General features: G+C 45.4%; 3 protein-coding genes across 7 annotated transcripts; 1 reads left to right on the top strand and 2 right to left on the bottom strand.

The window, feature by feature from the left end:
- Window positions 1-3710: 3710 nt before the first annotated feature.
- UBE2J1 (ubiquitin conjugating enzyme E2 J1) lies at window positions 3711-78405 on the bottom strand. The gene is made up of 8 exons (XM_075340136.1): window positions 78282-78405; window positions 57310-57383; window positions 55307-55438; window positions 55123-55207; window positions 30546-30651; window positions 27612-27735; window positions 24023-24118; window positions 3711-7544 (listed from the first exon to the last, which is right to left on the bottom strand). The coding sequence occupies exons 1-8, from the start codon at window positions 78310-78312 to the stop codon at window positions 7275-7277; spliced, it is 918 nt and encodes a 305-aa protein (XP_075196251.1). The 5' UTR covers window positions 78313-78405; the 3' UTR covers window positions 3711-7274.
- A 26340-nt stretch (window positions 78406-104745) lies between these two features.
- RRAGD (Ras related GTP binding D) lies at window positions 104746-175136 on the bottom strand. The gene is made up of 7 exons (XM_075338406.1): window positions 174891-175136; window positions 155268-155563; window positions 138776-138975; window positions 134404-134518; window positions 131735-131877; window positions 121272-121414; window positions 104746-107269 (listed from the first exon to the last, which is right to left on the bottom strand). The coding sequence occupies exons 1-7, from the start codon at window positions 175030-175032 to the stop codon at window positions 107118-107120; spliced, it is 1191 nt and encodes a 396-aa protein (XP_075194521.1). The 5' UTR covers window positions 175033-175136; the 3' UTR covers window positions 104746-107117.
- An 87581-nt stretch (window positions 175137-262717) lies between these two features.
- ANKRD6 (ankyrin repeat domain 6) lies at window positions 262718-558743 on the top strand. Of its 5 annotated transcripts, XM_075340133.1 has the most exons (18): window positions 262718-262881; window positions 347818-347849; window positions 422955-423220; window positions 465991-466089; window positions 501448-501546; window positions 502048-502146; window positions 503923-504021; window positions 508381-508479; window positions 508828-508926; window positions 528991-529068; window positions 544411-544515; window positions 544844-544981; window positions 546486-546671; window positions 546833-546985; window positions 547056-547169; window positions 548848-549178; window positions 555026-555105; window positions 555703-555779. In XM_075340133.1, exons 3-18 carry the CDS (start codon window positions 423101-423103, stop codon window positions 555706-555708), a joined length of 1905 nt encoding a protein of 634 aa, XP_075196248.1. In that variant the 5' UTR covers window positions 262718-262881; window positions 347818-347849; window positions 422955-423100; the 3' UTR covers window positions 555709-555779. The 5 variants fall into 5 exon arrangements, with proteins under 5 accessions (XP_075196248.1, XP_075196246.1, XP_075196249.1 ...); XM_075340131.1 differs by lacking the exon at window positions 555026-555105 and having other exon boundaries at window positions 555703-558743; XM_075340134.1 differs by lacking the exon at window positions 555026-555105 and having other exon boundaries at window positions 548848-549168; window positions 555703-555790.
- The last annotated feature ends 17973 nt before the right edge of the window (window positions 558744-576716 follow it).

Here is a 576716-nt window from a genome sequence, read left to right as displayed (position 1 = left end):
GGATCTTCCCTGTGATAATGAGGTGGACAGGAGCCACCACTGCAGAGAGTCCTTGGCCGTCTGGGAAAGGAAGACTTTCCTGTCCAGGGATGTCGACTTCCCGTCCCATTGGCGGAGAATGTCCCATTGAAGTGGACGCAGATGAAACTGCGCAAACGGAACCGCCTCTATTGCCGCCACCATCTTCCCGAGGAAGTGCATGAGGCGTCTTAAGGAGTGCGACTGACTTTGAAGGAGAGCCTGCACCCCTGTCTGTAGTGACCGCTGCTTGCTCAGCGGAAGCTTCACTATCGCTGAGAGAGTATGAAACTCCATGCCAAGATACGTTAGTGATTGGGTCGGTGACAGATTTGACTTTGGGAAGTTGATGATCCACCCGAACGCCTGGAGAGTCTCCAGTGCAAAATTCAGGCTGAGTTGGCATGCCTCCTGAGAGGGTGCCTTGACCAGTAGATCGTCCAAGTAAGGGATCACAGAGTGTCCGTGAGAGTGCAAGACTGCTACCACTGCTGCCATGATCTTGGTGAACACCCGGGGGGCTGTCGCCAGACCAAATGGCAGAGCCACGAACTGAAGATGTTCGTCTCCTATCACGAAGCGCAGAAAGCGTTGGTGTTCCGTAGCAATCGGCACGTGGAGATAAGCATCTTTGATGTCTATTGATGCTAGGAAATCTCCTTGGGACATTGAGGCAATGACTGAGCGGAGGGATTCCATCCGGAACCGCCTGGCGTTCACATGCTTGTTGAGCAGTTTTAGGTCCAGAACAGGACGGAAGGAGCCGTCCTTTTTTGGAACCACAAAGAGATTGGAGTAAAATCCTCGCCCCCGTTCTAGAGGGGGGACAGGGATCACGACTCCTTCTGCTCTTAGAGAGTCCACCGCCTGCAGCAGGGCATCTGCTCGGTTGGGGTGTGGGGAGGTTCTGAAGAACCGAAGTGGAGGCCGAGAACTGAACTCGATTCTGTACCCGCGAGACAAAATGTCTGTTACCCACCGGTCTTTGACCTGAGACAGCCAAATGTCGCAAAAGCGGGAGAGCCTGCCACCGACCGAGGATGCGGAGGGAGGAGGCCGAAAGTCATGAGGTAGCCGCCTTGGAAGCGGTTCCTCCATTTGCTTTCCTGGGGCGTGAGTGAGCCCGCCAGGAATCTGAGCTCCCTTGTCCTTTCTGAGTCCCTTTGGACGAGGAGAATTGGGGCTTGCCCGAGCCTCGAAAGGACCGAAACCTCGACTGCCACTTTTTCTGTTGAGGTTTACTTGCTCTGGGCTGTGGTAAGGAAGAGTCCTTACCCTTGGACTGTTTTATGATTTCAGCCAATGGCTCACCAAACAGTCTGTCTCTAGATAATGGCAAGCTGGTTAAGCATTTTTTGGAACCAGCATCTGCTTTCCAGTCCTTTAACCATAAGGCTCTGCGCAAAACCACAGAATTGGCGGCCGCCATAGAGGTACGGCTCGTAGATTCTAGGACAGCATTGATAGCATAAGTCGCAAACGCAGACATTTGCGAAGTTAGGGACGCCACCTGTGGCACTGCTGGATGTATGATAGCATCCACCTGTGCTAAACCTGCTGAAATAGCTTGGAGTGCCCACACGGCCGCGAATGCTGGAGCAAACGACGCGCCGATAGCTTCATAGACAGATTTCAACCAAAGGTCCATCTGTCTGTCGTTGGCATCTTTAAGTGAAGCGCCATCCTCTACTGCGACTATGGATCTAGCCGCAAGCTTGGAAATTGGGGGATCAACCTTTGGGCACTGGGTCCAGCGTTTGGCTACTTCAGAGGGAAAAGGATAACGGGTATCCTTAGAACGTTTAGAGAAACGCTTGTCTGGATGAGCGTCGTGCTTCTGGATTGATTCTCTGAAGTCAGAGTGGTCCAAAAAAGCACTTAATTTACGCTTGGGATACAGGAAATGGAACTTCTCCTGCTGTGCAGCTGCCTCCTCTGCTGAAGGAGCTGGGGGAGAAATATCCAACAGTCTATTAATTGCCGATATAAGGTCATTAACCATGGCGTCACCCTCAGGGGCATCCAGATTGAGAGGGGCCTCAGGATTAGAATCCTGATCACCGTCCTCAGTCTCATCACAGAGAGATTCTTCTCGCTGAGACCCTGAGCAGTGTGATGACGTGGAGGGTCTTTCCCAGCGAGCTCGCTTAGGCTGCCTGAGACTGTCATCTGAGTCAGAGACTTCAGCTTGTGATGCTTGAGACCCCCTTGAAGTACGGATTAGTTCCAACTGAGGGGGACCAGAGAGCATAGCCACAGCAGTGTCCATGGTCTGAGGAACTGGCCTGGCCTGCAAGGTCTCCAGGATTTTTGTCATAGCCTCAGACATTTTATCAGCAAACACTGCAAAGTCTGTCCCCGTCACCGGGGCAGGGTTCACAGGCGTCTCTGCCTGGGCTACCACCACAATAGGCTCTGGCTGACGAAGTGCCACTGGGACTGAACATTGCACACAATGTGAATCATTGGAGCCTGCCGGTAGATCAGCCCCACATGCAATACAAACAGTGCGCACAGCCCGTGCCTTGGCAGCCTTGCGTTTTGCGGATGACATGTTGCTGCCTCCTCAGAGCAGTACAGGGTGTCCAGCCAAGAAGCAACCTACAGTGCAACTATATATATATATATATGGTACCAAGACAAAAGTACACTATATATCACTGAGGCACTAGTGGGGCCAGCACTACTGTGCAGCTTACCGCCCGCTTAGGAGCGGTGTGTGGTCGCCAGAAATCCCTCTAGTCTGGGTCTCCCAGAGCCTGCTGCCTCTCCCCAGCCAGATCGCATGTGTAATGGCTGCCGGCGTCCTTGTGGAGAGGGGGGGCGGGCCCTGGGCGTATACAGACGAAGAGCGGGAAGTCTGCTTCCCCTTGTGCCTAGTGAGAGGGCTGGAGCATGTAAATAAAGCTCCAGCCCTCGGCGCTGCCTATTGAGCAGCGTCTCTCCCCTACCCTGATTGACAGGGTGGGAGCGGGAACGAAGCGGCGCTAGGCCGCAGAAGCCGGGGGCTAAAGTTAGAAGCGCCGCCGCCGTAAAAGCGCGGTCGGCGCAAAGCCCCCGGCGCACCACAAGTCGCAGCTGCGCCGCCGCTCCAAGAGCAGTCGGCGCAGTAGTTCCCAATACACAACGTCACTCAGCAAAGCTGCAGTGACCTAACCCCCAGCGTACAGCGCCACTGTCCCCGGCGCACTACAACGCTCAGCAAGCCCTGAGAGTGTCCGTGCCTGCCGGGGACACAGAGTACCTGAAAGTTGCAGGGCCTTGTCCCTGAACGGCACTCCCGCTCCACATCCAGCAGGTTCTATGGGTCTGTGGATGGAGCCCGGCCCCAGGGCTTGGGGGCCGGCAAGATCCCACTTCCACAGAGCCCTCCAGGGGATGTGGAAGGAAAACAGCATGTGGGCTCCAGCCTCCGTACCAGCAATAGGTACCTCAACCTTACAAGCACCAACCGCGGGTGAGAAGGGAGCATGCTGGGGGCCCTATATGGGCCCTCTTTTCTTCCATCCGATAGAGCCAGCAGCTACTGCTGACTACAAACAGTGGAGCTATGCGTGGATGTCTGACCTCCTTCGCACAAAGCAGAAAACTGGTGAGCCAGTGATCCCACTGGGGGTGTATAGCCAGAAGGGGAGGGGCCTTACACTTTTTAGTGTAATTGCTTTGTGTGGCCTCCGGAGGCAGTGCTATACACCCAATCGTCTGGGTCTCCCAATAGAGCGCCGAAGAAATATATGTTGCCCATCTTGCATGGGTATTTATGCAGTGAAGGAATCACTATGACAGATCTATTATAATAATGACAATTGTTGTATTCCCTTATGGAGTTGTACCACTTTACTGCCTATAAACTGCCAAAAAGGGTGGATACAAGACAGCACCACCTTGTTCTATGAAATCACATGATCCCTGCCTACCAATTACTAGCTGTGGAAAGTTTACAGTTTTCTCTAGCATCATGTGAGTCTATGCAGAGCCAACTGGTCGAGAAGGATCAGGTGACTGACTCTCTGGTACTTTTAGTGATTTAGTGGATGTAATCACATTGACTAAATTAGCTTTATCAAAGCATCACAAATAAGAACTACCCATGTTTCCCCAAAAATAAGACAGGGTCTTATATTATTCTGGCTCCTAAAAAATAGGCTAGGGTTTATTTTCAGGGGCTGTCTTATATTGCCATCAACAACAATCCACATTTATTATTGAAAAAAAAAATAATATATATACCGTATTTTTTCAGACTATAAAAGACGCACCCTGGTTTTAGAGGTGGAAAATAGGAAAATAAAATTTTAAGCAAAAAATGTGGTCATGACACACTGTTACGGGGCGAGGATCTGCTGCTGACACTGTTATAGAGGTAATGTCCCAAAATTCTCTTCTAAGGTACCCCATCCTGGTAATGATCCTCCTCTGCCTTGTATATAGAGTTTATGTCCCTCATCCTGGTATAGCCCCCATCCTGCTATATACCGTCATCCTGGCATATGGCTGCATCCTGCTATATACCCCATCCTGGCATATGGCCCATCCTGCTCATAGTATACCCCCATCCTGCTCATAATATACCCCCATCCTGCTCATAATATAACCCATGTATATATATAATATATACGGGGGGCAGTGAATACAGCCGCACATGATCACTCCAGGCTGTAGTTGCCAGGGGTGATCATGTGGGCAGGCTGTTTAATATGCGTGCACCCCCCGCCCATCATCCCGCCCAACTATCAGCGCCGGCTTCAGCGCTGAGAGATGATTGGCGGGATGATGGGTGTGCATATTAAATGAGTGGGTCCACATGGTCACAGCAGGCTGCTACAGCCTGCTCGTGCCGCCGATGGCCCACTCCACCCTCATTCCCCACAGCCCTACATTCAGACTATAAGACGCACCCCCCACTTTCCCCCAACATTTGGGGGAAAAAAGTGCGTCTTATAGTCCGAAAAATACGGTAGTCATATCACATTCTGGAACATCAACATAACTCGCTTATCTATTCATCTATCTGCCCATCTATTATCGATCCATCCATCCACACACATCAGCCTGTCTTCTCTTCAGCTTTAGACTCCTTTTGGTGACAACCTTGTTACATGATGTGATGTAACAAAGGTCCCAAAGCAGTATTATCATCAGGATATAAACGCTGGGGCCCCTAGGAGATTGGAGACCCTGTGAAATTGCCCAGTTTGCTCTCCCTTCTCCCTAATGCCAGTCCAGCATACTAGCCTGTCTCCTGTTCCGTTCTTTTAGACTCCTGCAATTAAGAGACCTTTCATTACATTATGTCACATGACTGAAGTCATCAAAAGTCCTTAAACAATCTTAATTTCGGAATACAATTGCTGGAGTCAATTGCGCAGTTTGACTCCCCCTCAACCCTAGTGCTGACTAACTAGGGCTTATTTTTGGAGTAGGGATTATTTTTCAAGCATACTCCAAACATCCTGTAAAATCATGCTAGGGCTTAATGTTGAGGTAGGGCTTATTTTTGGAGACACATGGTATCAGAGACAGCTATTTAAAATGTAAGTATACCATTCCTGGGGTGTGATGGAGGAGCTTATGTTGAGAAACGGTTAGTTGATTGGCAAATGTTAAAGACCCGTTGTCAGATCTATGAATGTTATGGGGCACTCCTCAGTGCCGGTCAGCTTTTTGTTGTCAGATTTAAATTGTAAGCAAACAACGATGTTAGTTATTTTGTTCAAGCCAGTGTGCATCAGTCCATTGGCACAAGGTGCATAGAAAATAACTACCCTGTATGAAAAAAGAAACTTATCACTAACAATATATGACCGTCCATTCTATATTTCAAAGCAAAGAATATGGTGCCGCCTTTACTACTTGTACGGAAGATGATCTGATATATTACTTGTAAATCTGGACTCCTAAATATAAATTAAAAGATTAACCAATGTAATAACCGCTACCACACATTGGCATGAAGTGAAAGGTGAGTGAGTCTTGCAGGGGTAGAACAGTCAATATGACAATAGTTAAGGACATGTTTTTAGGCAGTGTATCCCCAGTTACCAGCCTGTCTCATATTTCTCAGCTGTCAAAAAAGGTAGAAAGGGACAGTGAGGATAAAAGAAAAGACAGACAAGCAGCTTGGTAGAAGTTAAAAGGGTCTTCCTATTCTTCAAAATTGATGGTCTATCTTAAGGATATTCCATCAATATTAGATCGCTTTGGCTCCTACTCTCAGTACTGGGCTGGTGAGCGGTTTGAAAAAGAATTTTATCGTATTCAACTGCTAAAAAAAAATAAACCCACAACACATAATCCAGGACTGTGAAAGCTGTGATGGTTTTTTTCACCGAAGTACGCGGAGATTACAGCTGCCACTGTCCAGGATCAAGAGCTGTTTTTTTCTTTTTATGCATAGACGGGGCCCTTACACCAGGACCCAACAGTACACATACTAGAGTTGCTTAATCGTACTGCCTGGTCCCTGAGGGACTGACTAGTGCTGCTGATCTCCAATTTCCTTACTGTACACACTGCAATACAGCTACTTTGAACAGTTGATCAGCTGGAGAGCCCAGTATGACACAAAACTAATGTTTCTTGTATACGGACATACTAGTGGCACAAAATGACTGCCGATCGGGTAAATCGATAGGTGGTCGATAAATAGCCAGTTTAGGCATGCAGGCTAAAGTAAACTATGCACATTGATCATAGGCTGCTATTGTTCTCTTCAGTGTGGGTCCTGACAATGAACCACTGAGAGTAATTTGGGGGGGGAGGGCGCTGCGCAAACATCATTTCACCCGATAAATGATTGGTTTGCTTGTTCATCAGGGGATTGTCCTTTTTACACTGACAGATTATTGTAAAACGAGCATATTTACGACAATTTGTTTATAATTATCATTCTGTGTAAATGCATCTTATTTGTAAGGATAGCCCATCAATTTAGAAAAACTGTAAAACCTCTTTAAACGAAGTAATTCTCTGTCTCAGGCAACAACATTAAAACAGAAAAATAATATATATGATGCAGCACCCCCATATAAACCAGACATGCATCTGAATGCATCCCTGACCATTTCCCTACTGTATATGTATATATATTTAGCATCAACACTTTTGGTAAATGTCTGGCCAACTAAATCCCTGCAAAAATGCCACAGTATACTATAAACAGTCATTGAAAAGTCATCGCAGACCATTTTCTTAACATACCTGATATACATGTTTAATGAGATATTCCTCTCAAATCGTTCAGAAGAAACCATATATTATAGATCATAGTCAAAAATGTATTCATTGGCTAAATACAGTCTACGGAAAAGAAGGGCTGCCAATGCGAATGTCAGCAGGACTATGAGAATTGCTGATCCAGTGTTACTTCCATTGACAGCATGATGTTGAACTTCAATGAGACCTGGAGAAGCTGGGTTCCTTCTTTGATGTGCCCGTCTCTGTCGAGGGCTCCTTGAGGTGTTCACAGTAGGGGCTGACTGTGTAACCTCTTCACCAGAATTGGGTTCACCATCATTAGCCTCAGCCTGTAGAAGTAAAAGATAATACAGACAAGACCCATGAACCAGCGACTGTACTGAAAGCATACAATGTACATATAGATTATTACAGCTATGACAGAATATAAACATGTAATAGCACACGCAGTCTCTATCAAATATATAGAAAGTATATTGCATATTATACATTACACAGATCTCTTATTGCGAACCTCACGAATCCCTTCTTTCCAACCCATTGCGCCCCCAAGCAGCTAATGCAGAAGCGAACATGATGGTTTGCCATGGCACATAAGAGCCCCCAAGACTCGCACCCTAGTACTCCTCCTATCAATCTCTGCCAAAGACAGCACTTAGAGATTACTGAAAGGAAAATACACCCTGCCATACAAGACCTCTTAGCCCCTTAACTCTCGGGAGATTTTCCATTTTTGTTTTTTGCTCCCCTTCTTCCAAGGTCTGTAACTTTTTTATTTTTCTGTCAATCTTGCCATATAAGGGCTTGTTTTTGCGCGACAAGTTGTACTTCTAAATGAAACCATAAGTATTACCATATAGTGTACTGCAAAACGGCAAACAAAATTCAAGTGCGGAAAAATTGCAAAAAAGTGCAATTGCATGATTGTTTTTGGGATATTTTATTCACAGTGTTCACTATATGATAAAATTGATGTGTCAGTGTGATGCCTCTGGTCAATACGAGTTTGTAGACACCAAACATGTATAGGTTTTCTTTTATTTAAGGAGTTAAAAAAATTCAGACGTTTGTCCCAAAAAAGGTGCACTTTTTGCGCCATTTTCTGCAACCCGTAGCATTCTCATTTTCTTCTCGGGATATGGGGCGCAGTGATGGCTTATTTTTTTGCATCTCGAGCTGACGTTTTTATCGGTACTATGTTTGTGCAGATGCTACGTTTTGATCGCCTGTTATTGCATTTTGCGCAAAATTTGCAACAACCAAAAATGTAATTTTGGCGTTTGGTAAACGGCATAGCGGAAAAAAAAAAATCCAATCAGATTAATTGATTTTACATTTTGATAGATCGGGTATTTCTGAATGCGGTGATACCAAAGATGTGTATATGTTTTAACTCTTTAATTTTCAATGAGGGTGAATGGGGGGTGATTTGAACTTTTAGGGGTTTTATTTTTTTCACTTTTTTTTATTTTACTTGTCCCCTAGGGGACTATAAGGATCAGCATTCTGATTACTGATTCATTTCTTTAGATCAGAGCTGCACCGTTCAGACCAGGAAAAATGCTGCTCTGCTCTTACAGCAAGTGCTCTGCTGGCTGTATAAGGAAGTGAGTCATGATAGCGACAGGAGTCATCACATGACCCAGTGCTTCCATGGCAACCATCGGCTCCCTTTGATCACGTCACGGGGCCTCCGATGGTAGTGGGTAAGTGCGCGTTACCCGCTGCGGGCATTTAAGTCGTGCTGTCACATTTTGACAGTGTAATTTAAGGGGTTAATAGGTGCTGGTGGATCGCAGATCCAACTGTGCCTGCGAGGCACACGTCTGCTGTACAAAGCAGCAGGCGTGTGCAGGGATCTCCGCTGGCTCACTGCATCAGCCAGTGGTGATTACCCCTTCATGATTTAGGATGTACTGGTACGTCCTCGGTCGTAAAAAGGTTCTGGAATAAAAAAAAAAAATTGCAATTTTAAAAAAATAGTTTTAAATAAAAGAAATATATGTTAAGAAAAAGACAAAAGTTTACATAATTTTTTCTCATTTAAGTAATAAATACTAACGTATAATAAAAAAAAAAAATACATGTACCGTATTTTTCGTACCATAAGACGCACTTTTTTCCCCCCAAATGTTGGGGGAAAGTGGGGGGAGCGTCTAATGGTCTGAATATAGGGCTGCAACCGGGAATGAGGGTGCTGCGGTGGAGCGGGTCATCGGGGGCACGAGCAGGCTGCAGCAGCGCCTGCCGTGACCACGTGGGACCGCTCATTACATATGCACGCCCATTATCCCGCCCATCACTGACAGGTGGGCGGGATGATGGGCGAGGGGTACGCGCATAATTAACAGCCGGGCGTGATCACCCCTGGCAACTACAGCCTGGAGTGATCATGTGCGGCTGTATTCACTGCCCCCCGCGCATCATCATCATCGCGGGGTGCAGTGAATCAGTACACTCACCGTTCCCCTGCAGCTTCGCGATCTCCTCCTGTCTGTGCCGGTCAGCTGATCTGTGTAGAGAGTGGTGAGCACAGCGATGACGTCATCGCTGTGCGCGCCGCTAGTCACGCAGGTCAGCAGGCAGACAGGAGGACGAGCGATGCTGCAGGGAAGTGACCGGTGATGGCTCCACACTCCAGCGATGCTGATACCACCACAGACAGGAGGAGGAGCAATGCTGCATGGAGCGAGGAAAGGTGAGTATAAACGTTTATTTTTTTTGTGTGTGATACAGGATACATGCCATATAGCAGGATGGATGGGGGTATATAGCAGGATGGATGGCGGTATATAGCAGGATGGATGGCGGTATATAGCAGGATGGATGGAAGTATATAGCAGGATGGATGGAAGTATATAGCAGGATGGCAGTATATAGCAGGATGGGAATATATAGCAGGATGGCAGAATATAGCAGGATGGCAGTATATAGCAGGATGGGAATATATAGCAGGATGGCAGCATATAGCAGGATGGGAGCATATAGCAGGATGGGAGCATATAGCAGGATGGGAGCATATAGCAGGATGGGAGCATATAGCAGGATGGGAGCATATAGCAGGATACGAGTATATAGCAGGATGCGAGTATATAGCAGGATGCGAGTATATAGCAGGATGCGAGTATATAGCAGGATGCGAGTATATAGCAGGATGCGAGTATATAGCAGGATGCGAGTATATAGCAGGATGCGAGTATATAGCAGGATGCGAGTATATAGCAGGATGCGAGTATATAGCAGGATGCGAGTATATAGCAGGATGCGAGTATATAGCAGGATGCGAGTATATAGCAGGGATAAGGGCATATACTAGGATGGGGTATACAAGGCAGGAGGATCATTACCAGGATGGGGTACCTTAGTAGAGAATTTGGGGACATTACCCCCCATACACTGTCCGCAGCAGATCCTCGCCCCATAACAGTGTGTCATGACCACATTTTTTGCTTAAAATTTTATTTTCCTCCTCTAAAACCAGGGTGTGTCTTATGGTCCGGTACATCTTATAGTCCAAAAAATACGGTATATATAAAATATCACACTAACAAAGATTTTTTTTGTGGAAATATAGTTACATAGTTACTTAGGTTGAAAAAAGACCTAGGTCCATCTAGTTCAACCTTCCTCTTGTACTCTTCCCTTTCCCTCAAGTGTAATAAAAAAAGCAAAGGAAACTTGTATTTACTCCAAAATGGTACCAATAGAAGCTATTACCACCCCTCAGAGCTGTGGGTTTCAGAATATCATGGTTATTCTGCCTTACAGTATTTTTTTGCCCTTTTTCCAATACAACACATGGTAATGTTATGAAGAAAAGGTTATGAAAAACCATATCAACCTAAATGGCTATGTCAATAGAAACTATAAAAAATGCAAATGATGGCTCTTGGAAAGGACAGAAAAAACATGGTGAATAAACAAAAACTGGCTATGTAAGAAATGGTTTACATACATTATATATATATATATATATATATATATATATATATATATATATATATATATATATATATATATATATATATACATATATACACACACACACATATATACATATATATATATATATATATATATATATATATATATATATATATATACCGTAAATACTGGCGTATAAGATGACTTTTTACCCCCTTAAAATAATGGCTACAGTGGGGGGTCGTCTTATACGCCGGATATATACCTGGGTGCTGTAGTGCGCCGCTCCACTCCGTTCCACGCTTGGATTCTGCCTCCATAGCGACGAGGGAGGAACTTCCTGTCACCGCTGCTGAATGGCAGAGCGCTGGCCAATCAGAGGCAAGCAGCTCTGCCTTGACGTCAGCACTATAGCTATATATACGCTATATATACGCATATATAGCGTATATATAGCAGGGGGCCGCACTGTGTGAGGAGGTGTTTTTTTTTTCACTGTCCAGTATAACCAATAGGATTAGTGCAGTAACGCCAGATTCCCCTCGCATCCATGCAGGGACATTAATGAAGAGCTTACATGCTGGCCCCTGCACTAATCCTATTGGTTATACTGGACAGTAAAAAAAACACCTCCTCACACAGTGCGGCCCCCTGCTCTTAGCATACTGAAGCATACTGAACGGGGGTAGTCTTATACAGTGAGTATATCCCAAATTCTATATTTTTAGGGCAGAAGTTGGGGGTCGTCTTATACGCCCAGTCGTCTTATACGCCGGCATATACGGTATATATATATATATATATATATATATATATATATAAAAACATATATATGTTATACTACCAATGCTCAGATTATTGCTCTAACCGCTACACATGGGGTCTAAATGGCAGGAGATCATGGTACTCTGTGCCTGCTAGTACTGTATGAATGTAGAGATACAGCAGCAGTATACTTCAGCTACATCACTCATGACACATGGACTTTGTATTGATTTTAGAAACTTGCAAAGAACGAGCAAAGACAAAGCACAGAGGAGAGTTTAATCGCAGCGCTTAGTGTGTGAAGGCGCAGGTGGAGGGTATTCCCCAATTTACCAAGCCTGTAAAATGCGAAGCTTGCAACAACAGATGGTCTGACGTTATTAGACGTGTTTTTGTCTATACCAATCCCCAGGCCCACCACCGCTAAAATAAACAAATAAATAAATAAAGTGCGGCTTATCTAGGATTTCAGCACAATTTGTCACTGAATTTAGATTGCATTTATAAAAGTCTGGTAGCAGCTGCCTTGGCTCAGGACCAGACTCCATGCACTCCCATAATGGATGTGTTATATAAGTATCACAGCCTAGGAGAATTAGGCAAATGCCAAATTAATACTTTCAATTATAAAAGCAGCATTATATAAACTGGAGGCTTTCAACAAATTTCAGATTTAGGAAACATAAATGAAAGCCCGTGCTAGCAGTGTGTGAAACTTTGATTGTGTTACTAAAACAATAGTGTTATTAATCACATCTATAGCACTGATATTGCACAGCTTGCTTCCTTTCTATTTTGTCGGTGGTTTTGGCACTTTACATCTTTTGCCAGGATTCCTTTTTTTTGGCATGTTAATAGCATTTTAGTTGCATAAAAGTAAGCATTTAAAAAAAAAAAATGTTTTAGGATGGCAAGTGGCTTATGGGTTGTGAATTGTTAGGGCAATTTTTTTTTTTTCTTACTTAAATACATGTATTTTTGGCTAAAACAATGTTGTAATTGGATTGTATTTAACAAATTGGCATCTATCTGTGTCAATTGCTGGCTGCAGAATGGGGTAATTGAGAATCTGTCAGTGAGCTTGAGTGACGATCCAATATGAGAGGTTCTAACTTTTCTGATCTCCACTTAGCTCATTTATGACCACATACAAGCTGAATGTGTAGGAAAATCTGTAAAAGCCAAAGGATACAGCATTGTGAACCCCTTCCTCCCTGGCAATTTTCAGTTTATTGTTGTGCCATCCCCTTCCTCCAAGAGCCATAACTTTTTTATTTTGAGAACTCACTTGTTTTCACACAATTTTGGGGTTAAAAAGGTGTTTTTATCACCTCTTTTTGCATTTAATTTCAATGTTGTGGCGGCCCAAAAATTAAAAAAAAAAAAAAAAGGAATTTGTTTTGATTCCATCTCTCATTACACCATTTACCGATCAGATTAATTTATTTTATATTTTGATAGATCAGACTTTTACAAGAGCAGCAAATACCAAATTGTGTACTTTTTATTGTTTTATTCTTATTGGTGCAAAAGGGGGCAATTTGAACTGGTCTTATTTTTTCATATTTGTAAAAAAAAAAAAAAAAATGTTTCACTTTTTACTGTGTTTAACAGTCTTTTAGGGACTTGAAGCTGCACTTATCCAATCGCTTTTGCTATACATAGCAGTTCATCCGCACTGCTATGTACTGTATAGCTAAAATCACAATCTTCTATGAACCCCAGCTAAATGCTGGCTTTAATGTGAAATTCATAATGACAGGTATGGAGGCCTCCAGCTGTCCTGACAACTCATTGGCACTCCAAAATCACGCCGCGGATGCACCAATAAGCATGGTGCATGTGGAGTGACGTGCCCCCATTGGCCCATGTTAATGCCGCTGTCAGAGATTGATTACATTTAGCAGATGCGGACGGAGTGAATTTTATATTTAGGGTACACAATTGTTACTTAAACTGAATGTAATGGCTAATTTTCTACTGTCATGAGAAAAATTAAGTACACGGTGTTTGAATTGTATGGCTTTATGTGGAAGGACATACTAAAATACACTTCTTGTTCTTACAGACTTTAAAATTAGGTAAATACAACCTCAGAAAGGCCAAATTCCATCATGTTCTTATTTAATTAGGTTAAAATGCAGAAGCAGTGTGTGAAAAATTAAGTACAACCAAATAGGCACTATCAGCTTAAATTGTGGCGAGTTGATGTTAATTACATCCCCCTAAGGGCTCATTCAGACGGCCGTTCCGTTTGTCCTGATCAGTTCCTATTTTTTTGCGGACCCACGGACAGGACCATCTTTTCAATGTCTTTTGTGTAGGATCGGATGGCACACGGAAGAACTTCCGTGTGTATCTGATCCTACAAAAAAACACATCGGATGCCGTATGTCCGCTCTGTTATTATGGAACATGTCCTATTCTGTTCTGTAATAATGGACCATGACTCAATAGAAGTCAATGGGCCGTAAAATCCCCGGAAGCACTTGCATGTGACTTCCGTCGGGTGCCCGTGCAGTCTGTGTCCCGCTCCAGCCCCAGCTCCGCGGCTGCCCACATTACAGTGTATCAGCATATGCCCTCACTGCAGTGTGTCCGCATATGCCCGCATTGCAGTGTCAGCAGCCGCGGGGATGACAAGCGCTGCCGTCAGGAGATTAGTAAAGTTCATTACCTGCTGTGACGATCTCCTGACGTCAGCGCTGTCACTGACTTCCATGCCTGCCGCTTGTCACATCATGTCTCGCGGGCGGCCCGAGACTGTGACTAGCGGTGACGTCACGGGCCGCTCGCGATACTTGGTTTGTGAAGACAGTGGTCATTGAACTCAGTGACAGCGCTGCTGTCAGGAATGCAGCAATCGCCGCAGGTAATGTACCTCCCTAACCTCCTGTCAGCAGCGCTCGTCATGCCCTGCAGTGACCTGAGCTGACCTATTGATGTTAGTTCAGGTCACTGCATTGCTCTCCCAGCCAATGGGGAACATTCTGTTCTTCATTAACTGGGACATTGACTATGGTATGGATCGTTGTGGGACCCCCTTATTGGATTATGCCGGACCCGGATTTGTTTTTCTAATAAATTGGTGAAAGAGGGAATGTGTTGGGAAGTGTTTTTTCAAATAAAAAAAAAAATAGACAACAAACACATTTTTATTACTGACTGGGTTGGTGATGTCGGGTATCTGATAGACGCTTGACATCATAACCCCAGGGCTTGATGCTAGGTGACATTACACATCTGGCATCAACCCCATATATTACCCCCGTTTGCCACCAAACCAGGGCAATGGGATGAGTTGGGGCAAAGTGCCAGGATTGGCACATCTAATGGATGCGCCACTTCTGGGGCGGCTGTAGCTTGCTAATTTTAGCCTGGCAAGTGTCCAATAACAGTGGACCTCCCTATTCTGAGAATACCAGACCACAGCTGTCCGCTTTACCTTGGCTGGTAATCCAATTTGGGAGGGGGGGGTATCCCGTGTTTTTTTGTTTTAAATTTATTTAATTTAAAATAACAGCGTGGGGTGCCCTCTGTTATGGATTACCAGCCAGGGTGAAGCTGACAGCTGTGGTCTGCAGGCTGCAGCCATCGGCTTTACCCTAGCTGGCTACAAAAGATAGGGGGGACCCCACGTCGGTTTTTTTTTTAATTATTTTTTTTTTTTTTTGCTAAATACAAGGCTAATCACCCTTTAGTGCCACATGAAAGTCACTAAAGGGTGCCAGCTTAGAATATGCAGGGGGGTGGGACATTATATATGTCTTTCTCATCAATCTATCCATCTATCCCTCTGTTCATTCATTCCTCTCTCTCTCTGTCTCTATATCTATCTATCCATCTCTATATCTACTCATCTATTTATCTTTCTTGTTGATTCCGTTTTTTGCGATTTGCAAAAAAAACGGAAGGCACACGGATGACAGACGGACCGTATACGGAACGGATGTCACACAAATGCCACACAGATGCATCCGTGAAAAAAGAAGGGAATTTTGTTTACTTACCGTAAATTCCTTTTCTTCTAGCTCCTATTGGGAGACCCAGACAATTGGGTGTATAGCTACTGCCTCCGGAGGCCACACAAAGTATTACACTTTAAAAAGTGTAACCCCTCACCTCTGCCTATACACCCCCCCGTGCATCACGGGCTCCTCAGTTTTGGTGCAAAAGCAAGAAGGAGGAAACTTATAAATTGGTCTAAGGTAAATTCAATCCGAAGGATGTTCGGAGAACTGAAAACCATGAACCAAAAGAACAATTCAACATGAACAACATGTGTACACAAAAAGAACAAACAGCCCGAAGGGCACAGGGGCGGGTGCTGGGTCTCCCAATAGGAGCTAGAAGAAAAGGAATTTACGGTAAGTAAACAAAATTCCCTTCTTCTTTGTCGCTCCATTGGGAGACCCAGAAAATTGGGACGTCCAAAAGCAGTCCCTGGGTGGGTAAAAGAATACCCCGATAAAAAGAGCCGACAACGGCCCTCCTCTTACAGGTGGGCAACCGCCGCCTGAAGGACTCGCCTACCTAGACTGGCATCTGCCGAAGCATAGGTATGCACCTGATAGTGTTTCGTGAAAGTGTGCAGACTAGACCAGGTAGCTGCCTGACACACCTGCTGAGCCGTCGCCCGGTGCCGCAATGCCCAGGACGCACCCACGGCTCTGGTAGAATGGGCTTTCAGCCCTGAAGGAATCGGAAGCCCAGAAGAACGGTAGGCTTCAAAAATCGGTTCCTTGATCCACCGAGCCAAGGTTGACTTGGAAGCCTGCGACCCCTTACGCTGGCCAGCGACAAGGACAAAGAGCGCATCAGAACGGCGCAGTGGCGCCGTGCGAGACACGTAGATCCGGAGTGCTCTCACTAGATCTAACAAATGCAAATCCTTTTCACATTGGTGAATTGGATGAGGGCAAAATGAAGGTAAGGAGATATCCTGATTGAGATGAAAAGGGGACACCACCTTAGGGAGAAAGTCCGTGACCGGACGCAGAACCACCTTATCCTGGTGAAATACCAGGAAGGGGGCTTTGCATGACAGCGCTGCAAGCTCTGACACTCTTCGGAGTGATGTAACTGCCACTAGAAATGCCACCTTCTGCGAAAGACGTGATAGAGAGACATCCCGCAGCGGCTCAAAAGGTGGTTTCTGAAGAGCCCGTAGAACCCTGTTGAGATCCCAGGGTTCCAGCGGCCGCTTGTAAGGTGGGACTATGTGGCAAACTCCCTGCAGGAACGTGCGGACCTGCGGAAGCCTGGCTAGACGCTTTTGAAAAAACACGGAAAGCGCCGATACTTGTCCCTTGAGAGAGCCGAGAGACAAACCCTTGTCCATTCCGGATTGAAGGAAGGAAAGAAACGTGGGTAAGGCAAACGGCCAGGGGGTAAACCCCTTATCAGAGCACCAGGCTCAGAAGATCCTCCAAGCCCTGTGATAGATCTTGGCTGATGTTGGTTTCCTGGCCTGTCTCATAGTGGCAATGACCTCTTGAGATAACCCTGAGGACGCTAGGAGCCAGGACTCAATGGCCACACAGTCAGGTTGAGGGCCGCAGAATTCAGATGGAAAAATGGCCCTTGAGACAGCAAGTCTGGTCGGTCTGGGAGCGCCCACGGTTGACCCACCGTGAGGTGCCACAGGTCCGGATACCACGACCTCCTCGGCCAGTCTGGAGCGACAAGGATGGCGCGGCGGCAGTCGGACCTGATCTTGCGCAACACTCTGGGCAGCATTGCCAGAGGAGGGAATACATAAGGCAGTCGAAACTGCGACCAATCCTGAACTAAGGCGCCCGCCGCCAGAGCTCTGTGATCCTGAGACCGTGCCATGAATGCCGGGACTTTGTTGTTGTGCCGAGACACCATGAGATAGACGTCCGGCGTTCCCCAGCGGCAACAGATCTCTTGAAACACATCCGGGTGAAGAGACCATTCCCCTGCGTCCATGCCCTGGCGACTGAGAAAGTCTGCTTCCCAGTTTTCTACGCCCGGGATGTGAACCGCGGAGATGGTGGAGGCTGTGGCCTCCGCCCACAGCAGAATCCGCCGAACTTCTTGGAAGGCTTGACGACTGCGAGTGCCGCCCTGGTGGTTGATGTACGCGACCGCCGTGGCGTTGTCCGACTGTATGCGGATCTGCCTGCCCTCCAGCCACCGATGGAAAGCCTTTAGGGCTAGATACACCGCCCTTATCTCCAGAACATTGATCTGAAGGGAGGACTCTGTCGGAGTCCAGGTTCCCTGAGCCTTGTGGTGGAGAAAAACCGCTCCCCACCCTGACAGACTCGCGTCCGTCGTGACCACAGCCCAGGATGGGGGCAGGAAAGATTTTCCCTTCGACAGAGAAGTGGGAAGAAGCCACCACTGAAGACAGGTCTTGGCTGCCAGAGAAAGAGAGACGTTCTTGTCTAAGGACGTCGACCTCTTGTCCCATTTGCGGAGAATGTCCCATTGGAGTGGACGCAGATGAAACTGCGCAAAGGGAACTGCCTCCATTGCTGCCACCATCTTCCCCAGGAAGTGCATGAGGCGCCTCAAGGGGTGTGACTGGCCCCGAAGGAGAGATTGCACCCCTGTTTGCAGCGAACGCTGTTTGTCCAGCGGTAGCTTGACTATCGCTGAGAGAGTATGAAACTCCATCCCGAGGTAAGTCAGTGATTGGGTCGGAGTCAATTTTGACTTTGGGAAATTGATGATCCACCCGAACCTCTGGAGAGTCTCCAGAGCAACGGTCAGACTGTATTGACATGCCACCCGGAAGGGTGCCTTGACTAGAAGATCGTCTAAGTACGGGATCACCGAGTGGCCCTGAGAGTGTAGGACTGCCACAACGGATGCCATGACCTTGGTGAAGACCCGTGGGGCTGTCGCCAGGCCGAAAGGCAGTGCCACAAACTGAAGGTGTTCGTCCCCAATGGCGAAACGCAGAAAGCGTTGATGCTCTGGAGCGATCGGCACATGGAGATAGGCATCCCTGATGTCGATTGATGCTAGGAAGTCTCCTTGGGACATCGAAGCGATGACAGAGCGGAGGGATTCCATGCGAAACCGCCTGGTTCTCACATGTCTGTTGAGCAATTTGAGGTCCAAAACGGGACGGAATGAACCGTCCTTTTTTGGCACCACGAACAGGTTGGAGTAAAAACCGCGACCACGTTCCTGAAGGGGGAACGGGGATCACAACTCCTTCTGTCCTCAGAGTGTCCACCGCCTGAAAAAGTGCAACGGTTCGCTCGGGGGGCGGAGATGTTCTGAAAAAACGAGTCGGAGGACGAGAGCTGAACTCTATCCTGTAACCGTGAGACAGAATGTCCCTCACCCATCGGTCTTGGACATGTGGCCACCAGGCGTCGCAAAAGCGGGAGAGCCTGCCACCGACCGAGGATGCGGTTTGGGGAGGCCGACAGTCATGAGGAGGCCGCCTTGGAGACGGTGCCTCCGGCGGTCTTTGGAGGACGTGACTTAGACCGCCATGCAGAAGAGTTTCTCTGGCTCTTCTGTGGCCTGTTGGACGAGGAGGATTGGGATCTGGCTGAGGGCCGAAAGGACCGAAACATCGCTTGAATTTTTCGTTGCTGAGGTCTCTTTGGTTTGGGCTGGGGTAAGGACGAGTCCTTTCCCTTGGATTGCTTAATAATTTCATCCAATTGCTCGCCAAACAATCGGTCGCCAGAAAAAGGCAAACCGGTCAAGAACTTCTTGGAAGCAGAGTCTGCCTTCCATTCGCCTAGCCACATGGCCCTGCGGACTGCCACCGAATTGGCGGATGCTACCGCTGTACGGCTAGCCGAGTCCAGGACAGCATTCATGGCGTAGGATGAAAATACCGACGCCTGAGAAGTCAAAGACGCTACTTGCGGAGCAGAGGTACGGGTGACCGCATTAATCTCAGACAGACAAGCTGAGATAGCCTGGAGTGCCCACACTGCTGCAAAGGCTGGGGCAAAGGACGCGCCTATGGCTTCATAGATGGATTTCATTAGGAGCTCTATCTGCCTGTCCGTGGCATCCTTGAGTGATGAACCGTCAGCCACTGCTACTACGGATCTAGCCGCCAGTCTAGAGACTGGAGGATCCACCTTGGGACATTGAGCCCAACCCTTAACTACGTCAGGGGGGAAGGGATAACGTGTGTCATTAAGGCGTTTAGTAAAGCGCTTGTCCGGGAAAGCCCTGTGCTTCTGGACAGCATCTCTGAAGTTAGAGTGATCGAAGAAAGCACTCAGAGTACGTTTGGGAAACCTAAATTGGTGCTTCTCCTGCTGTAAGGCCGACTCCTCTATAGGTGGAGTTGGGGGAGAAAGATCTAGCACCTGGTTGATGGACGCTATAAGGTCATTTACTATAGCGTCCCCTTCAGGTGTATCAAGATTGAGAGCAACATCAGGGTCAGAGTCCTGAACTGCGACCTCCGCCTCATCCTCTAGAGAGTCCTCAAGCTGAGACCCCGAACAGCGTGATGAAGTCGGGGAAGATTCTAAGCGAGCCCGCTTAGCCGGTCTGGGACTGCGGTCCGTGCCGGAGTCCTCCACGTAATAACTAGAGGCCACCCCAGGAGCACGCTTCGTCGCAGACCGAGAGGGGCCTGGGGGCGATCCCGCAGTGCCCGGGGCCTGTGTAAGGGCCGGTCTGGACTGCAAGACTTCTAGTATCTTAGCAGACCATTTGTCCATAGACTGAGCCATGGATTGTGAAAGTGACTCAGAGAGTTTCTCAGCTAAAACTGCAAACTCTGTCCCTGCCACCTGTACAGGGGTAGCCGGCGGTTCTACCAGGGCCGAGGGTCCCCCCAGTGCCCCAGGCTCCGGCTGAGCGAGTGCCACAGGGCCCGAGTATTGCTCACAGTGAGGGTAGGTGGAACCTGCAGGTAGCATAGCCGCACAAGAGGTACAGGTTGCAAAATAACCCTGTGTCTTGGCACCCTTGCTCCTTGTGAATGACATGCTGTTGTCTCCCAGGAGAATGATCACTGAGGGATATATAGCCACAAGCTAAAAGTACAGCCGAACCGAGAAAATGTATACAAATAAAATATATATATATATACAGTTCGGCACTCTAGGGGGACCAGCACCGGGTGACCGGTGTGGCTTACCGACCGCTCAAGCGGTGTGTGGCCACCAGATTCCCTGCCTCGGGTCTCCCAGAGCTGCAGCCAGACGTCCTCCACCGGCAGAATGTGCTTAAAACATGGCTGTCAGCGTTCACAGGGGAGGAGGGAGCCGTGGGCGTAACTACAAAAGTGCGGGAATCTGGTGCCCCAGAGTGATTAGTGAGGGGGGGGAGGAGGACAGCTAAGTGTGCTCCAGCCCTCACTGTCGGCGTCAGACCGACCGTCCCGCCCTTTCCCCTGACTGGCAGGCCCGGGGGCGGGAGTTCAAGGCACTAGGCCGCAAAAGCCGGGGACTAAAGTTAAAACCGCGGCCGGCAAGCAGGCGCGGTCGGCGCGGTAGTCCCGGTCTCATACCAACACCGCAGTCGCTGCAGCGTCTGAGGCCAAAGTGCTCCATGCACCGTCCCCAAGGGGGACACAGAGTACCTGTAGATGCAGGGCCCTGTCCCTGATGATACTCAGTCTCCTGTCCGTCAGAATCCCAAAGGGGCTGCGGAGGGAGCCCGGTCCCAGTGCCTGGATAACCGGATAGGATCCCACTTCTCCCAGAGCCCCTAAGGGATGGGGAAGGAAAACGGCATGTGGCTCCAGCCTGTGTACCCGCAATGGGTACCTCAACCTTAACAACACCGCCGACTTAGTGGGGTGAGAAGGGAGCATGCCGGGGGCCCTGTTAGGGGCCCTCTTTTCTTCCGTCCGATACAATCAGCAGCTGCTGCTGACTAAAATGGGAGCATGAGTGAATGTGTGCCTCCTTCAACACAAAGCATAAAAACTGAGGAGTCCGTGATGCACGGGGGGGGGGGTGTATAGGCAGAGGGGAGGGGTTACACTTTTTAAAGTGTAATACTTTGTGTGGCCTCCGGAGGCAGTAGCTATACACCCAATTGTCTGGGTCTCCCAATGGAGCGACAAAGAAAGGACAGTTTTTTGCGGACCGCAAAAACGGAACGGTCATGTGAATGTAGCCTTATTAACTGTTCATTAGGATCTGTGACCAACTCCATAAAAGCATAAGTTTTGACAGTTTGCGGGTCTGCAGCATTCAAATATAAGCGAAATGACAAGGAGAAAAATATCAGCAATGGGCTGAGAGAAGCTTCTGGTAATTGTTATAGAGCATTTCTATACAATTCGGAGGCCATCATAGTAAAAAAAAAAAATGAATAATAAATGCTAAATATTCAAGACAGCGGATCATCTTCCTAGGAGATGTCCTAGCAAATTCACCCAAGATCAGACCATGGAGAATGCTCAGAAAAATTGATAAAAACCTAAGACGTAGAACTCAGCCTCTAAAAGCCTCCGTTAGCATATCACATGTTCATAGAAGGATAGACAAAAACTGAACCAGTATAGCTTGTCTATAAGAGTTTCCGGGAGAAATCCTCTTTCTAGTAAGAACATTTCTGCATAGAAAATGTTTGCAAAGTTCCATCTGAAAAAGCTACAAAAATTCCATAACAATGTTTTTTGGTCATGCAAGATTAAAATGGAAATCATTAGCCCTTATAGCAAATTATTTTATTTTTAAACACTAAAATCTTGAAGTTTTCACTATGGTCACTGTGATAAGCACTTACTGTTTTGACCCTAGAAGTGATAATTACAGTATGTACTGTATATTGACAAAGATAATAAATTGAAGATGATCATGGATGCTGTGAATTATTTCTTGTTTCTACGATATTGGATGCAATGTAGAAAAAATGGTTGTAAAAAAGTGCAGATTAACCGGTCAGCCCCAAAATACATGCGTCTGGTTTTAGATGGCCTAAGGGAAATTGAAGCCCCCATTTATATATATTCATACACTTCTTGAGGGCACAACAGAATTGTCTCATGGACAATACAAACGTTTACTAAAACAAACATATTATAGGAGCTGAATCTTCCTCTTCAAATGGTATAGAAACAGATTGAATGGAAAAAAAATACATCATATCAAATACATTTTTTAAGTAAAAATAGAGTATAAAATATTCTGGTTTCATACAGATTCACAAGTCTAGAATAGTGCTATTTTTTTTCCTTTATACTCTTTAGGCCCTGTGCCCACGGGACAAAATTCATGCGGATTTTGCTGTGGAAAAACTGCGGATTTTCCAGACAAATCCGCGGGTTTACGCAAGTACAGGCACTCCCCATGATATCATATGGGATTTGGGGAGTGCTGTATCAATGCTGCGGATTTTGCACCTGCGGGAAATGCTGCAGCCGCGAAGAACTGCATGTCAATTATTCCTGCGGATTGTTGCGCGCGATCTCTATACTTATCTGCTTTGATTGAAGACACCGGAGACTCTTCCTTCGGTGTAGAAGAGCGGGACGGAGCCAGGAGCAGGCTGCAAGAGGCGGGCGGGGCATGCACGAGCTGTGGTCATGTGACAGCCGGAGCTCGTCCAGTCCCCGCCCATCTTCTGCAAGAGACAGCCAGAAACCAAGTTGCTGTGCGATACAGGCAAGTATGAACTCACCGATCACTCCAGCACTTGTTCTGCATTGAGGATGCAGTGCCGAAGCCATGGTACTGTATCCTCAATGCAGAATGCTCGCACCATATCCACAGGACATTCCGCTGGACTTCCACACCAAAAACTCAGCACAACTCAGACAAAGTTGTGCTGCGGATTTCTGGGAGCTTCTGAGGAATGTCCTGCGGCTATATTCACAGGACACTTTCCCCGTGGGCACGTGGCCTTACACTCATATTTTTACTGATTATAGTGAAAGCACGCTCAGGCTCTATCCACACGTACATTGTGCAACTTTGTTTCACTCTCCTGTTCTAGAAATATCTAAAATACAATCCATATAGAGGACACATCTACTACATAACGGACTACAGTGACAATAAAGTGGTCTATTTGTTTTCCATTTCTCTTCCTTTAGAAGAGAGCAGAGAAACAGGATGGCAGGTGTGAAGAGAGCCTAAAGCAGAAAAAAAAGCACAAGGTAACCTTTAATATCTTAACCTCTGTACATAGAAAATTAACTTACCTGGGGAGTTACAGAAGATGATTGTTCGTGTTCTGGTGACGTCTGCAAATACTGGTTTTCTTCCTTTTGAGAACTTCCAGGTGGATTTACTTGTGCCTAATATTAAAAACATGTAAAACTTTCATGTACTATAGTAAATAAATACTATGTGAACATGAAGTGATGTCGAGAAAATAAAAGCAAAGTGATGACAGTGGTACTGTTTAATGCCATTTTCTGGTACGCTCTAGGGATGCAGTATGATGCCTTCAGAAAACATTCATAGGCTGTGCATTGCTTTCAGAAAACATTCATAGGCTGTGCATTGCTTTCAGAAAAATGCATAGGCTGTGCATTGCTTTCAGAAAACATTCATAGGCTGTGCATTGCTTTCAGAAACATTCATAGGCTGTGTATTGCTTTCAGAAAACATTCATAGGCTGTGCATTGCTTTCAGAAAACATTCATAGGCTGTGCATTGCTTTCAGAAAACATTCATAGGCTGTGCATTGCTTTCAGAAAACATTCATAGGCGGTGCATTGCTTTCAGAAAACATTCATAGGCTGTGTATTGCTTTCAGAAACATTCATAGGCTGTGCATTGCTTTCAGAAAACATTCATAGGCGGTGCATTGCTTTCAAAAAACATTCATAGGCTGTGTATTGCTTTCAGAAAACATTCATAAGCTGTGCATTGCTTTCAGAAAACATTCATAGGCTGTGCATTGCTTTCAGAAACATTCATAGGCTGTGCATTGCTTTCAGAAACATTCATAGGCTGTGCATTGCTTTCAGAAAACATTCATAGGCTGTGTATTGCTTTCAGAAACATTCATAGGCTGTGCATTGCTTTCAGAAAACATTCATAGGCTGTGCATTGCTTTCAGAAACATTCATAGGCTGTGCATTGCTTTCAGAAACATTCATAGGCTGTGCATTGCTTTCAGAAAACATTCATAGGCGGTGTATTGCTTTCAGAAAACATTCATAGGCGGTGTATTGCTTTCAGAAAACATTCATAGGCTGTGCATTGCTTTCAGAAAACATTCATAGGCTGTGTATTGCTTTCAGAAGCATTCATAGGCTGTGCATTGCTTTCAGAAACATTCATAGGCTGTGCATTGCTTTCAGAAAACATTCATAGGCTGTGCATTGCTTTCAGAAACATTCATAGGCTGTGCATTGCTTTCAGAAACATTCATAGGCTGTGCATTGCTTTCAGAAACATTCATAGGCTGTGCATTGCTTTCAGAAACATTCATAGGCTGTGCATTGCTTTCAGAAACATTCATAGGCTGTGCATTGCTTTCAGAAAACATTCATAAGCTGTGCATTGCTTTCAGAAACATTCATAGGCTGTGCATTGCTTTCAGAAAACATTCATAGGCTGTGTATTGCTTTCAGAAGCATTCATAGGCTGTGCATTGCTTTCAGAAACATTCATAGGCGGTGTATTGCTTTCAGAAAACATTCATAGGCTGTGCATTGCTTTCAGAAACATTCATAGGCTGTGCATTGCTTTCAGAAACATTCATAGGCTGTGCATTGCTCTCAGAAAACATTCATAGGCTGTGCATTGCTTTCAGAAAACATTCATAGGCGGTGTATTGCTTTCAGAAACATTCATAGGCGGTGTATTGCTTTCAGAAACATTCATAGGCTGTGCATTGCTTTCAGAAACATTCATAGGCTGTGCATTGCTTTCAGAAAACATTCATAGGCGGTGTATTGCTTTCAGAAAACATTCATAGGCTGTGCATTGCTTTCAGAAAACATTCATAGGCTGTGTATTGCTTTCAGAAGCATTCATAGGCTGTGCATTGCTTTCAGAAAACATTCATAGGCTGTGCATTGCTTTCAGAAAACATTCATAGGCTGTGCATTGCTTTCAGAAAACATTCATAGGCTGTGTATTGCTTTCAGAAGCATTCATAGGCTGTGCATTGCTTTCAGAAAACATTCATAGGCTGTGCATTGCTTTCAGAAAACACTCATAGGCTGTGCATTGCTTTCAGAAAACATTCATAGGCGGTGTATTGCTTTCAGAAACATTCATAGGCGGTGTATTGCTTTCAGAAACATTCATAGGCTGTGCATTGCTTTCAGAAACATTCATAGGCTGTGCATTGCTTTCAGAAAACATTCATAGGCGGTGTATTGCTTTCAGAAAACATTCATAGGCTGTGCATTGCTTTCAGAAAACATTCATAGGCTGTGTATTGCTTTCAGAAGCATTCATAGGCTGTGCATTGCTTTCAGAAAACATTCATAGGCTGTGCATTGCTTTCAGAAAACATTCATAGGCTGTGCATTGCTTTCAGAAAACATTCATAGGCTGTGTATTGCTTTCAGAAGCATTCATAGGCTGTGCATTGCTTTCAGAAAACATTCATAGGCTGTGCATTGCTTTCAGAAAACACTCATAGGCTGTGCATTGCTTTCAGAAAACATTCATAGGCGGTGTATTGCTTTCAGAAACATTCATAGGCGGTGTATTGCTTTCAGAAACATTCATAGGCTGTGCATTGCTTTCAGAAACATTCATAGGCTGTGCATTGCTTTCAGAAACATTCATAGGCTGTGCATTGCTTTCAGAAACATTCATAGGCGGTGTATTGCTTTCAGAAACATTCATAGGCTGTGCATTGCTTTCAGAAACATGCATAGGCTGTGCATTGCTTTCAGAAACATTCATAGGCTGTGCATTGCTTTCAGAAACATTCATAGGCTGTGCATTGCTTTCAGAAAACATTCATAAGCTGTGCATTGCTTTCAGAAACATTCATAGGCTGTGCATTGCTTTCAGAAAACATTCATAGGCTGTGTATTGCTTTCAGAAGCATTCATAGGCTGTGCATTGCTTTCAGAAACATTCATAGGCTGTGCATTGCTTTCAGAAAACATTCATAGGCTGTGCATTGCTTTCAGAAACATTCATAGGCTGTGCATTGCTTTCAGAAACATTCATAGGCTGTGCATTGCTTTCAGAAACATTCATAGGCTGTGCATTGCTTTCAGAAACATTCATAGGCTGTGCATTGCTTTCAGAAACATTCATAGGCTGTGCATTGCTTTCAGAAACATTCATAGGCTGTGCATTGCTTTGAGAAAACATTCATAAGCTGTGCATTGCTTTCAGAAACATTCATAGGCTGTGCATTGCTTTCAGAAACATTCATAGGCTGTGCATTGCTTTCAGAAACATTCATAGGCTGTGCATTGCTTTCAGAAAACATTCATAGGCTGTGTATTGCTTTCAGAAAACATTCATAAGCTGTGCATTGCTTTCAGAAAACATTCATGGGCTGTACATTGCTTTCAGAAACATTCATAGGCTGTGCATTGCTTTCAGAAACATTCATAGGCTGCGTATTCTGTTCAGATTTACGAGTGGAATCCATGCCCAAATCCAGACAAAATCTAAAAGGAAATGTAAATATTTATCTAGGCCCCATACAAATGGGATGCCTGCTAGAAAAGTCCTTTACTGAGCCTCTACGTTTTTGGTAAAGGCTCACAGTGACAGATTGAATACACAAACATGGATTCTGCAAGTATTACCATATAACCAAAAGTAAAACATACTGTACAAAATACATACAGTTCATACCGTAAAACTGATTTGTCTTGCAAGCTCTCTGTCTTCTTGATCATCACGACTAGACTCGGAGTTAAGTGGCAGCAAAGCAGATTTCATACTTATCCCACATGCTTCACAGAAGTATTCCTGAGACCTGCAAAAGAGACAAGAATGAAGAATACCAGCAAAAGACCAGAAATATGTGTTCCTTGTATTAAATGTCTTGCTAAGGGATGGGAAAGTATATAATTTTGTAAGCAAAACAACAATATGTCATGTATCCGTTTTTTTCATTAGGGATTACTGCATTTAATAATTGTTTGATCAGGTAATGGACAACGCCTTTATGCTCTTAAAGGTGTTGGACACTTTATGGGTAATTTTTTGCATATATTCTTTGTCAATAGCTTGTCAGACTGCAGTGTTTGTTACCAATATTAATACATAAATTTGACCTAACACTACATCAGATTTTCACACAAGTTCTACAAGCGGAGAGAAAACCAAACAAAACAAATATTTTAGAGGCTTGAGTGGATCTCACAAGAGTTGTTGATGCTCAAGATAGGAAAGCTTACAAGATCATCTCTAAAGAGTATGGACGCCACCAAATCATGTTCAGACAGACTGGATATAAGTGGAGGACATTCAAGACCATTATTACTCCCATCAAGACTGGTCTACAAACAAAGAATACCCCAAGAGCAAGGTACAAAGTGTAATAGTCAACAAAAGTCTCAAAGAAACCAGTGGTAATCTCTAAGCAACTAAAGGCCTCTCTCTCATTAGCTAATATTAAAGTTCACACACTATAAAGCCTTGGATCGCACATCCCAAAAAATACAATGATCTAAAGCTGCTAGGCAAAAAATTAAATAGAACATGAGGTTCTTTTGTTACCATTCTGATCAGATTGTATTAAGCCCACCGCCACGTCACGGCAAACCTCTTGAGTGGGTCCCTAACTTGAACCTTTTTGTGCGGCACTGTGCACTGACCACTGCCGCAGCGACAAAGCGCCAGCCTCACAGCACCCATGCTGCAAGGCGCAGCCCCCAAGGCTCCAGGCCGCGCTGCCCCATATTAATATTAAAGTTCACCATCGGGAGGACATTGACCAACAATAGTGTGCATGACAGGATTAAAAGGAGTCTTCAGTTTGCTGAAGATTCCCTGGACATACCAGAAGGCTATAAGAACATTTTTTCTCAACAGAGGAGACAGAAATAAAACATTTGGATTTATGTGCTAAGTATTATATTCAGAGGAAGAAAGACACTGTATTACAGCACAAAAACCTCACACTGTATCTATGAGGCACAGTAGTGGTAGTATCATGGTTTGGAGCTATTATGCTACATCTGGGCCAGGATGGCTTGCCATCATTGCTGGAACAATAAATTCTAAATTTTATCAGCAAATTCTAAAGGAAAATGTCAGGACATCTGTCCATGAGCTGAATCTAACGAGAACGTGGGCCATGGAGGAAGACTACAACTCAAAGTGCACAAATCTGCCTGCAAAAGAATAAAAAAGAATGAAGTTAAAGTTTTAGTATGGCCAAGTGAAAGTTCTGTGAACTGTTAATTGGAGAAAATCCACCAACATACTAGAGATGAAGGTTGTTTTGTGGGGTAATACAGTGGAACCTCGCTTAACGAGTAACCCAGTTAATGAGTATTTCGCTTAACGAGCAAAACTTGCTGTAAATTTGTAACTCAGTTTACGAGCAAGCTTTGCCGTATGAGCAAAATACTCACCGCACACACTTCCAGTCCTGTACTTCCACCTGCTCTTACAGTGCGCACAAACACACACACACACACACACACACACACATATATGCTCACCTTACCTTCTGTTCCATCGCCGGCCTCACGGTTCTTGTAGTTCACCGCTACAGAATGTGCATTGGGTAACCATCGCGACGAGGGAGGAACTTCCGCTGTCAGCCGCTACTCAAAGGCAGCGCGCTGACCAATCAGTGGCAAGCGGCTCCTGCCTTCGACGTCAGCGATCTGGGTGCGGAAGGTCCTCCCTCGTCGCGATGGTTACCCGATACACATCCTGTACCGGCGAACTGCAAGATGCAGGAGGCCAGCGATGGAACGGAAGGTAAGAGGAGCATAATAGGCGTGTGCGTGTGTGTTTATGCATGTTTGTACGTGTGTGGAATGACACAATAGAGGACCAGGATGGGACATTTAACAAGTTGTGGAATGAATTGTCTGCATTGCAATGATTTCCTATGGGAAATCTTGTTTTGCTAGATGAGTAACTTGGTTTACAAGCACACTCCCAGAACGGATTGTTCTCGTTAACCAAGGTTCCACTGTACTATCAATTTGATGCTCTTTACAATGAATTGCTGTTGAAATGTGACATCTCAATCATTGTATTTCTACACAGGAAGGTGGACAGGAAAACTGTTTCCACCTCTAGTTATCATATCAGAGCTGTGATACAGTTCACCTGTATAGATGGTGGCTGATGTGTGTCTATGCAAGAAAAGACAGAGGGAAGCACCAAATTATTGCTGAGGCCCCAGCTTAGTATAATATGCCATCTTTTTATTGGAAAAAATACCTCTTTAGGCTATATGCACATGTTTAGTAGAAAAAAAATCTGTTGCAAATATTGATATGTTGGCAGGAAAAATGCGGTGTAAGATATGTGAATCTTTATGCTGTGTTTTTTCACCCATTGAAAAGAAAAATGCTGCAAAATACACTGAAAAAAATGACATGCTGAAGATTTAAAACTGCTTCAAATTTGCAAGGAAAAAATAAGCAAAGGGTGCATGAGATTTCAAGATTTCAGAAATAAAAGTACAATAAAAGGCAGCATTTTTCCTTCAACCAAAAAAATGCAGCAAAAATGCAATGTGTCTACATACCCTTAGCTACATTATGCAGCAACTAAGACCAGTATTAATAATAGAGACTGAAGAAACTGTGTGCATACCTTTTGGCAAGTGCTTTTCTTTCTTCAGGTGTATAATCCAAGGAACCTATGGCACCTTCTCCTTTTGTAGGCATGAAACCAATGATAGCCAATAATGCAGTTCGTACTGAAGACAGGAAGATAAGTGATGTCAATTTATGGCCAAATGCTAGAAAACATACAATATGCTCCATAATACAGATCACCATCAATGCATGCAAGCTTTAATACAACAAAATGATACGTACTCAGTGCTGCCAGAGATCATCCTTCTACTTCTAGTAAAAGCCGCCACATAGAGTTACCATTTTAGAACGGACAACCCCTTTAGTAAAGTAGGAGGTCCTTCAGCATCTGTTAAGTTCCCAAACAAGAACTGAAAGAGAGAGTGTGTGTGTGTGTGTGTGTGTGTGTGTATATAATATACACTACAGAGACACTAACGATAGATTAATTACTTTCCTATTTGACAGTAAAATTGGTGCTGGTGACCCGCCACATTAAACCAGGGAAGTTTTAATTAACAGGGAAAATGGTCATGAGCATCCTAAACTCTGCAAAATACGGGGTGTGTATGGATAGATTGATTGATCAATAGATCGATAGATATGTATATCTGGTAAGGCACCAAAATCCTGAAAACCGTGAGAAAAACCCTTAAAATTTTCAATTTTTATTATTAAAGATTAAAAACGTATCCCAAAAGACAATACACACATATGCATATATATACACAGATCAGTGCCGCAGTGCCGCAGTGCCGCATGGGAGTGGGCAAACACCCTGTCACTCCTCCCTACCTGTCCTGCGGAGGTCGGCACCCTAAAATTGCGCAATGGCGCCCCCGCTCTCCGTCGGCTCGCCCTCCTCTCCCTGCACTAGAATAAAAGTGCAACTAGTCTGGGAGTATGGGAGTGCTCAGGATGGATATTGCTGCACTGCCAAAAAATTATCAAAAGGTGCAAATGCTTAAAATATTGGGGATAACCCTAATGACATGTGACACACATATGGGTGTGACTCTACAGGCTAACTATCAAACAATGGCTATAAGAGGTACAAAGTTAATTACAAGACACCTCAAAAGGCAATCCTTCATAAGACATAGTGTGGCTGTATTGGTATAACACTCAGAGAGCACTCTGCACAAATGCCTATTGTCCTACACACTCAATCATGGCACATAAATGGACTCATATCTATAGTGCTACTTGATCACCAGAACACACTGTGAGCGGGCCGATAGCCGTATGCCAACAACAACACAGTTGGCTCCCCCGTCAGCACACACATCTATAGTCTATAGGCATAGCCAAATGACAGCCTCGTGGATCAAAATCCCACTTCAGATGTTTCACTGTAGAGCATGTAATGATAATGTACTCATACACTTATCTTATAATGAAGATATGGACCAATCGCCAGATCACCAGCAATCCTTCAGTGAAATCACCGGGAGTCTTGATGCAGGCACAGTATTGGAAACCGCTTGCTTGACGCGTTTCCCCCTGGCATACAGTCCCGCCAGGGTTCTTCAGGAGCTCCCACAATCGGGCGCAGCAAAAACGGCCACAATCTGACGCTCTGCCTCGGTCCTAATCCCCGCCTCCGCACGTGGAGGCAGAGCGCTCTTTAAAAATGGCGCCTAGCGACGTCACCGGAAGTGACGTCTGTTAAAGCGTTCCACCGCGGCTCGTCGGTACATCACATGACGTCGCTCAATGTGACGTCATCTCACAGGTACATTGATCGTGGAACGCAAATATGCGCTCCACAAGCATAATTCACACATTGAAAACGGCCTAGATGATAGAACCGGCGTGCAAATGTACCGTCCCCTATTAACTCCGCTATATATATTCGCTATGGCAACCCAATATAAGCCCACTTTCCTATTTGACAGTAAAATTGGTGCTGGTGACCCGCCACATTAAACCAGGGAAGTTTTAATTAACAGGGAAAATGGTCATTAGCATCCTAAACTCTGCAAAATACGGGGTGTGTATGGATAGATTGATTGATCAATAGATCGATAGATATGTATATCTGGTAAGGCACCAAAATCCAGCAGAAGCTCACGAATGGGTAAGAATATACCATAGCTACGTAATTCTAGCATTTTTTTTCTCTACTCATGCAGCTTTACATGTTTATACTCCTTTTGCTGCAGTAGATGACTATTGTTACTGTAGTATGTTTTTCTTAACCATATTTACCTAGCGACTTTCAACATTTAACCTCCCATTTATTCATACCACCTATCCTGCTGTTGGATTTGGTCGCCCCCTAGTGTCTCCCTCATGTTCACACACCTGTCTCTCCTTTTATTAAATATTTTAATGTTTCGCTACTTGCATTAAAAGGGGTTGTCCACTACTACGACAACCCCTTCAAATTCCACATTTCCCTCAGGTAAAATAAAAAAGCCTATACTCACTTCCACGGCCGGCGCGGCTGCAGCAATGTCGGGGCTCACGTGACATTGTAACGTCATGAGAGCCCCATGTCCAGTCAGCGCAGGCTTCTGTCTCCCCACCTTCAGACAAGCGAGTTAATCAGCAGGAAGTGAGTGCTGCGGTTGCCGCTCACATGTCCAAAGGCGGGGAGACAAGCCAGCGCTGATTGTCACAATAGCCCTGGATACCACTGGAACCGCACCGGCGAGTATAGGCTTTTTTATTTTAACTGGGGGAAACATGTGGAATCAGAAGGGGCTGTCCTAGTTGTGGATAATTCCTTTAATAAACTATATTTTATTCTATTACCCTATTCTGGCTGTACACATTTTTTGTAGCTGAATACGTTTTTTCGGGTGTTTTCAGCTCCTATTTTGTTTACATTTGCTTTATTATGGTGCTTACTACTTGAACTACCATGTTTTGTTTTTACTATTTACCTTACATTACGCACCTTCTTGATTGCTGCCCCCTTTGTATATCCCCTGTATACATACAACCAGAGATTGCACTTGAAGTTTTTGAAATATACCATGTTACCTTCCCTGCTATAAAGATGTCATATCTGAATCCAGAGAAGGCACATGGCTTCACCCAGAAATTCACAAGTTTCAAATATCAGCTATTACATGGGTTTTTCCCTGTCAATTCATTTTTGCATCCCAACTGCAGCTTGATGTAACAGCATACAGCACTGTACTCACCTTCCCCGGGTCTGCCAGTGAGTCTCCTCCATTGCTCGCAGTGTCTGGAATTGGCCACAGTGCTGGCATCATGTCGGCATCTCTGGCAGACGCTGCGATCACCAATTGTCTGATGTGCCATCAAGGTATCATTAGCACTGAAGCAAATGTTAGACACCAGGGAGCGGTGACTGGTGGACCCGGGGAAGGTGAGCAAAGCATGATGTGTTGTTTTATAACAAGCTAAAGCTGAGAAAGCTGTGGTTTTGATTGTTGGACGAGTCCACGTGATGGATGTTTGTGTTTGTTACAATTACTCTATGCGTTTGAGGTGCAGTATTTTGAGAGTTTGTGTACAGTGGTATTAAAGGTGTTGCCCAATGGTATGTACAGATACCCTACACAGTTATGTCACCTTCAATTACTTCCTGATTATGCTTTGTCACAATGTACCCAATCTAGAAAATCCTCTCTGAACTAAACATATTGGTCTCCCAGTCTGTTCTTAATTACACTGACACTGTGAAAGGTGCTGGGCACACCCAAATGCTGCCTGATGTTCACAGTGCTTAAAGACAGCATATTGATACATATTCACTTTAAATACAGGTAATTAGAAAAATTACCTATTGTTTGAACCCCTTCACAAAAAAGAGAATTTTGTTTACTTACCGTAAATTCTTTTTCTTATAGTTCCGTAATGGGAGACCCAGACCATGGGTGTATAGCTTCTGCCTCCGGAGGACACACAAAGTACTACACTAAAAAGTGTAGCTCCTCCCTCCGAGCATATACACCCCCTGGATAACCAAATATAGCCAGTTTAGTGCAAAAGCTGAAGGAGAATAGCCACCCACCAGTAGAGATAGAGCAAAAGCCGGAACAACCGGAGCCTCTGTCTACAACAACAGCCGGTGATAACACGCGGAACAAGAAACTGCCAACAGGCAACAGGGAGGGTGCTGGGTCTCCCATTACGGAACTATAAGAAAAAGAATTCACGGTAAGTAAACAAAATTCTCTTTTTCTTCATCGTTCCTATGGGAGACCCAGACCATGGGACGTCTCAAAGCAGTCCATGGGTGGGAAATAAACAGAAACTGAGAAGAAGGCGAAACCTAACTTCACAAATGGGCGACAGCCGCCTGAAGAAGGATGCGTCTGCCCAAGCTCGCATCTGCCGAAGCATGAGCATGCACTTGGTAGTGCTTCGAAAAGGTGTGCAGACTAGACCAAGTGGCAGCCTGACAGACCTGCTGAGCCGTAGCCTGGTGCCTGAAAGCCCAAGAGGCACCGACAGCTCTGGTCGAGTGTGCCTTGATCCCCGGGCGGAGGAGGCACTTGAGTACACTGGTAGGCATCAGAAATGGCCGACCTAATCCAACGAGCCAGGGTCGGTTTAGAAGCCGAGAGGCCCTTACGCCGACCTGTGGTCAGCACAAAAAGAGAGGTGCACCGCCTAAGAACAGCGGTGCGTGACACATAGATCCGGAGCGCCCGCACCAGATCTAAAGTATGCAACGCTTTCTCAAAGCGATGAACAGGAGCCGGACAAAAGGAAGGCAATGAAATGTCCTGGTTAAGGTGGAAAGGAGAAACCACCTTAGGGAGAAAGTCCGGAGTCGGACAGAGAACCACCTTGTCTTGATGAAAAACCAAAAAAGGTGACTCCGAAGAGAGTGCAGCTAAATCAGAGACTCTCCTGAGGGAAGTTATGGCCACTAGAAAGACGACTTTCTGTGAAAGACGAAACAAAGAAACCTCCCTAAGAGGCTCAAAGGGGGGTTTCTGTAAGGCCGTGAGGACCAGATTAAGGTCCCAGGGATCCAAAGGCCGCCGGTAAGGCGGAATGATGTGAGATGAGCCCTGCATAAAAAGGTGCGCACCTGAGCCAGCCGGGCGATACGCCGCTGGAACAACACTGACAGAGCCGAGACCTGTCCCTTGAGGGAATTGAGGGAAAGTCCTAGCTGCAGACCGGACTGTAGAAAGGACAGGATGGTCGGCAAGGAAAAAGGCCAAGGGGCATGGCCGGAAGAACGACACCAGGACAGGAAAATTCTCCAAGTCCTGTGATACATTTTGGCCGAGGAAGACTTCCGAGCCCGAGTCATAGTGGAGATGACTTCAGGAGGAATGCCAGAAGTCGTCAAGATCCAGGACTCAAGAGCCACGCCGTCAATCTGAGAGCCGCAGAATTCTGGCGGAAAAACGGACCTTGTGAGAGAAGGTCTGGGCGGTCCGGGAGATGCCACGGCACCTCTACGGACAGATGGAGCAGGTCTGGGTACCAAGCTCGCCTGGGCCAGTCTGGAGCAATGAGGATGACCCGACGGCCCTCCATTCTGATCTTGCGCAGGACTCTGGGCAAGAGAGCTAGAGGGGGAAACACGTAAGACAGACGAAACTGGGACCAATCCTGAACCAGCGCGTCCGCTGCAAAGGCTTGAGGATCGTGGGAGCGAGCCACGTAAACCGGGACCTTGTTGTTGTGCCGGGATGCCATTAGATCCACTTCCGGAGTGCCCCACTTGCGGCAGATTGACCGAAACACTGCCGGATGCAGAGCCCACTCGCCGCTGTCCACGGCCTGACGGCTGAGATAATCTGCCTCCCAGTTTTCTACGCCTGGGATGTGGACTGCGGATATGGTGGACTTGGAGTCCTCCGTCCACTGAAGGATGCGTTGAACCTCCAACATTGCCAGGCGGCTGCGAGTCCCGCCCTGGTGATTGATGTAGGCAACCGCTGTCGCGTTGTCTGACTGGACTCGAATGTGCTTGCCCGCCAACAGGTGGTGAAAGGCTAGGAGCACAGCTCTGATTTCCAGCACATTGATCGAGAGGGCTGATTCGGACGGAGTCCAAGTGCCCTGTGCTCGGTGGTGGAGGTATACTGCTCCCCAGCCGGATAGACTGGCATCCGTGGTGAGAATCACCCAGGACGGGGCCAGGAAGGAGCGTCCCTGAGACAGAGAGAGGGGCCAAAGCCACCACTGAAGAGAGCCCCTGGTCTGTGGCGACAAAGCCACCAACCTGTGCAAGGAAGAGGTCCGCTTGTCCCAACAGCGGAGAATGTCCAGCTGCAGAGGACGCAGATGGAACTGGGCAAAGGGAACCGCTTCCATTGACGCCACCATCTGACCCAGCACCTGCATTAGGTGCCTGATGGAATGACGGCGGGGCCTCAGCAGAGAGCGCACCGCCAGATGGAGGGACTGCTGTTTGACTAAGGGCAGCTTGACAAGTGCCGGCAGAGTCTCGAACTGCATCCCTAGGTACGCGAGTTTCTGGGTCGGAGTCAGAGTGGACTTGAGCAGATTGACAAGCCACCCGAATTGAACAAGAGTGGCGAGAGTGAGCGAGAGACTCCGCTGACAGTCTGCACTGGATGAAGCCTTGACTAGAAGGTCGTCCAGGTAAGGAATCACTGCCAACCCCTGGAGGTGCAGAACCGCAACCACTGCTGCCATGACCTTGGTGAATACTCGAGGTGCCGTGGCTAACCCGAAGGGGAGAGCCACGAATTGGAAATGTTCCTCTCCGATTGCAAAACGTAGCCAACGCTGGTGTGAAACTGCAATTGGCACATGCAGATAGGCATCTCTGATGTCGATGGATGCCAGGAAATCTCCTTGGGTCATTGAGGCAATGACTGATCGCAGAGACTCCATGCGAAAATGCCGCACCTGAACATGCTTGTTGAGAAGCTTGAGATCCAGGATGGGCCCTAAGGAACCGTCCTTTTTGGGGACTAGGAAGAGATTTTAGTAGAAACCTCTGAACCGTTCCCGGGTGGGAACCGGTACAATTACTCCGTTGGCCTGCAAGGATGCGACGGCCTGAGAGAAGGCGGCGGCCTTGGAGCAGGGGGGAGTTGACAGAAAAAATCTGTTTGGCGGGCTGGAAGAGAATTCTATCCTGTAGCCGTGGGAGATGATATCCCGCACCCACTGATCGGAGACGTGTTGAAACCACACGTCGCCAAAGTGGGAGAGCCTGCCACCGACCAAGGACGTTGCTGGCTCGGCCAGATAGACAAGAGGAGGCTGCCTTGGTGGCAGCAGCTCCTGCGGACTTCTGTGGACGCGTCTTCTTGCGCCAGTTGGGCTTCTGGTCCTTGGCTGAGTTAGTGGACGAGGCCGAGGGCTTAGAGGACGACCAGTTAGAGGAACGAAAGGAACGAAACCTCGACTGGTTCCTTCCCTGGACAGGTTTCCTGGTTTTAGTCTGTGGCAAGGAAGTACTCTTCCCGCCAGTAGCTTCCTTAATAATTTCATCCAGTTGTTCACCGAACAGCCTGGACCCAGCAAATGGGAGCCCAGCAAGGTACTTCTTTGAAGAAGCGTCTGCCTTCCACTCTCGAAGCCACAAGATCCTGCGGATAGCGAGGGAATTAGCCGAAGCCACCGCAGTGCGGTGAGAAGCCTCCAGCATGGCAGACATGGCGTAGGATGAAAAGGCTGAAGCCTGGGAAGTTAAGGCAACCATTTCAGGCATAGAGTCCCTAGTGAGGGAATGCATCTCTTCTAGAGAAGCAGAGATGGCTTTGAGAGCCCACACTGCTGCAAAGGATGGGGAGAACGAGGCCCCTGCCGCCTCATATACAGACTTGGCCAGGAGGTCAACCTGGCGGTCAGTGGGATCCTTAAGTGAGGTGCCATCAGCCACTGATACAACTGTCCGGGCTGAGAGTCTAGACACCGGAGGGTCTACCTTTGGTGAGTGAGCCCACTCCTTAACCACCTCTGGTGGAAAAGGAAAACGGTCATCAGAACCACGCTTTGGGAAGCGTTTGTCAGAACAGGCTCTGGGCTTGGTCACAGTGGCCTGAAAACTGGAGTGGTTAAAGAACACACTCCTTGTCCTCTTAGGCAAGGTAAACTGGTGCTTTTCTGCCAGAGAGGGTTGCTCCTCTGATACTGGCAGATTGAGGTCCAGTACAGAATTAATGGACGCAATCAAATCACTAACATCTGCGTCACCCTCGGTCAGATCAATGGGGCACATGGAGGTAGCGTCCGAGCCCCCAGTAAAGATATCCTCCTCGTCCTGCGAGTCAGCTCGTGAATCAGAGCCGCGGGACGAGGAACGAGAGGGGACCCTGCGTCTCCTTTTAGGAGGACGGGGTCTGGGAGCAGATGAAGAATCCTCTGTGAGCTCTGCAGAGCGAGCCGTAGCAGCAGAGGCGCCCTGAGAAGGGGGCTGATGCATGCTCAGCAGAGTCCGGGACAACTCTCCCATGGAGTCGGCAAAGGACTGGGTTCAGCCACCGGGGCCGGAGCAGCCGGAGGGACCACTGGGGAGACTCCAGGCTGAGGCACCACCATGTTAGAGCAGGCATCACAATGTGGATATGTGCTCAGTTCAGGCAGTACGAGCTTACATGCAGTGCATATTGAGTACAGCCTTGCAGCCTGGCTCCTAGTGTGAGACATGCTGCTGAGGTGGGGGCTCTGAGCCAGAATGACCCCCAGAGAGTGTATAAGAAGGTCCACAACCGGAGGTTGTGGCTTACCAGACCGTTTGTGTGCCCTCCGGATCCCACAGCTCGGACCCCCAGACAGATTATGCAGAGATGCTGCAGCCAGCGCCGATCGGTGTGAGAACGCTGATAAAATGTCGCCGGAGCGAGGAGAGGGGGCGGGGCCTAGTCAAAGAGCGGGATCCGGAGGGCCAAGGAGATATACAGGGGAGGAAAACATCTCCTCAGAGAGGAGTGTCCTCCCCTGTGCCGAACGGCCGGTGGGCGGCGCCGCACTGTCCCTCTGCATGACTGACATGCAGGGGCAGTGAAAACGAAACTAGGCCTCAGGCGAAGCCAGGGCCTAAATTTTACAATGCGGCCGGCGCGCAGGCACCCTCGGCGCGGTTCTCAGGTGAAAACCAGAGAACCGGCCGGAAATGTCACAAAAGTTAAATAACACACTCTCCCCAATAATAAAGTGCAAGGGACCCCCTGACAATAACGTCTCAAATACTTAGCTTGTGAGACGCAGGGCCAGGTCCCTGAGGGATGAGTGCTCCGTCCGGCAGGATCCTGAAAGGGCTGCGGATGGAGACCAGTCTCCTGCAAGGCAGTGAGAACCGTGCTGGCTCCCACTTCAAGCCAGAGCCCGAGGGATGGTGAAGGAGCGCGGCATGTAAGGCTCCAGCCCTGAAATCAACCTTAACAACACCGCTGACACAGTGGGGTGAGAAGGGACATGCCGGGGTCCAGGCTTGGACCCGCTTTTTTTCAAACTCTTTAAAATCAAAAATCAGATGAGAATGCATGTGTGGATGTGTGCCTCCTGAACACAAAGCATTGAACTGGCTATATTTGGTTATCCAGGGGGTGTATATGCTCGGAGGGAGGAGCTACACTTTTTAGTGTAGTACTTTGTGTGTCCTCCGGAGGCAGAAGCTATACACCCATGGTCTGGGTCTCCCATAGGAACGATGAAGAAATAGGACGTACATTTCCGTCATATGTTGTGGCCTTAATTTTCACGAGGGCTCGCACATTGAGCCCGCATCTTTCCCAGCAGTTGATGGCTGAATTATTGAGCAATCACCTGTGTCTAACAGCCGCGGAGTTAACATGTCAAATGCCGCTGTTAATCTCAGAAAATTACAAAAAGTTATTATCGCTGTGTTTATAAAAGTCCGATCTATCAAAATATTAAATAAATCAATCTAATCAGCAAATAGTAAAACGAGAAAAATAAATTAAAAACGACGGCAGAATTACATGTTTTTGGCTACCGCAACATTGTAATAAAATGCAATAAGAGGAGATCGAATCGATCGTATTTATCAAACTGTTATCAGTAAAAATGTTGGCTCAAGGAGCAAAGAATAAGCCCTCTCACAGCTATATACAGTGGAACCTCGCTTAACGAGAATTTCGCTTAACAAGCAAAGTTTTCTGTAAATTTGTAACTCTGTTTACGAGAAAGCTTTGCTGTACGAGCGAAATCCTCACCGCATACACTTCCGGTTCCGTACATCCACCGCGCTCTAACCTGCTCTTGCAGTCCACACAAACACACACAAAACACACACAAAACACACACAAACACACGGACACATATAATGCTCACCTTACCTTCTGTTCCATCGCCGGCCTCATGGTTCTTGTAGCTCGCCGCTCCAGGATGTGTATCCAGTAACCATTGGCGACGAGGGAGGAACTCCCCCTGTCAGGCACTACTCAAAGGCAGCTGGCCAATCAGAGGCAAGCGGCTCCTGCCTTTGACGTCAGCGTGCTGGGAGCTGAAGGTCCTGCATCGGTCGCCTTGGTTACCCGATACACAGCCCGTACCAGCGAACTACAAGATCCAGCAGGCCGGCGAAGGAATGGAAGGTAACGTGAGCATAATATGTGTGCGTGCGTGTGTTTGAACGTGTATGGAATGGCACAATAGGGGACCAGGATGGGACATTTAACAAGTTGTGGAACGAATTTTTGCATTGCAATGATTTCCTATGGGAAATCTTGCTTTGCTGAACGAGTATCTTGGTTAACAAGCACACTCCCAGAACGGATTGTTCTCGTTAACCAAAGTTCCACTGGATGCTCAAAATTGAAAGCGTTATAGGTCTCAGAAAAAGCAATCCAAGAAAATGTTTGTGTGGCTGACTTATTTACACATTTCCAGGAGGGGGTGGGGGGGTTACCACTTAAATAAATGAAAAAAAACAACCACACTATACATGTTTGGATTTTGTGTAATCGTACTGACTTGGAGAATTATATTGTCAGGTCACTTTTACCGAATAGTGAACAAGTTAAATAAAAAAAAAATAAATTTTGGAATTCCCTTTTTTTTTTTCAATTTTAACACATTTCTTTTCCACTTTCCAGTGTATCAGGTGATAAAATGAATGAAGTAAATCAAAAGTACAACTTATCCTAAAAAATACAAGCTGTTAGACAGTAATGTGGATGGAAAAAAAGGAATTTTGTTTACTTACCGTAAATTCCTTTTCTTCTAGCTCCTATTGGGAGACCCAGACAATTGGGTGTATAGCTTCTGCCTCTGGAGGCCACACAAAGTATTACACTTTAAAAAGTGTAACCCCTCCCCTCTGCCTATACACCCTCCCGTGGATCACAGGCTCCTCAGTTTTGGTGCAAAAGCAGGAAGGAGAAAACTTATAAATTGGTCTAGGGTAAATTCAATCCGAAGGATGTTCGGAGAACTGAAGACCATGAACCAAAAGAACAACCAGCCCGAAGGGCACAGGGGCGGGTGCTGGGTCTCCCAATAGGAGCTAGAAGAAAAGGAATTTACGGTAAGTAAACAAAATTCTCTTTTTCTTTGTCGCTCCATTGGGAGACCCAGACAATTGGGACGTCCAAGAGCAGTCCCTGGGTGGGTAAAAGAATACCTCGATAAAAAGAGCCGAAAACGGCCCCCTCTTACAGGTGGGCAACCGCCGCCTGAAGGACTCGCCTACCTAGACTGGCGTTTGCCGAAGCATAGGTATGCACTTGATAGTGTTTCGTGAAAGTGTGCAGACTAGACCACGTAGCTGCCTGACACACCTGCTGAGCCGTAGCCAGGTGCCGCAATGCCCAGGACGCACCCACAGCTCTGGTAGAATGGGCTTTCAGCCCTGAAGGGAGCGGAAGCCCGGAAGAACGGTAGGCCTCGAGAATCGGTTCCTTGATCCACCAAGCCAAGGTTGATTTGGAGGCCTGAGAGCCCTTACGCTGGCCAGCGACAAGGACAAAAGAGCGCATCTGAACGGCGCAGGGGCGCCGTGCGAGACACGTAGAACCGGAGTGCTCTCACTAGATCCAAAGAGTGCAAATCCTTTGCACACTGGTGAATTGGATTAGGGCAAAAGGAAGGCAAGGAGATATCCTGATTGAGATGAAAAGGGGATACCACCTTAGGGAGAAATTCCGGGACAGGACGCAGAACCACCTTATCCTGGTGAAAAACCAGGAAGGGGGCTTTGCATGACAGCGCTGCGAGCTCAGACACTCTCCGAAGTGATGTGACTGCCACTAGGAAGGCCACCTTCTGCGAAAGACGTGAGAGAGAGACATCCCGCAGCGGCTCGAAAGGCGGTTTTTGAAGAGCCGTCAGAACCCTGTTAAGATCCCAGGGTTCCAGCGGACGTTTGTAAGGTGGGACCATGTGGCAAACCCCCTGCAGGAACGTGCGGACCTGCGGAAGCGTGGCTAGACGCTTTTGAAAAAACACGGAGAGCGCCGATACTTGGCCCTTGAGAGAGCCGAGCGACAAACCCTTGTCCATTCCAGATTGAAGGAATGAAAGAAAAGTGGGTAAGGCAAACGGCCATGGAGGAAAACCGTTATTAGCGCACCAGGATAGTAAGATTTGCCAAGACCTGTAATAGATCTTGGCGGACGTTGGCTTCCTGGCCTGTCTCATGGTGGCAATGACATCCTGAGATAGCCCTGAAGACGCTAGGAGCCAGGACTCAATGGCCACACAGTCAGGTTGAGAGCCACAGAATTCAGATGGAAAAACGGGCCTTGTGACAGCAAGTCTGGGCGGTCTGGAAGCGCCCACGGTTGACCCACCGTGAGATGCCACAGATCCGGATACCACGACCGCCTCGGCCAGTCTGGAGCGACGAGAATGGCGCGACGGCAGTCGGACCTGATCTTGCGTAGTACTCTGGGCAGCATCGCCAGAGGGGGAAAAACATAAGGCAGTCGAAACTGCGACCAATCCTGGACTAACGCGTCCGCCGCCAGAGCTCTGTGATCTTGAGACCGTGCCATGAAGGCCGGGACCTTGTTGTTGTGCCGTGACGCCATGAGATCGACGTCCGGCGTTCCCCAGCGGCGACAGATCTCTCGAAACACGTCTGGGTGCAGAGACCATTCCCCCGCGTCCATGCCCTGACGACTGAGAAAATCTGCTTCCCAGTTTTCTACGCCCGGGATGTGAACTGCGGAGATGGTGGAGCCTGTGGCTTCCACCCACTGCAGAATCTGTCGGACTTCCTGGAAGGCTTGACGACTGCGAGTGCCGCCTTGGTGGTTGATGTAGGCGACGGCAGTGGCGTTGTCCGACTGGATACGGATCTGCCTGCCCTCCAGCCACCGATGGAAAGCCAATAGGGCTAGATATAGTGCCTTTATCTCCAGGATATTGATCTGAAGGGATGATTCTATCGGAGTCCAGGTTCCCTGAGCCCTGTGGTGGAGAAAAACCGCTCCCCAACCTGACAGGCTCGCGTCCGTGGTGACCACAGCCCAGGTTGGGGGTAGGAAGGATTTTCCCCGCGACAGAGAAGTGGGTAGGAGCCACCACTGAAGTGATGTTTTGGTTGCAAGGGAAAGAGACGTTCTTGTTGAGGGAAGCCGCACTCTTGTCCCATTTGCGGAGAATGTCCCATTGGAGTGGCCGTAGATGGAATTGCGCGAACGGGACTGCCTCTATAGCTGCCACCATCTTCCCCAGGAAGTGCATGAGGCGCCTTAAGGGGTGTGACTGACTCCGAAGAAGTGATTGCACCCCTGCCTGCAGAGAAAGCTGTTTGTCGCTCGGTAGCTTGACTAACGCTTGCTGGGTATGAAACTCCATCCCAAGGTAAGTCAGTGATTGGGTCGGTGTCAACTTGGATTTCCGGAAGTTGATGATCCACCCGAACTGCTGGAGAGTCGCCAGAGCGACGGTTAGACTTTGTTGACATGCCACCAGAGAAGGGGCCCTGATTAGGAGATCGTCCAAGTAGGGGATCACCGAGTGGCCTTGAGAGTGCAGGACCGCCACGACGGATGCCATGACTTTGGTGAAAACCCGTGGGGCTGTCGCCAGGCCGAAAGGCAATGCCACGAACTGAAGGTGTTCGTCCCCGATGGCGAAACGCAGGAAACGATGTTCGGGTGCGATCGGTACATGGAGATAAGCATCCTTGATGTCGATCGATGCTAGGAAGTCTCCTTGTGACATCGAGGCGATGACCGAGCGGAGAGATTCCATCCGAAACCGTCTGGTTCTCACATGTCTGTTGAGTAGCTTGAGGTCCAGAATGGGACGGAATGACCCGTCCTTTTTTGGCACCACGAACAAGTTGGAGTAAAATCCGCGACCACGTCCCTGAAGGGGAACGGGGATCACAACTCCTATCTTTAGAGCGTCCACTGCCTGAAAAAGTGCGTCGGCCTGAGCGGGGGGCGGAGAGGTTCTGAAGAAACGAGCCGCAGGACGAGAGCTGAACTCTATCCTGTAACCATGAGACAGAATGTCTCTCACCCATCGGTCTTGAACATGTGGCCACCAGGCGTCGCCAAAGCGGGAGAGCCTGCCACCGACCGAGGATGCGGCTAGGGGAGGCCGAGAGTCATGAGGAGGCCGTCTTGGAGGCAGTGCCTCCTGCGGCCTTTTGGGGGCGTGACTTGGACCGCCACGCATAGGAGTTCCTCTGGCCTTTCTCCGGCCTGTTGGACGAAGAGGATTGGGGCTTGGCGGAGGGACGAAAGGACCGAAACCTCGATTGGATTTTTCTCTGCTGAGGTCTCTTAGGTTTGGACTGGGGTAAGGAGGAGTCCTTTCCCTTGGATTTCTTAATAATCTCATTCAATCGTTTGCCAAACAAACGGTCGCCAGAAAAGGGCAAACCGGTTAAGAACCTCTTGGAAGCCGAGTCTGCTTTCCATTTGCGCAGCCACATGGCCCTGCGGACTGCCACGGAGTTAGCAGAGGCTACCGCCGTACGGCTAGTGGAGTCAAGGACGGCGTTCATGGCGTAGGACGAAAAGGCTGATGCCTGAGAGGTCAAAGACGAAACATGCGGAGCAGAATTCCGTGTGACAGCATTAATCTCAGTCAGACAAGCCGAGATTGCTTGGAGAGCCCACACGGCTGCAAAGGCCGGGGCGAAAGACGCGCCCGTGGCCTCATAGATGGACTTCACCAGGAGCTCTATCTGTCTGTCAGTGGCATCCTTCAGGGATGAGCCATCATCTGCAACAGACACAACGGACCTAGCAGCCAATCTGGAGACTGGAGGATCCACCTTGGGACAGTGAGCCCAACCCTTAACGACTTCAGATGGAAAGGGGTAACGCGTGTCAGTGTGACGTTTAGCAAAGCGCTTGTCCGGGACCGCTCTGGGCTTCTGGACAGCATCCCTGAAGTTAGAGTGATCAAAAAACGTATTGCGCGTACGTTTAGGGAACCGAAACTGGTGTTTCTCCTGCTGAGACGCCGATTCCTCTACAGGAGGAGGCGGGGGTGAGAGATCCAACACCTGGTTGATGGACGAGATAAGATCATTTACTAAGGCGTCCCCCTCAGGTGTATCAAGGTTAAGGGCGAAGTCAGGGTCAGAGCCCTGAGCTCCCACGTCCGCCTCGTCTTCCAGAGAGTCCTCAAGCTGGGATCCCGAGCAGCGTGAGGAAGTCGGGGAAGAGTCCCAGCGAGACCGCTTAGCCGGTCTGGGACTGCGGTCCGGGCAGGAGTCCTCCGCCTGAGACCTAGGGGCCAACATGGGAGCGCGCTGCGGCGCGGACCGAGAGGGGCCTGGAGGAAACGAGCTAACAGGGGCTGGGGCCTGTGGAAGGTCCGGTCTGGACTGCAATGACTCAAGGAGTTTAGAAGACCATTTGTCCATAGACAGTGCAATGGATTGAGAAAGTGACAGAGAGATTCTCAGCAAAAGAGGCCAACACCGGTGACTCTGTCCCTGCAGCCTGCTCAGGGGGAGTAGGGGGGTCTACATGAGCAGAGGGGCCCACCAGTGCCCGAGGCTCCGGCTGAGCAAGCGAGGCAAGAGTCGAGCAATGCTCACAGTGAGGGTAGGTGGAACCCGCAGGTAACATAGCCCCACAAGAGGTACAGGCCGCGAAAAAAACCTGTGCCTTAGTAGCTTTGCTCCTTGTGGACGACATGCTGTTGTCTCCTAGGAGAGTGACCACTGAGGGTATATGGGAAAAGGGTATACAGCCTGACCGAACAGATACATACATACATACATATATATACACATATATATATATACACACACATATATATTATATATCTATCTATTCCGGCACCCTAGGGGGACCAGCACCGGGTGACCGGTGTGGCTTACCGACCGCTAACGAGCGGAGTGTGCCCTCCAGATTCCCTGCCGTGGATCCCCCGGAGCTGCAGAGCTGTTCACTGAGAAGCATCCACCGACAGAATGCCAGAAAATGGCCGCCGGAGCTCTCAGGGGAGGAGTGGGGCCGAGGGCGGCGCCAGCAAAGAGCGGGAATCTGGGGTCCCCACAGTGGTCAGTGAGGGGGGAGGAAGACATGCAGGATGCTCCAGCCCTCACATCCGACGTCATGTCGGTAATCCCGCCCTTACCCCTGACAGGCAGGCCCGGGGGCGGGATTTTCGCGACTAGGCCGCGGTGAAGCCGGGGACTAAATTTGAGGCCGCGCCCGACAAGCAGGCACGGTCGGCGCGGAAGTCCACCGGCCTCCTCAATTTCACAACTACCGCGGCTTCCGGGAAGAAGGTGCGCTCCCTGCACAGTCCCCTATGGGGACACAGAGTACCTTTAAGTTGCAGGGCCCGGTCCCTGAGGTTGAAGAGGCTCCGGTCCGGCAGGTTCCACCAGGGGCTGCGGATGGAGCACGGTCCCAGCAAATGGATGACCGCTCAGGATCCCACTTCTCCCAGAGCCGCATAAGGGATGGTGAAGGAGACGGCATGTGGCTCCAGCCTCTGTACCCGCAATGGGTACCTCAACCTTAACAACACCGCCAACATAGTGGGGTGAGAAGGGAACATGCCGGGGGCCCCGTGGGGGTCCTCTTTTCTTCCAACCGACATAACTAAGTATGAGAATGCATGAGTGGATGTGTGCCTCCTTCCACACAAAGCATAAAACTGAGGAGCCCGTGATCCACGGGAGGGTGTATAGGCAGAGGGGAGGGGTTACACTTTTTAAAGTGTAATACTTTGTGTGGCCTCCAGAGGCAGAAGCTATACACCCAATTGTCTGGGTCTCCCAATGGAGCGACAAAGAAAATAAAGTTAGGGGATGAAAAAAGGAAAAAAGCAGAAAGAAATGGAAAATAGCCAGGTCATGAAGGGGATTAAGAGCAAACAAGTGGACAGTTTTTGCTTTTAATTTTATTTCTGCTGCTTCTGAGTATTAGATTTTTTTTAGATTTCTCCATTTACATTATCTGTACGAATACAGAGATTTAAGCCCTTTTGTTTAGTACTCATTTTTATGTTCTTTACAAATGAGGCGTGGCTCTGAGGATTCTCTGGGCGTGTGTATTTAGGCTGCTCTGCATTATTACCATGGGAGAAACACCCCCTTGGTAAGGACAATAAAAATTAGCATCACACACATAAATCCACCTATAGAGATATGGGCCTAACAATAAAGCACAAAATACTCAGAAGAGCAGTATGGCAAAAAAAAAAATAATAGCAAAAAAATATAAAAAAAAAAAAATGTAAAACTTGTTTAGTCTCCAACGTCTTGTTGTTTCAGGAAATGCACATGTGCATTAGCAGCAGCGAAGAGTCTCATCTAATGAGCATGTGCAAAAATCATTGTGAAGGAAGGGGGTAGGAGTGCAATATCATAGCTCATTGTAAATGTTGGATCCTCGAATCAGCTGTGTATAGAGTTGATACCCGCCATTGTAATCCTGCCAATGATGGCAATAATACTGCTGAAAAGTGATCTGTACATAAGGAGGAGTTTAAAAAGACGCTCCAGTGAACAGTGTGAAAACGATGTTTTTTTTCTTTTTTATATACAGCTCCTGATATAGAATACGGATATTGCCAATAGCAATGAGTCATTTTCTGTCAATATATAGCCTGTAACTTATTATCGCTTCATGTGATGACACTTTTTTATAAGCACACACTGTAGGATTACTGATATTACTTAATTAGCACTAAATGGGGAAACTACAAAAATAAAACCAAAAACATACAGTTGAGGTTGAATTGTTACATGCCAGCTGAATGAAACACCATGGAAGAAGTTAGAGTGCTACTGACTATTACTTTTTCTTGTCATTAAAGGGGTTGTCCACTACTCGGACAACCCCTTCTCAATCTGAATGTTTGCCCCTGTTCCAGCAGTGCTGCTGGCATTCCCACGATGTTGGAACTCGCTCTCCTGGGGCGATGTTATTAAGTCACTCGAGCCCTGTGCTCAGTGTCGGCTTCACAGTCCTCGTGAATCGAAGATTATGAGGAAGTCAGAGCTGTGGCTGGTCGCTGACCTCCTATTGATGTTTGATATATCTGAAGGTGGGGGAGAGCGAAACAGATTAGAGATAGGGCTCACAGATGTAACAAAATCATATGAGCCCCAGAAGAGCAAGGGCCGACACCGCTGGGATACGGCAGGCACCAGAAGAGAGTATAAGTGTTTTTTATTTTAATAGGGGCAAACACTCCGATTGAGAAGAGGCAGTCTGAGTAGTAGACAACCCCTTTAAATAAACAATATATTGCGTATAAGAATAAAGAAGGGAATTTTGTTTACTTACCGTAAATTCCTTTTCTTCTAGCTCCTATTGGGAGACCCAGACAATTGGGTGTATAGCTTCTGCCTCCGGAGGCCACACAAAGTATTACACTTTAAAAAGTGTAACCCCTCCCCTCTGCCTATACATCCTCCCGTAGATCACGGGCTCCTCAGTTTTGGTGCAAAAGCAGGAAGGAGAAAACTTCTAAATTGGTCTAGGGTAAATGCAATCCGAAGGATGTTTGGAGAACTGAAAACCATGAACCAAAAGAACAATTCAACATGAACAACATGTGTACACAAAAGAACAACCAGCCCGAAGGGTACAGGGGCGGGTGCTGGGTCTCCCAATAGGAGCTAGAAGAAAAGGAATTTACGGTAAGTAAACAAAATTCCCTTCTTCTTTGTCGCTCCATTGGGAGACCCAGACAATTGGGACGTCCAAGAGCAGTCCCTGGGTGGGTAAAAGAATACCTCAATAAAAAAGAGCCGAAAAAACGGCCCCCTCTTACAGGTGGGCAACCGCCGCCTGAAGGACTCGCCTACCTAGACTGGCGTCTGCCGAAGCATAGGTATGCACTTGATAGTGTTTCGTGAAAGTGTGCAGACTAGACCACGTAGCTGCCTGACACACCTGCTGAGCCGTTGCCCGGTGCCGCAATGCCCAGGACGCACCCATGGCTCTGGTAGAATGGGCTTTCAGCCCTGAAGGAAGCGGAAGCCCAGAAGAACGGTAGGCTTCGAGAATCGGTTCCTTGATCCACCGAGCCAAGGTTGACTTGGAAGCCTGCGAACCCTTACGCTGGCCAGCGACAAGGACAAAGAGCGCATCTGAACGACGCAGGGGCGCCGTGCGAGACACGTAGAGCCGGAGTGCTCTCACAAGATCCAAAGAGTGCAAATCCTTTTCACACTGGTGAATTGGATTAGGGCAAAATGAAGGCAAGGAGATATCCTGATTGAGATGAAAAGGGGATACCACCTTAGGGAGAAATTCCGGGACCGGACGCAGAACCACCTTATCCTGGTGAAACACCAGGAAGGGGGCTTTGCATGACAGCACTGCTAGCTCAGACACTCTCCGAAGTGATGTGACTGCCACTAAAAAGGCCACCTTCTGCGAAAGACGTGAAAGAGAGACATCCCGCAGCGGCTCGAAAGGTGGTTTCTGAAGAGCCGTTAGCACCCTGTTAAGATCCCAGGGTTCCAGCGGACGCTTGTAAGGTGGGACTATGTGGCAAACTCCCTGCAGGAACCTGCGGACCTGCGGAAGCCTGGCTAGGCGCTTTTGAAAAAATACGGAGAGCGCAGATACTTGGCCCTTGAGAGAGCCAAGTGACAAACCCTTGTCCATTCCGGATTGAAGGAATGAAAGAAAAGTGGGTAAGGCAAACGGCCATGGAGTAAAACCGTTATCAGAGCACCAGGATAGGAAGATTTGCCAAGACCTATAATAGATCTTGGCGGACGTAGGCTTCCTGGCCTGTCTCATGGTGGCAATGACATCCTGAGATAACCCTGAAGACGCTAGGAGCCAGGACTCAATGGCCACACAGTCAGGTTGAGGGCCACAGAATTCAGATGGAAAAACGGGCCTTGTGACAGCAAGTCTGGGCGGTCTGGAAGCGCCCACGGTTGACCCACCGTGAGATGCCACAGATCCGGGTACCACGACCGCCTCGGCAAGTCTGGAGCGACGAGAATGGCGCGACGGCATTCGGACCTGATCTTGCGTAACACTCTGGGCAGCATCGCCAGAGGAGGAAACACATAAGGCAGTCGAAACTGCGACCAATCCTGAACTAACGCGTCCGCCGCCAGAGCTCTGTGATCCTGAGACCGTGCCATGAATGCCGGGACTTTGTTGTTGTGCCGTGACGCCATGAGATCGACGTCCGGCGTTCCCCAGCGGCGACAGATCTCCCGAAACACGTCTGGGTGCAGAGACCATTCCCCCGCGTCCATGCCCTGACGACTGAGAAAATCTGCTTCCCAGTTTTCTACGCCCGGGATGTGAACTGCGGAGATGGTGGAGACTGTGGCTTCCACCCACTGCAGAATCCGTCGGACTTCCTGGAAGGCTTGACGACTGCGAGTGCCGCCTTGGTGGTTGATGTATGTGACGGCAGTGGCGTTGTCCGACTGGATACGGATCTGCCTGCCCTCCAGCCACCGATGAAAAGCCAATAGGGCTAGATACACTGCCCTTATCTCCAGAATATTGATCTGAAGGGATGACTATCGGAGTCCAGGTTCCCTGAGCCCTGTGGTGGAGAAAAACCGCTCCCCACCCCGACAGGCTCGCGTCCGTGGTGACCACAGCCCAGGTTGGGGGTAGGAAGGATTTTCCCTGCGATAGAGAATTGGGAAGGAGCCACCACTGAAGTGACGTCTTGGTTGCAAGGGAAAGAGAGACGTTCCTGTCGAGGGAAGCCGACCTCCTGTCCCATTTGCGGAGAATGTCCCATTGGAGTGGCCGAAGATGGAATTGCGCGAACGGGACTGCCTCTATAGCTGCCACCATCTTCCCCAGGAAGTGCATGAGGCGCCTTAAGGGGTGTGACTGACTCCGAAGAAGGGATTGCACCCCTGCCTGCAGAGAAAGCTGTTTGTCGCTCGGAAGCTTGACTAACGCTTGCTGGGTATGAAACTCCATCCCAAGGTACGTCAGTGATTGGGTCGGTGTCAACTTGGATTTCGGGAAGTTGATGATTCACCCGAACCGCTGGAGAGTCGCCAGAGCGACAGATAGACTTTGTTGACACGCCACCCGAGACGGGGCCCTGACTAGGAGATCGTCCAAGTAGGGAATCACCGAATGGCCCTGAGAATGCAGGACCGCCACAACGGATGCCATGACTTTGGTGAAAACCCGTGGTGCTGTCGCCAAGCCGAAAGGTAATGCCACGAACTGGAGGTGTTCGTCCCCGATGGCGAAACGCAAGAAACGTTGATGCTCGGGTGCGATCGGTATATGGAGATAAGCATCCTTGATGTCGATCGATGCTAGGAAGTCTCCTTGTGACATTGAGGCGATGACCGAGCGGAGGGATTCCATCCGGAACCGTCTGGTTCTCACATGTCTGTTGAGTAGCTTGAGGTCCAGAACGGGACGGAATGACCCGTCCTTTTTTGGCACCACGAACAAGTTGGAGTAAAATCCGCGACCACGTTCCTGAAGGGGAACGGGGATCACAACTCCTTCCATCTTTAGAGCGGCTACTGCCTGAAAAAGTGCGTCGGCCTGAGCGGGGGGCGGAGAGGTTCTGAAGAAGCGAGCCGCAGGACGAGAGCTGAACTCTATCCTGTAACCATGAGACAGAATGTCTCTCACCCATCGGTCTTGAACATGTGGCCACCAGGCGTCGCCAAAGCGGGAGAGCCTGCCACCGACCGAGGATGCGGTCAGGGGAGGCCGAGAATCATGAGGAAGCCGTCTTGGAGGCAGTGCCTCCTGCGGCCTTTTGTGGGCGAGACGCTCTTGGAAGCCGAGTCTGCCTTCCATTCGCGCAGCCACATGGCCCTGCGGACTGCCACAGAGTTAGCGGATGCTACAGCTGTACGGCTAGCAGAGTCCAGGACGGCGTTCATGGCGTAGGATTAAAAGGCTGACGCCTGAGAGCTCAAAGACGCAACTTGCGGAGCAGAATTACATGTGACAGCATTAATCTCAGTCAGACAAGCCAAGATAGCTTGGAGTGCCCACACGGCTGCAAAGGCCGGGGCAAAAGACGCGCCCGTGGCCTCATAGATGGACTTCACCAGGAGCTCTATCTGTCTGTCAGTGGCATCCTTTAGCGATGAGCCATCTGCAACCGATACCACGGATCTAGCCGCCAATCTTGAGACTGGAGGATCCACGTTGGGACAGTGAGCCCAACCCTTAACGACTTCAGATGGGAAGGGGTAACGCGTGTCAGTGAGGCGCTTAGTAAAGCGCTTGTCCGGGACCGCTCTGGGCTTCTGGACAGCGTCTCTGAAGTTAGAGTGATCGAAAAACGCATTGCGTGTACGTTTGGGGAACCGAAACTGGTGTTTCTCCTGCTGAGACGCCGACTCCTCTACAGGAGGAGGCGGGGGAGAGAGATCCAACACCTGGTTGATGGACGAGATAAGATCATTTACTAAGGCGTCCCCTTCAGGTGTATCAAGGTTAAGGGCGACGTCAGGGTCAGAGCCCTGATCTGCGACGTCCGCCTCGTCCTCCAGAGAGTCCTCAAGCTGGGATCCCGAGCAGCGTGAGGAAGTCGGGGAAGATTCCCAGCGAGCCCGCTTAGCCGGTCTAGGACTGCGGTCCGGGCAGGAGTCCTCCGCCTGAGACCTAGGGGCCAACCTATGAGCGCACTGCGGCGCGGACCGAGAGGGGCCTGAAGGCGACGAGCCAACAGGGGCCGGGGCCTGTGAAAGGACCGGTCTGGACTGCAAAGCCTCTAGCAGCTTAGAAGACCATTTGTCCATAGACTGAGCCATGGATTGAGAAAGTGACTCAGAGAGTTTCTCAGCAAAAGAGGCGAACTCTGTCCCTGCAGCCTGGACAGGGGGAGCAGGGGGGTCTACATGAGCCGAGGGGCCCACTAGTGTCCGAGGCTCCGGCTGAGCAAGCGAAACAGGGGTCGAGCATTGCTCACAGTGAGGGTAGGTGGAACCCGCAGGTAACATAGCCCCACAAGAGGTACAGGCCGCAAAAAAACCCTGTGCCTTAGCAGCTTTGCTCCTTGTGGACGACATGCTGTTGTCTCCTAGGAGAGTGATCACTGAGGGTATATGGGAAAGGGGTATACAGCCCGACCGAACAGATACATATATATATATATATCTATTCCGGCACCCTAGGGGGACCAGCACTGGGTGACCGGTGTGGCTTACCGCCGACCGCTAACAAGCGGAGTGTGTCCTCCAGATTCCCTGCCTTAGATCCCCCGGAGCTGCAGAGCTGTTCACTGAGAATCCTCCACCGGCAGAATGCCAAAAAATGGCTGCCGGAGCTCTCAGGGGAGGAGTGGAGCCGTGGGCGGCGCCAGGAAAGTGCGGGAATCTGGGGTCCCCACAGTGATCAGTGAGGGGGGAGGAAAACATGCAGGATGCTCCAGCCCTCACATCCGACATCAGGTCGGTAATCCCGCCCTTACCCCTGACAGGCAGGCCCGAGGGCGGGATTTTTGCGACTAGGCCGCGATGAAGCCGGGGACTAAATTTGAGACCGCGCCCGACAAGCAGGCACGGTCGGCGCGGAAGTCCACCGGCCTTCTCAATTCAGCAGCTGCCGCGGCTTCCGGGAAGAAGGTGCGCTCCCTGCACAGTCCCCAATGGGGACACAGAGTACCTTTGAGTTGCAGGGCCCGGTCCCTGAGGTTGAAGAGGCTCCGGTCCGGCAGGTTCCCACAGGGGCTGCGGAGGGAGCACGGTCCCAGTAAATGGATGACCGCTTAGGATCCCACTTCTCCCAGAGCCGCTAAGGGATGGTGAAGGAGACGGCATGTGGCTCCAGCCTCTGTACCCGCAATGGGTACTTCAACCTTAACAACACCGCCGACGTAGTGGGGTGAGAAGGGAACATGCCGGGGGCCCCGTGGGGGCCCTCTTTTCTTCCAACCGACATAACTAAGTATGAGAATGCATGAGTGGATGTGTGCCTCCTTCCCCACAAAGCATAAAACTGAGGAGCCCGTGATCCATGGGAGGGTGTATAGGCAGAGGGGAGGGGTTACACTTTTTAAAGTGTAATACTTTGTGTGGCCTCCGGAGGCAGAAGCTATACACCCAATTGTCTGGGTCTCCCAATGGAGCGACAAAGAAAACTGGATAGCTAGAATATATTAAAACTTATTTATCAGCAATTACTTTAACACTGAAATGTAACTTCATGAAATATGACAGTGAATGGACATTGAAAAAGTAAAAAAATTAATGAAACATTTTTGCAGAAATTTCACCAGAAAATAAATGTAAAATTCTGATTCTAAGCTAAATAATTATTAGCATTGTGTGAAGGCAAACAGGCACTTACTACTCCAAGATGGCTGCCATGTTTCAGGATGATGCCCAGAAATACTCAAGCAAATTTTCTTCCCAACTTCAAATCTACCATTAGCCTGGCAAATAGAAAACGTAATAATATAAGAATGATACATAAACAAGAATCCAAACCAGTCAAACAGGTGTGAAATAATCTGGAAGAGGAACTGACTTACTGTTAACAAAATGATACTTGGAGGTTTCATGGGATATTCTGGTGGAAGAACAATTCTACCATGGTAAACGCCACCATCAAAATCAGAATCTGGTGGACCCCTGACGGTAAAGTGCCATTCAAACAGATTGTCCTTTAACAATAAAAAATTATAAAATGATATTAAAGGCTTAAATTATGCAATAAAAAAGTAGTAAAACTCTCTTACACGGTATATAAATTTCTTCTTTTGGTGGTTATAGACAAGTGTAAAACTCGCTGATGGTGCTCAATGTGTGTACACACAGACACACACACACACACACACACACACACACACAAGCATATTTTCCCTTTCAGGAATGTGACTGTGCACATGACCCCGTAGATTGTAAGTTGGCGAGCAGGGCCCTCACTCCTCCTGTCACTGTTGAACACTGTGCTACTTTTGTTTTTGTCTGTACATGCCCATGCTTAATTGTAAAGTGCTGCAAAATATGTCTGTATAAATATGCTGTATAAATAAACTATTATTATTATGGCCAAGAAGGTCCTGGTAGCTTTCCCTCCTGCCCTGCTCCAATCAGACTGATCAGTGTCAGGCAGGAGGAGAGAGACCAGTTCTCTCAGCGATAAAGAAGGATACTGTGTCAATGTTCATCTTGATCATAGGAAGTTACTTACGGACTATACGTTGCACACAATTTTTAGCATGATTTTTTCTTGTTAATAAGTTTGACTTAAAGGAAATCTGTCACCATGTTTTTGCTACCCCATCTGAGAACATCATAATGTAGAGACAGATACCCTGATTCCAGCGATGTGTCACTTACTGAGCTGTTTGCTTTCATTTTGATAAAAATCAATGTTTTCTTTACTGCAGATACAGCAGTTAAGCTGGGTTCACACAAGACAGCGACAACGACGTCGCTGTTACGTCACCATTTCCTGTGACGTAACAGCGACTTTAGATGATCGCTAGTTAGCTGTCAAACATGTAATTTTAAGCAGCGACGGAGCAGCGATCATAGCGACCTCGACGGTCGTTGTGCGGTGTCACACGCGTCGCTATGCGACGACTCAGACCTTGATAGAGGCGTGGTGTTTACCCCTAGACATGTTTTGCATTGCCTCTTTTCACGCCCCTCTGTTCTGATTGGTGATTGCTACAGCGCTATTGTGTTGCCTTTTTTCACGCCCCTCTATTCCGATTGGTGATCACTACAGCGGCACCTGATTGGGTGACCGTGCCAAACAAAGGAAGACGCAGTAGTGCTTTCATTCATTCTACCTGAGCTTTTTCAACACACAGTTTGAGTCTACTACGTGGAACAAAGAATGGAACTTAAAGAATGAAATCACTGTAATGCCTTCGGCAAGGTACCCAATCGGAACGCTGTTGTAACCACCAATCGGAGTCGTAGGGGCGTTGCAAAATACACCGCAAAAACACGCCCTTGTCCTGCCTTCAGTCCTACGTCACTGCCTTCAGCGTCGTCGCGACCGTCGCTACTGCGGTGTCAAACACAAGGATGCTGAGCTTATCATCATGGCGCAGCGGGATAGCAGCGATCAAAAAATGACCTGGAATATTCAGGAGTGAGCAGCGATTTCGCAGCAGGGGTCTGATCGTTGTTATGTGTCACACACAGCGACGTCGCTGTTGAGGTCGTTGCTACGTCACAGAAAATGGCGACTTAGCAGCGATGTCGTTGTCGTCGTCGCTGTGTGTAACACCACCTTTATGCAGAGCTCATGAATATGCTGGACTACCTGGCAGCATGCCAAGTAGTCCTCTAATGATGATCTACTGCTGATTAACAGTGATTTTATCAAAAGTACACTAAGCAGCCCAGTAAGTGACACATCACTGGAATAAGGATCTCTGCGCCTTCGTTATGGTGCTCTCAGATTAGGTGGCAAAAATCTGGTGACAGATTCTTTTTAATAACCAAAAAAAAATACAATAATAAATTATTTCAACACTGTTGCTCAAATACGTTTGAGGTGGATTGTATGTTTTACCTCTAGTGGCTGGGCATGATAATGATCTGTTGCGTCTTTCAATTCTGCCGCTTCTTTCATAAGTCGCTTCACAGCTGAAATGCAAGAGAACAGAACTTAGCACAATTCATGATATGCAGAAACCATAAGAAAACTTCCCACACATTTCATGCATAACTTATAAAGTATGCTAGGAATGAAAAATAAGCATCTGGTTTGCTTAACTGCTTCCCGTCACTGCACTGATTTTTCACATCCTATTAAAACGTGCCAGTATCCATTGGGGATGAGAAAAGACAGTGCACCTTCACCCTGGGACTGTGAGCCCGCTGCTCCCTCTGACTAACAGCGCTCACTCCATGCTAGAAAAAAAATACAAAAAACTACACCAGAATGAAAATTATAATCATATCATATTGACCTGTAATCTAACATTATCATTATTTGACCTGCTCAGTGGGAAAAAATGCAAAAAACAAATACCAAAATTATTGAGTGGAGGTGGGGTTTGTTCATCCCTCCTGCTAAAAATAAGTATAAGGTGATCAAAAAGTTGTATGTGCCCAAAAATTATTTCACAGAAAAACAGAAATCTTGTCCCACAAAAAATAAGCCCTCATGCAGCTCCATTCACAAAAAAGTTTCACTTATGACTCTTAGAAAAAAAATCCTTTGTTTTTATGTCGCCATACTCTAACAGAAAATTTATTGCACACAAAATATGAATAAAACTTTATAACTGTTGTATCACCATAATTGTGCTCTTCATAGAGTGAATAATATCATTGCAAGTAAAACCATGGCAGATGATTGTTAATGTTAAAGCACCACTCCAGAGTTGTTTTTTTTCACCACTGGAGTGGTGCTTTAACTCTAAGGCTCTGTGCCCACGTGTGAATATTGCATGCAGATACGCTGCGATCTGCACTGCAGCGTAAATGCATGCGTCCTGCGTCCCCTGCAGAATCGATGAAGATTGTGCATAATCCATGCCCACGTTGCGTTTTAGAATGCAGCGATTTGCATGCTGCCAAATCGCTGCGTTCTAAAAAGCAACATGTCACTTATTTTGTGCGCTTTGCATGCTGTCTCCATTCTGTCTATAGGGAGAGGCAGCATCCAGAGCGCACAAGTTCTGCAGTCGGCAAAGTTTCAGAACGGAGCTTTTCAGCTGCGCTCTGAAGCAGACATGCAGTAATGTTACGCTGCGGTGCAAAGCGCACACACGTGGGCACATAGCCTAAAGGCCCTGTCACACATAGAGAAATCTGTGGCAGTTCTGTGGTTGCAGTGAAATTGTGGACAATCAGTGGCAGGTTTGTGGCTGTGTACAAATGGAACAATATGTCCATGATTTCACTGCAACCCCAGATCTGCCAAAGATTTATCTCTGTGTGTGACAGGGCCTTAAGTGTCCAGCTCGATATACTTACCCTCCGGAAGCGTCATCCTTTTTCTCTCCACTCGGGTCCTGTGACGTCATCTTGGCGACTATAACTTCTGACTGGCTGGAAGTCAGACGTTACGTCACAAGCTCCAAATGCCATGAGATGCAGAAAGGGGGCTCTCAGATATGCATTGAGTTGTGACCTCCATGAAACACTGGACCTACTGGCAGGTCATAAATCACAGGTGACTGCCCGGAGCGATGCTGGAAACAGATTAAGAAGGCAGCGGGTGACTATAAAAAAGGAGGCAGGGGAGCTACATTTAAAGCACCACGCCAGTGGTAAAAAAAAAACAAAAAAAAAAAAACACAACAGCTGGAGTGGTGCTTGAAAGGTAACATTAAACTCAAGCTGCACCAACCACAGGCAGCGGAGCTGGCTGCGCAATCGCATCCAGGTATGTTTGATTCTGAAAAGCTGTGGCGTACCAGAGAACACATATTTTGAAAACTAGTCCTATGTGGTCCCCCAGTTGGCTTCTGCCATCCCTGCTCCAGTTGATTGTCCACATATATCAGAGAGCTGTCATTGGGAGAGACCTGTCAATAAACTGGATTGGGTGGAGAGAAGCTTGAAGGGGACCAAATTGGATGTCAGCTGAAATATAGTTCCTGGCTGGTTGATAAAGAAGGGAATTTTGTTTACTTACCGTAAATTCCTTTTCTTCTAGCTCCAATTGGGAGACCCAGACAGTGGGTGTATAGCTACTGCCCTCTGGAGGCCGCACAAAGAACTACACTTAAAAGTGTAAGGCCCCTCCCCTTCTGGCTATACACCCTCCCGTAGGAGTACAGATTCCTCAGTTTTAGTACCAAAGCAAGAAGGAGGAAAGCCAATAACAGTTTCAAAAACAAATTCAATCCGATAACACGATCGGAGAACTTAAGAAACAACATGAACAACATGTGCACCCGAAAAAACGAAACCCTAAGAACAAATAGGGCGGGTGCTGGGTCTCCCAATTGGAGCTAGAAGAAAAGGAATTTACGGTAAGTAAACAAAATTCCCTTCTTCTTTTTCGCTCCTAATTGGGAGACCCAGACAGTGGGACGTCCAAAAGCAGTCCCTGGGTGGGTAAAAAGATACCACATGAACGGGCTGTCAGACAGCCTCTTCCTACAGGTGGGCCACCGCCGCCTGAAGGACCTGTCTACCTAGGCTGGCATCTGCCGAAGCGTAGGTATGCACTTGATAGTGTTTGGTAAACGTGTGCAGACTCGACCAGGTAGCCGCCTGGCACACTTGCTGAGCCGTAGCCTGATGCCGTAATGCCCAGGACGCACCCACGGCTCTGGTAGAATGGGCCTTCAGTCCAGATGGAATCGGAAGCCCAGCAGAACGGTATGTGTGAAGAATTGGTTCCTTGATCCACCGCGCCAGGGTGGATTTGGAAGCTTGCGATCCCTTATGCTGACCAGCGACTAGGACAAAGAGCGCATCCGAACGGCGTAGAGCCGCCGTGCGAGAAATGTAAATCCTGAGTGCTCTCACCAGGTCCAACAGATGTAAACCCTTTTCAAATTGGTGAACTGGATGCGGACACAAAGATGGTAAGGTGATATCCTGATTGAGATGAAAGGAAGAAACCACCTTGGGAGAAAACTCTGGAATTGGACGCAGTACTACCTTGTCTTGGTGAAACACCAGGAAGGGAGATTTGCAAGATAATGCCGCTAGCTCGGACACTCTTCGAAGAGACGTGACCGCCACAAGAAAAACTACCTTTTGTGAAAGCCGAGAAAGGGGAACCTCTTTCAAAGGCTCGAAAGGCGGCTTCTGGAGAGCAATGAGAACCTTGTTCAGATCCCAGGGTTCCAATGGCCGTCTGTAAGGAGGAACGATATGACAAACTCCTTGGAGAAACGTGCGTACTTTAGAAAGCTGTGCCAAGCGCTTCTGAAAGAATACGGATAGCGCGGAGACTTGACCCTTAAGAGAGCTAAGCGACAAACCTTTTTCCAACCCAGACTGCAGGAAGGAAAGAAAAATTGGCAATGCAAATGGCCAGGGAGAAAACCCTTGAGCCAAGCACCACGCTAAGAATATCTTCCACGTTCTGTGATAGATCTTAGCTGAGGATGGTTTTCTAGCCTGTCTCATTGTGGCAACAACCTCCTGAGATAAACCTGAGGCCGCTAGGATCCAGGACTCAATGGCCACACAGTCAGGTTCAGGGCCGCAGAATTCAGATGGAAAAACGGCCCTTGAGACAGCAAATCTGGACGGTCTGGTAGTGTCCACGGTTGGCCTACCGTGAGATGCCACAGATCCGGGTACCACGACCTTCTTGGCCAATCTGGAGCGACGAGTATGGCTCGATGGCAGTCGGACCTGATTTTCCGGAGAACTCTGGGTAACAATGCTAGAGGTGGGAACACATAGGGGAGTCGGAATTGCGACCAATCCTGAACCAAGGCGTCTGCCGCCAGTGCTCGGTGATCGTGAGACCGTGCCATGAAAACTGGGACCTTGTTGTTGTGCCGTGACGCCATCAGATCGACGTCCGGCGTCCCCCAGCGGCAACAGATCTGCTGAAACACGTCCGGGTGAAGTGACCATTCTCCTGCGTCCATGCCCTGGCGACTGAGAAAGTCTGCTTCCCAGTTTTCCACGCCTGGGATGTGAACTGCGGATATGGTGGACGCTCTGCTTTCCACCCACGTCAAAATCCGTTGGACTTCTTGAAAAGCTTGGCGACTGCGTGTTCCCCCTTGGTGGTTGATGTAAGCCACCGCCGTAGAATTGTCCCCTTCAGACTGTGTTGGCATGCCTCTTGAGAGGGTGCCTTTATAAGCAGGTCGTCTAGATACGGGATGACCGAGTGACCCTGCGAGTGCAGAACAGCTACTACTGCTGCCATGACCTTGGTGAAGACCCGGGGGGCTGTTGCCAGACCGAAAGGTAACGCTACGAACTGTAGGTGTTCGTCGTGAATGACGAAGCGTAGGAAACGCTGATGCTCTGGTGCGATCGGCACGTGGAGATACGCATCCTTGATATCTATTGATGCTAGAAAATCTCCTTGAGACATTGAGGCTATGACGGAGCGTAGGGATTCCATCCGGAACCTCCTGACTTTTACGTGTCTGTTGAGCAACTTTAGATCCAGGACGGGCCGATACGATCCGTCCTTTTTTGGGACCACAAACAGATTGGAGTAAAAACCGTGACCTTGTTCCTGAAGCGGGACGGAGATCACCACTCCTTCCGCCCTTAGAGCGGCCACCGCCTGCAACAGAGCATCGGCTCGGTCTGGTGGTGGAGAAGTTCTGAAGAAACGAGTTGGCGGACGAGAACTGAACTCTATCCTGTACCCGTGAGACAGAATATCCCTCACCCAACGGTCTTTGACGTGTGACAGCCAGATGTCGCCAAAGTGGGAAAGCCTCCCACCGACCGCGGGTGTGGGAATCGGAGACCGCAAGTCAGGAGGACGCCGTCTTGGCAACGGTTCCTCCGGCTGTCCTTTTTGGGCGTGACTGAGACCTCCAAGAATCTGAGCGTCTCTGGTCCTTTTGAGTCTTTTTTGACGAGGCGAATTGGGACCTGCCCGGTCCTCGAAAGGACCGATAACCAGACTGACCCTTCCTTTGTTGGGGTTTGTTTTGTCTGTGTTGCGGTAAGGATGAGTCCTTACCCTTGGAGTGTTTGATGATTTCATCCAAACGCTCTCCAAACAATCGGTCACGAGAAAAAGGCAAATTGGTTAAGCACTTCTTGGAATGAGAATCTGCTTTCCACTGTCTCAACCACAGGGCCCTACGCAAAACAACGGAGTTGGCTGACGCCACTGCCGTGCGGCTTGTAGCGTCAAGAACAGCATTAATCGCGTACGACGCGAATGCCGCCATTTGCGAGGTCAATGGTGCTACCTGCGGGGCACATGCACGTGTGACGGAGTCAACTCGCGCAAGCCCGGCTGAGATAGCTTGGAGTGCCCATACGGCCGCAAAAGAAGGCGCTAATGACGCTCCAATCGCTTCATAGATGGATTTCAGCCAGAGCTCCATCTGCCTGTCAGTGGCATCTTTAAGTGCCGCTCCATCTTCAACTGCAACCAAGGATCTAGCTGCAAGCCTGGAAATTGGAGGATCCACTTTTGGACACTGGGTCCAACCCTTGACCACCTCAGGGGGAAAAGGATAGCGTGTATCTTTAAGCCGTTTAGGAAAACGCCTTTCAGGATAAGCGTGGGGTTTCTGGATTGCGTCTCTAAAGTCAGCGTGGTCCAGAAAAGTGCTTAAAGTACGCTTAGGGTATCTGAAATGGATTCTCTCGTGCTGCGAAGCTGACTCCTCCACAAGAGGAGCTGGTGGGGAAATATTTAACATCTTATTGATGTTAAATATAAGATCATTAACTATGGCGTCACCATCAGGTGTATCTAGATTGAGAGCGGTCCCAGGATCAGAATCCTGATCAGTTACGTCCGCCTCATCACCCATAGATTCATCTCGCTGGGATTCTGACCATTGAGATGAATGTGAAGGCCCGTCATAGCGAGCCCGCTTAGGCTGCCCGGGGCCATCGTCCGAGTCAGAGTCTTCACCCTGAGGTGTATATGCCCGTCCCGGAGCTTGGAGCTGAGGGGGACCAGGGGGCAATGATTGCACAGTGTCCGTGGCCTGAAGTACAGGCCTAGCTCGCAATGTGTCAAGAATTTGTGACATAGTGAGAGACATTCTGTCAGCAAAAGCTGCAAACTCAGTTCCTGTCACCTGGACAGCATTCACAGGTGGTACACCCTGGGTCACGTCCAGCAGAGGTCCCGACTGTGCAAGCGCCGCAGGGGCCGAGCACTGCACACAATGGGGGTCCGTGGAGCCTGCTGGTAGAAAAGTCCCACAAGCGGTGCAGGAAGCATATAATGTCTGTGCCTTGGCACCCTTGCGTTTTACGGACGACATGTTGCTGGCTCTCTGCAATGTGAGAGAGTCTATAGCCAAAGGGCGCCCAGCGCTATGCAATACAAAGTATTTGTATAAACAAAATACTAAGAATAATACTGGCACAAGAGGGGGCTTACCGCCCGCTGAATAGCGGGTAAGAGGCTGCAGATTCCCTGTCTGGGTCTCCCCGGCTCCCCTCTGCAGCTCAGCGTGTCAGCAGGAATGGCTGCCGGCGTCTGTGGAGAGGGGCGGTCCGTGGGAGTTCCCAAACAAAAGTGCGGGAACAGTGTCCCCTCTGTGCCGATTGTGAGGGCTGGAGTATGTAAAAACGACTCCAGCCCTCAGCGCTGATGCCCTGGCCAGCGTCCCGCCCCTCTCCTGACTGGCAGGTCTGGGGGCGGGAACGAACGGAAGCAGGCCGCAAAAGCCGGGGACTCGAGTTATCAGCGCGGCCGCCGTAAAAGCGCGGGCCGCGCTGAAGTCCCCGGCGCACCACAAGTGTCAGCCGCGCCGCAGTCCCAGCGGCCGGCATGACCGTTCCTAGACGTGGCCAGCGTCCCGCCCCTCTCCTGACTGGCAGGTCCGGGGGCGGGAACGAGCGGAAGCAGGCCGCAAAAGCCGGGGACTCGAGTTATCAGCGCGGCCGCCGTAAAAGCGCGGGCCGCGCTGAAGTCCCCGGCGCACCACAAGTGCCAGCCGCGCCGCAGTCCCAGCGGCCGGCGCGACCGTTTCCCGCTAGTGTGCCTGCTTCAGCGAAGCTGAATGAGGCCTGGCACAAGCGCCGTAGCGCTGATGTCCCCCGGCGCACTACAACACCCAGCAAGCTGCGGTGTGAGCGCCTGCACGGGGACACAGAGTACCTTGAGGATGCAGGGCCATGTCCCTGATGTACTCCGCTCCATCCAGCATCTTCTCCAGGGGCTGTAGATGGAGCACGGTCTCAGTGCCTGGAGACCGGTAAATCCCACTTCACCCAGAGCCCTGTAAAAAGGGATGGGGAAGGAATCAGCATGTGGGCTCCTGCCGCCGTACCCGCAATGGGTACCTCAACCTTACAAACACCTCCGACATACAGTGGGGTGAGAAGGGAGCATGCTGGGGACACTATATGTGTCCTCTTTTCTTCCATCCGATATAGTCAGCAGCTGCTGCTGACTAAAAACAATGGAGCTATGCGTGCGTGTCTGACCTCCTTGCGCACAAAGCTAAAACTGAGGAATCTGTACTCCTACGGGAGGGTGTATAGCCAGAAGGGGAGGGGCCTTACACTTTTAAGTGTAGTTCTTTGTGCGGCCTCCAGAGGGCAGTAGCTATACACCCACTGTCTGGGTCTCCCAATTAGGAGCGAAAAAGAAAGTATGTTTTACCGTGAAACGCAGCAGATTTTGGTAGTAACTGATACCTGGCCACATTCAGATAGTTAGGCTTTGATTAATGGTGCTTGTGGTTTGGGTAGCATGAATCTAATGAAACGTTCCATTTAAATTAGATTCATTATTGTTAGCTTTCTACATAGTTCCTCTAAACACAAAGACTTTGGAAAGTCCCTGGCAGGAAAGGCATGCAAAAGAGATAAACCAGTCATTTGGCAAAGCTACTGAGGAAAATCGGAAAGTATAGTTTCACACTGTATGAACTGAAACTAGCAGCTGGGAAACACAGGTCCAATCATTTAAACACAGCAGTGTCTTACATATCTGAATGTATAAATATATGTAAATATCTGTGTGCTGTGCGGCACAATTCAGAGTGTAATGGACAGGCCAAGCATGCCAGACATAAGCCAGGGAATCCTACCTGTTCACATTATTGTACAGATACCAGGCACATAACCTACAGCAAACATTACTAATCTAGAAAACCTGCTGTTACTTCCCACACGTCAGCGCCAGACGCAACCTTCACAAATACTTCCATTACATAAAATATGGTCCATTACATATTACAGAAGTTGTTGTACTGCCATTTTCCCATACAATATGAACGATCAAAACAGAAAAATAACTCTCCCTAAAAACAAGTATTCTATGGAACAAAGAAAGTCTCATAAATTATGATGTGCACAGGGGGGCTGTTTACTAAGTTACATTAACCAAAAATCTGTCTGAGGCCTCATTCATTGCCAGTGATTTTTTTAATTTGCAAAAAAAATGGTCCGAATACCAGTGTTTTTGATCAGTGTCAAGGCACGAGCCCACGATCAGGGATAACAGTGTTTAGGATGCAGCAGGTTTTCGCTGTGTCCAAAATGCTGTGTTGTACAGTAGAAGCACAGTGTATGGGATTTATAGAAATGCCATGCCCATTGTGCTTCTTTTCTCTGCAGTGTAAACTGACCTGAGCACAGCTTACAAAGCCGCAACATGTCAGTTTATGCTTGCAGAAACGCAAAATGTTCTCCTCAGGGAGAACACAGCGAAGGTCCGCAGCACCCAGAACCCGAATCGCCTGCACGGGCCGCTGCATGCTCCTGCGGATTGTGTGCCCATACCCTCAGAGTTTAATCAGTTTTTTCCCCCACATTAAAATAGAAAAAAAAAAACCTGATGGAGATTTCTCAAGCTTTTCCCATTAAACAGTTGGAAAGTACACGGATGGTGTCCAATTTTTTTCATAGACTTGCATTGTTAAGTTTGATCTGAGACTCGGCTCAAAATCAGACATGTCTCCGCAATTTTGTGCAGACTGCGTGGACACAGACATGTGAACATCTCCATAAACTATAATAGAAAAATATGGACTCGTAGGTGACAAACTGATGTTTGACTATAGAGTGCTTTACACGCTGCAACATCGCTAACGATATATCGTCGGGGTCACGTCGTTAGTGACGCACATCCAGCGCCGTTAGCGACATCGCAGCGTGTGACACCAAGAAGCAACGATTAACAATCGCAAAAACGTCAAAAATCGTTGATACGTCGCTCCTTTTCATAATATCGTTGGTGGGGCATGCCGCAGGTTGTTCCTCGTTTCTGCAGCATCACACATCGCTATGTGTGACACCGCAGGAACGACGAACATCTCCTTACCTGCGTCCACCGGCAATGAGGAAGGAAGGAGATGGGCGGCATGTTCCGGCCGCTCATCTCCGCCCCTCCTCTGCTATTGGATGGCTGCCGTGTGAAGTCACTGTGACGCCGCACGAACCAGAGGCGGATCGCCGGCCACAGCGACGTCGCAGGGAAGGTAAGTCCGTGTGACGGGTGTTAGCGATGTTGTGCGCCACGGGCAGTGATTTGCCCGTGACGCACAACAGACGGGGGCGGGTACACACGCCAGCGATATCGGTAACGATATTGCAGCGTGTAAAGTGGGCTTAAGCCCTTTTATTGTTTTTTATAAAAAAAAAAAAACAACAACAACATTTTAAATGCTTTACAACACATTTTTGGTCTGATTCATTAAGCAGTTTGCACTAAAACTCTGACAAAAAAAACCGCAAAACATTAAATGTCACAATATTTTTGTCCGACTTGCAAGTGAGCAGTATTTTTACGACTTTGGGCGTTTGCACACCATCTCCATTAATTTTTCTGAAAATTGACAAAACTTAATGGGAGCGGGCATGACAAATCGTGTTATGACAAATGTGTCATAATTTACAGTATATTTACAGAATGGAGAGTCTCACTGCTGAAATTCAGGACGCTACTGAAAAATGCATTAAGATCTGGAGTCCCTGGGTCATTTTTTTGGCTTTTCCGGACTTCAGGTCCCTCTTTGGGGCGAGTTGAGACTCTACCTAGATTTTCCCTGCTAGTTATACCTTGCCCTTCCCCATGATCCTTTCCCTGTCATCATTCACTTTGTCTCCCTCCCTCTTTCTTTCTCTCTATTTCTTTTCCTTCGACTGACCATTATGTGCCTCTATGGTATGAATGGTAAATCTTTGCTGTTTATGTTAATAGTTTATGGATTTTATACTTTTATAATGGTTCAAGCCAGATTGATATAAATGTTCTTAAATGTTCTTTATTGTAACAAACTGTATATGGCTACAACCATGCAAAGCCTTTCATGTTTCATTGCATTCTTGTTTTTTTTGGTTTTGTCTCTATTTGTGGGTTTGCCTTGGTCTGCAGCCCTGCTTATTGTAACCAACCTTAATTTTTCAATAAAAAAAGAGATTAAACATAATTTACAGTATATAACAAAGGGGGTGTGAAATAAGACTGAAACCAAGAGGATGCTAGCACAAGAAAGCTGAAAGATGTGCCCAAATCACTGAAAGTTGCTCACCTCTTAGGCTACTTTCCCACATCCGATTTTTGCCATCAGGCACAATCCAGTTTGTGCCTGATGCAACGGATCTGCCGCAGATTGTGTAAAAACTCGATACGACAGATCCAGCAAAAAAAAGATTTTTTTCCCCCCTTTTTCATGCCAGAGAGAGAGCCCCCCATCATCACCACACACACACAGGCACTACTGCTCCAATCACCACCGTACACACACAGGCACTACCGCCCCCATGATCACCGCACACACGCAGACACTACCGCTCCCATCATCAGTGCACACACGCAGGCACACCGCCCCCATCATCACCGCACATACGCAGGCACTACCGCCCCCATCATCACCGCACACACGCAGGCAACACACGCAGGCACTACCGCTCCCATTATCCCCGCACACACGCAGGCACTACAGCTCCAGTCATCACCGCACACACGCAGGCACTACCGCTCCCATCATCACCGCGCACACGCAGGCACTACCGCTCCCATCATCACCGCGCACACGCAGGCACTACCGCTCCCATCATCACCGCGCACACGCAGGCACTACCGCTCCCATCATCACCGCACACACGCAGGCACTACCGCTCCCATCATCACCGCACACACGCAGGCACTACCGCTCCCATCATCACCGCACACACGCAGGCACTACCGCTCCCATCATCACCGCACACACGCAGGCACTACCGCTCCCATCATCACCGCACACACGCAGGCACTACCGCTCCCATCATCACCGCACACACGCAGGCACTACCGCTCCCATCATCACCGCACACACGCAGGCACTACCGCTCCCATCATCACCGCACACACGCAGGCACTACCGCTCCCATCATCACCGCACACACGCAGGCACTACCGCTCCCATAATCACCGCTCATACGCAGGCACTACCACTCCCATCATCACCGCACACACACAGGTACTACCACTCCCATCATCACCGCAGACACGCAGGCACTACCGCTCCCATCATCACCGCAGACACGCAGGCACTACCGCTCCCATCATCACCGCAGACACACGCTCCCATCATCACCGCACACACGCAGGCACTACCGCTCCCATCATCTCTGCAGGCATGCAGGCACTACCGCCCCATCATCACCGCAGACACACAGGCACTACCGCCCCATCATCACAGCACACACGCAGGCACTACCGCCCCCATCATCACCGCACACACGCAGGCACTACCACCCCTATCATCACCGCACACACGCAGGCACTACCGCTCCCATAATCACCGCACATACGCAGGCACTACCGCTCCTATTATCACCGCGCACACACACAGGCACTACCGCCCCCATCATCACCACACACACGCAAGTACTACCGACCGCTCCCATCATCACCGCACACACGCAAGCACTAACGCCCTCATCATTACCGCACCACCCTCATCATTACCGCACACACGCAGGCACTACCGCCCCCATCATCACCGCACACACACAGGCACTACTGCCCCCATCATCACCGAACACACACCGGCACTACCTCAGTGACGTCTCCGCTGACAGCGCGACTCACTTCAGTTGCTGCATGGAGCTCACAGCAAGCGGCGGTGTTCTACGGCCGCTCCTGTCAGCTTCCAATGTAGCAGAGGTGAAAGCGTCGTGGGACATCGTGTGGATTACGTCGGACCTGGAAAGGTATTTTGGGATTAATAAAGTGGGGAGAGTGGGTGTTTTTTTGTCTTTTATTTCAAATAAAGATTTTTTCGATGTTTGTGTTTATTTACTTTCACTACAATTTAGTGATGGGAGTGTCTCATAGACGCCTGCCATCACTAAACTAGGACTTAGGCCGGTTTCACACTTGCATTGTTTTGAGGGAAACGGGATCCGTCACAAATGCAGTACAGTTCATTTATTCACAGTGGAAGCGTGACACCATGTGGACACATGCAGGTAGTGTATGAAGCACACAATAGCATGGTGTCGCGATTCCACTGTAAATAAATGAACTGTCCTGCATTTGTGACGGATCCCGTTTCCGTCAAAACAATGCCAGTGTGAAACCAGCCTTAGTGGCAGCTATGGGCTGCCATTAATTCCTTATTACCCTGATTGCCACCACACCAGGGCAATTCGGAAAGAGCTGGGTAAAGTCCCGGGACTGTTGCATCTAATGGATGCAGCAATTCCGGGTGGCTGCTGGCTGATATGGGGAGCCCCCCAGCCTAAAAATAATGTGGGGCTCCCCATCCTGAGAGTACCAGCCCCTAGCTGTGTGGCTTTATCTTGACTGGTATCAAAATTGGGGGGGACCGCAAGTCATCTTTTTTTAATTATTAATTTTACTGCAAGATAAAGACCAACCCACCGGCAGCTGTGATTGGTTGCAGTGGGACAGCTGTCACTCAGCGTGGGTGCTCGTCTAACTGCACACAATCATAGGAGCCGGTGGGCGGGGGAAACAGTGAATACCAGATGGAATAATGAGCGGCCGGCATTTTCAAAAGCAGGAGAAGCCGACAGAACAGTGAGAGCTGTGTAGGGTCGCGCCCGTGATCAGCGAGTATGAAGGAGGGAGAGACCGAGACTATTTACACAATGTCTGGGCATGCCCAGAAACAAAAACCGGATCCATCGTTGGTTTCCGACATAAGCTGGATGACACCAAATCCGGCGCCCATAGGCGTCCATTATACAACAAGCCGTATGGCGTCGGATTCAGCGGTCCGTTCTCTCGCCGCAGCCAAAAAGCGCTGCATGCGGCGTCCTTTCTGGCCGCCGGGCAACGATTTTTCGACAGATCTGGCGCATGCTGGATGCAACGCGAGCCCATCCGGCACAGTGCGATCCGATACTCGCACGAGTCACACACAAGTGTAACCCCGACCTAATCCAGATAGTCACACCGCACAAAATAGTTAATGAATACTATTTACCTCACGTCTGCTTTACATCAGCGCCACCTGTAAGGTGTTCTTTTACTTTTTAGGATGTTCGAAGCTTTATAATTGTAGAAACAATTTTTCATTATTTTTTTTTCAATGAAATTTAGAAAACATTTTTTAGGACCTATTCCGTTTTGAAGTGACTTTGGGGGACCTATATATCGGAAACCCCCCAAAAGTGAAATCATTTTAAAAACAGCACCCTTCAACATATTCAAAACTGCTGTCAGGTAGCTTATTAACCCATCAACTGCTTTCCAGGAATTAATGTAAAGTGGCATGAGTGGAAAGAAAAATGCTATTTTTACCACCTACATGTTGCTAATTTCTGAACAGGGCACTATAGCCGGCAAACTAAAGCTGTTATTTGGCCATGGCAACCTTCAGGACCACACAATCATTATCCTAGGAGGCCAATATGGTTAAAAAGGGTGCCCCTCACACTCTGTCAACCATCTAGATGCTATAGTCACTTTTGGCAGCAGCATCTAAGGGGATAAACGGCTATGGTCAGTGCCAACACCAATCGTGACTGATGTAACAGGGTGTCTACTATAGTGTACAGCTAACAGCTGCTGCATTTTCACCCGTCGAGTAAAGCTATTCATATATCTCAAGTCAGTAAAGATACGTATTGGTGGTCACTAAGTAAAACAAAACTAAATAAACGAACAAAATAGTGTAAACTTAGATCAGACATTGGAAAGATATGCCAAAGTCATCAACCAGCATGAGCCATTAGGGTAAACTGGCGCATTTTATATTCTTTTCTGAGTGCGATCCGACAAAACATCGGGTCGCAATTAGACCAATGTTAGCAAATGGATCTGTGCACTTCATATTTTTTCTCGGACTGAGCCTGTCAAGAATAAAACTGAAGCATGTCACACTTGGCAATACAAGTCTGTGGTGGCGTAGAAACATCGGACTGAGCTCGGATGACATTGATTTTTGCACACTGACACAATGGAGAAGACAGAGAAATGTTGTTCTCCATCTTCTCCTTAGTGTGCTCTGATCTTCATCCAGGAGAATCAGATCACACTTTGCTGACACTCAGATCAAACTCTGATCAGAGGGTCTTTAGCACACTCAGCCCAACCCTCTCAGAGGAGAGAATCTATGGCCATGTGACCCTAGCCTTAGGCCGGTCTCATACATCCAATATTCCCGGTCAGAGTGTCCACTGAAATGTCAGAATACTGCTGATCTCCTGACCCGTAATCAACAGCCTCACTGGCCTACTCGGACTGTCACACGTATAAAGATGGATGAACAGTGCCTTGAAAAGCATTCCTACACGTGAACTTTACCACATTTTTTCATGTTACACCAACAAACAAGCGTATTTTATTGGGATTTTATGTGATATACCAATACTAAAGGGGGCTTTACATGCAGCGATATCGCTAGCGAGAGGACCCGCCCCCGTCGCTTGTGCAAATCGCTGCCCGTGGCGCACAATATCGTTAGAAGCCGTCACACATACTTACCTGCCTAGTGACGTCGCTGTGGCCAGCGAACCGCCTCCTTTCTAAGGGGGCGGTTCGTGCGGCGTCACTAAGAGGCCGCCCAATAGAAGCGGAGGGGCGGAGATGAGGGCCGTAACATCCCACCTCCTTCCTTCCTTATTGCCGGCGGCCGCAGGTAAGCTGTAGTTCGGCGTTCCCGAGGTGTCACACATAGCGATGTGTACTGCCTCGGGAACGACGAACAACCTGTGTCCTCAACAATCAATGATTTTTTGAAAATGAACGACGTGTCAACGATGGACGATTTGATGAGTATTTTCCATTGTTAACAGCCGCTCGTTGGTGTCACACGCAACGACGTCGCTAACGATGACATGCTTTATTGTTATGTCTAGATTACATTTCCATAAAGATTTTTTATCACTATATTTTTCTAGGGAATGATAACTAATAACGTGCCATATAGCTCTATAATATAGATCTGCAGAGTATCCGTGTGTTCCCACACAAGCTAAGACTTGACAAAGTCTGAAATTTAAAGTTTTTTTTTAGGTCAAATCTGACATTGGGTGAGAAGATGCTAACGCATTTTGGGCCAAGGCAACTATATAGCACCCAGGAAGGGTCGTGCATATATCCCATTAATGAAAAATGCCCTATACACGATACTAGGTGGGCGACTCCTTAGGTAATTGTTTAACCCAGAATTCGATATGATATCCATTCCTGATGGCAGATCGGTGTGCGCAGCCCTGGACCATCCCTTTACTACAGCATTGTAGAGACTTAAAATGAGAAACTGTTGAGTCAAAGGGGCTTTCCAGAATGTTGAAAAATGTAAAAATTATAAACTTTTAATATGACTGCACCTGATCATCTTTCCAGGTCATTTAATAAGCTCCATTTACAATTAACACAATATCTTCCATTCTGACAGCGTCTAAGCATAGCAGCCAATCAAGAGACGCCAAACTAACATTACAATAGAGCGTGAGGGAGATAATATACTAGGAGGCGCCACCAGCACCTGGCATGGCGGGAAAGGGTATTCTCACCGCAGCAGGGGGCTCTCTCCCAGACTGGCAGCCCACCGCAGCAGGGGTCTGTCTCCCAGACTGGCAGCCCACCGCAGCAGGGGGCTCTCTCACAGACTGGCAGCCCACCGCAGCAGGGGGCTCTCTCACAGACTGGCAGCCCACCGCAACAGGGGGCTCTCTCACAGACTGGCAGCCCACCGCAACAGGGGGCTCTCTTGAAGTGACCAGGCAGGGAGGCCTCTGGCTGTGTAGTCGTGGCAGCACTATGGTGCAGGCACATCCCTGTCTTCATCACTTCTTTAGGAATAAAACAGTGTGTGTCAGTGTCTTCGTTCTCCATTACACAAATAGACTTCAGGCAAGAGTTGAATGCAATAAAAGAGAACATTTATTCAACACAGTCCAATAATCCGGACAGCAGACAGTAAAGAAGCAGGCAGTTGCAGACTTTCAGTGGAGCTGGGGACACCCTGACCAAACGCCACCTCGGGTGGGGATATGCCCTCCGTACTCTTCTTCCTTCGGGACACCCACTATTCAGCCAAGCATACACCGGACCCACACCGGCAGAATAGGCTCTGAGGTTGCGTCCACCTCCTTATCTCCGGTGTCCCGTGCTGTTTCGCTCACACTCTGCCCAAGTGCACACACTGCTGTCCCGGATCTCACAGCTTGACAGACACTCCGGTAAAAGCCACTCCGGTCAGCGGATCACGGCAATATTAGTGGAGCTGGGGACACTCTGACCAAACGCCACCTCGGGTGGGGATATGCCCTCCGTACTCTTCTTCCTTCGGGACACCCACTATTCAGCCAAGCATACACCGGACCCACACCGGCAGAATAGGCTCTGAGGTTGCGTCCACCTCCTTATCTCCGGTGTCCCGTGCTGTTACGCTCACACAATCGCACTTGCCGCTGCAGATGCTCGCACTCCGCTGACCAGGATCTCTCTACCCCACACACACTCAGACCTAGCCTAGATATCCGGCCGACTCCTCCTCCCCGGTGGCAACAGCCGTCCCACCCGGCCACTAGGGGGTGCCCTCACACATCACATAAAAACATAAAATTCAACATTTTTAATAATCACAGTGCCAGGTAACTATGTTAAACTAGTAGGGGGTAGGCCCACCCACTACATGCCTCCCCTCTTAAAATCCGAGCCTCCCGGCAAGGCTCTTAAACCCATAAAAACATAAACACATAAAAACCTTTCGGTTCAGTCCTCAACAGCGGCACCAGTTCAGCGGCGCTCCCGGTCTTGAGGGGCGCTTGATGGCGCAACAGCGCTCCCGGTCTCTGGATAGCGCCCGGAGGCTCAGCAGCGCTCCCGGTCTTAGATGTGCGCCCGGAGGCTTCAATAGCGCTCCCGGTCTTTGCTGAAGGTGCCCGGAGGCTTCAATAGCGCTCCCGGTCTTTGCTGAAGGTGCCCGGAGGCTTCAATAGCGCTCCCGGTCTTTGCTGAAGGGCAACAGGCCCGTGAAACTTTCCAACCAAAAACAACTTTCTGCCGGTTTACAACCATCCCGGTCTTAACAGGTGCTGGAGCGACCAACTTACTCTGGGGGCCAGGCTCTCTTCCATTCTTCCGCTTGAGCCTGGATATAGGCCCCCAGAGTTTGTCCTGGCTGGCGGCGGATCCGCCTGAAAGTCACCGGAGCGTAGCACGGCTCCTCCGGCACAGCTGCTGCAGCACCTCTTGGTGGTGATGGCGTCTCCGCACGGGACGGTGGTGGTGCGGCGGGCGACGCGTCCAGCATAAAAACTGGCCTGTTGTTGACATTTTGCGTCACCGCCACCACGGGTGGAAGCCTCTCCGGATCGAGGGCTGGCTCTGCCTCTGCTTCCGGGGCAGCCGTCGGTACACGCCGAGATGGAGGAGGCGCGACCGGTCTGGTACGGCTCTGTCGTCGCTCTTGCTGCTCCTCCCACGCAATCTCCTCCTGCCACTGCTCCGCTTCCCGGGTGGTGGGCATGCGGGAAACACACACCGCAAACAGACCGCGGCTGCCTTTGTCCGGCAAGAAGCTGACTTTCTCGCCCGGCCACAGGGTATGGAGTCGCTTGGGGAGTCCTTCTACATCCAGGTGAACTCGGTTGTAAAAGTAGTCATCCCCGGTCTCTACTTCACGGATGAATCCATACCCCTCCTGCTGGTTGAATTTGACAACCACCCCGGTCACGAACTGCTGAGCCAGATCTTCTCCACCGGGGCCGGACAGCATTTCCCGGACTATGGTCTCAGCCATGAGCCGTTCCCGGACGGGATCAGGCTTCGGGGGCGGAACACTGGGACGCGCCCTCTCCGGCGGGGCGATGACTGGGTCCCAGAAGAAGCCCAGGTGGTCCTCCTCTAGACGCTCGGCTAACTCTTCGGCCGACTCCGGCACCGGAACAAATGGTGTGGCAGCGGCGTTAAGCTGCGGGGTGTCCCAAGGGAAAACAGCAACTCCCGGACGGCTTGGCATGGGCGGGGTAGCATAGGTCGCCTTCACTTCCGTAATGGTGCTCCCGGTTTGAGCGTCCCACGAGGTCTTCCAAGAGACCTTGTCCGGTCTTGTAGAGCCTCCCGGCCCAATAGGGAGATCCGCTATCGCGGCCTCGTTAGCAGGGGCAAACCGGGGTCGGCCTCGGCCAAGGCTGATGAGGGCCATGGTCGTCGCCAACTCCGCAGGCTGCCCAAAGTTCTCCATCTCAACAATCACGGGTAATGGCGGTGATGTCGACACCGAGACTGGAGGAAGTGGAGGCGGGTCTTCGTTTCCCGCTTTTGAACAGACTCCACCCCCAGCCTCACGCATCATCTTGACTCCTCCGCCGAGGTACTTCTTTTTCCTTTTCTTAGTCTTCAATGCCCTGGAGCTGGCGCCTCCCCTCTTTGGGCGGAGTACTCTGTCCTTTTTCTTCGGCGCCGGCCAGCCCCAGGCTCTTCTTTCGGCGCCAACTTTTCGCGCCCTTTCTTCCTCACAGATAACGGCCTCCTTGCCGCCATCTTGTGCCCGGTCCAACGCCTTGGGCACTTCTTCCTCCCACCGTGGGACTGGAACTCTTCTTTCATCGTCCGAATTCCGTGCTTCAGGCACTACTTGGTCTTCAGACTCCTGGTTCTCCGGCAAGGGACTTGGATCCTGCCGACTACGCCACATGAAGTGACCAGGCAGGGAGGCCTCTGGCTGTGTAGTCGTGGCAGCACTATGGTGCAGGCACATCCCTGTCTTCATCACTTCTTTAGGAATAAAACAGTGTGTGTCAGTGTCTTCGTTCTCCATTACACAAATAGACTTCAGGCAAGAGTTGAATGCAATAAAAGAGAACATTTATTCAACACAGTCCAATAATCCGGACAGCAGACAGTAAAGAAGCAGGCAGTTGCAGACTTTCAGTGGAGCTGGGGACACCCTGACCAAACGCCACCTCGGGTGGGGATATGCCCTCCGTACTCTTCTTCCTTCGGGACACCCACTATTCAGCCAAGCATACACCGGACCCACACCGGCAGAATAGGCTCTGAGGTTGCGTCCACCTCCTTATCTCCGGTGTCCCGTGCTGTTTCGCTCACACTCTGCCCAAGTGCACACACTGCTGTCCCGGATCTCACAGCTTGACAGACACTCCGGTAAAAGCCACTCCGGTCAGCGGATCACGGCAATATTAGTGGAGCTGGGGACACTCTGACCAAACGCCACCTCGGGTGGGGATATGCCCTCCGTACTCTTCTTCCTTCGGGACACCCACTATTCAGCCAAGCATACACCGGACCCACACCGGCAGAATAGGCTCTGAGGTTGCGTCCACCTCCTTATCTCCGGTGTCCCGTGCTGTTACGCTCACACAATCGCACTTGCCGCTGCAGATGCTCGCACTCCGCTGACCAGGATCTCTCTACCCCACACACACTCAGACCTAGCCTAGATATCCGGCCGACTCCTCCTCCCCGGTGGCAACAGCCGTCCCACCCGGCCACTAGGGGGTGCCCTCACACATCACATAAAAACATAAAATTCAACATTTTTAATAATCACAGTGCCAGGTAACTATGTTAAACTAGTAGGGGGTAGGCCCACCCACTACACTCTCACAGACTGGCAGCCCACCGCAACAGGGGGCTCTCTCACAGACTGGCAGCCCACCGCAGCAGGGGGCTCTCTCACAGACTGGCAGCCCACCGCAGCAGGGGGCTCTCTCACAGACTGGCAGCCCACCGCAGCAGGGGGCTCTCTCACAGACTGGCAGCCCACCGCAGCAGGGGGCTCTCTCACAGACTGGCAGCCCACCGCAGCAGGGGGCTCTCTCACAGACTGGCAGCCCACCGCAGCAGGGGGCTCTCTCACAGACTGGCAGCCCACCGCAGCAGGGGGCTCTCTCACAGACTGGCAGCCCACCGCAGCAGGGGGCTCTCTCACAGACTGGCAGCCCACCACACAGGGGGCTCTCTCACAGACTGGCAGCCCACCAACACAGGGGGCTCTCTCACAGACTGGCAGCCCACCACACAGGGGGCTCTCTCACAGACTGGCAGCCCACCAACACAGGGGGCTCTCTCACAGACTGGCAGCCCACCAACACAGGGGGCTCTCTCACAGACTGGCAGCCCACCACACAGGGGGCTCTCTCACAGACTGGCAGCCCACCACACAGGGGGCTCTCTCACAGACTGGCAGCCCACCGCACGGGGCGCTCTCACTGCCCGGCCACACCGGGAGGGCTATTTTCCATTGTATATCACTAGATAGCAGTAAGCCAAGTTACCGCAGTCCCCCTGTCACTGGCTGTAAAACTATAAATCCAATGCCTCATCTTACAGAGGAAATCCCTATGTAGCCTCTTTTTTCGCCGGTCTCCGCTGGTGACCGCTCCACCTAAAGCACAAAGCCACATGAACACCTCATAGCCCAAATTTAACTATTCACCGACTGCACGGCGGCAAATGTGAAGACCAGCAGCCCACCGCCAGCGACACTGCTCACAACACCCGCTCCCCATTACCCGGGCTCTTCAGGTTGTAGCGCGTCTCCATTTCTGCCTGACAGCGGTCTCCTCTCCGCCCACAGCCATAGGACTCGCCCTCACGTCATTGCGCACCGCTTCGCTACAGCCGCATCACGTGCTAGGACGGAGTTACACGTCACTGCCGAGTAGGTCGCTGGTTGAATCCTGTTGGCTGTGTGACGTCATGGCGCTATTTACGTCGTGTGTACGAGCTCGGTCTTATGTGTAGACGCCTGTCTGTTAGAGGATTGTGTGAGGACTGAGTGAGGGTGAGGACTGAGTTTGTGAATTTATTGTGTGTGTGGACTGTGTGAGAAGACTGAGAGGACTGAGTGTGTGAATGGACTGTGTGAGTGAGAGGACTGTGTGTGTAAATACTGTGAAAGAGTGGACTGTGTGTGAGAGGACTGTGTGTGTAAATACTGTGAAAGAGTGGACTGTGTGTGAGAAGACTGAGATAACTGTGTGTGAGAAGACTGTGTGAGAAGACTGAGAGGACTGTGTGTGAGAGGACTGTGTGTGAGAAGACTGAGAGGACTGTGTGTGAGAGGACTGTGTGTGAGAAGACTGAGATAACTGTGTGTGAGAAGACTGTGTGAGAAGACTGAGAGGACTGTGTGTGAGAGGACTGTGTGTGAGAAGACTGTGTGTGAGAAGACTGAGAGGACTGTGTGTGAGAGGACTGTGTGTGAGAGGACTGTGTGTGAGAAGACTGAGAGGACTGTGTGTGAGAGGACTGTGTGTGAGAGGACTGTGTGTGAGAAGACTGAGAGGACTGTGTGTGAGAGGACTGTGTGTGAGAAGACTGAGATAACTGTGTGTGAGAAGACTGTGTGAGAAGACTGAGAGGACTGTGTGTGAGAGGACTGTGTGTGAGAAGACTGTGTGTGAGAAGACTGAGAGGACTGTGTGTGAGAGGACTGTGTGTGAGAAGACTGAGAGGACTGTGTGTGAGAAGACTGAGAGGACTGTGTGTGAGAAGACTGAGAGGACTGTGTGTGAGAAGACTGAGAGGACTGTGTGTGTGAATTTATTGTGTGTGTGTGTGTGTGTGTGTGTGTGTGGACTGTGTGTGAGAACACTGTGAAAGGACTGAGTGAGTGTGAGGACTGAGTGAGTGTGAGGACTGAGTTTGTGAATTTATTGTGTGTGGGGACTGTGTGAGAAGACTGTGAGAGGACTGAGTGTGTGAATGGACTGTGTGAGTGAGAGGACTGTGTGTGTAAATACTGTGAAAGAGTGGACTGTGTGTGAGAGGACTGTGTGTGAGAAGACTGAGAGGACTGTGTGTGAGAAGACTGAGAGGACTGTGTGTGAGAAGACTGAGAGGACTGTGTGTGAGAAGACTGAGAGGACTGTGTGTGAGAAGACTGAGAGGACTGTGTGTGAGAAGACTGAGAGGACTATGTGTGAGAAGACTGAGAGGACTGTGTGTGAGAGGACTGTGTGTGAGAAGACTGAGATAACTGTGTGTGAGAAGACTGTGTGTGAGAAGACTGAGAGGACTGGGTGTGAGAAGACTGAGAGGACTGTGTGTGAGAAGACTGAGAGGACTGTGTGAGAAGACTGAGAGGACTGTGTGAGAAGACTGAGAGGACTGTGTGTGAGAAGACTGAGAGGACTGTGTGTGAGAAGACTGAGATAACTGTGTGTGAGAGGACTGTGTGTGAGAGGACTGTGTGTGAGAAGACTGAGAGTACTGTGTGTGAGAGGACTATGTGTGAGAAGACTGAGAGGACTGTGTGTGAGAAGACTGAGATAACTGTGTGTGAGAAGACTGTGTGTGAGAAGACTGAGAGGACTGTGTGTGAGAAGACTGAGAGGACTGTGTGTGAGAAGACTGAGAGGACTGTGTGTGAGAAGACTGAGAGGACTGTGTGTGAGAAGACTGAGAGGACTGTGTGTGAGAAGACTGAGATAACTGTGTGTGAGAGGACTGTGTGTGAGAGGACTGTGTGTGAGAAGACTGAGAGTACTGTGTGTGAGAGGACTATGTGTGAGAAGACTGAGAGGACTGTGTGTGAGAAGACTGAGATAACTGTGTGTGAGAAGACTGTGTGTGAGAAGACTGAGAGGACTGTGTGTGAGAAGACTGAGAGGACTGTGTGTGAGAAGACTGAGAGGACTGTGTGTGAGAAGACTGAGAGGACTGTGTGTGAGAAGACTGAGAGGACTGTGTGTGAGAAGACTGAGATAACTGTGTGTGAGAGGACTGTGTGTGAGAGGACTGTGTGTGAGAAGACTGAGAGTACTGTGTGTGAGAGGACTATGTGTGAGAAGACTGAGAGGACTGTGTGTGAGAGGACTGTGTGTGAGAAGACTGAGATAACTGTGTGTGAGAAGACTGTGTGTGAGAAGACTGAGAGGACTGTGTGTGAGAAGACTGAGAGGACTGTGAGTGAGAGGACTGTGAGTGAGAGGACTATGTGTGAGAGGACTGTGTGTGAGAGGACTGTGTGTGATAAGACTGAGAGGACTGTGTGTGAGAGGACTTTGTGTGAGAAGACTGATAGGATTGTGTGTGAGAAGACTGTGTGAGAGGACTGTGTGTGAGTGAGATAACTGTGTGTGAGTGGACTTTGTGTGAGCAGACTGAGAGGACTGTGTGTGAGAAGACTGAGAGGACTTTGTGTGAGAAGACTGAGAGGACTGTGTCTGAGAGGACTGTGTAAGAAGACTGAGAGGACTGTGTGTAAGTGAGATGACTGTGTGTGAGAGGACTTTGTGTGAGAAGACTGAGAGGACTGAGTGTGTGAATTTATTGTGTGTGTGTGTGTGTGTGTGTGTGTGTGTGTGGACTGTGTGTGAGAACACTGTGAAAGGACTGAGTGTGAGAGGACTGTGTGAGTGAGAGGACTGTACGTGTAAACACTGTGTGTGAGAGGACTGTGTGTGTGTGAAGACTGTATGTGTGAGGCCTGCGGTCATGGTGAGCTCACTACAAGACCCTTAGTGTGGATAGACGTCTCTCAGTGAATGGGAAGCCTTCCATTTGTTCAGACTTAGAACTGAACGTATGGCACAAAGGACCCTCCACTAAAGGCCACGTCTCACTAAGCAACATCGCTAGCAACATCGCTGCTGAGGCACGACTTTTGTGACGCAACAGCGATGTTGCTAGCGATGTTGTTGTGTGTGACATCCAGCAACAACCTGGTCCCTGCTGTGAGGTCGTTGGTTGTTGCTGAATGTCCTGGACCATTTTTAGTTGTTGCTCTCCCGCTGTGAAGCACAGATCGTTGTGTGTGACAGCGAGAGAGCAACAACTGAATGTGCAGGGAGCCGGCTTGTGCGGATGCTGGTAACCAATGTAGGTATCGGGTAACCAAGAAGCCCTTTCCTTGGTTACCCGATATTTACCTTCGTTATCAGCGTCCGCCGCTCTCACGCTGTCAGTGCCGGCTCCCTGCTCCCTGCACATGTAGCCGGAGTACACATCGGGTAATTAACCTGATGTGTACTCTGGCTAGGAGTGCAGGGAGCCAGCGCTAATCGGTGTGCGCTGGTAACCAAGGTAAATATTGAGTTGGTTACCCGATATTTACCTTAGTTACCAAGCGCAGCATCGCTTCCACGCGTCGCTGCTGGCTGGGGGCTGGTCACTGGTTGCTGGTGAGATCTGCCTGTGTGACAGCTCACCAGCAACCTGTGTAGCGACGCTCCAGCGATCTCTGCCAGGTCAGGTTGCTGGTGGGATCGCTGGAGCGTCGCTTAGTGTGATGGTACCTTAAGGGACAGCTGAGATATGAGGCTGGGGAGTGGCCATGTTCTGCCACCACTCCTATCTGTTTTAGTAAACACTTTAACCCCTTCCCCCCAGCCTGGTTTTCACCTTCTTGACCAGGCCATTTATTTTGCAATTCTCAACAGTGTCACTGACAGGTTATGATATCTCTGGAACACTTCAGCAGATCTGTTTTTTTCTCATGCCACATTGTACTTCATGATAGTGGTAAATATAGGCCGATATTTTTATATTTATTTGTGATATTTTCAGAAGTTTGGTGTAAATTTTTCAATTTTCAAACTTTTAATTTTTATGCCCTTAAAGAAAAAAAAGTTGTATTACTTACATGCTCCCTATGTAAATTAGCAGAGGGACTAGTCCCCAGGGCGTCGCTTTGCCCCATGGGCATTTGCATGCTTTCCATGGTATCACGCCCCTGTGGGCATGATACCATGGATTTACATGAGCAACATCACCATCAGCTCCTGGAGATCCCGCGTGTGTGCGCTTGCCATTCTTGCAGCCTTTTTATCCGGGTGTACGCTTGTCGGGTTCACAAGCGCACTGCTCATCAAGACTCCTGCGGTTCCAACCATGCGCAGAGCGCATCTAAAGCCGGCAAGTAAACTCCCGGATAAGAAGGCTGCACGAATGAGAAGTGCTCACGCGCACAAAGCGACGCCCTGGGTACTAGAACCTCTGCTCATTTACATAGGGAACACGTAAGTTATAAAACGTTTTTTTATAAATTCATATTACACAATATTACAAAACAGGGATAGGTAGGAAGGGGTTTCAAGGCCACATATCACCCTCCTTGTAGGTTACAACGCAAAAGGGACCTGATAGGTTTCCTTTAATCCAGAGAGTTACGGTATGTCACACAAAATAGTTACTAAATAACATTTCCAACATGTCTACTTTACATCAGTGCAATTTTGGAAATATAATTTTTTTTTTGGAAGTTAGAAAAGTTCAAATCTATCAGCAATCTCAAATTTTTCCAACAAAATTTAAATAACTATTTTTTAGGGACCACATCACATTTGAAGTGACTTTGAGAGGCCTAAGTGACGGTTAATAATAAGTGACACCATTCTAAAAACTGCACCCCCAAACTGCTCAAAACCACATGCAAGAAGTTTATTAACCCTACAGGTGATTCCCCGAGACTAAAGCAATGTGGAGGGAAAAAATTACTTTATCAATAAAGTTTTGAATTTTCACAAGGGTAATAAGAGAAAGTACGATTTGTTGTGCAATTTTTCCTGAATACATCAATACCCCATATGTGGTGGAAATCTACGGTTTGGGTGCACGGCAGGGCTCGGAAAGGAAGGAGCACCATTTGAATTTTTGAACAGAAAATTAGCTGGAATCGTTAACGGACGCCAGGTCATATTTGGAGACCATGACGTGCCTAACTAGTGGAGCTCATCCACAGGTGACCCCATTTTGGAACCTACATCCCTCAAGGAATTGATCTAGACATTTGGTGAGCACCTTGAACCCCCAGGTGCTTCACAGAATTTAATGACGTTGCGCCATAAAAATAAAAAAAAATAAAAAATGAACACAAAATTGTTACTTTAACCTCAAATCTTTTATTTTCACAAGTGTAACAGGAGAAAATGTACCATGCAATTTGTTGTGAAATTTCTCTTGCGTACGATGATATATATCATACGTTATATACCTTATACCTTATATGTTCTGGAAATCTACTGTTTGGAAGCATGGCGGAGCTCAGAAGGGAAGGAACACCATTTGACTGCCAAATTGTCTGGAAAAGTTAATGGACGCCATGTCGTGTTTGGAAAGTCCCTGAGGTGCCTAAACAGTGAAGCTCCCCCAACAAGTGACCCTATTTTGGAAACTAGACCCTGAAGGCATTTATCTAGATGTTTGGTGAGTACCTTGAACCTCTGTTGCAGAGAACCTGGCACAGATGGGGGTTAATCTCATGCCTCCCAGTCTCTGCTCCAAGTCAGGGGGGGTTACTGTGCCTTTCACACTGCGTCTCATTCTTCCTCTGAGTCAGGAAACGGCACACGATGGAATTCTTAACCAACAACATTTTACTTCTAACAGTCTCAACATTCAGGGCACCGGTATTGGTCCCATAGGGGTACCTTCTATTATTTATGGTAACGGATAATTTCGCAGCCAGCCACCTCCCTGATACTCAGGCTTCCAAGCCCCTCATCCTCTCCCTCATCTTCATTAAACCAGCAGTATCATAAAGTCCTCTCAGGGGCCTGTCTCCCACCCACAGGGATGGCATATGCCGTGATGGGGATCACTGTGGACGGCGTTCCTCTGGTCCGGTTGGTCAGGGCCTACTCCTACTCTTGAGGAGCCCACTGACCTTCAGCTTGGAAAGGGGGTTCTTTGGGTATAGGTATGCAGCCAAGGGGTGCCACCATCCCAGCCTGCAGGACTCTACCCTCCTGGGGCGTGGTTAGGTCAGCCCAGCTTTAACCAGGGCTGTCGGGATATGACCCAGAGGGTCCAAATTCACACTCCTGGGGCTTCTTTTCACACCTCCCACAGGTGCAGGTATCTCTTTACTCTTCTCTGTGACTCTCGTGCAATTTTCCCTCTGTTGCCCCCTCATTTGTTTCCCGTGCTCCTCTCCACTAACCCTCTCTTGCCCCACAGTCTCAGAGAAGTGGCCGAGCACACCGGGGCCATCTTGTGGCCGTTTACAATAATTACATAACAAATGACACCATAATCAATCTGCAGGTCTGGGATGGGCAGAGCCCTGTACCCTTCTTACACCTCCATCAAAGAATTTTAAATTGTTAAATCGTGAAATTAAAAAAATACATTTTTAAGCACAAAAATGTTGCTGTAACCCCAATTTTTTTAAAGTCACTAGGGTAACAGGAGATAATGGACCATATAATTTGTTGCTCAATTTCTACTGAGTACACCAGTACTCATGTGGTCGAAAACTACTTCTGAGGCACACTACAAATTGAAAAAAAGAAGGAGCGCCATATTTGAACTCAGATTTAGTTGGAATGGTTTGTGGGGGATACGTCACATTGGCAGGGCCACTGAGATGCCAGAACAGCAGAAACTCCCCCACTTGTGATCTCATTTTACAAATTGCACACCTCAATGAATTCATCCACTGGTGCAGTGAGCATATTGACACTACAGTGTGTCATAAAATGTTATACTATTGGGCGGTGAACAAAAACTAATTGCATTTTTACCACTAAAATGTTGTTTTAAATCCCAGATTTCAAATTGTCACAAGGAGATTAGGTGAAAAAAGCCCCATAATATACAATTTCTACTCAACGTCACAATATCCTACATGTGACTGTACAGTACTGTCTGTCTCCACCACAAGGCTTGGAAGTGAAGAAACACCATTTGATTTTTGGTGCTGAGATTTTCCTAGAACAGTTTGCGGACTCTATTTCCAGAGCGTCTAAGCACTAAAACAGCAGAAATCCACTCAAGTAACCAAATTTTGAAAATTACACCCCTCTGGAAATTCATCTATGGGTGTAGTCTCCGGAAAACATCCATGAAGGAGTCAAACGCAGTGAATGTTCCAGAATTAAAAACGGCAAATAAGTTCTTGTCATGCCCAATACAATGTAGTGCCTGTACATTGTGCCCAACTTGTGCTTTTCGAAACCTGCACCCCGTACATTAAGTGGGCTCTCCTCACAACAATAATGCGACACATGTGCACACTAACTGTGGTTTAGGCACATTGTGGGGCTCAGAAGGGAGAGGGGCATTTGAATTCGAGAGCGCAGATTTTGCTGGATTTCTTTTTTGAGGTGGGGGGCCATAGAGTTTTTCCAGAGCCTTTACATAGTTACAAAGGTTGAAAAAGACCTAGGTCCATCTAGTTCAACGTTCCTCCACCAATTATACATTTTGTCATTAAGTAATTTATAAACTACAATGTTATGTGTACTGAGGAAATCATCCAGCCCTCTTTTAAAAGCTGTTATAGTATCTGCCATTACTACCTCTTGCTGTAGGTAGTGATGGGCGATCCCGAACTGTAAAGGTCGAGGATCGTACCGATCACATAGTGATCGTGTACACGATCACAAGCTTTCCTGGGAAGCTCGTGTTACAGAACTCGAGTCCAGGGGCTGTAGAAAAAAAGCACATTATTAAAAAACATTATGATCATACTTACAGGTCCCGCGACGCGTCCTGCAGACGTGTCCGATCATTGCTGTGCTCCCAGGTAAGCACCACTACCTAAAGGACCTTGCATGACATCATAGCCATGTGACCAGTCTGGTGTGAATGTTATACAGACATTGGCTTACAGACTGGTCACATGACTATGATGTCATTGAAGGTCCTGTTAACTGAACTTTGACTATCACTGTGCGAGTGTCACATCGCATCACGGCGCACAATCTCCCAGCAGGAGCGGGTCAACTGCATGTATTTTCATGCAGCTGAGGTACTCCTCTTCTGAGAGCGTCAGGCCGTGTAGGGTGATGCAATGTGAGGCGCAAGTGCAATAATACCCTCACTGTCAGCCTCCTTCTCGCTCTGTACACATATATATATATATATAATTATATATTTATAGTTATTTTTTTTTATATATATATATATATATATATATATATATATATATATATATACAGTTAGGTCCAGAAATATTTGGACAGTGACACAATTTTCGCGAGTTGGGCTCTGCATGCCACCACATTGGATTTGAAATGAAACCTCTACAACAGAATTCAAGTGCAGATTGTAACATTTAATTTGAAGGTTTGAACAAAAATATCTGATAGAAATTGTAGGAATTGTACACATTTCTTTACAAACGCTCCACATTTTAGGAGGTCAAAAGTAATTGGACAAATAAACTAAACCCACACAAAATATTTTTATTTTCAATATTTTGTTGCGAATCCTTTGGAGGCAATCACTGCCTTAAGTCTGGAACCCATGGACATCACCAAACGCTGGGTTTCCTCCTTCTTAATGCTTTGCCAGGCCTTTACAGCCGCAGCCTTCAGGTCTTGCTTGTTTGTGGGTCTTTCCGTCTTAAGTCTGGATTTGAGCAAGTGAAATGCATGCTCAATTGGGTTAAGATCTGGTGATTGACTTGGTCATTGCAGAATGTTCCACTTTTTTGCACTCATGAACTCCTGGGTAGCTTTGGCTGTATGCTTGGGGTCATTGTCCATCTGTACTATGAAGCGCCGTCCGATCAACTTTGCGGCATTTGGCTGAATCTGGGCTGAAAGTATATCCCGGTACACTTCAGAATTCATCCGGCTACTCTTGTCTGCTGTTATGTCATCAATAAACACAAGTGACCCAGTGCCATTGAAAGCCATGCATGCCCATGCCATCACGTTGCCTCCACCATGTTTTACAGAGGATGTGGTGTGCCTTGGATCATGTGCCGTTCCCTTTCTTCTCCAAACGTTTTTCTTCCCATCATTCTGATACAGGTTGATCTTTGTCTCATCTGTCCATAGAATACTTTTCCAGAACTGAGCTGGCTTCATGAGGTGTTTTTCAGCAAATTTAACTCCGGCCTGTCTATTTTTGGAATTGATGAATGGTTTGCATCTAGATGTGAACCCTTTGTATTTACTTTCATGGAGTCTTCTCTTTACTGTTGACTTAGAGACAGATACACCTACTTCACTGAGAGTGTTCTGGACTTCAGTTGATGTTGTGAACGGGTTCTTCTTCACCAAAGAAAGTATGCGGCGATCATCCACCACTGTTGTCATCCGTGGACGCCCAGGCCTTTTTGAGTTCCCAAGCTCACCAGTCAATTCCTTTTTTCTCAGAATGTACCCGACTGTTGATTTTGCTACTCCAAGCATGTCTGCTATCTCTCTGATGGATTTTTTTCTTTTTTTTCAGCCTCAGGATGTTCTGCTTCACCTCAATTGAGAGTTCCTTAGACCGCATGTTGTCTGGTCACAGCAACAGCTTCCAAATGCAAAACCACACACCTGTAATCAACCCCAGACCTTTTAACTACTTCATTGATTACAGGTTAACGAGGGAGACGCCTTCAGAGTTAATTGCAGCCCTTAGAGTCCCTTGTCCAATTACTTTTGGTCCCTTTAAAAAGAGGAGGCTATGCATTACAGAGCTATGATTCCTAAACCCTTTCTCCGATTTGGATGTGAAAACTCTCATATTGCAGCTGGGAGTGTGCACTTTAAACCCATATTATATATATAATTGTATTTCTGAACATGTTTTTGTAAACAGCTAAAATAACAAAACTTGTGTCACTGTCCAAATATTTCTGGACCTAACTGTATATATAAAATGTACACAATATGTAGTTGTATAAAAATAATTAATTTTAAAAAATGACGTAGCACTCCGCGATATTTTTCATTCTCAACGCAGATAAAGTGGACGGCTACGGGCTGCCACCCCCGTCTGCCTGGCGTTACCTTGGCTGGCAATCAAAATACAGGAAAGCCCATTAATTTTTTTTTATTTAAAAAAATATTTAAAAAAAAAATGCGTGGGCTCCCGACGTATTTTGGTCGCCAGTCAGGTAATGCCAGGCAGCTGGGGGCTGGGATTCTCCGCAGTCCACAGCCGCCCTCTGAAAATGGCACATTGTTTCTTAGCACCATTTCCAGACATTTTACCCGACTCTTCTAGTGGCCCTGGTGGCGGTGGCACGCTGGGTAATAAAGGGGTTAATACCAGCTTTGTATTCTCAGATGGTACTAAGCCCGAAATTCATAGTGTCACGCCAAATAAGACATGGCCACCATGAATTTCTAGTAAACAGTAAAAAAAACACCAGAAGCAGGATGGGTACTGCGTAAGCCAATGAAAGCTCAGAGAAAGATTTTATGGAGAGTATCCAACATTTTTTATTAGAAATAAAACAAAAAAAAAGTAGAGACTCCCTCTTTATTATAAAAAAATCGTTAGTCCGATGTAATCCACAGGGACAGCCATGTCAACTCTGCTTCATCACTCTGTACAGAAACAGTCTATACAAAGTGAGAAGCAGAGAGAGCATTGTCAGCTTTGCTACATCGCTCTGTACAGACGCCCCCTGACGAAGAGTCTATCGAAACACGTGTCGGACGTCTATGCTCCTGACTGGTAATGTCTCTTTTCTAATGCTCCTTATGTCTGGTTACACTGTTTGTTGCCTGTCTCTGGTGTGGGTATGTTGAGACATGGCTAGCCACCTGGCTAATTTAACAGCTTGATGATGATCTCAGGTGATCAGTGTAATGTGATACATATATATATATATATATATATATATATATATATATATATATATATATATATGTTTTATGGCTGCAGTGACATCTAATGGTGATAGCTAGTAGGTACAGATAGATGGTATCTATACCGCAATATATGTGATTGCAAGCCTGATTCAGTTTGCAATCTAGGTCATTTTGTGGGTGATGATTACCACCACTGTGTATATTGGAGGTGATATATATAAAAACTTGTGGTATATTCAGTCCTGACTGTGATAGGGTTGGGCTTATTTGAGCCGGTGGTGCTATACAACTATTAGGACTGACCACTTTAAGAGATATATATAATTATTTCTGATATATAACAATTGTTGCTTGACCTCTATATATACATTGGCGGTATTTATCTAACTAGCTAAGATCCGCTTTGATAGGATTGTTATCAGCCATGTGGCCTTATTAACATCAATTTAGCTCACATATTGTATGGTGGATAATCTATTTTCCTCGATATATATTTTTATGAGTGAGAGTAATTGGAATTATGGATACTAAATTACAGATATATATGATGTTTATGAAATGTAATATATTTGTGACATTACCTTGTCTAGAGCATATATGAATATCATGCATATTATGTTGGTCCTTACCACTGCCTGCACTAAAGATTGTTTATACAAATAAAAAATAAAAAATGAATTATATCTTATTGTGTGTCTGGGCTTCTATGATCGCCTTTTCTCCTTTCTTGTTCACATGTTCATGCGATTTGCCCTCACACGTAGTCCTATCTGATGATTAGATTGATGATTTCTACTATATATAATGAATATCAGTCCACTGTATCTCACCCTTGTTATCGCTCTGTACAGAGCAAGAAACAGGCTGACAGTGAGGGTATGATTGCACTTGCGTCTCGCATTACATCACCACGCAAATCCCGACACTCTACGGACAGGAGCGCCTCAACTGCATGGAAATATATGCAGCTGGCCCGGTCCTGTCAGGAGAGTGTGCACCGTGATGCAATGCGACACTCGCACAGTGACAATCAAAGTTCAGTTAACAGGACCTTTGATGATGTCATAGTCATGTGACCAGTCTGTAACCAACGAGGTAATACAAAATTGACACCTGACTGGTCACATGGCCATGACGTCACGTAAGGTCCTTTAACCCGAGGGCACAGCAATGATCAAGCAAAAGCGGCCGGGAGACAGGGTCTGCAGGACGTGTCACAGGACCTGTCAGTATAATTGCAATGTTTATTATTAACTATATTCTTTATTTTACAGTCCTCCCGCACCATCCCATAACTGTACAGCCCGAGATCGGTGATCGGACGCAAGATTGTGTTATCTCGATCCCGATCTTTACAAAACGATTGGGCGAGGGGGGGATCGACCATCACTAATTATTAGTATTGTTTCTAAATGATCATGAGCTTGTTTTCTTTGCATTATTTGAGGTCTGAAAGCAATGCATTTTTTGTTATTTTGACCATTTCTCATTTTCAGAAAATAAATACAAAATGTTTTGCTTGGAAATTCGGAGACATGTTGTCAGTAGTTTATAGAATAAAAAAACAATTTACATTTTACTCCAAAAATATACCTATAAAAAGAAAAATCAAAAAAACTGACAATTTTGCAGTAGTCTCTTAATTTTTGCCAGAGCTTTATTTAAAAAACAAAAAAAAACGCACCCCTCAAATACTTCAAAACTGCTGTCAGGAAATGTTTTAACCCTTCTGGTGCTACACATGAATTAATGCAAAATGGAATGAAAAAATAATCTTTAAAATGTTGCTTTAGCCCCAATTTTTCATTTTTACAAAAGATAACACAAGTTAATGGGCCCCGCAAATTTTTACCCACTTTCTTCTAAGGATGCTGATACCCCACATGTGACCAGAAACCTCTGTTTTGACAAGTAACAGGGCTCGGAAGGAAAGGAGCAATATTGGAATTTTGGAACACAAATTTTGCTACAATACATTTCAGGCACCATGTGACATTTGCAGGGCCCCTATTGTACCTAAACAGCAGATACCACCCACAAATGACCCCATTTTGGAAACTAGACCACCTCAAGGATTTTATCCAGGGGTATAGTGACCATTTTGAACCCACAGGAGCTACATAGAATTTGATAACATTCGTTTGTCGTATTGAAAATTTTAATTTTTTTTTTACACAAAAAATGTTGCTTTAGCCCCACATTTTTCACTTTTGTAAGGGGTACCACCAAAACGTGGACCCCACAATTAATTACCCACTTTCTTATGATCGTGTTCATATTCCACACGTGATAAGTTCAGTTTGGACACATGGCGGGGCTCGGAATGGAGGGAGCAATATTTGGAATGGAAATTTGGCTGGAATAGATTGAATACACCATGTCTTATTTATAGGGCCCCTGAGGTACCAAAACAGCAGAAAGCGCCACAAGTGACCACATTTTGGAAACTAGATCCATCAATGAATTAATTTTAGGAGTGTGTTAAGGTTTTTGTTCCCAGAGATGCTTTACAGAACTTTTTAAGAGGTGGATGTTAAAATGAAAATTACATTTATTTCCTCTAAAATGTTGTATCAGCCTCAAATTTGAATAAGGACTCCATATTTTGTTACACAATTTCTCCCGAACACGATGATATTTTATATGTGTTCAAAAACTGTTTTTTGGTTACATGGCAGGGCTCAGAAAGGAGGGGCGCTATTTGATTTTTGGAGCATAAATTTGTCTTGAATAGATTGTGAATGCCATGTCACATATGCAGAGCTCCTGACATGCCAAAACAGCATAAGCCCTCACAAATGATCCCATTTTGGAAACTAAGCCCTTAAAGGAATTCCTCTAGTGTTACACTGAGCATTTTTAACCTACAGGTGAATCATGAAACGTTATAACATTTAGATGTGAAAACAAAAAAATAATTTTTTCCACTAAAATACTGTTTTAGCACCAAATTTATAATGTACACAAGGGATAATAGGAGAAAATTGACCCCATAATTTGTTATGTAGTTTTTATCGAACATGGCAGTAACCCATACATTGGCATGTAAAAGTTTGGCACCCATGGTCAAAATTACTGTTATTGTGAACAGTTAAGCAAGTTGATGATGAAATGATCTCTAAAAGGCATAAAGTTAAGGATGACACATTTCCTTTGTAGTTTAAGCAAATAGATAAATATGTAAGTGTGTGTGTGTGTGTGTGTGTGTGTGTGTGTCTATATATATATATATATATATATATATTCTTTCTTTTACATTTAAAAGTTAAAAAAGGAAAATGAGCTGATGCTAAAGTGTTTAGATAACGTTGACCAATGTTTCGGAGTTCATTTAGCTTGTTAGGGTTATGGCTATCATCGTTAGTAAATGCCAGGTGTTGCAAATTTCACAGATTTTTAAAAACCCAGCGTCTTCTCACCTTGCGACGAAAAACAGCAACCATGGGTTCTTCTAAGCAGCTGCCTAGCACTCTGAAAATAAAAATGTTGGAGGCCCACAAAGCAGGTGAAAGCGATAAGAAATTAGCAAAGCATTTTCAAATAGCCCTTTCCTCATTTTGAAATTTATTTAAAAATTGGCAGCTAACAGGAACAGTGGAGGTCAAGATAAGGTCTCGAAGACCAAGCAAAATGTTTGTGAAAGTTGCTCGTAGGATTGCTAGAGAGAAAAATCAGAATTCCTTCTTGACTGCAAAACAATTTCAAGAAGATTTAGCACTCTTGAGTTTTGTTACATTATTCTACTGTTCAGAGACACCCACACAAATATGGCCTTCATGGAAGAGTCATTAGAAGAAAATCTCTCCTGCATCCTCACCATAAAACTAAATGTCAGAAGTATGCAAAAGAACATCTAAATATGCTTGATGTATTTTGGACACTAGTCCTGTGGACTGATAAGATTAAAATAGATCTCTTTAGAAGAAAAAAAAGGCACAGAACTTAAGGAAAAGAACATCTAGTGAACCATTAATTATGGTAGTGGATCAATCATGCTTTGGGGTTGTGTTGCAACCAATGGCTCAGGGAACATTTCATGGGTAGAAGGAAGAATGGATTCTATGAAATTTCAACAAATTCTTAATGCAAACATAACACCATCTGTAAAAAAAAGCTGAGGGTGAAAATAGGATGGCTTCTGCAAATGGATAATGATCCTAAACGCACATCAACATCCACAAAAGTCTACATCAAAAGGAGCAAGGTCAAGGTTTTACAATGGCCCTCACAGTCACCTGATCTGAACATCATTGAAAATCAGTTGCTAGACCTCAAAAGAACAATGCATGGAAGACAACCCAGGAATCTCACAGACCTGGAAGACTTTTCCAAGGAAGAATTGATGGAAATCGCTCAAACAAGAATTGAAAGACTCTAGGCTGGCTACAAAAACAACTTACAAGATGTGATACTTGCTAAAGGGGGCGCTACTAGGCAATACCATGCAGGGTGCCCAAACTTTTGCATTGGACCATTTTTCTTCTTTGTTAATTTTAAAATGTAAAAGATGAACTTTTTTTGCCTAAAATACAAAGGAAATGCGTCATCTTTAACTTTATGCCTTTTAGAGATCATTTCATCTTCAACTTGCTTAACTTTTAACAATGACAATTATTTTGACCAGGGGTGCCCAAACATTTACATGTCCCTGTAATAGTTTTAACACCACACCAACCACGAGCAGTTCTGGGTGCATATTACTAATTCCTGCCTAACTGTCCAAGGATCTAGATCTAATAGCATAGATAAAGAGATCTTTAGAAAATGTATTTCTAATGATCCTTTGTTATATGCTAATTATACCAGCGACTAGTTGCAAAGGTGTTAGTTCCCTTGGCTAGTCAGCCCCCTTAGCATGTTAGCATGCCCCTGTGAGCGTGCTAACATGCTAATGAACGCGCAGCATCAGATGCATAGTCGATCTCACCGCTTTCTGCTGCCACTGCGCCGATGCTGGATTTCGGCTCAGTCCACATGATCAGAAGTCTCGGACTTCCGGTCATCCATACTTTGAAGCCGGGTGTACACGTCCCGACTTCAAACTGGTGTAGTGCGCATGACCAGAAGTCCAGGGACGTTCTGATCATGTGCATTGAGCCGAAAACCAACGGTGGTAGCAGAGGGGAGAGCGACCATACCTCTGAAATGTGCATTCATTAGTATGTTAGCACGCTCACAAGGGCAGGCTAACATGCTAAAGGGGTCAACTAGCCAAGTGAACTAACACCCTTGCGACTAGTCACTGGCCTCATTAGCATATTATAGAGGATCTTAAGAAATACATTTTCTAAAGATCTCTTTATCTATGCTACTAGATGCTGGGACGGTTAAGCAGGGATTAGTAATATGCACCCAGAACTGCTTGTGGTTCTGGGTGCATCTTGCACCTAACATTTTCCCTTTAAGCACCACTGTTTTTGCTTAGTTTACTGCAGATTTCAACGATTCCTGTATGTGCACCACACGATTGCTAAGGCCAATGATTCACAGCAAGCAATTGTGTGGATGTACGGCACTTAACAGCCACAGAAAAATAAAATGACAAGCAGAGAATACCAGAATAAGGATGCTGGAGTGGTAGAGGTTTAAATGGTTGAGTAGTGCTTTTTTAATTTCAAAGCATGCTCTGATATTATATGAAAGTATAGAACTCCTAGACCTAGACAAACTCTTTAATGTTACATAGATCACTCTCATGCCCACCTTTATGACACAGATTTTGCTAAACAGCCCCCTTATACAGACTTCTCATACCTCCATCTCTCTCACAGACTTCTCCCCTTGCATCCCCATCACAGTATGCTCCGTATACTGCAATCTCTCTCACAGACAGCTCTCCATGGTCCTCCCTTCTCACACAGACTGCTTCTCTCACTGACAGTTTCCCATGTTCCTCCCTTCTTACACAGACTGCTTCCCATGGTCCTCGCTTCTCACACAGACTGCTCCCCATGATTCTCCTTTTCTCTCACAGACAGCTCCAAATAATGGAAAAACCGTAACCAATATCCCTTTGAAGCTTGAAACAAGACAAAATGTATGGAAGAATTATTGTGGCAGTCTATGCAGATTATGTGAAAAAGAAGAAGCGCCCCCGTTGACAGGAAGGAATTTGAACTGGTGCCCACAGGGAACCATGGCTGGGTATGGGTGAATGTGCTACTACAGGGCTAAGAGGGAGCTGTACATACCGCTTGCAGGGAGTGATAGTATTTTTTTCTGTTCGAAGATCAATTTTATCTTCAGTGCAGGGGGACAGCGATGGGGTCCAACGTCGTGCCCCCCTACGCTAACATCTACATGGAACACTTTGAGCATCGCTTCATCTATACCCACCCTCGCTTTAAGCAGCAAGTGATACTATTGACGACATCTTCCTCATTTGGACAGGCGATGGTGCGTCACTTGATTCCTTTTTTGCTGATATCAACACTGCCACTGAAAACATTTCGTTTACCAGAGGTACATTATGTTATATTATGTTGCACTAATTTCTCATATGTCTCTCATATATTATTAGAGTACATTCTGCAAACGTGAAGAACCTTACTTCTATTTTCTCATTTTGGTCGTCCATTGTGAGCCACGTGTTCCTGTTCTTGTACATGATGTACATGCTACACCTTGTGTACCATTTTTTGCATATAACTGTATATATTTTGTATATCACTTGTATATATACTCACATTTTGTTTTCACACCTTTTCAGGCAACTACCTTGAGAAAGCCTCTATGCCGAAACGTCAGTAGTGTTGCTCTTGTTGAGGTTCACTTTGCAGTCTGTCTAAAAATAATAAATTCACTTGCATCAAAATATTTTTTGGCCTCTAAATTTCATTTGAGTGCTGGGTTTACACATCGCTATTTTCAGTACCTTTTTACCCCTAAGCACCTACTATAGGTGGTAGAGCCTGTATCTACTATTGCTACATTATTTTTTCAGTGCTTCCGCTGTACCATCTATTTTCATGTCGGCACCCATTCTTTCCTTTAATGAGGAACAAGCCGCCAGTATCCTAGCTAAAGTAACTACAAGGATCTAGTTTCTCACAATTCCTTCAGATGAGATCTAGTCACGGGATTATCTGAGGGAAGTCAAGACGAACACGGCCCTTGAGCTACATGCGGCCACACTAGCTGAATACTACAAGAGCCAGAGAATCCCGAGAGGCTTCAGGATTTCCTTGAGGCCCACTCTGTTCTCCTTGAATATTGAATATTGTAAATCATTTGAAAACATTCTCAATAAGTGTTCTTTTGACATCATACTACTCACCATTGACTTTCTGCAAAGGGAACTGGTCATCATAGATGCTAATATCAAGAACATCAAGACTCAACTCTCTCAGACCCTGAACTCTACGGCCCTTGAGGAACTTAAGAACAAGTGCAATTCCACGATTTCGGAGTTTAAAGAAACATTACAAACTTGCAAACGTGATAAATTCATGCGTGATCAAGAGGACTATTTGAAAAACCGTGTCTACAAATGGCATACCTCTGCGCCCACAAGAAACTTCCGTCGTGATGGAGGCTACTCCTCCGGGTCCGACAGCGACCAATATACTGTAGATTATCTGTCTTTTTTTAAGTCAGAAATGTCCCGCAAGAAACAAACGAGGAGGGGGAGGAAACACCGGGGGACGCTCAGACCGAATAACGACCAGCTCCCAGGTAGGGACAACATTGTCTTTAACATATCCAACCAGACCCTGTCCCCCCTCGAGATCCAGGTATTACAGATGGGTCTCTCCTTTTGCCCAACCCCGCCTTCAATACCTTCAACTTAGAGCATGATTTAAATCGGTTCTATAGAAATTTGCGCCTGAGAGCACATTTTGCCAGAAAGTCACCCGAAACTCCTACAGACGTTTCTACAACCACGACATACTCCCTCTACTGAGTTCACATTGACAGGACTTAACCTTTGAATCCCTAGTAACTATCAACCTCCCCGTTGTTACCACCCTGTTGAGACGTTCATCGACTTAAGGGTGCTTTACACGCTGCGACATCGCTAGCGATAGCTAGCGATGTCGTGCGCGATAGCACCCGCCCTGTGGTTCGTGCATCATTTTTTGATCGCTGCCGTAGCGAACATTATCACTACGGCAGCGTCACACGCACATACCTTTTCAGCGCCGACGCTGTGACCGCCGAACAATCCCTCCTTGAAGGGGGAGGTGTGTTCGGCGTCATAGCGACGTCACTGCGGCGTCACTAAGCGGCCACCCAATAGCAGAGGTAGACACAGGTAAGGAGATGTTCGTCGTTCCTGCGGCGTCACTCATAGCAATGTGTGACGCCACAGGAACGACGAACAACCAGCGGCATGCACCACCGATATTATGAAAAGGAGCGACGTGTCAACGATCAACGATTTTTGACGTTTTTGCAATCGTTGATCATCGCTCCTTTGTGTCACACGCTGCGATGTCGTTAACAGCGCCGGATGTGCGTCACTAACGACGTGACCCCGACGATATATCATTAGCGATGTTGCAGTGTGTAAAGCACCCTTTAGTCTCCAGGAATGTTGAACAAACAACGTCAGACATCAGTAAAGGGGTTTTTCATCTTAAAAATAATATGACTCCAGATGAATGCAGGGCTCTTGTCTCCCTTAAAAAGTACAAAAATATAATCATAAAACCGGCCGACAAGGGTGGTGCTATAGTTGTTCTCCACAAAAACTATTATACCAATGAGATACGCCAACAACTAGGGGACATTACCACCTACAGCCCGTTATCACGTGATCCTACCTCCAGAATCGCGACCCTTATACGCGACAAGGTTAGATCTTACCAACAGAGGGCCATTATTGATGACAAACTTGGAGAATTTCTGATCAACAATCATCCCATTACCCCCGTATTTTATACCCTCCCCAAGATCCATAAAAGTCTATCCTCTCCCACAGGCCGTCCCATTGTTGCGTCCACAGACTCACTTCTCTCACCAATCTCCATCACCCTCGAAAAAATCCTGACCCCTCACACTCCAAAATTGTTTTCATACCTCAAGGACACAAACCACTTCCTGTCCATACTTAGAACAATCTCCACAGTCCCTGAAAACTGCCTACTAGCCACCCTTGACGTCTCAAGTCTTTACACTAGTATCGATCACCAAGAAGGTATTCAGGCAGTAGACATATTTCTACAGACCCACACTGATCTTTCTCCCCCCAAAAAGGAATTTTGTATTGATATGCTCGAGGTGGTCCTCACTCAGAATTTTTTTCTGTTTGAAGATCAATTTTATCTTCAGTGCAGGGGGACCGCGATGGGGTCCAACGTTGCAACCCCCTATGCTAACATCTACATGGACCACTTCGAGCATCGCTTCATCTATACCCACCATCGCTTTGAGCAGCAAGTGATACTATGGAAACGTTTCATCGACGACATCTTCCTCATTTGGACAGGCGATGGTGCCTCACTTGATTCCTTTTTTGCTGATATCAACACTGCCACTGAAAACATTTCATTTACCCTCCATCATGATGATAGTTCAACCAACTTCTTGATTACTACCATTATCATTAATTCTGACTGCACTCTATCTACAGACCTGTATATTAAACCTACTGACAGAAACAGTCTGCTTTTACATTCAAGTTGTCATCCCCGACACCTTAAAAAATCTCTACCCCATTCCCAACACTGTCATGTAGATAGAGTCTTTTCAGATCCCTCCACTAGGGACGTAAGACACAGGGACATGGATAAGAAATTCTCCGCGAGAGGTTATCCACCGTACTTCAAACCCTCTTCTCCTCCAACTCCCTCCAACTCACAGAACAATCGAAAAATTCTATTTGTCAGCACATATCAACCGTTCACTCCCCTCATTAATGGCATCATCTTGAAACACTGGCCTCTGTTGCATCAAGCTTATCCATCCGTTCCCGAGTTTGATTCTCAACTGCTCATTTGTTACAAACGCCCCCAGAACCTCAGGAACATGCAACTCAGGGCCGACATTGGTCCCTACAAACCACCCTTAAACAAACCTTCTTCTCTAGCAAGCGTAAGGGTACATTCCCTTGCTTACATTGTCTACAATGTTTTCACATAATCAAGGGTGAGTATTTCACGCACCCACGCACTGGCAAAAGATTTCCTATCCCGGGCTACTTTACGTGCGAGTCTAACTACGTTGTTTACCTTATCAAATGTCAATGCGGTCTCAGATATGTTGGCGAGACCACCCAGCATATCCGGGACCGCATCAATAAACATAAGTCTACCATTCATTCTAAACAGATTGTTCTGCCCATCCCTTGACATTTTATCACTGCTGGTCATACAATACCACAACTCAGATTTCAGGTCCTGGAGCATGTTGATCAACCTTGTCGTGGGGGCAATCGCATCAAAATACTACGAGAGCGCAAAGCCTACTAGATCCATACTCTGCAGACTCTGGAGCCCCTTGGGCTCAATAGGGAATATGAAGTTCCTGTGTAAATACAGCACCCATTATGATAAAAAAGAGAAGTTTTGGCAGCACTCTGCGGTGTCAAGAAATCTATTTTCTTTTTTCTTTTTTGCAGACAGGTGATACAGACATGAGGGAGCAGGGGGAGTGGAGCACAAGGACGACGGTACCGTTTCGCACCTCTAGGGGTGCTTGGACCCGTGAAAGCACCCCTAGAGGTGCGAAACGGTACCGTCGTCCTTGTGCTCCGCTCCCCCTGCTCCCTCATGTCTGTATCACCTGTCTGCAAAAAAGAAAAAAGAAAAATAAAATAGATTTCTTGACACCGCAGAGTGCTGCCAAAACTTCTCTTTTTTATGATATTAATACTTGCTCTGGCTTCTTGGCATATAGCACCACGGTAGTTGAGGACTTCCACTTGCCGTCAGCTGTTTTTTTCAGCCAAGTCCAATGTGAGGATACAGCAGCTGATCTGCACTTCAAGCACCCACAAGGCGGGCTCTACATGGAATTGAGCCAAAGGACTTTATTGCAGCATTTTCCACAGAGTGGTAAGCAGTGCAGTGCACAACTTCTGTTTTCTTCTTCTATTTCATTACAGCACCCATTATGTATTTTGTTCCTTTTGTAACCTTGTGCTTATTGTACATTTATATTAATGTATTTACTATTTTCATCTGAGTGTGGTTCCTGTTATATTATACTATCCTTTTTATAACGTTAATCTTTATTTGAATATACTACCTCTCTCCTCCCTCTCTCTTTTAGATTCCCTTAAACTGACCCCCTATATACACTACTTTCCTAGTGGCACGTCCTACAGCACGTCCTACAGCAGGTAATTATGGGCCTAGTCTATAGTACCTACACTTGGTGGTATACAGATCCCCAGATCTACATAGTTGTCAGATTCCCCAGCGCAGTGAACGCAAAGCTAATCCCCTGCTGCTTTCCCACGCCCCTCCATAGACAGCGGTGCCGCCCATCTGTCATGTGACCCTATTCGTCACTGACATGCCTAGTAACGTGCAGTTCACCTGTGCATTCCACCGCGCGTCACTAGAAGTGACGCGCCTCTCAGCAGCCACCTGTCACTACCCTCCACTTCCTTTAAAATGGCGCTCCCCTACAAACCAGGACACGCCGCTGCTGCCACAATCACTGCCACTGTTGCTCTCCTCGGGCCATCCCTGCAGGTAAAGCCATTGGGGAAAGCTCTTTGGGGCATACTCCTGGACGATACCGCTTGCTTAAACAGATCATATCTTCTTTTGCAGGCGTTCATTCACCTTCTCTAGCAATACTAGCATTCCCTGCAAGCGGTATGTACAGCTCCCTCTTAGCCTTGTAGTAGCACATTCACCCATACCCATCCATAGTTCCCTGTGGGCACCAGTTTAAATTCCTTCCTGTCAACGGGGGCGCTTCTTCTTTTTCACATAATCTGCATAGACTGCCACAATAATTCTTCCATACATTTTGTCTTGTTTCAAGCTTCAAAAGGATATTGGTTACGGTTTTTCCATTATTTGCTCACCTAATGATCCATTTGTTACTCCTACCAGAGGTACATTATGTTATAGTATGTTGCACTAATTTCTCATATGTCTCTCATATATTATTAGAGTACATTCTGCAAACTAGAAGAACCTTACTTCTATTTTCTCATTTTGGTTGTCCGTTGTGACCCACGTGTTCCTGTTCTTGTACATGCTTGTACATGATGATCGTGCTACACCTTGTGTACCTTTTTTTGCATATAACTGTATATATTTTGTATATATTTTGTTTATCACTTGTATATATACTCACATTTTTGTTTTCACACCTTTTCAGACAACTACCTTGAGAAAGGCTCTATGCTGAAACGTTGGTGGTGTTGCTCTTGTTGAGGTTCACTTTGCAGTCTGTCTAAAAATAATAAATTCACTTGCATCAAAAAAATTTTTAGCCTCTAAATTTAATTTGAGTGCTGGGGTTACACATTGCTATTTTCAGTACCTTTTTACCTCTAAGCACCTACTATAGGCGGTAGAGTCTGTATCTACTATTGCTCCCTTCTCACATAGACTGCTTTCCATGGTGCTACCTTCTCATGCAGGTTTCCCTAATCTCTTTCACAGACTGCTCTCCGTGGTCCTCCCTTCTTTCACAGCTGCTCTCCATGGTCCTCCCTTCTCTCACAGACTGCTCCCCTTGGCCTTCCTTCTCTGACAGACTGCTCCCCATGGTCCTCCCTTCTCACAGACTGCTCTCCATTGTCCTCCTTTCTCTCACAGACTACTTTCCATGGTCATCCCTTCTCTCCCAGATTAATCACCGTGGTCCTCCCTTCTCATATAGACTGCTCCCTATGGTGGTCCCTTCTTACGCAGACTAGCCTTTATGTTGAAATCTCTCACAGACTACTCTCCATGATGCCCCACTTTCACGCAGACTACCCTTTATGGTGTAGTCTCATGAACAGCTCCCCTATGATCCTCCCTTCTCTTACAGACTGCTCCCCATGGACTTCCCTTCTCTCACAGACTGCTCCCCATGGTCCTCCCTTCTCTCACAGACTGCTCCCATGGGCCTCCCTTCTCTCACAGACTGCTCCCCATGGGCCTCCCTTCTCTTGAAGACTGCTCCCCATGGTCCTCTCTTGTCTCAAAGACTGCCCATGGTCCTCCCTTCTCTCATAAACTGTTCCTCCCTTCTCTCACAGACTACATCCCATGGTTCTCCCTTCTCTCACAAACTGCTCCTCATGGTCCTCCCTTCTCTCACAGACTACATCCCATGGTCCTCCCTTCTCTCACAAACTGCTCCCCATGGTCCTCCCATCTCACATAGACTGCTTTCTATCTCTTTCACAGACTGCTTCCTGCGGTCTCCCTTTTCACAAACATGTCCATGCTTTAATCTTGGAATGCACATTTATTTGTGGTGAAATAAAACATTTATTTTCACTGTTGTGTGCTTTTTTATCAACAGACTAAATATTAAGTGCACTGATAATATGAATAAGAAAATATTTTTAATTAATAACAGCATATTTAATTTATTGACTATTATTTACATGACACCAACATATTCTGCAACACTGTACGCAAAATGAAATCAATTACAATGCTTTCATCAGTCTTTGTCCCGATTGACAATCAAATGACAAGAAGACGGAAAAGGAGATAAACATTGAAAATGAAGGCAAATTAGAACTCTTCCCCAGTGCTGTAAATCAATCAATATGCTTCCCGAGCATCTTCCCAAAACAAAAATATGCTACATAAAGTGGCTGCATAATGGTTTATACAAACAATGGATAATTCAGACAGAGCCGAGAGAAAACATGGTTCGTTATAAACTTTATTATTGTTTTTCAGCTTTATAATCTTTAACAGAATCAACAATCTTAAATAAATTGACGTTCTTGTTTCTTGTCTTGTAATCATTACCCCGGAGTGCAGTGGTCTGTTACAGGTTAATCGAGTCCGCTAGGAATAGTTGCATTGTATTTTGTGAAACTAACCCTACATACGTACCAGATGGATTGTAATTGCACTAAGGCGACTTTCACACTGTCATAATATAGGCACACCTTAGCATAAATATGCTGCTGGTCTCAATATTGCTGCCATAATATGGACACTAACATGTATCCATATTTTCACAATGTGAAAGCTGCCTCAAGGCTAATTCACTAGGCAATGTGCTGTGTATGGACCTTTACATGTAGGCCTTGCTTCATGAAGACTGGAGATTTTGTCACTGCTGTTGATGATATGGTGTAGTGGAGCCAGATGTTCCTGATTTATGAAAAGGTTCATGCCACTTCATGAATCTGGAGCATCTGATGAGTGTCGTGCACTTCTGTACTCTACACAAGGAATCTTACACCAGTCAATGACTGCAATAAAAATTCTGGTATAAGGAACCCCACAGCTCATCGTGCCCTAGTCAAGTACCAGGTCTGCCATTTTGGCATAGCTTGGCGTGAAAATGACAAAAGTTGCAAACTTTTTGCACAACTCTGAATTGCACAAAAAATTGGGAAATTTTCAAAGCAATTTATGCCACAATTCTGGCAAAATTGCTTTGATGAATCAGGGCCATACCCTTGTGGTTGGTACAAGTAAATTTTTTAACACTATGTATCATTAATTCACACCATGGTCTCGGTAAGGTGTATTCAGACCAATGAATCTTAGGAAATCAAGATAATTTAAAATATTAATTTTTATTCAAAATTCATTGTATTAAAAAATATGAGTAAAACTTTCCACAAAATAACAACCAGGGACATGGAAGCAGGCCAAAATTATATGGTTACAATTACAACAGTACTATATAATATATTATTTCAATTTTCATAGAAAAGTAAGAAATACATCAAAATATTGAATCACAAATGGTGCATAAAAAAATCAATAAATATAAAGTTCCCTGTGTTATGCAAAGTCACTGGTCAGTATAAATTATCCAAAGATATAATAACGCCCACCGAAAAAGAAGTGGTGAAACGTACGTTGGGGAAGTGGGACATTGATCCAGCAGTAAGTAATGTTATTATCTATGTGACTCCTATATCTATGGTCATGAATGACTGGGTTATCTAGTTTCAGGCATGGAGGAGCACTAGATATGCACATTATACTGCCTGGATGATCTATAATTACCAATGATTTTGCACAGCACAGAGCACTTTAATCTTATTTAATTATGCATTGATTGTACTAATGTACAGTGACTCACATTTTACATACTTGTGCAAGTTTAGATATCATAAAATATAGTGCATCTGGCTATAAGTAGAAAGTAATAATGGTTATACTTATTACTGTATATCTTTGGATAATTTATACTGACCAGTGACTTTGCATAGCACAGAGTATTTTATATTTATTGATTTTTTTGTGCACCATTTGTGATTCAATATTTTGATGTATTTATTACTTTTCTATGTAAATTGAAATAATATATTATATAGTGCTGTTGTAATTGTAATCATATAATTCTGGTCTGCTTCCATGTCCCTGGCTGTTATTTTGTGGAACTTTTTTTTTTACACATAATTTTTAAAACAATGAATTTGGAATAAAAATTAATATTTTAAATTATCTTGATTTCCTAAGCTTCATTGGTCTGAAAACGTTACCCAGACCATGGTGTGAATTGTAGTGTATTGAAGCTTCACCACTTTTGTGGGAGCACATTGTTTAGGCATATTGTAATTAACAATGTATCATTACTCAACATGTAGGCTGAATCTTAAAGGGAATTTTTCATCCTCAAAACACAATTTAAATTCATCACAAATGACTTGGCCCATGTAAAAATCATACCTTTGCTGTATGAATTTGTCCCTATATCGTGAAAAAAGGTTATTGTTATTCTTTCTTACTAATTAGGGTACCCGGTACACCCTTAGTGTTGCTATGCAATGTTAGCGTACCTTACCACCCCATGAATTTGCATACCTTGTGTTGACAATGCGACTTGCCAAAATAAAAGCTTTTGTCTGAAGTACTGGTGATACACTTAGCTGGCTTACCTGGAGCCAGCACCGTTAAGGAGAAACTGATGTCTGCTTTCACTGACTGTTAGAGTTCTCACATTGAAGCATGCATCCACAGCTCTCTCCTCGTTGATACAGCTACTCCACCACTGTGGTGTGCGGCTGCAGAAGAGAGGAGAGATCTGTGGGTGCACATCCTGATCTAGGATTGAGCGCAGGTGCGAGCTAATGGCAAGCCAGCACTGTCACTTAGCAAAGAAAGATGTAGGGTATTCATTTTCGGGCGGGGCAGGATGTTGCACTGAAGCTGCTTAGCAATTTCAAGGGTAGAGTGAGCAAACTAAGTAGCATATACCAATACAGAGCCTTTTTTGCACAATTGCAGGACAGATGTAAACAATATAGATATGATCTTTATTGGGACTAAATAGTCTCCTCTGTATGACTGAGCTTAGTTTAAATTGTGTTTTGGTGATGACGAACTCCATTTACAGCATACCTGTCATATCATGTGGCTGTTCTTTGTGAGTACATGAGACATGACACCATCTTGGTCACTGTATAACTTGTAACCTGTATTTTCACCAGTTTGTGTCATTGCATGCTGTACTTCTAATGTTCATTTGCCTCTTTTTAGTGAGTGTAGACATTATACTGAGCAGTGTTTCTGTGACTTCAGCACTAGTGTAACTTAAAACAGAGTGGGCTTGATTCAGCAGTGCTTTATGCCAGTATTCCGCATAAAAAGCTTTAAAAAGTGGCAAAATTCAAGTTTGAAGTAAAATTTTGCAACTTTTGGCATTCTCACTCACTTTTTGCCCAGATCCAACAAAGTAGACTCGATTTTTGACCAGCTCCAACAAAGTAGATGGAACTGGCCAGGAAGGAGACATGACACCAGTTAGTGACAAATCTCTGAAATCAGGGTCTCTGTCCTTACATGATACTGCTCTCAGATGGAGTAGCAAAACCTGGTAACAGATTCCTTTTAACAAATTTGAATTTTAGCTGTTTTAGACTAAATCATAAGTTCATGATACAGAGGAGTGAAGTAGCTCATAAGTGGAGAAGGAAGCAGATTTCTCTATTAAGATATGCTACAAAGTTTCTTAAATTTGCTTGTACTATTAATTTATTCAAAGTTTGTTTAAACAACTGTAACCCCTTCACCTTTTGCATGTCAAAATAGAATCATAGTCAAGTTTCAAACAGATTAATTTCGGCATAATGCCAGCTCCATACTGTATGCAATATATATACTCTATCGGGTGGCATGTGTTTTGCGAGTACTGTATATTTATGCAACTAAAAGGGCCTTTTGTTAGCTTATGTTACTGCTATGCATTGAACACTACAGTCTCTTTCCTGACACTGCACAACAGAAATAAATGAATTATATGAAAATATCACAATCGTGTTCCAAAAATGTAGGCATAAGTAGATATGTAGAATACATTCATTCATTTAAATTAGCCATATAAAAGTGCATTATAACTTCCAATGTGCAAAAATACCTTTAACGTTTTTATTATAAAAATCAGAAAATCTAAAAAAATATCTGTTATACTATCCTCTTGTGTTTTAGAGTCGTATCATGTACATTGTGCAAATGTTTAGCAGTGTGCTACAACAAAGAAACAGGATACATTGGGTCTTTTAAACGACAGACATTACTGCATGCACCATGAATATGTTGTGTTTAATGTTTCCCTTATTTTACATGAGAGCATGGTGCAGTCTCCCTGTTGTGCCGATCAGGCGATATATTAACACTATAGATGACTATGATTGTCTATAAAGTAAGGTCTCTTGTGAAGAATCCTCAGGATTAGAATTATCCTTAGACAAACATTGGTCTGTACAAGAAAAAAAACGGATTCCCTACAGATTTAACAGCTTTCTCGAACTCTTCATCTCTATTTCGGAACTCTTGGTGTACCATTGGGGGCGGCTCTTCTGCTTTTTCGGATTTGACTCAGGTGTTTGCGAGATCTGAGCACTTTCACCCTTACCTCAAACACTTCCTGAATTGCCTTACGAAAGCAATGGAAATTGTAATCTATCAAACCTGTAAATAAAAGAAAAAAATAGCACTTTTTAAAGTTATGGTAACTCATATGATTACAAGAATCCAGTCATCAGATTCATGTTGTCCAAACCACAGGCAGCATATAGCAGAGCCTAGCTACATGATTATAGTCATGTATATCTTAGCTAGCTGGAAAGTATGTGCCTCGGCTGAGAAATCCGATGCGATCCTTGGCCATGTCCTCTCCACTCCAATCCATTTGTGCTGACAGGTCTCTCCTTTTGTACAAAAAAATAGTGAAAGACCTATCACTCAACTAGAGCGTGGTGGGGAGATGTCAACTGGCGAACCACCCCAGACTAGTCAGTCGAAGTACAAAATTCCTCGCCGGACTTTCAAAGCATGTTTACTCTAAAATCCTGCAGAGCTTCAGAGCAAAACATGTCGCTGCAATTGCAATGTCAGAGTATGATTCGTGCTACCCATAATCCGGGCAACATGAATCTGATGACTGTATCAAAACTGCAGCAAGCAGCCCAGTATGTGATACATCACTGTAATCAGGGTCTCTACCCCTACATTGTGCTGCTTTCAGATGGGGTCACAATAACCTGGTGATAGACTCATGTTATCCTCATTCAAGGTTTCTTACTTTTTTTATTTTCTTTTTCTTTTCAGAAGCAATGTAATATGAAAAGCCTCTAAAATGTGTTGCAATCAGTGATGCATGAGTGCACTCAGTCGAACATCGGGGTATGCTTATTACTGGATCAAGTATCGCTGGTGCACGAATACTATGCTCAAGTTCCTGCTCCCCATGTTTTGCGACTTTTCACAGCTAATCAAAATGCAGGGATTGCCTGCCATACATGGTAATGCTGTAGCCATGTTGACTTACTTGCATTACTGTGAATAGCCTGCACATTGCGTCATCGAGTTTTACATAAGACCCGAGGGTGCAATGCTAAGAACACTTCATTTCAGGGAAAGTTGACCTAGGAGGGAGAGCTTAGAAAAGAGCAGGCATATAGGCAGGGTTTAATCCAAAGCAGCGCTTCTATACTTTTACTGCTGCTGAAAACTAAAAAACTAAACCAAAAGTCCTTTTCATAGATAATTACTGCTCTCTCTTGTAGTAAAACATCTGTTACCTGCATTCAGTACAGGGATAGATGCTGGAGGAGGAATACTTTGGGATTAGAGCACTCATATAGGCAGGGTTTAATGCAAAACAGTTTTTCTATACTTATACTGCTGCTGAAACCTAAAGACAAAAGTCTTTTTTCAGGGCTAAATACTGTCCTTTATGGTAGCAAAACCACTGTTACCTGGATTCACAATAGGGATAGTTGCTGGAGAAGGGATAGCTTGGGATTAGAGAAGGCATAAAGGCAGGGTTTATTTAAAATCAGTTCTTATACTGCTACTGCAACTTAAACCAAAAGTACTTTTTAGGGCTTCATTTTTTATTTTCCCTATTAATACTGGAAAGTTTGCATGCATACAGTCATATGAAAAGGTTTGGGCACCACTATTAATGTTAACCTTTTTTCTTTATAACAATTTGGGTTTTTGCAACCGCTATTTTAGTTTCATATATCTAATAACTGATGGACTTAGTAATATTTCTGGATTGAAATGAGGTTTATTGTACTAAAAGAAAATGTGCAATCCGCATTTAAACAAAATTTGACCAGTGCAAAAGTATGGGCACCCTTATTAATTTCTTGATTTGAACACTCCTAACTACTTTTTACTGACTTACTAAAGCACTAAATTGGTTTTGTAACCTCATTGAGCTTTGAACTTCATAGGCAGGTGTATCCAATCATGAGAAAAGGTATTTAAGGTGGCCACTTGCAAGTTGTTCTCCTATTTGAATCTCCTATGAAGAGTGGCATCATGGGCTCCAAAACAACTCTCAAATGATCTGAAAACAAAGATTATTCAACATAGTTGTTCAGGGGAAGGATACAAAAAGTTGTCTCAGAGATTTAAACTGTCAGTTTCCACTGTGATGAACATAGTAAGGACATGGAAGAACACAGGTACAGTTCTTGTTAAGCCCAGAAGTGGCAGGCCACGAAAAATATCAGAAAGGCAGAGAAGAAGAATGGTGAGAACAGTCAAGGACAATCCACAGACCATCTCCAAAGACCTGCAGCTTCATCTTCAACAGCGCACGTTGCACAAGGAGAAGCTGTATGGGAGAGTGATGCGAAAGAAGCCGTTTCTGCAAGCACGGCACAAACAGAGTCGCCTGAGGTTTGCAAAAGCACATTTGGACAAGCCAGTTACATTTTGGAGGAAGGTCCTGTGGACTGATGAAACAAAGATTGAGTTGTCTGGTCATACAAAAAGGCGTTATGCATGGAGGCAAAAAAACACGGCATTCCAAGAAGAGCACTTGCTACCCACAGTAAAATTTGGTGGAGGTTCCATCATGCTTTGGGGCTGTGTGTCCAATGCCGGCACCGGGAATCTTCTTAAAGTTGAGGGTCACATGGATTCAACTCAGTATCAGCAGATTCTTGACAATAATGTGCAAGAATCAGTGACGAATTTGAAGTTACGCAGGGGATGGATATTTCAGCAAGACAATGATCCAAAACACCGCTCCAAATCTACTCAGACATTCATGCAGAGGAACAATTACAATGTTCTGGAATGGCCATCCCAGTCCCCAGACCTGAATATCATTGAAAATCTGTGGGATGATTTGAAGCGTGCTGTCCATGCTCGGCGACCATCAAACTTAACTGAACTGGAATTGTTTTGTAAACAGGACTGGTCAAATATACCTTCATCCAGGATCCAGGAACTCATTAAAAGCTACAGGAAGCGACTAGAGGCTGTTATTTTTGCAAAAGGAGGATCTACAAAATATTAATGTCACTTTTATGTTGAGGTGCCCATACTTTTGCACTGGTCAAATTTTGTTTAAATGCGGATTGCACATTTTCTGTTAGTACAATAAACCTCATTTCAATCCAGAAATATTACTCAGTCCATCAGTTATTAGATATATGAAACTGAAATAGCTGTTGCAAAAACCCAAATTGTTATAAAGAAAAAAGGTTAACATTAATAGGGGTGCCCAAACTTTTTCATATGACTGTATATAGTATCTACCTAATTTAAAATGCGCAAGGCGTGTGATAAGAAAGGGGAAGTGGAGTGCTGCTGATGGTGCAAGCTGAGGCCATAGGCCAGGTGAAACTGTGACTGCTGCAGGAGCACAACCAACACGCTCATGCACGAGACCTATCTTCTTGTCCAACTTTGCAGAGTTGTGCGGAACACCACTCTTGAAACCAGAACAGTGCGAAACGGTGGTCGGTTTAATGGCAGATAATGCATCCAGTATGTTTACCAGTACCACACATCTTTCTTCCTTACATGCATTATACTTGCATTTGCTGGCATCTGTATTCCCTGCAGGTTTTTTCAGCAAATCTGAACTCAAAAGACCATGTAAAAACACATGTACACACAGCCCAAAACTTTGATCCGAGCAGCGAACTGGGAGTCTGGAATGCGTCCAGACGTCTTCCACATGCTGTTCATCTTTCCAATTTAGCATTGTTTCTTATCAATTTCAGTGATTTTCCTACCCCCAGCCCTGTAAAACTGCTCGAGTTTCCCATTGACTTCCATTATATTTTTATAATTTGAACACTGAGCACTTGAGCATTTTAGTGCTCGCTCATCACTAGTTGCAATCATTTTACAAATAAAGTCACAGAATTTGAGTATTAAAGAGAATGGTGATACATTAGAAGATGGAAAACATCTTCATGTATTTGGGGAATTAGATAAAGCAACACTTTAGTTCTAGGTTTTATCTCAGAGCTTCTAACAGCCCCCATAATGCTTTGATCTGGATTAGCTCACACAATGTACTGCCATGAAATACAGATTATGTATTTTCTCAAATGGACTGGTCTGCTTCTCATTTTTGTATAAGATTTTCTTTTCAGATTAGAATGGGAGTTTGTACACTTTTATTTACCATAATAACAATATACTAACACTTTTCTTAAATTTCAGGGCTCAGGTACATAATTATATTCTGGATCTGCATAAGGTATTTATGTAAAAAAAAGCTCAAAGTATACAGCTCCTGTACATTATATGAGCATGTGCACTTTTACAAAGTGTTCTCTTTATATGAATTTTAAACAAATTGTTTTGTTTTTTTTCTTTTCAATGTTACATAGTTACTTAGGTTGAAAAAAGACCTAGGTCCATCTAGTTCAACCTTCCTCCACCAGTTCTACATTTAGTCACTAAGTCATTTATAACCAACAATGTTGTGTGTACTGAGGAAATCATCCAGCCCTTCTTTAAAAGCTGTTATAGTATCTGCCATTACTACCTCTTGTGGTAGGGCATTCCACAGTCTGACTGCTCTAACTGTAAAGAACCCTTTCCTATTTAGCTGTCGAAATCGCTTTTCTTCCACTCGCAGTGAGTGCCCTCTGGTCCTTAGTACTGTCTTTGGAAGAAATAAGTCATGTGCCAGTCCTTTATATTGACCGCACATGTATTTATACAAATAAATGAGATCTCCTCTGAGACGTCTTTTTTCTAAGCTAAACATATCTAACTTTTTCAACCTGTCATCATATGGGAGGCCTTCCATTCCTTGTAGTAGTCTAGTTGCCCGCCGTTGAACTGACTCTAACTTCTGAATTTCCTTTTTAAAATGTGGAGCCCAAAACTGGATCCCATATTCCAGATGTGGCCTTACAAGTGATTTATAGAGGGGTAACAATACATTGGGATCACGGGATCTAATACCTCTTTTTATACACCCTAAAATCTTGTTTGCTTTAGCAGCTGCTGCTTGACATTGAGTGCTGCTGCTCAGCTTATTTGTAATGAGAATACCCAAGTCCTTCTCCTGTTCTGTAGTCCCGAGTTTACTTCCATTTAATGTATACGCAGCTATAGGATTACTCCGTCCTAGGTGCATTACTTTACATTTATCAACATTAAATCTCATTTGCCAAGTATCTGCCCATTCTGACATCTTATCCAGATCTTTTTGTAATATTGTACTATCAAGGTCAGTTTTTAATATCCTGCATAGTTTGGTGTCATCAGCAAAGACTGACACTTTACTATCAATCCCATCCATAAGGTCATTAATAAAGAGATTAAAAAGAATCGGTCCTAGCACAGATCCATGCGGGCACCCCACTGCTGACTATAGCCCATTTAGAGAATGTACCATTTATGACTACTCTTTGTTTCCTATCTTTTAGCCAATTCCTTACCCAGTTGCATATAGTTTCCCCTAGTCCTTGCTTCTGGAGCTTTAGTATAAGGCTATTATGTGGTACAGTATCAAATGCCTTTGCAAAGTGCAAATAAATCGCATCAGCTGCATTACCAATATCCAGGTTTGCACTTACCCCCTCATAGAACCCCAACAGGTTGGTTAGACACGACTTATCTTTCATGAATCTATGCTGTTTGTCAGTTATTATATTTTTTTCTGCAATATATTTTTGCATGTCATCCCTTAAAATGCCCTCATAAACTTTGCCTACTACTGATGTCAGGCTTACTGGACGGTAGTTGTCTGGATCTACCCTATTACCTTTCTTAAATATTGGTACCACATCAGCAATCCTCCAATCCTGAAGCACCAACCCTGTTACAAGCGAGTCTAAAAAGATGAGATACAGCGGTCTGTTGATTATGGAGCTCAATTCCCTCAATATTTGTGGATGAATGCCATCTGGCCCTGGGGATTTGTCAATGTTTAATTTACTCAGACGTAGGCGTACTTCTTCTTGTGTTAAATTAATTATATCAGCTGGTGAACTTTGATTTTTCACTTGCTGAATGATCCCTGGTACAGTCAGTTCCTTGGTGAACACAGATAAGAAATGCCTATTTAATATCTCAGTCTTTTGTTTGTCCTCTATAACTAACTTGTTATTATATTTTAAGGGGCCAATACTATCCTTTGTTTTCCTTTTGGCATTAATGTATTTATAAAAGATTTTGGGTTTTATTTTAATGTCCTCGGCGATTTTTGTTTCAGTAGCTAATTTTGCTTGCTTGATTTCTTTTTTACATTTCCTATTGATATCTTTATACTTCTGAAATGCTATTTCTGTATTCTCAGCCTTTAAGATTTTAAACGCCCTTTGTTTTTGTTTTATTATACTTTGTACAGTCTTATTTATCCATAATGGTTTCTTTTTATTCCTGGATATTTTATTACCAGAGGGTATAATTTTTTTACAGGACTCTAGCAGTATATCCTTAAACTTACCCCATTTATGTTCAGTATCCCCAGTTACCATGACTTTGTCCCAATCTACACATTTAAGCTCTTCCCTTATTTTGTTGAAATCAGCTTTCCTAAAATTCCAGGTTTTAGCATTTCCCCTTTGAAATGTTCTATTGAATATTACTTTGAAGCTTACCATATTATGATCGCTGGTGCCCAAGTGCTCCTGGACCTGTAGATCTGAAATCGTATCCGGTCTATTTGGCAGGACCAGATCTAGCAAATTATCTCCCCTTGTCGGTTCATCTACCATCTGAGAGAGGAAATTCTCTTGAATAGTAGATAAGAACTTACAACTTTTAGCACAACCAGAAGATTCTATGTCCCACTGTATGTCTGGATAGTTGAAATCCCCCATAATAAGAACCCGATTATTATTATTAGCTGCCTTTTCAATTTGTTCCAGCATTTCACCCTCTATTTGTTCAGGTATGTTAGGAGGCTTATAGCAAACTCCAATTAGAATTTTTCCATTATTCCCCTCCCCATGTACATATACCCATACTGACTCTACATTGTTGCAGTTCCCCCAATGTCATCATTCAACACAGGTTTTAGGTTAGATTTGATAAATATACACACCCCACCACCTTTTTGTCTTTCCTGTCCTTCTTAAATGTAGTATAACCCTGTATATTTGTCACCCAGTCTTGGCTTTCATCCAGCCAGGTTTCCGTAATGCCCACCACATCATAATCCATGGTTGACATAAGAGTCTCCAATTCATTAATTTTGTTTTCAAGACTTCTTGCATTTGCCAGTAGACATTTAATACTATTAACACCTTTATTACTCCTAGCCTCCCTACGTTCCTTGCATGTCCCATCCCCCCTAATCCTTCATTGACCCCTACCATCTCACTATCGCTATCTGCTCTATCCCCTTATTTGCTCCACTTCCCTCCCTCCCCCCAGATCCTAGTTTAAAAGCTCCTCCATCTGGCTGACCATTTTCTCCCCCAGCACAGCTACACCCTCCCCATTGAGGTAGGTGGAGCCCGTCCCTACTGTAGAGTCTGTAGCCGACTGAGAAGTTGGCCCAGTTCTCCATGAACCCAAACCCTTCCTTCCTGTACCAATTTATGAGCCACGTCTTTATCTCCCTAAGCTCCTGGTGTCTTTCTAGTGATGCTCGTGGCACCGGTAGTATTTCTGAAAACATCACCTTGGAGGTCCTGGACTTCAGCTTCTCTCCTAGTTCCCTGTAATCATTTTTAAGGACCTTCTACCTGCCTCTAACTTTGTCATTAGTACCAATGTGCACCATGACCGCTAGGTTTTCCCCAGCCCCACCCAGCAATCTGTCTATCCGATCCGCAATATGACGAACCCGAGCACCCGGCAGAAAACACACTGTTCGGCATTCACGGTCTCGGCGACAGATGACCCTGTCTGTCCGCCTAATTATAGAGTCCCCTACCACCAACTACTGTCTGGGCTTTGCTGCACTCCTATTTCCCTCCTTCCTACAGCAGTCATTTTTCTGGTTGCTAGGAGCAACGTCCTGCTGTAGTGACCCTAGTCCTGGCCCTTCATTCCTAATATCAGCCAAACAGGCATATTTACTAGGTTGTGCCAGGTCAGGACTAGGCTCCCTGACACCTTTCCCCTACCTCTTCTTCTAACGGTTACCCAGCTACCTACCTCTGGGTCCTGATCTTCCCCACCTCCACCCTCCTCCATATAACTGGCCCCTGCCAGAGAAAGCTCAGTGAGCTCTAAACTCCTCTCCAGGTTTGCAATGCCCCTGAGTGTTGCAAGCTGCTTATTTAGATCAGTTACTTTGGCTTCCAAATATGCAACATGCTTGCATCGAGTGCAGACATATTCACCTTCGAACGGCTGCTCAAGCCATGCATACATCTGACAAGATACACACCTGATAGCATTGTCCATGGAGCACCTATTAAATGGGGATAAACAGTAAAGTAGAAAAAAAGAACAATTTTTTTTTCTTTTATGCCAGCGAGGTAAAAGCAAATAAATCATGAATAAGTGCAGTGGATATAAAAAGTCTAATCATTCCTGTTAAAATGACAGGTTGTTGTCATGTACAACAGTCAAACCAAGAATCAGGAAAAAGAATCATTTGAGGACTTTTTCCACTTAACCCATAATCTGTATAAATACATTGAGAAACAAACTGAAATCTTTTCAGGTGGATAAAGAAAAATTACTAAAATAATGTTGTTGCATAAATATGCACACCCTTAAACTAATACTTTTCTAAAGCACCCTTTGACTTGACAGCATTCATTCTTTTTGGTTAGTAGTCTAGCAGTATGGCACATCTAGAATTGGCAATTTTACTTTACCCACTCTCACTCTTCTTTGAGGGAGCGCTCCAACAGCAAGACAATGAGAGAAGAGAATTCCACAACTCTAACGCAATATATTCACCAGCAGGACTGGGGCACAACAGCACACAGACCAACACAGCCATAAATTATATTCAGCGTGGGAAGACAAATTCCACCATCTTAAAAAGGTAGGAAGTAAATGTGATAGGTTTCCAACAACATGTGATCACAGAGGTAACCAGCAGGCTAGCATACGTTAACTCTTGCTAGCCTCACTTTTAATGAGCACACAGCTGTTCAGCTCCCAAGCCTGCTTGTCTAACTCAGAAACACCAGAGAAACCATAGTGTAGAGTGTCAGAATCTGTAGTGTGAACAGCGTCTGATGACGCCATGACACTCGAGTTTTGAGCAAAACTTTGTATGATATCCTGCTACTGAAATACAGCTCCAAAGCATAATGCTGCACCTACAATGCTTCAGTATGAGTATGGTGTTCTATTGGTAATTTGCAATGTTGGCTTTGTGCCAAACATACCTTTTGGAATTATGGACAAAAAGTTCAACCGTGGTCTCATCAGAACATACATTTTCCCACATGCTTTTGGCAGACTTTATGTAGGTTTTGGCAAAACACAGTCGGGCTTGAATGTTTTTCTTTGTAAGAAAAGTCTTCCATCTTGCCACTGTATTAAAGTCAGGGACAGGACATACAGTGCCTACAAGTAGTATTCAACCCCCTGCAGATATAGCAGGTTTGATAAGATGCAAATAAGTTAGAGCCTGCAAACTTCAAACAAGAGCAGGATTTATTAACAGATGCATAAATCTTACAAACCAACAAGTTATGTTGCTCAGTTAAATTTTAATACATTTTCAACATAAAAGTGTGGGTCAATTATTATTCAACCCCTAGGTTTAATATTTTGTGGAATAACCCTTGTTTGCAATTACAGCTAATAACCGTCTTTTATAAGACCTGATCAGGCCGGCACAGGTCTCTGGAGTTATCTTGGCCCACTCCTCCATGCAGATCTTCTCCAAGTTATCTAGGTTCTTTGGGTGTCTCATGTGGACTTTAATCTTGAGCTCCTTCCACAAGTTTTCAATTGGGTTAAGGTCAGGAGACTGACTAGGCCACTGCAACACCTTGATTTTTTCCCTCTTGAACCAGGCCTTGGTTTTCTTGGCTGTGTGCTTTGGGTCATTGTCTTGTTGGAAGAGGAAATGATGACCCATCTTAAGATCCTTGATGGAGGAGCGGAGGTTCTTGGCCAAAATCTCCAGGTAGGCCGTGCTATCCATCTTCCCATGAATGCGGACCAGATGGCCAGGCCCCTTGGCTGAGAAACAGCCCCACAGCATGATGCTGCCACGACCATGCTTGACTGTAGGGATGGTATTCTTGGGGTCGTATGCAGTGCCATCCAGTCTCCAAACGTCACGTGTGTGGTTGGCACAAAAGATCTCGATCTTGGTCTCATCAGACCAGAGAACCTTGAACCAGTCTGTCTCAGAGTCCTCCAAGTGATCATGAGCAAACTGTAGACGAGCCTTGACATGACGCTTTGAAAGTAAAGGTACCTTACGGGCTCGTCTGGAACGGAGACCATTGCGGTGGAGTACGTTACTTATGGTATTGACTGAAACCAATGTCCCCACTGCCATGAGATCTTCCCGGAGCTCCTTCCTTGTTGTCCTTGGGTTAGCCTTGACTCTTCGGACAAGCCTGGCCTCGGCACGGGTGGAAACTTTCAAAGGCTGTTCAGGCCGTGGAAGGCTAACAGTAGTTCCATAAGCCTTCCACTTCCGGATGATGCTCCCAACAGTGGAGACAGGTAGGCCCAACTCCTTGGAAAGGGTTTTGTACCCCTTGCCAGCCTTGTGACCCTCCACGATCTTGTCTCTGATGACCTTGGAATGCTCCTTTGTCTTTCCCATGTTGACCAAGTATGAGTGCTGTTCACAAGTTTGGGGAGGGTCTTAATTAGTCAGAAAAGGCTGGAAAAAGAGATAATTAATCCAAACATGTGAAGCTCATTGTTCTTTGTGCCTGAAATACCTCTTAATACTTTAGGGGAACCAAACAGAATTCTTGTGGTTTGAGGGGTTGAATAATAAATGACGCTCTGAATAAACCTTTCACAATTTAAAAAAAAAAAATAAAAAAAGAAATAACATTCTTTTTTGCTGCAGTGCATTTCACACTTCCAGGCTGATCTACAGTCCAAATGTCACAATGCCAAGTTAATTCCGAATGTGTAAACCTGCTAAATCTGCAGGGGGTTGAATACTACTTGTAGGCACTGTATTACATACAGTGGCATACAAAAAGTTTTGGCACCCCTGGTCAAAATTACTGTAATTGTGAACAGTTAAGCAAGTTGAAAATGAAATGATCTCTAAAAGGCATAATGTTAAAGATGACACATTTCCTTTGTATTTTAGGCAATAAAAACAATTTATTTTCATCTTTTACATTTTAAAAATTGTAAAAATGTAAATGGGACAATGCAAACGTTTGGGCACCCTTGGAGATTTATGTGCTCAGGTAACCATGACGAAGGTTTCAGGCCTTAATTAGCCAGTTATGGTTATGGCTTATTCACTATCATTGTGAAGAAAGGCTAGATGATGTAAATTTTACAGCTTTATAAAAATCAAGCCTCCTCTAACCTTATGCCAAAAAACAGCAACGATGGGTTCTTCTAAGCAGCTGCCTAGCACTCTGAAAATGAAATGGTGGAAGCCAACAAAGCAGGAGAAGGCTATAAGAAGATAGCAAAACATTTTTCAAGTTGCCCTTTCCTCAGTTCAAAATGTAATTAAGAAATGGCAGTTAACAGGAATAGTGGAGGTCAAGATAAGGCTTTGATGACCAAACAAAATTTCTGTGAGACCTGCTTGCAGAATTGCTAGAGAGGCAAATCAGAACTCCCTATGGGACCAAAAAGACCTTCAGGAAGATTTCGCAGACTCTGGAGTTGTGGTACATTGTTCTATCATTCAGAGACACTTGCACAAATATGGCCTTCGTGGAGGAGTCATCAGAAGAAAACCTGTCCTGCGTCATCACCATAAAATTCAGCTTCGGACATATAAAAATTACATCTGAAGAAGCCTGATGCATTTTAGAAACAAGTCCTGTGGACCAATGAGGCTACAATATAAGTTTTTGGCAACAATAGTCAAAAGTATGCGTGGAGAAAAAAGGGCACAGAATTTCAGGAAAAGAACATATTTCCAACCATTAAGCATGGGATTGGATCAACCATGCTTTGGGGTTGTGTTGTAGCCAAAGGGGAAATTTTCACGGGTAGAGAGAATAATGGATTCAATTAAATTTAAACAAATTCTTGATTCAAACATAACACCATCTGTAAAAAAGCTGAAGTTGAAAAAAGGCTGGTTTCTGCAAATGAATAATGATCCTAAACACATGTCAAAATCCACAATAGACTACCTCAAAAGACGCAAGCTGAAGGTTTTACAATGGCCCTCACAGTCCCCTGATCTGAACTTCGTTGACAATCTGTGGTTAGTCCTGAAAAGAGCAGTGCATGCAAGACGAGCCAGGAATCATACAAAACTGGTAGACTCTTCCAAGGAAGAATTGATGGAAATCCCTGAAACAAGAATTGAAACACTTTTGGCTGGCTGCAAAAATTACTTACAAGCTGTAATATCTGCCAAGGGGGCGCTACTAGGTGCTAATCATGCAGGGTGCCCAAACTTTTCAATCTGCCTATTTTCCTCTTCTATTAATTTAAAAAGATAAAAGATTTCTTTTTTCCATAAAATACAAAGGAAATATGTCAACTTTAACTTTATGCCTTTTAGGGATCATTTCATCTTCAACTTGTTTAACTGTTCACAATAAAAGTAATTTTGATCAGGGGTAGACAAACTATTGCATGCCACTCTAAATATACGAGGAATATCGTGAAGGAGTTAAGGAGCATTTGCAATAATTGTCCAATTACCCTTCCCCTTTGAAAAAGAGGCAGGTACATTTTAAAGAACTGTAATTCCTAAACTCTTACTCCAACTAGGATGTGAATACTCTCAAATTGAGGCAGGAGTCACACTTGCGTGACTCATGCGAAGATCACATCACCCGAACTGGCTGGCCAGTGGCTCTCCTAACAGGATCGTGTCAGCCTCATGTATTTCTATGCAGCTGACACGCTCCTTTCAGGAGAGCCACTGGTCGGTCTTGACGATACAGTGCCATCCTTGTGTGAGTCACTGCAGCCTAAAGCTCAGAGTCTACACTTATTGATTATATAATTCTATCTTGAATGTGTTTTGATAAACAGCTAAAATGTCAAAACATATGTCATTGTCCAAATATTTCTGGACCCAACTGTAAACTGGGGTCTCTATTCCTTTGTAGTGCACTTACATAGTGCTAGGCAGCCCGCCTAGGCTAATAGTATGGGCTTAACTAATAGGCTGCTAGCCAAACACTGTGCACCTACATGTGTGAACGGCACCATATACAAGTCTATGTTTTGTGCAATTTTATCACCAAGCAATCACCATCTCCATGCATTGGTAGTTTGTGAGTGGTTGCTTCATTAGTGTTTTGTACCTGTTGCCTCCATCTTTATTAGGGAGCTTTGCTGCATCCTGTCAGTGCATTAGATCCTTTCGCCTGCGCAGGTAAAACTGCTGCCCTCTTGTTGCTGTAAGTAATTGCTGAATTTTTGGAGGAAATGATATTCCTCTTTTTTTTGCTTTTTTACAACTGTAATTATAGTCAACTAAGTGTGGTCCTCAGGCTGGATTCACATGAACGTAGGGCATCCGATGTGAGTGCATTGGATGAAATATGCTAATGACCCTCGGCTCCCACTGTGCTGCCAGCGTGAGCCGAGTGTCATGCGACTGTGATCCAATCCTGCAGCTGTGGAGAATGGGGCAGGAGCTGCAGAGGAGAGGGAGGGATTAATCTTCTCATCTACTCCATTGTCAGCTGATGCAATTATTGCACTGCACTTGGAAATCATCCAAGTGCAGTCCGATGTTTCACTCGCACCCATAGACTTGTATGGGTGCGGGTGACATGGCTCTTGCAGACAATCACAACATGCTGTGACTTTTCTCTCATCCAGAATCATTGACTAACATTGGTCCGAGTGCAATGAGAGATTTTCTCGTACTGCACTTGTCCGATTCATACGCTCAGTGAGCGCAGCCTCAGGAAGACTTTCAAAGAAGAGTTGAGAACTACGTCCACTTGGCTAATACGAATGAATTTATATACAAAGAACCAGGAGCATAGAGGCACAGAGGAGAAAAATAAAAACCAAGCCAGATTCAGCATTTCCACCAGATAAATAAAAATAATACACATTTATGTCAAATAGCAAGTCCTTCTTAAAGTTGCATTAGACATTTCAAGTTTGTCTTGATCAGAAAAATATATACCTTTTCTTTCAAAACTCTCTTCTCTCACAAAACACACAAGGGCTAGGAATTTAGTTACTTCTTTTAAATACAAAACCGTGGTATTATTCAATCTAATAATTGCCAGTGATTCTTTATCATAAGGTGTGCCAGCTCCTTTCAACCTGAAAGTAGAGAAGGAAATCGATTACGTCAAGTATGCACTAAAGCAAGCTACAAAAGCTGTATGGAGTCAAAAGCTCAAGACTGAAGCATAACCTTGGGCTCATCATAGGAACATAGCTAGTTCTCCAATAGCAGTATTGCAGATACTTAATGGCATATTCCAGATTTAGTTTTAATTTAATTTTATTTTTATATGCCTCTGTAAATAGAAATACTGTAGGCTCTGTTCACACTGCATTTCTGCAGTGCATTTGGAGGCTTCATCTGAATCCCCCTAAAAACTCAGATGGGATTTAGATGATCCCTGACTGGGCTATAGACCTTAATGACCTAAACGGAGTTCAAATAAACTGCATTTGTGGATTGTTTTTTCTAAAAGTGTCCCTTTGTTCAAACAGGTACAGAAGCATAGCAGATTATAATAACCCCTGATTCATTATTGTTGTTATTCCAATTTTTGGAATAATTTCCTCCTTTTAAATTAATTTTGTATTTGCACCTTTTTCGCTATAAGTTTTTCCCCGCTTTTTAGGCTATATTCACACATTAACTTTTTTGTGTTTTTTTACACTGATTTTTCATGAGTTTTATGCAAATTAAAAGCTGTTTTTTACAGTAGCAGCAAAAGCTATGAGATTTCGGAAATGTCATGCACACAATAGCTTTTATCTCCTTACTGAACTGCTGTGTTTATAAAAGAAGCAGCATGTCAATTCTTTAAGCGTTTTTGCAGCATTTTTTTTTCACCATTGAAAGCAATGAGAGTGCAAAAACGCAACTGCTGTGGGGGATTATACTCTGGGGGGTCTTCATTCTAATTTGAGAGCTTGTGGGGGCTCTCATATTGTGTGGAGATGATCATTCTGTGGTGGGGCATTGTTTGGGTCATCATTCTGTGTTTGGGGGCTGTGGGAGATAATAGTTCTTGGATTAACGTTCGGGGCTGTGGGGGATCACACTGTGTTGGGGGTACTGTAAGAGCCATCATATTGTGCTGAGGGGCTGTTGGAGATCATACTGTGCGGGGTCATCATTCTGTGTTTGATAGCTGTGGGGGATCATACAGTGTGGGAGAATTGTAGGGACAATCATACTGTGAATAGGTGGCTGTGGGGGCCATCATACTATTTCATACTGTTTGGGGGCTACGGTGGCTATCATAATGATTTGGGCATTATGGAGTATTATACTGTGAGGGTCATCGTTTTGTATATAGAGCACTGTATGGAATAATACTGCGTGGTGTAATCATTCTGTGTGTGGGATCATACTTTTTGGGGAACTGCAGGGATTCATACTGTGTGGCAGGACTGGTCAAAGTGTGGCCCGCAGGCTACATCTGGCCCTCTGACTGTACCAGTTTGGCCCACGTACCAAGACGGTCGAAGGGCTAAAAACAGTTGACAACATGCCGCACATTGGTTTCTAACTCTTTTGTCTGTCTTCTCCTGAGTCTCTCTCGGCTGATTTATGGCCAAAAACAACATTTAGGTTCATGTGCCAGGAAACAAAGGCTACGTAAAAGCAAAATGATGCAACCTTTTTAACGGCAATCCTTTTTTTAACACTTGTTTTCCTACTTTAGGCTACATACCACGATCTGTATTTCTTGAGTTTTTGATGTTGTAGATCTTCAGCAGCATTCCTGCACCCAGTAGATAAATTAGGCTACTTGCAGGGTTTGTTTTTTATTGCATTTTTGAGTGCTTTTTTTTTGTTTGTTTTCATCACATTTTTATGTACAGTCAGGGCCAGAAATATTTGGACAGTGACACAAGTTTTGCTATTTTAGCTGTTTACAAAAACATGTTCAGAAATACAATTATATATATAATATGGGCTGAAAGTGCACACTCCCAGCTGCAATATGAGAGTTTTCACATCCAAATCGGAGAAAGGGTTTAGGAATCATAGCTCTGTAATGCATAGCCTCCTCTTTTTCAAGGGACCAAAAGTAATTGGACAAGGGACTCTAAGGGCTGCAATTAACTCTGAAGGCGTCTCCCTCGTTAACCTGTAATCAATGAAGTAGTTAAAAGGTCTGGGGTTGATTACAGGTGTGTGGTTTTGCATTTGGAAGCTGTTGCTGTGACCAGACAACATGCGGTCTAAGGAACTCTCAATTGAGGTGAAGCAGAACATCCTAAGGCTGAAAAAAAAGAAAAAATCCATCAGAGAGATAGCAGACATGTTTGGAGTAGCAAAATCAACAGTCGGGTACATTCTGAGGAAAAAGGAATTGACTGGTGAGCTTGGGAACTCAAAAAGGCCTGGGCGTCCACGGATGACAACAGTGGTGGATGATCGCCGCATACTTTCTTTGGGGAAGAAGACCCCGTTCACAACATCAACTGAAGTCCAGAACACTCTCAGTGAAGTAGGTGTATTTGTCTCTAAGTCAACAGTAAAGAGAAGACTCCATGAAAGTAAATACAAAGGGTTCACATCTAGATGCTGTCACGCTCCCCGGGTCCCCTGCCCGGCTTCCCAGCGTCGCTTCCCGGTTCTTCTGTCCGGTCTCCGCCGCTCCCCGGTCTCCAGCCCCCATTGCCTGCGCTTCCCAGGCGTCCTGGTCCCCGCTCCCGGCGCCCGTCGGTTTCTCAGCCCCAGCCCGGCTCTGCTGCTTCCTCCTCACCGCTTCCTGCTCTGGCTTCTGGCACCCGGGACTCGCGCATGCGCATTAGGGCGCGCGCGCGGTCATTGACCCTTTCTTAAAGGGCCAGCGTCCACTGACAGGAAATGAAGCACACAGGTACAGGGTATAAAGGGGATTAGTGTCCAAGTGGGCGGGGCCTGTTCTTCGTGTTTCCCAAGCTAGGAGTCAGGTCTCCTTGTGTTCCTGTGAGATACTCACCTCTCTCTCTTCTAGAGCCGATCCTGCCTCGCCATCCGCTCCTGCCGAATCCCAAACCCCGAACGCTGTCTATCTGCCATCCTGACAGTCCGTACCATCTCTGATCCCAGCGGTGACCCGTCATCTTGCTCCAATGGTTCCGCACTCCGCCTGACATCATCTCGGCTTCCGAACCATCAGTGACTCCGTGGTCCCAGGGACTTCTCCATTATACTCTTGTGCACGGACTGTCCTGCTACCTATAGTGCTTCAGCTACCGGACCCCTTACCATCATCAAGGAGTTCGGCCCAGTGGATCCACCTCCAGGGTCTGCCCGTACACCTGGCCCTAACAGATGCAAACCATTCATCAATTCCAAAAATAGACAGGCCAGAGTTAAATTTGCTGAAAAACACCTCATGAAGCCAGCTCAGTTCTGGAAAAGTATTCTATGGACAGATGAGACAAAGATCAACCTGTACCAGAATGATGGGAAGAAAAAAGTTTGGAGAAGAAAGGGAACGGCACATGATCCAAGGCACACCACATCCTCTGTAAAACATGGTGGAGGCAACGTAATGGCATGGGCATGCATGGCTTTCAATGGCACTGGGTCACTTGTGTTTATTGATGACATAACAGCAGACAAGAGTAGCCGGATGAATTCTGAAGTGTACCGGGATATACTTTCAGCCCAGATTCAGCCAAATGCCGCAGAGTTGATCGGACGGCGCTTCATAGTACAGATGGACAATGACCCCAAGCATACAGCCAAAGCTACCCAGGAGTTCATGAGTGCAAAAAAGTGGAACATTCTGCAATGGCCAAGTCAATAACCAGATCTTAACCCAATTGAGCATGCATTTCACTTGCTCAAATCCAGACTTAAGACGGAAAGACCCACAAACAAGCAAGACCTGAAGGCTGCGGCTGTAAAGGCCTGGCAAAGCATGAAGAAGGAGGAAACCCAGCGTTTGGTGATGTCCATGGGTTCCAGACTTAAGGCAGTAATTGCCTCCAAAGGATTCGCAACAAAATATTGAAAATAAAAATATTTTGTTTGGGTTTGGTTTATTTGTCCAATTACTTTTGACCACCTAAAATGTGGAGTGTTTGTAAAGAAATGTGTACAATTCCTACAATTTCTATCAGATATTTTTGTTCAAACCTTCAAATTAAATGTTACAATCTGCACTTGAATTCTGTTGTAGAGATTTCATTTCAAATCCAATGTGGTGGCATGCAGAGCCCAACTCGCGAAAATTGTGTCACTGTCCAAATATTTCTGGACCTAACTGTATGTCATGCTTTAAATAGACCTACTTTGCTGTTGATACTTCCTGGTTTGGGCTTTGTCAAGTAAATGTGCATTTCCCCATTGGAAACACACAAAAAAATCATATGCATATTTTATATATATATATATATATATATATATATATATATATATATATATATATATATATACATATATATATATATATATATGGATTTTTTTTACCTGTGCATTTTCCACATTTAATGCAATTTTCTACGTAAAATCCACTTATAAAAATAATTGATGCTGTGTTTTTTGCACTGCGAAAATACACCACATCAAAAATTAATTTGGGAACTTAGCCTTAGATACATTTTTATTAGTCACACTATCTGTCACGCTCCCCGGGTCCTCTGCTCCGCTCCCCGGTTCACCTGCCACGCTCCCCGCTCTCCAGCCTCCTTTGCCCGCGCTTCCCAGGCCTCCTGGTCCCCGCTCCCGGCGCCCGTCGGCTTCCCAGCTCCAGCCCGGCTCTGCTGCTTCCTCCTCTCAGCTTCCTGCCCTGGCTTCTGGCACCCGGGCCGCGCGCATGCGCATTAGGGCGCGCGCGCGGTCACTGACCCTTTCTTAAAGGGCCAGTGTCCACTGACAGGAAATGAAGCACACAGGTACAGGGTATAAAGGGGTTTAATGTCCAAGGGGGCGGGGCCTGTTCTTCGTGTTTCCCAAGCTAGGAGTCAGGTCTCCCTGTGTTCCTGTGAGATACTTACCTCTCTCTCTTCTAGAGCCGATCCTGCATTGCCATCCGGTCCTGCCGAATCCCGAACCCCGAACGCTGCCTATCTGCCATCCTGACAGTCCGTACCATCTCTGTTCCCTGCGGTGACCCGTCATCTCGCTCCAACGGTTCCGGACCCCGCCTGACATCATCCCGGCTTCCGAACCTGAGCTCCGTCACCCGGACCACCATCAGTGACCCCGTGGTCCCAGGGACTTCTCCATTGTGCTCTTGTGCGCGGACTGTCCTGCTACCTATAGTGCTCCAGCTACCGGACTCCTTTCCCTCATCGGGGAGTTCGGCCCAGTGGATCCACCTCCCGGGTCTGCCCATCCACCTGGCCCTAACACTATCTATAAACATTTGTAATCCCTACACAAAAAGAAAGCAGAGTAAAACTATGTGCGCACAGTGCGTTTTTCGCTGCGTTTTTGCGCGTTTTTCGGGTGCGTTTTTGGCCTCAAAACTGCATGACTTTGCTTCCCCAGCAAAGTCTATGAGTTTTCAATTTTGCTGTGCGCACACAACTGTTTTTTTAAGCTGTGTTTTTGAGCATAAAAAAAAAATGGACATGTCAATTCTTTCCTGCGTTTTTCTGCGTTTTCCCCCCTTGCAATGCTTTGGAAAACCGCAGAAAAACGCAGAGATCAAAAACGCAGCAAAATGCAGCCAAAAACGCACCAAATCGCGGTAAAAACGCATGCGTTTTTGCCGCGTTTTTTGATGCGGGTGCGTTTTTGTGCCAAAAACGCACAAAAACGCAGCGTCAAAACAACGCAGTGTGCGAACTTAGCCTATGTCTGTACATTTAAGTTTAGATTGTCAATAATAAGCAGCAACAATTGCTTTCAGAATAGGAGCAGTTTTCTTCAAAATTGGAAAATGTTGTGAAAATCTGTAGTTGTTTGCAGTTCTTCCCACTAGAGGGCTCAGCAATATTTAGAAAGAAAATTAGATGGGAGCAGGAAATATTAGCTTGGTATGTATTTAAGGGGTTTTCCATTATGCATGTGAGGTCACGTGAGGTCACACCAATCACCACTGTCTTATCTCTCCCTCCTTTCAGACATATCAGTAAGCAATAGCAAGAGAGAGCTCTGGCTGGCCGCTCTCTTCCTGTTAATTACTTATACGTCCAAAGGAGGAGAGAGAAAAGCAGGCACTGATTGAGCGTGGAGCTCTTGTAATGTCACATACTCACATAAGCCCCGGGAACGTGAGCGCCGACACCACTGGAACACAAGAGGTGACCATAACCTTTTTTTATTTTAACGGGGCCAAACATGGGAAATGAGAAAGGGCTGTCCAAATAGTTGCCAACCCAAAATCTCTTAGAAGGCTCAACCCTCCTAAGCTATTGTATACAGCAGGTGAAATATGTATTGAACACGGCACACATTTTGTAAGTAAATATATTTCTAAAGATGATATTGACATCATTTTCTCATCAGATGTTGGTAACAACCCATCCTATGTACATAGCCCAAAAAAAAAATCAAACCACAAATATCCATAAATTAAAGGTTATGTGTAATAATGAGAAACGACACAGGGAAAAAATATTGAACACAGGAAGAGAGGTGCAAAAGCCATGGAAAGTCTAGACACCAGCTGAAATCTATCAGTAATTAGAAAGCAATCCTGACTCTTAGTGAAAAATAAGATCAGCTGCTTCAACTGATGGCCACAAGGTGTCTCATTACCAAGGTGCCACACAAGAAACATCTCATGATGGGTAAACCAATGAGCTGTCTCAAAACCTTATTGGTGTAAAACTAATGGCATTTGTTACAGAAGAATTTCTACTGAAAGTTCCATTGAGCATGGTTGGGGCCTTAATATGGAAGTGGAAAGAGCAAAATTTCACCATAAACTGGCCACAACCAGGTGCTCCCCGCAAGATTTCAGACAGAGAAGGGAAAAAAATTATCAGAAGAGTTGTCCAGGAGCCAGTAACCACCTATGAAGAGCTACAGAAAAATGTGGAATCAGCAAGTATAATCGTTTTCAAAGAAAACAATAAGTAATGCACTCAACCTCCTTAGCTTGTATGCACACTCACCAGGCAAGACTCAATTGCTGAATGAAAAGCATGTTCAAGTGCTTTTAAGGTTTGCTCAACGACATTTGGACAAGCCTATAAAATACTGGGACGATATAGTCTGGTCAGATAAGATAAAAATTGAACTCTTTAGATGCCATAATACAAACCATGTTTTTCAGTTTATGGCATTTGCAAACTTTATATAACTAAAGTAAGGATGAATGGTCAAATGTACCAAGAGATCTGCTGCCATCTACCAGGATGAAATTGAAACAAGTGTGGACATTTCAGTAAGACAATGATTCCAAGCACACAGGCAAGGAAACTCTCAGTTGTTTTCAGAGAAAGAAAATAAAGCTGGTAAAATCGCCCAGCCAATCCCCTGACCTGAATCCAATAAAACATTTATGGAAGGAACTAAAGTTCAGAGTTCATAGAAGGAGCCCATGTAACCTTCAGGATTTAAAGAGTGTTTGTGTGGAAGAATGGACCAAAATTACACCTGAGAAATTTACTGTATTCAAATAGTTTCTCCATACAGGAGACGTCTTGAAGCTGTCATCACCTACACAGGCTTTTGTACAAAATATTAAATACATTTCAGTAAGCATGTTCAATATTTTTTCTCTGTGTCTTTTCTCATTATTACACATAACTTAATTTATGGACATCTATGGTTTGATTTATTTGCCTGTGTGGATTGGATGGGTTGTTACTGACATCTGGTGAGAAATTCATGTTAATACTAACTTTAGAAATATATTGCTTAGAAAATTGTGTTCAATACTTATTTCACCCGCTGTATACATGAGCATGCAAATCATAGACAGTTGAGTAAAATGATAACTTGATATCCGTAATCATGTAGTAATATGTAGATCAGGAGAGCAGACTTTCATTCATTACATGTCTCAGACTGGTAATGCCACTTTTTATTTAAAATAAACTCTAGAGGCAGATTCTCAGAGATATCTATGCCTGGCCCATAGATCTTATGGGCCAGACATAGATTAATTTAATCATATTAAGAAAAATGTAGATTGCTATGAAATAAAACATCAGATTGCAAGTATCAAGGTATCATTTTATCCAACTTTCTTTGATCTGAATGCCCATATAAACGGCTTAGGATGCTTGATCCTACTAACAGATGCCCTTTAAATGTTAGTGAGTAGTCATGGGTGAACGATGACTGTAAAAGTTCGGATCCACGCAGTTTGAAATGTACCAGAGTGCTGTGCCCGGGCCCGGAATTCTCAGGGAATTCAGGCTAATGATCCGGATCCGGCACTTCGGAACTAAAAACAAAATAAAGGAAATATAAAGAAAATAAGAATGAAGCAAGGGCTTCATACTTACAGAGGCTCCGGCACAGCTATAACTGCTCCCACAGCCCCTCATTCACTCATTCGGGGCTGCTCATTATTGACATGTCAATTGTTTTTGCCATTTGAGTTTTGCACTGCAAAGCAGAGTTTTTGCCCAAATTTCTGCCACAAAAAGGCAGCATTTTGAACTGCATAGTGCGGTTTAGAAAACCAAATTCCCATAGACTATGCTTGAAAAGCATAACACATCTATTTTGGCATTAAACGCTACAGTTGAAAAAGCAGGTAAAAAGCAGGTAAAAAGCAAAGTGCGTTCTTGCCCTAAAAAGGTGAATTGTCGTAGGTTGTCCTTACTATGTGGATGCATATAGTATTTTAAGACAGATTAAGGCAAAATGCAGACAACTGTATTTTTGATCTGTGTGCTCTATGGGCAGCACACTGATCTAGTAATAAATGGCATGACTGTAAGCACCAGTCATTTTTCAGCAATCGTACATGTGAAAAAAAATTTCACCATGGTCTGGTCTGATTTAAAGACCATACTAGTACATATAAATGCTGGCACACATCTGCTATGCGGACAAGTACATGGACAAGAAGCCAGTCACGTCCACGATTGGCTGAAATGACTGGCCCATTTTTTTTTTTTATAAGGCTGTCTGAACATGGGAAAAAGCAGAGTAAAGTTAGGGCTTGACAATATCATCTGCTATAAAATCGCATCAGCTTATTGCCCATGAACTGGCACTGAATTATACACATACAGAGGTTGCATCCCATCCCATTATGGACATATTGGTGCCAGCTGCAAAAGCTCATATGTATCAAAACAAGATTCGTATGATAATCAAGACAAAACCCGCTAAAGAAAAAGTGAAAGAAAGTCTTGCCTGAAGGTCCATGAATGACATTAAGAAGGAGAAAACAAAGCATTAAACTGCTCAAAAAGATATGTTTTTATTAAATAACAGACAAAGTGAAAAAGTAATTATAATACAAAAGCACCAAAAAGGGAGGAAGCAATGGAGAAAGGGTGAACCAGAGTAAAAAAAAAAAGCATCTTTTCACGTGGATTCATATGAGTGGAAAGATTTGCTGTAACCCTCTGTTAAAGTTGCAAGGTCGGCTGCAGTCTTGGTGCTGACTGCAGCAGATCATTGTTGTATTCCCCCCTATCTGTCTTTCTTCCCTGGTGTTTTGTTTCAGTGCAGCAGTGGGGCTAGTGTCCTTCACTTGCCCACTCCCTAGCCAGGGACTATTGTAGGGTCTTTTCAGGGCTTCAGGTTCCTGCTCGGCGACAGGTGAGGAACCTGTATAGGGACTGGCTAGGAGTGCAGGATACAGTGGCAGGTAAGGTGAGAAGGTGTCCATCTTTCATCTGACTAGTCCTATTGCCCTCCGTTGTTTAAGTATTCCTAGTGTACCTCTTTTATGTCGTGGTGTAACCCCTGTTGTGTGTTTTGGCTCATGTCGGACCTTCCCCAAGTCTGTGCTGTGACAGATAGGTCCCCGACGTACATTTCACAATCTTTGAGAGTATTATTGCTTCATCAGAGGGAGATAATGTATTAGGTATATAGATGGAGTAGTTGAATATTGTATTTTCTTGTTATCATAAGCAATGAGCCCTTTCTTTTGATATGACTGTTTGTACCTATATGAATCCTTGTGAAAAGGTAATTACCTTTTTTTTGCCTCTTTGGTCCGCCCTTTCTCCATTGCTGCCTCCCTTTGTGGTGCTTTTTTTATTATATGTTTGTAATCACTTTTTAACTTTCTGTGTTATTTAATAAAAACATACATCTTTTTGATCAGTTTAACTCTTATATTCTCTCCTTCTTAACGGCTCATATGTGTAGTATCTCAGATGTACAAATCAAAGTAATATCCAGGTTGACTTCCCATAACTCTTTGTAAAATAACACTTGTTATAAAAGTACCCCTCTCCCACTGTCTCCTTCCCTGAAAGGTTCTTTAATGGCCACTTCTATTTGATACCAACAAATACAATGAAGCAACGCATCCCACGTGAGATATGTCATGAATGAAACATGTCTGAGCATTAAAGACATACCCATAGATACTTGAGATATCAATGACCACGTCAATCATATCACAGCACAGTTCGTATGTCTGCATATCCACAGGAGCACTGTCTGTTGCTATGTAGATTTTGCTAACTACATCAAACAGGAATGCTTTCTCAATCCCAGAATTCTGCAACAAAGAAATACAAGTAGGAGTAATCCAAAGAATATGGGCATCTCATACAGTACAGTCTTTGTATGTATGTACAAGTGTGAATGCCAGCCTACAATGTACTCGTTAACCACAGGGGGTGATTATATGGCCACTATAGTTAAAAGAAATCTGTCAGCAGGTTTTTGCTACCTCATCTGAGAGCAGCATAATGTAGGCAAAGAATCTTTGAATCCAAGGATGTATCACATTTTTGTTAAAGCAGCAGAGCTTGGAGAGCTGTCCCTGCCCACATCAGGCTCTCCATAGAGATTGTACATTGACAGTGAGGTGTCAGTCACAGGAGGGGGCATGCTGGACTGCCCTGCATGTGACATTGTAGTTGCAGAAAGAGAGCAGTGATAATCACCAGATGATAAAGCTTTTAAGTTAAATAAACAACTGGACACAACCTAATAAGAAAGGAAAAGTTGATTTTTGTTTTCTAACCCCTACAGCATGCTGTCCTCAGATTACATAGCAAAAACCTGCTGACAGATTCCTTTAAAATGGTGGATCCAGAATTTAAAAATACAACTGTCAAATTTAAAAGACCAAAACAATGAAGGGTTACAGTCTTATGATAACCTTTCTTGAAATAGTTTTCAGAATTAGTTTCATATAATTAAAAAAATTAACCAGCATAAGCATTAATTTAAATAAGAGCTGATGATAATTAGTTATGCATTTATGGGTGCCAGACAAAATGCCAACCCTAGCAATTCCCTTCACATTCACTGCAGATCCCTGCCTACTTACATAAAGTGGCAACCATTCAGCGTTTCCAATTGCAGTTCCTCTCTGACAGAATACTGATAGGCTGAAGCGGTCACCTGACATAACAATATCATTATCCCCTGTAAAACACAGCACCAACATCGCTAGGCTGGTGACTGTCAGAGATGTATGTGTTTTTTACCTTCTATATGGGCACTTAAGCATTTAAAATTGGGTTGTCTAGTAGAGGAGAACTCCTTTTAAAGGAGGTATCTTTAATTTGGAAGTTATCCACAATCCATGGAATAGGGAATAACTTGACAACTAATACGAAATCCCACTAGTCCTGGGTACCAGAGCTCTGATGAGCCCTGTGTGAATGGAACAGTGGTCAAACATGCCCACTGCTTCTCCATTCATTTTATGGGAGTGCCATAGAACAGCCAACTGCTGCATCTGGCTATCTCTGGTGGGCCCATTAAGGCTATGTGCCCACGCTGCGGAAAATGCGCAGATTTTGCCGTGGATTTCTCGCGGAAAAGCCGCGGATTTTCCAAAAATCTGCAGCAGCGGCACTTCCCAGCCATTTCTATGGCTTTTTGGAAATGCTGTGCCCATGCTGCGGATTTTTCCGCGGCGGATTTGGTGCGGATTTTGATCCGGAAAAATCTGCAACATGTCAATTATTGTTGCGGATTTTGATCCGGATTTTGGCTTCAGAATTGGGAAAAAAAAATAAAAATCCGCACCAAAATCCGCGGCAATTCCGCGGTAAATCCGCACCTTTGAAAAGGTGCGGATTTTGCGGGAAAGCCGCGGATTTTCATGCAGAAAAATCCGCAGCAACATTCTCTCGTGGACACATAGCCTAAGAATGAATAGAGCTGAAATGTGCATAATTGATTCCCATTCCATTCCCAAGGAGCTCTTCAGAGTCATGGTTCCATTCTTGGGATTGGTAGTGGTCCCGTTGGTCGGACAACCCTGTGATCATGAAGTAATTCGCTATCTATAGTTAGGGGATAACTTTCAAACTTAAGACTACTCTCTTAAAAGAAAACCCATCATGTGAAAAAATGCTATTAACCTGCAGATATGGGGATAATTAAGGTAATTGATATCTTGTGATAGCTGGCGTAGCGAAAATTATCGCTACGTCAGCTTCACATGCACTCACCTGCCCTGCGACCGTCGCTCTGGCCGGCGACCCGCCTCCTTCCTAAGGGGGCGGGTCGTGCGGCGTCATAGCGACGTCACACGGCAGGCGGCCAATAGCGGCGGAGGGGCGGAGATGAGTAGGATGTAAACATCCCGCCCACCTCCTTCCTTCCGTATAGCCGCCGGTGGCAGGTAAGGAGATGTTCCTCGTTCCTGCGGCTTTACACTCAGCAATGTGTGCTGCCGCAGGAACGAGGAACAGCATCGTACCTGTTGCGGCAGCGTAATTATGAAAAGTCGGAGCCTGCACCGATGATACGATAACGACGCTTTTGCGCTCGTTTATCATATCATCTAGGATTTACACACAACGATGTCGAAAGTGACGCCGGATGTGCGTCACTTTCGATTTGACCCCACCGACATCGCACGTGCGATGTTGCAACGTGCAAAGCCGCCCTTAGAGTTGAGCCGGCTATCAATCAGTGCTGGGGACATATAACAGGTTCCCCTTTAAAATCTCAATTTTATTCAATTACAATGAACTTCAAGTGTATTTTAGAATTCATCTTAAAAATGACATTTCACCAAAAATACAGTTCTTTTTTTCTATGCATGATAGGTACTTACTGATATAAATATGTTTAGCAAGTTCTCTAATGTTGGAAGTTGTGGAATAAGTTTTTGCACAACTTTGCTGAAAGCCTCAAAGATCGAATGGTCATAAATACTGGTAAGATAAAAGCTGAAATAAGAGAAAACAATTATAAAGTTGCAAATATGGATTTGTGAATGGATTGAAGAAATGGGTTTTCGTTAGTCATACATGTGTTGCATATAGTAAAAATATGGGACACAGGCAATGTGCGCACGCTGCGTCTTTGTGATGACCACAAAGATGCACGTTTTTGGCCCCCCAAAAAATGCACCTTGGCATGAATTTTTTGCCGCGTTTTCCTGTGTCTTTTTTACCATGTTTTTGTCCAGTCAATCTATTGACTGGAAGGGCTCAAAAACGCTGGCAAAAACGCAGAAAGAAGTGACATGCTGCATCTTTGTAGTCACCACAAAGACGCAACCAAAAAAAGCTGCAACGTGTAGACAGAAAAGCTGAAATTTCATAGACTTTCCTGGGGAAGAAAATGCATGTAGTTTTGGGACCATAACTTCACCCCAAAAACGCGTAAAAGCGTGGCAAAAAAAAGCAGCGTGCGCACATGGCCTTACCCCTCACACACAGTGTTTTTATTAATCAGCTCAGTTATGGTGAACTAAAAGATCTCTATGTCTAGTAGATTCATTATCAACTGTTATATAACTGTGGACTGTTTCTTTAATAGATGCAAGTGTGACTAGATGATAACATGGGAGTCTGTCATTCCCAAAATACAAATTCAGCTACTTAAATACTTACACAGGTGACTGAGCCCATATACAAAACCATACTAATAATATACAGTTTAGTGTCATAGTGCAGATAAATTCACTTTTACGTTAGTGAGGGGTTTTGGTGCACCCTGGGAGTGGCCAATGTCTCGGTGCACTACTACGCCCCTAATATGCATATCCAGCACTGTCCCTGACTTTCTTGCGCTACCTAAGCTCAAATCCCTGCTCCTGCACATTCACGCTGACTCTGGGGGAGCCCAGCGGTGTGCTCATTGTGAATGGCGGCGTGCTCTCATCTCCACATCCTGCTAGTCTGCACCTACCACTCACTACACCTGCAAGTAGCTTCAGAGAGGAGCTGGAGATCAGAGTGTGCCCGTACCCACACTCAGTGCACGCTTGTCCTGAGATGGTGAGCGCACGGCTGGACTCCTCCAGTTTCAGTCTGAAGGAACAGAGATTTGAGTTTATGAAACACTGACTGTGCTGTCAAAGAGATCAGGAACAGTGATGGATATGGAAATCATAGAGTGTATAGGTGCATCGAGCTATTGACCATACCATGGGTGTGTAGGAGGTGGTAGCACCACGTCAACCCCTACGGAGAAGAGCAACTCCCACACAAGTGTACAGAGTATTATATTGAATGTAAATTGTTGGATAAGTACATTGCTGTGCCAGCGATGTAGCAGAGCTGGATAGGAGCGGTAGCTGGCGCCCTCTAATGTTTGTGTATTTATGTGTTTTATTACAGGGAATTGTTACAGAGAACAGGCCCCACCAATATGTAGGTGTATTCCTCGTGTGTGTGTGTGTGTGTGTGTATGTATGTTATGTGTATATTATAATGCAAACAATGTGTAATGTAAATAGGGATTGGCTCCTTGTGCTGTGTCAGCCAGGAGCATTATAGATAAGGACTAATAGGTAAGATAGATAGAGTATTAATATGATAGAACGGCAGTTAGAAATCATTAGGTAAGGATTTTGATAGGATGTTTATTGTAGGCATCTAGGGAAACAAATGTGCTGGAGTGGATGATGGGAGTAGTAGCAAATTGCTTAGATTAGTGTAGGACGGGTGCAGACAGTTCAGTGGTTGCCAGAGAGATGGATCTAAAGGCCGCTTTACACGCTGCAATATCGTTACCAATATCGCTAGCATGCGTACCCGCCCCCATCGGCTGTGCGACACAGGCAAATCGTTGCCCGTGGCGCACAACATCGCCCGGGCCCGTCACTCTACTTACCTGCATAGCGACTTCGCTGTGACCGGCGAACCGCCTCCTTTCTAAGGGGGCAGTTTGTTCGGCGTCACAGCGACGTCACTAAGCGGCCACCCAATCAAAGCGGAGGGGCGGAGATGAGCGGGACGAACATTCCACCCACCTCCTTCCTTCCTCATTGCCGGCGGCCGCAGGTAAGGTGAAGTTCCTCGTTCCTGCGGTGTCACACGTAGCAATGTGTACTGCCACAGGAACGACGAACAACAGCATAACTGCAACAGCAACGATAATTGAGATTAGGGGGGGATGGCACCGATTAGCGATTTTGAACATTTTTGCAATGATTCAAAATCACTAATAGGTGTCACACACAACGACACAATCCATGACCCCAACGACATCGCTTTAGCGATGTCATAGCGTGTAAAGCGGCCTTTAGGTGGGTGGAGAAAGGAGTTTAGCAAGACGAGACAGGAATACGTTAGTCAACGAAGCTGCAGATGTCCTACTAAGAGGACAGAAGGTACCCTCCCTAGTGCCAAGGCCTCTCCCTGCGGGCGGCTAGAGGATCTCCAGAGGCCGGTGGGATGTTAGGGTATGAAGACTCCCAACTCCAAACTCCGAGTGAGGCATGGTAGCCGCCAGGAAAGAGTACGGGGAGGAAACCAGTATTAGGAACAAGCACCAGAAGCAGAAGCCCAGAGCAAGGGTAGGAAGTCAGATACCCCCGAGACAGCGGTGCAGCACAAGAAGGCCTGTCTGTTCGAAGTAAGACAGACTTGGTGTACCATAATAAAGGCGGCTCCTAAGTTGTTCATAAAAAGGACTTGTGTGTGATTTTGTCCCCCTCCACGTCGGCGTCAAGGAGCGGAATCTGAGATGAAGAACACTGTGGACATTGTTGTAAGTGTCGCACATCTCATCGGGTGCACAACACGGACACACACAATTGCAGGAGCAGGGGAGTCGGTGACCCTTGGCCAGGATAGTGCTCCCCACTTCAGGTGCACTAAAGCGCCTTCATTTACATATGGAGTAAGAGTTATTTCATCTGCAACTACAACAGGAAAATGTGTGTTACTGGAATTATTTTACATAAGGAGCTATAAATTTTATGTAACTGAGTTTGCATTTTTAGGGGTGAGAGACTCCCTTTAATAAGTGTTGTTTTTGCAGCATCCCTGAAAACCATTAACGGTATTTATGATATTTACAGACTATTCATATACCTTGCTGATGGTTTACAAGGGTGAAGCTACATTCCCTACACAATTAACATGTTTGGTCCAGCTACTGTGATCCGTGACCACCAGTGATTGCTGGGGAAAAACACTTTAGAGCAAATTCAGCATTACAAGGTTTTCATTCAAGGAACGGCCCATCATGGAGGCCCCTGGTTTGTAAGAGAGGTAGCCATTTTACAGATCAGGTCTAGTTAGGTGCAGGGCAATATACCCCACTCTCTGATTTACATATTCTCTAATGAAGCACATGGAAAGGGTTGTCATCCTTAAATAATCCACAATGCCCTTGCTGCTGAAGGCGTTAATACTAACGCATGCTGTAATTGAAGTACTATGTCACTCCTTAAAGGTGTTGTCTGTATTTTTCATAGGCTTCCTGTGTGTAGGAAGCAGCACAGTATATGTAGGGACAGCACAGGGGTTCAGTAGTCCGCACTATTTTTGCGGTGCTGAGGCCTGGGTTCCGTCTTGAACTAAGGTTATCAAAGGTCCTTGAGATGCTGTCAGTTTGGGTGATCAGAGCCACTGCTGGCTTGTAATTTGCAGTGTTAAAAGGGTGGTTCACCCATATTTTGTATTTTCTAGATCGATATTATATTGAGAAACAATGTTTCTATCAAATATCTTATGTTGACAATAGTGCCTGTGAGAAGCGCTATTGCAGACCGCTGTTCCCCGCTCCGTGACCTCGGGCTCCGTGACCTCGGGGATCTGGTGACGTCACGTCAAGTTCCGGACACGTCATATCCCTGCGGCCGGCCCCAGTCTTCCTGACTCACTGAGCTGTGGGTGGTGTTTCACCACTTGTCACAGCTCAGCATGTCTCCTGCTTGCAGCGCTTTGCTGTGAGGGAAGAGGGAGCTGACAGACTCACTCACGGACACAGCGGCCGGCTGCTGTGTCAGGAACTTGACGTGACGTCACCGGATGCCCGAGGTCACGGAGCCCGGGGGTCACGGAGCGTGGAACAGCGGTCTGCAATAGCGCCTCTCACAGGCACTATTGCCAACATAAGGTATTTGAGAGAAACATTGTTTCTCAATATAATATCGATCTAGACAATAAAAAATATGGGTGAACCACCCCTTTAATATAAAATGCACCCATAATACTCCTTGTGTGAATATGGACTGACTGGCTCACCTGAGATGTATTTTTTCAAGTCCGGCATCACTGAGATCATCATTTGCCCTCTGATGTATATCCCTTTGAGTTTCTATTTTATGATCATCTGACAGGCCGTCTACTTTGTGGATAAAAACCTCAAAGTTAATATCAGGATTTACTTTGTACGCGCTGGTCACTGTTAGATGTAATCTTGCGAGAGCTTCCATGTAATCATCCTGGAAAAAGATAAAACACGTCCTTAGAATATACAGCATTATCTTCCATCATACAAGTTGATTTCAGAGTAATGGAGACATTTAGATCTACATTGTTTTGGCTCTGTGCACTAGGACAGTGTCATCAGAGTGGCATGTCTTATAAACCAATTTTTTTGTGAAACAATCTAGATTTTACTTTAATGTTCTGGCATCTAGGGGCCAAACAAAGTTACAATGTAGATTGATCTTGAAAAACATTGTTTCACACTTTATAGTAAGACTAGCTGTATTACCCAGGCGTTGCCCGGGATAGTAACTGTCTCTCTGTCTCTCTCCCAGTCTCTGTCTGTCTGTCTATCTCTGTTTGTCTCTTTCCCTGTCTGTCTTTGTGTGTCTGTCTGTGTCTATCTCTCTGTCTGTCTCTGTATCAGTCTCTCTGTCTCTCTCTATTTCTGTCTAAGTCTGTCTCTATCTCTGTGTATGTCTGTCTCTCTCTCTCTGTGTCTGTCTCTTTCCCCGATCTGTCTCTTTCCCCGGTGTGTCTCTTTCCCCGTCTGTCTTTTTCCCCATCTGTCTCTTTCCCCATCTGTCTCTTTCCCCGTCTTTCCCTGTCTGTTTCTCTGTCTTTCTCTTTTGCTGTCTGTCTCTTTCCTTGTCTGTCTCTTTCCCCGGTATGTCTTTCCCGGTATGTCTCTTTCCCCGGTATGTCTCTTTCCCTGTCTTTCCCTGTCTGTCTTTGTCTGTCTCTTTCCCCATCTGTCTCTTTCCCCATCTGTCTCTTTCCCTGTCTCTTTTGCCATCTGTCTCTTTCCCCGTCTGTCTCTTTCCCCGTCTGTTTCTTTCCAGGTCTGTCTCATTCCAGGTCTGTCTCATTCCAGGTCTGTCTCTCTCTGTCTTTTTTCCTGTCTGCCTCTGTCTTTCCCTGTGTGTCTTTCTGCCTGTCTCTTTCTGTCTGTCTGGCTTTTTTTTTCCTATCTGTCTCTGTCTGTTTGCCTCTGTCTCTTTCCCTGTCTGTCTGTGTCTGTCTGTCTCTCTCTCTGTCTCTCTCTATCCGTCTCTCCACCGACATCATATTACCTCACACATAAGCTTCTTATACTATGAATGTCCTTTGTTCCTATAGCAACCAATCATAGGTCTTATTAATAGCCTGTAGCTCGAAGCTCAATTCCGTTTAATGGAGGCAGGATTTTTGGAGAGTAACTGTAAAGCGCAGGGTTAAATTTTCTTGTCAAAACATAGTCTATGACATTCCCTGAGTCACATGAGGTGTCTGTGCAAAATTTTGTGATTGTAAATGTGATTCCTTTAGCGGACATACATACACACACACATACTGTACATACACTCAGTTTTATATATTACATTAAATCTTTTAACTTCAGTATCACTTGCAGGCAATGATTAGAGAGGGTTATATAGAACTTTAATATGAATTGTCTAACCGTGGGATATGTGATATTGTTTCATACCTGTCCTGGATTCGTGCTCTGCTCCCATCACCTCGGTCCTCTGCCCTCTGTTGTGCCCCACGTTGGGCTTATCAGATGGCTTGGCATATGACATCATCTCCCTAGGCCTTTTAAGGCCCATCAGGACACACAACTGTTTCTTTGGATTGTTATTTAAGACTAGTGCTCTCCAGTACACACGGTGCTAAACTTCTTCATATCTTATGCTGCACATGTGCCATTGCCAGCTGCATCGAAAGTTGAGGTCCATGTATCCACCTGGACCTGGGGCTTAGCGCCCACATCACAAGGAGAGCATAGCACATATATTCAGAGGTGGATCTCAGCAATCCAGTGAGCTTGGAATACCCTTCTTTGTTTTCCAGGCACAACTTCATACTTTTAATTAATAGCAGCTGTACTTGGTATTATAGCCAATTTACACAAGCACTGATTGACAACATTGAGCAATGATGGCGACTGACTAATCGCTAATACGATCGTTCTGCCTTTATACAGAACACATTATTGGATATCAAAGTGTAGACTGGAGGAAAAACGGGTTTAAAAACCGCGCTAGGAAACCACGAGCAAGGATGTAAATGAATATTTTTCTTTTATTTAGATAATCCAACGCGTTTCGGAATTATCTAAATAAAAGAAAAATATTCATTTACATCCTTGCTCGTGGTTTCCTAGCGCGGTTTTTAAACCCGTTTTTCCTCCAGTCTACACTTTGATATCCTTTCCTCAGACACGGGGCTGCTGCTGAACCACTAAAGCACTCATCCACGTTCTCTAAGGGGTTGTGACTGGCACAACCCAGCCAGGTGAGTGTGTTTTAACCCTTTTTCCCTCTGCCCTGTAAATCGGGTAAGACCCTATTGCGCCTTTTCTCTCCTACTACAGAACACATTATTGGCATATCATCACCTCTTTATACATGTCATTCTGCTATCGACACCAGTGGTTTTTCTGCATAAAAATCAAACTGTCTGACAAACGAGATTTGTACTTATTCATTTGGTGACCACCATTATGATTAGGTTAGACCTTATTTAGCAGTAAATAGCAGTGGGAGGTTACATACTACCGTTTTTTCACTTGAGCCAACGAATGGTATTTATGTAGGACCTGTGAAGGGTCACCTATGATTGAGCTATGTACTTTTTCCCAATTTGACATGCCCTTGGAAGCACGGTAAGACCGTTTTCCTTTTTCTGATTCATGGTTGCAGTTGATCTGAGGGATTTAGGCGGGCTTTGCACACTACGACATCGCAGGTGTGATGTCGGTGGGGTCAAATTGAAAATGACGCACTTCCGGCATCGCATGCGACATCGTAGTGTGTAAAGGCTCGATGATACGATTAACGAGCGCAAAAGCGTCGTAATCGTATCATCGGTGCAGCGTCGGCGTAATCCATGATTACGCTGACGCGACAGTCCGATGTTGTTCCTCGCTCCTGTGACAGCACACATCGCTGTGTGTGAAGCCGCAGGAGCGAGGAACATCTACCGGCATCACTGCGGCTTCCGTAGGATATGCGGAAGGAAGGAGATGGGCGGGATGTTTACATCCCACTCATCCCTGCCCCTCCGCTCCGATTGGCCGCCTGGCGTGTGACGTCGCTATGATGCCGCACGACCCGCCCCCTTAACAAGGAGGCGGGTCTCCGGCCAGAGCGACGGTCGCAGGACAGGTGAGTCCATGTGAAGCTGCCGTAGCGATAATGTTCGCTACGGCAGCTATCACAAGGAAATCGCTGCTGCGACGGGGGCGGGTACTATCGCGCTCGGCATCGCAGCATCGGCCTGCGATGTCGCAGCGTGCAAAGTACCCCTTACTGTTGCAGCAGGTCTGACGTGACAACCATAGATTTCGCTGTGTGTATCTGAATGCAGGTACTCTGTGTGACTTGTTCTCATACTTTCTGCATTTTGTGCCTGGTGTTCATTTTGAGGCTGTAGCTATCCTGTGTATGGCCCAAAGGAACATTTTTATTCTTTTATAGTGGCAGTCCACTTTTAATGTATACCCATTAAAGGTTATGTTTTAGGAGTTTTTTTTCTCTGGCTATTTGCCCCCCGCTGCTATTTTCTGCTCTCCATTTCTAGGGGAAATTTTGAAGGTAATTGCTATATTCCTAGACCTTATTTAGGCATCCATGAATCATGTACATGTTCTAGCCGTGATTTTCAAGTATTAATTGTTAAGTATTATCATGGACAAAAATCTTCCCAACATTTTTCAAAGCATGACGACGGATGTTGAACATGGTTGAGGAATGCATAATGTTTGAAAAAATTTTGTACATTTGAAATCTATGGCATGAAATCTATACATAATTCCACATAATATTCTGCATGTGTAAACACACCCTTGAATATAGCAATGAGGAGATGGGTGAGGTCCGGCTGTATATGACAGATCACAGAGTGGCAAAAAGATCCAATTTTTTTAAAAAAAAAAAGCAATTACAGAAGCTGAACTGTACATAGAGAGGAAAACAATAGAGCTGAGAGAGGTTGCCTTGTCTTGGCTGGTAGTCAAACACAAAATGGGCAATTTGTGTACTGTGGAAGGGACTTAACAATATACAGTACAGATCAAAAGTTTGGACACACCTTCTCATTCAAGAGTTTTCTTTATTTTCATGACTCTGAAAATTGTAGTTTTACACTGAAGGCATCAAAACTATGAATTAACACATGTGGAATGAAATACTTAACAAAAAAGTGTGAAACAACTGAATATGTCTTATATTCTAGGTTCTTCAAAGTAGCCACCTTTTGCTTTGATTACTGCTTTGCACACTCTAGGCACTCTCTTGATGAGCTTCAAGAGGTAGTCATTGGAAATGGTCTTCAACAGTCTTGAAGGAGTTCCCAGAGATGCTTAGCACTTGTTGGCCCTTTTGCTTTCACTCTGCAGTCCAGCTCACCCCAAACCATCTCAAATGGGTTCAGGTCTGGTGACTGTGGAGGCCAGGTCATCTGGCGTAGCACCCCATCACTCGCCTTCTTAGTCAAATAGCCCTTACACAGCCTGGAGGGGTGTTTGGGAGGATTTTCCTGTTGAAAAATAAATGATGGTCCAACTAAATGCAAACCGGATGAAATACCATGCCACTGCAAGATACTGTGGTAGCCACGCTGGTTCAGTATGCCTTCAATTTTGAATAAATCCCCAACAGTGTCACCAGCAAAGCACCCCCACACCATCACACCTCCTCCTCCATGCTTCACGGTGGGAACCAGCCATGTAGAGTCCATCCGTTCCCCTTTTCTGCGTCGCACAAAGACACGGTGGTTGAATCCAAAGATCTCAAATTTGGACTCATCAGACCAAAGCACAGATTTCCACTGGTCTAATGTCCATTCCTTGTGTTCTTTAGCCCAAACAAGTCTCTTCTGCTTGTTGCCTGTCCTTAGCAGTGGTTTCCTAGCAGGTATTTTACCATGATGGTCTGCTGCACAAAGTCTCCTCTTAACACTTGTTCTAGAGATGTGTCTGCTGCTAGAACTCTGTGGGGCATTAACCTGGTCTCTAATCTGAGCTGCTGTTAACCTGTGATTTCTGAGGCTGTTGACTCGGATAAATTTATCCTCAGCAGCAGAGGTTACTCTTGCTCTTCCTTTCCTAGGGCGGTCCTCATGTGAGACAGTTTCTTTGTAGCGTTTGATGGTTTCTGACATTGCACTTGGGCCACTTTCAAAGTTTTCCCACTTTTTTCCGGACTGACTGACCTTCATTTCTTAAAGTAATGATGGCCACTCATTTTTCTTTACTTAGCTGCTTTTTATCTTGCCATAATTCAAATTCTAACAGTCTATTCAGTAGGACTATCAGCTGTGTATCCACCAGACTTCTGCACAACACAACTGATGGTCCCAACCCCATTTATAAGGCAAGAAATCCCATTTATTAAAGCTGACAGGGCACACCTGTGAAGTGAAAAGCATTTCCGGTGAATACCTCTTGAAGCTCATCAAGAGAATGCCAAGAGTGTGCAAAGCAGTAATCAAAGCAAAAGGTGGCTACTTTGAAGAACCTAGAATATAAGACATATTTTCAGTTGTTTCACACTTTTTTAAGTATTTCATTCCACATGTGTTAATTCATAGTTTTGATGCCTTCAATGTGAATCTACAATTTTCAGAGTCATGAAAATAAAGAAAACTCTTTGAATGAGAGGGTGTGTCCAAACTTTTGCTCTGTACTGTATGTGAAGGTATAATTGTGCTGGATGGTTGGTCCTACAAAGGAGACCATGGGATTTGACTTCTTTACTTTATTAGATGAGAGGAGTCTTCAACACCTACCTATATGCACGCCTCCATGACATCACAGGTTACAGCCAATGATAAGGGAACTTAATCTCTTATATAAGCTGTCCTCATATCCTGTGAGGGTTTCTCTTCTGTGGCTCTTTCTCTCTGGCCAGATGTAGCAACTGGATGTGTGACCAACATGGCTGAGCATCATTTAATAAAAGGATAGATAGTATCATTGTGTTGGGTGGGCTGTAAATTTAACTGGGTGAGTGTCAAAGTGGGTGGTATGCAATTGTGGGTTTAATTGAGTATTTGGGAAGGTATTACTTGGTGTTTTCCTGTATTGTATTTGTATAGTATATGCTTTCATCTAGATGTGCTAGTATTATATAGTGTATTAAGTATAGTCTTGTTAGTGAATAATTAATATTTTATTATTACAACAGTGTCTTGAGTCTGTGCATATTTGGAATACACCAAGTAGATAGGACAAAGTAGCACAAAGCAGTAATAGTAACAGAAATTATACCCTTTGGAATATACACAGTATATCTGTGGTGTGAGGATAGCCAGTCCTCTTAGGCTGCTTTCACACATCCGGTTTGAGCCATGCGGCTCAATCCGGCTGTGAAACCTATGCAACGGATGCGGTGAAAACACCGCATCCTTTGCATAAGTTTTTTACATGCGGCCCGTCTGGTTTTTGCCGCTTGCGGCATGCTACTGAGCATGCGCAGTGGCATAAACCGCATGCGGCGGCCGGATGCGTTTTTTGCCGCATCGCGCCGCATCCGGCATCCATAGGGATGCATTGAGAAAAGTGCCGCATCAGCCGGATGCGGCGGAATGCGTTTTTTTTTGCCGCACAAAAAAAGTGCCACGCAACGTTCCATCCGGCCGCCGCATCGGCTAAATCTGCCGCATGCGGCAAAAACCGGACCGAACGCAAGGCCATGCGGCACAATGCGGCACTAATTAAAGTCTATGCAGGAAAAACGCAAACGGCAGCAAAAAAAAATGGTTGCGTTTTTCCTGCAAAGTGCCGGATTGTGCCGCATAGCAAAAACCGGAGGTGTGAAAGCAGCCTTACAGAGGCAGCGTGGTATTTCCCCTGTAACAAGGAAGAAGAGGTCTTTTTGTAACCCCTATTACATGTACCTTCATTCTATAAGTATACTGTATATAGCAGTAATATTCCATCCATATAGAGTGCTGCTGTATTGTTTAGTTTGTATACAATGCAGTTATAGCAGTTTGCCCTAAATGTGCCCCAAAAATTAGCAAAATTCTTGGTTGTAAGCCAATTCAATTTTTACTCATGAAAATCATTTGCCCAGTGCCCTGTGTAAACAGGTGATGTGCTACAATAATATGTACAGTACTGTATATGAGGAAGAACGAACATATTATCGATCATTATGTCCTGACTATTGCTTGATGGCAGGTGTATATAGGCTAGTAAATGAGCGGCAAGTGACTGGAATATAGTTGACTGCCGTAACGTATTACTGATCTGAAATTGTCCTTTGTAACTAGGCATTTAATCTACACTTGGGCTTTCTTCCCTTTATACCCTACTTTGTGGTAATATACAAGATATTCATTACAGGACAGATGAATGCAGAATCAGATTACACAGAGTTTGCTTGTTGTTTTTTACCGTGAATACGCATAGTTTTCATAGAAGCTGTAGCAACAAAACGGTGGGGATTTTTTAACGAAGACATATTGCAAAATCTTAATTATTTTCATTTAAAAATACACTGAAAGAAAAAAAGTGGATGCATGGGTTTATATAGCGTTTACGTTTCACAGGTCTAGTACAAGAACAGAGACCCTTTTCATCGGTGTTTTCCACAGGTTCTTTTGGGTGAAATTATTGAGAAGGATGAGCTGCACAATGATTTATGCAGCGCTCCCCACTGAGGAGGATACAGCCACAAGAATTTGCAGTCATTTTTGTCTATAGATTTTTCCAACGCAGTAGCAGAGCCACGTCACTGCTTTTCTTGCTCTAGTCTACACATCAACATTATTTTTTTATTTAGATGGCAATTTATACAACTATCAGCAACGTTCCGTGGTAGCAGAAGTGGTTAATAAACTCATCCCACATTCCAGGGTGCTTGGGCGGCTACAGCTCTACGCAGATATTTCCTAGAGTCTAAACAAACGGATCATGCAGCTTCTTCAACATCTCATTATGGCTGCCAAACAATTCTCTGCTCGGTTTTATTTTTATGTTTAGCTTCCCCCAGCAATACATTCACAATGCGCCGTTTTTGTGATCATTACAAAATATATACTACAATGTAGAAAAATGATACTGCATGCAGGGAAACTCCAGAATCTCAGCGATCGCATTATTATTCCATTTCTATAAAAAAAGCTATGAAGACTTGGAGGCATTCCTTCCCGGCAGCAATCAGACAAGTCCTGGAGTCTATAGGAGTTTCTAAAAGACAAATACAACTGGTACAACTCTTCTCTGAAGAAAATATGATATACTCTTATTATTATGTCAGTGTTTTTTTGTAATTTAGAGAGCTGTTAGGGCTCATACAGACATTAGAGATATTTTTTCTAAGCCAAAATAAAAAAATGTACTTGTTCACACTTGCCATATTTTATTTGGAGATGCAGGTTTGTTTTTTTGCAGGATATATTGGAGGTATAGAAAGCCTTTGATTGTGATCTCCTCCCATCAGCCCCAGGGTGGTTTTAATTAAGTGCTAGATCTTATATGCCCATATATTTGTAGACTTTTAGACCTGGAGAAGCATGAGACTACTATAGGGTTCCATTAGAGAAAGGTCACTTTGCCGCGGTTGATGGGCAAAAAAGAATTGGCCAATTTTTGTGCAAAGAACCTTCATTTTTCTAAGTATATTCTATATAGTATAAATGCAGTTTAAATTTCATATATTCTATGTTTATATGTCTTGTCGGTTATATGGTTATAGAGTGCTGAAATACCCTTTTGTTTGTGTTTCATGTAGTTTGAGCAGTTGGCACCTATTCACACTTGCTATGTTTCATTTAGAGATGCAGTTTTTTGTTTTTGCAGTATATATTGGAGGTGTAGACAGACTCCTATTCTGACTGTGCTCTCCTCCCATCAGCCACAGGGTGGTTATAAATAGTGCTAGATCTTATTTGCTCCTATATTTACAAGTGCATCTCAATAAATTAGAATATCCTCAAAAAGTTAATTTATTTCAGTAATTCAATACAAAAAGGGAAACGCATATATTATATGGAGTCATTACAAAAAGAATGATCTATTTATTTATTTCAAGTGTTTATTTCTGTTACTGTTGTTGATTATGGCTTGCAGCCAATAAAAACCCAAAAGTCATTATCTCAGAAAATTAGAATAATTACCACAAATCACCTGAAAAGGCTTCCTAAAGGCCCCTTTACACACTGAGACTTTCTAGCGATCCCACAAGTGATCCCAACCTGGCCGGGATCGCTACAAAGTCTCTGGTAAGCTGTCAAACAGGTAAACCTGGCCAACGACGCAGCAGCGATCCGGACCGGCAGAACGACCTAGCTGGTCGTTGGGATGTGTCAAAGCAGCTATTTGAAAGGGAAGTCGCTAACGAAGTCGTTGTAATGGTGTCAAACACAACGATGCTTGCTGCGCAGAGGGAAACAAAGGACCAAAAAATGTTCCTGAGAGATGTGTAGCGATCAGCAATCTCACAGCGGGGGCCAGGTCGCTGATGCGTTTCACACACTGCAATGTCGCTGGGGAGGTCGCTATTACGTCACAAAACCGGTGACGTTACAGCGATATCGCTAGCAATGTTGCAGTGTGTAAAGGGGCCTTTAGTTATTAAAATCGACTCTTAAGGCCACTTTACACGCAGCGATCTCGCTAGCGAGATCGCTAGCATGCGTACCCGCCCCCATCGTTTGTGCATCACGAGCAAATCGCTGCCCGTGGCGCACAAAATTGCTCGGACCTGTCACATTACTTACCTGCTTAGCGTCGTCGCTGGGACCGGTGAACCACCTCCTTTCTAAGGGGGCGATTCGTTTGGCGTCACTGCGACGTCACTAAGCTGCCACCCAATCGAAGCGGAGGGGTGGAGATGAGCGGGACGAACATCCCACCCACCTCCTTCCTTCCGCATTGCCGGCGGCCGCAGGTAAGGTGAGGTTCCTCGTTCTTGCGGTGTCACACGTAGCGATGTGAGCTGCCACAGGAACGAGGAACAACAACATCGTACCTGCAGCAGCAACTATAATTGGGAAGAGGGGAGCATGTAAACGATAAATGATTTTGCACGTTTTTGCGACGATTTTCGATCGCACATAGGTGTCACACACAATGACATCGCTAACACGGCCGGATATGCGTCACGAATTCCATGACCCCCAACGACATCACTTTAGCAATGTAGCTGCGTATAAAGCGGCCTTTAGTCTGGTTCAGTAGGCTACACAATCATGGGGAAGACACACTCCACAAGGAGGGTAACCAACAAAAGGTCATTGCTAAAGACATTGGCTGTTCACAGAGTGCTGTATCCAAGCATGTTAATGGACAGTTGAGTGGAAAGACAAAGTCTGGTAGAAAAAGGTGCACAAGCAACCGAGATAACCACAGTCTTGACAGGATTATTAAGAAAAGGCCATTTAAAATTTGGGGGATATTCACAAGGAGTGGATTGCTGCTGAAGTCAGTGCTTCAAGAGCCACCACATACAGACGTATCCAGGACATGGGCTACAACTGTCGCATTCCTTGTGTCAAGCCACTCATGACCAAAAGACAAGGCCAGACGTGTCATACATGGGCCAAGGAGAAAAAGAACTGGACTGTTGCTCAGTGGTCTAAGGTGTTGTTTTCAGATTAAAGTAAATTTTGCATTTAATTTGGAAATCAAGGTCCTGGAGTCTGGAGGAAGAGTGGAGAGGCCACAATCCAAGCTGCTTGAGGTCTAGTGTGAAGTTTCCACAATCAGTGATGGTTTGGGGAGCCATGTCATCTGATGGTGTAGGTCCACTGTATTTTATCAAGACCAAAGTCAGCGCAGCCATCTACCAGGAAATTTTAGAACACTTCTTGGTTCCCTCTGCCGACAAGCTTTTTGGAGATGGAAATTTCATTATCCAGCAGGACTAGGCACCTGTCCACACTGCCAAAAGTACCAATACCTGGTTTAATAACCACAATATCACTGTGCTTGATTGGCCAGGAAACTCGCCTGACCTAAACCCCATAGACAATCTATAGTGTATTGTCAAGATGAAGATGAGAGACATCAGATTCAATAATGCAGACGAGCTGAAGGCTTCCATAACACGTCAGCAGTGCCAGAGGCTGATCGCCTCCATGCCATGCTGCATTGATGCCTTAATTCATACAAAAGGAGCCCTGACCAAGTATTAAGTGCATTTACTGTACATACTTTTCAGTAGGCCAACATTTTGGAGTTTAAAATAATTTTTTCAGTTGGTCTTATATAATATTCTAATTTTTTGAGATAATGACATTTGGGTTTTCATTGGCTGTAAGCCTTAATCATCAACATTAACAGAAATAAACACTTGAAATTGATCACTCGGTTTGTAATGGCTCTATATAATATATGTGTTTCCCTTTTTGTATTGAATTACTGAAATTAATTAACTTTATGAGGATATTCTAATTTATTGAGATGCATTTGTATAAACCTTTCGTCCGGGAGAGCCATGACACTAGTATAGGGTCCCATCAAAGAAAGATCGCCTTGCTACGGTGAGGGGCACAAAAGAATTGCCCAACTTTTACGCAAAGAACCTTCATTTTTCTAAGTATATTCTATATAGCATTTATGCAGTTTAAATGTCATATATTTTTTGTTGGCATATATCTGGGTACTTGAGGAGCGCTGCTGTTTCCCTTTTGTTTGTGTTTCGTGTAGTTAGAGCAGTTGGCACCTATTCATCCTTGCTATGTTTTATTTTTAGATGTAGTTTTTTGGTTTCTGCCATTTCATCAGTGTCTTGGATCAGAGTTTCATCTCTCTATGGCCAATGTGTCAGTTTTAACAATCAACAATTTCATCAGGGTTTTTTTTTAAGTTTTTTCAAGGTTTTTTTTATTCCACGTACTCATAGACTTGCATTGCATTTTGTTCCTTGACTCAGATTGAAATCATACAAATCTCCATTATTTTATGCAGACCACTTGGTCTGCAATATTACACGGATATGTGAACAGCCGCATGGATTATAAGGCTACGTTCTCACAATCAGTATTTGTTGAGTTTTCGACGCTGCAGAATTTCAGCACCATTTCTGCACCTTAGTTTACGTGCTTGTTTTCATCTCATTTTTGTGTGCCTTTTTTACATGCTGTTATATCGCTTTTTCGATGCTGCGTTTTATGTCTGTGTTTGGTATCTCATACTTTACTCATACTGCTTTGTTTTTGAAACTTCCTGGTATTGACATTCTAAGGTGCGGATTACATGTGTTTTTGATGCGTTTCCACCTTGCGTTTTTCACCTGCGGATTTTCTGCATTTAATGCCAGTCTATGAGGAGATTCTGCACAGAAAACTCGCTTACACACAAGAGACATTGAAATGCTGCGGATTGGAAAAATGCAAACCAGGTGAGTTCACACAGCATAAAAAGTAAAGATAATGGGCAGGAGATTTCTATTAATCCCATCCACTTTTCTTGGACTGTAAAACATTGCGTTTTTGACAAGGCAAAAATACACAGTGTCCAGAACAAGACAAAAACTGAACGCAAGCAATGGGCATGTACCTTTATGAGGACGTGTTCTATCTGCCTGAAAGATTTGCTAGAGTAATAATACACGTAAGAAATTTTTTTTTTCCACCATAGACTTTAGTGTCAGATGAGAAAAATTCTGTCAGCATTATGTAAATAATGTTTAATCACTGTATAAATGAAAATGTATGCAATGTTCTAATCTATTTTACATTCCTCGCCATTTCACTGTGTGTTGTCAGAGAATGGACACATATGAAAGCCAAATTCACAGTTCTGACTTTCAAATGGACAGCATACTGATGCCAGTCCTGTGTTCTCCATTAAAATCATGGACCTTATCGTTAGATTTGGTGAGTTTAAACCATAAACTAAAGTTGTACACATCTCCGTATTATCTTTTTGAGACTCTCTCTTTGTGGGAAAAAAATGGACACATATAGTACATAAACTATAATGTGCCCTTGTGCTATCTGTGAAAAAATGGATAGTACACATACATAAAAAATTGCCGATTGAATGGGGACTTATGTACATTTTGAGTATTAAAATCCTCAAGTAAATAATTTCGTATTGAAAAGTTTTCTATAGCTGTATCCGGCTTATGCTGGGTTAACACACAACGACAGCGACAACGACGTCGCTGTTAAGTCACCATTTCCTGTGACGTAACAGCGACCTTACATGATCGCTAGTTAGCTGTCAAACATGTAATTTTAAGCAGCGACGGAGCAGCGAGCATAGCGACCTCGACGGTCGTTGGGACGTGTCACACGCGTCGCTGTGCGATGACTCAGACCTTGATAGAGGCGTGGTGTTTACCCCTAGACATGCTTTGCATTGCCTCTTTTCATGCCCCTCTGTTCCGATTGGTGATCACTACAGCGCCTTTGCGTTGCCTTTTTCACGCCCCTCTGTTCCGATTGGTGATCACTACAGCGGCGCCTGATTGGGTGACCGTGCCAAACAAAGGAAGACACAAAGAACGACACACTAGCGACACCAGACAGAGACTCTACTACGTGGAACAAAGAATGGAACTTAAAGAATGAAATCACTGTAATGCCTTCGGCAAGGTATCCAATTGGAACGCTGTTGTGACCATCAATCAAAGTCGTGGGGGCGTTGTAAAATACACCGTAAAAACACGCCCTTGTCCTGCCTTCAGTCCTACGTCACTGCCTTCAGCGTCGTCGCAACCGTCGCTGCTGTGGTGTCAAACACAATGAATGCATGTGGCGCAGCGGGATAGCAGCGATCAAAAAATGACCTGGAATATTCAAGAGCGAGCAGCGATCTCGCAGCAGGGGTCTGATCGTTGTTATGTGTCACACACAGCGACGTCGCTGTTGAGGTCGTTGCTACGCCACAGAAAATGGCGACTTAGCAGTGATGTCGTTGTCGTCGTCGCTGTGTGTGACACCACTATTAGGCAATCATCTCGTAAATACAACACAATTCTGAATGCAGTCAGAGCAGTAGAGATCAGGCCTGCCTTTACAGAGTCAGTGTAGAGCGCTGACTAGTGATGGGCAGATAGATTTATGATATTCTGTTCCCTCAGCTAGGTCAGTAGTTTCTGGCTGCTGGACAGGAGGCTCATAAATCTGTTATCTTCCAGGATCCCTGACGTAGCTTCAAATTAACCAATGTCATCATTGCAGTGTGACGCACAGATTACATTGCATCAACCTAGTTATTCTAAAACTGCTCTGTGGATCCCAGAAAGTAAGTAATTTGTGAGCCTCCTGTCCAGCAGCCGGAGAATACTGGTCTGGCCAAAGGGCCATAGTACCACAAATTTTATCCACCCATCTCTACTGCAAGATATGATCATCCGCTGCTTTCACCAGCAAAAGCTGTTGTGGATGTGACTGAAGCTGGATCCATGTCAATCAGCTTTTAGTTACTTCCTTAAATGGGTATTCCCATCTCCAAGATTCTATTCCAGTATAGTTTATAATTTCGGCTTTTAAGAACACAGCAATTATTTTTTTTTTGACCATAAGGCTATGTGCGCACGTTGCGTACTGGCCCTACAGAAATTTCTGCAGCGATTTGAACATCACACATGTGCTTCAAATCGCTGCAGAAACAAAAGCTGATTTCATGGGCTCTGCATGTAGCCCCTCCCAGCCACTGCCATAGACAGAGCAGGGGATGCATACAGAGTGCACGGAATAAGTGACATGTCACTTCTTAGAACGCGCGCTTCGGGCAGCAGCCGAAGCGCTGCGCTCTAATACGCTATGTGCGCATGTCTCCTGCACAATCTCCATACATTGCTCGGGGGACGCAGGACGCATGCAGTTACGCTGTGGTGCAGATCGCAGCGTAACTGCATGCAATTACGCAATGTGTGCACATAGCCTAAGAATTTTTTTTTTTCATTATGAGTTTTTAGGGTAGATTTATACACTGCAGATAGTGTTGTATTATCTAAGAACATAGGGATGGCACTGAGCAGGGAATGATGTGGAGCATTGATCTGTCCTCAGTGCAGTTGTACCCTAATTTACATGATGATCAAAGTTGATTTTCTCAGTGATGGAAAATCTATTTGCAGCCAAGACTTTATGACTGTACTTGCCTTTTTCATTGCGTCTTTTAGTGCATTTTCTTACACGCATTTTAATCCCATTATGTCAAATTCATGTGAGTGCAGTTCGATAGTCGCTGACACAGACAATGGAGAAGATAGAGGAATTTGTTCCGATTTTCGCATTCGAGAGAATTGAATCACACTTTGATCAGGGTTTGAATTGAGTGTCATTAGTATAATCTACCCGATTCTCTCACAAGAGAGAACATATGGTACATCCATGTGACCCCAACCTTTAGATTTTGACAGGTTATCCTTAAAGAAGGTGTGTAAGCCCAAAAGGCTTGTGTAAAAAAATCATAGTCTTGTGCTGGATATAGGCACTATTAAAATCTCATCTTTAATGTTCTAATTGCTGCCTCTGTTTTGCAGAAACTGAGGTTTAATCAATATGCTTATTAGGGTGTTCAGTGAACCCTTTCACCCACTGGTTTTGCATGCCCCAAAGTCCCTCAATTGTAATTGACCAGCATTTTCTGCAGAGAAGTGATAGCTTGCAGTGTTGACAATAACCCTCTAAAGTTTTAAATTGCCAGGTTTCAGACATTATCAACAAAATAAAACATGGCCCTGTTTAATAGGAGCAATTTTCACAGAATTCTGGTGAAAATTGCTTTGAAAAGTGGCAAAATGTTGGCTCAACTCAGAGTTACACAACAATTTTGCAACTTTTAATGTTTTCACACCAGTTTCTCCAAGAAGCGGAGCTGTGTTTAACACCCCAGATTGTCTAATTCAGTGTTTCCGAAATTGCAGTCCTCAGGGTCCCCAACAGATGACGTTTTCAGGATTTCATTTGCATTGCACAGGTGAAGGAATCATTATCAAAACATCAGAAATTGACACATTTTCTCTCACCTGTGCAATACTAAGGAATTCCTAAGAACATGACCTGTTGATGGCCCTGTGGATTGAATTTGGGAAACACTGGTCTAATTCATGATGAGCTGCGGCATTTCCTAATCAGGGACTGAAGTAAGATATCACACTACTAATCAGACACGCCTGATGCAGCTCTTCATCAATCAGAAGCATCTGTCTCCGCCACACCTCCTCATTAAGACCGGCAAGAAAATCACCAGTTTTGATGAATCAGAGTGATTGTGCTTAATAAAAAAGTCAAACCCGGTGGTATCTCATGTCATATATGATCTTTAACCTAATAACGGACAGGAAAAAAAAAACACACTTTAAAATATTGAAAATATTTTCAGTCTGAGTGTTGATCATTTAGGAGAACTTACCTGTGAATCAATGACAAATATCAGTGCTCCTGTTCCTCTGAAAATCATTTCATAGTCAAATGTTGGATCAAAGAAATCAATCTGGCCAGGAAAATCCCAGATTTGGAAGTTTACGAAAGAGCTGTTGGACACATCTTCCCTGCAAATTTTGTTGGTACTTTCCAAAAAAAGCGTTTCGTTTGGTGACATCTTATGAAACACAACTTTCTGAATGGAGGATTTCCCACTTCTTCGTAATCCCATTAAAAGAATTCTTGGCTTTACTTCTGTGCTGAAGGGATCAGTGAAATCTAAAACTGAAGTAAAACAATTATTAAGCATTAGTAACAAGTCACAAGTGCAGTCACACTACAATTTTGGTCTTCGGTGTATAAGACCAAGCTGAACTACAGCATGGGTAGAAATGAGCAACTAAGGTGATTAAGGGAATGGGTGAAATGCAATACCAAGATAGGTTATTAAACTTGGGGTTATTCAGTTTGAAAAAACAAAGGCTTAGAGGCGATCTTATTACAATGCACAAATATATGAGGGGACAGTACGAGGGGCGATCCAAAAGTAATGATAATCAATAATAAACACAATGAATATATTAAAAAAAAAAAAAATTCTACATAGTCTCCTAACAAGTCTATACATTTAGTCCATCTCTTTTCTAAACTTAGAATTCCCTTTGAAAAAAATTCTTGATCTTGACCCTCAAAAAAATCCTCAACAGCGGTTATCACATCGCTATTGTCGTCAAATTTCTTGCCCCGGAGGTGTTCCTGGAGGTGAGGAAAGAGAAAGAAGTCACTGGGGGCTAGATCTGGCGAATAGGGGGGGGTGTTCCACCAGTTCAAAGCTCGCTTCTTGAATGGTTGCCATGGCAACTGCAGCTTTGTGAGCCGGCGCGTGAAACAGCACTCCAGCCCGCAGTTTGCCGCGCCTTTTCTCCTTGATAGCCTCCCGCAGTCTTCTTTTTTGTTCTGCATAGTAGGAGCCCGTAATAGTGGCTCCCTTCTCCAAATAGTCCACCATAATAATTCCTTCAACATCCCAAAAAACGGACGCCATAACCTTCCCTGCTGAGCTTGACACTTTGAATTTCTTTGGCGTCGGTTCGTCGGCTCGTTTCCATGTCATCGATTGTTGTTTAGTTTCGGGATCAAAGTGGTGGATCCAGGTCTCGTCCATGGTCAAAAAACGTGACAAAAAATTCTCCTTGTCTGCTTGGAACTTTTTGAGATTTGCTATTGAAATGTCAACTCATTTCTTCTTTTGCTCGTCAGTTAACATTTTTGGTACCCAACGCGCGGAGACCTTTCTCATATGCAATTCTTTTGCAAGGATTCTTTGAATACTGCCATATGAGATCCCTGTGACCTCAGCTACATGTCTGATAGTCACTCTTCGATCTGCCAATACAACTTCTTCAATTTTTTCACGTTTTATTCATTGAGGGACGTGGATGGGCGTCCTTCACGATGTTCATCTTCCGTCGATGTTCTTCCCAGCTTAAATTCCTTGACCCAGCGTGCAACTGTGGAATATGGAGGAGAAGAGTCCCCCAATGTTTCCTCCAAGTCGCTGTGTATGTCTTTGGTAGTCATTTTTTTCAAGCAGAGGTATTTGATGACAGCTCTGAGCTAGTTTTTTTCCATTGTGATGTTCACTCCTCGGCAGTTCATATTCAAATGACTGTAGCTCCCGGGAATCGTGGCCTATTTAAGTTATTTTTTTTTCCTGGACTAGTGGGTACCTAAGAGAGAAGAAAACATTTTATTTTAATTTCTGTGTGCAATAGAAATAACCGATTATCATTAGTTTTGAATCGCCCCTCGTACAGAGACCTTTCTAATGATCTTTTTACACCTAGGACTGCGACAGGGACAAGGACAATCTAGGGCCCAGCTCTAGGGTCATCCTAAGGTCAGGTATCTGGATCAGCGCATATGTGCAGAACCTATCTAGGGAGGTGAGGGACCCCAGAGGCCAGCAGTTGGTTTGGTCAGGGGTCACCATCCCCCCCTTTTGTAGACGCAGAGTTTCCCTTCCTTTCCCTTTCGTCATTCGCTTGGTACTTCTCTGTCCCTAGCGTGACGGATTGCTGTATGTGAAGTTGGGAAGGAGCTTACTATCGGTCCCATGGGGTTTTGCCTTCCTTTGGATCAACATGTTAGGCTATGGGTTGAAATCAATGGACTTAAGTCTACCTTTATCCTTAAAAAACTATGAATAAATAAGCTAGACAGCATTATGCAAACTATCAAAGCTTTCTACTGAAAGGTTTAAAAAATTAGGAGTTGTTGTAAAATACTTCCTGTTGAGGTAAACACACATCAGGTGCTTTTCCAAGAGTTTCACTAATAAATTACAGTGATTGTAAAGAATGAGGGTGCACTTGCTAAGGACAACCAACTAGATCCATGTAAGTTGGTGAGATGTCCTATTGCCAACAGGTCAGGTGTTCCCAAGTAGTCGTTGCCAAGTCATGAAGTGGATGTGCTGTGGTGCACTTATATGGATGCTTTGGCAACCTACCTGGATAACACGTTGCTATTTCTAATGCAGAGCAGCAGGAGTTGCGCTAGAGGTGCCATAAAACATAGAATTTGGTCCCTGAATGTCTTTTTGATGGGCATGGATTCCCTAAGAATGTAGACCAGCTTGTCAACTTGGTGTAGGGGTTTCTTGTGGCCAAGAACTCCTTTTATGGCGTCCCTTCAGGACAATCTCCTTTGGGGGAAGAAAAACCTGTGACTTCATGTAGTAAGAGCATTTTATGCAATCAGGGAATGTACACATGTGCACATAAAGGAAAACTGGTTCATAGGTGCATCCTGGGCAAAAGATTGATGGTGGTCTCATATTGGCTAATAGCCTTTGAAAAAAGTTAATGCTATGGTGACAATACTATAAAACTCAGTCATCTGAGGCTCTGGTACACATTGTAGTTGGCCAAACTCATCAAATTCAGTGGCACTGTCCAACCAACTAATGTATATAAAAGCCTCCTGACTCCTCCAACAGATGATGTTGGGGGACAAAACAATTAATGGTCTGAATTTAAATGATCAATCCTTCTGTTCTTCAGGCAGATAAGTCAATGCTAGACATGTGATCCAAGATGAGAAGAAATAGACCGCACAGTAGCTTCTTTACCGGTAATTCTTTATTCCATAATCGAAAGGTGCAGGATATAAGCGGGCGGGAGGAGACCTGGATGCGGCCCCTCGCTGTGGACGACGGCCGTTTCGCCTGTAATTAGGCTTCTACGGGTTCTGTTCTTCAGGCAGATAAGTCAATGCTAGACATGTTCTGCACAAAAGATCATTGTTCTCGGCAGTGCTTTGTCCTGTATAAACAGAACCTGTGCTACCAAAAACAATGGCTGCCTATACGCACTGAACAATCTATTGCAGATCGTTCAATGCACATCTGATGCGTAAATGGGCTATTAAAGTACCATTGATCAGTAAACAAGTAGCTGAGAAACCTTATCTTTGCTCTCCTAAAAAGTACACATGTATACTTTTCTCATCAGATTATTCTAATCAGCACAAGAAGGAAGATATGTCAGAGTTATAGTATATTAAAATGTATATTATATTTCTAAGCAAAGTATTCAGAGGTACTTGGATGTTTATGCTTGTAGCAACCAGACTTGCTACAATGGTTATCTAGTATGTGACTTCAAGAGATCCAAAGCACTCATGACTGATCTAGAAACAAGCAGGTCATATTACATTCCAGACACAGCCTGAGAAACTTGTAACTTAATTCTTAAAGGGGTTGTCTGGTGTAATGTGACTCAATGCTGAATCTTCACATCCAATGCAAAGTGCACTGTGAGGATTCACCAGTTTTAAAGCCAAGAACAGCAGTCACGTGGCTGCGAGTATGAGACTCTTGGCCAGAATCTGACTAGAGTGCGGCCTCACTTAGTGCAAATGTATTGAGCAAGGCTACATCTACATAGAGGGACTGCTCATTTATGGATTTAGACCAGACAATCCCTTTGCTTAGGCTTAATTTACAGGGGTTGTCTTACAAAATGTTATAAAACTAAGCTACCATAGGTCAAAGTCTAACCTCTGTGACTCCCACCATTTCCCACAATTAGGGGCCCCAAATCTATGTTCTCGAGAGGACAGGATAAGCATGAGCTGTTCTTCTCCATAAAAATGAATGGAGATGTTAAAGACAGCTGAACACACTTCATTTGGTTATTTATGATAGTCACGTTCACAACACATATACTTTAAAGTAACATTTTTTCCCCCATGCATTATTTCTATTTGGAAAAATCATTGATGACAAAAGCCTGTAGTCTCTGCTGTAGTCTCTGTATTGAGTTGATCTTATGAAACGACCACTATTTCTACGTAAGGGATATTTGAATAAAACATCTGCATCACTTTCAACTTACATAGTTTAAATAGTAATACTTAAAGGGGTTATCCAGGACTATTAAAGGTTTTTTTTTTTTATTATGGACCTAAAATGTAACAGGCAGTTGCTAATTATTTTTCTAGCCGGCTCCGACTCAGAGCGATCACTGACTGCTCTCGTGGGTGATTCAGGTGCTCCATGTCAACACAGCAGATCTTACTTTTCTCAGCTGCTCTGTCAACAGGGCATGACTGCAGACGTCCTTCTGATTGGCAGCCCGATTCCTGTAGTTAGGTAGTGGGAGAGACGGCTGTAAATCAGTAAATCACACGTTACTTTGTAGACCTGACATCAGTGCAACCTGCAGAATCCCTAGCAGGAGTAGTCTGTGTCCGCTCTGTGCAGAGATCGGCATCAGCCATAGTAGGCAGGTAGGTAGCCACTACCTGCCTATTTAGTTCTTAAACCCGCAGTAGAAAAAAATTAAACAGTCCCACATAACCCCTTTAATACAAATGAATCTCAGTAAATTACAATATCCTTAAAAAGTTAATTTATTTCAGTAATTCAACACGAAAATGGAAACATATATTATATAGTCATTACAAACAGAGTGATCTATATCTTGTGTTTATTTCTGTTTATTTCTGTAAGGCGGGCTTTACACGCTGCGACACCGCTAGCAATTGCTAGCGATGTTGAGCGCAATAGCACCCGCCCCCGTCGTACATGTGATATCTGGTGCTTGCTGCCGTAGCGAACATTATCGCTACTGCAGCTTCACATGCACATACCTGGTCGGCGACGTCGCTGTGATCGCCGAACAATCCCTCCTTCAAGGGGGAGGTGCGTTCAGCGTCACAGCGATGTCACTAAACGGCCGGCCAATGGAAGCGGAGGGGCGGAGATGAGTGGGACATAACATCCCGCCCACCTCCTTCCTTCCGCATTGCCTGTGGACGCAGGTAAGGAGATGTTTGTCGTTCCTGCGGTTTCACACACAGCGATGTGAGGTGCTGCAGGAACGACAAACAACATTGTATCTGCACCAGTAACGACATTATGGAAATGAACAACGTGACACAGATCAGCGATTGTTTACGCTTTTGCGCTCGTTCATCGTCGCACCTAGGAATTACACGTTGCGATGTCGCTACCGGCACCGGATGTGCGTCACTAATGACGTGACCCCGACGATATATCGATAGCGATGTCACAACGTGTAAAGCCCGCCTTAATGTTGATGATTATGGCTTACAGAAAATAGAAACCCAAAAGTCATTATCTCAGTAAATTATAATTTTATATAAGAGCAACTGAAAAAAAGGATTTTAACCTCCGAAATTTTGGCCTACTGAAAAGTCTGTACAGTAAATGCACTCAATACTTGGTCGGGGCTCCTTTTGCATGAATTACTGCATCAATGCGGTGTGGCCCAGGTTGCTTTGATAACAGTCTTCAGCTCATCTGCATTGTTGGGTCTGGTGTCTCTCGTCTGCATTGTTGGGTCTGGTGTCTGTCATCTTCCTCTTGACAATACCCTATAGATTCTCTAGGCGGTTTAGGTCAGGCGAGTTTACTGGCCAATCTAGCACAGTGATACTGTGATTATTAAACCAGGTATTGGTACTTTTGGCAGTGTGGACAAATGCCAAGTCCTGCTGGAAAAGGAAATTTCCATCTCCATAAAGCTTGTGGGCAGAGGGAAGCATGAAGTGCTCTAAAATGTCCTGGTAGATGACTGCGCTGACTTTGGTCTTGCTAAAACACAGTGGACCTACATCAGCAGATGACATGACTCCCCAAACCATCACTGATTGTGGAACCTTCACACTAGACGTCAAGCAGCTTGGATTGTGGCCTCTCCACTCTCTTTCTAAATGAAATACAAAATGTACTTTCATCTGAAAACAACACCTTGGACCACTGAGCAACAGTCCAGTTCTTTTTCTCCTTGGCCCATGTAAGACGCTTCTGGTGTTGTCTATTGGTCATGAGTGGCTTGACACAAAGCATGCAACGGTTGTAGCCTATGTCCTGGATACGTCTGTGTGTGATGGCTCTTGAAGCACTGACTCCAGCAGCAGTCCACTCCTTTTGAATCTGCACAACATTTTTTAATTACGTTTTCTCAACAATCCTACCTTGTGGAGTGTGACAATGACTGCCTTCTGGACAGCTGTCAAGTCAGCAGTCTTCCCCATGATTGTGTAACCTACTGAACCAGACTAAGGGGCCATTTTAAACGCTTAGGAAGCCTTTGCAGGTGTTTTGTGATAATTATTCTAATTTTCTGAGATAATAACTTTTGGGTTTTCATTGACTATAAGCCATAATCATCAACATTGACAGAAATAAACACTTGAAATAGATAATTCTGTTTGTAATGACTCTATATAACATATCTGTTTCCCTTTTTGTATTGAAATACTGAAATAAATTAACTTTTTGATGATATTTTAATTTATTGAGATGCACTTGTATGTGGACAATTGACATGATTTGGATCAACACTTTGAAAAGTAGATGATCTCTCGCAAAAAAAAGAGAAAGAAAAATCATTTGAAATTTTTTCAACACATTTTAAGATCTTTTAAAATAGAACATATTGGTAGATTGAAAGGGAATTTGTCAGCAGGATTTTGCTATGTAATCTAAGAGCAGCATGAGGTAGGTGTTGAGACCCTGATTCCAGTGATGTATCACTTATTAAGCTGTGTGCTGTAATTTCAATACAATCAGTGTTTTACTAACAGGAGATTATCACTTCAGGACTAGGGGTACCTTCACACTTAGCGATGCAGCAGCGATCCGACCAGCGATCTGACCTGGTCAGGATCGCTGCTGCATCGCTACATGGTCGCTGGTGAGCTGTCAAACAGGCAGATCTCACCAGCGACCAGTGAACAGCCCCCAGCCAGCAGCGACGTGCAAGCGACGCTGCGCTTGCACGGAGCCGCCGTCTGGAAGCTGCGGAGACTGGTAACTAAGGTAAACATCGGGTATGGTTACCCGATGTTTACGTTAGTTACCAGCGCACAGCTGTGTGTGCAGGGAGCAGGGAGCCGCGCACACTGAGCGCTGGCTCCTTGCTCTCCTACCATAGCTACAGTACACATCGGGTTAATTAACCCGATGTGTAATGCAGCTACATGTGCAGAGAGCAGGGAGCCGCGCACACTGCTTAGCGCTGGCTCCTTGCTCTCCTAGCTGCTGTACACATCGGGTTAATTAACCCGATGTGTACAGCAGCTACATGTGCAGAGAGCCGGAGCCGGCAGCACAGGCAGCGTGAGAGCTGCAGAGGCTCGTAACTAAGGTAAATATCGGGTAACCACCTTGGTTACCCGATGTTTATCTTGGATACAGCTTACCTCAGCTGTCAGATGCCGGCTCCTGCTCCCTGCTCGCTTCATTTGTCGCTCTCTCGCTGTCACACACAGCGATCTGTGTGTCACAGCGGGAGAGCGGCTTTGAAGAAAACGAACCAGGGCTGTGTGTAACGAGCAGCGATCTCGCAGCAGGGGCCAGATCGCTGCTCAGTGTCACACACAGCGAGATCGCTAATGAGGTCACTGCTGCGTCACAAAAAGCGTGACTCAGCAGCGATCTCGGCAGCGAGCTCGCTGTGTGTGAAGCACCCCTTGGTCTCACCCGCATTCAAGCCTAGATTATCTATGTAACCCTGTCCCCACCAATGATTAGCAGCTTTCTTCCATGTGGGTGGGGTTATACATAGGTTAGCAATCTAACCATTGCTACATCTATGACAGAGAAAACAAGGATTATAGAAAAATTGCACCGAGCAGTACAGTAATTGATACATCACTGGAATCATGCTCTCTTCTACTACATTGGGCTGCTGTCAGATTAAATAGCAAACACCTACTGACAGAGTCCCATTAATGGGGTTCTGTCACCCCCAAAACGCTAAGTAAAGGTAATCTGTCAGCAGATTTTAGCTGTTAAATCTGACAGCAGCATGAAAAACAAAACTAGAAAAGCAAAAACCTTTAAACTACGTATATAGTATTTAGTGGTCTTAGCCACTATAAAAATTATACCTGATTTTAATGGTTTTGTTTCCAGAAATAAGCAATTTAATTTGCAATTGAGGGGGCTTCACTTTACTCGTATCCCCTCAATTTGCATACTGCAAACTGTCATATCTTGATTGACAGCGCTCAAGTGAGCCCTGCCTGAACTCAGTCTGCAGCTCGGCACCTACTAGTGACACTGCAGGAGCACAGCCGTTCTCAGTCTCAGTGTTCGCTCTGATTGCTAGTTTCTTTCTGCAGTACAGTGCTGATCACTGGCTGCAAACAGGAGCTGTTGAGGAAAGACCACAGTTTGAGAATGCATCTCATCACTGGCTGTTGGCTGCGGTCATCACTCGGGAGTATACTGCAGACAGAGACCAGTGATGAGAGCGCACACTGAGACAGAGAACGGCTGTGCTCCTGCAGAAGATGACAGTGCTCTTAGTTTAGACATATAGGTGGAATAATAGTGCACCAAAGCCCTTCATTTGTAAACTTATTTTTTTTTTCCTCTGAAAACGAAACCACTAAAATCTATACTATATGTATTTTTTATATAGTGGCTAAGTCTCCTACCTACCTTTATAGGTGGTTAAATTAATGTTTTGTGGGTGACAATCTCTCTTTAATACTAACTCATAGGCTCTATAATGTTTTTCTACTAAAACCTTAATAGCTAAAAAATGGTGATACCTTGGGCCTCACTATAGGTCGGTGGGCCCATGCTAATATTTGAAAAAATTACCTTATTACAGTGGTGTGAAAAAGTGTATGCCTGCTTCCTGATTTATTATTCTATTGCATGTTTGTCACACCTAAATGTTTCAGATCACCAAACTACCGTATTTTTCGGATTATAAGACGCACTTTTCCTCCCAAATGTGAGGGGTGCGTCTTATAATCTGAATGTAGCTTACCGGGGTAGTGGAGAGGGGTCACAAAAGGCTGGGGGAATGCTGAGGCGGCTGTGCTGGGGCTGCAGTGGCTTGCAGGGGCTGCGGCGGCTGTGTGGTGTCTGAAGCCACTGTGCAGGATCTCTGGCAGCTGCTGCTGGGGAGGCTTTGCGGTGTCTGCAGTAGCTGTGCGGGGTCTCCGGTGGCTGCAGCAGCTGTGCGGTGTCTGCGTGGAGTCTCTGGAGGCTGGGACTGCTGTGCGAGGTCTCCGGTGGTTGGACTGGCGCTGCGGTTCGGGCGGTGACTTCAAATAATGCCGCCCAGAGTCGGCGCGTGCGTAGATGGCGCTCTCGGCGCAAGCTCTCATCTGCACAGATGCCGCCTCCAGCCCATTGATCTCCCTCCAGCAGACTTCAGGAAAATGGCACCCGGAGGTGGCATTTGCGTAGATGAGATCTCGGCTTACCATTAAACCTAGAGCTCAATCTGCTCTGACTAAGGGCGCCTTTTCTTTGAAGACCTCACCACGCTCAGCCGCTGCCGCAGCAGTTGCCCCAGCACGGCAGCCCGAGTCTCCACCGCAGACCGATCCTTCACCGCTGCACCAGCACAACCTACAGTTTTTAGTACACCCACCGCCCCTGCTTCCTGTGACTCCTCCACCACCATTACAGAACCCTCCGGTAAGACACCACCGGATTACAAGACGGACCCCATTTTTTTCACCTTTTTTCGCTCTGAATTTGGGGTGCGTCTTATAAAACGAAAAAAATACGGTAATTTAAATATTAGTCAAAGATAACACAAAATGCAGTTTATTATTAAAGAAAAATTAAATCCAAAGCTATAGGGCCCTGTGTGAAAAAGTGATTGCCCCTGAATCTAATAACTGTTTGAGTAACCCTTAGCAGCAACAACTGCAATCAAGCATTTGTGATAACTGGCAATGAGTCTTTTTAAAACACTCTTGAGGATTTTTGTACCACTCATCTGTGCAGAATTGTTGTAATTCACTTAAATTGGAGGTTTTTCGAGCATGAACCAGCTTTTTAAGGTCAAACATCTCAATCGGATTAAGGCCACTCCTAAGTCTTAATTTTGTTTTTCTTAAACCATTCAGAGGCGGACTTGCTGGTGTATTTTGGATCATTAACCTGCTGCATAACCCAAGTGCGGTTCAGATGGCCAGACATTCTCCTTGAGTACTTTTTGGTAGACAGCAGAATTCATGGTTCCATGTATCACAGCAAGTCTTCCAGATCCTGAAGCAGCACAAGAGCCCCAGACCATCAACTACCACCACAATATTTTACTGTTGGTATGATGTTCCTTTTCTGAAATGGTGTGGTTCTTCTACGCCAGATGTAATACACCTTCCAAAAAGTAAAATTTTTGTCTCATTAGTCCACAGAGTATTCTTCTAAAAGTCTTGGGTATCATTAAGATGTTTTCAGGCAAAACTGAGAGGAGCCTTTATGTTCTTTTTGCTCAGCAGTGTATTTAGTCTTGGAACGCTGCTATGCAAGCCATTGTTGCTCAGTCTCTTTCTTATGGTGGACCCATGAACACTGACCTTAACTGAGGCAAGTGAGGCCTGCAGTTCTTTGGATGTTGTTCTGAGGTTTTTTGTGACCTCTTTGATGAGTCGTCACTGGCTCTTGGGGTAATTTTGATGGCCAGCCACTCCTGGGAAGGTTCACCACTGTTCCGTGTTTTTGCCATTTGTGGATATTGGCTCTCACGTTGTTTCACTAGAGTCCCAAAGCTTTAGAAATGGCTTTATAACCTTTTCCAAACTGATAGATCTCAATTACTTTGTTTCTAATTTGTTCGTGAATTTCTTCGTATCGCGGCATGATGTCTAGCTTTTGAGGACCTTTTGGTCTACTTCACGTTTGTTAGGCAGGTCCTATTTAAGTGATTTCTTGATTGAGAACAGATGTGGCAGTAATCAGGCCTAGGTGTGGTTAGGCAAATTGAACTCAGCTTTTCAAAGATGTAATAAACAATAGTTAATTTATGTTTTAAAAGGGGGGCAATCACTTTTTCACACATGGCCCTGTAGGTTTGGATTTCTTTTTCCCTTAATAATAAAGACTTTCATTTATAAACTACATTTTGTGTTTACTTGTGTTATCTTTGTCTAATATTTAAATTTGTTTGGTATGTACCGTATTTTTCGGATTATAAGACGCACTTTTCCTCCCAAAAATTTGGGAGGAAAATGAGGGGTGCGTCTTAAAATCCGAATATAGCTTTACCTGGGGGTCCTGTCTGTGCGGCGATCGGGCGGCTGGGTGCCTGTGGCTGCATGCAAGCGGCTGGGTACCTGTGCTTGCATACAGGTGGCAGCCGGGTACCTGTGGCTGTGTGCGGGCGGCAGCCGACACCGACAGGCACCCGGATGCCGCCCTCACATAGGCACCCGGCTGCCTCCCGCACACAGGCACCCGGCTGCTGCCCACAAGCAGGCACAGGCACCCGACTGCTGCCCGCACGCAGCCACAGGTACCCGGCTGCCACCCGCACGCAAGCACAGGTACCCGGCCGCTTGCACGCAGGGTGTGCGGGCCGCCTGCTTGCTGCCACTCTGTGCGTGCGGGTGGCTGTGCAGCAGGTTACCCAGTTTGTCCGCGGTCCCAGTTTCAAATGATGGCGCCGGCAGCGGGCGCGTGCGCAATTGGAGCCCTTGGATGAGAGCTCCATCTGCGCATGCGCCGCTCCAGGCGCCATCATTTGAACCGGGACCGCGAACACTGGGACACTAACCGCCGCCTCTGCTGCCGCCACCACAGACCCCGCGGCTCCTGCCACCACGGACCCCGCGGCTCCTGCCACCACCGACCCCGCGGCTCCTGTCACCACGGACCCCGCGGCTCCTGCCACCACGGATCCCGCGGCTCCTGCCAACACAGATGCCGCCGCACCTGCCATCACGGACCCCGCCGCACCTGCCACCATGGACCCCGCCACACCTGTCACCACGGACCCCACCGCCACTGACCCGCCGCACCTGCCAGCACAACCTCTGCCTCCTGTGACCCCGCTTCATCACCATTGCTGCCCCCCTCCGGTAAGAGAACACCGGAGTATAAGACGGACCCCATTTTTATTTTTTTACCTTTTTTAAATTCGGGGTGCGTCTTATAATCCAGTGCGTCTTATAAAGCAAAAAATACGGTACTTCTAAATGAAGCAGAATATTGACATAAACGCAAACCAAGAGAATATATAACTAAATCAAAGACTGAAGGAGCTAGAGAAAGACTTTTACAGAATATAATTAGTTCTGTTAAACTACCTCACCAGCTGATCAATTATGTGAGGAGTCTGATCAGCGAGGGTCATCTCACAGTTTTAGAAGCCCTAATGTAGATTTAATAAGGTTGTCTGCATAGATGGGTTCTTCCTGGTACATGATAACTGGAGATGGTCGAACCCGCAGATGTTCAGGTTTGGAGGGTCTGTCTGGACTTTAAAAAAAAATCCGGTTCGGGACTGGACTTGAACTTGAATATCTGAACTGACTCGAAACCCCATATAAATCTATGGGGACTAGAACATTGTAAAATTGGGGTAGAAATGCCTAAGGCGATTAGAGCAGGACAGTTACAGGGCTTCCACATGACTGTAAAACTGCTTTTGGGTCCATTCATTAACCCATACATAGTCATTGCTTCCCCCCGCCCACCATCAGTCTTGACATGTGTGATTAGTTGCAGTCAGACTGTTCCCCCTCCCTGTGTGACAGCAACTGTGATTGGTTGGAATCACACACGCTTTCTGCATTCCTGTAGCGGTGAAATAAAATTGGCATAGGGTCATATTGTGCTTTCCAGCACAGATAAATTATACGGCTACAGGCTGCAGCCCCCAGCCATGTGCTTATTTTGGCTGTGTATCTAAATAAAAGGGACCCCATGGTGCAGCTTTTTTAATATTATTTAAATAATTTCAAAAAATGGCGTGTGGTCCCCATCCAATTTTGATACTCAGCCATGATAAAGTCGACAGCTGGGAGCTGGTATTCTCAGGCTGGGCAGGCCTGCGCAGGAGACGCTCCTGCTTTATTCGTTTTAGTTTCTTTCTTTTTCCTTTATTTTTTTTTATTATCATGGTGGCCGAACCCAAACAGTAAAACAGACTTCCTTGAGAAGTCCGTGTTCGGGGTCTGTGCAATGACACAAGGTATCTGGTATAGACCCCGAATTTTACAGTTCGGGTTTGCCCATCACCAATAACCCTTTCTATTGTACTTCTGTTACCAAAACTCCACTGATCTCCCTGTTTCATCCTCAGTCCTGGGTGGAGCTTCATGGGTCTATGCTCAACGCAGGAAACTTTTCTTTGTCATGAAAGCCATGTATGAAGAAAGCTGGCTTAACTGCTCATTCCATAGCTAATCCAACCCCTTTTTCTGTCAGGCTGATGTATGTTTCATCAACGGTGGTCAGAAAAAAATTACATTTAACACGTCTCTGTCCACCATTGGGGATGTTTATCTGTCGGATCTTCCCCTAGCCACCTAAGACATTTTCAGTAGTTGTGTCTCACACAACCACATCATGTGAGCCCCACCAATTTATATTGTGTCCTCCTCTTATAGGGTTTCACCCTATGTGTGCGCTCTGTTCCTTTTTTTAGTATTACTCAAGCCTTATGTAGAGATGGAGAAGGTAGCTGCCATTATTATTGAAATAATGGTTAGCCACAAACTCTGATGATGTACTCGACTAAAGAAATGCTTTCTTCTCTCAAGCACAAGGCCATAAGTGGAGCTCCTGGAATCCAGGATTGAGGTGACACTGGGACATCAGTGCAGCTTTAGTACCAGAAGTACATTAAGTTATCATTTTTTCTTAAAGTTGGTCACCCTTTTTTGAGTAGTTGCTTCAGTTGTGTAGTTTGCAACAGAATTATTTCATTAATTGATTTCCTTTGGAATTATATATTAGTATAATCTCTTGAAATTAATTTACTTTTTTTTCCTCTTTTGGTGTATAACTGAGTCATAAATATCTTAGATTACTGTTTACATTGTTTGTTCTTGAAAACTTTTGCTATGTTCATATTACACAATGTTTTCTGGACTGTTGGCTTTAATTAAACAAGCAGGAGGTAATTATAAGGCTGGGGCCACACGGGGATTACTGCGATCCCCTTGCATGAGACTCGGCTCGTGCTGGCAGTACAGCAGAGCCGAGTGTCATGCGTGTGTCCTTGCAACTGAGGTCCGTTCGTGCAAGCAGACCTCAGCTGCGGGGGGCGGGCCGGCACTCAGGAGGGGAGGGAGGGATTTCTCTCCCTCTCTCCTGCGTAGTCAGCTATAGCCATTCTCGCATTGCACTGGCAGTACACCGGTGTACTGCGAGTGCAGTGCGATTTTTCTCTCGCCCCATTCACTTGAATGGGTGCGAGAGAAAGAGTCTCGGATTACAATCGCAGCATGCTGCGATTGTTTTCTCAGTCCGATTAGGGCTGAGAAAATAATCGCCCATGTGTGCTGACACACAGGCTAGAATTGGTCCGAGGGGAATGCGATGTTTTATCGCACTCCACTCGCACCGATTTTCTCGCCGTGTGGCTTAGCCCTAATAGTCCCTAATGCAGGCACAACATTGTACATGGTTCCTTACAAAGTATAAATATGTGTCTGAAACACAACACAAACCACAGTAAACAATATGCATAATGGAGAGAGCTCTCACAATAACCGATTCCTATACACTGTTGCTTAGCACACTTGTCTCTCCTGCCTGTAAAGGAATAGAAAAGCCAGACTGACCTTCCGCCCTTGTTAAACTAATCTCTGCAGCAAACACCTGCTGCAGCTCTTCACCAGGCCACATAAGCAGTAAAGAAAACAGCCAGAGATGAGTAGGGAAATGTGAAGGTAGGAAAACTATTGTAACTCATTGTAACGTATGATACATTCGACATGATATTTGCCATCACGACATGACTAGTTTACTGGAATATAGTGTGATAAAAAGACAATAAAGGTAGTAAGCAAACATTAAAACTTAGCAAATCATCATAAAATGCCACACTGATTATATCCATATTATAGAAAATAAAATATTAAAAGGGCTTCATCTTGGAGCTTGTTCTCAACTATATTATACTAGCTGTAGTACCTGGGCGTTGCCCGGGATAGTAACTGTCTTCTGTCTCTCTCCCAATCTCTGTCTGTGTGTCGCTGTCTGTGTGTCACTGTCTGTGTGTCTCTTTCCTTGTCTGTCTGTTTCTATCTCTCTGTATTTGCATCAGTCTATCTGTCTCAATCTCTGTATCTGTCTGTCTCGCTCTCTCTCTGTCTCTTTGCCCAGCTGTCTCTTTGCCCGGCTGTTTCTTTGCCCGGCTATCTCTTTGCCTGGCTGCCTCTTTCTAGGTCATTCTCTTTCCCAGGCTGTCTCTTTCCAGGGCTGTCTCTTTCCAGGGCTGTATTTTTCCAGGGCTGTCTCTTTCCAGGGCTGTCTCTTTCCAGGGCTGTCTCTTTCCAGGGCTGTCTCTTTCCCCATCTGTCTCTCTCTCTCTGTCTGTCTTTTTCTGTCTCTCTCTATCCCTCTATCCTATCTTATACTAACAGTTTATTTTGTTCCTATAGCAACCACTGACAGTTGCTATTTATAGCCTGCAGCTCCCAGCTCCATTCAGTTTAATGGCTGTAGGATTTTTGTAGAGTAACTGGAAAGCACGGGGTTAAATTTTCCCACCCAAACATCGTCTATGATGTTCCCTGAGTCACATGGGGCGTCTGTGCAAAATTTCGTGATTGTAAATGCAACGGTGCGGATTCCTTTAGCGGACATACACACACACACACACACACATACACACATGCATGCTATGACCCTTGTAAGAAAAGGTTTTTTTGCAGACTCAGTGGAAGTTAGTGATCAATGTGCTACAGCCAGTAGGAAATGGAAGAACTATGGATGAAGGAGAATACCATTTCTTTCTGGATTAGTATGGGATGGTCAGTCCATCTTGTAACAGAAGGCTGCACAAATTTAGCTTGTTTTGCTTTATATTAGCGGCGGATTGTGACTAACGCAAGTGTTAAAGTAGCCTAACTATATACAGGAGAAATACAAAGAATTAAGAGGTTGTCCACTTTATTTCAACAAATCTGTTGGAGACATATTCCGTGACAGTTACTAGTATATAATATTACAGCTCTTTCGCTAGTTAGTGAAACTACTCCCAGGCTGCACAGCTTTCCTCTTCTCAGAATGGCAGCTGATGGAGGAGCATGTGACCAGACTAGCCCATCAGCCTCTTCCAAGTGAAAAACATATTAGTTAGGTATAGTTTTTAAAGTGTTCCTGCACTTAAAAAAAAATATAGGCCAAGACTTTGTAGTATAATAGTTTTTCTAAACCACTCTATTAGACATATTTGCTGTAAATCTACAGCACTGACCACCTGAGGTCTGCAGACTGCACTAAACGAGGCAGCGTCATGTTCCTGGTGCTAGGCTACCATCTTTAGTGCATCGGCAAGCGTCATAGGATGTTACAGAACTTGCTCCCGCACTAAAAATGGTAGCTAATAGCAATGAGCAGGTTAGAGTGTGGTTGATTTCACCCACAGCCCTGTCCTCAGGTAGTCCATAATGTGGGTTAACAACAAAAATCTCTAATAGAGTTAGAAAAGTAATTATATTGCTAAGTCCTACACTATGATCAATTTTCTATTAAAAGTGGAGATACACTTTAAGGCCTAAATCAGACCTTTGTGTTGCATGCCCATGTTGTATCCGTTTTTTCCCACAGATACAACATATACCCATTACGATCTATGGTGTTATTCACATTGACAGACCATTTGGCTGTCCAAAACACACAGACATGTCTGATTGTTTCTGTGATCATGGATGAAAAGTGCTTATGCAAGTCTATAAGTCTGTGAAAAACACATATAGTACACAGATGGCATCCGAGTGTCGTCCATGTTTACTGTAACATGGCAAAGTATAGGAAAATTTATAGAAAATATTTGCAATTTTGTTCTTTTATCCATCCATGAAGAACACTGAAAACACATTGATGGTAAAAACCGACACATGGACCGTACACTGATGGTAAAAATGGAATCACAGACTGTACACTGATGACACACTGATGAAACGGACACACAAACCGTACACTGATGACACACTGATAGGAAAAATGGACACACGGACCGTAACACTGATGACACACTGATGGTAAAAAAGGACACACGGACCATACACTGATGACACACTGATGGTAAAAAAGGACACACGGACCGTAACACTGATGACACACTGATGGTAAAAACGGACACATGAACCGTACACTGATGACACACTGATGGTAAAAACAGACACACGGACCGTACACTGAAGACATACTGATGGTAAAAATAGACATACGGACCGTACACTGATGACACACTGATGGTAAAAATGGAGATATAGACTGTACACTGATGATACACTGATGGTAAAAAAGGACACACGGACCATACACTGATGACACACTGATGGTAAAAACAGACACACGGACTGTACACTGGTGACATACTGATGGTAAAAAAGGACACACGGACCGTACACTGATGACATACTGATGGTAAAAATAGACATATGGACCGTACACTGATGACACACTGATGGTAAAAACAGACACACGGACTATACACTGGTGACACACTGATGGTAAAAATGGAGATATAGACTGTACACTGATGATACACTGATGGTAAAAAAGGACACACGGACCATACACTGATGACACACTGATGGTAAAAACAGACACACGGACTGTACACTGGTGACATACTGATGGTAAAAATGGAGATATAGACCGTACACTGATGACACACTGATGGTAAAAAAGAACACACGGACCATACACTGATGACACACTGATGGTAAAAGCAGACACACGGACCATACACTGATGACACACTGATGGTAAAAACAGACACACGGACCGTACACTGATGACATACTGATGGTAAAACAGACACACGGACTATACACTGGTGACACACTGATGGTAAAAATGGAGATATAGACCGTACACTGATGACACACTGATGGTAAAAACGGACACACGGACTGTACACTGATGACACACTGATGGTAAAAAAGGACACACGGACCGTACACTGATGACACACTGATGGTAAAAACAGACACATGAACCGTACACTGATGTTACATTGATGGTAAAAACAGACACACGGATTGCACACTGATGACACACTGATGGTAAAAACGGACATACACTGATGGTAAAAAAGGACACACGGACCGTACACTGATGACACACTGATGGTAAGAATGGACACATGAACCGTACACTGATGAGAAACTGAGGGTAAAAACAGACACACGGACCATGTGGCAGGTGTTTACTATGTGAAAGTAATGGGTATAGTGGAAGAATTGTCATGTTACAGTTGTGAATGTCAAAGGTGTAACTATTGTCCATGCACTAATGGCAGAGAAAGGATCAATAACTATTCACAAAATAGATATATGATTTGAAGATATATGAATTTTGTACTGTCTGCTGGAGAAAGTTTACCAAATCAGAGGTTGCGATAACAAACATGGATAGCTCAGTGCTGTCAAACTGTTTCCAAAAACCTTCCAATAGCTGGTACTATGTTTACCATCAACAGAAAAGGTTTAGAGCTTAGGAGTCTACATCGGGCACCAAGCCAACTGTGCATGTTACATGAAGACACAAGCTTTAAACACTTGCTCTCGTGAACTCTAGAAACCCAAGTATTCCAGCCATCCATACATTGAAATGCTTACAACAAGGAAACTTTAGCCAGCAGCCACACTAAACCACACAATACCCAACATTGGGGGGATTGAGACTAGCAGCTGTTCTTGACAGCTCCACACCCAACACAATCTACACCACAAATCCTTACAAGTCCCAATTGAGGTGAAATTGCCAGAAGTGGAGACAAGGTCCTGCCTCCTACACATCAGTATAGTAACGGGTACAATCTGGTATAAAAATGTCCCAAATTACGATGAATAATTGTGCAAACATTTGAGCTATGTCAAACACCAACCAAAATGTCTAGAAATATATGTCGCTTGTGACAACCCATACTATGACTATTAGGCACAAGGACTAGAGAACCATATACACCATGCCGTCACTTGTCTTGTTGGTCATCATTTCTATGAATTTCATGGCTAATATATTAATCATTCATGCACTTGCAGTCCTGTGGTTTCCTCACATTATACTTAACCTTCATATACTAATTCCTAATTCATTGATTCTGTAAAACCAAGAACTATTAACTATTTATACCCTCTTCTTCTTCGCTGCCAAAGTCTCCTTCCATGAAAGAGTCTCCATCCTCATAATCTGATACTCCTGCTATACCGTCCTCTTCGTCATCCTGCTCTTCATCTTGTTGCTGCTTGCTGTTTATGTGCAGACCCTGGCTCATTTTCTCAGCAGTCCCTGTGTTTCCTTTTTCCTATGAAAAGTTGTCCCAGTAGAGCTGTTTCTTGTTGGTATCACTGTGCAGCTGAGCTGCTCTCCCCCTACACTGTCCTCTGAATGCAGAGAGCCTGCGTGACCCAGTCACCTGACACCCAACACACAGATAGAGCCCTTCACTGCAGTACTCCACACAGAACAGCACTACCCCTCTATTACACTCACTAGTCCAGGGTAGAGCTTTGCAACCGTGCCATTATGTCTTCCCTTCTATTGATGCTTGACGTAACGTTTTGCTGCAATGAATTCCAGCTTTCTAGAAATCTGCACGAACATGAGTCTTAAAGGGACTTTACCACAAAGACAACCTCTGTCCCTGTTGTGCTCCCCTTATTATTATTATTATTATAGCATCAATTCCATGGCGCTTTACATGTGAAAGGGGTGTACATAATAGGGAGAAGTACAATAATCATTAACAATACAAGGCACAGACTATAGAGGTCCCTGCCCGCGAGGGCTCACAGTCTACAAGGGATAGGTGAGGATACAGTAGGTTAGGGTAGACTTGCTGTTTATGTGCTGACACCTTTTTATGACTGTTGTAGCTTCTGCAATTTTTAAAGGGGTTTCCTCACGAACAAAGTTAATTTTCAAGTTCAATACATCTTGAAATAAAAATAATTTCCACAATTGGATGTGTTAAAAAAAATCCTATGCTGAGATAATCTTATAAATGTGCCCCTGCTATGTACTGTGTAATGGCCGTATCTGACCGTACAGGAACATAGTCTGATCATACCACATCTCCGGGGCGGGGGTGGACCCAAGAGTATAAAGACATTATATCATGGGATCATAGATGATTCTTTATGTGAGGTAAAACATTTCCCTGCCTGTTTTTAAAAAATGTTTTACTTCAAAGAAAGAATTTGTGATCCCATGCTGTAATGTCTGTATACTCTTTTGCATCCTCACCTGCCCAGGAGATGTGCTGGATCAGACCATGTCCCTGTACGTTTAGACACGTCCATTGCACAGTACATAGCAGGGACACATACAGTATATAAAATTATCTCAGCAGAGGAACATTTTTTTTTTTAAACACATCCAATTGTGGAAATTATTATTATTATTATTATTATTATTATTATTATTATTATTATTACATGAGCTATTGATTAAAATCAACTTTGTTCATGGGAAAACCGCTTTAAGATTGAATTCTACACCTACAGGTTTATGTGTTCTCAAGTCACATGATATTAGTAAAATCTCCTGATGGTATAACCTCATTATTGGCTGGGTGGGGTACAGACAGTCAGAACCCCCATAAATCACCAGTAAGTAGCTCTATAGGTGGCCGGATGGAAACCTTTCATGGTACTGCACTGCACATCATAGTGAATGTATAGTTACCATATATACTATATACTATACCAGCTTTGGTCCTGGAGGAGCTCATCGAGACAATGGCATTAGATCAACGGGGGATTACCAAGCCATATGTTATTTCTTTATTTTAAAATGATGATCCAATTCATAAAAAATACCTCAAGGTATAGGTGCTACATTTCTTGGGATGGAAAGTTGAGCCAGAGATTTATTGTAAAGGAATTTTTGGGCTAATATGATACATGGGCAGACATACCAGAGGTGCAACCTGTGCAGATGCTTATGAGCCCAACAGGCAAAGGGGCCCACTACCAACTCCAAAGCAGTAAGCAGCCTTTGTCACAGACACAAAGAGAGGGCCGTATACTGTTCTTGCATTGATGCCCTGATTTGTCTGTGTCCGGCACCTAAGTTAGCTTCGGCCTCCAGGGGAAGGGGTTTGCCGTTCTGCATCAACATGTACAATTTCAGAAAATTATACAATTTAATAGCAATGTTAGTATTTTAATATTATTGTTGTTGATCTACTACTACCATGACAAATATCTTCACAATGTAGACCCAATTTATAATAATAACAACTTTGTATCATCTTTAAATCATATTAAGACATGATGTGTTAGATAATCTGATATTCTATCTTATTAGGTGTTTTCTTACACCCCATTACCTAGGTATGGTGGCAACCAGGTGGAGGAGTACAATGACAAGTGTGCCTCGCCTACAGTCAAGTATGGTGGTGGGAATGTTATGGTTTGGGGCTGCATGAGTGCTGCAGACTGAGGGTAGCTACAATTCATTGAGGGACCATGAATGCTAACATGTACTGTGACATACTGAAACAGAGCATGAACCCCTCCCTTCAGAAAGTGGGCCACAGGGCAGTATTCCAACATGAAAACAATCCCAAACATACCTCTATGAGCACTGTCAAGAAACTGAGGGTAAAGCTGTTGGACTGGCCAAGCATATTTCCAGTCCTAAACTCTATTGAACATATGTGGAGTATCCTCAAATAGAAGGTGTAGGAGCGCAAGGTCTCTAACACCCTCCAGCTCTTTGATGGCATCATGGAGAAGTATAAGAGGATTCTAGTGGCCCCTGTCCCCTGCCTTTAGTGAACTCCGTGCCCAAGAAAGCTAAGGCAGTACTTGAAAATAATAGTAGCCACAAAAATATTGACACTTTGGGCATAATTTTGCCATTTTCACTTAGGAGTTAACTCACTTTTGTTGCCAGCGATGTAAACATTAATGGCTGTGTGTTGAGTTATTTAGAGGGTACACCAAATTTACAGTTAAACAAGCTGTACACTAACTACTTTACATTGTATCAAAATAGCATATTTTCAGTGTTGTACCATGAAAAGATATAAGATAGTTCCAAAAATGTGAGGGGTGTATTCAAGTTTGTGATATACTGTAGGTATTCCAGTGTATTTCCTTTATCCATCCTGTTTATCTCCATCTAGGTGTTTTCTTCTAGGTTTTGTTCTCTTTTTGAGTGGCTAATGACAAGCCAATGTTTCATTCTTTTTTGTTGTGTTCAGAATCACATTCAGAAATACACAAGAAACAATCCAGGAAATAGGTTAGTTACTTCATTATTCAGCTCGGAGCATACTTACAACTAGTTAAGTATTTGAGCTTCTACTGGAATTTTCTAGTTTTTACCAGTCCCTGCAATAGTTAATTAATATCAAACATCCAGCAAAGCAATTTTCAAAGTATCTTGGAAGTTTAGAAGATTTCAATGTTTATGGGACACAAGCCTATCAGATCCACTGTGTATATGGGGGCATTGTCTCCAGAGTACTCTTTGTGGGGCCTTCCTTATGTATTGATGAACTTTCTGTTTTTGGGTACAATCTTTATGCTATGTTTACTTATCTTTATGATAGCACCTATTAAGTAGATTAATGGGGTACAGGACATGATGATATCTGTCTGTATATTGGCACCTTTCAGACTTGTGAATAACACTTATAAAGAGACACTGAGTTTATTATCAAGGAAATATGGAAAGAATATACAAGAACAACTCAATGATACGGGAAGAAACTGAGACTAGAAATGATAGTCAACCAAACATCTTAAGAGACAAAGTTGTTACTCCAATAAAGCTTCTGTCAAAAATAAAGCATCTGAACAATATTCCAATAGAACTAATGAAGTTTTCTGAAATAGCAGTTGATCTCATGACACACATGTGTCAACAGATGTGGTCAACTGATAAATGGCCAAAGGACTGTACAAGATTGGTGTTTACTCTTGTTCCGAAGAACAAAGATGCTACCGACTGTGGAAACGATCGGACTATTGCACTCATACCTCATGCCAGCAAAATACTACTGAATTTCCTACAAAGACTGACAGTGGAACAAGCAGGATTTAGAAAAGGCAGAGGAACAAGAGATGTAATTGTTAATTTTGGATGGATGATGGAAAACGCCAAAGAATATAAGGAGGAGCTCTAGTTTTGCTTCATCGATTATAGCAAAGCCTTTCACTGTGTTAATCAACAGAACCTTTGGAATACCATGAAGGATATGGGTGTGCCAAACCATATGATCCGCCTCATCAGGAAGCTTTAGATCAACCAAGAAGCAACTGTTCAAATGGAAAACGGTGACATGGCATGGTTCAAAGAAGAGCAAGGTATCACACAATGCTGCATCCTGTCACCATTTCTCTTCAATTTATATGCAGAAGCTATTTTCATGAAGGCTGGACTTGCTGACAAAGAAAAAGGAATCAAAATTGCTGGATAAATTATCAACAATCTTAAATATACAAACTATACAACATTGACAGCAACAAGCATAGTTGGAATGAAGGACTTATTACGGAGTGTCAAGATGGAAAGCTAAAAAATGGGACTCCTCCTTAATACAAAGAAGTCAAGGATATCGATTGCTGCTAGATATGACCGGGACACATTTGAGATGGAGGGCTGGAAATTGTAATTGACTTCAACCTACTTGTGTCAGTGATCACTCAAGATGTAGTAATGACACTGGAAGTCAATAGGAGAAAGGCCAATGGACAATGAAGTCACTGCACAAAATCCTCAAATCAAGGAACATTTAATTGGTGACAAAGATATGGCACATACATAGTCTAGTATCTTCTGTAGTCATATATAGATACAAAACCTGGATGATAAAGAAACAAGACAGAAAACAATCAATGTCTTTAAAGTTTGATGCTGGAGAAGGATGTTATCAATACCGTAGATGGCAAGAAGAACAAACAAATCAATCAATTTTGGGTCAAAGCAAGCCAGACATGTCACTCAAAGCAAGGATCATCAAGTTACAAATTGCTTACTTTGGATACATCCTACAAAGAGAGCAATCACTGGAGAAGGGGCTCATGGTCGAAAAAAATCACCAACTTGCTGGGAGGCGCAAGCTCAAACTGTGTACCAGGGTCCATCAGACTCTAGTTACTCCACTGTATAGAAGCCTTCGACCATGAATTGAATGTAATTATTGTGTCTATTACCATGCCTCGAATGTAATTTATTCTATTTGTCAGTTCTGCAACATGACGGCCTCTGCTGACCACGTGGCACTGTCATCTGGCTACTGCGTGGCATTTAAACTCTCACCTTTTATGGTTGTTTTTTTATCACTGTGGAGGAATTTTTCAGTCTCAATATCGTGCTGTTATTTGGTTTCTCAGGACTATTGTTCCTACTTGAAAGATAGAATCAAGTTTATGGAGTTTATAAACAACCGGAGGGACTTGTTGATTCCATTTCAGACACTGACATAGTGCAAAATCAATCTGTCTCCAGCAGTGAAATGTAATCATCAGATCACTTAAACACTGTCCAGTTATACCAGGTTCTAACAATCCGGTCTTGAGAGTTGTGAATTATGGAAGTGAGGCCTTAGGCTACATGCGTACGCTGCTTTTTTTGCTGCTTTTTTGCTGCTTTTTTGGCTGCAGTTTTGTCAGCAGAACTTTCTGACATCTGACTTCCCAGCAAAGTCTATGAGAAATCAGATTTGTCATGCGCACATTGCAGTTTATTTGTCAGCGTTTTTTTGTCAAAAGTTTGTGACAAAAAAAATGCAGCATGTTCATTTTTCCTGCGTTTTTGTCAACATTTGTCACCCATTGAAATCAACGAGGGCATCAAAAATGCAGGAAAAATGCATGCTAATCAAAAGTGGTGCATTTTACCTGCCTTTTACCTGCGTTTTTGGTACCAAAAACACAGGTGATTTGTCAGGAAGTGAGGTAACAGGCAAGTGGTCCCGTCCTCCACGTGTTCCCCGAAGTACCGCTGTCCCCAGGGGAGATGATGTGGAGGACGGGACTATCAGCGGCGGCGGCAGCGAGAGGGAAAAATCAATGTTTTCAGCTGCCAATGTCCATCCCCCTCTCGTTGTCGCCGCCGCCGCTGATAGTCCTGTCCTCCACATCATCTCCCCTGTGCGTGCACGCTGGGGACAGCGGTACTTCGGGGAACACGTGGAGGACGGGACTATCAGCGGCGGCAGCAAGAGGGGGATGGACATTGGTAGCTGAAAACATTGATTTTTCCCTCTCGCTGCCGCCGCCGCTGATTGTCCCGTCCTCCACGTGTTCCCCGAAGTACCGCTGTCCCCAGCGTGCACGCACAGGGGAGATGATGTGGAGGACGGGACTATCAGCGGCGGCGGCAGCGAGAGGGAAAAATCAATGTTTTTAGCTGCCAATGTCCGTACCCCTCTCGCTGCCGCCGCTGATAGTCCCGTCCTCCATGTGTTCCCCGACGTACCGCTGTCTCCAGCGTGCACGCACAGGGGAGATGATGGACCCCTCTCGCTGCCACGGCCGCCACTGATAGTCCCGTCCTCCACGCTCCTGTCAGCTCCACGCAGTAGCGCGATCAGCTGAGCTGTCACTGAGGTTACTCGCGGCCACCGCTGGATTCAGCGGTGGCCGCGGGTAACCTCAGTGACAGCTCAGCTGATCGCGCGGCTGTCTTCAGTTGCTGCATGGAGGTGACAGGAGCGGCGGTGTATTCTGCAGCTCCTGTCACCTCCATGCAGCAGAGCTGGAAGCGACGCTGGAGGTCCATGGATTATGCCGGACATGGAGGGCTTTTTGGGGCTTAATAAATTGGTTACGAGGGAATTGATTTGTGTTTTTTATTTCTAATAAAGGATTTTTTCGGGTGTGTGTGTATTTACTATAATTTACAGATTAATCATGGAAGGAATCTCAGGGAGACGCCTGACATGATTAATCTATGACTTATTGGCAGCTATGGGCTGCCAATAACTCCTTATTACCCCGATTTGCCAACGCACCAGGGCAAATCGGGAAGAGCCGGGTACTGTCCCAGAACAGCCGCATCTAATGGATGCAGCCATTCTGGGCGGCTGCTGGCTGATATTGTTAGGCTGGGGGGCTCCCCATAACGTGGAGCTCCCCATCCTTAGAATACCAGCCTTCAGCCGTATGGCTTTATCTGGCTGGCATTAAAATTGGGGGGTACCGCACGCCAGTTTTTTTTAATTATTTATTTATTTCTAATTATTTTTTTTCAATTCAACAAGCCTTATGGGCTTGTTTGAACTGAAAAATACATGAAACAATTGTTGACAAAACTGCAGCCAAAAACGCACCAAAAAAGCAGCAAAAATGCACCAAAAAAGCACCTACATTTTATTTGACATTTCCAGGCTCTCTCTGACAAGGTGCAGTTTTGGCTGCAGTTTTGGCTGCAGTTTTGGCTGCAGTTTGTGAACACGAAAAAGAAGCAGCGTGCGCATGTACATTTATGTCCAGAAATATTTGGACAGTGACACAAGTTTTGTTATTTTAGCTGTTTACAAAAACATGTTCAGAAATACAATTATATATATAATATGGGCTGAAAGTGCACACTCCCAGCTGCAATATGAGAGTTTTCACATCCAAATCGGAGAAAGGGTTTAGGAATCATAGCTCTGTAATGCATAGCCTCCTTTTTTTCAAGGGACCAAAAGTAATTGGACAAGGGACTCTAAGGGCTGCAATTAACTCTGAAGGCGTCTCCCTCGTTAACCTGTAATCAATGAAGTAGTTAAAAGGTCTGGGGTTGATTACAGGTGTGTGGTTTTGCATTTGGAAGCTGTTGCTGTGACCAAACAACATGCGGTCTAAGGAATTCTCAATTGAGGTGAAGCAGAACATCCTGAGGCTGAAAAAAAATAAAAAATCCATCAGAGAGATAGCAGACATGCTTGGAGTAGCAAAATCCACAGTCGGGTACATTCTGAGAAAAAAGGAATTGACTGGTGAGCTTGGGAACTCAAAAAGGCCTGGGCGTCCACGGATGACAACAGTGGTGGATGATCGCCGCATACTTTTTTTGGTGAAGAAGAACCCATTCACAACATCAACTGAAGTCCAGAACACTCTCAGTGAAGTAGGTGTATCTGTCTCTAAGTCAACAGTAAAGAGAAGACTCCATGAAAGTAAATACAAAGGGTTCACATCTAGATGCAAACCATTCATCAATTCCAAAAATAGACAGGCCAGAGTTAAATTTGCTGAAAAACACCTCATGAAGCCAGCTCAGTTCTGGAAAAGTATTCTATGGACAGATGAGACAAAGATCAACCTGTACCAGAATGATGGGAAGAAAAAAGTTTGGAGAAGAAAGGGAACGGCACATGATCCAAGGCACACCACATCCTCTGTAAAACATGGTGGAGGCAACATGATGGCATGGGCATGCATGGCTTTCAATGGCACTGGGTCACTTGTGTTTATTGATGACATAACAGCAGACAAGAGTAGCCGGATGAATTCTAAAGTGTACCGGGATATAATTTCAGCCCAGATTCAGCCAAATGCCGCAAAGTTGATCGGACGGCGCTTCATAGTACAGATGGACAATGACCCCAAGCATACAGCCAAAGCTACCCAGGAGTTCATGAGTGCAAAAAAGTGGAACATTCTGCAATGGCCAAGTCAGTCACCAGATCTTAACCCAATTGAGCATGCATTTCACTTGCTCAAATCCAGACTTAAGACGGAAAGACCCACAAACAAGCAAGACCTGAAGGCTGCGGCTGTAAAGGCCTGGCAAAGCATTAAGAAGGAGAAAACCCAGCGTTTGGTGATGTCCATGGGTTCCAGACTTAAGGCAGTGATTGCCTGCAAAGGATTCGCAACAAAATATTGAAAATAAAAATATTTTTTTTGGGTTTGATTTATTTGTCCAATTACTTTTGACCTCCTAAAATGTGGAGTGTTTGTAAAGAAATGTGTACAATTCCTACAATTTCTATCAGATATTGTTGTTCAAACCTTCAAATTAAACGTTACAATCTGCACTTGAATTCTGTTGTAGAGGTTTCATTTCAAATCCAATGTGGTGGCATGCAGAGCCCAACTCGCGAAAATTGTGTCACTGTCCAAATATTTCTGGACCTAACTGTAGCCTAAGAGCAACATCATCTCGTTTATCCTGGCGAACCACATAGCCATCGTAGGAGGGTTATTTTGTTTTCCACAAGTGAGGTATGCAAGCTCTGGCTGCCGTGATTAAGTGTCGTAGTAATGAATTCTTGTACTTTTTCGTTGAGATGTCACAATGATATAAAAGGATAAGGGCCGGATCCAGAGTGGTGGTCAAGCTAGTAACTTTATGTATAACTGTTTGTACATTCTCCCAAAATGGAGCAAGGCACCTACATGACCAGAAAATATGCATTAGACAGCCCTCCTCCTCATCACATCTCCAACAGAGTGGGCTCACTTCTGGGAAGATTGAGTGCAGTCTAGTAGGAACTCTGTACCATCTGGTATTCTCCCAGTATTTTACAGGCTTATCTAAATGTTGTTAAGACAACTTTAATGCTCTTGACAAGCTTTTTGTTCAGTAATGGAGTCTTGAGTGGTGAGCTTACATACAGGCCAAGGAGGCTGTTTCAAAGAAAACAATAAATAATGCACTCACTTGTACCTGCTGATTCCAGGTGTTTTTCTAGCTCTCCACAGGTGGTTCATTGCCCTTGAGCAACTCTTCTAATAATTTTTTTCACTCCTCTTTCTGAAATCTTTCAGGGAGCACCTGGTCATGACTGGTTTATGGCAAAATTATGTTATTTCCACTTTTGGATTATGGCCCCGACAATGCTCACTGGAACCTTCAGTTGTTTAGAAATTCTTCTGTAGCCAATACCATCTGTATGTTTTCCAACAATAAGGCTGCAATGATCTTAAGACAACTCACTGGATTTATCCATCATGAGATGTTTCTTGTGTGGGTACTTTGTATTAAGACACCTTTTATACGCCATCAGTGGAACCAGCTAATCTAGTTTTTAACTGAGGCAGGATTGCTAATTACTGATAGATTTCGACTGGTGTCATGACTTTCTGTTGCTTTTTGCACCTTTCTTTATGTGTTCATCACCCACGCAGTGCAGATTACATATTCTGATAGTCACCGCAAGCACTGAATCTCCAGGCGTGTTCACTCTCAAACTGGACTGATAAGACCTGGGATGGTTCTACATAATTGCAGAGGTTAGCGTACACCGTGACCTTGCATGCGTATGCACATTATCATGCCTGGCCTCACAAGAGCTGCAAGTACCAGTCTAAAAACACCAAAAAACTGAGCTGTAACAAAAAAAAAAACAGTAAACATGCACGTTCCAAGCATGTAAATGGCAGCCTTTAGACAAGAAAAAAACAAAGAGAAAAATTGTATGAAAAATACCCTGAATAATAATGAATAAAATGCAAGTGCTTAATAAGAGGGTACTTAGTATATACATGCAGTGCAGATTACATATTCACAAGAGCTGCAAGTCCCAGTCTAGCGTGAGGAGGATCATGAATGCATTGCTTGCTGTAGCAATCAGTAGATGCCACAAGGATCGAGTGATTGACAGTGAGAAGTGAAGGGGTCAGAGATTTGAGCATAAGTATTGTTTTGCTTTTTTCTAGAAATGAGCAGACCCGTGGAGGTTCGGGTTCTGCTTGTACAGTTGAATTTTTTAAATTTTAATCCAAAACTACTTATATGTTAATTGTGTGACTATATGCACCAGTTTCAAAAACATGTGACCACAAAACACAATATATAAGAATTAAAAAATTCTTTATTATTCATATTAAAATATAAAAACATAAAATTAGGAAAAAAATGTAAAGTACTGAAATGTGAGATCAGGGTACAAGGTGGTACTATCAGTTGCCTGATAACACACATATAAGATTAATAAAGTACATTAAATGTAACACAAGAACAAAATCATTCAATGAATTCTACATTCTACATGTATATAATATTGGGTGACCCTGGTTTTTGGTGCTGGATATCAGAAAAACTGAATAACTTATTACTAAAAATTGCCTTTGCTATAGATAACAACCATCGCCAGTATAACCATTGCATATATACAGTATATTATATTAAATGTTAATACATCCCAAATCTTAAACAACACATATATAAATAAATATAAAGTGCAAGCGCCTCTATATGATTATATTATTATCAATAGATATATATTTTTTCTAATTTCATGTTTTTATATTTCAATAGAAATAATAAAGGATTTTTTAAATCTTCTATATTGTGTTTTGTGGTCACATGTTTTTGAACCTGAACTTTTTTAAAGTTTGGTTTTGGATCCGGAATTGATCTGAACTTCATTTGAAGACATTGATTGGACGTTTGGGTCTCCGCCCACATGCAGCTAGCTATAAACAGATCACTTTTGGGAGAGGGTGGGCAGGGTTTTTTCTTTTTTTTTTTGGGTGCACACTACAACTGATAACGCTGCTGTTACCACCAGTGCGAGCCATTCAAACTATGCATACCCGAGAACAGCACTGCTTGCATCAGTGGTTTGCATTCGTAAAGCACCTAAACTCCGAATCTTAGCTTTGTTTTCTAGGAAAAGTCTGAGTTCGTACCAAACACCAAACTTCGGGTTCGCTCATCTCTACTCCTTACAGTTCAGAAAAATGGCATCCAGCACTCACTATGTTACTGAATCAATGTGGAAGCAAATTATAAAAAAAATTGCATTTTGGCAATTGCTAATTTAAAAATTTAGAGTTCACCTTTAATTTCCCCCAAACTAATTTTATCTCAAACTTTGCCTTCTTTTTAGATCCTGTGTATGGGCAAAGTATTGGGATACCTACATATGACACCATCACAAGCTTTTATGACATCTCATTCTAGATAAATAGTCATTAATATGGTGTAGGCCCCTTTGCCGTAAGGGCTTTTACACACAAGCGTATAACTCAGACCAGAACAATCTGATGTTAAATCGGATAGCACTTGGTCCAGTGTTATACTATGGGCAGAGCAGATCTACTTTTTTTTCCTCATGCTGATAAAATTGGCTTAGCAAATCGGATCATGTTCACCCATTCAGGTTTAAAACATTGGACTGCATTCAGATGTCATCTTGTGATGCTAGGTATGGGGAAGTAGCAAGCGAATGGCGAAAGGAAGGGAAACCCTGTGTCTAGGGAAGGGGGAAATGATGACTCCTGACCAAACCTATCACTGGTCCCTGGGGTCGCTCACCACCCTAGACAGGTTCAACACCTATGCACCAAGCCGGATACCTGACCCTAGGTATCCATAGTGCTGGGTTCAAAATAGGGACCAGATGGGATGAGCTCTTCGTCAACCCCACTAAACACTAAAGAAGATAACAAGGAGGGCACACAGGGGAAAATGCACAAACTACTTATCCACAGATCACTCAGGCAGAAGTCCAGCAAAGTAACAGTAACACCACAGCCTTCTGGCAACCAGAGCTTGAATGACTTGAATAATATGACCAGCACATGTCTAGGAAAGATGCGAGTATTTAAGCACATGGCAAATACTGATAACACTGGTCAACACAAAAAAATCATCAGCAAAGGTAATTTGTTTTTTTTATGGAGTTTGATGTGCTGATTCAAAAACATGCTTAGTTTTGCTCTATCACATAAACTTCTGAGATAGAAGCATTTTTGTTAGTATGTTATTTCTGCATTTTCAATGTATGTGGTTTTTCCTATGTTATTCCCATTTCTTTGCTTGTCTTAGTTAATTGTGATTAAAAGGTTTTAGTGAGTTTTATGGGAAGGAGTATTGACAGTGCAGTCAGCCAATGACTTCTTCTCGGAAAGTCACATGATATGGGGAGGAGCTAACTGCTATGAGGCTATGAGGTGGTAAGTTTTGAGTCAGTCAGAAAAGGATGGTGATGTCAGCAAGGACTGGTATGTGAGACTGTCAGGAGACAGGCCTCTACAGGGATCTGAGCCCTGCCACAGGAAGATAGAAGGGAAGGCAGCGGACAGCCGCCATTATGAGAGGATTTTCACTGCATTTCTGGGAGGGCAAGTCGCCTCAGAGGGAAGAAAACAGCTCACTGAGGTGTAACTGAGTGAGGGTCTGCACAGAGAGAGAACCTGAAAGCAGCCAATATCACACTGAGACAACATATCCACTGCGGAGACACCATCACGTGCTTCTCAACGCAGTGATTCTAGAGCAACGCCCCCTGGGAAGTATGCAAATAAGAAAGCTGCGGAGACACCATCACGTGTTTCTCAACGCTGCCAGGAAACTAGCCAGGTCTTTCACCGGGAAGGAACAACCACAGGAAGGGCAGTCTCCAGTCAAGGAGACCACCTATACCAAACATGGTATCCATCCACAGACAGCCGTTTCGGGGTATTTGCCCCTCATCAGTGTGGAGTAGGAATCTGGCTAGTGGGGGCAATGTCTAGTAAAAGACTACTTAAGCAAGCATTGTTGACCTACTCCACACTGATGAGAGGCAAATACCCCGAAACGGCTGTCTGTGGATTGATACCATGTTTGGTATAGGTGGTCTCCTTGACTGGAGACTGCCCTTCCCGTGGTTGTTCCTTCCCGGTGAAAGACTTGGCTAGTTTCCTGGCAGCGTTGAGAAACACATGATGGTGTCTCCGCGGCTTTCTTATTTGCATACTTCCCAGGGGGCGTTGCTCTAGAATGATGGTGTCTCCGCAGTGGATATGTTGATCTCCCTAAGGTCAACAATGCTTGCTTAAGTAGTCTTTTACTAGGCATTGCCCCCACTAGCCAGATTCCTACTCCACACTGATGAGGGGCAAATACCCCAAAACGGCTGTCTGTGGATGGATACCATGTTTGACTGGAGACTGCCCTTCCCGTGGTTGTTCCTTCCCGGTGAAAGACGTGGCTAGTTTCCTGGCAGCATTGAGAAACACGTGATGGTGTCTCCGCGGCTTTCTTATTTGAATATCACACTGAGAAACTGCCTGTCTGCAAGTGTTCATCTGTAAGGAATAGGCTGACCCGTTTACCTCACATCTGTATCTACCAGATTACCTCTGGTAAATTCAGTTCTAAATAAAAGCTGCCTCTGTCATCTCTGGGAAAATATCTACATATAGTAGGTCGGCTCATGGCATTTTGTTTTGAGTTTGTCACCACTGAACTGAACTTAAGGGGGCTTTACACTCTACGATATCATTAATGTTTTATCGTCGGGGTCACGTTGTTAGTGACGCACCTCCAGCGTCATTAACGATATCGCATCGTTTGACACTTACCAGCGACCATAAGCGACCTCAAAAATGGTGAAAATCGTTCACAATGGAGAGGTCGTTCCAAAACCAAAAATCGGTAATGGTTGATTATCGATGTCGTTCGTCGCTCCTGCGGCAGCACACATTGCTGTGTGTGACACCGCAGGAGCGAGGAACGTCTCCTTCCCTGCCGCCGGCCGCAATGCGGAAGGAAGGAGGTGGGCGAGATGTTACGTCCCGCTCATCTCCGCCCCTCCGCTTTGATTGGCTGGCCGCTTAGTGACGTCGTGGTGACGTCGCTGTGATGCCGAACGTCCCTCCCCCTTGAGGGAGGGATTGTTCGGCAGTCACAGCAACGCCGCCGACCTGGTAAGTGCGTGTGACGCTGCCGTAGTGATAATGTTCGCTACGGCAGTGAACACACGATATCGCACACACGACGGGGGCGGGTGCTTACACGCTCGATATCGTTAGCAATTGCTAGCGATGTCATAGTGTGTAAAGCTCGCTTTACTCTACTGTCTGATCTGATTTAAAAGAGAAAAATGCCCCGACAGTGTATCAATCATCCGGACTAATTCTGCTATGTGTGTAGTTCTTTTACACCAAAAGGCCAAGTACGTTCAATTGTTAGAGGGTGAGAGTGTATTAATGACCTTTACCCACTGTGAAATGCTTATTTACTGTTCATTGTATGGATTGTTACTGACCAGCCACAAGAGGCCACTGTTTTGCATCTGCAGTTGACTGTTTGGTTACTATAGCAACATGTCAACAGACTTCGTCTGTGGACTTGGAGACCTGAGGAGGGGCTGTGTGTGAGCTGAAGGGAAAGCGAGAGTTGTGCGTAACGAAAAGGAGCCACCGCAGAAACACATAAGTGAATTGGGAGAAGACTCGTGTTAGAGTTTAGCGAGGAGGACTGTGACGCGTGTGAGCAGCATCCTTTGCCGGAGATCACCAAACTGCAATTGCTGGCTATACTGGTCACCGTGAGAAGATCTCCAAGTCTCTGATTATGGCAAGTGGACACCATAGTACCTGGGTACAGTAGGTTGGACCCAGGACTGCGTGCACGCTACACTTTATGTTTTGGTACTAAAACACCTATCTGTTCTAGTTAGGCCGATTATATACGCACAGTAAGAGTTGCTGGCTCTGCTGTCTCAGTTTACAGATACATTTAAACTCTTAAAGGGACAGCGCTACATGTTTACATTGACTGTTTCTCTATAAGATTTCCAGGACTGTATTGCTGAGCTGCGTGGTTCGTCTTCCCACTTTTACCATCTGCCTTCTATGTGAGGCTTCAGCAATTAAGGGTATTCAGGGGGTTTATGGAATTTGTTTATGTTTAAGTGGATAAGTTGTTAACTCTTTTGCTGCACCACTGGTTGGGCGTGTTCATGCACACACACTTATTACAGCTTCTCAGAGAGATTACTAGGTATTTGGCAACTGTTAAGACAGTCCCGTGGTTAGGTAAAGGTTGGTGAGAAGGTGACATAAATCGCCGTTACGGGTGGTGCAGCACAGTAGTGTTGGCCTTAGGCCTTTTATTTATTTTGTTCTGTTTTCTGGATGAATTTCTGTTGTTGTAAAGTAAAGCAATCCTTTATCAATCCAACTGCCTAGAGTCGCCTTCCTGGTGCGTGGTTTTGCTGTATACTGGAGATCCCACCCTGCACATGACTTACACAATCACTCATGATTAGAGCTGATCGAACGCCCAAAAAACTGGGGCCAGAGGATCACTAATAGACTTAAAAATAAGTCCGATCCTCTCCGAATTCGGTGCCCATATAAGTCAATGGGGACCGGAATCCGGAGATTAAAAACGTTTGTGGAGGGGATGGGGGGTAGAAGCGCGTGCGGTGTACTCACTGAAATGGCGGCACACTTCTTCTGGGTCACGTTTTTCTCTTCCGGAGCCGACAATTCAATATTAATTGTTTTGCCTGCCCACCGGCGCGTGTCATTGGTTGCAGTTAGACATGCCCCACCCTGAGTGTCAGCGTGTCAGCTGACTGCAACCAATCACAGGCGGCAGCACAGCCGGTGGGCGGGGAAAGCAGTGTATCCGTCGCAAGTGTGACTCCGGCTTTTTTTTTTTTAATTTAAATAAATAATTAATTAAAAAACCCGACGTGCGGTCCCCCCTAATTTCCATCCCCAGCCATGGTAATGCCGGCTGGGGGCTGGTATTTCAGCCCGCAGCCGCCCGTTATTGCCGCATCTATTAGATGTGGCAATCCCGGTACATCACCGGCTCTTCCCGGAGGTGTGATGCGGTGCCAGTCGGGGTAATAGGTTTGTGACTGGACGGGCGTCTGTGAGTTACCCGCATCACAAACCTGTAAATGAATGCAAATAAACACACAGAGAAAATCCTTTATTTAGAATAAAGTACAAATGCTCCCTCGTTCACCACTTTATTACCCAACACCCTGCAGCTCCGGTGTAATCCACACGTCCCACGGCGACACATCCGGCTCTGCTACATGTCACAGCTGGCAGCCGTAAATCGCGGCTGCCAGCTCTGAGTGTAGACATTGACTGAGCAGAGGCTGTGACAGGCTGGGCTGTGACATTCTCTCCTCCGCAGCTCCAGACCCTCCCCTCCTCAGTGCCAGCTCGCCCCCCTGCAGCAGAAGTCCGCTCTCACTGACCTCTAGCAGGGACACTCGCATGACACTCGGCTCTGCTGTACTGCCAGCGTGAGCCGTGTGTCATGCGAGGGAATCGCACCGGTGCACGCTGAGACAACAGTGGAGGAGATGAGGAGAAAGTGCTCCCCCTCTTCTCCGCTCCTGTGATGCGAATGTAAGATCGCATCACAGTCGCATGACGCTCGGCTGACACCCGCAGCAGAGGGTCATTTGCATATCGCTTCCGATGCTGTCGCATCGGAAGCAGTACGCAAGTGTACAAGAGCCCTCAGAAGTGTGCGGGTGATAATATGTCAGACTCGTGCGGGTCTGACATGACATCACCCGACACAGCCTGCCACTGTCTGGACATGAGCGTGCATGTACCTAGAAACACATGCACGCTCGTGTCAGAAGTGTGTGTGGATGATGCAATGTCAGACTCGTGCGGGTCTGACATGCCATCATTCCGCACAGTCTGCCACTGTCTGAACGTGAGCGTGTATGTACCTAGAAACACATGCACGCTCCTGTCAGAAGTGTGTGCGGGTGATACAATGTCAGACTCGTGCGGGTCTGACATGACATCATACCACACAGTCTGCCACTGTCTGAACATGAGCGTGCATGTACCTTGAAACACATGCATGCTCCTGTCAGAAGTGTGTGCGGGTGATGCAATGTCAGACTCGTGCGGGTCTGACATGACATCATACCGCACAGTCTGCCACTGTCTGCACATGAGCGTGCATGTACCTAGAAACACATGCACGCTCCTGTCAGAAGTGTGTGCGGGTGTTGCACTGTCAGACTCGTGCGGGTCTGATATGACATCACATGGCACAGTCTGCCACTGTCTGAACATGAGCGTGCATTTACCTAGAAACACATGCGCGCTCATGTCAGATGTGTGTGCGGCTGTGCTGCGATGTCAGACTTGTGGGAGTCCCTCGCAAGTGTGACTGATAAACCGCATGAGTGGTTTTTTTAATTTAAATAAATAATTGAAAAAAAAAATGACGTGCGGTACCCCCACAATTTTCATCCCCAGCCATGATAACGCCGGCTGGGGGCTGGTATATTCTCAGCCCGGAGCCACCCGGTATTGCCGCATCTATTAGATGTGACAATTCCGGTGTGAAATCGGCTCATCTTGATTGCCCTGGTGTGGTGGCAATCAAGGTAATAGCAGGGGTTAATAACAGCACACGGCTGCTACTAAACCCTAGGTTTGTGATCGCACGGGTGTCTGTGAGATACCCCCACCACAAACCCATAAATTACAGTAAATAAATAAGACACAGAGAAATCCTTTATTTGGAATATGAAATACAAACGCAGACTCCTCCTTCACCACTTTATTACCCCAACATAGCCCTCCAGCTCCGGCGTAATCCACACGAGATCCAGCGAAGACACATCCAGCTCTGCTACATGTCAGAGTGAGCAGCCATAGAGCACGGCTGCCCGCTCTGAGTGCAGCCTATTACTGAGCCGCAATAAGCGATGACTGCACGGCAGAGCTGTCATAGGTTGGGGTGCGTCAGCCAGGAACCAATCACAGATGAGAGGACGGCCGGTGGGCGGGGAAAACACGGAAAGCTGTGTGTATGCGATGGACAGAACAGGAAGTGAAAGCGCGACCCGGAAGCAGTGTGCCGCCATGACACAGAGTCTCGGTAAGTATGAAACGCTAATTTATTTCTGATTTTGTTCATTTTTATTAATATTAATTGCCGAATCCGGATCGTGCATCCGGAATCCCGCGCCCGGGTGCGGCACAGATATAGTCCGAATCCGCTCAGCACTACTCATGATATTAAAAAGATGCACCAGATGCACTTTAACTGTCTACTTGGTGATCAAGGCAAAAGCTGGGCCCCTCATGTGATACGCTCAAGTTGTTCAAATGGTCTTCGTGACTGGTTGATTATGAGGAAAGTGACTAAGCCATTTGCTGTTCCAATGATTTGAGAGAACCCAAAAATCATAGTGATGACTGCTACTTTTGTTTTGTCAAAATGAAGGGGTTTGCTACAAAGCACAAACATACGATTAATTACCCTGAACTTGAATCTGCGATTAGGCCAGTTCCACATGATGATACCTTGCCAGTTCCTGTACCATCATTGTCTGAATTGGATAAAATTGAAGTAGAATATGAAGACTATGGAGCTGAAGCTACTGGCAAAGACATGGAGACCTCAAGTTAAGATGAGTATGTACCTGATGGAGCAGCCGAGCAGCCAGAATGCTTTACTCAACATGAATTAAATGATCTCATCAGAGACCTTTCATTATCAAAAGATAAAACTGAACTTCTTGCAACTGGTTGAAACAGAAGAATCTTCTTCATGATGATGTTAAAGTGTGTTAAAACAGAAACAGAAGTAACACTTCAACACAATTTTTCACAGTTGATGGACAAATGGTGTACTGTAACAATGTAAATGGCCTCTTTGAAGAACTGAATCAAAAGTATCTTGTATGCAAAAGAGGACAATGAGCAAAAATGCTGAATAACAAAACTTTTTTTATTTAATATAGTCAAAGTGCACAGTACATCATTATTCGTAAAAATGAATGGAATGTATACAAGAGGACAGGAACCGGGAACTGAACAATTGTATAAAGTGCTAATCTGCTATAGAGGCAAAAAAGTGACTAAGTGTATACTTGAGGCCCTACATATAATGGTACCCTAAAGCACATTGCTGGAAAAATATATGTGTTGCACTGTATAAAAATTCCAATCCTTCTAGGGTTATATAGAAAGTGTACACATACATATAAATCATGACGGTTTTGGGATATAATAATTGGAAAACCCAATGTCAACTTTATAGGGGGTTATTCCAAAGATTCCAATGTACAAGTGTTTTTAAGGGGAGTTGAAAATACACAGGGAGAATCTCCCAAAGGTCAAAAATGCATGAAGTAGCACAAAGACAAATAGCCAGCAGAAAGAGCACAGTAAAGAAAAGAGTTTAGGGCTCAATAGTCAGGACATTACCGTGGTGTGGAGCGGTGGGAAATACCCTGACGCGTGTTTCGCGGCCCGTAGCCGTCAGGCCGACCGCTTCATCAAAGGGAAGGTAGGAAGTGATGCACACTTCCGCAGCGCACCATTTAAATCCATCCGCCGATAGCAATTGGCTAGGGCGGAACGGAAATACAGTGCTCTTCTGGATGCAGCGGCGCATGTGCGAGTGCGCCAGCCGACCCCGATGACGCCACTGTGGCAGTCAGTGCGCCCACGCGCATGCTCGGAGACCGAGACGTGTTGTCAAGGCATCCGCGCGTGCGGAGACACACTAGAGACGCCGCTGCGACGCACTGGGGCAGGAGGCGGGCACGCGTATGCACACAACCAGAGGGACACAGTGATAGAACCATAGGGCGTATAGTGAGCACAAATGCAATGGATGGTTGTGCGCATGCGCGTGCCCGCCCCCTGCCCCCGTGCGTCGCCGCGGCGTCTCTAGTGTGTCTGCGCACGCGCGGATGCCTTGACAACAGGTCTCGATCTCCGCGCGTGCACGTGGGCGCACTGACTGCCATGGTGGCGTCATCAGGGTCGGCTGGCGCGCTCGCGCATTTGCCGCTACATCCAGAAGAGCACTGTATTTCCGTTCCACCCTAGCTAACTGCTATCGGCGGATGGATTTAAATGGTGTGCTGCGGAAGTGTGCATCACTTCCTACCTTCCCTTTGATGAAGCGGCTGGCTTGACGGCTACGGGCCGCGAAACGCGCGTCAGGGTATTTCCCACCGCTCCACACCACGGTAATGTCCTGACTATTGAGTCCTAAACTCTTTTCTTTACTGTGCTCTTTCTGCTGGCTATTTGTCTTTGTGCTACTTCATGCATTTTTGGCCTTTGGGAGACTCTCCCTGTGTATTTTCAGCTCCCCTTAAAAACACTTGTACATTGGAATCTTTGGAATAACCCCCTATAAAGTTGACATTGGGTTTTCCAATTATTATATCCCAAAACCGTCATGATTTATATGTATGTGTACACTTTCTATATAACCCTAGAAGGATTGGAATTTTTATACAGTGCAACACATATATTTTTCCAGCAATGTGCTTTAAGGTACCATTATATGTAGGGCCTCAACTATGCACTTAGTCACTTTTTTGCCTCTATAGCAGATTAGCACTTTATACAATTGTTCAGCTTTAATACAATTGTTCAGTTCCCGGTTCCTGTCCTCTTGTATACATTCCATTCATTTTTTCGAATAATGATGCACTGTGCACTTTGACTATATTAAATAAAAAAAGTTTTGTTATTCAGCATTTTTGCTCATTGTCCTCTTTTGCATTCAAACTGTATCATGAGCTGCTGTTGACTGGGTGGGCTCCTCCCATACCGGTCTATTTTTGTGTATCATCCTTATGGAAATTAAGCTGTTTACCAAAAGTATCTTGTTGCAGATTGGTGATTGTTTATTGACTCATCCCAGAGAAGCTTCAAAGCAGTGTTGCTTCACAATGGAAATATAAAACCATCAATCCCTATTGCTCGCTCATGTCACCTAAAGGAAAGTTCTGAAAATCTGTCAGTTGTTTTGGATGCTATCTAAATTATAAAGCTGAGTGTATGTATGTGTGTTTGTGTGTGTGTGTGCGTGTGTGTGTGTGTTTGTGTATGTATTTATGTCCACTAAAGGAATCTGTACCGTCGCATTTACAATCACGAAATTTTTCACAGACATCTCATGTGACTCAGGAAACGTCATAGACTATGTTTTGACCGGAAAATTTAACCCCGCACTTTACAGTTACTCTCCAAACAACTTGCATCCATTAAAGTGAATAGAGGTGGAAGCTACAGACTATTAATAGCAGCTGTGAATGATTGCTATAAGAACAAAATAAATTGTTAGTATAAGAAGCTTATGTGTGAGGTAATAAGATGTCGGAGGGGAGACGGATAGAGAGAGACAGAAAGAGACAGGCAGACAGAGAGAGAAAGAAAGAGGAAGACAGGGAAACAGAGACAGACAGAGGCAGACAGACACAGACAGACACAGACAGACAGGGAAATAAACAGACAGACAGGAAAAGACACAGACAGAGACAGAAAGGGAAAGAGACAAGGAAAGAGACAGGGAAAGAGACAAAAACAGGGAAAGAGACAGAGACAAGGAAAAAGACAGGGAAAGAGACAGAGAAAGGGAAAGAGAGATGGGGAAAGAGATAGAGACAGATGGGGAAAAAGACAGATGGGGAAAGAGACAGACAGGGAAAGAGACAGGGAAAGAGACAGAGACAGGGAAAGAGACAAAGACAAGGAAAAAGATAGGGAAAGAGACAGACAAGGAAAGACACAGGGAAAGAGACAGACAGGGAAAAAGACAGACGGGGAAAGAGACAGATGGGGAAAGAGACAGATGGGGAACGAGACAGACGGGGAAAAAGACAGACATAGATAGAGAGAGACAGACACATAGATAGAGACAGACACAGATAGAGAGAAACAGACTCAGAGATAGAGACCGACAGCTATAGATAGAGACACACATGGATAGAGACAGACAGGGAAAGGGACAGACACACAGAGACAGACAGGGAAAGATACAGACAGAGAGACAGACAGACAGAGACAGACACAGAGAAAGAGACACACAGAGACAGACACACAAAGACAGAAACACACAGACAGAGACAGACAGAAACAGACAGACAGATAGAGAGAGACAGACAGACGGACAGAGACAGACAAACAGACAGAGAAAGATGGACAGAGAGACACACAGATACATACAGATGGAGACTGGGAGATAGACAGAGAGACAGTTACTATCCCGGGCAACACCGGGTACTACAGCTAATACAATATAAGCCTCATCAATGTAATAATTTTTCTAGATTTCAAAGTGATTGGTTTGCTAATGGGAATGTGTGATGCCCTGGCCTATCAGGTCGTCACAGGGTATTGTGCAATCTGCCCTTCTGTGCAATATCCACCTCCTCCTTGGTTACGAGTCCCTAACCATTGATGTTGCCAAAACCAGCTAATCAAAATCTTAGGAACACTCTGCACCATACCCACCAGACACACTAGTGGACGGCCTGAGTGGAATAGGGTCACCCACTTGGGGGGTTGGTTAAGGGGAGGTCTGGAGTGTCAGGAGTCAGTCAGAGAATGGGAGAGTGTAGAGTTGGAGGTGAAAGTGAGAGGAGGTCAGGAGCTGGGCTCCTTGGAACTACTAGATAGCAGACGTTGGTCTGGGCCTGATAAGAGCTGGACCCTCGGTCGCAGGGGATCATGACAAGGGGCACGGCATTGTCGTGGAGGACAGCCTGCGGCCTTGTACCATCACCGGACTGGGACCAGGGCACGACAGGGTACCTGGACCCTAGGTCAGGGAGTACCTTCAGGCAACCTGACAATTCGCCCGACGAGAACGGAGCCTTCAAGATCTGCTCTCCACCTGCTCCAAAATCGGGGTACTACTGCCCATTGTTGTGCCAGAGGGTCAGATCCAGAAAATCAATACTGTCCTTCTGTATATTGGGTGAGAAGGACAGACCCCAATTGTTACTCAACAGGTGTTCCAGAAACAACCCCACATTATTACTGGTATTATCCCATATGACGAACAGGTCATCGATATAACATTTATACAAAATGATGTGTTTTAAAAAAAATTAGAATTATAAATATATAAAAGCTCAAAGGCCCCCATAAATAAACTTGCGAACGTCGGTGTGACCTTTGAGCCCATCGCGGTATGTATAATAAGCAGTATGTGGGCAGAACGATACAACCACTACACAATAGATTGAATTCACATCGTCACAACATTAAAAAAGGCTATCTCCTACACGGATTGTCTATGCATGTCACTATAGCACACAATAAGAAATCTAAGCTTAGGATCACCCCTATTGAACAGATCCCTCCTTTTATCCCGAACCATATGGAAATGCTCAACAAAAAGGAGACCTATTGGATCTATAGGCTACGTACACTTAAACTGTTGGGTCTCAATGAGGTCACTGATCTATTCTATTGATTTTAGGTTATATATACCCGTAATAATAATTTTTCTCAATTTTCACTTATTTATTAATGATTCTACTACATATTTTTATATATGTCTTAAACCAGATTTTTTTATATATTTATATATATTTTTTTTCAATATTTTTTAGGGTAATTTGCTTTTAAATACAGAGTTTGGGTTCACGCTCTGGCTCCTTTTCATCTATGTCCTCTTTGGAAGATGAAATTCCTACCTGAAGTGGTCTGAGTGATCAGTTTGCAAAGAGACTGGGAATACAGACAAGATCTAAGCATCAGGGGGAAAGAAATTCCCAGATGAAAAGAAAATTGACTCCTCCACAGCAGAAGGACAACAAAAGTAAACAGGTGATGGAGGTAGTCAATTTATCCAAACATACTTTAACTAAAAATCAGGTGGATGTTCTGGGTCTGGGTCTTTCTTTTGCCCCTGATGCTAACTTGGATTTTTTTACAGTGACCAAAGATCTGCAGCTTTTCGCTAGAAAACTGATCCTGTGCAAACTTCATTCAAAAGACAGTATGGACACCCAAGGACTTACACTGGAGGATCTAGAAGTGTTGAAAATTCTGAAGGAGCTTGAGGAGGAATCAGCTGGTGGCCCGTCAGGTAAATTCCCCACCTCGATTTATCCTCGTTCAACTGCATTTCCGCCTTCCTCCCTTTGTCCGCAGGTCGATATTTTCACCAAATCGGTCCTAGAGGATCTTCGGAACCTCAAGAGACCGACTGGTGGTCACAACCTCTCTCTAAGACATAAAAAGCTATTGATGAACTAAAATCATTGGAGGGGGTTGTGATAAAACCTGCGGACAAGGGGGGAAATGTGGTAATTTGGCCCACGGAGCTATATGAACGTGAAGCCTTCAGGCAGTTGCGAGACCGGAAGACCTATATCCCTCTATCTGGTAACCCCACAAAAGGGTTTGAGTCAGAATTAGAGGACATTCTTGAGGCGGCCTTCTCGCGTGGTGTCATTACGAAGAAAGTATATGAGGATCTCCACATCAAATTTCCGGTAACACCCACTTTTTATTTATTACCGAAGATACATAAAAATCCTGTGTGTCCTCCGGAGCGTCCTATTGTCTCTGGCATCGGAGGGCTTTGCGACAGTATCTGTAAGTTTATTGAATTCTATTTACACCCTTTAGTCAAAACGCTGCCCTCCTTTGTCAGAGACACTTCGGACGTCCTGAGAAGGATTGACGGTATCTCATTGGATAGTGGTGTGTTGCTGGTGACTGTTGATGTGGAGTCCCTGTACTCATGTATTGCGCACTGCGACGGATTGACCGCCACAAAATGTTTTCCCAGGATGAGCAATTGGGATGTTGAGATACAGAACTTAGTCCTGGAATTGTTGGAATATATACTTACTCACAACTTTTTTCTGTTCAAGGATCGGTTCTTCCTCCAGAAACGCAGCACTGCAATGGGCGCGGCGTGCGCCCCGTCATACGCTAACCTCTTTCTGGGTTTTTGGGTGAGAGAGGTTTTCGGTGACGGGGCCTGCGCCGCCTCCCCAGTGCAGTGCTGGCTCAGATACATTGATGATATTCTTATCTTCTGGAGGGGAACCGACCTTGAACACCAGGACTTTATCACATCCCTTAATTGCAATGATTTAAACATCAGACTCACCTATAAATGGGATCCAATGGAGGTTGATTTCTTGGATATCAAGGTGATGACTTTGCCTGATCGGACTATTCAAACCACAATCTTCAGAAAGGAAACCTCTGTAAATAGTCTTTTGCATGCTTCATCAGCACATTTGCCCTCCACTATCAGGGCAATTCCAACGGGGCAGTTTTTGCATGCTCGGAGAGTTTCCTCCACAGAACAATCATTTGAACAGCAGGCCCGAGACCTCAAAAACCGTTTTAGGGATAGAGGCTATTGCCTTAGAGACATCAAACGAGGCTATGGTAGGGCCAAAAATACATCTAGAGATCAGCTCCTTGTTCATAAAGGAAATAAAAAAGGTCATGACACCACTATACGATTTGTTTCAACTTATAACAACCAATGGGAGGATATCAGGGGACTATTGCGCAAACATTGGTCAATTTTGATGACCGAACCAGCATTGAGATTGGCGCTCCCCAGGTATCCTGCATTGACAGCTCGAAAAAATCGTAACTTAAAGGATTATTTGGTGCAGAGTCACTATGCTCCCAAAAATCCTTTTCCCTTTAACGTTGGACCACCTCGATGGGGATGTTTCCCTTGTGGAACATGCCTATCATGCCGTAACATCGAGAGGGCAAAGACCTTTGTGTCGGCGCACGGGAAGAGGACTTTTGAGATCAGGCACTTCATTAGCTGCAGCACAGAATATGTGATTTACGCAGCCGGATGCGGATGTGGATTAATATATGTGGGTTTAACATCCAGACAGTTCTGCGTCCGGGTGCGTGAACATGTTAGGGACATCATTGCTGCGGGGGAGGTGTCTGATCTCGAGTCTTTGAAAACCATCCCTCGACACTTCAAGGTACATCATGATTGTGACCCTTCAACTTTAAATGTAAGAGGGATTGACAAATTGAAATTAGGAATAAGAGGTGGTAACCACAAAAAGGCGCTGGAAAAACTTGAGTGTCGTTGGATTGTCACGTTGGGGACGATGACACCCTTTGGACTAAATGAGAAATTATCCTTTTCTCCATTCTTGTAATCCTAATCTAATTATTCTTGTTACTACCTCTCTTACTCCGTTTTAGCTTTTTATGATGTGTGTTTGTTGTTTTAGTCTTATATCCCCTTTTTATTTATTTTTGTCATTAGTGTTTTCAACCCATCTTCGATCGAGAGGGAACTCTTTCTTATTTTTGCTCCATCTCCATGGCAATATATATGGACATGCGATCCTTATTGGACGGCTCCATCTACAATCGGAAACATTAGGATTAGTGTTGAGCGAGCATGCTTGTCACTACTTGGTACTCGCACGAGTATCACTGTACTCGGGCTACTCGGCGGGGACCGAGTAATTTCGCGATACTCGTGCTGTACTCGTGGTCTTCATGTTGGCGCTCTTTTTAGAGCCAGCCCTTATGCAGGGATTGGCTGGCAGACCACTGCAATGCCACAGCCCTGTTACTTGTGGAATTGCAGTGATTGGCCGGCCCTCACAGCATGACCGTGCCTTTAGCCCGACACTTCCCCGCTCGGCTACGGCCCCTCCCGCACTCCACTCCGCGTGTATATATATATGCACGCTTACACACACACGCACGTTTTTTTTTTTACTTTACAGTTTTATGGTTTCTACATGCTGCCGGGGGTCATTTCAGAATAATACTCGGGTCTCCCATAGGATAACATTGGGCTCGGTGCTCGGGCCGAGTACACGAGTATTTTGGGATGCTCGGCCCGAGCCTCGAGCACCCGAGCATTTTAGTACTCGCTCATCACTAATTAGGATATGCTCCTTTTCGGAAGACTCAATTGTTTTGCATGTATATTCTGTCTTTCTATAATTAAAATTTGATCTTATGCTACAGTGGGGCTCTAGCCTGCGTGGGACTCCGACCCTAATTCCAAGCAGTGGAGGGGTGTTGGGGCCCACATCATGCTGGATCCTCACTTGTGATGTTCCTGTCCCCTTTATGCTCTTGGCCTCTATGGCCATTGATTTTATTCTAACTCTTCCCTCCCTCTCTTGTATAATTGTATGATTTACATCTTATATGATGTATGCATATATTTTTATGCCGGGTTGAGTGCTGCTTTTCGTGGCTCTCAACCCTACCACCCTTTGGAGGGGAGTTGTGATCCACATATGGCTGCATTTATATATGTATATGACTTAATGAATTTTTTCCCCTTCCCTCTTTCTCTCCTCTCTTCTTTCTCTTTTCCCTTTATGCTTATACATACCTGTTTTTTATCATTATATCGGCAGGTACTTCTTTCTCCCTTTTTATTAATTACAGTTCCTCTGTGATACTTTGGAGCTGATATATTGTGTTGCCCATATGACAACTAATTGACATCTCTTGATAGATTACTATGATGCTGTTCCTATATTTTGTACCTGCGATACTATGGTAGAATGAGATGCATTATTATGGGACTCTGTGTTTTATTGTTTTTCTCTCTTTCAGCAATATACATGCTAGTTATTTTATGTCCAGTTTTGTCCCTTTTATACCGTTTCCTCATTGATTATTCTATATATTTATATATTGCTATGAATATTTGCCCTTCTTTGTGCCCATCTCAAAGATGGTCGCGCCCGTAGTGCGCGTGCGCAGTGCGGCTTCCTCCTTAGCGTGCCTGAATGACGGCTTCCTGAAACGGGATGGGCGGGCACAGTGTGATGACACTATTGTTACCTGCGTCATTTCCGGGAATTGCCCGATGATTCACGTTCCGGATGAAATCCCGCCTCTGCACGCGACCTGAATGGGCGGCCGGTCTGTCTCTCTCCACCAGGGTAGATATAAATAGTTCTCTCTCGCCACACATCATGTCGCACTACCCTGAAGAAGACCACGAAACGCGTTGGGGTGCGGTGGCGTCTGGTCTGTTGAGGCTTCACCATGAGTAAGTAAGCTATCTGCTGGTATTATGTTTACATGTATATTCCACTGGGATTTATTCTTCACATGTTTGGGCTGATTTTGCCCCTGCTTCTCATGGTGATCCCTCTGACCTGAATGCCCCTATTTGTGCTCTGGGTTTTTACCTTTTCACCTGGTTTTATACCTTAATTCTGTGTAATCCTTTGGATCACTGTCCTTGGTGTGTTTTAATCTGTATCTTTTTGTACCTAATAAAGATGATATATATTTTCTCACCTGATCCAGTTTGAAGTGACTTTTTCAAACACTTGACATGGATTATTATATCCCCCTCCTTTTCTATGGTCCATTCTAAATACAGAGATAGATGCTTCCTAGTTTTTTAATGTCGTAATAAAAATTAATATATATTTTTTTAACCACTTTCCTTCTTACACTATGAGGAATTATTTTTTTTCCCTTATCTAGTCTTTTATATTCTGATCATCCCCCTCCTCCAGTAATTGAACTTATTATAGTTTGAACGAGGTTTCTAGTTCTTTAACACCTGTTCCCATACCACTCAGTTTATCCCTCCCCTTCTGCAGTTTTCTGTTCGCGGAGGCGTAGGGGTATTCTTGCCACGCCGCTGAACTTTGTTACCTTTTTGCACCGGTTCCTGATTGTTACGAGGGGGACCCGGGGAAGCGTGCCAAGATGGGGAATGGACAGCTTCCGCCGGTCAAGGTCCACTGTGCGGTGTAAGGGACCGCTGCTATGGTGGGTGAAGAGTGAGCGGGTTGCTGCTAGCGATCGTCTGGAATGTCACAGACGATCTATGTACACCGGTCTGCCCTAACCCGTGAGGGTTGTATGGCAGGGATCACACGGCTCGGTGTACCTGTTGCACGGGGAAGCACAGAGGTGCCCACGCACGTGTGCCAGTGGAAGTCACGAGAATATGGCACGAGGGTAGCACAGAGGTGCCCACGCATGTGTGCTTTCAATAACCAGGTGAGTCCGGTGGAGACTCGAGGAGCTCACCTGGAACAGGAACACGGCCTGTCAAAGGAGCTACTGCCGGAGCAGCAAGGCAGGGACACGGCCTGCAAACCAGGTGCTGCCTAAGCAGCAAGGGCCAAGCCCACAGAAGACGATAATGCCTGAGCAGTGGCGTGGCAGCACGCTGCCAGACATCCAAACATAGAAGGACGGTCGCGCGCCGCCATGATGGCAGGAGGAGCTTTTAAGGAGGTGTAGCTCCAGCCAAGGGCGGGCGCGAGGCGGAGATGACGGACTTGACCCAATCAGGATCCACGACATCCCAGCCTGGCCAGTCAGGATTCACCACGTCACCAGCCTTGTCATCAAGCCGTGTGACGTCAGTGGGCGAATCAGGATCCACCAAGCATAGCACATGCTCACCCTCCTGCCTCTGGGAAATAGAGGCGGGATCCTCGGTCTCATAATGTGTAGAGATAACGGGAGTCTCACTGCTTCCCTGAACAGCAAACCTCTGCACATTGCGCAACCTCACAGACCTTTGAGGCTGCTGAGCAGGAGGAGCTGCGGCAGGGAAGGAATGGGAGACCGCCTCATCTCTTGCAACAGGAGTACCACTAGGTGTCACTCTCGTGCTGCCTCTCTGAGGAGGTTTCTCCTGCACTCTGCGCAGTCTGGCAGACCTTTGGCGCTGCTGAGCAGGAGCGCTCGTGGCAGGCAAGGAGACTGTCTCATTCCTTGCCACAGGAGAGCCACGAGGTGTAACACCTGATTGTCCTACATTTTTCACCTGGATACCGCTTAGTTTGCCCCTTGTCATTTTTTATTCCCCCCCTTTTCTCCCCCCAACCACATAATTTAAATAGTAATAAGATCTATATTTGTGATGTATTCTTATATACTATTACATTGGACGCACACTTCCAAATAAATATAAATATATATATATATATATATATAAAAAAAACTTGCTCCATTTTTTATTATAGATGAGCTGTTTTTTGACCGTGGTCCATTCTATATGTTAGACACTGTGTCTCTCTGATTTTTGCCTGTTTTTTCTGAGCACCAGTCTGCGTAGGCATACTTTGGTTGTGTTTTTTTCCCACGCCTCTGAACTTTGTTCACCTCTCTGACACTAGCTCCATACTGCATTTCATTGAAGGTTCCACAATATACTCCACACATAGCCCTCGGCCATCCGCTCTCTTCTAGCAATTCCTTGACAGCAATTTGAGCTCCATCATTATACCCTTAGGCTGCCTGCCTAATAGGAAACCACCTTAGGACGATGATAAATTACGACTTGGGGCGGTAGTCCTGTGGTTGATGTCTCTGCTCCTCCATGACATCGTGCTGTTTTTCTTCCTTTTACACCAGGTTCTAACCCCGTGTATGTCGTTCAGTATATTTATTATATATCTATTTTGTTTTTTCTTTTGTCAGGATTATTGTACATGTTTACTGTATGTTAGTAGAAGTGTATATACCTGTTTTTGATCATAATTCAATATTCAGGGAACTGTTGGAACATACTGATTTATAGAATGATCAGGATCCCGCCCGCTTTCAAAGTTTTTTCAGGATGGGTGTTTCCTATGACATCATTGCATGCTTTTCTACTTCACCATCTCACTTGAAACCAGATTTGATGTTCTCTTGCCAATGTCCTGATGAAGGGAGCTGTGTCTCCAGAAACGCGTAAACTTGAGCATGTTTTTAAAGAAGCATTAATCTCTTCCTGGATTCATTGAGTCCTTGGCGCGGAATTAAGACCCTTCTTCTATCACTCTCTGTTATTAACCCCTTAGTGACGGAGCTAATTTTCACCTTAATGACCAGAGCAAATTTTGCAATTCTGACCAGTGTCACTTTATTATTCTGAGATTGTTTTTTCATTACATATTGGACTTCATGTTAGTACAAAATTTTGGACAATATATTTTGGGTTTATTTATGGAAAAAATTGAATTTTGGCAAAAATGTTGAAAATGTAGCAATTTTCAACTTTTGAATTTTTTATACAGTTAAACCGGAAAGTTCTGTGACACAAAATAGTTAATAAATAACATTTCCCACATGTTAACAAGCACAATTTTGTAAAAAAAAAAATTTTTTTTGTTAGGAAGTTAGAAAAGTTCAAAGTTTATCAGCAATTTCTATATTTACATCAAAATTTACAAAACCATTTTTTTAAGGACCACATCACATTTGAAGTGACTTTGAGAGGCCTAGATGACAGAAAATACCCAAAAATGACACCATTCTAAAAACTGCACCCCCCAAAGTACTCAAAACCACATTCGTGAAGTTTATTGACCCTTCAGGTGCTTCACAGGAACTAAAGCAATGTGGAATGAAAAAAAAGCAAAAAATAAAATTTTACCTAAAACTGTTGCACAAATCCAAATTTATTTACTTTTAGAAGAAATAACACAACAAATTGGACACCAAAACTTGTTACCCACTTTCTTATGAATGCGCCGATACCCCACATGTGGTCAGAAACCTCTGTTTGGACAAATGGGAGGGCTCGGAACAGAAGGAGCAATATTTGAATTTTGGAAAGCAAATTTGGCTGAAATAGATTGTGGGCACCATGTTGCATTTACAGGTCCGCTAAGGTACCTAAACAGCAGAAACCCCTCACAAGTGATGCCATTTTGGAAACAAGACACCTCAAGGCTTTTATGTAGGTGAATAGTGAGCATTTTGAATCCACGAGTACTTCACAGAAATTGATAAGCTTAGGTCGCCATATTGAAAATTTTCATTTTTTTTCACAAAAATGTTGCTTTAGCATTAAATTTCTCCCTTTTTCAAGAGGCAACAACAAAAAGTGGACCCCACAGGTTGTTATCCAATTTCTTATGAGCACAGGGATATCCCACATGTGGCCAAAAACCTCTGTTTGGATAAATGGGAGGGCTTGGAATGTAAGGAGCACCATTTGAATTTTGGAAAAGTTGAAATAAATTGCGGACACCATGTCACATTTGCTGGGCCCCTTGGGTACCTATATAGCAGAAACCCCCCACAAGTGACCCCATGTTGGAAACTGAACCCTTCAAGGATTTTTATTCAGGAGTATAGTAAGCATTTTGAATCCACAGGTACTTCACAAAAATGTTGCTGTAGCAACAAATTTCTCACTGTTAGGCTATGTGGCCATGATTCAGCAACACGGCGTCTAGTACACAGTGTCATCCCTCCTGAGATGTGAGTGCATTTTTGACCACATGATCCAGTGACAGTGCCACAGTACATCCAGTACACAGTGCCAGCCTTCCTGCAGAGATGTGAGTGTTGTCCACGGGAGAACGCAGCTGCCCATGCCCACGATTTGGGTTCAGGCTGCTGTGGACTTTAGTTCTATTCTACCTACAGAGAACACTCTCATCTCCGCAGCATAAATTGACATGCTAAGGCTCGGGAAGCTGCACCACAGGTCAGTTTATGCTGCGGAGAAAAGAAGCACAGTGGGCAGGAGAGTTCTAAAAATCCTTCCACTGTGCTTCTACTGCATAATGCAGCGTTATGGATGCAGGGAAAACACTCTGCGCCCAAAACGCTGCAAACCCTGATTGTGGGCACACAGCCTAAATTGCTACAATGGATGAATGGATAGATGTCAAACATATGTATAACGTCCCACCCCCCTGCATATTCTAAGCTGGCGCCTTTTAGTACCTTTCATGTGGCACTAAAGGGTGACTAGCCTTGTATTTAACCCCCCTTAAAAAAATTATTAAAATAAATGACTTGGGGTCCCCCCTATTTTTTGATAGCCAGCTAGGGTAAAGCAGACAGCTGTAGCCTGCAAACCACAGCTGACAGCTTCACCTTGGCTGGTGATCAATTTGGAGGACTTCCCAGGCTGTTTTTTTTAATTATTTATAAATAAATAATTAAAAAAAGTTCAAATTAAATCACCAACCAAGGTGAAGCTGACAGCTGGGGTCTGGTATTCTCAGGGTGGGGAGAGCCATGGTTATTGGACTCTTCCCAGCCTAAAAATAGCAGGTCGCAGCCGCCCCAGAAGTGGCGCATCTATTAGATGCGCCAATCCTGGCGCTTCACCCCAACTCATCCCGTTGCCTGGTGCGGTGCGAAACGGGGTAATAAATGAGGTTGATACCAGCTGTAATGTTACCTAGCATCAAGCCCAGCAGTTAGTGATGTCACAGCATCTATTTGATACCCGACATAACTAATTGACAGTAATAAAAAAAAATGACAAAAAAAATGTATTTGAAAAAACACTCCCAAAACATTTCCTCTTTCACCAATTTATTGAAAAGGAAAAAAAAAATCGGGTCCACTAATCCATTTTGGAAGTTCCACGACAATTCTGGACCTTCTAGAATATGGGGCACATTCATGGAACGTATCCCCCATTTTCTAGGAGTTCAGACCCTCCATTTGAGGAGTGTGGGTGCAATGACACTGCACCCGCACTCCCCGGGTCCACAGCAGCAGTGTGCGAGCAGACAGCTCAGCGTTTCTGAAAGCAGGAAGCTGGCTGTCAGCTGCTGTGCGCATGTGACCAGCGCTACAGAAGAAAAGGAGAATCACGGGGATCGCCGAGGATAAGGTACCGCGGACAACGGGGAACATCGGGGGTGTATAGGGGTTGACCTGGCAGGGCTACGGCAGCTTCACACGCACATACCTGGTCGCCGATGTCGCTATGACTGCTGAACAATCCCTCCTTCAAGAGGGAGGTGCGTTCGGCATCACAGCGATGTCACCGCGACGTCACTAAGTGGCCGGCCAATAGAAGCGGAGGGGCGGAGATGAGCGGGACATAACATCTCCATCTCCACCTCCTTCCTTCCGCATTGACGGTGGACGCAGGTAAGGAGATGTAAGGAACGACAAACAACATCGTATCTGCAGCAGTAACGACATTATGGAAATGAACGACGTGACACAGATCAGCGTTTTTTTACGCTTTTGCGCTCGTTCATCGTCGCACCTAGGATTTACACATTGCGATGTCTCTACCGGCGCCGGATGTGCATCACTAACGACGTGACCCAGACGATATATCGGTAGCGATGTCGCAACGTGTAAAGCCCGCCTAAGATGACAGATTACTGTTGGATGTTATATAAGGACAACCCTGAAAAATCGTATCTACGACAGTCTAATGTCAAGCACTTTTAATTTCTGCTCATATTTTGGTTTCTATTTTGCATATGAAATTTTTTTGGTTCAATAAAAACTGTTTTGTAAGCATTTTTTTCTGATATGTAGATTACTGTTTTCTTAATGTCGTCAGTGTATTTCCTGTACCTTATAATAATAATGCTGCTCTGTGGAAACTATACGTGTTACAGAAAAACTATATACATTTTTGAAATAAGGACAAAAAATTGATTCAGAAAAGTACAAAGTCACCTGCAAAGATTACAAAAAAAATTTCTGTAGACCTGTGTAATTAGCAGCTGGATTGAAGGAGGGCTCTGCTGGGTCTTAAAGGGGACGAGATGCAAACCTAGCCTGAAAGCTACCTAATACAATGAATACAAACAGCAGGAACAATAGAAAGTCGGGGAGCATTTTGCGCAGTCAAACGCTGTGACCTTCTATTGTCAGAAACCACATGACTATCTGATATCCGTGACACATCTGAGTACAGTCCGATTTATGCAGACACAGGCAATGGAGAAAGTAAATATTCCATCTTCTCCGCATTGAGAAACATGTGATGGTGTCTCTGCGGCATTGTTGTTTTGCATATTTTCCCAGGGGACCTTGTTCTAGTGTCACTGCATTGAGAAACACGTGATGGTGTCTCCACGGGGTTGGATGTTGATCTCCCCGAGGTCAACCATCCTTACCTATATAGTCACCTACTAGGCATTGCTCCCACTAGCCAGTTTCCTACTCCATACTGATGAAGGGCAAATACCCTGAAACTACTGTCTGTGGATGGATACCATGTTTGGCATAGGTGGTCTCCTTGACTGGAGACTGCCCTTCCCGTGGTTGTTCCTTCCCGGTGAAAGACCTGGCTAGTTTCCTGCCAGCGTTGAGAACATGTGATGGTGTCTCCGCGGCATTCTTGTTTTGCATATTTTCCCAGGGGGCCTTGTTCTAGTGTCACTCCGTTGAGAAACACGTGATGGTGTCTCCGTGGTGTTGGATGTTGATCTCCCCGAGGTCAACCATCCTTACCTATGTACACACACAATAAAGTGGATTTTTGCCAGACAAGCAAGGGCATGTGTCACAGGCTGTGAATGTCACATGTCTTTGCCCTATAAGACCTGGCCATTTTCCCCATCGCCACCATTATCTCTCTGCTACGGGTGGATGACAGTCCCCGCCCTCGCTGCTGCTGCTGTGTGCACTATAGACATACAGTGCAATCTATACATCGCTTTAGGGATTAGGGACTACTTGTAATTTCAGCCCTTTTCAGGGCTACATTACAGCCGTTCATAGCCATTGTTGCTAGGCAAGTCTGTGCCAGCGCTGTGCAGGGGTTTATATCACAGCGTCTGGCTACATCAGCTCAGGCACTTCAGGGATATTACATGAGGGTTCCTCTGCTGACAATTTTGCTATACCACCTCTGCATTGAACACCACATCTCCATTTTTGCTACACAATTTTTATTGCAAAAAGTGAAGGCAGTTTTAGGGGCATACTTTCATTGTCTTGGATACTACGTTAGGGTTCCTCTGCTGACAATTTTGCTATACCACCTCTGCATTGTACAGCACCTGTCCATTTTTGCTACGCAATTTTAATTGCAAAAAGTGCTGCCATTTTTAGGGCCATACTTTCATTGTCTGGGATACTACATTAGGGTTCCTCTGCTGACAATTTTGCTATACCACCTCTACATTGTACACCACATCTCTATTTTTGCTACGCAATTTTAATTGCAAAAAGTACTGCCATTTTTAGGGCCATACTTTCATTGTCTGGGATACTACGTTTGGGATCCTCTGCTGACAATTTTGCTATACCACCTCTGCATTGTACAGCACCTGTCCATTTTTTCTACGCAATTTTAATTGCAAAAAGTGCAGGCAGTTTTAGGGCAATACTTTCATTGTCTGGGATAGTAAGTGAGGGTTTCTCTGCTGACAAGAAAGCTACACTACCTCTGCATTCTACACCACCTCTCCATTTCTGGTACGCAGTTTTAAACTGCAGGGAGTCCAGCAAATCTGTGAGAAAGGTGAAGGCGTAGATATAATGTTGCCTTCATCCAAAGGTGGTGCTCTCGATGTCTGATAGAGCTCAACACCAGCAGCTGTTTCCACTTCCAAAACAACTGACAACCTGCAAATCACACTTCCTGTTGGAGTTAAAGGGGTGGAAGGTCTGCATCCAAAAGTATGTGTGGCTGCTGTCCCCACAGTCACAGAGGATGAAGAGCATTTGATGTTGCAGACGGTGGTTGCACCACCCCGCTAGGCATCATTGTAGCACAGTGACCTTCCCACTGCGACTTATGCTTCATTTAAAATTGTATACTGGGTGGGCTCCCCAGTATACATCAAAACCACTTACTAGGAAAAGGACTCTAGGCAGTTGGGTTGATAAATGATTGTTTAACTTTACCAAAACAAACAATAACAACCATGCATAAAACTGAAAGAATAGAACAATTTATTCACAAGTCCAAAAGCCTACAGCCCTAGGCTGCGACACTCGTAATGGCGATTTATACCCCCTTCTCACCAACCTTTGCCTAACCAAGGGATTGTCTAAACAGTTGCCTAATACCTGGGAATCCCTCTGCGTAGCAGAAGTAATTATGTGTGTGTGTGTGTGTGTGTGCGAACACGACCTACAAGTGGCGCATTACAAGAGCTTACAACTTATCTACCTAAACATAGACAAAACCCATTAACCCCCCTGAATACCTTTGTTTGCTGAAGCCTCACAGATAAGGCAGATGATAAAAGTGGTAAGGCAAGCCACACAGCTCAGCAACACAGTCATGGAAATCTTGTAAAGCAATAGTCAATGCAAACATGTCGCTGTCCCTCTAGGATTTTAACTGTAACTGACAAACTGACAGAGCAGAGGCAGCAAGTCTTATTGTCTATATAGTCAGCCTAAGCAGAACAGCTATGTGTTTTGTTACCAAATCAAAGTGTTGGGTGCACGCAGTCCTAGCTGGGCTCAGCCTATCGTACCCGGGTACTGTGGTGTCCAATTGCCATAAATACAGACTTGACGATCCTCTCACGGTAATCAGTGTAGCCAGCAATGGAAGAATGGCGGTCTCCGGCACAGGATGCTGCTCACAGGTGTTACGGTCCTCTGCACCAAACTCCAACACGAGTCTCCTCACAATCCAACAAAGTGTTTCTGCAGTGGCTCCTTTCTGTTCCGCACACCTTTCACTTTTCCTTCAGCTCACATACAGCACCTACTCCGGTCTCCAAGTCCACAGACCGTTTTAATATTGCTATAGTGACCAAACAGTCAAAGGCAGATGCAAACCAACAGCCCCTTGTGGGTAGTCAGCAACAATGCATACAATGAATAGCAAATAAGAATCTTGCATTCACAGTGGATAAAGGTCATCAATACACCCTCACCCTATCACTTCATATTCATGTGACGGTTCATGGACGAAGTACTCAAAGTAGTGATTTTTTTTGGCCTCTACTTAGAGATTGGTGACAAATCTTACAGATGACATGAGTTGTGTGATCCTTTGTGATGTCAAAAAAGCCCCAGGCTAGGCAAGGCTTACAGCCCTTGCAACCTGCAGAGCCACCACGACTTCTGCTCAGAGGCAGAGTTGTGGCTGAGGATTCAGTTGTTGACGTGCTTCCAGTACTTTGTCTCTGTCCATGATGACGCAACCTAACCTCGTCATCAGTAACATCCTCCTCCACCTCCTCTGCTGACCTCATTGACTGGCTGACTGTGGTTTGACAGTAAGTGGGGTCTCCAACCTCATCTCATCACCCTGTGTGTTTTCACTCCCCTCATCCTGACTCCTCATAGCCAACCTCTTCCTGCCCTGACCGAATAGTAAAGTTGTCATTACAATCAGGTATCTGAGTCTCATCAGCATGTTCCCCATTGTCTCCACCAAGAGGATTTACAGTTTGGAATGAGGGTCTACATTATGCTCAGAATCTTCTTCATCAGGGCCTGGACTCACAAAGCTTCTGGGCATCAGTGCAGATCATTTCCTAGTCTGGACTCACTGCAGCTTTTGAGCAGACCTCTGATTCCCAGGCTATAGTGTGACTGAACAGCTCTGTAGCCTCAACCATCTCTGTTACCCCATACTGAGCAGGGCGGGTGGAAAGTTGAGAGCTGGTAGGAAGCAAGTGTGATTGGGGTGACACCACAGAGGAAGAGAGTATTTGGGATATTGAATTTGAGGTGGAGGAGAGGCCACTTGATGGAGCACTTGAGATCCATTCAAGCACCTGCTCTGTTGGTGCCTCATCTACAGTTGTTAGCGATAGTCGTGTCCGTAAACAAAGGGATCATATCAGATTATCCACGGGAAGAAGTAGACATCTTATTTTGGCTGAAAGTTTGGGTTACGAATTGGTGCCGCCGCAGCCGCAAGCAGCCTTCTGCGGTTCCAGTTGCGCCAAGGCGTCAGCTGCCATTATTGGGCATGCCTCGGGTCATCCAGCTGGCTGCTTCCTCCTCCATGTCTAAGTGTGGAGAGGCGGCTAGTGCGCATGCGTATGCCGATTTACCCCAGCCACAGCCTAAGTCCAGTGTTTCGACTAGTGAGCATGCTCAGCCTGACTGTGCCATTCCTGAGGCTAAGTCCTCAGTTCGGGCTACTGAGCATGCTCCCACACTTAGTGCGAAAAGCCTCTTTGCACAGGTACTTAAATTCCGTGCCGTGTCTAAAGGGTTCTTTACTAGAGATGAGCGAACCGGTCCCGGTTCGGCTCGAGGTCAGCTAGCCGAACGGAGGTCCCGTTCGAGTTCGGTTCGTCGAACGTTCGACGAACCGAACTCGAACCGCATAGGAAACAATGGCAGGCATTCACAAACACATAAAAACACCTAGAAAACACCCTCAAAGGTGTCCAAAAGGTGACAAACAACTCACAACACAACACAAACACATGGAAAAGTGACAAGGACATATACTCATGCGAAAACAAAAGAGCAGGACAAGGAAAAAGAGGAGGACACACAGATATATGAGTATATGCAAGGAAACGTCGATGCCATTACTGTGCAACTTGAGCCCTGCTCATTTTAGGCTTCCAATCTGGATAAATTGCCTGAACTTGCCACGTACGCCTTGGGGATCTTGTCGTGTCCTGCAGCCAGCGTTCTCTCGGAACCTGTCTTCAGTGCTGCTGGGGGTCTGTTGGCAGATAAGCACACGTGTCTGTCCACTGACAATGTGGACATGGCTCTCAGAGGACTTTTCTTCCCCTGGGTCATCCAGGGGAGGCGAAAGGCACGCGTATTTTTGAGAGTGCTTCATGCAAAGCATCTTTTTCTTTTTCAAAAGGGGGGTCAACTGATGCCAGTCAAGTGGGGTGTGTGTGGCCCAGTTAGTGGAAACGAGGGAGACTGTGGTTGGAGTCCCCTCGCTTTTGAAAAAAGAACCAAGATGAACAAGTCATGGCTCTCAGAGGACTTTTCTTCCCCTGGGTCATCCAGGGGAGGCGAAAGGCACGCGTATTTTTGATAGTGCTTCATGCAAAGCATCTTTGTAAGCTTAAAAATGGGGGTCAACTGATGCCAGTCAAGTGGGGTGTGTGTGGCCCAGTTAGTGGAAACGAGGGAGACTGTGGTTGGAGTCCCCTCGCTTTTGAAAAAAGAACCAAGATGAACAAGTCATGGCTCTCAGAGGACTTTTCTTCCCCTGGGTCATCCAGGGGAGGCGAAAGGCACGCGTATTTTTGAGAGTGCTTCATGCAAAGCATCTTTGTAAGCTTGAAAATGGGGGTCAACTGATGCCAGTCAAGTGGGGTGTGTGTGGCCCAGTTAGTGGAAACGAGGGAGACTGTGGTTGGAGTCCCCTCGCTTTTGAAAAAAGAACCAAGATGAACAAGTCATGGCTCTCAGAGGACTTTTCTTCCCCTGGGTCATCCAGGGGAGGCGAAAGGCACGCGTATTTTTGAGAGTGCTTCATGCAAAGCATCTTTTTCTTTTTCAAAAGGGGGGTCAACTGATGCCAGTCAAGTGGGGTGTGTGTGGCCCAGTTAGTGGAAACGAGGGAGACTGTGGTTGGAGTCCCCTCGCTTTTGAAAAAAGAACCAAGATGAACAAGTCATGGCTCTCAGAGGACTTTTCTTCCCCTGGGTCATCCAAGGGAGGCGAAAGGCACGCGTATTTTTGAGAGTGCTTCATGCAAAGCATCTTTTTCTTTTTCAAAAGGGGGGTCAACTGATGCCAGTCAAGTGGGGTGTGTGTGGCCCAGTTAGTGGAAACGAGGGAGACTGTGGTTGGAGTCCCCTCGCTTTTGAAAAAAGAACCAAGATGAACAAGTCATGGCTCTCAGAGGACTTTTCTTCCCCTGGGTCATCCAGGGGAGGCGAAAGGCACACGTATTTTTGAGAGTGCTTCATGCAAAGCATCTTTGTAAGCTTGAAAATGGGGGTCAACTGATGCCAGTCAAGTGGGGTGTGTGTGGCCCAGTTAGTGGAAACGAGGGAGACTGTGGTTGGAGTCCCCTCGCTTTTGAAAAAAGTACCAAGATGAACAAGTCATGGCTCTCAGAGGACTTTTCTTCCCCTGGGTCATCCAGGGGAGGCGAAAGGCACGCGTATTTTTGAGAGTGCTTCATGCAAAGCATCTTTGTAAGCTTGAAAATGGGGGTCAACTGATGCCAGTCAAGTGGGGTGTGTGTGTCCCAGTTAGTGGAAACGAGGGAGACTGTGGTTGGAGTCCCCTCGCTTTTGAAAAAAGAACCAAGATGAACAAGTCATGGCTCTCAGAGGACTTTTCTTCCCCTGGGTCATCCAGGGGAGGCGAAAGGCACGCGTATTTTTGATAGTGCTTCATGCAAAGCATCTTTGTAAGCTTAAAAATGGGGGTCAACTGATGCCAGTCAAGTGGGGTGTGTGTGGCCCAGTTAGTGGAAACGAGGGAGACTGTGGTTGGAGTCCCCTCGCTTTTGAAAAAAGAACCAAGATGAACAAGTCATGGCTCTCAGAGGACTTTTCTTCCCCTGGGTCATCCAGGGGAGGCGAAAGGCACGCGTATTTTTGAGAGTGCTTCATGCAAAGCATCTTTGTAAGCTTGAAAATGGGGGTCAACTGATGCCAGTCAAGTGGGGTGTGTGTGGCCCAGTTAGTGGAAACGAGGGAGACTGTGGTTGGAGTCCCCTCGCTTTTGAAAAAAGAACCAAGATGAACAAGGATACTGCTCCTTATTTACCTGATGAAAGCAATTCTGCTGAAACGCGTTGTAATAATAGGAGTGCCTAATTAATAAAGTTCAAATAACTATCACCAGCAAATATCCTTATTGCGCTATATATAGACCGAAAGAATTATCCATTAGCCTCAGCAATGGCACAGTCAGGCTGAGCATACTCACTAGGCGAAACACTGTAGTTAGGCTGCGGCTGGGGTAAATCGGCATACGCATGCGCACTAGCTGCCTCTCCACACTTAGACGTGGAGGAGAAAGCAGCCAGCTGGACAACCCAAGGCACAGCCCTAAATGGCAGCTGACGCCTGGGCGCAAATGAAACCGCAGCAGGCTTCAGGTTACAGGTTTTGTAACAACAAATACCATCCAAAAGAACAGGTGTACTTCTTCCCATGGATAATCTGATATGATCCTTTTTTTCACGGATACAACCATCGCTAACAAATGTAGATGAGGCCAAAACAGCAGCTGCTTCAATGGATCTGAAGTGCTCCATAAAGTGGCCTCTCCTCCACCCCAATTTCAAGATCCCAAATACTCCATTCCTCTGTGGTGTCAATCCAATCGCACTTGCTTCCTAACAGCTCTCAAGTTTCCACCAGCCCTGCTGAGTATGGGGTAACAGAGATGGTTGAGTTTGCATAGCTGTTCAGTCGCACTATAGCCTGGGAATCAGAGGTCTGCTCCAAAGCTGCAATGAGTACAGACAAGGAAGTTATTATTATTTTTATTATTATTGATTTATAGAGCACCATTGATTCCATGGTGCTGTACATGAGAAGGGGGTTACATACAGAATACATATACAAGTAACTATAGACAGACTGGTACAGAGGGAAGAGGGCCCTGCCCTTGCGGGATTACATTCTAAAGGATTTTTGGGAGGAGACAGTAGGAGTGGTGTAGGTTGAGCGTCAAGTATGTATGGTGGTGGTGTCATTGAAGGTTATAGTCATTTCTGAACAGATGAGTTTTCAGATTCAGTTTGAAGCTTGCGGGTGTAACAGATAATCTGACGTGTTGAGGTAGTGAGTTCCATGAGACAGGGGAAATGATCTGCGCAGATGGCCAGAGGCTTTGTGAGTGGGATCCAGGCCCCGATGAAGAAGGTGCTGAGCCTAATCTACACCCTCATTTCCAAAAAGTAAATCCTCCTGGTGGAGACAATGGGGAACATGATGAGGAGCACAGATACTTGATTTGAATGACAACTTTACTATTCGGTTAGGGCGGCAGGAAGAGGTTGTCTCGGAGGACTCAGGACGAGGGGAATGAAAACACACAGGGTTTTTGATGAGGTTGGAGACCACACTTACTGTCAAACCAAAGTCAGCCAGTCGATGAGGTCAGCAGAGGAGGTGGAGGAGGATGCTACTGACGACGAGGTTACGTTGCGTCTTCCTGGCCAGAGACAAAGTACTGGAAGCACGTCAACAACTGAATCCTGGACCACAACTTTGACTCTGAGCAGAAGTCGAGTTGGCTATGCAGGTCGCATGGGCTGTAAGCCTTGCCTAGCCTGTGAATTTTTGGACATCGCAAAGGATCACCCAAGTCATGGAATCTGTAAGATTTGTCAACAATGTGTAAGTAGAAGGCAAAAACTCACACCTTTGAGTAGTTCCTCCATGAAGTGTCACATGGATATGAATTGATAGCGTGAAGGTGTATTGCTCAGCTTTAGCCACTGTCAATGCAACATGCTTATTTGCCATTGCATGCATTGTTGCAGACTACACACAAGGGGCTGCTGTTTTTTTGGATCTGCCTTTGTTTGGTCACTATAGCAATATCAAATTGCTCTTCGGATGTGGACTTGGAGATGCTGTCTATGAACAGAAGGAAAAGCTAAAGGTGTGTGTTACAGCAAGGAGCCACCGCGGAAACACTTCGTTCAATTGTGAGGGGAGTCATGTTGTACTTTGATGATGAGCCCCGTAATGCCAGTGAGCAGCATCCTGTGCCGCAGACCAACATTCTTACAGTGCTGTCTATACTGTTTACCGTGAGAGGAGCGTAAAGTCTGTATTTCTGGAAACTGGACATCAGAGTACCCGGGTACGGTAGGCTGTGCCCAGACAATAATGCGGGCACGCAACACTTTGTTTTATTAGCAAAACACATATCTGTTCTGGGTAGGCCGACTATATAGACAATAAGACTTGCTGCCTCTGCACTGTCAAATTGTCACGTACAGTTTAAATCATAGAGGGACAGCAACACATGTTTGCATTCACTGTTGCTTTTCAAGATTTCCATGACTGTGTTGCAGAGCTGTGTGGTTTGCATTCACACTGTTATCATCTGAATTATCTGTGAGGCTTCAGCTAACAAGGGTATTCAGGGGGGGTAATGTGTTTTTACTATGTTTAGGTAGATAACTTGGAAGCTCTTGTGATGCGCCACTGGTAGTCGTGTTCAAACACACACACACACACACACACACACACGCACAAACACACAATTACTGCTACACAGAGGGATTAGCAGGTAGTAGGCAACAGAATATATTGTTCAATTATTTAAATTGTATGCATGGTTCTTATTGTTTGTTTTGGTAAAGTTAAACAATCATTTATCAACCCAACTGCCTAGAGTCCTTTTCCTGTTGCCTGGTTTTGCTCCATACTGGGTAGCCCACCCTGTACACAACTTAAAATGAAGCATAAGTCGCAATGTGAATTTCACTGTGCTACAATGCGGCCTAGCGTGCCTGTGCAACCACCGCCTGCCCCATCAAGTGTATCTGTGTGCTCTTCATCCTCTGTGACTGTGGGGACAGCAGTCACACATGGTTTTTCACACTGAACTTCCACTCCTTTACCCGCAACAGGGAGTGTGATTGGCAGGTCATCACTTGTTTTGGAAGTGGAAACAGAAGGTATTGTTGAGCTGTCAGACATCGAGAGAACCATCATTGGATGCAGGCTACATTATATCCACGCCTGCACCTTCGTCATAGATTGGCTGGACTACCTGCAGTTAATAATTGCATTCCAGAAATAGAAAGGAGCGTAGAATGCACATGTGTTGTACCTTGCTTGGCAGCAAAGGAACACTAACTTAGTATTCCAGACAATTTTAGGATGGCAGAAAAAGAGTCAGCTCTTTGGGCAAATTAAATAGCGTGGCAAAAGTGGACAGATGGGTACAGTGGCCGTGCTCTGTGGGTACCAGGACAGTAAAAGAAGCCTCACTTTCTATCCCTCCTAATGATCAAATGCAGCAAGGAATTCCCTGAGTTTGCTATAAAATTAGCATAGCTAAATGTGCATGAGGGTAGAATGCAGAGGTGCTTGAGATTGCTTGGCACAAGTGGCACAATAAAGGAGTCCAACAGCCACTTTTTGTATGCCACTAAATGGCAGTATTTTTTGCTATCATTATAGCTTATTAAAAACAGAGCAGGAGGGTGTCCTGCACAGGTGCTAGAAATAGCTTGGCACCAGTGGGGCACTAATGGAATACAACAGCCAGTTCTTGTATGCCACTAAATGGCAGTATTTTTTGCTATCATTATAGCTTATTAAAAACAGAGCAGGAGGGTGTCCTGCACAGGTGCTAGAAATAGCTTGGCACCACTGGGGCACTAATGGAATACTACAGCCAGTTCTATGATGCCACTAAATGGCAGTATTTTTTGCTATCATTATAGCTTATTAAAAACAGAGCAGGAGGGTGTCCTGCACAGGTGCTAGAAATAGCTTGGCACCAGTGGGGCACTAATGGAGTACAACAGCCACTTCTTGTATGCCACTAAGTTTACTCAATTTTTGGTATTATAACGTCTTAGTAAGTAACAATGAGTTTGAGTGTGCAATGCAGGCAGACGTGCTGCAAATATCTTTGCACTAGTGGGACTATACAGAAGTCCAATAGCCACGTTTAGGATGCCACTAAGTTCACTCAGTGTTTGCTAGTATAATGGCTTAGTAACAATGAGTTTGAGTGTGCAATGCAGGCAGAGGTGCTGCAAATATCTTTGCACTAGTGGGACTATACAGAAGTCCAATAGCCACGTTTAGGATGCCACTAGGTTCAATCAGTGTTTGCTAGTATAATGGCTTAGTAACAATGAGTTGGAGTGTGCAATGCAGGCAGAGGTGCTGCAAATATCTTTGCACTACTGGGACTATACAGAAGTCCAATAGCCACGTTTAGGATGCCACTAGGTTCAATCAGTGTTTGCTAGTATAATGGCTTAGTAACAATGAGTTTGAGTGTGCAATGCAGGCAGACGTGCTGCAAATATCTTTGCACTACTGGGGCAATACAGCAGTCCAACAGCCACATTAAGGATGCCACTAAGTTCACTCAGTGTTTGCTAGTATAATGGCTTAGTAACAATGAGTTTGAGTGTGCAATGCAGGCAGACGTGCTGCAAATATCTTTGCACTACTGGGGCAATACAGCAGTCCAACAGCCACGTTAAGGATGCCACTAAGTTCACTCAGTGTTTGCTAGTATAATGGCTTAGTAACAATGAGTTTGAGTGTGCAATGCAGGCAGACGTGCTGCAAATATCTTTGCACTAGTGGGACTATACAGAAGTCTAATAGCCACGTTTAGGATGCCACTAGGTTCACTCAGTGTTTGCTAGTATAATGGCTTAGTAACAATGAGTTGGAGTGTGCAATGCAGGCAGAGGTGCTGCAAATATCTTTGCACTAGTGGGACTATACAGAAGTCCAATAGCCACGTTTAGGATGCCACTAGGTTCAATCAGTGTTTGCTAGTATAATGGCTTAGTAACAATGAGTTTGAGTGTGCAATGCAGGCAGACGTGCTGCAAATATCTTTGCACTACTGGGGCAATACAGCAGTCCAACAGCCACGTTAAGGATGACACTAAGTTCACTCAGTGTTTGCTAGTATAATGGCTTAGTAACAATGAGTTGGAGTGTGCAATGCAGGCAGAGGTGCTGCAAATATCTTTGCACTAGTGGGACTATACAGAAGTCCAATAGCTACGTTTAGGATGCCACTAGGTTCACTCAGTGTTTGCTAGTATAATGGCTTAGTAACAATGAGTTGGAGTGTGCAATGCAGGCAGAGGTGCTGCAAATATCTTTGCACTAGTGGGACTATACAGAAGTCCAATAGCCACGTTTAGGACGCCACTAGGTTCACTCAGTGTTTGCTAGTATAATGGCTTAGCTACAATGAGTTTGAGTGTGCAATGCAGGCAGACGTGCTGCAAATATCTTTGCACTACTGGGGCAATACAGCAGTCCAACAGCCACGTTAAGGATGCCACTAAGTTCACTCAGTGTTTGCTAGTATAATGGCTTAGTAACAATGAGTTGGAGTGTGCAAAGGGCAGGAGGGTACAGTGGCAGGGTTGTGGGTCTGGGTAGAGGAAAGGAAGCCTGCCTTTCTATCCCTCCTAATGGGGAAATGCAGCGAGGAAATCCCTGACCTTAGCTACACAGACGCTGTCATCTTGTGTAGCTGTTAAACTCTGTTTTCAGGACCTGTCACCTATGGCTCTGACCCTGCCGGTACGAGCCCTTAAAAGGACTGATAGAAAGTTCTATCCCTATGCTGTATAGCGCTGTGTATGGAGCGTATACAGCTGTATCGGCGATAGGAGCTGCGCCAGTGATGTCTGACACCAAGGACGCAGAAGAGATAATGGCGTCCGGACGGGCAGATACTCGTTTTTATAATGCAGGGACATGTGACATGGACATCCTATCACACATGCCGTTGCATCTCTGGCTAAAAGTCCACTTAGCTGTGTGTGTGTCTGGGATTGGCTGACATGCTGGCCCTCCCCACTACACGCGCGCGCTTAGGGAAGGAAGACAAGGAAAAAAAAAAAAAATGGCTGTCGCCATTATCCAAACAGCAGTGATCTGAATGCGCTGTTCCCACACACTATACACTGAAATGTCATACTAGTGTGAGTCACAGAGTGACTTACACTATTACAGCGGAAAGCCAGCTAGGAATTAGCTGGGTTTTTTGCTGCTAGAACCGTTCTCGAACGTATCTAGAACTATTGAGCTTTTGCAAAAAGCTCGAGTTCTAGTTCGATCTAGAACAGCCCCCAAAATCACTCGAGCCTAGAACTGGAGAACCTCGAACCGCGAACCGCGCTCAACTCTATTCTTTACATGAGACGATGTATCGTGCGATAGATCGTCGGGGTCAAGGTTTTTGTGACGCACATCCGGCATCGCTTGCGATGTCGTGCTTAGTGACACCTCCGAGCGACGCAGTATTGCTTACAAATCGTGAGTCGTGTACTCGTCGCTCGGTTTCATAATCTCGTTTAATGCTCATCGTTTCCGGGGTAGCACACGCCGCTCCGTGTGACACCCCGGGAACGATGAACAGCAGCTTACCTCCATCCCGCGGCACCCGCCGGCTATGCGGAAGGAAGGAGATGGGCGGGATGTTTACGTCCCGCTCATCTAAGCCCCTCCGCTTCTATTGGACGGCCGCTGTGTGACGTCGTTGTGACGCTGAACGTCCCACCCCCTTCAGGAAGAGGATGTTCGCCGCCCACAGTGACGTCGCACAGCAGGTAAGTGCGTGTGACAGGGGTTAGCGACTTTGTGCGCCACGGGCAACTAATTGCCCGTGATGTACAAATGACGGGGGCGGGGACGATCGATCGTGAAATTGCACGATAGATCATACCGTGTAAAGCAGGCTCTAGTCCTGAGCATTTAGTGCATCAGAGGCTAGGTCCCGGTAAGCACCTCACTGGCCATGTCCGTGAGGTGGCAGGCCCTGATAGGCCACAGGGCATCAGGTGTCCTGATGATGTGGCCACTCCGGACTTGCTTGCACAGGCCCGCCCCTATGACTTTGCACCTTATCATTGTTCGTCAGACGATGAAGGGTGAGGTGTTTGGGGTGTGGCTGCCATGAGGTCATCAGTGAAGTTCCGGTTCCGGATAGTCCACTGGTTATGTCACTGATGACGTGGCACTCTGCTTTTGCCTCCTGGTGGTGCATTGTGGTCCACCCTGGGTTGTGGCGGACCCAGGTTATAAAAGGGGCTGGAGACAATATGGAGGTGCGCAGTCTTGTATTATGCTCAGACAGAGCACACCTCCATGTGTTGAACCCATTGCGGCTTTAGGACAGAGGTAGGCAGGGATAGGGCGTCAGTGCTGGACGCCACCACACTTGGTAACGCAGAACGGTTACGGCCAGCTCCTGTCCTACCAGTCCTGCTAGTGCAGCCCAGTGGCATTAACTGGGCTGCTGCTGCTGCTGCTGCACCTGCTGTCCACAGGTGTGCCCCTGACGCACACGGACAGCGTACCCAATGTCCCCTGTGTTGTTAACAGGGAGTTCCTGGGCTGGGTGTGTGGACCCTGTGTCGCTAACAGGGTTCACAGTCTCCAGATACGAGTGTCGTCTAACTCAGTTCCTGCTACTATTAGGCTATGTGCGCACGTGTGCGTATTACATGCAGTTACGCTGCGATCTGCAGCGCAGCGTAACTGCATGCGTCCTGCGTCCCCTGCACAGTCTATGGAGATTGTGCAGGAGCCGTGCGCACGTGGCATATTAGAACGCAGCGATTCGGCTGCTGCCCGAATCGTTGCGTTCTAAGAAGTGACATGTCACTTCTTCCGTGCGGTTTGCATGCTGTCTATAGGGAGAGGCAGCATGCAGAGCGCACGTTCTCTGCCGGCACCATGCGCTTCAGAACGGAGCTTTTCAGCTGCTCTCTGAAGCGCACCTTTTAGGTACGGTGCAGAGCGCACACGTGCGCACATAGCCTTTGGCTGTATGCACACGTTGCGTTTTTTACCACGGTAACGCTGCGTTTAGAACCGCAGCGTTTCAGTGGCAAATTGCATGCGTTCAGCTTTCCCAGCAAAGTGTATGAGAAAGCCGAAAAATCAGTGCACACACTGCGTTTCTAATGCAGCGTTTTGGATGCCAAAAATCGGTGCGGAAAGAAAAGCAGCATGTCACTTCTTTTGTGCGTTGTGGCTGCGTTCTCTCCCCCATTGAAATCAATGATGCGGGTCAGAACGCAGCTACAACGCAGTGAGCTGCTTTTTTGTTGCGGTCCGCGGGCTTTGTCGGCATACAGAACGCAGGCATTTACCTGGAAGTGAGGGCAAGAGGTTTCCTGTTGACCTCACTTCCTGGCAAAGTTCAGGAAAGCCCCCGGTGTCGCCAAAGTGCCCGCCCCGACCCCCCTCCCGAAAATCCAACATGGCCGCGCGCACAGCAGCGCATCGGCCGCCCTACACCTTATTCAAATCTGCCAGTCCCCCCGTAACAGATGGTGTTTCTTCAGCAGATGTTACTGTTGCTTTACCACCAAACCCATGGACACAAACTGTTTTCCACTTTCCAACACACCTGTTCCCCTTTCCACCAGCATCTGGCCTTTTTCCACTCATTTTGTATATGACCAAATTTGCAACTCTGCAGGGACACCCTACTCAACGCCGTCTCAGCACAGCAGCCAGCCCTCGGTCCCTCAGATGTGGACAAATAAAACACCATTTCCTCCTAGCCATGACAAAGCGTTGAGATTCACTCTGTGCAGCACTGGTGTTTGGTGGAAAAGCCGATCTAAGATTGCGTACCAGCTTCTGCTGATACTCCTGCATACGTGCGTCCCTTTCTATGGCAGGACTTATTTCACCAAATTTTGTCTTGTACCGGGGATCTAACAGTGTGGCAACACAGTGGTCAGCATTACTTCGAATTCTGAAAATCCGAGGGTCATGTTGTAGGTAGTGCAGCAAGAAGGCGCTCATGTGTCTTGCGCATCCAGGAGGAACAAGTCCTTGCTGTGTTGTTGGCGGCAAGGTGAGAATCATGCTTCCTTCCTCTGCCCTCTACCCCCAACCTCGCACAACAGAAATGTGATCAAGGTCTCCCTCATCTGCTGAGTCTTCCAAGCCCATCGGCAGTTCATTCTCCATTTCTTCCTGGGCTCCTGCACCTTCCTCAATGTTTTGGCAGCTACCATGCGCCCCTGAAAAATCCCTCTCCCCCACTGTCCCATGCCTGCCGTCTTGGTGCTGCTGACCGTCTGGACCTTAAAGATCTTGATATCCCTTCAGCTATCCCTTCCTGTCCTTCCTCCCCTTCCTCTTGTCCCACCACCTGACTATGAATACTGTTTAGAGTGTGCTCCAGCATGTAGATGACCGGAATTGTCATGCTGATAATGATAACGTCAGAGCTAAACATCTTCGTCGACATTTGTAAACTGTGAAGAAGGGTGCATAGGTCCTTGATCTGAGACCACTCCAGCAGCGTGATCTGCACCACCTCTGGATCTCGTTAGCCCAGGCTATACATCATAACTAGAGATGAGTGAACCGGCGAACCACTCGAACCGCATAGGAAACAGTGGGAGGCAATCACAAACACCTAAAAACACCTAGAAAACACCCTCAAAGGTGTCCAAAAGGTGACAAACAACTCACAACACAACACAAACACATGGGAAAGTGACAAGGACATATACTCATGCGAAAACAAAAGAGCTGGACAATGAAAAAGAGGAGGAGACACAGATATAGGCATGGCATGCCCTTCTAAAATGATGTAAAACACCGCAAGGTGACTCAAAGCGAAGTCTCCCTTTTTTCCCAAAATTGGGCCACACAGACACCCCTTCAGTGGCAGCACTTGTGCCCCAGTTGTACACTTCACAGGTAGATTTGCATCAAACACATTCAAAAATACGCCATCCTTAATTGTCCCCAGGATGACACCGGGGTAGGTAGCAAAGTCTTTACTGATCCCAGATCTGTTCATCTTGGATCATTTTTAGAAACACAGCAAGCAAGGGTTACTCCAAGTGGAGTCTCCCTTTATTCCAAAAATTGGGCCACACAGACACCCACCCCTTCAGTGGCAGCACTTGTGCCCCAGTTGTACACTTCACAGGTAGATTTGCATCAAGCACATTCAAAAATACGCCATCCTTAACCGTCCTCAGGATGGCACCGGGGTAGGTAGCAAAGTCTTTGCTGAAACATGACTTGTTCATCTTGGCTCCTTTTTAAAAACACAGCAAGAAAGGGTTACTCCAAGCAGAGTCTCCCTTTTTTCCAAAAATTGGGCCACACAGACACCCACCCCTTCAGAGGCAGCACTTGTGCCCCAGTTGTACACTTCACAGGTAGATTTGCATCAAGCACATTCAAAATACACAAGCATTTACTCTCCCCAGGATGACACAGGGGTAGTAAATTCCTTGTGGATCCATGACTTGTTGATTTTGATGAACGTTAGTCTGTCCACATTGTCACTGGACAGACGCGTGCGCTTATCTGTCAGCACACACCCAGCAGCACTGAAGACACGTTCAGAGACAACGCTGGCAGCTGGACACGACAAGATCTCCAAGGCGTAAGTGGAGAGCTCTGGCCATTTTTCAAGATTTGAAGTCCAAAATGAGCAAGGCTCCAGTTGCAAAGTCATGGCATCGATGTTCATTTGGAGATACTCCTGTATCATCCTCTCCAGCCGTTGACTATGTGTCAGACTTGTTGTCTCTGGTGGCCTTGCAAAGGATGGTCTAAAAAAATTATGAAAAGATTCAATAAAATTGCTGTTACCAGCACCAGATACGGTGCTGCTGGTACGGTTAGACTGTTGAAGATGACGAGACCGTCCCATGTTTGGCGAGTTACAACTGGGAGATTCACTCCATGCACCACGGGTGTTTGGTGGAAAAGCCGAGTTAAGATTGAGTTACAGCTTTTGCTGATACTCCTGCATACTCCCTTTCTATGGCTGGAATTATGTCACAAAATTTGGACTTGTACCGGGGATCTAATAGTGTGGCAAGCCAGTACTCATCATCACTTCTAATTTTGACAATACGAGGGTCATGTTAGAGGTAGTGCAGCAAGAAGGCGCTCATGTGTCTGGCGCAGCCATGCGGACCAAGTCCACGCTGTGTTTGTGGCATAGAGGTGCTAACCGTTCTTTCTTCCTCTGACATCTCCCCCAACCTCTTTCAACTGAAATTTGACCAAGGTCTCCCTCATCCTCTGAGTCTTCCATGTCCATGGACAGTTCGTCCTCCATTTCTTCATGTTCTCCTGCACCTTCCTCAACATTTCGCCTGCTACCATGCGCCCTTGTTGATCCCTGTCCCCCATGGTCCCATGCCTGCCGCCTTGGTGATGATGAACGTCTGGACCTTGGTGATTTTGTTGTCTCTTGCGCATATGAATCCTCCTGTAGTTCCTCCCCTTCCTGTTGTCCCACCCCATGAGTCCGAATAGTGTTTAGCGTGTGCTCAAGCATGTAAATGACTGAAATTGTCATGCTGATAATGTCATTGTCAGCGCTAAACATATTCGTCGCCATGTCGAAACTGTGCAGAAGGATGCATAGGTCCTTGATCTGAGACCACTCCATCAGGGTGATCTGCCCCACCTCTGCATCTCGTTGGCCCAGGCTATACGTCATGACGTATTGCACCAGGGTGCGGCGGTGCTGCCATAGTCGCTGTAACATGTGGATAGTCGAATTCAAGCATGTCGGCACATCACATTTCAGGCGATGAACCGGCAGGCCAAAATACTTCTGGAGCGATGCAAGTCACTCAGCTGCGGCAGTTGAACGGCGGAAGTGAGCAGACAGTTTTCGTGCCCTGTTCAGAAGGCCATCTAGGCCGGGATAGTGTGTTAAAAATTGCTGGACAACAAGGTTCAACACGTGAGCCATACAAGGCACGTGTGTCACCTTGCCCAGGCAAAGGGCCGCACCCAGGTTTGCAGCATTGTCGCACACGGCCTTACCAGGCTGCAGGTTGAGTGGAGACAACCATTTACCAAACTCAGTCTCCAGAGCTGCCCACAACTCAGCCGCTGTGTGACTCTTAGTTCCAAGACATTTCAAGACAAAGACCGCCTGATGCCGTTGCGCTCTGCTGCCAGCATAGTAATGAGGGGTGCGTGATTATTTCTGCGCAGTTACAACGCTGGTGGCCTGACCAGGCAGGCTTGGGGTGGAGGTGGAGGACCCAGATGAGGTTGAGGAGGCAGAAGAAGTGGTGGAACTTGGAGAGACAGAGGATTGACACACAAGTCGTGGGGACGGCAAGACTTGTGCAGCAGACCCTTCACCATCTATCACCATAGTTACCCAGTACCCAGTCAGCGACATGTAACGTCCCTGTCCATGCTTACTGGTCCAAGTATCTGTGGTGAAATGCACCCGTTCGCACACAGAGTTTCTCAAGGAAGCGGTGATGTTGTGTGCGATATGCTGGTGTAGCGCAGGCACACCTTTCTTAGAGAAGTAGTGACGACTGGGCATCTGGTACTGGGGCACAGCAACAGACATAAGGTCTCTAACATCCTGTGTGTCCACCAGGCGGAAAGGCAGCATTTCGGTAGCCAAGAGCTTACAGAGGGATAAAGTCAACCTCTTAGCTTTGTCATGGGTCCCAGGAAATGGCCTTTTATTTGTCCACATCTGAGGGACAGAGATCTGGCTGCTGTGTGTAGACGGTGGTGAGTAGGGTGTCCCTGGAAAGGTTTGCAGGTTTGTGAGGAAAGTGCAGGCGTAGACATGATGTTGCCTTCATCCAATGTTGGTGCAATTGATGTCTGAGAGAGCTGTACACATGCACTTGTTTCCCCTTCCAAACCAACTGACGACCTACCAAGCAAACTGCCTGTTGCTGTTAAAGTGGTGTAAGTTGTGCGTGGAAAACCAGGTGTGACAGCTGTCCCCACAGTCCTAGAAGATGAAGAGTGCGCGGATGCACTGGAAGGGGCAGGCGGTGGATGGTCTGCTCCGCTAGGCCGCATTGCAGCACGGTGAGCTTCCCACTTGGACATATGATATTTATTCATGTGACGATTCATGGAAGAAGTTGTCAAACTGCTGAGGTTTTGCCCTCTACTAACAGAATCACGACAAATTTTACATATCACATGATTTGGGCGATCTTTTGCTATGTCAAAAAAGGACCAGGCTAGGCAAGGCTTAGAGGGCATGCGACCTACTGAGCCACCCCGACTAGTGCTCAGAGGCAGAGTGGTGGCTGAGGATGCAGTTGTAGACGTGCTACCAGTACTCCGACTCTGTCCAGGAAGGCGCAAGGTAACTTCGTCGTCAGTAGCATCCTCCTCCACTGCCTCTGTTGACCTCCTCGAGTGCCTGACTGTGGGTTGACAGTAGGTGGGATCTAGAAGTTCCTCATCAAGCGTTGTGTTTGCACTCCACTCCCCCTCAGTCCGAGCCTCTTCCTGCCCTGAACGAATATTTAAGTTGTCATCCCAATCTGGTATCTGCGTCTCATCGTCATCAGTATGTTCCTCATTGTCTATTACAACAGGTGTTTCAGTTTGTGAATAAGGGTCAACATTATGCTCAGAAACATGGTCATCACGGCCTGAATCTGAGTCACAAAGGTTCTGGGCATCACTGCAGTCCATTTCCTGGTCTGTACTCACTGTAGCTTTGGAGCAGACCTCTGATTCCCAGGCTATAGTGTGACTGAACAGCTCTGCAGACTCAGCCATCTGTGTTCCACCATACTGTGCAGGGCGGATGGAGACTTGAGAGCTGGGAGAAAGCAAGTGTGATTGGGATGACAACTCAGAGGACTGGTGTTTTTTGGATGCGGTAGTTGAGGTGGCGGAGAGGGCACTTGTTGGTCCACTTGAGATCCATTCAAGCATTTTCTTTTTTTGGGCAACATCTACCTTTGTTCCAGTTGTTCGTGTTCGTAAAAAAGGGAGCACATCCAATTGTCCACGGAAAGTAGTAGACATCTTACTTTTGCTGGAAGATGGCCTATCTTCAGCAGATGTTAATGGAGCTTTGCCACCTTCCCCACAGACACAAACTATTTTTCCTTTTCCAACACGCCTGTTCCCCTTTCCACCAGCATCTGTCATTTTGCCACTCATTGTGCTAGCGACAAGATTGTCCACTTAAAATGTGGTAGTAAAAATTGAGAGGTGGTGTAGATTGCAGCGGTGGTCTACCTTTATTGACAGCAGAATAAACAACAATAACTATCCTGGACAATGAAACTATGGCCCTTAAAATGGCAGCACAGTTTGCTAGTATAATAGCTTAGTAAAAATGAGTTTGAGTGTGCAATGCAGAGGAGCTGCAAATATCTTTGCACTAGTGGGACACTAATGAAGTCCAACAGCCACTTTTAGGATGCCACTAAGTTTCCTAAGTGTTTGGTATTATAATGGCTTTGTAACAATGAGTGAAAAGCACCAGTGAGGAATTAATAATAAAACTTAGCTTTTAATTTTTTCCATTAAAATTGTGCAATATATTAAAAAATACACATAGGATCTTCCTGCGGGTAGCCAAAGGTCCGTATTCCCACACCGTGTCGGGGTACCTTTGGGTAAATACCATTAAGGGATAACAACCATGTGTGTTGGAGATTAGTAGGGTCAAGTTGTCAGTATGCAAAGTAGTACAGGGGATTAAGGACAGTGGTCCCACTACCAACATATATATATAATTTTGGATATAACAATCCCATAGACACTAACAGCAAAATACAACTTTGACCCCTTTATCAGATATCCAACACAACGTAAAGGAAAGGAAACATAAACAATTGTTTGCGATCTACAAGATTTTAGAGAGAACAGAGCTTACATTTTCCTTAATAATAAGACCTTACAAACCGATGCTCCCGTAGACCCCTCATCCTCTGATACAGAGGCTTCTGAAAGTGACACCAGGGGAGGCAGAGGGGGACAGGAACGTAAGGGAAAGGGCTCTTTCTCTAATAGAGGCAGAGGAAATCAATTTACACAGGGGCCTCATTTTTTAGATCGCGAATACTCACTGAGGAGCCGAACAGAGGGGAGGAGCCAGTTTCCAAAATAGGTATGCAGGTCCTCAACCTGTCCTCCCGACCCCTCAGTGAGTTGGAACAATCCATTATTGAACGGGGTCTCTCTTTTGTCCCCACCTCCGTTTTCGATTTATTTGAATGTGTCAAAGACCTTAATCTCTTTGCACGGAAACTTAAATGGAGGAAGCACTATTGTAGACAAGACGACAAGACCTGTGAGGAGTTGGGTATTCCACCCAACATGTTGCCTGACGTGAGGCTACTCGATTCACTGGCCGTAGAAAACCCCAACACCAGGGGTGAAGGACCTTTTACTAGCCTCAAGAACAAAAGCACTAAGATGCCGCCCCCACAGGGTGATGTATCTACTGTGGACGTTTTTGTTAACCTAGTGACAGAAGACCTCAAAAAACTGAGACAGCAGAACCCTTTTACATCCTTTAATTTTACCAGGGAGGAGATCAATGCTCTGCGGGGACTGGAGCAGGATCACCACATTGTCATTAAGCCCTCTGACAAGGGTGGCAATGTGGTGGTCCTGGATTCCGAAAGATACCGCAGAATGTGTCTTGACCTCCTTGAGGATAGAGAGGGGTATGGCATCTTGAAGGAAAATCCCACAAAGATGTTTCTATCTGAGTTAAAAATCTTGTTGGACGAGGCATTGGCCTCTAAATCCATTGACAAGAGGAAATATGAATTTCTGCTGCCTCAGAATCCAGTGATTCCCACCTTCTACGGATTACCAAAAGTGCACAAAGGACTAGATCCAATAAAGGGTAGACCAATAGTGTCGGGTATTAACAGCATGTGTCAAAATCTAGGTCAATATTTGGACATCGTTTTGCGACCTTTTGTCACATCTTTGCAGTCGTATACTATAGATTCCACCGATTTCCTGAGGAAAATTGAAGGGATATGTGTGGATGATGACTGCATTTTGGCGAGTATCGATGTGGAGGCCTTGTATTCCTCCATACCGCATGACAAGGGCCTTCAGGCGGTTGAATTTTTCCTTTTTTATACACAAAGAAAATTGTGGTATGAATCCTTTTTGATAAAATTAATCTTTATTATAATTACATTAAAATTAATATTAATACAGCAATTGAGTCCTCAAGGGGTTAACAGAACTGCTAGCAAAAGGTCAATAACAGTAATTGTGGACAGTTGACAGCATGTAGTACACACAGTAGGATCACAATATTTTAATCAAAACAACCAAGGATGTGATACAGTGGAATATAAGTAAACACACACTGTAATTTCCTATTTACATTGTTTGATCGTAGTGTGCCCAAACTCAATACTACCTGTTGTGATCACTTAATTATGTGTCATATCCATAAAATTGTTGTGATATAACCAAGGCCTTACTCACATAGCTATAGGCAATCAATTAGTTATAAACGGCATAACCACAACCTACGATTTATCCACAGTTATAATAATAATGCATTACTGATCACTTTGCAGCAAGTCCAGGTAACAACCAGTCCCTACGCGCGTTTCACCTCTTCTTCAGGGGACGTACCTGACTTATGTCCCCTGAAGAAGAAGCTGGAAGCTGAGAGGAGGACGCAGCAGAGCCGGGCTGGGGCTGGGAAGCCGACGGGCGCCGGGAGCGGGGACCAGGAGGCCTGGGAAGCGCGGGCGATGGAGGCTGGAGAGCGGGGAGCGTGGCAGGTGAGCCGGGAAGCGGAGCAGAGGACCCGGGGAGCGTGACAGTACCCCCCCACGCCCCCCTCCCCGCAACCGGGACAGGAAGGCACGGATCAGAGGAGTACCCACATTCTCTCTGGGCTCCCAGGACCTATCCTCAGGACCATACCCAGCCCAGTCCACCAGGAAGAACTGTCGATCCCGCACGGTCTTCATGGCCACGATATCCCTTACCGCATAGATGTCGTCATCAGCAATAGGAGGAGGAGCCGGACTGGCAGCAGCGGAGAAGGGACCAAGGACAACCGGCTTGAGCAGAGAGACGTGGAAGGAGTTGGGTATCCTCATCGTGGCCGGGAGCTGCAGTTTGTAGGAGACCTCATTGATCTTGCCGAGGACTTTAAATGGTCCGATGTAGCGAGGACCCAGCTTGTAAGATGGTAACTTCAATCGGACGTACTTGGAAGCAAGCCAGACGAGATCTCCGGGGGAGAAACACGGAGGATCCAGACGTCTCTTGTCTGCGTGTCTCTTCATCCGCAGGGATGCACGTGCAAGGGACGCCTTAACTGAGTCCCAAATGGTTGTAAAGTCACGGACTACCGCATCAGCAGCAGGGACATCCGAGGAAGAGGATACAGGCAATGGGACCGAAGGCTGAAGTCCGTAGACGACATTGAAGGGAGAACTGGAGGAGGACTCACTGACGTGGTGATTATGGGAGAATTCAGCCCAAGGAAGAAGCGTGGACCAATCGTCATGATGGGCGTTGACGTAGTGACGTAAGAAAGAGGTCAAAATCTGATTGACCCGTTCCACTTGGCCGTTCGACTGAGGATGGTAGGCTGAAGAAAAGTCCAGGGTTACTCCCAGATGTTTACAGACAGCCCTCCAGAAGCGGGAGGTAAACTGAGTTCCTCTGTCGGACACAATGTGTGATGGAAAGCCATGCAAGCGGAAGATGTGATGTATATAGGCGTCCGCGAGTTCCTGAGCAGAGGGCAGTCCAGCCATAGGGACGAAATGGGCCATTTTAGAGAACCGATCCACCACGACCCATATGACTGTGTGTCCGGAGGACAATGGCAAGTCCGTAATAAAGTCCATCGCAATGTGTTGCCAGGGAACTGAGGGTATAGGCAGAGGCAGAAGACGACCATATGGCAGGTGTTTGGGCGTCTTGTTCCTGGCACAAGAGGAGCAGGCAGAGACAAAAGAGGCGACGTCCGTGCGAAGGGATGGCCACCAATAATGACGTACAATCGCACTCCAAGTTCTTTTCTGGCCAGCATGACCGGCTGTTTTCGAAGCATGGCCCCAGTGTAACACTTTTTGCCTGTCAGTCTCAGAGACATAGGTCTTCCCGGGCGGTATCTGGGCCAGGGTGACAGGAGCCACCGGAATAATCTTACTTGGACAGATGATGGGTTGGGATGTCTCCTCTTCCTGCTCCATGGGCATGAAAGACCTAGACAAGGCATCAGCGCGTACGTTCTTGTTCGCGGGTCGGAAATGGAGCTGGAAATCGAACCGGGCAAAGAATAAGGACCACCTGGCTTGCCGTGGGTTCAGTCGCTGAGCAGACCGCAGGTATTCCAGGTTCTTGTGGTCCGTGTAAATTATAACGGGGTACACTGCTCCTTCCAGAAGATAACGCCATTCCTCCAGAGCCAGTTTGACTGCCAATAGTTCTCAGTCACCGATGGTGTAATTGCGTTCAGGCGCTGAGAAGCTCTTGGAGAAGAAACCGCAAGTTACCATCTTCCCGGAGGAGGACTTCTGCATGAGCACTGCTCCGGCTCCCGAGGAGGAGGCATCCACCTCCAAGGTGAACTGGCGGTTTAACTCCGGACGGTGGAGTACAGGAGAGGAGGCAAAGGCCCGCTTTAGGGAGCCAAACGCGGCGTCGGCCGCAGGTGACCAGTCCTTTGGATTAGCCCCCTTCTTGGTCAAGGCTGAGAGAGGAGCAGTCAGAGCAGAGAAATGAGGGATGAACTGGCCTTAATAGTTGGCGAATCCCAGAAAGCGTTGGATTGCCTTCAGTCCAGAAGGAGGAGGCCAGTTGAGAATGGAAGAGACCTTCTTTGGATCCATCTGCAGTCCGGTATCGGTGATGAGGTAACCCAGGAAGGGGAGAGAAGACTGTTCGAAGACACACTTCTCGTACTTGGCGTACAGACGATTCTCTCTCAGTCTTTGTAGAACCAGTTGCACGTTCTCTCGGTGGGTCTGAAGGTCCGGAGAGAAGACAAGGATGTCATCCAGATATACCACCACACAGACGTAGAGAAGGTCCCGGAACACGTCGTTCACTAATTCTTGGAAGACTGCTGGTGCGTTACACAGGCCGAAGGGCATCACGCAGTATTCATAGTGCCCATCGCGAGTGTTAAACGCGGTCTTCCATTCGTCCCCCGAGCGGATACGGACCAGGTTGTAGGCACCCCGAAGATCCAACTTGGTGAACACGCGAGCTCCTCTGAGCCGATCAAACAATTCGGGGATGAGCGGCAGGGGATACTTGTTTTTTACGGTGATTTGGTTCAATCCCCGGTAGTCTATGCATGGGCGTAAGTCGCCCTCTTTCTTCTTTACGAAGAAGAAGCCTGCTCCAGCAGGAGAGGAGGATCTCCGAATGAATCCCCTTGCCAGGCTCTCTGTGATGTAAGAAGACATGGCCCTTGTTTCGGCTGGAGACAGTGGATATATCCGTCCTCGAGGTGGTGTAGTTCCCGGGAGCAGGTCAATGGCACAATCGTAAGGACGATGTGGCGGAAGTACCTCTGACTCCTTCTTATCAAAGACGTCCGCGAAGGACCAATAGGCTGAGGGTAGTCCCGGTAGGGACTCTGGAACCGGAGGTCGCCGGATGGGTTGTATGGTCTTCAGACAGTTCTCATGGCAAGAAGAGCCCCATCGAGTGATTTCACCAGTGCCCCAGCTGACTGAAGGGTCATGTGTCCGTAACCAAGGAAGGCCCAGCAGGATTTGATGTGACATGTGTGGGAGGACGTAGAGAGCGATGTTCTCGGTGTGCAGAGCACCGATACGCAATTCAACCGGCTTGGTGATCCATGAGATGGTGTCAGAGAGGGGTCTCCCATCCACAGAGGCAATCACGAGGGGTTTGTCGAGTGGAGTAACAGGCACCTGGTACTTGTCCACCGTGGCCTGCTGTCACGCTCCCCGGGTCCTCTGCTCCGCTTCCCGGCTCACCTGCCACGCTCCCCGCTCTCCAGCCTCCATCGCCCGCGCTTCCCAGGCCTCCTGGTCCCCGCTCCCGGCGCCCGTCGGCTTCCCAGCCCCAGCCCGGCTCTGCTGCGTCCTCCTCTCAGCTTCCTGCCCTGGCTTCTGGCACCAGGGCCGCGCGAATGCGCATTAGGGCGCGCGCGCGGTCACTGACCCTTTCTTAAAGGGCCAGTGTCCACTGACAGGAAATGAAGCACACAGGTACGGGGTATAAAGGGGTGCAATGTCCAAGGGGGCGGGGCCTGATCTTCGTGTTTCCCAAGCTAGGAGTCAGGTCTCCTTGTGTTCCTGTGAGATACTTACCTCTCTCTCTTCTAGAGCCGATCCTGCATTGCCATCCGGTCCTGCCGTATCCCGAACCCCGAACGCTGCCTATCTGCCATCCTGACAGTCCGCACCTTCTCTGTTCCCTGCGGTGACCCGTCATCTCGCTCCAACGGTTCCGGACCCCGCCTGACATCATCCCGGCTTCCGAACCTGAGCTCCGTCACCCGGACCACCATCAGTGACCCCGTGGTTCCAGGGACTTCTCCATTGTGCTCTTGTGCGCGGACTGTTCTGCTACCTATAGTGCTCCGGCTACCGGACTCCTTTCCCTCATCGGGGAGTTCGGCCCAGTGGATCCACCTTCTGGGTCTGCCCATCCACCTGGCCCTAACAGTAAGATCAGGCCATGGATCCCGCCGAAGCACTAGCGGCCTTGCATGAGGAACTCCAACGCCAGCGTGAAGTCCAGACCCGCATGCTGAACTTTATGACTTCCGTGGATGCCCGCTTGAACACGCTACAAGCATCGGTCACATCTTCAGCACCTCCGGCCTCCACTAGTCAATCCACGACTCCCGCTCCCGTGGCAGCCTCCTCGGATGCTTCCAGACTTCGTTTGGCCTCACCACCCCGGTATGCCGGAGATCCCAAGACCTGCAGGGGGTTTATAAACCAATGCTCCCTCCATTTCACGCAGCTGCCGCATTTGTTTGCCTCCGACCAAGCCAAGGTCGCCTTCATAATGTCTCACCTAGAGGGCGAGGCACTGGCGTGGATGAACCCCTTGTGGGAGAAGGAGGACCCTATGACCAAGAACCTCCAGGAGTTCCTGCAGGCTTTTCGCGGCACCTTTGACGAGCCCGGACGCGCTTCCGCGTCTGCTTCATCTCTTCTCCGGTTACGTCAGGGAACTCTGACGGTGGGTCAATACGCCATCCGTTTCCGCACCTTGGCTTCGGAACTCGGGTGGAATAACGAGGCCCTAACCGCCCCCTTCTGGGAAGGACTCTCGGGTCGAATCAAAGATGAGCTGGCTGGTCGTGACGTACCGTCCACCCTGGACGCCCTGATTACCCTAGCGACTCGAGTGGACATTCGCTTTCAGGAGCGGTCCAAAGAGGTGTCCCGTGAGAGACGCCCGGTACGGCATTCCTCTCCTCCGCAGAAGTCCGCCGTACTCCAGTCAACGGCATCTGGTGTCTCCGTCCATGAGCCCATGCAGGTCGACCGTGTGCGACAGTCTGAACAACGTCGAGCAGAGCGGCTCGCCAAGGGTCTCTGCTTCTACTGCGGAGAGGGCACACACCTGCTACGCTCCTGTCCAGAGAGGCCGGGAAACTCCAAAGCCTAGGGTCGGTAGGAGAGGCCACCCTAGGTGCTGGGACTCTCTCAGACCCGGTTACATGGACTGTGCAAGTGACAACGGGAGAGACGCGGTTCACGGCTGAGGCGTACCTCGATTCTGGGGCAGCAGGCAATTTCATCCAGCAGGCCACGGTGGACAAGTACCAGGTGCCTGTTACTCCGCTCGACAAACCCCTCGTGATTGCCTCTGTGGATGGGAGACCCCTCTCTGACACCATCTCCTGGATCACCAGGCCGGTTGAATTGCGTATCGGTGCTCTGCACACCGAGAACATCGCTCTCTACGTCCTCCCACACATGTCACATCAAATCCTGCTGGGCCTTCCTTGGTTACGGACACACGAACCTTCAGTCAGCTGGGGTACTGGTGAAATCACTCGATGGGGCTCTTCTTGCCATGAGAACTGTCTGAAGACCATACAACCCATCCGGTGACCTCCGGTTCCAGAGTCCCTACCGGGACTACCCTCAGCCTATTGGTCCTTCGCGGACGTCTTTGATAAGAAGGAGTCAGAGGTACTTCCGCCACATCGTCCTTACGATTGTGCCATTGACCTGCTCCCGGGAACTACACCACCTCGAGGACGGATATATCCATTGTCTCCAGTCGAAACAAGGGCCATGTCTTCTTACATCACAGAGAGCCTGGCAAGGGGATTCATTCGGAGATCCTCCTCTCCTGCTGGAGCAGGCTTCTTCTTCGTAAAGAAGAAAGAGGGCGACTTACGCCCATGTATAGACTACCGGGGATTGAATCAAATCACCGTAAAAAACAAGTATCCCCTGCCGCTCATCCCCGAATTGTTTGATCGGCTCAGAGGAGCTCGCGTGTTCACCAAGTTGGATCTTCGGGGTGCCTACAACCTGGTCCGTATCCGCTCGGGGGACGAATGGAAGACCGCGTTTAACACTCGCGATGGGCACTATGAATACTGCGTGATGCCCTTCGGCCTGTGTAACGCACCAGCAGTCTTTCAAGAATTAGTGAACGACGTGTTCCGGGACCTTCTCTACGTCTGTGTGGTGGTATATCTGGATGACATCCTTGTCTTCTCTCCGGACCTTCAGACCCACCGAGAGAACGTGCAACTGGTTCTACAAAGACTGAGAGAGAATCGTCTGTACGCCAAGTACGAGAAGTGTGTCTTCGAACAGTCTTCTCTCCCCTTCCTGGGTTACCTCATCACCGATACCGGACTGCAGATGGATCCAAAGAAGGTCTCTTCCATTCTCAACTGGCCTCCTCCTTCTGGACTGAAGGCAATCCAACGCTTTCTGGGATTCGCCAACTATTACCGCCAGTTCATCCCTCATTTCTCTGCTCTGACTGCTCCTCTCTCCGCCTTGACCAAGAAGGGGGCTAATCCAAAAGACTGGTCACCTGCGGCCGACGCCGCGTTTGGCTCCCTAAAGCGGGCCTTTGCCTCCTCTCCTGTACTCCACCGTCTGGAGTTAAACCGCCAGTTCACCTTGGAGGTGGATGCCTCCTCCTCGGGAGCCGGAGCAGTGCTCATGCAGAAGTCCTCCTCCGGGAAGATGGAGACTTGCGGTTTCTTCTCCAAGAGCTTCTCAGCGCCTGAACGCAATTACACCATCGGTGACCGAGAACTATTGGCAGTCAAACTGGCTCTGGAGGAATGGCGTTATCTTCTGGAAGGAGCAGTGTACCCCGTTATAATTTACACGGACCACAAGAACCTGGAATACCTGCGGTCTGCTCAGCGACTGAACCCACGGCAAGCCAGGTGGTCCTTATTCTTTGCCCGGTTCGATTTCCAGCTCCATTTCCGACCCGCGAACAAGAACGTACGCGCTGATGCCTTGTCTAGGTCTTTCATGCCCATGGAGCAGGAAGAGGAGACATCCCAACCCATCATCTGTCCAAGTAAGATTATTCCGGTGGCTCCTGTCACCCTGGCCCAGATACCGCCCGGGAAGACCTATGTCTCTGAGACTGACAGGCAAAAAGTGTTACACTGGGGCCATGCCTCGAAAACAGCCGGTCATGCTGGCCAGCAAAGAACTTGGAGTGCGATTGTACGTCATTATTGGTGGCCATCCCTTCGCACGGACGTCGCCTCTTTTGTCTCTGCCTGCTCCTCTTGTGCCAGGAACAAGACGCCCAAACACCTGCCATATGGTCGTCTTCTGCCTCTGCCTATACCCTCAGTTCCCTGGCAACACATTGCGATGGACTTTATTATGGACTTGCCATTGTCCTCCGGACACACAGTCATATGGGTCGTGGTGGACCGGTTCTCTAAAATGGCTCATTTCGTCCCTATGGCTGGACTGCCCTCTGCTCAGGAACTCGCGGACGCCTATATACATCACATCTTCCACTTGCATGGCTTTCCATCACACATCGTGTCCGACAGAGGAACTCAGTTCACCTCCCGCTTCTGGAGGGCTCTCTGCAAACATCTGGGAGTGACTCTGGACTTTTCTTCTGCCTACCATCCTCAGTCTAATGGCCAAGTGGAAAGGGTCAATCAAATCTTGACCTCCTTCTTACGACACTACGTCAACGCCCATCACGACGACTGGTCCACGCTTCTTCCTTGGGCTGAGTTCTCCCATAACCACCACGTCAGTGAGTCCTCCTCCAGCTCTCCCTTTCATGTCGTTTACGGACTTCAGCCCTCCGTTCCATTGCCTGTATCTCCTTCTTCGGATGTCCCTGCTGCTGATGCTGTAGCCCGTGACTTTGCAACCATTTGGGACTCTGTCAAGGCGTCCCTTGGGCGTGCTACCCTGCGGATGAAGAGACATGCAGACAAGAGACGTCTGGACCCTCCGTGTTTCTCTCCTGGTGATCTAGTCTGGCTTGCTTCCAAGTACGTCCGATTGAAGATACCATCCTACAAGCTGGGTCCTCGCTACATTGGGCCGTTTAAAGTCCTCAGCAAAATCAATGAGGTCTCCTACAAGCTCCAGCTCCCGGCCACGATGAGAATACCCAACTCCTTCCACGTCTCCCTGCTCAAGCCGGTTGTCCTTGGTCCCTTCTCCGCTGCTGCCAGTTCGGCTCCTCCTTCTATTGCCGATGACGACATCTATGCGGTAAGGGATATCGTGGCCATGAAGACCGTACGGGGTCGACAGTTCTTCCTGGTGGACTGGGCAGGGTATGGTCCTGAGGATAGGTCCTGTGAGCCCCGGGAGAATGTGGGTACTCCGCTGATCCGTGCCTTCCTGTCCCGGTTGCGGGGAGGGGGGCGTGGGGGGGGTACTGTCACGCTCCCCGGGTCCTCTGCTCCGCTTCCCGGCTCACCTGCCACGCTCCCCGCTCTCCAGCCTCCATTGCCCGCGCTTCCCAGGCCTCCTGGTCCCCGCTCCCGGCGCCCGTCGGCTTCCCAGCCCCAGCCCGGCTCTGCTGCGTCCTCCTCTCAGCTTCCTGCCCTGGCTTCTGGCACCAGGGCCGCGCGCATGCGCATTAGGGCGCGCTCGCGGTCACTGACCCTTTCTTAAAGGGCCAGTGTCCACTGACAGGAAATGAAGCACACAGGTACGGGGTATAAAGGGGTGCAATGTCCAAGGGGGCGGGGCCTGATCTTCGTGTTTCCCAAGCTAGGAGTCAGGTCTCCTTGTGTTCCTGTGAGATACTTACCTCTCTCTCTTCTAGAGCCGATCCTGCATTGCCATCCGGTCCTGCCGTATCCCGAACCCCGAACGCTGCCTATCTGCCATCCTGACAGTCCGCACCTTCTCTGTTCCCTGCGGTGACCCGTCATCTCGCTCCAACGGTTCCGGACCCCGCCTGACATCATCCCGGCTTCCGAACCTGAGCTCCGTCACCCGGACCACCATCAGTGACCCCGTGGTTCCAGGGACTTCTCCATTGTGCTCTTGTGCGCGGACTGTTCTGCTACCTATAGTGCTCCGGCTACCGGACTCCTTTCCCTCATCGGGGAGTTCGGCCCAGTGGATCCACCTTCTGGGTCTGCCCATCCACCTGGCCCTAACACCTGCTGGATGAAATTGCCTGCTGCCCCAGAATCGAGGTACACCTCAGCCGTGAACCGCGTCTCTCCCGTTGTCACTTGCACAGTCCATGTAACCGGGTCTGAGAGAGTCCCAGCACCTAGGGTGGCCTCTCCTACCGACCCTAGGCTTTGGAGTTTCCCGACCTCTCTGGACAGGAGCGTAGCAGGTGTGTGCCCTCTCCGCAGTAGAAGCAGAGACCCTTGGCGAGCCGCTCTGCTCGACGTTGTTCAGACTGTCGCACACGGTCGACCTGCATGGGCTCATGGACGGAGACACCAGATGCCGTTGACTGGAGAACGGCGGACTTCTGCGGAGGAGAGGAATGCCGTACCGGGCGTCTCTCACGGGACACCTCTTTGGACCGCTCCTGAAAGTGAATGTCCACTCGAGTCGCTAGGGTAATCAGGGCGTCCAGCGTGGACGGTACGTCACGACCAGCCAGCTCATCTTTGATTCGACCCGAGAGTCCTTCCCAGAAGGCGGCGGTTAGGGCCTCGTTATTCCACCCGAGTTCCGAAGCCAAGGTGCGGAAATGGATGGCGTATTGACCCACCGTCAGAGTTCCCTGACGTAACCGGAGAAGAGATGAAGCAGACGCGGAGGCGCGTCCGGGCTCGTCAAAGGTGCTGCGAAAAGCCTGCAGGAACTCCTGGAGGTTCTTGGTCATAGGGTCCTCCTTCTCCCACAAGGGGTTCATCCACGCCAGTGCCTCGCCCTCTAGGTGAGACATTATGAAGGCGACCTTGGCTTGGTCGGAGGCAAACAAATGCGGCAGCTGCGTGAAATGGAGGGAGCATTGGTTTATAAACCCCCTGCAGGTCTTGGGATCTCCGGCGTACCGGGGTGGTGCGGCCAAACGAAGTCTGGAAGCATCCGAGGAGGCTGCCACGGGAGCGGGAGCCGTGGATTGACTAGTGGAGGCCGGAGGTGCTGAAGATGTGACCGATGCTTGTAGCGTGTTCAAGCGGGCGTCCACGGAAGTCATAAAGTTCAGCATGCGGGTCTGGACTTCACGCTGGCGTTGGAGTTCCTCATGCAAGGCCGCTAGTGCTTCGGCGGGATCCATGGCCTGATCTTACTGTTAGGGCCAGGTGGATGGGCAGACCCGGGAGGTGGATCCACTGGGCCGAACACCCCGATGAGGAAAGGAGTCCGGTAGCCGGAGCACTATAGGTAGCAGAGCAGTCCGCGCACAAGAGCACAATGGAGAAGTCCCTGGAACCACGGGGTCACTGATGGTGGTCCGGGTGACGGAGCTCAGGTTCGGAAGCCGGGATGATGTCAGGCGGGGTCCGGAACCGTTGGAGCGAGATGAGGGGTCACCGCAGGGAACAGAGATGGTGCGGACTGTCAGGATGGCAGATAGGCAGCGTTCGGGGTTCGGGATACGGCAGGACCGGATGGCAATGCAGGATCGGCTCTAGAAGAGAGAGAGGTAAGTATCTCACAGGAACACAAGGAGACCTGACTCCTAGCTTGGGAAACACGAAGATCAGGCCCCGCCCCCTTGGACATTGCACCCCTTTATACCCCGTACCTGTGTGCTTCATTTCCTGTCAGTGGACACTGGCCCTTTAGGAAAGAGTCAGTGACCGCGCGCGCGCCCTAATGCGCATGCGCACGGCCCGGGTGCCAGAAGCCAGGGCAGGAAGCTGAGAGGAGGACGCAGCATAGCCGGGCTGGGGCTGGGAAGCCGACGGGCGCCGGGAGCGGGGACCAGGAGGCCTGGGAAGCGCGGGCGATGGAGGCTGGAGAGCGGGGAGCGTGGCAGGTGAGCCGGGAAGCGGAGCAGAGGACCCGGGGAGCGTGACATAACCCTGTAAATTAACAGCCCAGTCATAGCTCTCATCCAGCCATGTCTCTGATATCCCCACTATATCATAATTTTCTTCCAACAATATTAATTCTAATTCCTCCACCTTATTTGTGAGGCTTCGGGCATTAGTGTACATGCACGTTACGTATGACTCTGTACCTGTATTCCTGCTTACTGTATTGACTGTCCTAACCCTTCCCCCGTACCACCCCCAATTTCATTACTTGTGCCCTGGTCACTATCTGCACTACATTTCCCTTCTATAAAGTGAATACCCTCGCCCCCTATTCCTAGTTTAAACACTCCTCCAACCTTCTAGCCATTTTCTGCCCCAGCAGAGCTGCACCCTCCCCATTAAGATGCAGCCCATCCCTAGCATAGAATCTGTAGCCAATTCTCCAGGAACCCAAAACCCTCTTTCCTACACCAATTCCTGAGCCACCTGTTAACCTCCCTGATCTCTCTTTGCCTCTCTGGTGTGGCTCGTGGCACAGGTAGTATTTCCGAAAATACCACCTTTGAAGTCCATGCTTTAAGCTTACAACCTAATTCCCTGAAATCATCTTTAAGGACCTTCCACCTACCTCTAACGTTGTCATTTGTGCCAATGTGTACAATGACCGCTGGGTCCTCCCCAGCCCCTCCCAGTAATCTGTCAACCCGATCAGCGATGTGCCGAACTCGAGCGCCAGGAAGACAACACACTGTTCGGCGATCCCTGTCTTTGTGACAGATTGCCCTATCTGTCCCCCTAATAATTGAGTCCCCCACTACCAGTACCTGTCTTGCCTGCCCTGCACTCCTATTCCCCCCCTTACTGGAGCAGACACTCCTCTGGCATTCAGAGGTCATGCCTTGCTGCAGCAATGCTACCCCTGTAATGACATCCCCCTCATCTGCCAAGTTTGCAAACCTATTGGGGTGTGTCAGTTCAGGACTAGCCTTCCTAGCACTTTTCCCTTTACCCCCTTTCTAACTGTCACCCAGCTACCTACCTCACCGTCCTGCCGCTCCCTACTACGATCCTCCTCCACATCTGACCCAGCAAGCTGCTGCTCAGTGAGCAGCAGACTCCTTTCCATATTGCTAATGCATCTCAGAGTTGCCAGCTGCTCATTTAGATCCAGTATCTGGGCTTCCAAACGTGCAACTTGCGCACATCTCGAACAACAGTATGCACCCTCGAACGGCTTTTCAAGGACTGCATACATGAGACAAGATGTACACTGGATCGCATTAGCAATAGTGGAGCACATTTTCTAATGGGGATAGCACTAAACAAATGTTAAGTAATTAAACAACTAAATACAAACAATTCTACTCACACTTACTTTTGCTCACACTTTGCTCACTCATGCTCACAATGAAGAAGACAGGCTAAAATTCGCACGCCTAGCGGTGACTCTTCACTTATCCCAGAAGGCACTGGGAATATGCAAATTATCCTCGCAAGACTCCTTCTCTGGCTTTCAGAAGTCTTCCTTCCGGCTGTAACGGCCAAAACCCGGTTCTCCTTGAGCTCGCGGTGACTCTTCACATATCCCAGAAGGCACTGGGAATATGCAAATTATCCTCGCAAGACTCCTTCCCTGGCTTTCAGAAGTCTTCCTTCCGGCTGTAACGGCCAAAACCCGGTTCTCCTTGAGCTCGCGGTGACTCTTCACTTATCCCAGAAGGCACTGGGAATATGCAAATTATCCTCGCAAGACTCCTTCCCTGGCTTTCAGAAGTCTTCCTTCCGGCTGTAACGGCCAAAACCCGGTTCTCCTTGAGCTCGCGGTGACTCTTCACTTATCCCAGAAGGCACTGGGAATATGCAAATTATCCTCGCAAGACTCCTTCCCTGGCTGTTATTGACCTTTTGCTAGCAGTTCTGTTAACCCCTTGAGGACTCAATTGCTGTATTAATATTAATTTTAATGTAATTATAATAAAGATTAATTTTATCAAAAAGGATTCATACCACAATTTTCTTTGTGTATAAAATTGCATAGTGGTGTTCTGGCACTTTCAATGGGGTTGAGGAGTGACCTAAATTAAATGGTTGAATTTTTCCTGTCAACTAGGGGTTGTCAATTCACTCAGCACAACACCTTCATATTGAGAGCAGTCAAATTTTGTCTAACCAGAAACTATTTCGTCTTCGACGGCAAGTTCTTCCACCAGCGCAGGGGCACCGCGATGGGGAGCCCCTGTGCCCCCTCGTATGCCAACTTGCTCCTGGGCTGGTGGGAGGAGACAATGGTCTTTGCCGGCGAGGACGAGATACATGACATCCATAGAGTGGAACTCTGAGCACGTTATATTGATGACGTGTTTATGGTCTAGCGGGGCTCTGAGAGTGCACTTGAGGGTTTTGTGAGAAGTTTGAATGACAACCCCATTGGACTACACTTTACCTATGAGGCAAACCACACTACTCTACCCTTTTTGGACATCCTGGTCACAAAAACGGAGGGTGGTACCCTAAAAACGAGCACATACAGAAAACCAACATCCACCAACTCCATTCTAAGATGGGAAAGTAATCACCCAACTCCCCTTAAAAAGGGAATACCCAAGGGGCAATTTCTTAGAATGCGTAGAAACTGCTCAGATGAGGGTTCCTTTAAACATCAGGCAAACGATCTCAAGAAAAGGTTCTTGGCGAGGGGTTACCCTGAAAGGGTCCTAAAAAAGGCCTATAATGACACCAAAAAAATGAATAGAGTGGATCTCCTGCTCCCAGTTCCTGCAAAAACTGATGAGGGACTGATTAGGTTCATCACGACCTATTCCAATGGCTCACACCAAGTAAGAAATATTTTGGAAAGACACTGGTCTATTCTTCAAATGGATAAAGATCTTGAAGACAAGATCGGTGCATACCTACATGTCACCTATAAAAAAGGACGGTCCATTGAGGATAGACTTGTCCACAGTCATTTCCAAGCACCTCAGCAACAAACATGGCTGAAATCTAACATCAAAGGCTGTTATAGGTGCGGGAAATTTTGTCGCCTGTCCATTCATAAAAACCTCAAAAAATTTTGAATCCAATGTCACCCATGAGCAATTTGATATACGCCACTATATTAATTGCCATTCCAGAGGGATTATTTACAAAGCCACCTGCGAATGTGGGGTAGAGTACGTTGGCAAAACAATCAGAGAATTTAGACGACGTATCGGGGACCATCTGGGTGACATGGAGCATAAGAGAGAGACCCCCCTGGCCCGCCATGTAAATAATGTGCATGGTGGAAAAAAGAGTCTGGTCTCGTTCATTGGTATTGATAAGGTCGAACCACCCATCAGGGGTGGAAATTGGGACCGCTTGATTCTGCAACGCGAAGCTAGGTGGATTTTTAGACTGGATACTGTGACACCTCGAGGCCTTAACAAGCAGCTACAATATGGCTGCTATATTTAATGAATTTCTCTCCTCCCCACGGCTAGCTATTTGCTTTGACCTGCTCTTCCTTTCGGAATTTAACGCGGATGGAGAGATGGCGGCGTCCTCGAATTGGAGCGTAGGAGTACCCGCTACCGGAACGTCTAAGCTCTGGGGGAACCGAGGAGAAGTAGCCTTTGAAGACTGCGGCCCGGGTGAGCTCCCCGCCAGGACCGCTGCGTGGCTGGAGCGGGAGCTGGGTCGGTTCTGCTTGAAGGTGAGGGCGCAGAGCCTGCAGCAGCTGCTGGACTGGAAGGCGGAGATGCGCAGGATGGTTGCCGTAGTGGGGGCCCGTGAGCAAGGGGCCGCTGCGGCCGTGCCGCATCGCGACCAGTCCACCCAAACCCCAGAACCAGCCCTGATTGCATGGGAGCCGGGGGCCAGCACCGCAGCCGGAGGTCCAGAGAGAATGTTGCTGATGGAGGAGGGGGTTCCGACCACGCTGCCCCCGCCACCGTTCTTAACGGCCGTCAGTGGTTCTGGACTGAACTGCCTGTGGAAGGAGAACCCGATGTACCGACCGGTCCCCGAGTGAGCCGACCCCCTGCGGTGGTAGCCGCTCCAAAGTCAGCGGAGCTCCGCTGCAAGTTGTCCCCGTTGGGACCACCTGTGTTGTAGAAAGTTTGAATGATAAAAGAAAATAATTAACCGAAAGTTCACCTGATTAACTACCTTGATTGAACCGGTCGTTGCCGGCACTGTTGTCCACGTGGGGACTGTCTGCAAACCGAGGCGTAGAAACTGCTACGGACAAGCCCGAGAACTAGCAGGGCAACCACGAACTTGTGGTATGTAAATAAAAATGTTGGCTTGAAACCGTGACCGCCTCCGGAGAGGCAGATTTGGGAGGATGGGCCTGGAGGAAAGTGATGGCCCAAGCCCGCCACTACCGGAACCGGTGGCGATCCTCCGGGGGATTCAGGGGTCCCCAAGGACATGGGTCCCCTGAAAGGGACAGAACCCGCTCGGGCAACTTGGTGCTGGACTAGGGTCAAGGGGTGCTGCCCATTTAGGGGCAGCATCAGGGCCAGGTTGCTTGGGTGGGAGAGAGCGGAAGCCGTAACCGTTATTTATTAAAATGTTGGTAACGTTTAAGAAATGTACCTCCCGTTATGGGAAGATTGAAAATGCTTGTTTTATCTGTTCTTATCTTTTTGCAGTTAAAATGAAACCGGTGATGGACGGGCAGCCCGCGGAGGGTCTGCATTTTACTAAGGGGGAATGTGGCGCCCTGGACAAGCCAGGTCGTCACAGAACAACACCAACACACCCCACACCCAGGTTAGGCACACCGAAGCCAAACACAAAATCCTTGTTGCCTTCCTCCAGGGGCTGATGTCCACACCAGGGGGTGGGCCAGGCGGTTGGTCCCGCCCACCGAGGAGTTCACAGTCCTGGAGGCGGGAAAAGGAAGGAGTTCAGAGAGCAGTTTTGAAGTGAGAGGAAGCAAAGTGGTGGTGGAGCAGTCTGAAGGTGGTCCGGGTGTGTGGCCCGGACGGTACAGCAAGGTTGGCAGACGGTGGTGACCGTCTGCAGGAGAGGCCGATCAGAGTGAGCCGTAAGGACCATGGACGGGCAGTGGCCCAACGGTACCAGACCGGTGAACAAAGAGAAGCTAGCACCATCCGGCAGGGCTTACGGACCCCGACAAGGCTAGGAGTCGCCATTGAAATTGTCAAATCCGTTAGCGAAGGGAACCTCCGGGGTTTCCCAGCAGTCAAGTCCTGATAGAAGGTGACAGCTCATACCGTGAAGGGAAACACAGTCACCGCCAAGGCTAAAGTTCCCAGGGCCAGAGCCTGCGGGCAAAAGGGGCTCCTTCAGCACCCATCCAAGCTGGGGAGCGGGTTACCGGTGGGAACCCATTGGAACCGTACACACTACACAGGTGCAGGGAAAGGCAGTCACCATCAACCTACTGGGAGCAGAAACCACCGCGGCCGTCAGTGGGCCCCGTCCATCCAGCCGTGTGTTTTACCAAGGACTGTGTCTTCGTGATTGGCTGAGTGAGTACTACCGTGCCGTGCGGCACAGCGCTGCCCCCACGACCCTGCACCTCGCCAGGCCCCGTAACCCGCCTGCCATCCATCCCTACCTCCCTCACCGGGCCCCGGGACAACCAACCCCCTACCCACGGAGGGGAGAACCAACATCTAAGCTGCTCCCAGTCATCGCTCCCGGGATCCCCGTCCAGAGCAGCGGTGGTGTCACAACCTCACCACAACCGTGGGTGGCGTCACGGACAATAAATCCCCAAAACCATTCCCCTTTTCACTCACGGGCGAGGAACGCAGCTCGAGTCCCCGGGATCCAGCCCACCGCTCGAGCCACCACCGAGCAGCAGTAGCAGCAGCAGCCGGACCCGAGCAGTGGGTGAGCGCAGCGTCCCCTCCTCCGCCCGCGACAGAAGCCATGACCGTAAACAAGCGGCCTGGTTAATTAACCGATTGAGGCCAGGACTACAGGTTCTGTCCCACCCAAAGTCCCTCATAGAAGACAACAACCCACCAATAAGGATAAGAGGTCACCGCCAGGGCCCATAGATCCCACAGGCCAGCGTCTGCGGGCACGGCTCCTTAGGCCACATCCAGCCGGGAGCGGACTCCTGAGTTCCAGACTAGGAAGTCCACCTTACACAAAATCAGTGCAGAGATAAAGGACAGAGACCACCAGCCCGGGTGGGGGATCTGAATGCAACCGGCCACAGCGCCGGCCACCAGCACCTTGGTTTACCAGAGACTCATGTAATTTATTGACTGTGAGTAAACAAGCATCCCCTTGCCGTCGCTATACCCTGCACAAAGACACTGGGTCCCGGGGCAACCATCCCTACCCACGGAGGGGTTAACATCCAGCTGCCACTACATCTCCCCCGGGTACCCCATAACAGCAGCGGTGGTGTCCCAACTCACCACACACCGTGGGTGGCGTCACGAACTTAATACGGCCTAGCCCGTACATCTACGTTCCCCCATTTATTCGGCGTGTCCGCGAGACCCTCGGGTCCGGAAACCCTCGAGCCACCACCCCAGCAGGCCCAGATCCGAGCAGCGCCGGCTGCTGGCACGGGGCGGCACACCCCGAAACCTGGCGTCACGAACAGGATACTTACCCATCCACTTACCTTGTGGAAGTGTGCCTTGTATTGGACAGTCAGCAGTGATCCGTTGCTAAATTTTCAGAAGTCGCCATTTTTGCCGCCATCTTTGGGCGCGAAAATTACAGCCCATCGTCTTCTTCCCCGAGAAAAGGGCGCGAAAGCCGAAGCCCCGCCCCCTGGGAAAACGCCCGGAAGGTGAACCCCGAGGTCGTAAAACGAAACTAACAGGCCGCAAAAAGAAGTGCCGGCAAAAGACCAAGGGGGGCGGGTGAAGATTCTGCAACATGTGACCGAGCAGATAAAGGGCAGGGACTCCAGGACCCTGCCACCCTCCTCATTCCTGGATACCAGCAGTGCAGCATGGCCGACCCATCTGGCAAGCCTGCAGTGAAGGAGCCCGCGCCCGGAACAGTCGACTGGGTAGAAGCCCAGACAGAGCGTATGTGCCGCCGGATCCAGGCACAGGCAAGATTTCTGCTCAAACGATGGACGGCCGAGATGGCGGAGTTAGCTGCAGCCGTTTGGGCCCATGAAGTGGAGGCAGCCTCGGAGGAGCGGGTAAGTGTCCCACGCCCCTATGTCCCTCAGGGACCGGCCAACCAGGGTGAGGGGCCTGGTCTGCCCCTGCCCGCCACGCTGCCTCCTTCGCCACCCGCACCTGTTACTGACACCCCGCTCGGTCCGCTGCCACCAACACCGGCAGCGGTACCCGTTCCGTCTGCCCACAAGGACCCGCCAGCGGAAGCCGCCGACAGCGAGCCCGTCACCACCCTGGCACCCGTGCCAGCTCCACGCCAGTGCACAGCCCGAAAGATGTCCCGTCCGGTCTTGGAGGAAGAAACGCCCGAAATGACGACGGCCCCGGCCATCCGCCCGGCCGCAGCGGAGGCAGTCTCCGACCGGAAGCCAGCACCGCTCAGGACTCTGACCGCTCCCAAACTCCCGACCTCGGCTGAAGTGCAGCAGGAATGCACCTGCGGGGTAGCCGAACGGGCTATGTCACAGCGGGGCCCTCCATTGCCAAAGGTGTCGGTCGTAGCCGGCACGGAGGGACTCCGGCTGGGCCCGGCTCCCGCGCAGGTTAAACTGGAGCAGGCAGCAGATGCTCCGTACTGGGAGCGGCAGCGGCGCCAGGTGGGCAAGGAGATTGCCGCCCGGGAAAAGAGGAAGGCGGAGGTCCTGTCCCGGACCTACAGCGAGAAGGACCATCTGAGAAACGCCACTTTCCGGGTGAGGGGCCCGATGTATGAAGGCAAGGTCCAGCACGTTAATCCCCAAAAGGGATGGGGCTTTATATATGAGCCGGGCCTGAAGGCCGAAATATTCGTGTCCCGGAGGGACGTGGCCCCTCATCTACCTGTTGACCACCCAGACCGGGACCTGGAGCCCGGAGAGCTGGTGACATACACCCGGCACTGCGGAGAGAGGGGGTGGTTCACCGTCGATGTGAGAAAGCGGGTGAGAATGGGCGCCCAGCTGCACACCCACCCCTCTCCGCCACTCTCCAACCCCGAAGATGAATGTTAGGTAGTGGTTCCCGGCTACCTCAAGTTTAAAGTCCCCGTTGGGACCGTCTGTGCTTTTACAGTTCCTGTTGGCAGTTAAAAAGACTATGGCCGTGAACTTGCAGGCCAACCCATAAACTATTGGGTCTTGTAAATAGTCCGTGACCAACCTTCTCACCAGCCGCAGTCTCTGGAGAGGCTGATTGGAGGATGGGCCTGCGGTAGAGTCGGCTGAGGCCCTGTCACCAGCAAAACCGGTGACTAACCTCCGGGTCAGGGGTCCCCTGGAAGTGGGGCCCTTGAAAATGGACTGCCGGGTAAGGAACTTTTTGTTTGGGCAACACCCGGACCTCTCCTGGACTTGGGCAAGGGGTGCGCACCAGTGCTTAGCGGTGGCACCAGTGGGCAGGTTGTTTTGAGTGGGTGAGGTGAGAAGGACCCAGTCTGTCCCGTCCCGGTTTTTATATGTGCAACGTTTAAGAAAAATGCCTCCCGTAAGGGAAGAAACCAAATATGCTTGAATGTAAATATCTTAGTATACTTGTAATCTGTTTTACCCTTTTCATCTTTTCCAGTTCATTAAATGTTGGTGGTCGGACAGCCCGCGGATGGTCTGTATTAAACCAAGGGGGAATGTGACGCCCTGGCAAAACCAGGTAATCACAGATAGGCCCCTACACAACACCTTCCCCCATTTAGCAAACACACAGCCGACCTGAAACCCTAGTCACCCCTCTTAGGGAAAGACAGACACACCAGTGGGTGTGACCAGGCAGTTGGACACGCCCACACAGGACTCTAGACAGTCCGGGGTGGGAAAACAGTAGCTAGTCTAATCTAGAGTTCAAGTTGAGAGGAGTGTGGGCTGGAGCTAAGTGTAGCTCCAGCAGGAAAGTTCAAGTTGAACGGTACCAGGGTAGGAGCCCTGGTGCCACTGGCTAGGAGGCAGACGGTGGTCTCCGTCAGTAGGAGACGGGAAGACGGCAGAACCGTGGTGGACCGGTTGTAGCCTGCCAGTACCGACACGGGGAACCGACCCGGAAACCGTAGCACAAAGAGGGGTACTTAGACCATGAAGCCAGAACCGGAAACAAGCGGACTATTTAATTCACCGATTGAGGCCAGGACTAGAGGTTCTGTCCCACCCAAAGTCCCTCATGGAAGACAATAGCCCACCGATAGGGATAAGAGGTCACCGCCAGAGACCATAGATCCCACGGGCCAGTGTCTGCGGGCATGGCTCCTTAGACCACATCCAGCCGGGAGCGTACTCCTGAGTTTGATACTAGGAAGTCCACCTTACACAAAACAGTGCAGAGAAAAGGATAGAGACCACCAGCCGGGTGGGGGACCTGGATGCAACCGGCCGCGGCACCGGCCACCATCACCTTGGTTTACCAGAGACTTGTGTGGTTTATTAACTGTGAGTACACCAACACTCCCTGCGGTCGCTATCCCCTGCACAGAGACACCGGGTCCCAGGGCCACCATCCCTACCCACGGAGGGGTTAACAACTGGTTGCACAACATCTCCCCCGGGTGCCCCACAACAGCAGCGGTGGTGTCCCACTTCACCACACACCGTGGGTGGCATCGCAAACTTACTACAACCTAGCCTGTATATCTATGTCCACCCATTTATTCGGAGAGTCCGAGAGACCCCCGGGTCCGGAGACCCTCGAGCCACCACCCCAGAAGGCTCAGACCCGAGCAGTGCCGGCTGCTGGCACGGGGGCTGCACAACTGTATTGTCTACACAGAGTGTTGTTGTATCTTCTGTGCATATTCTCAGCAGAGTGCTCTGTATCTTCTGTGTAGAATGCTATGTATCGTCTGTGCAAAGTGCTGTGCATCTGCTTTGTAGAATATTCTGTATCTTCTGTGCAGATTGATGCATATCTCCTCTACAGAGTGCTATGAATATTCTATGCAAAGTGCTGTATATCTCCTCTGCAGAGTGCTGTGTATCATCTGTGCAGAGTGCTGAGAATCTCCACTGCAGAGTTTTCTATATTATCTGTGCAGAGTGCTGCATGTCTTCTGCGCAGACTACTGTGGATCTCCTCGTCAGAGTGCTTCATATTATCTGTACAGAGTTCTGTATGTCTTCTACGCAGAGTGCGGCGTATCTGCTCTGCTGAGTGGTATCGTCTGTGCAGAGTGCTGAGAATCTCCTCTGCAGAGTGTTCTGTATTATTTGTGCAGAGTGCTGCATGTCTTCTGCGCAGACTGCTGTGGATTTCCTCGGCAGAATGCTCTGTATCATCTGTACAGAGTGCTGCACTTATTCTGTACAGAGTGATGTGTATCTCCTCTCCAGAGTGCTCTGTATCATCTGTGCTGAGTACTACATGTCTTCTGTGCAGAGTGCTGCCTGTCTTCTGTGCATAGTGATGTGGATCTCTTCCGCAGAGTGCTCTGTATTATCTGTGCTGAGTGCTACATGTCTTCTGTGCAGAGTGCTGTGTATCTTGTCTATAAAGAGCTTTGTATCATCTGTACAGAGTGCTGCTTGTCTTCTGTGCAGAGTGCTGTGTAGCTCCTCTGCAGAGTGCTCTGTATTGTCTGTGCAGAGTGCTGCATGTCTACTGTGCATCTCCTCTGCTCTGTATTGTCTGTGCAGAATGCTCTGTATCATCTATGCAGAATGCTCTGTATTTGTCTGTACGGAGTGCTCTGTATCGTCTGTGCAGAACGCTCTGTATCTGGTCTGTGCAGAGTGCTCTGTATCTCGTCTGTGCAGAGCGTCTGTATCGTCTGTGCTGAGTGCTACATGTCTTCTGTGCAGAGTGCTGTGTATCGCGTCTACAAAGTGCTTTGTATCATCTGTACAGAGTGCTGCTTGTCTTCTGTGCAGAGTGCTGTGTAGCTTCTCTGCAGAGTGCTCTGTATTGTCTGTGCAGAGTGCTGCATGTCGACTGTGCATCTCCTCTGCTCTGTATTGTCTGTGCAGAATGCTCTGTATCATCTATGCAGAATGCTCTGTATTTATCTATACGGAGTGCTCTGTATCTCGTCTGTGCAGAGTGCTCTGTATCATCTGTGCAGAGTGCTCTGTGTTGTCTGTGCAGAGGGCTCTGTATCTCGTCTGTGCAGAGGGCTCTGTATCTCGTCTGTGCAGAGCGCTCTGTATCTCGTCTGTGCAGAGCGCTCTATATTGTCTGTGCAGAGTGCTCTGTATCTCGTCTGTGCAGAGTGCTCTGTATCGTCTGTGCAAAGTGCTCTGTATCGTCTGTGCAGAGCACTCTGTATCTCGTCTGTGCAGAGTGCGCTGTATCATCTGCGCAGAGTGCTCTGTGTTGTCTGTGCAGAGGGCTCTGTATCTCGTCTGTGCAGAGCGCTCTGTATCTCGTCTGTGCAGAGCACTCAATATTGTCTGTGCAGAGTGCTCTGTATCTCGTCTGTGCAGAGTGCTCTGTATCGTCTGTGCAAAGTGCTCTGTATCGTCTGTGCAGAGCACTCTGTTTCTCGTCTGTGCAGAGTGGTCTGTATTGTCTGTGCAGAGCGCTCTGTATCTCGTCTGTGCAGAGTGCTCTGTATTGTCTGTGCAGAGCGATCTCTATCGTCTGTGCAGAGTGCTATGTATTGCCTGTGCAGAGGGCTCTGTATCTCGTCTGTGCAGAGCGCTCTGTATTGTCTGTGCAGAGGGCTCTGTATCTCGTCTGTGCAGAGCGCTCTGTATTGTCTATGCAGAGTGCTCTGTATCTTGTCTGTGCAGAGTGCTCTGTATTGTCTGTGCAGAGTGCTCTGTATCATCTGTACAGAGTACTCGGTATTGTCTGTACGGAGCGCTCTGTATTGTCTGTGCAGAGCGATCTCTATCGTCTGTGCAGAGGGCTCTGTATCGTCTGTGCAGAGTACTCGGTATTGTCTGTGCAGAGTGCTCTGTATTGTCTGTGCAGAGCGCTCTGTATTGTCTGTGCAGAGTGCTCTGTATCGTCTGTGCAGAGCGCTCTGTATCGTCTGTGCAGAGCGCTCTATATCTCGTCTGTGCAGAGCGCTCTGTATCGTCTGTGCGGAGTGCTCTGTATCGTCTGTGGGGAGTGCTCTGTATCGTCTGTGCAGAGTGCTCTGTATTGTCTGTGCAGACTGCTCTGTATCGTCTGTGGGGAGTGCTCTGTATTGTCTGTGCAGAGTGCTCTGTATCCCGTCTGTGCAGAGCGATCTCTATCGTCTGTGCAGAGTGCTATGTATTGCCTGTGCAGAGAGCTCTGTATCTCGTCTGTGCAGAGTGCTCTGTATCGTCTGTGCAGAGTGCTCTATATCATGTGTGCAGAGCACTCTGTATCGTCTGTGCAGAGCGCTCTGTATTGTCTGTGCAGAGCGCTCTGTATCGTCTGTGCAGAGTGCTCTGTATTGTCTGTGCAGAGCGCTCTGTATCTCGTCTGTGCAGAGTGCTCTGTATTGTCTGTGCAGAGCGCTCTGTATCATCTGTGCAGAGTGCTCTGTATCGTCTGTGCAGAGCGATCTGTATCGTCTGTGCAGAGTGCTATGTATTGCCTGTGCAGAGGGCTCTGTATCTTGTCTGTGCAGAGTGCTCTGTATCGTCTGTGCAGAGTGCTCTGTATCATCTGTACAGAGTGCTCGGTATTGTCTGTGCGGAGCGCTCTGTATTGTCTGTGCAGAGCGATCTCTATTGTCTGTGCAGAGGGCTCTGTATCTCATCTGTGCAGAGTGCTCGGTATTGTCTGTGCAGAGTGCTCTGTATTGTCTGTGCGGAGCGCTCTGTATCGTCTGTGCGGAGCGCTCTGTATCGTCTGTGCAGAGCGCTCTATATCTCGTCTGTGCAGAGCGCTCTGTATCGTCTGTGCAGAGTGCTCTGTATTGTCTGTGCGGAGTGCTCTGTATCGTCTGTGGGGAGTGCTCTGTATTGTCTGTGCAGAGTGCTCTGTATCATCTGTGCAGAGTGCTCTGTATTGTCTGTGCAGAGCGATCTGCATCGTCTGTGCAGAGTGCTATGTATTGCCTGTTCAGAGGGCTCTGTATCATCTGTGCAGAGTGCTCTGTATTGTCTGTGCAGAGTGCTCTGTATCTTGTCTGTGCAGAGTGCTCTGTATCGTCTGTGCAGAGTGCTCTGTATCATCTGTACAGAGTGCTCGGTATTGTCTGTGCGGAGTGCTCTGTATTGTCTGTGCAGAGCGATCTCTATCGTCTGTGCAGAGGGCTCTGTATCTCGTCTGTGCAGAGTGCTCGGTATTGTCTGTGCAGAGTGCTCTGTATTGTCTGTGCGGAGCGCTCTGTATCGTCTGTGCAGAGTGCTCTGTATCGTCTGTGCAGAGCGCTCTGTATCGTCTGTGCAGAGCGCTCTATATCTCGTCTGTGCAGAGCGCTCTGTATCGTCTGTGCGGAGTGCTCTGTATCGTCTGTGGGGAGTGCTCTGTATCGTCTGTGCAGAGTGCTCTGTATCGTCTGTGCGGAGTGCTCTATATCGTCTGTGGGGAGTGCTCTGTATTGTCTGTGCAGAGTGCTCTGTATCCCGTCTGTGCAGAGCGATCTCTATCGTCTGTGCAGAGTGCTATGTATTGCCTGTGCAGAGGGCTCTGTATCTCGTCTGTGCAGAGTGCTCTGTATCGTCTGTGCAGAGTGCTCTATATCATCTGTGCAGAGCACTCTGTATCGTCTGTGCAGAGCGCTCTGTATTGTCTGTGCAGAGCGCTCTGTATCGTCTGTGCAGAGTGCTCTGTATTGTCTGTGCAGAGCGCTCTGTATCTCGTTTGTGCAGAGTGCTCTGTATTGTCTGTGCAGAGCGCTCGGTATCATCTGTGCAGAGTGCTCTGTATTGTCTATGCAGAGCGATCTGTATCGTCTGTGCAGAGTGCTATGTATTGCCTGTGCAGAGGGCTCTGTATCTTGTCTGTGCAGAGTGCTCTGTATCGTCTGTGCAGAGTGCTCTGTATCATCTGTACAGAGTGCTCGGTATTGTCTGTGCGGAGCACTCTGTATTGTCTGTGCAGAGCGATCTCTATCGTCTGTGCAGAGGGCTCTGTATCTCGTCTGTGCAGAGCGCTCTGTATCGTCTGTGCGGAGTGCTCTGTATCGTCTGTGCAGAGTGCTCTGTATCATCTGTACAGAGTGCTCGGTATTGTCTGTGTGGAGCACTCTGTATTGTCTGTGCAGAGCGATCTCTATCGTCTGTGCAGAGGGCTCTGTATCTCGTCTGTGCAGAGCGCTCTGTATCGTCTGTGCGGAGTGCTCTGTATCGTCTGTGCAGAGCGCTCTGTATCATCTGTGCAGAGAGCTCTGTATCGTCTGTGCAGAGCGCTCTGTATCGTCTGTGCGCAGAGTGCTCTGTATCGTCTGTGCAGAGCGTTCTGTATCATCTGTGCAGAGCACTCTATATTGTCTGTGTGGAGCGCTCTGTATCGTTTGTGTGGATCACTCTGTATCGTCTGTGCAGATTCCGCTGTATCGTCTGTGCAGAGCGCTCTGTATTGTCTGTGCAGAGCACTCTATATAGTGTGTGTGGAGCGCTCTGTATCGTCTGTGCAGAGTGCTCTGTATTGTCTGTGCAGAGCACTCTATATAGTCTGTATGGAGCGCTCTGTATCGTCTGTGTGGAGCGCTCTGTATCGTCTGTGCAGAGTGCTCTGTATTGTCTGTGCAGAGCACTCTATATAGTCTGTATGGAGCGCTCTGTATCGTCTGTGTGGAGCGCTTTGTATCGTCTGTGCAGATCGCTCTGTATCGTCTGTGCAGAGCACTCTATATAGTCTGTGCAGAGCACTCTATAGTCTGTGTGGAGCGCTCTGTATCGTCTGTGTGGAGCGCTCTGTATCGTCTGTGTGGAGCGCTCTGTATCGTCTGTGCAGATCGCTCTGTATCGTCTGTGCAGAGCACTCTATATAGTCTGTGCAGAGCACTCTATAGTCTATGTGGAGCGCTCTGTATCGTCTGTGTGGAGCGCTGTGTATCGTCTGTGCAGATCGCTCTGTATTGCATTTCCTCTGCAAACGTTGCCAAAAGATTGGAAACTAACACCGATTTTAGTTTTTGCAAAGTTTGCTGCTTGAGTGTTTTTTAGATCTTTTAGTCAGATGTTTCCATGGTTAATGAAATACAATTAAAATAATTTCATAAGTTTTTACACTTTTATTATTATTATTTTTTTATTATTTATTATTATAGCATCAATGGCGCTTTACATGTGAAAGGGGTATACATAATAGGGACAAATACAGTAATCATAAACAATACAAGGCACAGACAGGTACAGGAGGATAGAGGTCCCTGCCCGCGAAGGCTCACAGTCTACAAGGGATAAGGATGCAGTAGGTTAGGGTAGAGCTGATTGTGCGACGCTGTATCAGGCCCCCTTCACACGTTGATGAAAATCACACACGTGTTTCACGGACGTGTCAAAGGTGTTTTTTCCCCTCCATGTGCCGTGTTTATGGCACTACGTGTGTTCTCCGTGTGTTATCACGAACGGAACTTTCTGCTCACCTGTCCCTGGCGTCGCTGTCCGTGGTGCTGATCTTCGGTCTCCGGTCCTGCCGTCTCCCTGCTGCTGCAGCTTCTGTCCGCAGTGAAGTGAATATTAAATGAGCATAATGAGCAGCGGTCGGCAGCAAGTGACAACAGCGGCGGAGACAGGAGGGCTTTTTTTTTTTCCTCTGACACGTGTGTTTCTCCCGCGCGTGTCACACGGGACCGCATCCACACTACATCCGTGTGGTACGGGTGCGGGCCGTGTGACACCCGTGCTGCCGGAGAATAACGGACATGCATCCGTGTGGAGCACACGGACACACATCTGATCCACACGGAGGCACGGGCCAATGGCTGCACACGTGCGTGCACATAAACCCATTGATTTTAATGTGTTTACGTGTGCCCGTGTCTCCGGTACATGCAGGCACGGACCTAGCACATACTGGAGACACGTGCGTGTGAAGGGGGCCTCGGACTGAGGGTTACGGCAGGTTGTACGCTTGTCGGAAAAAGTGGGTCTTCAGGTTCCTTTTGAAGCTTGTCAAGGTAGACGAGAGTCTGATGTGTTGAGGCAGAGCATTCCAGAGTATGGGGGAGGCACGGGAGAAATCTTGGATGCGATGGTGGGAAGAGGACATGAGAGGGGAGTAGAGAAGGAGATCTTGTGAGGATCGAAGGTTACGTGCAGGTAGGTACCGGGAGACTAGGTCACAGATGTAGGGAGGAGACAGGTTGTGGATGGCTTTGTAGGTCATGGTTAGGATTTTGAACTGGAGTCGTTGGGCAATGGGAAGCCAGTGAAGGGATTGGCAGAGAGGAGAGGTTGGGGAGTAGCGGGGGGACAAGTGGATTAGCCGGGCAGCATAGTTTAGAATAGATTGTAGGGGTGCGAGACTGTTAGAAGGGAGGCCACAGAGCAGGAGGTTGCAATAATCCAGGCAGGAGCTAATAAGGGCATGTACTAGGGTTTTTGCAGCTTCTTGGGAAAGGAATAGGAAAGCTTATGGAAATACCCAGCATTTACAGTGTTGACCCTTAAGGGTGCTTTACACGCTGCAACATCGGTACCGATATATCGTTGGGGTCACGTCGTTAGTGACGCACATCCGGCGCCGGTAGCGACATCGCAGCGTGTGACACCAAGGAGCGATGATCAACGATCGAAAAATCGTTGAAAAACGGTGATCGTTGACACGTCGTTCCTTTCCTTAATATCGTTGCTGCCACAGGTACGATGTTGTTCGTCGTTCCTGCGGCACCACACATCGCTATGTGTGACACCGTAGGGACGACGAACATCTCCTTACCGGCCGCTTAGTAACGCCGCAGTGACATCGCTATGACGCTGAACGCACCTCCCCCTTGAGGGAGGGATTGTTCGGCGGTCACAGCAACGTCGCTGACAAGGTATGTGCGTGTATTGCTGCTGTAGGGATAGCTACGGCAGCGAGCACCACATATCGCACCGACAGGGGTGGGTGCTATCGCACGCGACATCGCTAGCAATGTCGCAACGTGTAAAGCACCCTTTAGTTTTCAAGACTTCTGCACTTTTCCTTGTCATGCTGGATATCAGCTTTTGAGCCAAATCCTAACTATGACATCCCGTTCTTGTCTAATCGGTGCTTGGAGTTTATGCAATTTCTGTGTTTTTATATGTCCATCCACTTATTGAGGATTGACCTGAGATTCTGAATGGGATTGAGATCTAGAGAACTTCCAGGCCATAAACCCAAAATGTCAATGTTTTGAGCACAGAGCCTCTTACTTATCACTTGTGACATGATGCTCCATCATTCTGGAAAAGCATTGGTCATCACCATCAGAGAAAGTAACGGCAGGAGGTACAGGGACTGGACTGCAGAGGACTGGGGTAACGTTATTTTCTCTGAAGACTCCTTCAGACAGTTTGGGATGTCTGGAGGTATGTTGTCTGGAGAAGGGAAGGTGAGCGCTACCACGAGTCCTGTGTCATGCCCACAGTAACACATCCTGAGACAATTCATGAGGGACATTGCTTTTCATCCAGGGGAATGCGCTCACTCCCAATTTTCCCTAACAACATTGCCATGAATAAAGAATGGTATCTAAAAATCTCCTAAAGGGGGCTTTACACGCTACGACATCGCTAATGCGAACTCGTTGGGGTCACAGAATTGGTGACGCACATCCGGCCGCATTAGCGATGCCGTTGCGTGTGACACCTATGAGCGATTTTGCATCATTGCAAAAACGTGCAAAATCGCTCATCGGTGACATGGGGGTCCATTCTCAAATATCGTTACTGCAGCAGCACACATCGCTCCGTGTGACACCGCAGGAACGAGGAAGCTCTCCTTACCTGCCTCCCGGCCGCTCATCTCCGCCCCTCCGCTTCTATTGGGCGTCTGTTCAGTGACGCTGCTGTGACGTCGCTGTGACGCTGAACGAACCGCCCCCTTAGAAAGGAGGCGGTTCGCCGGTCACAGCGACGTCGCAGGGCAGGTAAGTAGTGTGATGGGTCTGGGCGATGTTGTGCGCCACGGGCAGCGATTTGCCCTTGTCACACAACAGATGGGGGCGGGTACCCACGCTAGCGATATCGGTACCGATATCGCAGCGTGTAAAGCGGCCTTAAGAGAAACTTCTCCCAACGATGCAGGAGCAATCTGGGGATGAACATTGCTTTTCCAATGTGATGGAGGCCATGTCACAAGGCGTCACGAGGCTGGTTTGGCATCAGTCTGGAGTTGCCCAGAAGCTGATGTCCACATGTCAGGGCGAATTGCAAACACCGTGAAGTAAATATTGAGTATTTTCATAAACTTGATGTATTTGTCAATAAAAGTGTAAAAACTGATTAGATTCTAATACTTGTACTTCAGTAGCCATAGAATCTGCCTACAAGTAGTGTTGAGCGAGCATGCTTGTCACTACTCGGTACTCGCACGAGTATCACTGTACTCGGGCTACTCGGCGGGTACCGAGTAATTTCGCGATACTCGTGCTGTACTCGTGGTCTTCATGTTGGCGCTCTTTTGAGAGCCAGCCCTCATGCAGGGATTGGCTGGCAGACCGCAATGCCACAGCCCTGTTGTGGAATTGCAGTGATTGGCCGGCCCTCACAGCATGACCGTGCCTTTAGCCCGACACTTCCCCGCTCGGCTACGGCCCCTCCCGCACTCCACTCCGCGTGTATATATATATGCACGCTTACACACACACGCACGGTTTTTTTTTTAATTTACAGTTTTATGGTTTCTACATGCTGCCGGTGGTCATTTCACAAAAATACTCCGGTCTCCCATAGGATAACATTGGGCTCGGTGCTCGGGCCGAGTACACGAGTATCTTGGGATGCTCGGCCCGAGCCTCGAGCACCCGAGCTTTTTAGTACTCGCTCATCACTACCTACAAGCTCTAGAAGCATGCAGTAATGTGTGGGAGCCAATATTCGTGTCAGTCAGACAGCTGGTCGCCAGGACTACAGGCAGCACAGGGCAGAGCCGGGAGTCGGCCTCCTCCAGCCGCCATTCACTATACACCCAGGAGGTGTCGCTGCACTCCAGGCAGAGCACAGAGCTTCCCTGTGTGTGCAGGAAACATTGGGAAAGCTGCTTCTGTCCCCGCACAGCTCAGAGCAGGGTCCACATACCGGGGCTCCGTACTGCTCCCCCGCCACCGAGCACGACGGTCCAGAGTCTGCCCGGGACACCGAACTCTCCCAACAATCCACAGCGCAACAGGTAGGCACCGAGACCAGTGCTGCAGCGACTGTGCCATGCTTTACTCTTCCAGCCTGGCACTGAGTCATGCCTTCTTGTTATGTACTCTGCCAGCTTGTGCCATGCATACACAATAGAGAAGCTGCAATAGGCGTCAACAGGTGGTCTGTGTCCCTCACTGTAATGTAAGGGGCTGTATACAGTGTGATGTGTGGGGCTGTATACAGTGTGATGTGTGGGGCTGTATACAACATGATGTATGGGGCTGTATACTGCATGATGTATGGGGCTGTATACAGCGTGATCTATGGGGCTGTATACTGCGTGGTGTGGAGCTGTATACTGCGTGATGTATGGGGCTGTTTACAGTGTGATGTGTGGGGCTGTTTACAGTGTGATGTGTGGGGCTGTATACCGCGTGATGTGTGGGGCTGTATACCGCGTGATGTGTGGGGCTGTATACCGCGTGATGTGTGGGGCTGTATACCGCGTGATGTGTGGGGCTGTATACTGTGTGATGTGTGGGGCTGTATACTGTGTGATGTGTGGGGCTGTATACTGTGTGATGTGTGGGGCTGTATACATTGTGATGTGTGGGGCTGTATACATTGTGATGTGTGGGGCTGTATACATTGTGATGTGTGGGGCTGTATACAGTGTGATATATAGGTCTGTATACACCATGATGTGTGGGATAGTATAGTGCGTGATGTATGGAGCTGTATACTGCGTGATGTATGGAGCTGTATACTGCGTGGTGTATGGAGCTGTATACAGCGTGATGTGTGGGGCTGTATACAGCGTGATGTGTGGGGCTGTATACAGCGTGATGTGTGGGGCTGTATACAGCGTGATGTGTGGGGCTGTATACAACATGATGTGTGGGGCTGTATACAACATGATGTGTGGGGCTGTATACTGCATGATGTATGGGGCTGTATACTGCATGATGTATGGGGCTGTATACTGCATGATGTATGGGGCTGTATACTGCATGATGTATGGGGCTGTATACTGCATGATGTATGGGGCTGTATACTGCATGATGTATGGGGCTGTATACTGCATGATGTATGGGGCTGTATACTGCATAATGTATGGGGCTGTATACAGCGTGATCTATGGGGCTGTATACTGCGTGGTGTGGAGCTGTATACAGTGTGATGTGTGGGGCTGTATACTGCGTGATGTGTGGAGCTGTATACTGCGTGATGTGTGGGGCTGTATACTGCGTGATGTGTGGGGCTGTATACTGCGTGATGTGTGGGGCTGTATACAGTGTGATGTATGGGGCTGTTTACAGTGTGATGTGTGGGGCTGTTTACAGTGTGATGTGTGGGGCTGTTTACAGTGTGATGTGTGAGGCTGTATACCGCGTGATGTGTGGGGCTGTATACCGCGTGATGTGTGGGGCTGTATACCGCGTGATGTGTGGGGCTGTATACCGCGTGATGTGTGGGGCTGTATACCGTGTGATGTGTGGGGCTGTATACCGTGTGATGTGTGGGGCTGTATACCGTGTGATGTGTGGGGCTGTATACTGTGTGATGTGTGGGGCTGTATACAGTGTGATATATAGGTCTGTATACACCATGATGTGTGGGGCTGTATACAACATGATGTATGGAGCTGTATACTGCGTGATGTATGGAGCTGTATACTGCGTGGTGTATGGAGCTGTATACAGCGTGATGTGTGGGGCTGTATACAGCATGATGTGTGGGGCTGTATACAACATGATGTGTGGGTCTGTATACTGCATGATGTATGGGGCTGTATACTGCATGATGTATGGGGCTGTATACAGCGTGATCTATGGGGCTGTATACTGCGTGGTGTGGAGCTGTATACAGTGTGATGTGTGGGGCTGTATACTGCGTGATGTGTGGGGCTGTATACTGCGTGATGTATGGGGCTGTATACTGCGTGATGTGTGGGGCTGTATACTGCGTGATGTGTGGGGCTGTATACATTGTGATGTATGGGGCTGTATACAGTGTGATGTATGGGGCTGTATACAGTGTGATGTGTGGGGCTGTATGCTGCGTGATGTATGGGGCTGTATACAGCGTGATCTATGGGGCTGTATACTGCGTGATGTGTGGAGCTGTATACTGTGTGATATATAGGTCTGTATACACCATGATGTGTGGGACTGTATAGTGCGTGATGTATGGAGCTGTATACCGCGTGATGTGTGGGGCTGTATACTGTGTGATGTGTGGGGCTGTATATTGCATAATGTGTGGGACTGTATAGTGCGTGATGTATGGGGCTGTATACTGTGTGATGTATGGGGCTGTATACTGCGTGATGTATGGAGCTGTATACCGCGTGATGTGTGGGGCTGTATACTGCGTGATGTATGGAGCTGTATACTGCGTGTTGTATGGGGCTGTATACTGCGTGATGTATGGGGCTGTATACACAATGATGTGTGGGGCTGTATACTGGGTGATGTATGGAGCTGTATACTGCGTGATGTGTGGGGCTGTATACTGCATGATGTATGGAGCTGTATACTGCGTGATGTATGGGGCTGTATACACAATGATGTGTGGGGCTGTATACTGGGTGATGTATGGAGCTGTATACTGCGTGATGTGTGGGGCTGTATACTGCATGATGTATGGAGCTGTATACTGCGTGATGTGTGGGGCTGTATACGGTGTGATATGTGGGGTTGTATACAGCATGATGTGTGGGGCTGTATACGGTGTGATATGTGGGGTTGTATACAGCATAATGTGTGGGGCTGTATACCGCGTGATGTATGGGGCTGTATACAATGTGATGTGTGGGGCTGTATACTGCGTGATGTATGGGGCTGTATATTGCGTGATGTATGGGGCTGTATACTGCGTGATGTAAGGGGCTGTATACTGCGTGATGTGTGGGGCTGTATACTGCGTGATGTATGGAGCTGTATACTGCGTGATGTATGGGGTTATATACTGCGTGATGTATGGGGTTATATACTGCGTGATGTATGGAGCTGTATACTGCGTGATGTCTGGGGCTGTATTCTGCGTGATGTGTGGGGCTGTATACTGCGTGATGTGTGGGGCTGTATATTTTGTGATGTGTTGGGCTGTATACAGCATGATGTGTGGGGCTGTATATGGTGTGATGTGTGGGGCTGTATACTGCATGATGTGTCGGGCTGTATACTGCGTGATGTGGGGGGCTGTATATGGTGTGATGCACAGGGCTGTATACTGCGTGATGTGGGGGGGCTGTATATGGTGTGATGTATGGGGCTGTATACTGTGTGATGTATGGGGCTGTATACTGCGTGATTTATGGGGCTGTATACTGCGTGATGTATGGAGCTGTATACTGCGTGTTGTATGGGGCTGTATACACAATGATGTGTGGGGCTGTATACTGCATGATGTATGGAGCTGTATACTGCGTGATGTGTGGGGCTGTATACGGTGTGATATGTGGGGTTGTATACAGCATGATGTGTGGGGTTGTATACGGTGTGATATGTGGGGTTGTATACAGCATAATGTGTGGGGCTGTATACTGCATGATGTATGGAGCTGTATACTGCGTGATGTGTGGGGCTGTATACTGCGTGATGTATGGAGCTGTATACTGCGTGATGTATGGGGTTATATACTGCGTGATGTATGGAGCTGTATACTGCGTGATGTGTGGGGCTGTATTCTGCGTGATGTGTGGGGCTGTATTCTGCGTGATGTGTGGGGCTGTATACTGCGTGATGTATGGAGCTGTATACTGCGTGATGTATGGGGTTATATACTGCGTGATGTATGGATCTGTATACTGCGTGATGTGTGGGGCTGTATTCTGCGTGATGTGTGGGACTGTATACTGCGTGATGTGTGGGGCTGTATATTTCGTGATGTGTTGGGCTGTATACAGCATGATGTGTGGGGCTGTATATGGTGTGATGTATGGGGCTGTATACTGCGTTATGTGGGGGGCTGCCTACTGCTTGATGTGTGGGGTTGTATATGGTGTGATGTACGGGGCTGTATACTGCGTGATGTGGGGGGCTGTATATGGTGTGATGTACGGGGCTGTATACTGCATTATGTGGGAGGCTGTTAAGTTCTCATCCAGCTTGTGCCATGCATACACTATAGAGAAGCTGCAATGGGCGTCAACAGGTGGTCTGTGCTCCTCACTGTAATGTACGGGGCTGTATACATTGTGATGTACGGCGCTGTATACTGTATGAGGCTGTATACAGTGTGATGTGTGGGGCTGTATACATTGTGATGTATGGAGCTGTATGCTGTATGATGTATGAGGCTGTATACATTGTGATGTGTGGAGCTGTATACATTGTGATGTACGGGGCTGTATACAATGTGATGTTTGGAGCTGTATACAGTGTGATGTGTATGGCTTCATACAGTGTGATGTGTATGGCTGTATACGGTGTGATGTTTTGGGCTATTCAGTGATGTGTGGGGCAGTATACAGTGTGATGTGTGGGGCTGTATACAGTGTGATGTGTGGGGCTGTATACAGTGTGATGTGTGGGGCTGTATACAGTGTGATGTGTGGGTTTGTATATGTTGTTATGTTTGGGGCTGTATACATTGATGTATGGGGTTGTATACATTGGGATGTGTGGGACTGTACACAGTGTTTTGGGCTCTAGTCTGTGTGATGTATGGGTGCGCTATGGATTATATATTGATATATACAGTGTATAGACTGGAGTATATTGAGCTGTTTGTATACCATGGATCATATAGAGCTAACTGTATACTAGGGATTATATAGAGATAGCTTTATACTTGGTATCATATGGCGATATATAAAGTATGTACACTTATTCATATGGAGCTAGTTGTATACTGTTTATCATACAGAGTGAGCTGTGTACTACACTGTGTGCAGAATTATTAGGCAAATGAGTATTTTGAGCACATGATACTTTTTATACATGTTGTCCTACTCCAAGCTGTATAGGCTTGAGAGCCAACTACCAATTAAGTAAATCAGGTGATGTGCATCTCTGTAATGAGGAGGTGTGTGGTGTAATGACATTAACACCCTATATAAGGTGTGCCTAATTATTAGGTAACTTCCTTTCCTTTGACAAAATTGGTCAGAACAGAGATTTGACGGGCTCTGAAAAGTCCAAAATTGGGAGATGTCTTGCAGAGGGATGCAGCAGTCTTGAAATTGCCAAACTTTTGAAGTGTGATCACCGAACAATCAAGCATTTCATGGCAAATAGCCAACAGGGTCGCAAGAAGCGTGTTGGGCAAAAAAGGTGCAAAATAACTGCCCATGAATTGAGGAAAATCAAGCGTGAAGCTGCCAAGATGCCATTTGCCACCAGTTTCGCTATATTTCAGAGCTGCAACATTACTGGAGTATCAAAAAGCACAAGGTGTGCCATACTCAGGAACATGGCCAAGGTAAGGAAGGCTGAAAAACGACCACCTTTGAACAAGAAACATAAGATAAAACGTCAAGACTGGGCCAAGAAATATCTTCAGACTGATTTTTCAAAGGTTTTATAGACTGATGAAATGAGACTCTTGATGGGCCACATAGATGGGCCAGAGGCTGGATCAGTAAAGGGCAGAGAGCTCCACTCCGACTCAGACGCCAGCAAGGTGGAGGTGGGGTACTGGTATGGGCTGGCATCATCAAAGATGAACTTGTGGGACCTTTTTGGGTTGAGGATGGAGTGAAGCTCAACTCCCAGACCTACTGCCAGTTTCTGGAATACAACTTCTTCAATTAGTGGTACAGGAAGAAGTCGGTATCATTCAAGAAAAACATGATTTTCATGCAGGACAATGCTCCATCACATGCATCCAACTACGCCACAGCGTGGCTGCCCAGTAAAGATCTAAAAGATGGAAAAATAATGACATGGCCCACTTGTTCACCTGATCTGAACCTCATAGAGAACCTGTGGTCCCTCATAAAATGTGAGATCTGCAGGGAGGGAAAACAGTACACCTCTCGGAACAGTGTCTGGAGGCTGTGGTGGCTGCTGCACGCAATGTTGATCGTAAACAGATCAAGCAACTGACAGACTCTATGGATGGTAGGCTGTTGAGTGTCATCAGAAAGAAAGGTGGCTATATTGGTCACTCATTTTTTTTGTTTTGTTTTTGCATGTCAGAAATGTTTAGTTCTAAATTTTGTGCAGTTATATTGGTTTACCTGGTGAAAATAAACAAGTGAGATGGGAATATATTTGGTTTTTATTAAGTTGCCTAATAATTCTGCACAGTAATAGTTACCTGCACAGATATCCTCCTAAGATAGCCAAATCTAAAAAAAAAACCACCCCAACTTCCAAAAATATTAAGCTTTGATATTTGAGTCTTTTGGGTTGATTGAGAACATAGTTGTTGATCAATAATAAAAAAAATCCTCTAAAATACAACTTGCCTAATAATTCTGCACACGGTGTATAGATAATATAGACATTCTGTACCTATATACCATAGATCAGTGTTTCTCAACTCCAGTCCTCAAGACCCATCAACAGATCATGTTTTCAGGTTTTCATCAATCAGGTTTTCAGGATTTCCTTAATGTTGCACAGGTGATGGAATTATTCCCGGTCTAATATTAAGGAAAACCTGAAAACATGATCTGTTGGTGGGTCATAAGGACTGGAGTTGAGAAACACTGCCATAGATCATATAGAGTCATATACACATCATATACAGCGGTATACTATGGAACATATGGTGCTAACTTTCTACTACCGTGTTTTTCCAAAAATAAGACACTGTCTTATATTTTTTTTCCCCCCCAAAAAAGCACTAGGGCTTATTTTTGGAGGAGGTCTTATTCTTGGAGAAACACGGTTGGGGGAAAGTTTACCCCGCAAAAAAGCAGACCCCCCCCCACTTCCCAGGAGACTCATACTCACCAGACCAGGACATCTGTGTGGTTCCCAGGTCCTCCTGTGATCTCCGGTCGGTGCTGCACGCCGTCCTACCCTGCTGCTAGCTGACACACACAGCAGATCCCAGACACACACAGCAGATCACACACACAGCAGATCACACACACACACACACACACACACACACAGACACACACACACAGCAGATCGCAGATATAAACAGCAGATCACACAGCAGATCACACACACACAGCCGATCACAGATACACACAGCCGATCGCAGATATACACAGCAGATCGCAGGCACACACAGCAGATCGCAGGCACACACAGCAGATCGCAGGCACACACAGCAGATCGCAGGCACACACAGCAGATCGCAGGCACACACAGCAGATCGCAGGCACAAACAGCAGATCGCAGGCACACACAGCAGATCGCAGGCACACACAGCAGATCGCAGGCACACACAGCAGATCGCAGGCACACACAGCCGATCACAGATACACACAGCCGATCGCAGGCACACACACACAGCAGATCGCAGATCACACACAGCAGATCGCAGGCACACACAGCCATCACAGATACACACATCCGATCGCAGGCACACACAGCCGATCACAGATACACACATCCGATCGCAGGCACACACAGCCGATCACAGATACACACAGCCGATCGCAGGCACACACAGCCGATCACAGATACATACATCCGATCACAGGCATACACAGCCGATCACAGATACACATCCGATCACAGGCACACACAGCCGATCGCAGATACACACAGCCGATCGCAGACACACACAGCCGAACGCAGACACACACAGCCGATCACAGATACACACAGCCGATCACAGACACACACACAGCCGATTGCAGACACACACAGCAGATCACACACACACATCACATCACATCCAGCACTTACGGCCGCAGGGAATGATGAGAGCAAGTCACGTGTCCGGCCGCAGGTCCTGTTCGTTGTGCTCCACTGCACTGCCTCTCAGGATTCTCCCGGCGAGAAGAGATCAGTGTCGCTGGATGAGGTGAGTGTGTATGCGATCCGATGTGTGTGCGATCCGATGTTGTGATTTGATGTTTGCGTGTAATCCGATGTTTGTGTGTGCGATCTGATTATGTGTGCGATCTGTGTGTGCAGTCCGATGTTTGTGTGTGAGATCTGGTGTCTGTGTGAGATCTGATTGTGTGTGTGTGTGTGTGTGTGTTATGTGATGTGATGTGTGTGGGGGTGCGATCACTGCAGGTCCTGCCGCTCAGTGTCGGGTGAGTGTAATTGCCGGGTGCCGCTGTGTATAATGAAGTGTCCTGCAGTATCTGTAACTTTTTTAGCTGTATGGACACTTCATTATTGATCCGCGACTAGGGCTTATTTTCAGGGGAGGGCTTATATTTAAGCCTTTCTCCGAAAATGCTGAAAATACCTGCTAGGGCTTATTTTTGGGGGAGGGCTTATTTTTGGAAAAGCACAGTAGGAATCACATAATGGTGGCTACTGTATATACTAGGGATCATATGGAGCCAGCTGAATACTACGGATTATATGGAGATATATAAAGTGTATTCACTCCTTCATTATGGAGCTGATTGTAAAATGTGGATCATATAGAGCTAGCTGTGTAATATAAATTAATTATAGTTAGCTGTTTACTATGGATAATATAGAACTACAGTCATGGCCGAAAGCGTTGGCACCCTTGATCTTGTTCCAAAAAATGAAATACCAGTATGTCTCCAAGAAAATGATTGCAATTACACATGTTTTGTTATATTCATGTTTATTTAATTATTGTGTATTGGAACAACACAAAAAAAGAGGAAAAAGGGCAAATTGGACATAATTTCACACAAAACCCTTAAAATGAGCCGGTCAAAATTGTTGGCACCCTCAACTTAATATTGGTTGCACATCCTTTGCAATAAATAACTGTAATCAATCGCTTCCTATAACCATCAGCAAGCTTCTTACACCTCTCAGCTGGAATTGTGGACTCTTCTTTTGGAAACGGCTCCAGGTCTCTCATATTTGAAGAGCGCCTTCTCCCATCAGCAATTATAAGATCTCTCCACAGGTGTTCAATGTTAGTTAGATCCAGACTCATTGCTGGCCACCTCCCAACTCTCCAGCGCTTTGTTTCCATCCAGTTCTGGGGGCTTCTTGGAATATGTTTGGGGTCATCATCCTGCTGGAAGACCCATGACCTAGGATGCAAACCCAGATTTCTGACACTGGGCACTACATTGTGACCCAAAATCCATTTGTAATCTTCAGATTTCATGATGTCTTGCACACAGTCAAGGAATCCAGTGTCAGAGGCAGCAAAACAACCCCAAAACATCTTTCAACCTCCACCATTTGACTTCCAATACACACAAGGGAAATAAACATGTGAATAACAAAACGTGTAATTACAATAATTTTCTGGGAGAAATACTTCATTTCCTGGAACAATTTCAAGGGAACCAAAACTTTCTACCATGATTGTATATACAGGTGTATATACTCATCATATACACTTAGCTGTACACTATCTATATATATAATTGCCTTATTCTGTCTGTCTGTCTGTCTGTCTGTCTGTCTATCTGTCTGTCTGTCATGCTCCGAAATTGTGTCCTTACGGTGACACAAAGCTGATTGGCCGCTGGGCTCGCCATGGCCCCGCCCCCCCCACACGGATTGGCCTCTCGCCCCGGCTCTCTGCAGGCCCCGCCCCCCTCACGCAATGCACGCTCGCTCTGGCCTAACTGACACGGGGCTCCGATTCCCAGGTGAGTACACACACACATCAGATCACACTCACTCTCACACACACCTCACACATCACATCCACACATCACATCCACACATCACATCCACACATCACATCCACACATCACAACATGCTGGGATATCGCTTGCTTCTACACCGGCTCCGTCAGGATCCCGGCAGCGCCACACATAACCTTGCGATGCTGGGATCTTAACGGAGGCCGTGAAAGCTGGTAACCATTATACACATCGGGTAACTAAGGTCCCTTAGTTACCCGATGTGTATCATAGTTACCAGTGTACACCGGCTCACACTCACTCTCATACACACCTCACACACACATCACATCGCATCCACACATCAAGGTCCTGCAGCTGCGGAACATACATAACATAACAGCACACACACACAAATCAGATCACACTCACTCACACATACCTCACACATCACATCGCATCCAAATACTCACAACATCCTGGGATATCGCTTGCTTCTCGGCGGCGATATTGTGCTGTGAGCTTCCAGGACCTGACGGAGGATCACATGGCCAGAAGCATGAGAGGCTGATCTTGGGGAAGGCTGGGAGGGGGAGGCTGATGCTGAGGGAGGCTGGAAGGAGAGAGGCTGAGCAAACGTGCTCCATCCGCCATACTGCGCACTCCCCATCGTGCTGCATCCCCCATGCTGCGCACTCCCAAACGTGCTCCATCCGCCATGCTGCGCACTCCCAAACGTGCTCCATCCGCCATACTGCGCACTCCCCATCGTGCTCTATCCGCCATGCTACACACTCCCAAACGTGCTCCATCCCCCATGCTGCGCACTCCCAAACGTGCTCCATTCGCCATGCTGCGCACTCCCCATCGTGCTCTATCCGCCATGCTGCACACTCCCAAAAGTGCTCCATCCGCCATGCTGCGCACTCCCAAACGTGCTCCATCCGCCATGCTGCGCACCCCCCATCATGCTCCATCCGCCATGCTGCGCACTCCCAAACGTGCTCCATCCGCCATGCTGCGCACTCCCAAACGTGCTCCATCCGCCATGCTGCGCACTCCCAAACGTGGTCCATCCGCCATGCTGCGCACTCTCAAACGTGGTCCATCCGCCATGCTGCGCACTCCCAAACGTGGTCCATCCGCCATGCTGCGCACTCCCAAACGTGCTCCATCCGCCATACTGCGCACTCCCAAACGTGCTCCATCCGCCATACTGCGCACTCTCCATCGTGCACCATCCGGCATGCTGCGCACTCCCAAGCGGATGGAGCATGATGGGGGGTGCGCAGCATGGCGGATGGAGCACGTTTGGGAGTGCGCAGCATGGCGGATGGAGCACGTTTGGGAGTGCGCAGCATGACGGATGGAGCACGTTTGGGAGTGCGCAGCATGACGGATGGAGAACGTTTGGGAGTGCGCAGCATGCCGGATGGTGCACGATGGGGAGTGCGCAGTATGGCGGATGGAGCACGTTTGGGAGTGCGCAGTATGGCGGATGGAGCACGTTTGGGAGTGCGCAGCATGGCGGATGGAGCACGTTTGGGAGTGCGCAGCATGGCGGATGGACCACGTTTGGGAGTGCGCAGCATGGCGGATGGAGCACGTTTGGGAGTGCGCAGCATGGCGGATGGAGCACGTTTGGGAGTGCGCAGCATGGCGGATGGAGCACGTTTGGGAGTGCGCAGCATGGCGGATGGAGCACGTTTGGGAGTGCGCAGCATGCCGGATGGAGCACGTTTGGGAGTGCGCAGCATGGCGGATGGACCACGTTTGGGAGTGCGCAGCATGGCGGATGGAGCACGTTTGGGAGTGCGCAGCATGGGGGATGCAGCACGATGGGGGGTGCGCAGCATGGGGGATGGAGCACGATGGGAGGTGCACACCTCCCCCCAACACACACACACACGCGCACTGCACAACACACACACACTAGGAATCACAAACAACGCCCTACACAGACACCCACACACACAGACAACGCTGCACACACAAATATACGCACATGCTGCACAACACACACATTGCTCAAAACATACCTCCCCCCAAAACACACCACACACACACAAACCGCACAACACACACACACACACAACGCTACAGACACACAGCGCTCCACAAACAACGCAACACACGCAACACACATACAACACCGCTCTCACCCCCCGCGACACTCAGAACATGTACAGCGCCCTACACAAACACTTGGTAACTACACACAACAACATCTATATATATATATATAACAAAAATCATACATGAACTACACAATACGTAAATTCTAGAATACCCGATGCGTAGAATCGGGCCACCTTCTAGTGGATTATATGGAGCTAGCTGTATACTATTGTTCATTTAGAGATAGCTCAATACTAGAGATCATAAAAAGCTATATACAGTGTATGCATGGCATGATATAGAGCATACTATGGACTAGATGGAGCTAGCTATATACTAGGGATCATACGGCAGTAGCTATATACTATAGATCATATGGCACTAGCAGTATACCAGGAAGCATATAGTGCAAGTTTATAGTATGTACTACAGCCTTTAGTGCTGGCTATTTCCAGTCTATATTTTCCACACTACAGAGATAGTTTTGTACAGTGTGTAGATACTTTTACAGGTGACTATATACAGTATTTACATTGTACCACATACAACTGGCTATATAAAGTCTATACATTGCACCCTTTAGAGCTGCTATATTCTGTCTAAACACTGCACACTACAGATCTGGTTATATAGAGTGTATATACAGTCTATACACTGTACCCTATAGTATATGCAGAGTATACATTTCACCATATAGAGCTGGCTATACACTCTATATATTGCAACCTTATAAAGCTGGCTATATACTGTATAAGGCACCCTATAGAGCTGGCTATATACAGACTGCATTGCACCCCATAGAGCTGAATATGTACAGTCTACACACATTGCAGCCTATGGAACTGGCTATATACATTTCAACTACCGTATATACCTACACACATTGCAGCCTATGGAACTGGCTATATACATTTCAACTACCGTATATACCTACACACATTGCAGCCTATAGAGCTGGCTACATACAGTCTATGTGCTACACCTTCTAAAGTTGGCTATATACAGTCTACATACTAAACCATAAATAACTGGCTGTACACAATATATATTAAACTTCCCCGCTCGGCTACGGCCCCTCCCGCACTCCACTCCGCGTCTATATATATATGCACGCTTACACACACACGCACGTTTTTTTTTTTAATTTACAGTTTTATGGTTTCTACATGCTGCCGGTGGTCATTTCACAAAAATACTCGGGTCCCCCATAGGATAACATTGGGCTCGGTGCTCGGGCCGAGTACACGAGTATCTTGGGATGCTCGGCCCGAGCCTCGAGCACCCGAGCTTTTTAGTACTCGCTCATCACTAGATATTAGGTGATGTGGCATTTCCTAAGGGAGACAAGGGTGCTCAAGTAAAAAAATAGATATTATGTTTAACAAGAAAGCATAACTGGAGAATTAAAAAGAGAGAAAGACCTCGCATCACCTTGCACAGGTGCTCAGGAGAAAAAGCAATACAGAAAGGAATAACTCCGGCACACTGTATGTTTCCCAAAGAGAAAAAGATGGACACAAGAAAGTTGATTTCAAATCCTTGCACCTGCAGGTGTTACGCACATATACTGTATACATTCTGCTTGCTGATCTCCAGTGATTCCTGTCCATTCTAGTGTGTCCGACCTGAGGAAGGCCTCTTGGCCGAAACGTTGTTCCTGGCGGACCTTTTGTTTTGTACAGCACTTCTTCACTTTTTCACATTGAATAAAAGAAAAAAGGATTTGAAATCAACTTTCTTGTGTCCATCTTTTTCTCTTTGGGAAATATACAGTGTGCCGGAGTTATTCCTTTCTGTAACTGGAGAATTAGACATGAATCGCACATCCAAAAATCAACAGTTGATCTAAAGCTGCTAGGCAAAAATTGAAATACCTTAACATAAGGTTCTTGGTTTAATATTCTGATCAGACTGTATGAAGCCCACTGCCACATCACGGCGAACCTCTGAATGGGTACCTAACTTATCTGAAGCCTTAAAAGGTGCTGCGCCAAGTGCCAAGGCAGGTGACCTGGTGCTTCACAACACCCATGCTGCAAGGGTGAGTCCCCAAGACTCAAGGCTACGCTGCCCCACTGACACAAAACCACCAGAACAAATTACCCAACTTACCTTCCACAAGATCTCAGTATGTAAACTAGGAGTAAAAGAGGCAGAACCCCTCCTTGCAGGCTCCTGCTAATTAAAAACGCTTGTGCCAAATGGGAGGAGTGCTGGGTCAAACAAAACAGAGGAGGATAGAATGCAATATAGCAAAATTAGCTATTAGACATGAACCGCACACCCACAAACCATCAGCTGATCTAAACCTCTGAGTGGGTCCCTAACTTATTTGAAGCCTTCAGCTATGTTACATACTGTATGTTTAACAAGAACTTAGCACTCCATTGCAGAAAAAGTTTTATTTATTTTAGCATCCAGCAGTTTTCTGACGTTTCGGCCAATAGGCTTTTATATGAACTACAAAACAGAAATAACAACACAATATGTCTTAGATACAACTAAGTATATGTAATATGCAAAACAACAAACAACCTTGTGATGAGTCAACCTTTTGACTCCGATATTTTGCCTGGACATCCACCTCTTGGCTTTTGAATTGAAGGATGAACTTAATTTTTTATTTTCCAACTGTCATAGCAGCCACATCATGAAGTTTGGCAATTTTCTTGGCCAAGGGACCACTATTGATGAGCTAGATGATACTGATCCTCTTTTCTTAGGAAATCTTCATGGCTGCTCATCGATTCGAGCCAGTACCGTTTGTTTGGGAATCAATCTAGTAGCACACTGCGTTATTAGGGAATGTGAGAATATCTTGTAATTTGTAGTATACTAGAAGTAAAAGATTTTTCAAACTCCAGGACCAAAACAGTAACAATCCAGAGACATGACAAGAAACTACATAACTAATCATATGCTAGATAGCTGCAAGTCAAGTTTATGTATGAGATAGCCAAAATGATTGTCTTGAAAATGAAGGTAGTCTCACGCTCAAAGCTGTAGTGGATTGTGAGATATGGAGCCTGAACGTCAAAAGTTCAAAACATTGTGACCCTTTTGCTTTTCACTGTAAATTGAGTGGTAAATATACTTTGGCCAACTCTACAGCTCAGTCACAGGCTCAGTCATAGGGGGCCAGCGCTGCAGTTACTTCAGTTTCTTGCATTGCTTCCCCCCTCTGAAGACCTCCTGGATCCTCAGTAATAGACGCCGTGGGAGGGAGATGTGAGTGCAGCACCTGCTCTCTCCTTCTATCTCCACTGCCACCATAGCTTCTATCTGTGACAGAAGATGTTGTATGGGGGCGAAATTAGTAGCATTGAGTGACACCAGCGCCAGAGGGAGGGTGTACAAATCCAACTCTGACTGCATCCTATAGAGCTGACTATATACAGTCTATACACTGCACCCTATAGAGCCGGCTCCGTATAGCCTATCCACAGCACCATATAGAGCTTCCTCTATATTTTATATACACAGCACCCTACAGAGCAGGATATATACAGTCTACACACTGCTCCCTATATACAGTGCCTTGTGAAAGTATTCGGCTCCCTTGAATTTTTCAACCTTTTCCCACATTTCAGGCTTCAGACATAAAGATAAAACATTTAATGTTATGGTGAAGAATGAAAAACAAGTGGGACACAATTGTGAAGTTGAACGAAATGTATTGCTTATTTTAAACGTTTTAAAAAAATAAATAACTAAAAAGTGGGGCGTGCAATATTATTCGTCCCCTTTACTTTCAGTGCAGCAAACTCACTCCAGAAGTTCATTGAGGATCTCTGAATGATCCAATGTTGTCCTAAATGACTGATGATGATAAATATAAGCCACCTGTGTGTAATCAAGTCTCCGTATAAATGCACCTGCTCTGTGATAGTCTCAGTGTTCTGTTTAAAGCGCAGATAGCATCATGAAGACCAAGGAACACAACAGGCAGGTCTGTGATACTGTTGTGGAGACGTTTAAAGCCAGATTTGGTTACAAAAAGATTTCCAAAACTTTAAACATCCCAAGGAGCACTGTGAAAGTGATCATATTGAAATGGAAGGAGTATCATACCACTGCAAATCTACCAAGACTCGGCCATCCATCCAAACTTTCATCTCAAACAAGGAGAAGACTGATCAGAGATGCAGCCAAGAGGCCCATGATCACTCTGGATGAACTGCAGAGATCTACAGCTGAGTTGGGAGAGTCTGTCCATAGGACAACAATCAGTCGTACACTGCACAAATCTGGCCTTTATGGAAGAGTAGCAAGCAGAAAGCCATTTCTCAAAGCTATGCATAAAAAGTGTAGTTTAAAGTTTGCCACAAGCCACCTGGGAGACACACCAAACATATGGAAGACTGTGCTCTGGTCAGATGAAACCAAAATCAAACTATTTGGGCACAATGCCAATCGATATGTTTGGCGTCAAAGCAACACAGCTCATCACCCTGAACACACCATCCCCACTGTCAAACATGGTGGTGGCAGCATCATGGTTTGGGCCTGCTTTTCTTCAGCAGGGACAGGGAAGATGGTTAAAATTTATGGTAAGATGGATGGAGCCAAATACAGGAACATTCTTGAAGAAAATCTGTTGGAGTCTGCAAAAGACCTGAGACTGGGATGGAGATTTGTCTTCCAACAAGACAATGATCCCAAACATGAAGCAAAATCTACAAATGGAATGGTTCTCAAATAAACTTATCCAGGTGTTAGAATGGCCAAATCAAAGTCCAGACCTGAATCCAATCGAGAATCTGTGGAAAGAGCTGAAAACTGTTGTTCACAAACGCTCTCCATCCAACCTCACTCAGCTCCAGCTGTTTACAAAGGAAGAATGGGCGAGAATTTCAGTCTCTCGATGTGCAAAACTGATAGAGACATACCCCAAGCGACTTGCAGCTGTAATGGCAGCAAAAGGTGGCGCTACAAAGTATTAACTGAAAGGGGACGAACAATATTGCATGCCACAATTTTCAGTTTATTTTTTTTTTAAAAAGTTTAAAATAAGCAATAAATTTCGTTCAACTTCACAATTGTGTCCCACTTGTTGTTGATTCTTCACCACAATATTAAAATTTTTATCTTTGTTTGAAACCTAAAATGTGGGAAAAGGTTGAAAAAGTCAAGGGAGCCGAATACTTTCGCAAAGCACTGTAGCTAGTTACATATAATCTACATGCTGCACCCTGAATAGTTGGCTATATATAGTCAACATGCTGCACCCTATGTGTCTGGTTCCATATATTCTATACATTGCACCATCAAGAACTGGCTATGATGCAGTCTATATACAGCTCTGGCAAAAAGTAAGAGACCACTGCAAAATTGTCAGTTTTTCAGATTTTTCTCTTGATAGTTATATTTTTTAATGAAATGTAAATTGTTCTTTTATTCTATAAACTACTGACAACATGTCTCCAAATTTCCAAGCAATAAATTTTGTATTTATTTTCTGAAAATGAGAACTAATCAAAATAACAAAAAAAATGCATTGCTTTCAGACCTCAAATAATAATAAGAAAACAAGTTCATAATCATTTAGAAATAACAATAATAATGTTAACTCAGGAAGATTCAGAAATCAATATTTTGTGAAATAATCATGATTTTTAATCACAGCTTTCATGCATCTTGGCATGCTTTCCACCAGTCTTTCACACTGCTTTTAGGTGACCTTGTGCCACTCCTGGTGCAAAGATTTAAGCAGTTCTTCTTTGTTTGATGGTTTGTGACTATCCATCTTCCTCTTGATTACATTCCAAAGGTTTTCAATGGGGTTCAGGTCTGGAGAATGGGCTAGCCATGACAGGGTTTTGATGTGGTGGTCCTTCATCCACACATTGATTGACCTAGCTGTTTGGCATGGTGCATTGTCCTGCTGGAAAAAACAGTCCTCAGACCCCAGAGTTCCGGTCATGTGCACTATGAAGCTGGGTGTATGCGTCCTGGCTTCAAACTGAAGTAGTGTGCATACCATACCAGGCTCTCAATTGAGATTGTACATTGACAGTGAGGTGTCAATCATAGGAGGGGGCATGTCAGACTTTTCTGCACATGAGTATTTAGTCCTGTAATGGTAAGGGTCCTGCTGCTTAAGCAAACAAAAAAAACAAAATAAACAAAAGATCGGACTGTGACAAAAGAGGCATGCCTGAGCTTTCTGTGTTAACCCTTGCAGCATGCTGCCTTCAGCCTCCATAGCAAAAACCTGCTGACAGATTCCTTTTAAGTTTATTTGGCTCAGTTATATTTGGTTCAAAATGTGTTATAGATAGTTTTGCAAAGGCTGCAGAAAAACCTGCTGTATACCTAGTACTATGAATGTAGCTCAGAAAGTTTTTCTTTTTTTGCTCTGCAAAATGTGAGCAAATATGAGAAGTCAGTTTACAGATAAGTATGTGTAGTTAACGATCTGTGGTGGTTGGTTAGTGCTAGACAATACTAGCTTAGATATAAATGTGGACAGCGTGAATATCGGCGTACTAGGGCGAATGAGAAAGTGTATTAATAAGATTTTCAAAATAATTCATCTAGTGCTTATGCACACCCTTAAAGGGGTGGTCCGCAGGCAAACTATATTTCATTCTAAATCCCTATCTATTTGGTGGCATAATTTAAGCTATTTTCTAATATACTTGTATTAAAAATTCCCTATCTATCCCTAACTACACTATCTAACTACCATTTTATTTTTTTCCCTACATTCTGTCTAATGACACTTCGTTTGAGAATCCCAGCATGCAGGAGACCACTAGCTGGAGCAGCACTGGTCTACTCCACTCTTGGTATTCTGACACCACAATATAGCCTGCTGATAATTACTGATCTGAGTCGACAATAGAGTGGATGCTGTCACTGTACAGATCACACAGTGCACAGCTCGCAGAAATGGGACGCAGCAGAGACTAGCACAGCCCATGAAACGAGCGTCACTGATGACGCTTCTTTCAGGGAGTGGGCTGTAACAGTGATTGCAGTCTCTGCCCCCTGCTCTGATGATGCTTTGTTTGAGTAGCCCAGCATGCACTGGGGTTCTCAAATGAAGCGTCAGACAGGAAGTTGGGAGAAAAAAGAAACAGCATTTAGATAGTGTAGTTAGGGCATGGCAGGGAATTTTTAATACAATATATTGGAAAATGGCTTTGATTACGATGCTAAATAGATACGGTTTGTGAATGAAATGCAGTTTGATTTTGAATGAACCCTTTAAGATGCCTGGTAGACAACACTTCTTTGAAGTTTCCTACTTTTTTCCTATGTTCATTTGTCCTATATTTGATATGTCCTATTAATGGCAGAACTGTCTCCTATTGCGACCTGGCTGCAAATATGTCCTCAATTACTTTGTATAGCAGAATGATTTATGGTAAAATATTCTCTAATGTACGGTGACACTGAATGGACCTTGGATCAGAGTGTTATCAGATTTATAAAGGAAAACTCCAGCAAAAAGATGGAAAACATCCCTCTATATTAAAGAATTAAACAAGTATTTACCTAGCTCTGTGACCCATTGCATTCCTTTTCCCTGACAAAACCAAAGAAAAAAACACAAAATGAGCATACATCCTATAATAAAGTAAATAGTATTAGTTCATTTAAATAACATAGGTACTTGATTAACACTGATCAAAAAGTGTAAAAGCCATCCCACCGTGACAAGGTGTAACCAGTCGGAACGGTTATACTTTAGCATAAAAGCTTTATTTGCACTGGTGACTTCAATGTGAATAAGTGCAGTGAATAGCAATGCCTGAACTACAACGACCTGTCCATGGGAAGCTATATGGATTACAATGCCTTGCTGAGAGAGGGCCCACACCCGCATTTGTAGAGAGTGTAAAAAAAAAAACGACAAGAAAAAAACACAAAACGAGGATATATCTAATAAAGTAAATTGGTAAATAGTAATACATTTAAATAACATAGGGCACTTGGTTAACAAATGTTTTATCAGAAAGCATAAAAGCCATCCCACCGCTCCAAGGTGTACCCAGTAGGGACGGTTCTACTCTAGTATTAAAACGTTACCTTGTGTCAGTGTCATCAGTGTGAATAAGGGCAGAGAAGCCAGGGCCCAACTAAAGCCACCTGTCCATGGAAAGGTATATAAATGCAGTGACTAGCTCAGACATTAGAGAGAGGGACCAACCACATCCCCATTTGTACAGGGTACACAAAAAAGACAAAAAAATTAGCATCTATTGTACATAAACCATCTTATGCTCCGACTCTTTTTTTTTTTTTTTTAATGTTTCTTTGTATTCTGTAGAAGTGGGGATGTGGTTCCTCCCTCTGAGCTAGACATTTTATCTATATACCCTGCTTCCCCAAAAATAACATCTATGCCAAAAATAAGCCCTAGCATGATTTTACAGGATTTTTGGAGTATGCTTTAAATATAAGCCTTACTCCAAAAATAAGCCCTAGTTACAGTCAGTGCCAGAGTTAAGGGGAGTAAAACCACAATTTCTCAGGGCCCTTACTCTCTATTGTTCGGAGAAACATGGGTGGCTTCCTGTGGACAGGTGGCTGTAGTTGGGCCCTGTCCTTCTTTGCGCTTATTAACACTTATGTCACTGGCAAAAGGTAAGGTGTTAATACAAGCGTAGGACTGTCCCTACTGGTTACACCTTGTTGCGGTGGGATGGATTTTACGCTTTTTGATCTAACAGTGGTAACCAAGAGCCCTATGTTATTTTAATGTACAACCACCATTTACTTATTTACTTTATTATAGGGTATATGTTCATTTTGTGTTTTTCTCTTGGATTTTGTCTGTGAAATGACCACAGGGTGAACTTACTTTAATGACACATATATCAACTTATGCTTCAGCTGATTTTTTTCACTCCTCTTCCCTGGCAGCTGGGATAGATGTGTATTGCTACCAGTCCTTATCTGATATGGGTAAAGCTGCCAGATCTTCACAAGAGGACAGAGCTCAGAACCTGTATCCTCTGTTATTAAGCAACTGCCTGAATATATGGGCCCCCTTATTATTTAGGGGGATCGCCAAATTATTCAGTTTGTTACTTATATTTGTTCTAGGATTTTCCTTTAAGATAGGCAGTGCATTATACATGTTTGCCATCAGGACTGAGATGAGGGGTAGGCAGAATAGACAGCTGCCTATGGTATGGTATGGGTAATGGGTCAGTGTATAGAAAAGAGGAGAAGGCTATGCTCTTCTACATTTCTTTGTATAATGGTTGGAAGCCTTGGTCAAAAAGAAGAGCGTCAGCAGGAAATTGGTGGCACATAAAAAGATGTGTGACATTAGTGGGTAAAGGTAGGTGGGACGGAGACAATTTAACAAATGATTGTACAGCAGGTGAAGTGTTGTGGGGCATATTCATACTCTTCCATTAACCCCGAGATGTTTTTCCCACCTTTACATGCCATTCATTGTCTACGAATCTACAGTTGACAAAAATGTCGAAAAGTGCTGTTGTAACAAGATATGTCACTTACCGTAATATGTCTCTTATGTAACTTAGTAAAGCGGCTGTAGTTCTTTTGTTAGAATTAACACATTTTCTTCTAATCTAGTAACGCCTCCTCTTTAAGGGGCATCATGGTGGTAGAAATTGTTGATCTCTGCATTGCAGCGACCTGAGACTGAACTCCCTCCTGGCCTCTCCCAATTCATGCCTGGCAAGCATAACTAGTGCATGGCTGTTCTATTATGCTGCTGGATATCCATTGTATGTGTTACACATAATAAGTCCATAGATCACTGATGTCCTCAAAGCCTGTAAACAGATCTGGGTGGTGATCTGGTGTAGAACAAGAAAAGAAACAGTATTCCATGCTTCTAGACATGACAGCAGAAGGTGATGCAGCAGTGACAGGGCACCCTGTCTGCTGATATGGATAGTCTAGCCTGCAGCATAGTAAAACCAGCAATAATAGCTGTATAATGGAATTGGAATTGGTGTACCACTCAGGATAATATGTGTTATTGGATATAACAGCTCCATCACCCCCAAGGTGTTACCATATCTATAAAATGTTATTGCTTAAAAGTTTATTCACCCAATACATGGCCTCTTAAAGAGTTTCTACTCTTCCAAGCATTCCGACTTTTGTGTTCGCTAAATCCATCATATGGTTCCAGCAATATGGGCCTTATTACTTAGTGAAACTTTTTATGGTCTTTACCAAAGGGTCATTGGTCACAAGATTCTCTGGACTTGCGTCTTTAGGTTGCTCTGCATTATTACCCTGTGAGCAAGGCCCCTAAAATAAGCTCTAAATAGAAAGGCCCATAGCTATTAAACCATATGGTGGATTTAAGAGAAAAATAAACAAAACGGAATACTTAAAAAAACGGGAAATAAAATGAGAGCAAAAACTGTTGACTCTTCGTCTGGTGAAAGGTCCTCTCAGCAGAGTCACGCAGTCCTCATCATGAGCAGTATGAAATCTAGATTAGCTCATTCATGGCAAAGAACTGCATGTTAGGCTGGAGTCACACTTGCATGTGACTCACATGAGAATCATATCATATCCCATGTCCCACTGGCTGGCGGCTCTCCTGACCAGAGCGTGTCAGCTTCATGTATTTCTGTGCAGCTGACCCGCTCCTGTAAGGAGATTTGCCGGCTGGTCCGGGCAGTGCGATCCTTACGCGAGTCATGCGCAAGTGTAACTCCAGCCTTTGGGTGCCTTCACACTTTAGCGATGCAGCAGCGATCCGACCAGCGATCTGACCTGGTCAGGATCGCTGCTGCATCGCTATATGGTCGCTGGTGAGCTGTCACACAGGCAGATCTCACCAGCGACCAGTGACCAGCCCCCAGCCAGCAGCGACGTGCAAGCGACGCTGCGCTTGCACGGAGCCGGCGTCTGGAAGCTGCGGACACTGGTAACTAAGGTAAACATCGGGTATGGTTACCCGATGTTTACATTAGTTACCAGCGCACACCGCTTAGCTTTGCTCTCCTAGCTACAGTACACATCGGGTTAATTAACCCGATGTGTAATGCAGCTACATGTGCAGAGAGCCGGAGCCGGCAGCACAGGCAGCGTGAGAGCTGCGGAGGCTGGTAACTAAGGTAAATATCTTGGATACAGCCTACCGCAGCTGCCAGACGCCGGCTCCTGCTCCCCTGCTCGCTTCATTTGTCGCTCTCTCGCTGTCACACACAGCGATCTGTGTGTCACAGTGGGAGAGCGGCTTTGAAGAAAACGAACCAGGGCTGTGTGTAACGAGCAGCGATCTCGCAGCAGGGGCCAGATCGCTGCTCAGTGTCACACACAGCGAGATCGCTAATGAGGTCACTGCTGCGTCACAAAAAGCGTGACTCAGCAGCGATCTCGGCAGCGAGCTCGCTGTGTGTGAAGCACCCCTTACTCTCAGGCTCTGTTTACATGTCTAGGGCCCGAAGGCAGTGACAAGAGACGGAGCAGTCCCCACAGAGCGGCCGGGAAGGTGAGAGTACCCCCCCTTATGTCCCCCTCCTTTTCCATTAATTTCTTAAGGAGAAGAGTGGCATTAATATTCTCCATGGGCTCCCATGACCTCTCCTTAGGACCAAACCCCTTCCAGTCCATTAGGAAGAAGGTTTTACCTCAAACCCTTTATTACAGCAAGAAAGGTGTTGTGATCACTGACTGGGGAAGGTAAGGTACCTGGATCCCTGTAGAAATGGCTCAGGATGACACCTGGAACGAGTTAGGAATATGTAAGAAAGTCGGGAGATTTACCTTGTAGGATACCTTATTAATCTGCTGGAGCACCTCAAAGGAGCCAATAAAGCGGAGACCCAACTTATAGTATGGCACCTTGAGGCGGATGTATCTGGAAGAAAGTCATACCTTGTCTCCAGACTGGAGCGAAGACGGGTCAAGGCGTCTCTTATCCACATGCTTCTACATTGGGATGGAGCACTAGTCCAGTGAGGACTTGGTCTCCCCCAGATTTTGGAGAAGGTCTTGACGAGAGCATTGGCCATTGGGTTGCCGGAGATGATCGCTGCAGGGAACAGTATTTTGGGCTGCTGTCCATACACTATGTGAAATGGAGACTAGTGGAGGATTCACTCACATGGTTATTGTATGAGAACTCCGCCCATGGAAGGAACTTGACCCAATCATTGTGGTACTCGTTGACAAAGTGCCACAAGAAATTTGTCAGGATCTGGTTGACCCGTTCTGCTTGGCTTTTGGACTGCAAATGGTAGACCATCAAGAAGTCCAAGGTGGCATCCAGCAGATGTGACTTTGACTCCTCTGTCGGATGCGATGTAGAACGGTAGTCTGTGCAACTGGAAAATGTGCTGCACAAAGTGCTCAGCGAGCACTGACGCAGAGGGCAAACCAGTAAGTGGGGCAAAATGGGCAATTTTGGAAAACCTGTTAATTACTACCCTGATGACGGTGTAGCCAGAGGACTTCGGCAGGTCGGTGATAAAGTCAATTGCAATATGCTGCAAAAGAGCAGAAGGCACTGGTAGGGGCAGTAGTCGTCCAGCAGGAAGCTTCTTAGGATCTTTTTGGGGGCACATGAGGGACTAGCCAAAGCAAACTCAACTACATCTTGCTGCAGCATTGGCCACCAGTAATGCCAAGTGATCAGCTGAAAGGACGTCTTTTATCCAGCATGGCTGGCCAACTTGGAGGAATGACCCCACTGAAGAACATGTTTCCTGTTTGCTTCAGCGACAAACGTCTTACTAGGGGGAAATTGAGACACGTCTACTGAAGCCACCATGAGCATCTTGGAATGCTCGATAATGTACTGAGGCTCCTCCCCTTGGTGCGATGCAGCAACGGCAGATGTCAGGTACTGGAACACAAAACAGTATTAACAATATTGAACACAGCACGAAATAGCAAAAGCAATTTGGGACCTGAGAACTAGCAACATATACACCACGTTGCCCAGGCACCTCCCTTAAAGGGAAGGTGCCTTTAAATACCTGGTGCCTCTCGGTCATTGGCTGAGAGGCACTTCTGAGTTAGGGCGCACTGGCCCTTTAATACAAGGTACTCGAACCCTAAGAGTACTCCTATGATGCCTTTGTGGCATCCGCATGCCCTGGGAGGTGGCAGGAGGGACCGGAGATGGAGCAGCCACCGCTGAACGATCGGGAAGTTGAGAATGCCGGTGTCCCCGCTGGGGGAGGGACACCGGTCAGTGCAGGGACACCAGTAAGGGCATTACACTAATAACTTTTGTAATTAGCTTTCTAATACATTTCCCTACATTTCACCCTATCCTGCTAATCCCTGAATGTAATTTTTTTTTTTTACTTCACTTTCTGTGACCTTTCGCTTGAGGAGTCTTGAGTGGTATGTCACAGGAGGCTTTGGACCAACTCACTTGAACACAGTATCTATCTATACTTCTGGAACAGGACATCAACAAAGGGAGGTATAGCAGTTACTACTGTTTCTTTTATTGCAGCCCTCTGAAGATGTATGGTTCCATTGCGCTGATAAAAGCTGTGGGAGAGATGAGTGCAGCACTCTGATGCCGCTGTTTCTAACTGTGAAACAAGACATTGTCAGGGGGTAGAGATAGAAGCAGTGTGAGTGACTCTATTGCTACCCCACACAGTTTCTATTACTGCCCTCAAATAAATTGCCATAAGAGGGCACAGATATAAGCTGTGTAAGTGATACCAGCACTACCCCACAGCTTCTATCACCACTCTCAAACAAATCATCATTAGGGGGCAGTGCTGATGCCACGCATACAGCTTTTATCACTGCCCTTTGATGATGATTCATTTGAAGGCGGTGATAGAAGGTGTGGTGTGTTGCTGGTGTCACTTACGCTGCTTCTATTTCCGCCCCCTGATGACGTCTTTTTCACAGATAAAAGGTGCTGCAGGGACAGAACCAGCGTGTCAATTTATCTTCTTTCTCCCTCAGCGCAATGGAAGCAGGACATCTTCAGAGGGCAGCAATGAAAGAAACTTTAGTAAGTGAATGCAGCCAAAGCCCCTGATAACGTTTTGTTCCAGATGATACAAAATCTTCCAGAAAAATGCTCAAGTTCCCTCTTTTAACTTTCATTATACTTGGTACACAAGTTGCGACCATCTGTGTATCCAATTGCATGTTACGAGTGCCGAACACCCGAGCATAGTAGTGCTCGCTAGTCACTAGAAGTGACTATAATTTTATATAGCCATTCAATTCTACCATTTATTCTAGTATAAAAGAAACAGGACTTTAATGGAGTGCAAAATAGATCTTAGAGGAAACTCATCTGACACTTTCGCACTTGTGAGATGATTAATGTTAAAGCTGAATATTGCCTGGGGTTTACAACAAAAGTGACAATTGAGTTACTTCAATTTAAAAAAAATATATATATAAAATAACAGATTACGTAAGAGAACTAGCAAAGCTAAAAGTTTCATTGAAAAGTGGACAGTGACAATACAGTGTATAGTATTATATTCTACATATAGGAAATAAGTAAAAAGCATACTGTTCCCTCTGCTGGAATTATATGTATGGAAGAAAAAAAGAGAGGAGCGCTGTGAAGGAACTTAATGAACCTAGCTAGAATTGATCCACCTGATGACGATAGCTTGCCTATTGAAACGCGTTGTGGTTCTCATGAACAAAGAAAGGCTTTTAAAGATTGAAGAAATCCTCATTCCTAGCGCTCCGTTGGACCGGTTTGTTATCTCCAGCTTTCCATATACTCTGCTGGAATTAATCCTACTGTAGGCTACTAATGTGAAGTTTACCCTAAGGCTGTGTCACACTTGAGTCTTGACAGAGTCTATCACAACCTGACAGATACAGTGACAGCTGATAAATTGCCCGTTATTATACATTTTCATGTCAGTGATCAACAACAAATGATTTACTGCTCCTTGTTCGATCAATGTCCATGTTTGCTCTGGATCATTTGTGGAATTATCACCCCATGTGTAACACCATTATGTAATACTAGCAATACAAACAGATACTCTCTCCAAGAAACACATATTAGTTATCTCCCACTTGTAGATGTATTTGCTCTGTATTAGGACTGGCTCACGGGGTATTATTTTTAATACCAGCCAGTTTCCTCCTTTAAATAACACTCGTAGTCTTGTTTTCCAGTTTACATTCTTTCTGTTTTTCTTCCTTTAAAGGTGGATTTCTGTTCTCCTGATGGACACTTCTGTTACTGAACAAACAAATGTGTTTGTATAGTGCGTAAAAACATTCATGAGAAACTGCAACTAAAGTAATGTCAAATACCAAACCTTCAACTTGTCAAGCTTACTGCACGAAAATACAGCAAATGTGATATTGTGCTATTTTCTTGTAATTGGTAATGGTTTCAGCATGGTCTTTATAAGCGTGTTATGATGAGAATGACAGGTAAGCCTTTGACTGGTTAGCTAGAATTACTGACTGCAGAGCCCCAAGCTACAATGGCCGCTCAGTATGTAGATTCCGTCATACAGAACTCTTACAAGATGCAATGTCAGACCTCACTACAGCAGTATACACTAGAGGTGGACCCTTCCCTTCCCACCATACAGTGGGGCATAGACTGCACCAGCTTTATAGTAGAGGTTTATGTTCTTTAAGAATTTTACATACCGTACACTTTTAGACTGTCAAGTCTTATTTTAAACCACTATTAGGCTATGTCGTTTTTGCAGCGTTTTTTTTCTGCAGTGAAACTAGCAAAACCTCATCTCTAGGCAGGAAATAATCTACGGTTTTGGTGCAGTTTTTCTTACGGTTTTTACATGGTTTTTGCACTTCCTCATTGCTTTGTGTGGGTGAAAAAACGCTGAAAGAATTGACATGCTGCTTCTTTCAAAAACTCAGCAAAAAACAAGGAGGTTGCCATTTCAGTATCAGGAAAAAATCGCAAGTATGTGTGTGTGTGTGTGTGTGTGTGTGTACGTGTACAAGAGATTTCTGGAATCGCATAGGCATTGCTGGTCTTGGAAGCAGCATTTTATTAGCATGGATTTGCATGTAAGCAATGAAAAAAACATGCAAAAAAAGCTGCAAACATACCATGTGTTAACTAAAGGGTGCTTTATACGCTGCGATATCGATAACGATATATCGTCGGGGTCACGGTGTTTGTGACGCACATCCGGCGTCGTTAGTGACATCGCAGCGTGTGACACCTAGGAGCGATGATCAACGATCGCAAAAACGTCAAAAATCGTCGATTGTTGACACATCGCTCCTTTTCATAATATCGTTGGTGGTGCATGCCGCTCGTTGTTCGTCGTTCCTGCAGCATCACACATCGCTACGTGTGACACCGCAGGAACGACGAACATCTCCTTAACTGCGTCCACAGGCAATGAGGAAGGAAGGAGGTGGGCGGGATATTCTGCCCACTCATCTCCGCCCCTCCGCTTCTATTAGACGGCTGCAGTGTAACGTCGCTGTGACGCCGTATGAACCGCCCCCTTAGAAAGGAGGCAGTTCGCTGGCCACAGCGACGTCGCAGGGAAGGTAAGTCCGTGTGATGGGTGTAAGCGATGTTGTGCGCCATGGGCAGCGATTGGCCCGTGACGCACAACCGACAGGGGCGGGTACACTCGGTAGCGATATCGATAGCGATATCGCAGCGTATAAAGTGCCCTTAAGTTTCAGATGACTTAATTTGGGTCAACATTTCAGCACATTTTTTTTTTATGCAGTGTGGCATGCAAGGTCTGACCTTTTCCCTAGATAGCCACAACGCTTTTTTTTTTTTTTTTTTTTTTTAACAGACCAAAATAGTGTCTAAACCTATTTTTAGTGTGCTTGGTCAAGTGAGGAGGTTTCAACCTTAAAGAGAACTTGTCAGCAGGATTTAGCACTATAAAGTAAATACATGGCCATAATGGCACTGTAATACGGATTAAATGGATACCTTCAATGAAGAAATGCAATCTTTGCTGAATAATCTTCCTTTAAAGTTTCATGATGACATATACATGCAATGTTTGTGCATCGGGGCGGGACTTGTGAGAGGGTGGAGATAGGGTCTTCCTCTCCATGCCAGTTTGTTAGGGCCAGGTGGACGGGCAGACCCAGGAGGTGGATCCACTGGGCTGAACACCTCACCGAGGGCAAGGTGCCCGGAAGCCGGAGCACTACAGGTAGCAGGACAGTCCGTTCAGAGGAGTGTAGAAGTCCCTGGGACCACGGAGTCACTGAAGGTAGTCCGGGTGACGGAGCTCAGGTTCGGAGGCCGAGATGACGTCAGGCAGAGTCCGGAACCGACGGAGCGAGAAGACGGGTCACCACAGGGATCGGAGATGGTATGAACTTGACGGGATGGCAGACCGTCACCGTTCGGGGTTCGGGTATCGTCAGAACCGGTTGGCGAGGCAGGAGCGGCTCTAGGAGAGAGATAGGTAAGTATACCACAAAACACAAGGAGACCTGACTCCTAGCTTAGCAAAACACGAAGAACAGGCCCCGCCCACTTGGAAAGGATCTCCCTATATACCCTGTACCTGATTCTTCAATATCCTGTTGGAGGACACTGGCCCTTTAAGAGAGGATCAATGACCGCGCGCGCGCCCTAATGCGCATGCGCGAGGCCCGGGTGCCAGGAGGCAGGAGAGCCGGGCTGGAGCAGAGCCGCCGACGGGCGCCGGGAGCGGGGACCAGGCTGCCTGGGGACCGCAGGTGATGGGGCATGGAGGCTGTGGAGCGGGGGACGCCTGGCAGAGGAGCCGGGAAGCGAGGCAGGGGAGCCGGGGAGCGTGGCAGGGGAGCCGGGAAGCGAGGCAGGGGAGCCGGAGAGCATGGCCGGGGAGCCGGGGAGCGTGACACAGGTCAATGATTATTCTGTGAGCTGCCTCCTTTTTGAAGTTCCGCACCACCGCCACAGTTGCGGTGGGTCGCTCATGCGCACTATGATTCTACAGGCAGTTTGCAGGTATTCAATATCCCTTTTGAAATTCTGCTCCGCCGCCACAACTGTGGTGAGCAGCGTGTGCGCAGCGTGATTCTGTGGGTGCTCTGCAAGACTTCAATAAAATGGTGCCGGGTGCAGTACATGCACAGACTGACATGTCAGCTCAATTACCTCTTCTTCAATTCTCAATCTGCGCATGTGCTGCCATGGTGTCATTTTACTGAAGACTGTGTGTAGTGTGATTCTGCAGACTGTCTTCAGGGAAATGGTGGCTGATGCAGATCGAGATTTTGGCTTAATGAAAAGGTCATTGAGGTGAAATTTTGGTCTGCACATGCATCGCATCCAGCACCATTTTATTGAAGTCTTGCAGAGCACCCACAGAATCACGTTGCGCATGCGCTGCTCACCGCAGTCGTGGCGGCGGAGTAGAATTTCAAAAGGGAGGCAGTTCAGTGACTTATAGAAAAAACAGAAGGCCCCGACGGAAGGATGACGTCATCATGAATACTTTAGAGGAATATTATTCAACAATCAAGGATCAGTTTCCTTCACTGCAGTTATCCAGTTAGATCAGCATCACAGTGCCATTATGGCCATGTATTTACTTTTATACTGCTAAATCCTACTGACAGGTTCTCTTTAACATCAGACAATTCTGAGTAAAGTTGTACTAATACATTAGCCAAGGTTCTGAGTTATCCACAGTCTGAATTTGACTACAGCTCTGACTCTTTCATAAATAACCCATGATTTAATAACAAATCTTCTGTAGTAAAATAGAAGCATCACTGTTTAAAAGTTTTTTAAATTAATCTTTATAAATCGGGACCTTAGTTTGAAAACTATAAAATATTTTTGTTATTGACATTTCTAAACTTGTCTAAAGTTCAATAAATTAATATTCTAAAGATGGCAGGACTCTGGTCCATCGACCAGGTTAGTAATCTCTTGCCGCTGGACGGGAGGCCTGCAAGTCTTTTTGCCTAAAAGCATTAATTGTTATTTAAATTCTTTTATTTATTTACTCTAGTCTAGGGGGCAGGTATAAGATTTTTAAAATGACTACTATCACATTAATGAACAAAACAGAACACAGCAGGACGAATTATGTGAGTAGAAAAAGCTTTCCTGCCTCGGCTGAGGCACAGGCAGCTATGTCACAAGTTATAAGGATAGAGGCAAAGGGACAAGATGTAGGCTGTGGAAGAAGGTTGTTTTCTAACAGAGTGTAAGTGCTGCTACTCATATACATTACTAGAGAACAACAGCTCTGAAAGCTTTCATATTGTCCCTTTATCCTCCTTCAGTATAATATTCTAACCTTGCTGCCTGTGCTTCAGCTGAAATGTTATCTCTGTTTTGATATACAATGTCTCTAGTTATGGGGCAGAAGAGCTCTCTGAACTCACACAATCTGTCCTGCAGTGTGGTTAGAATAGGTTTTGTCTTGAGTGATGAGATGGCAGCCATTTTGAAAAAAGTGCAACATAAATAGTTAAAAGTATATATACTGAATGTATGTATATACTATATATATATATATATATATATATATATATATATACACACACACACATTATATATATATATATATATATATATATATATATATATATATATATATATATATATATAGTACAGACTAAACGTTTGGACACACCTTCTCATTCAAAGAGTTTTCTGTATTTTCAGGACTCTGAAAATTGTAGATTCTCATTAAAGGCATCAAAACTATGAATTAACACATGTGGAATGAAATACTTACAGTGTGAAACAACTGAAAATATGTCTTATATTCTAGGTTCTTCAAAATAGCCACCTTTTGCTTTCATTACTGCTTTGCACACTCTTGGCATTCTCTTGATGAGCTTCAAGAGGTAGTCACCAGAAATGGTTTTCCAACAGTCTTGAAGGAGTTCCCAGAGATGCTTAGCACTTGTTCACCCTTTTGCCTTCACTCTGCATCCAGCTCACCCCAAACCATCTCGATTGGGTTCAGGTCTGGTTACTGTGGAGGCCAGGTCATCTGGCGTAGCACCCCATCACTCTCCTTCTTAGTCAAATAGCCCTTACACAGCTTGGAGGTGTGTTTGGGGTCATTGTCCTGTTAAAAAATAAATGATGGTTCAACTAAACACCGCTGCAAGATGCTGTGGTAGCCATTCTGGTTCAGTATGCCTTCAATTTTGAATAAATCCCCAACAGTGTCACCAGCAAAGCACCCCCACACCATCACACCCCTTCCTCCATGCTTCACGGTGGGAACCAGGCATGTAGAGTCCATCCGTTTACCTTTTCTACAAAGACACGGTGGTTGGATCCAAAGATCTCAAATTTGGACTCATCAGACCAAACCACAGGTTTCCACTGGTCTAATGTCCATTCCTTGTGTTCTTTAGCCCAAACAAGTCTTACCTGCTTGTTGCCTGTCCTTAGCAGTGGTTTCCTAGCAGCTATTTTACCATGAAAGGCTACTGCACAAAGTCTCCTCTTAACAGTTATTCTAGAAATGAGAAGGTGTGTCCAAACTTTTGGTCTGTACTATATATATATATATATATATATATATATATATATATATATATATATATATTCATTCATTCATTCATTCATAAATTTCAGTAATCTCCTGGAGAACCCCTTACAATGGAATTGTTTTATAATAAAGATGTGCATCAGACAGAAACAGATCCAATGGATGATTCATTCTGATTGGCATTGGCACATTCTAGAACCTACATTTATTTTTACTTTGTTCTGTGGTTGATTTTGTTGACTGTCTTTTTTTTTTCTCACTGAGGAAAACCTCAGAAATTTCTGCACATAGTCAAGACAACTGGAAAGGATTCCTGCACAGATTATATTGCTGTCTACATGCAAGAAAATGGTAAAAACTGGGCACAATGTAAACCTGGACTGTGCAATACAGTATGGGTGACCCACACTTTGCCTACTGATCTGTACTGCTTGCCAGTTGCCACACATCATCCAGTACTTTCTCAGTAGTGATACTCCTTCTAAGGCTGGCTTCTCACTTGCGATTTTCTCGCAGTAGTGCAATGCGAGAAATTCTCGCATTGCACTCGGACCCATGTTAATCAATGAGGCAGCTCCCATCTGCTATTTTTTTTCTCAGTCCAAATCGGACTGAGAAAAAAAATCGCAGCATGGTGCGTTTTGGAGAGTTTCTCGCTTGAGTCTCTCCAATGCAACTCTATGGGAGCGGGTAAATAAACGGATGTCACACGGACCGGCACTCACACCATCCTAGTGACATTCGTTTTTCTAATTACATTTTTCGCTTGTTTCACAAAACACAGTAAATGATTGAGGTCTCACAATGTCGGTCAATCTATATCTCTGTCAGTCGGTCTCTCCCTCTTGGTCTCTATTCTCTCTCTGTCGGTCGGTCTGTCGGTCGGTCTCTCTTTCTGTCGGTCTCTCTCTCTCTCTCTCTCTGTCCATGTTGGTCTATTCCTTTCCCCCCTCTCTCATACTCGACGATCCCCGATCACCGGCGCGGCGCTGCACGGCGTTCACACTGCTCCGGCGGCTTCTCCTCTTTTAAAAAAGCCGGCCGCTCATTATTCAATCTCGTATTCCCTGCTTTACCCGCCCACCGGCGCCTATGATTGGTTGCAGTCAGGCACGGCCCTACGATGAGTGACAGCTGTCTCACTGCAACCAATCACAGCTGCCGGTGGGTGGGTCTATATCATGCAGTAAAATAAATAAATAATTACAAAAAAACGACGTGTGGTTCCCCCAATTTTAATACAAGCCAGGCTAAAGCCACCCTAACAATATCAGCCAGCAGCCGCCCGGAATAGCTGCATCCATTAGATGCGACTGTCCCGGGACGGTACCCGGCCATCCCGAATTGCCCTGATGTGGTGGCAATCGAGGTAATAAGGAGTTAATGGCAGCCCATAGCTGCCACTAAGTCCTAGATTAATCATGGCAGGCGTCTCCCCGAGATACCTTCCATGATTAACCTGTAAGATTAAGAAAATGAAGACATACACCACAAAATTCTTTATTTGAAATAAATAACAAAAAAAAAACAAAACCTCTTTCACCACTTTATTCAAGTCCCCAAATACCCTTCCATGTCCGACGTAATCCACAGAGGTCCCACGACGCTGTCAGATCTGCAACATCAGAAGCTGACAGAGAGCGGTCACAGAGCACGACCGCTCTCTGTGAGCTCCCCGCAGCGACTGAAGTGAGTCGCGCTATCAGCGATGACGTCACTCAGGTTACCCGCGGCCACAGATCTCAGCGGGAGGACTTCTGCTGTGGCCTCGGGTAACCTCAGTGACGGCACCGCTGATAGCGCGGCTCACTGCGGTCACTCAGGGGATTTGCGGTCACCGGTGAGACCATCACCGGTGACCGAAAATCAGGCCATGCCACACAGACAGAGCCGCGGGATGACAATGAAGTCTGGTAAAGTTCATCCGACTTCATTCTGATCGTGCGGCTCTGTCTGTGTCTGCTGTCAGCGGCCATTCAGCTCTGCTACATGGCTCTGTCTGTGTCTGCTGTCAGCGGCCATGTAGCAAAGCTGATTGGCAGATGACAGCTGCTGAGAAAAAAAACCGGATCCCATAAGCATCAAACACGCATTACACACACTCTGCAATCATGAGAAAAATCTCAGGATCGCAGTGCAGTTGCATTGCACAATGATCATAAAGTGAACTAAAATCGGCCGAGTTTTTATCATGCTACTCGGACCGATTTTACACGCATAAGTGTGTTTCCAGCCTAAGAGGCGTATATCGCACAATACACTGTACATCATGCCATGTCGTATGCCTCTTTTCATGATTCTATTTAAGAATGGCTACTTTTAACTTTTCCCCCAGAAACACAGAGGTTAAAACGAAGGTATTTCTGAAGAGCAAATCCAGATTTGCTCTGTGAAACCTAATCCTCACTTACTTCACAAAACATAACGTTATTAAGCAATTTTTCTTTTTTTAATTGAAAACTTGAAATCAGAGCTTAGCTGCCTAGGGGTGCATGTGCTGTTTGAACAAAGGTCCTACAGTAGTAAAGTATGGAGAGATGACAGCAGAGGACATGGCCGGGACTCGGGAATGCCACACTGCACATCGGAGGGAGCTGCTTTGGTGCCGAGGAAACTATTTCTCAAATTGAATTATCTTACAGGATGGGATTAAGTCCAAGTTACACACTGTACAGTCTTCTTCTGGTGCCAGCACGCTAGACATTCATAGGCTTGTTCTTACGACCTCTATCATTTTGTATTCAAGAATATATGAGGGAAAAAGTAAAGTTGGTACGCAAATGATTTTATGCAATGACTATGCAAGATCTATGCTACTTAGAATCTTCCATGTCTCCAGGGTCTTCATGAGCAAAAATATTTGGAATGTCATCCACTGTATATCCCAACTTGCATGGAGAGATGAAGCTATACATCACAAGCGCTTAGTTAGTAATCGCCTTTTGCTTTGTTACTGAGCGTTTTCACAAGCGTTTATTTATCGCCTATGGATTTGTTACTGAGCATTTTCACAAGCGCTTAGTTAGTAATCACATATGGCTTTGTTACTGAGCGTTTTCACAGGCAATTAGTTATTAATCACCTATGGCTTTGATACTGAGCGTTTTCACAAGCGCTTAGTTATTTATTGCCTATGGCTTAGTTACTGAGCATTTTCACAAGCGCTTAGTTATTAATCACCTATGGCTTTGTTACTGAGCGTTTTCACAGGCGCTTAGTTATTATTCGGCTATGGCTTTGTTACTGAGCATTTTCACAAACGCTTAGTTATTAATAACCTATGGCTTTGTTACTGAGCGTTTTCACAGGCGCTTAGTTATTATTTACCTATGGCGTTGTTACTGAGCATTTTCATAAGCGCTTAGTTAGTAATCACCTATGGATTTGTCACTGAGTGTTTTCACAGGCAATTAGTTATTAATCACCTATTGCTTTGTTACTGAGCATTTTCACAAGCGCTTAGTAATCACCTATAGCTTTGTTACTGAGCGTTTTTACAAGCGGTAAGTTAGTAATCACCTATGGCTTTGTTACTGAGCGTTTTCACAAGCGGTAAGTTAGTAATCACTTATGGCTTTATTACTGAGCGTTTTCATAAGCGTGGTTATTATGGTTATTATTCGCCTATAGTTTTGTTACTGAACGTTTTCACAGGCGCTTAGTTACTAAGCACCTATTGTTTTTGTTACTGAGCGCTTTCACAGGCATTTAGTTATTAATCACCTATGGTTTTGTTACGGAACGTTTTCACAGGCGCTTAGTTATTATTCGCCTATGGCTTTGTTACTGAGCGTTTTCTGGTCTTTTGCGATTTTTCCTAACAGCTTGTGTAATGCATTCCTGTTACAGAGGCCAAATAGGCAGTTAAAAAAACTCTGAAAAGCACTAATAAATCTTACCACACAGACAGTCAGTGCATGTGTCTCCTAAATTACACAGCTATTGAACATGCAAGAACAATGTTCTAAACATCTTAACAGGCAAAACACCATGCTAATTATGAGGGACATTGGAGTATAGAAAACAAAGATATGGTAAAAGTGATCATTTTATAAATGTGCTCCTACTAAATTGCTCTGAAAAAGTATTCATACCCTGTGAACTTTGCCACATTTTTTCCATGTTACACCTACAAACTTAAAGGGAATCTGTTAGCGGATTTTTGCTATGTAATCTGCAGACACCAGGAGATAGAGGCTGAGACACAGAGTTCAGTGATGTCATTTATTACCCTTCTGTGCTGTTGTTTATAGTCACAGGTTTTATCACCTGGGATTATCATTGCCTGGACTACACTAAAGGCCCCGTCACACACAATGAGATAGCTAACAAGATCGTTGTTGCGTCACCGTTTCTGTGACGTAGCAGCGATCTCGTTATGTGTGACACCTACCAGCGATCAGGCCCCTGCTGTGAGATTGCTAGTGGTTGCTGAATGGTTGGGACCAATTTTCTTCAAAGGCGATGTTCTGCTGGGCAGGACGCATCGCTGTGTTTGACGCCTACCAACGACGTCCTAACACAGTCCCAACGCCCGCCGAGATCGTAATACAGGTCGCTGATCGTTACTGCGTCGTTGGTAAGATCTGACTGTGTGACATCTCACCAGCGACCTCCCAGCGACTTACCAGCGATCCTTATCAGGTCGCATCGTTTTCGGGATCGCTGGTAAGTCGTTCAATGTGACGGGGGCTTAAACCTATCACGCCCCTCCCACTCTGATTAGCACCTAATCTGTCTACAGACTTTGTACTTAGAGATCCTGGTGTGGGTGGGATAACTCTCTGCCCTCCATTTTTGGTTCAACTTTCTGAGCTGTGCTATATTGCTCAATCTAAAAGCTCTGACTGTGTCAGAACCCAGTAAACTAAGTGATAAATTGTTGAATTCAGAATCTCTTTGCCTACATCATGCTGCTCTCAGTTGAGGAAGCAAAAAACCTGCTGACAGATCCCCTTGAATTGTATTTTAGGTGAATCACCAACACAAAGTAGTAAGTATTTCTGAAATGTAAAGGCAATGATACATAGTTTTCTAAATATTTTAAAAAATCTTAAAATGATGATGTGCATTTATATTCAGCCCCGAGTCAATACTTTTTACGACCACTGTCATGCCTCGGATTTGAATCGACAGCCTCGCGTGCTGTGGTCCATTTCCCTCTCCATTGGGCGGCTTCATTCAGGTTCAGTCGCTGTCCTGTTTGTCTGTGCAGGGGCCGTTAGGGACTGCACAGATGGGACTTCTAGTCTGTACAAGAACCGGGCAGATCAGGAGTAGTAGTTTTAAGTAAGCCCTTATTTTTCGTGATTTTCCGTTCCATTGTAGCTCTGGCAGTATGTTTAGGGTGGTTGTCCTGCTGGAAGGTGAACCTACGCACCAGTCTCAAGTGTTTTCCAGCTTCTATAAGGTTTTCCTCCAGGATTGCTCTGCATTTATCTCCATCCATCTTTTCATAAACTCAGACCAGCTTTCCTGTCCCTGATAATATAATGGCTGTTTCTAACTGTGCAAAAACAAGTCCAGCACATACCACAGCTCCTGGCTAGGGAAGGAAGCAAAGGAAAGCATGTAGACAGGACAGCTTGAGATCACAGCAGATTCTTTTTGTGAGGTAAAATATTTTATCTGAGGGGTAAAATATTGTTTAACAACGATGGATATGTTTTAGCTCACAAAAGGCAGCAGGCACGATCACATGATGTCTGTCTTTACACTCTTGATTCCTTCCCTGGCCTGGAGCTAGTGTATGTGCCAACCATTGTCCTGCATGGTCAGAAACAGCCATTATCCAGTACATGTTAGAGGCACATTTATAAGATTAACTCTAGTCAGAAAAAAAAATCACACAAACAATTATGGAACTTATTTTTCAAGATCTATTTGTTAATATGTACTTAGTTCCTGGGACAGTCCAAAGGAGAGATGGTTGTGCATGCACCGAGCAAAGAAAAACAGGGACATGTAAATAGCACTATAGATTTTATTGGGCACGTGTTCTATCCGTGAAAAAACACGGATAGTGCTTGTACGTGAAAAGCAGATGTCTGAATTGGGTCAAAGAATCAGTTGTTACAATGAAAGGATCTTGGTAAGGCTGCTTTCACACTACGTCTTTTTAACATGCGTCCTGAACGTTTTTTTAACGCAGAAACGGATCCAGTGCAAATGCGTTTTCATTTCAATGCATTTGCAATGGACTCGCGTTAACATGCGTTCACCTGCGTTTGCGTGCGTTATAGTGAGGATCCAGCGACTTGCAGTTTTTTAACATCTTTCAAAAACGCTACTTGTAGCGTTTTTGAGCTGCGTCCAACTTCTGCAAATTGCTGGATCCTGACTAAACAGCACGCAAACGCATGTGAACGCTGGCATGCTGATAGACAGGATCCTGCTTGCTCTACTGAGCATGCCCAGAAACCAGCCTCCGTGATCAGTCTCTCTCTCTCCTCCCTCTCCCTCTGTCTCTCCCCCTCCCTCTCCTGTCTCTCTCTCCCACCTGAGAGCTGCGGACACTCGTAACCAAGGTAAATATCGGGTAACCACTTCTCTTAGTTACCCGATGTTTACGTTGTAACGGTGCAGGGAGCCCGGCTCCTAGCAGCTGCAGACGCTTGTAACCAAAGTAAATATCGGGTATCCAAGCAAGTATACCCGATGTTTACCTTGGTTACGAGCCTCGCAGCTGTCAGATGCCGGCTCCCAGTCTGGCACGTTTAGTTCCCATCACTCCCGATCACATGACTCCAATGCCCGCCCCTAAACATCCAGTGACAGGATCCTGCAAAGTAACACATGCGTTTGCATGCATTTTTTGCTGTAAAAGCAGCATCCGCTTTTGCAGCAAAAAAACGTTCCTGACGCATGTTAAAAAGACGTAGTGTGAAACCAGCCTTATTGAAGTAATTAGTTTTGTTCTGTGTCACAAAAAAGTGTCTTGGATCCCTGAGCATTTTAGTTGACATCTGGAAACTGCTGTTGTGAGTTTGCAAGAATCTAAGGTGCCATCAGACGGACTATGAGGGTTTGCTACAGCTTAGAATTCTCAAGATTTCCTGCATAGAAATCTAGTAAACTCATAGCTGTGAGAAAGTATTACGGCCCCATGAATATTAGATAAGTCGGTTAAACCCACCAAATACGCCAGGACTGACCAACCATCTGATGTGTATGGAGGTCTCCCGATATTTCCCTAAAAGATGATGTTGGGGACAGAAGGATCAGGCTGTAGCTTCGTCAGAGCCCAATCTGCTGCCAGTGGTGCCTAAAAGCAGTCTCTTCTTTGTCCCCGCTGAAACAAGATGAACGATCAACTGTACTGAAAAATAGAAAAACTAAGTTGTGTTCTTTTAAGGAAGCTATGTTTTCTATGCAGACAAATGTGTTTCCATGGTTACAAACTGCAAAAAGAAGAAAAACTCTGTATATTCTCTGGTTCCATTCTCTCTAAAGAACAGATGTTAAGTAGTGAAATGAAAATACAAAACCCTGTTCCCAGCATTGTGTGACTTACTGGGCTGCTTGCTGTAGTTTTTATAACACCACTAATTTATCATCAGGAGATTATTACTAGATGAATAGTAAACCTGCTGCCATGTAGTCTTCTATAGTCAGGAGCTGTGTATAACCCCACCTCAATATTGGCAGTTTTCTTCCTATGCACAGTGTACACAGAAAGCTCAGTGGTGTGGGCAAGGTTATACAGAGCGCAGCATTCAGAGAACTGCTAGATCTGCAGCAGATAAAATAATGATTTAATAAAAACTGCTGCAAGCAATCCAGTAAGTGGTACATTGCTGGAATCAGGGTCTCTGCCCCTACGTCATACTACGTCAAATGAAGTCAGCTAATAATGGCTCTAAAGTGGCAGAGGTTTAACCAATTCATGGTTCTTATTTTATTGCATTTCCTCCACTAATATTCTCTTGATAATGGACAGCTCCTCTAATAGGATAATAGTGTTGGGAACCAACACTACTGGGAACCAAAAATATATGGAAGCCCTTTTTTTAATTATTTCATGAATTTCATGAAATAATTAAAAAAAAAAAAAAAGGACGTGAGCTTTGCCCAATTTTTGTGTCCAGCCAGGTACAACTAAACAGCTGGGGATTGAAATCCCCCAGCGCAGGGTAGCCCAAGCTTTCTGCCCCTCCCCTCCCCCGCTGCAAATTGCAGTCCACAGCCACCCAAGAAAATGGCGCTTTCATAGAAGCGCCATCTTCTTGCGCTGTTCCAACTCTTCCAACGGCCCTCGTGCCACGCTGGGTAATAAGGGGTTAATACCAGCTTTTGTTTTACCAGCTGATATCAAACCCGAGATTCTTAATGTCAGGTCAAGTTTGACCCACCCATTAAGAATCTCCAATAAAGGGTTAAACAAAAGACATCACACAGAGAAAAAATATTTTATTAGAAATAAATACACTGACACTTTATTACAAATAAATACACAGACACACTTAGGGACTTCATCTTTATTACTCCTTCTCACCCTTCCACGATCCTGGTCTTCTTCTGTCTTCTTTCTTCAACCGATGCAGCTCCACTATATCAAGAAAGCACAGGGGAGGAACTACTTTCTGAGCATGCTCAGTACAGACAACAGGATCCGCCTATCAGAATGCGGTGACGTCCAGTAGAGCAGGATCCGACTCATTGAAAAGCTTTACAGGTAGCGCCGCAATATGAAGGATGCAGTGACATGCAGTATTTTGTCAGAGGTCAAAAACGCTACAAGTAGCGTTTTTGAAAAAAGATAAAATACCGCATCTCACCGGATCCAGTATATGCCGCATGCAACCACATGTGACCGCATATTGCCGTGATTCCATTGCAAATGCATTGAAATGACAACGTATTTGTAAAGGATCCGGCTTTGCGGCAAAAAATCCATTTGTGCCGCAGTTAAAAAAACGCTGATGTGAAAGTAGACTAAACCTCCAGATAGGATCACTAATAACTTATAGGTTAGGATGTTTTCTGTGGCTATCGCCTGCTGCTTAAGAGCCATTTCTCCCATGCTCAATGACCATTTTTAAAATACACATATTTTTATAATCAGAATTAACACAAAATTTTAAGTAAAAATATTTAAAAGCACCTCATTAAAAAGGAAAAAATAGAGTAGTGTGGTCAAACACCATTGACCGCCACACTGCTGTTCTTTTCCTTTTTAATAGGGTGGTGTTTTTTTTTTTCTAAAAAAATATCTGATTAATACAAAGTTGTATATTTTGGCTTTGGTATTCATCCATTTTAGTATATATTTTGTCTGGCTAGTCAATTACAGGCTTATTTTGTTGGTGACTCCACTACAGTCTGATGCATTATTCTGATTTAGTATGGAGTTGTAACTCTTATGTCATGCCTCAGATTTGATCCGGCTGCCTCCTGTGCTGTGGTCTGTTTCCTTCTCCACTGAGCCACAGTCAGATTCGGTCACTGTGATGGTTCTTAACACTTTGTTTATGTGTTCATTGCCTTTCTGCAAAGAAGTGTTTCCATTGATGTAATTCAGCCTGTCCTGTCACCTGGTGGGTTCAACTATTTAAAGCTTACATTTCCCAATGTTGATATTTCTGAAGTCGTCCCTGCTTGGAATTACAGCCTGTCTGCCAAGAGTCTCTCTCCTGGCAGACTGTTACTTTTGGTTTAACTTATTTTTTACTCTCCACCTTTCCCCGGATTCTTAAGAAGGTATGTAAAACATTTGTTGGCTGCTTAGGAAGGAGTTAGGGTGGAAACACATCTATGCGAGTAAAATCGGTCCGACTGGGCTGAAAAAAACTCGGCTGATTTTAGTTCACGTTAGGTGCGAGTGCAACGCAAGTGCGATGCTATTTCTGAATAAATTAATGATTTTACTAGCGTGTGTAATGCGTGTGTAATGCGTGTGTCATGCGTATTTTTTACTATGTCATCTGCCATTCAACGCTGCTACATGGCCGCTGACAGCAGACACAGACAGCCATGTAGCAGAGCTGAATGGCAGATGACAGCAGACACAGACAGAGCCGCACAATCAGAATGAACTCGGGTTAACTTCCCCCGACTTCATTGTCATGCTGCGGCTCTGTCTGTGCCGCGTCCTGATTAGCGGTCACCAGTGAAGGACTCACCGGTGACCGCTTATCCCCCGAGTGACTGAAGTTAGCAGCCCTCTCTCATACTCACCGATCCCCGGCGCCGCGCTGCACGGCGTTCACACTGCTCCGGCGGCTTTTACTATTTTGAAAAAGCCGGCCGCTCATTAAACAATCTCGTATTCCCTGCTTTCCCCGCCCACAGGCGCCTATGATTGGTTGCAGTGAGACACGCCCCCACGCTGAGTGACAGGTGTCTCACTGCACCCAATCACAGCAGCCGGTGGGCGTGTCTATACTGTGCAGTGAAATAAATAAATAAATAATTTTAAAAAATGGCGTGCGGTCCCCCCCAATTTTAATACCAGCCAGATAAAGCCATACGGCTGAAGGCTGGTATTCTCAGGATGGGGAGCTCCACGTTATGGGGAACCCCCCAGCCTAACAATATCAGCCAGCAGCCGCCCAGAATTGCCGCATACATTATATGCGACAGTTCTGGGACTGTACCCGGCTCTTCCTGATTTGCCCTGGTGCGTTGGCAAATCGGGGTAATAAGGAGTTAATGGCAGCCCATAGCTGCCACTAAATCCTAGATTAATCATGTCAGGCGTCTATGAGACACCCTCTCTGATTAATCTGTAAATTACAGTAAATAAACACACACACATGAAAAAATCCTTTATTAGAAATAAAAAACACAAACACATTCCCTCATTACCAATTTAATAAGCCCCAAAAAGCCCTCCATATCCGGCGTAATCCACGGACCTCCAGCGTCGCTTCCAGCATGAAGGTGACAGGAGCTGCAGAAGACACCGCCGCTCCGGTCACCTCCAAGCAGCAACTGAAGAGAGCCGCGCGATCAGCTGAGCTGTCACTGAGGTTAATCGCGGCCACCGCTGGATCCTCCAACAGTGACAGCGGGTAACCTTAGTGACAGCTCAGCCGATCGCGCTACTCACCTCAGTTGCTGCTTGGAGGTGACCGGAGCAGCGGTGTCTTCTGCAGCTCCTGTCACCTTCATGCTGGAAGCGACGCTGTAGGGCCGTGGATTACGCCGGATATGGAGGGCTTTTTGGGGCTTATTAAATTGGTAATGAGGGAATGTGTTTGTGTTTTTTATTTCTAATAAAGGATTTTTTCATGTGTGTGTGTTTATTTACTGTAATTTACAGATTAATCATGGAGGGTGTCTCATAGACGCCTGACATGATTAATCTAGGATTTAGTGGCAGCTATGGGCTGCCATTAACTCCTTATTACCCCGATTTGCCAACGCACCAGGGCAAATCGGGAAGAGCCGGGTACAGTCCCAGAACTGTCGCGTATAATGTATGCGGCAATTCTGGGCGGCTGCTGGCTGATATTGTTAGGCTGGGGGGCTCCCCATAACGTGGAGCTCCCCATCCTGAGAATATCAGCCTTCAGCCGTATGGCTTTATCTGGCTGGTATTAAAATTGGGGGGGACCGCACGCCATTTTTTAAAATTATTTATTTATTTATTTCACTGCACAGTATAGACCCGCCCACCGGCTGCTGTGATTGGGTGCAGTGAGACACCTGTCACTCAGCGTGGGGGCGTGTCTCACTGCAACCAATCATAGGTGCCTGTGGGCGGGGAAAGCAGGGAATACGAGATTGTTTAATGAGCGGCCGGCTTTTTCAAAATAGTAAAAGCCGCCGCAGCAGTGAGAATGCCGTGCAGCGCCGCGCCGGGGATCGCTGAGTATGAGAGAGGAGGGGAAAATGACCGACAGACTGTGAGAGAGGGACAGAGATAGTGACGGACCGACAGAGAGAGAATAGAGACCGAGAGGGAGAGACCGACTGACAGAGAATAGTGATTGACAGACATTGGGAGACATCGCTCGTTTCCAGTGTTTTAGGAAACATGCGAGAAATGTATTTAGAAAATCGGATGTCACTAGGATGGTGTGAGTGCCGTCCCGTGACATCCGATTTTTTACACGCTCCCATAGACTTGCATTGGAGAAACTCGCAGTAGAAACTCGCAAAAAAGCAGCATGCTGCGATTTTTTTCTCAGTCCGATCTGGACTGAGAGAAAAATCGCAGATGAGAGCTGAATCATTCACTAACATGTGTCCGATTCCAATACGAGATTTTCTCGCATTGCTCTACTGCGAGAAACTCGCAAGTGAGAAGCAGCCCTTAGGGTTGTTTCGGTCTGCGCTTTTAGCGACTGTGCAGCAGGGACCTCTAATCTATACAAGAACCAGATGGGTCAAGTGTAGTAGTGTTGAGGTAGACCTTATTTCACATTATTGTCCACGTGTGCACTTTGTCCTATTTTGGTTACTCAATGACATTCTTTGTTTACTAGGCTGCAGTGCTGAAATGCCATAGGCACACGACTGGTGCTGTCCATCACTGGCCTCAGCTAATGGGGCTCAAAAGTAAAAATTGAAATTGAGCTGAGCCTCAAAAATATCAGGATGTACTGCTCTATTAAGAAAAGCATTTTTGGTGGTCAGTGAAGGGCTTAGGCTACTTTCACACTTGCGTTGAACGGCATCCGTTGCATTGTGTTGTGTGACGGATGTAACGGATGCGTTGCATATAATGGCACAATTGATGCGACGGATCCTGCAAAACAACGGAATCTGTTGTAGCTTTTTTTTCAGCAATTTACTCAACTGAGCATGCGCAGTTGTGTAAAGACTGATCTGTCAGAGGAATCCGTCAAATGACGGATTCCTACGGATTCCGCCACCATAGGCTTCCATTATAAAAACGATGAACGTCGACGGAATCCAGCACATTGCGTGTTTTTAACACTCTGAGAATGGATGCAACGGATCATTCAAAACAACGGAAAGCTTTTTTTTTTTTTTTTGGTCACCCTGCGGCTGGGCGCTCAGCTGAGAGCTCTCAATAGCCGGCGGCCGGGCTCTCAGCTGAGCGCTCTCACCTGCCGGCGGCCGGGCTCTCAGCTGAGCGCTCTCACCTGCCGCCGGCCGGGCTCTCAGCTGAGCGCTCTCACCTGCCGCCGGCCGGGCTCTCAGCTGAGCGCTCTCACCTGCCGACGGCCGGGCGCTCAGCTGAGCGCTCTCACATGCCGGCGTCCGAGCGCTCAGCTGAGCGCTCTCACGTGCCGGCGGCCGGGCGCTCAGCTGAGCGCTCTCACGTGCCGGCGGCCGGGCGTTCAGCTGAGCGCTCTCACCTGCCGGCGGACGGGCGCTCAGCTGAGAGCTCTCACATGCTCAGCTGAACGTTCGGCCACCGAGAAACAAAATAAAGTTTCTGTGATTTAAAAAAAAAAAATGAGCATGCGCAGTGAAAAAGAAAGGTTTCCGCCGCTCAAAAAAAGTTACATGCTGCGTTCCTTCCGCCCGACGCAGTGTCAAAATAACGACGCTGTGTCGTCCAGCGGATGCAACGCTGACACTTGCATTACAGTGCGTTGTCCATACAAGTCTATGGAGAATAGCGCAGTGCGTTAACGGACTGCGCTATTCTCCATAGTGACGGACTGCGCTGAACGCAAGTGTGAAAGTACCCTTATTTCTTGATTTTTGCCATGTAATGTCTGTGGGTTTGAAAGAATATGTAGAGAGAATATAGAGGATTTTTTTTCCCTTTTTTTTTGCAGTCTGTAACCATGGAAACACATCAGTCTGCATAGCAACCCTGACCCCCTTCAAAGAGATGTATTGTTTAATGAAGATTGGTTGCAACACCCCCCCCCCCCAAAAAAGAAAAAATCTCGAATAAACTACACCTTTTAGTTGCAGGTCAGCCGCATAGCTCACCACATTGTTCTCACTTCCCAGACTTATACATGGGAATTTAGTGTTTTATAATTGATGAACCTTTATACACATTCCTTTGTAACCCATTGAATGAAATTCTTCTGAACAAATAGAGCCGCTGTTAGTTACATATGAAAAATGAGTATACCTGAAACGCGATAAACACTATTCATGCCTTCACTGTTTGCTTTGTGATGCACTATATGTGAAATGGATTACATAAAGAAGATTTGGTATGTCCGAGCCGGACCTCTACATATACCAGACATTTCTGCTATTCTCCTTACTATGTCTTCATTGTTTAGACAGCTAAAGATCCCTCATGTTTCTTCACTTTTACCATGATTAAATACATATTAGTAAATTACAGCAATATCACATACTTGACGGAAATGAAATTACAGGTTATCCTGGAGTAAAAGCAATTCTGCCTTGACGAGGCGGCTGCTTAGGAAACCATCCCCACACAATACGCCTTTAGGAAAGCTTTTCTTTGACATGTAAATGTAGAGGGTCTCTGGCCAAGCTGTATAGGATTAGTGCAGGGGGTGCCGCAGATGTCCTTTAGTTATACTCCTCACATTGGACTACAGAAAACATATATGTAAGTACAGCAACTTTTTACTTCTAGACTCCTTCCTTCCCTAATGGTTCCCCTTGTAGACAATACAAGACTATAATCAGAATTTTTATATCAAGTGCTAGGTTTCGATTTGCAGGTCATCTGCATTGTCCAGACAAAACGATCATAGGTTGTATGCTGGGTACACAACATGGAGACTGGCAGAATCCGAGACCTAAGGAAACCGTTACCATGTCTAATTCATTAGCCCTGTGTTATATTGGCTTTGATCTGGATTCATTATTAATTTGGTGATGGATTATCCAAATTGGAAGTTTCTTTCGGGATTAGGTTGGATAGTGATTTCCAGATTGCCAGCCATGGGACGTCTCAGCATTGTTACAAGTTACTTTACATGACACATTCCATACATATTTGTATTGAGTGCCTGAAGTTCACATTCCAGGAATACAAATATCAAGAACCTGCTGAAACATTTTGAGCATGGCCAAGTATTATTTTTTGATTAGTGAACTTTCTTACTGAAAAAGAACTACAGTAGATTGTGTGTGTGTGTGTGTGTGTGTGTGTGTGTGTGTGTGTGTGTGTGTGGTCAGTCATTTGCAGTTAAGAAAATGCATGTGGAAAACTATTCCTATTATTATTCCTATCCTTGCTATTGTGTTCCCTTTATTGAGCAGCCTCCCGTGTAAAGTATATTAACACTGGCTGACTTGCGTGTGAAGGGCTGATTTGCAGGTGAAGGGCTGATTTGCTGGTGAGGAGCTGAATTGCGGGTGAAGGCTTAATTTGCTGGTGAAGGGCTGACTTGCGGGTAAAAGGATGATTTGCGGGTGAGGGGCCGATTTGCAGGTGAAGGGCTCATTTTCGGGTGAAGGCCTGATTTGCAGGTGAAGGGCAGACTTGTCGATGAGGGGCTGATTTGTGGGTGAAGAGCTGATTTGTTGATGAGGGGCTGATTTTTCGGGTGAAGGGCAGATTTGTCGATGAGGGGCTGATTTGTTGATGAGGGGCTTATTTGTGGGCTAAGGGCTGAATTGCGGGTGAAGGGCTGATTTTCAGGCAAGGGGCTGATTTGCGGGAGAAGGGCTGATTTGCAGGAGAAGGGCTGATTTGCGAGAGAAGGGCTGATTTGCGAGAGAAGGGCTGATTTGCGAGAGAAGGGCTGATTTGCGAGAGAAGGGCTGATTTGCGCGAGAAGGGCTGATTTGCGCGAGAAGGGCTGATTTGTGGGCAAGGGGCTGATTTGCCTGCGAAGGGCTGATTTGCCTGCGAGGGGCTGATTTGCGTGTGAGGAGCTGACTTGCGTGTGAGGAGCTGACTTGCGTGTGAGTGGCTGACTTGCGTGTGAGGGGCTGACTTGCGTGTGAGGGGCTGACTTGCGTGTGAAGGGATGACTTGCATGTGAAGGGCTGATTTGCGGATGAGGGGCTGATTTGAGGTTGAGGGGCTGATTTGCGGGCAAAGGGCTGATTTGCGGGCGAGGGGTTGATTTGAGGTTGAGGGGCTGATTTTTGGGCGAGGGGCTGATTTGCGGGCGATGGGCTGATGGGATTCTGTGTGAACATTTCCTCTCCTACTTGTTTGTGAGGTCAGTACATTATGAATGAGATGACTCCTTTGTTCATGTGAAACACAACTCAATAATGCAGTTTGACAGTTTATTAATGCGTTTCACTTTTAACACTTTCATCTCTGTATTTATTTATTGTGCTATACCACTAATTGGAAGCTGTCCTTTGTAATTATGTATAGCATGCTGTGATGTGCTGTAATGATTTTTCACAGCAACAAAAGGACAATAGTACTTACCTGCTCAGGCCACAGATTCTAATGCACTAACAGGATGCAGCAAAGATCCCCAATAAAGATGGAGGCAACAGGTGCAAAACACCGATGGAGCAAGCACTCACACACTGCCACTCCATGGAGGAGGTGATTGCTTGGTGTTTAAAATTGCACACAAGAAGGATTGTAAGGGGCGCCATTCACACGTGTAGGTGGACAGTGTCTGGCTTATAGCTTATTAGTTAGGGCCATACTATTCGATTTAGGCGGACTGCCCAGCACTATATAAGTGCACTACATAGGATTGGAGACCCCAGTTTACAAGGCCTACATAAAGGGCCTGGCTACATCATGTATAAAAATATGTGCAGAAAAATATATATATAAAATATACATGAGGTATTGTTAATATTTTGGCCAAAATATACAAGCTCGCAACCCAAACGTCAAGAGTCCTCATGTCTTGTGAGTCCCTACACTGATATAAAAAGCAACAAAAGGAGGAATATCATTTCCCCCAAAAAATTTTCACAGCAACAAAAGGGCAACAGTTTTTACCTACCCAGGCCACAAAATTTAATCTTGGGCACCCCACCTAGTCTAATGCTATGTGCGCACGTTGCGTACTAGCCCTGCAGATATTTCTGCAGCGATCTGAAGAGCACATGTGCGCTTTAGATCGCTGCAGAAATATCCGTAGTGAGCGCCGATTCCATGCGCTCTGCCTGCAGCTCCTGCCATAGACAGAGCAGGAGCTGCCGGCAAAGCGCAGGAAAGAAGTGACATGTCACTTCTTTTTGCGCAGCGCTTCGGCAGTAGCCGAAGCGCTGCGCTCTTAGACGCCACGTGCGCACGGCCCCTGCACAATCTCCATAGACTGTGCAGGGGACGCTGGACGCATGCAGTTACGCTGCGCTACAAAGCGCAGCGTAACTGCATGTTTTTACGCAACGTGCGCACATAGCCTAATAGTTTTTGCGTCACTAATAGGCTGTAAGGTCATGTGCCAACTGCTATGGGAATGTACAACAATAACATTAGTGTTAAATTATCAAGGTGAATGTCTAATTTTCTTAAGAAAAAAAACGAACCCTCTTAAAGAATCCCGCACCCGTGGTAAAAAACCGCACCATAACCGCAACGAAATTCACATGCGGTTTTACCGCGGTTTGCTGCAGATTTTGTGAGGATTTGCCCCGGATTTACCGCGGATATTCCGCAAGTTGGCCCCTGCGGATTTTTACCATTATCTATGGCAAAAACCGCAGGTACCTGCGGAAAAGAAGTGACATGCACATTAATTCCACAGCGGAAAATCCGCGTGTAAAAAAAAATAACAGTGTGCCCACAGCTTTTTTTTAAAACCCATAGGATTTGCTGGGGAATGACTGGAGCAATGTAAAGGCCGCTTTACACGCTGCAACATCGCTAAAGCGATGTCATTGGGGTCACGGAATTCGTGACGCACATCCGGCTACGTTAGCGATGTCGTTGCGTGTGACACCTACGTGCGATCGAAAATCGTCGCAAACACATTCAAAATCGCTAATCGTTGACATGCCCCCCTATTCCCAATTATCGTTGCTGCTGCAGGTACGATGTTGTTCGTCGTTCCTGCGGCACATCGCTATGTGTGACACCGCAGGAATGAGGAACCTCACCTTACCTGCGGCCGCCGGCAGTGAGGAAGGAAGGAGGTGGGCAAGATGTTCGACCCGCTCATCTTCGCCCCTCCGCTTCGATTGGGTGGCCGCTTAGTGACGTTGCTGTGACGCCGAACGAATCGCCCCCTTAGAAAGGAGGCGGTTCGCCGGTCACAGCGACGTCGCTAGGCAGGTAAGTAGTGTGACGGGTCCGCACGATTTTGTGTGCCACGGGCAGCGATTTGCCTGTGACGCATAAACGATGGGGGCAGATAAGAACGCTGGCGATCTCGCTAGCGAGATCGCAGCATGTAAAGCGGCCTTTAGACACATTTTCTGCAGCAATTCCGCTGCAGATCTGTGGTAAATCTGCAGCGTGCACCAGGGCCTTAGCCAGACACTGTGTACCTACATGTGTGAGCGCCGCCGCCCTATACAAGCCATTTATGTGCAATTTTATCACCAAGCAATCACACGCTCCATGTATTGGCAGTGTGTGAGTGATTGCTCCATCAGTGTTTTGCACCTGTTGCCTCCATCTTTATTAAAGGGAACCTATCGCGTGCAATATGCACCCAGAACCACGGGGAGTTCTGGGTGCATATTGCTAATCCCTGCCTAACTGTCCCTGTATACACTAATATAGATAAAGAGATCTTTAGAAAAAGTATTTCTAAAGATCTTTTATCGTATGCTAATCAGCGAGGGGACTAGTCCCAAGGGTGTTGCTTCCCTGGCTAGTCGGCCCCTTAGCATGTTAGTACACCTCTGTGGGTGTGCGAACATGATAATGAATGTGCAGCGTCAGAGGATGATCTCGCTCACCTCTCTGCTGCCACCGACGCTGGATTTTGGCTCAGTGCACATGACCCCAGAGTTTGGGTCATGTGCACTATTTCAGTTTGCAACCGTGACGTGTACACCCAGCTTGATAATGCGCATGACACAAACTCCGGGGTCATGCGCACTGAGCCGAAATTCAGCGTCGTGCGGCGGTGGCAACAGAGAGGTGAATGAGATCATCCTCTGACACTACGCATTCATTATAGCATGTTAGCACGTCCACAGGAGCGTACTAACATGTTAATAGGGCCGACTAGCAAGGGAAGCAACGCCCAGGAGACTAGTGCTTGCACTCATTAGCATAGGATAAAAGATGTTTAGAAATACTTTTTCTAAAGATCTCTTTATCTATGCTAGTGCATACAGGGACGGTTAGGCAGAGATTAGCAATATACACCCAGAACTGCTTGTGGTTGTGTGTGCATATTACACCTGACAGGTTCCCTTTAAGGGGCTTTTGCTGCATCCTGTCAGTGCATTAGATTCTGTGGCCTGGGCAGATAAACATTGTTGCCCTTTTGTTGCTATGAAAAATTGTTGATTTTTTGATGGAAAATTATATTCCTCTCTGTGTTGCTTTTAATATTAGATGTGTTGTAATGGCTACAGTCTCCTTTCCTTGGCGTGTATTGTATTGCAGCAGATTTACTAGGAATCTGGAGAGAACAGTCCTACATAAAATCACATAATAAAGGGGTTATCCACTACTGGACAACACCTGCTTAGTCTCAAGGGCTGGTAGAAAATATAAAACAATGTATACTCTGCTCCCGCCGCGGAGCTGCTGCTATTGTTCCTTCCCTTGTTGTGCCACGTGACCGCTGCTGCTCATCAATATTCCATCAGCTTTGACGAAAGGTAAAAGCTGCGTCCACAAAGTGGGTGACCTTAACATTACGAACATTTCCTAAACGTTTTTCTGTAACAAGGAAACAAAAAAGTGACCCTGATGCTGTTCATTTTTTTTTAAATCCATTTTAGCTGCTTATTTTGTGATCTGTGCAAAATGTGAATGAATTTTCTTTATTTTTTTTGTCTTGTGTGGATGAAGCTATGATTAAGATGTGATGATCACAGCGCTGTGGCAGAAGTATGTCTCCTGCTCTCGGCTCCCAGGACATGTGCCATGTTCTCGTCTATATATACTTCCGTCATCACAAAGTTTGGTCGTACTTAACACATCACCCACGTTCTGCTTTCATTGTGCTCTTTCTGGCCATGTGCTATGACTAAGAACCCCTCCAGGCAGACCACACTGTCAGCCATTCCTCTCTTCTTCTAGTAACCATGACAGCAAAAAGCAAGTTCAACGCTGAGGCTGATTAGGTTTCAAAATACCATTAGGTAACGAAAGGTGCAATTCTACATTCTCTATCACACTGCAGCAAATGATTTCCCGTCATCAGGCATTGTTAGCAAATGCATTGGTTAGATGATGGTGATCAATACCTTCTGGGGATGCATTGTATTCATTTGTGTTAGGCAAATATACAGTGCCTTGAAAAGGTATTCATATCCGGTGAACTTTTCCACATTTTTTTTCCACATTACACCCCCAATTTAAAAGTATTTTATTAGTATTTTATGTGATATACCAACACAAAATATTTGTGAAGTGAAAAGGAAATGATACATGGTTTTCTAAATATTCTAAAAATATAGATCTGAAAATTGTGACGTGCATTTGTATTCAGCCTCGTGTAGACTGATACCCCTAAATAAAACATTGAGTGACAAATTGCCCCCAGAAGTCAGTTAATTGAGTGTAATTTATTTTCAGGAAAATGTCAGCTGTTCTGTGAAGGCCTCAGAGTTTTGTTTAAGAACATTAGGGATGGAACAGCATCATGCAAAGCAAGGAATACAAAAGACAGGTCTAGGATAAAGTTGTGGAGGATAATGAAGCAGGGTTAGGTTATAAAAAAAAATATACTTTTTTTTCAGAACATCTCACGAAGCACTATTCAGTACATCATCCAAAAATGGAAGGTGTATGGCATAACTGCAAACCTACCAACACATGGCTGTCTACTTAAACTGACATCCCAAGCAAGGAGAATAGTAAAGAGCCAGCTAATAGGCCCCATGGTCACTCTGGCGGAGCTGCAGTGATCCACAGCTCAGGTATAAGAATTTGTCCACATGCCAATTATTAGTCGTATACTCCATTAATCTCTCCTTTATGAAAAAGTGGGAAAATAAGAGAGACATTTTTGAAAACAAGCCATAAGAGGTCCTGTTTGCAGTCTGTAAAAGGCCAAATAGGGGACAAAGCTAACATGTGGAAGAAATTGCTCTAGTCAGATGAGAACAAATTAGAACGTTTTGGGCTACATGCAGAACACTATGTGTGGCAGAAAATGAACACTTTACGGCTCTTTTCCGCTTGCGATAACAAAATCATTATGATACTCATCCTAAAAACGTGGACTGAGCCGCAATAACTGCACAGCAGGCAGATACTGTCATAGGCTGGGGGCGCGTCTGCCTGCAATGAATCACAGACGAAAAGACAGCCGGTGGGCGGGGAAAACACGGAAAGCTGTGTGTATACGATGCACAGTACAGGAAGTGAATGCGCGACCCGGAAGCAGTGTGCCGCCATGACACCGAGTCTCAGTAAGTATGAAATGCTATTTAATTTCTGTTTTTCTTTATTTTTCAATTATTTTCCCCAGTGCCGGATCTGTATCGTGAACCCAGAATCCCCGATCCGGGTCCGGCACCCGGAAATCTTTGAAACTGTGCGGATCCGGACTTTTACAGTCCAGATCCACTCAGCCCTAATCATGTAACATCACAATATTACACATAAGCCATGTGTTCATCGAGTATCCTCATTTAAAGAGGTTGCCTTTGGACTTTACATTGATGGTCTATCCTTAGGATAGGTCATCAATATCTGATTGGTGTGGGTCAGACACCCGGCACCCCTGCCGATCAGCTGTTCCTGGTTTTGGCGGAGGCAGGATGTCCTGAGTTGTGCATGTAACGCCTGCCTGAAACCACAGACTCAGACTGGTTGTCAAGGACAGGTTAAAGGAAAGCCGCTCACAAAGCAGAACCCCGAAACCTTTAACCCCTATACAGGGATTTGGAATTACACAGGGCCCCGGAGATTAGTACCTGTGGTAGGCTGCAGTCCAGAGGAGAGTAGTAGTCAAGCAGAGTCAAACCAGGAGATGCAGAACAGGGACAAAATCGGCAGACAAGGACGTAGTCAGGAAACCAGGCAGAGGTCAAATCTGGATCTGGCAGCGAGGTACAAAAACAGCAGGGAGAAGGGTAGTTAGTGAACAGGCAGAGGTCAAAACACAGGGATCACTATTCAGAGCGTGAACCAGAAAGCAGGAATACAAAACTATCTCTGGCAGTGACCAGCAGACAGGAGAGAGAATTAGAAGGGTGTGCTGTCTTCCCATTGGCTGTAGCTGAGTGGTGGTAACTTCAGCTGGAAGACACACGCCACCTACAGTCAGCCAGTGGCATTGAGGTTCCAGGGAAACCCAGCTTAGTGGATGAGCGGAGCCTGTGCCAACCAAAGCCACTTGCATTGATTCCTCTCCTATTACCAGCACAGTCCATGGCGGGAACACAGCGTCGCCTGATGATCGAAGCAGAAGTCGCAGGATCGGACTCTGGTGGGGACTTGATAGGGCAGCAGCACGGCACAACTCCAACTGCATAGTGGCTCCGACCAGGGAGTGCACATCTTCCCCCTATCATATTAATAATGGGCGGAAATGTAATACCCGCCTGCGGCAACTATGTTGTTGACAAAGCTGTACTGTGAAGCTTCACAACCCAGCACCAGAAACAGGTCCGAAGTGTCACACCCCCACGATCAGATACTGCTGACCTATCCGAAGCATAGGTCATCAATGTAAAAGTCCTGGACAACCCCTTTAAACACTATTTTACACTCATCCATATAAACCAATTGTGCACTTACTTTTTTTTTCATATTGTAAATAAACAAGTAAATAATCTATTTTCAGACATATACTTTCCAGGACACTGGCAATAGTGCAGAGGAGTGATGGAGTCTGGTAGATGACTATGAATATATTATTTCATAGACTCCACGTTAATATTCATGAACAGCATTAAAATATAGCACCAGGCCATGTGATGTTAGTCGTTTTTTTTGCGATGTGTCAAAATAATAAGACAATTTTAATATTTATGACATAGAGAAACCTTGTTCGACTCCTGGAAATATTCTGAAATGGCGACTGGTTCCCAGTATATCACTTATTCTCTATACTTGCTGACCATTATAACTTGTACACACTTTCGCATTTGAAGTGATTGCTTCAAACATTGAGCAGAACTTTCTGAAGGCCTCACTGAATAAAGACATGTACGATATGTGGTGTGCGTTCTTTCAGAGGCTTACGAGTCTGTGCCAGGAGAAATTAATTCAACAGCTTTTCTGTCCTTTTCGTCTTGTGTTTTTTTGTCTTCAGTATTCTACAGTTGCATTTGGATTAAAACAATTTTGTGCCCCTCTGCCAGAGAGAATAATCACACTTGCCAGTCATTACCGTGGCTCTTTGTTATTTAAGTAGAACAGAAAGGCCTAGATGCAGTTTTGCTAATTTGGATACATTGGACAGTTCATTTGCAATACAGTCACTTTTTCTCTTTTACCATATTTAAATAGTCTGTACCCACATTTATAATACATCTATATAGATGTATTAGTGTGGATTCACTTTTCAATGCAATTTTATAGTCTTCAGTGAATGAATTTGTATAATAGAGTAACTTTGTGAATATAAGATGCAGTCCTATATATGGATTCTTCAACTTAATGGGAATCTGTCACCAGATTTGGTGACTATAAGCTGTGGCCACCACCACTGAGCTCTTCTATACAGTATTCTACAATGCTGTATATAAGGGCCCAGGCCACGCTATATAATGTAAAAAAACACTTTTATTATACTCACCTAGGGGAGCGGTCTGGTCCGCTTGGTGTCTGCTCTCCAGTCCAGCGTCTCCTCTCTGCTGCGATAGCTTCTTTCTAGCCCAGTGTGGATGATGCATTTATGTCATCCACACGAGCCGACATTGCGGTCCTGCGCAGGTGCATTTTGATTTGCCCTGAGCAGGTCAGATCAAAGTGCGCCTGCTCAGGAACTCTATGCCGGCTAGTGTGCATGACATAGGACACGTTAAGCACATGGGCCTCAGAAAAAGGAGGATGACGATTACTGTAGAGAGGAGGCGCCGGACCGGAGAGCAGAGAAACCAATCGGACCGGACTGCCCCTTAGGTGAGTATTATAAAGGTATGTGCGCACGCTGCGTTCTGTCAAATGCAGAAAAAAATGACTGAACAACTGTAAACACTGCGTTTGACAAAAAAAATGCATCCAAAACGCATGCATTTTGGATGCGTTTTGAATGCATTTTGGATACATTTTTTACAGTGTGGTCCCACTCAGCTCTGCTATTTTTAGGCTGGGGGTTCCCCATAACGTGGGGCTTCCCATCCTGAGAATACCAGCCTTCAGCCGTGTGGCTTTACCTTGGCTGGTATCAAAATTGGGGGGGCCTCATGTCCTTTTTTTTTTTTTTTTTAAATTATTTATTTATTTTACTGCACGATATAGACCCGCCCACTGGTGGCTGTCATTGGTTACCGTGAGACAGCTGTCACTCGGCGTGGGGTCTTGTCTGAATGCAACCAATCATAGGCGCCGGTGGGCAGGGGAAGCAGTGAATACGAGATGGAATAATGAGCGGCCGGCATTTTCAAAAGCAGGAGAAGCCGCTGGAGCTTTGTGACAGCCGTGCAGCGCCGCGCCCGTGATCGGTGCGTATGAAAGAGAGAGAGAGAATGACATACCAACATACAGAGAGAGAGAGACCGACATCGATAAAGAGAGACCGACAGAGAGAGAGAGGGACCGAAAGACCTGCATTTTGTTTGTCAAAAAGCATGCAGAATGCAACAAAAATGCAGTGCAAGCGCACAGCTAAACATTTTGGTTGCGTTTTCACACACCTCATTGATTTCAATGGGTGCAAAATGCAACTAAAACGCACAAGTGACATGCTGCTTTTTTAAACGCATCGATTTTTTTCAAATATTTGGCATCCAAAACGCTGCGTTTAAAAAAGCACCATGCACATGGAATTTGCTGACTTCTCTTAGACTTTGCTGGGGAAGCAGAATGCATGCATTTTCACAATGACATGTTGAAATTTTAAATGTAGCCAAAACGCCTGAAAAAAAGGCAACGTGCGCACACAGCCTAAGGCTATGTGCGCACATTGCCTTTTTTGTGTCCACAAAGATGCAGGTTTTTTGTACGTTTTTGGCCGCTACAAATCACACAAAAACGCACCCGCGGTAAAAAACACATTAAAAAAGCATGCAGTTTTGCGCGTTTTACCGCGTTTTTGTTGCGTTTTTTCCAATGCATTGCATGGGTGGAAAACGCTGGCAGAAATAATTGACATGTTGCATCTTTGTAGTCACCACAAAAACGCACCTAAAATATAACTGCACAGCAAAATTGAAAACTCATAGACTTTGCTGGGGAAGACGCACCCGAAAAATGTGCAAAAACGCTGTGAAAAACGCACCGTGCGCACATAGCCTAACAGTTATTTTTTTTTTACGTTCTACACACCGGCCTGGGCTCTTACCTACAGCATTCCTGGATATTGTATATACGAGCTCAGTGGTGGTGGCTGCAGCTTACGGTATAGTTGCCAAATCTGGTGACAGGTTACCTTTAAGTGACTCATAGATTTCTATTCATTACTAGCTCACAAAAACATATTAAGGCTATATTCACACTGCGTTTTTATTTTTTTTGCAGCAAAACCTTATTTTGTGGCAGGAAGTCTCCTGGTGGTTTTCTGCATTTTTGGTGCTGGTTTTAGTGTTTTGTATGGCATTTTTACTGTTATTTTTTTTTACTGTGTTTTTTTGAACTTCATCAATGACTTGTAGATAGGTTTGGGCGGACCCCCGTGGGTTCGAAAGTACCGGAATACCAGGTCTGAGACTCAAGTAATAAAAAATAAAGAGAGAAAAAAAATACAGCAAGCACGCTGTACTTACCGAGTCTCCGGCATGGCTGTAACTGCTCCTGCTGCCACTCATTCAACTTCCAGGGTCACTCATTAGCCTCATACATACTCATGTTTCCCCCCGCCCACTGGCGTCTGTTATTGGTTGCTGCTTCCAATCACAGGCGCTATGTGTGTCTATAGCGTGATATTATAATAAAAAAAATTGGCATAGGGTTCCCCCATATCATGATAGTCAGCACAGATAAAGCATACGGCCTCAGCCCCAAGCCATGCGCTTATTTTGGCAATGTATCAAAATAAGAGGAATCGAATGCTGCTTTTTTTTTTTTTTTTATAAATTCTTAAAATAAATAATTTAAAAACTTGCGTTGGTTCCCCCCCAATTTTGATATCCCCCCAGCCAAGATAAAGCCAGACAGCTGGGGGCTGGTATTCTCAGGCTGGGGTGGCCAATGCTTATTGAGCCCTCAGCCTAAAAAGAGCAACCTACAGCCACGCATGATTGCGCATCTATTAGATGCGACAATCCGAGAACTTTAACCGGCTCTTCCCGATTACCCTGGTGCGGTGGCAGTCGGGGTAATAAGGCGTTAATGTCAGCTCACAGCTGCCACTAAGCCCTAGATTAGTAATCGGTAGGGTCTGTGAGATCACCCCATTACTAGTCTGTAAATGAAAAGAATTAGAACACAAACACTGAAAAATCCTTTATTTGAAATAAAATACAAAAATGCACCTTCTTTCACCCCTTAATTAACCCCAAACCCCCAGGTCCATGAGATCCACAGGAAGTCTGACGATGCTTCCAGCTCTGTTTCATCTGAAGGCATAGCGCGCAGCCATAGAACATGACTGCCCACTGTGGACTTCAGGCAGAGAATGACAGCCACAGCGATCAGCGGTGACTTCAATCAGGTTAGTTTCGGTCAAAGCTGGAGGTTCCCACGCTCCTCCACCTGGGACCATAGGTAACTTGACCTCAGGTGTCTTCATTAGACCTGAGGTGAGGTCACTGAGTTTAATACACTGGAGCACACCTGCTGTGAACGCCAGCCAAGAATTGTAGGAAGACCTGGGAGTGACACAGATGTCCAGTGTCGGGTAAGTATGATTCTCCTGGGGGGGTCTGCTTTTTTGGGGGGGATAAATATACCTCCAACCCCTGTGTTCCTGAGAATAAGCCTTACCCCAAAAATAAAGCCCTAGCGCATTTTTCGGGGCAAAAAATAATCTAAGACAGTGTCTTGTTTTCGAGGAACCACATAGTAAAAATCAGTCTCCTTTGAAGCCCGTCCACAGGCAGGTTTTAAAGAAGAGCTGCTATGACAAGCACAGAGGTTTTCAGCAGACCCCCTGCTATCATTTGGTCCTGCTTCCATGATGGCTGCCTCAGTGGCAGACTGAGTGCAGTGGTAAGTCTAAATCATAGCAACACATGAGCGACCTGCGATCATGTCACGGATATGCCAATGGATGCTTAAAATGGCATATCCCTATGCCAGCGATTGTTAAATCCCTCTGCCAGAGTTTGACAGCGGGATTTAACATATTAAGGCTAAGGACACACGGCGAGTAAAACGGAGCGAGTGGAATGCGATAAAAAAAATTGCATTCCACCCAGGCCCATGTTACTCTATGAGCCCGCTCCCATGAGCGATTTTTTTTTTTCTCAGCTTTAATCGCACCGAGAAAACAATCGCAGCATGCTGCGGGTGAAATCCGATTAGTTTTCATTCGCACCTATACAAGTCTATGAGTGCAAGAGAAACCTCGCATAGCACTTGCATTACACTGAAGTGTAGTACGATATACGCATCAGCTAATAATGGAGGAGATGGGGAGATTAGTCCCTCCCTCTCCTCCGCAGCTGTGATCCGATCCCAGGATCGCATCATAGTGACATGACACTCTGCCTACACTTGCAGCAGAGTGGAAGCCGAGGGTCATTAGCATTAGCATTAGCCCTTGTGTCCTTAGCCTAACAGTCACAGACAGAGCTTTGCTCCACCCGCGATTGGTAGCAGCAGCTTCTAGCTTTAACACACAGCCATTACCTGCCGAGTACGGGGTGAGTTCATCCTGTGAGGCCGCTCCATAAAACTGCCTCCGATATGTGCCATACATGTACGATGGATATCGTAAAAGGGAAAATAACCTTATTCCATGTAGAGCCACATCTATGAACCTCAGAAAATTATATTTGGGGATTCAACATAATTCTGAGAAGCCAGGGGAAAGGGCAATTTTGTCCTTGGACGCCACTAAGGCGTTCAATAGCCTAGAATGGGGGTATTTGTGGGCTGTACTTCGGAAAATGGGTTTTGGACATAGATTTATAATTTGGGTGAAGCTACTACAGTGGTACCTCGCTTAACGAGTAACCCACTTAACGAGAATTTCACTTAACAGGCAAAGCTTTCTGTAAATTTGTAACCCACTTTACGAGAAAGCTTTGCTGTACGAGCGAAATCCTCACCTCACATAATTCTGGTTCCGTCCATCCATCGCGCTCTGACTTGCACTTGCAGTCCACACAAACACACACAAGCATGCACAAACATACACAAACACACACGCACGCACGCACATACAGTATTATGCTCACCTTACCTTCCGTTCCACCGCCGGTCTCATGGGTCTTGTAGTTCCCGGGTACATCGTGACGTGGTCGCGGCGAACTACAAGTACCATGAGGCCGGCGGTGGAACGGAAGGTAAGGTGAGCATATAATATGTGTACCTTCCGTTTCATCGCCGGTCTCCTGGGTCCTGTAGTGTGCCGCTCCACTCCACTCCACTCCAGGCATCTGCATCCATAGAGACGAAGCAGGAACTTCCTGGTTCCTGTCACCGCTACTCAAAGGCAGCGCGCTGGCCAATCGGAGGCAAGCGGCTCTGCCTTTGACGTCAGCGCTCTGCCAGGAAATTCCACCCTCGTCGTTATGGTAACCCGATACACGGCCCGCACCGGAGAACAGCAAGTCCCAGGAGACCGGCGATGGAACGGAAGGTAAGGTGAGCATATATGTGCGTTTGCTTGCGTGCTTGTGTGTTTGTGTGTGTTTGTGCATGTTTGTGCATGTGTGGAATGACAGAATAGGGGACCAGGATGGGACATTTAACTAGTTGTGGAACGAATTGTCTGCATTGCAATGATTTCCTATGGGAAATCTTGCTCTGCTGAACGAGTAACTTGGTTAACAAGCACATTCCCAGAACGGATTGTTCTCGTTAACCAAGGTTCCACTGTATATGACTCACCGGTGGTGAAGGTTAGGGTTAATGGCAGGGTCTCCAAGTCTTTTCCTCTTGGAAGAGGTACTAGTCAGGGGTGCCCGCTTTCGCCCTTGCTATTTGCTACTGCAGTGGAGCCGTTGGCAGTGGCAATACGAAAGTCCAGGGAGGTAGGGGGATTTAGGTGTGGAGCAGCGGAGCAGAAGATATCATTATACGCAGATAACCTACTCTTATATCTAGACAGGGTACATTCCTCGATTTTGCCAGCAATGGATATCATTCGAGAATTTGGGCGGAGGTCTGGCCTTCGAATTAACTGGTCCAAGTCGGCTTTAATGCCGTTAAACCCCCTCCCGATGGATTTCTCGGACTTGCAGATTTCAGTTCCTGTGGTCCGAGAATTTAAATATTTGGGAGTAACTGTTAGCCCAATTCCGAAGGATTTCCAGGCTCTGAATCTGGAACCCCTGTTGCAGCAGTTTAGAGCAAAGGTACATACCTGGTGCCACTTGCCGTTATCAACTATTGGTAGATCTAACTTAATAAAAATGGTAATGATGCCACAACTATTATACTTTATACATAACTCTCCAGTGTGGATATGTAGGGAATTTTTTGCCAAAATTAATACACTATTCCGGGAACTCATCTGGAAGAAAAAACAGACTAGGATTCGATTGGAAGTACTACAGTGGGGAAAGGAGGAAGGAGGATTGGCGGTACCAAACCCATATATATATATTATATACCATGGGTCCCCAATTCCAGTCCTCAAGGGCCGCCAACAGTGCATGTTTTCAGGATTTCCTTAGTATTGCACATGTGATAATTTAATCACCTGCACAGTTGATGATTCCAACACCCATGCAATGCTAAGGAAATCCTGAAAACATGCACTGTTGTCGGCCATCGAGGACTGGAGTTGGGGAACCCTGTTATATACCCTCCCAGATGCAACATCTTAGGGGTTGGGGCAAAGAAAGAGCATATGATACCAGTGGTGATATAGTAAGAGAGGGGTCGGTATGGAAATATCCAAGCTGCCGGTTGGATATGGGACAAAGACAGATAAATGGGGCACGATATCCCACGTTGGCTATGATATTCAGGGTATGGGACAGGGGTAAGTCTCTTTTGGGGATAAATGGCTCTACGGAGTTCTGGCCACTGTGGCGGAATCCGGACTTGCCAGAAATTTAAAAAAATAGTGGGGTTCAGAGGATGGGAAGACAAGGGGATCCATTTAGTGTCACAAATACTACAAAATAGTACTCTTAAGAGCTTTGAACAATTGAGAACGGAGTTTCACCTCCCGCATATCTTCTTTTATCAATACTTACAGCTGAAACACGCACTGAACAGACAGAGGAGGACAAACCCGGTGACAGTGACACATAATCAAACATTTCATGTTACTTACTTACATCTAAATCCTCTAAAGGTCTTATCTCGGAATTATACAAAAAATTACTATTTGCCCATTTGAAAGTGCACCCATTGATTGTTAAAAGCAAATGGGAACGGGACATTGGCCCCTTGACAGAAGACCAGTGGTCCGACATTCTAGAACAGGTCCCTAGGCTGGCGGTCTCTGAGTGCCAAAGGCTGTCTCAAATATATCTTATCCACAGGGTATATAAAACTCCCAGTCTACTATTTAGGATGGGACTTAGATCAAATGCACAATGTGTTAGTTGTGGACAGGATGATGCCCATTTGATGCATGTTATGTGGGAATGTGGACATATTAGTGATTTCTGGAAACAAACTCTGGGACTCATAGACCAAATATATCATATCACAATACAACCGTCGCCTCGTCTATGTTTGTTGAGTCTGTGGGAGGGAGGAGTAGACCCGGACTCTCCAGCAGCCCTGGGAATAGCCCGTATCCTGTATAAAGCAAGGAAGATACTGGCATACCATTGGTTAGCTCCTCTACCACCAACGTTATCAGAGCTTAAAAATAAATTAAATAATGTTTTAAGATTTGAAAGGGGAGTTTACTTATAAAGAAAAACATTGAGAAAGTTTTACAAAATTTGGCAGCCATGGATGGAGTTGCCGGGCCTACCCTCCAGTGCACTGGTTCAGGATGCAATGCTGGACCAGTTACTGTTGTGCTTGCAATGAATGAAATGTGTGGGGAATAAAACTAAAACTAGTGTTTTCCGTGGCGAAGTGGATTTTAAGTGTCGTTGTGGGTTGTGGGATCCCATGATCAAAATATAAACAAGAAAAAGCTCTATGATGAACATAGAAATTTATTGGAACATAAAGTACATGGGATATAAAAGTACAGAGAAGTATATCATAACCAGAAAAATGACACAAAGGTGAAAAACACCCCATGTGGGGCCACATGTCAAGACAACTTATATACTTGCTCCCTAATAAAGTGCTGAGTGAGAAAATCACATATACAGGTAAGGAAGCCGTTTGCAGCAAAGCACCTTACTACATACACTGCACAAAGTCAGAGGGCTGCATTCTGCAGAACAGTAAAGCATGAATATCACCACAGCACTACACTTAAAGTGAGGGAGTTTACCAGGATAAAGCACCTTGCATGTGGACACACATGGGGACAAGTCCCAACACATGTTTCGTGTGACTTCCTCAGGGGACCCTTTATTAGGGAGCAAGTATATACGTTGTCTTGACATGTGGCCCCACATGGGGTGTTTTTCATCTTTTTGTGTCATTTTTCTGGTTATGATATACTTCTCTGTACTTTTATATCCCATGTACTTTATGTTCCAATAAATTTCTATGTTCATCATAGAACTTTTTCTTGTTTATCTTTTGATCATGGGATGTATGGATATATTTAGGCAAATTTAAAGACTTCTGATTTTTCTTATATATTTAGACGGAGGCATTATTGCATAATTTAACTTTTGTTTATCTGTGGAGCCACGCGGTTTGTAGGCTCATTTTCTACAATATGACTGCGATTTGAAAACCTTATTACAAGTTTTATATATATACAGAGGAAGAACTTGATTTACATACAACATGTGCTTATTTGATGTATCCTGTTATTAGCCATATGAGAAGTGATATATTCTCTCTGTATTGATTTCTAACTGTTTAATAAAAAAGATCTGATTTAAAAAAAAAAAAGGGAAAAGAACCACCTAAAGGCTGCTTTACACGTTACGACATCGCTACAGCGATGTTGGGGTCACAGAATTTGTAACGCATATCCGGCCGCGTTATACGATGTAGTTGCGTGTGACACCTATGAGCGATTTTAAATCGTCGCAAGAATGTGCAAAATCGCTAATTGGTGACATGTCCCCCTATTCCCAATTATCATTGCTGCTGCAGGTACGATGTTTGCAACGAGGAACCTCTCCTTACCTGCGGCCGCCCGCAATGAGGAAGGAAGGAGGTGGGCGGGATGTTCGTCCCGCTCATCTTCGCCCCTCCACTTTGATTGGGTGGCTGCTTAGTGACGTTGCTGTGACGCTGAACAAACCGCCCCCTTAGAAAGGAGGCGGTTCGCCGGTCACAGCGACGTCGCTAAGGCAGGTAAGTAGTGTGACGGGTCAGCGCGATTTTGTGCGCCATGGGTAGCGATTTGCCCATGACGCACAAACGATGGGGGCGGGTACGCACGCTAGTGATCTCGCTAGCGAGATCGCAGCTTATAAAGCGGCCTTTACAAAGGCAATGGACACCCTAGACATGGAAAAATTATTTTTACATATGTTAATGATAACCCTGACTGAAAAGTGGCTATATATTTCTCATGTTTTGTCACCCTTCATTGTGCCCTCCATTACTTTTCGATGCCTCCTCTGATTGGCGTTCTTTTCCTCCTGCTTCCAAGATTGCCATCATAGTGGCATGAGGAGTGCAGTACTAAATTTAAACTCTGTCTTTTCTGTGCAGTGGGATAGAAAAAGAGAAAGCATGGTTTAGACTTACCACTGCACTCCGTCTGCCACTGAGGCAGCCATCATGGAAGCAGGAGCAAATGAAAGATAATCTGAGACCGCGAGAGGCACATCAGATAGTGACTACACTTGTCAAATGTATAGTCACTTTCAGTCTATGGGTATGTGCACATGGCATATTTATTTTCAGGCGGATTTCATCTGTAAGCTCCCGGAAAAAATGGCTCAACAAATGTTAAAAATAGTGACCAGATGCACAGCTATGTCAAAACAACATTTTTGAACCTTTTCAATTTTGAAAGCTGTGAAGCGGCTAAAATAAGTATCCCAACATTCTTCAGGTGGCTTTTGCTTAGAAGCTACCACTATTTTATATGCCGGTTGCAAAACAAAAATAGAGGGGACAAAGAATTCTCTTCAGGATAAACAGCGCTGGCGTTATTGCTTCAAAGACTATGCAGGTATGCCTGGATCTATAAGATGCTGTCACGCTCCCCGGGTCCTCGGCTCCCCTCCCCGGGTCCTCTGCTCCGCTCCCCGGGTCCTCAGCCCCGCTCCCCGGCTCACCTGCCACGCTCCCCGCTCTCCAGCCTCCGGTGCCCGTCCTTCCCAGGTTCCCTGGCCTCCGATCCCGGCGTCTGACGGCTTCCCAGGCCCTGGCCGGCTCCCCTGCGTCCTCCCCTCAGCTTCCTTCCCTGGCTTCTGGCACCCGGGCGGCGCGCATGCGCATTAGGGCGCGCGCGCGGTCACTGACCCTTTCTTAAAGGGCCAGCGTCCATTAACAGGAAATGAAGCTAAACAGGTACAGGGTATATAAGGGTTTATTGTCCAAGGGGGCGGGGCCTGATCTTCGTGTTTTCCAAGCTAGGAGTCAGGTCTCCTTGTGTCTCCTTGCCATACTCACGTATCTCTCTTCTAGAGCTGATCCTGCCTCGGCATCCGGTCCTGCTGAATCCCGAACCCCGCACGCTGTCCGTCTGCCATCTGACAGTCCGTACCATCTCGGATCCCTGCGGTGACCCGTCATCTCGCTCCAAAGGTTCCGGACCCCGCCTGACCTCATCTCGGCTTCCGAACCTGAGCTACGTCACCCGGACTACCATCTGTGACTCCGTGGTCCCAGGGACTTCTCCGTTACACTCACTTGCACGGACTGTTCTGCTGCCCATAGTGCTTCAGCTACCGGACTCCTTACCACCATCTTAGAGTTCGGACCAGTGGATCCACCTCCTGGGTCTGCCCGACCGCCTGGCCCTGACAGTAAGATCAGGCCATGGATCCCGCTGCAGCACTAGCGGCCTTGCAAGAGGAACTCCAACGCCAGCGTGAAGTCCAGACCCGCATGTTGAACTTTATGACTTCCGTGGACACCCGCCTGTACACGTTACAAGCGGCAGTTACGCCTTCAACATTCCGGGCCTCCACTAGTCAATCCACGGCTCCCGCACCCGTGGCAGCCTCTTCGGATGCTTCCCGACTCCGTTTGGCTTCACCACCTCGTTATGCCGGAGATCCCAAGACCTGCAGGGGCTTCATAAACCAATGCTCCCTTCATTTCACGCAGCTGCCACATTTGTTTGCCTCCGACCAAGCCAAGGTCGCCTTCATCATGTCTCACCTAGAGGGCGAGGCACTGGCGTGGATGAATCCCTTGTGGGAGAAGGAGGACCCTATGACCAAGGACCTTCAAGAGTTCCTGCAGGCCTTTCGCAGCACCTTCGACGAGCCGGGACGCGCCTCTGCGTCTGCTTCATCCCTTCTCCGCTTACGTCAAGGAACACTGACGGTAGGCCAATATGCCATCCGTTTCCGCACTTTGGCTTCAGAACTCGGGTGGAATAATGAGGCCCTAACAGCCGCCTTCTGGGAAGGACTCTCGAGTCGCATCAAAGACGAGTTGGCGGGTCGTGACGTGCCCTCCACCCTAGATGCCCTGATTGCCCTAGCAACTCGAGTGGACATTCGTTTTCAGGAGCGCTCCAAAGAGCTATCTCGTGAGAGACGTCCGGTACGGCATTCCTCTCCTCCACGGAAGCCCTCCGTACCTCAGTCATCAACAACTGGGATTCCCGTCCACGAGCCCATGCAGATTGACCGAGTACGGCGGTCTGAACAACGTCGAGCAGAGCGGCTCGCCAAGGGTCTCTGCTTTTACTGCGGAGAGGGCACACATCTCCTACGCTCCTGTCCAGAAAGGCCGGGAAACTCCAAAGCCTAGGGTTGGTAGGAGAGGCCACCCTAGGTGCTGGGACTCTCTCAGACCCGGTTATGTGGACCGTGCAAGTGTCAGCGGGAGAGACGCGCTTCACGGCTGAGGCATACCTCGACTCTGGAGCAGCAGGCAATTTCATCCAGCAGGCCACGGTGGACAAGTACTAGTTGCCTGTTACTCTACTCGATAAGCCCCTAGTGATTGCCTCTGTGGATGGGAGACCCCTCGCTGATACCATCTCCTGGGTCACCAGGCCGGTCGAACTGCGTATCGGTGCCCTGCACACCGAGAACATCGCTCTCTGCGTCCTTCCACACATGTCCCATCAAATCCTGCTGGGACTTCCCTGGTTGCGGACACACGAACCATCAGTCAGCTGGGGCACTGGCGAAATCACCCGATGGGGCTCCGCCTGTCATGAGAGGTGTCTGAAGTCTATACAACCCATCCGACGACCTCCGGTTCCAGAGAACCTACCGGAACTGCCCTCGGCCTATTGGTCCTTCGCAGACGTTTTTGACAAGAAGGAGTCTGAGGTACTTCCGCCACACCGTCCCTACGATTGCGCCATCGACCTGCTCCCAGGAACAACACCACCTCGAGGACGGATATATCCGTTGTCTCCAGCCGAAACCAGGGCCATGTCTACCTACATCACAGAAAGCCTGGCAAAGGGATTCATCCGGAGATCCTCCTCTCCTGCGGGAGCAGGCTTCTTCTTCGTTAAGAAGAAAGAGGGTGACCTACGCCCATGCATTGACTACCGGGGTTTGAATCAGATCACCATAAAAAACAAGTACCCCCTGCCGCTCATCCCCGAATTGTTCGACCGGCTCAGAGGAGCCCGTGTGTTCACCAAACTGGATCTTCGGGGTGCCTACAACCTGGTTCGTATCCGCTCTGGGGACGAATGGAAGACCGCGTTTAATACTCGCGATGGGCACTATGAATACTGCGTAATGCCCTTCGGTCTGTGTAACGCTCCTGCCGTATTCCAAGAATTGGTGAACGACATTTTCCGGGACCTCCTCTACATCTGTGTAGTAGTTTATCTGGATGACATCCTTGTCTTCTCTCCGGACCTCCAGACCCACAGAGAGAACGTACGGCTGGTTCTACAGAGACTGAGAGAGAATCGTCTCTACGCCAAATATGAGAAGTGTGTCTTTGAGCAGTCTTCTCTCCCTTTCCTGGGATACATCATCTCGGGTACAGGGCTGCAGATGGATCCAAAGAAGGTCTCCTCCATTCTCAACTGGCCTCCCCCTTCTGGACTGAAGGCAATCCAACGGTTCCTGGGATTCGCCAACTACTACCGCCAGTTTATCCCTCACTTCTCTGCCCTGACTGCTCCTCTCTCCGCCTTGACCAAGAAGGAGGCTAATCCAAAGGACTGGTCACCTGCGGCCGACGCCGCGTTTTGCTCTCTGAAGCGAGCATTTGCCTCCTCTCCCGTACTCCACCGACCGGAGTTAAACCGCCAGTTCACCTTGGAGGTGGATGCCTCCTCCTCAGGAGCCGGAGCAGTGCTCATGCAGAAGTCCTCCTCCGGGAAGATGGTGACTTGCGGTTTCTTCTCCAAGAGCTTCTCAGCGCCTGAACGTAATTACACCATCGGTGACCGAGAACTATTGGCGGTCAAACTGGCTCTGGAGGAGTGGCGCTACCTCCTGGAAGGAGCAGTGTACCCCGTGATTATCTACACGGACCACAAGAACCTGGAATACCTTCGGTCCGCTCAGCGACTGAACCCACGGCAAGCCAGGTGGTCCTTACTCTTTGCCAGGTTTGATTTCCAGCTCCATTTCCGACCCGCGGACAAGAATGTACGCGCTGATGCCCTGTCTAGGTCTCTCATGCCCATGGAGCAGGAGGAAGAGAGTACCCAACCTATCATCTCTCCTAGCAAGATTATTCCGGTGGCTCCTGTCACCCTGGCCCAGATACCGCCCGGGAAGACTTATGTCTCTGAGACCGACAGGCAAAAAGTCTTACACTGGGGTCATGCCTCAAAAACAGCCGGTCATGCAGGTCAGAAGAGAACATGGGGTGCGATTGTACGCCATTACTGGTGGCCATCCCTTCGCACGGACGTCGCTGCTTTTGTCTCTGCCTGCTCCTCCTGTGCCAGGAACAAGACGCCCAAGCACCTGCCATATGGCCGTCTTCTGCCTCTGCCTATACCCTCAGTTCCATGGCAACACATAGCGATGGACTTTATTACGGACTTGCCATTATCCTCCGGGCACACAGTCATATGGGTCGTGGTGGACCGGTTCTCCAAAATGGCTCACTTCGTCCCTATGGCCGGACTGCCCTCTGCTCAGGAACTCGCGGAAGCCTATATACATCACATCTTCCGCTTGCATGGCTTTCCATCCCACATCGTGTCCGACAGGGGAACTCAGTTCACCTCCCGCTTCTGGAGGGCGCTCTGCAATCATCTGGGAGTGACTCTGGACTTTTCTTCTGCTTACCATCCTCAGTCTAATGGCCAAGTGGAGAGGGTCAATCAAATCTTGACCTCCTTCTTACGGCACTATGTCAACGCCCATCACGACGACTGGTCCACGCTTCTGCCTTGGGCTGAATTCTCCCATAACCACCACATCAGTGAGTCGTCCTCCAAGTCTCCCTTCCATGTCGTTTACGGACTTCAGCCCTCCGTCCCGTTGCCTATATCCCCTTCTTCGGATGTCCCTGCTGCTGATACTGTAGCCCGTGACTTCGCTACCATTTGGGACTCTGTCAAGGCGTCCCTTGGGCGCGCTTCCCAGCGGATGAAGAAACACGCCGACAAGAGGCGCCTGGACCCTCCGTGTTTCTCTCCTGGTGACCTGGTCTGGCTTGCTTCCCAGTACATCCGATTGAAGATACCTTCCTACAAGCTGGGTCCTCGCTACATCGGGCCGTTTAAGGTCCTCAGCAAGATCAATGAGGTCTCCTACAAACTGAGGCTTCCGGCCACGATGCGGATTCCCAACTCCTTCCACGTCTCTCTGCTCAAGCCGGTTTTCCTTGGTCCCTTCTCCTCTGCTGCCAGTCCGGCCCCTCCTCCTATTGCCGAGGACGACATCTATGCGGTAAGGGATATCGTGGCCATGAAGACTGTTCGAGGCCGACAGTTCTTCCTGGTGGACTGGGAGGGGTATGGTCCTGAGGATAGGTCCTGGGAGCCCAGGGAGAACGTGGGCGCTCCTCTGATCCGTGCCTTCATGTCCCGGTTGCGGGGAGGGGGGCGTGGGGGGGGGGGTACTGTCACGCTCCCCGGGTCCTCGGCTCCCCTCCCCGGGTCCTCTGCTCCGCTCCCCGGGTCCTCAGCCCCGCTCCCCGGCTCCCCTGCCACGCTCCCCGCTCTCCAGCCTCCGGTGCCCGTCCTTCCCAGGTTCCCTGGCCTCCGATCCCGGCGTCTGACGGCTTCCCAGGCCCTGGCCGGCTCCCCTGCGTCCTCCCCTCAGCTTCCTTCCCTGGCTTCTGGCACCCGGGCGGCGCGCATGCGCATTAGGGCGCGCGCGCGGTCACTGACCCTTTCTTAAAGGGCCAGCGTCCATTAACAGGAAATGAAGCTAAACAGGTACAGGGTATATAAGGGTTTATTGTCCAAGGGGGCGGGGCCTGATCTTCGTGTTTTCCAAGCTAGGAGTCAGGTCTCCTTGTGTCTCCTTGCCATACTCACGTATCTCTCTTCTAGAGCTGATCCTGCCTCGGCATCCGGTCCTGCTGAATCCCGAACCCCGCACGCTGTCCGTCTGCCATCTGACAGTCCGTACCATCTCGGATCCCTGCGGTGACCCGTCATCTCGCTCCAAAGGTTCCGGACCCCGCCTGACCTCATCTCGGCTTCCGAACCTGAGCTACGTCACCCGGACTACCATCTGTGACTCCGTGGTCCCAGGGACTTCTCCGTTACACTCACTTGCACGGACTGTTCTGCTGCCCATAGTGCTTCAGCTACCGGACTCCTTACCACCATCTTAGAGTTCGGACCAGTGGATCCACCTCCTGGGTCTGCCCGACCGCCTGGCCCTGACAGATGCCATGTGTGCATACCCTGAAGTGGAGAGTCACAGGAAAAGTTGAAGAGTGTCAAGCTGTAATCTTCACTCCTTTTCCACACCACTGATATTTAGTTTCCAATTTGATTCTAGTTTTGGACTTTTGTTCTTTCTATCCAAGATGTGAGATCCATGTGACCCCTGTGCTGCTGTCTTCAGTGGCTCTCATGTATCGGTACAGCTCTATTCCTGGACTGATTCTCCAGGGAGCCGGCACAAGCAGTGTGAGAGCGGTGGACGCTGGTAACGAAGGTAAATATCGGGTAACCAAGGTAAGGGCTTCTTGGTTACCCGATGTTTATCGTGGTTACCAGCGTCCGCAGAAGCCGGCTCCTGCTGCCTGTACATTTAGTTGTTGCTCTGTCGCTGTCACACACAGCGATATGTGCTTCACAGCGGGAGAGCAACAACTAAAAAATGGCCCAGGACATTCAGCAACAACCAGCGACCTCACAGCAGGGGCCAGGTTGTTACTGGATGTCACACACAGCAACTTTGCTAGCAACATCGCTGCTACGTCACAAAAGTTGTTCCTTAGCAGCGATGTTGCTAGCGATGTTGCTAGCGATGTTGCTTAGTGTGACATGGCCTTTAGTCTGCTTCACAAGCTGAGCTGACAGTTTCATTCAGCGGTAACAGCAGGGGCCGACACCATTGCTTTTGATGAAATGCAGATCGCAGCAATTCACTAGCAAAAGGTTTTAGATAATCCAATCACTGTTGTGGACAGCAGATAAGCTCTGAAATTTGTATAACAAACACAGTGACAGGGCTGTACTGGCCATCTGGCAATTTCCAGATTGCCAGATGGGCTGGTACCTATCCTGGGCTGCTCTGACACTAGGTATCTTCCAATATCTTCAGCAGCACAGGGTGGAAAAGGGAGGGAGTGAGCTAAGTGCTCGATCACAGGCTACTGCATTGCATAATGAAACTTGTAGTAACAGAGCACAGTAAGCTTGGGGTGAGGAATCAATGCATGTAAATGACACGCCCGCACCAGGGCTGGGGGCACTCAGAACCGGGCCGGACTAGTCCGGGGATGTCGGCGGTGGCGGGGGTCCGGCTCCGTGACCCTGGTGGTGTCTCAATAATAAAGGGGAGATGATGATGATGATGGGAATTTGTGATGCCACCTTTAGTTTTTGTGGCTATGTGGCAGTTGGGGGGGTATCTCCCTGGCCAGGTGAGTATTGAGGCCTTCTACCTACGACCTTCTTTTCTTCTACAGGACCCCTCTGCGTTAGTCCAACGGAACCCCTCTCTGCTAGGACTTATGGTACTACCCGTTACCCATATGGTAGGCTGCGTGGGCCTTCACTGGTGCCACTCTGTTGGCAACGACTCCAGGTCCCTGATGTGCGGCTGCACCTTTGGGTTGTTTTTGGGACAGGAGACCTGCAGTTCTCCTGCCCTTCAGATTCGGTTACCGGGCCTCAAGCACGGACTCCGATGTCCGTTTTTTGGCGTTTTCTTCTGATGCGAGCCGGTTCAGCTCCATTCTCCCCAGAATCTTCCTCCTGTGCCTCTCTGCAGACCTTGCTTTTCTGGGCTGAGCTATCTTAGCATGTCCGCACTACTCCAGCTCCTCACTCAAGCTCCTCTCTCTTCAACGGTCTGATCTCAACTGTCACTTTTCTAACTCCTCCCCCATGTCAAAGCTCTCCAGACTACTAGGTCAGAGCTCCCCTTGCTAACTCGAGTAGGAACTGTATTGTTTGTAGGTAATTACTGACTAAGGGACCCCCCATCTTACTTCCAGGCTTCATATTGACCTTTGTGGGGCAACACTACTGTGGCAACCAGACCGCTGGGGCGCCACATAAACATCAGAGCTGCAGCTGGCAGACACCAAGGGATGCTATCTGCATGATAAAAGATTTATATTACTATAATAAAACTATGGATGCATAATAGCACAACTGATTAATAACAAATTAAATTGGTTACGGTAGTGTATACCTTCTTGAAGTCAAGAATTCGTAATGTGGGTGAAAAAAACGCATCCATATTATGCCTTTCTAAATCTAGCTCTATAGTGTATTTAAAAACTTTACTCAACATATCATGTAGATTACATCAATATGTAACATATTAAATATTGTTAGCAATTAACAATGAGAACTCTGTTTATAGGGATTTAGAGCATGTGAAAGTATAGTTCAGGCTGTGTTTAAATCCGCAACGTAAACTGACATCCGGCTCGGCTTCCCGAGACGCATCATGTCAATTTATACTGCAGAGACGCGAGTGTTCTCCGCAGGGAGAACAGAGAGAAAGCCCGCAGCTGTCTGAACCCTGATCACAGGCACGGACCGCTGCGGTCTCTTGCGGAGAGCACTCATGGCCCTGCAGGAGAGGACCTGCTGCTTCCAGAACACAGCGTGTTGTCTTTTTGTGCACCTTCCCTTACACATGCTGCTTATTTTTTCCTTGCCGGTTTGAACCATTAAAATGTGGTGGTGTTCTTTTTAAATCTGTAACGTTTATTCTTACAGAAGTTTTTGCTGCTTTTTTAACCCATTCAAATTAACTGCCAGAAAAAATAAATGCAAATGAAAATGTGCATATTTCACTCAACTTTTTTACTGCTAAAGGCCCCGTCACACTAAACAACATCGCTAGCAACATCGCTGGTAACGAACAACTTTTGTGACGTTGCTAGCGATGTTGCTGTGTGTGACATCCAGCAACAACCTGGCCCCTGCTGTGAGGTCGTTGGTTGTTGCTGAATGTCCTGGGCCATTTTTTAGTTGTTGCTGTCCTGCTGTGAAGCACAGATCGCTGTGTGTGACAGCGAGACAGCAACAACTAAATGTGCAGGCAGCAGGAGCCGGCTTCTGCTGAGGCTGGTAACCAATGTAAACATCGGGTAACCAAGAAGCCCTGTCCTTGGTTACCCGATATTTACCTTTGATACCACCCTCAGCCGCTCTCACTGTCAGTGCCGGCTCCTGCTCTGTGCACGTGTAGCTGCAGGACACATCGGGTTAATTAACCCGATGTGTGCTGCAGCCAGGAGAGCAAGGAGCCAGCGCTAAGCAGTGTGCGCTGCTCCCTGCTCTGTGCACATGTAGCTGCAGCACACATCAGGTAATTAACCCGATGTGTGCTGTACTAGGAGAGCAGGGAGCCAGCGCTCAGTTTGCGCTGCTCCCTGCTCTCTGCACGTATGGCTGGTCACTGGTTGCTGGAGAGCTCACCAGCAACTCGTGTAGTGACGCTCCAGCGATCCCTGCCAGGTCAGGTTGCTGGTGGGATCGCTGGAGCGTCAAAGTGTGACATCTCACCAGCAACCTCCTAGCAACTTACCAGCGATCCCTATCGTTGTTGGGATCGCTGGTAAGTTGCTTAGTGTGACTGGACCTTAACACTTTTTTTTTCGGTGCAGATAAATCTTCTGCAAATATTTAACATGTACACATACCCTTAGTTTGCTTTTTTTGGCCCTTTTTTTTTTTTACACTTTAAAGGCCTCTTTCACACATTTGTGAAATCCACGCACATTTTTCACGGACGTGTCAGAGGTGCGTTTTGCCCTCCGTGAGCCGTGTTTATGGCACACGTGTGTTCTCCGTGTTTTATCCGTGATAACACACGGAGAACGGGAACTTTCTGCTCACCTGTCCCTGGCGTCGCTGTCCGTGGTGCTGATCTTCAGTCTCCGGTCCTGCCGACTCCCCGCTGCTGCTGCTTCCGGCCGCAGTGAAGTGGATATTAAATGAGCAAAATGAGCGGCAGTCGGCAGCAAGTGACAGCAGCGGCAGAGACTGCAGAGCTGGAGAAGGTGAGTAAAGGTTTCTTCTTTTTTTTTTTTCTCAAACACGTGTGTTTTCTCTGGTGCGTGTCACACGGAACACATCCGTGTGGTCCGTTTGCGTTCCATGTGACATCCATGATGCCGGAGAAAAACGCACATGTCTACGTGTGGAGCACACGGGCACACGTATGCTCCACACATACACACGGTCCATGGCAGAACACGCACGTGAGTGCAGACCCATTGATTTTAATTGGTCTACGTGTGCCCATGGACCAAACACGTACCGAAACATGAACGTGTGGAAGAGGCCTTAAGCTGGAAATGTAATTTTCAAAAACGTGGTAATGGGGTTAATCACCCTTATTTTTTTCTGCCTTCAAGCAGAAAATAAATGCAGACGTGCGCTGTCACAAATGTGTATAGTCATACACCATAAGGCTGTGTACACATCCCATTAAAAGATGTGAAAAACTATACCTAAATTGCTTTTCTGTTTATGTTGCCTTCAAAGAAAAACAATTAAAGGTGATAAAAAACTAAATAATCCAACATACAGAATGCAACCAGAAATATGAAAAAGAAATGGCTCTCACAATATGACAAGTAAAAGAAAACTTTTTATTCAACTATTTTCTTGTTCAAAAGTGGTAAAGTAGTAATATATATATATATATATATATATATATATATATATATATATATATATATAAAATCACTTATATGGTATCACCGTAATAATATTGATATGTAGAATGAAGTTAACATGACTGTTCCACTTAAAAAAAAATATATATATATATATATATATATATATATATATATAAAAAAAAAAAGAAGATTTATTGTTTTTTTTTATTCTTTTCTCCTACCAAAAATGAATTAAAAAGTGAGCTAAGTCATATGTACCTAAAAATAGTACCCGTAGAAAGTACAGTTACACAGAAAATCAAGTTTGAGGTAATCATATCTGCCCACAGAATAAAGATAACATGTTAGTTATACCTAATGGTGTTTTTAAAAAAAAAAATACCTTCAAAAGTGAAGATTGTAGTTGAAAATATGATGAAAAGCTGCATTTACCACAAAATGATTACAGTGGCGAGAAAATAATCCCTTGTGCAGCTCCACTGACGTAAAATTGATTGTGAAACGTCTCACTTTCAGAATATGGCAAGTCTGAGGTGCCCAACACTACCCATGTATAGACTGATCATGCCTAAGGTGCAGACCATCTGTGTACATCTGGGCCTCACACCTTCTAGCAATACTGGTAGGGTTACGACACCAAATAGCTGCATAATTAGAGGAATTTTTCTGACCTGCCCATCAGCTGCTGTAGCTTGCTATGGAAGTAATAAATGGGCAAGTAGCCACTAGCTCACCTCTTCTAGAAGAAAACCCCAACATTCAGTATAAGGCTAAGACCCCACTTTGCTTTTTACCTGCTTTTTTGCTGCTTTTTCAACTGCAGCGTTTAATGCCGAAATGGATGTGTTCTGCTTTTCAAGCAAAGTCTATGGGAATTTGGGTTTCTAAACCGCACTATGCAGTTCAAACTGCTGCCTTTTTGTGGCAGAAATTTGGGCAAAAACTCTGCTTTGCAGTTCAAAACTAAAATGGCAAAAACAATTGACATGTCTATGGATGCCGGGTGCGGCGTAATGCGGCAAAAAAACGGATCCGGCCACCAGATCCGTTTTTTTAACTAAGCATGCTCAGTAGCACAAAAAACTGAAAGAACTGATGGAAAAAACTGATGCGACTGATCCGTTTTTTCGCCGGATCCGTTGCATGAGTTTTTTTCGCCAGATTGTACCTTATGCCAAAAAACTGATGTGTGAAAGCAGCCTTAGGTTTTTGCTGTGCGGCACAATCCGGCGCTTTGCAGAAAAAATGCATCAGTTTTCTTTGCCGTCGGGTGCGGTTTTTCCTCATAGACTTTTATTAGCGCCGGATTGTGCCACATGTACTCGCGTTTGATCCGGTTTTTGCCGGTTGCGGGAAAAATCGTCACTCTGGCGGCCGCACAGGACGCAGAGAGGAACGTTTTTTGCCAGCGGCAAAAAACTGCATAGCGCCGCATGCGCCGTTGTGCGGCATGGTGCATACTGAAAGTCTATGCACGCCGAATCCAGTGGCATGCATCAAATGCCAGAAGCATGTACCGGATTCGATTTTTACTTCTGAGCATGCCCAGAAGTGATATAAATTCATTGCTTGTCAGAAAATCTCTCTCTCTTTCTCACTCTCTCACTCATTCACTCACTCTCACCCACTCACCGATCACGGGCGCAGCTTGTATGCACTGTTTTCCCTGCCCACCGGCGCCTATGATTGGTCGCAGTCAGACACGCCCCCACGCTGAGTGACAGCTGTCTCACTGCAACCAATCGCAGCCGCCGGTGGGTGTGTCTATATCGTGCAGTAAAATAAATAAATAATAAAAAAAAACAGGCGCGCGGTCCCCCCAATTTTGATACCAGCCAAGATAAAGCCACACGGTTGAAGGCTGGTATTCTCAGGATGGGGAGCTCCCCGTTATGGGGAGCCCCCCAGCCTAAAAATATCAGTCAGCAGTCACCCGGAATTGCCGCATCCATTAGATGCGACAGTCCCGGGACTCTTCCCAGCTCATCCCGAATTGCCCTGGTACGTTGGCAATCTGTGTAATAAGGGGTTAATCATGGCAGGTGTCTATGAGACACCCCCAATGATTAACCTGTAAGTGAAAGTAAATAAACACATACACCCGAAAAAATACTTTATTTGGAATAAAAGACAAAAAAAACACCTCTTTCACCATTTTATTAAAATCCCCAAATACCCCTCCAGGTCCGGCGTAATCCACAGAGGTCCCAAGATGCTTTCAGCTTTGCTTACATGAAGCTGACAGTAGCGGCAGTTGAACACCGCCGCTCCTGGGAGCTCCACGCAGCAACTGCAGTGAATCGTGCTGTCAGCGGGGACGTCACTGAGGTAATGCCGGTGTGTGTGTGTGCGGTGATGATGGGGGCTGGAGTGCCTGCATGTGCGGTGATGGTGCATGCAATTGTCAATTGTTTTTGCCATTTGCGTTTAGAACTGCAAAGCAGAGTTTTTGCCCAAATTTCTGCCACAAAAAGGCTGCAGTTTGAACTGCATAGTGGGGTTTAGAAACCCAAATTCCCATAGACTAAGCTTGAAAAGCAGAACACATCCATTTTGGCATTAAATGCTGCAGTTGAAAAAGCAGGTAAAAAGCAGGTAAAAAGCGAAGTGGGGCCCTAGCCTTAGGGCTCATGCGTACGTAACTGCTGAATATTCTGCAGCGATTTGACAGCACATGTGCGCTTCAAATCGCTGCAGAACCACTGCATAATGGATGCATTTTTTTTTGTAGAAAAAAGCCGATTTTATGCGCTATGGCTGCTGCCCCCTCCATAGACAGAGTGGAAGCTGCATCCATAGTGCACGGAATAATTGACATGCTCATTTTATGAACACACGGATTTGGGTCAAAATTTTAGCACCCAAATCGCTGCATTCATAAAAGCATCGTGCGCACGTATCATGAACAATCTTCATAGATTGTGCAGGGGACGCAGGATGCATGCATTTACGCTGCAGTGCAATTCGCAGCGTAAATGCATGCAATTATGCAACGTGTTCACGAGCCCTAAATCGGATCGCACTTGGTCATTCAAGTGTATGGGTCTGTGAATAAAGCGGGCTTTACACACTACGAGATCATTACAGCGATCTCGTTGGGGTCACGGATTTTGTGACGCACATTCGGCCGCTGTAGCGATCTCGTTGTGTGTGACTCCTAGGAGCGATTTTGGATCGTTGCAAAAACGTCCAAAATCGCTCCTCGTTGACATGGGGGTCCTCTCCCAATTATCGCTGCTGTCGCTTGGGCGAAGTTGATCCTCGTCCCTGCGGCAGCACACATCGCTACGTTTGATGCCGCAGGAACAAGGAACCTCTCCTTTCCTGCCACACGCCAGCAATGAGGAAGGAAGAAGGTGGGCGGGATGTTTGTTTTGCTCATCTCCGCCCCTCCACTTTGATTGGGCGGCCGCTTAGTGACGTCTCTGTGACGCCGAGCGAACCGCCCTCTTAGAAAGGAGGCGGTTCGCCGGTCACAGCGACATTGCCGAGCAGGTAAGTACGTGTGACGCTTCCGTAGCGATAATGTTCGCTACGGCAGCGATCTTCACATATCGGCATAGGGGCGGGTGCTATCACGCTCGCCATCGCTAGCATCGGCTAGCGATCTCATAGCGTGTAAAGCCACCCTAAATTGGACCATCGAATGATATCCAAGAGTGGTCCGATTTTCACGGATTGATATAATGGAGAACATGGAGAAATTTTTTTTTATATTCTTCACTCACAAGAAAAATGGATTCCACTCTGCTGACACTCGAATCTGAGTCTGATCAGAGTCTTAGGGGTACTTTGCACGCTGCGACATTGCAAGCCGATGCTGCGATGTCGAGCGCGATAGTCCTCGCCCCCGTCGCAGCTGCGATATGCTTGTGATAGCTGCCGTAGCGAACATTATCGCTACGGCAGCTTCACATGGACTCACCTGTCCTGGGACATCGCTCTGCCCGGCGATCCGCCTCCTTATTAAGGGGGCGGGTCGTACGGCGTCACTGCGACGTCACACGGCAGGCGGCCAATAGGGGCGGAGATGAGCGGGATGTAAACATCCCGCCCACCTTCTCCCTTCCGCTTATCCTACGGGAGCCGCGGTGACGCCGGTAGGAGATGTTCCTCGCTCCTGCGGCTTCACACACAGCGATGTGTGCTGCTGCTGGAGCGAGGAACAACATCGGACCATCACGTCAGCGTAATTATGGATTACGCCAACGCTACACCGATGATACGATTACGACGCTTTTGCACTCGTTAATCATATCATCTAGGCTTTACACACTACGATGTCGCCTGCGATGCCGGATGTGCGTCACTTTCAATTTGACCCCACTGACATCGCACCTGCGATGTCGTAGTGTGCAAAGTACCCCTTACTAGCATAATGGAAGCAATTTCCTTGGATGGAGAAAATACAGTCATATGACCCTAGTCTAAAGGGCACTTTATACGCTTCGATATCGCTATCGATATTGCTAGCAAGCGTACCCGCACCTGTCGGTTGTGCGTCACGGGCAAATCGCTGCCCGTGGCGCACAACATCGCTTACACCCGTCACACAGATTTACCTTCCCTGCGACATCGCTGTGGCCGGCGAACCACCTCGCGGCGTCACAGCGACGTCACACGGCAGCCGTCCAATAGAAGCAGAAGGGCGGTGATGAGCGGGCGGAATATCCCACCCACCTCCTTCTTTTCTCATTGCCAGTGGACGCAGGTAAGGAGATGTTCGTCGTTCCTGCGGTGTCACACATAGCGATGTGTGATGCCGCAGGAACGACGAACAATCAGCAGCATGCACCACCAACGATATTATGAAAAGGAACGACGTATCAACGATCAACGATTTTTGACGTTTTTGCGATCGTTGATCGTTGCTCCTTGTTGTCACACGCTGTGATGTCGCTAACAATGCCGGATGTGCGTCACAAACACCGTGACCCCGATGATATATCGTTAGTGTTGTCATAGCGTGTAAAGCACCCTTTAGATTCAGTTCACATGAGCATCCAAAAGATCATCAATCATCATCAATAAAAGACAATTTTTCATCTCTATTGTCATCCGTTTTTATACATCTGCAGTTGTTAAAACTTACAAGAATAAATACAGCTTGCTATGTTAAAGAATTGCAATGAATCAGTAAAAATCGGATGCTGTACTGCCAATTTATAAGGGATCCTATTTTGGCACACCTATAGGCGAGTTGCATCGGTGATACTGAAGAGTAGTGCATGCTGCGATTTTTCTCACGAGGACATTCTGTCCATGAAAAAAACAATAATCTGAACAGCCCTATTGAATAACATTGATCCTAGTGGTGTCAGGCTTTTTATGGACAGCAGTCAGACCGAAAATACAGTGCCTTGTGAAAGTATTCGGCCCTCTTGAATTTTTCAACCTTTTCCCACATTTCAGGCTTCAAACACAAAGATAAAAATTTTAATGTTATGGTGAAGAATCAACAACAAGTGGGACACAATTGTGAAGTTGAACGAAATTTATCGCTTATTTTAAACTTTTGATGATGATAAATGTAAGCCACCTGTGTGTAATCAAGTCTCCGTATAAATGCACCTGTTCTGTGATAGTCTCAGTGTTCTGTTTAATGCGCAGATAGCATCATGAAGACCAAGGAACACAACAGGCAGGTCCGTGATACTGTTGTGGAGAAGTTTAAAGCCGGATTTGGTTACAAAAAGATTTCCACAACTTCAAACATCCCAAAAAGCACTGTACAAGCAATCATATTGAAATGGAAAGAGTATCATACCACTGCAAATCTACCAAGACTCGGCCATCCATCCAAACTTTCATCTCAAACAAGGAGAAGACTGACCAGAGATGCAGCCAAGAGGCCCATGATCACTCAGGATGAACTGCAGAGATCTACAGCTGAGGTGGTAGAGTCTGTCCATAGGACAACAATCAGTCGTACACTGCACAAATCTGGCCTTTATGGAAGAGTGGCAAGGAGAAAGCCATTTCTCAAAGATATCCATAAAAATTGCTGTTTAAAGTTTGCCATAAGCCACCTGGAGACACACCAAACATGTGGAAGAAGGTGCTCTGGTCAGATGAAACCAAAATCGAGCTTTTTGGGCACAATGCCAAACGATATGTTTGGCGTAAAAGCAACACAGCTCATCACCCTGAACACACCATCCCCACTGTCAAACATGGTGGTGGCAGCATCATGGTTTAGGACTGCTTTTCTTCAGCAGGGACAGGGAAGATGGTTAAAATTGATAGGAAGATGGATGGAGCCAAATACAGGACCATTCTTGAAGAAAACCTATTGGAGTCTGCAAAAGACCTGATACTGGATGGAGATTTGTCTTTCAACAAGACAATGATCCCAAACATAAAGCAAAATCTACGATGGAATGGTTCACAAATAAACATATCCAGGTGTTAGAATGGCCAAGTCAAAGTCCAGACCTGAATCCAATCGAGAATCTGTGGAAAGAGCTGAAAACTGCTGTTCACAAACGCTCTCCATCCACTCTCACTCAGCTCAAGCTGTTTGCAAACGAAGAATGGGCAAGAATTTCAGTCTCTCGATGTGCAAAACTGATAGACACATACCCCAAGTGACTTGCAGCTGTAATCGCAGCAAAAGGTGGTGCTACAAAGTATTACCTTAAAGGGGACGAATAATATTGCACACCCCAATTTTCAGTTTATTATTTTTTATAAAAGTGTAAAATAAGCAATAAATATCGTTCACCTTCACAATTGTGTCCATCTTGTTGTTGATTCTTCACCATAACATTAAAATTTTTATCTTTATGTTTGAAGCCTGAAATGTGGGAAAAGGTTGAAAAATTCAAGGGGGGCGAATACTTTTTCAAGGCACTGTATGTGTGTGAATGCAGTCTAAGGGCGGCGCACAAAGTCGTTTACCCCCGTCACACGCACTTACCTCCCGAACGACCTCGCTGTGGGCGGCGAACATCCTCTTCCTGAAGGGGGAGGGACGTTCGGCGTCACAGCGACGTCACACAGCCGCCGGCCAATAGAAGCGGAGGAGCGGAGATGAGCGGGACGTAAACATCCCGCCCACCTCCTTCCTTCCACATTGCCGGCGGGTGCCGCGGGACGCAGGTAAGCTGCTGTTCATCGTTCCCGGGGTGTCACACGGAGCGGCGTGTGCTACCCCGGGAACGATGAGTAACCGGCGCCATTTTAATTAAACGAGATTATGAAACCGAGCAACGAGTACACGACACACGATTTGTGAGCGATACTGCATCGCTTGGAGGTGTCACACAGCCCGACGTCGCAAGCGATGTTGGATGTGCGTCACAAAAAACGTGACCCTGCCGATCTATCGCACGATAGATCGTCATGTGTAAAGCACCCTTTAGGCTCTCATGGGTTAAAGTTTCTTAACATTCAGCCAGACGTATTGTTCTTATGTGTGCTAAGTCATGTTTGCTTAGCTATTGTTTCTCCAGACTCTTCCAGTAATCATTGTATTGTAGTTGTGTATTGCTAATGTAATTACCTTAGTAGTCATTGTCTAGTCTCTGCATTCCAGACTACATGTATACCCTCAGTCTTTCTGTAGACATCATTTGGATGAACATTGTCCATGCAGCTTGAGATTCATCCAATGGGAGAGGCGATCTTGTCCAACCAATCGATAGGGACACAGTGTATCCAAGTGGAAGGCTGTGGCTATAAAAGGGATTTCTTTAAGCCACCAGGTTGTTGATGGATGCTGATTGATCCAGTCTAAGCTCTTAGGAGCTGACTAGAGGATCAGGATACTTTGTGGCTTCAATCTAGGGATTCCGGTTCCAGTTGGAGACCATATCCACAGTCTAGGGATTTCGACTCCGGCTGCCAGGATTATATCATCATACCAGGACTACCTAAGGAGGACACTCAGGTTGGGACAGTTCAGTCACCTGCTACAGACTTTGCAGACCTCAGACAGCTTTCTACATCTGGCATTATTCCATTTGGCGTTCAGTTGGGATGAGTCCTGGGCCATGCAGTCTTTCTAAAGGCAGCCGGGCCAGCGGACAAGAGCACCCACTGAGCCCCGTGTCTCCACAACTGCCCACAATCAGTGTTTGCAGTGTTTTGGACTCCCCATGCTTCAGCTGCGTCCAAAATGCTGCATTGTACAGTACAAGCACAGTGGATGGATTTCTAGAAATCCCGTGCCAACTGTGCTTGTTTTTTTCCACAGCAAACACTGATCTGCGGTGCGGTTTTCCAGACTGCATCATGTCAATTGTTTGCTGCGGAATCGGGAGTAGACCACAGCGCAACCCTGATTGTGGGTACGAGCAGCAGCGGTCTCCAGCGTTCTCCTGTGGAGGAGATGCATGGCCCAGCAGGTCAGAACTGCTGCGTCCATGACGCAGTGAGTCCTGATCGAGGGCACATACCCTAAGCCATCTGCTCCCTGTCTTAGGACGGGGCACTACTGCGATGCTTGCATGACACTCGGCTCGCGCTGGCAGCACAGCAGAGCTGAGTGTCATGCTAGTATCCCTGCGACTGCGGTCCGAATGTGCGAGCGGACCTCAGCTGCAGGGGGCGGGCCGGCTCTCAGGAGGGGTGGGCCAGTGCTGCGGAGGGGCGGGCCGGCACGGAGGAGGGGAGGGAGGGATTTCTCTCCCTCTCTTCTCCGTTGCCGGCTATTGCGATTCTCGCTCTGCACGCGCGGTATACCAGTGTACCGCGAGTGCAGTGCGATTTTTCTCTCGCCCCATTCACTTGAATGGGTGCGAGAGAAAAGAGTCTCGCATTACAATCGTTTTCTCGGTCCGATTAGGGCTGAGAAAATAATCGCTCATGTGTGCTGACACACAGGCTAGAATTGGTCCCTTTGTGACGCAACCACTTTTCATTTTTTCCTCCTCCCTGAGCTATACCTTTTATTTTTCTGTCCATATAGACGTATGACGGATTGTTTTTTGCAGGACGAGTTGTACTTTTTAGTGACACCATTCATTTTCCACATGGCTTACTGTAAAAAGGGGGAACATTCCAAATGTGGAGAAATTGTAAAAAAACACCCCTGAATTCTGACTTTCTTTGGAAATTGTTTTTACTTTGTACATTTTTTGCTAAAAATGATCTTACAATATGATTCTTCTCATAAGTACAATTACGGCGATACCAAAAGTGTCCAGTTAAAAAAAAAAATGTTTTTGGGTTGTGTTGCTAATTTCCAAATCTTGCAATGTTTTTATTTTCAGGTGGCTGCAGCCGTGTCCTTACTTTTTTCGAGGTAAGACCACATTTTTATTGATACCATTTTGGGATATATATGAAGTTTTGGTTGCTTATTACAGCATTTTCTTGTGGTATTGCAGCGATTAGAGTTGAGCGAGTAGCTAACTATTCTTACTCACTATACTCATAACGTGTACTGTCTAATACTCACGTATTCGTTCTGAATAGCATGTGCAATGCAAGTCAATGGGGAAAAACTCGCAAAGTAACAAGTAACCAGAATTGCACACTATTTGCTACTCGCACGAATAGTGCAGCATTTGGGTTACTGATTACATTGCGAGTTTTTCCCCATTGACTTGCATTGCACACGATATTCGGAATGAACACATGAGTATTAGATAGTACTCGTTATTAGTATAGCGAGTATAAATAGTTAGGCAGTCGCTCAACTCTAGCAGCGACCAATAAATGTAATTTTGGCATTCTTTAATTTTTTTGTGTACAGTGTTTGCTGATCAGGTTTATTATATTCTATTTTGATAAACCGAACTTTGCTGAATGTCTGGCCAAAAGTATTTCTCCCAGAAAATTATGGCAATTACACATTTACACATGTTTATGTACATGTTTATTTCCTTTATGCGTATTGGAACAACGCAAAAAGAAACAGAGGAAAAAAAGACAAATTGGATATAATTTCACACAACTCCAAAAATGGTCCGGACAAAATTGTTGGCACCCTCAACTTAACATTTGGTTGCACAAATTTTAAAATAAATAACTGTAGTCAATCACTTCCTATAACCATCCATAAGCTTCTTAGGCTGCTTTCACACCTCCGGTTTCTGCAATGCGGCACTTTGCAGGAAAATCGCAACCGTTTTTTTTTTGCTGCCGGTTGCGTTTTTTCTGCATAGACTTTAATTAGTGCCGCATTGTGCCGCAAGGCCTTGCGTTCCATCCGGTTTTTGCCGCATGCGGCAGATTTAGCCGATGCGGCAGCCGGATGGAACGTTGCCTGGCACGTTTTTTCGTGCGGCATAAAAAACCGCATCGTGCCGCATTTGGCCGATGTGGCGCATTTTTCAATGCATGCCTATGGCGGCCGGATGCGATGCGGCAAAAACCGCATCCGGCCGCCGCATGCGGTTTTTGCCACTGCGCATGCTCAGTAGCATGCCGCAAGCGGCAAAAAACCGACGGGCCGCATGGGAAAAACTTATGCAAAGGATGCGGTGTTTTCACCGCATCCGTTGCATAGCTTGCACAGCCGGATTGAGCCGCAGAGCTCAAGCCGGATTTGTGAAAGCAGTCTTACACCTCTCAGCTGAAATTTTGGGCCACTCTTCTTTTGTAAACTACTCCACGTCTCTCATATTTGCTGGGCGCCTTCTCCCATCAGCAATTATAAGATTTATCCACAGTTGTTCAATGGGATTTAGATCTGGACTCTTTTCTGGCCACTTCAGAACTCTCCAGTGCTTTGTTTCCATCCACTTCTGGGTGTTTCTTGGAGTATGTTTGGGGTCATTGTCCTGCTGGCAATTCCAGCTTTTTGACCCTGGGCACTACATTGAAGATTACCAAAGGATTTTGGCTTGCAGATTTCATTATGCCTTCCACAAAGTGTGGCACATAGACACACAATGCAAAAATTGAGACAGCTTCTCCCCTTTTTATCTGGTTTCAGGTGTGATTTTTATATTTCCCACTACTGTTACTTGCCACAGCTGAGTTTGAGCGATTATAACATGCGTGAAATGAAGTTTTTACCCACAATTTTGGAAAGGTGTCAACTATGTTATCTGGCCCATGTTGGGGTTTTTGTGTCAAATTATGTCCAATCAACCTTTTTTTTTTTTCTTATTTTTTTCGTGTTGGTCCAATTTACACGAAGGAAATAAACATCAATTTGACAAAAGGTGTAATTGCAATCATTTTCGGAGAGAAATACTTCATTTTCTGGAACAATTTCAAGGGTGCCTACACTTTCAGCCATGACTGTGTTTTTTTTATTAACTTAATTTTTAATGTGGCAAAAGGGTGGTGATTTGACCACCCTTTTGGGCGGGGGGGGGGGGGTTTCAAGTTTTTTTCTAAATTTTCACTGCTTTCAATATTCCCCTTAGGGGACTATAACCTGTGATCATCTGATCGCTTGTGCTAAACACAGCAATGCCATAGCAGAAACCAAAGTCTCTCTTAAAGCCCGACCACCGACCCTGTGCTGTCATAGCAACCCATTGGCAACTTGCAATCACATCACAGGTGCGCCATTAGTAGCTGAGAATGGAACGCTCTCATGCTGGTACATCTTAAACCCCACTGTCAGAGTTTGATAGCGGAATTTATCAGGTAAAGAATTGCAGGCAGAACTCCGCTCCACCCGCGATTGTTAGCAGCATATTCTGTAACACAGCCATGGTATGGAGCGGACTCATCCTGTGAGCCTGCTCCTGCTCCATATACCAGCTTCCAACATGCACCGTACGGTGGATGTCGTGAAAGGTTCAAAGGTATGGAACTGCTGAAATGTCGATCTGCGTTTTTGTATTTTTTTTCTTGACATATCATGCCATTGAAAAGTCTTTTGTATCCAACGACAGTTCTGTATCCTCTCAATGGAAGCCTAGTATAGGCCAAAGAACATGAATACACCTCATACTTATGCCTTTCTATCCAACAACAGTTCTGTATCCTCTCAATGGAAGCCTAGTATAGGCCAAAGAACATGAATACACCTCATACTTATGCCTTTCTATCCAACAACAGTTCTGTATCCTCTCAATGGAAGCCTAGTATAGGCCAAAGAACATGAATACACCTCATACTTATGCCTTTGTATCCAACAACAGTTCTGTATCCTCTCAATGGAAGCCTAGTATAAGCCAAAGAACATGAATACACCTCATACTTATGCCTTTGTATCCAACAACAGTTCTGTATCCTCTTAATGGAAGCCTAGTATAGGCCAAAGAACATGAATACACCTAATACTTATGCCTATGTGGCTTTTCGCAAGTCCATGTGGAGTGGTTTCCTCAAAATCAAAGAGACATGTCTGATTTCGATCCATATCACCAATACAACTTGTCAATGCAAGCCTATAAAGAAATCAGACATCTCTCGGATGCCATCTATATGCTGTCTGTTGTTCATGGATTGTTAGATAGGAGAAGTGTCACTTTACTGAGGGAGCCAATCACCAGCCATAGTTGATTATCTGCAGTCTTCACATTCCGTCCAAGGTGAATGATAATGTTAGCAGACTAGCAAGGAACGTATAGGTGTGGAGGAGAAGAGTGTACAGTTTTTTTTTTTAAATACCTTGGGCCCATTGATTAACTTGTAAATAGTCGAAAAAACCTTTAGGCCCTGTGCGCACACTGCGTTTTTACCTGTGGTTTTACCCGCGGTTTTGCTGCAGAAATTTCTTGACAAATGTTTGTAATCTTTCTGCAGACATTTCCCCGAAAAAGCTATGGGAAAAAAAAATAGCTGTGCGCACAATGCGTTTTTTTTTCTCAAGAAAATTCTTTCTGCAGAATTTCTTAAGAAAATTTCTTGAGAAAATGTGCATGTCACTTCTTTTCCGCAGGTACCTGCAGTATTTCATTCCATTTACTGTAATGTAATTGCGAAATACCGCGGGTATACCGCAGGTAGCAAATGATGTGTGGTATACCCTCGGTATAGCCGTGGTTTACCTGCGGTAATGTTCATCACTGCCTGCAGTTTGCAGGGAAGTGATGTCATTATGAAAGGAAGAGGAAGCGGAGCAGAGTAAACACACAGACACATCACAGAGATAGAACACACACAGATCACACACCCAGACAAAGACATTTAAAATACACATACAAATCAAACGGACATATAAAAAAAAAAGCGTGTGCTCCGCTGTATTTTTACCGTCCAGCCGTGGTAAACACACAGCGGCGGACCGGTATTTTCAGGCTGGGGAGGGGGAGGGACAGGGTTAATGTCCCCCCCTCCCGCGGACAAGAATATCAGCCTGACGCTGCCCCGGGACTGTCACATCCATTATGCGGCAGTCCCGGAGTTTCCCGGCTCTTCCTGTTGCCGTGATGCGGTGGCAATCATGGTAATAAAGAGTTATTGGCAGCGCATCGCCGCCACTAAGTCCAGGCTTTAGCATGGCAGCGTCTATGAGACAGCTTTCATGATTAACCTGTAAGTAAAGTGAGTAAACACAAACACCGAAAAATCCTTTATTTTAAATAAAAGACAAAAAGCCCCCTCTTTTACCACTTTATTAACCCCCCCCCCCTCCACCAAACACACAGCTCCGGCGTAATCCACAGAGGTCCTACGACGCTGGCATCCAGCCGCGACTGACACACTGTACAGAATGCAGCCTCGTAACGAGCCTGCAGAGGTAATTACAGGTCATTTCCCACTGTCGGTAATGTGAACACATAACTGCTCGCGAGAACTGTAGTGTCCTTACATGGATGCTATCTATTGATTGATCTGTCCTCTATCTATCCCTCTATCTATCTATCCCTCTATCTATCTATATATCCCTCTATCTATCTATCTATCTATCCCTCTATCTATTTATTCATCCATCTATCTATCCCTCTATCTATCTATCCCTCTATCTATCTAGCTAGCTATCTATCCCTCTATCTAGCTATCTATCTCTATCTCTCTATCTATCTCTCTATCTATCTATATATCCCTCTATCTATCCTTCTATCTATCTATCCTATATATCATCTATCTATCTATCTATCCCTCTATTTATCCTTAAATCTATCTATCCATCTATCTATCTATCCTTCTATCTATCTATCCCTCTATCTATCTATCTATCTATCTATCTATCCATTATCTATCTATCCATTATCTATTTATTTATCTATCTATCCATTATCTATCTATCCATCCTTCTATCTATCTATATATCTATCCATTATCTATCTATATACAGTTAGGGACCATAGATTGTGAGCCCCAATGGGGACAGTGTTGCCAATGTATGTAAAGTGCTATGGAATTAATAGCGCTATATAAATGAATAAATTATTATTATTATTATTTCTCTATTTATCTATATCAGAAGGAAATGACCATTTTTTTTTCTCTTTTTCAACATGCTTTATTTCTAAAAAACCGCAGGGACCAACCTGCGGAAAAAACGCGGCAAAAACGCATGCGTTTTTCCCGCGGTTTTTAACCGCAGATGCGGTAATCTTCAACTCCCAGAAGTTTCTCAAGAAATTTTCCTGCGAAAAATCACTTTTCTAGTGCGCACATATCCTAAAAGGGAATCTAGCACCAGGTTTTTGTTATCTCATCTTAAAGCAGTTTAATGTAGGGAAAGAGACTCTGATTTCAATGATGTATCACTTGGATTACTGGGTGCAGCAGTTGTGACACAATCAGAGCTTTTACATGTAGCAGGGCTGAGAAAGCAAAGTCTGCGCACAACAAGCTCTCTATGTACATTGTATATTAACAGTGAGCTGCTAATCATTGCTTGGGGTGAGGGTTGGACCAGGAGGCACTTGGGACAACAGCACATTGCCTAATAAGTAACACATCACTGAAATCCGTATCTCAGTGTCTACCTCATGCTGCCCTCAGATTACATAGCAAAAATCTGCAAACAGATTATATTTAATGGCAAAGAAGTCAGCTTGCTTGAAGCGTAATCAATTCTAACAAGGACTATCTTGATTCTTGCAACCAGTAAAGAGCAGATTGCATGCACATCTGCTCTCCACTAATATAAATGGGTGTGAGACAAGTGATAAGAACAACAGATCTGTCTACAGTAGCTTCCACATATTGATAAGAAGATTTATTCTAGTCTGCACAGGGTAAAAAAGTAAAACAGAGATGCTGGATTTTACTTTTGCTGTCTGTGTATGGCGGGGTATGCTGTAGCCAATATAAACGTAGGCCAACAGAGAACGGTGGCCAACAGTGCTGCGACTACAAGGTGAATAAGGGCTTGTTTCATATATGCAACTCAAAGTTGATATTTACGTCAGATATGGAATGTATAGGTAACTTGTACAGGTTTCAAATTTATGCTGCTCCACGTCTCCCCAAATACCGTATCACTGCTACATTACGGAAAACGGTATTTTCCATTTCCGGAACTATAGGGAGTTGAGTCATTTAATACAGTATGCTATTATGTGATGATAAAAATGTCTGAATGAAGCTAAACTCCAGAGGGACAGATTTTTATTTGTGGACACAAGACTTTTTTTTCCTCGAAAAAACATATTTACTATACATTCAACTCTAAGCTCCTTTTCCTTTCTGTGCTTGTAGCCAAAATATAAAATAAACCTTGTACAAAATACTTAGTGCAAGTGTTGTGATTAACTATAACATTCTTTTTAGAGCAATTTTTAGGTCCCGTGTATGTGACAATGAAAAATATAACTAGAAAACAAATCGCTCTTTCTTTACTATTCGAACAAGAAATGAATGGCTATAGTCAAGGAATACCTTATTACTAAGGCTGCTTTCACACATCAGTTTTTTGCCATCAGGCACAATCCGGCAAAAACATGTCTGTTGCCGCCGGATCCGTTTTTTCCCCATAGACTTTCATTAGCGCCGGATTGTGCGAGATGGCCTTGCGTTTCATCCGTTTTTTGCCAGAAAATGTACTTGTCCGGCGGCCGGTTGAAACAAAGTGAACGTTTTTGTGTCCAGCAAAATAAATGGATTGCGCTGGATCCGGCGCCGCACGGCGTGTTTTATAATGGAAGCCTATGGACGCCGGACCCGGCGTAATGCGGCAAAAAACGGATCCGCCCGCCGGAACCGTTTTTTTGAACTGAGCATGCTCTTTATCACACCAGATCTGTCAAAAAACTGAAGGAACTGATGGAAAAAACTGATGCAACTAATCCGTTTTTTCACCGGATCCGTCACATCAGTTTTTTCACCGGATCGTGCCTGATGCCAAAAAACTGATGTGTGAAAGTAGCCTTAGGGAGTCTTTTACATGGGCAGATAGACCGCCTGTATTGAGTGCAAATTGGCACTTGTTACTTTACCTATATTGGTACTGCAGCTCAACCCATTCTTGTGACAGGTCATAAAGTGGCACATTTAAAGGCAGTCTGTCAAATGACTGTTCACCCTAAGCACAGCACTTTCAGGGACATGGTCCTAATAAAAGTCGTAATTTTAGTCCTCACACAAGCATATTTTTTACATCCGTAATACAGATCCACAATACAGGAAAATTATGATTTGTGTATTTCATCAGTTTTTGTTTTTTATTTGTATTAATTTCAATTTGATTAGGGCTAAAATAGATACATTTTTGCCCAATAGAATGTATTTTACAAAATGCAAATACGGATTGAAAAAAAAAAACAACCAAATGCAGATGTAATACTAATGTACCTGTATTTAAAGCACCTTCATAAGACTTTCAAGGCATATTCTATCTGTAAAGCTGATGAAAATAGTTAAAACTGACATGAAAAAAAATGTTCATGTGACTAACCGTATTGGCTTACATTATCACAGTATTTAAATTTGTGTTAAATTGATGAAATACAGATAATGAATATGCTCATAGGAAAGATGTCTTAGACCATGTACACACATTGAGTATTTGGTGACTTTTTTATCTTATTATTCAATCAAAACCAGGAGTGGAGCAATCGGAGGAAAAGTATATTAGAAACACGTCACCACTTCATTTTTTTACCCACTTCTGGTTTTGTCTGCCTTACCTGGTGTTATTGTAGGGCTGGAAACACATCTATGCGAGTAAAATCGGTCCAACTGGGCTGAAAAAAACTCGTCTGATTTTAGTTCACGTTAGGTCCGAGTGCAACGCAACTGCGATCCTTTTTTTGAATAAATTAATGATTTTGCTCGCGTGTGTTTCCTGCAACATCTTAACTACATTAAATTGATTACACATGTGTCATTTATTTTACCTTTGTACCTTTGGGAATGTGATGTCACATTCATCTGTTGAATATTTAATGAGCGTAGTTCCTGCCACACTCGCAAATGTGAACGCTGGTGCGCGTGTGTGATCCTACTTTTAATCCCCTTCCATAGGAAGTCATTGGGACAAATGGTGCGAGAAACTCGCAAAAAAGCAGCATGCTGCGATTTTTTTCTCGGTCCGATTTGGACTGAGAAAAAAATCGCAAATGCGAGCTAAATCATTGACTAACGTGTCCGATTGCAATGCAAGATTTTCTCGCATTGCTCTACTGCGAGAAACTCGCAAGTGAGAAGCAGCCCTAGTGGTGAGACTAGTGCTTTTTTCTGGCCTTCTCAATAGCCAGGGTGAGTTCAGGGCAAGTAAGGGCTTAGGCATGTAACGGCGAAGGGGGGAAGGACCTGTATAGGGACGTTAGGGAGCTTATAGTACAGGCTCAGATGAGCTGCTAGAGGTATCCTTATTTCCCCATCTCCAGGGCCTTCCTTCTATACCATTACTGTTATTACTTTTCTGTTGTGTTGAGCGTCTGTATGCTCTGGTGTGATAGGTATCACAGGTGAACTTAATTTCTCAATCTTCTCTATTGTCGGTGTAGGTCAGACACAAATATGACCTGTCATCCGAGTGCAGTCCGATGTCTTAGGCTACTTTCACACATCCGGCTTGAGCTGTGCGGCTCAATCCGGCTGTGCAAGCTATGCAACGGATGCGGTGAAAACACCGCATCCTTTGCATAAGTTTTTCCTTTGCGGCCAGTCCGGTTTTTGCCGCTTGCGGCATGCTACTGAGCATGCGCAGTGGCAAAAACCGCATGCGGCGGCCGGATGCGGTTATTGCCGCATCGCGCCGCATCCGGCCGACATAGGCATGCATTGAAAAATGCGCCGCATCGGCCGAATGCGGCGCGATGCGGTTTTTTTTGCCGCACGAAAAAACGTGCCAGGCAACGTTCCATCCGGCCGCCGCATCGGCTAAATCTGCCGCATGCGGCAAAAACCGGATGGAACGCAAGGCCATGCGGCACAATGCGGCACTAATTAAAGTCTATGCAGGAAAATCGCAACCGGCAGCAAAAAAAAACGGTTGCGATTTTCCTGCAAAGTGCCGGATTGTGCCGCATAGCAAAAACCGGAGGTGTGAAAGCAGCCTAACACTCACCCATAGATTTGTATGGATGTGCACCATCCGATATATGATGCCAATTACAGTATGCTGCGATTTTTATTTTTTCTTCTCATTCCGAATCGGAACTACCCCATAGAATAAGATTAGACAGAGGGATATCCAATAAAACATTGGACAGCCCTTGTCTATGTTATACGCTCGTGTGATCACAGCCTAAAGGTACATTTGTTATTAGTGCCTTGTCCCTTACAATGTACTATACTTTCAGACTTCATATACACGCCCCATTGCACTAAAAAAAAGTGTCAACAAAAATATTTCTATCAATCTAAAACTGAAAATGAAATAATGCAGGCATTTCATCCTATCATGCAAATGTTTATTTTTCACTCACAGACCCCTTTAAAAAAAAAAAGTAATGCAATGGTACTGCATTCATGTTTTAAGTTAGATATTTGTTATAATAAAACCTAAATTAATAATCCTGTTATTACCTGAATTATAGAGGCATTACGCAGCCAGTACCTTTTATATAGGTATACAATAGATGATATGTCACTGGTGAAATATCTTGTCAGATGAATGATTAACCCTGTGATTCTAAAGCACTCAGAGTACACTCTGCCCTTCCTGTTTGGCGTTGAGATTCTCAATAGTTTCCAAAAGAAATGCTGAGCTTTGGCAAAGTACTGTTGCATCTGTTGTAATTTCCTATTAGCTCAGTTGGAATAATCAGAGCATAGTTGTATAATATGAGCTAAATGACTGTGCTTCTGGCCTCATTCACAGATCAGTATTTTTGCATCAGTATTTTTGCATCAGTATTTTTGCATCAGTGTCTGTAAACCAAAGCCAGGAGTGGAACTTACAGAGAAAAACTGTAATTGTAAGATTGACACTTGTTCTGTGTTTTGGAGACACTCCTAGTTCTGACATACACATACTGATCAAAAATACTGATGTGTGAATGTTTCCTAAGGCCTGTTTCTCCTACATGAAAAAGTTCAATCCCCCCCCCCCTGTTGTGATGAATTCATTTTTGTGTCAGGTTCATCTTTAACGAAGTTCATTGATCATAATTGGTCAGTGAGGTATCCGTTAATTAATGGACAGCACATGTACAGTACTTATAAAAAATGGATGAGTGAAAGAGTCTTTACTAGGAACATTGCTTTCAAGACTGTGTGTGACTGCATAGTTTGTTACATGTTGACATAGTTTGGTATTTCTTATAGTTAGATATAATAATGCATGTTTGAGAAGCAGCATGAACAGCGCTCTCACCAATACTGCCAGCTGAGTCAGTGTGACTTTTGCAGCATCGGAAAAGCACAGGGGCTCTGAATCTATTGATTGGGCTAGCTTCAGTGCAGTGCTTGGAAGCTGTATAGCCAACAGCTTACAAGCATGCTTATTTTGCATAGAAAACCAGCCACTGCAGAGGTGACTGGTAACCTAAGCAATGAATTGTAAACTATAAATTTAAAAATTCATGTGAACTTGAGAACGGAGCTAATTTTTAATAAATCTCCGCCGTGGTGCCATAGAGTACTAGCGCCATGTTTTTATTCCACAGTAACAGTATGTCATAAGTGGGGTTATAAGTTATACAAATCCAGGGCTGGGGGCATTTGATCACTGCCTGCTCCCATCGTGGTGAGCAGGGAATTGAATCAGGTTATCTGATGAGCAGACATGGACTATATATTCAGAGCAATGAACAGGTTGCTGCCAATGTGGGATAACCATTTGGGCCAGCAGATGTGTCCCTGTAAGCCTCCATTGGGACATTGGTGTTAAACACAGGGGCATTAATGCTTTCATATTAAGCAGGCATTATGTCTGTACTGTAGAATCAGGACAAGGTAAAATAATATTTAAATTTTTTTTTTAATTATATATCTAGTTTCACAGAATCCATGGATATATTCATGATCAGGTAGCATATTCACATCTGTGGGTAAAATTGAAAGTGTGTTGGTAGCTTGCAACTTACAGGAGCACAGTATTTCCCTGAATTATGGATATGATATATCATATTCACGTGTGGTATGCCAAGAATGCTTGAAGGATGACTATGGAGACTTTGGGAATACAAATTTATGATGACCTTTGACACATTCAGAGCAGGAATGAATGTGTCACATGGATTTATGTCTTTTTACATCAATTAAGAAATGTGTTCCTCAGAGCATCTGGGGGCATCCCAGCTCTGGACCAGACCCCAATCAGAGGACAATAAAACTTTCACACTGCTTATCTATGAACTGCTCCAATATTTATGGCCACAACAGTTTGTCCTCTTGCCATAGTGATAGTTCTGCTTCACATAACTTGTTTTATTTACTGCCCCATTCTATGTCCTGTTGTGTATAAATATGTGACTCTTTAGATTTTGTGTTATACTGAGCCTGATGAAGAGACCTGAGTAGTCTCGAAAGCTTGCTATTATTACCATCTTTTCAGTTAGCCATTAAAGGTATCAATTACTGAGGACTCTCAGTCTATTAAACAATTTTTTATCTCTACTGGCTAACACGGTACAAAGATATATTTTACCTGAAGGATGTTTGGTAAGATGACGTCTCTTTAGGACATTCCTGGAGAAAAATATTGCCCACAGCAGAAAAGAGGGCTAAAACTGGATTAGACTTCAATCCAATTAGCCGTGCCCATCTTACCTCAGCTGAGGGAGGTGTGAGGGGTCATATGAGAAGCTATATAGCTATATAACATCCCCTCTACTGAATATCAGTGTCGGAGCCAAGGAGAAACCACATGTATCGCAGATCTTTCCATGTTTCCCGAAATGTTCTCCTCTGTCAGAAGCCCTCACGGATCCAGTTTGTAAGATGCATCTGTATTTTATTCCTTTTGTTTTATAATGTTTTTGCTTACATGTATGGCTTTTTATTATTTAATCTTTTGTAACCTTTATAAGGAATATACTGTTTAGTATATTAAATCTAAACTGTAATACGTTTGTTGCGATACTAGTCACTACAAAGACAAGTAAACAGATGGGATAGTCAAACATTGCGGGGTCAGGTACTAGGAGAGTACCTCAAAATTCCCTCAAAGAAAGGGAATGGGCAGAGGTGTAGTCAGGTCACGGTCCAGGGTCAGAATACCTGGAAGGCAGCAGATCAGAGGAGAGGGACAAGAGAAAAGGGAGGTCAAAGAAAGTCAGAGGTCTGGAAGCAAAAGATCAATCCACAGAGCACAAATAACTGAGGCCAACACGCAGCACTGAATAGAAGATTAAGACTGGCAGTGCTCTGTGATAAACTGCTCAGCTAAATAGCTGGACAATTACCAGGAACAGGGAACCCCTGCAGAAACCCACCACCTTCCAGTATGAGATTGGACTACTGAGCTGTCACTCACCCAACTGACAGCATACCCTGATCACTTAGCAAAAGAATGGTGACATTTGTTCCTAGCCACTTTAAACATAACCACAAACCCTGAGGAGGGTGACAATAGCTTGGTTGTGTTAACCTGTGTATACCAGAGTGCGTGAAGAGTACCTATCAGGTGCTTTGGAAAGCTGGGTGGCGCATGTGCTAGCGTTTGACCCACTGCAGGCATCTCGCTAACCTATCAAAACAGTTAGTGTTGGCAGTGAAAAGTGTTGTGTGGATCTGAAAACTGGTTGTGGGGTGCACATAGATGATCTTCAGCAGTATTGTGATAGGAGAGTGGACGAATCAGTGTGGAAAACGGAGTCCCCTTTATAGTACCATCTGAGACACGTGTTGGTGTTTGTGACAAATTGGTGGCAGTAGTAGTGCCGATTCATAAAAAATAAAATATACTAGTTTTAATGTCCTCTTAATGCCGCCTCACTCCACACACAGTATAAATGTCCACCTCTGTGTCTGCCATATGACCAGTGTTAAATAACAGGTTATTTTCATTAGTACTGTAGTATAATATTTGTTGGGCTACATCACTTGTACAAACAGTCCAAAAATTGTCTTTTTGGTGCTCACACTTTCTTTGCTGGTTTTTATACACAAGTGGGGCAAACTGTGTTTGTTTTTATTTTTTTTACACGAGGGAGTGCAAAAATGATCCCTCTTTAGGGAGTTTCAAGAGATTTTTTTCATTACGGTAAATAAACAAGTGAAAGCTTTTTCACAAGACATGCAAAAATCATCGCTTTATTTAGGGAACAAACACAAGTGTACTTGGCAGTGTTAAATCTGCAACAGGTTTTCTATTCTCAAAATGAGTAAACAGTTATAAAGGATGCTTAAAAAGGCTTCCAAAAATGATCCCTTTTTAAGGGAAAAGGAACAGGCTAGCTGTTTTCAAAGTGAATAAGTAATGGCTTATTCCCAGCAAGCCTTCTAAAAATGTAGCCTTATTTTGTGTGCTGTTTGATGTATATACGGTATACTATTTAGAAAGTGCATTTCTCTTTAGCAGTAGAGTATATCACTATAAAAACAGTGTGCAGTCTGGAGCTGTGGGGCCGGCAGGATGTGCAGTGGCAGCTGCAAAAGCGGCATAGCATAGAATTAGGACGTGGTCGGCAAGATGTCCGGCAAAGTAGGGCCAGTGAGGGTAGTCTCTGCAGCAGCAATACAGTCTAGTTCTATTAAACACAGTGGGCAGGCAGTTATGGGATATGTAGCTGGTGTGGCTAAACAGTGGCTGTGGCAAAAGCTACACTGTAGAGAGTTAGTACAGGGCAAGCAATAAGATGTTAGTCAGTTAGCATTGGCAGTGGCGGCAGCCGAACTTTAGAGAAGACAGACAACAGTCACTCGGGAAGGAAAATGGTAGTCAGCATTAATCCATGCTTAATTCATTATGACAAAAAAAGGTTTTCCATGCTGGTGGAGGATAACCTGGTTCACTTCAGTGTGACAAAGCCATGCTGAATCTCCTGTCTGACAGTGCACTGGTGGCTGGACATGACAACATGCCCAAAGCTTACTGTGTCACTGTATTCCACTGGTCCAATCTGCTGAGCCAGAGGTCCATGGCACCAACACACAGGATATACAGTACAGACCAAAAGTTTGGACACATCTTCTCATCTCTAGAAAAACTATTAAGAGGAGACTTTGTGCAGCAGGCCTTCATGGTAAAATAGCTACTAGGAAACCACTGCTAAGGACAGACAAAAAGCAGAAGAGACTTGTTTGGGCTAAAGAACACAAGGAATGGACATTAGACCAGTGGAAATCTGTGCTTTGGTCTGATGAGTCCAAATTTGAGATCTTTGGATCCAACCACCGTGTCTTTGTAGAAAAGGTGAACGGATGGACTCTACATGCCTGGTTCCCACCGTGAAGCATGGAGGAGGAGGTGTGATGGTGTGGGGGTGCTTTGCTGCTGACACTGTTGGAGATGTATTCAAAATTGAAGGCATACTAAACCAGCATGCCTACCACAGCATCTTGCAGCTGTGTGCTATTCCATCCGTATTGTGTTTAGTTGGACCATCATTTATTTTTCAACAGGACATTGACCCCAAACACACCTCCAGGCTGTGTAAGGGCTATTTGACAAAGAAGGAGAGTGATGGGGTGCTACACCAGATGACCTGGTCTCCACATTCACCAGACCTGAACCCAATCGAGATGGTTTGGGGTGAGCTGGACCGCAGAGTGAAGGCAAAAGGGCCAACAAGTGCTAAGCATCTCTGGGAACTCCTTCAAGGCTGTTGGAAAACCATTTCCAGTGACTACCTCTTGAAGCTCATCAAGAGAATGCCAAGAGTGTGCAAAGCAGTAATCAAAGCAAAAGGTGGCTACTTTGAAGAACCTAGAATATAAGACATATTTTCAGTTGTTTCACACTTTTTTAAGTATTTCATTCCACATGTTTTAATTCATAGTTTTAATGCCTTCAATGTGAATCTACCATTTTTAGAGTCATGAAAATAAAGAAAACTCTTTGAATGAGGAGGTGTGTCCAAACTTTTTGTCTGTACTGTATGCTGGAGAAAAACACAATGCAGGTTTGACTGAAGCTTGCTGTTCTGGTGGTGTGACTCTTGTTTGGTGATGTGCATCGGCAGATAAAACATCTGGTCCATCATGTCATGTATGCTGTAATTGGTGCTAATGCTGCCTTGGTTATTTATTCAAAGTGTAGTTCTGGCACACTCAGGGGAGTGTTGACTCCTCAGGGAGCGGTCAATTGTCTCTTGGTTACCCATGTGATCGGCAGCTGTCCGCTGTGCAAAAGATCACCAAGCAGAGAACACATATTGTCCTGGTAATGTGCTAATTCACCTGCCCCAAACAATTAACAGTTTTGAAAAAAGGATGATTTTGCAAAAGAAAATTACATTTAGACAATTCTCAACTTTTTTTTTATAATTGGAAATTGTTTTACCTTGCCTTGAAGGGCCCAATCCTACTCAGAGTGCTACTCTGGAGAGTAACTCCACATGCCGGCACATTAACATTTTAACTAAATATTAAAAAGCAAAATTGCTACACAAAACGTGATAAATTTTGTTGAAAAAAATGTTACCATTTTGTGCCCAAACCTGGTAGTGATGGCTTCTTAGAAGATTAGTATTGGCGGCTAGGTATCTTCCCAAAAATCCCCAGCATTCAGGCAGTATTGAGTCTCCTGCAACAGTTTTAACATCACCTTCTCCAGAGCTGACTGCAGAACAAGGAGTTTTGTGTCATAGAGGATCTTTTAACAGCACTCTGTTTATCGCCAAGGCCACCACCCTCTTCCTCTCATGCGAGGAGGACGACACTCTTCACTACTTCCACTCTTCACTACTTCCCAGATTTTGTCCACCGTAGAATAGTCATCGTTATCCCTGACTTGCCTCTTGGTGGGAAATGGCTTGGGCTCTTTGAATCACCGCCTAATTCTAATCTTGAAATTTGCCCTGGCTAAAGGGTGCTTTACACGCTGCGACATCGCTAATGATATATTGACGGGTCACGTCGTTAGTGACGCACATCCGGCGCCGTTAGCGACATCGCAGCGTGTGACACCAAGGAGCGTCAATCAACAAGCGCAAAAATGTGAAAAAACGTTGCTCGTTGACACGTCGCTCCTTTTCCAAATATCATTGCTGCTGCACGTACGATGTTGTTCGTCGTTCCTGCGGCAGCACACATCGTTATGTGTGACACCGCAGGAACGATGAACATCTCCTTACCTGCGTCCACCGGCAATGAGGAAGGAAGGAAGGAGGTGGGCGGCATGTTCCGGCCGCTCATCTCCGCCCCTCCTCTGCTATTGGACGGCTGCAGTGTGACGTTGCTTTGACGCCGCACGAACCATCCCCCTTAGAAAGGAGGCGGATCGCCGGCCAGAGCAACGTCGCAGGGAAGGTAAGTTCGTGTGACGGGTGTTAGCGATGTTGTGCGCCACGGGTAGCGATTTGCCCGTGACGCACAACCGACGGGGCGGGTACGCTCGCTAGCGATATCGGTACCGATATCGCTACCGATATCGCAGCGTGTAAAGTACCCTTTAGAGTGCTGCTACCACTGCCATTGCTTCTACTACCATGGTTCACATAGCCAGAAGACAGCATGGCATGAGAATTAGGTCTTTTGTCCCTGGTACCCCATGTATTCTGATTACAAAGGTTGACTGTTTATCACTGTATGCCACTTCCAATAGATCAACTGGAAGAAGTTGTTCTAGTTTAATATCTTCCTTAGCACCTGGGATGCTCTGGGTTAAGGAATAAAGTGGCAGAACAGAAACAAGTGTCATTGTATAGAAATTCTAGTACTTTACGTGTTATGACAGCAGAGGAGTTGGACCGTGCAGGACAGTGACTCAAGCTCATGGTGTCACGGTCAGAGGCTATATCATCCTGGTGTGGCAAGTCAAAGGACATATATTCCATTATTCCCTCCAGTTCCTCCACAATAATATCCTTGCCAATGACCTGCGTTTCGTACAACTACTGTCGATTGCTGCCAGATGTGCCAGTAGAGCTACTAGCAACATTTTTTGCTGTGGTACGGGTAGGTTTTTTTCTGATGTTGCCACATCCACTTAAGGGTGCTTTACACGCTGCGACATTGCTAGCGATGGCTAGCGATGTCGTGCGTGATAGCACCCGCCCCCGTCGTCCGTCCGTCCGACATTTGGTGATCGCTGCCATAGCAAACATTATCGCTACGGCAGCGTCACACGCACATACCTTTGCAGCGACGTCACTGTGACCGCCGAACAATCTCTCCTTCAAGGGGGAGTTGCGTTCTGCTTCATAGCGACGTCACTGTGGCGTCACTAAGTGGCCGACCAATAGCAGAGGAGGGGCGGAGATGAGCGACCAGAACATGTCGCCCACCTCCATTCCTTCCTTCCTGATTGCCGGTGGACGCAGGTAAGGAGATGTTTGTCTTTCCTGCGGCGTCACACATGGCGATGTGTGACGCCGCAGGAATGACGAACAACCAGCGGCATGCACCATCAACGATATTATGAAAAGGAGTGACGTGTCAACAATCAACGATTTTTGACGTTTTTGCGATCGTTGATCGTCGCTCCTTGGTGACACACGCTGTGATGTCGCTAACGGCGCTGGATGTGCGTCACTAACGACGTGACCCCAACGATATATCGTTAGCTATGTCGCAGCGTGTAAAGCACCCTTTACACTGCATGTTTTGTTTTAACATACATTTTGGACACAAGTATAATGTTTAAGGCAGGGTAAATCGGCCTGGTAAAGGGACTTCACATAGCAAAAATTTGAGGTTGATATATGCCACTTTCTTTGCTCATAAGATAACATTTTTAATGATTATATTTCTGAACAACTTTTGATCGCTTTTTTTTTTTTAATTTTATTCAATTTTTTAGTGTGCCAGTATAATGAAAACGCTACTTTAGTATTGTGTTGTTTTTTTAATGTTCATTATATGGGTTATAGTACAGTTTTATGGCTTGGGTTGTTCAAGATGCGGTGATACCAAATGTGTATTTATTTATTTTTTCACTTTTGTTTTTCTACATAATACAGCATTTTTAGTGGCAAAATATTGTTCTGTTATTTTTTTCATACTTTATCATTTATTTTAAATGTTTACATTTCTTTTTAGCTCCTCCCCCAATTGACTTTACATATGAATATTGTCCCTCATTTGGCCCTAAACAGTAATAATGTCCCCCATTTGGCCTCCTACAGTAATAATGTTCTCTTATCAGGTAGTAATGTTCTTTGTCCTGGCCCCAATCCTGTAATTATGTCTATCATCCTGGCCCAATATTATAATGTTTTTTGTCCTCTGTCCCATCAAAATGTCTTTCATTCTGCAGTAATGCTTCCCCCATCCTGTAATAATATCCTCTATCTGGCCCATTTCTTTAAAAATGTCCATCATCCTAGTCCCTTTCTTTCCAGCATGGCCTAATTCTTTAATAATGTCTGTCATCCTGATGCTCTTCAGAAACACATTAAAAAAAGTTTCCTCTCACCTGTCCCCTTTCTCAACGATGAGCAGCATCCTCTTCTTCCTCTCTGTTGCAGTCCTGTGGCACCTACTGGCTATAGTATTTAGATCCCATCCTCTCTGAATCATTCCTTTATGTGTGCTATCTCTTTCTTCTTCACCTGCGCCCTGCATTTCTGTTTTCTTTGTGTTCATTATTTTTGCTTCCCACTGTCACACTGAATAGGTTGCGCCTCATCTCTCTCCTGGTTCCCACTCTTATCCGGCCATCAGCTGACAGCATTGGTGTCTTGACCAGGAAGGCAGGAAGGCTCTCATATACTTGTATTTAGTTGTGACCTTAGGGGAGCTCCATGAAACACTAGAGCGATCCAGCAGATCACAAACTGCCCAAGACCGACCGGAGCGATGCTGAAAACAGACGGTGAGTATAAGACAGGGGACATTAAAGCTCCACTCCAGAGGATATGTTACTGTATCATTTAGGTGTATTTGGGATCAGTGTATATGTTGGAATCCTGCAAACCAGTTTGAATATGAATGGTGACACTACCAAAGCCAACTCTCTTTTGCAGAATTAATAGCGGAGCCGTGCAAATTACCTTAGCACCACTCTGATCTAAGGTTGAAGCCACCATTTTATGACATGCAGAGTTACATTCTGATGAAATCTGCAATGAATAAGCACAGACCTCAGCCTTTCGATAATGATGAACAGTTTTTACAGCTTTATGAATAACGTAAAAAGTACTATTCAGAGCTGGGGTGTGCCGGGTTCTCCACACACTCCAAAGACATACTGATAGAGAATTTAGATTGTGAGCCCCAATGGGGAGACAGTGTTGATGATCTCTGTAAAGCGCTGGAATAGAATATGATGGCGCTATATAAGGAAAGCATAATAAATAATCATTAATTTGAGACAGGCTACAACTCCTATTCTAGGACTTTATTAAAAACCTCCCAACTAGCGGAGAAAATTTACTGCATTACAGGATTCTGGTAAATTTCTCGATGGCTCTCACCTCACCTGTTAGGTCATTAATATAGGACGGAGAAGTTCCCTTGGTTGAGACTCCTGTGCAGCCTGTGGATTTAGAACATCTGGATTTAATAAAGAACACTCCAGATACTCTGCCCTGGGTACTTAATTTTAATATTTATATGCAATGAACATCTTATCTAAATGTTTGAAGGAGTTGAAAGTTCAGGAACATACTGCCTATGGCTAACTTCTAAAAAAGAGTGTTAGATGGTTAATTTATTTAAAACAAACAATAAAATCAAGTGTTGCCAGATAAGTATCTGTAATGTTTCATTTCGGCTTATAAAAACTGGAGGGGGTCTGCTTTAGGGTTACTATTTAACCTTCACGCTCTGTAGAAAAGAAAACATTTGCCAAAGCATGTTGTATTGGCACCTTTCCAAAATAAAGCAAAAATTGGTTAACCTCCAAGATATATCACTCATACACCACCTCTAGTTAAAATGAAAGATGTACCTTGTCAATGCATCTTTACTTGCAGTTTATGATATGTTGTAATATGCATTTCAGGAATATGGCTCCTTGACATCGCTGTTTCTTTATAATGAGTATAATATCTGCTAATTTTAAGTCCAGATTTACAATTGAGGATTTATTTACATTGCTCAGATCTATAGTATTTTTATCCTGAAGTCCCCAATGGCCTCTCCCCACCTTGATCCTACTGATTGATAGGTCTTTCCTTATTTTTGTGTTTATGATCAGTCAAAAGGATAAGGTACAAGTGGAGAAACTGCTGGGGACTGGCCTATCACTAGTCAACTGAGACACATAATATCAGGGCGATGTTTTGTTGGGTTTTTTTTTGGGGGGGGGGACTAGCAACATCTTTTTTTCAGGAGTAGTTGTATGACAAAACAACTTGCTTTTAAAATCATTTCAAATATTTAGGCTTTAGTTTGTGAAAATATTAAGGATAATATGATTAGTAATCATAAAGCTTTACCCCTTAATGACCAGGCTTGTTTGGGACTTAATGGAATTGTCCACCACTCAGACAACCCTTTATCATTTAGTATGTTTCCCTCATGTAAAATAATACGTATACTCACCTCCGGTGCCTCCGCTGTTGCACTAGTGTCGGCATTGCATCTCCCGTGGCTCACATGACATTATGTTACGCAATCCCTGTGGCCTCAATGGCCGCTTCACTTTACCCTCTTTCATAGAAATCAGACATTCGATGAAAAGTCAGAGAGAAACCAACAGCTATGGTTTCCTCAGAAAAAAAACCCTAAAAATATATATACAGCTCTGGCAAAAATTAAGAAACCACTAGAAAATTTCACTTTTTCAGTTTTTTTTTCTCTTTATATTGTAGGTATATTTTTGAGTAAAATGTAAATTGTTCTTTTATTGTATAAACTAGTGACAACATGTCTCCGAATTTCCAAGCAATACATTTTGTATTTATTTTCTGAAAATGAGAAATGGTCAAAATAACAAAAAAATGCATTGCTTCCAGACACCTCAAATAATGCAAAGAAAACAAGTTCATAATCATTTAGAAACAACAATACTAATAATGTTTTAACTCGGGAAGAGTTCAGAAATTAATATTTTCTGAACTCCATTGAAAACCTCTGGAATGTAATCAAGAGGAAGATGGATAGTTAGAAACCATCAAACAAAGAAGAACTGCTTACATTTTTACGCCAGGAGGGGCATAAGGTCACCCAAAAGCAGTGTGAAAGACTGGTGGAAAGAATGCCAAGACACATGAAAGCTGTGATTAAAAGTCATGGTTATTCCACAAAATATTGATTTCTGAACTCTTCCTGACTTAAAACATTATTAGTATTGTTGTTTCTAAATGATTATGAACTTGTTTTCTTTGCATTATTTGAGGTATGAAAGCAATGCATTTTTTTGTTATTTTGACCATATCTCATTTTAAGAAAATAAATACAATATTTATTGTTTGGAAACGGGATAGTAACTGTCTCTCCCCCAGTCTCTGTCTGTGTGTCGCTGTCGGTCTGTCTCTTTTCAGGTCTGTCTCTTTTCAGGTCTGTCTCTTTGCCCGTCTGTCTCTTTGCCCGTCTGTCTCTTTGCCCATCTGTCTCTTTGCCCGTCTGTCTCTTTGCCCGTCTGTCTCTTTGCCCGTCTGTCTCTTTGCCCGTCTGTCTCTTTGCCTGTCAGTTTCTTTGCCCGTCTGTCTCTTTGCCTGTCTGTCTGTCTGTGTCTGTCTCTTTCTGTTTCTCTTTACCTGTCTCCCCACCAACATCATATTACCTCACACATAAGCTTTTTATACTAACAGTTTATTTTGTTCCTATAGCAACCACTGTCAGTTGCCATTAATAGCCTGTAGCTCCCCCTTCCATTCTGTTTAAGGCAGGCAGGATTTTGGAGAGTAAAGGCCCTGTCACACACAGAGATAAATCTTTTGCAGATCTGTGGTTGCAGTGAAATCATGGACATATTGACATATTGTTCCATTTGTATACAGCCACAAAACTGGCACTGATTGTCCACAATTTCACTGCAACCACAGATCTGCCGCAGAGTTATCTCTGTGTGTGACAGGGTCTTAACTGTAAAGCGCAGGGTTAAATATTCCCGCCCAAAAATAGTCTGACGTTCCCTGAGTCACATGGAGTGTCTGTGCAAAATTTCGTGATTGTAAATGCGACGATGCAAATTCCTGTAGCGGACATACACACATACATACATACACTGAGCTTTATATATTATATATATAATAAGGTGACAGATAAGGTTAAAGCTAAAGCAAAAAGAGTATCAAAGCTTCAAAATTGGAGTTTTTTTGCTTGCTTTACCCCCAGAAATGCAATGGAAAACAATCAAAATGTTTTATGTACCCCCAATGTTATACATATTAACTATAACTCAATGCTCACACGGGCGCATTAAAAGAAGAATAAATAAGGTGCAAGTTTTAGAAAATTATTACAGAAACCAAGCTCTGAGTTTGCTTTTATATCACTAAAATGTAAATAAAATGTATAGTATCACCGTAGACTGAACATGAATGCTAGAAAACAAAACCCCAAAACAATGGCGGAATTGTATTTTTTTTCCTGCCGTTTGTTACATTTTATGGCAAAATTAATAATATCATTGAAAGTTATATCTCATGCTTCAAAAACAAGCACTAATACAGCTGAGCAAACAAACAAAAGTGGAAGTCCAGTCCTTAAGGCTATATTCCCACGATGGGTATTTTCTGCAGCTTTTCTGCACTATTTGGCTAACTCAGTTTTTTATTGTTTTGTTAAGAGTATGGGCACAAGACGTCTTTTCAACTCAAGTTTTTCAAACAGAAGACTCTTTAGAAAAATGTCCTGTGGTTTTTTTTTTCCCTGAAGAGTCTTTAGTAGTGGGGTTTTTTTTTCCAGAGCTTATTTTGATAGTTTTTGCCAACAGCATTTTTGTTGATTCTTTCCATATTTTTATGATGGGTTTTTTTTAGGGTATGTGCACACGGCGTGATTTAGACACTGACTTTTCCCAAGCTAAGCCACTTCAGGAAAACACCAGCAGTCAATATACTGCATTGAATAATAAACCAAAAGTGTTTTTTTAAGCAAAAAACGATGGAAAAATGCTGCAGGCATCTTTTGGATATCATTTGACCTGTAGAGTGTCTTCCCAGCAGAAAATGCCAGAAGAATGGTCACTTCTTTAAATTGCTTAGCGTTTTATGAAACCTTTAGTGGTTAATAGACGCTCAAGAGCCTGAACAGATGCGCGGCAAGTTATTACATAGAAATGCATAAGTTCATTCTTTTGAGCGTTTTTTGTCAGGTTTTTCAGGCGGTTTCCTGTGTGCACATGCCCTTAGTGGGGATTTCCCACATGCCTTTTTATCGCGTTTCTTTTTCATTTCTGTTTATCTGTTTAGTATGTCTTGTTTTATATAAAACTGCTTTGTTGAAAATTCCTGTTCGCTTAAGGGGGCTTTACATGCAGCGATATCGCTAGCGAGCGTACCCGCCCCCGTCATTTATGCGTCACGGGCAAATTGCTGCCCGTGGCGCACAATATCATTAGGAACCGTCAGACGGACTTACCTGCCTAGCGACGTCGCTGTGGCTGGCAAACTGCCTCCTTTCTAAGGGGGCGGTTCGTGCGGCATCACAGCGGTGTCACTAAGCGGCCACCCAATAGAAGCGAAGGGGCGGAGATGAGCGGCCGTAACATCCCGCCCACCTCCTTCCTTCCACATTGCCGGCGGCCGCAGGTAAGCTGCAGTTCGTCGTTCCCAAGGTGTCACATATAGCGATGTGTGCTGCCTCAGGAACGACGAATAACCTGCGTCCTCAACAATCAACGATTTTTTGAAAATAAACGACGTGTCAACGATGGACGATTTGGTGAGTATTTTCCATCGTTAATGGCCGCTCGTTGGTGTCACACGCAACGACGTCGCTAACGATGCCGGATGTGCGTCACGGAATCCGTAACCCCGGCGATATATCGTTAGATACGTCGTTACGTGTAACGGGGCCTTTAGGCTTATGTGTTTGTGTTTTCTATCTGCAGATTGTCATCTCATTTAAATCTATGAGGAAAATCTGCAAGTAAAATGCATGTTTGCTACAAAATAAATTGGCCTCCTGAAGATTAAAAAAGCCTAAACAAAGCACACCCCGCAAATCAGCATCTGCAGCATAAAAACCCCAGCTTAGTGAGCGTGAGATTTACATACAACTCATCCTTTTTGCTACAGCTATAATACAATAATACACATCATATGAACTTAACGGGCTCCATGTATAGAAAACATGATAGAAAGGAAGGGATATAAACTAGTGATGTTCAAACCACAGCTCTCCGATCAGTCAGATCCAACAGGATTTAAAAAGAGAAACAAAAAACCCGGATATCTGCCCGGACGCTGATCCCTATATAAGTCTATAGGGACTATAAAATGGTGTTAGAAAGGGCTATGGGGATTAGAGCAGGCACATTATACTTACCAGTCACCGTGCAGCTATAACACTACCTCCGGGGCCGCTCATTATCCCTCATGCATATGCACTGCTTTCCCCACAAAGCATCAGTCCTGGCACCTGTGATTGGTTGCAGTGAGACCGTGCCCCCATCCTTTAAAGAAAAAAAGCAAAAACCACATGGGGTCACTTTTACACAGCCAAGATAACCACACGGCTGGGGGTTGTAGCCTGTACCCGTATGCTTTATCTTTGCTGGGTATGATAATATGGGGGGACCCTACTCCAATTTTTTTATTTTTTCTTTTTACACCACTATACATATGCAGACAGCATGTGCGATTCCATTGTATGTACCTAAGGGATAGTGATTGGCCCTGGTAAGTATAACACGCCTCCCTTTTATATTTTTTTTCTTTTGCCTTTTATTTATTTATTTTTTAATTATCAGGGTTGTTGAATCCAGGTTAATTACACTGAGTTCCCTGAGAACTCCATGTACTGGGTTGGCTTACGAATACTAGGTATCCCCCCGCAGATCAGGACTTTTACAGTCCAGGTTCGCCCAGTACTAGTAGAACTAGTAGACCTTTGTCAGATCTTCTGAGCGTTTGTCAGTCTCAGAGTTAGCATTCTAAACTTATTGCATTAAGTGTACAGTAAACTATTAGATGCTACTTTCCCACTGACTGGTCTCCTAAATCACCAAGCAGATCCTCAGCAGCTTTGAACATGCCCAATCTTGGTTCTTACAGAGGATCACCACACTAAAGCTTGCTGCGCTGTACACTTGAACTTAGTGGCCTCTTCTTATGAGTTTCTTTGACACCTGGGAAGCACAGGTGCTCCATGGTTGGTGCTGTTCCTTTTGACCTCTAGGGTCCCAGAATAAAATCCCTTCAAGCACAACATCTACAAGAAGTTTGTAGATGTGCATCTCAATAAATTAGGATATCAACAAAAAGTTAATTTATTTCACTAATTCAGTACAAAAAGGTAACTGGATATAGTATAGTAAAAAGTCATTACAAATAGAAATAAACACTTCAAATAGATCAGTCTATTAATGTTGATAATTATTGGCTTACAGGAAATGAAAACTCAAATGTCACCTCAGAAAATTAGAATATTATATAAGGCCAAATGAAAAACTGATTGTAAACTCAGAAATTTTGGCCTACTGAAAAGTCTGTATGGTAAATGCACTCAATACTTGGTCGGGGCTTCTTTTGCATTAATTACTGCATCAATACGGTGTGGAATGGAGGCGATCAGCCTGTGGCACTGCTGAGTTGTTATGGAAGCCCAGGTTGCTTTGATTGCAGCCATCAGTTCGTCTGCATTGTTGGGTCTGGTGTCTCTCATCTTCCTCTTGACAATATCCCATATATTCTCTATGGGGTTTAGGTCAGGCGGCTAATCAAGCATAGTGATACTGTGGTTAGTAAACCAGATATTGGTACTTTTGGCAGTGTAGACAGGTGCCAAGTCTTGCTGGAAAATGAAATTTCCATCTTCAAAAAGCTTGTCGGCAGACGGAAGCATGCTGCACTGACTTTGGTCTCAATAAAACACAACATACACCAGCAGACGACAAGGCTTACCAAACCATTACTGACTAAGGAAACGTCACACTAGACCTCAAGCAGCTTGGATTGTATGCCTCTCCACTCTTCCTCCAGACTTTGGGACCTTGATCTCCAAATGAGATGCAAAATTTACTTTAATCTGAAAACAACACCTTGGTCCACTGACCAACAGACTAGTTCTTTTTCTCCTTGGCCCAGGTAAGACGCTTCTGGCGTTGTCTATTGGTCATGAGTGTCTTGACACAAGGAATGCAAGAGTTGTAGCCCATGTCCTGGATATGTCTGTGTGTGGTGGCTCTTGAAGCACTGACTCCAGCAGCAGTCCACTCCTTGTGAATCTCCCCCAAATTTTTGAATTGACTTTTTTTAACAATCCTATCAAGGCTGCGGTTATCCCGGTTACTTGTGCACCTTTTTCTACCACGCTTTTTCCTTCCACTCAACTTTTCATTAATATGTTTGAAAAGCACTCTGTGAACAACCAGATTCTTTAGCAATGACCTTTTGTGGCTTACCCTCCTTGTGGAATGTGTCAATGGCTGCCTTCTGGACATTTGTTAAGTCATCATTCTTAACCATGATTGTGTAGCCTACTGAACCAAATTAAGGGACCATTTTAAAAGCTTAGGAAGCCATTGCAGGTGTTTTTAAGTAATTATTCTAATTTTCTGAGATAATGACTTTTGGGTTTTCATTGGCTGTAAGCCATAATTATCAACATTAACAGAAATAAACACTTGAAATAGATCACTCTGTTTGTATAGACGATATAACATGTGTTTCCCTTTTTATATTTAATTGCTGAAATAAATTAACTTTTTGATGATATTCTAATTTATTGAGATGCACTTGTATGTTCTCCCTGTGTTTGCATGCGTTTCCTCCCGAAGACACACTGATAGGGAATATAGATGTCGAGCCCCAATGGTAACAGTAATGTTAATGTTTGTAAAGTACGGAAGCTCAGTGGTCAGCACTGCAGTTTTGCTCCATTGGGGTCCTGTGTTCAAATCTGACCAAGGACTACATCTGCAAGGAATTTGTATATTCTCCCTGTGTTTACGTAGGTTTCCTCCCACACTCTAAAGACATTCTGATAGAGAATTTAGATTGTGAGCTCCAATGGGGACAGTGATGATCACATCTGTACAGCATTGTAGAATTAATAGCACTATATAAGTTAGTAAATAAAAAATAAAGTGCTGTGAAAATGAATATTGCTAAATAAGCAAGTAAAATAAATGTGTATGTGCTCTTGACCGGATACTGAGTCCCATTGGTGTGCAGTCCCTGTGAACATACACCAGCTGCCTGTCATCTCTGTGCCATGCTTCTTTCTTTTTTATTGTCCTCCAGTAAGCTTTTTGCTATTGGAGACTATACTGAGAATTTTATCCGCTCTATTCCCTTTGGCAAATTCTTGGGTTTACAATGGATAAATTCTTTAGACTCTCAATGGCAGACAGTGATAATCGGTAGCACTGGGTGTACCCCCAACCATTCTTGTGAACCATAAGATTTGTATGTGTTTAAGATCAGTAGTAGGCTGAAGTTTTTCACATAAATACTAAAGAATGTCAGTTTATATAACATTTATATAGTGGAAACCAAAAAGTCTAAGTAATGATTTTACAATTATTCATTTGCAAACTTATTATAGGCTCACTTTGCGGTGTAAACAGACTATTAATTTTGTTTTGTACATTTTCAGTTTAAGTCAGCTCGTGTTCTTTACATCTTTGTTATGTTTCATGTTTTTTTTTCTTTTTCACAATATACTCACAAAAGTGATTTGTAGTCTTTGACTAATACAACTTGCGAGAAACATTTCCTCATTAGAGGACATGAAAAAGTGTATTTCCAACACAGTGCACACATCATTTGAATTTTCTTTTGTTCCGGGCTTTTTATTTGACTGACTTCCCATGGATTCTTATAATGGGGGTGGCAGTGACCTGCAGCATTCAGCCATCAATTGTGACCAGTAAACGCTAACCTTTCGACCTTAAATCATTCACTATTTCCAAAAATGAGCTCCTAGGAGGTTAACAGATGGTGAGCACAGAGGATAATATGTGGTGACACATACATACACACACTTTGTATTATGTATGAAAACATAATAGAATATTTTTTAAAAATATCTTTAGCATGTTCTTAGGTCAGCTCACAAGAGTGTTAATAATTTGTGGCTTGTTAAAGAGATCGGCATATTTTTTTTTTAGAGTCGAGATGCCCGAAACCCCCTCGTATCCTTTTTCTTTGTTTTGGTAAAGACATATGTGCGTTTCTTTTAATGCTTGAAGTATTTTCTACAGCAGTACATGGACATAAGATGCTTGCTCAAAAAAACTGATGATCTCAGCTGATTTGTCCAAAAGTCGTATTTGGCAAAAACCTTATACATGGTCAAAATGTTTGTTTTGTAAGTTGCTGATGGAATTAACTGAAGCTACACAGTGATATTTATCATGTGACAACAATTCCCAGAAAAGTTATGCGACAAAAGCATCTGTGCAACTTGTCACTGACTTGTTGTCGGGTTACTATTTTAGAGCTCTGGTTTTGCTATAAACCAGCCAATTTGTCAGATGTTGATTAAAACGTACGACTAGAGATGAGTGAACCCTCAGATGTTGGGGTTCGGTGGATCTGGCCGTACTTGGAAAAAAAAAGGCCATTTCGGGACTGGTCTTGAGCCCGAACTTGAGCCCTGACTCTGAACCCCACATAAGTCTATGGGGACTCAAACTGTGACAGCGACTGTGATTGGTTGCAGTCAGACTGGCGGTGTCTGATTGTTTGTGGAGTTTAAAAATAAATAATTAGAAAAAATGGCATAGGGTCCTCTGTATATTGACAGCCATCGCAGATAAAGGAGATGGCTACAGGCTACAGCCCCCAGCTGTGTGCGTTATCTTGGCTGTGAATAAAAATATGAGGGACCCCATGCGGCTTTTTAAAATTTATTTAAATAATTTTAAAAAATGGCGTTTGATCCCCTCATTTTTGATTCTCAGTCAATATAAAGTGGACAGCTGAGGGCTGGTAAGGTATTCTCAGGCAGGGAAGGCCCATGGTTATTGGCCCCCCCAGCTTAAAAATAGCAGCCCGCAGCTGCCCCAAAATTGTTACGGCCATTAAATGCACTAATTTCAGAGCTTTACACAGCTTATTGCAATTGCCCTGGAGAGATGGCAACCGGGGTAATATAAGGGGTTAATGACAGCTGTGATTTATAAAAAAAATTACAGCTGTCATCAAGCCCGAGGTTAGCAATGGGGCGGGGTGTATGAAACCCCCCCATTACTAACCCTGTAACTGAAAAGAAATAAACACAAAAACAGAGAAAAAAATATTTATTTTTTTTTTTACAAAAAACACCCTCTTTCTCAAATTTATTAACCCCCAAAACACCCCTGCAGGTCCGACATAATCCCCACAAGGTCCCACGTTTATCCTGGCTCTGCTACATCTGAGGTCGCAGTGCGCGGTCACATTACAACATGTGACTCCTCACTGTTGAAATAATTCTCACCTCGATTAAAGGTTTCTGAGATTCATTCTACTGTGCTGGTGAGCATTAAAGAAAGCCAAAAAATGCAGGAATTTGATATGCAAATTTACTCTTTATTGATCGGTTTTTTGAATTAATTATGTATATATGCTCTGTCCAAAACAAGTTGACGTTTCGGCCTTCGGCCTTCGTCAGACTGGACTTTTCTGAATATAATGAGAAAATAACAATAATCAATATCACACATAGATAGAAGGAACATAGTACAATATCCAACAATATAGTGATATGACAAGGATACACAAATGGGACAGATATATTGCATATAATTCTGATAAAATACCATAGGGTAAAGCAAGCACAATAACATCATTCATTAGGGGTTAGGATGAATAAGTCATGGTTGTTACGGTAAGGATAGTGAACATAGGATCTTGCGTAGACTCGTGGAGTGATAAAGAACTAGTGGCAGAGCTGATGGGTAAACCGACCATAAATGAAGGGGGAAACAGGAAAAGGAGAAAAAGTAGAGAAATAGTGGAAAAGGGAAAGGAGGTAAACACAAAAGAAAGTATGTTAGGCAGGTAAAAAGTACGAGAGACTCACCAAGACAATTAAAATTGTGGCAAATACGTAAGCCAAGAGAGCCGGACAATACAACGTAGTTTATATTGATGTGATAATGACTACAAAAGGAGACATATATGTTAAAGGATAAAACACCTTAGAGTAATGTATAGGTAAGCCGTTACTAATATGTATGTGACGGTGTCAAATCACCGTTACATACCTGATGCTCAGAACATACTGGTATGAGGAAGGAAAGCACTGTGATAAGAGTACCATACAGGTACTACGGTATCTCGGCACACAGAGCCAGGTGAGGACAAGATGATAGCGTCTGATATGAATTATGCTACAATGAAAGAACATATGTTAGAGAACTGCATATCACGGATAATATGTCATTGAGGTGATTACTGCTGAATTGGCAGGGTGCACATGAAGAGATTGTGTACCTTTGCAAGAGAACTTGCTGGTATGTCACTGTCAGGAGTGCAGTAATATGTTTATTAGGCGTATTCACGAGATATGCCAGTGGGAAGTATGCTATGGGGTCCAGGACCTCAAAAAAGAGTATACAACATATGTTAAGGGTCACCGTCAGTAGAATAATACAGACACAGGAAAGTTTAAAGCAGGGTATTACCTATGGAACTGGCCAATAAGATAACATAGCCGGTAGCACCGGAGGAACATAAGGCCTAGGTCCGAATATGGTGAGATAATTAGAGAATAACATAGGAACCATAGATTAACAAGTAAGAGCTGAAGATATGAAGCTCAGAAAAGAAGGTCGGTTGCTTTTACTCACCTCGCCGCTGCTGGACGTGCGTTCTGTATGTGTGCGCTCCTGTGCAGTGAGCTGTATCCAGCGTGCGAGGGTTTATGAAGGAAGTGTGGGTGGGATTGCTTAGATCACTTCCCGTGTATGAAACGCAGGAAATAGGGAAGGTGGAACGCATGCTGCGCATGCGCAGTACGCGTTCCACATCCAACAATGAATATGGGCATCACAGAGGTTGCGATCACGTGACGTGGATCGACCAATGAATTGTGAGGGAAGAGGCCACTATATACGTGCTAGGAAGTGAGTGGGAGCCGCTGCCATAATCCAAAGTGCCATAAACGTTATAAGTAGTAGTGCAGTTATTCGTAGAGGTGCTGGCAAGTGCTCATATTCTGTGGTGATTAGCATTTCTGTAAAGAAGAAAGAATCATGTTAGTATATAGGGATACATCAGGAACCCATAATGGTAAAATAAGTAACAATGTCATAGGATAAGACTTGTGTGTCAGAGATCACCAAAGGGGAAAAAAGGGAGAAATAAATATAAATGGTGTATAAGTACTGGAGTATATCAAAGGAGAAATAGGTTAATATACAGGTATCCAATTCATAATAACAATGTTTAGACAGAATGAGTATCTGAACGCACATAGGTGTAAAGTAATAGCCACCCATACCAGGGCCAACTCAAGACACTATGATTGGGTGCTAATGAAAGGTGAGATGGAATTGACTAGAATGTTATCGTTATCACTCCACTCGTTATCACTCCACGAGTCTACGCATGATCCTATGTGTTCACTATCCTTACCGTAACAACCATGACTTATTCATCCTAACCAGGGGCGGACTGGCCCACCAGGAGGTCGGGAGAACCCCCGGTGGGCCCCTGCTATTGATGGCCATGCCCCCTAGGCCCCGCCCCCCTACCCCCCCTGGGCCCCTATGGATGTGTGTGAGAGGCCCCCCCCCGGCCGGTAATTTCACTAATCATATTGGCACATTGCCGATATGATTAGTGACAATCCCATTCCCTCTGCAGCGGCATGCAACGAGAGCGATCTCCAGCTCTGCCTGCTGTCACTGTCAGTGCCGCTCTGACTCATCTGCGCAGCGACACTGCAGGAGGAAGCAGTCTCAGAGTGATGACTGCTTCCTTCCTGTGCAGGTGCTGGCAACATCGCGCTGCGTGCGGCGGAGGACGGACTGGCGTCACCCCACTGGCTGCAGCAGCACGTGAATATAGAAGGCGGGGGCCCCGGGGGAGGGTGCGGGGGCCTGGGGAGCGAGCAGGGGCCTCGGGGGGGGTGCGGGGGCCCAGAGAGCGAGCAGGGGCCCCAGGGGGGGTACGGGGGCCCGGAGAGCGAGCAGGGGCCCCGGGGGGGTGCGGGGGCCCGGGGAGAGAGCAGGGGCCCCGGGTGGGTGCGGGGGCCCGGAGAGCGAGCAGGGGCCCCGGGGGGCGATGCGGGGGCCCGGAGAGTGAGCAGGGGCCCCGGGGTGGGAGTGCAGGGGCCCAGGAAGGGTGTACGGGGGCCCCGGAGGGGGGGTGCGGGGTCCCAGGGAGTGAGCAGGGGCCCCTCATACTCACCTGTCTGCAGCCTCCCGGTGCCATGTCCGCTCCCGGTACCGCGGCTCCGGCTGTGTGCAGATGGCCGGGACACCTCCGATAGCTGCAGGACCTGGCGCTGATCACCTGATGCGGTCACCTGACGGAATTAGCTGACAGTGACAGTGACAGCGGTGACACTGGCTTTTTACTACCTGGCCGGCTAAACTATCAGCTGATGCCGTCAGGAGACTTTATCAGCTGATTACCGCCGGGTCCTGCATTGATCGGTCTGACAGGAGTCTGCACAGAAGTGTGTGGGTTTTTTTTCTTTTTCTTTTGCACCGATGCATCAGCTGATTGTATAAACGGCTTTTATACAATCAGCTGCTGTGTCATGGAATTCACATCCTTGATCCTGACACATCATCTGATCGCTCTGCCTTCCAGAAAACGATCAGATGATATTGGATCCGGATTGGACGGCGCGAGACCCTTGACCCAGGATTACTGCGGAGGGGGGTTCTTTATTTCAATAAAGATGTAGTCACTAATTGTGTTGTGTTTTATTTCTAATAAAAATATTTTTCTGTGTGTTGTGTTTTTTATCTTTACTAGAAATTCATGGTGGCATGTCTAATATTGGCGTGACACCATGAATTTCGGGCTTAGGGCCAGCTGATAATATACAGCTAGCTCTAACCCCATTATTACCCAGTGAGCCACCTGACATCAGGGCAGCTGGAAGAGTTGGATACAGCGCCAGAAGATGGCGCTTCTATGAAAACGCCATTTTCTGGGGTGGCTGCGGACTGCAATTTGCAGAGGGGGTGCCCAGAAAGCTTGGGCACCCTGCACTGCGGATTCCAATCCCCAGCTGCCTAGTTGTACCTGGCTGGACTCAAAAATATGGCGAAGCCCACGTCATTTTTTTTTAAAATTAATTAATGAAATTCATGAAATAAAAAAAAGGGCTTCCCTATATTTTTGGTTCACAGTCGGGTACAAATAGGCAGCTGGGGGTTGGGGGCAGCCCATAGCTGCCTGCTGTACCTGGCTAGCATACAAAAATATGGCGAAGTCCACATCATTTTTTTGGAGGGCAAAACACTCCTGCATACAGTCCTGGATGGAGCATGCTAAGCCTTGTAGTTCTGCAGCTGTCTGCTCTCCTGCATACACTAGTGGAGAATGAAGAACATATTGAAGAAGGAAATGACATCAGATCTTTTTTTCAACAATCTTTAATGGCATTGTTCACTGATAAAAAACACATAAAAAAGCAGTGAGCAAAAACGCAGCCAAAAACGTAAAAACGCATCGCGTTTTTACCGCGGGTGCATTTTTGTGCGTTTTTCTGCGGCCAAAAACGCACAAAAAACACCTAGTGCGCACATACCCTTAGTGTGCAGAGAGCTGCGGAGGAGGACGGAAGACAGAGGATAGGCCACCGGTACTTGAAGCGCTCAGTGACCCGAAGATGCAGGGAGAGGGGCCACATAAGATGGCAGCTATATGTGGCTATATGGGGAGAGGGGCCACATTAAGATGGAAGCTATATGTGGCTATATGGGGATAGGCCACATAAGATGGGAGCTATATGTGGCTATATGTGGAGAGGGGCCACATTAAGATGGCAGCTATATGTGGCTATATGGGGAGAGGGGCCACATTAAGATGGCAGCTATATGTGGCTATATGGGGAGAGGGGCCACATTAAGATGGCATCTATATGTGACTATGGGGAGAGGCCATATAAGATGGGAGCTATATGTGGCTATATGGGGAGAGGGGCCACAATAAGATGGAAGCTATATGTGGCTATATGGGGAGAGGGGCCACATTAAGATGGAAGCTATATGTGGCTATATGGGGAGAGGCCACATAAGATGGGAGCTATATGTGGCTATATGTGGAGAGGGGCCACATTAAGATGGCAGCTATATGTGGCTATATGGGGAGAGGGGCCACATTAAGATGGCAGCTATATGTGGCTATATGGGGAGAGGGGCCACATTAAGATGGCAGCTATATGTGGCTATATGGGGAGAGGCCACATAAGATGGGAGCTATATGTGGCTATATGGGGAGAGGGGCCACATTAAGATGGCAGCTATATGTGGCTATATGGGGAGAGGGGCCACATTAAGATGGCAGCTATATGTGGCTATATGGGGAGAGGGGCCACATTAAGATGGCAGCTATATGTGGCTATATGGGGAGAGGAGCCGCATTAAGATGGCAGCTATATGTGGCTATATGGGGAGAGGAGCCGCATTAAGATGGCAGCTATATGGGGAGAGGGGCCACATAAGATGGGAGCTATATGGGAAAAGGAGCACATGGGATGTGATCTGCTGGGGAAAGAGGCCATAATGGGATGGGACCTGCTGGGGAAAGAGGCCATAATGGGATGGGATCTGCAGGGGAAAGAGGCCATAATGGGATGGGATCTGCAGGGTAAAGAGGCCATAATGGGAAGGGATCTGCAAGGGAAAGAGGCCATAATGGGATGAGATCTGCAGGGGAAAAGAGGCCATAATGGGATGGGATCTGTATGGGGAAAGAGGCCATAATGGGATGGGATCTGTAGGGGAAAAGAGGTCATAATGGGATGAGATCTGCAGGGGAAAAGGGGCCATAATGGGATGGGATCTGTAGGGGGAAAGAGGCCATAATGGGATGGGATCTGCAGGGGAAAGAGGTCATAATGGGATGGGATCTGCAGGGGAAAGAGGCCATAATGGGATGGGATCTGTATGGGGAAGGTCGTCCATTCCAATTTTAGTAGGGCTCCTTTAGTAATAATTTTTAAAAACTGTAGAAAAATCATTTAATACAATAAGACTGACAGTGACTGGAACAACTGGTGCTGGACAGGAGAGGAAGGGGAAGGAGATTTTACTTTAAATTACTTGTATTTTTTGGTTGAGGAAATTGCGTGAAAATGGGTGTGGCTAACAGAATGGGTGTGGTTACAGAATGGGTGTGGTTTTCAAATGGGCAGGGTTTACAGATAACCTGTTAAAAATTTGAATCCCACCCCTGCTATATATAGTATAGTACGGTAACTGCATGGTGCTGGTGGGCCCCAAGATTGATTTTTCCTGGTGGGCCCCAGGTACTCCAGTCTGCCGCTGATCCTAACCCCTAATGAATGATGTTATTGTGCTTGCTTTACCCTATGGTATCATAGTATCATAGTTTTTAAGGTTGAAGGGAGACTCTAAGTCCATCTAGTTCAACCTGTAGCCTAACATGTTGATCCAGAGGAAGGCAAAAAAAAACCCAATGTGGCAAACAAGTTCCAATGGGGAAAAAATTTCCTTCCTGACTCCACATCCGGCAATCAGACTAGTTCCCTGGATCAATACCCTGTCATAAAATCTAATACATAACTGGTAATATTACATTTTTCAAGAAAGGCGTCCAGGCTCTGCTTAAATGTTAGTAGTGAATCACTCATTACAACATCATGCGGCAGAGAGTTCCACAGTCTCACTGCTCGTGCTAAAGAATCCTCGTCTGTGAATATGATTAAACCTTCTTTCCTCAAGACGTAGCGGATGCCCCCGTGTTCCAGTCGCAGGCCTAGGTGTAAAAAGATCTTTGGAAAGGTCTCTGTACTGTCCCCTCATATATTTATGCATTGTGATTAGATCCCCCCTAAGCCTTCGTTTTTCCAAACTAAATAACCCCAAGTTTAATAACCTGTCTTGGTATTGCAGCCCACCCATTCCTCTAATAATCTTGGTCGCTCTTCTCTGCACCCTCTCCAATTCAGCTATGTCCTTCTTATATATCGGTGACCAGAATTGTACACAGTATTCTAAGTGCGGTCGCACTAGTGACTTGTACAGAGGTAGAACTATATTTTTTTCATGAACACTTATACCTCTTTTAATACATCCCATTATTTTATTAGGCCTGGCAGCAGTTGCCTGACACTGTCCACTAAAGTGAAGTTTACCATCTACCCATACACCCAAGTCTTTTTCTGTGTCTGTTTTACCCAGTGTTCTGCAATTAAGTACATAATTATACATTTTATTTCCTCTACCCAAGTGCATGACCTTACATTTATCTACATTAAACTTCAATTGCCACTTCTCAGCCCAATCCTCCAATTTACATAAATCTCCCTGTAATTTAAAATTATCCTCCTCTGTATTGATTACCCTGCAGAGTTTAGTATCATCTGCAAATATTGAAATTCTACTCCGCATGCCCCCAACAAGGTCATTTATAAATATGTTGAAAAGAAGCGGGCCCAATACTGACCCCTGTGGTACCCCACTATGAACTGAGACCCAGTCCGAGTACGTACCATTAATAACCACCCTTTGTTTCCTATCACTGAGCCAGTTTTTAACCCAGTTACACATATTTTCCCCTATCCCCATTATTCTCATTTTATGTACCAACCTTTTGTGTGGCACCGTATCAAAAGCTTTTGAAAAGTCCATATACACAACATCCACTGCATTTCCCTGGTCCAGGCTTGAACTTACCTCTTCATAGAAGCTGATCAAATTAGTTTGACAGGATCGATCCCTCATAATCCCATGTTGATACTCTGTCATAAGGTTATTTTTCTTGAGATACTCCAGTATAGCATCTCTCAAGAAACCCTCAAGGATTTTACCAACCGTAGAGGTTAAACTTACCGGCCTATAATTTCCCGGCTCAGTTTTTGTCCCCTTTTTGAATATTGGCACCACATTTGCTATGCGCCAGTCCTGCGGTACCGACCCTGTTATTAAGGAATCTGAGAAGATTAAAAATAATGGTCTATCTATCACAGAACTCAATTCCTGTAGTACTCTGGGGTGTATGCCATCCGGGCCCGGAGATTTGTCAACCTTAGTGATTTCGAGGCGGCGGCGTACTTCCTGCTGGGTTAAGCAGGTAATATTCAAGGGTGAATTTATGGTATCACTGGTCATGTCATCTGCCATGGCATTTTCTTGTATAAAAACCGTAGAAAAAAAGTCATTCAGTAGGTTGGCTTTACCCTCATCCCCTTCCACCATTTCACCAAGACTATTTTTAAGGGGGCCAACACTATCGCTTTTCAGTTTTTTACTGTTTATGTAGTTAAAGAATATTTTAGGATTATTTTTACTTTCTCTCGCAATGAGTCTCTCTGTCTCAAACTTAGCTAACTTAATTTGCTTTTTACATATTTTATTTAATTTTCTATAATTATATAATGCCTCATCACTACCTACCCTCTTTAATTCTTTTAAGGCTTTCTGTTTTTCTTGTATTGCTTCCCTTACAGCTCTATTTAGCCATAGGGGTTTCCTCCTATTTCTAGCATGTTTGTTCCCATAGGGTATATTTTCTGCACAAGCCCTATTCAGGATGCTCATAAAAGTCTCCCATTTGCTTTGTGTACTTTTATTACTTAGTACATCATCCCAGTTTATTGCACTAAGATCATCTCTCAACCGTTTAAAATTTGCTTTCCTGGAGTTTAGTGTCCTTGTAGCCCCTCTACTAGACATCTTACTAAAGAATACATGAAAACTTATTATTTTGTGATCACTATTCCCCAAGTAACCCCCAACTTGTATATTTGATATGCGGTCTGGCCTATTGGTTAGTACAAGGTCTAGTAGTGCTCCCCCTCTTGTGGGGTCCTGTACCATTTGTGAAAGGTAATTATCTTTCATTGTTATCAAAAATCTATTTCCTTTGCTGGAACTGCAAGTTTCTGTTCCCCAATTTATATCAGGATAGTTAAAGTCCCCCATAATAATTACCTCTCCGAGACTCGCTGCTTTATCAGTTTGCTTTATGAGGAGATTCTTTACCTCTTCCATAATATTCGGCGTCTTATAACACACCCCTATCAGTATTTTATTATTCATTCTCCCCCCCCCTTATCTCCGCCCATAGGGACTCTACATTCTCAGTACCCTCACATATGTTGTCACGCAGCCCCTCCCAGTAATCTGTCAACCCGATCAGCGATGTGCCGAACTCGAGCGCCAGGAAGACAACACACTGTTCGGCGATCCCTGTCTTTGTGACAGATTGCCCTATCTGTCCCCCTAATAATTGAGTCCCCCACTACCAGTACCTGTTTTGCCTGCCCTGCACTCCTATTCCCCCCTTACTGGAGCAGACACTCCTCTGGCGTTCAGAGGTCATGCCTTGCTGCAGCAATGCTACCCCTGTAATGACATCCCCCTCATCTGCCAAGTTTGCAAACATATTGGGGTGTGTCAGTTCAGGACTAGCCTTCCTAGCACTTTTCCCTTTACCCCCCTTTCTAACTGTCACCCAGCTACCTACCTCACCGTCCTGCTGCTCCCTACTACGATCCTCCCCCACATCTGACCCAGCAAGCTGCTGGTCAGTGAGCAGCACACTCCTTTCCATATTGCTAATGCATCTCAGAGTTGCCAGCTGCTCATTTAGATCCAGTATCTGGGCTTCCAAATGTGCAACTTGCACACATCTCGAACAACAGTATGCACCCTCGAACGGCTTTTCAAGGACTGCATACATGAGACAAGATGTACACTGGATCGCATTAGCAATAGTGGAGCACATTTTCTAATGGGGATAGCACTAAACAAATGTTAAGTAATTAAACAACTAAATACAAACAATTCTACTCACACTTACTTTTGCTCACTCACGCTCATAATGAAGAAGACAGGCCAAAATTCGGCGCGCGGTTTTCAGAAGTCTTCCTTCCGGCTGTAACGGCCAAAACCCGGTTCTCCTTGAGCTCGCGGTGACACTTCACTTATCCCAGAAGGCACTGGGAATATGCAAATTATCCTCGCAAGACTCCTTCCCTGGCTTTCAGAAGTCTTCCTTCCGGCTGTAACGGCCAAAACCCGGTTCTCCTTGAGCTCGCGGTGACGCTTCACTTATCCTCGCAAGACTCCTTCCCTGGCTTTGATGGTATTTTATCAGAATTATATGCAATATATCTGTCCCATTTGTGTATCCTTGTCATATCACTATATTGTTGGATATTGTACTATGTTCCTTCTATCTATGCGTGATATTGATTATTGTTATTTTCTCATTATATTCAGAAAAGTCCAGTCTGACGAAGGCCGAAGGCCGAAACGTCAACTTGTTTTGGACAGAGCATATATGCATAATTCAAAAAACGGATCAATAAAGAGTAAATTTGCATTTTTTGGCTTTCTTTGGGAGTTATAGTGTGCCGGGGTTACCCTATATGTGTCTATTGTTTTACCTCAGAACACCTATTTAATCAGTGAAGCAGAGCTTCCTCTATGCTGGTGAGCATTAAAGACTTAGGGTACCTTCACACTTTAGCGATGCAGCAGCGATCCGACCAGCGATCTGACCTGGTCAGGATCGCTGCTGCATCGCTACATGGTCGCTGGTGAGCTGTCAAACAGGCAAATCTCACCAGCGACCAGCCCCCAGCCAGCAGCGACGTGCAAGCGACGCTGCGCTTGCACGGAGCCGGCGTCTGGAAGCTGCGGACACTGGTAACTAAGGTAAACATCGGGTATGGTTACCCGATGTTTACCTTAGTTACCAGCTCACACCGCTTAAATTAGCGTGTGCAGGGAGCAGGAGCCGGCACTGGCAGCATGAGAGCTGCGGAGGCTGGTAACGAAGGTAAATATCGGGTAACCACCTTGGTTACCCGATGTTTACCTTGGTTACAGCTTACCGCAGGCTGTCAGACGCCGGGTCCTGCTCCCTTCACATTCAGGATTGTTGCTCTCTCGCTGTCACACACAGCGATGTGTGCTTATCAACGGGAGAGCAACAATAAAAAAACGAACCAGCACTGTGTGTAACGAGCAGCGATCTCACAGCAGGGGCCAGATCGCTGCTCAGTGTCACACACAGCGAGATCGCTAATGAGGTCACAAAAAAACGTGACTCAGCAGCGATCTCAATAGCGATCTCGCTGTGTGTGAAGTACCCCTTACATAGGCATGTGATTTCCAAAGCTCTCCAAATTATTTAAATGAGCATCATATCTTTTATAGTCCTCAGAAATATGGGCATATCAAGCATAAATTTAGGCATTCCTTTCAGGATAGCAAATAGTAGAAGACATAACTGCATAATAATTAAAGACACTCCCAGCATCTAACCAGCTAAGCCACATCCCCTGAACAAGTCTTTGTTCCAAAGGTGAAAATCCACACCATAAGAACTTTTTGCGCAGGCTTAAAGACATTAACGCCTTCCTTACTTTACCAGTGATACCTGTCTGCAGTTCATCATTCTGATATGAAGAAATTAGCAGCATTCCCTGTAAACTATAAAATGATAATTATAGTAAAAATAATCTGTATAAAGTTCTACAGCTTCAAAAAAAATCACAGACGGCAAAAAAGTGTCCTATTTTTATGGACTGTCCTGGAATTTCTGGACAGTTGGCAGCCAAGGTGACCACTAGTCCCTGCTTCTGGAGCTTTGTTATAAGGCAGTTATGTGGTACAGTATCAAAGGTCTCTGCAGAGATCGATAAATCACATCAGCCACATGACCAATATCCAGATTTACACTTACCTCCTCGTAGGAACCCAACATCTTGGTTAGTCGTGACTTATCTTTCATGAATCCTTGCTTGTTGTCAGTTACAATTTTAAGCTCTGCCATGTAGTTTTACAAGTCATCATTTCAAATTTTTACACCAGTGATATCAAACTTACTAGATGGTAGTTACCTGCATCCACTCTCTTAAATTGGTGCCACGACAGGCATCCACCAATCCTGTTACCAGAGAGTCTAAAATGATGAGATACAACCATCACCTACTGTATCCTCACCTATCCCTTGTAGACTGTGAGCCCTCGCGGGCAGGGACCTCTCTCCTTCTGTACCTGTTTGTGTCTTGTATTGTTTATGATTATTGTACTTGTCCCTATTATGTACACCCCTTTCACATGTAAAGCGCCATGGAATTGATGGTGCTATAATAATAAATAATAATAATAATAATACAGCGGTCTGTCTATTATTGAGCTCAGTTCCCTCAATATCCATGGATGTATGCCATCTGGCCCGGGGGATTTGTCAACTTTTAATTTACTTCAAGTCAGCCTTATTTCTGTTAATTTACTTATATTAGATGGTAAACTTTGATTTCTGTCTGACTGAATGATACCTGGCACTGACTCTTTATTGGTGAGCACAGATGTAAAGTGCTTGTTTAATATCTAAGTCTCCTCTGTTCTTCATAATTGCATTTCTGTGAGCATGTTATAAGTGACCGATGCCATCAGATCTTTTCTTTTTTGAATTAATAGATTTATAATTTTAGGGGGATTTATTGTAATATTATTTGTGATTTGTTTTTCTGTAGCTTACGGTACTTTGCTAGCTTGATTTCTTTGATATACTATTACCTATTGGGACCTTTTTGGGACCTTGCGTCAACAGTGCATTTTTATCTAGTTTTTTATACGTTTTTTTTTGTGCAGTTTTTGCTTTTGTCACAAAACTGCAAGCAAATCCTTTGTCAGCCAAGTCAATCCTGAAGTATAGTGCACATGTTGAGGTTTGTTCCTTGCAGATTTAGTGCAGATAATAATCTCTAGCACGTCAATTCTTTCAGCGTTTTTTTTGCATGCGTTTTTCACCATTGAAGTCATAAAAAAGAAGCAAAAACTCGCATTTTGCACTGCGTTTTTAATGCAAGAGATACAGAATTGGTGCATAAATCTCTGCAACCAAATATTCAACATGTGCACATACCTTTATTTTCCTGAAATGTTATTTATTACCTCTCACCCTTCAATGTTTTAAATGTTTTTTGTCTTATTATACTTTGTACTGCCCTATTTAACCATAATGGTTTCTTTTTATTCCTGGCCATTTTATTACCAGAGGGTATAGGCTTTCTGCTGGATTCTAGTAGTATATCTTTAAACACTCTCCATTTATGTTAGGTATCCCCAATTACCAGAGCATGATCCCAGTCTACAAGACTTAGCTCTTCCCTTAATTGATTGAATTTAGTTGAATAGATTATGGACTGTCACAGATTGGAGATCAGTTGCCACGTGGGATTGCATTTTGTTGTTCACCCTGTTGGACTCAAGGAACTCATATAAGGACCATTGCCATATTTTCCCTGGCGTTGGAATACCGGGAGGCGCCCCTGGATCTTTTGTTTTGTTGTGGACACCTTGCAGACTTTAAGGATTTATATTTCTTTGGTGCTTTATCTTTGTGGTTCCAATAAAGCCCTTTGGATTGTTCCTTGGCCTGGCGTCCCTTACTGCTCTACCGCATACCCTGTCACAGACTTGGGACATAGTATTTCAGTTGAATAGATTAAAACTTACCCAATGCTCACGGATCCGAAAATCTGATATTGTATCTGAACAGGACCAGATCCAGCAAATGATCTCTTGTGGTTGGTTCACAATCTTTAATTGTAAATAAGAACTTACAGATTTTAGCACAACCAGAAGAATTTATATCCCAATGAATGACTATCAAGCACCATTCAAAAATACGCCATAATTAACCGTCCCCAGGATGACACCAGGGTAGGTAGCAAAGTCTTTCCTGATCCCAGCTCTGTTCATCTTGGCTCCTTTTAAAAAACACAGCAAGCAAGGGTTACTCCAAGCGGAGTCTCCCTTTTTTCCAAAAATTGGGCCCCACACACACCCACCCCTTCAGTGGCAGCAGTTGTGCCCCAGTTGTACACTTCACAGCTAGATTTGCATCAAGCACAATCAAAAATACGCCATAATTAACCGTCCCCAGGATGACACCGGGGTAGGTAGCAAAGTCTTTCCTGATCCCAGCTCTGTTCATCTTGGCTCCTTTTAAAAAACACAGCAAGCAAGGGTTACTCTAAGCGGAGTCTCCCTTTTTTCCAAAAATTGGGCCCCACACACACCCACCCCTTCAGTGGCAGCAGTTGTGCCCTAGTTGTACACTTCACAGCTAAATTTGCATCAAGCACATTCAAAAATACGCCATACTTACGCGTTCCCAGGATGACTCTGGGGTAGGTAGATAAAGTCTTTGCTGAACCATGACTTGTTCATCTTGGCTCCTTTTAAAAACAATGTAAGCAAGGGTTACTCCAAGCGGAGTCTCCCTTTTTTCCAAAAATTGGGCCCCACACACACCCACCCCTTCAGTGGCAGCAGTTGTGCCCTAGTTGTACACTTCACAGCTAAATTTGCATCAAGCACATTCAAAAATACGCCATACTTACGCGTTCCCAGGATGACTCTGGGGTAGGTAGATAAAGTCTTTGCTGAACCATGACTTGTTCATCTTGGCTCCTTTTAAAAACAATGTAAGCAAGGGTTACTCCAAGCGGAGTCTCCCTTTTTTCCAAAAATTGGGCCCCACACACACCCACCCCTTCAGTGGCAGCAGTTGTGCCCCAGTTGTACACGTCACAGCTAGATTTCCATCAAGCACATTCAAAAATACGCCATACTTAACCGTCCCCAGGATGACACCGGGGTAGATAGCAAAGTCTTTCCTGATCCCAGCTCTGTTCATCTTGGCTCCTTTTAAAAAACACAGCAAGCAAGGGTTACTCCAAGCGGAGTCTCCCTTTTTTCCAAAAATTGGGCCCCACACACACCCACCCCTTCAGTGGCAGCAGTTGTGCCCCAGTTGTACACTTCACAGCTAGATTTGCATCAAGCACATTCAAAATACGCCATAATTAACCGTCCCCAGGATGACACCGGGGTAGGTAGCAAAGTCTTTCCTGATCCCAGCTCTGTTCATCTTGGCTCCTTTTAAAAAACACAGCAAGCAAGGGTTACTCCAAGCGGAGTCTCCCTTTTTTCCAAAAATTGGGCCCCACACACACCCACCCTTCAGTGGCAGCAGTTGTGCCCCAGTTGTACACTTCACAGCTAGATTTGCATCAAGCACATTCAAAAATACGCCATAATTAACCGTCCCCAGGATGACACCGGGGTAGGTAGCAAAGTCTTTCCTGATCCCAGCTCTGTTCATCTTGGCTCCTTTTAAAAAACACAGCAAGCAAGGGTTACTCCAAGCGGAGTCTCCCTTTTTTCCAAAAATTGGGCCCCACACACACCCACCCCTTCAGTGGCAGCAGTTGTGCCCCAGTTGTACACTTCACAGCTAGATTTGCATCAAGCACATTCAAAAATACGCCATAATTAACCGTCCCCAGGATGACACCGGGGTAGGTAGCAAAGTCTTTCCTGATCCCAGCTCTGTTCATCTTGGCTCCTTTTAAAAAACACAGCAAGCAAGGGTTACTCCAAGCGGAGTCTCCCTTTTTTCCAAAAATTGGGCCCCACACACACCCACCCCTTCAGTGGCAGCAGTTGTGCCCCAGTTGTACACTTCACAGCTAGATTTGCATCAAGCACATTCAAAAATACGCCATAATTAACCGTCCCCAGGATGACACCGGGGTAGGTAGCAAAGTCTTTCCTGATCCCAGCTCTGTTCATCTTGGCTCCTTTTAAAAAACACAGCAAGCAAGGGTTACTCCAAGCGGAGTCTCCCTTTTTTCCAAAAATTGGGCCCCACACACACCCACCCCTTCAGTGGCAGCAGTTGTGCCCCAGTTGTACACTTCACAGCTAGATTTGCATCAAGCACATTCAAAAATACGCCATAATTAACCGTCCCCAGGATGACACCGGGGTAGGTAGCAAAGTCTTTCCTGATCCCAGCTCTGTTCATCTTGGCTCCTTTTAAAAAACACAGCAAGCAAGGGTTACTCTAAGCGGAGTCTCCCTTTTTTCCAAAAATTGGGCCCCACACACACCCACCCATTCAGTGGCAGCACTTGTGCCCTAGTTGTACACTTCACAGCTAAATTTGCATCAAGCACATTCAAAAATACGCCATACTTAACCGTTCCCAGGATGACTCTGGGGTAGGTAGATAAAGTCTTTGCTGAACCATGACTTGTTCATCTTAGCTCCTTTTAAAAACAATGTAAGCAAGGGTTACTCCAAGCGGAGTATCCCTTTTTTCAAAAAATTGGGCCCCACACACACCCACCCCTTCAGTGGCAGCAGTTGTGCCCTAGTTGCAAACAGGATGTTTTGATTTGCATCAAGCACATTCCAAATCCACAAGCATTTACTCTCCCCAGGATGACACAGGGGTAGTAAATTCCTTCTGGATCCATGACTTGTTCATTTTGATGAACGTCAGTCTGTCCACATTGTCACTGGACAGACGCGTGCGCTTATCTGTCAGCACACACCCAGCAGCACTGAAGACACGTTCAGAGACAACGCTGGCAGCTGGACACGACAAAATCTCAAAGGCGTAACTGGAGAGCTCTGGCCATTTTTCTAGATTTGAAGCCCAAAAGGAGCAAGGCTCCATTTGCAAAGTCATGGCATCGATGTTCATTTGGAGATACTCCTGTATCATCCTCTCCAGCCGTTGACTATGTGTCACTCTTGTTGTCTCTGGTGGCCTTGCAAAAGAGGGTCTAAAAAAATTATGAAAAGATTCCATAAAATTGCTGTTACCAGCACCAGATACGGTCCTACTGGTACGGGTAGACTGTTGAAGATGACGAGACCGTCCCATGTTTGGCAAGTTACAACTGGGAGAATCACTCCCTGCACCTGCACGGTTGTTTGGTGGAAAAGCCGAGCTAAGATCGAGTAACAGCTTCTGCTGATACTCCTGCATACGTGCGTCCCTTTCTATGGCTGGAATTATGTCACAAAATTTGGACTTGTACCGGGGATCTAATAGTGTGGCAAGTCAGTAGTCATCATCACTTCTAATTTTGACAATACGAGGGTCATGTTGGAGGTAGTGCAACAAGAAGGCACTCATGTGTCTTGCGCAGCCATGCGGACCAAGTCCACGCTGTGTTTGTGGCATAGAGGTGCTAACCGTTCTTTCTTCCTCTGACATCTCCCCCCAACCTCTTTCAACTGAAATTTGACCAAGGTCTCCCTCATCCGCTGAGTCTTCCATGTCCATGGACAGTTCGTCCTCCATTTCTTCATGTTCTCCTGCACCTTCCTCAACATCTCGCCTGCTACCATGCGCCCTTGTTGATCCCTGTCCCCCATGGTCCCATGCCTGCCGCCTTGGTGATGATGAACGTCTGGACCTTGGTGATGTTGTTGTGTCTTGCGCATATGAATCCTCCTGTAGTTCATTCACTTCCTGTTGTCCCACCCCCTGACTCCGAATAGTGTTTAGCGTGTGCTCCAGCATGTAAATGACTGGAATCATCATGCTGATAATGGCATTGTCAGCGCTAAACATATTCGTCGCCATGTCGAAACTGTGCAGAAGGGTGCATAGGTCCTTGATCTGAGACCACTCCATCAGGGTGATCTGACCCACCTCTGGATCTCGTTGGCCCAGGCTATACGTCATGACGTATTGCACCAGGGCTCGGCGGTGCTGCCACAGTCGCTGTAACATGTGGAGAGTTGAATTCCAGCGTGTCGCCACATCGCATTACAGGCGATGAACCGGCAGGCCGAAAGACTTCTGGAGCGATGCAAGTCGCTCAGCTGCGGCGCTTGAACGGCGGAAGTGAGCAGACAGTTTTCGTGCCCTGTTCAGAAGGCCATCTAGGCCGGGATAGTGTGTTAAAAATTGCTGGACGACAAGGTTCAACACGTGAGCCATACAAGGTACGTGTGTCACCTTGCCCAGGCGAAGGGCCGCACCCAGGTTTGCAGCATTGTCGCACACGGCCTTACCAGGCTGCAGGTTGAGTGGAGACAACCATTTATTAAACTCGGACCGCAGAGCTGACCACAACTCCTCAGCTGTGTGACTCTTATTCCCAAGACATGTCAAGCTAAAGACCGCCTGATGCCGTTGCGCTCAGCTGCCAGCATAGTAATGAGGGGTGCGTGATTCCTTTTGCGCTGTGAGAATGCTGGTGGCCTGACCAGGCAGGCTTGTGGCGGAGGTGGAGGACCCAGATGAGGTGGAGGATGCAGAAGCAGTGGCGGAACTTGGACAGACAGAGGATTGACACACAAGTCGTGGGGACGGCAAGACTTGTGCAGCAGACCCTTCACCATCTATCACCATCGTTACCCAGTGCCCAGTCAGCGACATGTAACGTCCCTGTCCATGCTTACTGGTCCAAGTATCGGTGGTGAAATGCACCCGTTCACACACAGAGTTTCTCAAGGAAGCGGTGATGTTGTGTGCGACATGCTGGTGTAGCGTGGGCACACCTTTCTTAGAGAAGTAGTGGCGACTAGGCATCTGGTACTGGGGCACAGCGACAGACCTAAGGTCTCTAAAATCCTGTGTGTCCACTAGGCGGAAAGGCAGCATTTCGGTAGCCAACAGCTTACAGAGGGATAGAGTCAACCTCTTAGCTTTGTCATGGGTCGCAGGAAGTGGCCTTTTATTTGACCACATCTGAGGGACAGAGATCTGGCTGCTGTGTGTAGACGGTGTTGAGTAGGGTGCCCCTGGAAAAATGCAGGTTTGTGAGGAAAGTGCTGGCGGAGACATGATGTTGCCTTCATCCAACGTTGGTGCTATCGATGTCTGAGAGAGCTGTACACACTCACTTGTTTCCCCTTCCAAACCAACTGACGACCTACCAAGCAAACTGCCTGTTGCGGTTACAGTGGTGGAAGTTGTGGGTGGAAAAAACAGGTGTGACAGCTGTCCCCACAGTACTAGAAGACGACGAGCGCGCGGATGCACTGGAAGGGGCAGGCGGTGGATGGTTCGCTCCGCTAGGCCGCATTGCAGCACGGTGAGCTTCCCACTGGGCCATATGATATTTATTCATGTGACGATTCATGGAAGAAGTTGTCAAACTGCTGAGGTTTTGACCTCTACTAAGAGAACCATGACAAATTTTACAGATCACATAATTGGGGCGATCTTTTTCTATATCAAAAAAGGACCAGGCTAGGCAAGGCTTAGAGGCCATGCGACCTGTTGATCCACCCCGAATAATGCTCAGAGGCAGAGTGGTGGCTGAGGATGCAGTTGTAGACGTGCTACCAGCACTCCGACTGTGTCCAGGAAGGCGCAAGGTAACTTCGTCATCAGTTGCATCCTCCTCCACCACCTCTGTTGACCTCCTCGAGTGCCTGACTGTGGGTTGACAGTAGGTGGGATCTAGAACTTCATCATCAATTGTTGTGTTTGCACTCCCCTCCCCCTCAGACCGAGCCTCTTCTTGCCCTGACCGAATATTTAAGTTGTCATCCCAATCGGGTATCTGCGTCTCATCTTCATCAGTATGTTCCTCATTGTCTATAACCACAGGTGTTACAGTTTGTGACAAAGGGTCAACATTATGCTCAGAAACTTGGTCCTCACGGCCTGAATCAGAGTCACAAAGGTTCTGGGCATCACTGCAGACCATTTCCTGTTCTGTACTCACTGTAGCTTGGGAGCAGACCTCTGATTCCCAGGCTATAGTGTGACTGAACAGCTCTGCAGACTCAGCCATCTCAGTTCCACCATACTGTGCAGGGCTGATGGAGACTTCAGAGCTGGGAGAAAGCAAGTTTGATTGGGATGACAACTCAGAGGACTGGTGTTTTTTGGATGCGGTACTTGAAGTGTCTGAGAGGGCACTTGATGGACCACTTGAGATCCATTCAAGCATTTTCCTTTTTTGGCCATCATCTACCTTTGTTCCTGTTGTTCGTGTCCGTAAAAAAGGGAGCACATCGGATTGTCCACGGTAAGTAGTAGACATCTTACTTTTGCTGGTAGATGGTCTATCTTCAGCAGATGATAATGGAGCTTTGCCACCTTCCCCACGGACAAACCCTTTTTTTCCTTTTCCACCACGCCTCTTCCCCTTTCCACCAGCATCTGTCATTTTGCCACTCATGTTGATTGCGACAAGATTGTGCACTGAAAATGTGGTAGTAAAAATTGAGAGGTGGTGTAGATTGCAGCGGTGGTCTAGCTTTATTAACAGCAGAATAATAAAGAATAAATATCCCTGACAATGAAACTACGGCCCTTAAACTGGCAGCATCAATTGCTAGTATAATGGCTTAGTTATAATGAGTTGGAGTGTGCAATGCAGGCAGAGGTGCTGCAAATGTCTTTGCACTAGTGTGACTAGACAAAAGTCCAATAGCCACGTTTAGGATGCCACTAGGTACACTGAGTGTTTGCTAGTATAATGGCTTAGTTATAATGAGTTGGAGTGTGCAATGCAGGCAGAGGTGCTGCAAATGTCTTTGCACTAGTGTGACTAGACAAAAGTCCAATAGCCACATTTAGGATGCCACTAGGTACACTGAGTGTTTGCTAGTATAATGGCTTAGTTATAATGAGTTGGAGTGTGCAATGCAGGTAGAGGTGCTGCAAATGTCTTTGCACTAGTGTGACTAGACAAAAGTCCAATAGCCACGTTTAGGATGCCACTAGGTACACTGAGTGTTTGCTAGTATAATGGCTTAGTTATAATGAGTTGGAGTGTGCAGAGGACAGGAGGGTACAGTGCCAGGGTTGTGGGTCTCTGGGTAGAGGAATGGAAGCCTGCCTTTCTATTCCCTCCTAATGGGGAAATGCAGCGACGAAATCCCTGACCTTTGCTACACAGACGCTGTCGCTGTTTTCAGGACCTGTCACCTATGGCTCTGACCCTGCCGGTACGAGCCCTTAAAAGGACTGATGGAAAGTGCTATCCCTATGCTGTCCAGCGCTGTGTATGGAGCGCATACAGCAGTATCGGCGATAGGACAAATGACGGAGCTGCGCCAGTGATGTCTGATACCAAGGACGCAGAAGAGATAATGGCGTCCGGACGGCCAGATACTCGTTTTTATAATGCAGGGACATGTGACATGGACATCCTATCACACATGCTGTTGCTTCTCTGGCTAAAAGTCCACTTAGCTGTGTGTGTGTCTGGGATTGGCTGACATGCTGGCCCGCCCCACAAGACGCGCGCGCTTAGGGAAGGAAGACAAGGAAAAAAAAAAAAAATGGCGATCGCCATTATACAAACAGCAGTGATCTGAAGGCGCTGTTCCCGCACACTATACACTGAAATGTCATAATAGTGTGAGTCACAGAGTGACTTACACTATTACAGCGGAAAGCCAGCTAGGAATTAGCTGTTTTTTTGCTGCTAGAACCGTTCTCGAACGTTTCTAGAACTATCGAGCTTTTGCAAAAAGCTCGAGTTCTAGTTCGATCTAGAACAGGCCCCAAAATCACTCGAGCCTAGAACTGGAGAACCGCGAACCGCGCTCAACTCTAGTCAGGAGAGAGGTGGAGTTCAATTTAGGAGAACAGATTTTGCTAGACTTCTTTTTTGGTGGAGGGGAGGGTGGAGTCCTAGGTGCTTTTCCAGAGCCTTTGTACTACCAGTAATGTGGAAGCACCTTATATTTCTGTTTACACCAGAGTGAGGACTTGTTTTGTTTGTTTTTTTTTGTGGATTGAGTTGAAGTTTTAATTGGGTACTTTTTACATACAATTTTGGACCGCATTTATTCTGTGTTCTACGCTGCGCACTTACATGGGGTTTTCTGTTTAATATATGCGAATAACTGGATTGAAATTCAGATGAAACCTGAGGGATCCATTCACTGTAATGAGACAGCAGAGTTACTCTAGACTCCATCTGGCCTCTGTTTAGCGTTGTCCTTTTCAGAATTGCATAAAACTGTAATCGACTGCGCTTTTATGCACCACTGAAGAGACGAACACCACTGGATCATAGCATTGACTGAGTCCAAGGTGACTCCATCTGCCTCATTTTAAGGAATCCTCCAACAGGAGTTCTGTATGAGTCACATATTTCAGGGATTTACAAGGAAACCCAATGTAAGAGCTCAGTTTAAAGCACAGGATATATATGAGCCAAGCCTTACTGCGATCTTTGGAAGGAAGAATTAATAAATCAACAGCAGGTCAAGAATTGCTTTTATTTGTTTTTTTGTTTTTTTAAATTCTTTATTTATTTAGAAACCATCATAACAAACAAATACAGGTCTGTGGACCTAACGGCCCATCTGCAAAAATCACAGTCTGCTCTGAATAGAGAGTACATTGAAACCATTCTTATGCACAACTAGGTAAAGTGTAGCGGACGTACATCCCATCCCGAACATCTAACTATGCAAGGTTCCCGTAAGGTTTTTCTTTATTATTTATTTAAGTGACAACGCACATTGTGCCTAGGGATATTAAGATACTCAAGTTTGAAAGAAGAAAAGAAAAAGAAGATAAGATAGAAAATGAAAAAGAATATAGAAGAGTCATAAGAGGATGAGCAGGGAAGAGATGGAACGGAAGAAGGTGAGTTAGAAGGGTATGGGGAAGGGGGGGAGAGGGAGAGTCGGCGGACATTCATACTCGCCACATATCAGCACACTTACAGAATTGCGGATTCGTTGGTTCCCGTGCCTTCTCCCACCAGCTCTCTATAGTCCCCTGTTTGTTGGAAGTCCATCCACCCCCGCCAGGTGGCCCAGAATTTCACATATGAGTCATGCAATGAGGAGGTCAGATCCTCCATATGCATTAGGTCATTGACCTTAGTGATCCACTGTGCCGCCGTGGGGGGGGGGTCCGAGATCTCCATCTCTCCGGGATACGTAGTCTCACTGCCATTATGAGGAACTTCCTCAGGGATGCTTTGTATGTTTTTAATGGGGTCTCGCAGTGATGCAACAGGAAGATGGCTGGACCCATTTCTTCATTGGTTCCTGTAACCAACCGGATGATGTCAGACACACCTTTCCAGAATGGCTGGATCGCCTCGCACTCCCAAAACACGTGGAAGAGAGTGCCCTCCTCCCCACCACACCTCCAGCAAGTAGGATCCGCTCCTGGAAAAATGGCATGAATTCCAGATGGCACCCTGTACCATCTGGACAGCAATTTGTAACTGACTGGCTTCCTGGAATCTAGAGCTAATGGATGAGCTGTGTGCAAGCGAGCAGATACGTTCCCACTGGTCAGAGGAGAGGCTCACGCCGAGGTCCCTCTCCCACTTCGCTACAAATGACGGAGGAGGTTGGTCTGAAGGCGAGGATAACAAAGAATATACCGCCGATAACGAGTGTCGAGTCGGGCCTGTTCCCCCGCAGATAATTTCAAATCTTGTCTTGGGCTGTTGTAAATAGGCCCTATTTGGAATTTTACTGAGAAAATGTGCCAGCTGTAAACATCTCCAGCGTCCCAACGGAGCTGGGGTTTGTCTAGCCTCCAGATTGGCAATCGAGGGCCAACCCTCTCGGTCTCCCAAGTCTTCTACCCGATCCATCCCACAGCTGAAATATGGGGTCCGTTCTTCCTGGCTCAAAAGAGGGATGGCTCAAGATAGGCATCATGCGGGAGTGAAGGGGGATCAATTCTGCACGCACCAGACCCGTATTGCAATACGTCACCGTAGGACCAATAGTTGGATGTACCTTCAGCCCCGCAGGAGCCTCCGGGAGCACCCAAGGCAATTTATTTAAAGGTATTTGAGAAAAAGACTGTTCAATTTGAACCCACACCTTCTGTGTACCGTTCCTACACCAATCAATTATCCTGGTGAGATGGCCCGCTAAATGGTAACGTTTCATATCCGGCAGCCCGATCCCGCCTTTGCGTTTGGGTCTAAATAGGGTGGTTCTCTTTAAGCGTACTGGTTTGTCCGCCCATATAAAAGATGACTGAATTGACTCGAGTGTTCGGAAGAATGCAGCCGGAATTTTAATTGGGAGAGCTTGGAAAATGTATAAGAGCCTGGGCAGTATATTCATCTTAAAGATTTGATTTCTACCAAACCATGAGAACAGGGATTTTCCCCACCGGTCACAGTCTTTCCTAACGGATGCTAGCAAGGGTAAAAAATTATGGACATAGAGGAGGCTCAAGTCACTGGTAAGACGTATTCCCAGATAATTAAGAGACTGAACTGCCCACCGAAAACTAAAGGATGATTTCAACTCCTCCACTTCCCTGGAAGACAGATTGATGTTAAGAACCTCTGACTTTGAGAAGTTAATTTTGAAGTTTGCTAATTGAGAATATATCTGAAACTCTTTCATCAAGTTAGGGAGAGACACTTTGGGAGCCGAGACAAAAAACAGGAGATCGTCCGCATATGCTGCGACTTTATGCACGGCCCGGTGCACCGCCACACCCGCAATATCGCTATTAGCTCATACATGTCTAAGGAAAGGTTCTAACGTTAGGATGAATATTAGAGGGGTTAGCGGGCATCCCTGACGGGTGCCGTTTGAAATGGTGAAAGGGTCCGAAAGGATCCCATTCACACTCACCCTCGCTGATGGCACAGTGTAAAGAGACAATATCCATCCCAACATACCGTCACCCAACCCCAGACTTCTGAGCGTAACCTCCATAAATGTCCAATCTACTCTATCGAATGCCTTTTCGGCATCGGTCGACAATAGCAAGGACGGAATTCCTCCTGTTTTTGCTGCATGTATTAAATTAATGGCCTTAATTGTGTTGTCTCGTGCCTCGCGACCTGCCATAAACCCCGCCTGGTCTGGATGGATAATTCGTGGAAGCAGAGGTGCCAGTTTGGTCGCCAGTATTTTAGCAAAAAGTTTCGTGTCTACATTTAATAATGATATTGGGCGATAGCTAGCGCACTGCGTTGGATCTTTCCCTGCTTTAGGTATGACTGTGATATGTGCTCTCAAAGAATCAACGTTAGGGTTTGAGTCCCTCTGGGCCCTGGATTTAAAGGTGCGCAGAAGGTGCGGTGTTAGTAGTTCTTTAAGTTTTTTGTAATACACCAGGGGCAGGCCATCAGGTCCTGGAGCTTTTCCTGTTTTGGAAGATGCAATAGCATCCCATAGTTCTTGGTTCGTAATTGGTAGTTCCAATGCTGCAATCTCCGAATCTTCCAAGTGCGGCATTTTAGCTTCTTTAATGTAATCTACTATTTTACGTTTAAGGGTAAGTGATGACTTTGAAGGCCCATTTGTTTCTAGATTATATAGGGATGCGTAAGATTTTTTTAAAGGTTTCCGCAATTTCCAGGGATGAATGCAGCATAGTACCCTGCGATTGTGTGGGGGAAATTTTAGAAATAAATGTTGACGCTTGTTGTTGTCTAAGCGCTCTCGCCAGTGTTTTGCTGCATTTATTCCCAAATTCATAAAAATGCTGACGAGATCTGACAAGGATCCCCTTAGCCTTATTATTGAGCAGTTTCCGCAAGTTGTCGCGGGCTCTAAAGAGGGCGCTTCCCACCTCTACCGAGGGCATCTGCTTGTGACGGGTCTCCAGGTCTTTCAACTGCGTTAAGAGCGTAGATATCTCAAGCTCCCGCTCCCTTTTTCGTCTTGCCCCCTGATGAATCAATACTCTCCTAATGACACATTTGTGAGCCTCCCACACTGAAGTTGCTGAGATGTCGCCCGAGGTATTCCTCATGAAGTATTCTGTCAGGGTATTTTGTACTAGTTGTAGGATCTCCGGGTCTTCCAGCAGGGAGGTATTCAACCTCCACTGCCACTGATGTGGCAATGAGGATTGTAACAACACCTTTACCGTACAAAGTGCGTGATCGGAAAAGGTAATGTTTTCTATTTGAGACTGAGAGATCCTTGTGAGATCCCCATGCTTTACAAAAAAGTAATCGATTCTAGAATATGTTCCGTGTGCCGTCGAATAAAATGAATAGTCTTTATCGGCTGGATGTAATAGCCTCCATGTATCCACCAATTGGTGTTCATGTATTATGCGTCTTAGTTTACGAAGGGCCGCTAGAGGATGTGCCGAAGTGCCCAAAGAGGTGTCCTGGACTGGGTTCAGTGCGATGTTAAAATCTCCCCCTAAAATGAGAGTGCCCTCCATAAAATCCTCTATCGTTTCCAGGAAGTCAGTCAGTGCTGTAATTTGTCCAGTATTTGGAAGATATAGTGAGGCTAGAGTGTATATGTGCGAGGCGATCCTACCCTTCACCAGCAGCAACCGTCCTGAGTCATCGCTGCGAGAATCCAAGAACTCCCAGGGAACGGAGCGAGATATAAGGATACTTGTTCCTCGGGACTTCGGGTCGGGGGAGAAGCTGTGGTAAACTTCAGGGAACCACCGAGATGACAACTTTAACATCTTGTGTTTGCAAAGATGTGTTTCCTGCAAAAAAGCAATTTGAACATGAGACCTTTTTAGCATATTTGTCAAAATGGATCTCTTACCAGGACTATGTAGTCCTTTCACATTTATTGTCCCGCATTTCACCTCAGTGTCTCCCGCCCTATGCATGGCGAACAGCGAGTAAGAGAATGTCCCCCTACCAGTGAAACACGATCGGAGAGGGTGGGGGGGGGGGGGGGTTGGTGGGTAGGGAATAGAAGAGCTCAGAAGAGAGAAGAATGTAAGTAGAACGCGAGATGAATAAGAAGGGTGAAGTAAAAGGTATAAGATTAGACCGAAGAAGAAGCAGAGATGAGAAGAAAAGTATGAAAAGAATAAACCAGTTCAAGTAGCTGGTTTATTGACCAGATTGTATAGATTTTTACAGTCTCAACACCCGTTTGAGACTTGGCGCTCTCTAAACGGGAGAGTGTCCCTTGGGGTACGTAGAAAACCAGGGGTCAGAGCTCCCCAAACCCCCAGATATACATGCAAAAAATATACAGTTAACTACGGTAGATCCAACACCTCACCCCTCAACTGTGAGGCCTCGGGGTGAGTGGCACTTATCTTAGAGTACGTTAACCAGAGGAATAGAACATCAGGAATGAAAACTTATAGAACATGTATCGCATACTGCAATAAGGCATTAAATCCATCGGCCGTAGGGCAGGTGTATCTGATTCGTATTAGAACACCCGCAGGATATCCCCTACCGACCGCGAGTTCCGAGGAGACATACAAGTCCCTCCCACCTTTCCCTCCACTCCTTTAGGGAGAGTAAGATCATAATAAACATAAAAATGTCACTCCTCCGAGTGTGACCATCAGTCCGGAGACCCTTGCGCAAGCTCCTCCGCAGGTGTGGGCCCCCGTGGGCTCCCCCGTGATCTCTGGGTCGTGCGATTGCCTCCTTTCTTTCTCTGAGGCAGGCCGGGCAGTCTGTCTAATTGTAGCCAATTGGGGACCTCTACTGCATCCGTGCCCAGAAAACTGAAAAGTCCCTCCAACGCCTCCGGACGTTTCAGGAAGAATTTATCTCCACCATATCTGACAATGAGATGAAAAGGATGGCCCCATCTATACGTAGCTCCCTTCTCTTTGATCTTCTGCAGCACTGGCATAAGCTGACGTCTCATGTAGAGGGTCCGGGAGGAGACATCCGGAAAGAGCTTTATTTCTGACCCCTCGTAAGAGACAGTCCCATAGGCCCATGCATTTCTCAGAATGTCCTCCTTGTCAGTGTAGTAGTGTAGTCTGCATAAGACATCACGTGGAAAGGCAGCATCTATGGGTGCCTGACGAAACACCCGGTGAACTCTGTCAATTACATATAGAGTGTCTGTTGTGCCTCCTGAGACCTTGTTGAAAATTGCAATCACTGTCTTGGAGAGTGCTGCTGTTGGAATATTTTCTGGTATGCCTTTCAGGCGGACATTATTTCGTCTTCCTCTGTTCTCCTGATCATCTAAGAGAATGGTAATATTTTGCACTTGCATTTTGGATTTGGAGAGATCTTGCTCTAATGCAGTAACCCTTTCAAACAGGGTAGACACATCTTTTTCCACTACAGCAGTGCGAGTGTTAATCATATCAATGTCTCCTCTAACTATAGCTAATGCCCTTTCATGTGCAGCCTCCATCCTTGCTACTAGAGAGTCCAAATCATTCCTGGTAGGGAGAGCTGATAATAGCTGTAAAATGTCTCTGCTGTGTAAAATGTCTCTCCTGTCTCTGCTGAGGCCATGATGGGTTAATGCTCCGCAGGGCCTGCTCCCCTGCCTGTCTCCCACATGCATCTGGGGTCTGTTTCCTCTGTGCTCCCTCCAAAGGTAAGTGGTCTTCTAGGGGGAGCATATTACTGGGGCCTCCAGAAAGGATTTCCCCTGCATCCGGGCGCCCACTCACCGCACCAGAGAGACACATCATGTTTTCCTGCACCTGTGGAGACCGGGGTTCCCCGCCGCCATCTTCCTGCATCGCCCGCTCTGCTGTATATGCTCCTGACTTGTCAGGGCTGGAGTGCATGTTCTGAGTCACGGGTCCCGCTGCAGCAGCGCCTGCTCCCTGTTGCTCCATATCTGCCGCTGGTGTCGCTGCCTTCCCCGCTGCCTTGTCAGGTCCTGCACGTGTGGCTTCTGGTGAGGACCGCGCGGCCACCGGCGCCATTGCTGTATCAGGCCTGGAAGTCGGGGAAGGCCTCCCGCCTCTGAATAGGCGATCCACCGCTGCACTGTCACTCTGGGATGCGGAGCTCAAAGGAGATGCGTCCTCACACCACCATAGCTAAGCCACGCCTTTTATTTGTTTTTTACTAAAAAAAGATTTTACATCACCATATTTGGAGAGCTATAATTATTCTGTATTTCTACTGACAGTCGTGAGAGCTTGTTTTTTGTGTGATGAGCTGACGTTTTTATTGATACGAATTTTGGGCACATAATGTTTTTAATTGCTTTCTATTCCAGTTTTTGGGAGGCAGAATGAACATAAAATAGCAATTCAGGAATTGTTTATTTTTTAATGCCATTCATTGCTGCTTTTATGCATTAAAAACAATTTTATTAAAAAAAAAATGGTTTGTGCATTGCTGTATTCTGAGTATTCTGAGAACGATAGCTTTTTTTATGTTTCTATAGACGGAGCTGAGTGGGGGCTTATTTTTTGCAGGACAAGGTTACATTTTCAGCTATACCGCTTTTATTTACATGCAACATGTTGATTGTGCCTTATTCCACTTTTTTTTTAACTTTATGATGAAAAGCTAATAGACTCCTTAGACTCCCATGTTAAAAAAAACGATTCCGGCAGAAATAATTTTACCAACAGATCTCTGCAGAATCCGTTCTAACGGATGATTACAGGACATATGAACTCAGCCTAATGATTTTACACTGCAGGTGTGATGCCCTGGACCCCAGGGGTCGCAGGTCACTACACAACACCAGACACCCCCTTCCCTGGACAGGTCACACCAGTCAAACATTAAACCCTTGTTGCCACCCTCCAGGGTTGATGTCCACACCAGGTGGGGCGAAGCCAGGCAGTTGGCCCCGCCCACCAAGGAGTTCACAGGCTGGAGGCGGGGAAAACACAGTAGTCAGTCCAGTTGTGGTCTGTAGTGAGTGAGGAGTGAAAACTGTTGGTGTCTGGGTCGGAACCCAGGCACATCCAGCAAGGTCTGCAGACGGTGGTGGCCGTCTGCAGGAGTTGGCGAAGGTCAGCGGAATCGTAGGACCGGGGTCGGGCAGTGGCCCGCCGGTACAGAATCGGGGAGCAGATTGGAGCCAAGCACCAGGCAGGGTACTCAGACCCCGACTAGGCCTAACCCCTTCACGACCGCGGGCAGTAAAATTACGTCCTATTTTAACGTGACTTAACGACCAGGGACGTAATTTTACTGCCTAAACTTCATTTGATTGCCGTGGCCATAGCAACGGCTTTCAAATTATGTCCCCTGCTGTTTCTTACAGCAGGGGACCTTTGCTTGACCCCGGGGGGGCGGCATCGCCACCCCCTATCGACGATCGATGTGATTGGCTGTTCAAATCTGAACCGCCAACCACATCGTTCGCACTAATTTCGGCAAAAATAATGCCCGAATTAGTGCAATACTGTGAGATCCAGCTATGAGATGCCGCAGCTGCTGCAGCATATCATAGGTGGACCTCAAACATGTCGCCCCCAGCCCCTGCAGCACTGATTGGAGCGATCGTGCTATGACGCGCAATCGCTCCAATCAGTGTGCAGTGGGGCGGTCTGATCTGCCGGTGGCCGCCCTCCCAAGGCCTGTGCTGGTCTGGGGAGCCTGCCCCAACATGTCTGCAGCGTGCAGTGGCTGGTACTTGTGGTACCACGCCACCGCTGCTGCTGCCGCCGCCGTAGCTGAAGTCACCGCTCCTGCTGCACGTGAGTACTGTGCTCACCTTGCAGCCCGTGCGCGCTCCCGTGGTGCCCCTGCGCTCTCCCGTGTTAGCCCCTGCCCGTGCCCCCCTGCGATCTGCCCCCCCGACATCCCGATCTGCTTCCCCCCCGACATCCCGATCTGCTCCCCCCGCGATCTGACTGCCTCCCCCATTATCTCTATTCTGCTTCTGCAGCTCCCTCTCCGGTCTCCCCCTCTGCTCTCCCCCCCCTCTGCTCTCCCCCCACCTCTGCTCTCACCCCCCCCATCTGCTCTCCCCCGACGTCCTCTTACCTGTCTTCACCGGCCCGATCACATCTGCCTCCATCGCTGGGTCCTTCCTGGGCATTCTGCTGATCTGCCTGCTGCTCCTGTAAAGCTGTCCATCTCTCTGCCATCTGTTCCTCCTGTAGCTCTTCTGGTCAGTGATCCTCTGGGTTCTGTGAGTATAACTTTTTTTTTTTCTGTATCCCCTGTCCATTTTTACACCTCATCCGTCCGTGCGTCCCGCCAAGCGCTGATCAGGGATGCAGATAACGTATCTGCATCCCTGCTCAATTTTTGGCGGGACTTTTTTTTTTTCCGTATCCCCGATGCTTTTTGTATGGCATCAGCGCTCGGCGGGACGCATGGACGGATGCCATACAAAAAGCGTCGGGGATACGGAAAAAAAAAAGTCCCGCCAAAAATTGAGCAGGGATGCAGATACGTTATCTGCATCCCTGATCAGCGCTTGGCGGGACGCACGGACGGATGCCATACAAAAAGCGTCGCGAATACGGAAAAAAGTCCCGCCAGAAATTGAGCAGGGATGCAGATATGTTATCTGCATCCCTGATCAGCGCTCGGTGGGACGCATGGACGGATCAGGGATGCAGATAACGTATCTGCATCCCTGCTCAATTTCTGGCGGGACTTTTTTCCGTATTCGCGACGCTTTTTGTATGGCATCCGTCCGTGCGTCCCGCCAAGCGCTGATCAGGGATCCAGATAACGTATCTGCATCCCTGCTCAATTTTTGGCGGGACTTTTTTTTTTTCCGTATCCCCGACGCTTTTTGTATCGCATCCATCCGTGCATCCCGCCAAGCGCTGATCAGGGATGCAGATAACGGATCTGCATCCCTGCTCAATTTTTGGCGTGACTTTTTTCCGTATCCGCAACGCTTTTTGTATCCCATCCGTCCGCGCGTCCCGCCAAGCGCTAATCAGGGATGCACATAACGGATCGGCATCCCTGCTCAATTTTTGGCGTGACTTTTTTCCGTATCTGCGACGCTTTTTGTATCGCATCCGTCCGTGCGTCCCGCCAAGTGCTGATCAGGGATGCACATAACAGATCTGCATCCATGGTCAATTTTTGGCGTGACTTTTTTTTTTACGTATCCCCGACGCTTTTTGTATCGCATCCGACCGTGCGTCCTGCAGCGGCCGATCAGTGCACTGCGTCTGTGCGTTTGAAAAGTCAAATGACGTTCCTTCTCTTCTGAGCCCCGCCATTTGCCCAAACAATTACTTTCCACCACATATGAGGTATCTGCGTACTCAGGAAAAATTGCACAATACGTTTTATGGTGCATTTTTTCCTGATAGCCTTGTGAAAAAAAAAGCTACCTAGTTGAAGCAACCGTTTTGTGGTAAAAAAAATTTTTTTCTTTTCACGGCTCAACGTTATAAACTTCTGTGAAGCCCCCAGGTGTTCAAAGTGCTCACCAAACATCTAGAAAATTTTTTTGAGGGCTCTAGTTTCCAAAATGGGGTCACTTGTGGGGGAGCTCCATTGTTTAGGCACCTCAGGGGGTCTTCAAACCCGACATGGCGTCCACTAATGAGTGCAGCTAATTTAGCGTTCAAAAATTCAAATGGCGCTCCTTGCCTTCCGAGCACTGCCGTGTGTCCAAACATTTGATTTCCACCACATATGAGGTATCTGCGTACTCAGGAGAACATGCACAATAAATTGTATGGTGCACTTTCTCTTTTCTCCCTTGTAAAAATGAAAATTTTATGGCTAAAGTAACATTTTTGTGTTAAAAAGTAAAATTTTCATTTTTTCCTTCCACATTGCTTTGGTTCCTGTGAAACACCTAAAGGGTTAATAAACTTATTGGATGTGGTTTTGAGCAGTGTGAGGGGTGCAGTTTTTAGAATGGGGTCACTTTTGGGTATTTTCTGTCACCTAGGTCTCTCAAAGTCACTTCAAATGTGATGTGGTCCCTAAAAATAATTATTTTGTAAATTTTGTTGGAAAAAGGAGAAATTGCTGATGACCTTTGACCCGTTCTAACTTCCTAACGAAAAAAAAAATTGTTTCGAAAATTGCGCTGATGTAAAGTAGACAAGTGGGAAATGTTATTTAGTAACTATTTTGTGTGACATATCTCTCAGATTTATGGGCATAAATTTTCAAAGATTGAAAATTGCGAAATTTTCGCAAAATTTCCTAAATTTTCACAAATAAGCGCAAAAAATATTGGCCTAAATTTACCACTGACATGAAGTACAATATGTCACGAAAAAACAATCTCAGAATCGCCAGGATCCGTTAAAGCGTTCCAGAGTTATAACCTGTCAAAGTGACACTGGTCAGAATTGCAAAAAATGGCCCGGTCATTAGGGTGTTTTAGTGGCCGGGGGTGAAGGGGTTAAAGCCAACCTTTAGTCAAATTCTCTGATTGCGGTCTGGACCTCAGGGGTTCATTCCCTCCCAAGTCCCGATTGAAGGCAACAGCCCAACCGTTCCGGATAAGTGCCATCGCCAAGGGCCAGAGATCCAAAGGGCCAGTGTCTGCGGGCAAACGGGCTCCTCCGGCACGTATACGTCGGGGAGCGGACTCCCGGTGCCCAGGCATTGGAGTCAAAACACAAAACAAAGGTGCAGGGAACGACAGCCACCATCAACCCGTCCAGGGAGAACACCGCAACCGGCTGCGGGCCCCGTCCATCCAGCCGTTTGGTTTACCAGAGAATCTGTCCATCTGTGTCTGAGTGAGTACACCAGTGCCATCCGGCACCGCGCTGCGCTGCACCGCGACCCTGCACCCTGCCAAATCCCATCCCTTCGGAATCCAACCTCCTACCGGGCCCCGGGACCAACAGCCCCTACCTACGGATGGACCAACACCTAGCTGCTCCCCGCCATCGCTCCCGGGAACCCAGTCACCAGCAGCGGTGGTGCCCACAGTGCTATACATGTACTGCCGATGTTCTAAATTATCAAAACTGCAAAACAGAATAAAGTAAATGATACATAGCTTAAATTAGAGTCTGTGCCGCAAAATCATGTTGCTCTCAGATGGGGTAGCAAAAACTTGGTGACAGGTTTCCATTAAAGGAACACCTGAAAAATGTTAAGGCACTTGAACACATATAAATTGTTAATACTTTTGTCCTTTACAGTTTACTGAAAATATTAAGTACAGCTACAATATGTATAGCAACCCACACTTTGGTATAATAGGGATAATCAAGATATTGAATATGTGCTTGTTTTTGCAGAGTGGCTATGTAGAGTCTAAATGGTGCATAAGTTGGCATAAGATGGTGCATAAGATGCCTTCATTGTTATAACATACAAAATCTTCTTCCGAAGATTTATTTTTCAAGTGCTGGATATTTATTAACTTCTTCTTGAAAGTCCTTTTTACATGCACTGACTGAGCCACATTTTATCCCTGAAGAAATAGGTTTCTATTCCAACAGCCTTGTCAGGCAGAAATAGTGATTAATTACTTGTAATTTCTATATGCTTAGCATCTGGGTCTATCTGTATAAATTAACACTTTCTAATTTTGTATGCTGTCATGACTGCTTACAGCGTTTCAAATGCCATACTTAATTCAAGGTATTACAGATGAAAGCAGTAGTATTTGCAGAACAGTTCACATAAATAACCCTTGCCTGCATCACTATCTGTGTATATTGTTTATTTTTCCACCATATCTCCTAACTTTTTGATGCTTACAGTTGAAACTATGGGTTTGGGGAGCAGTTAACTTTTTGCAGGGCAGAAACAGGTGAAGAGATTCCTAGGACAGCTCCCAAAGGCTGTTCAATACAATGTATATGTGTAACGCTGGAGATGCTAAGGCAGCAAGCAGGACTGAACCCTCTGGACCACAGTGGGGACCTGGATTCACCCCTTAGAGGGAGGGGCTTGACAAATCACTTACCGCGAGGCAGATGGCAGGTGCCATTTTCAAGGCAGTGACTGGGACTGTGGTAGCTGACTCCCAGGGCAAGAATGGACGAAGGTGCAAACAGGCAGAATCTCTAGTGTAGCCTGGGGCCACAAAACGGCTGAGACAGATAGCACTGCCAGAACAGAGACATACAGTCACTAGTATAGACAGGTACCACCAGGATGGCTGAGGCAGATAGCACATTTAGGATGGACAGGTACAGTTACTAGTATAGATAGGGACCACTGGGACGGCTGAAGCAGATAGCACGGACAGGCACCGGTGTAGCGGCAGGGCAGGGGTACAGGAATGTTCACTGGCTCAGACAAGGGTTTCTGACAACCAGCTAGCTAGGGAACTAAAATCTAACAATGTTGTTCAGGCACCTCCCCTACTGGGAAATTGCCTAAGTTATCCAGTGTCTCTCAGCGACCGGCACTGGCCCTTTAAGAGAAGAGCAGCGGCGCTCGCGTACAAGTCCTACGAGCACTCCTGGAGGGTCTGTACAGTGGGCACAGGCTGCGGGAGGTGGAAGCAGAGAAGATTTATGTGGAGGACTGTGGGGATGCCAGTCAGGGCAGTTCGGGCCGGCTGTGTTGTTAAGTGAGTCGGCATCCCTACAGGGAGGAGGGTGAGCAGTTCAGGGATGCCGGCGCTACAGTGTGAACTTATGGTGCAAGTCGATTTGCAGGACCTGATCCAGCGGACTGGAGGACAGCAAACCTTCTCTTACATGTTGGCCACCTGCCATGCCATCGTCATAGCACTGTCATATATGACGTCATGCCACAATGATGACATCATGCCTGACTGTAAACAGGCCAGCTTATCCAAAGAAGAGCAGCAGATTCTGTCAGGAATCAGGTACTTTACAGGACTTCCTTCTGGCAACCAAAGATTGCTGATGTTACTGCTGGACTGAGTTCTGCCAATCAATTTGCACCAATCCTGTTATTCATAAAGAATTGAAATATATCAAGGCCTTTTTTTTAGTAATTATTGAAACAATGAAATACACTTTTCATACATAATACTTTAACATTATTTTTTCTATTTATTGTTAGTAAATATTTAATCTAAATATTTTGATGCATAACGAATACATATATTTTAATTTAAAAAGATTAAAGTAATAAACACATTCTTACAATGTTGTTATCCATAAAGTGAACATTTATTTTATAAAAAAAAACAAAACTATAACAAAAATGTATCACTGTTCACTGCGCAATAAGTCTGTTGATATTAGGTCTTTGGAGGAAGGATTTTGGACATGTGTTCAGTGTATCTGTTAGATTTATATTACAGAATACATTTGGTATAATTAGCACTTAAAAGGAATTATCATTACTGATAATTCAATTGCCAAATTAGTAATTTGCGAGATGAAAATGTACATTGTTTTTCTTATATTGCAATCCATACCATATTGATTAAGTCCAGATCCATAAATCACTCTACAAAATTAGATGAAATTTTGCCCAAATCAGCTTTGAATTCTTCAAATATATTTTTATATTTATTGTGTCTACGAGACGTCCTCCCCCGGATGATTATTACATAACTTTTCCTTTACCTGTGATGTTAAAGCTGTAATATTTTATATCTCCAGAGAATATTTTTATAATACTTGTTTGGATCCAAATTGAAAAGGGTTGATATTTTTAATAAGTGATAAGCCTTTAATAAGTCATCCATAGTTTGGGTACTGCTTTCTTATTCTTTGTACATGGATGTATTTCCTGTAGAGAAATCCACAGGGATTTTTAGCAGCATGCCCTCAGCTTCCGAAATCTTCTAACACCTTAAGACTTTGAACTGTATAAATTGGGACCCACTGGGCAATACTGGCCTGAAATTCTGTTGATGTTTATTTAAAAGTCATGTTAAAAATGTTGAGCATTGGTGGATGAAACTGTGTCTTTTATAGAATCTTTGCAGTACATAAGTACGATAGTAATTTTATTGTAAGGGTTGTACTGTGAAACTGAGTAACATAAGATGCAACCAGTCTTATCGGCATGTTTACAGTGGGTACGGAAAGTATTCAGACCCCTTTACATTTTTCACTCTTTGTTTCATTGCAGCCATTTGGTAAATTCAAAAAAGTTCATTTTTTTTCTCATTAATGTACACTCTGCACCCCATCTTGACAGAAAAAAACAAGAAATTTAGAAATTTTTGCAAATTTATTAAATAGGAAAAACTGAAATATCACATGGTCATAAGTATTCAGACCCTTTGCTCAGTATTGAGTAGAAGCACCCTTTTGAGCTAGTACAGCCATGAGTCTTCTTCGGAATGGTGCAACAAGTTTATCACACCTGGATTTGGAGATCCCCTGCCATTTTTTTCTTGCAGATCCTCTCCAGTTCCATTAGGTTGGATGGTGAATGTTGGTGGACAACCATTTTCCCATCTCTCCAGAGATGCTCAATTGGGTTTAGGTTAGGGCTCTGGCTGGGCCAGACAAGAATGGTCACAGAGTTGTTCTGAAGCCACTCCTTTGTTATCTTAGCTGTGTGCTTAGGCTAGGTTCACATTTCTGTTAAAATGTATCATTCACAATCCGCGGCTCTGGTAAACAACGGCATCTGTTTAGCGGATTCCGTTGTGTCCCATAGACTTGTATGAGTGGCGGATTGCAACTGATGACCTTGCGTTGCATCCGCTGCGCCGTGGTCAGTCATTTTTTGACTGACCGCCGGGCGGGAGCAACGCAGAATGTAACGTTTTTTTCTGGCCGTCAAAATTAACGCGCCGTGCAGGAATCCGTCGACATCCGTCAAGCTTGTAATGGATGTCTATAGTGCTGGATTCCGTCGTAATCCGTCTTACAACGGAATCCAGCGCTGGATTCCGTCATGCTCTACTGAGCATGCCCAGCATGTTTGGCACACCCACTGGGCTGTCCCAAACACAAACGGATCATGGCAGATCCATCAAAAAACGGACGCATAGCGGATGTAACGGACGCAACAGATCCGTTTTTTCACAGGATTCCTGTGAAAGGAATCCTGTGAAAAACACATCCGTTGCGTCAGTTGACAGCTAAAAAACAACTGATCCGTTGCTGACGGACCTGACGAAACAACGGAAATGTGAACCTAGCCTTAGGGTCAATGTCTTGTTGGAATTTGAACCTTCGGCCAAGTTTGAGATCCAGTGCACTCTGGAAGAGGTTTTCTTTCAGGATAGCTTGGCCACATTCATCTTTCCTTCAATTGCAACAAGTCGTCCTGTCCCTATAGCTGAAAAACACCCCCATAGCATGATGCTGCCACCACCATGTTTTACTGTTGGGATTGTATTGAGTAGGTGATGAGCAGTGCCTGGGTTTCTCCCACATACCGTTTAGAATTATCACCAGAAAGTTCTGTGTTCGTCTCATTAGACCAGAGAATCTTATTTCTCATAGTCTGGGAGTTCTTCATGTGTTTTTTATGGCGTTTTTTTGCAAACTCTATGCAGGCTTTCATATGTCTTGAACTGAGGAGAGGCTTCCGTTGGACCACTCTACCATAGAGACCCGACTGGTGGAGGGCTGCAGTAATAGTTGACTTTGTGGAACTTTCTCCCATCTCCCTACTGCATCTCTGGAGCTCAGCCACAGTGATCGTGGGGTCCTTCTTTACCTCTCTCACCAAGGCTCTTCTCCCATGACTGCTACTTTGATACATTGATACTCGTCTGCACTAGTGCTGCTTCTCTGCAACAGTTCCTGGCTTTGTTTAACAGCAATGATGACACCATGACATCACTGCTGCAGACAATTACTGAGCTCAGCGACTCTCCTCATGTATAACATGCTGAGGACAGTGATTTGTGGCAGCAGTAATATGGTCTGTAGTCATAGCATGACCACTGCAGCCAGTAAACAAATGACTGGAGGCAGCGTCGGAACTAGGGGGAGTATCTATGGGTTTATTGTTTTAAACATGTGCTAGACTTTAGAATGAAAACAATGTTTTCATGGAAAATGTCTTTAAATACATATGATGTATTAAACAAACCTAAGACATTGGGGACTCTGGGGTGCGCTTATCTAGGTGCACCTTTCTAGTCGTGTTCTGGCCAGGAGAATGCGTATTACATACTTGGCCGCCATTCCTGGTGCAGACACTGACAAATTCTCTCAGCATACAGTGTGCTCTGGGAGGATTCCCAAGTCTGCAGTCACACACAGTGACTGCAGCCTTTCATTCTAGGCCAGACAATCCCTTTAAATATAAATAATAAATAGTGATGAGCGAGTACTAAAAAGCTCGGGTGCTCGAAGCTCGGGCCGAGCCTCCCAAGATACTCGTGTACTCGGCCCGAGCAACGAGCCCAATGTTATCCTATGGGAGACCCGAGTATTTTTGTGAAATGACCACCGGCAGCATGTAGAAACCCTAAAAATGGCACAAAAGTCTCCGAAGAGTGCTCAAATGACATGGCAACAGCATGGGGAAGACCCCTTGAAGCATTTATCACTCAAAAGTCACAGCTGTGAACAATTTTGTCCACGTTTTACGCCATTTTTACGGACTCACCAGAAAACCTTCCAAAATGACACCAAAATGAATTTTCATGGCGGAAATGTTAAGGGCACATACCCAATAGTGAGATAGAGCTAATGTATGTTACTTTTTGAGATCAATACATGAAATATTTTACGTAAAACATTGTGTGGCACTCCGATGTCCCTGAGAAGAGACGTACATAAAGGCCTCTGAGTCTAATGTGCCCATTTTGAGGAACTGAGTCTTTGTAGTATTTTCCTTTGCCAGGGCAGTCCAAAATGTTGAGGTTCACCAATGACCCTGCATACAGACGTGCATGAGGGCCTGTAAACCTGAAGTGCCCATTGGAAGGAAGTGGGTCTATTATAGTATAGCCCTTTGGCAGGGCAGCCAAAAATTGGGAGGCTCCACGTTGTCCCTGGATAGAGACGTGCATGAGGGCCTGTTAACCGGAAGTGCCCATTGGAAGGAAGTGGGTCTTTTGTAGTATAGCCCTTTGGCAGGGCAGCCAAAAATTGGGAGGCTCCACGTTGTCCCTGGATAGAGACGTGCATGAGGGCCTGTAAACCTGAAGTGCCCATTGGAAGGAAGTGGGTCTATTGTAGTATAGCCCTTTGGCAGGGCAGCCAAAAATTGGGAGGCTCCACGTTGTCCCTAGATAGAGACGTGCATGAGGGCCTGTAAACCTGAAGTGCCCATTGGAAGGAAGTGGGTCTTTTGTAGTATAGCCCTTTGGCAGGGCAGCCAAAAATTGGGAGGCTCCACGTTGTCCCTGCATAGAGACGTGCATGAGGGCCTCAAAACATTGTTCCCATTGCAAAGGAGCGGGTCTCCTGTCGTTGTAATGTCCATTCTGCAAAGAATGGGCGAAAAAATTTACCACTGGGGGTATACCTGAAACAAAGGCCTAACTCTTGTAACGGTCATCATGGTGGCGCATGAGGAGAAGGAGGAGCAGTCCAGCGATTATCCAAAGTCCAGAAGTGTGTACCCATGGGTGACTGGAGGTACATGGCAAATTCCCGTTACAAACTTTAAATTCCGCTCTCATTTGCTGGTGGTGTGGTGAAGTCTGGCCCAATCCAACCCTTGTTCATCTTGATCAGAGTCAGCCTGTCAGCATTTTCAGTTGACAGGCGGGTGCGTTTATCTGTAATGATTCCACCTGCGGCACTAAAAACACGCTCTGACAAAACGCTAGCGGCAGGGCAGGCCAGGACTTCCAAGGCGTAGAGAGCCAATTCATGCCACGTGTCCACCTTGGATACCCAATAATTGTAAGGCACAGAGGAATGTCGGAGTACAGTTGTTCAATCTGCAAGGTACTCCTTGAGCATCTGGACAAACTTAGGATTTCTTGTGGCACTACCCCGCACCTCAGGGGCTGTGGTACGTGAGGGGCTGAGAAAACTGTCCCACATCTTAAAGACTGTTCCCCTACCTCTGGCGGATTGGACTTGTGCCTCTCTCGGCTGTACGCCTTGGTTGTCCACTGATTCCTGACCTATGCCGCTAGCGTTTTGTGAGGGGAATGCTTTGCCTACTTCCGTGACTATGGCCTTCCGGAACTGCTGCATTTTGGTTGACCTCTCCGCCTCGGGAATAAGAGACATAAAGTTCTCCTTGTAGCGTGGGTCTAACAGTGTTACCAACCAGTAATGATTGTCGGCCAAGATGTTCTTAACGCGAGGGTCACGAGACAGGCAGCTTACCATAAAGTCAGCCATGTGCGCCAGACTCTTAACAGCCAGGACTTCAGTAGCCTGACCAACACGTTGACTGGACATGCTGTCCTCCTCCTCCTCCTCCTCCTCATCTACCCTGTCCTCTGGCCAGCCACGCTGAACCGAGGATATGACTGGTGTGCATGTCATATCCTCAATTTGGCCGGAGATTTGCTCCATGTCTTCATCCTCCTCCTCGTCATAGTCCTCCACTGCACGTTGTGATGAGACGAGGCTGGGCTGTGTGTTATCACCCACACCCACTACTGTTTCTTGCTGCAACTCATCGCGCTCCGCCTGCAATGCATCATGTTTGGTTTTGAGCAGAGACCGTTTTAGAAGGCAGAGTAGCGGTATGGTGACGCTAATAATGGCGTCATCACCACTCACCATCTTGGTGGAGTCCTCAAAGTTTTGGAGGATGGAACATAGGTCGGACATCCATCTCCACTCCTCAGGTGTTATGTGTGGAGTTTGACCCATTTCCCGACGACTTAGGTGATGCAGGTACTCAACAACTGCCCTCTTCTGCTCACATATCCTGACCAACATGTGCAGAGTTGAAATCCAACGCGTGGGGACATCACACACCAGTCTGTGAGCCGGAAGATGCAAACTGCGCTGAAAGCCGGCAAGGCCGGCTGAAGCAGTAGGTGACTTTTGAAAATGTGCAGACAGGCGGCGAACTTTTACCAGCAGATCAGACAGCTCTGGGTATGACTTTAGAAACCGCTGAACCACGAGGTTGAGCACATGGGCCACGCATGGAACATGTGTCAGCTGGCCTCGCCTCAAAGTCGCCACCAGGTTCCGGCCATTGTCACACACGACCTTTCCTGGCTTTAGGTTCAGAGGTGTGAGCCAGTGATCTGCCTGCTGTTTCAGAGCTGTCCACAGCTCTTCTGCATTGTGGGGTTTGTCACCTATGCAGATTAGCTTCAGCACAGCCTGTTGCCGCTTCGCCGAGGCAGTGCTGCAGTGCTTCCAGCTTGGGACTGGTGTGGAGGGTACAGTGGATGAGGATGCGCAGGAGGAGGAGGAGGCTGAAGAGCATGACATTCCGGAGCTGTAGAGTGTGGGTGAAACACTGACTGAGGTAGGGACTGCAAACCTTGGTGTGGGAAGGACGTGTTCCGTCCCTCGCTCAGACTGGGTCCCAGCTTCCACAATATTAACCCAGTGTGCCGTCAACGAGATGTAGCGGCCTTGCCCACAAGCACTTGTCCACGTGTCTGTGGTTAGGTGGACTTTGGGTGAAACAGCGTTGTTCAGGGCACATGTGATGTTTTGTGACACGTGGTTATGCAACGCGGGGACGGCACACCGGGAGAAATAGTGGCGGCTGGGGACCGAGTAACGTGGGACAGCTGCCGCCATCAGGTCGCGGAATGCTTCTGTCTCCACCAGCCTAAAAGGCAACATTTCCAGCGCAAGCAGTCGCGAAATGTTAGCATTTAGAACTGTGGCATGTGGGGTGTTGGCAGTGTATTTGTGCCTGCGTTCAAAGGTTTGCTGAATGGATAACTGAACGCTGCGCTGGGACAAGGACGTGCTTGATGATGGTGTTATTTCTGCGTAGGCAACTGCAGGTGCAGGACCGGAGGAGGCTTGTTCGCAAGCAGCATGGACAGGGGATTGGCTCGCATGCACAGGGGATTGGCTCGCATGCACAACCAGCGAAGACGTAGCAGTGACATTAGCAAGCACTGCTCCTCGACTCTGTTGTACTTCCCACAAAGTCGGGTGCTTGGCTGACATGTGCCTGATCATGCTGGTGGTGGTCAGGCTGCTAGTTTTGGTACCCCTGCTGATGCTGGCACGGCAGGTGTTGCAAATGGCCTTTTTAGAATCATCTGGATCCAACTTAAAAAACTGCCAGACTCGGGAAGACCTAACATTTGTACAGGCACCTTGTGTCGTGTTGTTGTTCCGGGGAACGGTTGCCTGACTTCTGCCTGGAGCCACCACCCTGCTTCTTACTGCCTGTTGGGATGCTACGCCTCCCTCCCCCTGTGCACTGCTGTCCTCGCTCTGCATATCCTCCTGCCAGGTTGGGTCAGTTACTGGATCATCCACCACGTCGTCTTCCTCTTCCGCACCCTGCTCCTCCTCCTGACTTCCTGACAATTGTGTCTCATCATCGTCCACCCCTTGTTGAGACACGTTGCCAACTTCGTGAGAACGTGGCTGCTCAAATATTTGGCCATCTGTACATACGATCTCCTCATGACCCACTTCAACATGAGCTGTCGAGAGGCCAGAATGTGCGAATGGAAACGTGAACAGCTCTTCCGAGTGTCCAAGTGTGGGATCATTAATGTCCGAGGACGTGTACTCAGCCTTGTGGTAGGAAGGAGGATCAGGTTCTGAAATGTGCGGTGCAGTATCACGGCTACTGACACTTGACCGTGTGGAAGACAGAGTGTTTGTGGTGGTGCCAATCTGACTGGAAGCATTATCCGCTATCCAACTAACAACCTGTTGACACTGGTCTTGGTTCAAGAGCGGTGTACTGCTGCGGTCCCCAAGAATTTGGGACAGGACGTGCGAGCGACTAGATGTGGCCCTTTGTTGTGGCAAAATTAGAGCTTGCCCACGACCTCGGCCTCTGCCTGCACCACCATCACGTCCACTTCCTTGTTCCTTGCCAATGCCCTTGCGCATTTTGCAATGCTGTGCTGACGTGTATTCACTAGACTTGGGCGTTATATCAAAGTTTGCAAATCGTGCACCTGTACGCTGCCACCGACAGGCACACACGTGCGGTTTTTAAATGCAAGCACGGACGCACTAAGAACCTAACACAGGTTTTAGGAGCAAAAATTAAGAACTCTGACACTATCAGCCACTGCTGACTGACGTGTATTATACACTACACTTGTGCGTTATATAATAGTTTGGTAAAAACGCACACAAGTGCACCTGCACGCTGCCACCGACAGGCACACACGTGCGGTTTTTAAATGCAAGCACGGACGCACTAAGAACCTAACAGGTTTTAGGAGCGACAATTGCTGAGAAGTCTGACACTATCAGGACTGTTTTAGACTGTGTACACCAGCCCCAGATATGATGAAGGCTGGTATACAGTCACCACTAGGAATGGCTATATACCCTTCCTGCCTGCCTGTATACTGCTACAATAGTCCTGACAAGGACTCTTTTGGTCACTAGCCTGTATTCCAACCTGGCTATACCCTGCCTGTATACAGCAACAATAGTCCTGAGAAGGACTCTGCTACTGTACTCCGACCTGGCTATACCCTGCCTGCCTGTATACAACTAGAATAGTCCTGAGAAGGACTTTTGGTCACACTGTTTGCAGCCCTGCTACGGAAATAGCTATAAAGGGCCGCAAACCTTTCCCTGAAGCAGCGACCCTCTCCCTGCACTGACTGTCTGGATAGCTGTGAGCAGAGCACAGCGCGCCCGCCGGTATAAAGGCTCGGTCACGCTGTGCAGGCCGGCCAATCACTGCAATTCCACAACTAACAGGGCTGTGGCATTGCAGTGGTCTGCCAGCCAATCCCTGCATGAGGGCTGGCTCTCAAAAGAGCGCCAACATGCAGGGATGAAGACCACGAGTACAGCACGAGTATCGCGAGATTACTCGGTCCCCGCCGAGTAGACCGAGTACAGTGATACTCGTGCGAGTACCGAGTAGTAACAAGCATGCTCGCTCATCACTAATAATAAACCATAAATGAAATCTTTTTTTACTAATAACTGTCTTGTAATACATGCAAACATTTCCTATTTTGTAGATATAACTTCTTCGCAGTCATTTCAGCATCAGAGGACACGCTGAAAAATGACCTGTGTAAAGCATGATCACAACATTGTGTAAACCCATCCGTATACACAGCACATGGTTAAAGCTACTGCTGATGTCAAGATTTCATTTAATTTGTTTTATTAAATTAGCATTGACATTATGAGCTGTTTAACCTTCCAATATAATCTATTTCAAGTTAGAACTCGTCACAGACAGAAAACTATTTATTGTAATGTAAGCATTTCAGTAGGTTAGGATATGCATGCACAATACAGATGGTTACTTTTCAGAGTAGCTTCATATGGGAGTCTAGATTCACATTGACTGGCCATGGAGATGGAGAGATAACTATAGTAGGCTAGAGAGAGGTTGGTAGCGCCAGTTAGAGGGGAGCATGAAGCTGGATGCCATACTGTAGTGAGAGTGCATGATGCGAGAATACTGATGGGGGTAAGGTGGGAACTCCTGGATGTAAGTATCCTGGAGGCAGGCTCAGGGCCTCGGTGTGGGGGAAGCTTTGTCTGTCATTATCCTGGAAATTAATACAGGTCTGTGGGTGTATCTACTGGGGTAATGTAGGGTAACTGAAAGTGTCACATCTCCACCAGAGTCTGCTCCTTAGACGTCTGCTCCCAGTCACCAGGTGCCGCTGTATTCCCACTGAAGGTGTTGCTGGTGATAGGGGAGGAGTCAGTACCAGTAGCTCTGGTGGGCACAGTCTCCGCTCATCCACCAAGTTGGGTAGTATGGCTGGGACTTGCAGTACCACTGTCTGACTGTGGTGGTGTGTGCCTTCCAGCTGAAGTTATCAACTTCCACTTCAGCCAATTGGAAGGCACCACACCCTTTTTATTCCTTCAGTGGCCTGCATTTCTGTGTCAGTTATAGCCTTGTTTTCTGCTTGAGCTACACACTTGCCTGATTCCTTGCACACCTTGCTGTCCCCTGTTTGACCTCGGCCTGTTTTCCTAACATTCCTCTTGCCTGCTGATTCTGCACCTTGCCTGACATTTCGGTTTTGACCCAGGCCTGTTTTCCTGATGTTCCTCCTGCCTTCTGATTTTGTACCTTGCGGACATCCTTGTTTTGACCCCGGCCTGTTTTCTGGACATTCCTCCTGCCTTCTGATTTTGTACCTTGCTGACTTCTTGGTTTTTACCTCTGCCTGGTGACTATCCCCGTCTTTGGGCTGCAGCTTTTTCATAGGCAGCGATCTCCTGGACCTTGCTGTAAATTCAAATCCCTGTATAGGGGTTAAAGTGTTTCAGGGTACCTCAGGATCCTGCTTAGTGGGCGGCTAGCTCTAGATGGTTCGGGTTAACCATTTTGTGTCTCTGGTCCCGGACTGCTGTTACAGACAGTCATTACCTGGAGGACTCTCAATTGGTGACCATCTGTGAGAGCTGAATGTGGCTCTTAGGGTGAGAAAGATTGCAGATCACTGAAGTAAGGCATGTTACTGTTTCAGAGACCTTATACTATTTTATGTATTGAATTTGCAGTTCAGCAATATAAATAGCATATTCTACTGGCTTAATGAATTATTTTACTTTTCTTTCAGATTTACAAGATGCCAAGTTGAAGTATGTGATACAAAAGGCGTCCTTGCTGTGAAGTATGTTGTACTTGCACTACTGTGAAAAGATTCTCAGTTAATGAGCACATCTGTATCCTACGCCTGTCCTGAGGACTTCCCGGTTCTAATTCATGAGCCAGCAGGATGTGGTCGCTGCGCTATCAGAACGCCTCCTCGTAGCTGCATACAAAGGCCAAGTGGATAATGTTGTGCAGCTTATTAACAAGGGTGCCAAGGTAGCAGTTACCAAGGTAACTAGAAAATCATGTATCTTATTGTAAGGATGGCAAATCGTACTTAGCCCAACAGTAAGCAGAGAAATGTGGGCACTACTCATGCTGCTGTTCAGAATTTGTAACTACATGCTATTGTACATGATCGTACCCAGTGGGCCCTGAATTAGTGTCAGAAGGATGTGTGCTTTAGTATCTATAGTCAAATATATATTCTCTGAGCATAAATCTAGGTGATTTATTTTAAAATTTGAGATGAAAAATGGTTTTCTAGGACTAAAAAACCGAGGGCCTAGCTCTAAGATAGGTGATTATTGTCAGATTGGTGGATTCACTTCAGTGAGTGTTGAGCTGCAGTACCTATGAATGGCCACTGCACACCGTATGAAGCTGTGGTGTTTTCTCTCGAGCACTGTGTACCGCCACTGGCCGCTGGGCCTGCTAACAGATGAACAGTGGGGGTGTCGGGCCTCTATTGATTTGATATTGATGACTTCTCCAAAGGAGTGATTAATAATAGAAGAACCCTCAGCTACTCCTTATAAAAGAGAAGCAGTATCTAAGAATGGCCACTGTACAGCATATAGAGCTGTGGTGTTTTATCTTGAGCACTGTGTACTGCCACTGACTGCTGGGCCTGCTAACAGATGAACGGATGGGTTGTCAGGCCTCTATCAATCTGATATTGATAACTTCTACAAAGCATAGGTTAATAATATAAGAACCCTCAGGTACTCCTTATAAAAGAGCTGCAGTACCTGAGAATGGCCACTGCACAGCGTCAATCTGATATTGACGACTTCCCCAAAGTATAGGTTGATAATATAAGAATATAGGTCTTTCGTGCCTTGCCATATTGGGTCCTGACGATTACATTATATATATACTTTTGAAGATCTCTTGTCACGCTAAGGCCAGGTTCACACAAATGTATGCAATCATCAGTGTACATCCCTTTTTTATTTCAAATCTGTTTTATTATTAAGTTTATAAATCAAGCATACATCTTGAACATTTATAAAGATTATAAAACATAAACAGTGATCTCTCAGTTTCGGAATGACAAAAATAACATCACATTGTAGATTTCATTGGAACTCTATAAGCTATCCTTATGCTAACACTCCATGACAAACCATACACTAGAAATCAGAGTTCCAGCTAAACATGTCTTCCTGATAATTGACAAGACCACTCTCAGCATAAAACAATCTCCTTTTAAGTTATTGAATAAACATTTAAGAAAAAGTAGAAAACTAGAGAAAAAAAAAAAGAACAGATATAAGCTTAGAAAAGAAGGAATCAAATAGAGTGAAGAAAGTAGGGTAAAGAGGGGGTGGGGGAAAAAAGTGTGTGGGGAGAGGGGAAGACAAGGTATGTCACCATTTCTCATCCCAAATAACCTGCCAGACTCACCGTGAACTCAGGAGACTCCATGAACGTAATCCACGGTCCCCACACTGTGATAAATTTTTCCGTGAGCCCATTAAGTTCAGCTGTGAGTTCCTCCATTCTCTGGAGGTTTGCCATCTCCTCTACCCAGTCAGCTAACGTGGGGCATCTAGTCTGTTTCCAGTATCTGGGAATAATTATACGGGCTGCCGCTAAACAAAATCGCAGCAGGTCCCTCTTTTGTGACTTGAGTGAACCTGGGAGGATAGAGAGGAGGGCCACCTGGGGAGATCTCTCCACCTCACCCCCACTCATCTTTTTATACAGAGAAAACACTGAGTCCCAGAATGGTTGCAATTTAGCACAGCTCCACCATATATGTAACATAGACCCTTTTTCTGTACCACATCTCCAGCACATGTCAGACACTGAGGGAAAGATAGCATGCAATTTGGTTGGGTATTGGTACCACCTTGTGAGAATTTTATAGTTTTTCTCTTGGGCGGCACAAGCCAGAGAAAGCTTGTGGGTCCACAGAAACGCCCTGCTCCATCTGTCCTCCGAAATGTCCTCTCCCAGTTCCTCTCCCCATCTATAGACAAATTTGGGTTTGTCCGACATGTCTCTCTGGTTCAGCATTTTATAAATAAGAGAGATGACATGCCCAGGTGACGAACCCTGCAAGAACAATTTCTCAAATGGAGTAGGGGGGGTCCTCAACTTCCTCTCCCTGTCCTGGTTGGATAGAAACGATTTCAGCTGCATATATTCTATCCAGGAAACCTCTCTCCCTGTGGCCCGTAGAGATGCATAAGGGGGCAGGGTATTTCCCTGGAGCACATGAAAAAAACGAGTTTCCTCCACCCGAGCATATCCCAGAAATTTATTGGAATGAAGCCCCGGAGGGAACTCCTGGTTGCCGAAGAGGGGGGTAAGTGGACCCCTCCCCTGTGAGAGAGAACCCCTCTTAACCTCACCGTCCCACGTCCCCATCACTGTCCAAATAAACTCCATTCCCTTCTCTATCTGTGACCTACTCTCCTTTCCCATCCATGAGAGGAAGTGCAAAGGGACTCCCAATCCGTCCTGTTCGATCGCGACCCATTGTTTCGAGTTCCTATGGAAGTGCCAATCCATTATCCTCGTTAGAATAGTTGCCCTGTAGTATAACTGGAAATTTGGGAGCCCTGCCCCTCCATTATTTTTGTGTCTGGTAAGAGTTTTTATGCTTGTCCGAGGTCTCCTATTCCCCCAAACGAACCTTGACAAAGCCGTCCGAATTTTGGAAAAGTAACTCCCCGGCAGCTGAATAGGTACCGTTTGGAACAAGAAAAGAAACCTAGGAAGAACATCCATTTTAATAGCGTTGATACGCCCAAACCACGATAGTCTTTTTTTGTCGTACTTCTTTAAATCCCTAATTGTCCTCTCTAACAGGGGTAGAAAATTATGATGCATAATTTTTGTTGGATCCCGAGGTACAACTACCCCCAGATATTTTATAGCTGACGGTTGCCACTTAAAGGGAAAATTTTGGGTTGTACGGGCTAGATCTTCCGCCGACAGGGTCACATTCATAGCCTCTGATTTAGAGAAGTTCACTTTAAAATTACTTAAGTTACCAAACTCCTCGAACTCTTTGAGCAAAGACGGGAAGGATATGTGTGGCTGGGAAATAAACATGAGAAGGTCGTCAGCAAATAAAGCTAACTTGCGATTCCCTCCCCCGGCCTCTATCCCATGGATACTAGCATTATTTCTTATGGCGACCGCGAGATGCTCCATGACAATGACGTAGAGCAGAGGTGACAATGGACATCCTTGCCTTGTTCCATTGTGGACCTGAAACGATGACGACAGAAACCCATCCGTCCTAACTTTTGCTGAGGGTCTCGAATAAAGGGACGCAATCCTATCTAAAAATTTTTTGCCCAAACCCACCTGCTTTAGAGCGGCCATCATGAAATTCCAACTGACCCGGTCAAAGGCCTTCTCCGCATCCACTGAGAGTAAACACATGGGAAGAGAATGAGCCCTCGACCGGGTCATCAGGAGGAACAGTTTGTTGGTATTGTCACGCGCCTCCCGACCTTGAACGAACCCCACTTGATCTGTGTGTATTATCCCGGGCAAGGAAGGAGCAAGTCTGTTGGCTAAGGCTTTGGAAAAAAGTTTTAGGTCTAGATTGATCAGTGAAATGGGTCTGTAATTTGTAACTAACATGTGATCCTTCCCCGGTTTGGGGATAACACATATATGGGCTTCGAGAGATTGCGCCACCCATTGGGAATTTTCTGAGATGGAATTAAATACTTTAGTCAAGAACGGGGATAGCTGAGTTTGGAATATTTTATAAAATTTAGGGGTGAACCCATCTGGACCCGGACTTTTGCCTGAGGGAGATTCTTTAATGATAGATGCCACTTCTGCTTCTGTAAAGTCCGTCTCTAAATTTTCAACCTCAGCGCTGGGTATAACCGGTAGGGCCGTTCTGGATACGTAGTCGTTTATTTTATTTTCTAATGCGTCATGTGGCATGTCTCCAAATTTGCCCTTTATGTTATATAGGTCTCTATAATACTTTTGGAACTGTTCCGCGATGAGAGTTGGGTTCTGAGTCGAAGAGCCGTCTGCTTGTTTAATCATGGGAATGTGGCTGGGGTCTCCCCTAGGGTGTAGAATCCTAGCTAGTGGTCTACCACATTTATCTGCATACTCATAGAGGAATCTTTTTATTCTAGTCCTATGTCGCTCATACTGTCGGTCGAGAATCGATTTAAGCTCCTCTCTATTTTTGACTAGCTCCGCCAGTGTCAAAGGTGATAATGTCTTCTTATGGGCCCTTTCCAGATCTGAAATATTCTGAAGTAGGGACAAAATGGTTTGGGCTCTCTCTCTCTTAAGCCTAGCCCCATGTTTGATCAAAACCCCTCTCAACACACATTTAAGTGCCTCCCACTGCACGGGAAGGGCTGTGGGGTCTTCTGAGTGTATTTCTAAAAATTCATCAATCGTGTTCTGTAGATCCTTCATGCACCCCTGATCCCCAAGCAGACTATCGTTCAGCCGCCAAGACCACGGCCTCCCTGCCCCATCTGGGATAGTAAGGCTCAGGAATATAGGAGCGTGGTCAGACCAGGATATACTGCCTATAGAGGCCTGTATCTGCCAAGTCAGAGCCTTTTGGCTCACAAGAAACAGGTCTATGCGGCTGTACGATGAGTGAGCCGGGGAGAAGTATGTGTAGTCACGCTCCACTGGGTGTAACGTTCTCCACACATCTACCAATCGAAGCTCTTGTATTGAGCGTTTAACTTTTGTTAGCTTTCTGAGAGAGAGAGAATTGTGTCCCGAAGTTGTATCTACCTTAGGGTCCAAAGTGAAGTTTAAATCGCCACCCACGATCACGGTCCCTTCTGCGAATTCATCCAATGATGACAGGAGAGAGGAGCAGGACGTCGCCGGATCTCTGTTTGGTAAATACCAATTGACAATGGTAAAGATAGATGAATTAACATTAATTTTCAGAAAAATGAATCTTCCCTCAGTGTCCACTCTCGTGTCCGTGTGCACCAGGGCTTTATGGATGCCGATAGACACCCCTTTTGATTTTGACTCTGGGTTGGTGCTATGGACCCATTTGGTGTAATATCTGTCTTTAAAGTTAGGGAGGTGACCAGTTTTGAAATGTGTTTCCTGAATCAATAATATATGGACTCGTTTCTTATGCATGTCAAAGAATACCTGAGACCGTTTTTGCGGGACATTGAGGCCTCTCACATTCAATGAGCCAAAGGTAATCTGCGTCATTCTGAGGAGGAGGAACGGTGAGGAACCGGGAAGTAGGGTCAGAGGATGGGGATGGGAAGAGAGGTGTGGGTGGAGAGAATAGAGAAGGTTAGGAGAGGGGGAGAGAAAAAAAAAAAAAAAAAAGAGGGGGGGTAGAAGGATTAAGTATATGAAGGAAACTACAAACAAAGAGAGAGTACCGTAGGCAAAAAGGTCAAAGCACCTCTTGCCTGTAGGGTCGTAATGTGACCCTTATACTTGGTCAAATAGACTAGAGGTAAATGCAGAAAAATAAGAATCTCTATATACCAGGGATGTTAATCCTACGCCACTACCCTGTGGCGTGTTATCCCAATCAGGGAGGGAACTTTCCACAAAGGAGCCCCCTGCCCTGGACTAAAAAACAACTTTTAACTATATATATTTTGATTTGCAACTAAAGCTCTGTATAAAGAAGGGAGAAGGGGCTTTGAGAGGGTATTGTACCTTATAATGTTGAGGGGCGCCCCCCATTACACCCAGGATGGAAGGAGGGAACCCCCCACCCCCCTGTCCAGGGCGATACAATAACCCCACAACGCGAAATTCCCATCAGGACCAGGGGATAGACTCCATCGTACTGTGATCCTATAACCAAAAACATACTAGAACAATTTAATCCACCATTCTCTTATACATCAGACCGGCCTCCCTCCTCTTTCTCTATGAGAGCCACGCATCCGATCACCGGCTGGGACGGTGACTCCCCCCCCCATTGGAAAGTCCGGCCAGTCCTCTATAGGCACTAATGGAATGTCCAAGGCCGCGGTGAACGAGGGTAAATCCGCCGGAGACCGAAGAACATGCATTCGTCCCGCGTGCCGAACCTGCAGGCGGAAGGGGAACCCCCAGCTATATGGAAACTCGTATGAGCGGAGAATGTCCAGCAGAGGTTTAAGAGCTCTTCTCCTTTGTAAGGTAAAACGGGATAGATCTTGTAGAATCTGGATTTGGCTCCCCTCATACGATGGTGATACTCCACTGCGGAGCTTAAACAGAATGGCCTCCTTAATAACATAGCGGTGGACCCTACAGATCACATCCCGAGGTCGGTCGTTCTGGGCTGGTTTGGGGCCCAACGCTCTATGCGCTCTATCCAATTCCAGGGGTTGGCTTGATGGTTCACCCAGAATATTATTGAAGATCACTTGAAGGGTACCATGTAAGTCCTTGGACTCGACAGACTCAGGCAGGCCGCGCACTCTGAGATTGTTTCTTCGGCCCCTATTTTCAGCATCATCCATTGCTTCAACCACGTATTGTATTTGGCGGGAGTGTTGTTCTAATAGTGCCCCGTGGGCCTGTGAAGTGTCCTCCATATTCTGAATTTTAGCTGCCTGCACTTGACTCTGGGTGTCCACTCTCTCCACCTCCCCCTTCAGGGCTGACAGCTCTGTGCGGTACGCCTGCTCCAGCCTGGTTATATATGCCTCCATATCTTCCCTGGTGGGTATAGCTGAGAAACGTGCCCGCATCTCATTAAGCTCTGTCAGAACTCCTGACTCTTGTGTTGTTGTTATGGCTGGCCCTGACCCTGCATGCTTGTCTGCATCTGGTAACTTTGGATTTATGTTGTGCTTCTCCCTGGGTACAGTCTCACTTCTGTCAGGGACCTGTAACTCATTTGCAGTGCAGTGTCCCCCCTCCTGAAATTCCTCACACTCCTGCATGTGTGTTATAGGAGGGGACGTTACTTTCCTCTCCAGAGGCCTCCAGGCTTCAGGGCTACTGTTTGTATCAGCAGGCACTTCCCCCGTGCTTCTCACTCCGGGTTTCCCCTGTGCCTGTAATCTTGGGCTGTCTGGCCTTATCTTCTGTATCTCCTCTTCACTCCGGGTGGTCTCTCCTCTCAGTGGAGTCAGCTGCTGAGCCTTTCCCTGCATCTCCATAGCTGCCATCTCACTGCTGCACGCTGAGCTCACCTCATGAGTAGCCTTAGCAGCCATCTTGGGTGCCCCCTGTGAAGCTTCTCTCTGCCCCGGCCTGGATAAAAAGTGCTTGATCCCTCTCTCCTCCGATTGTGAAGCTCTGCTGCTGCACCCCTGGGATCTCCCTCGTCTCCTCCGCTGCATAGCCTGTATTGCAGAGTCCTCAGTTGCGTGGATCATCAGTTATAAAGTCCAGTGGCAGGAGCTAAGACAAGTCACGTCCTCACTCCTTCATAGCCAGGACACGCCCCCCTACATCCCTTTTTTATATGTCAGCAGTTATAATTTTTTTTAGAACTCTAAATTAATTTCCTATGTCAAAGAATTGCAATGCATCCGTAAAAAATGAATGCTATAATGTTGATCCCTGTGGAATCTCATTATTTTTGCGTATCCATTTACTTGAATTCATTTTTCACTCAGATCCAGTCCTTAGAGAAAAAAAATTGAACATCCACATTGATACCCCATTGATTAACATTGACTGCTATCCATATGCTGTCCGTTGTTTTCATGGATAGCACTCTAATGGAAAATCTACATTATGAAATAAAGACTACACATTCCGGTCTGAGATGTGTAACACTTTGTGTTACCCTCGAGCCAGAATGTAACTACTTGAGTAATACATAAGTGAGTGAAAACTCCCAAATCTAGACAAAAAATTTATAGAATTGCTAAAAATGATTCCATTTATTCAGACTGCTTCGGTTTTCACCTTTTCATATTTCATAAGAGCCTTTTAGCCTTTTTATAACTCTTTTCACAAATTCCTCTCCTTGAATATGCAAACTGCTTCCTCTCCGAATTCCCTCTAGCCCTGTGCCTAAAATACGCTCCCACAATCTGGTTCCTTCCACAAGCCAGACCACAAGGGACAACGTGTGGCAAATCTCCACATTTATCTAAATACACCACTCATAAAAACTTCAGGATGGAGATTGAATTTACAGGATACATTGCAAGTTATTCAGATTAGAAATGTTACATTCTGCTGGAAAAGTCCGAATGCTAAGAAAATTGTATTCCTATCAATGTACACTGTGTCACCAAGATTACTAATGGGTAACTAAACTTTATATTTTTTAATAATTTTGTCCGGCATGGGAAGTTGTGAAATTTACACTCAACTTGTAAGGGCATTTCTATTTATTCCTTAAACAAAAAGTGTAAGTCGCCTGCAAACCATCTGCTTTTCCCAGCAATCTACTTGCCTGACTTTAGCTGCATTGATATCAGACTTTAGTCTTTTGGAGTACAGATGATAGCAGTGAAAGGGTCAGCACTAACAATGCTGCAGGAGATTCTTCTGGTCAGCACAACACTCGGAGAGGAGGAGACAGGTGCTGACCCTTTCACTGCCATCATTTTTTTTTTTTTTTTACAGGAAGGAAGGCAAATTCCGTAATAAAGTTATTTGCAAAGTTACAAACCTTTCCAAGATTGACAAAACTATTTAGAAAAAAACATGAGTATGAGTCTTACATGAGTAAGACCATGTGTCGAAACGCGTGGTTCGATGGGGTCCCTATAACCTTCAATCCCTTGTATTTTTCTGCTGACCGCTTTGTACATTATCTTTTTATTGGATTTTCATGAATAAACGCCGATGATTTTAAAATCTACACTCTGAGGACTGCGCCGGACTTTTTCCTATATTTAGAAAAAAATGTACACTTTGAATGTTCACGATTTTATCTCAGATTTAAATGATTCTTTTATCATAATTAGAGAAATTGTAAAACGTTTTTTTTCTCCAGTGTAGTTTTTGTCTTTTATTATGCATAACCCACACCTTGCAGAATATACTTATGTTCACCCTTTATCATCATTTTAGTTTGTGTATAGTTAAGAGATGCATAAAAAGTTGAGTGAGACCCATTGTACCCAGCAAAGAAATTTGCGTGAGGCTGTACAACGGTTATTGAATGTTCTCAGTGAGGGGAACAAAATTATAATCTTGTGATACCTTTTAATGACTAACTAAAATAAAATAGTGATGTTACTCTCACTCTCACTGAGAACATTCAATAATTTTTCAACTGCCTGACACGGTACCAAAACCTTTTCATTTGTAGCTGTACAACGGTACACAGACTCTCTGCGGATGTGCGCGGTGAGGTACACCAATCCTGTATGCCATTATACGGTGCATTATATGTTGGTATATTAAGGCAATACTCCTAAGTGAACATTTTTATTTCTTTCAGACATCTACCATTGAAAAGTCCTCTAAATTTAACAATTCCTGAAGTTTTTGTTCACGTTTTCCTGACTATATTCTGTAAATTACTTAGCTATTTTTTTTCCTGGGAAACTTTTTTTAAAATCCATTACACAGAGAATAAATCAGTAACATTTTTAAAGGTGAAAATGCCTCAAAAACTATTTATGGCATTTTTATATCTTTCCATTTTTTTCTGTTGTAAAGTATGAAGTATGAAGTGGCTACATAGTAGAAAAAGCCGATGCTGCGATGTCGCACGCGATAGTCCCCGCCCTCGTCGCAGGTACGATATCGTGTGATAGCTGGCGTAGCGAACATTATAAGCTACGCCAGCTTAACATGCACTTACCTGCCCTGCGACCGTCGCTCTGGCCGGCGACCCGCCTCTTTCCTAAGGGGGCGGGTCGTGCGGCGTCATAGCGACGTCACACGGCAGGCGGCCAATAGCGGCGGAGGGGCGGAGATGAGCAGGATGTAAACATCCCGCCCACCTCCTTCCTTCCGCATATCCTATGGAAGCCGCGGTGACGCCGGTAGGAGATGTTCCTCGCTCCGGCGACTTCACAAACAGCGATGTGTGCTGCCGCAGGAGCGAGGAACAACATCGGACCGTCGCGTCAGCGTAATTATGGATTACGCCGACGCTGCACCGATGATACGATTACGACGATTTTGCACTCGTTAATCGTATCATCTAGGCTTTACACACTACGATGTCGTTTGCGATGCCGGATGTGCGTCACTTTCAATTTGACCCCACCGACATCGCACCTGCGATGTCGTAGTGTGCAAAGCCCGGCTAAATGTAAATAATTGATGTGACACATTGATTGTAAAAGTCTTACATTTTCCAGATGGTTATTCATCATATACATGTTCCGAAATATCGTTTAAAATTTCTCTTAAATGTATTTCTGTTCAGTTTTCATTCTTGAATTGAAGCCACTGGTTTCATTCATGTAATTTGATTTTGACATCGTGCAGTAAAATTAGCGTGGGTAACAGAGAAGACTTTATCACAAATGGCTGTGTTTGTATTTAGTAGCATAGGGGTTTGTGCTACTGGGAATTCGAGTCATGAAATGGCTCTCGGAGATGTCATAAATGTCAGCATCTAGCATTAATTCAGCACACACCTTGGAGAGCCTCCATTAACAAGTATAAGACCCTGGTGTTTGCATTAGTGGCCTGAATGCAGGGATTGTGGAAGCCATATGAAGCTGCTTGTTTCCGAAGGTATGGTATTTTATTACCAAAATCTACTTGACACAGTGTACGTAAATGTGAGCTAGAGAAACATGATTAGGGTCTCAAGGATTTTTTTATATATACATATATACATATATATATATATATATATATATATATATACAGAGAGAGAGAGATTCTCATTATATAATATTTATAATTAATTATTCTACATCTATTCACTGACATCATTAGTTGGTGATGAAAATGTAGCACACAAACTGTTAAAATACTATCTGCATGTTGAAAGATTCAGGAGAGAGAAACATAGATGATGGTTCGCTATGTAAAATAATACAGTCTAGCATGGCGTGATGTCATGTGTGTCACACCACAACCATGACCTCAGGCCAGGTCGGCTAATCAAAAGAGGAGCTGCAGATTTGGGCAGGTATGAAGGCAGTTCTCAGAGCTCCAGCCCAACGGATAGTGATTATTCACCTGGCCGCTTGACTGGGTTCTGCAAATCAGTTTGCACCAACTCAAGTGCCAGCTATCTCTTCCTAAGCCCCCCATACACTTTAGTTAAATGAAGGTTTGTAGGATCATTCTTGTTGACGCTGCCATACACAGGCGCACTCATTCAGCTAAGTGCTACTGTGTTGTCTATGAGAAAGCAGCTGGCAGTCATCTCTAATGATAACTAATTTCTAGTGAATAAAAAGGATCAGCAGTCTGAAAATGGACTTGCTGGTTATTTATTTTCCCCGATTTTTGAATGTTAGGGACCCCCATATATATTAGAATGTCAACCTAATTCCTCAATGAAGGCGTGTTTGGGCGACATTAATCTAAAGCAGGGGTGGGCAATTAATTTTCCCATGGGGCCGCATGAGAAATTGGGATTGGTTTAGAGGGCCGGACTAATATAATTACCTCAGTTCTACCCAATATATTACATCACTACACCCCCTCCATATACTACACCTGTAATAAACTACACCACTACACCCCTATATACTACACCTGTATTATACTACACCCCCCATATACACCTGTATTATACTACACTCCCTCCATATACCTGTAATATACTACACCCCCATATACACCTGTATTATACTACATCACTATATAATACACCTCCGATATACTACATCATTACACACCTATATACTACACCTGTAATATAGTACATCACTACACCCCATATACTACACCTGTAATATAGTACACCTCCATATAGCACACCTGTAATATACTACACCTCCATATAGCACACCTGTAATATACTACATCACTACACCCCATATACTACACCTGTAATATAGTACACCCCCATATAGTACACCTGTAATATACTACACCTCCATATAGCACACCTGTAATATACTACATCACTACACCCCATATACTACACCTGTAATATAGTACACCTCCATATAGCACACCTGTAATATACTACATCACTACACCCCATATACTACACCTGTAATATACTACACCTCCATATAGCACACCTGTAATATACTACACCTCCATATAGCACACCTGTAATATACTACATCACTACACCCCATATACTACACCTGTAATATAGTACACCCCCATATAGCACACCTGTAATATACTACAACTCCATATAGTACACCTGTAATATACTACATCACTACACCCCTATATACACCTGTAATATACTACATCACTACACCCCATATACTACACCTGTAATATACTACACCTCCATATAGCACACCTGTAATATACTACACCTCCATATAGCACACCTGTAATATACTACACCTCCATATAGCACACCTGTAATATACTACACCTCCATATAGCACACCTGTAATATACTACACCTCCATATAGCACACCTGTAATATACTACACCTCCAGATAGCACACCTGTAATATACTACACCTCCATATAGCACACCTGTAATATACTACACCTCCAGATAGCACACCTGTAATATACTACACCTCCATATAGCACACCTGTAATATACTACACCTCCATATAGCACATCTGTAATATACTACACCTCCAGATAGCACACCTGTAATATACTACGCCTCCATATAGTACACCTGTATTATACTACACCTCCATATAGTACACCTGTAATATACTACACCTCCATATAGCACACCTGTAATATACTACACCCCCATATGTCACACACCCTGCTCCCCATACAGCCTGCACCCCCATATCACACACACTACACCCCCATATGTCACACACCCTGCCCACATATTTCACCCTGCCTGTACCCCAACTTACCCCTCTCAAACACTCTGCACCCCTTCACATCCTTCTGTCAGTCTGCAGCCCTCATATGCCACTCACCCTGCAACTCCATCTTCCCACATATGCCACTCACCATGCAACTCCATCTTCCCACATATGCCACTCACCCTACAACTCCATCTTCCCACATATGCACTCACCCTGCAGCTCCATGTTCCCACATATGCCACTCACCCTGCAGCTCCATGTTCCCACGTATGCCACTCACCCTGCAGCTCCATGTTCCCACATATGCCACTCACCCTGCAGCTCCATGTTCCCACATATGCACTCACCCTGCAACTCCATGTTCCCACATATGCACTCACCCTGCAACTCCATGTTCCCACATATGCACTCACCCTGCAGCTCCATGTTCCCACATATGCCACTCACCCTGCAGCTCCATGTTCCCACATATGCCACTCACCCAGCAGCTCCATGTTCCCACATATGCCACTCACCCTGCAGCTCCATGTTCCCACATAGGCCACTCACCCTGCAGCTCCATGTTCCCACATATGCCACTCACCCTGCAGCTCCATGTTCCCACATATGCCACTCACCCTGCAGCTCCATGTTCCCACATATGCACTCACCCTGCAACTCCATCTTCCCTCATATGCACTCACCCTGCAGCTCCATGTTCCCACATATGCCACTCACCCTGCAGCTCCATGTTCCCACATATGCACTCACCCTGCAGCTCCATGTTCCCACATATGCACTCACCCTGCAGCTCCATGTTCCCACATATGCACTCACCCTGCAGCTCCATGTTCCCACATATGCACTCACCCTGCAGCTCCATGTTCCCACATATGCCACTCACCCTGCAGCTCCATGTTCCCACATATGCCACTCACCCTGCAGCTCCATGTTCCCACATATGCCACTCACCCTGCAGCTCCATGTTCCCACATATGCACTCACCCTGCAGCTCCATGTTCCCACATATGCACTCACCCTGCAGCTCCATGTTCCCACATATGCACTCACCCTGCAGCTCCATGTTCCCACATATGCACTTACCCTGCAGCTCCATGTTCCCACATATGCACTCACCCTGCAGCTCCATGTTCCCACATATGCACTCACCCTGCAGCTCCATGTTCCCACATATGCACTCACCCTGCAGCTCCATGTTCCCACATATGCACTCACCCTGCAGCTCCATGTTCCCACATATGCACTCACCCTGCAGCTCCATGTTCCCACATATGCCACTCACCCTGCAGCTCCATGTTCCCACATATGCCACTCACCCTGCAGCTCCATGTTCCCACATATGCCACTCACCCTGCAGCTCCATGTTCCCACATATGCACTCACCCTGCAGCTCCATGTTCCCACATATGCACTCACCCTGCAGCTCCATGTTCCCACATATGCACTCACCCTGCAGCTCCATGTTCCCTCATATGCACTCACCCTGCAGCTCCATGTTCCCACATATGCACTCACCCTGCAGCTCCATGTTCCCACATATGCCACTCACCCTGCAGCCCCCCTCACCCTCATGTCCCCTCTTTTCTTATTACCAGTCATCATGTGTCCACATCTCCTTCAGGATTCAGTATCTTTGCTTTCTGCCCGGCATCCTGTGTCTCCTCCCACACAGTCACATGGGCGTGACATCATCGCAGGTCCTACAGTGCAGGATGAATTATTTCATCTGCTGTGCTGCTTCTTCTCCTGCCCGGCGGGAACTTTTGAAATGACACACGCAGCGCAGTACTGACAACGTCAGAGCGCGCGCGTGTGTCACTGACAATTAGTGCCGGCAGGGAACAGAGGAAAGACTCCTGCGTTCCGCTGCCTGCACTGACTGTGCGGAGTGCGGACCTGTACAGGATCTCTCCTTGCTCTGCACGCTGCAGCCCGGCTCCACTGCACCGGCTGAAGACGGGCGGGCCGGTCACAGAGAGCAGGCGGGCCGGATATGGCCCGCGGGCCGCCTCTTGCCCAGGTCTGATCTAAAGTATTTGGCGGCCTTTACCTACATACACAAACAATCTCAAGATTGGTTTTGCCATATAAGCAATACTGTGCTCTGACTTTTCTCTGCCCAAGACCCAACTCTGACTGTTACTACTACCACCGTTGCATATCTTTCACTCAGGCTAGGTTCTTAGACCTCAACACTGGCACAATGACTTCTCTTATGCCCCAGTCCTCACATATTCTTCACTGTGTGTACATGTTGACTCTGCATGGTGACTACTCAGGCTGGCTCCCCGGGGTCTTCAATATTGGTATGTATATCAAAGTATGTTCCATGCACCACTACCCAGTTTGTGCAACTTGATACAACCCTCGACAGCGTTGTAAAACTACTACAATTCCAAAGAGTCCAAAGCACCAAAAATCCTCCTTCACAAGAGACTATTGATCCCAGTGCACATAACAAAAAGAGCATGAAGAATAATTCTACATTGCGGCCACGCAGGGCCTTTATCAAGTGATTAAAAAGATGTACATAGATACAATACACAGAGAAAGTGCTATTTATTGGTTGTAGGTCACTGCCCTCAGTTCTCCCTACAAGTCCAGTCTCCATTACCATAATGATTCTAAATCCCAAAAAATATAGATATAAACATCAGCTGTCACTAATGAACTATCAAAAATTGTATTGTTCTTTATGGAAAAAAAACAAAGTAAATAGCTCAGCATATACATGCTAATGAAATTCATACTCTCTACGCCTTTGTTTAGCCTCCAGAACCTTTTCTTTATTACAGTATTTGTTTTCTATTTTATTTCACATTTATTCAGTATTTTTACTTATTTTTCTCTTTACTTTTTATTTACTTTTTATGTTTTCTTTATTTTATATATTACTATTATTATTATTTTCTTTTTAATGTACATCTTTTTTATGCGTTGAAAAAGGCCCTGTATGGCTGAAACGTTGCATTTTTCTGCATGCTCTTATTTTAGTATATAAACTGGAATCAATGAAGACTTTTGATAAGAAGGACTTTTTGGCTCCTTAATTCTTTGGAATTGATGTCTTCAGTATGGTACCTGGGTTACATAGACTCCCCAGGCACTCCATGTGGTATCCCAGCTAATTAACTTACTATGCCACAACTAATTTTATAGCCTCTGGCCCTACAGTGGCATCTAGTGACCACAAGTTACAGTGCGTGTAGAACTCATTGGATGACGTTTTTTATGTTGTGAATAATACAACACAATATAAATTAACGTATCTGAAGCATTTACATTAACAGTGGATGGTAAGTGTAGCACACTATGCACTTCCATACGCCGATTTCACAAATCTGTGTATCATGAACAGAATATGGACCATGACATACGGACTAGCGGTGTGGTTTCAGACCTGATCACAACAGCCTCTCACGCATATATAAGACAGCTAGCGCAGGTCATGAGACTCACCTATTCTGATCCAAACACGGACTGAGTTTCACAGACACAGTGCACTTTCATCAAATGTGTATTATTGTCAGAAAAGTATTATTGGGTGTTCTTTAAGGAAATTATGTGTAAATTGACCTACATTCATCTATGCTTCTAGTTCTAAGGGAAGAGTTGCCTACAGAGATTAATAAAAAAAAAAAAAGCTCTAACATTGATGCCACAAGTAAAAAAGTCCATAGAGTTGAGCAAAATTTAACACAAGGCATTAATTTCCTGACCATTTAGAGTGATCACAGTAGCTTTCAGGTTATCCATGTCTTCTCACTACATTTCTTCATATCTTCCTTATAGTAATTCTAGTTGTCTTGCTTATGCCCAATTCAAAAATTCAAAAGCAAAATTTATTTTTTCTGCCATCTGGTCGTTTATAGAGATGAGCCACCCCCCTAGTGTTCGAGTTCGGTTTGGTTCGGCGAACGGCGGCTCAGTTCGACAAACGTTCGAACCCCATTGAAAACAATGGCAGGCAAAAAAAACACATACAAACACATTATACATGTACATATACAGTTAATAAACATTGCCATTACACTTACAGGTCCCCACGACACGTCCTGCACTCTGTCTCCCTCCACTTTTCCTTCCGATCATCGCTGCGTCCTCCCGGTAACCAGCACTGATGATAGGACCTTCCGTGACGTTGTCATAGCATGTGACCAGTCACGTGTCTATTATCTCATTGGCTACAGACTGGTCACATGGCTAGACGTCATGCTAGGTCCTGTCAGTGCATCTTTCCGGTACGCGGTGCTCGTTTGAGCATCTCCGTGTACCGGCGAGATGCTTGGGCACATGCTTGGCTCCCCGGCACCGGGAATCAGGTGATCGGAGCACCGTTGCTATAGTAACCCGCCTGTCAGATTACAATAGCAACGATGGCAGCGGTGACGTCACCGCTTACAACCCACAGCCTCTGCTCACTCACTGAGTGATTAGACTGCCCGGGAGCAGCAGCGTCTTCCTCCCATGCAGTGCTGTCTGATATAGCAGATCTGCATGGGTTGAAGGAGAAAGAAGACAGAAGACCAGGATCGTGGAGGGGTGAGAGGGAGTAATAAACATGGAGTCTCTAAGTGTGTCTGTGTATTTATTTCTATTAAAGCATTTTTTCTCTGTGTGGTGTCTTTCTTTTAACCCTTTATTGGAGATTCTTAATGACCGGGTGAAACTTGCCTGACATTAAGAATCTCTGGCTTAATACTAGCTAGTAAAACAAATCCAGTATTAACCCATTATTACCCAGCAAGCCACCCGGCATCAAGGCAGCTGGTAGTGTTGGATACAGCACCAGATGATGGCACTTCTATGAAAGCGCCATTTTTGGGGGCGGCTACGGACTGCAATTCGCAGCAGAGGGGCCCAGAAACTTCGGGCTAACCTGTGCTGTAGATTCCAATCCCCAGCTACCTAGTTGTACCTGGCTGGACACAAAAATGGTGCGAAGCCCACGTCATTTTTTTTTTTTTAAATTATTTCATGAAATTCGTGAAATAATTTAAAAAAAAAAAGCTTCCCTATATTTTTGGTTACCAGCCGGGTACAAATAGGCAGCTGGGGGTTGGGGGCAGCCGTAGCTGCCTGCTGTAAATGACTAGCATAGAAAAATATGGCGAAGCCCACATCATTTTTTGGGGGGGCAAAACACTCCTGCATACAGTCCTGGATGGAGTATGCTGAGCCTTATAGATCTGCAGCTGCTGTCTGCTCTCCTGCATACACTAGTGAATGGAGCATGCTGAGCCTTGCAGTTCTGCTCCCCCTGTCTCTCCCTCCAGCATACAGTCTTGGATGCAGCATGCTGAGCCTTGTAGTTCTGCAGCTGCTGTCTGCTCTCCTGCATATGTGGCGCCCCCACGCCAGCCGTCAGGTTGCTCAGATCCGGATCTACGGTATGGCTCGAGGGGTTCTCCGGACCCGGGGATTTACACTTTGAATAAAAAGGGGACATATCTATACGGGATTTGCTGTAGATTGTCTGTGACGCCACCCACGGGGTGTGGTGAGATGCATACCTCCCAACCGTCCCGGATACAGCGGGACTGTACCGGATTTCAGCGGGTGTCCCGGTGTCACGATCGTGAGGCTTTTTGTCCCGCCCGTGGCTCCACCCACCCGCTCTCCCCGTCTGACTTTCTCCCCCTCCTAATGCACATGAGCAGAGCAGAGCCGAGCGCTGCTTCACTGCTTGGCTCTGTGTTGCCGCTGTTATGGGTGGGCGGCAGCAGCACTCTGGCTGCCGGCACTTTAAATCCGCAGCTCAGCGTGCACTCACTGCTCACTGCTGGGCTGTTTGTGTACGGAAGTGCATCTGTGGGTGGAGCTACCGAGCAACATGCTGAGCTCTGTCCACAGATAAAGAGACTGCAGGAAGAGGAGCTGAACACCAAGGAACGCTGTATGTGACCCCCCCCCACCTACCCAAAGCTATATGCCTCCAGTCACCCCCTCACCACATCTGTATGGCCCCCTCACCAAATTTGTATGCCCCCCCCACCAGATCTATATGCCCCCCAGTACACCCCAGCTCTGTATGCCTCCAGCCCCCTCCCACCAGATATGTATCCCAGCCCCCCCTCACCAGATATGTATGCCCCAGCAGCCCTCTCCTCACCAGAGCTATATGCCTCCAGCCACCCCCCTCACCAGATTTGTATGTCCCCCAGCCCCCACACCAGATTTGTATGCCCCAGCCCCCCCATCGGAGCTGTAAGTGCCCCCAGAGCTGTATAAGCCCCAGCACCAGAGCTATATGCCCCTTAGTAATATCTATGCTACCAGTAATTTGTATGCCCCACAGTAAAGTGTATTTACCCCAGTAATGTGTGTACCCCTTAGTAACGTGTATGCCCCTCAGTGAAAAACACAGACGTTCTTCACTGACGTGTTAAACACGCATATGTCCCTTCATACTCCGTGATTCACGGCACACAGTGGTTGTCCATGTGCAATCCATGATACGTGATCCATACTCCGTGATTGCACATGGACATATACTCACCTGCCCCCGCTCCTGCTCTCCGTGGTGCTGAAGAGTCCCGCGATTCAGCATCCAGCCACCGCTCTCTCACCTCTGCAGCTACTTCCGGGTCGGCTCTGGCTGCATAAATGAATATGCATGCCATAATGTGCCGGTCAGGAAGAAGCAGAGAGCAGCTGCTGAATTCCGCATCGCTGGAGAAGGTGAGTTGAAAAAGATTTTTTATTTTAAATGTCCGTGTTTTTCTGGTACGTGTTTCACGGATCACACCATAGTGTGGTCTGTGGGACATCAGTGATGCCAGAAAAAAACAGACATGTTTCTGTGCGGCAATCACGGATACGCATGTATGCCGCACGGAGACACGGTCAGTGAAAAATCATTGATGTGTGTGCAGACCCATTGATTATAATGGGTCTGCATAGGTCAGTGATTCTGGTACGTATAAAAAGTAGCACATACATACCAGAATCACTGACATCTGAAACAGGCTTAATATGTATGCCCCTCAAGTACTGTCTATGCCCCCAGCCCCTCCTATGCTGAATATACTGTAGCCCCCAGCCCCTCCTGTGCTGTATATACTGTAGCCCCAGCCCCTCCTGTGCTGTATATACTGTAGCCCCCAGCCCCTCCTGTGCTGTATATACTGTAGCCCCCAGCCACCACTCCTGTGATGTATATACTGTAGCCCCCAGCCATTCCTGTGCTGTATATACTGTAGCCCCCAGCCACCACTCCTGTGCTGTATATACTGCAGCCCCCAGCCCCTCATCTGCTGTATATACTGTAGCCCCCAGCCCCTCCTGTGCTGTATATACTGTAGCCCCCAGCCCCTCCTGTGCTGTATATACTGTAGCCCCCAGCCACCCCTCCTGTGCTGTATATACTGTAGCCCCCAGCCCCTCCTGTGCTGTATATACTGTAGCCCCCAGCCCCTCCTGTGCTGTATATACTGTAGCCCCCAGCCCCTCCTGTGATGTATATACTGTAGCCCCCAGCCCCTCCTGTGCTGTATATACTGTAGCCCCAGCCCCTCCTGTGCTGTATATACTGTAGCCCACAGCCCCTCCTGTGCTGTATATACTGTAGCCCCCAGCCACCACTCCTGTGCTGTATATACTGCAGCCCCTCCTGTGCTGTATATACTGTAGCCCCCAGCCCCTCCTGTGCTGTATATACTGTAGCCCACAGCCCCTCCTGTGCTGTATATACTGTAGCCCCCAGCCACCACTCCTGTGCTGTATATACTGCAGCCCCCAACCCCTCCTGTGCTGTATATACTGTAGCCCCCAGCCCCTCCTGTGCTGTATATACTGTAGCCCCCAGCCCCTCCTGTGATGTATATACTGTAGCCCCCAGCCCCTCCTGTGCTGTATATACTGTAGCCCCCAGCCCCTCCTGTGCTGTATGTACTGTAGCCCCCAGCCCCTCCTGTGCTGTATATACTGTAGCCCCCAGCCCCTCTTGTGCTGTATATACTGTATATATACAGTGTGTGTGTGTGTGTGTGTGTGTGTGTATGTATATATATGTATATATATATATATATATATATATATATTATAGTATATAAAGCCCCCATCCTCCCTTGTGATACATACACAGCGGTGTCAGTGTGCACTGTGCGTGGCTAGGTCTGTTAAAGTGTTGCCAAGTGATCACATGCCGAGGAGGAGCTGGACAGAGACAAGCGGGGTAGGTGAGTGCGGCTGCTGCCGGCTTCCCCATGTTATTACCTCCAATGTGTGTATATGTATGATGTATATATCTGTGTATGTCAGTGCAAATGACTGTGTATAGATTTGTCTGTTTATATGTATTTTAGGGAATTTGTCTTCAAATATGTACCGTATATGTGCGTATGCCTGTGCCCACGATCAGGACTCGCTGTGTCCTGGAGGCAGCGGGTCCTGACCTGCGGGGCTGCACGTCTCCTCTGCAGGAGACCACAGCTGCCTGTGCCCATGATCAGGACTCACTGTGTCCTGGAGGCAGCGCGTCCTGACCTGCGGGGCTGCACATCTGCTCCGCAGGAGAACGCAGCTGCCTGTGCCCACGATCAGGACTCGCTGTGTCCTGGAGGCAGTGCGTCCTGACCTGCGGGGCTGCACGTCTCCTCCGCAGGAGAACGCAGCTGCCTGTGCCCACGATCAGGACTCGCTGTGTCCTGGAGGCAGCAGGTCCTGACCTGCGGGGCTGCACGTCTCCTCTGCAGGAGACCACAGCTGCCTGTGCCCACGATCAGGACTCGCTGTGTCCTGGAGGCAGCGGGTCCTGACCTGCGGGGCTGCACGTCTCCTCCGCAGGAGAACGCAGCTGCCTGTGCCCACGATCAGGGTTCAGTGCGCTGCGGTCTCCTGCTGTGTTCTCCCTACGGAGGACGCATGGAACTGCAGCAAACAATTGATATGCTGCAGTCTGGAAAGACGCTCCGCAGGTCAGTGTTTGCTGCAGAAAAAAACAAGCACAGTGGGCACGGGGTTTCTAGAAATCCCTCCACTGTGCTTGTACTGTACAATGCGGCGTTTTAGACACAGCAAAAACACGCTACATCCAAAATGCTGCAAATACTGATCGTGGGCACGCAGCCTTAAACAATGTGATCAGCAGTGCTGAAAAGGATTGGATGTGGGCGTGACAGATTGCAAAATGGGTGTGGTTAGGGGCGTGGCCTAAAATTGCTGCGGCGCGCTACGCGCGCCGCATACTTTGTCCCTCTTTCTCATCTTTAAATGTTGGGAGGTATGTGAGATGTGGCACCACCGTTGCTGCTGTGAGGCTCCCGGGGGCGATGTGATGGCAGCTGTTAACCCCTCCGTGGGTAGGGATGGATGCCCCGGGGCCCAGTGTTGTGCGGAATTGCAGGGACCAGTAAACTTACAGTTCGGTTGTGCTGGATGAGGCTGTACTGATGTGTGGAGTCATTGGTTGTCATGGTGCTGGATGAGGTTGTACTGATGTGTGGAGTCACTGGTTGTCCTGGTGCTGGATGAGGCTGCACTGAAGTGTGGAGTCACTGGTTGTCCTGGTGCTGGATGAGGCTGCACTGAAGTGTGGAGTCATTGGTTGTCCTGGTGCTGGATGAGGCTGTACTGATGTGTGGAGTCAATGGTTGTGGTGCTGCTGGATGAGGCTGTACTGATGTGTGGAGTCATTGGTTGTCGTGGTGCTGGATGAGGCTGTACTGATGTGTGGAGTCAATGGTTGTGGTGGTGCTGGATGAGGCTGTACTGATGTGTGGAGTCACTGGTTGTCCTGGTGCTGGATGAGGCTGTACTGATGTGTGGAGTCACTGGTTGTCCTGGTGCTGGATGAGGGTGCACTGATGTGGGGAGTCACTGGTTGTCCTGGTGCTGGATGAGGCTGTACTGATGTGTGGACTCATTGGTTGTTGTGGTGCTGGATGAGGATGTACTGATGTGTGGAGTCACTGGTTGTCCTGGTGCTGGATGAGGTTGCACTGATGTGGGGAGTCACTGGTTGTCCTGGTGCTGGATGAGGCTGTACTGATGTGTGGAGTCATTGGTTGTCGTGGTGCTGGATGAGGCTGTACTGATGTGTGGAGTCACTGGTTGTCTTGGTGCTGGATGAGGATGTACTGATGTGTGGAGTCATTGGTTGTCCTGGTGCTGGATGAGGTTGCACTGATGTGTGGAGTCACTGGTTGTCCTGGTGCTGGATGAGGTTGCACTGATGTGTGGAGTCACTGGTTGTCCTGGTGCTGGATGAGGTTGCACTGATGTGTGGAGTCATTGGTTGTCCTGGTGCTGGATGAGGTTGCCCTGATGTGTGGAGTCACTGGTTGTCCTGGTGCTGGATGAGGTTGCACTGATGTGTGGAGTCATTGGTTGTCCTGGTGCTGGATGAGGTTGCACTGATGTGTGGAGTCACTGGTTGTCCTGGTGCTGGATGAGGCTGTACTGATGTGTGGAGTCAATAAACACAGAGTCCTTTTGTAAACCAAGGTGCTGGTGGCCGGCCGCCGCGGTCGGGTGTATCTGGTCCCACACCCGAGCTAGTAGTCAATGTCTCTTTCCTCTGCACGCTGTTTGTTGTGTGTTGGACTTACCGGTGTGAAACGCGGGAGTCCGCTCCCGGTCCTTTTGTTTGGAGCCTTGCCCGCTGACACTGACCTGTGGGATCTACCGGGCCCTGGCGGATGCCCTATCCCTCTCGGTGGGTGGTTGTCTCTTTTCGGGACTTAGGTTGGGACAGGACCTAAAATCCTGCCCTCAATTGGTTAATTACCTAGGCCGTTGGTGCCGGTCCTGGCTTCAGGGTCCAAGTACAAGTACCCCCTTTGTTCACGGTTTCCGGGTCGATTCTCTGGTGTCGCTACCGGCGGGCCACAACCCTGCCCCGGTCCACCATCTTCCCGTCTTTTGCTGACACTGACTACTGTCTGCCACCTAGCCAGTACGCCGGTGCTCCAACCCCGACGCCTGTCAAATTGGACTTCTGACCTTGACTGGTCTGAACTCCACTTGAGCTACAGACTGAACTGGCTGTTTTCCCGCCCCAGGTTCTCTAGACCCCTAGGTGGGCGATCTCCATCCGCCTGGTCGCGTCCACTGGTGTGTCTGTCCTACTCTGAGGGGGATGACTATGGTTTCAGGTCGGCTCTATGTAACCTTGTGTGGGATTGGTGTTATGCAGGGCATATGTGTGACTACCTGATGCTTCAGGGCATCACACATACACTAGTGGATGAAGTATTCTGATCCTTGCAGTTCTGCTCCACCTGCCTCTCCCTCCAGCATACAGTCCTGGATGGAGGATGCTGAGCCTTGTAGTTCTGCAGCTGCTGTCTCCTCTCCTCGATACAGACAGACAGCAGCTGCAAAACTATAAGGCTCAGCATACTCCATCCAGGACTGTATGCAGATTTTTGCCCCCCCCCAAAAAATGACGTGGGCTTCGCCATATTTTTGTATGCTAGACAGGTACAGCAGGCAGCTATGGGCTGCCCCCAACCCCTAGCTGCCTATTTGTACCCGGCTGGGAACCAAAAATATAGGGAAGCCCCCCCTCCTTTTTTTTTTTCTTAATTATTTCATGAATTTCATGAAATAATTACAAATAAAAGTGACGTGGGCTTCGCCCAATTTTTGTGTCCAGCCAGGTAAAACTAGGCAGCTGGGAATTGTAATCCGCAGCGCAGGGTGCCCAAGCTTTCTGGGCACCCCTGCTGCGAATTGCAGTCCGCAACCGCCCCAGAAAATGGCGCTTTCGTAGAAGCACCATCTTCTAGCGCTGTATCCAACACCTCCAGCTGCCCTGGTGGCGAGTGGCTCGCTGGGTAATAATGGGGTTAAGGCTAGCTGTATATTATCAATTGGCCCTAAGGCCGAAATTCATGGTGTCACGCCAATATTAGACATGGCCACCATGAATTTCTAGTACAGATAAAAGAAAACACAATACACAGAAAAATATTTTTATTAGAAATAAAACACAACACAATTAGCCGCAGTAATTCTGGGTCAAGGGTCCCGCACCATCCAATCCGGATCCAATATCATCTGATCGGTTTGTTGGAAGGCAAAGCGATCAGATGATGTGTCAGGTTCAAGGGCCTGAATCACATGACACAGCAGCTGATTGTATAAACAGCTTTTATGCAATAAGCTGATGCATCAGTGCAAAAAAACCCCCAAAAAACTACACAATTCTGTGCAGACTCCTGTCCGACAGCAGCAGCTAATAGTTTAGCCGGCCGGGCGTTAAAAAGCCGGCCTCACCGCTTGACTTATAGTGTCAGCTGATTCCGTCAGGTGACCGCATCTGCTGATCATCGCCAGGTCTGAGAGAGAGCGAGAGAAGGGAGAGAGAGAGAGAGAAGGGAGATAGAGAGAAGGGAGAGAGAGAGAGAGAAAAGAGGGAGAAAAAGAGAGAGAGGAGTGAGGGGAGAGCGAGGAGAGAGAAGAGAGAGGAGAAAGCAATACAGCCTTATTCCATGAACTGCTCCGATTTTAGAGGTGTCTCCCGCGGCTCACAGCTGATGTCCGGCTCCTCCCCTCAGTGCATAATTAAATTAAATTATAATTTTAAATAAATAATAATTATAATTTAAAATTAAAAATAAATTCTTTACCGGGACTCTAACTCGTGAACTAATTCTTCATAGGCAGTTTCTCTAACCATTGAGCCACTGTCTGTAATGAAAAGCATAGGAAGATTTGGTTAGATTAGTAGAGAATCCAGAAGTACATTATTCAGCTACAAGGATGGATGGATCTATGGATGGATGGAGGGATGGAGGGGGGGATGAATGGAGGGAGAGATGGAGGGAGAGATGGAGGGAGAGATGGAGGGAGAGATGGAGGGAGGGATGGAGGGAGGAATGGAGGAAGGGATGAATGGATGGAAGGAGGGAGGGATGGATGGAGCGAAGGATGAAGGGAGGGATGAATGGATGGAGAGATGAAGGGAGGGATGAATGGATGGAGAGATGGAGGGTGGGATGGAGGGGGGGATGAAGGGAGGGATGAATGGATGGAGAGATGGAGGGATGAAGAGAGGGATGAAAGAAGGGATGAATGGATGGAGAGATGGATAAAGGGAGGGATGGAGGGAGGGATGAATGGAGGGAGGGATGGATGGATGAATGGATGGATGGATGGGAGGGCAAACACCGGCACTACCGCACTCATCCTCGCACACATGCAGGCACTACAACCCCCATCATCCTTGCACACGCAGGCACTACCGCACGCATCATACTCGCACACACGCAGGCACTACAATCCCCATCATCCTCGCACACACGCAGGCACTACAACCCCCATCACCGCACACGCAGGCATTTACCTCAGTGACGTCCCCGCTGACAGCGCGGCTCACTTCAGTTGCTGCGTGGATATGACACAGAGCGCTCCTGTTCTACGGCGCTCCCTGTCAGCTTCATGTAGCAGAGCTGGATGCGTCGCGGGACCTCTGTGGATTACATCGGACCTGGAGGGGTATTTGGGGATTTTAATAAAATGGTTAAAGAGGGTGTTTTTTTTGTCTTTTATTCCAAATAAAGAATTTTTCGTTGTGTGTGTTTATTTACTTTCACTTACAGGTTAATCATGGAAGGTATTTTGGGGAGACGACTTCCATGATTAACCCCTTATTACCCCGATTGCCACCGCACCAGGGCAATTCGGGATGAGCTGGGTAGAGTCCCGGGACTCTCACATCTAATGGATGCTGCAATTCCGGGCGGCTGCCTGCTGATATTGTTAGGGTGGTGGGCTCCCCATAACGTGGCGCTCCTCATCCTGACAATACCAGCCTCCAGCCGTGTGGCTTTATCCTGGCTGGTATCAAAATTGAGGGGACTGTTGTTTTTTTTTTTTTATTATTATTATTTATTTACTTATTTTACTGCGCGATATAGACCTGCCCGCCGGCGGCTGTGATTGGTCGCAGTGAGACAGCTGTCACTCATCGTGGGGGCGTGTCTGACTGCAACCAGTCATGGGCGCCGGTGGGCAGGGAAAGCAGGGAATTCCAGATTGAATAATGAAGTAGCCTTACTGTGAAAAGCCACGCTTTTGGTGATCGAACCATTATCGAACGGTGACTTGAACTGCTGAACTTGAAGCTAATCGTTTGTCGAACGACTCAAACACCGCCCAAAATCACTCGAATTTGAAATTGGTGAACCGTTCGAATTGAACATCACTCAACTCTAGTCGTTTACTACCTCGTCAGGCTCCAATGATGTCTGCCGTCAGAGATGTAGGTGCAATAGATACATCTGCTTTTCTTTCTGCCTTGCAATGATCACACAGATCTTTTCTGGGGAAGGAGAGACAGAACTGTGAATGTATGAATCACTGTACAGTTCTCTCTATGACCGAACATGTGCATATCAAGTTGTACTGTATGTACGCATAGATCAGTGCAGGGTAGGGAGAACTGTAAAGCTATGAACAGTCTGTTAAGCTATGAACAGTCACACAGTTCTCTCAATAATCAGGCTGAATTTTTTTTACCCACTCTCCTCAGTCATTAAAGGGAACCTGTGTGGTCCATTATGCACCCAGAACCATGAGCAGTTCTGGGTGCATATTGCTAATCCCTGCCTAACTGTCTCAGTGTATAGTAGTATGGATAAAGGGATCTTTAGAAAAAAGTATTTCTAAAGATCTTTTATCATATGCTAATGAGCTCGGGGATTAGTCCCAAGGGAATTGCTTCCCTTGCTAGTCGGCCCCATTAGCATGTTAATACGCCCCTGTGGGTGTGTTAACATACTAATGAATGTGCAGGGTCAGAGGATGATCTCACTCACCTCTCCGCTGCCATCACCCGACGCTGGATTTCGGCTCAGTGTGCATGACCCCGGAGTTTGGATCATGCACACTATGAAGCCGGGTGTACGCGTCCTGGCTTCAAACTGAAGTAGTGCGCATGACCATCACTCTGGGTGATCCTCACTGCTTCCAGTATAAACTGTGCTTCACTATGCTCCGCTGATCTGTTATGACCAAGTACTGACCAACCCTGTACAAGTTGTGATAATCCGGATGATGTCACATATCTCTGTATCAAGGTTCAATCTTACATATGGTGTGGGGCAACCAGCAGCCTCCTTAGTGGTGCGGCACTGCCTGATTCCTGCTCACTGATTGGTGGAGCAGCAATAATTACTATTAATTATCAATATCAATATTATTGAAAATCAATATCAATTTCTGCTTCCTGCTCTCCGATATGGCAGTGCTGCACCACTAGATGGAGATCAATAGATGGGGTTAATAGCAGTGCAGCAACAACAGTTAGGATAAATAAACCTTTTATGTGAAAAGGGTTAATATCACCTAGGGGAGGTTAGGGTTTGGTCTGGGGTGTTAATGCAGTGATTATCAGAAGAGGGATGTAAGAGAGGTGTAGGATTAGATATAAGGATTCTGCAGGGCTAATGGTATGCACCTTCTTGTGTTGGTGCCAGTGGTTCGAGAGAGAGTGTGTCCAGTTCTTGGGCTGGTTCATTACCAGCTGTCCCATTCCTGTACTATGCTTGTGCCTGTGGCCTTCTGATAGAGAGATAGATAGACAAATAATAAACAACACCACTTCTATAGGTACTGAGTGCCAGGCCTCACCACAACCTTCCAAAGCCGTATATTATAAATCCAGAAAAAGCACAGGCAGCATTCCAGATTTTTAAATAAAAGAAAAGGACTTTATTGAGCCCTGTGGCAATGTTTCAGTACATCAGAACCGTTCTCAAGCCTTGAGAAAGGTTCTTTGGAACTGAAATGTTGTCACGGGGCTCAATAAAGTCCTACTTTTTTATCCAAAGTGCTGGAGTGCTGCCTGTGCTTTTTCTGGATTTAGATACAGGTACAGACCAAAAGTTTGGACACACCTTTTCATTCAAAGAGTTTTCTTTATTTTCAGGACTCTGAAAATTGGAGATTCACATTGAAGGCATCAAAATTATGAATTAAAACATGTGGAATGAAATACTTAAAAAAGTGTGAAACAACTTAAAATATGTCTTATATTCTAGGTTCTTCAAAGTAGCAACCTTTTGCTTTCATTACTACTTTGCACACTCTTGGCATTCTCTTGAGGAGCTTCAAGAGGTAGTCACCGGAAATGGTTTTCGAACAGTCTTGAAGGAGTTCCGAGAGATGCTTAGCACTTGTTGGCCCTTTTGCCTTCACTTTGCGTCCAGCTCACCCCAAACCATCTCGATTGGGTTCAGGTCTGGTGACTGTGGAGGCCAGGTCATCTGGCGTAGCACCCCATCATTCTCCTTCTAAAGGGGGCTTTACACGCTACGATATCGCTAATGCGAAGTATTAGAATTTACTACTAAGTATTAGAATTTGTGACGCACATCCGGCCGCATTAGCGATGCCGTTGCGTGTGACACCTATGAGCGATTTTGCATCGTCGCAAAATCGCTCATCGGTGACATGGGGGTCCATTCTCAAATATCGTTACTGCAGCAGTAACGAAGTTGTTCCTCGTTCCTGCGGCAACACACATCGCTCCGTGTGACGCTGCAGGAACGAGGAAGCTCTCCTTACCTGCTTCCCGGCCGCAATGCGAAGGAAGGAGGTGGGCGGGATGTTACGTCCCACTCATCTCCGCCCCTCCACTTCTATTGGGTGGCGGTTCAGTGACGCTGCTGTGACGTCGCTGTGACGCTGAACGAACTGCTCCCTTAGAAAGGAGGCGGTTCGCCGGTCACAGCGACGTCGCCGGGCAGGTAAGTACGTGTGACGGGTCTGGGCGATGTTGTGCGGCACGGGCAGCGATTTGCCCGTGTCGTGCAACAGATGGGGGCGGGTACCCACGCTAGCGATATCGGTACCGATATCGCAGCGTGTAAAGCGGCCTTTAGTCAAATAGTCCTTACACAGCCTGGAAGTGTGTATGGGGTCATTGTCCTGTTGAAAAATAAATGATTGTCCAACTAAACGCAAAGGGGATAGAATAGCACGCCGCTGCAAGATGCTGTGGTAGCCATGCTGGTTCAGTATGCCTTCAATTTTGAATAAATCCCCAACAGTGTCACCAGTAAAGCACCCCCACACCATCACACCTCCTCCTTCATGCATCACGGTGGGAACCAGCCATGTAGAGTCCATCCGTTCACCTTTTCTACAAAGACACAGTGGTTGGATCCAAAGATCTCAAATTTGGACTCATCAGACCAAAGCACAGATTTCCACTGGTCTAATGTCCATTCCTTGTGTTCTTTAGGCCAAACAAGTCTTTTCTGTTTGTTGCCTGTCCTTAGCAGTGGTTTACTAGCAGCTATTTTACCATGATGGCCTGCTGCACAAGGTCTCCTCTTATCAGTTGTTCTAGAGATGAGAAGGTGTGTCCAAACGTTTGGTCTGTACTGTAGATCGATCGATCAAGTATAAGTATTTTGCAAGTTTTCCCACCTACAAAGAATGGAGAGGTCTGTAATTGTTATCATAGGTGCACGTCAACTGTGACAGAGAGAATCCCCAAAAAAATCCAGAAAATCACATTGTATTATTTTTAAATAATTAATTTGCATTGGTATTTGGTCACCTACCAACCAGCAAGAATTCTGGCTCTCATAGACCGGTTATTTTTTTCTTTAAAAATCCCCTCCTACTCTGCACCCATTACTTGTATTAATTGCACCTGTTTGAACCCGTTACTAATAGTGATGAGCGGTCTCGCACATAACCGGGACCAGCGGATCCCAGTGATCTGGTTTTTAAAATCCGGTTCTGGGGCGGATTCCAGTCACCATATAAGTCTATGAGGACCAGAATCCGGTGATTAAAAATGTTGGTAGAAAGGCTAGGTGATAGGAGCAAGCACGCTGTACTTACTGAGGCTCCGGCACAGCTGTACACTGCTCCTGTAGCTGCCCATTCCCTTTTGGAGCCGTGCATTAAGCTCATGCATATGCATTGCTGTCCCCACCCACCGGCGTCTGTGATTGGTTGCAGTCAGACGTGCCCCACCTTAGTGTCAGCACACTGTTGCCAATCACAGATGCTACGTGCATCTATCATGGTATAAAAATAAATAAAACAATTAGCGTAGGGTCCCCCCATACCATGATACCCAGCACAGATAAAGCCACGGCAATAGGCTGCAATCCCCAGCCGTGCGCTTATTTTGGCTGGATATCAACATAGGAGAAACCGCATGCGGCTTCTTTTTTTTATTATTTTAATTAATAAAAAAAGTAAAAAAAAGGCTTGCGATTCCTCCCCCCCCCCAATTTTGATACCCAGTCAAGATAAATCCCTACAGCTGGGAGCTGGTATTCTCATACTGGAGAGGCCCATGGTTTTTAAGCTGCAACCCAGCCTAAAAATTGCAGCTTGCTTTACCCGGCTCTTCCCAATTGCCCTGGCGCAGTGGCAGTCGGAGTAATATAAGAGGTTAATGGCATCCCACAGCTGCCACTGAGCCCTAGATTATTAATTGCAGGCGTCTATGAGACCCCCCCCACAAACACCTAAAAAATCCTTCATTTGGTATAAGCAAAAAAAAAACACCCTCTTTGACCACTTTATTAACCCCTAAAACACCCCTGCAGGCCCAACGTAATCCACACGAGGTTCCACAAATATTCCAGCTCTGCTACATCTGAAGGCACAGCATACGATCATGGAACATAACTGCCTACTGTGAGCTCCAGACAGAGAATAAATGAGCCACGCGATCAGCAGTGACATCACTCAGGTTAGTTGCGGTCGTAGCTGGAGGTTCCTACAGTCCTCCACCTGTGACCGCAGATAACCTAATCTCTGAGGTCTTCGCCATGTTTGGAGGATGAGTACAACCTCAAGAACACTGTCCCAACTGAGAAGCATGGGGGTGGAAGCCTCATACTTTCGGGGGTGCCTTTTTGCAAAGGGGACATGACGACTGCACTGTATTGAAGGGAGGATGGATGAGGTCATGTATCGCATGATTTTGGCTAACAACCTCCTTCCCTCAGTAAAAACGTTGTAGATGGGTTATGGCTGGGTCTTCCAACAGGAGACTGACCTGAAACACACGGGCCAGGGCAGCTAAGGAATGGCTCCGTAAGAACCATTTCAAGGTCCTGGAGTGGTCTTGCCAGGCACGTTGCGTTTTTCCTGCGTTTTGGCTGCGTTTAAAACTGCAGTGTGTCATTGTCAAAATGCATGCGTTGTGCTTCCCCAACAAAGTCTATGAGAAGTCTGCAAATTCCATGCTCACGTTGCTTTTTTAAACGCAGCAATTTGGATGCCAAATATTTGACAAAATCAATGTTTTTAAAAAAAAGCAGCATGTCACTTCTTTTGTGCGTTTTGGTTGCATTTTCCACCCATTGAAATCAATGAGGTGTGTCAAAATGCAACCAAAATGTTTACTTGTGCACTTGCACTGCATTTTTGTTGCGTTCTGCATGCTTTTTTGAAAAACAAAACGCAGGTCTTTCGGTCCCTCTGTCGATGTCTGGCTCCCTATCTCTGTCGGTTGGTCGTTCTCCCTCTCTCTTTCATACTCACTGATCACCGGCGCAGCGCTGCACAGCTTTCACAAAGCTCCGGCAGCTTCTCCAGCTTTTGAAAATGCCGGCTGCTCATTATTCCATCTCGTATTCACTGCTTCCCCCACCCACCGGCGCCTATGATTGGTTGCATTCAGACGAGCCCCCACACTGAGTGACAGCTGTCCCACTGCAACCAATCACAGCTGCCGGTGGGCGGGTCTATATGGTGCAGTAAAAGAAATAAATGATTTAAAAAAAACAAATGACATGTGGTCCCCCCAATTTTGATACCAGCCAAGGTAAAGCCACACAGCTGAAGGCTGGTATTCTCAGGATAGGGAGCCCCACGTTATGGGGAGCCCCAGCCTAAAAATATCAGCCAGCAGACGCCCGTAATTGCCGAATCCATTAGCTGCGACAGTCCTGGGACTCTACCCGGCTCATCCCAAATTGTCCTGGTGCAGTGGAAATCAGGGTAATAAGGAGTTAATGGTAGCCCATAGCTGCCACTAAGTCCTAGGTTAATCATGGCAGGTGTCTATGAGACACCTCCCATGATTAATCTGTAAGTTAAAGAAAATAAACACATACACCCAAAAAATCCTTTATTTGGAATAAAAGACAAAAAAACACCCTATATCACCACTTTATTAATCCCCAAACAGCCCTCCAGGTCCGACGTAATCCACACAAGGTCCCACGACACTTTCAGCTCTGTTATATCGGAAGCTGACAGCGAGTGGCCACAGACCATGACCTCTCTCTGTGAGCTCCACGCAGCAACTGAAGTGAGTCACGCTATCAGCGGTGATGTCACTCAGGTTACCCACGGCCACTGCTGGATTCTCCAACTGTGACAGCAAGTCGCCCGAGTGACTGAAGTGAGCTGCGCGATCAGGGATGCGCTCACTCAGGTGAATTGCTGTCTCAGGTGGAGGACTCCAGCTAGCTGCAAGTAACATGAGTGATGGCACCGCTGATCACATGGCTCACTTCAGTCACTCAGGGGATTTGCAGTTACCGGTGAGTCCTTCACCAGTGACCGCAAATCAGGCTGCGACACAAAGACAGAGCTGTGCGATGATAATAAAGTCGGTGAAGTTCATTCGAGTTCATTCTGATCACGCGGCTCTGTCTCGCAGCCTGCCATGCTCTATGGGTATGTTTGCATAGCCGAGTGGGACCGCACTGTCAAAAATGCATCCAAAATGCATTCAAAACGCATTCAAATGCATCCAAAATCCATGTGTTTTGGATGCATTTTTTTAGTCAACTGTAGTGTTTATAGTTGTCCAGTCTGCCAGAGGGTGCATTTTTTTCTGCACTTGACAGAACGCAGCGTGAGCACATACCCTAATAGAAAATCTTTGGAGGGAGCTGACACTCAATGTTGCCCAGTGACCTCGAAACATGAAAGATCTGGAGAAGATCCGTATGGAGGTGGGCCAAAATCCCTGCTGCACTGTGTGCAAACATGGTCATGAATTCCAGGAAATGTCTGACCTCTGTAATTGCAAAAAAAGGGCATCACGTGTTTTAATCAAAGTTGTTTACCCACAATTTTGTAAAGATGCCAACAATTTTGTCCAGCCCATTTTAAGAGTTTTGTGCAAAATCAGGTCCAATTTGCTTTTAATTTTTTTGTGTTCAAATCTGCACAAAGAAATAAATAATTTAATAAAAAAAATGTGTATTTGCAATAATTTTCTGTGAGAAATACTTAATTTTCTGAAACAATTTCAAGGATTCCAACACTTTGGGCCATGACTGTATAAATACATTGGCACACTTCTTTCTACAGTCTCTTTGCTTCTCTTTTTTTCATTTAGCCAAAACGGCCAACTTCAACTGATCACTGCAACACAACGAAATTTGGAGTCCAGTTGTGACCCCTCTGGACTTGTATATAGAACCCTGACAAGGTTAACAGTCCAGACTTGCATGTGATGAAGAAGTAGTTGGGACTGTTTTAGAATACTCAAGATGTTTTTACACGCATCTGTTTGTATGTATGTACAGTGCCTTGCGAAAGTATTCAGCCCCCTTCAATTTTTCAACCTATTTCCCACATTTCAGGCTTCAAACATAAAGATAAAAATTTTAATGTTATGGTGAAGAATCAACAACAAGTGGGACACAATTGTGAAGTTGAATGAAATGTATTGCTTAATTTAAACTTTTGTAAAAAAGAATAAACTGAAAAGTGGGGCGTGCAATATTATTCGGCCCCTTTATTTCAATGCAGCAACTCACTCCAGAAGTTCATTGAGAATCTTTGAATGATCCAATGTTGTCCTAAATGACTGATGATGATAAATATAAGCCACCTGTGTGTAATCAAGTCTCCGTATAAATGCACCTGCTCTGTGATAGTCTTAGTGTTCCGTTTAAAGCACAGAGAGCATCATGAAGACCAAGGAACACAACAGGCAGTTCCATGATACTGTTGTGGAAAAGTTTAAAGCCGGATTTGGTTACAAAAAAGATTTCCACAACTTTAAACATCCCAAGAAGCACTGTGCAAGCGATCATATTGAAATGGAAGGAGTATCATACCACTGCAAATCTACCAAGACCCGATCGTCACTCAAAAATTTCATCTCAAACAAGGAGAAGACTGATCAGAGATTCAGCCAAGAGGTCCATGATCACTCTTGATGAACTGCAGAGATCTACAGCTGAGGTAGGAGAGTCTGTCCATAGGAGAACAATCAGTCGTACACTACACAAATCTGGCCTTTATGGAAGAGTGGCAAGAAGAAAGCCATTTCTCAAAGACATCCATAAAAAGTGTTGTTTAAAGTTTGCCACAAGCCACCTGGGAGACACCAAACATGTGGAAGAAGGTGCTCTGGTCAGGTGAAACAAAATCGAACTTTTTGGGCACAATGCCAAATGATATGTTTGGCGGAAAAACAACACAGCTCATCACCCTGAATACACCATCGCCACTGTCAAACATGGTGGGGGCAGCATCATGGTTTGGGCCTGCTTTTCTTCAGCACGGACAGGGAAGATAGTTAAAATTGATGGGAAGATGGATGGAGCCAAATACAGGACCATTCTTGAAGAAAACCTGTTGTAGTCTGCAAAAGACCTGAGACTGGACGGAGATTTGTCTTTAAACAAAACAATGATCTAAAACATAAAGCAAAATCTACAATGGAATGGCTCACAAATAAACATATCCAGGTGTTAGAATGGCCAAGTCAAAGTCCAAACCTGAATCCAATCGAGAATCTGTGGAAAGAACTGAAAACTGCTGTTCACAAACACTCTTCATCCAACCTCACTCAGCTCCAGCTGTTTGAGAGACTGAAATTCTTGTCCATTCTTCCTTTGCAATGTGCAAAACTGATAGACACATATCCCAAGCGACTTGCAGCTGTAATCGTAGCAAAAGGTGGCGCTACAAAGTATTAACTTAAAGGGGCCGAATAATATTGCACGCCCCAATTTTCAGTATGTTATTTTTTATAAGAGTTTAAAATAAGCAATAAATTTCATTCAACTTCACAATTGTGTCCCACTCGTTGTTGATTCTTCGCCATAAAATTTAAATTTTTATCTTTATGTTTGAAGCCTGAAATGAGGGAAAAGGTTGAAAAATTCAAAAGGCCCGAATAATTTCGCCAGGCACTGTATATGTTAAAACACGAGGGAACACTTATAAAATACAGCGTTAACCAAAATGGGACAATGACTAAACCAGCAGGGAACCCAGACTGAAGGTACTTGTGACAAGCAGCGTACAAAGCATATCTCATTTAATGGAGACGTAGCTGGGGTTATTTTTTTAGGAGGGTAACTGTCATCAGCTGTTATTTCAGAATGAATCCATTAGATAAGTGTTTTTTTAAACTTTTTCTACTCTGGCCTTGCTAGCCAGTATATGGTGATGCTGGGGCTCTCATGAGTTAGCAATACTACCATGCAACTTCCATTAACTCTGTAGTAGCTGCAAACAAAAACTAAAGAGTACAAAATATCTCCCCACTCTTGCCACAACATTCATCCCAGAAGCACAGTGCCACAATGACCCCCATTAGCAGCAACATTGTCCAACCGCCCACCCCCTTTGGTGGAACAAGCATTACATTTCTTCTCATCCCTCCTATAACATTGCAGCGCTGAGGTCCTGGGTTTAATTCTCACCAAGAACAACCCCTGTAAGACATTTGTATGTTCTCCCCATGTTTGTGTGGTTTTCCTCCGGGTTCTCCAGGGGTTTTTTTTACCACACTTCAAAGACATACTGATAGGGAATTTAGATTGTAAGCCCCAAAGGTGACAGTGATTCCATAAGATGTCTGTAAGGTGCTATGGAAATAATGGTGCTGTATAATCAATGAGAATATACAGTTAGGTCCAGAAATATTTGGACAGTGACACAAGTTTTGTTATTTTAGCTGTTTACAAAAACATGTTCAGAAATACAATTATATATATAATATGGGCTGAAAGTGCACACTCCCAGCTGCAATATGAGAGTTTTCACATCCAAATCGGAGAAAGGGTTTAGGAATCATAGCTCTGTAATGCATAGCCTCCTCTTTTTCAAGGGACCAAAAGTAATTGGACAAGGGACTCTAAGGGCTGCAATTAACTCTGAAGGCGTCTCCCTCGTTAACCTGTAATCAATGAAGTAGTTAAAAGGTCTGGGGTTGATTACAGGTGTGTGGTTTTGCATTTGGAAGCTGTTGCTGTGACCAGACAACATGCGGTCTAAGGAACTCTCAATTGAGGTGAAGCAGAACATCCTGAGGCTGAAAAAAAAGAAAAAATCCATCAGAGAGATAGCAGACATGCTTGGAGTAGCAAAATCAACAGTCGGGTACATTCTGAGAAAAAAGGAATTGACTGGTGAGCTTGGGAACTCAAAAAGGCCTGGGCGTCCACGGATGACAACAGTGGTGGATGATCGCCGCATACTTTCTTTGGTGAAGAAGAACCCGTTCACAACATCAACTGAAGTCCAGAACACTCTCAGTGAAGTAGGTGTATCTGTCTCTAAGTCAACAGTAAAGAGAAGACTCCATGAAAGTAAATACAAAGGGTTCACATCTAGATGCAAACCATTCATCAATTCCAAAAATAGACAGGCCAGAGTTAAATTTGCTGAAAAACACCTCATGAAGCCAGCTCAGTTCTGGAAAAGTATTCTATGGACAGATGAGACAAAGATCAACCTGTACCAGAATGATGGGAAGAAAAAAGTTTGGAGAAGAAAGGGAACGGCACATGATCCAAGGCACACCACATCCTCTGTAAAACATGGTGGAGGCAACGTGATGGCATGGGCATGCATGGCTTTCAATGGCACTGGGTCACTTGTGTTTATTGATGACATAACAGCAGACAAGAGTAGCCGGATGAATTCTGAAGTGTACCGGGATATACTTTCAGCCCAGATTCAGCCAAATGCCGCAAAGTTGATCGGACGGCGCTTCATAGTACAGATGGACAATGACCCCAAGCATACAGCCAAAGCTACCCAGGAGTTCATGAGTGCAAAAAAGTGGAACATTCTGCAATGGCCAAGTCAATCACCAGATCTTAACCCAATTGAGCATGCATTTCACTTGCTCAAATCCAGACTTAAGACGGAAAGACCCACAAACAAGCAAGACCTGAAGGCTGCGGCTGTAAAGGCCTGGCAAAGCATTAAGAAGGAGGAAACCCAGCGTTTGGTGATGTCCATGGGTTCCAGACTTAAGGCAGTGATTGCCTCCAAAGGATTCGCAACAAAATATTGAAAATAAAAATATTTTGTTTGGGTTTGGTTTATTTGTCCAATTACTTTTGACCTCCTAAAATGTGGAGTGTTTGTAAAGAAATGTGACAATTCCTACAATTTCTATCAGATATTTTTGTTCAAACCTTCAAATTAAACGTTACAATCTGCACTTGAATTCTGTTGTAGAGATTTCATTTCAAATCCAATGTGGTGGCATGCAGAGCCCAACTCGCGAAAATTGTGTCACTGTCCAAATATTTCTGGACCTAACTGTATATGGTAAACTAGGAAACATTGGGGACCTCCAGGAAGGGTTAGCAAATCTTTGGTGAAAGAGACGTGAAAGGGCATGATGGAGACATAGTGGGTTTGTCACCTGAAAATGGGGACATAGCTTTACAGATTCCACACCACAAATCCCACAGTTTTCAAAATCCCACTCACGTGTTGTGGGAAACAAGTCTGCCCAAAAATGAAAGCATGGTGCGGATCTCAGATCCATGTCATGCTCCTTCTTGGGTGGATCTCACCTTATTCATGGCTTTGGAATGGAGGGTGAAATCCTCCCTTATGTCCGCTATGACATCCCTATGTAGCTCATGCGGATTCTGTCTGCATATTTATGGCCAAATCCACAAGAGAAATTTTCCGCAATATCAAAACAATGCCTAAAAGTTGACATGATTATCATGTGTATGTTTAGAATAGGAAAACTATAGCATAATTTATTAAAGGTGCATAATACCCTAATAGTACTGAGGTATTTAGATTTTATGTAAATCTACCCGTTAGACTGGATCCTGCTGATGGTTTATTGCTTTTGATATATCTAGAACAGTTTGTAAACGGAGTCTTTTTGGATAATGCCCTCTTTAGAAACCTGTCTGAGCACATATCTACATGATAAGCTACTCATGGCTGTGAGTCATTTGACAGTCTACCTTTCCTCTGTTGCCTAGAGACAATGCTCTCCTAATTGTAATTGCGTTACTTGAGACCTAGGCCTGGATCCTTTCCAGGTGCTGTGAACAGGAAATGCACCTTGCTGCGGTTATGTCAATTATGTCACACTCCGTAAAGGTCACATTTAGAACAGCGATTGTATCTGCAGCCAAAATGTATTAGATAGTAAGAACAGGATAATGCTGCCTCCTACCCAGTTGTGATCTCAGGGGTCTCTGTTATATTCTGCATTACATTGAAGTATCTAAAATAAAGTCCTGCAGTCAGTGTTATATTTCAGTTTAAAGGAAACCTGTCACTAAATTTGTGCTAGCCAAATCGCGGGCAACATGGATTCGAGCCTCGTTGCACAATTGCAATTTTTTGGCCCATGTCCCTAACCTTACTTCCTTGCCCCTTAGACACACCCATTCACCATTGTTTTTCCTGCCCTGGCAGGAGGAGTTGTCAGAGGGACAGTGGCAGTGGGGGACATTCAGTAGACTGCCCTGGGACAGCAGGGCTTAGAGACATTAACCCGTTGTATCTGAGATGGTTGTAACATATCATTTATTTTATGCGTTCATTCACAGTTATAGCAGCCATAACTTTTTTTATTTTTAGGTTTGCTGACTAGAGATGAGCGAACCTGTAAAGTAAAGTTCTGTGTTAGTATTGAACACGGACTTTCCCAAAAAAACAGAGTTCAGATTCGGAGTTTGGATGCCTTGCATGTGAACACCACTTGAGCTGTGCTCGGGTACGCCGAATGCTCGGTTTTATGCCCCACTTCTCCTTATTGCTCAGCCCCTCTTCTTTCTTCTGGTTCCTTTCCCCTGCGTGTGGACTAACAGACAGTAACAGTCATCTGTTTGTTCCATATCTCCACTCATTTCTGTCTTAGGCTATATGCACACGCTGCAGTTTTTGTCACGTTTTTGTCGCTTTTTGGTGCAGTTTTGTTGTCAGAACTTTCTGACATTTGACTTCCCAGCAAAGTCTAAGATAAGTCATATTTTCTGTGCGCACTTTGCAGTTTGTCAGAAGTTTTTTTGACAAAATTTTGTGACAAAAAAGAAGCAGCATGTTCATTCTTCTTGCGTTTTTGTCAACTTTTGTCACCCTTTGAAATCAATGAGGGGTTGAAAAACAGATGGCAAAACACATGGTTACAAATTGTTTGCATTTTGCGTTTTCCGCACAGGTTTGTCAACAAAAACGCAGCTCACGAACTTAGTCCCAGAATGACAAAATCAATGCTGGAGTGATTTTGGGGTGTCGATGTCGGTATGTCTCTCTCTCTCTCCAAGCGCTACATACTCACCGATCACGGGGCGGCTGTCACACTGCTCCCGCGGCAGCTCTTTGTTCTTCCCGAGCTGGCCGCTCATTAGGCTCATACATATTCACTGCACCCGCTCATTAGGCTTATACTGTACATATTTACTTTTTCCCCCACTCACCGGCATCTATGATTGGTTGCAGTCATACGCGCCTCCATGCTGAGTGACAGCTGTCTGACTGCAACCAATCAGACGCTGGTGGGTGGGTCTATATCATACAGTAAAAAAATAAATCATTTTTAAAAACCCACTTGTGGTCTCCTTCAATTTTGATACCCAGCCAAGATAAAGCCCCACAGCTGGGGGCTGGTATTCTCAGACTGGAGGCCTATGGTTATTAGGTTTTCCCGAGCCTAAAAATATCAGCCAGCAGCCGTCCGGAATTGCCGCATCCATTAGATGCGACAGTCCTGGCACTTTATGCAGCTCTTCCCAATTGCCCTGGTGCGGTGGCAATCGGGGTAATAAGGAGTTAATGGCAGCCACTAAGTCCTAGATTAGTCATGGCAGGCTCCTATGAGACAACCCCTCATCACTAAACTGTAGTGAAAGTAAATAAACACAATCACCTAAAAAATCCTTTATTTCAAATAACAGACATAAAAGCCACCCTCTTTCACCACTTTATTAACCCCCATACACCCCTCCAGGTCTGACTTAATCCACACAAGGTCCCACAACACTTCCAGCACTGCTATATCTGACGCCCACAGCGAGCGCCATAGAACAAGACTGCCCGCAGCTCCACGCAACAACTGAAGTGAGCAGCGCAATAAGGGGTGACATCATTCAGGTGATTTCCGGTCACAGCTGGAGTCCTCCACCTGTGACCGCAAATCAGGCCGCCGCAACTGAAGTGAGCTGCACAATCAGTGGTGATGTCATTCCGGCGAGTCCTCCACCTGTGGCTCACTTCAGTCACTGACTCCAGGACGCATGGAATCCGGGTGTGACTGCAAATCACCCAAGTGTCGTCACCACTTATCGCGTGACTCACTTCACTTGCTGTGTGGAGCTCACAGCTTGCAGTCATGTTCTATGACGCTCGCTGTAACAGGACAAGGATATAGTGGAGCTGAATCGCCATGGGACCTCGTGTGGATTAGATCGGACCTGGAGAAGTGTTTGGGGGTTAATAAAGTGGTGAAAGAGGGTGCTTTTTTTACTTTTATTTCAAATAAAAGATTTCTTTGGGTGTTTGTGTTTATTTACTTTCACTTACAGATTAGTGATGGGGGTGTCTCATAGATGCCTGCCATCACTAAGCTAGGGCTTAGTAGCAGCTGTGGGCTGTTGTTAACTCCTTATTACCCTTATTGCCACCACACCAGGGCAACGGGAAGAGCTGGGCCCAGCGTCAGAATTGGCACATCTTATGGATGTGCGACTTCTGGGGCGGCTGTGGGCCGCTATTGTTAGGCTGGAAAGGGCCAAATAAAGATGGCCCTTCCTACCCTAATAATATGAGCCCCCAGTTGTCTGCTGTACCTTAGCTTGTTTTAGAAAAATGGGAAGGACCCCACATCATTTAAAAAAAAAAAAAAATCAAATAATTAAAAAAAAAAGCGCTTGGGATCCCCTCCATTTTTCATAACCAGCCAAGGTGCAGCAGACAGTTGAGGGTTGCAGCCTGCAGCTGCTGCTGTGCCTTAAATAAACTAGACTATATTTAAAACGGTGTCATTAGGAAGATTTGGCTCCATAGACTTATCATTCAGGTCACTGACCCCGAATCAAAGTACCTAGTGATACCATGGCTGCTGATGCAGAGCAGAGGGCCGATTGTAAAGAGAAGCTGGAAATTTGTGAGGCACTGTAGAGGTGTAGAAGTATTGTTAATAATAAAATAAGAATGCATACCTGACTCTTAGTAACGCTAAACTCTAAAAATTAAATGTTGCAATGGTAGGTTGAAATATTAATCACTGCCTCACCAAGTCACAAAGAGTACATGTAATGTCAGCCTGCGCTTCCATGATAACACACTAGAAGCCGCTTACAGATCGTGAGTGAGCATACGTATGTTTATGCTACATGACACAGCGATACATAAGTGCAAAAAATCTCATATTTTAGATAATCCTACATTTTGCATACCATACTGGGCCGCATGATGGACACCCCTGTTATAGAAGACAAAGAGATTGCAGTATGAACTTATAAAAATGCTACCATTGTAACCGAGCAATTTATATAGGACAGAAGACATGAATAAATATGTTCTGCATACAGTCACTAGATGTAAGGATCCATAATAATCATCAGCCAAATGCTCAGTTCCAGAAATATGTCATCGCCGTCTGCTAAGAAGTAAACAGTGTTACTGCCAAAAATGGTACAAGAGTCTAACTTTCAATTTTTTAGAATGTTTTCAATACCTAAAAGCTCAATATTCCTATAGCTAAATATTAGAAAAGGCTTAAGTGTATAACCATTTTATCTGGTATTGAAACCTTGTAATGGGTGGTCTTCTCACTATGTTTATTTTTGTTTTCTTTGTACAGCATGGGCGCACGCCCTTACACCTCGCTGCTAATAAAGGACATGTTAATGTGGTGCAGATCCTGCTAAAAGCGGGGTGCGACCTGAACCTTCAGGATGATGTAAGTAATAACGTAAATCTTAATTAGCGTTAACTTTATTATATATTCTAAATAGATGAGCAATGACTTACAATCTTGCAAGACTTTAATGATGCATTCAGAATAGAGATGATCAAAAAGATTTGCAAGATCCTGGTCCAGCAGCCATGTCAGTAGTCTGTGGCGACAAGACCAGAATGCTGTGAACTGTTTACTTCCTTATTCCAAGTTTCTCGTCTCACCAGAACGCCCCTACTGACGTCATGCACTTGCCACACTGCAACGATAATATCACAAATGCCTTCAAATTAAAAGAGGCACCAGGAGGCAGTTCACAGGGTTCTGGCCAGGCAAATTGTTTTGCTAATTTCCAATCCAAGCGCAACATAAAACGTATGTATGTCACCAGCACAGCCGATGCTTGGAAAGGTTAACAGCTCTCTAATTTGTACCATTGGCAATGGGGCAAATGAGAACTGTTGTTTATTTAGTTTTATTTATTTTTTCCAATATATTGTATTCAATATAATAATTACAATGTACAGAATACCTTGTTGATCCTCATTAATGCATTTGTGCCCATAACAGATGTGTGTACATGGGTACATAGTGTCCCCGTATCTCCTTACTGTGAGGCTGCCGCCATATGGTAGCTTATTTCTTTCTCTTTCCTATGAGGCTATTGCCATACTGTGCTATATAACAGAATAATTTTCTCCCATGTGAGTCAGACAAAAAAACCCTCTGCATTCCTTCTTATAAAATTAGAGACATATAGGTGTACAGTAGGACTCAAGAGAAACTATGGGTTTTATAAGAGAGCAAGGCCATTTTGCACCCATGAGTAATACTATTCTCTGAGTACAAGTTAAACTTCACATTTAGAATGGAGCGTAACCTCCAAACACATAGACATTGTTACTGTACGCGGCTAGTGTTCACAGATAACAATTATTACATTACTTATTTTCTTTTGTATTGGCAGGATGCCAGTGTCTCTGGGCATGTATGTAGTGGAAATACATAAAATGTAACTTTGTTTTAATTATTCATCTGTTGGAAAATTAAAATTGGTTTTACCAATATTGAAAATTATATTTCATCCATAGCCTAAAGGATAACTTTCTGATCAATGGGCTTCAACTACTTGGACCACCGATTAATCTAGAGAACAAAGCCTTATTTGTTATCTATTAGATTACTGGAGAAACAAAGTACTGTTTCTCCAATTGTCGCGTCACCCTGGTCAGATCCAAGGCGATCAGTAACTTATTCCATATGCGTAGATAGGAGATAATTTTCAATCCTTGTATAACCCCTTTATTATTTCAGTAATGCCTCTGGGAGCTGCATATATGCATCTATGACTTTTTTCCTTCAAATTTTTTGTACCTGTTTGCCTCTTTTCTACGAGGGTTTCTTATGGTGGTAAATGACAGCATATTTCTAAGCTTTATCATTTCTTACTGATCAGTGGAGATTTGGCTTGGCCCCTTGCCTTCATAATTGTTAGGGTCCTAAAGGTAGTATCCATATTGGTCATGATGTTATGACACATCTCAGTGATTCATTTTCTCTTTGAAAGTACTCTGTGCTCTATTTTCTATTCTTTGTACATTTATTTTATCATTGTAAGTCATTTAGCAGTGATACATCCGACTCAGAAGGAAAACTTTCTGTTTGGCAGTTTTTCAGATTTTGACTAAAACACACAAACAACCAATTAAATATAATTGCAGTGGGTACAGAAAGTATCAGACCCCTTTAAATTTTTCACTCTTTATTTTATTGCAGCCATTTGGTAAATTCAAAAAAGTTCATTTTTTTCTCATTAATGTACACTCTGCACCCCATCTTGACAGAAAAAAAACAGAAAATGTAGAAATTTTTGCAAATTTATTAAACAAGAAAAACTGAAATATCACATGGTCATAAGTATTCAGACTCTTTGCTCAGTATTGAGTAGACACACCCTTTTGAGCTAGTACAGGCATGAGACTCCTTGGGAAGGATGCAACAAGTTTTTCACACCTGGATTTGGGGATCCTCTGCCATTCTTCCTTGTAGATCCTCTCCAGTTCCATCAGGTTGGATGGTGAACGTTGGTGGACAGCCATTTTCAGGTCTCTCCAGAGATGCTCAATTGGGTTTAAGTCAGGGCTCTGGCTGGGCCAATCAAGAATGGTTACAGAGTTGTTCTGAAGCCACTCCTTTGTTATTTTAGCTGTGTGCTTAGGGTTAATGTCTTGTTGAAAGGTGAACCTTTGGCCAAGTCTGAGGTCCAGAGCACTCTGGAAGAGGTTTTCTTCCAGGATATCTCTGTACTTAGCCGCATTCATTTTTCGTTCAATTGCAACCAGTTGTCCTGTCCTTGCAGCTGAAAAATGCCCCCATAGCATGATGCTGCCACCACCATGTTTCACTGTTGGGATTGTATTGGGCAGGTGATGAACAGTGCCTGGTTTTCTCCACACATACCGCTTACAATTATCACCAAAAAGTTCTATCTTCATCTCATCAGACCATAGAATCTTATTTCTCATAGTCTGGGAGTCCTTCAAGTGTTTTTCTCCAAACTCTATTTAGTCTTTCATGTGTCTTGCACTGAGGAGAGGCTTCTGTTGGGCCACTCTGCCATAAAAACCCAACTGGTGGGGGGCTGCAGTGATAGTTGACTTTGTGGAACTTTCTCCCATCTTCCTACTGCGTTTTTGGAGCTCAACCACAGTGATCTTGGGGTTCCTCTTTACCTCTCTCACCAAGGCTCTTCTCCTACGATTGCTCAGTTTAGCTGGATGGCTAGGTCTAGAAAGAGTTCTGGTGGTCTCAAACTTCTTCCATTTAAGGATTATGGAGGCCAGTATGCTCTTAGGAACCTTGAGTACTGCAGAAAATCTTTTGTAACCTTGGCCAGATCTGTGCCTTGCCACAATTCTGTCTCTGAGCTCCTTGGGCAATTCCTTTGACCTCATGATTCTCATTTGGTCTGACATGTACTGTGAGCTGTCAGGTCTTATGTAGACAGATGTTTGCCTTTCCAAATCAAGTCTTATCAGTTCAATTAAATACAGCTGGACTCCAATAAAGGAGTAAAATCATCTTAGGGAAGATCACAAGGAAATGGACAGCATGTGACTTAAATATGAGTGTCTGAGCAAAGGGTCTGAATACTTATGACCATGTGATATTTCAGTTTTTCTTGTTTAATAAATTTGCAAACATTTCTGTTTTTTTCCTGTCAAGATGAGGTGCAGAGTGTACATTAATTAGAAAAAAATGAACTTTTTTGAATTTATCAAATGACTGCAATGTAACAAAATGTGAAAAATTTAAAGTGGTCTGAATACTTTCCGTACCCACTGTACATTTTTCAAAAATCTATTTGATTAATTTGCTCTGTTTTCTGGCTCCGGATTTGATTGTTCTTTCAATAAATTGGTGAAAGAGGGAATGCTTTGGGGAGTATTTTTTCAAATAAAACTTTTTTTGTTGTCTATTTTTTTTTTATTACTGACTGGGTTGGTGATGTCGGGTATCTGATAGACGCATGACATCACTAACCCCATGGCTTGATGCCAGGTTACATTACACATCTGGCATCAACCCCATATATTACCCCATTTGCCACCGCACCAGGGCAACGGGATGAGTTGGGGCAAACCGCCAGGATTGGCACATCTAATGGATGCGCCACTTCTGGGGCGGCTGTAGCCTGCTATTTTTAGGCTGGAGAGTGTCCAATAACGGTGGACCTCCCTAGTCTGAGAATACCAGACCACAGCTGTCCGCTTTACCTTGGCTGGTGATCCAATTTGGGGGGGACCCCACGTTTTTTGTTTTAAATTATTTATTTAATGTAAAATAACAGCGTGGGGTGCCCTTTGTGTTTTGGATTACCAGCCAAGGTGAAGCTGCGAGCTGTGGTCTGAAGGCTGCAGCCGTCTGCTTTACCCGAGCTGGCTACAAAAAATAGGCGGGACCCCACGTCGTTTTTTTTTTTTTATTTTTTTATTTTATTTGCTAAGGACAAGGCTAAGCACCCTTTAGTGCCACATGAAAGTCACTAAAGGTTGTCAGCTTAGAATATGCATGGGGGTAGGACATTATATGTCTTTCTCATCTATCTGTCTATCTATCTATTCATTCATTCATTCATCCTTCAATCCCTTTATCTCTCTGTCTCTATATCTATCTATCCATCTCTATATCTACCCATCTATTTATCTTTGTAGCTGCTTCCGTTTTTTGCGGTCCGCAAAAAAAATCGGAAGGCACACACGGACGACACACGGATGACACGCGGACCGTATACGGAACGGAATGGATGTCATACAGATGCCACACGGATGCATCCGTAAAAAAACAGACTGTTTTTTTGTGGATCGCAAAAAACTAAACGGTCATCTGAATGTAGCCTTAGATGTGGACCTGTACTAGGACAAACAACAGCACTCTATATGCAGAATATGGATATTAATGTTACTTGTGACATGAATGGCTTTATGATATACATGTAGTAAGTAGCTAAACTCAGTTCATAAATACCGTACTTAGCTTGTATCTGTGGATACCACCTCAGCACAATGGATGGACACAACCTTACAGAAGCCCTTCCATCTATATTCTTTTTATTAAATGTGTGTATATGTACATGTAGTGAGTGTATTAATTCACTCACCTACCTCTACTTTGTTCTGCTCCTCATCTCAGTCTGGTGAGAGTCAGCACAATTTTGTTATGTAAAGTAAAGACATGGCTGTAATGACGCTGTAATGCAGTTTAAATTAAAAACTTTGGTGAAAAAATCCGCTTTCTGGTTCCTTTTTAAATTAACATTTAAATTTTGCTGATAATTAGATTTCAGTGCACAGGGGCTGAACTGTATACTGTGTCCACTCCTCCCTGTCTATGATTCCCTAGTCCCTACGCTACCTGCGGTCTGTGAATGGAAGGTCAATGCTGAGATTTCATACAGAGGAGACAGGTCAGTCACAGAAGGAGAAATCACAGACAGGGAGGAAAAAACCCAGTGTACAGTCCGGGGCCCCTCTGCCTACCTGCGGTCTGTAAATGACTGGTCACTGCTGAGATTTCATACAGAGGAGGCAGGTCATTTACAAAAAGAGAAATCACAGACAGGGAGGAGAAGACACACTATTCAGTCCAGCCCATTAGCAGAAAAATTCCAACGTTGATTAAAGAAGAACTACAAAGCGGATTTCTTCACCAAAGGTATCAATTTAATCAATATTACAGCGCCATTACAACCATTTCTTTACTTTAAATTACAAAATTGTTTGTGACAGGTTCTCTTTAACCCCTTCACAACCTATGACGTATATGCGAGCCCACATGTTCCCCACACATGTCTGTTGATCTGTTCAGCAGTCATGTGAAGCTAACAGGCTGATCAGATCTATGACAGCGGGAATTAACTTGTGCCGGTGGTGAGGTTGTCATTCTCTGCCCCCATCGGCAGCCTCGTGACATGATCACTGGGTAGCGATGGGTTGCCATGACAGCTGGGGGTTAGCTGATGACCCCTGTCACTGTCATGACTTAGTTCCTGTGAACACTAGCGTTCACAGGAAATTAGCATTTCTGCAGTGCAGAGCGTTGCTGGAGCATTTAGTCTGTATAGCAGAAGCAATCGGACTATATCAGCTTCAAATCCCCTAATCGGACTAGTAAAAAATAAATAAATAAATAAAAAGTGGGGTGAAATTTTTTCAAAATATGAAAAAATAATAAAAAAAACTAATAATAATAATAAAAAAAAAATACACCAGGGGGCATACACTGCAAGTGGAAGAAAGCGATTCCGGCAGCTAAATAGGAAAGGGTTCTTTACATTTAGAGCAGTCAGACTGTGGAATATCCTACCACAAGAGGTAGTAATGGCAGATACTATAACAGCTTTTAAAAAAGGGCTGGATGATTTCCTCAGTACACACAACATTGTTGGTTATAAGTGACTTAAGCCAGCTTTACACGTTGCAATTTTGCATACGATATCGTATGCGATTTGCAACGCCCCCATCGTATGTGTGGCACGTTCAATTTGTTGAACGCGCCACACAAACGATTAACCCCCGTCACACGTACTTACCCGTCCATACGACCTCGCTGTGGGCAGCGAACGTCCACTTCTTGGAGTGGGAGGGACGTTCAGCGTCACATCGACGTCACGTGGCAGCTGGCCAATAGAAGCGGAGGGGCGGAGATGAGCGGGACGTAAACATCCCGCCCACCTCTTTCCTTCCGCATTGCTGGCTGGAGCCGCAGGACGCAGGTAAGATCTGTTCAATGTTCCCGGGGTGTCACACACTGCGATGTGTGCTGCCTTGGGAACATTGAACAACCTCACGTTCAATTCATGAGGAATGGACGACGTGCGTGCGATGAACGTTTTACCGCTCAATCGCAATCGCACGTACCTGTCACACACTACAATGTACCTTACGATGCCGGATGTGCATCACTTACGACGTGACCCCGCCGACACATTGTAAGATACATTGCAGCGTGTAAAGCGGCTTTAGGGACTAAATGTAGAATTGATGGAGGAAGGTTGAACTAGATGGACCTAGGTCTTTTTTCAACCTAAGTAACTATGTAACTATGATATTGCCACATTCAGAAATGCCCATCTATCAAAATATAAAATAAATGAATCTGATCGATAAATGGCGTAACAAAAACATTGCAATAAGAGGCAATCAAAACATCATATCTCCACCACAATGGTATAATAAAAATGTCAGCTCAGGACGCAAAAAATTAACCGTCACACAGCCCCAGATCTGGAAAAATTAGAATGTTACAGGTCTCAGAAAATGGAGCTAAAGGGCAATTTTTTTTCTTTTGACAAATGTTTTGCTTCTTACCTAAAACTCGTACCGACCTGGGTAATCATATTACCAAGTCAGTTTTACCATATAGTGAGCATGGTAAATAAAAAACAAAAAAATTCCAGAATTTCACTTTATTCTTGCAATTTCACCGCAATTGGAATTTTTTTCCTGTTTTCCAGTACAATATTTATCTATGATGTCATTCAAAAATACAACTCGTCCTGCAAAAAACAAGCACTCATATGGCTATATTGATGGAAAAATAAAAAAGTGATAGCTCATGAAAGAAAGGGAGGAAAAACGGAAAATTGCCATGTGGTGAAGGGGTTAAAGGATCTGCATATGCTTGGGTGTATTCCTAAAAAAAAAAAGGAACACTATCCAAAAGTAACTACTTACACAATGTTGGTAAAATCCCTGCAGGCGTATATTATATATCAGTCAGCAGAGCTGGTCAGTTAAATTCCATAAATAACAGTGTTGTCAACTTCTCCTGGATCTCAGGGATAGTCCCTGGTTTATGTCATTGGCGTATTGCTCAGAGCCATTTTCTCTGTTACAATTGTTTGATGTATTCTATATCAGATTTCCGCTGTGCATCCCCCATGCTCTGGAGCCTCCTGCTTAAACTAATCACACTCTGCCAACCTTAAAAAACTTTCAAAAGCAACGTGAATCCCACCTCTTCAAAACAGGCCTAGAATTCTTCACTAAGTGACTGTCCCCTCCTTCACTTGTAGATAAACCCTTGTTGATAAGGTCCTTTTTCTATGTGCTGTATAAGGATCCGTTTCAGTGAACCGACCGGCAGCACTAAACAAACACAGATTAGTAAACCTTTACTAATTGGTAGTCGTTCAATAGCTGGTCAGACGTCAGTAAATGATGCGCACTGAGCGATCTGTAATAGATTGCTCAATGCACATAGAATACTATAATACTTGGCAATGTGAGTCATATATTCACAGGGCAATGCACCACTAAGAACGATGATCTTTTGCCCTGCGCAATAGATCATTTCACCCGATATACGAGTGTTAAAGTTGTGGTTCACCCATTTTCATTATTTGCTAGATCAATATAACCTTGAGAAACTGTTTCTCTCAAATACCTTACATTGACAATAGTGCCTGTGAGTAGTGCTATTACAGACCGCTCTTTCACATCGAATGACCCCCAGGCTCCGTGACCTTAGGGAACCGGTGATCTCACATCAACTTCCTGTTCATCTGACATCACTGTGGCTGGCCCCAGTCTTCGTGAGTGACTGGGCTGTGGATGGAGTTTCACCGCTCGTCACAGCCCAGCATCCCTTCTGCTTGCAGCGCTCTGCAGTGAGGGAGGAGGGAGCAGGGAGATGATGGGCTGTCACAATAGGCTGTGCAGAGCGGTGAAATGCTGCCCACAGTCTAGTCACTGACGAAGACTGGGGCCGGCCACGGTTATATCAGGTGAACAGGAAGTTGACGTGACATCACTGGTTCCTTGAGGTCACGGAGCCCAGGGATCACACGATGGGGAAGATCAGTCCGCGATAGCGCCGCTCAGAGGCATTATTGCCAACGCAAGGCATTTGAGAGAAACATTGTTTCTCAACATAATATCGATGTGGCCAGTAATGAAAAGGGGTGACCCACCCCTTTAAGTCATCTGTGAACTAGCGATTTGCTAGTTCATCTGGTAATCAGCAGCCTAAATTGAAACTCAGTATAAACAGTCTACCAATCACCCGATGTACGAGCAAAACGTTTCTTCATTTGAAGAAATGATCTTATTCACGATAATCGTTCAGTGTAAATGCAGCTTTAGTCTTTCATTCACTAACAGTCATATTTATTGTATTTGCTTTCTTCTTGGGACTATATACAAATTCCATCAAGGACTACATCAGCATGGAGTGTGCATATCATGTTTCTTCTTATGTGGGTTTCCTCCAGGTTTCTGTAGCACTCCAATGTCTTACTTAAAGGGGATTTGTGATTGTGAACCCCAATGAGGTCAGTGAGTGATGAAAATGTGTTAAAAGAGCTGCAGAGAATGTTGGCGCTATAAAAGCAAGTATAATAAATTCAATAATACCTATGTATTATTATGCATATGTCATTTGTTATTTCATGTACAGCATCATGGTGTTTAACCCTTAAAGGGAAGCTGTTGTGTGGAAAAACATTATTAACCTGAAGATATGGGTTGACGCCAGTTTAGTCACCGCTGAGTTTATAGTAAGCCACAGCATTAACTGTGCCCCATGCACTGACTGACAGCCGGGTTTAAGGCTACCGCTTTCTCACATGTCAGGTTCCCTTTAAGGACTGGGCTACATAAATGATTTGTTACTCTTATTCTGTGGACCAATACAACCAATGTGGTCCCATGTGCTCGATGGGAGACAATTCCGTAGACACTACTGGAAATGGTAGCGTGTTTAGGCCATGCAGAATGCTAACATCAGCGTTTGCAATATGCGCTTGGTATTGTGTTGAAAAAACGTCTTCTGGAACACTTTGGAGAAATGGCTTTATCACTTAGGAGAAATAGCTGTATCACTTATTCAGTGTCCAATGTAAAGCTAAGCTGTTGGTGTACTTGAAATTAAGACTAGAAAGGTCCAGCTATTGTACATTATGCCACACCATAATCTAAAGTATAGGGCCGGTATGATTTTGCCTTGTGAAGGGCCTCTTTATGACGTTGACAATGTGGTATTTTCATATTTGAAGAATGATGGGTAGTAATCCATTCAGTAATACCAAATACATTATGTATCACATATCAAGCTTAAGGCATCAAACAGTGTCTACACAAGCAATCAGAGGGCATTTGTACTACATTGGGCTACGAGATAATGTCCAGTTACATGTGATCCATTGACCTCAGTCCATCACTTTCAAACGTCATTGTGCAGAGCAAGATGTCAGTGGAGGCTGGAAGAGAGATCTATTATCTTTAGTGACGAGTTCCGTTTCTGTCTTGGATGCAGTGATCTCTGGAAATTGTTGTGGAGAACACTTGGGCAACGCCATGAAGAGGCCTAACGATGGAACATGAAAGTGTCCCAGGAGCTGTTTTTCAACATGGGGACGCTGTGTTGAAAGTTGTTTGTGCTACTATGAGTAGTCTGTATGGCCTAAATATGCTATTGGGCTGCAGCGTCTCCAGCTGTATCTCCCATTGAGTATATCTGGGAATTTGTTGGTTGATAATTGCAAAGTGTGGTATCAGCAGCAGATCTTGATTTAAGTGCTCAAGTGCTTTAAGGGTAGCAGAATAGTCCCCAGACTACCATTAATAGCCTCATTGATAGCAGTCAAGTACTGAATAAATGAAGATGTTTTGGAAAGTTTGTTTCCATTTTTTAATTTGGGTATCATTAACACATCTAGCGTTCCTGTGATTTTCACAATCCCAAGATTTTTTACTTCCTGTTGTTTCAATTTTGAGAATACAGATTTCTCCTTGTTTATCACAGACCAATCTAGATGCACCAGATGTGCTCCTCTTAAAGAGGACCTTTCACCAAATGTTTCATATTGAACTGGATACAGTATATAATATTACGTTTTACTGGCGGTGTATACGTCTCTTTTTATGAGTTGCCCAATCATAAGGAAGCAGCAACACAACTGTAGAAGAACATGCACCCATGATACTTTAGGATTCTCAGTGTGTGAGATGTAATGATACAGATCTGATCTTCTAGTCTAAGCTCCTGCATGATTAGAAAGTGCAGCTGAGTTTAGATGTGTCACATTACAGTCCCTTTTACCAGCTCTGCTCCTTTCATAGCACTGTCAGCTCTGCATCTTCCCCCAACACTGCTTGTCTGGGATGAGTAACACTTTATGTCTGTTGTGCTCACAGCATCGTGTAATCTTTTTGCAGTGAGAGCAGAGCTAGGTGTCATTACATGTTACACAGGAGTAGCTTGTTGTGCTCTCACTGCAGACCGATTACAAATTATCCTTAGCAATGGACATAACTGTGACATCTCTAAACAAGCAGTGTGGGGGCAGTGGCAGTATAGCAAAGCTGTGAGTGCCAGGAGATCTGATAAAAGGGTTTGTAATGTGACACAGCAAAACTCATCCCTGCTGCCACTCCACCCCACAAGGACTTTATCTGAAAGATGCGAGTCACCTGTGCTCTAATCTCCCAGCACGATCTAATCATGTAGGAGGATAGACCAGAAGATCATAAGTGTATGATTAAATTTCACACTGCGAAACCTTAGGGTACCTTCACACTTTAGCGATGCAGCAGCGATCCGACCAGCGATCTGACCTGGTCAGGATCGCTGCTGCATCGCTACATGGTCGCTGGTGAGCTGTCAAACAGGTAGATCTCACCAGCGACCAGTGACCAGCCCCCAGCCAGCAGCGACGTGCAAGCGACGCTGCGCTTGCACGGAGCCGGCGTCTGGAAGCTGCGGACACTGGTAACTAATGTAAACATCGGGTATCGTTACCCGATGTTTACATTAGTTACCAGCGCACACCGCTTAGCTTAGTGTGTGCAGGGAGCAGGAGCCGGCACTGGCAGCGTGAGAGCTGCGGAGGCTGGTAACGAAGGTAAATATTGGGTAACCACCTTGGTTACCCGATGTTTAACTTGGTTACAGCTTACCATAGGCTGTCAGACGCCGGCTCCTGCTCCGTGCACATTCAGGATTGTTGCTCTCTCGCTGTCACACACAGCGATGTGTGCTTATCAGCGGGAGAGCAACAATAAAAAAACGAACCAGGGCTGTGTGTAACGAGCAGCGATCTCACAGCAGGGGCCAGATCGCTGCTCAGTGTCACACACAGCGAGATCGCTAATGAGGTCACAAAAACCGTGACTCAGCAGTGATCTCAGTAGTGATCTCGCTGTGTGTGAAGCACCCCTAAAGGTACCGTCACACATAATGAGATCGCTAGCGAGATCGCAGCTGAGTCACGGTTTCTGTGACGCAGTAGCGATCCCGTTAGCGATCTCGTTACGTGTGACATCTACCAGCGATCAGGCCCCTGCTGTGAGATCTCTAGTCGTTGCAGAATGGTCCAGGCCATTTTCTTCAAAGGCGATGTCCTGCTGGGCAGGACACATCGCTGTGTTTGACACTGTGTGACAGGGTCGCAGTGACTGCTGAGATCGTTATACAGGTCGCTACCGCGACCTGTATTGCTCCTGCATCGCTGGTAAGATCTGACTGTGTGACATCTCACCTGCGACCTCCCAGCGACTTACCTGCGATCTCTATCAGGTCGCCTCGTTTTCGGGATCGCTGGTAAGTCGTTGTGTGTGACTGGGCCTTTAGCTATTATGGGGTAGTGTTCTTTTTCTGTTGTGTTGATGCCTGATTATGACTGGTCAACTTATACTGATAACACCCACTTGGACTTAAAAGTTAACTCATTTGGTACCAAATACTTTGATTGATTGATTACATCTCAGTAATTAAGGAGCAAAATGAAATAAAAAAAAATATATATTTTGTTCCGCTCTGCAGTTACAATTACTATGTGTGTCTCGTTCAACATAAAAAAACTACCAGTGAACTAAGTTTGCATCTTTTTAGTTATTAGTACTGTCCCCCTCATCGCTTCGCTGCAAGAGTGATCAAATCATGATGCCCGATAATGCTAAGTGACACAACAGGAGAGAGAAAGTGGAGGCAAGCAGACTTGAATGTAGGTTAGGCATACCTCCCAACCGTCCCGGATACAGCGGGACAGTCCCTCTTCTGAGCCTTTGATCCCGGGTCCCGCCCGTGAGGCTGTTTGTCCCGGCTCCACCCACCCACTGTAGCCCCGCCTCGCTGTTTCTCCCTTCTACTATTCATTACAGAGCCGAGCGCGCACCTACTCCTGTGACTGCTGCTGAGGTATGAATCACCCCCTGCAGCAGAGCGACCCCCCCGCAGCAGAGCGACCCCCCCCGCAGCAGAGCCCCCCCCCTGCACCAGAGCCAACCCCCCCAGTCCCGGAGCCTGCGTTTGTCTGCAGCTGTTCTCTGATTCCCCGTGTGCGGCTTCTCACTGCTGCAGACACGCGGGGAGTCAGGAAGCTGAGGAGACCGTGCAATCAGCACTTCTCTCTCCTGCAGATAGCAGTGGCAATAACCTATGCAGAGTGGCATCTGCAGGCTTCTATTAGCTTACCGATCAGTGGTCTCCTGCCTGTGGAGCAGAGCTGCTGGGTCCTAGCTTCCCAACAGCTTCAGCTCTGCTTTATCCTGGCTCCCCTACCAGTTAAAGGGAACATGTCAGCAGAAATTTCACAATAAAAATAAAAGATTCCCCTCTGCAGCTCCTGGGCTGCTTCTAGAAAGGTTCCTGTTGTTATTGTGCCCCCTTTGAGACCTACAAAAATACTTTATGAAGTCTTACCTTTTTGTATGCAAATGTGTTTTTATGGTCACGGGGGCGGGCTGTCTGGCGTCCGTTATTCCCCCTCCTGCCGCTTTACGCAGTCCCCCATTGCTCATTTACATACACAAGGACGCCTTCCTCATGTAACTGTCCTCCCGAAGTTTTGCGCATGTGAACGCTTTTTCAGGTGATTGCGCAGGCACAAGATTATGGGCGGCGCTGTGATTGTCATCAGCAGCGTTAACCAAGTACCCGCCCATAATCTCGTGCCCGCACTTTTCCCTCTGACTCCACCGTTATGCGCAAGTGCTGGCCATATGAACCATGTTACCTATTACTGCTTGCACGAGATTATGGGCGGGTACTTGGATGACTTTGCTGATGACAATCACAGCGCCGCCCATAATCTCGCGCCCATGGTAATAGGTAACGTGGTTCATATGGCCAGTGCTTGCGCATAACGGTGGAGGCAGAGTGAGAAGCGCGGGCACGAGATTATGGGCGGGTACTTGGATGACGCTGCTGATGACAATCACAGCGCCGCCCATAATCTCGCGCCTGCGCAATCACCTCAAAAGCGTTCACACTTTGCACAGTGCTTACTCCCGCGAGAGTGGCACTGGGCATGCACAAAACTTCAGGAGGACAGTTACATGAGGAAGGCGTCCTCATGTATGGAAATGAGCAATGGGGGACGGCGTACAACGGCAGGAGGGGGAATAACGGACGCCAGGCAGCCCGCCCCCGTGACCATAAAAACAGATTTGCATACAAAAAGGTAAGACTTCATAAAGTATTATTTTAGGTCTCAAAGAGGGCACAATAGCAACAGGGACCTTTCCAGAATGCAGCCCAGGAGCTGCAGAGGGGAATCTTTTATTTTTTTTGCTAAATTTCTGGTGACAGTTTCCCTTTAAAGGGAACCTATCAGGTGCAATCTGCACTCAGAGCCAGGAGCAGTTCTGGGTGTATATTGCTATTCCCTCCCTAACTGTCCCTGTATACACTAGCATAGATAAAGGCATCTATAGAAAAAGTATTTTTAAAGAGCTTATATCTTATGCTAATTAGCGCGGGGACTAGTCCCAAGGGCGTTACTTCACTTGGCTAGTCGGCTCATATAGCGTGTTAGTACTCACACAGGGGCGTAATAACATGCTAACATGCTATGCGAGCCGACTAGCCAAGTGAAGTAACGCCCTTGTGACTAGTCCCCGCGCTCATTAGCATAAGATATAAGATCTTTAAAAATATTTGTTCTTGATCTCTTTATCTATGCTAGTGTATACAGGGACGGTTAGGCAGGGATTAGCAATATACACCCAGAACTGCTCCTGGCTCTGAGTGCATATTGCACCTGACAGGTTCACTTTAAAGGGAACCTGTCACCAGATTTGGGGCCTATAAGCTGCGGCCACCACCAGCGGGATCTTATGTACACATTCTAACATGCTGCATACCTCCCAACCGTCCCGGATACAGCGGGACTTTCACGCTTTACGTTGTTTGTCCCGTTGCCACGGGCGGGACGGCCGGCTCCCGGGCTCCGCCCACCCACTCTCTCTCCGCCTCCCTGCTTTTCCCTCCTACCATCCTAGTAGACGTGGCATAGAGAGGAGCGCTGCCTGTGCTGCTGCTGGTACAGTAAACTAATCTCCCCAGCGCTGATTTCCCTCCCTCCCCCCTCACCCCCGGCCGGAGCCTGTCTGTGCGGTCGGCCGGCCGCCTGTCTGTGCGGTCGGCCCGCCACCTGTCTGTGCGGGCGCCCCCCGCCGCCTGTCTGTGCGGGCGCCCCCCGCCGCCTGTCTGTGCGGGCGCCCCCCTGCCGCCTGTCTGTGCGGGCGCCCCCCTGCCGCCTGTCTGTGCGGGCGCCCCCCTGCCGCCTGTCTGTGCGGGCGCCCCCCTGCCGCCTGTCTGTGCGGGCGCCCCCCGCCGCCTGTCTGTGCGGGCGGCCCGCCGCCTCATTGTGCGGGCGGCCGGCCGCCTCTCTCTGCGGGCGGCTGGCCGCCTCTCTGTGCGGGCGGCCCGCCGCCTGTCTGTGAAGGCGGCCGGCCGCCTGTCTGTGAAGGCGACCGGCCGCCTCACTGTGGCTGCCTGCGTGTCCGTGCTGGAGGCCCACCGGCTGCCTGCGTGTCCGTGCTGGAGGCCCGCCGGCTGCCTGCGTGTCCGTGCTGGAGGCCCGCCGGCTGCCTGCGTGTCCGTGCTGGAGGCCCGCCGGCTGCCTGCGTGTCCGTGCTGGAGGCCCGCCGGCTGCCTGCGTGTCCGTGCTGGAGGCCCGCCGGCTGCCTGCGTGTCCGTGCTGGAGGCCCGCCGGCTGCCTGCGTGTCCGTGCTGGAGGCCCGCCGGCTGCCTGCGTGTCCGTGCTGGAGGCCCGCCGGCTGCCTGCGTGTCCGTGCTGGAGGCCCGCTGGCTGCCTGCGTGTCCGTGCTGGAGGCCCGCCGGCTGCCTGCGTGTCCGTGCTGGAGGCCCGCCGGCTGCCTGCGTGTCCGTGCTGGAGGCCCGCTGGCTGCCTGCGTGTCCGTGCTGGAGGCCCGCCGGCTGCCTGCGTGTTTGTGCTGAATGGGTGTGGATGGGGAGTGGATATGGGCGTGACTGTGAAATGGGTGTGGTTAGGGGGCGTGGCCTAAAAATTTGCCGCGGCGCGCTACGCGCGCCGCAAACTTTGTCCCTCTTTTCCTTCTTTAAAAGTTGGGAGGTATGGCTTAGGCACTGCTTTCATTATTGTTTGGTAGGCAAATAGAACCATTTTAAAGAGGCAATATTGTTCAGAAATGGAGGTAATCTTGTATGAACTAAAACACTAGGAGTGAAATGAATATTTTCACATAATACAGTATTGGCAGTAAATACAGAAAAGACTAAATACAGTAAAAAACAAAGTTTCTTTAAAGGGAATCTGTCACCAGTTTTTTGCTGCCCCATCAGAGCAGATTAGATAGCAAAAACCTGGTGATATTTTCCCTTTAAGTATCTGTAATGAATTACAGCATTCACTGAGCATTTAAGCTTTCACTCCCCAAATACTTTCACTATCATCAATAGCCAGAGCAAATTCCAGTGGTCTGCTGTTTACTGACATCTAGTGGTGTGACAGAATCATGGCCATAATATGAAACCATATAAAAACCACAAGTTTTCAAAACCACAAATGAAATGACAATGAATGTAAAAGTAACTGTCTTCTTATATCATTGTGAAACGCCTCCCCAAAACTGAAAAAAAAAAAAAAAAATTGTTATCTCTCAGCCCTCATGTCAGAAAGGTCCAGGAAGCTTTAGGTTCAAGGAGTGGTTCAACTAATGACATTGTCAGAGATCAGCAGCCTATGGCTCTATAGTTATTGTGAAACTACAAAGCTTCACATGCCTAGACAGACAACCGCCTATTTGGTCATCTCGGGGGTTGTAGTTTCAAAACAGATTGCTGATGCCTGAGGTAACTATTTGTTTTCCTAGCAAGATAGCATAGTCAATAAATTGTAGGAAGTGGCTGCAGCCTTAAGGTACCGTCACACATAACGAGATCGCTAGTGAGATCGCAGCGGAGTCATGGTTTCTGTGACGCAGTAGCGATCCCGTTAGCGATCTTGTTATGTGTGACACCTACACAGCGATCAGGCCACTGCTGTGAGACCTCTAGCCATTGCAGAATGGTCCAGGTCATTTTCTTCAAAGGCGATGGACACATCGCTGTGTTTGACACTGTGTGACAGGGTCACAGTGACTGCTGAGATCGTTATACAGGTCACTACTGCGACCTGTATTGTTCCTGCATCGCTGGTAAGATCTGACTGTGTGACATCTCACCTGCGACCTCCCAGCGACTTAGGGTGCCTTCACACTTTAGCGATGCAGCAGCGATCCGACCAGCGATCTGACCTGGTCAGGATCGCTGCTGCATCGCTACATGGTCGCTGGTGAGCTGTCAAACAGGCAGATCTCACCAGCAACCAGTGACCAGCCCCCAGCCAGCAGCAATGTGCAAGCGTCGCTGCGCTTGCACGGAGCCGGCGTCTGGAAGTTGCGGACACTGGTAACTAAGGTAAACATCGGGTATGGTTACCCGATGTTTACATTAGTTACCAGCGCACACCACTTAGCTGTGTGTGCAGGGAGCAGGAGCCGGGACTGGCAGCGTGAGAGCTGCGGAGGCTGGTAACGAAGGTAAATATCGGGTAACCACCTTGGTTACCCGATGTTTACCTTGGTTACAGCTTACCGCAGGCTGTCAGACGCCGGCTCCTGCTCCCTGGACATTCAGGATTGTTGCTCTCTCGCTGTCACACACAGCGATGTGTGCTTATCAGCGGGAGAGCAACAATAAAAAAACGAACCAGGGCTGTGTGTAACGAGCAGCGATCTCACAGCAGGGGCCAGATCGCTGCTCAGTGTCACACACAGCGAGATCGCTAATGAGGTCACAAAAACCGTGACTCAGCAGCGATCTCAGTAGCGATCTCGCTGTGTGTGAAGCACCCCTTATCTGCGATCCCTATCAGGTCGCATCGTTTTCGGGATCGCTGGTAAGTCGTTGTGTGTGACTGGGCCTTTAAAGGGAATCTGTCACCAGGTTTTTGCTACCTCATCATCAGAGAGCAGCATCATGTAGAGACAGAGACCTTGATTCCAGTGATGTCACTTACTAAGCTGTTTGCTGTCATCTTTATCAATGTTTTCTTTGCTACAGATCTAGAAGTTATACAGAGATCATGAATATGCTGGACTACTTGGTAGCAGGCCAAGTAGTCCTCTAATGATAATCTACTGCTGATTAATCAGTGATATTATCAAAACTGCACTAAGCAGCCCAGTATGTGAAACACTGCTGGAATCAGGATCTATGCCCCTAAATTATGCTGTTCTCAGAATAGGTGGCAAAACCGGGTGACAGATTCCCTTTAAGGGCACCTGTCAGAAGGTCTTTGCGATGTATTCTGAAAATATCAGAAGATAGGCACTGAAACATAGATTTCAACGATGTGTCACTTATTAAGCTGTGTGCTGTTGTTTAATTTATCACTAGGAAATTGTCACTGCCAGGACTACAGAGAATGCTAGCAGTTGTTCTACCATGAACCCTCATCTGATAAGCAGTTCACTGTCAATAGACAATGTACATTGAGAGCTATGGTGTGGGTGGGGTTAGCTTTCTGACTCTGGCTTCATGCTACATTAAGGAAATCTGTGTCAAAACTGCTACACCCAATAAAATAAGTGTTGCATTGTTGGAGTCAGGATCTCTTTCCATAGATTATGCTGCTCTCAGATGAGGAATCAAAAACCTTATGACTGATTCCCTTTAACAACTAAGAAACACACAATAACACATGATAACTCCCCATATCTCACCTTCCTAGCATGCTATGGATTTGGGGGGAAAAGCATATTGGGACAATCACTCTGTAAATCTCATGGTTTAGAGTTTATGAAATCTCATCCACATCAGTTGTGTAATCTACCCAGCACTGTAGATTTGACATTTCTAGATATTGCCATTACAAATTTGAGTCAGAATTTCCTCAGCAAATACTTGAGTGTGTAAACATACCCCTAGGGCAGTGATGGCGAACCTATGGCACGCGTGCCAAACAGGGCACGCAGAGCCCTTTGTGCTGGCATGCGCGCTGTCGCCACACTGAGACACTTTCTACTGTCGGTGTTTCTCCTCCCTCTCACTCCTCCTCTCCTGGGCTGCAGGCCTGTTGCCTAGGAGACGGAGCAGCGTCAGAAAGCAGCGCCGGCGTCTTGTGGCCGCGCGGGAACCTGTGCTGGAAGGTGAGGGTTTTTTTTATTTTATTTTTAGGCTGTGTGCGGCCAAGATGTGGGGGGACAGAGCCAGCACGGGGCAAACATGGAGCACGGGGTACAGAGCCAGCACGGGGCAAACATGGAGCACGGGGGACAGAGCCAGCACGGGGCAAACATGGAGCACGGGGGACAGAGCCAGCACGGGGCAAACATGGAGCACGGGGTACAGAGCCAGCACGGGGCAAACATGGAGCACGGGGGACAGAGCCAGCACGGGGCAAACATGGAGCACGGGGTACAGAGCCAGCACGGGGCAAACATGGAGCACGGGGGACAGAGCCAGCACGGGGCAAACCTGGAGCACGGGGGACAGAGCCAGCTCGGGGCAAACATGGAGCACGGGGGACAGAGCCAGCATGGGGCAAACATGGAGCACGGGGGACAGAGCCAGCACGGGGGACAGAGCCAGCACGGGGCAAACATGGAGCACGGGGGACAGAGCCAGCACGGGGCAAACATGGAGCACGGGGGACAGAGCCAGCACGGGGCAAACATGGAGCACGGGGGACAGAGCCAGCACGGGGCAAACATGGAGCACGGGGGACAGAGCCAGCACGGGGCAAACATGGAGCACGGGGACAGAGCCAGCACGGGGCAAACATGGAGCACGGGGGACAGAGCCAGCACGGGGCCAACATGGAGCAAGGGGGACAGAGCCAGCACGGGGCAAACATGGAGCACGGGGACAGAGCCAGCATGGGGGCAAACATTGGAGCACGGGGACAGAGCCAGCACGGGGCAAACATTGGAGCACGGGGGACAGAGCCAGCACGGGGCAAACATTGGAGCACGGGGGACAGAGCCAGCACGGGGCAAACATTGGAGCACGGGGGACAGAGCCAGCATGGGGCAAACATGGGAGCACGGGGGCAAACATGGAGAGCACGGGGGCAAACATGAAGAGCACGGGGGGCAGCCATGGAGAGCACGGGGCAAACAGAGCACGGGGGCAAACATAAGAGAGCACGGGGCAAACAGAGCACTGGGGCAGCCATGGAGAGCACAGGGGCAAACATGGAGAGCACGGCTCAAACATGGAGAGCACGGGGCAAACAGAGCACGGGGGCAGCCATGGAGAGCACGGGGCATACAGAGCACGGGGGCAGCCATGGAGAGCACGGGGCAAACATGGAGAGCACGGGGGCAAACATGGAGAGCACGGGGGCAAACATGGAGAGCACGGGGCAAAGAAAGCACGGGGGCAAACATGGAGAGCACGGGGGCAAACATGGAGAGCACGGGGGCAAACATGGAGAGCACGGGTTCAAACAGAGCACAGGGGCAAACATGGCAGCAAGGATGGGGGAAATGTGCAAAGATGGGGAGAAACGTGCAAAGAGGGAGAGAAACATGCAAAGATGGGGAAACATGGCTGCAAGGATGGGTGAAACACGCAAGGATGGGGGGGAACATGGCTGCAAGTATGGGGGAAAACATGGCTGCAAGGATGGAGGGAAACCTGCCAGGATGGGGTACATTTAGCAGGAAGGGGTACATTTACCAGGATGGGGGGGAAACATGCCAGGATGGGGTACATGAACATGCCAGGATGAGGAAGAATGCCAGGATGGGGAACATTTAGCAGGAAGGGTGACATTTACCAGGATGGGGTACATTTACCAGGAAAGGGGACATTTACCAGGATAAAGGAACATGCCAGGATGAGGTACATTTACCAGGATGGGGTCATTTAACAGCATGGGGGAACATGCCAGGATGGGGTACATTTACCAGGCTGGGGGAAAACATGCCAGGATGGGGTACATGAACATGCCAGGATGAGGAAAAATGCCAGGATGGGGAACATTTAGCAAGAAGGGGGACATTTATCAGGATGGGGTACATTTACAAGGATGGGGTACGTTTACCAGGAAAGGGGACATTTACCAGGATAAGGGAACATGCCTGGATGAGGTACATTTACCAGGATGGGGTACATTTAAAAGGATGGGGTACATTTACCAGGATGGGGTACAATTATCAGGAATGGGGAACATTTACCAGGAATGGGGAACATTTACCAGGATGGGGCCATAATGGGGACAAATATACCAGAATGTAGGAAATATATATCAGGATGGGGGGGCATGTTTACCAAAAAGTGGCCAGGAAGGGGGACATAACTACACAATGAAGGGGAGGGGAGCAACTCGTACATCTTTATGGGATTTCAGGATGTTCAGACTTTGAAATGTAGATGTGGATTACAGGGTGACATCTGATTGCATTCCAGGCTAAAATCTCTGTCTAATATGCTGCAATTTTTTCCAGAAACATCAATCCAACTGCTGTGTCTGGAAAGGGCAGGGGCTCAGCTTCAATGTGTGGTAAGCACGAATGAGCGTGATGCCCCCTGCTGAAGACAAGAGAAGACAGCAAAGGTAAGGTTACAATCAATTATTTACATAATAGGATTGGTTGGCACTTCGGAAAAAAAAATGGGTTTAGGGCTACAGTTCGGGCACTCGGTCTGTGAAAAGTTCGCCATGACTGCCCTAGGGTATGTGTATTTCACCATCTCTCCTTTTCATCCCCAATCAGAGGCACAGGTGATAGGTGACTGAAGATAACTTCTAATTAGAGTTGAGCGCGGTTCGTGGTTCTCCAGTTCTAAGCTCGAGTGATTTTGGGGGCTGTTCGAGATCGAACTAGAACTCGAGCTTTTTGCAAAAGCTCGATAGTTCTAGATACGTTCGAGAACGGTTCTAGCAGCAAAAAGCAGGGCTTTTTACAGCTACAGTGTGCAGGAGCCATCGCTGGCAGCCTGCCAGAAGCTGGTAACCAAGATAAACATCGGGTATCCAACCAAAGCGCTTTGGTTAGTAACCCGATGTTTATCCTAGTTACGTGCAGGAAGCCCACACTTCCCCGATCAGCTCGCTCCGCCCCCTCCTGCCCGCGGCATGTACACATACACACACACACACACACACACACACACACACACACACACACACACACACACACACATGGTCCCGCTCAGCTTACCTGCGGTGATGAAGTCCCGCCATCCCGACCTCAGCGCTGTCACTGTCCTCCATGGCCGCCGCTTGTCACATCACCTCTCGCTTCCGACCCGAGACTGACTAGCGGTGACATCATGGACCTCTCGCGATACTTGGTGTGAAGGCGCCGGTCATTGAACTCAGTGACAGGGGCTGTCAGTGTGCTGGAGATCAGCGCAGGTAATGTACCTCGCTGACAGCAGCACTTGTCATCCCCTGCAGTGACCTGGGCTGACCCATTGATGTTAGCTCAGGTCACTGCACTGCTCTCCCAGCCAATGGGGAACATCCTGCTCTTCATTGACTGGGACAGTGTGGATCGTCATGGCAACCCCTTGGATTACACCAGACCTGGATTTGTTTTTCATTCTAATAAATTGGTTAAAGAGGGAATGTTTTGGGGAGTGTTTTTTCAAATAAAAATGTGTTTGTCGTCTATTTTTTTTTATTACTGACTGGGTTGGTGATGTCGGGTATCTGATAGACGCCTGACCTCACCAACCCCAGGGCTTGATGCCAGGTGACATTACACATCTGGTATTAACCCCATATATTACCCCGTTTGCCACCGCACCAGGGCGCGGGATGAGCTGGGGCGAAGCACCAGGATTGGCGCATCTAATGGATGCGCCACTTCTGGGGCGGCTGCGGCCTGCTATTTTTAGGCTGGGGAGAGTCCAATAACCATGGACCTCCCTAGTCTGAGAATATCAGGCCCCAGCTGTCTGCTTTACCTTGGCTGGTGATCCAATTTTGGGGGACCCCTACGTGTTTTTTTTTAAAATTATTTATTTAATTTAAAATAACAGCGTGGGGTGCCCTCAGTTTTGGATTACCAGCCAAGGTGAGGTTGCCAGCTGTGGTCTGCAGGCTGCAGCCGTCTGCTTTACCCTAGCTGGCTACAAAACTAGGGGGAACCCTACGTCATTTTTTTTTTCATTTTTTTGGCTAAATACAAAGCTAAGCACCCCTTAGTGCCACATGAAAGGCACCAAAGGGTGCTCCACTTTTTCTCCACTTTTTCTCCACTTTTTCTCCGTTCTTTTTCTATGGTCGGTCTACCCATTAGCTCTGCCATGCATACTGTAGCTCTACACCTACTGCACATGTTACTTTATGATTGACATCTCTTTCGTACCAGAGCTGTCTAAGTCTACTCTGACCCCATATTTGTCATTACTATATTGTCCTTGTACTGTATTATGACATTTGTATCATGTGTTTCATTTCTTGCTGTGTTGCAATTTTTTTGCTGCATCCCAATTGTACCTCTACATTGTTCGAGTTTATGTTATTGTTCTCTCACTCTTATGTGATACTGATTATTGTCATTTTTCATGATTACATGCAGATAAGTCCAATCTGACGAAGGCTCAGGCCGAAACGTCATTTGTAACTTGTTTTGGACAAAAACATATATGCTTATGAAAAAATTTTTTTTCTTAATACAGACCAATAAAGAGTGATTTTGCATTACTATCCGTTGTGACTTACTGACTTAGTCTGGGAGATTTAGAGTGCCGAGGTTACTCACTAATTTTATCTATTATTACCTCTGAGCACCTATATACCAGTGAGCAGAGCTTCCTCTACAGTAGTTCTCCTGATTAGGCATGCCCTTACCTCATGAGCAGGGCATTGCAGCTTTGGTAGCAACCATTACGACATGGACTCTGCTGCTGTGGACCCGAGAAGAGTGAGTGCAGATTCATTGCACCCACACTCCTCACATGAAGGGTCCGCACTCCTAGAAAATGGGGGATACGTTCCCTGAGTGTCTCCCCCCCATATTCTAGACGGTCCAGAGTCGTCGTGGGACCCCTTTATTTTTTTTCTTACAATAAATTGGTGAAAGAGGAAATGTTTTGGGGACTGTTTTTTCAAATAAATTTCTTTTGTCGATTTTTTTTTTTTTTTTTTTTTTGTTAGTACTGACAGTTTATGATGTTGAGTATCTAATAGACGCCATGACATCACAAACTGCTGGGCTTGATCTCAGGTTACTTTACAGCTAGTATCAACCCGATTTATTACCCCGTTTGCCACTGCACCAGGGCACGGGATGAGCTGGGGTGAAGCGCCAGGATTGGCGCATCTAGTGGATGCGCCACGTCTGGGGTGCCTGCGGCCTGCTATTTTTAGGCTATGAAGTCCCAATAACTATGGACCTTCCCACCCTGAGAATACCAGACCACAGCTGTCCGCTTTACCTTGGCTGGTGATCCAATTTGGGGGGGACCCTACTTTTATTGTGTAATTATTAATATTTATAAAATAATTATAAAAAAGAGCCTGAGGGGACCTCCACATTGGATCCCCAACCACGGTAAAGCTGCCAGCTGTGGTTTTCAGGCTACAGCCGTCTGCTTTACCCTAGCTGGCTATCAAAAATGGGGGGACCCAACGTCATTTTTTTTTTTAACTATTTTTTAAATCGAAAAAATTAATGGGCTTCCCTGTATTTTGATTGCCAACCAAGGTAATGGCAGGCAGATGGGGGTGGCAACCCATAGCTGTCTGCTTTATCTGCGCTGAGAATCAAAAATACCGCGGAGTGCTACGTCATTTTTTTAAAGATTTATTTTTACAGCACTGTGATGTCCAGCAATCAAAATACAGGGAAAAAACAAAAAAGTGAGCCGGAGTATGAGATGGTATACATGGAACTAGTGAGACCATGTTCACACTGGCCATGAGACAAAGAGAAACCAAGGAAAAAAAAAAATGTGAAAACATACCCTGCTGTAACTAAATAAAAGCATAGTGCATATAAACATAGGGTACTTAGTAAACACTGTTTTTGATCAAAAAAAGCATAAAGCTATCCCACCAAACGTCAAGGTGTACCCAGTTGGGATAGTACCTACACTCTCTAATATTAAAACCTTACCATGGGTCTAAAATAGGCCTCAATGTGGCTAAGGGCTGAGAGCGACCGGGTCCCAACAGGACACACACAGTCAGGGGGATTCACAGAATGAAATGTCCAGCTCGCTGAGAAGGGGGCCACTCCCTGTTTGTACTGAATACAAAAAAACTACATAAAAACAAAAAAGTGAGCCGGAGTATGAGATGGTATACATGGAACTAGTGAGACCATGTTCACACTGGCCATGAGACAAAGAGAAACCAAGGAAAAAAAAAAATGTGAAAACATACCCTGCTGTAACTAAATAAAAGCATAGTGCATATAAACATAGGGTACTTAGTAAACACTGTTTTTGATCAAAAAAAGCATAAAGCTATCCCACCAAACGTCAAGGTGTACCCAGTTGGGATAGTACCTACACTCTCTAATATTAAAACCTTACCATGGGTCTAAAATAGGCCTCAATGTGGCTAAGGGCTGAGAGCGACCGGGTCCCAACAGGACACACACAGTCAGGGGGATTCACAGAATGAAATGTCCAGCTCGCTGAGAAGGGGGCCACTCCCTGTTTGTACTGAATACAAAAACACTACATAAAAACAAAAAAGTGAGCCGGAGTATGAGATGGTATACATGGAACTAGTGAGACCATGTTCACACTGGCCATGAGACAAAGAGAAACCAAGGAAAAAAAAAATGTGAAAACATACCCTGCTGTAACTAAATAAAAGCATAGTGCATATAAACATAGGGTACTTAGTAAACACTGTTTTTGATCAAAAAAAGCATAAAGCTATCCCACCAAACGTCAAGGTGTACCCAGTTGGGATAGTACCTACACTCTCTAATATTAAAACCTTACCATGGGTCTAAAATAGGCCTCAATGTGGCTAAGGGCTGAGAGCGACCGGGTCCCAACAGGACACACACAGTCAGGGGGATTCACAGAATGAAATGTCCAGCTCGCTGAGAAGGGGGCCACTCCCTGTTTGTACTGAATACAAAAAAACTACATAAAAACAAAAAAGTGAGCCGGAGTATGAGATGGTATACATGGAACTAGTGAGACCATGTTCACACTGGCCATGAGACAAAGAGAAACCAAGGAAAAAAAAAAATGTGAAAACATACCCTGCTGTAACTAAATAAAAGCATAGTGCATATAAACATAGGGTACTTAGTAAACACTGTTTTTGATCAAAAAAAGCATAAAGCTATCCCACCAAACGTCAAGGTGTACCCAGTTGGGATAGTACCTACACTCTCTAATATTAAAACCTTACCATGGGTCTAAAATAGGCCTCAATGTGGCTAAGGGCTGAGAGCGACCGGGTCCCAACAGGACACACACAGTCAGGGGGATTCACAGAATGAAATGTCCAGCTCGCTGAGAAGGGGGCCACTCCCTGTTTGTACTGAATACAAAAAAACTACATAAAAACAAAAAAAGTGAGCCGGAGTATGAGATGGTATACATGGAACTAGTGAGACCATGTTCACACTGGCCATGAGACAAAGAGAAACCAAGGAAAAAAAAAAAAATGTGAAAACATACCCTGCTGTAATTAAATAAAAGCATAGTGCATATAAACATAGGGTACTTAGTAAACACTGTTTTTGATCAAAAAAAGCATAAAGCTATCCCACCAAACGTCAAGGTGTACCCAGTTGGGATAGTACCTACACTCTCTAATATTAAAACCTTACCATGGGTCTAAAATAGGCCTCAATGTGGCTAAGGGCTGAGAGCGACCGGGTCCCAACAGGACACACACAGTCAGGGGGATTCACAGAATGAAATGTCCAGCTCGCTGAGAAGGGGGCCACTCCCTGTTTGTACTGAATACAAAAAAACTACATAAAAACAAAAAAGTGAGCCGGAGTATGAGATGGTATACATGGAACTAGTGAGACCATGTTCACACTGGCCATGAGACAAAGAGAAACCAAGGAAAAAAAAATATGTGAAAACATACCCTGCTGTAACTAAATAAAAGCATAGTGCATATAAACATAGGGTACTTAGTAAACACTGTTTTTGATCAAAAAAAGCATAAAGCTATCCCACCAAACATCAAGGTGTACCCAGTTGGGATAGTACCTACACTCTCTAATATTAAAACCTTACCATGGGTCTAAAATAGGCCTCAATGTGGCTAAGGGCTGAGAGCGACCGGGTCCCAACAGGACACACACAGTCAGGGGGATTCACAGAATGAAATGTCCAGCTCGCTGAGAAGGGGGCCACTCCCTGTTTGTACTGAATACAAAAAAACTACATAAAAACAAAAAAGTGAGCCGGAGTATGAGATGGTATACATGGAACTAGTGAGACCATGTTCACACTGGCCATGAGACAAAGAGAAACCAAGGAAAAAAAAAAAATGTGAAAACATACCCTTCTGTAACTAAATAAAAGCATAGTGCATATAAACATAGGGTACTTAGTAAACACTGTTTTTGATCAAAAAAAGCATAAAGCTATCCCACCAAACGTCAAGGTGTACCCAGTTGGGATAGTACCTACACTCTCTAATATTAAAACCTTACCATGGGTCTAAAATAGGCCTCAATGTGGCTAAGGGCTGAGAGCGACCGGGTCCCAACAGGACACACACAGTAAGGGGGATTCACAGAATGAAATGTCCAGCTCGCTGAGAAGGGGGCCACTCCCTGTTTGTACTGAATACAAAAAAACTACATAAAAACAAAAAAGTGAGCCGGAGTATGAGATGGTATACATGGAACTAGTGAGACCATGTTCACACTGGCCATGAGACAAAGAGAAACCAAGGAAAAAAAAAAAATGTGAAAACATACCCTGCTGTAACTAAATAAAAGCATAGTGCATATAAACATAGGGTACTTAGTAAACACTGTTTTTGATCAAAAAAAGCATAAAGCTATCCCACCAAACGTCAAGGTGTACCCAGTTGGGATAGTACCTACACTCTCTAATATTAAAACCTTACCATGGGTCTAAAATAGGCCTCAATGTGGCTAAGGGCCGAGAGCGACCGGGTCCCAACAGGACACACACAGTCAGGGGGATTCACAGAATGAAATGTCCAGCTCGCTGAGAAGGGGGCCACTCCCTGTTTGTACTGAATACAAAAAAACTACATAAAAACAAAAAAGTGAGCCGGAGTATGAGATGGTATACATGGAACTAGTGAGACCATGTTCACACTGGCCATGAGACAAAGAGAAACCAAGGAAAAAAAAAAAAAATGTGAAAACATACCCTGCTGTAACTAAATAAAAGCATAGTGCATATAAACATAGGGTACTTAGTAAACACTGTTTTTGATCAAAAAAAGCATAAAGCTATCCCACCAAACGTCAAGGTGTACCCAGTTGGGATAGTACCTACACTCTCTAATATTAAAACCTTACCATGGGTCTAAAATAGGCCTCAATGTGGCTAAGGGCTGAGAGCGACCGGGTCCCAACAGGACACACACAGTCAGGGGGATTCACAGAATGAAATGTCCAGCTCGCTGAGAAGGGGGCCACTCCCTGTTTTTACTGAATACAAAAAAACTGGAGAAGAGCAGACAGCAGCTGCAGAACTACAAGGCTCAGCATACTCCATCCAGGACTGTATGCAGAATTTTTTTGCCCACCAAAAAAATGACGTGGGCTTCGCCATATTTTTGTATGCTAGCCAGGTACAGCAGGCAGCCACAGGCTGCCTCCAACCCCCAGTTGCCTATTTGTACCCGGCTGGGAACCAAAAATATAGGGAAGCCCGTTTTTTTTAATTATTTCACTTATTTCATAAAATAAAAAACAAATGACGTGGGCTTCGCCCCATTTTTGTGTCCAGCCGGGTACAACTAGGCAGCTGGGGATTGGAATCCGCAGCACAGGTTAGCCCGAGGTTTCTGGGCGCCTCTGCTGCGGATTTCAGTCCGCAGCCGTCCCAGAAAATGGCGCTCTCATAGAAGCGCCATCATCTGGCGCTGTATCCAACTCTTCCAACAGCCCTGGAGCCGGGTGGCTTGTTGGGTAATCATGAGTTAATACTGGCTTTGTTTTACTAGCCAGTATTAAGCCAGAGATTATTAATGTCAGGCACGTTTGACCCGGCCATTAAGAATCTCCAATAAAGGGTTAAAAAAAACACCACACAGAGAAAAATACTTTAATAGAAATAAATACACAGACACATTAGAGACTCCATCTTTATTACCCCCTGTCAGCCCTCCACGATCCTGCTCTTCTGTCTTCTTTCTTTCTATTGTAGTAGTAGTGACGATTGTAGTGAGGATGAGGTTCCCCAGCCCATCATGGGCTAAGGCATCTCATCCTCACTACAATCCTCACTAGTGTAGTAGTAGTGACGATTGTAGTGAGGAGGATGAGGTGCACCAGCCCATCATGGGCTGGGGAACCTCATCCTAACTACAATCATCACTACAATCGGGAAGCAGCGTGCAGCCTTCACTCCGTGAGTGATCAGTGCTGGCTGTCAGCGGTAACAGCGGTAACGCTGACAGACGCGTTACCATAGCAACGGTGCTCTCGGAGCCGCGGTTAGCGGTGACGTCACCGCTAACTGCGTTGCTATGGCAACGGTGATCTCCGTTAATGACCGGCTGTGTCAGCCGGTCCCTAACGGAACGGGGAGTCGACCGTGTGCTAGAGCATGTCGCCGGTACACGGCGATACACATATGTGCACCGTGTACCGGAGAGATGCACTTGCAGGTCCTACATGACGTGTCATAGTCATGTGACCAGTCTGTAGCCAATGAGATAATAGCCACGTGACTGGTCACATGGCTATTTTGACGTCACGATAGGTCCTGCATCTCTGCTGGCAGTGCCGTCACCGGGAGGATTCAGCGATCATCGGATGGAATAGCGGCAGGAGACAGAGTGCAGAAGGGATCGCGAGGTCCGGTAAGTGTTATGGCAATGTTTATTAACTGTTTGTGTACATTTATCATGCATTTTTATGTGTTTGTGATTGCCTCCCATTATAGCCTATACGTTCGAGTTTGGTTCGTCGAACGTTCGACGAACCGAACTCGAACGGGGCCCTCGTTCGGCGAACCGACCTCGAGCCGAACCGGGACCGGTTCGCTCATCTCTACTTCTAATCTTTCAGTTTAAAGTTAAGCTAGACGTTTGTGAAGAGAAATCTGTCCATACCTTTTTTTTATTATCACTACAAATATATGCAGTCATGAACCAGATGTAAAAGTAAAATGGCCAGTTGTTGTCAGAGTAGCATGGTCAGTGAGGATAAAAAAGAAACCCCTGAAAATCTAAATGTTATTTTATTTTACTAAATTAAAACCACCCAAGTGAACAAAACACCATAGCAAACAAAAATTCATCAAAGTGTAATAATACACAGGGATACAAACAGGGCCACAGATATACAGTTAGGTCCAGAAATATTTGGACAGTGACACAAGTTTTGTTATTTTAGCTGTTTACAAAAACATGTTCAGAAATACAATTATATATATAATATGGGCTGAAAGTGCACACTCCCAGCTGCAATATGAGAGTTTTCACATCCAAATCGGAGAAAGGGTTTAGGAATCATAGCTCTGTAATGCATAGCCTCCTCTTTTTCAAGGGACCAAAAGTAATTGGACAAGGGACTCTAAGGGCTGCAATTAACTCTGAAGGCGTCTCCCTCGTTAACCTGTAATCAATGAAGTAGTTAAAAGGTCTGGGGTTGATTACAGGTGTGTGGTTTTGCATTTGGAAGCTGTTGCTGTGACCAGACAACATGCGGTCTAAGGAACTTTCAATTAAGGTGAAGCAGAACATCCTGAGGCTGAAAAAAAAGAAAAAATCCATCAGAGAGATAGCAGACATGCTTGGAGTAGCAAAATCAACAGTCGGGTACATTCTGAGAAAAAAGGAATTGACTGGTGAGCTTGGGAACTCAAAAAGGCCTGGGCATCCACGGATGACAACAGTGGTGGATGATCGCCGCATACTTTCTTTGGTGAAGAAGAACCCGTTCACAATATCAACTGAAGTCCAGAACACTCTCAGTGAAGTAGGTGTATCTGTCTCTAAGTCAACAGTAAAGAGAAGACTCCATGAAAGTAAATACAAAGGGTTCACATCTAGATGCAAACCATTCATCAATTCCAAAAATAGACAGGCCAGAGTTAAATTTGCTGAAAAACACCTCATGAAGCCAGCTCAGTTCTGGAAAAAGTATTCTATGGACAGATGAGACCAAGATCAACCTGTACCAGAATGATGGGAAGAAAAAAGTTTGGAGAAGAAAGGGAACGGCACATGATCCAAGGCACACCACATCGTCTGTAGAACATGGTGGAGGCAACGTGATGGCATGGGCATGCATGGCTTTCAATGGCACTGGGTCACTTGTGTTTATTGATGACATAACAGCAGACAAGAGTAGCTGGATGAATTCTGAAGTGTACCGGGATATACTTTCAGCCCAGATTCAGCCAAATGCCGCAAAGTTGATCGGACGGCGCTTCATAGTACAGATGGACAATGACCCCAAGCATACAGCCAAAGCTACCCAGGAGTTCATGAGTTCAAAAAAGTGGAACATTCTGCAATGGCCAAGTCAATCACCAGATCTTAACCCAATTGAGCATGCATTTCACTTGCTCAAATCCAGACTTAAGACGGAAAGACCCACAAACAAGCAAGACCTGAAGGCTGCGGCTGTAAAGGCCTGGCAAAGCATTAAGCAGGAGGAAACCCAGCGTTTGGTGATGTCCATGGGTTCCAGACTTAAAGGCAGTGATTGCCTCCAAAGGATTCGCAACAAAATATTGAAAATAAAAAATTTTTTTTTGGGTTTGGTTCATTTGTCCAATTACTTTTGACCTCCTAAAATGTGGAGTGTTTGTAAAGAAATGTGTACAATTCCTACAATTTCTATCAGATATTTTTATTCAAACCTTCAAATTAAACGTTACAATCTGCACTTGAATTCTGTTGTAGAGGTTTCATTTCAAATCCAATGTGGTGGCATGCAGAGCCCAACTCGCGAAAATTGTGTCACTGTCCAAATATTTCTGGACCTAACTGTAGTAGGCAGTGGGTGGAAGTAGAAGCAGAAAAATAATTTTATATATATATATATATATATATATATATATATATATATATATATATATAAATATATATGATGGAAAAAACCTGATGTGTGAAAGTAACCTTAGGGTGTCATACCCTCGGGTAAAAGGTAGGAGTGAGCCCTGGGGTATCAATAGGGCTACCTTTATCCACAGGCCCAATCAAGGGTCTGTGTTATATATAATATATATATATATATATATATATATAACACAGACCCTTGATTGGGCCTGTGGATAAAGGTAGCCCTATTGACTATTGATACCCCAGGGGTCACTCCTACCTTTTACCCGAGGGTATGACACCCTAAGGCTACTTTCACACATCAGGTTTTTTCCATCATGCACAATCCATAAAAAAAGGGTAAAACGGATCCGGTACTGCATCCGTTTTATCCCCATAGATTTGCATTGTTACCGGATTATGCCTGATGGCATTGCGTTGCATCCGTTTTTTTCCGGATGCGGCAAAATTAATTACAGCGGCGGCCGGAGGCAACGTATCTTGTAACATTTTTTTGTCTGGCAAAAAAAACGCATTGCGCCGGATCCGGCGCGATACGACGTGTTTTACAATGGGAGCCTATGGATGCCGGATCCGGTGCAATGCGGCAAAAAAAGGATGCGGCTGCCGGATCAGTTTTTGTAAACTGAGCATGCTCCAATGTTTTGAAAAAACGGATCCAGCAAAAAAAAAAAAAAAAACGGACAAAACGGATGCAAAACGGAGCCGTTTTTTACACATCCGGCATAACGGATCCGTTAAAAAACGGATCCGGTTTTTTCATTTTTTGCCGGATCCGTTGGATCAGGAAAAAAAAGGATTGTGCCTGAATGCAGAAAACTGATGTGTGAAAGTAGCCTAAGGCTATGTGCCCACGGGAGCTTGTATTTGCGGATTTGTCCGCGGAAAACCTGTGGATTTTTCTGGATTTTCCAGATATATCCGCAGGTTTTAGCATGTACAGTCACTCCCCATGTTATCCTATGGGACATGGGGAGTGCTGTGTCCACGCTGCGGAAAGTGCAGCTGCCGACCATGCTGCGGATGTAGGCATCCGCATGTATAATTGCATGTCAATTATTCATGCGGAATTACCTGCGGATGTCCCGTCCCTCCGCTATGGAGATAAGAGGCCTGGACGTCCGCAGGTAAGCCGCATGAATCTCCGCATGTTTCCCGCAGCTATTCTGCTGTAATCTAGCAGCTAAAAATAGCTGCGGATGCCGGCGGGCAGCTGCGGGAAACATGCGCTCGTACCCGCGGATACATCTCTCCAACCAAGTGCCCTACAAAGGACAAAACTTATGTTACAATAAACAAACCAGTGCACTACCTCATAGACAAAGCCCTTCTGTACTATTGTGACTGAACAGAGCAAAGATAAAAAAGAGGGGCAAAACGCATGCTCAAGTCTCTTGGGGTTTGTGTCTATCAGTTTTGCACATCGAGAGACTGAAATTCTTGTCCATTCCTCCTTTGCAAACAGCTGGAGCTGAGTGAGGTTGGATGGAGAGCGTTTGTGAACAGCAGTTTTCAGCTCTTTGCACAGATTCTCGATTGTATTCAGGTCTGGACTTTGACTTGGCCATTCTAACACTTCGATACGTTTATTTGTGAACCATTCCATTGTAGATTTTGCTTTATGTTTGGGATCATTGTCTTGTTGAAAGACAAATCTCCGTCCCAGTCTCAGGTCTTTTGCAGACTCCAACAGGTTTTCTTCAAGAATGGTCCTGTATTTGGCTCCATCCATCTTCCCATCAATTTTAACCATCTTCCCTGTCCTTGCTGAAGAAAAGCAGGCCCAAACCATGATGCTGCCACCACCATGTTAGACAATGGGGATGGTGTGTTCAGGGTGATGAGCTGCGTTGCTTTTACGCAAAACATATCGTTTGGCATTGTGCCCAAATAGTTTGATTTTGGTTTCATCTGACCAGAGCACCTTCTTCCACATGTTTGGTGTGTCTCCCAGGTGGCTTGTGGCGAACTTTAAATGACACTTTTTATGGATATCTTTGAGAAATGGCTTTCTTCTTGCCACTTCCATAAAGGCCAGATTTGTGCAGTGCACGACTGATTGTTGTCCTATGGACAGACTCTCCCACCTTATCTGTAGATCTCTGCAGTTCATCCAGAGTCATCATGGGCCTCTTGGCTGCATCTCTGATCAGTCTTCTTCTTGTTTGAGATTAAATTTTTTAGGGATGGCTGGGTCTTGGTAGATTTGCAGTGGTATGATACTCCTTCCTTTTCAATATGATCACTTGCACAGTGCTTCTTGGGGTGTTTAAAGTTTTGGAAATCTTTTTGTAACCAAATCCGGCTTTAAACTTCTCCACAACAGTATCACGGACCTGCCTGTTGTGTTCCTTGGTCTTCATGATGCTCTCTGTGCTTTAAACAGAACACTGAGACTATCACAGAGCAAGTGCATTTATACGGAGACTTGATTACACACAGGTGGATTATATTTATCATCATCAGTCATTTAGGACAACATTGGATCATTTAGAGATGTATACAAGGTGTTGATTCGTATTGAATTGATGATGCCCTACAATTTTTTAATTCCCTTTTTTTCTCTATCTTGTTCCGTTTTCGAGTTAAAAATGCTAACTCCGTTGTTTTTCATCAGGTGGCTCTATAGGTGGTTTCATTGCGTAGCGCATGGCTACTTTACTATGCCTAGACACCACTTCTATGCGTATAGCTGCCGCTGTTCTCAAGTTAATGGCGGTGGACAGGATATGGGTGGACACACTGTATATACAGTATGAATATACAGTATATACATATATATATATATATATATTTATATACTGTATATACACAGTAGGAATATAGATGTATGTAGATATATATATATATATATATATATATATATATATATATATATATATATATATATATATATATATATCATAGTATAGTACTAAGTAAACACTTTTTGTTAAGTACTAAGTAAACCCTTTTTATGATGAAGAAGGTGTATAAGCCATCCCAATGTGACCAGCATTAGTCTCCCCTCGTGTTAATCAACCTCAATATGGATGGGGCAGAGCAGGACCAGAGCACGACTTGATCAGACACCTGAATAGCAAAGCCTGCTACCATATTCTATCCCTAAGACACCAAAGCTCCGATAATCCATCTCTGATTTTTATTACTTCTATTTACTATTTTTTCATTCGGGTCATTACTCTATTTCATCTATTAAAATTAGAACTATTAAAAACAGCAGTATTTAAGCAATAAGAGCAAGTATAAGCATAGGGTAACACTATTACATTATTTGTTACATTTATGCTTTGTTTATTTTACTTCGCTTTATTTTATATATTTTATTTCTGCCATGTATTTGTATTATACATTTGATTAATCTGTGTGTGCCATAGGGCCAGCAGACGGCCTTACACAGGGCAGCTGTGGTGGGAAACAGTGACATTCTTGCGATGCTGATACAAGAAGGCTGTGCCTTGGACAGACAGGATAAGGTATGACTGTTAAAGCATTATTATGTGAGAGTTACTATATGAGCTGGAAAATGTGCCACAACTTTTTCGGGAGATGGGAAGACCATTAACCTCCAGTCCCCCAGTGTGTAGAGCTTATAACAATATCTGTTCAGCCTGCAAAGTAATGTGCACTTTTATAGGCTTTGTCATGAGGACACTGCCTAGACGAGCTTGTAAATGTGAGTACATTTATCTATGGTCCTTTCACATTCATCTTCCTAAAATGCAAATGTCTTTTTTTTCTACAATGATTCGGCCATCCTAATGTCCTCTTATCAGCAGAACAATATATTTTTCCTTCTTTACCTAATTTATCATGAAAACGGATTTCTTCCTCAGATCAGAAAAGAACAAATATATAATATATGTTAAGATGTCTTCCATTGAAACGTGGCTCATTTTAGCAAAAAAAAAACCAAACTGCAGAGAATGATAGCACTGCATGTCCAAGTAACTTTTTTGCTGCCATGTCTTCCACAGGATGGTAACACTGCCCTACATGAAGCTGCTTGGCATGGATTCAGTCATTCCGTCAAGTTGCTTGTTAAAGCCGGAGCTAATGTTCTTGCCAAAAGCAAGGTGAGAAGGTGTTAAACATTACTTTTTTTTACTGGATTACTTAGTGATGTGTTTAATGTTGTTTCTCCTAAGCCTTGATATCAAGGTGCTTCACAGTGTTTTATGGAATAACATGAGAAATCACTAGAGTTAAGTGAACCCGAACTGTAAAGTTCAGGGTTCATACTGAACACTTGATGTCCAGGGCTCGAACCCGAACACGGTCTTTTAAAAACATGTGTGTCTGAAGTTCAGGTGCAGTTTGTATGCTAACCACTTGATCGGGCAACGGTGTGCTCGGGTACACTAGATGCTTAACCCAGTGAGGCCTGCTTGCAGTCCCTGAATGGCTGTCACTTGGGGTAAAAAACAACGTTTTTGGATGCGGTGTGTAAAAAAAAAAAAAACAATAGAAAAAAATCCAGTCTGTTTATGTTTGTATATGTCACACGGTGTTTGGCTCTGGTACTGAGTTGCACAGGCAGGCTCAGGTGTTGACCAGCTGTGTGCTCATTAGTGATCTGGTTAGCAGGACTTAATTTCTGCTAGTCTGCTGGTTACCTTTGGATCACATGTTGCGGCAGACCTATAACAGTTACTCCACAAGATTTTAAGATTGCAGAATCTGTCTTAACATGCCAACTATAACTTTAGCTAAACTGGTCCTGTGTGTTCCAGTAACTGGTGATTTACTGCGTATTGCTTTGTGTGCTGTGGAATTCCTCCTGTTGTCTGGTTATTCCTCTTCGCTCTTTATTTTACTCCTTATCATTTTGTGTCTGATTAGTCTGTGTGAGTGTGCTGCATGCTAGAGTTTTGGTTTCCCGAGTTTTCTCCATATCTGTGGGTTGAACCACTCCTGTCCTGATCCTTCCTTGGGGGGGGGAGGGGGTATTAGATTAGGGCTGGCCAGGAGCAGTGCAAGGAAGACAGCCCAGACATCGACACCATTAAACATATCTCTGGTAGTAGAGACAGCTAGGACTCCCTAGCCTGAGGACCAGTCTAGAAGCCCCAGTCCCCTGTCATCCCCTCACACCCCATGACATTATTTGGGTGGAAAGCCAAACTGTTCAATCATTGACTTTCATATACTCATTACTCGAGTTTAGGCCATTAGTTTGGACCCCCATTGACTAATATGGAGTTCAGGGTCTGAGAACAAGTTCAGGTCAAGTCTAGGTCCCAAATTGAACTTTTAACTAAAGTCAGGCCAAACCTGAACATATACTGGTCATCTCTACAAATGACATGTTTGCTATAATCACATCTTAGTGGCAAATCTGGTAGTATTTCATCATGGAATATTTTAGGACACCTCACATTGATGTAGTCCCAGTAGTTTTATCTATTTTCAAAGACTGAGATTACATATGAGGCTACTGGGTACAATCTCTCTAATTATCCATCCCAGTTGAATGGACCCAAGTTTAGATAAAACAATGTGCACTAAACGACCAGAGGAAGAAACCCCTATTTGGGGCTAATTTTGGAACCAACCATTAGGCACTAGAGCATATTGTTGTTTTAATAAAAGGTTAATTTTTAAATTGCCTATTTGTATACATGGTGGGTGAGTCAAGAAAATGTTTTCTTCTGAAATGTCCAGAGAATCCATAGCCCAATTTTGTTTTGCAAAAGCAATGAATCCTTGCTTCCGAAATAATGAGAAAAAGAAGACAAAAATGTTTTGGAAACACACATGTAATGCCTACAATTAGCAAAGTTACTTAATACTTACTATGGACAATATAAGCTTTTATTTTATTTCGTTTATTTACTTGTTCTCTCCATAAGGCAGGTAACACACCTCTCCATCTGGCTTGCCAAAATGGCCATTCACAGAGCTGTCGTTTCTTACTGCTTGCAGGATCTCGGGCTGACTTAAAAAATCATGTAAGTTGACAGAGCATGTGGTTGTATAGTAAACCTGAATATATCGCAGAAGTAGAATATACTTTTCTGTAATGAAAACCTAAAGACATAAGCGCGGTCAATACATACAATTTACAGGGCTAGCAGCACATTTTTAAAAATGAAAGTAGTGATGGGATTGTATTGGCAATTGTCATCCAATAACATTAATACCTTTTTTGTTCAGATATGATGTGCCAGTCATATGAAATCTAGCATAAAAGCCATGTGCAAATCAGGCTGGAAGTGCATTGGAGGCATGTTGATGCAACTGCACTACCAGCCTGATTTGCTTATGGCTTCTACGCTAGATTTCACATGACTGACAAATCAGATCTCTACAAAAATGGTATCATTCTAATTTGGGGACAAGCGCCTATACAACCATATTATTGCTTTCATTTTTAAAATTGTGCATACATATTACCTTTAAGCAGTAGTTACCCTTTAATCCAATGTTATTTTGCTTCACAACTTATTTATGAAACAACAGGATCGATCGATCTATCTATCGGAAAATAAGAATAAAGAGGTTTATAATTTTTATCCTAGCTACACTTCACCTGTGAAAGAAAAAAATACAGAAAATAACATTTGTATGATTTTTAAATAATTAATTTGCATTTTATTGCATGAAATAAGTATTTGGTTACCTACCACCAGCAAGAATGCAGGCTCTCACAGACCTGTTATTCTTTTTCTTTAAGAAGCCCTCCTACTCTGCACTCATTATCTGTATTAATTGCACCTGTTTCAAAAGTTACGTGTATAAAAGACACTTGTCCACACACTCAATCACACTCCAATCTCTTCACCGTGGCCAAGACTAAATAGATGTTTAAGGACACCAGGGAAAATTAGTAGACCTGCACAAGGCTGGGATGGGCTAAAGGACAATAGGCAAGCAGCTTGGTCAGAAGGCAACAACTGTTGGTGCAATTATTCGAAAATGGAAGAAACACAAGATGACTGTCAATCTTACTTAGTCTGGTGCACCATGAAAGATCTCAGTTCGTGTGGTAAGGATGATTCTGAGAAAGGTCAGGAATCAGCCAAGAACTACATGGGAAGAACTGGTCAATGAGCTGAAGAGATCTGGGATCACAGTCTCAAATATTACCGTTAGTAACATACTACGCAGTCATGGATTAAAATCTTGCAGGGCTGGCCAGGTCCCCCTGCTCACGCCAGCACATGTCCAGGCCCATTTGAGGTTCGCCAGTGTGTTTCTGGATGATCCAAAGGATGTATAGAAGTATATCATGTGGTCTGATGACACCAAAATTAAAGTTTTCTTTATCAACTCCACTTGCCATATTTGAAGAAAGAAGGAGGATGAGTACAACCCTAATAACACTATCGCAACTGTGAAGCATAAGGGTGGAAACATCATACTTTGGGGGTGCTTTTCTGCAAAGTGGACAGAATGTCTGCACCGTATTGAAAGGAGGATGGATGGGGTCATGTATCACAAGATTTTTACCAGCAACCTCCTTCCCCTAGTAAGAGCATTGAAGATGGGTCATGGCTGGGTCTTCCAACATGTAAATTAATCAAAATGCACATCCAGGGCAACTAAGGAGTGGCTCTGTAAGAAGTATTTCAAAGTCCTGGAGTGGCATAGCCAGTCTCTAGACCTAAACGCAATAGAAAATCTTTGGAGGGAGGTTAAACTTAATGTTGCCCAGCAACCGCCCTAAAACCTGAAAAATCTAGAAAAGATCTGTATAGAGGAGTGGACTAAATTCCCTGCTGCAGTGTGTGCAAAGTTGATAAAGAACTACAGAAAACGTCTGACCTCTGCAATTGCAAACAAAGGTTTCTGTACCAAATATTAAGTTTTGTTTTTCTATTGCATCAAATACTTATGTCATGCAACAAAATGCAAATTAATTATTTAAAAATCATATAAGGTCATTTTCTAGAATTTTTTTTTTCTGTCTGTCACAGTTGAAGTTTACCTACGATAAAAATTACAGACCTCTCCATTCTTTGTAGGTGGGAAAACTTGCAAATTCAGCATTGTATCAAATACTTATTTTCCCGACTCTGTCTGTCTATATAAATGCAACATCTTTGGCTTTTACTTCCATTTTTCATAAGCTGAACTCAAAGATTTCAGATATTTTCTATGTACAAAAAGGTCTTTTTCTCTCAAATATTGTTCGCAATTTTGTCTAAAGGCTGCTTTACATGCTTCAATTTCTCGTGCGATCGCATTTGCAATCGCACCCGCCCCCATCGTTTGTGCGATATGGGCAATTTGTTGCCCGTGTCCCACAAAATCGTAAAGCCCCGTCACACGTACTTACCTTCCAAACAACCTCGCTGTGGGCGGCGAACATCCTCTTCCTGAAGGGGGAGAGACGTTCGGCGTCACAGCAACGTCACACAGTGACCGGCCAATAGAAGCGGAGGGGCGGAGATGAGCGGGACGTAAACATCCCGCCCACCTCCTTCCTTCCGCATTGCCAGCGGGATGCAGGTAAGCTGTGTTCATCGTTCCCGGGGTGTCACACGGAGCGACGTGTGCTGCCTCGGGAACAATGAACAACCGGTGCAGAGAAGGACGTTCGATTTTTAGAAAATGAGTGACGTGTCAACGAGCAACAATAAGGTGAGCATTTTTGCTCATTAACAGACGCTCGTAGCTGTCACACGCTACGATATGTCAAACGGCACCGGATGTGCGTCACTAACGACGTGACCCCGACGACATATCGTTTGATATATCGTAGCGTGTAAAGCCCGCTTAAATCTGTGTCAGTGAGCACTTCTCCTTTGCCAAAATAATCCATCCACCTCACCGCTGTGGCATATCAAGATGCTGATTAGTCAGCATGTTTATTGTACAGGTGTGCCTTAGGCTTGCCACAATAAAAGACCACTGCAAAATGTGCAGTTTTACATTATTGGGGGGATCAGGAAACCAGTGAGTTCCTAGTATGACCATAATTTGCCTCACGCAGTGCAACACCTATCCTTCACGTAGAATTAATTAGGTTGTAGATTGTGACCTGTGGAATGTTGGTCCACTACTCTTCAATGGCTGTGCGAAGTTGTTGGAACTTGAACACGCTGTAGTATACGCAGATTCAGAGCATTCCAAACATGTTCAATGCAAGAAATGGAATGTTTTTAGTTTCTAAGAATTGTGTACAAATCTTTGTAACATGGGGCCTAGCATTGTCATGCTGCAACATGAGGTGATGGTCGTGGATGAATGGCACAACAATGGGCCCCAAGAGCTCGTCATGGTATCTTTGAGCATTCAAAATGGCATCAATAAAATGCACCTGTGTTCATTGTCCATAATATATGCCAGGCCATACTATAACATTGCTGACACTATGGACCACTTACTTTACAACATTGACATCAGTAAACCGCTCCCCCACACGACACCATACACGCAGTCTGCCATCTGCCCTGTACAGTGAAAACTGGGATTCACCCATGAAGTGATCACCTCCGCAATATGCCAGACGCCATTGAATGTGAGCATTTGTCCACTCTAGTCAGTTATGATGACGAACTGCAGTCAGGGGAAGACCCCGATGAGGACGACGAGCATGATGATGAGCTTCCCTGAGACAGTTTCTGATAGTTTGTGCAGAAATTCTTTGGTTATGCAAACTGATTGTTGCAACAACTGTCCAGGAGACTGGTCTCAGGTGATCTTGGAGGGGAAGATGCTGGATGTTGAGGTCCTGGGCTGGTGTGGTTACACATGGTCTGCGGTTGTGAGGCCGGTTGGATGTACGGTCAACTTCTCTGAAGCACCTTTGGAGATGGCTTGTTGTAGAGAAATTAACATTCAATTCATGGGCAACAGCTCTGGTGGACATTTTAGCAGTCAGCATGCCAAGTGCACGCACCCTCAAACTTTGGAACATCTGTGGCATCGTGCTGTGTGATAAAACTGCACGTCTTAGAGTGGCCTTTTATTGCGGCAAGCCTAAGGCACACCTGTGCAGTAATCATGCTGTATAATCAGCATCTTTTTGTCACACCTGTGGACGGATTATCTTGGCAAAGGAGAAATGCTCACTTACACAGATTTAGACAAATTTGTGCATAATATTTGAGAGAAAAAGGCTTTTTGTACATAGAAAAAGTCTTAGATCTTTGCGTTCAGCTCATGAAAAATGGGAGCAAAAACAAATGCTGCCTTTATATTTGTGTTCTAACTATCGATCTACAGTATATGTGGCTAGAGTAGGGGAGATGTACCAATACAGTGCAGAAAAGTTTATCTAGCTTCTTCCCAATGTAGTTCAGTGTGGTAATGGGCACGGCACATTTGGGGGGTCACTTTACTAAACAAGTTGTGATTCGCAGGCAGGAGACACCTGTTTACATGTCACAGCTCGTTACAATCACCTGTCCGTCATCAGGATACTACTCAGCGCATTCTGTTCTGTCAACGAGAAGAACCAGGTCAGTAGATCTTTGAAATCTAAGCTACACTTTCCGGTCTTATTATCAAATTATAACTTTGCTTTTGGCATTATGTTAAACAGAAAGATCTCATAAAATATCAGCAGTGAGTAGTTTATTCTTCATTGAAATTAAAATACTGCTTGCTCGATTCATTTTGTTTTTAATTACATTGCATAACATGACTGCTGGTGGGCATACAGACTGCAGGCGCTTCCAGCAGCCCGGTCAGCTGAAGACCATGCTGCCAGGTGCCTGAAGATAATAGCTACCCAGATATGTGGATCAGTCATGTGAAATGTGAAAACTTACTGTAAACTTATCTGGTTTTATTTGTGAACTGTACAGGCTGGTGATACCCCACTCCACGTTGCTGCTGCACTCAATCATAGGAAGGTTATTAAAGTTCTTCTAGAAGCAGGAGCCGATGCTTCCCTTCTTAATAATGTAAGCATGTATCACTACTACAGGATTATGTGGCTTTTGGGTCTATTATGCTGGATAAGCAAAGTATTATACAGATTATAATGGGTGCTTGTTAACCCTTTATTTGTTGATGGGTCATTAAGACAAATACCTATATAAAAGTGCATTTCAATAAATTAGAATATCATCAAAAAGTTAATTTATTTTAATATTTCAATACAAAAAGGGAAACACATCTATTACGGTATATAGAGTCATTACAAACAGAGTGATCTATTTCAAGTGTTTATTTCTGTTAATGTTGATGTTTATGAAAACCCAAAAGTCATTATCTCAGAGAATTAGAATGATTACCACAAAACACCTGCAAAGGCTTCCTAAGCGTTTAAAATAGTCCCGTAATCTGGTTCAGTAGGCTACACAATCATGGGGAAGACTGCTGACTTGAGATATCCAGAAGGCAGACATTGACATACTCCACAAGGAGGGTAAGCCACAAAAGGTCATTGCTAAAGAAGCTGGCTGTGTCCAAGCATGTTAAAGGAAGGTTGAGTGGAAGGAAAAAGTGTTGTAAAAAAATATGCACAAGCAACCGGGATAATCGCAGCCTTGATAGGATTGTTAAGAAAATGTCATTAAAAAATTTGGGGGAATTTTACAAGGAGTGGACTGCTGCTGGAGTCAGTGCTGCAAGAGCCATCACACACAGACTTATCCAAGACATGGGCTACACCTGTCACATTCCTTGTTGCAAGCCACTCATGACCAATTGAAAACACCAGAAGTGTCTTACCTGGGCCAAGGAAAAAAATAACTGGACTGTTGCTCAGTGGTCCAAGGTGTTGTTTTCAGATGAAAGTAAATTTTGCAGTTCTTTTTTAAATCAAGGTCCCAGAGTCTATAGCAAGATTGGAGAGGCCACAATCCAAGCTGCTTGAGGTCTATTGGGAAGTTTCCTCAATCAGTGATGGTTTGGGGAGCCATGTCGTCTGCTGGTGTATGTTAACTGTGTTTTATCCAAACCAAAGTACAGCCGTCTACCAGGAAATTTTGGAGCACTTCATGCTTTTCTCTGCCGACAAGCTTTTTGGAGATGGAAATTTCATTTTCCAGCAGGACTTGGTGCCTGTCCACACTGCCAAAAGTACCAATACCTGGTTTAATTACCACAGTATCACTGTGCTTGATTGGCCAGCAAACTCGCCTGACCTAAGCCCCATAGAGAATGTTTGGGGTATTGTCAAGAGAAAGATGAGAGACAACAGACCCAACAATGCAGACAAGCTGAAGCCTGCTATGAATGCAACCTGGGCTTCCATAACACCTCAGCAGTGCCACAGGCTGATCGCCTCCATGCCACGCCACATTGCTGCAGTAATTCATGTAAAAGAGCCCCGACCAAGTATTGAGTGCATTTACTGTACATACTTTTCAGTAGGCCAACATTTCTGAGTATAAAATCATTTTTTCAGTTAGTCTTATATACAGTCATATGAAAAAGTTTGGGCACCCCTATTAATGTTAACCTTTTTTCTTTATAACAATTTGGGTTTTTGCAACAGCTATTTCAGTTTCATATATCTAATAACTGATGGACTGAGTAATATTTCTGGATTGAAATGAGGTTTATGATACTAACAGAAAATGTGCAATCCGCATTTAAACAAAATTTGACCGGTGCAAAAGTATGGGCACCCTTATCAATTTCTTGATTTGAACACTCCTAACTACTTTTTACTAACTTACTAAACCACTAAATTGGTTTTGTAACCTCATTGAGCTTTGAACTTCATAGGCAGGTGTATCCAATCATGAGAAAAGGTATTTAAGGTGGCCACTTGCAAGTTGTTCTCCTATTTGAATCTCTTATGAAGAGTGGCATCATGGGCTCCTCAAAACAACTCTCAAATGATCTGAAAACAAAGATTATTCAACACAGTTGTTCAGGGGAAGGATACAAAAAGTTGTCTGAGAGATTTAAACTGTCAGTTTCCACTGTGAGGAACAAAGTAAGGAAATGGAAGAACACAGGTACAGTTCTTGTTAAGCCCTGAAGTGGCAGGCCAAGAAAAATATCAGAAAGGCAGAGAAGAAGAATGGTGAGAACAGTCAAGGACAATTCACAGACCACCTCCAAAGACCTGCAGCATCATCTTGCTGCAGATGGTGTCAATGTGCATCGGTCAACAATACCGCGGACGTTGCACAAGGAGAAGCTGTATGGGAGAGTGATGCGAAAGAAGCCCTTTCTGCAAGCACGCCACAAACAGAGTCGCCTGACGTATGCAAAAGCACATTTGGACAAGCCAGTTACATTTTGGAAGAAGGTCCTGTGGACTGATGAAACAAAGATTGAGTTGTTTGGTCATACAAAAAGGTGTTATGCATGGAGGCAAAAAAGCACGGCATTCCAAGAAAAGCACTTGCTACCCACAGTAAAATTTGGTGGAGGTTCCATCAAGCTTTGGGGCTGTGTGGCCAATGCCGGCATCGGGAATCTTGTTAAAGTTGAGGGTCGCATGGATTCAACTCAGTATCAGCAGATTCTGGACAATAATGTGCAAGAATCAGTGACGAAGTTGAAGTTACGCAGGGGATGGATATTTCAGCAAGACAATGATCCAAAACACTGCTTCAAATCTACTCAGGCATTCATGCAGAGGAACAATTACAATGTTCTGGAATGGCCATCCCAGTCCCCAGACCTGAATATCATTGAAAATTTGTGGGATGATTTGAAGCGTACTGTCCATGCACGGCAACCATCAAACTTAACTGAAGTGGAATTGTTTTGTAAACAGGAATGGTCAAATATACCTTCATCCAGGATCCAGGAACTCATTAAAAGCTACAGGAAGCGACTAGAGGCTGTTAGTTTTGCAAAAGAATTATCTACAAAATATTAATGTCACTTTTATGTTGAGGTGCCCTATACTTATGCACCTGTCAAATTTTGTTTAAATGCGGATTGCACATTTTCTGTTAGTACAATAAACCTCATTTCAATCCAGAAATATTACTCAGTCCATCAGTTATTAGATATATGAAACTGAAATAGCTGTTGCAAAAACCCAAATTGTTATAAAGAAAAAAGGTTACATTAATGGGGGTGCCCAAACTTTTTCATATGACTATAATATTCTAATTTTCGGAGATAATGACTTTTGGATTTTCGTTGGCTGTAAGCCATAATTATTAACACTAACAGAAATAAACACTTGAAATAGATCACTCTGTGTGTAATGACTCTGTATAATATATAGAGATGAGCCACTCCCCTAGCGTTCGAGTTCGGTTCGTCGAACGGAGGCTCCGTTCGACGAATGTTCGACGAACTCCCTCAAACCCCATTGAAAACAATGGCAGGCAAACACAAACACATAAAAACACATTATACATGTACACATACAGTTAATAAACATTGCCATTACATTACAGGTCCCCGCGACACGTCCTGCACTCGGTCTCCCGCCGCTTTTCCTTCCGATAATCTCTGCATCCTCCCGGTAACCAGCACTAATGATAGGACCTATCGTGACGCTAAAATAGCATGTGACCTGTCACGTGTCTATTATCTCACTGGCTACAGACTGGTCACATGGCTAGACGTCATGCTAGGTCCTGTCAGTGCATCTCTCCGGTACGTGGTGCTAGTTTGAGCATCTCCGTGTACTGGCAAAATGCTCTGGCACATGGTCTGCTTCCCCGTTCTTGCATGTGGGCGCTCTTTACAGAGTCAGCCCACATGCAGGGACTGACTGCCACAGTCAATAAATAGCGGCACCGGGAATCACGTGATTGGAGATTGCCGTTGTTATAGTAACGGTGGCAGCGGTGACGTCACCGCTTACAGCCCGCAGCCTCTGCTCACTCTCACTGAGTGATTAGACTTCACGTAGCAGCAGCGTCTTCCTCCCATGCAGTGCTGTCTGATGTAGCAGAGCTGCATGGTTTGAAGGAGAAAGAAGACAGAAGACCAGGATCGTGGAGGGATGGGAGGGAGTAATAAACATGGAGTCTCTAAGTGTGTCTGTGTATTTATTTAGTATTTTTTCTCTGTGTGGTGTCTTTTTTTTTTTAACCCTTTATTGGAGATTCTTAATGGCCGGGTCAAACTTGCCTGACATTAAGAATCTCTGGCTTAATACTAACTAGTAAAACAAAGCTAGTATTAACCCATTATTACCCAGCAAGCCACCTGGCTTCAGGGCTGCTGGAAGAGTTGGATACAGCGCCAGATGATTGCGCTTCTATGAAAGCGCCATTTTCTGGGGCGGCTGCGGACTGCAATTCGCAGCAGAGGGGCCCAGAAACCTCGGGCCAACCTGTGCTGCGGATTCCAATTCCCAGCTGCCTAGTTTGGTTTTTTTTAACTTCGTTTTATTAACAATTTCAAACATGGTACAACTGACATTTGCCATATAAAGATAGCTCAGTATATAGAAAGTAATATTTAAATATAACAATGAACAGTCATATAAAGTCCATAATATCTTTAGCACTTAACATAGAACAATGTTATTATCCAAACGTCTTATCATTTGCATATATATCTAATTTTATATTGAGCCTAAAGCCCACTTTACACGTTGCAATTAGTTGTACAATCGCATTTGCAATGTGACACGCCCAGGTTGCATACGGGATCTATGAGATTTCACGTTGGTCGTTCATTTGCTGTCACACGAGCGTTAGTAGTCTATGTTAAATTGGTCAATTTTGTGTGCGATCCTTTAGATCATGTGTTCTGTGACGTATGCATTGAGCACTTTTTTTTTTTTTTATTTATTGACTTGCCAAGCGTGTGTAATGTGTAGGGATGCGTTTTTACTATGTCATCTGCCATTCAGCTCTGCTACATGGCCGCTAACAGCAGACACAGACAGCCATGTAGCAGAGCTGAATGGCAGATGACAGCAGACACAGACAGAGCCGCACTGTCAGAATGAACTCGGGTGAACTTCACCCGACTTCATTGTGATGCTGCGGCTCTGTCTGTGTCGCGTCCTGATTAGCGGTCACCAGTGAAGACTCACCGGTGACCGCTAAACTCCTGAGTAACTGAAGTTAGCAGCCCTCTCTCATATACTCACCAATCCCCGATCCCCGGCGCTGCACGGCTTTCTCACTGCTCCGGCGGCTTTTACTGTTTTGAAAAAGCCGGCCGCCCATTAAACAATTTCGTATTCCCTGCTTTCCCCGCCCACCAGCGCCTATGATTGGTTACAGTGAGACACGCCCCCACTCTGAGTGACAGGTGTCACACTGCACCCAATCACAGCAGCCGGTGGGCGTGTCTATACTGTGTAGTGAAATAAATAATTAAATAATTAAAAAAACCGGCGTGCGGTTCCCCCCATTTTTAAAACCAGCCAGATAAAGCCATACGGCTGAAGGCTGGTATTCTCAGGATGGGGAGCTCCACGTTATGGGGAGCCCCCCACCCTAACAATATCAGCCAACAGCCGCCCAGAATTGCCGCATACATTATATGCGACAGTTCTGGGACTGTACCCGGCTCTTCCCGATTTACCCTGGTGCGTTGGCAAATCGGGGTAATAAGAAGTTATTGGCAGCCCATAGCTGCCAATAAGTCCTAGATTAATCATGTCAGGCGTCTATGAGACACCCTCCATGATTAATCTGTAAGTTACAGTAAATAAACACACACACCAGAAAAAATCCTTTATTAGAAATAAAAACACACACATATACCCTGGTTCACCACTTTAATCAGCCCCAAAAAGCCCTCCTTGTCCGGCGTAATCCAGGATGATCCAGCGTCGCTTCCACCGCAGCTGCATGGAGGTGACCGGAGCCGCAGCAGACACAGCCGCTCCGGTCACCTCCACGCAGCAAATGAACACAGCCGCGCGATCAGCTGCTGTCACTGAGGTTACCCGCGGCCACCGCTGCATCCACCGGTGGCCGCGGGTAACCTCAGTGACAGCAGCTGATCGCACGGCTGTCTTCATTTGCTGCATGGAGGTGACCGGAGCGGCTGTGTCTGCTGCGGCTCCGGTCACCTCCATGCAGCTGCGGTGGAAGCGACGCTGGATCATCCTGGATTACGCCGGACAAGGAGGGCTTTTTGGGGCTGATTAAAGTGGTGAACCAGGGTATATGTGTGTGTTTTTATTTCTAATAAAGGATTTTTTCTGGTGTGTGTTTATTTACTGTAACTTACAGATTAATCATGGAGGGTGTCTCATAGACGCCTGACATGATTAATCTAGGACTTATTGGCAGCTATGGGCTGCCAATAACTCCTTATTACCCCGATTTGCCAACGCACCAGGGTAAATCGGGAAGAGCCGGGTACAGTCCCAGAACTGTCGCATATAATGTATGCGGCAATTCTGGGCGGCTGTTGGCTGATATTGTTAGGGTGGGGGGCTCCCCATAACGTGGAGCTCCCCATCCTGAGAATACCAGCCTTCAGCCGTATGGCTTTATCTGGCTGGTTTTAAAAATGGGGGGAACCGCACGCCGTTTTTTTTAATTATTTAATTATTTATTTCACTACACAGTATAGACACGCCCACCGGCTGCTGTGATTGGGTGCAGTGTGACACCTGTCACTCAGAGTGGGGGCGTGTCTCACTGTAACCAATCATAGGCGCTGGTGGGCGGGGAAAGCAGGGAATACGAAATTGTTTAATGGGCGGCCGGCTTTTTCAAAACAGTAAAAGCCGCCGGAGCAGTGTGAATGCCGTGCAGCGCCAGGGATCGGGGATCGGTGAGTATATGAGAGAGGGGGATAGACTGACATGGAGTGAGAGTGAGGGACAGAGATAGTGACGGACTGACAGAGATTAGTGCATGACAGACATTGTGAGGCGCTTCAGAACGCAGCTTTTCAGCTGCGCTCTGAAGCAGACCTTTTTTAAGCTGCGGTGCAGAGCGCACACCTGCGCACATAGCATCAGACAACAAAATCGTATGAGGGATGTCACACGTTACAATTGACTAGGTTCGTGCAACAAAACGCTCAATTCTAGAGAATGATACGATGTGTTTGCGATCAACGGTTTTGCGTTCAATCCTGATCGCATGTAGCTGTCACACGCAGATACCTCACAAACAATGCCGGATGTGCGTCACTTACAACTTGACCCCAACGACGGATTGTGAGATATATTGAAGCGTGTGTAGCGGGCTTAAGACCAGCTCTATCAGCATGACCATATTTTGAAAACAAGATAGAAAAAGGAAGAGAAAAAGGAGAAAAGAAAGAACAACAACAGCCACATTGCATTATTATACCTCAATATACCATTGGACAGTGTTTCATATCCCAACATCTAGCGGGAACCACCATTATTCGCATAATCTCCCTCAAACCTCCGCAAGTGTGTCTGGAGAAGAATTCCACAAACCCCAGATTTTGTTAAATTTTCCCGGGCACCCCCTATTATAATATACCGCCCGCTCATAGATATGGTTGCATTGACTAGTTTAACCCAGGACCGCACAGTTGGATTTGAATCTCCCATCCACCTCAGAGCTATTAATTTCCTAGCCAGAAACAATGCCTCTCTGAGGAATATTGTCATGTAATGATCCCAGGACTCTTCCTCCACCACCCCAAACAGGCATATCAAAGGGTCACACAAAACAGGAATCGACACAATCGATGTCAGCAGAGATGTCACTCCCCGCCAGTACGAAGATATATTGGGACAGCTCCAGATCATATGTATAAAATTTGCCCCTGAGAGACGACACCTCGGGCACTCCGATGTACGAGAACGGCCCATACTAAATAATCGAGTTGGAGTAAGGTATGCCTGGTGGACAATGTAGCATTGAATCAACTTATTAACTGATGGGGATACCGCAGTCGGAGATTCCAATATCTCTTCCCATTCCTCTCCCTGTAGAGAGGGAATTAGAGATTTCCATCTATCCTGGGCTGGCAAGGGGTCCGACTCCACCCCCACCGACAACAGGTAAGTATATATAGCTGAGATGAGGCCTCGAGGTCCTTGTGATTTTAGAATACCTATCATAGGAAGTGATGATATCAATTTCCTCACTCCAATTTTCTGTATGTGGGATTGAATCGCTGTGCGAATCTGCAGGTATCTAAAAAACTGTGATCTTGGAACATTATATTCAATCTGGACTTGTTCAAAGGACTTGAAGGTTGTGGTTCCCGGGACAAAAAGATCACCTAATGCACTGATGCTGTGAGTGGCCCAGAATTGCGCCGAGTGGTGATCTCTCAGAGTATGGAAGTGGCTATTCCCCCATAATGGGAGTTCCGCCACCACCCCTTCGAAGTGTACCACCCTCTTGGCTTGTCGCCAGACTAATCTTGCCAACCTGAGGAGGGGTAATTGCCGTGGTGTTCTCAGTCCATCTGATTCCAGAAAACCCACTAAACAATCAGTCCCAGCCGCGTGTGCCAAGTGACTCTCAGAGTTTGGCGGCTGACATCCAGGCATCCAAGTCTCTAGTGCCCTAAGCTGTCCCGCGAGGTAGTAGAGGAAGAACTCCGGTAAAGCCATCCCTCCCAGTCTTTTGGATCTCTGTAAAATTGATAACCGAAGTTTGGGTCTGGATTTCCCCCATATGAAAGAGGTAGTAAGCGAGTTCAACATTGAGAAGAAGGAATTGGGTACTGATACTGCACTATGTTGTAGTGTATAACTAAGCTTTGGAAGTAATATCATTTTGATTAAATTTATTCTGCCAACCACTGACAGGAGTAGCTTGCTCCACAAGTTATATTTAAGTTTAACGTGTTCCAGAAGTGGTGTTATACTCGTCTGCAGGTCTAGTGTATGGTCTTTCTGTATGTGTATTCCCAGGTATTTAAAGCTAGTTACCACTTGCAAAGGTGACCTACCCTCCATTGAAATTCCAGACCCGTTCATTAATAGCATCAAAGCAGACTTATCCCAGTTGATGCGTAGTCCCGAAAACTCCCCAAATTTGTCTATAGTGTCTATAACCACCGGTAGAGTCTCTTGCACTCGATCTAAGAAGACAACCATGTCATCCGCATACAATCCTATTTGATCTGTGCGGTCGGCTATAGTGATTCCAGTGATCTGTGGATGAGAGCGGATTCTAATTGCCAAAGCTTCAATAACTAGTGCAAACAATGCTGGAGACAGAGGGCATCCCTGTCTTGTGGCCCGGTTCAATGAGAAGGGTGTAGACATAGCACCATTGACTAGTATCCTGGCTGTCGGGGACCTATACAACATATGAATCCAGTTACTGAATTTAGTCAAATGCCTTGGCCGCGTCCAGCGAGGCCAAGACCCACTCGTTCTCCTGGACCAGTGTGCTATATTGCACTATGGACTGGACCCGTCTTATATTTATAGAGGTGTTTTTCCCAGGCATAAATCCGGTTTGATCTGGGTGAACTATACTCAATATGACTGAATTAAAGCCCACTTTACACGTTGCAATTAGTTGTACAATCGCATTTGCGATGTGACACGCCCAGGTTGCATACGGGATCTATGAGATTTCACGTTGGTCGTTCATTTGCTGTCACACGAGCGTTAGTAGTCTATGTTAAATTGGTCAATTGTGTGTGCGATCCTTTAGATCATGTGTTCTTTGACGTATGCATTGGGCACCTTTTTTTTTTTTTTTATTTATTGACTTGCCAAGCGTGTGTAATGTGGGATGCGTTTTTACTATGTCATCTGCCATTCAGCTCTGCTACATGGCCGCTAACAGCAGACACAGACAGCCATGTAGCAGAGCTGAATGGCAGATGACAGCAGACACAGACAGAGCCGCACTGTCAGAATGAACTCGGGTGAACCTCACCCGACTTCATTGTGATGCTGCGGCTCTGTCTGTGCCGCGTCCTGATTAGCGGTCACCAGTGAAGACTCACCGGTGACCGCTAATCTCCTGAGTAACTGAAGTTAGCAGCCCTCTCTCATACTCACCAATCCCCGATCCCCGGCTCTGCACGGCATTCACACTGCTCCGGCGGCTTTTACTGTTTTGAGAAAGCCGGCCGCCCATTAAACAATTTCGTATTCCCTGCTTTCCCCGCCCACCGGCGCCTATGATTGGTTACAGTGAGACACGCCCCCACTCTGAGTGACAGGTGTCACACTGCACCCAATCACAGCAGCCGGTGGGCGTGTCTATACTGTGTAGTGAAATAAATAATTAAATAATTAAAAAAAACGGCGTGCGGTTCCCCCCATTTTTAAAACCAGCCAGATAAAGCCATACGGCTGAAGGCTGGTATTCTCAGGATGGGGAGCTCCACGTTATGGGGAGCCCCCCACCCTAACAATATCAGCCAACAGCCGCCCAGAATTGCCGCATACATTAGATGCGGCTGTTCTGGGACTGTACCCGGCTCTTCCCGATTTACCCTGGTGCGTTGGCAAATCGGGGTAATAAGGAGTTATTGGCAGCCCATAGCTGCCAATAAGTCCTAGATTAATCATGTTAGGCGTCTATGAGACACCTTCCATGATTAATCTGTAAGTTACAGTAAATAAACACACACACCTGAAAAAATCCTTTATTAGAAATAAAAACACACACATATACCCTGGTTCACCACTTTAATCAGCCCCAAAAAGCCCTCCTTGTCCGGCGTAATCCAGGATGATCCAGCGTTGCTTCCACCGCAGCTGCATGGAGGTGACCGGAGCCGCAGCAGACACAGCCGCTCCGGTCACCTCCATGCAGCAAATGAACACAGCCGCGCGATCAGCTGCTGTCACTGAGGTTACCCGCGGCCACCGCTGCATCCACCGGTGGCCGCGGGTAACCTCAGTGATAGCTCAGCTGATCGCGCGGCTGTGTTCATTTGCTGCATGGAGGTGACCGGAGCGGCTGTGTCTGCTGCGGCTCCGGTCACCTCCATGCAGCTGCGGTGGAAGCGACGCTGGATCATCCTGGATTACGCCGGACAAGGAGGGCTTTTTGGGGCTGATTAAAGTGGTGAACCAGGGTATATGTGTGTGTTTTTATTTCTAATAAAGGATTTTTTCGGGTGTGTGTGTGTTTATTTACTGTAACTTACAGATTAATCATGGAAGGTGTCTCATAGACGCCTAACATGATTAATCTAGGACTTATTGGCAGCTATGGGCTGCCAATAACTCCTTATTACCCCGATTTGCCAACGCACCAGGGCAAATCGGGAAGAGCCGGGTACAGTCCCAGAACAGCCGCATCTAATGTATGCGGCAATTCTGGGCGGCTGTTGGCTGATATTGTTAGGGTGGGGGGCTCCCCATAACGTGGAGCTCCCCATCCTGAGAATACCAGCCTTCAGCCGTATGGCTTTATCTGGCTGGTTTTAAAAATGGGGGGAACCGCACGCCGTTTTTTTTAATTATTTAATTATTTATTTCACTACACAGTATAGACACGCCCACCGGCTGCTGTGATTGGGTGCAGTGTGACACCTGTCACTCAGAGTGGGGGCGTGTCTCACTGTAACCAATCATAGGCGCCGGTGGGCGGGGAAAGCAGGGAATAGGAGATTGTTTAATGGGCGGCCGGCTTTTTCAAAACAGTAAAAGCCGCCGGAGCAGTGTGAATGCCGTGCAGCGCCAGGGATCGGGGATCGGTGAGTATATGAGAGAGGGGGATAGACTGACATGGACAGAGAGTGAGGGACAGAGATAGTGACTGACTGACAGAGATTAGTGCATGACAGACATTGTGAGGCGCTTCAGAACGCAGCTTTTTAGCTGCGCTCTGAAGCAGACCTTTTTTACGCTGCGGTGCAGAGCGCACACCTGCGCACATAGCATCAGACAACAAAATCGTATGAGGGATGTCACACGTTACAATTGACTAGGTTCTTGCAACAAAACGCTCAATTCTAGAGAATGATACGATGTGTTTGCGATCAACGGTTTTGCGTTCAATCCTGATCGCATGTAGCTGTCACACGCAGATACGTCACAAACGATGCCGGATGTGCGTCACTTACAACTTGACCCCAACGACGGATTGTGAGATATATTGAAGCGTGTGTAGCGGGCTTTAGCCTGGACGCCAGTATTTTGGTAAAGATCTTGTAATCCACATTAACTAGGGATATAGGACGGTATGAACCACAGTCTAGTGGGTCTTTACCCTCCTTCCTCAGCACGACTATATGTGCTTCGTATAAGGAGGCAGGTAGAGAGTCGCCGGCTGAAAAATGTGAGAAAACCTCTAAAAGAATCGGGGCCAATACGTCACAATATTTACTATAGAATTCTATGGGAAGGCCATCTGGACCCGGAGATTTCCCCCTAGCCATATCCGAGATGGCAGTAATCACTTCATCCAGTGTGATGTCCGCCTCCAGAGACTCCCGTTGTGATCCACTCAAAGTGGGAAACTCCAAATCTGACAAATATATCATGCAACTTTGAACTCCATGAGGATTTCTAGATGTGTATAGGGTTTTATAGTATTCACAAAAGCACTCTAAAATATTCTCAGGGGATGTAGCTATTGAGCCATCCATCCTCCGTATACCCAATATTGTATTTGAAGTGTTGTGTTGCCTAACCATATATGCCAATAATTTACTGGATTGATTTCCAAGCTCAAAATATGATTGTCGGGTAAAGAACAATTTGCGTTTGGACTTGGTCTCAGAGTGCTGCATATATAACCTATATGATTGCATCCAGGCCGCCCTATTTCCATCGGTTGGGGCCGATATATATATTGCCTCTGAGTCCCTAAGTCTCCCCTCTACTATATCATCCTCAGTTCTAGTCACTCTTTTAAGATATGTTATGGTTGAAGACAAACACCCTCTAAGGTAGGCTTTAAGAGTGTCCCACACCAAGTTAATATTCCAGGGTTTAGGGTGGGCTTCCAGGAAATCCTCTATTTGGGTCAGAGTTCTATCACTTTGATCTATTAGTTTCAGCCAAAAGGGGTTTAACCTCCAAAAGGGTTTACCAACACCTAGGTTAGTCTTCATAGTAAGAATCACTGGGCTGTGATCTGATATGCCCCTGACCCCGTGTACCACGTCATCCACCCAGGTTGCGATATTGCTCGACCCAAAAATATAATCCAGTCGGGACAGCGTGCGTCTAGTAGAAGAATGACATGTATATTCTCGGGTGTTAGGATGCCGGAGTCGCCAAAGGTCAATCCACCCTCCTCCCTCCGCGCATTGCTGCAAATCAGTCAAGTGTGTGGCCGAATGTTGTCCCCCTCCATCCATCCGAAACCTGTCCTGCTCCTCATTCATCACAAGATTAAAATCCCCCATACATAACACATACGCATCTGGATAATTGAGGGCAAAGCTCAGTGCTTGTTTAAGAATGGATATGCGAGCTGGCGGGGGGTTGTAAATACATAATAGCACATAATCTCTAGAGTTTATGGACGCATATATAAACACAAATCGCCCCTCCGGGTCACGCCTCACCACCTTCACTTCCCAACGGATATGTCTATGGACCAATAGAGAGACACCCCTGGAGTAGCTGGTGTGGAACACATGTGCCGACCATTGTACCCACGGTTTGTTTACTAGTCTGGCTGTGTCCCGTGTGAGGTGAGTCTCTACCAGTACCACCAGTTGGGCCTTGACTTGCTTAATTTGGGAGAATACCTTAATACGTTTTTTTGGGCGATTTAAGGCCTCTGACATTCCAGGTCATAAATATTAGCTCCGACCCCATATTACATACATCTTTTTATAGAACCAGGATCCCAGGTATAAGACGCTTTCTGCCCTGCAAGTAAGTGTGGTTAACCCTCCAACAGTAATAAGCCTGTCCCTGCAAAGAAATAAAGTTAATGCAATTGCAGCTGTAAACATAAAGAACCAATATCGAACTTCAGGACCTTTCCGATAAGTCCTGTAAAACATTTCAAACATCAATGGGGATACCACCACTGAATACAGTGTCCTGGTATAGGTGGTATAAGGGTGCACAAGATAGGGCTCCCATTTCACAAGAACCAATTCCTGGCCAATTCCTCCATCACTTGAGGCACGGGGAAGTCCCATCTGTCTCCAAAGGGGGCTTCAAGCAACCATGGAAGAAGAGGGTCGCCAGTGGGTACAGAAAATGTCACCTAGGAAAGTAATCTCATTGCTTCTGCCCCTTAGGTTTCGGATGTACCTGTAGCCAGTCCTCAGCATCAGCAGGTGTAGCAAAAAACAGAGGCGACCCTTCATGCACTATGCGGAGCCGGGCAGGATACAGCATAGAGTAGATGATGTTCCGCTCCCTTAATTTCTTCTTCACCTCCATGAAGTGGGCCCTCTGTTTCTGGAGGTCCACCGAAAAGTCCGGAAAGATCGAGAGCGCAGCATTATTGAACTTGAGTGGGCTCTTCTGTCGGGCCAGACGGAGTGCTGTGTCTCTATCTCTGCAGTTGAGCATCCTTGCTAAAAAGGGACGTGGTGGCGCGCCTGGAATAGGAGGCCTCGTTGGAACTCTGTGCGCCCTCTCCACCGCAAATGTCGAGGAGAACTCATCTCCGAGATTACATTTCAGCCACTCCTCCAGGAATTGTTCCGGATGCTGACCTTCCGAGCGCTCTGGCAGTCCTATGATTCGTATATTGTTTCGACGCATGCGGTTCTCCAGATCGTCTGCTTTCTGGCGCCATGCATTTGCCGATCCGGCCATTGTGGTCATTTTTGTTTTGAGTGTTACAGTTTGATCCTCAAGTTCACACACTCGCGTCTCGACTTCCGCTGTTCGGGCCCTCAAGGATTGCATGTCCTGACGCAGGAGGCCCACCTCTGAATGTACCTGCTCAATTTTCCCTGTGAGGGAGCTGTTGCTTGTAGAAATTGGTCATACACCTGCCTCAGGGTTAAATCCCCTTTATCCTCTGACCCGTCATCCAATAGTGCCTGACCGTTTGGGGTGGCATTTCTCTTGGCTTTAGGGGCATCTGCCTGACCACCCCTTGCGAACTCCTTAAGTTTGTCAATAGCTCCACTTTGTTTAGGAGGACTCATATTGATACACTGGGGATTTGCTGATTCTGCACCCCTCTCTTATCGTGCCCCCGTGCGTCTGAATCTGTGCCTTTATAATGTATATTTAGTAATATGTCTGTCTCCACTTCCTCACCACGTCCAGAGAGCCGGAAAACAGCCACTTATATGGTGGATAATAAGAATGAAGGGAGTCCCAGGGCAGCACAGCACAGCACTCAGGGTGTATTTATCAGGATGATGCAGGCCTGCGCAGCGTGTGGACTTCAATATGTGCCACTTATTTGTTTTCATGTGTCAGGAAGAATCTGCAGGGCCTCTTTTGCAAGGCACACACTCCAGACCCTCCAGCACTCTATGGGTTAAAGTCTCCCACACAGCCACCAGCCCCTGCTGCACACTGACTGCCAGTTACACAGCTAAGGGATTAACTCCCTGTGCTCACCACTCCTGGGTCTTCACCTCTGGCCATAAATCTGTCACTCCTCACTGCTCTCAGGAGTCATGCTCTGCTGCTCACTGTGGAAATGCATGCTGTAGGGAAGATGGCTGCTGCTCCACACTCTCCAGCCTCAGGAGATCCAGCAACGCCGTGCAGGAGTCAGAGAATAGCTCCAGTGGGAGTCTGCAGCCTCCAGATGGTGTCTCCTGTCACAGCAGCAGGTCAGTGAGTAAATGGATCAGGTAACCGGGTGTAAATGGCCAGGATAAGATCAGGATTATAGGAGCTCTCTTCCCATGCGTCCTCTCTGGTCGGCTACATCGCCCTGCCCCCCCAGCTGCCTAGTTGTACTTGGCTGGACACAAAAATGGGGCAAGCCTATGTCGCTTTTGTTTTTAATTATTTCATGAAATAATTAAAAAAAGGGCTTCCCTATTTTTTTAGTTCCCAGCCGGGTACAAATAGGCAGCTGGGGGTTGGGGGCAGCCGTACCTGCCTGCTGTACCTGGCTAGCATACAAAAATATGGCAAAGCCCACGTCATTTTTTGGGGGGGCAATAAACTCCTGCATACAGTCCTGGATGGAGTATGCTGAGCCTTGTAGTTCTGCAGCTGCTGTCTGCTCTCCTCCATACATACAGACATCAGCTGCAGAACTACAAGGCTCAGCATACTCCATCCAGGACTGTATGCAGGAGTTTGCCACCCAAAAAAATTGTGGGCTTCGCCATGTTTTTGTATGCTAGCCAGGTACAGCAAGCAGCAACCGGCTGCCCCCAACCCCCAGCTGCCTATTTGTACCCGGCTGGGAACCAAAAATATAGGGAAGCCCTTTTTTTTTTTTTTAATTATTTCATGAATTTCATTAAATAATTTAAAAAAAATGACGTGGGCTTCGCCCAATTTTTGTGTCCAGCCAGGTACAACTAGGCAGCTGGGGATTGGAATCCGCAACTCAGGGTGCCCAAGCTTTCTGGACACCCCTGCTGCGAATTGCAGTCCGCAGCCGCCCCAGAAAATGGCGCTTTCATAGAAGCGCCATCTTCTGGCGCTGTATCCAACTCTTCCAGCTGAAGAGAGAGAGAGGAGAGAGAAAAGAGAGAGAGGACAGAGCGAGAAAAGAGAGAGGAGAGAGAAGAGAGAGAGAAGGGAGAGAAGAGAAAGAGAGAGAGAAAAAGAGAGGGAGAGAGAGAGAGAAGAGAGAGAGGAGAGAGCAATTCCGCCTCATTCCGTGAACTGCTCCGATTTTAGAGGTGTGTCCTGCGGCTCACAGCTGATGTCCGGCTCCTCCCCTCATTGCATAATTAAATTATAATTATAAATAAATAATAATTATAATTTAAAATTAAAAATAAATTAAATTCTTTACCAGGACGGCTGGGATTCAAACTCGTGAACTCTCCTTAGGCGGGAGCTCTATCCCTTGAGCCACTGCCTCTCATGAAAAGCATAGGAAGATTTGGTAATCTTTAACTCTATACTGCAGTAGAGAATTTAGAAGCAGATTGTTCAGCTGCAAGGATGGATGGATGGGCAGATGGATGGGCGGATGGATGGATGGATGGATGCATGGATGGATGGATGGGTGGATGGATAGGCGGATGGATGGATGGACGGGCGTGCAAACCCCGGCAGTACCGCACTCATCACCGCACACATGCAGGCACTACAACCCCCATCATCACCGCACACGCAGGCACTACAAGCCCCATCATCACCGCACACGCAGGCACTAGCTGGGTGAAGTATCCGCTGACAGCGCGGCTCACTTCATTGTTCCGTGGATCTGACACAGAGCGCTCCTGTTCTACTGCTGCTCTTGTCAGCTTTATGTAGCAGAGCTGGATGTGTCGCGGGACCTCTGTGGATTACGTCGGATCTGGATTGTTGTTTGGGGATTCTAATAAAATGGTGAAAGAGGGTGTTTTTTTGTCTTTTATTCCAAATAAAGGATTTTTCGTTGTGTGTGTTTATTTACTTTCACTTTCAGGTTAATCATGGAAGGTATCTCGGGGAGACGCCTGCCATGATTAACTCCTTATTACCCCGATTGCCACCGCACCAGGGCAATTCGGGATGAGCTGGGTAGAGTCCCGGGACTGTCGCATCTAATGGATGCGGCAATTCCGGGCGGCTGCTGGGTGATATTGTTAGGGTGGTGGGCTCCCCATAACGTGGCGCTCCCCATCCTGACAATACCAACCTCCAGCCGTGTGGCTTTATCTTGGCTGGTATCAAAATTGGGGGGAAACACAGCTTGCGGCTGTGATTGGTTCCAGTGAGACAGCTGTCACTTATCATGGGGGTGTGTCTGACTGCAACCAATCATGGGCGCCAGTGGGCGGGGAAAGCACGGAATAACTGATTGAATAATGAAGCTGCAGCTATTTTCAAAAGAGGAAAAGCTGCGGGAGATTTGTGACAGCTGTGCAGCGAGGTGCCCGTGATCGGTGAGTAGGAAAGAGAGAGGGATTGTGCTGGGGACGCAGAACGCATGCAGATACGCAACGTGCGCTCATAGCCTTACTGTGAAAAGCCACGCTTTTGGTGATCGAACCGTTCTCGAACGTAATTCGAACTGCCGAACTTTAAGCAAATCGTTCGAGTTCGTCGACCGACTCGAACACCGCCCAAAATCACTCGAACATGAAATTGGCGAACCGTTCGACTCGAACATCGCTCAACTCTAATAATATATGCATTTCCCTTTTTGTATTGAATTACTGAAATAAATTTTTGATGATATTCTTATTTATGGAGATGCACTTGTAGTTCATCTACAGGGGCTTGAAAAGTTTTCATACCCTGTGAACTTTTCCACATTCATGGACATTACACCAACAAACTTAAATGTATTTTATATGTCATATTCCAACACAATATAGCAAGTACTTGTGAAGTGTAAAGGAAATGATGCATGGTTTTGTAAATATTTTAAAAATATACATCTGAAAATTGTAATGTGCATTTATTTTTATTTTGCATTTCTGAGTAATTACTTTTTAGGACCACCTTTCACTGCAATTACTGGTGCAAGTCTTTTAGGGTAGGTCTCTACCAACTTTGAACGTCCAGAAGATGGAATTTTTGCCCCACTTTTTTTTCAAAACCGCTCTAGCTCCTTGAAATTGGATGGAGACCATCTATGAACAACAATTTTCAAGTCTTGTCACAGATTCTCAATGGGATATAGGTCTGGATTTTGGGCCATTCAAACACATGAATATGCTTTGATCTAAACTTTTCCATTGTAGCTCTGGCAGTATGTTCTTTGTGCTACTGAAAGGTGAATCTACACCCCAATATTAGGCCATTTGCAGCCTGTAACAGGTTTTCCTCCAGGTTTACCCTGTATTTAGCTCCATCCATCTTCCCATCAACTCTTGACAAGCTTCCCTGTCCCTGTTCTTGATGAAGAAAAGCATCCCCACAGGATTATGCTGTCACCACCATGTTTGATGGTGGGGATTGTGTTTTCAGGGTGATGTGCAGAGTTAGTTTTCCGCCACTTACAGTGTATTGCATTTAGTCCAAAAAGTTCTACTTTGGTCACATCTCACCAGAGCACCGTCTTCCTTTTACTAGCTTTGTCCCCTACATGGATTTTTGCAAACAGCAAATTATATTTCTTATGGCTTTTTTCTTGCCACTCTTTCAAAAAGGCCAGACTTGTGGAGCATATTACTAATATTTGTCCTGTTGACTGATTCTCCCATCTGAGTTGTGGAACTCTGCACCTCCTCCATAGTGACCTTGGGCCTCTTGGCCTAATTAGGGTTCTCCTTGCTTGTGATGTCAGTTTAGGCGGACAGCCATGTCTTGGTAAGTTTGCAATTGTGCCATACTCCTTCTATTTTTAGATGATGGCTTGAACAGTGCTCTGTGAGATGCTGAGAGCTTGGGCTATTTTTTTTATAACCTAAGCCTGCTTTACTCGTTCCGCAACTTTATCCCTGATCTGTCTGGTGTGTTCCTTTGTTTTCATGATTTTTTTTTATCCCATGTTCTGAAATAAACCTCTGAGGCCTTCACAGAACACCTATAATTATATAATTATACTAACAAATAACTAAACACAGGTGGATATAATTTACTAATTAGGTGGTCTGGAGGTAATTGGTCACTCAGGATTATATCTAGGGGTATACGACTAAATGGGTCTGAATACAAATGCATGTCACAATTTTCAGCCTTACAGGTTTAAATTATTTAGAAAACTGTGTATCATTTCCTTTTCATTTCACAAATACTTGCTACTTAGTATTGGTATATCACATAAAATACTAATGAAATACATTTGTTTGTGGGTCAATATTATTGGATTACTTTGTGGCAAAAATTGGCACCAAAATTGTATGATAAAGAAATACATACATACAATGCTAATTTAGAATTTTAGCCATTCTTATACTGACTTGGTGAATTGTGGACTACAGTATATTTCTGGTAGTTTTTAATGTATAGGGCCTCTAGGCTTTCTTGTAAAATCAGATGATGATGTTTGTAAAGCGCTGTGGAATTAATGCTGCTATATAAATGAGTAAAATAAATAAAATGACTGCATTGAATGTTAAATGCTGTGAGTCATGGCTGCTGGGTACGTGTCTGTTGCAGTTGTTTGAAGGAGGAAAAATTGTGTTATTTTTACCACTAATCTATTCCCTTATAATCTGTTACATGAGAAATGATTACATGTTATTTCTTTTGTTTTTAGGCTGGCCAGATTGCTTTGGACACTGCACGTCACCACAATAATTCAGATGTGGCTCTTCTGCTCACAAAAGCCCCACAGGTACGGCTCTGTCCTGTGTGCAGGAGGGATAAAACTGTAGGCTTACCTGCAAGAAACCATGTTCTTCTACGAGAAGTCCACTTCTGTCTTTTCTGTATTTTAGCAAGACAAAACAATCACTGATCTCGGGGAGACCAGCCAGAGAAAACACTGCCGGCAGCCAGCAAAGGCGCTCAACACAGTGAAATCCTAGCTGCATTGCCCCCTGGGGAGTATGCACCTGTATTTTATGATGACAATACACTCTGCAGTAGTGAGCCAATCATAGGCCATTGGCCCAACACAACATCAAATAAAAAATGATCACAACTAGTGAGTTTTTGGATCTTTACAATAGGAATGGTGTACCAGAAATTGTAAGTGGCCACCGATTTATTGAAAGGACAAAGTGATTACCGTATTTTTCGCTTTATAAGACGCACTTTTGTTCCCCCAAATTTTGGGGGAAAGTAGGGGGTGCGTCTTATAATTCGAATATACGGGGGGGGTGTATAAATAAATATACTGCAGGGTCCGCTCTGGAGCGGTCTGGGGGCTGGTGAAGCTGCGGGAGGGAGCCTTTGATCTCCTGCTCCCGCTCATATAATATGCACAGCCGGTGTCCATCACTATGGTGCTGAAACCGCACCGCGGCGATGGGCTGGGGGAGCGGCGCGTATTATATGTGCCTGTGCTCGCCTTTGATGTCACATGCCTCCCCTGTGTTAGATATTGCCCCCATGCTGCTGCACATAGTAAAATAAAACACTCTTTACTCACCTCCTCCAGCGCTGATCTCCCGGTGTCTCTGCTGCTGCTGTCTGTGATCAGGCACGCAGAGATGATATCACTCTGCTGTGCCGATCACATGACCGGCGCCGAGAACCAGGAAGTGGCGGAAGACGGAGCTCACAAGCACGGAAGGAGACACGAGGAGGGACAGCGCTGAGAAGGTAAGGAAAGAGTGTTTTATTTTACTAAAAGCAGCAGCCTGGGGGCGATATCTAACACAGGGTGATGTGTGCCAGCCATAGGGGGCTGTGTGCAGCAATACTGGGCCATGTGCCAGCCACAGGGGGCCGTGTGCAGCAATAGTGGGACGTGTGCCAGCCACAGGGGGCCGTGTGCAGCAATAGTGGGCCGTGTGCCAGCCACAGGGGGCCGTGTGCAGCAATAATGGGCTGTGTGCCAGCCATAGGGGCCATGTGCCAGCCATAGGGGACATGTGGCATCACTGGGGGACGTATGCCAGCACAAGGGGGCTATATTCAATATAAGGTGGCCATATCCAGATAAAGGGGGCTAATTTTAGGATGGGGGGGCTATGAGGGACATATACCCTATATGATTTGTTAGACGGACATTGGCATTAGAAGACGGACTCCATTTATTAAAAAATTCTCTATTCCTTCACCAAATTTGGGGGTGCGTCTTATAAAGCGAAAAATATGGTATATTATATCCCAGTCATGATGAAAACTCCTGATGCTGTTTATGATCAAGATTTTTGTAGCATGGCGACAACTAAGATGATATCCAAGTAACAATACACAGGGGAAATATAAAAAATCTGAGGAACCAGAGAATAGGGACTTGGAATGAAATCTTCCTGAGCTTTTCTTTACATTTTCTTAAAAAGTATAATGCACTTTGTGAGGAAAATCCTGGGATATGAAGAGGAATTATGATGTCCAGTCATAATCGCTCTCATCACTCCCTGGCAGTGCCCCCTCCCTTCTTGTTCTCAATGTCCGACATCTGGAAAGGTGTCACATCCTAGCAACACATCCCATGGCCATCTCCTGTGATATGGAGATTAGATGACCTGGGAACAGTGGAGACAGGATGCCTCCCTGCCGTGACCCTGTAACAAGAGTTTGTATCTCATTATAAGGCTATGGAAGTATCCAGACAGAACGACTCCAGTAAAATATGGTTCATATCTTGCAAGCCATATTTCCGATAAAAATGGCAACCATAAAAATGGTGTCTCCACATGCGGATGATGCTGGCACACCTTTTTTATGGGAGTAGGACATTGGGAAGTACCCCAGGCGTGATATCAGCCAATGGGGAACTAGTAGACAAGTCATGAGTCCTCTCGTTCTGTAGCTAAATTCATAACTGTCACAATGAGAGCGTTTGCGTCCGCCTACGACGCTCCCAGGCAAAGTTATGGCCCATATTCCCTGTTGTTGATATTGTCCATAACTCCAGCCAGGGGTGGAGCAGTGGTCCCTCTGAGGTCACAAAGGTAGGAGGGGACCTGGATTTGCCCAGGTTGATAACCCCAATTCGACCATTTTCCAGTGTTCTTTTGCTCGGGGGTCTGGTCAGGGAAGACCTGTGAGAGAGATCCTGGAAACCTGGTCCACGGCGCCCCCCTGTGGCCAGACGCACAAGGTAACTGCTGGAACTGTGTATGCCTGTTTGTAAACCATGCTTTGCTTGTAACTGTACTCTGACATGACTGTATATTCTGTAGATTCCCTATTGTATATATTGTAGTTTCTAGTGTGCTTTAGGCTGATTAAATTATATAATTAATCTTGGGCTGTTCTGTTATCTCAATCTTGAATCCCACGTCTGTGTGTTCGGCTAATAGTTACCGTAAATCGGTTGGTGGCAGCGAGTTGTGCCAAGGATTATTGTGGAGAGGCCAGTGAGATTCGGGAAGATTTTATATATTCCGTCCGCGGAGGTCGGGGGAATATATACCCTACTCTCACCAGGGACCCTTCAATAATCGGCATAAGTAGTATAGCGGCCTCCTTGCTTCTTGTCGGGCAATTCCATAATTGGCCTGACTATAAGAGGGGCGCTAGAGAGCACGTCACGTGCTCTGTCGGTCGGGAGGTATAAAGGAGGGGTGACCCCTGCTTGTTACCCCCCGATTGTGACGTACTGGTAGCCAGCGCGGGGAATTTCTGAGTGACCCCCCCGGTGGTTCCATGAGCGAGGTCCAGTACCTCGGTCACCGGGTAGGCGGGAGAACACTGAAGCCCGAGCCTGAGAAAGTGGAGGCCATCGCATCCTGGCCCACCCCCAGGACCAAGAAGCAGGTGATGTCCTTCTTAGGGACCGCCGGGTACTATAGGAGGTTTGTTCCACGCTATAGTAGCCTGGCAAAGCCCTTGACGGACCTCACCAAGAAGAAGCTGCCCTCTGCAGTCGATTGGACAATGGACTGCGAGACAGCCTTCCGGGCCCTAAAGGACGCCCTGTCCAGCCCGCCCGTGCTACAGGCAGCCGACTTCACGCGGCCGTTTGTAGTATAGACCGACACCAGTGACTTCGGCCTCGGTGCGGTGCTCAGCCAGGTGGACTCTGCGAGCCAAGAGCACCCAGTCTTGTACCTGAGCAGGAAGCTGTTACCAAGGGAAGTGGCCTATTCCACGATGGAAAAGGAATGCCTGGCCATAGTGTGGGCCCTGCAGCGTCTGCAACCCTATCTATACGGTTGCCACTTCACCGTGGAGACGGACCACAATCCCCTCAGCTGGTTGCACACCGTCTCCGGGACGAATGGACGGTTGTTGCGATGGAGCCTTGCGCTCCAGCAATACAACTTCACCATTCGCCACAAAAGGGGCCAGGACCACGGTAACGCAGACGGGCTGTCCCGACAAGGAGAGGTCGCGGACGGGCGCACGGGGGAACACCGGAGTGTGCTGCCCCCTAGCGCCCTCAAAAGGGGGGAGGTGTGAGGAAAATCCTGGGATATGAAGAGGAATTATGATGTCCAGTCATAATCGCTCTCATCACTCCCTGGCAGTGCCCCCTCCCTTCTTGTTCTCAATGTCTGACATCTAGGAAGGTGTCACATCCTAGCAACACATCCCATGGCCATCTCCTGTGATATGGAGATTAGATGACCTGGGAACAATGGAGACAGGATGCCTCCCTGCCGTGACCCTGTAACAAGAGTTGTATCTCATTATAAGGCTATGGAAGTATCCAGACAGAACGACTCCAGTAAAATATGGTTCATATCTCGCAACCCATATTTCCGATAAATATGGCAACCATAAAAATGGTGTTTTCGCATGCGGACGATGCTGGCACACCTTTTTTATGGGAGTAGGACATTGGGAAATACCCCAAACGTGATATCGGCCGGTGGGGAACTGGCAGACAAGTCATGAGTCCCCTCGTTCTGTAGCTAAATTCATAACTGTCACAATGAGAGCATTGGCGTCTGCCTACGACGCTCCCAGGCAAAGTTATGTCCAATATCCCCTTTCTGGATAATTCTGACTCAAAGCGGGGGGAGTGGCAGTGCTTCCCTGAACAAGTAGACAAGTCATGAGTCCTCTCGTTCTGTAGCTAAATTCATAACTGTCACAATGAGAGCGTTGGCGTCCGCCTACGACGCTCCCAGGCAAAGTTATGGCCCATATTCCCTGTTGTGGATATTGTCCATAACTCCAGCCAGGGGTGGAGCAGTGCTCCCTCTGAGGTCACAAAGGTAGGAGGGGACCTGGATTTGCCCAGGTTGATAACCCCAATTCGACCATTTTCCAGTGTTCTTTTGCTCGGGGGTCTGGTCAGGGAAGACCTGTGAGAGAGATCCTGGAAACCTGGTCCACAGCGCCCCCCTGTGGCCAGACGCACAAGGTAACTGCTGGAACTGTGTATGCCTGTTTGTAAACCATGCTTTGCTTGTAACTGTACTCTGACATAACTGTATATTCTGTAGATTCCCTATTGTATATATTGTAGTTTCTAGTGTGCTTTAGGCTGATTAAATTATATAATTAATCTTGGGCTGTTCTGTTATCTCGATCTTGAATCCCACGTCTGTGTGTTCGGCTAATAGTTACCGTAAATCGGTTGGTGGCAGCGAGTTGTGCCAAGGATTATTGTGGGGAGTGGGGAGGCCAGTGAGATTCGGGAAGATTTTATATATTCAGTCCGCGGAGGTCGGGGGAATATATACCCTACTCTCACCGGGGACCCTTCAATAATTGGCATAAGTAGTATAGCGGCCTCCTTGCTTATTGTCGGGCAATTCCATAATTGGCCTGACTATAAGAGGGGCGCTAGAGAGCGCGTCACGTGCTCTGTCGGTTGGGAGGTATAAAGGAGGGGTGACCCCTGCTTGTTACCCCCAGATTGTGACGTACTGGTAGCCAGCGCGGGGAATTTCTGAGTGACCCCCCCGGTGGTTCGTGACACACTTATTGATGTGTTTAGCTCGAAATACAACCTAGGGGTTTTTTTTTTATATTTGAATCATGTTTTGGAACTATTAATATGTGTCTTATACTTTTTAAGAAGATGTAAATATAGCTTTGGAAGATTTTATTCTAGGCCATGGACTTTCTTTATCTTGCTGTTTGTAGTTGTGGACTAGCTTATCTTCATGCACTGGGTGGTATACACAGAGTCTATCCACAACCTCAAGCTCGGGAAACACATAGATCTATCGATAGCCTTTCATATACAGAAATTATTGTATATCACAGATTTTATGTCATCATGGCAATAACATGCAACTTCTATATAGACAAACCTCAGCAAATGAAGAATAAAGTGTCTTTTCTTTTCTATATGTATGGCCAGCTTCATGTTAGCAGGTCAGTTAATCCTTGACAGATTAACCATTGTGTAATGGTATGTGCATTTAGAGAATATGGTTTGACCTTTAATTTCATGGGTTAACAGGTCCTTAAAACAAGCTTTCTAAACTTTTTTTGTAGGATAGACTAATTAAAAACCCACCCCAGAATTTCCTTTGATCAAGTCACAGTATTTTTTGAGGAAATATTTAGAATTTTTTTTCTTTTGGTAAATAAATACAGTAATGATTTAATAGTGCTAGGAAGTAAACTAATGAAATGAAAGAGATATATAAGGACGTTAACTTAAAGTCTCGGAGACCCAGTGATCCAAACAAGTAGATATAACATTCTCTTTAAACAGTGTTCAGCAATAGAATTCCATCCAGGAGAGGAAAGGTGGAAAAAAACCACAATTGGAGGACATTTACTAATTAGTACTCTACAGCAAATGTCAAACATATTGTGCCAAAATATAATGAAGACTTTACAATGCCATTAAACATAAGGCATAGGCTTTTTATATTGAAGCTGCCTTGCCAGTATAGTTGAGAACATTTTATTGAGGACTTTGACACACTAATTACCAATGTTGCCCTCTGGAGATCCAACCATAACTCAGATTGGGATACAGAATCGCACTGTAACACTTGCCTTGCCGGTGATGAGACGGCAAGCGGGAGTTAACCCACTGGTCCACAGGGGTAACCTGGGCTTACCCTGACATAAGCGGGCCTTAGGGCTAGACACCAAGTGCCACTCCCAGGGCAGTGTCCGGGACTGTGGCAACGATCTCTATGGTAGGAATGGGCGGCTCAGGTATGGACAGGCAGATACTCTAGTGCTGACAGCTGCAGCAGGGACGGAGGATGGCTGGTGCAGGTGGGTACAATGACAATGGGGACCTGACAACTAACTAGCTAGAAAGACAGTAACTGGCTATGTTGCTCAGGCACCTCCCCTATTGGGAAAATGTCTTAAGTACCTGGTGACCTATTCCAGGTGCACTGGCCCTATAACAGAACAAGGGTACAAGCACACACTCCCAGGGAACCTGTGCGGAATGCACAGGCCGCGAGAGGAGACAGGAGAGACACACAGGGATTACCGCTGGGAGGTGAGGCAGGGTGCAGTCGGGCTGCAGTGGTATGTGATTCGACGTCCCTTCAGGGCAGAGACAGAGAAGTGCAGAGAAACCGGCGCTACACACAACTTGAAGGAAACTAGATAACAAAGATAATTTCTCGCAGAGGAGCCCAACAAAGGCAGAATTTTAAAGGTGGTCTTGTCAAGCCTGAGTACCCCTCTTAGAGTAAAGTTGGCAGTTACGTTTCAGGCCTGGCTTGTCTTGTATAGAAAATGAAAGAGGGAAATGTCATAGAAATTGCCACTACTGCGCTAAGTTCTTAAAAAAAAAAAAAAAAAAAAGGGGGGGGGGGGTGCCTTCGGAATAGTTTTGTTTGACTATTCCCAGAAACAAGTCCCAGAAAATATTGTGTAAGCACAGGAAAGCAGCCTCCCAGTATCAAACACTATCGTATACCCAAGGTAGCAAATACAAATGGCTACTGTATGGAACAGGCATGGAAGGAATTCCATTTTGATTACACTGTTTGTAATAAAATAAAGCTGTAAGACAAGCAGTTGTGCCAGGGTTGTGCTGTAATTTCCCAGGTAAATGTTACATAACGACAATGCAGAGCAAGGGCTACAGTCATTCCGCTTTCCTTTTCCAATGGAAATTGGACATTTTTATAACAGCAGATAGGATAATATGCCATATGTAGTAGCACAAGATAGTGGTTCCCTAGAATAGAGGAAAATATGTTCTAAATCGCTAAAAAGACTTCATCTGTCAGTAGAAATGCAAGTCATAGAAAGTGTAAGAAAAAAAATACCTTGGTACCTGCGATCCGATTACTTATTCCAGAGAAATCCACATTTTTCTAAATTAGTAAATGAGTTGTTAAGATCCTTGGATTACATGTAAATCTCCCTGAAACTCTGCCTCCAGATATTATTTTAAATCAAGGGGGCATTACTAGTGTGAGACATGTAGTGACTAACTTCTGTACTGATCTCACAGCATAACTGTGTGTCTTTATAGCTAAAATAGTACTGCAGAGCTCTTCAACATCTTATTACAAATACATCTACAGTTATAGCTCTCCTCTCAGTGTTGTCAGTTCTGTAATGAAGTCAGGAGACTAGACTTTCCTTTGTGAGACATGTAATGACAAACAAGAACAAAAAAAACTTACCAGCACCTCCAAAAGGAATAAAGCAAGTGTAAACAGGTGTAAGCTGCTATGACTGATAACTACACAAAAAAAAGAATTGAGTACTTTATTTATACCACATTAAAACAACATAAGACATAAACAAGTTAAAAAAAGAAGTTTGCCACAGGGAGCAGTAACTCAAACAGGAGTGAAATGTCCAAAAAGTAGTTTCTGGGAAACATATGATTAAAACATGAGGAAAAAATAATCCAAAAAGATATATATAATGTAAGTAACAATAGAATAAGGGTCAGCGCTAGACCCAATGTTGCAATGATTCTGCAGCTAATTTTACTAGGCTAAAAACCCTTTAATGCCCAGAAATAAATTCATCTGTATAATATAGAATTACCTATATGTAAAAATTTGCGCTGAACCACAACAATGCATTGAGAAATAATGTTTTATTCTGTTTTATTCTCCACTCACACCAAAAAATATATAGAACCTCTACTAAAACATCACATAACATAAAAAACAAATATACAAGTACTTGATTATGATTTAAAACTACTGAATATAAGTCTCAAGAAAGGGTTTTATATGAGTTTTTACAAAATACACAAAAGCCCATAATATAAATGAATAATAATTTGTATTACTACACCAGAGTCCTCAAATGTCACTTTGAGTCACGCACTTCACATAAGCTGCAGTTGCCTTTATAGGGTTAAATATTAACACCACATCTAGCGCATTAACGCCAGATGTGTCCAAAATGTAACAATTCAGCAGGCAATGAAAGTCTCTGCACTATATGTTTGTTTCTTCAGTGCAAGGCTCCAGCAGATTAAAGACAACTTATGCTCTGTGGATTTCAAAGTGTGCCTGAATACAAGTTTACATATATAATGTAGAATAAAAAAAACATTAATATTGGAGGTGTAAATAGTATTGTTAAAATTAAATATGAAGATGTAGAGCAAAAAAATATTATGATTTAATAATGAGGGCACATCTATCAATACATAATTATAAAAAGTTAAAAAAAAATGTTTATGAAAGTGAAATAATTAGGTGTCCACCAAATATATATCGTATAAAAGGTGGTAGTGCTATAACTGACTTAAATAACCTATTTAATATAATGCAGTACATCTAAAACAATTCTTCTAAAAAAAAAGTACTTGTAAATTGTGCAAGTACCATTGAAACAAGCCTGAGGGCATGATGTAAATGTGCTGCTTTTCCCCTGCAAAACACCCCAATGCGTGTTTCGCTTGCTGCTCCCTTAGGGAGTGGTGTGCCCTCACTAATCATATATTTCGGATATGTAGATGGAAACTCTAGTGTATGTGCTCATCACAGAGCACAGGATAAATGTGAACTGATCCAAAATTGTGTATTCCAAATTGCCACCAAATAGCATTCAACTGAATGAAAATGAAAATAAATATTTAATTCCAGAAATAGAACAAAAATAAATTATCAAATATTCGAGACGCCAGGGGTGTCTAAGTAAGAAGAGGCTACTCACACTTTTGTCCAACCTGTCTGATCTAATACTGGAGATACCAGTGGTACTGCGGTAAGAAGAGGCTGCTTACAGTCCTGTCCACCATGTCTACCTAATCTAATATTATATATACCAGAGGTACTGAGCTAAGATGAGGCTGCTCACACTCCCATCCACCATGTCTAGCTAATCTAATACTAAAGATACCAGGGGTACTGAGGTAAGATGAGGCTGCTTACAGTCCTATCCACCATGTCTACCTAATTTAATACTATAGATACCAGGGGTACTGAGGTAAGAAGAGGCTGCTGACAGTCCTGTCCACCATGTCTACCTAAGCTAATACTATAGACACCAGGAGTACTGAAGTAAGATGAAGCTGCTTACAGTCCTATCCACCATGTCTACCTAATCTAATACTATAGATACCAGGGGTACTGAGGTAAGATGAGGCTCCTTACAGTCCTATCCACCATGTCTACCTAATCTAATACTATAGATACCAGGGGTACTGAGGTATGAAGAGGCTGCTGACAGTCCTGTCCACCATGTCTACCTAATCTAATACTATAGATACCAGGGGTACTGAGGTAAGATGAGGCTGCTTACAGTTCTATCCACCATGTCTACCTAATCTAATACTATAGATACCAGGGGTACTGAGGTAAGATGAAGCTGCTTACAGTCCTATCCACCATGTCTACCTAATTTAATACTATAGATACCAGGGGTACTGAGGTAAGATGATGCTGCTTACAGTCCTATCCACCATGTCTACCTAATCTAATACTATAGATACCAGGGGTACTGAGGTATGATGAGGCTACTTAGTCCTATCCGCCATGTCTACCTATTTTAATACTATAGATACCAGGGGTACTGAGGTATGAAGAGGCTGCTGACAGTCCTGTCCAACATGTCTACCTAATCTAATACTATAGATACCAGGGGTACTGAGGTAAGATGAGGCTGCTTACAGTCCTATCCACCATGTCTACCTAATTTAATACTATAGATACCAGGGGTACTGAGGTATGAAGAGGCTGCTGACAGTCCTGTCCACCATGTCTACCTAATCTAATACTATAGATACCAGGGGTACTGAGGTATGATGAGGCTACTTAGTCCTATCCGCCATGTCTACCTATTTTAATACTATAGATACCAGGGGTACTGAGGTATGAAGAGGCTGCTGACAGTCCTGTCCACCATGTCTACCTAATCTAATACTATAGATACCAGGGATACTGAGGTAAGATGAGGCTGCTTACAGTCCTATCCACCATGTCTACCTAATCTAATACTATAGATACCAGGGGTACTGAGGTATGATGAGGCTACTTAGTCCTATCCACCATGTCTACCTAATTTAATACTATAGATACCAGGGGTACTGAGGTATGAAGAGGCTGCTGACAGTCCTGTCCACCATGTCTACCTAATCTAATACTATAGATACCAGGGGTACTGAGGTAAGATGAGGCTGCTTACAGTCCTATCCACCATGTCTACCTAATCTAATACTATAGATACCAGGGGTACTGAGGTAAGATGAAGCTGCTTACAGTCCTATCCACCATGTCTACCTAATTTAATACACTATAGATACCAGGGGTACTGAGGTAAGATGATGCTGCTTACAGTCCTATCCACCATGTCTACCTAATCTAATACTATAGATACCAGGGGTACTGAGGTATGATGAGGCTACTTAGTCCTATCCGCCATGTCTACCTATTTTAATACTATAGATACCAGGGGTACTGAGGTATGAAGAGGCTGCTGACAGTCCTGTCCACCATGTCTACCGAAGCTAATACTATAGACACCAGGAGTACTGAAGTAAGATGAAGCTGCTTACAGTCCTATCCACCATGTCTACCTAATCTAATACTATAGATACCAGGGGTACTGAGGTAAGATGAGGCTGCTTACAGTCCTATCCACCATGTCTACCTAATCTAATACTATAGATACCAGGGGTACTGAGGTATGAAGAGGCTGCTGACAGTCCTGTCCACCATGTCTACCTAATCTAATACTATAGATACCAGGGGTACTGAGGTAAGATGAGGCTGCTGACAGTCCTGTCCAACATGTCTACCTAATCTAATACTATAGATACCAGGGGTACTGAGGTAAGATGAGGCTGCTTACAGTCCTATCCACCATGTCTACCTAATTTAATACTATAGATACCAGGGGTACTGAGGTATGAAGAGGCTGCTGACAGTCCTGTCCACCATGTCTACCTAATCTAATACTATAGATACCAGGGGTACTGAGGTATGAAGAGGCTGCTGACAGTCCTGTCCACCATGTCTACCTAATCTAATACTATAGATACCAGGGGTACTGAGGTATGATGAGGCTACTTAGTCCTATCCGCCATGTCTACCTATTTTAATACTATAGATACCAGGGGTACTGAGGTATGAAGAGGCTGCTGACAGTCCTGTCCAACATGTCTACCTAATCTAATACTATAGATACCAGGGGTACTGAGGTAAGATGAGGCTGCTTACAGTCCTATCCACCATGTCTACCTAATTTAATACTATAGATACCAGGGGTACTGAGGTATGAAGAGGCTGCTGACAGTCCTGTCCACCATGTCTACCTAATCTAATACTATAGATACCAGGGGTACTGAGGTATGATGAGGCTACTTAGTCCTATCCGCCATGTCTACCTATTTTAATACTATAGATACCAGGGGTACTGAGGTATGAAGAGGCTGCTGACAGTCCTGTCCAACATGTCTACCTAATCTAATACTATAGATACCAGGGGTACTGAGGTAAGATGAGGCTGCTTACAGTCCTATCCACCATGTCTACCTAATTTAATACTATAGATACCAGGGTTACTGAGGTATGAAGAGGCTGCTGACAGTCCTGTCCACCATGTCTACCTAATCTAATACTATAGATACCAGGGGTACTGAGGTATGATGAGGCTACTTAGTCCTATCCGCCATGTCTACCTATTTTAATACTATAGATACCAGGGGTACTGAGGTATGAAGAGGCTGCTGACAGTCCTGTCCAACATGTCTACCTAATCTAATACTATAGATACCAGGGGTACTGAGGTAAGATGAGGCTGCTTACAGTCCTATCCACCATGTCTACCTAATTTAATACTATAGATACCAGGGGTACTGAGGTATGAAGAGGCTGCTGACAGTCCTGTCCACCATGTCTACCTAATCTAATACTATAGATACCAGGGGTACTGAGGTATGATGAGGCTACTTAGTCCTATCCGCCATGTCTACCTATTTTAATACTATAGATACCAGGGGTACTGAGGTATGAAGAGGCTGCTGACAGTCCTGTCCACCATGTCTACCTAATCTAATACTATAGATACCAGGGATACTGAGGTAAGATGAGGCTGCTTACAGTCCTATCCACCATGTCTACCTAATCTAATACTATAGATACCAGGGGTACTGAGGTATGATGAGGCTACTTAGTCCTATCCACCATGTCTACCTAATTTAATACTATAGATACCAGGGGTACTGAGGTATGAAGAGGCTGCTGACAGTCCTGTCCACCATGTCTACCTAATCTAATACTATAGATACCAGGGGTACTGAGGTAAGATGAGGCTGCTTACAGTCCTATCCACCATGTCTACCTAATCTAATACTATAGATACCAGGGGTACTGAGGTAAGATGAAGCTGCTTACAGTCCTATCCACCATGTCTACCTAATTTAATACACTATAGATACCAGGGGTACTGAGGTAAGATGATGCTGCTTACAGTCCTATCCACCATGTCTACCTAATCTAATACTATAGATACCAGGGGTACTGAGGTATGATGAGGCTACTTAGTCCTATCCGCCATGTCTACCTATTTTAATACTATAGATACCAGGGGTACTGAGGTATGAAGAGGCTGCTGACAGTCCTGTCCACCATGTCTACCTAATCTAATACTATAGATACCAGGGGTACTGAGGTAAGATGAGGCTGCTGACAGTCCTGTCCACCATGTCTACCGAAGCTAATACTATAGACACCAGGAGTACTGAAGTAAGATGAAGCTGCTTACAGTCCTATCCACCATGTCTACCTAATCTAATACTATAGATACCAGGGGTACTGAGGTAAGATGAGGCTACTTAGTCCTATCCACCATGTCTACCTATTTTAATACTATAGATACCAGGGGTACTGAGGTATGAAGAGGCTGCTGACAGTCCTGTCCAACATGTCTACCTAATCTAATACTATAGATACCAGGGGTACTGAGGTAAGATGAGGCTGCTTACAGTCCTATCCACCATGTCTACCTAATTTAATACTATAGATACCAGGGGTACTGAGGTATGAAGAGGCTGCTGACAGTCCTGTCCACCATGTCTACCTAATCTAATACTATAGATACCAGGGGTACTGAGGTATGATGAGGCTACTTAGTCATATCCGCCATGTCTACCTATTTTAATACTATAGATACCAGGGGTACTGAGGTATGAAGAGGCTGCTGACAGTCCTGTCCAACATGTCTACCTAATCTAATACTATAGATACCAGGGGTACTGAGGTAAGATGAGGCTGCTTACAGTCCTATCCACCATGTCTACCTAATTTAATACTATAGATACCAGGGGTACTGAGGTATGAAGAGGCTGCTGACAGTCCTGTCCACCATGTCTACCTAATCTAATACTATAGATACCAGGGATACTGAGGTAAGATGAGGCTGCTTACAGTCCTATCCACCATGTCTACCTAATCTAATACTATAGATACCAGGGGTACTGAGGTATGATGAGGCTACTTAGTCCTATCCACCATGTCTACCTAATTTAATACTATAGATACCAGGGGTACTGAGGTATGAAGAGGCTGCTGACAGTCCTGTCCACCATGTCTACCTAATCTAATACTATAGATACCAGGGGTACTGAGGTAAGATGAGGCTGCTTACAGTCCTATCCACCATGTCTACCTAATCTAATACTATAGATACCAGGGGTACTGAGGTAAGATGAAGCTGCTTACAGTCCTATCCACCATGTCTACCTAATTTAATACTATAGATACCAGGGGTACTGAGGTAAGATGATGCTGCTTACAGTCCTATCCACCATGTCTACCTAATCTAATACTATAGATACCAGGGGTACTGAGGTATGATGAGGCTACTTAGTCCTATCCGCCATGTCTACCTATTTTAATACTATAGATACCAGGGGTACTGAGGTATGAAGAGGCTGCTGACAGTCCTGTCCACCATGTCTACCTAATCTAATACTATAGATACCAGGGGTACTGAGGTATGATGAGGCTGCTTACAGTCCTATCCACCATGTCTACCTAATCTAATACTATAGATACCAGGGGTACTGAGGTAAGATGAGGCTGCTTACAGTCCTATCCACCATGTCTACCTAATTTAATACTATAGATACCAGGGGTACTGAGGTATGAAGAGGCTGCTGACAGTCCTGTCCACCATGTCTACCTAATCTAATACTATAGATACTAGGGGTACTGAGGTAAGATGAGGCTGCTTACAGTCCTATCTACCATGTCTATCTGATAAAGTACTGGAGATACCAAGGGTGCTGAGGTAAGAAGAGACTGAGGCTGCTGACAGTGCTGTCCATCCTTTCTTCCTTGAATGTATAGTGCTGCCGCGACCTAGATAACCTATCATACCGTCAAGCAATCTCTCGGTTGCAGTAACAGAGCTTCCTACTGCGCATCCTCGTAAGCATCTTTCCTAGTATTATTTTAGGACAGGTTTCTATTAGTGTGACAAGACAGTGGACATTTTGGTGTACTACAGTGATTACTTCTCTAGAGCAATCAAGTCTGATTTGCTAATCGTAAGTATTTGGGATTTTGTTTGAAATGACCTTTCCTTTCTTTATCTTTCTATTCTGTAATAACCCCTTTAAGGCTACAGATTTGCTTTGTTTGGATTTATTGTCGTAGATATAATCTGTGGTTATTGCAAGAAGAAATTGGAAAATAACCAAAATATTGTTGATATTTTCCTACAAATATAATAATGGCATCTTTACTTTTAATAGGTTTTACGGTTTAGCCGTGGCAGAAGCTTGAGGAAGAAGAGAGAGAAGCTGAAAGAGGAGAGACGGGCTCAGTCAGTTCCAAGGGAAGATATTGCAGACAGTAAAGTATGTATTTGCTGTAATGTTTCTTGACACTTTAATGGTTCCAGCTTGTTCTATACAGACACAGATGCACTTATCAATATGAATGGAATAATATCCTGCCTGTCTAGCGCTATTAGAGTGAGAGTTGTAAAACTGAGGGAGTTGGCAGCATTGCTTCCCGTCATATTATTGAATCAGTTCATTTCTGTCATAGAGCTCTTTTATTTGCGAATGCATCGCGTTTGGGTTTTCTCTTAAGATTCTAAAGAAAAAGTGTCAACTTTTGGAATTAAGTTAAAAATAGATATTTGTGCCATATTTTGTTTTTATCATTGTTCTGTCCCTTTAGGCCAGTGTATCCGCAGCTGATGACACCCACAGTAGCGAGCAAGCTGTGATCAAACAGGGAGATGGCAAAGATGAACAGCGAGCCTCGACTGCAGCGAATAAACAAAGGAAAGGAAAAAGACCTAAACCAAAAGAAAAGGTACAAAACCTTGTTTCTACTGCTGTACAAGTGTCAACTGTGCTAATATTACAGCATTTTAATTGTTACATGTATCCTAAATATCCTCCCTAAAATTCAATAAGCCTCCTGTAAAATTAAAAGCAGTTAAAGGTTGATTCTCAAAATAACTGGCCGACTTTCTGATTGCTATGGTCCAACTGCTGGGACACTTGGCAATCTTGAGATCAGGGCTCTACCGTCGTATTTAATGGAGCGGAGATGCACATGCTTCACCTAAGCTCCAATAAAGGGAATCTGTCAGCAGGTTTTTGCTATGTAATCCTAGAGCAGCCTAATTCACGGACTGAGTGCCCGATTACAGTGATCTGTCAGTTATTAGGCTGTGTGCTGCTGTTTCTATAAAATCAGTGTTTTAGCAGCAGGAGATTATCAATACAGGACTTGGTGTCTTGTGCATTCTAGTTAACTGCTCTCTTTAACCACACCCCCATGACTGATTATCAGCTATTTGTCAATGTACATTGTACACAGATAGCTGTCAATCACTGATGTGGGCAAGGATATACCTGGCTCAGATTCTGAGCAGTGCTAGAGCTGTGACAGAGATAATAGTGATTGTTTCAAAGTGACAGTGAGTAGACAAGTAAGTGATGCATCAGTGGAATCAGGGTCTTAGTCCCTCATCATTCTGCTCTCAGTTTACATAGCAAAAACCTGTTGACAGATTTTCTTTAATTCTCTGTGAGACTGCTGAGCACGGAGTTATTTCCAGCAGTCCTATTGACAATAAATGTAGCAGAGGCTGAGCATTCAAGATGGTGCTTAGAGCCTCGTTCTTGGGACTGCAGAGGATTCCACCAAGTTGTTACTTATCCATAACTTTTTTTATCAGGAATAAATCTTTAGCTAATGTAAAATGTATGGCTAAGGAGCAAGATCTAGGCTTAAATGGAGCTAAGCTGCAATTCCAAATACAAACCATGGATAGGAGGGGTGCTGTTTCTGCAAAAATAAAAAAGCCGACCCCTTTTTGTAATCGTGGATAACCCCAATCACTACTCTAATAGGTATACCTTATACTGTTAATGTGTTGGCTATTTCCATGTTGTTTTTTTCTATTTGCTTGAACTGTGGAAAAAGCTGACTAAATTAGAAGTTTAGCTGCCACGTCTTATGATAATGGCCGGTAAGGATGGGCTGTTAATGTAAAAGTAGTGGACAATCCCTTTAAGCGTATTTTTAATGCATTTTTGTAATGTTTATTTCTAAATGCCATTTTCTCGCTCTTCATTTCTCCTACCTTAAAAATGCATCTGTGCCTTTAGTTTGCCGTCCTCTGCGCCATAAATCACTAGTTAGGACAAGAGAAACTGTGCAATGCTAGAAAACAATATGTCGTCTTTCATCTAATTAGTAGACTTTGTGTAACAACTTTCAAAAGTAAGAATTATTCTTTGAGCTATAACACAGATCTTTTCCTTAGACCAGACATGATAATATCACATATGTCATATATTCTTAGATTTCAGCTCTGTCAGATCCAACATCTCCTGCAGATCAGCAGCCATTTTCTGGTGGCCACCTAACCAGACATAGCCAAAGGAGAAAGAGCAAACATGGTGTGCCGTCTCCGCAGATCCCGCCTCATGAAGCCAGGGCGTACCAGCTGTACACGCTATACAGAGGAAAAGATGGCAAAGTTATGCAGGTAACATGTTAGTGTCCTGTGTGCATAGAGAGGCATGTACTGCTATGTAATAGAACCGATGAAATGTGCACTAGTATTCAGTAAGTCTATAGTTGGAGAGTTTGTTGTACATCTAAGTGAGGTGAGCTGTTGGCTATAATCCATGGTCATTTTATCATCAGGCTCCTATAAACGGATGTCGCTGTGAGCCACTTCTGTGTAAACTGGAGAATCAGTTAGAAGCAACTAAAGAAGAGATAAAGGCCGAGATTGTGACTGTGCAGGATCAGATGAATGCAAAACTTGGACAGATGGACACTAAAACCCAGCACCAGGTAGGATTAATCATGGCTTCATTGTGTATGAAGCTAAGACCTGAAATAACCCGGCCTCACATTTTTGCAGTTACGAGTTCTGGACAAGTTGATGATGGAGCGGATGTCTGCGGAGAGAGCAGAATGTGTCTGTCGCCTTCAGCAACAAACAGATGTGCAGAAGAAGGAGGCTGAAAAACGTCAGGTACGCACAATCACTATGTGTCTCCACTAAATCTAAGAAAAGCAAGATCAGGCTCAACACATATCACTGATAAAAATCACTGATCACTAAAGAGGCCATACTGCTTCACTAGCTGTCAGCCAACAGCTATTCTCCATGGCTAGCCCATACACATGCCCGGCTCCATCATGTATTCTCAATGAGGAGAGGGGAATTAATGGCTGCCATCAAGCACTTCTCAGCTGTTTATCTCCAATAAGAGTAAATTAATCCCCCTAATCCATATGGAAAGAGTCTCCATACCTTGTCACAGATTAGGTAGATCAGTTAGAAGCACACACCCTGAGTCCGATCTATATACCTGACCCCAGACTATGTTGTAAACACATGGTTGGAGGTTTTCTAGAGCAGTAAATAGGGCCTCTTGGCTAAACAAATGACTAATGGGAAACTCATTTTCAGAATAATATGTAATTGCCCTTTTTGTCAAGTCTACGTGGTGATACAAGCAATAGCGAATGCTAAGGTTTATAGATTACGCTAGTACTTGGGGTGTGTAATGTGATACCATTCACTGCACTGCAAAAATACTATGGAAATGTATAAGACTTCAGCAAAAACTGTATCCAAATATCTCTAGGAAAATGTGTGGCATATTACATGCACTAACAGTCCCGTTTGGTGATCTTTAATGCTATGGTTTTCCATATTGTAGTAGGTAGACAAAATCAGAAAGTGGAACAGTAAAAGAAAATGCAATGGTAAAGCCACACTGGTGGGATTTACAAAGATAAATGCTCCATAATTATTTCTTGATTTGTACAAAAAGCTATTGTATTATTTTATCATGTATTTTATAGAAGTGGGAGGGGGAAGTAGTAGAAATTGGGGGTGACTTGTGAGCTACACTAAGTGTTTAGGGCTGTAGAAACAATAGAGATTCAAGAAAATTGGGTATATAACAGTTTTTACGTTGTGTATTTTTACTGTAATTACTGTTTAGCACTATCGTTTATGATTTTTATTTTTTTTCTCCCCTTGTGCACTCTTTTCCCTAATAACGACTGTATTATTAAAACCCTGGCAGGGTCAAAACATCAAGTTGTAAAATTGATGCCAAAGTCTCTACACCTCAACGTTGCCTATTTTGTATTTTGTCACAATACATAACCGGCATTGCATATCCCAAACAGGAAAGTGCAGGGAATTTCCAATGACTTGCGGAGCCTCAGTATTTGATTAAATTGTGTTAATATTTTTGGTTCAAAGTATTGGTGTCAAATAAGCCAAACAATAGGAGATGTAAAATTGAACAAAATTGTAAAAATGCTTCACCAAATGTATCTTTTGTTATGGGCCATTGTGACAAATTGGTGTATTTTCAGACGTGTAGTCTAAATTTATATTGTCTAAAGCTTAGTAAGTATTCACACCAGGGGCAGAAATATCATTTGTGCAACTTGTGCCTATGCACAGGGTGCCAAAAGGTGGAGGGGGCCATTAACACCTCCAAATCAGCAGGCACCTGCTCCCATAGACAAAACTATTGTGCTGCTAAGGACCTATATACTGTTCTTTCACAGAAGCCCTAATTTTGTGTGTCCACCACTGGTACATGGCTTTGGTAATCCTATATATGATGATCTAACAGGGTTCCTTTGGTACATAAACGTAGCTAAATCACATCTTTTTTTTTAAGGTATCTGTTGTGAATGAGCTAAAATCTTGGTGTTTACTGAAAATCCAAAACCTTGAGTTGAAACTTTCTGGAGATTCCAAGCCATCCAAGACAAAGCCATCCCCTTCAACATGCGAGTCGACAGATCACCCCATGTCAGAGAGTCCAAACAGCAGCAAAGAATATAATATTGCAGATTCATCGGTCCCTCCACAGTCCTCCAGCCAACACTCATATGCCGCCACGCAGAGCAGTTTATCCGATGAGCCTGCCAGGGAGCAGTCACTTCCATCAGAGGAAAACAGCAGAAGGCACCAGATTGCTCCCACTCAAGAATTCATGGTGTGTGCATGTAAGTCAGCCAGAATATTAATTTGACGATGTGAGCAATTAAAAGGTGGAGTGACTCAGTGATTAGGCAAACTCTGCGTAGTGGCATTCTAAATAAAAACTATAGGAAAATCATGAATGTATAATATAATAGTAAAGCATGCAACATGATTGTATAGAGTATTAGTAAAGTGGCCAACACTGAGCACCATTTCCCAGCTACAAGCTGGTAGAAAAAGAAAAAGTGTCAAGCATTGTATTAATGTGGACCTCTCAGTCTAAAGCGGGCTATACACGCTGCGACATCGCTAGCAATTGCTAGCGATGTCGAGCGCGATAACACCCGCCCCCGTCATACGGCCGATATGTGGTGATCACTGCCGTAGTGAACATTATCGCTACGGCAGCGTCACACGCACATACCTGTTTTGCGACGTCATTCTGGCCGGCGAACTGCCTCCTTTCTAAGGGGGCGGGTCGTGCGGCGTCACAGTGACGTCACACGGCAGCCATCCAATAGAAGCGGAGATGAGCGTGACGTAAACATCCCGCCCACCTCCTTCCTTCCGCATTGCCGATGGAGGCAGGTAAGGAGATGTTCGTCGCTCCTGTGGTGTCACACATAGCGATGTGTGCTGCCGCAGGAACGACGAACAACATCGCTAAAAAGCAGAAAACAATTTTTTGTTTCAGGACGGCCTCTCTGTGGCAAATGATTTTGCCCTCTTTTGCGATCGTTTCAGATCGCTCATAAGTTTTACACACTGCAATATCGTTAATGAAGCCGGATGTGCGTCACAAATAACGTGACCCTGACGATAATTCATTAACGATATCGTAGCGTGTAAAGCCCCCTTTAGTCTACATTTTCATAACCCACTTAGTGCTGTCTGTCTTTTTCTCGGACAGCACACTGACCCATAAATTTTCATTGAGACATACACACGTCGGTCTGAAAACTGGATCCATATGTATGGACTGCAAGACTCAGAGCATGACCAATTCTCATCTGTTTCAGACTCGGGCATTGAAGTCTATGGGGATCCATGAGACATGAATGATACTAGTAAGACAGACTTTGTACTTCGTAGCTCCAACCGAGTTTCATCAGCTATACACTGATACATTGTTAACAGGGTTGTCTAATGAACAAAGTACTTTTTAGTCAATAGATCTTGAAGTAAAACTAAGTTCAACAATTGGATGTGTTAAAAAAAAAAAAAAGGCCCTGTGCTGCTAGCATCTGCGATCACATGCTGTAATGTCTGAATACTCTCTCTTGTTTATTCCCCTTCCCAGGAACTGTGGTATCATCCATATTTCTGCATGATCAAACACAGCCATTATACAGTACATAGCAGGGGCACATATATAAGATTTTCTCAGCACAAGAACATTTTTAACACATCCAATTGTGGAACATATATTGAAAAATCTATGAATTAATAAGTATTTCTGTTCGTGGCACAACCCCTTTAGGAGTCAGTGGTGGATAAAAAAAATGTCAGACAGTCCACCTGCTTCAGTGAAAACAAAAAAACGGAAATTCCTTGAGAAGAAAACCTTGGTCTGTTTCTGTCGGGAGGAAACAATCACAAGGATATGTGAATGTAGACTTTTATGCAAATACAGAAAGCTGCCCATGCAGTGGTGCTGGTCTCATAATCCCACACTTTTGGGTTAATTGAAACTACGTGTTTAGAACTCTACAGCTGCATCAGTGAGGACAGCACTGGCCTGCTGTATTAAAGATGCTGTGATAGACTGCCTATTTCGATGACTACTTTTTACAGTGCTCAGTAGACCCTAACAGATTTTTCAAAAGACCTTTACTGTCCTTATAGAATAAACACTTTCTTTGGGATACTATACTTCAAAGTACACCCACAAATGTGGGCCATTGTTTGCAAGATTTTTTATTTTGCACATCCAAAAAAGTAATCTTTCTAACAAATTCATTCAAGACAATGTTGCAAAAATGAGTACACCCAAATTAAATCCTTAGGCTCCTTTCACATTGCGTTTTCCCTTCCGCTCACAGGTCCCGTCGGAGCATCCGTCTGAACCGCCCCTCCCCCACTCTGCAAAGCGTGTTCCGGACACATGCGCCCGACAGGAGGGCCATTCACTGCTATGGAGTGCACTGCGTTAGCGTGTGCTTTGTTTTGTGCCATTTTTTGCACATGTACGTTTCTGCAGACGGACACCCGAACGTAGTCCACCTACGTTCGGGTGTCCATCTGCAGAAACGTATATGTGCAAAAAATGGCACAAAACAGAGCACACGCTAACGCAGTGCGCTCCATAGCAGTGAATGGCCCTGTCGGGCGCATGCGTCCGGAACACGCTTTGCAGAGTGGGGGAGGGGCGGTTCGGACGGAACGGATGCTCCGACGGGACATGTGAGCGGAAGGGAAAACGCAATGTGAAAGGGGCCTTAGAAGCACAGCTAAAGTTTAGACTACAAAGTATTAGCAAGAATTCAACTATAGGTAAGTTTAATTAGTAACAAAATTGCTGGCAGCACATGGAAGAGATATGTCACTTGACTTGAGAAAGAAAATAATTTTACACTTGAAAGGTGAAAACTATAAAAAGATCAGCAAAGCTTTACTTATCAGTCAGAATACTATAGACAAAGGATACAAACATTTTACAAAGATGGAAATGCAAACCGTCTCATAGATATGTCCCAGTTGACCAAGGACAACCTAAACCACCTTCTGATGAAAAGGGTTGAAGAAAATGTGACATGCAAGTTCACTGCAGATGGTGGGTTTTTTCCACAAGGAAAGACTCCCCTAAATCCCATTAACAAAAAAAAATCACCACCTATAAATTGCCAGGGCCTATGCTGAAATCTATGAAAACTACTGGCACACTTTACTCTGGAGTGATAACCCCAATGTAAATGTTTTTGGAACTCATTGCTTCAAAATTGTATGATGTTACAAAGGTGAAGAGTACAAAGAAAAATGCATTGGACCTACAGTGAAACATGGTGGTGGCAGTGGCATTATTTGAGGCTGCATAAGTGCTGCTGTAGCTACATTTCATTGATGGTATCATGAATTCCATTTTAAAAGAGAAGATGCCACCATCACTCCATATCTGGTAGATGTGCACGTTTCCAACATGACAGTGATCCAAAACACACGTCTAAGACCATTTCTAAGTATGTCTCCTGATCTGAACCAAATCAAACACCTATGGAGAATCCTGAAGAGACAAGATGAGCATCACTGTCCAGCATCCAGGCTCTAAAAAAAAGTTGTTATTAAAGAATAGAAGAAGATAAATGTTACACTATATCGCCAACTTGTTCTTTCTAGGTTTATAAGACTTGGTGCTGTCATGGCCATCAAACAAAATACTAGATTTAGTAGTTTTCCTTTTTGGGTGTATTCATTTTTGCATTAACTAATTTGAGTAAAAGAAAAGATTTTGAAATGAAAGTTATATTATTAACCTTACTTTCATGTTATGGGTTAAAAACATTTTTTCTATGAAACGCCATTTTCTTAACATTTTGGAAATTGTTCTTGTGTTCAGTGAGATATTGATTAAAATCTTAGTTTTTATGCTTGTTTATGCTGAGCACTGTATGTACAGGCAGAGCATTCTGACTTACCTAATGCAACCTGAATACAGCCCAATAGAACCTGAGTACAGCCTGCAGGAACTTGGCAGGGGTTTTATATTTCTTCTGTATTTACTTTAAAGGGAATCTGTCACCAGGTTTTTGCCACCTAGTCTGAGAGCAGCATAACGTAGGGGCAGAGATCCTGATTCCAACGATGTATCACTTACTGAGCTGCTTAGTGTAAGTTTAATAAAATCACTGTTTAATCAGCAGTAGATTATCAATTTGAGGACTACTTGTGCTGCTGCCAGGTAGTCCAGCATATTCTTGAACTCTGTATAACTGCTGGATCTGCAACAAAAAAACCTTGGATTTTATCAAAATCACTCACAGCAAACAGCTCAGTAAGTGACAGATCGCTGGAGTCAGGATCTCTATCTCTACATTATGCTGCTCTCAGATGGAAAAATAAATACCAAATTAATGTCATGCAAAGGAATTTTGACAAAATGTCCTACATTGTCAATGCACCATTACATTCCCCATACTGTAAATAGAAATGGCTATAAATATAAGCATATGTATCCCTACAAAAAATAGCCAATACAAAAAATGCACAATATAAAAGTGAAAGTTTATTAGTGAATAATTATTAAAAACAAGATATAAAGTAATGGAATAAGTGAAATAAAGCACCACAAGACAGCATGGCAAAGGACAAAATATCTCAAAGAACAAAAAACGGCACTACGTACTCCAATATATACGAAAAAAAAATTACAAATTTTTACTCAAAAAGGAGTACAATAAATATTAATAAATACCAATATTATATGTGAGATATGACAAAAATTAATAATATACACCCATAAATAGTATCTATACCCGTATAGTAGCAATAATACATAAAAATTGTGTAGGTTGCCAATGATGATATATGCACAAATTTACACCTATAAAATTTGAATAAATAAATAAATTTCAATGTGTAATAATATGAAAATAGCACCAAAATAGAGCTAATTAAAGTGCAAATTTAAATAAAGTGCAAATTATAAGTGTAAGTAAAAGTGACAAAGTGCATGTTAATGAGCAGAGACTCCTAAGTAAAGGTGTCAATAAAGTGCATAACGGGGTATAGCTGTATCCGAGGGTGATAACAGGGAGCAATTACATAGGTAAAAAAGAGCAATTACATAGGTAAAAAACAGAGTAAAGTGTAAGGATAATATATATGTATTTAAATATGTATTTTACCTGAGGGTATGTCCCACTGCCGTGCCGAACCCAGACCCAACATGTGTTTCAGCACTTGGCCTACATCAGGGGATGTGGCTATTTTCATATTAATACACAATGAAATTTATTTATTATTCAAATTTTATAGGTGTAAATTTGTGCATATCATCATTGGCAAACTACGCAATTTTTATGTATTGTTGCTGCTATACGGGTACAGATATTATTTATGGGTGTATGTTATTTATTTTTGTCATATCTCACATATAATTATTGGTATTTATTAATATTTATTGTACTCCTTTTTGTATAACAACTCGTAAAAAATATTTTTCATATATTGGAGTACGTAGTGTCATTTTTTGTTCTTTGAGATATTTTCTGTCCCTTGCCATGCCGTCTTGTGGTGCTTTATTGCACTTATTCCATTACTTTTTATCTTGTTTTTAATAATTATTCACTAATAAACTTTCATTTTTATTTTGTGTATTTTTTGTATCGGCTATTTTTTGTAGGGATACATATGCTCTCAGATGGGATAGCAAAAACCTGGTGACAGAGTCCGTTTAATAGGAACCGGGCAGCATGTATCACATACTAGCTGTATGATTTCAGCCAGTGTTTCAGAGAAAAGCATTTCAGAAGCCACTGGGAACGACGCTGCATAAGTGACAAGTTGAGAAGGTCGATCCACAGTGTCTTCTACCCACCCACTATCAGTGACTGACAGGTTCCTCCCTATTCAGGCACACTCAACAGCGGATTAGGAGACGTTGCCAGGGAGCAGCTTTCTCGACTAATCACCCTTGTGGTTTAGTCCCTGGAAGTTTTTAAAGTATGTTTCAGTCTAAAAACAAATGTCTCAAATCATATAGTCAGTGCCAGATGCATGCTTTCTATGGATCGAGTAGCATGCATCAACTGTCAGGTTCCTTTTATATTTTGTCGTAATGTTAAAGTACAAATGACTGCTACTTGTTTGCCCTTAAACTACTCGTTATATATGGCATTCCAGTGTTCTCTTTTTTTCTGCCCTGGTGCTTTGAGGTTCGTGTTTGCAGGTCTCCTCTTCTGTGATGTCTGGCTGCACCCCCAAGCATTACTCCAAAGAGCCATATCATGTGCTGGTGAGGTCTTACAAGTTTGATGATTTGCATGGATCTGCCCTTTCTCGTAAAAAGAGGGATCAATCCCTTGTTTTGGCATTTGTGATGTGAAGTAATGGCTTGCACATACCTTATGATTTAGAAGGCCAGTGTCGTACATGACAGTATTTCACTGGAGGGCGTTTTGTTTCCTTTCATTTCACCACACTTTCACCTTACTGGTTATTCAGCAGACGAAGAATGTAAAATGCTTGTGAATAGGATTTTTCTTGTAACATTTGATTGTTTAATTACTATTTTTATTATAGAAGATCAGAATAAACCTTCAGGGAAGGAAGAGAGGAAGACAATGAAAGTAAATCAGTGTTTCCTTTAGTATTAATGCATAAAGCTCAGAATGACATATTAGTTGCAGGGATCACTTAGGATAGAGCAGAACCATCCTCGTTAATCTGCTAAAAACTCCAGAAAAGCAATGATTCAACTGACAAGATGAAAGTACAAACATTTGTGCTGAGACGTGTTTTATTCAGGATTTTATTAAAAGACCTTTCCATTTCAGTATAATTGGTAGTTTTGGATTGTTTTGCAACTTATCTGTTTCATTTTCTTCAATAGCCATAGAGCAGTCATCTATTCCTGTCGTGCCACCTGATGTAAGGCCTAAAGAAAAAGCAAACTGTGCATCGACCTTCAGGCTTCATCCAGACCTGTCCACTTCCAGCCTTCCCAACCCTAAAATGAGACACACTAAAATCCATCCCACTAACAAGAACTTATCAGATGCCAAGAAAGCAGACAAACAGATTGCAAACCTCATGGACAGAGGGACCCAGACAAGAAAATGTGCAAAAACTGGTCAATTACGGCAGAGAGCACCAATGCCTGGACATCAAAATCAAGGTTGTAGTACAACTGACGAGCAAACTGTTCCAAGGGTTAGAGATGCATCTCAAGCACTGGAAATAACTCAATACTTCTTTGAGGCAGTATCTACTCAGATGGAAAGATGGTATGAAAGAAAGATAGAGGAAGCCAAATCTCAAGCAAACCTGAGGGCAACTGAAGATAAAATAGCCTTACAGCAACATATAAGGAGCTTAGAAGAGGAGCTTATGAAGTTACGGACTAAATTACCGAAGGAAAGCTAGCAACAATGCATCTGTACAAAGGAACCATTTCACTTGACCATCTCCATAACCAATATCAGTGTTTTATGGAAATATTCCAAGCTTTTGTGCATGAACTTACAAAGCCACGTCCAGTACTACATTAAAGATAATAAAAATCCAAGGCATGCATTAATATTGAGTGTTCCTCTATGAATTGCATGGCCTAAATGTCTGGTGAATAGATCTTGTACCATCCACTGTCATGTGCCATAGGATCACCATTTACTCTGCTGTACTTTTTATGCTGTAATCATGTGCATGTACCACTCTGCAATTGCCACCTGCCATTCTGACAGCAAGTATATGGTGTGACATGTGTGCTTTGTGTTATAGATTGCTATGAGACAAAATTGCAACAGTTTTAAAAATGTCAGACACAGGTTGCTTTCCCCATAGGAAATAATTTAAGTTGCATTGGAACCAAAATATTCAAGCAACTTATGTGTGGCTTTAGGTTTCCTTGCAGCCGCTTCCGAAGACCAGCATTTAAAAATACAATATAGCCTTTGTAGCATAAATTAGTCCCTAGACAGACCCACAATTGGATCTGCTTCTAGGTATAGTAAAGATATTAAAAGGTCCTATCAGAAATTGTATCCTGCAAAGCACCTGTGTAAGATCAGCATTAGGTACTTTATTAGAGTACACTAGATGGCTGATCATAAGTAGAGATCAGTGGACCCATTGAAGTTCGGTTCGGCGGGTTCAACCCGGACTTTATATAAAGTTTGATTTGGGACCCAGGCTTGGCCTGAATCCCAGTGGAAGTCACTAATTGGGCAGTTCAGGTCTTCGTCCTCATGCAGCCAGCCATAAACAGATCACTTCCAGGGGCGGGTTTTTCAATATAATTTTGTTTTTTTTGTTCTCACTTCATCCAATCATGCTGTTGCTGCCCCCAGTGCGAGTTGTTAAATCACTGAAAGTGGCTCGCACTGGATTGAGCACCGAGCGTACCCAAGCACAGTGATGCTCGCGAGAGTGGTTTGCATACATTAAGCACCTGAACTCTGTTTTATTTGTTTGGTTTTTTTTTAAAGTCTGTGTTTGGTCCGAACACTGGGTTCGCTCATCTCTAATCAGCAGCATAAGTTCAACTGAATTGTAAAGTCAATGCAACATATAAAAATGAAGCCAATTTTACCTGTTTCTGTAACTTTACTTTATTTGACTCCCAGTCTGTTGTCAAACCAAGAAATGTTACTGTATTTCTCTACATTTTATATTAGTTTTTCCTACAAGGGAATGCTCCAGGCAAGGTATGAAATTCTGCAGTTACTCTGACTACATTTTGGTGAACCTTAATAGTGTGTCATATGCACACTGTCAGGATTCTGCTCTGTTCACCTGCTTGGGCCTTTGTAACACAACCACATAATAACTGAAGACCAACTTCCTTCACTTTTTTTTCTCAAGAAAACCCATTTATTAGTTAATGTATTGTATATATCAATAGTGTTAAAACTGCATCATTATTGGAACCTACAAAAATCTTGAAACAGGGGGTAAGCATTCACACACACTCCGGCTTTGAGATTTGATGTGAGTGCCATAGAATTAGCTCCAATGCTAAAGGGAAAAAAAGGTGGATTTCTTTCTCAAAGTTTTTTTATGGAACCATATAATGACTGTGTGAATAAAACCTTGTCTTTTATACAGCGGGACCATGGACTATGGATACAACATTGTATGCTGACAAGGAGACTTCTAAATGTGGACCAGCTCACCGTATGCTCATCTCAAATCACCAAGGTGTCCCGGATTCAGCTCTGCCAAAGCCAAAACGATCCAAAAGAAATGCAGGGAATCCAGCTCAACATGCAATTTTCTTTTATTAATAATTTCCAATGGATAGCATCATTATGTCATGATTAAGGGTGCTACTCAGCACCTGAAACACGTAGATAGGGCTATTATAACTATTATACCCCACTTATAGGATATGTTATCCACGTGAAAATGATTATTTTGTAATGCTATCCATTGGAAATTATTAATAAAGGAAAATCACTTGTTGAGCTAGATTCCCTGCCTTTCTTTGGGATTTTATGCTGACCCTTTGCTTAGTATGAACATTGCCAAAATTCAGGAGGTGTTTCACTATTTCCTCAGTGTTCTGCCTCCTTCACTTCTGTAAAAGATAAGGAAAGAAGTATGTTTCCATTATATTTTATGTATGTTTAGGATCCACTCCGGATTTTGGCATTAAAAATGGGTTATGAAATTTGCAAGTGTGAACGAGAGCTTGGACACAGAAAGCAACTAACTGCGTAAACTATAGTTGTGTGTGACCAGGGAGAACTCAGAGCCAGATAACACTGCATGCTCTATAAGGAAATCCAGCTATACGGCCATCATATATTTCATCTTCAAGATTTTCAGTTCTGCTATAATTTATTTTATTTTTTTTTCTATTCTAGAATGTGTTTTGACAAATGTATTTTATTTTCTATGTTATGTTACAATATAAATGGTACAACCCCATCACCCCCATTGACTAACAAAATTATTTATCATGGGCATTATTTAACCGTATTTGTTGGAACCATTCAGAATGTTCATATTTTTGTAAGACCTTCCTGTATAAAACATTGAGCCAAATGCTCTTGCTGCAGGGAAAGCCTATGTGGAAATGCATTGAAAAGACCAATGAAATTGCTGCCTGTATAAGCTTGGTGTAGGGGCAAGTAAGGCTTTTCGAATTTGGCTCAGATATACTTACTACTTTGCACAGCACCTTTGAGCAGGCTGTAGTTTGTTTGCCTTCTCTATTGTTTTTCCTGTGCTCTGGAGGATTCCAGGTCTCCTGGGCATCGGAAATACTTTTATTAATGGGAATTTGTCAGGTGCAATATGCACCCAGAACCACGAGCAGTTCTAGGTGCATATTGCTAATAATAGTAGCATAGATAAAGGGAGCTTTAGAAAAAGTATTTCTAAAGATCCTATATAATATGCTAATGAGAATAGGGACTAGTCGCACGGGCATTAGTTCCTGCGCTTTCTTCCCTCTTAGCATGGTAGTACGCCCACAGGGGTGTGCTAACATGCTATTCAATGCCCACTGCCAGCGTCATCACCAGCGGTGACATGCATACCTGTCCGTTGCTGGAGCCTCAGACACCGGGTACTGCGTATGATCAGGTCACCGCACTTCCAGTCATGCGCACTACTTGGGTGTACGCATTCTGCTTCAGAGAGGTCTAATGCCATGGACTTATGATCATGCACACTGCCCGGCATCTGATGCTAAAGCAACAGACATGTACGCGCGTCACTGCTGGTGCTGCTGCATTGAATAGCATGTTACACGCCCCTTTGGGCATGCTACCATGCTAAGAGAGCAGAATGAGCGCAGGATCTAACGCTCTTGCGACTAGTCCCTGCGTTCATTAGCATATCATATAGATCCTTTTATCTATGCTACTAGATACTGGGACAGTTAGGCCGGGGCCACACAGGGGACTACTGCGATCCTTGCATGACACTCGGCTCACGCTGGCAGCACAGCGGGAGCTGAGTGTCACTGCGACTGAAGTCTGATCGTGCGAGGCGGGCCGGCGCTGCGGATGAGAGGGAGGGATTAATCTCCTTCTCTCCTCCGTTGCCGGCTATTGCCATGCTCGCTCTGCACTCGCATTACACCGGTGTTTGCGAGTGCAGTGCGATTTTTCTCTCTCCCCATAGACTTGAATGGGTGCGAGAGAAACAAGGATCGCATTACAGTCGCAGCATGCTGCGACTGTTTTCTCGGTCCGATTAGGGCTGAGAATATAATCGCTCATGGGTGCTGGCACATAGGCTAATATTGGTCCGAGTGGAATATGATGTGTTATCTCATTCCACTTGCTCCGATTTTCATGCTGTGTGTCTTAGGCCTTAGGCAGGGATTAGCAATATGGACCCAGAACTGCTTGTGGTTCAGGGTGCATATTGCACCTGACAGGTTCACTGTAAGTGTTATTTGGATGGATTATATCACATGTTTAGGATTTCCCTAAGTGAACGGCTGTTCTGATTGTTGTTAGCTGTACTGGTTGTTAAAAAATGGTTATTACATTCAGTTAATAAAAGTACGAAGCACTCTTTCTTAGAATTGCCATTACAATGTACTCCCACCTGAGATAAATCCACTTTAGCTGTGTAGATTTTATAGGATACTTTGCCAACTGTAAGCCCGCTGTGTCCGACCTCAACTGGCACTCAAGTCTACTCTGAAGAACCTCAAGTGAGAGTTACATGTCCCATGATACATGACCGAATAAGTTTATCATAACTTGTCTGTGATGTATGACTATTTTAGAGCTTTGCTTTTGCTGAAAATAAATCAAAGTTACAGACAAGTCTTGCATTGGAATCTATGGCGAGTTTGTCGCTTGCGACTAGTAACATAAAACACAACACATTTGGAAACGTGACTGTGTTACATTTGTAACATGACAGCATAGGAAATCATTACATCCAGTGTTGCAATTTGTCATGCAATGCACATCCCCGTCAAGTCCTAGCTAAAAAACATTTTTAATACTTGTGCTTAAACAAAATATGAAAATTTAGGGCTGTTAGCTCAAAATAGGGTAGTTATGCACAGAAAGGTCTTCAGGTCAATGGCAAGAGATGATTGCGCCTCAGAGTATTTTTGTAAGAAAATCTCTATTCTCAAAATTTTTTGGATTATAGACATGGCAGGTGTAAGGATTTACTATTATATTAAAAATGAAATTGTCAGGCCTGTTCCTTGAAAGACATTTATTAGTTAACAACTGATATCATCCATGTAAGATGTTGTGTGGTGCCACAGTGCACATGTGAGACCACCTCCTCCACTGAAACTCCTTGTCGGTGCAGGGAGTAGGAATGGGGCCAGCTTGGGAAATCCATTCTAGCCAAAAACCAAAGAAGAAAAACTCCTATAAGAGATTTTATTAATATTCAATATTAAAATCGTAATTATAAAAAGTTATATTGCTTCTTAATGTCCACTCAATACAGACCAGTCATGTGAGGTAAGTGCAGAAGATGGTAGAGACGATTAGTAGGATGAGTGATGGTAACTTATTTAGAATAAATAAATCAACTGTAGTAGTTGTTGTGTTAGGGTAGTCGTACTACTTATTATAGGGGGAGGGGGTTAATTATCCCTCCCTATCGCCTACCTACCAGCGGAGGTGCACCATAAAGTTTCGGGTACCCCCGCTCCTCGTCGTCTCGCCCTATTCTCTCCCTGCAACCCTCTAGTTGTCAGAGGAACACCAACCACCAAAAAGAGGTTAATTAGTGCCAAATGTCACAGGTCAGCAATTATCAATTCACTAAGATTGCCATAAGTATAGCAACCATAATCCAGCTGAACAGACCATAAAGCCTGCACAGCCGTACAAAAAGCAAGGTAATTTGTACACACCAAGCTGAGCCTAGATAGAAATAACAAATCCCAGCAGGGATGACTTATCTGCTGGGACCATCCAGTGAAGTATCCCGACGCGTTTCCCCCCTATATGTTTGCTTAGGGGTTCATCAGGGGAAGTTCAAAGGGTTTCACGCCCAAAACAATACCATCTCAAACAGTCTGATGCACTTGCAACCATAGAGCGACAGCAATGACCTATAATAACGGACAGGTCGTCTTCTGTGCAGTGACTGGTTGCACTACAGGTATAAGAAGTCCCACTGTGCCGACTACCTGCACATATAGTTCCCATCTATGGTGCCTCCTCTCCCCATATAGTTCCCATCTATGTGGCCTCCTCTCCCCATATAGTTCCCATCTATGTGGCCTTCTCTCTCCATATACAGTTAGGTCCAGAAATATTTGGACAGTGACACAATTTTCGCGAGTTGGGCTCTGCATGCCACCACATTGGATTTGAAATGAAACCTCTACAACAGAATTCAAGTGCAGATTGTAACGTTTAATTTGAAGGTTTGAACAAAAATATCTGATAGAAATTGTAGGAATTGTACACATTTCTTTACAAACACTCCACATTTTAGGAGGTCAAAAGTAATTGGACAAATAAACCAAACCCAAACAAAATATTTTTATTTTCAATATTTTGTTGCGAATCCTTTGGAGGCAATCACTGCCTTAAGTCTGGAACCCATGGACATCACCAAACGCTGGGTTTCCTCCTTCTTAATGCTTTGCTAGGCCTTTACAGCCGCAGCCTTCAGGTCTTGCTTGTTTGTGGGTCTTTCCGTCTTAAGTCTGGATTTGAGCAAGTGAAATGTATGCTCAATTGGGTTAAGATCTGGTGATTGACTTGGCCATTGCAGAATGTTTCACTTTGTTGCACTCATGAACTCCTGGGTAGCTTTGGCTGTATGCTTGGGGTCATTGTCCATCTGTACTATGAAGCGCCGTCCGATCAACTTTGCGGCATTTGACTGAGTCTGGGCTGAAAGTATATCCCTGTACACTTCAGAATTCATCCGGCTACTCTTGTCTGCTGTTATGTCATCAATAAACACAACTGACCCAGTGCCATTGAAAGCCATGCATGCCCATGCCATCACGTTGCCTCCACCATGTTTTACAGAGGATGTGGTGTGCCTTGGATCATGTGCCGTTCCCTTTTTTCTCCAAACTTTTTTCTTCCCATCATTCTGGTACAGGTTGATCTTTGTCTCATCTGTGCATAGAATACTTTTCCAGAACTGAGCTGGCTTCATGAGGTGTTTTTCAGCAAATTTAACTCTGGCCTGTCTATTTTTGGAATTGATGAATGGTTTGCATCTAGATGTGAACCCTTTGTATTTACTTTCATGGAGTCTTCTCTTTACAGTTGACTTAGAGACAGATACACCTACTTCACTGAGAGTGTTCTGGACTTCAGTTGATGTTGTGAACAGGTTCTTCTTCACCAAAGAAAGTATGCGGCGATCATCCACCACTGTTGTCATCCGTGGACGCCCAGGCCTTTTTGAGTTCCCAAGCTCACCAGTCAATTCCATTTTTCTCAGAATGTACCCGACTGTTGATTTTGCTACTCCAAGCATGTCTGCTATCTCTCTGATGGATTTTTTCTTTTTTTTTCAGCCTCAGGATGTTCTGCTTCACCTCAATTGAGAGTTCCTTAGACCGCATGTTGTCTGGTCACAGCAACAGCTTCCAAATGCAAAACCACACACCTGTAATCAACCCCAGACCTTTTAACTACTTCATTGATTACAGGTTAACGAGGGAGACGCCTTCAGAGTTAATTGCAGCCCTTAGAGTCCCTTGTCCAATTACTTTTGGTCCCTTTAAAAAGAGGAGGCTATGCATTACAGAGCTATGATTCCTAAATCCTTACTCCGATTTGGATGTGAAAACTCTCATATTGCAGCTGGGAGTGTGCACTTTCAGCCCATATTATATATATAATTGTATTTCTGAACATGTTTTTGTAAACAGCTAAAATAACAAAACTTGTGTCACTGTCCAAATATTTCTGGCCCTGACTGTAGTTCCCATCTATGTGGCCTACTCTCCCCATATAGTTCCCGTCTATGTGGCCTCTCCCCATATAGTTCCCATCTATGTGGCCTCCTCTCTCCATATAGTTCCCATCTATGCGGCCTCCTCTCGACATATAGCTCCCATCTATGCAGCCCCCCCATATAGCTCCCATCTATGCATCCTCCTCCTTCCCATATAGTTCCCATCTTTTGCGGCCTCCTCTCCCCATATAGCTCCTATCTTCATGTGGCCTGCTCTCCCCATATAGCTCCCACCTATACAGCCTCCTCTCCCCATATAGCTCCCAACTATGCATCCTCCTCTTCCCATATAGCTCCCATCTTTTGCGGCCTCCTCTCCCCATATAGTTCCTATCTTCATGTGGCCTCCTCTCCCCATATAGTTCCCATCTATTCAGCCTGCTCTCCCCATATAGCTCCCACCTATACAGCCTCCTCTCCCCATATAGCTCCCATCTTCATGTGGCCTCCTCTTCCCATATAGCTCCCATCTTTTTCGGCCCCCTCTCCCCATATAGCTGCCATGTTATGTGGCCTCCTCTCCCCATATAGCTCCCATCTATGCAGCCTCCTCTCCCCATATAGCTCCCATCTTTTGCAGCCTCCTCTCCCCATATAGCTCCCATCTTCATGTGGCCTCCTCTCCCCATATAGCTGCCATCTTTATGTGGCCTCTTCTCCCCATATAGCTGGCATCTTCATGTGGCCTCCTCTCCCCATATGAAAAAAGAGAAGAGGACCCTGCTTCACCAATTAGGTGCTCAGGAGAAATTACGTAGAATAGTGGAAGGAGAGCTCCGGCACACTACCTCAATATAGTCAGACACAAAAAGGTTTCTTTTTATACTTATTTTTATTGAAAAAAAGGAATTCATGCATATGATGTCCACAATTTTAACGTTTCGACCATATTCTGGTGTTCATCAAAAGGACCATCTAAATACAAATATGAACACAAATAAATACATCAATGAACACATAGCAGGTGAACAAAAAAATCCTCACACATTGGCAAAGTAGGGGTTCAGTTTAAATGAGGGAAGGAATAATTAGGAATCCTGATCACTGTAGGTAGTGCATAGGAGGTATATATTGTCCATGACACCAACACCCTGACACAAAATGGTAAGTGCCCGTGTGATGGGGATCATTACCTGTGGTAGATAGGCCAGGTGAGTTGTAACTGGGAGATGCGCTGCGGCAAGTACCAAAGGACCGTTACTCAAGAGTATAATTAACCATACAATCTATTAAGGTAAAAAACAAAAGAGCTAAACTGCTGAAAATACATGTATACCATTATTCCATATGTACCCATTAATAGTACCTTAGAGCTATAGATCATGAATTATATGTCATGCCGCTACATCCGTTTGGCTCAGTCATACTCTATACTTAGGTGTAGCCACCGTTTCATCTATATAGAGACAGAAAAAAACGTAAATCTTAGGATCCACACACTGGATCATATCAAAAAGCGAGAACTCACATATACTTGCTCAGTAAATGGGTCTAGTCGGAAAAAGGGGGGAGCAAAATCTTGCTATAATGTCCTAGAAAAAATAATGATATAATATGATATACTCATATGTTTGTATCAGTAATATGTCTATGGACATGTGACTACATAGTGAGACCTACCTATAAGGTACAATAAGGTGGTGTCCGTGTCCTGGTTTGAACTCGTGCCTGTATACTCTAGTGTTGCATTTGGTAGTCCTCTACGTGATATTAAATGTCATATATGGAAGTACAAGCTGCTGTGTGTATACACAGGCAAAGGGTTTCTAATGAATGAAAAAAATCCTTTTAGTGAAAATACTTAGCTTATTAATTAGAACTCAGAGATCAGAACAAAGTTGGTGGACCTGTTCAGGATCCTAACTGGTAATGAATATTGCCCAAAGGAGGACCGGACTGTCTAAACAGAGACAAAAGGAGGACATAAGCAAAATTGTATCAACAGGCCGCAAGGCATCACCCCATAACTCACCTGAACCCATGTGAAGTGGCAATAGGACCTGCTCCCTCTGTGTGGCGGTGATAAATGCCAGCTTAGTGGGGCTTTATAAAGGGGATCAGTGTGAGTCACTTCCTGTAATAATGAGGAAGTGGGGAAGTGAACCGCTGTGACGCTTGCGTTTCAAACGTCATGTGACCATCCGTCGCGTCACTTCCGGTTTCGTGTGATCGTCCGATACGTCACTTCCGGTTTTCGTATGGCGATGTCAGGTGCCACTAGTGAGGAGGAGTAGGCGAGGAGGTGTGTCTTATAAGGTACGATAGTATAGGGGCGTCACTAATCCAAAGGTGATGGTTAGGTGCCGTTCCTACGACTGTGTGTTTTCTCAGTGCCTATAGGCAGCATGTCAGGAAACGTGCACAGGAGTGCGGTGTCAGTAATTCTGGAAAAGATGGAAAAAACATTAGAATCGCAATTTGGCTGTGGATCATTATATTTAAACATAGTTATCATATATTAGGAATGTAAATATATAGTACAGTAATATATTGGAGGTTCCTTTTATTGATTATTTTTATCAAGTGTATTCTAGTGTATAAACATATACATACGTACACCTAGTACACATTTCTCCTATTAGTGTGTAGGATATGTACACATATGCGCAGAGAAAGTATGCATGCGTTATCAGTATACGAACGCTAAAAGGTAACATGGATAGGTTTATATATGGGTTACAACAAATTATCCTATGTCTAGAACATGATAACTATGTTTAAATATAATGATCCACAGCCAAATTGCGATTCTAATGTTTTTTCCATCTTTTCCAGAATTACTGACACCGCACTCCTGTGCACGTTTCCTGACATGCTGCCTATAGGCACTGAGAAAACACACAGTCGTAGGAACGGCACCTAACCATCACCTTTGGATTAGTGACGCCCCCTATACTATCGTCACTTATAAGACACACCTCCTGGCCTGCTCCTCCTCACTAGTGGCACCTGACATCGCCATACGAAAACCGGAAGTGACGTATCGGACGATCACACGAAACCGGAAGTGACGCGACGGATGGTCACATGACGTTTGAAACGCAAGCGTCACAGCGGTTCACTTCCCCACTTCCTCATTATTACAGGAAGTGACTCACACTGATCCCCTTTATAAACCCCCACTAAGCTGGCATTTATCACCGCCACAGAGAGGGAGAAGGTCCTATTGCCACTTCACACGGGTTCAGGTGAGTTATGGGGTGAGGCCTTGCGGCCTGTTGATACAATTTTGCTTATGTCCTCCTTTTGTCTCTGTTTAGACAGTCCGGTCCTCCTTTGGGCAATATTCATTACCAGTTAGGATCCTGAACAGGTCCACCAACTTTGTTCTGACCTCTGAGTTCTAATTAATAAGCTAAGTATTTTCACTAAAAGGATTTTTTTCATTCATTAGAAACCCTTTGCCTGTGTATACACACAGCAGCTTGTACTTCCATATATGACATTTAATATCACGTAGAGGACTACCAAATGCAACACTAGAGTATACAGGCACGAGTTCAAACCAGGACACGGACACCACCTTATTGTACCTTATAGGTAGGTCTCACTATGTAGTCACATGTCCATAGACATATTACTGATACAAACATATGAGTATATCATATTATATCATTATTTTTTCTAGGACATTATAGCAAGATTTTGCTCCCCCCTTTTTCCGACTAGACCCATTTACTGAGCAAGTATATGTGAGTTCTCGCTTTTTGATATGATCCAGTGTGTGGATCCTAAGATTTACGTTTTTTTCTGTCTCTATATAGATGAAACGGTGGCTACACCTAAGTATAGAGTATGACTGAGCCAAACGGATGTAGCGGCATGACATATAATTCATGATCTATAGCTCTAAGGTACTATTAATGGGTACATATGGAATAATGGTATACATGTATTTTCAGCAGTTTAGATCTTTTGTTTTTTACCTTAATAGATTGTATGGTTAATTATACTCTTGAGTAACGGTCCTTTGGTACTTGCCGCAGCGCATCTCCCAGTTACAACTCACCTGGCCTATCTACCACAGGTAATGATCCCCATCACACGGGCACTTACCATTTTGTGTCAGGGTGTTGGTGTCATGGACAATATATACCTCCTATGCACTACCTACAGTGATCAGGATTCCTAATTATTCCTTCCCTCATTTAAACTGAACCCCTACTTTGCCAATGTGTGAGGATTTTTTTGTTCACCTGCTATGTGTTCATTGATGTATTTATTTGTGTTCATATTTGTATTTAGATGGTCCTTTTGATGAAGACCAGAATATGGTCGAAACGTTAAAATTGTGGACATCATATGCATGAATTCCTTTTTTTCAATACAAATAAGTATAAAAAGAAACCTTTTTGTGTCTGACTATATTGAGGTAGTGTGCCGGAGCTCTCCTTCCACTCCTCTCCCCATATAGCTGCCACCTTTTGCGGCCCCTTTCCCCATATAGCTGCCATCTTTTGCAGCCCCTTTCCCCATATAGCTGCTATCTTTTGCGGCCCCTGCCCCAATATAGTTCCCATCTTCATGTGGCCTCCTCTCCCCATATAGTTCCCATCTATGCAGCCTGCTCTCCCTATATAGCTCCCATCTATGCAGCCTCCTCTCCACATATATCTCCCATCTTTTGCAGCCTCCTCTCCCCATATAGCTCCCATCTTCATGTGGCCTCCTCTTCCCATATAGCTCTTATCTTTTTCGACCCCCTCTCCCCATATAGCTGCCATCTTATGTGGCCTCCTCTCCCCATATAGCTCCCATCTATGCAGCCTCCTCTCCCCATATAGCTCCCATCTTCATGTGGCCTCCTCTCCCCATATAGCTGCCATCTTCATGTGGCCTCCTCTCCCCATATAGCTGGCATCTTCATGTGGCCTCCTCTCCCCATATATTTGCCACCTTTTGCAGCCCCTGTCCCCATATAGTTCCCATCTTGTGTGGTCTCCTCTCCCTATATAGCTGCCATCTTATGCGGCCCCTCTCCCAGCATATTCGGCTCACTGAGCGCTTACCTGCTCCAAGCGTCGGCGGCCTCTCTGTCTTCCGTCCTCCTCCGCGGCACTGTGCACACTGACAGATGGCAGTAGGAGGAGCTACCTCCTAAAACTGCCGTGACCCCTCTGCAGCGTCAGCGCGTCGCTGCACGCCGGGTCAGGGAGCAGACAGGCTCCACTGAACCCGGAAATGCGGTGCGTACGGAGGGACAGGGATTCATTTGTGTTAGTGTCTTAGTGTCTTAATGACACTAACACAAGTGAATACAGGGAACCGAATCGCAAGAGCTGTTTCTTGCCGGTTCGGGGAACCGGCTGCTATTTTAACAACTGGTTCGCCCGAACCGGACAGAATCGGCTGAATCCCACCCCTGCATGTAGCTATGTCAAAGATAAGTCCTTTACCTAGCCAAGCTATTCAATAAAAAAATCAGTTTTTCAATTGATATGCAAATGAGGCAAAAGAGCTAAAGTTATTTCAGATCTGAAGCATCTTCACTTCAGCTCTATAACACACCCAAAAGGGCTGGGAGTAGATCTACAAGAGATCTTCAGCTTTATTTGCATATTAATTCAAACACTAATTTCACAGTAACAGATTAATCCACTGGCCATGTAAAATTCCATAGGTTGAAAAAAGTCCTAGGTTCATGTAGTTCAACCTTCCTCCACCAATTATATATTTTGTCATTAAGTCATTTATAGTAAAAAAGTGTGTTTCAGCTCACCACCACAAGGTAAATTCCAGGAGGAGAATCCGGACGGTGCTCGCAGGATGGGAGAGGCTGTGAGTGATCAAACAAAGGCGGATCCCCAGCACAGGACGTCCATGAAAAAATTCACAAGTGTAAATAAAACTTCAAATTTATTTTAGGAATTAAAAGAGTAAAACATAACTCCTCCGATCAATGCGTTTCGGACATTGATCATGACTAAAGACGACCGCATCTGAAACGCGTTGATCGGAGGAGTTATGTTTTACTCCGGAGGAGTTATGTTTTACTCTTTTAATTTCTAAAATAAATTAAGTCATTTATAACCTACAATGTTCTGTGTACTGAGGAAATCATCCAGCCCTTTTTAAAGGTATTGCTGGACTTGTCTTTGAAAGAGAAACATGAGTATATAAATAGTTTGGGGGTGAAATTCCCTTAAAAAACCAACCTACATATATAGAACATAGGAGTTTATTTCCTGCGAAACTTGAATCTTATTCCTGGTTTTAAAGATGTTGTGGAACATGCAGAAAACCTTGCAGACTGACAGTGTGGAGAAGGATCGCACTTTTTTTTTTGTATTATTCACTCAGTGTAATTTAAGTAATTTCTTATGTTTTGTTTTTTTTCAATAATCAAACCATACTCAGTGTTATATTACATTTTAGATTTTCATTTTAAATCTGTTGAAACTGGTAATTTTGCAGAAATAAAAATGTAATAATAATTTAAAATACAAAAACATGTATAGAACACAGACAATAGAACATTTTGCTTTTGTTTACTCAATAAAAGTTAAAGGGTTTTTCAGATTTTGGAAAACCCTTGTTGAATGGTTGCAATTTGATAAAAAAAAAAAAAAATAGCTTTACCTTCACAGGTCCAGCTTAGAGTCTCAGCTTTGGCTACCAGTGTCTTTAATTGTCTGTAATGCTGATATCACGTTGATAATGCTGCAGCCAGTAACACGGAGTTCAGAGACTTGTGCATTCATTTTGGGGCAGTGCCACTGACTTCAGAAATCATCATTAAAGAGGATCAGCCATCAGGATTTTCATATATAAAGTAAACCCAGTGCCATACTGGCGCTAGGATGCAAAATGTAAGCATAGCCTTTGTTCTGAGATTGGATGTTTTATTTCAGAAATATGTGCAAGTAAAGTTCCAGCAATGCACTGCTAGTATGATTGACAGGTGCAACAGGAGTGGGAATACATGGGTTGCGTTTTGCTATGTATTCCCACCCCTGTGTGTCTGCCTGTGCCTGTAGTGAGAGGAGAGTGATACTGCCACCTGGCGGTGTGTGTGTGTGTGTGTGTGAGCAGAGGGATACTGGGCCCGATGTGTGTGAGAGTGGAGGGAAATTGGACCTGATATCTGTGTATGTGGGCACGCGCAGAGGGATACTGGACCCAGTGTGTGTGTGTGTGTGTGTGTGTGTGAGAGACTGCGGAGGAGTACTGGTACCTTATGTGTGTGTGAGTGGAACAGCGAGGGACAGGACAGTGACGCAGATCACTGTCGGAGAGCCCATTCACAATCGGCATTTCACTAACTAGTTGTTTGGGGTCTGGGAAGTGCAATTTTTTGGGGGGGACTGGTTGCTTTCTTTTGGGGCTGTCATTTAATTTTTGGGGCTGTTTTCTCTCTTTTGGGACTGTCTTTTTCTTTAATGAAGTGCCCTGGTGTATTCTTTAACTTTTTTAGCTGCCTGGACACTTCATTATTGAACAGCAACTAAGGCTTATTTTTGGAGTAGGGCTTATATTTTTTGCATACTGTAAAAAGGCTGAAAATTACTCTTAGGGCTTATTTTCAGGGTAAATCTTATTTTTGGAGAAACACGGTAATAGTGCCAAAAATATGCAGATATTAACATTGCTCTGAGTCCACATATGTACAAAAATTATTTGCAAGTGTTCATTTATAACCTGTAATTCACATGTATAGAAAATAGAATGTCTTATCTGTAATTCGGTTTCTAGGGACCCTCCACAACAGCACCACAGGAGGTTAAATCTGCACCCTAATAGGGATAGGAAACACAAAGGTTTAAAAGGCTTCTCTCCACCTCCCTTCCAGTGTTTTTCAAAGATCACACCATCATGAATGGTTAATATTTTACTTTAAGAAAAAAGCCATTACAAAAATTGTAGTTATATAACATAGGGAGTGAAACTGGTGCTGTTGTGGAAGGTTCCTAGAAATCTAATTACCGGTAAGACTAATTCTGTTTTCTCCAGTCACCCTCCACGACAGCACCACGGGAGGAGTACCAACGAAGAATTTTTTGTTGGGGGGTTGGGGACAATAGCTTGAAGAACTTTTCTACCAAAGGCTAAGTCCTTGCTGGAAGCTAGGTACAGTCTATAGTATCTGATGAATGTGTGGATTGAAGACCATGTGGCAGCTCTGCATATCTGCTCAATGGAAGCATTTGCCCTTTCAGCCCAGGAAGTAGATATGGATCTGGTGGAGTGGGCTGTAAGTCTCGCTGGTGGTGTTTGGTTTTGTTTTTTATGTGCCTCACATATAGCATTCCTCATCCAGTTAGCGATGGTGTTTTTTGCTGCTTTTTTGCCTTTTTTCTGTCTTAAGGTGTGGATAAAGAGATTTGGGTCTCTCCTCCAGGGACCTGTCTGTTGGAGAGAATGTAGTACAATCGAAAGGATGGGTTGAGGCGAAAGATGATTCTGTCTTTCAGAATTTGTAGGTAGTGTTCTCTTACTGATAGTGCTTGGAGTTCGCTAACTCTCCTTGATGTGGTAATTGTGAAGTCGATTTTCCACGATAACATCTGTAGGCTTATAGAGGCAATTGGCTCGAAGGCTGTCTCATGCCTTTGAGGATAATATTGAGTTACTAAGGAGGAATTAGATTGGGTTGCCTAGGGCAAAGCCTGAGGGCCGATGTTAAGAACATTTTAATCCATTGATGGTTTGCAAGATTTACATAAAAAGGGAGCTTAAGACTGAAACCTGTACCTTTAGAGTGTTGGACTTGAAACGGGCTTCAAACCTATTTTGTAGGAAGTCTAGAATCTGTGATATATTGGGGTGGACTGGATCCAGCGGTTTGGATTTAGAGTTGAAGATGAATGATGGTGACCCCATCTGTCCGGATCTTCTGTAGTGTTTTTGCCAATATGGGAATTGGCAGAAAGGCGTAGGCTAGTTGGAAAGTCCATGGGTGGGTGACTGCATCTACCGCTAGGCATTTGTCCCTTGGATTTAAAGAAAGTGGTTTTCTGATGGCATGTCAACAAACCCACCTTGGCATGGCCCCACTTTTTGGTCAGTATTTGGAATACCTTTGAGTTCAGACTCCAGTTGCCTGGGTGAACATCTTGTCTGTTGAGGAAGTCTGCTTTTATGCCGGCAGATCCCTTCAGGTGAAAGGCCGATAGGGATAGTAGTTGTCTTTCTGCCCATGAGAATATTCTTCTATATACCTCCTACAAACCCTTGTGTTTTGTGCTTCCCTGGTGGCATAGGTGAGCTACCGTTGTTACATTGTCGGAGTAGATCTTTACACAAGACCCATGGATTAGGTGCCGTCCTGAGGGTTTTTTCCACTGCCTTCAGTCCTCTGAAGTTCAAGGATCGGAGGCTGGTTTTGGGTGTCCAGATTCCCTGGAAGGATGTCTATGCTACCACGGCCCCCCAACCTCTCTGGCTGGCATTTATTGTAAATGTGACTATTGGGTCTGGATGCCAGGTTACTCCTTTTTGTAGGTTTCTCGGAATTAGCCACCAAGCTAGGGAAGCTCTTACACGACCTGGGAGGGAGATTCTTTTGTTCAGAGATCTGTGAGGTCTATCCCAAGATGATAGAATATGCGTCTGAAGAGTCATTTTATGTGCCTGAGCCCAGACTACCACCTGATTGCCAGCAGTCATAGACACCAGCAAAGATATTGCTGACCTGATGGGTGGGTGATCTCTGGTCTCATAGTGACAAGATTTTGTGCCGTAATTCTATCTGTCGGTCTTTTGGGAGGGAAGATGTCTGTCTTTGTCAATCTAGCAGATCTCACAGGAATTTCTTTTTGGTTGAGGGAGATGGATCTGATTGCTGTAGCTTCACTATTCATCCTGGGGACCAGGTTTTCAAGGGTTTTCCCTATATGGGTTGTTAAAAGAAGAATAGAGGGTGCAACAATTAGGACGTCATTGGGGAAGGTATAACGCAGATGTTCAGTCTAGTGATAAAGGATACTGATAAAGGATACGACCTCCACCATAATTTTGGTGAAGACCTGAGAGGGAGATGAGATCCCGAATGAATGTATCTTGTATTTGAAATGTCGGACTTGTTGGTCCTGAAACACTGCAAACCTCAGGTGGGAGTGTTGGATGGGCACATGATAATATCTATGGTTGCTATCACGAAGTTTTGTCCAATCAGTGGGAATGTAGGCTTTATGGACTCCATCTTGAAATGCTTGTAGACCATTTAATTGTTTTAGACTAATTATTATTCGATGGGAACTGTTGGGTTTCCTTACCAGGAAAAGGTACAAATAGAGGAAAGTACCGATTTCTGCCACTGGGATGGGAGAGATTACCCCGGAGTCTTGAAGGTTTTGAAGACTTGAGGATAGTACCTCCCTGGATCCTTCTGTTGAAAGGGAAATTATGTTTAGGCAGTGTGGAGGGCAAGAGGTACATTTTATTTTCAGGCCCTTCTGGATGGTGTTTAAGACCCACTGGCTGGAGGATATCATCTGCAACTGGGGAAAGAATCCTGAAATCCGGCTCCCTACAATATTGACGTCATTTGTCCTGATTGGGTGAGACAAGGATGTTTTTGCTTTTCCCTCCTTTAGGATAGCTCAAATATCCGGTTTTCCCTTTCCCTCTGTATGACTTAAACAGTTTGCTGGGGTGGTTGGGTTTGTTGGGTATGAAAAAACTGTTTCTTTTTCAGAATCTTCTGTTCTGGTAGCGATTTTCTTATGGTCTGGTGTCTTCTCTGGAAGCTCATCCAGGGCTGGGCCAAAGACCTATTTCCCCTGGAAGGGAATAGAGCAGAGCTTTATCTTGGATATCGTGAAATTAGATAGAACTGCCAACATTGCTGTGACTCGAACAGATTCAGCGGAGTTGTCAGCCAGAAAGCCTTTTGCAGAACCGGGAGGAAGGCCAATAGATCTTCCTGGGATGTGCCCTGGGAGAGATGTTCTTCTAACCGGTCTAGCCAGTAAAATAAGGCTTTGGCTACACAGGTGAATGCGATGTTCGCTTTAAGTAAGACAGTCGACATCATTTCTTTTTTTTTTTTTTTTTTTAGCAAGTTTTCTGTTTTGTGGTCTATGGGTCTTTAAGCTGAGAGGCATCCTCAAAAAAGAAGTACTGTATTTTTTTGCCACTTTGGCCTTTTGGGACCTCTCATCTAGAGAATTCTCCTTCTATTGGGAATCTTTTTTTTTTTTTTACTCGGTTGAAATGCTCAGACACTTTTCCGGAGCTTCTCATTTCTGTAGGATCAGATTTTGGATGTTTTCATGGAGATGGAATCCTTTTCTCTTTTTGGCTGTAAGTCCCTCAAACATTTGATCCTGAATTGAGTGTGCAACTTTTTCTTCCTCTACTCCCATGGTGCATCTTATGGCATCCAAAAGCTCCTCCATATCTTCGGACAAGAAGAGATATCTCTTCTCTTCAGTCTTTTTGTCTGAAACAGAGGCTATGTCCTCTTCAAATACATCAGAGCTTGGATCCTCAATAGAATCCACATCGGATTCCTCCACTGTACAAATTTTCCTTTTCTTGGAGGTAGCATGGACTTTCGAAGAGGAGGCTATGAACGTCTGAACTTCTTGTCAGACTAGTCCCCTGATTTAATCTAATAGGGATGGTTGTTCCTCTCTGACAATGTTGTCGGTGCATGCCTGACATATTTTTTTCTTGTGTGAGGATGGGAGTTTTCTATAGCATACAACAAACCTTCGGCTTGGGTTTTTCTCCTTCTTTGGTGCAGTAATCTTGTCTCCCTAAGATGAGGCAGAGAAGGAAATTACTACAGGTCCTGCACCAATGGAGGAGAAACAAATGAACAGAAATCAAATACAGTGAAGGAAATAATTATTTCATCCCTTGCTGATTTTGTAAGTTTGCCCACTGACAAAGACATGAACAGTCTATAATTTTAAGGGTAGGTTAACAGTGAGAGATTCAAAATAAAATTCAGAAAATCACATTGTCTAAATTATATAAATTTATTTGCATTTTGCAGAGAGAAATAGTATTTGATCCCCTACCAACAATTAAGAGTTCTGGCTCCTACAGATCACTTAGAGGCTCCTAATCAACTCCTTACCTGCATTAAAGACAGCTGTCTTAAATTGTCACCTGTATAAAAGTCTCCTGTCCACAAACTCAATCAATCAGTCACACTCTAACCTCTACAATATGGGCAAGACCAAAGAGCATTCTTAGGCTAGGACCCCACTTTACGTTCTCCTACTTGCAGTTCTAAACGCACGTTTTTGGCTTCATTGATTTGACCAAAGTTGCCTTTTTCAGAAATTTAGCGCTGAAAACGCATGCGTATTTACCGCGTTTTAGATGCGTTTTCAGTGCTTTTTGCACGCTTTTTCACCTGCGTTTTGACAGATGCGTTTTGAACATCAAGACACTGCTAAATAAAGTTTAAACAGTCAAACAAAATGAAAAAAGAGAAAAAAAAGGAACACGTATAGAATTTTAGAAATAATTAAGGAAATAGAAATATTTAATAAAATTATAGCGGTAATATATTATTTTTTGGAAAAATAGCAATAAATTATTATTTTTCTTAAATTTAATTGTCGGATTATGTGTGTGTAAAGGGACATATGAAATCATTATTTTAATGTCCAAAAAACATGCGTTTTGGTAGTCCAAAACGCATGTTTTCTGCACATAAAAAGCAGGTAAAATGCAGGAATTTGAAGGAATCTTGTTTTTTGCAACTTCTCATTGACTTCAATGTTAGCAAAACGCACCCAAAATGGCAAAAACAATTGACATGTTGCTTCTTTGAACGCATGTTTTTTGCCACAAATTATGCAAATTAAACGCAGCGTTTTGAAATTCAAAGTGTGGTCAGAAATTTCACATTTTCCATAGGATAACATGGAAAAACAAAACGCAAGCCATTTGGCCATAAAACGCTGCAGCTCAAACCGCTGCAGAAACGCAGGTTAAAAACGCAAAGTGGGGCCCTAGCCTAAGGATGTCAGGGACAAGATCATACACCTGCACAAGGCTGGAATAGGCTACAAAACC

This window comes from Anomaloglossus baeobatrachus, chromosome 3 (assembly GCF_048569485.1).
Source record: "Anomaloglossus baeobatrachus isolate aAnoBae1 chromosome 3, aAnoBae1.hap1, whole genome shotgun sequence".
Classification (NCBI taxonomy): Eukaryota; Metazoa; Chordata; class Amphibia; order Anura; family Aromobatidae; genus Anomaloglossus; species Anomaloglossus baeobatrachus.
The sequence above is the reverse complement of the archived record's forward strand: the minus strand, read 5'-3'. Positions and strand labels throughout refer to the sequence as shown.

What these genes read in the sequence shown, in the direction of transcription:
- ANKRD6 (XM_075340132.1), top strand. Translation starts at nt 423,101, where the DNA reads ATGAGCCAGCAGGATGTGGTCGCTGCGCTATCAGAACGCCTCCTCGTA. An exon ending in ACCTGAACCTTCAGGATGAT is followed by an intron (nt 466,090 to 501,447) that starts GTAAGTAATAAC and finishes TGTGTGCCATAG; the next exon opens with GGCCAGCAGACGGCCTTACA. An exon ending in AGGAGGCTGAAAAACGTCAG is followed by an intron (nt 547,170 to 548,847) that starts GTACGCACAATC and finishes TTTTTTTTTAAG; the next exon opens with GTATCTGTTGTGAATGAGCT.
- UBE2J1 (XM_075340136.1), bottom strand. Translation starts at nt 78,312, where the DNA reads ATGGAGACGCGCTACAACCTGAAGAGCCCGG. An exon ending in ATCATGCCCAGCCACTAGAG is followed by an intron (nt 55,439 to 57,309) that starts GTAAAACATACA and finishes TTATTGTTAAAG; the next exon opens with GACAATCTGTTTGAATGGCA. An exon ending in CAAGTATCATTTTGTTAACA is followed by an intron (nt 55,208 to 55,306) that starts GTAAGTCAGTTC and finishes TCTATTTGCCAG; the next exon opens with GCTAATGGTAGATTTGAAGT.
- RRAGD (XM_075338406.1), bottom strand. Translation starts at nt 175,032, where the DNA reads ATGAGCCAGGGTCTGCACATAAACAGCAAGCAGCAACAAGATGAAGAG. An exon ending in TGGCAGCGAAGAAGAAGAGG is followed by an intron (nt 155,564 to 174,890) that starts GTATAAATAGTT and finishes GTTTTACTTCAG; the next exon opens with TTTTAGATTTCACTGATCCC. An exon ending in TGCTAAACATATTTATATCA is followed by an intron (nt 131,878 to 134,403) that starts GTAAGTACCTAT and finishes TCTTTGTTGCAG; the next exon opens with AATTCTGGGATTGAGAAAGC.